Here is a 518,025-nt window from a genome sequence, read left to right as displayed (position 1 = left end):
AAGATTAGTTGAGGATCACAGTTCTGTGAGATAACCTGGCTCCAGGATTCAGGAGCCGCCTCCCCCCCCCCACAAATAGCAGCCAGCTGCTTCGGCTACAATGATCAGCTGTGAAACGGTTAATATTAACATTTCAGGCCTCAGAGCTGACTCCCCCAGACACTTGCCAGCGTGTCCCCTCACTCCAGGGCATTTTTCCCATTTATACCTGTAAGCACCAGGGAGCAACATTGCACTTGCTTGCAGCAGGAAGAAAAATCTTTACAACCCATAAGCGTTCTTTGGCTTTAAAGCAACAGTGGCGCAATCCCACTAGATGATGATGAACAAGTAAGTCGTTGTGATCCGAGAGGTATGGGCATGATTACAGGGGGTCCTGGCTTTCATGGCCATTTGGGACAAGTCCCATGACTAATATTCCCCATACTGCGCCTTGCTGAATCACTGATGGCGTGAATGTGGGGTCGGTTGTGAAGGCAGCTAGACTAATTCACTGTCTTGCCACTTGCGGAGGAATGAGCATCAGCCAAATGGGAGAGGGATGGCACCCAAAGGAAACCGTTCCCTCCAGCCACCTTGCTAGCACCAATGCAGCATATGTGCTGTGAAGCCCTGAGAGTTGCCATGGGAAAACCCTCATGGTCCTGTCGGCAATGGGAGGGACCCCTAGGCATGGCGGGAGGAGAGAGCATTGGACTGGGACTGAGGAGACCTGGCTCTGCCACTGACCTGCTAGGTAACCTTGGGCAAGGCATTTCGCCTCTTTGGACCTGTGTCCTCTCCCCCCATTGTCCATTTAGTCTGAAAGCTCTTCTGAATGCCGGACCTCTCTCTCATGATGTGTGTGCATCATCCAGCGCAGGGAGCGCCCAGGCTCAGCTGGGACATCACAGAGCTACTGTCATACAAATAAATAGATAAAGCAAGTGTCGCCGACGAAGGGAAAGAGACTATCGGTAAGAACTGGGTGTTACATTCTTGGTATTATTCTTGATCCCGTTGCAAAGTGCCTCCTACCCATACATTGCTCTGGAAATAACAACAACAGTAGTTCATCATAACAACCCTACCAAGATGCTTTCTGGGTTTTTCATCTTCCTCTGTAGAATCCAGCGTAAGCCACTGCCAGGTATCAGGGCCATTGGTTCTGTTCCATGTGATGAGTCCTGAATCGGGTATTCTAGGATTCACCCAAGTGGTTCATACAAATAACTAACTTTATTCAGGTTGTAACAAGGTAACTTGCTGTGTCCAGTCCTTACAAGCTATTCTTTAAAACCCACTGTTCACAATGGAAAACGATTTTGTCTGGTTTCATGTCACATTTCTGTAACACTGCTAACAATGTTCTGCTGTATCTCTCCTTGCACCATAGCAGGAAGGTGCTAAGTTCAGGGAAACTCGTCAGGATGCTGCATAGCTACTAACAGTGGGATTGTACTAACACATTGTACATTATATATTTCATAGCTGCTTCTCACTCCCACAGCAATGCCCCCAGTCCTGACCCAAAGCAGTACAGCCTCATGAGCCCTTCGATTCTTACCAAAGGAATGCTGACTGGCATGGTGGAGCTGGGAACAGAACCCACTTCTTGGGACCCTGCATGGTGCCAAGTACTCTCAGCTCTCGCTGACTTCAGGATCTGGCCATTATATGACTCCAGACAGTCAGTGATGTGAGAGGACACAGGTAGATAAGCTCAGGGAGTGAGGGGTTAAAGTGTCAGATGAAGAGGGATAGAAACCCCATAGTTCAACCAGCCACTGAATGGAGCAGAGTGTGAGCAGGTACAAGTCAATCCAATTTCTGAATCACTCCCCTTCCCAGCCAGACAGCAAAACTCATCTGTTGGCCAAGACAAGGAAGAAGGATCTGCTGCATGCTCTGGTGTGGTCTGCACTGGGATTTACGTACAAATACATTCAAGGCAAAACTCCACTGACGTAGAACAAATGTGCTGCCATGGCCAAAATGAATGCGGTTGCCTTGGCTCATGATTCAGGACGTTCGGGTCGCTAGCAGAGGGTGTGGTGTATAAGTCGCTAGACTTGGCTTAGCCCACTCGGACTGCAGCTTTCCTCCGTGGGGCAGCTGCATTTTTAAACACACAAACGATTAAGTATTGATACGCACAGGCGGGAGCAGCCCTCCAGTGCTGAGAACAACGGGGTGAGGGGGGCAGCCATGTAATGTCAGACATCCATAGGAGCTGTGGCAGCCAGGTCAGCTTGTCATTCCCTCAGGCTTGCAGTGCGCGTGGAAAGACGGAGCAGGCTGAAGGTGATGCTGGCAGACTGGGAACGATTCAGAGTCCGATGAACTTGTAACAAAAGCCCAGCTAGAGCATGGACGCTGGTGGGGAGGGGGGCCAGCGGGGTGGCAGCAGATTGTAGCGGGAGCACCAGAGAGCCAGGTCTGGCCTGGGAATGGAAGTTACTGAGGGCCCTAAGGCAGGCTGAGTGCTGGCCACTGAGGAGAAGGGGGTGACCGCAGAGAAGTCCCTTTGCTTGGACCACTCACAGAGGAGGCGGAGGAGAATCCGATTTCAGTCCCACCTCTCTCTTGGCTTTCAGTGTGAATTGCTTTTCAGTTCTCTTCTGCCGGCTGGAGCGAAGAGTCAGGAATCCTGGAGTCTGACCCTGCCCCTGACTCACCATGGGTAGGCCAGCCCTGTCTGCTGGTTACTCACCGGAGGCCGCAGGGTCGAGGGACTGAGTAACGGCTGGAGTGTGGGCGAGTGAGGGCTGGGCTCCTCAGCAGCAAGGGAAGCAGTCCCCTGCGCAGCCATTAAACCAATGGCAGCCAGAAGCAACACAACCGCGATGCTGGCAACAGGGGGAATCTGGGCGCAGGGCGGGGAGATGACCCCATCCTCCTCCTGTCTCCCCACTTCCCCAGGAAGCACCAAGAACCAGATCCAGTCCTCCCACCCTCCCGAAGGCTGGGGTTCCCAGTGCACCCTGCTCTGCTTCTTGCCAGGGGCTGGGGCTGCAAAGAAGGGGGGTCAAGTCGGCGCACGGGTCACAGCACCACTCAAATTCCTCACGGCTGCCCCTCCACCATGATGGAGGAGCAGCCAAGTCAGATTTCCAGCTCAGCAGGCAGGCCTGGGTCCCCAGTCCTGGTGCCCCTGCACCCCGCTGCTAATTCCACTGCAGCAGCAGCATGGGGTGCCTCTGGCTCTGCCCCCATGTTATTTCCAAAGGGGATTTCCATTTGGGGTTTGGACTCGCACAGTTCTTTCTTCCCCCAATATCCTCCCAGAAGCAGTGACAGGAGCAGCACAGGACATCTGGCCGGCATCCAGTGCCTCTGACGAATAGCTGAGTCACCCACGTTACGTGACTGGAGAGTCTCCTGAACATCCGCCTGCCAGATAGCTGGCAAACGAACTACTCAGTTCAGCTGTCCTCCCCCCAGAGCCGTTCCCGCTACACGCCAATCAATGGGCCTTTCTTTTGAGTTGGCAAAACTACCCATCTCCTGACCCACTCACTCCCAGATCCGAAAGGAGTCGTCCCGGAAAAGGGAGCTTGACCAGGCAATATTATAATCCCGTTCTCCTCAGCTCCTTCGCAGCACATCCAAGTGCCAAAGTTCAGCACAAAAGCACTTTGCTGGCGCTTCTTGGTAGTAGTATAAATAGCGCGCACCCCTGCTCCTCATGCCAGCTCGGTCACTAACCGCTGCCTGGGCGTCTGCCCTTTGTATGCCTGTTTATTGTGTAGCTGCGTTAGATGTTTTGTACTATTTTAAAACTCATTTTGCAGGGGGGAAGCAGCACAGAACTTTCAGTTTCATTTTCCCTCCGAGACCTGAAGGCCAGAACCCTACAATTGAAACTGGAAGCAAAGGGCGGGTTTTGCTTGTTGTTGGGAGGAGGCTCACAGGTTCAGCTGGATGCAAAGCCCAGTCTGTTTGGCAGCAGACTCATGAGATTATCTATGGGTCTGATTTATACACTGCTCTACCTCTGCCAAAGACACATCCTTCCAGCCATGCGCTGTTTCCGTCCTGAAAAAGTTCTTTTAGCCACTCGCCCTGCCCCTGCTCTACAACGTATCCCTGACTGTAGAGAACACACGGGCAGGGGAATGGACCAGAGACAATGGTTGTGTTCCTGGGTCTGCCTCTAACTCACTGTTTGAGCTTGGGCAAGTCACTTAGCTTCTCTGTGCCTCAGTTTCTCCACCTGTAAAGTCTTACCCACCTTCTTTACAATGCACTTTCAGATCTCTGTCTGAAGAGGGCTGTACAGAAGTGCCGTGTATTGTTTTCAATGAGACCGCACCTGCTTCTTTGGGTACAGATGGCAAACATATTTTTCATGCAAGCTGGACAAAAATCGACGTTTTTTGTTTTTTGGGGAAAAAAGGTTTTTTTTTAATTGTTCTTTAAATTGTAGTAAATTTGTCTTTTTAAAAATAAAACTGTTTAAATATCTGAATTTAATACAAAATACACCAAGACCTAAATTTCTTATAATCTCTTACAAATTTTTTTTTAAAAAAGTATGCTGTACCCATGAGCCTCTGTCAAAACCTGAGTTAAAGGCTGCTTTTCCATATAGAGAAAGAATCAGGAGGAACACATCTAACTTTGGAGGTCAACCTTTATAAATATGGCTCTACAGATCATGTACCATATTAAGGGCTTGATCCTGTGGGGAACCCAGGGAACGTGCTACTAGGCACAAGAAGACACCAGCATGTCTCTCATTAGGATCATCCCATGAGCCCACCTGGGTGGTCTCATACACCTGTTTTATAGCTTCTCCCTACCTGAGCTCTGTGCAGCTTCTAGTGTTGATTTCAACACCTGGCAACTGGAGAAAAAACCTGCCGTGTCTGCAGGTCATAAAGAGACCCTCTCTGGAAATATTTTCAAGGAATTCCAGTACTTCTGGGTGAAAAAGGAATAGGTGCCAAATGTAAACGGTGCGACTAGGAGGTGTAAGGCCTGGTTGTCAGAACAAAACAGCATTATGGAAAATGCTCCTCAGATGGCAATGACTTCGAAGATGATGACGTGAACATGTCTGAACAACCTGGATCAACTGCTTAGTAAACTTATTTTTGCACTAATCTTATGGACTGCCTACCATGTCCTTACTATGCTAGTAGGTGATAACTTAGATTATGGTCAGAATTTTTGTTTTTGGTGGATTACTTATGAATTTCAAAATGTTAGTGTTCAAAATATTACTGGTATGTTAGTTTGTTGATTAGTTTTGTGGGAATATTTACTGTTACTTCTGGAATTATTTTTTATTGCTCAATACAATCGAACATCCTAGGTGAAGACATCCTGTTTAAAAGTAAAATTGTATCAGGCATTTACGAATTTTAACATTTAAAAATTTCTTTCTCAAGCTCTTTAGTATATTGCTAGAAATAAGGGTTTAAATAGATTTTGATCATCGTTATGATTTGTTAATTATTTTCCCTGTAGAACTGGGTTTAGAATAAATTATATAATTGAAACAGTGGTACAAACAGCTGCAATGGGAGGAATCTTCCATTTAGAATCCCATTTTTTAAAGCAGCGTAGAGTAATGCTCAGGGAGTGAGAGTGACTTATTTTTACGATTCTGTTTCAGTGCCCAGCTTAGACATAAGAGGTTGTGAATGTCCATCACCTGCAACAATCAGCAGTGCTGCCACTAAACATGTCAGACAGTAAATTACCTGTATCCAAAAAAAAGGAATAAATAAATAAAACTTTCATCATCATCCAATCAAACCATGGCTGAGTTTGTAACCAGGCAGATTCCAGGCCAAGTTCCATCCCAGGCAGATTCCATCGATGAAAAAGCTCTTCAGTTCATGTATGCAACAAATTCTCCCTTTCACCTTGTTCAGAACAACATTTCATTGACAGGTTCAATCGTTATGACCAGGCTACTGTCCACCCGGCAGTGCAAAGTTGATGGATGCAGGGTATAAGAAGGAAAATGAGCAGTGTGCAAAAAACATTGCTGGGAAATTCGTTAGTCTGAGTCTTAAAGGGTGGAGCAATGTACACAATGACCCAGCAATAAGTGCTGGTGTGACAACAGAAGGTGGGGGTTTTGTCATACAGAAACAACTGATACACCAGGAAATGCCCATACAGCAGAGTACTTAAAAGTAGCAGCAAAAGCTGTAGCAAACTGTGAGCAAAAATTCAAGTGTCAGATGTGTCATTTTGTCACAGACAATGCCGCAAATGTAGCAAAGATGAGATGAAATCTACAAGATGACAATGAAAGGAACATAAAACTTGTAACATATGGGTCTAGTGCTCATTTGATGCATCTTTTAGCCGAAGACTCCAGTACAACTCCAGGAATAAAAAACAACGTGCTGAAATAGCAAAATCCTTACAGGAGAACCACTCTGCTTCAGCCTCGCTGAAGAGAGGAGGCGGAGCCAGACTGATTCTCCCCCAGGACGTACAGTGGAAATATATAGAGAAATATATAGAGTTACAGTGAACCTTCCTAGGTAGCAAAAACATGTATTCAATGTAGTGTAAAAGCTCTATTTCATTCCAAATCAACATTTTCATGCTTATATCAGCCAAGGAGCTTGTACCTTTTTTAAAGAAAACACCTGAAGTACAAATAGAAAAGTTGATTAAAATTAGGACTATCGAGCGATTAAAAAAATTAATCGCAATTAATCGTGCTGTTAAACAATAATAGAATACCATTTATTTAAATATTTTTGGATGTTTTCTACATTTTCATATATATTGATTTCAATTACAACACAGAATACAAAGTGTAAAGAGCTCACTTTATATTTATTTTTGATTACAAATATTTGCACTGTAAAAAACAAGAGAAATCGTATTTTTCAATTCCCCTGATACAAGTACTGTAGTGCAAGCTCTTTTATCATGAAAGTTGAATTTACAAATACAGAATTAAGTACAAAAATAACTGCATTCAAAAATAAAACAATGTAAAACTTTAGAACCTACAAGTCCACTCGGTCCTACGTCTTGTTCAGCCAATCGCTCAGACGATTAAGTTTGTTTACATTTGCAGGAGATAATGCTGCCTGCTTCTTGTTTACAGTGTCACCTAAAAGTGAGAACAGGCGTTCGCATGGCGCTGTTGTAGCCGGCGTTGCAAGATATTTACGTGCCAGATGCACTAAAGTTTCATATGTCCCTTCATGCTTCAACCACCATTCTAGTGGACATGCGTCCATGCTGATGACGGGTTCTGCTCAATAACGATCCAAAGCAGTGCGGATCGACATGTTCATTTTCATCATCTGAGTCAGATACCACCAGTAGAAGGCTGATATTCTTTTTTGGTGGTTCGGAGTCCATAGTTTCCGCATCGGAGTGTTGCTCTTTTAAGACATCTAGAAGCATGCTCCACACCCTGTCCCTCTCAGATTTTGGAAGGCACTTCAGATTTTTAAACCTTGGGTCGAGTGCTGTAGCTTTCTTTAGAAATCTCACACTGGTACCTTATTTGCATTTTGTCAAATCTGCAGTGAAAATGGACTTAAAACAAACAACATGGGCTGGGTCAATCACCCGAGACTGCTATAACATGAAATATATGGCAGAATGCGGGTAAAAAAAAAATTTACATTTGTAAGTTGCATTTTCACGATAAAGAGATTGCACTACAGTACTTGTATGAGGTGAATTGAAAAATACTGTTTTATAATTTTTACAGTGCAAATATTTACAATAAAAATAATAATATGAAGTGAGCACTGTACACTGTGTATTCTATGTTGTAATAGAAATCAATATATTTGAAAATGTAGAAAAATATCCAAAAATATTTAATAAATTTCAGTTGGTATTCTCCTGCGATTAAAACTGCGATTAATCATGGGATTCATTTTTTTAAATCGTGACTAATTTTTTGGGTTAATTACATGAGTTAACTGCGATTAATCAACAGCCCTAATTAAAATGAATTATTTCAATTGAGGTTTTCCACTTGGTGATTTAAATCATTATTTAATTTGCTTATTTAAACCAATCCACCCTGTTTTCATGCTTCCATCAATTAATATGACCTGGTGGTGGTGTCATACTACAGGCCGCTCTGATGTTGTACTTTATTTGGTAATATTTTTTCCAATTGCTATGGACTGACCGGGTGTTATTCCTTAAAGAATCCTGTCTCAGAACCTGCTCACTTAATATAATCATCAATAATGCTACGCACTTCTACAGCATTTTGCATCCGAGGCTCTCCACAGGCTTCACAAACATTAACTAAGCTACACTACATACCTGTGCCATAGCTTAACAACAACATTATTCATGCTATCCTGTTGGGGACACTGAAATTTAGTTATTGTTTTGGCTCTGTGCTGTCAGGGCCTTGTTTCCCATTCATTCTCCTCTGCATTACTTTCAGGTGCATCCAATCTGTACTTAGTTTGGGGATTAGATGAGATTATCTCTGAGTATTTCCGTGCCAAGCCTGCCCCATTCCTACCTGAGAAGGTCACACACGTGGGCCCACATCCTCAAAGGTATTTCAATGGGAATTGGGCCCCTGAATGCCTTTGAAGATCTGGGCTTCGGTGTCTGATCCGGCCACCAACTTTGCTGTTTGAAATCATACCTGGTCATCCTGAGGTCACCGTAACTTATTTATTTCATCACATGAAACTTACTTTATTGCCACGCTTGCGTAAATCAATGCAGGTTTAAGGGGACTGTTTGATACACGAGGGCTAGTGTTTGTCTGGAAGCTGGCAGAAAGTCCCATTTAAACATTTTTTTAAAATTTTGGTTGTTAAATCAAAAAAAAGCAGGATGAAAACTGCCTGGCAATCTGGCAGCGGGGTGCCATTGCTGATGATGGTATGGCTATGATGCTACAGGTTGATAATGATCATAGGCACCAGCAGGCAGCAATCAACAGTGCGCGGTAAGCACGGGTACAAATTCTGTGCAAGCCCCACTGACTTCACTGGGCCTGATCCTGTCTATTGGTTCCCAGACAAAACCGGCAGAGTGAGCCTGACTGGGAGTCGCATATACAGATATATAAGCTATCTGATATCGTGAAGAGAAGCCTGCCACCATTTAAGTTTCAGACCATGGCGCTGTGCAAAATAGGTGTTTCTTTGTTTTAAGCACGAGACAAATGACAAGTCAATTCAGAATGGACCTTTCCACTCGCTCATTTGACTCTAACACAGCGTGTGAAATTCAATTCAGCAGGGTCACTTGTTTCTGAGACCCAAGTAAAATCTCATTCTCACCATCCTGATGGGGGAAGTGGATTTTGTGCGTTGGCTGTTTAATTTTCATGACAATTTGGCTGTTGTAACAAGTCAGGGAATCCTTTGGGGCCACGTACCGTCCTTGACTCCTGCACACGATGCCTAGTGATAGCAGCTGGAATTGCTGACACAGAGAGGACAGTACATGGCTCTTAAGGAGCTGATAGCCAGAAGATCAAACCTTTTTGAAGAGGATGGAGATAATTCCTATTATAAATGTTACACAGTGGATCTGGTCTGGATAGGATACCGAAGAGCACGCTATGCAACCTCAATCCTAAAACATAAAATTATTCTAAACTGCCTTAGAATTAGGCTTTTGCTTTTCCAGTGTAAAGCAACTTTGCTGCCCAAAACACTGATGGTCGGGTACAGAACACAAGAAACATTCCGAGAAAACACATCCAGCAAAACCACTAGGAGGAAATGAGACTTTTGCTTTAAAACGGCGCCATCTTGTGGAAGTTGTGCTCAACAATCAGTGAGGGGCTGATTTAGTTTGTAGGTCTGAACACTGCAAGGTGCGGTTATAATACAATCTCGCATGCATTGAGTATTGTCTGCTTTTATCTACTTACCAGAAACTGATTGTGCACATTGACGAAGAGAGGCCAGGATTAATATTCGCCATATAACTGAGCACAGAATAAATGCCATTTGCTGCGAACAAATACGAAGGTCATAGGAATTGCTTCCAAGGTCCCAAATAATAGCATGGGCTCCTGCTATTATCCAAAGTGATTTCCCACCAATGGAGTGCCTGGTAGTGCTGCACCTACCAAAGGAAAACTGCAAAAAGGGAAGAACTGAAGCTAGTGTATATTTCACTCAAACAGACCAGTTGAGATATTGAGCAAAACAAGAAAATAGCTCCTCATCCATGTCCGGTCAAAGGAGCTTTGATGCTCCCAAACATGTGGGTTTCTCCTGGCACCCAGCCACTTTGAGCCATGGAGGTGTGGTTGCAACCAGTCTGTTCTGCAACTCAAGTAATACGTTTCTTGTAAGAGCGCCCTTTGTTTTGTTTCGAGTATTTACGGTTCCTGGTAACAGTCCTGAACTCACATCTCCCTAAACTAGAAATAAAAGCGGACACATTGTGAACCTACCTGTAATCTGGATAACTCCACAATGCGGCTCAGAGACGATATGGACACGAAGGCTTTCCAGTCTGATGGGAATTGGCAGGAAGACTGACTTGTCAAAGACGTAGGACTGATTTCCTCTCCAGGGTCCACTGTGAATCAGGCATGGAAACATCCACTATTTTGTCCCAAGGCAAAAACAAGCCAGACACTTGTTAGAAACATATACAGATTTCAAAGCACACCAGGGATGGTGCCCACAGTTCTTTATCAGCATCTCAGAAATCCCATTTACAGGTAAAACAATATCTCCTTTACTAGCCATGCACTGCCAGCAACAGAGATGCCTGGACTATAATCAGCAGTGATCATTTAATGAAAGGGGATTAAGGAAGCGATAGGGAAACCTTTTCTGAACATCCGCATTATGGATCCTAAGGCCAAAGGCTGATTCTGAGGAAGCCACCACATCGAGTCTGTCGTGCTTGGTGAATGGAGGGAACCCCAAAGGAAAGGACAGCTTCCTAAGGAGCTGCCTTGCACATTTTCATGACAGATGTGGCTTCCCCCTTGGCTCAGGATGAACAGCTCTGGTTGAGTGAGTCCCAACGGCAGCGAGGCAAGGAAATCCTGCTGCTTTGTAAGCCTGTGGTATGGTGGATCAGACCCCTCTGGCCACAGTGTTTTGCTAAAGAGAAAAAGTCTGTCATATTTCAGGCCATCTGTCACTCTGTCAAGTCCCAGTGTAGAGCTCAAAGGAAACCTAAGGCCTGGGCAAAGCCATTCCTTCTGGGGTGAAGGGCTGGAGCAAAGAGAACCCGGATCGACATCCTGTTCCACAGGAAAACTGGTCTCTCTGTGGGGTAGGAAACTCAGTGCAGCCCTCAGATTGGTCCTTGTACAAGGTAATCAAAGTCTCACATGCCTAAAGAGGGAGCACTGAGCTTTCTCCCTCTTTAGGCAGAGGGGGCAGTAAGATATGAATAATTGGGAGGTTTGAGAGGATACGCTCCAAAATTTAATTCGGGCTCTTGGATGAAGCAGCTCTTCTTGTCCTTCGATACTACACTGACGGGAGATATAGAAAAATGTATGTGCCATTTTCGATGGTCACTGCTCTTAACAAGTATTTTAAATTAACCTAGATTCTGCCCCGCCCCCAAGAGGCGACAATAAATAGCAACAATAGTCTGAAAATTAATATTGCTTTGTGTTTCTGCAGCACATCGTCAGACACTATCATTTCTTCTCCGCCATTAACCCAGAGCCATCTCTAGCTTTCGTCTTCATAAAGGAATTTGAAGCGAAGTCCTGCTCTGAAATGGAGCGCTGAAGGAGAACACCATAGGGGGTGAAAGCGCTCTCTCCTTGGCTTCATGCCAAATTGACTCCACTTTCATGTAAAAAGACCCTTTTTCCCCCTCCCCTTCCCCTTCGCCACCACCTAGCATAAGAAACTCAGGATGGAGGCGTTTTGGCAACTGCATCCTCAGCCCCCAACACCCCCCCCCCCCGTAAAGATTTTACCAGCTCAGTGCTGCCATCAATGGAGCTGACGCTGGAACTGCAGGCAGAGTGTTGCCTCTGAGATGGAAGTCGGTAAGCAACCCTGAGCAGGTCGGAACTCTCCCCCAGCTCCATGGGCAGGGCAGTGCTAACTGGAATTCAAAAATAAATCAGTAGGAACTTACTTTTGTGCAGTGTATAGGAATAGGATAGGAAGGCCTATTGTGAGCCCTCTAGGGGCGCTCATTCTACTTACTCTCTGTGTTAGAGGCTGCCAGAAATCAGCCAGAGCAGCAATGTGTATGTAGCTAGGCCTGGCTTGTTTGGTTGTGCTTGGTATACGCATTTATATGGACCTGGCTGTGTCCAGGTGGTTTCTTTACATTATTTGTGTGGTGTGAAGAACGAGACACCCACCCTTTTGTCACTACAGCAGGCTCCTATCTGCAAGGTGCCATTTTTTTAATACACACTTTTTTCTGATCACAACCCTTTTAAGATGCTGCTAATGAGTTTCCTCTCAGTTAGTATAAAGGGCTAGCTGTCCTTCCTAGCTCCATTCATGGAACAGCCCCAGCAGCCCACTTCTTGCTTTATTGCCTGCTTAGCTCTCAAATGCAAATATAAAGCTACAGGAACAAGGGATGCAGCCAAGACGTGAATCAGCAACAATTCCACAATAACAGATACATGAAAAAAACCGCTTCTGACAAGCCCTGTTTCAGTAATCCCCCAAAACTCAGCACAGATAGTCCTTGCTGACCTATCAATTCTCTCCCAACTCCCTTTTACATTGGATACATTTGTCTTCTGACATTAAATCTTCCCTTATCAGAAATAAGTCCCAGTCCTTCAGTATTTATCAAAGTAGCAAAGGAAGCCATAAAGATTCCCCTCGTTTTCCAAGGTGCACATCTATACCCGATTCCTTCACACTTAGCACACCGCTCTCCACGTCTCATGTAACTGTTATATTCCTTCAGGGGCTGTTTTTAATAGTTACTTCTGTATTTGCCGAGGGGTGCTGCACTCGGGATCGCCACAAAGGCCCCATCCTGCGTGGGGAGCTATCTGTGCTACAGAGCTCCCCTCACTTCAGTCAGGCTCTGCTTCAGCACTGGGAGCGAATTCCACAATCGGGGCTTTGGTACAGCAATAGTCAAGTCTCCTCCTACAGGAGACTCCTGCCATTAAGCTTGTGTGAGCCACTCTTCTGCTAGTGCTGAATAGAAAGTCTACAATGGCAATTCTGGCTTTTGAGCAGTGGTAACGTGACCATGAATAAATCAATAAGAGCCCTCAACGTTTTAAACCACAGCTATCATTTTATCCAATCTGTATGAGAGACCCTGTACACTACTTTGTTTAGTTAGGGCTTTAAAGTTTAGCTACCTTAAAAACTAGTAGGGAAGAGGTAAGAGCACACTTGTTTTAAACACAGCTGTCGCTGGTGAGTTACACATCACCCATTTACGATCTTTTGTCAACTTCCTTCTGAGCTATGTCACTGTGGTGTTCGCAGCCACACTGACAAGCCCTGCCCAACTTCCTGTGCCCTCAGCTCGTGGGAGCTGCACTCACTCACGCATCGCTAGGACGTCTGGGAACATATCCTGTGGTTCTTTGTACTGCTGTAAACTAAGCCACTCTGGTGCTTTCCCAGTGAATTGTGAGAGAACTTGTCTGCCCTACTGTGCACAGAGTAGAATTGTGGGAAGGCATGGGAGGACTCTCAGCGCTCAGCCTGCATCCTCGCTGCAAGCTGAGTGGGTTACCAGCTCTGGCCTATACCCCTAGCCAGCAAGCTAGCCTGGGTTTAAAGCCCCACCAAATACCAGTGAGACAGTTTTGTGCATCTATGTGGAGGGAGGGGGCTATTCATGGCAGCACCCAAGGAAGAGTCAGATTGGAGTGAAGAAATACCCTTGGTGCGTGTTGGCCTTTATACTTACTAATACCTAGCTTCCCCTGATGGCCTGCAGCCCTGCCTACTCCCATCTCTCCTCGCCCCTTTGGTTCAATCCATTTGCTACCCCTCCTGTTTGGTGTCATCCACAAGTCTACTCATGCTGAGTTTCGATCTGATAAGACAGGAAGCAGCCACCAAGAGTAAAAAAGCTGCTTGTTTGTTAGTCAGAAGAGACTGCAGAAAGCGTTACAAGAAACTAGAAACATCACTGCCTACAAAGTGACATACTTCTTCCCTGTAACAAATTCAGCTGTAGCATAAGACACACTGATTTGTTACATTTCAGAATAGCCCATTTTTGTTCCCCTTGTCCACGAAGGTACTGCTGAGACACACACGCTATGTGTGTGTCTGGATTAGCCAAGATGTGCACCTCTGGGGAGGTGAATTTAATTCTAACAGCTAGTCACCGATACACATCTGAGAGCACCATTGTAAAGAAATGTACCAGTGGCTCTACTTGCTCTCTCTCCAGTGCAGTTTATGCCAGGTCTCCATGCAATAAAGGGACTTTATTGTTCTGAACGGTTCATGTGAATTCTCTCCATTTCTCTCACTACAGCTCCCCCCTAGGGAATGGGCAGCACCCCCTCCCCTCTCACTAACAGGGAGCAGCGGGAGATGTAGGGTAGACAGTACTGTAGTCTTATCCACACAAAATTCTAGCAGTACAGGGTGATGGGACAATATTACCTAGGGCAGATAAGGGTCAGGATCCCGGGTGATTTTGAATGGCCTACAGAAGTCCCTGAGGTTGAAGCCACCACTATGCTAAGCGTTTGTGGGTTCCTAAAGCTTTAATGTATTCAGATGAAAAGCTGTGTTGGATTTAAAGCAACAGATGTAACGTTATCAGAGGCAACGCCATCACAAAACTTTTAGCTACTTGCAAACAGTTGTCCTACGATGCTCAGTAGCCAGAAGACTTCTATTCACCAGGGATGCGTGCTCAGTATTTTGGGGTGAAATGGGGGAGGCTGGGCTTCTTCCACCTCCTCTTGAGAATCACCCAAGCTTCTGAGTGGAGAGGCTACATTGTAAAGACGCCCTCGGCTCCTGAGGACGAGCTCCAGTAATTCTATGGCTAAGGTGATGCTACTATAGAGTTTGTAACCATCAGCAGCGGCCATCCATTGGCCCTATGGATTGAAAACCTTGACAAATCCACTTGCAGTCATTGAGATATTTACACAGCCCACAGGGTGTGAGAGCCATAAAAAGCAAGTTAGATTTAGTCTGATAAGACAGACACCTGGCCAGGTCCACTAAACAAAGCATCAGGAAAGATAAACACTGTGTAAGGCTCCTTATCTAAGGGAGCTCTGCTTAAGGTGTACACATGGTACATCGCCAGAAGTTTGCTTTAATTTAATGCTTTAAATCAGAGAAGCTTGAATTGCTTTCAATTCATTTAATCTCACACCATCTCTTCCAAGGGCGAGGGAGGATGGCGTAATACCCATTTACAGGATTTCTGCCCTTCAGGGGCCCTTTAAGTGATATTCTCCCCCCTCCCCCCCCACATCATAGTAAGTCACTGAAAGACAAGGAATAGAGTCCACAGTTCCTGCCACCCAGTTCTATGTCAGCCAAAATAGTCTTCCTCGCTAGGAATACATAGTGCTTTACATCTTCAGTCACTTACAGACAAGCAATCTACTTGGGCCCCTGTAAGGTGCCGATGTACCCACATTTTGCAGATAGGAAGACAAAGCCACTTGCCTTAGGCCATCCCATCAGTCAGTGATATAGACAGACTATTCAAAGGTGCTGGAGCAGTCTCTATAATTAGTACACTTTAAAACCACTAAAAGAACAGATTTTGAACCCCAAGTATGAGAATAACACTTCTGCATTAATCCAGCCCTGCAGAACAGCCAGTTGTAAAATCAAACAGTGAGCCCAGTTTGGTAATACAGATATCTATTTTATTAAAAAAGTTACAAACAGGTGGACCGTAGGGTTGTCTTACAAAATGACAAGAATGAAATCTATCGGAAAAACTTTTTACAAAGCATTATAGGTAATTGTTCAATTTTTGCACTTGTTATTCCAGATTTCACCTATCACTGATAAAGATACAGTACATTAGATATATGATGTTAGGTTACATTTTCTTTGTAGAGCCCTACTGCAGTGATTTGAACAACTCCTAAACAGATGCCATAGTAGAGACAATACATATATTGCATTTATTATTAGCTTCTTATTCTAATAAGCAACTTCACATGCAATCTATTGAGGAAGCCTAAAATAACTTTTGGTCCCTTTTTTCAAAGTGTGCTGAAGAAACCATCTTTATCTCATTTTCTCATCCTTACCACTCTAAGCTAGTTCAATTCAAGTTTTTTTTGCTGAGGTCAATGAAATGAATACTTTTGTTTATAAACTACCCATAGGAAAGAACCACCAACTGATATCAACCCAACTTTTCTCCCCTTAGACAATGGAAAACTAAGATTGTAACTATTTATGTTTATTTCCTATTACTTGGTATATCTACTAAAAGACCAACAATCACCACTTAAATCTACTTTGAATACAGGGTTTGGTTTAATTCTGGTATTAAAGTGCAAACCTAAATATTAGCCTCGGCCTGTTTATAAAAGTTTGAACAAACAGGGAAAAGTGTTTTAAGTAACCACACAGCAAAGTTAGGTGTTCTGATATCCAAGCAGAAACCTTAGAGAATTTATTCTCATTGAAATTAAAATTCAACACTAAGAACATAGTCAATAAAATCTTAATTTCTGCTAAATACTGTAAATCTTAAGATCCTGTGTTCTATTAACCCAATAAACTGCATGAAAGTGGAGATACTATACTGGTGACTTCATTTGCAGTTTTGTTTGAATGCCATCATCATTTAGTGAATTTTAAATTGCTTCACCTCGCATATCCGTCACTGCTTTTACTGGAGCTTTCCTTGTCAAAGTTATTTAGCTAATACAGGGAAAATGTATACTTATATTTATCAGAAGCGTGTTCAAATGACTAAAGCTGGGCTCCTAAAAACCTAGAACTTTGGTGCAGTAGGTGAGCTGCAGTTATTAAACTTCTGCAAAACAAATTACACATTTTAAACCACCGCTAGAAAAAGCTCTCATGTATGCAATAATTGTTAATAAAACTGAACAAGGATTTCATCTGCTCTTTATACATTTTCATTCTGCTTTAATACCTGTGTTATTGTTAAAATTTTCAAGTATTCAGACAAAATGTTGATCAGGTAAACAACATGGAAGGCAATGGCTGTTTAAAGCACACTTGCAGTTAGTATCACTGAAACCTGGTGCTTTTCCCCTTGTTACACCAACGTTGTCTCTAACGCTAACTTGTTTATGGGGGGGCAAAAAAACAACTAAAAAGCTATTTGTGACAGTGCAAGAAAAACGTTAACAAATATTGCTTTAAAATATTATTCAGAAAGACAATTAGGAATTATAAAATGTCAGATCATTTTATTTGCATTAGATTTACAAGTGCAGAGGTCCACTAGATGTCACTTAATGTGCTGGGTAAACTTGAGCTAATTCTGGTTAGGCATACAACCCAGTTTGGAGGATACATTATCCCTTTTCAAAAGCATACTGAAGCAGATCAGAAACTAGCAAATTTAGAAACTTAACAGAATGGAAAAACATACTACTTCATTTCAACACTGCAATTACCATTAATAAAAAGTCTGAAAACCCACAGCATTGTGAAGTAAGAACACATTAGCTGGATGCTTGATAGCCCATTTCAAATAATCCCTATTACAAATACACGATCACAAACTCCATATGACTGAGAAAAGGGATATTACATCCATACAGCATAAGAGGTGTCTTCAGTATCTTTTCATGACACTGTCACACGTAAACATAAAAGTCTCAAAGTATTGACCAACTACATTGTAGGAGAAAACTTTGCAAATAGAATTAAGCACTGATGCGAGGTAATATACAGAAGTAACCACTTGTTTAAGGCTCAATTTATTCTCCATTAACTCTTTTTAAAAAGGCATTGAGTAGGTAATACTGAGTTTAAGTATTTAATAAATACAAGTTCAGAAATTGATTAAAGAAATCAATTAAAATATTAAAAATGAATTCTTGCATATTAGCCATTAATATGAACTTAGAAAGCTAGAAAAGGAAGATAAAGAACAGATTTTAACTTATGGTAAACATGCTAAGCATTCCTGTTTAAGGTCTGTGGATCTTGAAGGCCACTGACCTTATGCACTTAGATGTATGGCAATGTGCTGTAATAGAGACAGGTTTACCAAGGCTCAGCTCTGCAACCTGGGCTGAAAGAGTTCTCCAAAGCAGCATCTGTGCAAGTTTCCTCTGAGTTTTATCTGCAATTTAGACCAAAAAAAAGGAGTGAATAAAGGCCATATTCAGATTTACACGTTTAAATCAAGTTAGCTTTAGTAAACATGTTAACGAAAAGCTGGTGGAAATTTTGTAATATTTTGACCAAAAGGACCAATTTTTCCACAGAAGCTTTGAAAAAAAAAAAAAAACAGGAATTCCTTTTTCACCAAATGAGCGCTGTTGATAATGGAAGGCAGGCTAGCAGGCGTTACCTAGGTTTCTATACTGTGCACTTCTGTAGCACCTTATGAAGCGGTAAAGGGATAACTGAAGAATTTGAATTATTCTCTATATTGGTGACATACACTGGATTCAACCCAAAACATGCCAAGAAAATATGAAGCAGTTGTGTTCTAGGTAAACACTTACTGCTGGGGAAATTCTGTGCCACGGCACACATGCAAAATTCATGTCCGGTGCAGAATTTTTTCGCCCCCGTAGAAAACACATTTTGCCCAGGAAGCGTTACAGGGCCACCTTTTGCCCAGCCAACTGTGTTCATCACAGCCGCCGGCATGTGAAGCCAGGTTGGGAGGCAGAGTGGGGCACACGGGGCTGCTGGGGGGTGGGGGTGGTCACAGACCAGGGTTCAGAAGAGGTGGTGGTGGGAGGACAGAGTGGGGCATGGGCTCAGGAGCTAGTGGGGTGACAGCATTGAGCCAAGAGCTGAATGGGGGGGAGGCTCCAGGGTCACAGGGGCAGAGGTGCCTGACTGAATGGGAGAGGCTCCCCACCTTCCTAACAATCCCTCCTCCTCCCCAAAAGAAACTGTTCCATACTTCTCCCACCCACACCCAACAATCCTCCAGGATCACTCCAAGGCTCCTTCCCTCTCCCTCAGCTCCTCTGTTACTCCTGACTCCCCGCAAGCCTTTGCACTGCTTCTGAGGGGTGCGGGAAATACGTTTCTGTATAGTAGTTTAAATGAATTACTCAACGTTCTGTATTAATATGCCTAGTAAAGAATCTATTGGTCAAAAAAAAAAATTCCATAATTATTTTTAGTCTGTATTTTTTAGATACACTTGCTGACAGCTATTTTGAAATAAACTACCAAAACAATTGAAACTGACATGATTACATTGTGTTACTTTGACAAAATAGAATATGCAGAATTTTGAAATATTGTGCACAGAATTTTTTGGAGCAGAATTCCCCCAGGAGTACACACTGCCAGATAGAAAACACCAGCTTGTTCATTTCCCCAGTAGAAAGGGCCTTACAGTATCATAACACGGATGGTGATGTTAGATTTTCCATAAACCAGGAAGTTGAACCAATCTGATTTTCAATAATAGGACTCTCTGATCAATACTAAAAAAAACCTCTTAAACCATCAAAGATTAGGCTGTTTCTTGGTAGGCAGGATTGTATGTGTAGCTATTCTGAGTCACGTGTACAAACAAGTTTAATAATTCTGTCAATGCAAGAGATGCAGCTACCAATTCCATAATACCCAACACCTAACTGCTATGTCTTTGCACCCTTGATGACTTGTAGTTTAGACAAACACCTGTCAGGGATGGTCTAGACAATACTTAGTCCTGCTGTGAGTGCAGGGGACAGGACTAGATGACCTCTCGAAGTCCCTTCCAGTCCTACGATTCAAGAATTCTATTTCTGAGTATCAGAAAAAAGGTCTTTAAAATACAGTCAGTTACAGAGACTGAGCCTTCCTTTGAAAGGATCTAGGAAACATGTAGGAGCATAATTTATCATATAAACACAACAGGAAAACACTGTTTGAAGTTTTTCGGAAATTTTCAACATGGAAAAATGTTTCCTGTTTTGAATTATGTTTCTCTATAGGGTGTCATGACCTTTCAAGTTTCCTCTTTATCAATTCAATTGACAGTTGTAAAATAAGAAAACACATCACAGATCACATCAGATTGAGTTCTATAATGGGTAAGTGATACTGGACAACTAGCAGCTCTGCTCAAAGCTTTCACAGCTCAGGTTGCAAGAAAACATAAGCGACTAACATTCAGAACAGAGCTCTTTTGGCCCCAGAGACTAAAAAAAGTGAAAGCTTGATTTATCAGACAAGTGCTGAACACCCAGACCCCATCTTCATTAGAGAAGTTTTCTAGATGTTTCCCTACTTTTGCTAACAATGGTGCCGCTCTATCACTTTTAGCAATGCTGAGAACCCTACTGATAAAAGGGCTGACAGCAGCCAGCTGACTGCTAGTAGGGGGTCTGTTAGACCTGCTCCGAGCCGGAGTACAGGACACATTAAGAATGCCAGTAACACACCATTTACAACAGGGCTCCTGACGCTGGTGAACTGGCGATGGCCCGAGTGGCACATTTTTAGAAAGTGGCTCTAGCGCAGACAGGGCTCCAGAGTGAATAATCAGCCCTGAGACAGTGTTTATAAAATGCCAGGCAGGGACTTGGACAGGAATTTAATGAGCAAGTATAACCATTAATATTTTCTAAGATCTGCATGGGAAAGGCAGACTGGGTGAGTCTCACAGTTTTACAAAGCTACATAGGCCAGAGAGCTACTTTTCTAGAGTAGAACAAAAGCGTACACTTGCAAATTTAAACTCCAATGAGATGTTTTCCCCCTCACACCTAGGTACGCACATAGCTCCTATTAGCGTCACGTTATCCAGGCATGAGGAGGGGCAGATGACTGATCAAGAATACTGCTGAGATCACTCACCATAAAGTACTGTGCAAATTCAGAATATACGCAGGTTTATGCAGATAACATTCAGTATCTTTGGTAGTGGAATAAATTTGTTACATATTTGGAGGACGTTTCAGAGAAAAGATGGACCGTCAGACTGAGGAATCAAAAGAGCAAGAGCTACAAGCTGATAAAATAAGTGGCAACACGTCAAAACTAGATATTCATCTAAAAAAACGCGTGAAGGAATTTCATTAAAATCTACTCCTAAATTAGAGGGAGGGGTGCAAAAGATAGCAAACACAGGACCACTTCTTCCTAAGGCTGGGTGCAATGGAATATTAGGAAACTGGAGACCAATAAATGTCACCTTCAGTGCCATATGCATTGGTTGAAACAATAATTCAAGAAAGTATCTGGGAAGAACATGATCTGAAAGGACAAATCAGAAAGGCTTCTGTGAAGGAAGTCCTGGTTCTCCTTTTTACTAGAATTATCTATTACTTTGCTGACGTTTGAAGAACAGCAGATAATTTGGACTTAGACAACATTTCTCACTAGAGGGTACTAAGAAAACCAAGAAGTCACAGAGTGAAGTAAATTCTGTCATGGCTTATTAGAAACTGACTAAGGCAGAAAACAAGTAATATGGATAAGTGATCGATTTTCATCATGATAAAAGACCGACAGAGGGGTACCCAGAGAATCCACACCAGGAAGAGGGAGAGGAACAACAATTTGAAGCGACATTTTAGTTTAGTCAAGACTAAAGACTTTCAACTTCAGAGGGAACTAACAGAGCGAGGTCCATGGTGATGTGCTCACCAGAAAAGCCTGAACAGGTGAGCAGACAGCAGGAGAGATGAGATTCAGTGTCGACTAATGCAAGGTAGTGCATACTAGAAGGAATCATCTGAACGAATCACACATACTGCTGGGTTCTAAACTGACTAGTTGTTCTGGAAAGAGAGGTGGGTGTCACTGACCAGCTCAGTATGCAGTAAAGAGCAACAAAAAAAGAAACAAGATGCTGGGACACAGAATAGAGTAAAACAGTGGTTCCCAAGCTGTGATCCACACCCCTGTGCCAGAAGAAAGAAGCTGCCACTAAAGGTTGCAGTTTTATAAGAGTAGCTACCACCTGCTTCTGCCCACCTAAGATCCAAAAGCAATTATCCTTAGGATAAGAGACAACTGACAGAGGAAGCTGTCAGCTGCCATCCTCCATTACAATATACTGGATGGAAATTTGGTATCCAAGCTTGTCATTAGGCCAAGGAGATACTGGACCACAGGAACTAGGAGACAAGGGCCAGGTGGTGGGAGCCAGGGATGCAGAAAGGAGGCAAGAGCTTGAGCAACAGGTGAGATCATAGAGCCTAAGAAGAGCCCGTGAATGGAGATGGGAGGTGAGGGGAAAGAAGGCCCCAGAGCAAAGGGAGGATTGGATGGGACATGAAGAGTCTATGGATATTAAAGAGACAATGGGAGAATAGGGAAAGAAGAGAACTTTGCTTTCCCAGAGCTGGAGAGATTGCTGTGTGGGACAATTATCACCTGCCCCCTTACAACGAATACCAATAGCTTCTTGAGAAATGTTGTAATTGCAAACTGAGGCAAAATCAAGAGGAGAGGTGGTTCAGACTGAAAAAAGCATGGGAACTCCTGCAATAGAAAATATTATAATGGCATTATTTAAGTCAACGGTACAGATTCACCTTCAATATGGTGTTTAGATCTGGTCGCCCTACCTCAGGAGAGAGAGATGCCAGAATTTAGAAGGGATCTGGAAATGGAGGATACAAAGAATTAAGAGGAGAGAGACTGAACATTGGGTTTCAGAGTAGCAGCCGTGTTAGTCTGTATTCACAAAAAGAAAAGGAGGACTTGTGGCACCTTAGAGACTAATATATTTATTTGAGCATAAGCTTTTGTGAGCTACAGCTCACTTCATCGGAATGTTTAGAGATATGAAATGGAGCAAGATTAGCCAGCAGAATTCACTGCCTCTAGGTATCAAGGCCAAGAACTTAGCAGGATTCAAAGGAAGACATTTATATACTAAAGACTGTGGATGTTCTCATTAGCTACAGTTCTGTGGGGTTTTTTTTTTTAAACAAGAGATCCTGATGTTTTAGGACACAAGCCAACAACTGATTGATGAGATTAGGAAGATTCTCTAAGCATCCACTATGAAGTTTCATGAACAATCCCCTAAAGCATCTGTGCTGGCCTAGACGGGCCACTGGCATGTTCTGGTGTGGCAAGTCAGAAATGCATGTAGCTTCAACATGCAAGGTAAAGCCAATAACGTCCTACTGGCCACTATATCTGAGGGTTAATTGCCTGGAACTCATATGGGAAGTAGTCACAAGACTAGCTGAACCATCTGGCTTTGTTTTACTCAAAGTGAGACTAACCCAGCAGCATTTTGAGTCAAAATCAAAGGCAGCAATCTGTAGTTTCTCTATTCAGAGCAGTTCTGCTCCATCAGCCCAGTGCTCAGGGTACTAACCTGGCACCTGGGTTCAATTTTCTGCTCCACCACACTTCCCATGTAACTGTGAGCAAGTCAGTCTCTCTGTGCCTCAGCTGCTCATCTGCGAAACGGGGACAGTGAAGCTTCCCCACCTCACAGGAGTGTTGTGAGGATAGAAGTACATTAAAGATCGTGATACTAATTAGTGGGGGCCATATAGGTATTTAAGACAGACATGACATTTCACACTCACACCGTGCTTTATACATGTAATGGATATTAATGGAGAGCTCCCTGTGCCCATACTCTTGACGTTGAGGTGGTCAGACAACCCACAACTTCAAGTACAATATTATCCTATTCTTCCCCACCTGTCATTCTCCTACAAAAGAGAGTCTTTGGCTAAGACAACTTTCACAGGGATTATGTCCTCACCCCTTCCCTACAAGGTTGCTGAGTTACAGCTGCCATGAGGAAAGCAGAGGTACTCCTTATAATACTATTATCTGCCTCTATATATACGGGCAGCAGTGCTAGAAAGGGAGACTGAACTGTGGTCACTGAAGGCCAACCATAGTCTTGCAAGAGAGCTTTTACCCCTGCAGAGGGGGGAATGGAAGGAAGGGGGTGGGGAGAAGCAGAAAGGTAAAGGCCCTATTGAACTCACTGCACTCTTCCAACCACACATGTGCACAGAGTCACTGGGAGGAGGGAGGAGTTTCAAGCACTTCTGCTTCCACAGACAAGCAGAGCTCTGAAAGAGGACAGAACTCTGCCTCCATTCGAAATAGGCAGCCCTGCAGACTGGAATTCTCTCTCCTGGGGCTATGAGGAAGTGCACTGACAGACTGAAGAATGCACAATCCCAGTGACGACAAATCAAGTGTGATGTTCTGACTGCTGAAATGCAGCCACTTCTGAGGTGGCAGCCAGCCAGCCAGCAAGGAGAAACCCCTCCACACAATTCCATCTTTTCAGTTTTGTTCAGCTGGAATGCAAGACTCCCACATATATTCTTAAATTTAAAATACTGTCATTACTTTCAACTACAATTCAACTGTTTTTGAAAATAAAAATGACAAACTATTACAACCACCTGACTTCAGAGCCATTTATTTGGAAACCAACATTACTGTATCTCCCCGTTCTTTATTAGAAAAGAATGTTTGTACAAAAGAGAGGTGTGCTGGAGTGGCCTGTACATGGAGTTGACCAAATTAATGAATTCTGAATGTTTTCTCTAACCAGACTAAATTAACCTCACCATTTCTTTTTCAGGTCCTGAAACATACATTGACAGCCAGCTGCTACTTTCACAGGACATCTCAGCAATCATCACCAGTGAAGCCAGCTTACAGAAGTCAGCAATAAAATGGAAATTACGAGCACTCCCATAAGCCAATGCTTAAGCAGGAAGTCTTGGCAGCTGTGACAGACATACCGTTAAAGTGGAAAGCTGAGTTGGGCAGCTGGGATGGACATTGTGGGAGCTTTGTTAAGAGAGTGAGAGTTCATATATTGAGTGCCCCATAGGTCTGGTTAGTGGGGAACTCAGCACATAGTTAAAGTCTATTTGACTAGCGGCAATTCATTTGGATAATGATATTTGCAGGTGACTTTTGAGAGGTCATTTGCACCTAATGAAGTCAGAATCGCACTGCAACTATCACCATAGGTCACTAGAGATAAAGATGTCACCAATGCAGTATTGGTAGTCCTCATCCAGTGAATTGGTGCACAGGAATTCAGGCCTCCTTTTATGTTGTAAGTGCCTAACTAGTATTAATACACAGGATATTTCAGATAGAGGCAGTAACCCCTGGTTAAGCATACTGATGTAACATACAGAGATTATTTCACATAAAGGTGCCTATTTCTAATACATTAAGTACTCATGTGCTGTTGGGGCCACACACTTTCTCTCAGTAGAGGCTGCAAGACATTTCAAGGTTAGACCAACTAATTTTACAGTGCTTGTGGCAGCTTAATCTCCTCATTTAAACACAACAGTTAACCACCTCAATTAAATATGAGCGTTCAACCCACCTGCTCTGTATGGCCATGATTGAGGTTTTTCTTTATTTTTTCTCACTGGACGATGCAAGTTGTACAACACTGATCTTGTTTTTCAGGCAGGGACGCATAGTTCATTTGTCTGACGATCTCGGCAAACAGTTCATCCACCATGGTTTTACTCTTGGCCGACGTTTCCATGAATGGACAGCCCCACTCCTGAGCCAAAGCTCTGCCTTCTGCAGATAAGACCTCCCTCTCAGATTCCAGATCCACTTTATTCCCCACTAGGATTAGAGGAACTTTTTCATATCTCTTCACTCGGACAATCTGGTCCCTCATTGGCTTGATGTCCTGATTAAACAATCCAACTGGTTAATACACTTTTAGTACTAATCATATTTTAAAATAGTAATCACAAATGATTGCTGTAAAAGTTAACACTGGTTCTAGGAAATAGCTCACTGCAAAAACAAGTGTTTTAACAAGCCCATAGATCTTATGTCTAACTGAAAACAAACATAACAGCTTATGAAAAATTCCTAAATGGATACCTTGGATTTAGACTAGGGTGTGTCTAAAATTCAGAAATTTATCCTCCATCTGTAATGCACATTCTTCAGGGCACATGGCACTTCCTGTGTGTTTAGAAAATGCACTGCTGCAATGTAAAATTACCTCTCATTTCTCAGAAAACCTTTTGGTTAGGATTGGAGCTGGTCAGGAATTGACAAAACAGTTTTCCATTGGAAAATGCTGATTTGTCAAAACCAGAACTTGTTGAGAAGGTTTCTTAGGTCTAGGAAAGAATTTCCAGCCACACTGAGAATAGCCTGGTGGTTATGGCAATCACCATCCCAGGTGAACTCCCTAGCATAGGGGTAATTTTCTGTGCAGAGTTTCAAAAGGTCTCAGTTACATTCTGATGAAGAACCAGAAAAACTGAAAACTCAAACATTTTCATAGGCTGGGTGACCATTTTTTTTGCCCAGCTCTAGTTAAAATAAAGGCAGATTTTGTATAAATTAACTTAAAGTTTGGAACTGAACTAATTTTCTGGTCCTCAGCAGGATTTTCTACAAAAAGAGAAGTTCGCCTTTAAACTCATGACCGAAACTGAAGTCTACATTACGCATCTACGTTAAGTGATCACTTACACAGATGGGAAACTTGTGGCCAGCCTACTGCCTATGAAAGTTAATTAAATTTTTAACTCACTATCCTCTCCCGCATATTAGCGGCATGCTTAAAAGTGTTCACTGTGAACACACTTGGTTATGCCTAAATGACAAATTTAGATACAATAAAGACACGTTTTAATATTCTGTGAAACCCAATAATCCTGTAGTCTTCCCAAAAGTGAAAAAGGAAGAGACGTTTATATACCATACTCTTGAAAGTTTAGATCCACTTCCTCCACCACCTCAGATTTAAGATTTTAATTTGTTACAATAAATAAAGGTTTACAATTTCTTGCAGGGTTGTAGGAGAGACACAATTAAGTGCTTGAAGCTGCCACTGGTAATGGAACTTCACAGAGAGATTTACATCCACACTGTTCTGATTAAATGTGCTAAAAAAGAATGAAAACCAAGCAACTGAAGTAGCATATATTAATCCACTCTTAGATTTTTTTTCTTAACTACATGCCTCAATTCTTGAGGGAAAACCTCCCAACTCCTAGATGAGAGCTGATCATAGGCAGGAGAGAAACACCCCAGCATGAGGATTGTAGTTCCTTTGCAAGGGAAAAAAATCTCTAACTTGAATACAATTTATCTAGGTAGGTACCCTCATCTAAGATAATGTTCAGCCTTCAACTGAAACACTCTGCCTTAGTGGGGGTGTAAAAGGTTTTGCCAAGCAGCTGGACTACACCCAGCACAAGCAACCTAATTCAAGCCAACAAACAAGTTCCAAATCCCTGTTGCCAAGTCCAGTCATTTCCCACAGATACAAGCTGCTTATTACCAGAGGCAGTTTAGGCCAGTTACAGGTTGAGGGACTTTTTTGCTTCTTGTCAGTTTTTGCAATGCAAGTTTGTGGGTTGAATTTCGTTTTCACATGTGACCTGTCCTTCCCATGAACACACCACCCACACAGTGCCAGCATCACGCTTATGGCAGCTTGTTATATAGAGAGGGAAAAAAGGATCAGGGTTTATTAGCAAGATTCACAAGTTATAAGGTAGCAAGTTCAGTTCAGAAAACGGCCAACCTACCCGCCCTTATGAGAGTAACCGGCAAAATATTGCTTTCCAAAGAGCAGTGTTTAAAAGCACACCACGGGTCAAATCTAACCCCAAATTCGGGATGGACAGACATTTATTTTTAAAGATGACTGAAGACAAGTGCTTTATTTACCAGAGTCCAAGGGGAATAGTTTTGCAACCCGAGTATTGCAGCTTCCTGCGAGGGCTCGGCAGTTTTCCTCGGTTCTACCGACAGCAAAAAGGTCACCAACCCCCCCCCCCCCCCCCGCTTAACCTGCTTTTGATATGAATAAATACAAGGCGGGGGATTGGGCGACAGGGGACGGGCCACTTGTTCTGTTCACGCCTTCTGGGGCCCCCGGCCCCGGCGGGCGGGCAGCACGCGGGCCCCCGCACTGGACTCGGGACCCGGGCGGGGGCCGCGCTGGACTCGGGACCCGGGCGGGGGCCGGGGCCGGGGCGGGGGGCCGGGGCCCGGGCCGGGGCCGGGGGGTTACCTGGAAGCTCTGCTGGTTGACCAGGCTGTAGACCAGGATGAAGCCCTGGCCGTTCTTGATGTAGAGGTCCCGCATGGAGGCGAACTGCTCGGTGCCGGCGGTGTCCAGGATCTCCAGCACGGAGGGGGACGAGTCCACCTCGATCTCCTTGCGGTAGAAGTCCTCGATGGTGGGGTCGTACTTCTCGATGAAGGTGCCCGTGACGAACTGCACGGTCAGGGCGGACTTGCCCACGCCGCCGCTGCCCAGCACCACCACCTTGTACTCCCTCATGGGGCCGGCGGGGCGGGGCGGGCGGTCACTGGGCGGCCGGGGAGCGCATCGCCCCGCGGCCAGGGGCCCCGCCGCCGCCGCCGCCGCCGCTGCTGCTGCCCCGGCCCGGAGGCCTCAGGCCGCGGCTAGGCCCGGCCCGGCGCGGGGCGCGGGGGGGGAGGGGAGGAGAAAGTCGTTGGCGGCTGGCCCGGCCCGCGCCCCCCGGCCTCACTCCACGGCCCGGCCTGGGGCCGCCCGGAAGGGTTTCAGCGCGGCACCGGCGGGCTGCGCGAGCGAGGGCCGCCCCCGCGCACTTCCGCACAGGGGGAGCCCCGGCGCCGCGGTTCCGGGCTGAGAGACCCGGCCGGGAGGAGGGGGGGGGGGACCGTGAACGCGGTGACACCGCCCCGCCCCCACCCCGCCCGAGGGGGGGACCGTGAACGCGGTGACACCGCCCCGCCCCCACCCCGCCCGAGGGGGGGACCCTCAACGCGGTGACACCGCCCCGCCCCCACCCCGCCCGAGGGGGGGACCGTCAACGCGGTGACACCGCCCCTCCCCCACCCCGCCCGAGGGGGGGACCGTGAACGCGGTGACACCGCCCCGCCCCCGCCCCCACCCCGCCCGAGGGGGGGACCGTGAACGCCGCGACACCGCCCCGCCCCCACCCCGCCCGAGGGGGGACCCTGAACGGGGTGACACCGCCCCGCCCCCACCCCGCCCGAGGGGGGGACCGTGAACGCGGTGACACCGCCCCGCCCCCACCCCGCCCGAGGGGGGACCCTGAACGGGGTGACACCGCCCCGCCCCCACCCCGCCCGAGGGGGGGACCCTGAACGGGGTGACACCGCCCCGCCCCCACCCCGCCCGAGGGGGGGACCGTGAACGGGGTGACACCGCCCCGCCCCCACCCCGCCCGAGGGAGGGACCGTGAACGCGGTGGCACCGCCCCGCCCCCACCCCGCCCGAGGGGGGGACCGTGAACGGGGTGACACCGCCCCGCCCCCACCCCGCCCGAGGGGGGGACCGTGAACGGGGTGACACCGCCCCGCCCCCACCCCGCCCGAGGGGGGGACCGTGAACGCGGTGACACCGCCCCGCCCCCACACGCGTCCTCACGGGCGTGGCGCCGCCCCTCCCCCAGGCTGGGCGGGCCCCGGGGCTCGGTGTGGAGCGGGGTGAAGCGCCCCAGGGCTGCGGTTCAGTCCTCGCTGGTCCTTCCTCTCCCAGCGGCCGGGGGCTCCGTGGCACCAGCCGGCCCCGCGGCCTGCTCCCGGGCCGGCCCCGCCGCTGTGTCTGGCGGCGAGAGCGGCGAGCCCAGCCCCGCGCGCAGGCTGCGGGAAGCGCCTGTTTCCCTTCGAGCTCCGGCGGTCCGCGAAACCGGGTCTCGAACGCCTGGCCCGCCGGCGCCTCAAAAGCTCCAGCTCCAAACTTCAGCTCAAAAGCAGCTGCCCTTCTTTTAAAATCCCCTTTAAACCAAACTGCGGGGGGGGGGGGGAGAGACTCAGGCTTGTTGGACAAAACTCAGATTTTCCAGTTCATGAGAAATTCTGATTTTGCAACAAGGATCGGGGGGTAGCCGTGTTGGGCTGTATCCACAAACACAACAAGGAGGCCGGTGGCATCTTAAAGACGAGCAGATTTATTTGGGCATAAGCTTTCGTGGGTAAAAGCCGGCTTCTTCAGATGCGTATTGCAACATTTCCTGCAAAGTAGAAATCCTGAAAACAATTCATCTTGCAAATACCAAGTTGGTGTTCCACAATGGAATATACTCCCCAGGACCCACCGCCCCCGCTGAAGTTGACGTTATTGTCAGTTTCATGAGTAGCCATGAAACCACAAAACTATCCCATTCAGTCTGCTCCTGGAACTCCCAGAGTCTGTAGATCAGGAGTAGCCCTGGGGCTGAGGATCCTAGGGTTTCCAGATTCCTGGGCCAGCTGGCCCCCAAGGCTGCCTGCTTGCGCACGGGTCAGCCCAGGAGTCTGGAGAGCTGGCAGGAGTCGTGGTGGGACTGCCCTGAAGCTGCAGAACCAGTCCCAGGACCTCCAACCTTTCAGCTCTGCAGCACACCGTCTGGAAGCTATGAGAGCCCCAGCTCAAATCAGGGTTCTCAAGGCTCCCTGCTGTAGAGCTGGGAGCCTAGATTTGAGAGCCCTGGGCGAAGCTGGGGTTGTCTGGGCTTCCAGCTGTGGATGGGGGAGCTGAGCACTGACTAGAGCCAGCAGGTCCCCCAGGGCTGCATGGCAGGGAGTCTGGAAACTGGCTGGAAGCCTTGGCATAGCAGTGCTGCCCTGGAGCTGCAGATCCTGCAAACTCAGGCTCACTGTCTGTGGAGCAGTCCACATGGCCTGGCTGACTTGGAGTTGTGGACCCTGGAAAGCCAGAGTCCCCAGCAACCTGCCAGGGGAACAGAACTGTTGGAAACCTGCCTCTGATTCAACAAAAGTTTGGTAAGCTGGACTCACTTTTGCAAGACATTTCAGGTTTCATTTTCACACCAGCTCTATTTTTGAGTGCTTGAGGTTGGCAATTTTACCAACGCCTCCCTCACCCTGCAGAGGGGAACTCCCAACAGTGCAACATTGACATCTCCTTCCACCCCATAGGGGGACCCCAAACACTGTGACACAGACAACTCCCCCAGCCAGGAGAGGGGTGAGGCCCAAACCCTCCCATGCGCTCATTCAGTGAAGGTGTGATTACCTGGCAAACTGTGGGCACAATGCCAAAGCCTGGGAAGGGCTGAGCCCTCATGTCCTGCCTCACCCCTTCCACTCAGCATTATATACGCCTCCCTCCTCCTAGTGCTTATCCTTCCTGGCTCCTTCGCCCTTATGCTGTACATAGGACTGGGCCCTTCCTAATTTTTCCTCAGACTTTGGGCAAAAGCAGAACACAAACAGAAGTCACATTCAGTACTTGTTCCTGGCAAAGCTACCCTGACAGTCTCCAGCATTACTGGGGTTGCCATAGACCCCGGATGAACACACCTTCCTATCCCTTCAAGGGGCCACATGTTGTTGGCAAGCACGGACTAAACACCAGAGCGCGTACAATGTCACAGCGCTGCGCCCTTCGCCGACACCCTCCACACCTCTGCAGAACACAACAAATGACCAGGGACTGCAGCGGCATGGTCAGAAAAACTGGATTTTTTTTTCCCCTGTCGAATTTTCTGCTGTAAAAGAAACCCGGTTGAAAGATTTTGGTAAAAATAGTTTGACTTCCCTCAGACATTTTCTATATAAAATGAAAATTTTAATTTAGTTTCAATCTCAAATGCCATTTTATTTGGTCTTTTTTTAACTGAAAATTTTCTTATTGCTTAATTATGTTTCCCCTCCTCTTTTTGTCCTTTCCCCGTTTTTAACTGAAAAAAGGAGCAAAGTAAAAAAGTGGAAGAAAGTGGAGAAAAAGCACTCTTCAAACCTTTTTATTCTTTAAAAGAGTAAAATGTGTTATTAACTCAGTTACACTTTTTACTATTTAAATAGTAAAAAGATGTGAAAAAATAATTTTCCTTCCACATTCTTACTGGTTTCCAACTGGAATGTTTTTCTGTGAAAAATTTCATTTTCAATGAAACACTAATTTCCCATTAAAAGAAATTTTCACTAGAAACTTTTTCACCAGCTCTATGCTGCAGTCCTCACACAGGCAAAATTTACCACAGAGATATGGATGAGAAATGAGGCACTGCTTTTTTCCTATTTATAACCTTGTTACCTTTTGGTTTAACATACTAAATCAGAGTGAACTCAGGAGCCGGCAGAGACAAGCTATCATTTTAGAATAGGGCTGTAAAACTAACATTCCTTTGGTATATAGGATTTATACAAGATGCCAGGTAAAATTTGGAATTCCAAATACTTCTTGAGGAGATGAGATTAGATGCTCTCTGGTTCTAATTCAACTCCCAGATAAAACCAATGAAAAGATTCCTATTGACGTCAGTGGAAATTGGATCAGGCCTTCTCTGAAGATATAACATTCTTTGGCATATTAAAGATTATATACCTGTATCTCTGTGGAAACCTGATTGTTTCTAGATGGCTGCACCCTCTCACGCTCACAGGTTTTCACAACAATTTTTATGCAGCAGGACTAGGAAACTTTTACACCCTATATTTATGTTAACCAGCTGCACCATTAATACCCCCATTAAGGTAGGCAGATCTATGAATCTACACCTGCATTGACTTTGACCTCAGGTCAGGAGCCATTAACTCAGTGCATTATGAAAACCACTAAGGCTGAAGGGAAGCAATCCTTGGTAACTAGTTCAGGATGATAGCATGGTGGAAAATGGTTTTGTCCTGTCTGCACAGGCCATATGCAGTCAGGGCACTATTCATTACACGACAATCCACATATTGAGTTTGCATTGATTAGAACGTGTTTGCTGACAGTGGAGTTAGCAGGGTGAATAGGTTCTCAGCATAGTGCTGAGACTTGACCCTTTCGCTTTTTTGCTTTTATTATTGTTTCTGTATGAAAAGTCTGACAGAATCGATACAAAATAGCATTAAAAATAAACTGGTGTTGTATGGCTCTAGGAAATTATTTGTTTGATGACTTGAGTTTTGTTACCTTTCTTTCTCTCCTGATTTACAGGAGCTGTCCTGGAAGACATAAACTCAAGAGACGCTAGGTGTCAGTAAAGGATTTAAAAAAAAAAGCAACTGAAGGCTGAAAATCTGCAGAAATGACCTTCCACAAGACTGCAAATTACAGTATTAGCCATTGTTTGGCAATCAGTGGGATTTCCCAGACAAAGCACTTCTCCTGTACATGTTGTTATGAAAGTACGATTGTACTCTTCCATCCCACCGAGGAATTGACTGGAAAATCACAAATAACTGCCACTTCCACGTTTAACCAAAACTCTGTCCCTTTTTCACACATTCAAATGTTACCTTGGGCTAAAGGTTTCTAGCATTCAGAGAAGAATCCTTTTACTACATCAACACACGATTTTGTTAGTTTCTGGACACTAGAAAGCTCTGCTGGACAATAGCTAAAGAGTGAGCCTTCGACCCTATGGAACATGCAGGTTCTATCTCTTTCCTCTACCCTTTGTCTGTCTTGTCTATTTGACTGTGAGCTCTCTGGGGCAGAGACTGTCTATTACTCTATGTTTGTACAGCACCTATCACAATGGGGTTTGTTCTTGGTCAGTTCCTATGAAGAACAGGAGAGTGTTCTCCTGTCAATTAAAAAACAGCAATTAAACTGTCCTGATGATGGCCATGCTCCATGGTCACAGTGCATAAGTAGTTATGTTTTACCTGTACATTTTATTCCTTACACTAAGAGAATAAGGACATTATATGGGCCAAACTCAGTGGGGACTTCTAGTTAGTGGAACCAATCTGCTGTCCTGCTCAGCATGTAAATTATACCAAGGTTTAGAGTCACCCCCATTTATTACTTACATGTATCTGAGACCCACTTACATATTACCCCTGAATTTGTTCCACTGAGTGTATTGCTGGAGTGAGTACAAACTGAATAGCTGAAAAAGTAGCCAGCTAGGAGATATAAGAAGGTGTTAGTTAAAACAGGCCACTTCCTGCTTCAGCCTTATTATAAATGATAATTTACAAAATACCTAAAGTGTCTTACGCACTTTGACATAGCAAATCAAAGGCACAATCCCATATGGAGGAGCTTCCAGTGTAATTTTAGTCATGATGCAATGTGTAAGAGTAACACAACAAAGGGAGGAGAAAAGGTGAAAGGGAGGACAAGGGTTACAATAAGAAGATTACACGGTCACTTAGGTTCATTGTGTACACGTCTTTGGGGTACTGCTGCTCCGTTACAGGGTTTCTGATGGATGCAGGGGTGGTAAGGGAGAGAAATTGGGGCAGAAAGCATGCTGATGGGTGGGTGTCAAAGATAAAACAAAAGGGAAAAAATAAATCAAGTCTGAAGTCAAAGTAAGTCTGGCTTTACAAAGTCAGCCCAGAGCCTGGACTGAGCATGCTGCATGGCTCGCAGTGCAGGATCAGGGCTCCAGCCACTCAGACACCTTCCTCGAGGTACTTGTAGAGGTGTAAATATCGGTTTAAAAAGTTAACTGGTTAAACTATTGCAATTATATTGTTTAACTGGTTAACCATTAACTGAGGACACGCTGGCTGGCCTGGTGTGGCAGGGGCTGGCGCTGGGGTCCCTCTGGCCGGTGCAGGGTGGCTAGGGCTGGCGTCCCTCTGGGCAGCTGGTGCGGGGCAGCCGGGGCTGGGGTCACTCTGTCTGACCGGCTCGATGTGTCCAGGACTGCTCCGGCTGGCCTGGCGTGGCTCTGACTAGGGTCCCTCCAGCCGGCACAGAGCCGCTGGGGTTAACGGTTAAGGTCAGTTAACGGTAAGCCTAATGCTTACCAGTTAACCTTTTACATCTCTAGGTACTTGGTGTGTAAATTACATCAGCGTCGACTCCCTCAGACCTACTTCCCAAGGTGCCACTTAGACCCTTTTACAACTGACTTCTGAATGACGCTGTGTCTGCCTCCAAAAGCCTCTGAGATGCTATCAAATAGTGTCTCCGATGCATATTGTTAATTTCCTCCAGCTGTGCTTTACAAATACTTGTGAACCGCTTTGAATATGCTGTCCCTATGGAATACATGATGGCGTGAGGTGATGTAAAAGTCTTACCAGCCGGGGTTTGGAATGGCTACATTACTAATGACTAGCAAAGATGAGTGAGCTACGCAAGTTGCCCCACGCGAACGCTGATAAAACCTTTATGTCCCCTTGCACCTTCAGGAATTGTGTAAATGCCACACACAGCAGATCACAAGTCAAAGGGCACTTTTCACTTCCGCAGCTGTGTCACCCCCAAGCCCCAGCTGAGAGAGTTTGGAATAACTCCAGAGCTTTGGGCCCAGCCCCTTGGCTTGCTGGCCTGCAGCCTATTCCCGCATTCTGCACATTTTTGATTCCTTAGACAAAACAAACCTCCTAAGTTAACATCTGATTCCCTTCAGTGCTGCTCTGTGCTGTGGATGGACTCAGTTGCTCTCAGCCATCCGTGCTGACAGCAGTAAGGTAGGTTCATATGAGCTTAAGCTAAGACATTGCTCCAGCTGATGCTTGGCTCTCAGAGGGGTTTTCAGGGAATGCAGAGGGCACAAGGAAGATGCATCCCCTGAGCAGGGACCTGGCATATTTACAGTCCCTACACTCTGCAATGGACAGCCCCACTGGGGTGCCAGGTACCCCAAAGAGGGGTGGCACAGCTGTGCTCTTCCCCCTCCACCCCAGCCTGCAGAGATGGCTTGCTCAGGTGGGGTACTAGAAAGCCTATTGCATGCTCCAAAGGATGGTGTAATAACAAGAGCACCTGGAGCTTCCCTAGGGCAGTGGGGCTGGGTGAACCTGTTCCTAACCAGCGTACGCTGGCTCATGATATGAGCTCTCCTGCCCCGCTTTTACCTGCTGCTGCTCTTAGCCTGCCCACCCTGTAATCATTGGCTGGCTGATTGGTCTGATTCATTTTCACTCGACATGCTACAAGCCCAGGGCTTAATTCATGCCAGTGCAGAGCCCCAGCACCTCTAGCCCCGGCACCTCTGGGCCTGCTGCATCAGTTGTGAACGTAAAAAGATTGCTTAAGCCCTGGCACCTCTTTCATTACAAATTAAGCTCGGCATAAGACATAAAACAGACCCACTTCTGCCACCATGTGTACGGCAACCTGATGAATGATAATGGTTGGGCAGCTGGTCAGTAGGGACGTCCTGGTTTATCTTAATTTACCCACTCAAAAGCATCTAGCAATGCATGTAGCTGACCCGGGTGAGCACGTGGTCTTAGAACGGTTTCTCTGCTCTCTCCTCCATTCCTTCCAGCTGTCTGCTAAATCTACTTGGGCCATATCTGTTAGATTAGAAGCTCTAGGGCAGTGGTTCCCAAACTGGAGTTCGCAGAATGTTATGGGGGTTCACCAGAAAAATGTCACTCACGGCGGCCAGAGGACCCCGGGCATTGGAGCAGCAGGTGGGACCTGGTTGCAGGGCAGACGGCCCGAGCCCCAGGGAGAGCGGGCCGGGGGGCTGGCAGCCCGAGCCCCAGGGAGAGCGGGGCCGGGGGGCTGGCAGCCCGAGCCCTGCCCCTGTCACCAGGGGAGCCGGCCACCTGGACCCCAGCACTCTGCACGGGGCTGGCAGCCCGAGCCCCAGGGAGAGCGGGGCCGGGTAGTTGGGGCTGGCAGCCCGAGCCCCGCCCCTGTCACCAGGGGAGCCGGCCACCTGGACCCCAGCGCTCTGCACGGGGCTGGCAGCCCGAGCCCCAGGGAGAGCGGGGCCGGGTAGTTGGGGCTGGCAGCCCGAGCCCCGCCCCTGTCACCAGGGGAGCCGGCCACCTGGACCCCAGCGCTCTGCACGGGGCTGGCAGCCCGAGCCCCAGGGAGAGCGGGGCTGGGTAGTTGGGGCTGGCAGCCCGAGCCCCGCCCCTGTCACCAGGGGAGCCGGCCACCTGGACCCCAGCGCTCTGCACGGGGCTGGCAGCCCGAGCCCCAGGGAGAGCGGGGCCGGGCAGTTGGGGCTGGCAGCCCGAGCCCTACCCCGTCACCAGGGGAGCCGGCCACCTGGACCCCAGCGCTCTGCACGGGGCTGGCAGCCCGAGCCCCAGGGAGAGCGGGGCCAGGTAGTTGGGGCTGGCAGCCCGAGCCCCGGCGGTCAGCAGGACCTGCAGCCTGAGCTCAGTGGAGCTCAGTTGACCGGAGCAGTCAATGGGGTCCAGCAGCAGGAGCCCCATGGCGTGCGGAGGAAATTTAAACAAATCCCTGGAAATATTCATTTTTAAGAGGGGTTCACGAGATTTCACAATTTAGTGAAAGGGGTTCGCGGGCTGTTAAAGTTTGGGAACCACTGCTCTAAGGGGTAGGGACTGAATTTTACTCTGTGTTTGTACAGCACCTAGAAGAACAGGACAAGGCTCTGACTGGGGCCCTCCAGGTGTTACTGGAATACACAATCATAATGGCAGAACAGTTTATGTCTGGTCTTCCAGGTTCTGAAAAGATTTACATGGAGGGAGGATAAGTCTCTCTGTCTACGGCTTCCAGCTCTAGAGCAATTCCACTTCCTCTTTCAGGATAGCGGAAAATTGTGTGCTCAAAGCACTGTTCCCTCTAAGCTGTGCGCGTGTGCAAACACATCCTAAACCCTGCGCACACGGCAAAACACCGCACACACAACAATTTGCACAGAAGAAATTTTTTGCGCACAGGGCCTGTCAAAAATTAGAGGGAACATTGGTCCAAAGTATAAGGCATTTCCTTTGTGAGAATAGCTCCTCTGCTAAGAAGGAGCTCTGTATCAAGAGCTACCACTTTCCTGGGGGTCACGGTTTCCCGTGCGCTCTCCCATGAGAAAGGAAGTGGAGCTATTCCTTATTGCCCTTCAATGGCTGCTCTTTTCCAAGAGAGTCCAGGAACGCATATTACCTTGCTGCTTTAGGAAGCACCGTCAGCTCTTGCTCACACTGACAAAACGGTATCAGCACGGCAGGCTGTGTAGAGAGACGTTTGCACATTCATCATCACTCTGCACCCAAAGACGCAGCAGACAAATGGTGCATGCTCCAGCCCATTGAGATCATGCACACTATCTCCTGCACATGGTTCCATTTATTCCTGCTAGTGCTGACCGCAGAACGATGGAGGGAATCCCACAGGTCTTATTTAGGCAAACTCCCCTTGGCCGGCAAAGCACCAAAACTCAATCCCGGCCACAGAACACATCTGGCACGGGGAAAACCTGACAACTCTTAAGGCAAATCACTTCACCAATCAAAGGGAGTCATTCCCAACAGAGTAAACAGGATGGGAGAAAAGGGAGGAAGCCAAAAACCAGCTAAGGGCCAGTTGAAAGAGACGGGATTTGCAGCGATCCAGAAAGGCAGATCAGGATGCTGCCCCCGCTGAGAGCTCTCAGCTGAGAAAGCTGTGTCCCTGGACTGGTCCTGTCCAAATAGCAGGATCAAAAGCAAACACCTCTTGGTTGACTTTAACTACCAGGCAGGTAATTAGGTGCAAGATTAAGAAAGGCTTTGTTGTATCAGCAGGCAACAGACACTGTGGAAGGCCAAATTTCACCCTGTCCTCGGGACCAAGGAACAATTCATCTTGGCAGCGGGATGAATTTCAGGCCAAGGTAGCCGCGACATTCTGCATCTGTTTTAGTTCAGGATCCATTTCAAATGAAGCAAATGATGGTGTCCGAGCTTCCCTGTCCTAGTCATTGCTAGGACACTGCCTCTGAGAACTAGGAAGACAGGCAGAGCCAGTTGCGCATGAAAACCAGTAACGTTGTGGTGGAAGAAGTCAATGTACACTGAGTTCCAGTTCTGCACATTACACAGCAGGTGCTATATCCTGCCTTCTGTTCCTCGGCCCCACCGGATTCACAGCCGTTACTGAGAGAACAGGCTTCTTTGATTGCTACTGCACTCCCTTCTCGAGTGAGACCAACTCTCTCCGTGTTATTTGTGAGTCTCATGAAATTTGGTGCTTAAAGCCCCAGCTTCCGGTGGCATTTTAATATGTGAGACTCTCAGCTTATAAAATCAAAACAAGTTTCCAGACCTCATGGCTGCAGAGAAGCTTGGAAACACGATCCCTAATGGCTCAAAACCCAGAAGACACATTAAAAAATGTGTTACTTTTAAATCCTACATGCAAAACCCAAGAAGTTAGCGAAATGTAGTCACATTTAGGTTTTGTAAAACTAACATCCAATAGACAATTTCCATGATTTTAAAAATTCCAGTTAAAATCTTGTTAACCATGCCCCTGCAGTGTTGATGATTGAAATGCCACAGCAATGTGCTAGCTAGTGAATGATTACAGTCACTTTCACTATTAGGTTAACAAACTATAAACAAAAATAAAACCTACCAGTTTATTTCCATTGCTCAAACTGAGAAAAACAGAACAATTTGAACAAACAAACAAGCCAAAAAACGTCCCAGGAAGTAGAACACACATTTGATTAACAACATTCTTTTAGTCCTACTAAGGTAAAGTGGAGTTTGTAACAGAGATTAGGAAATTTCTTTCTTTTTACTTTCTAATATATGACTTTCAACCTGACAGTTTCCTTGAAACAGAAAAACAACCATTATCCAGAATTGTTCAATCCTACCAAAAAGTGCTGAATTACAAGAGCTGGCCTTTGCACGATGCATTGTCATCTAATGTGTAATGACCCGAGACCATTAAAATCTTCTTACATGGGCTCCTGTAGAATTTGAACTCCAGCCAGAGCAAAGCTGGTGGAAATATCCCACTGGCCACTCAGCTTTCTGAAGTCTCCAGTCGTTCCCTTTCCAAATGTAAAGAACATATTTTGGAATGTGTGTCAAATAAGCCTCCGATGCCACCTCTACATTCTTCTCTGGAAGGACATTTTTGCCTTTATATCAGAATGTGGAGGATGTGGAAAACGGCTGTATCATTTTCTGTGAAAAGTATGTGACTCAGTTTCCCCACTCGCTTTTGTATTGCTACGCACTTGGCGTGAAGGGGTTAATCTGTTTTCTGCAACAGGGGATAAGCAATGAAGTGACTGGGTATGCATCACGTAGGTATGTTGCTAAACCACAGAATGGTCTATCAAGAATGGTCATCATGTGATTGCAGCTATCTTGGAGATCCAATGGAGACCAACCCCCAGACCTTTGACTTGTAACTAACTGCCGGCCAAGGGGACTCTTGAATGGCAAATGACCTGTCTGACCACACCCTCTCCCCTAACTGAGCCCAGGAGTGACTGGATCATGGGGCAATGAGCAGACGTGTGCACAGACTTCAGTAAGAACCCAGTTCTCCCACACCCAGTCGAGGAGATTTGCTGCAGTCTGCCTTCCTTCCAGGCAGGGCAAAAGTGGGCTCACCTACCCGATCAAGCCAAAGCTGGAGACATAAGGTGAGATACATGCACGTAGGCCTTGCTTTTTCATTCTATGCATCCCGACAGCCTGGATTCCAGCCGACTCACCAACGCTGTCTGGTTTTGAGAAGGCTGCCCTACGTCACTGCACACACCTGCTGGTTCTGTGGCTCCCAAGCCGGGAGGTCTCCAACATACGCCCAAGCTGTTATGAACCTGCTGAAGGAGCCATGGCAAGAAACAGTGGCGCTGAAGCCAGGGCCCCAATCTTGGAGCCCAGCACTAAGAGGGTCTGCTGCTGGGAAGTCGGCATAAAGGTCAGAGACAGAGCACTCCCTGGGCATCCTGGACACAGGCCTAGAAGCACTTTTGGAGTTTTGGACCAATGCAGCAAATAAAAAGCTTTGTAGCTGCTCCCGTGCCAGCCCCGATCTCTTTCTCTCATTGCAGGTCCAGGGAGGCAGCCACCCTGCACTGGGAGGTGTAACACCATAAGGAATCCGTAGCTGCTCCTAACCAAGGACAAAGGGCCAATTCTCCTTTTGCGGACACGGGTTGAAATGTTGATTGAAATGTTTTGAGAAATGTCGAACAGAAACAAAATGAATGTTTTACATTTCATTTAAAAATTTTCTGTAGAACATCCCCACCCCCCTCCCCCCAATCAGATAAAACCCAAATTTTTGGCAGGAAAAATTGAAATTTCTACCAGTTGTAGATTTGGTTTTGTCTCTGTCAATCCCACTGATGATTCCACCCTAGTCCTTACTTTAAAGGCACCTTTCTCCTTTCCCAGACACTATTGGTGCTGTCTACACCAGTGGTTCTCAACCCGGGGTACACGTATCCCTGGGGGTACGCAGAGGTCTTCCAGCAGATACATCAACTCAACTAAGCAAGTTTTTTTTTAAGTGAGGTGAAACTTGGGGGTACACAAGACAAATCAGACTCCTGAAAGGGATACAGTAGTCTGGAAAGGTTGAGAGTCACTGGTCTACACTGTCGATGTGTTAATATCAGGAACATGTTTCTTATTCATTATCGTATGTGCAGTTTTCATTCAGGAATGGAGCCAGTTAATACATTATGATGCCTCTTGGGGGGGGGTCAAAAATCTTCCTGAATCTGAGGCCAGAGGAAAAGAATTTCCAGACAAGCATCTTGGCAGGGCTGTGAGTAATGACCAGACAGCCAGAGACCCTCCCTCGTAAAAGCTAACCCAGGTTTCTGTGACGTGAGAACCCAGCAATCGCATTAAGAGACACTTTATCAGCTCTCTTGGCACGGAGCAGGACAGTGGAGAGCGGTATGTTGTCAGACGGCCTAGACACAGGCACCTGTCCACTTGGAAAGCATGCATAGAAATGCTAGAATCCTCACAGTGCCCATGAACATGTGGTGTCAATCATACGAAGGGCCAGATCAATAAACCTCAGAGGCTGGCTTGTTTTTCTGGTTCTGTGTGGGGTATGGAAAGGGTTAAAGAGCAAAGTCAAGGAAGACTCTTTGGCAGAGTTATTCTAAGGTGCAGACATGGGGGAACATCACTGTGACCACTTAATTAGTCTACTCTCATTGGGTAGAGTTGCAAAGTAGTTTAAATTCTCAACTTGAAAGTGGAGTTACTGTTTTACCAGAGAGTGATTAAAAGTAATGGAGGTCCTCAGCAGACTTCATGGGGCCCTCCCTGCTTGTCAGGACTCGAGGTGTCTCCGTGGTAATTGGCAATTGGTCTTTAGTATTTTGTTCTGCAGTTTCTGAACTCACTGGACTTCATTTTATGGATAAAAGCTACTGATCGCAACCCCAGCTGTCTTTCCTCCCTTCGCGGCGAGTGGGGTGCTTGCCTAACGGTGGCTTGTGTACTTCGTAGCTCCAGAGAGTTTCCTAATTTGAACCACCAGGGAAGGATCAAGCCAATGATAGATAAAATCAAGTCGTGTTTGAAAGGGGACCTTGGTCCTCCTGCTCCCCCACCCCTCCCCAATCACATCCAGGTGCTTTGAAATCTGGGTTCCTGTGGACATTTTAAAACATGTAGGGGGAAAGAAGTAATATGGCTCGTGTGACCCATGACAAGAGGCAACTCCCAAATGGATGTTGCTACAGGTGACCTGCTCATGAGCTACAGGAAATTCCCAGTGCCTGCTAAACTCAACCCTTTACCCCTGCTGCCACCCCATTATCCCTGCCAGCCATCAGGAGGCACATGGCATGATTCATTTGAATTCTGAGCTTTTACTAATGTCAGCAATTTCCTACTGGCCCAAGTTTCGACAGAGAGACTGCAGACAGGGCCCTCCAAGCCACTGCCACCTCCAGAGCTTCCTGCGGCGCGAGACGGATGTGAAATCCTCTCTGCTTCCTCCAGGTCTCCCCTCCATCCCATGTCTCAGTAACCCCTCTCTGGCCTGGGAGCCTGCCCATACCCGGAGCCTCTTCAACAGCAATGTGATGCACTCACCCACTGCGTCCATGGACTTCTCAGTCTGGAACAAGGGACCAAGGGCCAGACTGTATCCTCCTACAGAGAGAGTCGGGGAGAGGCAGGGAGGGGCTTGCAGCCTACTGGGCGGGGTGTGGGAAGGCAGGGCAGAGGCTCTCCAAGTCCTGTAGACATAGAAGTGTGTCTAGGTGTTGGCTCCAGAGGGCAGCATGCCATGGAGGGTGCTCCCACCAAGGGGCTTTGGCAGTGTCCCCTGGAGGGAGATGATGCAGTGGGGACAGCATACGTCCCTTCCCTGCGCCCACAGCAGGACCCAGATGCTCACAGAGGCAGCAGGTATGATGGGGCCTGCTGCCCCCTACACTCAGGACCAGCCGTTTTGAAGGCTTTGTCGTCACGGTGATTTCCCAGTCACAGGTTGCATAAAAATCTCCCTCTGCCCAGAGCACTTGGGAGACGGAGAGAGAGCAGCAGCCAGAGCACCCACTGGACTGCCAGCTGCCAGTGCTCGGATGCTGCCTCTGGCCCATGCGGACGACCCTGGAGCCTCCTGGCTGGGCGTCAGGGTCCAGCATGAAAAACGCTGCTCTGACGCTGTGGACAGAGCCATGGCACAAGATGGGATGCACTTCATTCAGACAGGGTTAGAGATACCTTCTGAAACCCCCCTGCAAAGCCAGCTCCAATCTCTGGCTCTGCCCTGGCCCTGATCAAATGGCCCAGAAGATGGTCTTTGGTCTTGCCCGAAAAGATTGTGAAGATGCAACAAATTATGCATTTTATTCCAAGAGGATGGGGCCAGATCTGCAGCAAGGCTCATCCAATAGAGCTCTGCTCATTCACGCTACCTGGAAATTTGGCCAAGGGATCCAGATACGATTCACTGGGATCAGCTGCCTTTGCTCCCATCTGATGCTGTTTCCTGATAGTGAATCCCACTCACCTGCATGGAGACACCCCCATTTCCGATTCATTTTCAGACAGCATAGAATCATAGATTGTGTGTTGGAAGATCAGGGTTGGAAGGGACCTCAGGAGGTCATCTAGTCCAACCCCCTGCTCAAAGCAGGACCAATCCCCAACTAAATCATCCCAGCCAGGGCTTTGTCAAGCCTGACCTTAAAAACTTCTAAGAATCATCCTCTTACAAGGAAAGGTCTGGCTGGGTATGTTCCCATGAGCTTTACAGCTGCGCACAGGCATCTTTGACCTTGCTGCCATTCAGAGACAGGCCTGTGTCAAAACCTGGCATCCCGACAGCTGAAATGCTGGGGACCCTCTCCAGGTCAAACTTTGCTCATGCCCATCTTTCTCTCTCTTCCAGCTCCGAACACCACATTTCTGATTTATATTGCAGTAGAACCTAAAGGTCCATTTAAGAGCAGTGTCTTGGGTGCTGCATAAACACATTTGAGGACATGGGTCAATGGGAGTTTTGCAATTGAGGTCAATTGCGCCAGGATTTTGTCTCGCACCTAGAAGAATTTACAGTCTAACAAATCTGCCTTTTCCTCAAGGCCTTGTTTTCCTCTCCTGCCGTTCTTCTCTTTCTACAACATTTTGTGTTATGCTGAATTTTCTCTTTCCCTTTTAAAATTCTCCCAAGTCTCTTAACTCTTTTTCTTACTTGGCTGCATAATTCTGACATCTTTTGAATCCCTGTGTACTCAATTTTCATGTCTTGCACCACCAGTATGTTCTGATCATTTAAACATGAGTTCTTTGCATATCATTCCTGCTTGACACAAATTTGTGCATGCTCCCTAGAAAGAAAATGATCCTTCATTATACAGTGCTTTGTGGTAAGTGAGCTATGGACATTATGCGATGAATAAAGGCAGCAACTCACATCATAATAGACGGATAAAAGGCAAGAAACAGCTTTTCTTTGAGTTGGATCCTGGTATTAATTTATATATTGTGGGCCAATATGTGCTCCAAATGACTCTGGATTCACACGGGTGTATCTCCACTGAAGCTACCCAAGTGACACCATTGTAACTGAGATTAGAATTTGCCCCCCGGGTGTCTTTTTGCATGACTGTACACAATGATGGTGGGCCTGAACAATAGCCTGGATTCGTGAAATTCAAACCGAGATCCAGACCCTTGGAATGGGTCAAATCCAAATCCCCTGATCCAAATAGGCGGGGATTTCAGGGTGCCGGCAGTCCAGAGCTCACTCTGAATTCCGTGGCCTGATCTCATCTCTAGCCGAGTCTGAATAGTAGAGCGAGATGTCACACCAAGCTGTGTCCTGTAGAAAGCCTTGGGTCGTGCCCCTATCGTCTATCCAGCACGTGCTGTGGGGTAGCTGACTAGCCCTAGAGTAGTACTAGTAAATTTTAAGTTTAATTTAAAAAATACCCTCACCCCTCAAAATGGGTTTTCATGTCAAAGCAACGTATCTTTCTTCACTAAAAAAGTGAATGCTCCCAGCGGAGATGAGAGAGCAAGCAGCTGGGGAGGAAGTGGTCAGAAACCTCTTGTTTCCCTGCATGTTTTACCATATTTTGTTCTAATTTCTAACCATCTCTTCCCCTTTCTTCCCATGCCCGTAAGTCTTCCACCTGCAGCGATGAACTGGCGGGCACTTTCAATGCTCACGCCGTAAACACTCAGCTGGGAGCTCTGGGGCAGGCCTGGTTTATTGAGACTTTCAAACAAGGCTTGGATGTGACATGGGCAGGGGCCACCAACTGCTGCAGGCAGGGCTGCATTTTGCTGTTGCTGCTTTTTCGCCCCTCTGGCTGCCCCGGGCCTCCGTAATCAACTTGCCAGTCTAGTTTACGTCCTGAGTTGGGAGCCTCTGCGGCTCTGGTTCACTTCAGAGCAACCCAGCTTCCTCCTGAGAGCAGCTCAACTCCGCAGCGGGGAACCGGTGGTTTCTCTTTGACATGCTGCTTCAGGAAGAGCGTAGGAGCATCTCCTCATGCAGGACGCAGCGAGTGGCTCCATCCTCCCACTCGCAGAGACAACTCCTGCAGGGCTGAGCAAAGGGCCTGCTCTCCACACCGGCTAATCAGGGCCTGTGGGGAGCCGAGCCAGGTGTCCTGCTGTTCTCCCCCTCCTGGAGGTTGGCTGGCCTTGCCCAGGGGAATTGCCGCCTCCTGTCTCTGGTGGCAGTTCCCTCCTCAGGGTCTGGCTAGAAGGGGAAGCTGGCTGGTAACGTCTCTGCTGGGCCCAGCCGCTCAAGCTGTCCTAGGGTTGCTGAGGAGTTTCTGTAGCACTCTCACGATGAGCTTCTGACACTCCAGCATGTGAGACTGGGATGGCTGTGGGGTTCCAGAGGCCAGTCAGGTGCCACACTGAAAAGCCCGGGTCCAATCCCCTCTCCTCCTGTTTTCCTCCTTTTGTCTCGTCTTCCTTCTCCCGCTCTGTCCCTCCTCCCCACTGCTTTCTGGCAGGCCTCACATGCCATTTCTCTCCTTTCTCCTACCTTCTCCCCCACCTTCCTTGCTTTACTGCCAATGGGGTCTATTGCAGGCAGAGGCTCTGAGCACATGGTGGCCCTGAACCTGCGAACATTTAAGCACATGAGGAGTTCTGCTGAAGCCAATGAGCTTAGTCGCTTACTACAAGTCAGGAAGGTTGCTGGATCGGAGCCTATGATTGGAGTTGTGCTAACAACCACCACATTAACAACAAGGAGTCTGGTGGCACCTTAAAGACTAACAGATTTATTTGGGCATAAGCTTTTGTGGGTAAAACACCACTTCTTCAGATGCATGGAGTGAAAATTACAGATGCAGGCAATATATACTGGCACATGAAGAGAAGGGAGTTACCTCACAAGTGGAGAACCAGTGTTGACAGGGCCAATTTGATCAGGGTGGCTGTGGTCCACTCCCAATAATAGATGAGGAGGTGTTAATTCCACGAAAGGCAAAGCTGCTTTTGTAATGAGCCAGCCACTCAACACTGGCTCTCCACTTGTGAGGTAACTCCCTTCTCTTCATGTGCCAGTATATATTGCCTGCATCTGTAATTTTCACTCCATGCGTCTGAAGAAGTGGATTTTTTACCCACAAAAGCTGATGCCCAAATAAATCTGGTAGCTTTTAAGGTGCCACCAGACTCCTTGTTGTTTTTGTGGATGCAGACTACCACGGCTACCCCCGATACTAACCACCACATTGTTTACAGCAGGGATTCCAGTACATTTTCCCTGGTCAGCATGGACAGAAATGGATTCCCAAGAACCATGAAAGCTAAAGAGTAGTCTCGTACTGTTACAGGGGTCACCGGATTGCACTGTTTCGCCCGGATTTACAAAGTCCTTTTGCTTAGCAGGTGAGCACTGTTCAGGCTTGGAAGAAAGGCTTGTATTGTTATTAGCTTTAGTCAGTCTCCCTTGCAGGAGCTGTGGCTAGCAGCAATGGAATTTGTGCTCTGCTTCCGGCTCTCTGACTGGAGTCACTTCTTTAGGCAGAGTTGCCCCTTGGCAACAGGGATTTGGTTTTTGGGCTGAGCTTCCTGAAAGCAAGGACATCACCTTCTCAAGGCCCCGAACTGCTGCCAGACGTCTCCTCAACACACACTGCCTCTCTGACTCCACTTCCCCATTTCTTCCTCCTCTCACGCAATGGCACTTGCAGGTCACTGCACCGAGCAGGATCCGTGCTTCGACATCAGCTTGGACGTAGCCCAAGGACAGAAATGAGGAACACTGCTTCCCAGAACCGGTTCAGTTTGGTGAGTCAGCTGAGGATTTCTGCCAACGAGCCACAGCACTCAGTGGAAGCATTCACTGTGGCGGGTTGCGGTGGGCCTACGAACCATGGTTTGCATGCTCTGAAGCCTTTGCATCGGGCACAACAGAGCACCCCACCAGTGTGGATACAGGCTGTTACTTTAAGCCTGGCTTGACTGGAGTGTGGCTACCCTCCCTCCTGCCAGGTTGACTCCAGGGACGGAGCTGGAGGCCGAATTGTACAGCAGGAATATATGATACAAAAGCTTTGATTTCCTTCACTTATACTGTGCTCAGCATTGTCTGAGTCCTTACTGAGAACAAGAGAACTCCGTTTCCGAGGAGGACTCCACGTGCTGGGGGAAGGGGGATGCTGAGACCAAGCTTGATTCCCAGTCTCCATTCCCCCAAATGCAGGTAGGGGCCAGACTCTGATCTCATTCAATCTAATGGGAAATTTGGTCACAGACTTCAGTGGGAGCTGGAGCAGGCTCTAAACCTGGTTCTAACACCTCGTTACCTAAATAGTTAGGAGATTAAAGGAAAACAGAGGGCTAGAATACACAAAGTGAGGCTGGAGGCTTGTCTCATTCTGAATGCCTCAGTGACCATAGCGCACACAGAGCTTCTTAGTTTATTTGCATCTCAGCACTGGTGTGACATATGGCAGGGCAGAGAGCCCCAAGGTTTCCCTATCTACTGAGCTGTCCCTCAGTCGTGGATCTAGGAAACACAGGGATGAGGAGCTGAGGCTGAATGGCATCAAAATGGGATATTATTGAACAGAAAACAAATAAAGTCACGATACGTCGCTGATTTTCCAACAGAGCTCAGCTCCTGGTGAAGCCCCTCGGTGCAGTGCCAGATTTCCCCGGAGGGTGCAGAGAAGAGGGGCAGCTGCTGGGTGCTGAGACTTTGGAGATCCAGGCACTATGGCAGCATTCCTGGGAGACAGGGCAGTACCCACCCCGTTACAGATGGGGACACTAAGGCAGAAAGGCTACAGCCAAGAGCACAGGGAGTCGACAATGACCAACCCAGTCCAACTCAGCCTTTTCGTTCTGAAGAATCCCTGGTGCAATGATTGTAGATGGTATGCAGCACGCAGAGCTCACTGCAAGGCAACCAGCAACCAGTTTGCCCGACGCAAGGTTTCAGGAGGGAAAGTGACAAATAATGTCTCCATTTTAAGCCATTACGCCCGGTCTTCACTGGTGCTTTGGGTACAGAGGGCAACCAATGTGTATGATGAATGGAGCTAAACTCCAGCTAATGGCCACCTTAGGAATAATGAACTCTCTCATCAGCCCAAAGGAATGGGGGAATAAATCCTCACCCGGAGTCTGGCTGGAGCCTCGGCACCTGTCCTAATGCTGAAGGATTCTTGCCTTTTTAGGCTGTTTTCTCAGACGCATGGGCCAATTAGATTTATGACAGAGAAGGCCCCTCATTTTGACAGCCCAAGCCCAGAGGGGGAGGGAGAGAAGCCGATTCTGTGAGTCTCCCTCTCTGTTTCTGATTCATACCCTGCAGCTCCTCTCAAGGAAAAGGCTCATTGGCAGTTGGTACTTATGATTCATTATCTCTGATCGTGATCCAGTGACACTTTTATTGCCAGCAAAATGGTCCTGCTGCCAGCACGGTAACCACAAAGGCTTGCACCAGGGAGTGTTCAGGAGCTGTTCTCCTGTGCTTGATGCAGAGCAGACAGCCAGCTTCTTGTTACTACTCTGCCCACCACCCCGGGTGTGGCTGGGATCCAATACAGAAGCCAACTGTTAGCTGTGCAGCCCCCGCAGCTCTTGTAACAGATGAAAACCTTCTGCCAGTGCTGCAGAGAGGGGAGGCCAGGGGGATTGCAATGCTTTAAATCCTCTTTTGCCCCTTTCTGCACGTGATACAGTTGCATAGGCAACGTCTTCAAACAGTTCCCAGCAGAAGAGGGTGGAAATGTGGGGTAAGGAGCACAGGCTTGGTTTGTCTTGGACACCAGGCAGCTCTTGGAGCTCGGTGGGTCACGGCCTTTGGGGATCTCAGCTCCCTGCAAAGCGCCTGGCTCGTCCCCTCAGGGGTGAAAGCGGAGGGAGCGTGTGCTCTATGAGGGAAGGGCCAAATGCCAGCCCGGTGCAAGAGGCTGAATCACCTTTATCTTCTATGGAGCTGCTGCCGCAACCATCCAGTCTGTGCTTGGCACATAAAGTCTCAAGTCAGAGCTGTCAATGGCCAGAGGCTGCAAGCCAGCTGGATCTGTCCCCGGGGGAATTCCCCCAGCACAAGGGATCTCCTTGCATTGCACAGAGCTGGCTAGTCTGGCTCTACGAACCCCGTGCCCCACGGCAGTCCAGCATGGCGGTGGCATTCCTATAGCTAGCGGCCACAATGACAGTTAGTTATTTGTATTACCTAGGAGCCCCCGGCATGGGCCAAGGCCCCACTGCGCTAGGCGCTGCACAAACGCAACACATACTCCCTGCCCCAACGAGCAAAATGGCCCTAAAGGAGTGTGAGGAGCCAGGCACAAGTCAGGGTAGGCTGGGAGGCTTCTCTAACCTACACAAGAGGCTGAAGCAGCCCCTGGCAACCGCAACAAGAAGGAGGCATCCCCAGCCCCTCAGTCTCCATGCCAAGCTCAGTTCAAGCGTGAGCAGAATGTGGCCACAGCATTTCAGCCCATAACGCTGAGCGAGCTCAGGCCTGCAGCGAAAGCAAGGTGCCCATCCTCCTGCAAGGCAGGGACAGGAATCCTGCGGTGTAGGACTAGGGCAGGCTGCTGGTAGGGTGTCCTAATCCGCAGCCCCAGGGACTTCCCCGCCATGGCTAGACCTGCCTGCCACTGGCACGGCATAGAGCTTCCTTGCCTGCGATGACAAATGCTTTTAAAATATTATTAAGTGAGAAATCTGCCTCCCCTCTTTGTGCCAAGTTTCGATACCGCACAGGGCTGAATGCAGCACTAATGAAAAAGCGTCAAGGATTTCTTGTCATTGAGCTAAGCTGCCAATGAGGTGGGAGCCTGGGAAGAGACCGTCCATCCCCCAAGTCATCGAGAAACACAATGGGCCAAACTCTTCTCACTCCTGCACTGGTGTAAATCTGGATTAAAGCCCCTGGCTTCTCTGGTGTGTACTTTCCCTCGGGAGTGAAGTAAGAACAGAATAGCCCTACCTAGGAAGGGCACATAAGTCCTCCGCGTTCGGGGAGCTAGACAGAACATTGTATTTCAACTGAGACAGTTATGCAGGGGGGTTAGCTAGTCACACATTTAATCCTGCATTTCTGACCCACCCAAAACCGCCAAGTGACTCAACTACTAGTTTAGACTGAGCAAGAAATGCCGTGTCCGGCCCAGAGAGATGTTTTCCTAGGAGCAGCTGGCTCCATTTGCATCAGTTTTCTTGTAATTTCCTCTGGGCCGAGCCTCTCATGAATGATGAATCGAGAACATGACCGGTGAGTCGTTCATAGCCCGCCCTGCGCACTGAAATGGGAAGACCACCAGCCAGTCGGCCTGCTGGAGTGAGCTCGGCTAATCCTCGGTTCTCATCCGTGTGTCAATTAGCAGCGTTGCTAAAAACAGGGACGAGCAAGTGCCAGTGTACTGAATTATTTACTTCCACTTTACCAAGGACACTGGGGCGCCCGGTGATTTTCCTTCCTTCCCATTCTAACCCACAGTCAAAATCACAGAGCAACTGCTTTGTGCTACAACAGAGCCAGGGACTATTCAATACTAGTACTGGCAGGTGAAGCAATGGAACATGCTGCGGGAATCCAAGCTTCACCGGGATCATCTTTGTATCTGGCAGCCTGCTAAGGGGGTATTGCTACCCTGGGGTCTGAAGCCCCACTTTCCCATCCTGGGGCTTTCAGACAGCGCCTTTCCAAGCAGAGACCTCGGGAGGTGCTGAGACACAGCGTCAGTCCCGGCACGCGCAGGACTAGAGAATGTGCGGCTGACTCTGGGGATCAGCCAGGGCAATCGGGGGGTTGCAGATTCCTAAGAAATCAGGGCAGATTTAAAAATTGGTCACTGTCGATCTCGGAGGCTCGTGAGCCTCGACACTCTCCGAGGCCATGCAGCCCTGGCTGGTGCTTGGGGTTCCAGAGAACTTGACAAATGTACATTTCAGTACAAAGTACAGGCAAACAGTCAACACTTTAACCACCACTAAATTGCAGCCCCCTTAGCTAGGGGTTAAACAAACAGCACACAGCAACGTGCCGGCTTAGGCTGGGTAGTAAAGAAGCCCTTAACCGACTGAAACAACAGTGGGGAATACAAGGAGGCAGGACATTTGACCAGGCCACTGAGGTTTAATGTCCCTAGTTTTGTTAGGGGACCACTTCCTACAGCAGCAGGGCAAGTTGAGTTTGTGGGGCCCCAAACTCAAGTCCTAGCCCAGCTTGGCTGGTAAGGGTTGCCACGATCACAGCGTACCAGTGGGCTGGCCAGTAGAGCACATGCCCCACGGGACTGAGCCTTGGCGTTAATGAACATTCCTGGCTGCCTTTCAGCTTCCTCCCCTTGCCCCCACCTCTCAAGACCAGCGGTACTCGCCCAGGCTCCGAGACAGCGCGCTGCTCCCAAGCAGTTCTGGAGAGCTAGCTGTGGGCTGACGTGGCCTACGCTTACAATGTAGATTAACCTCGTGATCGCTCTCCGGGGTGTGGAACATTGACACCCCGAGCGCTGTAGTTAAGCCGACCTAACCCCCCCATGTACATGTGGCTAGGCTGACTGGAGAATGGCCATCAGCCTAGCTATCACACGCAGGGAGGTGGATCAGCTACGTCGACAGAAAAACCCTTTCCATTGGTGTGGAGGAGATCTCAACAGCATGGCCCCGCAGCCATGCCCCTGCAGCACCCACAGCGTAGCTGGGTCCTAGCTGTCCACGTGCCGAGCTGAGCGCTGGCAAGTGATGGTCTGGAGGGGTTGGGCCACAGGAAAGGCCTGCATTTTCTCGAGGTCTCATGCCAACAGGAGAAACTGTGAAAATTGAGTCTGCAAATGAGCTATTGTAGCAGGCATGGGGCTGCTTTTGGGCCGAGGGCTTCTTGCTGCCTTGCACACTGGTCCCGTGTATTGGTGATTGGATTCGCTTTTTTATTTTTTGACATTTTTTAAATGGCCAGTTGTAGCAGTGTCGCCTTATCTGGTCCTGATTCTGGCTAGCCACTGTCTCAGTTTCCCCTCATGCAGGTGGGCTCACACGACATTCCCGGGGGGACTCACTGCCAGGCCCAAGTTTTCGAAGCATAAGTTCATTCTTCAAACATAAAACTTTGGCAACCCATCAGAATAAAAGCATTCCTTTGCCCCACCCTGGGCTCCAGCTTCTCCCCTGGCCTCTCTCTGTGCTGAGAGTGACACACTCTCCCCTCGCCCTGCTTCAGAGCTAGAGCCCAGCTCCTCTCAGCTGAGCTCTCCCGGCCCTTTTTAGGGCTCACCTGCCCCCTGCCCAGCTGGCTCTGGTAACTGAGCAGGGCTAGCTGGCCCCAGGCCCCCCAGCCCTTGAGGAGCAAACACCATTACACCACTTCAGCTACAAATGCTTTGCACTCAGCTGGGCTGTAGACGCACAGCTGTGTCCGTCTGGGGCTGTTACTACAGTGGGGCCTGGGAAGCCAGGCGACGGTCACAGCACTCCTAGCACAGAAGATTTCTGGCGCTATCCTGTGTCGGGCAATGCCAGGGCCTGCATGTCCTCGGTCGCCTCCATTTTATTTCCTCCCCGTCTTTCCGGACTGAGGCTCAGGGCCCTAGGCAGGCAGCGTGGGCCTTGTCCCGTCTGACGGATGCACAGGCGGGCGTACAGCACGGCGCCACGATGCCGCTCAGGAAGGACAGGGTCTCCCCGCACAGCTTCAGGCCAGGCTGCCTTTCCCCATCCACCCCACCCCGTTTCGACTCCCCGCCCCTCCCAGACTGCAGCTGCTCCAGGAGCCCGCCACAACTGCTTTGTGTGGAGTCCTCCGCCAGCAGCCCAAGGAGAGCCGCCCCGCTCGCCGGGGCTGGGCGTGTGGGGGAAGGCATACACCCTGGCCACTGCACGGGGCATTCTGAACTTCCTGCTGGCAGTTGGTCCTCCAGTGGCTGGCACCCAGTGCGTTGCTGGGGAGCAGCGGGGTTAAGGATCAGCCCCAGCAGGCGTGACACCCTGGTGAGTAACACCTGAGTCGGACAGTGACAACCGCTCCTTTACCAGAGGTCACAGACTCTGCGCTCCTCAGCGTCAGGCACCTGCATTCTCCGGCACAGCCTTTGCTGGGAGCCAGATGCCACTGGTTAAAGAACCCAGCCAGTGCGGACGGAAAGCAGCTCCTCTGAGAAGGGCCAGCAATGAATCCTGATCTCTAGGCGCTTGGGTTTCGCTTTAAGAGCTTGGCTTGGTTTGGGCTTCAGGGCCGCTTTGCCAGGCCCTCCACCCGAGCCCCTCTGCGGATCCCAGCACCTGGGCTGTGGTGGTCCAAGCTCCCTGCACTCCAACTACGTGGCCCGAAGAGAGACGGGCAGGAAAAATGGAAGGAAGCCAATGCTCGAGTCAGGCCTGACCGAAGGGATGCTTGGAGGCAGCCGGAAGGACACAGAGCATGACAGGGCCCCCCTTTTCTTTCTATCGGGGACTCAGAGAGGATGGATGGGGCAGAAATCTGGGCACCGGACTTGGGAGACTGGGGGCTCAACTCTCTGCCCTGCCCCAGACTGCCAGGGTGCTACTGGGTGAGTCACTTGATCTCCCCACGTGCCATGGGACATTGACTCTAGCACGATTAAGTGATGCAAGCACTCGCTTCACGGGGTGCAAGAGGGTACAACCATTAAAGATTGTGCGGTGCTCAGACAAGTACCTCAGAGCACGACAGTTCATCCTCGGTCATTGAGGACACTTCTGGGTTCCTCTGAGCTCCCAGATTGGGGCAGGGCCTTGATGTGAAATCACTTCTTCCTTTGCACAACTCCCACCCGGCTCATGGGCCTGTGCTCCGCCCTTGGAGACCAGTCCCCGACCCTCCATACAGCTAACGCAGAACGGGGCACTTCACACCAGTTTGCCTTCGGCTGCACCCGCTCCCTATTCGCTTCCAAGTGCCACTCAAAGGGCCAGATACTGAGCTGCGTTCGGGCAGCTTTGTTCTTCTCCGTGAGCGTAAAACTGCCCTAAAGCCACAGAGAAATCCCTAGGCAGCACAGAGCAGCCACAGTGGCCCCTCTGCCATCTCATTAACGACATGTGACTGGCACAAGGGGCTAGGAGAGGGTTTATAGCCACCACATCCATACCCCAACTGCTGTAACAACCCCACAGGACTGTAGGCAGCCAGAGCAAGCCACTGTGAGCCTTCCCCAAGTGGCTTCCTGGAGAAAGGCTGTGTGGGCTGACGCACGACTCACTCCTTGCTTATGGGCAGGCTGGTGGAGATGAGCATTTCGCCCCTCTCTAGACAGCACCCGAGACTTCGCCGGTGCCATCTCCAGCCACATGAAGGCAGCTGTCACTCAACCAGCGGAGAGGTACTGAGCTCCCTTGGCATTTAGCAAGGACGACTCCAGCAGGAGATTGTTTCAGCTGGAGGTCACTGAATTCATCTCTGAAGAGACGTGAGAGGAACACTCTAAATTAATTCTGCACTTAAAAAGGAAACTAGATGATTCCTCCCTGCCCTCTCTGGGCCGACCCTATCAGGATATTAGAACAAACATATTACTGAGGAGGGTTTCTCACTTTCCAGCTTCTGGAGCACCGCCTTCTATGAACCAGACAGAGCCCAGATACAATGCTCATTATTTTCCAGTGAACGGATACAGAATTTATACTAATTCCCAGTGGAAAAGAAACCATTTTCTGGGAAAGAGCATGACGGGGAGGCGCTCAGAGACTACAGGACTGGATCTGCTATAAACACTTAGGGGTTAGCTGAGGGGCAGGTTTTGTGCTTTTTCTTCTGCCTTTTAAGTAAAGGCCTCGCTGACACAGCCCTTCAGCAATTGGTTACATTCTGTTGGCTCTTTATAGGACAGGGGTTTGTGATTTATTCAAAAAATAAAATTTGAAGAAGTGTTAAATCATCACCACTCATGTAGATTTTCAGAAGAGCTCATCAGCCACTGAGGCAACAAGATAATTTCAGCATCTGTCTAAAGTTCACCAGATCCTACCTGTCCACTTTGACACCCTAACAGGGTGGGACCCTCTTTGTGTTCTGTATTCATTCAGCGTCTAGCACAATGGGGTCCCGGGCCATGACTGGGGGTTCCAAGGTGCTACAGTAAGACAAATAATAAATGATGATAATAGTAACTTCGCCAGCGCTGCGGTGCGACAGTCAGCAAATAGTTGAGAGCGAAAGCAAAGGCTGAATGGGTTCAACCACCTGCCCCGGAGGGAAGAGGACCCCCGGCCAGCTCCGCCAGATGGCTGGAGGCTCTGGACTCAGGGTGCTCGGTTTACAGGGTGGGCGCGGGGCTGTCCCTCCGGAGAGAGTGCCTTGTTCCCCTGGAGGTGGATGGGAGGAAGGTCAATGGATACTGGGATACGGGCGCGGAGGTGACGCTGGCCCAGCCCGAGGTGGTGGCCCCAGATCGGGTGGTGCCCAACACCTACCTGACCCTGACAGGGGTGGGCGGAACCCCATTTAAGGTGCCCGTGGCAAGGGTACACCTGAAATGGGGGGCCAAGGAGGGCCCCAAGAATGTGGGGGTGCACCACCATTTGCCCACTGAAGTTTTGATGGGGAGAGACCTAGAGGACTGGCCAAGCAAGCCCCAGACCGCCCTGGTTGTGACGCGTAGCCAGAGCCGGCGAGGGGCACTGCTCCCTGACCTCAGGGAGGGTACCGCACCGGAGGCGCAGGACCCTTCCCTGGTGGGGAGGGAGCGCCGAGGGGCACGGCTCAGAGAGGCTGAGGCCTCAGACCTGGTCACTGAGGGGGAACCGGGCCCCATCCCTTCCCCAGCCGCTGAGTTCCAGGCCGAGTTGAGGAAAGATCCCTCCTTGCGGAAGCTCAGGGACCTGGCTGACCTCAGTGTGGTACGGACCATGAGGAGAGGCTGCCAGGAGAGGTTCCTGTGGGAGAAGGGGTTCCTGTACCGAGAATGGGCTCCCCCAGGGGAAGTAGAGTCCTGTGGGATCAGGAGGCAGCTGGTGGTCCTCCAGAAGTATCGCCACAGGCTCCTGTACCTGGCCCATGACATCCCCCTCGCAGGGCACCAGGGAATCCAGCGCACCCGGCAGAGGTTGCTACAGAACTTTTACTGGCCCGGGGTCTTTACCACGGTCCGGCAGTATTGCCGATCCTGTGACCCCTGTCAGAGGGTGGGGAAGGCCCGGGACAAGGGGAAAGCGGCTTTGAGACCTTTGCCCATCACAGAGGAGCCTTTCCAGAAGGTGGCCATGGACATAGTGGGGCCTCTCAGCAAGACGACCCGGTCGGGGAAGAAATACATTCTGGTGGTGGTAGATTTTGCCACCCGCTACCCCGAGGCAGTGCCCTTAGCTTCCATTGAAGCAGACGCCGTGGCCGATGCGCTCCTGACCATTTTCAGCCGCGTGGGGTTCCCCAAGGAAGTCTTGACAGACCAAGGCTCCAACTTCATGTCGGCCCTGCTCCGGTGCTTGTGGGAGAAATGTGGGGTCCGGCACGACTGGGCCTCAGCGTAGCACCCCCAGTCCAATGGGACACTAAAGATGATGCTGAAAACCTTTATGAACCAGCACCCGCAGGACTGGGACAAGTACTTACCTCACCTGCTGTTTGTGTACAGGGAGGTGCCCCAGGAGTCTACCGGGTTCTCGCCTTTCGAACTGTTATATGGAAGGAGGGTGAGGGGCCCCCTGGACCTGATGAGAGACGAATGGGAGGGGAAGGCCACCCCCAATGGAGAATCAGTGGTGGAGTATGTCCTGACCTTCCGAGAGAGACTGGCTGAACTCATGGGCCTGGCCAGGGAGAATCTGGCCAGAGCCCAGAAGAAGCAGAAGGTCTGGTATGACTGCACGGCGCGGGCCCGTGCCTACGCCACCGGGGATCCGGTGATGGTTCTCATCCCCGTGAAAAAGAACAAACTACAGGCCACCTGGGAGGGCCCTTTCAAGGTCGTCATGCAGCTCAATGAGGTAAACTATGTGGTGGAGCTGTCAAACCGGGCGCACCACCGCCGCGTGTACCATGTGAATATGATGAAGCCATATTATGCCAGGGGGAATGCGGTGTTGGCCGTGTGTGGACAGTGGGAAGAGCAGGGAGATGACCCTTTAGTAGATCTATTCCCTGGGACCAGAGCTGGTTCCCCCCTGGAAACAATTCCCCTCTCGGATCAGCTAACCCCTGCCCAGCAAGCTGAGGTCAGGGAGGTGCTGCATCCGTACCGACAGCTGTTTTCCAACCAGCCTGGACGCACTAATCTGACTGTCCACCGGGTGCAGACAGGGTCGCACCCGCCGATAAGATGCTCCCCCTTCCGAGTCACAGGGAAAACTGCTCAGGACCTGGAAAGAGAGGTCCGGGACATGCTGGCTTTGGGGGTGATCCAGCCATCTGCCAGCCCTTGGGCCTCGCCGGTGGTGCTGGTCCCCAAAAAGGACGGGTCGGTCCGGTTCTGTGTGGACTATCGGAAGCTCAATGCCATCACTGTATCTGATGCCTACCCCATGCCCAGGCCGGACAAGCTCCTAGACAAGCTGGGAGGAGCTCGGTACCTTACCACCATGGACCTTACAAAGGGCTACTGGCAGGTGCCGCTGGATGCAGATGCCTGGCTGAAATCGGCCTTTATCACCCCTCTGGGGCTCTATGAGTTCCTGACCCTGCCTTTCGGCCTCAAGGGAGGGCCGGCCACCTTCCAGCGCCTAGTGGACCAGCTCCTGAGGGGGATGGAGAGTTTTGCAGTGGCGTATATTGATGACATCTGTGTCTTTAGCCAGACCTGGGAGGACCACGTGTCCCAGGTTAGACAAGTGCTGGCCCGACTCCAGGGGGCTGGGCTGACTGTAAAAGCGGAGAAGTGCAAGGTGGGGATGGCTGAACTATCTTACCTGGGCCATCGGGTGGGGAGCAGCCGCCTAAAGCCGGAACCAGCCAAGGTGGAGGTGATCAGAGACTGGCCCGCTCCCCACACCAAAAAGCAGGTCCAAACCTTTATTGGGGTGGCAGGATACTACCGAAGATTTGTGCCCCACTTTAGCGCCATAGCCACCCCCATCACCGAGCTATGCAAGAAGGGGAAGCCAGACAAGGTGGTCTGGACCGAGCAGTGCCAGGAGGCTTTCCGGGTGCTGAAGGAGGCTCTGGTCAGTGGCCCAGTCCTGGCAAACCCAGACTTTGACAAGCCCTTTGTGGTGTTCACCGACGCCTCCGACACGGGACTGGGGGCAGTGTTAATGCAGGAGGATGAAAAGGGGGAGAGACACCCCATCGTGTACCTGAGCAAGAAGTTGCTACCCCGGGAGCAACACTACGCGGCCATCGAGAAGGAATGCCTGGCCATGGTGTGGGCCCTCAAGAAACTAGAGCCTTATCTCTTCGGGCGACACTTCACCGTCTACACCGACCACTCTCCCCTGACCTGGCTGCACCAGATGAAAGGAACCAACGCCAAGCTCCTGAGATGGAGCCTGCTCCTGCAGGATTACAACATGGACGTGGTCCACGTGAAGGGAAGTGTTAACCTGATAGCGGACGCGCTGTCCCGGAGAGGGGGCCCCGAACTTCCCCAGGTCACTGGTCACAGTGACCCCGCTCAGTTCAGTCTCGAAGGGGGGAGAGATGTGACGATGTGACGCAGCAGGGAGGGGGGAGTGTTGACCTGGGAATGTGCCCTGGGGATGGGAGACCTGAGAGCCTGTCCCCTGAGCCAGGAGGGGGAGGGGGAGGTAACACCTCTGCCAGGAATGTGGACTGAGACTGCAGCAGGGAACATGCTGGGTGGGTTTAGTTTTCAGTTTGGGGCTGGGTGGAGGAACACAGAGAACCCCAGGGCTGGGGTCTAAGCTCCCTGCTCCCCCCAGAAGGGCGTGATTGAGGGGTCCTGGTTGTACCCACAAGTTCTGTTGTGGACTGTGTTCCTGTTGTCCAATGAACCTTCTGTTTTACTGGCTGGCTGAGAGTCTCAGTGGATCCCAGGAAGAGGGGTGCAGGCCTGGACTCCCCCACACTCCGTGACAACTCAGCAAATAGTTGAGAGCAAAAGCAAAGGCTCAATGGGTTCAAAACGTTGTCAAGTCACTGTACAAGTATGATAAGGAATCCTCGTGGTCAACTCAGGCAGCCAGTTACGGGTTGCCACCAGACACAATCTCGGTACCCTTTATTCAACTTTGCAGTGTTTGTGGGGGAAGGTGGCACCCGATTGTCCAGCAAAGAATCAGGCTGGCTGCATCGGCCAGAGCCTGAAGGATTAGCTGCGTTGCTGGGAAGATCATTTCAGGATGCTTCTCAGTTGTCCATCCCCTGCAGCCCCTCTTCCACTTGAAGAGGGGCAGAAAGTTCTGGGAGAGCCACTTGCCTTCAGCCAAGAAGAGAAGTGGATCACAGTCCATAAGCTAAAGCCTGGGAAGGCACCAGGGGTTTGTAACATCTCCCCTGGGTTGCTGAAGATAGGTGAGAGTATTGTGGGACTGTGGCTGCATAGGATCTTCCCGACTCTCTGGCGCACTAATATCAATCCCGATGACTGGGAGAACGGGGGTGTTCTGCCTCTGTTCAAAAAGGGTGATGAGGCCATCTGTAGCAATTCAAGAGGTCACACGCTATTGTCAGTCCCAGGGAAAGTCTTCATTTCTGTGTTAAGGACACTGTGGCAAAGGCCGGGGTACTCAGTGTGGCTTTAGACCTGGTCATTCCACTGTCGACCAGATCTTTACCTTGATGCAGCTCTTTGAGAAGATGACTGAATTGAATAAGTCAAGGGCAGCTCTTTTTATAGACTTTTGACAGACCCTTGATTCAGCGCATGGAGTAAGCATGTGGGATCTGGTGAGGGGACTCGGCGTCCCTGGGAAGATAGTGCCACTGGTAGACAAACTCCGCAACAGAAGGGAAAGCTGTGTTCGATTCAACAGCAGATACATAGCACGGTTTCCCATCTCCACTGAAGTTCAGCAAGGCTGTGTTCTGTCACCATCCCTGGTCATATCAGCCCTGACTGGCTGGCAGATATGCTTGAGGAGGCAGCTGTCGGCGGCATTGAGCTGACATCACTCTGCTTTGGGATCTCGAATACACCGATGACATTGGCTTGTTGGCTCAGTTTGGTGAACCAGTGCAGCCAATGGCCAATCTGCTTTGCCTCCTGGGCTACTCAAGTCTTCTGCTCTTGGGCCCCTTCTCCTGGCCCCTGCATTGCGTCTCATCCCTGTTTATTCCCCAGCAGGACTCCCCCAATGACTCCCTCCCCCAGGACTCTAGAAGTTTATGTCTGGAGTCTTCCTATTCCCACTTATAAGCCCCATCTGAGGTCTTTGCCCACACAGACGCTTACTCTGCTCCCTGTGGCTCTTCCAGCCTGGCTTTTCCCAGGCCCTTCCCAGGGAGGAAACCCTCTTTGGTCCTCTCTCTGGGGTCTTCTCTTTCTCAGAATGCCCTTCCCCTTCCTACTCCCTTTCCAGGACCCACACTCCAACATAGGACTCTCAGTTTGGGAGGCTTATGCCAGCTCCATGACTCCCCCTTCCCCTGGCAGTTCTCTTTGGGGCTCTTACTGTCAACTCCAAACCATCATTCAGGGCCTGCCCCCACACAGGAACCTATTGTCCCAGGCCGGCCTCCACCCAGAGGCCTATTCTATTATGTGTGGGCTTTTTCCTGTCTGCAGCGGCTGCAGGCCTTCTCCAGAGGAGAACTCCCTTTCTCTCTCCCTTCCTTGTTAGCAAATTTCTCTTCATACTGTTCTAGCAGCCTCTTTGTAGCTCGGCTGCTTCATTGCTAATTCGCTAAAGGGTGCCACCTAGAACACCTGATTGCTCCCTGGTGTAGCTCCCAAGGTCATCATGGATCTGTTAGGCCCTAACTCTCCTGAAGGGCCACTGGCTCTATGACAGGTGCCAAAAGCTTCAGTGGAGTGACAAGATCGCCAGCGATGGACATAAAGGTACAACCAGACCACCTTGAGCACCTGGCCGGAGACTGATCCAGGTGGTGCTCGATTTGCAAGGAGGTAACGTCCCTCAGGGATTTGCTTTGAGGAGGATGAGTGGAGTCTATTCATTGGATTTAGACACCTACTGGGATTTTCAAAAATGCCTCAGGTCTAACTGCTGCTTTAGGAGCTTAAGTACCAGCAAAAGGATCATAGAATAATAGGGTTGAAAGGGACCTCAGGAGGTCATCTAGTCCAACCCCCTGCTCAAAGCAGGACCGATCCCCAATTAAATCATCCCAGCCAGGGCTTTGTCAAGCCTGACCTTAAAATCGTCTAAGGAAGGAGATTCCACCACCTCCCTAGGTAACGCATTCCAGTGTTTCACCACCCTCCTAGTGAAAAAGTTTTTCCTAATATCCAACCTAAACCTCCCCCACTGCAACTTGAGACCATTACTCCTTGTTCTGTCATCTGCTACCATTGTGAACAGTCTAGAGCCATCCTCTTTGGAACCCCCTTTCAGGTAGTTGAAAGCAGCTATCAAATCCCCCCTCATTCTTCTCTTCCGTAGACTAAACATCCCCAGTTCCCTCAGCCTCTCCTCATAACTCATGTGTTCCAGTCCCCTAATCATTTTTGTTGCCCTCCTCTGGACTCTTTCCAATTTTTCCACATCCTTCTTGTGGTGTGGGGCCCAAAACTGGACACAGTACTCCAGATGAGGCCTCACCAATGTCGAATAGAGGGGAACGATCACGTCCCTCGATCTGCTCGCTATGCCCCTACTTATACATCCCAAAATGCCATTGGCCTTCTTGGCAACAAGGGCACACTGACGACTCATATCCAGCTTCTCATCCACTGTCACCCCTAGGTCCTTTTCTGCAGAACTGCTGCCGAGCCATTCGGTCCCTAGTCTGTAGCGGTGCATTGGATTCTTCCGTCCTAAGTGCAGGACTCTGCACTTGTCCTTGTTGGACCTCATCAGATTTCTTTTGGCCCAATCCTCCAATTTGTCTAGGTCCCTCTGTATCCTATCCCTACCCTCCAGCGTATCTACCTCTCCTCCCTCCCAGTTTAGTGTCATCTGCAAACTTGCTGAGGGTGCAATCCACACCATCCTCCAGATCATTTATGAAGATATTGAACAAAACCGGCCCCAGGACCGACCCTTGGGGCACTCCACTTGATACCAGCTGCCAACTAGACATGGAGCCATTGATCACTACCTGTTGAGCCCGACAATCTAGCCAGCTTTCTATCCACCTTATAGTGCATTCATCCAGCTCATACTTCTTTAACTTGCTGGCAAGAATACTGTGGGAGACAGTGTCAAAAGCTTTGCTAAAGTCAAGGAACAACACATCCACTGCTTTCCTTTCATCCACGGAGCCAGTTATCTCATCATAGAAGGCAATTAGATTAGTCAGGCATGACCTTCCCTTGGTGAATCCATGCTGACTGTTCCTGATCACTTTCCTCTCCTCTAAGTGCTTCAGAATTGATTCCTTGAGGACCTGCTCCATGATTTTTCCAGGGGCTGAGGTGAGGCTGACTGGCCTGTAGTTCCCAGGATCCTCCTTCTTCCCTTTTTTAAAGATGGGCACTACATTAGCCTTTTTCCAGTCGTCCGGGACCTCCCCCGATCGCCATGAGTTTTCAAAGATAATGGCCAATGGCTCTGCACTCACAGCCGCCAACTCCTTTGGACTCATTGCTGGCACCTCCCTTTGCAGCTGGGAGTAACATGGCTGGTTCTCCTCCTCTAGCACCCCCTGTTGACTGCTGCTCTGGTCTGCCTCTTCTCATGACTTAGTCCTCCGGCAACGTCATGTGGGTGTGACGGGATCCCCGGGGTGCAGCCTGGGACCGTGGGACCGCTGTGCCCCCTAAGCTTTCTCCAGCCTGGACTGTCTCTCACAATGCCCTGCTAGTGACCAGCAGCAACCCCTCCAGGCGCTGTGATCACTGATCACAACCGCATGTGGAGCCCCCACACCCAGCTAGATCGCATGAATGCTCCCAGAGCCACTCACGAATCACACAGAGAAAGGCACCCGCCAAATCTCCCCAGCTCCCAGCACGGTACCCCAGGAATACACCGTCTTGCACTGCTCAAGAGGAGTAATGCAGATTTATTAACTGGTTCACCATTTCACCAATGGAAAGTGGACATACACCAGCCTTTCTAAACCTGAGCAGATTTGCCCCACACTTCATACAAACTCACTGGTAAAGATAAACAGATAAACAAATGATTGTTTTTAAGCTGCGTAGCGTAGGTCGATTTACTGCGATAGTGTAGACATACCCCTAGTTGCTTGCAGCCTAGGTGGGGGCAGGAGAAAGAGTAGACACATACTGGGCCTTGTCTGTTTTGCACCCTCAGTCCATGTGCTTAGAAGACAAGTCCAGGCATGTCTGGAGGCATTGCTGAGTTTCCAGGCCAGGTTGAGGAATTCCCCTGGTGTGGCCTCATGCAGGTGAGTCATTGCATTGTCGCTCCCTTGCTGGACAATGGCTGTTGATGGTTGTCTGACACCCCGCCAGGGCGTTGGTTACTTTCCTAGCTGTTGCCTCTGGGGAGCTAATATCTGGCTGGTGCTCCAACTTAGAGCATGTTTTAGTGGCAGCCAAACAACATAATTCTCATAACTTTACATGTGTTAATGATACACATCTATGGATAGAGAAATGACTTTTAGCAGATCATAACCTTTCCCCTGATACCTTACAAGGCATGCTTTATATGTAGGATCACGATTATATGAAAATGAGGAATATGGGGGTTACAGGACGATCCCCCAAGGTACAGAATATCACAGTGGGTTCCACCCCTTCTGGGGTAACAGAAAGTCCAGCAACAACAAATGTCCGGTCCCTCCTGCAGGTCCGCTGCTCTCAATTCTGGGCCTAGTGATCCACATAGCCATCTCTCAGGATGCTCAGTTGTCCTTATCCCCTTCTCAAGGGCTTCATGCCACCTTACCCGTGGCTGGTCAGGGAGCCCAGGCCTGCCCTCTACACTGGGCAGTCAAGGTTCAATCTGCCAGACTCTTTGTATTAATTTAGATGGAATATATGGGCATAACCCAATCACGGCCCTTTAACATTAAACAGTGTTAAACAAGGACTGGGATTTGATATACTGAGACCTCAACCATTGCAAACACTCTATAAAATTCAGACCAAGGTTAGAAATGTATTGACTGGAACACACAAAAGGAACAGAGTCAAACACAGTTAAATAGTATTAGAAGTGAAATTGATTGTTTATGTAAAATAAACTTAAAACCTACCAAAGTCCTGTCCGGAGGCAGTGAATATTGGTTAAAGTCTCTTATTCAGTGGAACAGTTCTTCCTGGTGGGGGAGAAAGGGTTAGTCCTGTTGTTCAATTCTGAATGGAGACCGATACTCACATTCTTGCCTTAGACAAAGCAGACAGAGACTGGAGACAAGAGGTAGGATAGTAAAGGTGGGGGAAATACGGCTTTTTGCTGATGTTCTCAGGATACAGGGCGGCCGGTCAGTCATGCTGAGGATGTGACATCCTCCAGGACCCTTCCAGTCTCTCCTCCCAGACAGTGACTGCAGAGCCCCCTTCTGCTCCAGACCTCCCACCTTTAGAGCAGCCACCCAGCTCTCCCGCACTGCGGTCTCATCTTTCACTGGGCTGGGCCACCCTTAGGTGCAGCCAGGAAGGGGTCTGTGCCCTACCACACCTTTACAAATCTGGCTGTGCACGCCTCCATTGCTCAGTCACTTACAGCCATCTGTCTCGTGTGTGTTCGAAGAGCAGAAAGGGGCAAGGGGGTCCTGTGACTGACTAGCAGCGCCCCGTGATGGAGCGGGGACACCAGGAGAGAAAGACCAGGACTCCCCACCAGCTGACTCCCTTGCACGTGAAGGGAGTTGTGTTTGTGCGTGGCACCACCTCTCCCGAGATACAAGACCCCACCGGGGCGGGACGTGGGGAAGACAGGAATGAAAAATCAGGAGTGCTGCAGCTGTCGGGGGGTGAAGCATAAATAGGAGAGTAAAATGTGTGTGTGTGGGGGGGTATTTCCCCCCTAAGCTGCACAGAGGTGGTGCCTATGAACCCAGCCCAACTCCAACGCACCGTGCATGGCTCAGCCAGTGCCGTATTAACACCTGGGCCGACAAGGCCTAGGCCTAGGGCGGCAAATTTATAATAGCAGCCACAAGCTGCTTCCCCCGGCGCTGGTTCGCGCCCACCACCCCCAGCCCCGCCCCAACTCCCCTGCCCCCATTCCCCGCCCCCTCCCTGCCCCTATTGGTCCCCTTCCCCAAATCCCCACCCCAGCCCCGCCTCCTCTCCTGAGCGTGCCGCGTTCCCCCCTCTTTCCCCCTCCTTCGCGCACAAGCATGGGCAGGGAGCGGGGAAAAGCAGGACCTGGCTGCGCGCTCAGGGGAGGAGGCGGAGGCGAGCTGCGGTGGGGGGGCCGGGAGCTGCTGGGCGGGGGAGCGGCAGCAATTATTTCAGGGCCTAGGGGTGGCAAAATCATTAATCCGCCACTGGGTGTAGCACACCAGGTTACAGACACGAGGTGGTGCGAAATCCGGGCCCAGAGGCGAGACGCCCAGGTTAAAGTCCGGAGTGGCTCCCCTCTCTCAGGACTGGAGATCAGCCTGAGCAGCTCCCTTCAAAGGGAGCTGAAGGGCTGCGTCTCTGCGCAGGAATTCCTCCACGGTGTTTTCCTGTGTCAGGCGTTTCGCAGGAGGCCTGTAACACACCCACAAGCACAGACACATGTACGTCCCCCAAAACCCCTTGGCAAGTCAGCACAGTCCCAGGAAAATCTAGCAGGAGAGAAGCACTGTAAGGCAACCTGCAGCAGGACTGCTAGATTCCAGCCTGGAATGCTAGGACACGCAGCAGGAAATCCTGGGGCCCTGGGACATGAGTCGGAATCCTGGGGCAGACTCCTCATTCTAGCAGAGGTCCCTAAACAGAAATATATTTCCAATGGCCTGCGGCCCATGAAACCTTCTGACAGTGGACAAGCCAGTCCGGTTCCCAAGGGACGCCTGGTGGGCATGTCCCGTTCCAAGGGAACATCCTAACAACTGATCTGAGCTCGAGCACTGGTTTCTCCTCTCACTTCCATGGCAGTCAGTCAATCTGGAGTCACTCCGCTGAACTCACTGGTGTCAAACTGTTCTAAGTGAGAACAGGATCAGGCCCATAGATCATAAATGCAGGCTTAGAGAGAGGTACTGGCTGTGGGGGAAGCAATGGTTCCTTTGGGAAGAGCAGCAGAGAACACTGATGAGAGCTCTAATTACATGCACTGTGGAGCAAAGCAGAAAGACCTGTGCAAAAATCTAGCTACAGCCTCTGAAAGGGCAGACAAACGCTGTCCAGTGTCTACAAAATGCACAGTGCAGACGCCCCTCATCCCGTCCTTCTAGTGAGTCCACGGTAATGATGGGACTTCAGGGCTAGATCCTCACATTCCAATTCAGGGCAACGTACAAAGCAAACGGGCAGGTCGGATGGAGGGGAGCACGTGTGTGTCACATGCCATGTCCCTCAGACTTTATCCACCAGGGAAAAGCTGAAACGGAAAAGAAAAACCAGGTCAAGACCATGCCTGCCAGCAACACTGCCACTGGATTGCTGCCATTTCCATTTTCATCAGGGCCCTGATGCGAACGAGACTGCGGCATGTCTCAGGGTTTCTGCTCCGTGACAGACAAGACTCTGCACTCAGGCCCCTGCCACGCCATGTAACCCTGAACCGGTGCACAAGAACGCTCAGCAGTCAGCCATAGGGAGCGGCACTTTCCCGGATGTTTGCCCACCTCTCGGGCTCTGAGTGCTCTGTGATCCCAGAGGGTGGGGAGAGGAATACGACTGGAACCTCTCAAACTCAGGGCTCGGCTCCTTGGAATAAGAGCAGCCACACAAAGAGATCATCAGAAATAGTTAATCTGCTTTAAATTCATACCCTTCCTTATTCCAGAGTCATTTCTGTGTGTAGACAAGCCCTAACTGCTAGTGTAAAGCTTTAAAATGAACCGCTTATTTTCAAAGGGCTTTTTCTCACTTTAACATCTCCTATTTAAAGAAGGGGTTAGCTGGCTGCTTTCTTTGGAGAGGATTTTTCTAAATCCACAGCTCTTTGGGGCTTATCCAAACATTTCTTCCTCCTTTCTGCGTCTCCTCATAATAAATAGATCAAAGTGATCTATGTATTCAGCACTAAGGCCGGATTGGATAAAACACTGTCTGCCTTCGGGACCGCAGAGGCCCATTCAATATGTAGAGCAAGCCTTGAAAACTGGATATTTCCCTGGGCTTCCCACTGGAGCTCCGACAATGTAAAAGCTAAATGGAGATTTTATTAAGCTTGGCTGCCACATACAGCTGTGCTCCAGTGGGGATGGGCTCTAGAGTGTATTTCCAAATGGCTCATGCCCCGAATGCACTATCACGTGTATTCTTTTATATTCTGTATTGTAGCTTCATCTGTAAAGCACCGTCCCCATTCTGGACAGACGTTTGTAACGGTCCCACCATCAGAGCAGACAGGACATTTGGGATTGCTGGCCAAACTCATTCGTAGCTCTCTCGTTTTGTCCTCTTGCTTTCAAACCTGTTCCCTAGCCCTGCTCCCAGTGCAGCCACTGGAAAGTCTTCCATAGATGTGAGGCCACAAGCTGGCCTGAGGGGCATTGGGCTGCCTGGCAGGTATCGTCAGAAAGATGCCTGTTCTGAGTCCCGGGCTAGAGTTGTTCGACTTGTGGAAGTTTAAGATGGTTGTGGAGCAACAAACACCTTTGGTCTGGCCACGTGCTAGCTGAGGGGGGTGCTGCTGAGCTGCCTTGGGCAGATGTCCTTAAGGTGTGGTCTCTTGGTTTTGCCCCATTACCCCTGCAGATGGGCTTCCCCGAGCCAAGTCCCTGGGTCCTTGCTCCGGCGCCCTGCTGATGACCACAATGCCAACAGGCAGATCAGTTCTGATGGCACATCCCTGAACTTGGAAGGTCTCTAACGCCTTCCTGGTTGGATGAGCCTTATGCCAGCAGCGCCGATGTGGCTATGCAGAACAAGCCTGCCTTGAGCATCCCCCGCACCTGCTTCAGCCCTTGTCACTTCCACTCCGCTCTGGGAGCTACCCCCCAGATACACCCCAGCTGCTGCAGGCCGGGCACGCTCGGCCTCATTGTCCAATGGAGACCAGCCCGCGGAAGAGACGCCCAGTCGCATAGCTCCCCCTCCGCCAGCATGGAGAGGCACCAGCCACCTCACAGCACCCCCTCTCCTGCCCTTAGGCCCCATGGAGGGTGCTTCCCGGGTGAAGGGAGCACACAGCAAGCCCCTCTGGGCCTGGCCTAAGCAGGGAGGCAGATTTTGTGCAGATTTCCAGCCAGGATAGAGGCTCCCTAGCACAGACAACGCCTCCTGCTTGCTGGGCAGCTGCCATTAGCCCAAATCCACTGCCAGGGGTTACCCTCAGCACCCTCCCAGACTGCAGTGCAGAAAGCCTGAGAGGTAACTCCGGCGGTCCCCGGTAACAGCACTTACTGCAGATGCTGTTCGAAAGGTCACCCTGGCACAGAGCTTATTTAAGAACAGATCTATATGTTCGTCTTTCACTCTGACGAGCAATCACGTAAGCTTACACCTACCAAATCCGCTGGCCTTGTTCCCAGCTGCAGAGACGTGGGCAGGCACTGCTGGCCATGTGGAATCAAGGCCTTAGCGTCCGACATAGACACCCGAGGGAAGAAACTCACGCTTTGCCATTGCAAGAGGCACTTCCGTCGAGCCCGCCCTGCGACTGGCACACTTGGAACCGCTGCCCTGTTTCTACCAGAGCCCTGACTTTTGGAAATAAACGAGACATTTCCTTTTGCAACCAGACTGGGCAAGAGTCACTCACAGAAAAAGTCGTACGTAGCTTGACGCACAGAGGGAGTCAGGGAACTTGCTAGGAGAAGTCAGCTCAGAATGGGCTTACATTAAAAAAGGGGTAAAAAAAATTTCTGTACTTGTTTTTCCCCCTGGTAGGTGGCTTGTTCTACTGAAGATGAAACAGGAACTAAAATGTCTTCCTCTGTTTGTATCGGCTCGCCCTTCGCTGTAGCGTGCTCCAACAGAGCGCGGAGGGCCTGCAACCCAACAGCGAGAAGAAAGCTCACACTGCGGTTAGCCTGGGATTGAAGAAATCTATGCTCATGTCCCAGCTCTTCCCCGGACTTCAGGGGGCAGGTCACTTTGCCTCTCTGTGCCTTGGTTCCCCATATATAAACCGGGGACAATAACCTTTCCTTTCTCCCACCCTTTGTCTGACTTGTTAGCCCGTACGATCTGCAGGGCAGGGATTCTCTCTTACCATGTGCAGCCTCAAGCACCATGGGACTCCCAGCCAGGTAACTCCTGGAAAAAACAGTCACCTTTCAGAGAGAAAAATCTCCACCTTACAGTGCTGATCTTCAACTACCCCCCATCCCCAGCCCCCGGCTGCAAAGGGAGAGTTCTGTGTGCACAAGGCCTGCACAGCCGACCCTACAGTACATGGCAAGGGAAGTTGCCCACCATATTCCTTCCCAGGGCTTCAGAACAGAACCTGCAGGGGCATAGTCTCTGAAATGCTTCCAGTTCCATGTGCAGGCAGGGCCACTTAGACTGAACTGCAGGGTCTCAATGGCTGGATGAGACACACTGGTTTTCAGAGGAGAGATTTAGGTTTATTAGGAACTAGGGAACCTTTGGAGACAACAGGAGCCTATAAAGAAAGGACAGGCTCCACCTAAACCAAAACAGAACCAGATCGCTGGCTTGTAAAATTAAAAAGGCTGGAGAGGGGTTTTTAAATGAAGGTCTAGGGGAAAGCTGGTAGGTGTGGAGAGCAGACAGTGCTGCCAGAAACATCCCCAGAGGGGAGGATCTAGTAATGGGGATACTCTATATCCTAGTAAAAAGAGGAGGAGAGAAGTTGATAAAGTACAGGTAGGAACTGAAGAGAAAGAGTCGAATGAGAAAGAATACTGTTCAATTAGAAGGCAGACTACGAAATATTAACAAACATTGTAAGTGCTTGAACACAAATATAAGAAGTCTAAATACTAAGTTGCGTGAACTTGAGCGCCTGGTAGTCAGTGAGGATCCTGATAGAAGAGGCAGAAGCTCGGTGGAATGATGGTAATGATGGTAAACAGGACATAGTTATACGAGGGTACAAAATATACAGGAGAGACCGCGTAGGTCATGCCGGTGGGGGAGGGGCACTACATGTGAAAGAAAGCAGAGTCACAGAGTTAAAATCTTAAATCAATCAAACTGTCCCACAGAATCTCTATGGGTAGAAATTCCCTGCTTGAATAATAAGAGTGTAGCAGTAGGGATAGACTACCGACCACCTGGCCAGGATGGTGACGGTGATGGTGATATGCTCAGGGAGATTACAGAGACTACCAAAACAGAAAACCCAGTAATAATGGGGGATTTCAATTATCCCCATGTTGACTGGGAACATGTCACCTCAGGACGGGATGCAGAGATAAAGTTTCTAGACACCATTATAGACGGCTTCTTGGAGCAGCTAGTCCTGGAACCAACGAGCAGAGAGGGAATTCTTGATTTAGTCCTAAGAGGTGCACAGGATCTGATCCAAGAGATGACTATAGCTGGACCCCTTGGTAATGATGCCCATAACAAAACTAAATTTAACATCCCTGTAGCGGGAAAAATACCAAAGAAGCCCATAACAGTAGCATTTAACTTCAAAAAGGGGAACTACACAAAAATGAGGAAGCTAGTTAAGTGGAAAGTAAAAGGAACAGTCGCAAGAGTGAAATGCCTACAAGTTGCATGGAAACCTTTAAAAACACCATACTAGAGCCTTAAACTAAATTTAACCCTCCCCCTTCCCCAAACAAAACATATAGTAAGAGGACCAAAAAATGCCATCATGGCTAACCAGAGTAAAAGAGGTAGTTAAGAGTTAAAAAAAAAGCACCCTTTAAAAATTGGAAGTCAAATCCCACCAAAGAAATAGAAAGGAAATCAAAACTCTGGCAAGTCCACTATAATTAGGCAGGCCAAAAAAGACTTTCAAGATCAACTAACAACAGACTCAAAAACTAACAGCAATTTTGTGTAAAGGACACCAGCAGCAGGGAGCCTGCTGAAAAATCAGTCGGAGCACTGGCCGATAGAGGTGCTAAGGAGCACTCAGAGAAGACAAAGCAAAATGAATTCTTTGCATCAGTCTTCACCACTGAGGATGTGAGGGAGATTCTCACACCTGAGCCATTCTTTTTAGGTGACAAATCTGAGGAACAGTCCTAGATTGAAGGATCAGTAGAGGAGGTTTTGGAACAAAGGGATAAATTAAACAGTAATAAGGCACCAGGACTACATGGTATTCACCTAAGAGTTCTGAAGGAACTGAAATACTAAACTACAGAACTACTAACTGTGAGATGTAGTCTATCATTTAAACCAAGTTCTGTTCCAGATGTCTAGAGGATAGCTAATGTAATGCCAATTAAAAAAAAAAAAAGTCTCCAGAGGCGATCCTGGAAATTACAAGCTGGTAAACCTGACTTCCCTACAAAGAACAGAATTATCAGATACACGGATGAACACAATATGTTGGGAAAGAGTCAACACAGCTTTAGTAAAGGGACATCACGCCTCACCAATGTATTAGAATTCTTTAAAGTTGACAACAAACATGTGGACAAGGGTGATACAGTGTACTTGGATTTTCAGAAAGCCTTTGACAAGGTCCCTCACCAAAGGCTCTTCACCAAGGTAAGCAGCCATGGGATAAAAGGGGAGGTCCTTTCATGGATAAGTAACTCCTTAAAGGACAGAAACCAAGGATAGGAATTAATAGTTTTCACAGTGGAGAAAGGTATATGGGGGGTCCCGCAGGGATCTATATGGGACCAGTGTTGTTCAACATATTCATAAAAGAGCTGGAAACAGACAAAAAAGCTAACAGAACATTCGGAACCATTTGGAAAGGGATAGATAATAAGACGGTAAATATGCCATTATAAATCCATGGAAAGCCCACATCTTGAATTCTGCTTGCAGTTCTTGTTGCCGCATCTAAAAAACCGAAGATCTCTCTTAGAATTGCAAAAGGTACAGAGATGGGCAACAGAAATGATCAGGGGTACGCAACAGCTTCCATACGAGAAGAGATTAGAAAGACCGGGACTGTTCAACTTGGAAAAGAGACACCTAAGGATGGATATGACGGGTCTATAAAATCATGACTGGTTTGGAGAAAGTGTTATTTTTCCCTTCACATAACACAAGAACCAGGTGTCACCCAATGAAATTAATAGGCAGCAGGTATAAAACAAACATTAAGGAAGTACTTCACACAACACACAGTCAACCTGTGCAACTCAATGCTAGGGGAGAGTGTGAAGGCCAGAACTGTAAGTGGGTTCAAAAAAGAATTAGATACGTTCATGGAGGATAGGTCCATCTATTAGCCAAAATGGTCAGGGACATAACCCCATGCTCTAGGTGTTCCTAAGCCTCTGACTGCCAGAAGTTGGGACTGGATGATAGGGGATGAATCACTCGATAATTGTGCTGTTCTGTTTGAAGCGTCTGGCATTGGACACTGTTTGAAGGCAGGATACTGGGCTAGATGGACCATTGGTGTGACCCAGTCTGGCTGTTCTTATATTCTTACATTCTGTTCGTAACTGTAGAAAAGGCTGCATCCCCAAATCCATCCCATCTCAGCAGCTGGGGCAGGACTTGATCAGTTTGGAGTGTGCCGGGCAGATGTCCATGCAGTTCAGACATATCAAGAGAAGCTGGTAGCTATTTACATTCATACCAAATCCACGTGCGTTAACTTGAGTATGCTGGGACACACAAAACACGTTGAGGCCAGACCCTCGGCCGGCGTGAAGAGGAAGAATGCTTTTGATATCCATGGAACTATACTACTGAGGGTCTGGCCCCCATACAACCCAGGAAACCGTAGGTATGTGTTCAACCGAAGCGACTACAGAAAAAGGCTATTTATCTACAGCAACAGCAGCCTCATCTCGGTGTCGGAGTGTAAGAATGCCAACTCTAAGCCTGGTGTTGCTGCAGATATGGTCCCTGTTGTGGTATTTGAACTGGTACTGTATCTGCTTCTTGTCTGTTTTTCGGAGCAGCAGGGTCAAGGCCCATTCTGGTTCTCCTCCTCTCTGGCTTTGAGCCCTCTCAGTTGTTTCCAATTCATTTTATAGTTGAAACATGTTGTTTGCGGGTTTGGGATTCCAAAATTGCTCTTTTGCAAAAGCCAGCAGCAGCTAATTGTGCAAATAAAGAGCAAGCTATGTTCAGCTCAGGGTTATTGAGCTTCTGGGTTGATTTGCCCAGAATCACTCATGCAGTATTTAAAATAACGTAGATAGGATTAATATTCAAAAGATCTGTCCTGATTATCATGGCCAGCCTGGCACCACTGTTGTTGACTCTTCCAGCAGTGCAGGCAATAGGGGAAGTGCCATTTAGATATTAGAGAGAGGTGGAAACCATTTGCACCTTCACACTTTTCATGCTTCTTGAAGTGTGAAGTTCTTTCCTACATTCTGCTCCAGCTGAGAACTTTCCTACATAGCGGATCAGCATAGAGATACAAGCCGTCACCATTCCTAAAACCAAGGAAGAGCCCTCGGGCTTGATGTCTCGTGCTGGAACCATGTTATGTGTGTATGTGGTGGTGGGGATTGGAAATTAACATGTAATGCTCTTCTGTGATGCTGTTGCTACGAGTACAGACTACCGAGTTCTCAATACAGGTCTGTATGAAACAAGACATCCAAACAGAAGAGGGCTGTAAAATCCAGCTCTCCAGACCAATATACGGGAAGACTGTAACCACCCTCAGTGTTCTGTGTCCAAAAGTTGCGTCTGTCAATCCCAGGCTATGCAGGAGGTAACTCCTGTCCTGGCAGGATGGGCCCCAGTCTTTTCTAGGAAGCTAACACATGTGGCAGCAACCTCGTTTGAGCTAGTGTTAAATTGGCTCCTTGAACCAAATCTGGCTCAGCACCTCTTGTGCATCAATGCTATCGTCATCTGAGGGTGGTTCAAGGAGCCTGTGTGAAGTGAGTGGTGGGCTCAAGCCAGTTGCTGACAGATGTTCAGGTCACAAAAGCCACCACAATTGTTAGCACTGTCGGGCATTTTTTGTTAACATTCGAGCCTCTGCCGAGGACTAAATGGTTGTGGACGCTTACCAACTCGCTCACTCAAACCTTGTCTACATTACAAAAATTACCAATAGCAACTATGGGTGTCAGCAATGAGTTAATGAGCTACCGTACAAGGCTGGCCAAGCCTCCAGCTGTAATTCCTTTACGTGAGGATTCTGTGTCACAGCATATGCTTCACCAGCTTGGTGGATAGCGAGAGGAATTCAGTATTCAGTATTGTCATTCCTGAACCATACAAGATCACAGGCTACTTCAATGGGAATTTTGGATCGCACGGTTTAGCTCTTGGAAAATGGTGGTTGAATTACTGCTACACTGTGCCATTCATTTGATACCTAGCATGCATGTTAAGGGAAAAATTAATACACACATTTTTGTGCTACAAAAGGTGCAGACATTTGAATCACATTCAATTTATTCTTCATGGTTATCTTCAAATGCATAGTATCGATCTCCTCCCCAATTACATCAAAAATAGGGTCAGCAAGAAATTAAGAAAAAATACAAAACATAACACGTCATGTGTCTCAGAAAGTCTAAGGCACAAGAGAAACCAGTAGCCAGTGTCTGCAAAGTTTACTTTTATTTTTCTAAAATACAAATTTCTTTCTTGTGTTAGTAACTTCAATATGATAAGCCTAATGCATCCAATAAAACGGATGCACTAGCTACATAATTCAAAATACTGAAGATATTTTCTGGAAAGAAATTTATTCTGTTGTTCTACGCATCAGGTATAACATTGAATCAAATTTCATTAATTGTAATTTTTACATCAGAACCTTTAAAGACTGGGACTAAAACTGGAACTTGAAAAGTCTTTAAAGTGAACTCCTATTAACGTGTAGAGCTGGGTCCATAAAAAACATAACCAAGAATTTTATACACTTTATTAAAAGATCAAAAAATAAACAATAACAATATAGAAGTAACATACTAAAATGAGTAGCATTATGCACATTACTAAAGCACATACAAGCACTACAGCAATATAATGTGGCAAAAAGAAAAATAAATTCAAAGCGTACACCTTGTTGATAGCAGTTGAGGGAATGAACTATATTATGTTCTGGAACTGAAATATCACAATAGCCTTTAGCTGTTGGGATTTGCTGATGATATTTTAATTTGTTACAATTCCATAGGGCTAACAGGTTTTTTTTTAATCTAAAACTATTTCATTAAATTAAATTGACATCTGTCTAATGATTCCCATACTCTAAGTTTTACCAGAAGTGTCTAGGAAAAGAAGAATGTACTTCCATATCTACCGTTCTATTTTTTTAAGTTAAAAATTGAAAATTTAGGAGAATACACTCTTCCTGATTTTAGTGATTGCCTAAAATACAATTCTCTATTATTATTTTTAATGGGTGATCTAGTGTCAAGTGACTAACAATGGATGGGTTTTTTTAATGATTTAAAATAAAATAATAATAATAATAATAAAATCTAATTTGAAAAAAAAAATCCCACAAGCCTATCTAAAAATGGTCACGTCATCCCCTCATCTGCTAGGATACAAAAGCCATGGCAACAAAATCATTTGGCTTCCACCACTATCAAATAGCATTTGTGTACAGTAATAAAGAACTGGAACCTTGTAATTCTGTGTCAGGTAATTCTCTCTGTTGTGTGTTTGGATAAAAACTTAGTTTTATTTAATAGTTGTGTTATTTTTGCATGTTTAAATATCTCATTCGAGAGGCATGTGCAGTTTTTATTTTGATGATAGAGAATATGACTGTAAAGGTCACTAGCAAAGATTTTAGCTGTGGTGTCGTGATTAAAGGTTCTCCTCTTACTCTAGTGAAAAAATTTTTTACTGGTTGTGATTCATTTCACATAGTGCAAAGTATTTTTGTTTAATTATCCTGCAAAGGAGAATAAGCTTAATTATAAAAATGACTTACAACAAACGAGAGCTCTCACTGGCCTCCAGGCATGCATTGTTACATAATAATGCACTGGTTCCAACTAACTAATTACAGTAGCCAAACCTAGATTTTTATGGGGCCCATGAAAGAGCCAACAGCTCCAAAATGTTTTCCCTCATTTATTTCACTTTGAAAGACGACAGGATGAATTCGACCTTTAGTTACACTCATGCTACCCTACTGAGGTCAATGGAATTGCCTGGGTCTAAGGCCCTGATTCACCAGGATACTGGGACAACTCACCTACTTCAAAAATTAGGCACGCCCTTAAGTACCTTGCCAAACTGGGGCCTAACTGATGGCAGAAGCTGGCCCTGTGAACATCCAACAGCCTCGAGGACTCTGCAGCAGTCCTACATTCCTTAATTGGATATAAAACCCAGTTCTTTGAACTCTCAGTAAGGAATGAAGGCTCAGGTGCTAAAACTGATGGCTGAGGGGAAAAGATCAGAAATTCCAGCCACTTCTACTCCATAATGCTGATCTGGGACATTTGACCCAATGTGAAGGTCTAGCCCAGCCCTTTCACAGACCCTCCAGGATTTTCTGTTCCACAATGCTATTGGTTTGAGCTGACTTTTGGTGATTGTACAATGCAGGTCCAATTAAAAATCAATGTTTCCCCGGCCTCCTCTGTTCCTCTCAAGGGGAAAAAGCTCAGCTGGCAGGGTCAGGTTGGACCAGCTAGTGTCTTTGAGGCTCAGGCAGAGTTCTGGGCCCTGCAGCCTCTTCAAACACCTTTAGAATGAAACAAAACAAAACAGAACCAGGAAAAGAATCCCAGACTTTCCCCTGCCTTTGGGTCCCAGCCATCTACTATGGGGAAATGATCTTTTAAACCATGAATCTCCCCCCCCGCCCCCGCATCATTAGGATTTTAACATTTTATTTTAGTAAATGATGCTGTTGCAATAAGGCACAGAAGGGCAAGAAGCCAGGCGTACAAACACACTTCTAGGTGAAGAGTGATGTACGGCGCTGATGTGAGTTCCTAACACCGATGAGTTACTATATGTTACACTGGGAACACCATTCTACAATCCTTGCCCACCCTACACTCCCTGAGAAATAAATGGGAAGTCTGGTGCATAGGGGATGCAGGAGTGGGCCCTATTAGAACTATCTGCTAGCCAATCAGATTTCTGTCCCTTACCGGTGAAAGTAAAAACACCTCCCAACCCAGCCTTCCATCCATCCGCAACCTTTTATCCTCGTCAGTGCTGCATGAACACTGGTGTTTTATGTGTGGAGTTGCCGACTAGCTGTGATACTGTTCTGTAAGCAGTGGCTCAAGTAGATCGCAAGAGGAGAGGGAGCCCACCAGCTCTAGGGGCTGTCGACACTGGTTTTGATGGTCATGTCACTGTCCCATTTGCTGGTGACAGGATTCAGCAAGAGGAAGAGCAGGGAGAAGACAAGCTCATTTCCCCCAGCAGGCCTGGAGTGAGGCAAGCTAAATGATGGGTGCACCTGCACTGCACAGAACTGGGCACGTCCCTGGGATTCCCCTCCCCCGCTTCTAGACAGTCCATCATTTATGCTCCACCAGGTTGGAGAATGTGCACGAATGCAAAAGCAAAGTGCATGGCGGGTTTGGGTGGATTCCTCCTCAGAACAGCTGGATACAGCTGACAGAATTTGAGGCCATTTGAAGAGACTACAAGAGATTTTTTTAACGTCTGAGCTGGGTGTTATTTATGCACCTTTCCTTGCAAAATGGAAAGTGAGAAGATGCAGGTAGGGCATGTCCCATTCTCTCCCCGTCCCTGGAGGGGGGTGGAGCCTGTCCGGGGATGGGGAATTTGCTCATTCAAGGAGGAGAGGGCGCTGCGGAAGGAGCGGAGCTCCCCCAGGCAAAGGAGCAGAGGGGAAGCCGAGTTCCCTGCTCCCTCCTCTACTTTAACCCATGCAACAGGCTAACACCACTGCGGTGGTCAGCATTCACATTCCAACTTCACAGCCCACCATGGAACCTCCACCACGGAGAAATCCAGTTGGCGTGACAGAACATTGCCATGGATTAACGGCTATTGCTCTAACAAAACGCCAAGGCAGTTTAGCAGCAGACGACGAGTATCCCAAGACAATCAACCTAAGTTCCAACACTTGTTTACTGCTCACTTTAAAACTTGGTTAGCTCTTTAAATGTCTCTCCCAGCTTTCACATTCCATGCGGATAAAATCCACGATGAATGGCTATAGTTCAGTTTCCCATTGACATTTACAACACTTGTTGGAATGATACGAATCTATCATAGATAAAAACAGTATTGGCTAGAAAGAAGATTAGGGGCTAGCAGAAATGCATGTGACATTCAGGTCCTAACACGATTCATAGTGAGCACAACTTCTTATAAAAACCATGATCTAGAATGTGTTTTAAAATGTAGGGCTGCTATAAAAGCAATTAAAATCTTTGCTAATGACCTTACTAATTAATTAAGTACTGTTTCCCATTTTCTGTGCTGCAGGTTGAAGCTGACCTGTTATCAGTCTGCTGTATAGTAAGCTATGGCAAACTACAAAGCTTTTACAACAGCAAAGCAACATCATGCTTTCAGATAAGTTTTATAGCAAAAAACTCCTCCTTTTCAAAGCCTTAGTAATACCTATCTCTTTTACAAACTTTTCCTGTATTATTACAGACTTTTTATATTCAAAATAAGTTCCAAGGATTTCTTTCGTGGACTATGTACATAAGTGCAAAAAAGGTGTGTCTCACACATTCGTACACTAACTGAATCAGTTTAACTGCAGCATATTTGTATCTTCAACACTGTTACGGGGTCATTCCACAATATTTTTCTTATGTACAGGTTTTGCTAATATAAATTAGTATTAAAATATTCATATGTTTAATTATTAGCCCTGATTTTAACATAATCGTGTGAGTATTCAATTTTACGAAAAATAATCATTGCAGTAAGACTACAGTACTTAAACTGGTTAATGATGAATTCACACAGCGATGGTCAACATGAAATGAAATGAAGACCAATTATTGTATTGTAAATGCCGGGTATTACGTTTTAAAACCTAAAATACTGTGGAATAACCCTAGCCACACAACGATTTCTACAAGCTATAAAACCTGACTCTAAATCCATGTGTTGTAAACTTCTTGACTGAAAATGTGACCTAAAGACACAAATTCAGCTTTCACATGGGACTTTGGGATTTTAAAAATATTCAATCATATCTTTATCTGACAGTATCGAACTGTACCTTTAACAAGCTCATACTGTTACACATCACTTTTAATTTACATGTGAAAATTTCACAAATAATGTATACAAAGGTAGCCATGTTGTAGTTTTGTTGCCATAGCAACAACAACTTAATATAATTAGTTAACAATGAATCTATCATTGTAGGAGTTACATACAAAGTTAATTTTGTTCTTAAACTGTAAACTATACAAACTAGTTATGGACTATATTCTATACCTTATCATGCTTCAGTATTGGTTTAGAATATAACTAAATGGTTTGAATACATGTATTAAAAATCTTAAACTTCCCCTAATTCTCCTTCAAAATTAAATTCATTCGTTACTAAAGATATCAAAAAGCAATAATGAAAACCTTAAAAACTAACAGTAAAGAAATGAAAATATGTGACATGAATTAATGTGTTGATGCCTAGTAACAATGTGTTGTAGCTATATTTACATTTTGATTAGGCTATCAACTAATTTTTTTGAAGTTATTACAGTCATTAACATACAGTATATATTCTAAGGCCTTCAACAGGCACATGGTAAAATCAGGTCAATATCACACTAAATCCATTCAACAGGAATGGGAAATTAGATTTTCCTCATAAATTTCACCTTTTTCAATTTTCATGTCTGTGAAATGTACAAGGGATAAAAAATGAGGACTCCAGTTTCTCAATCATTCTGTGTACTAGAACGTTCTATAGCCTATACTACTGCATTATGAAGGAATATGTAAGTTTATGAATACATTTGATCAGATACACGCATCTCATTATCTGGCCAGATGTATCTACAACAGTTACATATTCATATAAGTAGCTGTGTTTATTGTTTGTGCAGCTAGAGTATAACAAAGTCATTTTCACTGGACTCTAACTTGTGTTTCGTAGCTGACTGTATGTTGAGAGAACACCTCACAGGAACGGAGAGTGTTCCATAAGCCACCCAGGGAGCGCAAAGATTTTGTTTTGCAGAGTGCAGCCAGCCAGCACCGTGCATTTGTGAACACTCTGAGTGCAGTACGAGACGACACTTATGGCAGAGAGAAAAGTGCTTCAGAGTGCTCAGGAATGGAACGGAGCGGATGCGGCCAGAGAGGTAACGATTTCTCTAACACGGTGATGCAAAAATACAAAGACAAAAATCATCCACTAGAAATTTCAAAGTAAAAAACATGGTTGATTGCAAAATCAGATTCCAATCACTAAAAACACTGAAGTTAACAAAAATAATTTTAATAGTTTTATGAATCTACTTTATTTTAAATCCCTCTTACTGTCTGCATATGTTGCAGTTTAGTAGCAGTATTTTTTTATTGAAACTACTAACAACCTTTCTATGAAAATGATCATTCTCAGCTTTCATTTTCCCTCTGCACGACCCGTTTTATCCAAGTTTCAGCATTTCTTGCATATTGTTTGCATAAGGCTGAGAGAAATGGACAAAGAGAAATAACTTTGGATAAATAAAAAATATAGGTTCATGGAAAGTGGGAAGCTTATAAAAATGTCACTAAAATTATATCGACTTCAACAAACTCACATACATCTCTTGTCAAATAAAGGACGAAATCCATGCTTTTATGACATTTGTTTAGAGTCACGAACTAGCGCGGTGACTTTGTAATAGAACGCATCTATTTAGGAAATTTATAGTCTGGCGACTGGTTTTCTTTTTTGAACAAAGAAAATTAGAGCAAATCATTGCACAACTAGTTTAAATAGTGCTACCTCAAAATGGCACTTTTGCCAAGATTGTTTTGAATTTGGTGAATTTTTAGTGCTTCAAGCTTTTCTTTCCTTAAACTCACTTAAAAGTGAACTCTAAATCTGCCAGCAATATAAAACCTGTTGTGGCACCTAATATATCTACCCTGAACATCCCTCATTGGACCTCTTTACTAAAAAATAACCCTTAATTTTTTTTTCAGTGCTTTAAATGTGACATGAAAACAGCTGTGATCTAGGTTTACATTCTATGCACATCTATGCCAGATGTTTAAGTAGTTAAATAAAACAGGAGGTTACATCAAAGTGTCAAGATATACAAAAATCCATTTAGCACTGAAAACGTTCCAACCTCCTTTAACTCAAAGCCATACAAGCTTGAACGCACCCTTTCTGGCTTACGAAGATCAGGTCTGTTCTTTGTTGAGGCACTGGCACAGGTTGTGCAAAACCCATTTTGATACACAAATAATTTCAGACAGGAAGTACTCAAATCCACTTTTTCCACTAACAATGTTATGAGTTTGGGAAACAGAAACTCAGTGGTTAAAAGAACAGGTATATCATAGCCAATATATATTAGTGTTGCTAGTTTCAGGCAACACCGTATGTTTTGAATGCTGACAGCTGGGGAATGTGGAAGGACACAAGTAAAGGTTAATACGTGAGGCTAATAGATTACCATATTTTGTTCCTTAGTGCCTGATCCAAAGCCCACTGAAGTCAACAGGAAGATTCCCCTTGGTTCAGGCCCTATGTGGACTGACTATGGACTCTACATGGGTTCTTGTTTCTGAAGGAACCAAAGCTAGATCATAAAGTGACGCTCCAGCTGTGTCTAGCAGACACCCACAACTTGCTCCCGTTACTGGTAATGTCAGCAAACATCTGTAAGTGCTCAGGTGAAAGGGCCAGGTGACGGGACAAGGACATTTACTACACAATGTGAAGAATCAAAATGGAGATAAGAATATGTTTGTCAGAAATCAGACAACAAGACGACCACTCAGCCAATGGGCGTTCAGGGTGGCACTCGTACTCGGGGTTGTAAGGGCCTGATTCTCAGAGATGCCGAGGGCTTTCAGCTCCACCGACATCACTAGGCACTGAGTGCTCATTGCCCTTCCGGGAGGCGCTCCACACATCAGAGGCCCAGGCCTATAAACCACACAGAACAAGTGGCCCAGACTGCCCACGTTTTCCTGGCACAAAATGAGGACATTGCGCCTTCCCCCCCACCCGGGGGGGGGGGGGAAAGCCCTCTGGCCTCTAATGTTACAAGTTAAAAAGTGAACCTATTAATTTTACCTTGAACGTGCCGTTGTTACAGCCGTAATATCACTGCCCCTCTGCTTTCCTCAGAAATCACCAAACTCCATTGTGTTTATAAGCAGCTCGGCCTTTGGACATACAGGGTTAGCCCCTCGGGAACTGAGTTCGTGCCTGGTACAGCAGAGGGGTAGGGATATTCTGGTGCTGCTTCAGCAGCAGCAGATCTCCAGCCAATGCAGGAAAAACTACCCACTCACAGATGGAAAAGGCCGGCCCGGTTGTTTGGAGCATCCCCTCTGCCAGTGCAGGGCTGTTTATAGGGGACACGTTCTCAACCCACATTGATCTCGGTTTATAGTGACAAACTACATCACTTGGGAGGCTATTCCACGCTCTAACCGATCTCGCTTTCCAGTGTTTTCTCCTGATATTTTGTCCAAAGTCTCCTAACATCCCCTTGCACGTCCTTGAACAATTACTTGCTATTGACACCCTTCAGTTATTCAGAGACTAACAGGCCAAATAAATCTCTGGCACAACTCCAGTGATGTCAGTGAACTTACGCTAGGGACGAACATGGCCATGGTATCTCGACTTTCGCCAAGCCAGAATGGCACTGTGTGCTGTGCAGGGCTTGGTCATCCTTCAGTTTACTCCGTTATACGAAGGACTGAAGTACTGGCAACCCTAATGTCACTCCTGATCAAACAAAAGATACCAAAATGCATCCACTGATCCAAGGAGTGAAAGCTCTGAAAACCATCTAGGCCTGGTAAACTCAAGGGTCATTTGTCTTTGTTGCTTGTTCTTTGTTTTAAAGAGCCAAAGCCCCTGGGAAATGTCTCTGACTTCAAGGTGAAGTAAATTATTGGGGTAGGCTGATGAAATGTCAGGGAATGCCCCCACCAAATTTCCCAATGAATTCTGCAGCGTACTTAGTGGAGACAAGGGCAACTGGGGCGGCACCGTCTTACCTGGGCAGAGTGGGGGGGGGGTGATTTTTGTAATTTTTAATCAAAATTACCCATTCCTGGGGGTGGGGGAGGATTCCTTTACCCCTCTGAATCTGTCTCATGGCTTACTCATGTGTTTTGTGGGAGGGTTTGTTAACGGCACCACTTAAATAGCAAGAAAAACTGTGTGTCATTTGGAGCGAAGAATGGCACTGTAATGGACAGCAAAACTGGAGAAATTCCTTGTTTTCTGATGTTTTCTGAATGAATCTCCCTCTTCAGCCGATATCTAACTTTTTACTGAGTGTGAGTATGTTTTTTGTTTATTACATAGCAAAGTTTCCCTTTTCAAGAAGCAAGACTCAACTCACTTTGTAAAACCCCTGAACTGGGCTAACGTGACCGCTGTCCCTTCATAACATTTGTAAGACAGAATCTGAGACTCTACTTGAAGGCAAATTCTAGATCTTAAAAGGAGCCATTTAAAACAAGCAATGTAAGCTGATGAAAACAACCAAACTATAGAAAAGGACAGAACATTCTTGTGTCGTGTTTTTCAAGCACATAATTCCTGTTTCCCACTGTAACATTTTTAGTAAAAAAAACCAAAACCCCAAAACAAAAACACCCCCCAACCCAGAAAACTACAGTATATGAAAACTTAAGACATAACAATAATGAAAAAAATGGTATTGAGTATACTTGATAATGATGTACACTTTAAAACAAATCAATAGACTATGATGTAAACAAAACAGTAAGATAACACTTTAAAAACAAGACAAACATTTATCCATCGATAGTATACAGTAAACCAACAGTCCACTGTGCAGATGCACTTATGATGGTAGTCATAAAATGATTAAGTGTGTTAAAGTAATGTGTTATAAAAGTCTATTATAATTGTCTACTTGTATATCTCATATAACAGAGCGCTGTTTGTTAATTGTTTCTATAGTGCTTTTTTTTTTTTTTTTTTTGACATTCCCATTGATCAGTTTTTGGTTAACATGTAGGCTGCAACAGGCTTACTGTAGAGGTGGTCGAGGAAGAAATGAGGGAGGAGGGAATATATACAGAAAGGCCATGTGCAGCTTCCCACCGAGAAGTCCTGGAACTCCATAATTTTACTCTTCAGAATTTCAACATAGTCTGCTGGAGGAGGGGAAAAAAAATAAACAGTGAGAAATAGGAAATCAAATATCATGCTCACCTGGTTTTTACATTTTTAATGGGATCTGCAGACACTCTTACTGCAGCACACAAGAACTTGCTGTCTGTGTGCTGGAGAGATGCAATGTTTGACTCACTTAATTTTCTGATTTAGGGTGAAATTGCTAACACCACACTTGGTAGCCTCCTGAATCTGTACTTAGTGCTTTTCGTCCTCAGAGCTCATTGCAAAGGCTGACATACCAATCTACAGAATACCCCAGTGAAACGGGAAGGGGGGGTGGGGAGGGGAAGGAGGATTGGTCTGATTTCAGAGACGACGAAGTGGGAGCAGAGAGAATAGCAGCCTGGCTTGCAGAAGTGTTGAGCACCTGTACTTCCCATCAACTTTAATGGGAACGGGAGAGGCTCAGCACCTCTGAAAATCAGGCTACATGCGACATAACCCATGCCATAGAAGGAGTCAGGGTCAGAGACAAGAGCAGAACCCAGGAGCCCTGCACTCAGACCACACCTTACTGGTAGCCAAGTGCTGATCTCCTTTATATGCTTCTGGAATTCCCACGCTTAAAGTCGGGGACACAACAGTTAATGTTACAGCTGGGTTAGCCATCTTTGACAATGTCTTTGCCTCTGGCTGGGGAAGCCTCTGGGGGTACTTGAGATGTCTGGAGAACTGAGCTACCTTCAAATCCACTGCTATGTTGTTTACCTTCCTTCCATGGCGATGTCACCCCACACAGGACACAGCTCTGGAGAATCACTTTGCAGTTTGGAGAATGCTGATTTAGACCCTGACTCAGCAAAGCAGTCAAGCACTGTGACTCCCTTCAAGTGCTTACATTTATGCATGTGCTTAAGAGCTTTGCTGGCTCGGGGCCTGTCTGCCAACTCCCAGAGACAGAAAGGAGAGTTCATGGGGCAGTCCTTTATTCTGGGGACACACCTGAGGAAACAGTCCTTGTTCACTGACCTCCAGGGCAGGCTGCAAAGCCCATTTGCTTTCCCCAGCTGCAGGGGGACTGCAAGGGCAAGCATGTAAGTGCTTTGCTGAATAGGGATGGAATAAGCATGTACTAAGTGCTTTCCAGGAGCGAGGCCTGTATCTGGGCATGCAAGTGTGGTTAGGTGTCTAACTCTTTGTCCACAAGGGCTTTTGGCATGAGAAACTTCATAGAGTTTCAGAGGCTGCTTTTGAAATGAGGAACCTAAACGTTTCAAGTAGGAGACTTCCTATGTCCTGGGAATGTCACAGACTCGGTCACCGTTTGAACAGCAAGTACCTGGGCCCCTTATGAAAAAACATGAATCATACGGTTTCCCCTCACCTCTTAGGAAATGGTTCTCAATTACTGATGGTATAAGTCTAAGAACTCCAAAAAATGAGTCAAAAGGAAAAAAAAAGTACACTGAAATAAAGGCTCAAAAGTATCCCAAAGAGATCAAGAATGAGGTCAGGTTTTCTCTTTCAAGCCAATAAACTGCTATTGGGCAGAACACACTCTGTGCATGTGTTAGGGAAATGATTTAACACGTAAGGTGTCAAGTCAGTCTGGTGTTTCTGAAAAATGATACACAACATAAAGCAGAAAATTGTCACAAACAAGGCTATCTCGGCATTCAGGCAGACTCTGGCAGGGATATGCAGACATGATTAACACTCTCTCCATATACAGAATAGTTTACTGAACTCAGTAGAAATCAAAGGCATAACCAGGCTGATCAGTTCATGTCAATTATTTCAGAAATAATTACACAATTCCCTTCCAAATCCATTTCCAGAGTTTAAATGCAAGTATTTCCCTTTCATTTTTGTCCTGGGGAAAAGCTGGACCACATATTTATGCAAATAAAATGGCTTCCATCATCACATTCAGAGAACCCCCTGTTTCTTTCCTTTAGTCTCTCAATGGTAAAAACACAATGAGATCCTTATGTAAATAATAGCCTACACATGCAAATAACAAGAAATTGAAAACAACACTGATTCCACTGTGAATTTATATCAAACAAATCCAAAAATAAAAGGGCAACATACTCTACTATTCTCATTCAGAAAGCAACAGCAGACTATGAATGCACCAGGCTTTGCAAGGTTGTGGAAGAAGTATATTGTTTGCAGCCTTCAAGCCAATTACCATACTGAACAAGAATCTCTGAAGGAAGAACACTAGGTGACAGGTTCTCAGCTGAGGTGAATCCATATAACAGTCAAACTACTGAAGCTATGCCGATTGACACCAGCTATCTGGAGGGTTCTAGTTACTCATGTTGAGTAAATCTGCTACTAACTGCAAACCATAGCTAATGCTTTTTAGCTGACTCTCGCTATCAAATTATTATTTATCCTCAGTAGCACATGCGCCATAAGAATGAGTTACACTGTGGAATTTGCTAAGTAGTTTGGAACTGTCCAGTACATGAAACGGTCATAGCAGAAGGGGTTTGGTACATTTTAAAGCAGACATTTTAGACTGCACAAAAAAATGTTGTTTATCATAAGCCCTGGACTCAGGTGTGGAATTCCTGTTGACTGCAAGTTCTGCATGCAGAGAAAAGAAGAAGTAGGGTCAAGTGGCACTTTTAGAGGATTCAATACCCTTATATAAAAAACCCAACTGTAAATATTAACAGTTAAAAGAAACTTACTGTTCTATCGGAAACTTCTACATCTGTGAAACAAACATGCTGCTACTCAGTTCATCTACTGATAACTGGGATATCTACAGTAAAAAAGAGGTCACATTAACACATTTTCTTGAGATCATTCTATCCAGTCATTCTTCAGCACTTGTTTAAGACTAATCGATACATATAACCACTGTTGAAGCAGTATCTTAGAGAACACAAACTGATCCCAGCGTTTATCTATTTTAGCAGGCATAAATAATTACATAGTTATGTCATTATTAATGCCCAGTGGCGTACATGGTGATTGAACTTGGGAGTCCAACTCCATAGACTGTAAGACAGCAAAATGCCCTGTAAACTGCAGTTTGGAAGATTTAGGTATCACTTACAAAGAGCACACATAGCCATATACTAACACTGCATAGGAATTAAGGTTTTTCTTTTTGTGGCTGTATAATTATTAGGAGAACTAAAACTAGCAAAAACCAGAGAAACAAAATAGTTATAGCTAGTGTAGGTAGGCAAGCATTTACAACAGGCCAATTCTGAGTTCAGTCCTTATTCAGGCAAAACTCCCATTACAGTCCACGAGGCTTTGTGTCTGAGTAAAGCCTGGTGAAAACCTACAGGATTTGCCCTCTGTAGGTACTGTGGTATCATAGCGGTAGCAGTGCCCTGTAAAATAAGGTGATACCAGCTTTTCCTTTGAGTGGCTCTGAACCTGAGCACGATGATGAACTAAATAAAATTGCGAACTTTATAATTGAACAAAACCTACTGTTCCAAACTCTACCCTGGCCTAATCGGGAGACGTTGTGGTTTATTGAATGTAAGGAAGCATTCCTAAGATTTTCAATATACAGTTCAGGACTGGTGCAGAAGCAGCCATCTCGGTTTAATACCTTCAGAGCAATGTTTTGCAGATAATGACGGCTAGGCAAACATGCATGAAATCCTTTACATTAATGGCACTGGCAAAACAGTACATACTATACATACAGTGTAAATACTGTAGGGATGGGTGACTTGCTTCTGTTTTAATACACTTGAACCTTCACCCAGGTTGTTATTTTAGAACCCAAGCTTGTTTTTTTTTCCATTTCCACTCCTGAGCCAGGACAGGGCATGCCAAAATACCACAGGAGAGCATGGTCAGTGTGGTATTTCTGGTAAGGACAGAAAGCAGGAGTGCTGTTAATCTTATGAGAAAGCCTCTTTTCTTTGTGAGTTTTACAGCCCAGTTTTGCACAACTCCCGAGGTCGGTAGAATGTGGAGACACGTCAGAGAAGCTTCCAGGCTTATGGATGCTTCTCCAACCTACATTTGAACCCTGGCCCTTCCAAGGCTCGCCCATCCCTGGGCTATTACCGCAATTACTTCAGAACCACCCAGCCCAATGAGCCAGTGCTCCCTTACCAATCCCAAAAGTATACATGCTGCCTTTCGAAGGGCCCAATCCTGTGTAGGGCAGAGTGCCTTGTCGGAGGTTCCAAACGTCCTCAGCCCCTCAAGGACACAAAGGGACTTAGAGGGGCTCAGCACCTCCTAGGATCGGGCCCTCAGAGTCATCTAGTTCTGAACATGTGAAAGAAAGCTATTTAAAGGGCCAAACCTGATTGGCTGTAGCTGTTGCAGCGAAGGGGACGCTGGTGGCAGGTGTTGTTGCTGCAGACACAGTGGTGGGCGTAGCACCGTGCATCATGGGCACTTTCAGTAGGGAACCATGGAAGCGACATACGGGAGGGTGGAGCATTTATGTAACCATGGCAACATGTGGTGGATTTGGGGGCGTGGCAGGTATCACAGCAACAAGCCATGTGACATCGTCATGAAGGATACACCAGGGCGCAGCATGCAATCACAGTGCAAAGCAAGACAGCGTTGGAAAAAAAATAAACAAGAGAAAAGGGGAAAAGCCAATTACAATTATAATTAAGGAAAAAACTAAAACATTCTCAACACTTAGTACATTTATAAGCAGAACAATGATGTATTAGACTCGAAGGGCCAAATTTCCAAAGGAGGATGGGACGGGGTGTGCTGGCAAAACACTCATGTCACTGCGTGCATGTGGGTGGCCAGACATGCAGCGAATGCAAGTTCCCTTTGTGGGTGCATTTTGGAGAGTGCACCCATCCCAACCGGCTTTGAAAGTTTGCCCCCAATTATGAATTAAAAGTACATGGTGCACTTCATAGCAAATTTTCCAACAAGACATTGTCGTCATGGCACATATTACAGCTACGATCCCACTGGGTAACATGGCTAACAGCTGCAACATCCTTTTAAAGGTGTTCTCTCCCCTCTCTACAACAGGGCCTTCCCCTGGGTACAGAACAGAGCTGATGGCACTATGAATGAGGGACTGGCCACCTGAGCGCTGTACGTACAGATTCACCATGTTTTCTTTCTATACAATTCTAGAGGATTTGGCAAAATTCCCTCTTGGGGTGAGGAGGGGGGAAAAATTCCAAATATTTACAATCCACCTCAACAAAAACAGCCCCCGAAATGATAAATGGACAGTAATTCTATAGACAACCATGACACACAGTAGAGATCTGTAATCTTTCTGTCAGACTCAGAAAGCTTTGCTTTTACATCACACAGCAGTCAGAGGAAGCACTGCCAACACATGCAGATTGCATTCCAGTGGACAGCACTTTATAGAGGAAGGGAGACGGCTGCTTCCTGAGGAACTGGTGGGGACTTTACGAGCTACGACTGCCCTTGCAAACGTGTGCAATAAAGAGAAGAGCATGAAGATCTGCTCAACCCTTGCTTCTCATGCCAGAGCCCCACTAGCATCAGCGGGAGTTAGACAAGCACCTAATGGGGAGTAGAGACCCGTTTCAACTGGCCATACATTGGCCTGGTGATATTCAGGTGAGTTTAGTATACATTCAGCAAAGGGGATTCCTGTTAAGAGCTTGCTGGCAGGCATTGATAATGGCGTGCACCCGTCTGTCCTGATCCCAGCCTCTCTGCTGTGGATCGCTAGCTGCCAGCAGCCCTGCTTACACAGATACAGACCATGGTTGTGTATGTGATTTTCTGTCATACCCTAACAGTGTCACAGGCTCCCTGCACAGCCCTGGGGGAGATGCTGGAAGGACTTTAGATCTGTCCTCTGCCCTGGCTGCAGTTATATAAACAGTCTTGGGGTCTAAAGGTGTGGGTTGGGGTGGGTGCTCCACCCAATGATGGGGGAATGGGAAACGAGGAGGGCCCTGCACCTGGCAACTGGGGGACAGGGATCAGGGAGGGCCCGCATCCAATGACTGGGGCATCGGGCAGGATGCACTTGGGACTGGAAGTGTGTGTTAGGGCACACTCCGAAGCTGGGCCTTTGATCACTCCCTGTAGCCTTAATGGAAAAGCTATGAACCAAGGTACACACACTCTTTTAGGGCAACATCCCATATGCTTTCTTCTCCAGCTGTCTGATAGGGACCCCGTTAGCAGGCTCCCAGCTTTACTCCTCAGAGCAAGGGCGAGTTACAGGACCTGATACTGCTCTCAGCGCAGCCTGAGCGGGCGGTAAGTGCATTGATGTCAGTGGAATCTTCTGAGAGCAGAATCGGGCCCAGCACCCGGGAGATGGGCACTCCACCAGGCCTTCATGCTCGGAAGCAGAAGCAGTCCAGCCGGGTGTGCGTCTGCATTCTCCTTGCACTGCTCTTGCCTCAGCCTGGAACAGTACACGAAGCAGCAGAGCCCACCACATCCATGGGATCTGGTTGCCCAACTCTTCCGGAAGCAAGTCAATGCTGGAACCAGCGCCTGGCTCCACAGGCTGGCAACCTGCAGGCGTACAGGGCTCTGAAAGTCATGGCCACCACCGGGTGTTATGGCCTACTGGGTAGGAAAGGAGTTTTGCGCAGCTCAAGAGGTTGGTAACAAAAGCAATAGCACTTAACTCATTTCTGCTAATAGGCTTTCAGATCCCCCCGCACCTGCCCAACCTGTGCTCCTTGGAGAGTCTACATTCGTTTTAGAACTACTGCTCCACCCCTCCCCAATGGTATGGTCTGAGAGCACTGGACTATTACTGGTCTAGCTCCATCCCAGAGCGAAGGCCGAAAGTCCATCCTTAACTTACCCTGCTACACCCAGCTATGAGGGCGAGTGAGGAGCCTCCCCCTACGGTTTGCACAACGTCTGATTCTTAATATGAACCAGGCACAATTACAGTGGGTATATGGGTCACGACATTCTGAGCCTGAACTCTCTGGTTCCAGCATTGACAGCAGTTTCTCCTTAGCATTTCCTTCTCGGGTGGGGTTCAGTCACAGTGTCAGTGTTATCTTGACATGGGTTTGGGGATCTGCACAGCACACAGACAATTTCCTCAGCAGCATATTTAAGAGGCAGATCTCCAGCTGGCGCAAACCAGAACAGCTCCGCTGACTTACAGAGCCATGCAAATTTACGGCAGCTGAGGGTCTGGGCCTCAGTGCATCTCTGATTAGAACAATATTATTTTTTCAAAAAAATCAGCGTTAAGAGAGATTAAACATTCTTAGAGGCGGGACTCAAATCCAACCTACAATGTGCTGGATGCCTGATAGTCAAGCCACAAGAATCGTCCCATGGCCATTTCCTTTCACTACATGGCCAAATTCAGACCACAAAGATACTTGTGCGTAAAGCAGATCGTTTTGTTAGTCACATGAATTACCGCGTTGCACAGAAATGAAAGGGATACAACCATCTGAGCCATCAAGACGACTGGATAGTCAATCACACCACTCAGCCACCCACGTTCTCACGGACGCACAGTAACTCGCTGTCTCTTTCAGGTTAGGGAAAGTTGAGAAGTTTGTGTAGAGAAACCTACCAACGCTTGCAGTGGGAGTCATGCACAGTACTGACCCTGCACACCATGCAGTGAAGCGTGGAAAGATGAACAAAAGGGATATTTCATTAGTGAAGCGTTAGTGTTAGAAATAACTTTACTCAAAGCAGGTGTTCTCTTTGCAGCATTCAGTATTAAAGCACATGCAAAAACAGATTCTGCATATTGATACGTAGATATTTTAAACTCAGTTTTAAGATCACAGCAAACCAAAATCATTCTTGGATTCTTGGGTAGAGAATATATTTCCCCTACCCCTCTCGGAATTAAGTGATGAGTTGCACCATGAGAGTTGGGGTCAGTCTGGACTATTTAATATCAAGCATGTCAGTTTCTTTTTTGGAGGGTGGGGGGAAGAATGGATATTTTAGCACAATTAACACATCACTTTACAAATATACAAACTGATCATGCTAAAGACAGTGTTTCACTTGCAAGAATTGCACCTTCTGAAGTCTTTGTCTGGTGTAAGATGGGCAAGACAGCAGGACAGGCAAAGAGGTTACTCTGCAAGCAGGTGTCGTTTGTTTAAAGTCTCTATATTAAGCTGAAAGAGGCAGTTTGTCTGGTCTTGATACAGCCATAACAGTGGTGCTATTTCAGACATATGCAGTGACTTCCTTCGTGCAGCGCCCCAAATGATCAACTGTGCACCTGATCACTGTATAACTGACACAGGAAAAACGAATCGATGCAAACATTTTACCTGGCCTCACGCTGGCACAGTCTGCCTGGCTGTCACCCTCCAACCCAGAAACTAGTGTCTGAATGGAGCTGACCGCATAAAAGCAGAGGCCAAACTGCAGGGCTGCAGTGATGATGAACGTTCATACGATGGGGTGAGAGGCTGCAGCCCTATGGAAAACCAACATATAGTGCAGCAGTGTGGGATGGGAATATTTTGATGGCTAAGGTCGACTCTTCGGTTCTTTGGAGCATCAAAGAAATCTGCATTTACTGGATTTGCTTTAAAAAAAACAAACACACTTATTTTCTGGTTGATGATTTGGTCTGGTCAGACCAATGCTAAAGTCTCCAGATACTAGCAGGTGCCAGCAAATAGCCCTACTGTGCATCAGGCCCATGTGTGACTCCATTGTCATTAATGGGAGTTGAGCCTGCATGGGTCAAAGGCATGATATGGCCATAAGAGTTTGAAGCAAAAGCTGTTGTTATTGTGCTAACACCACTAATACGCCTCGCTATGTAGATTTTGGTCACCGTGTTTCAGGAAGCTGAGACATGGAGCCAGGCTGAGTGACATGGCCTGTTAAGAAATTCTCAGTGCTGTCTGATGAGAGGCACCTCAGGAATCAGACAAAACATATACCCCAGCGGAAGGAATAGGTCCTTTGGCATCTAAAGGAGTTGCTCTGAGGTCAGCCCAACACTGCAAATAGTACTTTGCAGAGTACAATTAGAGATGCTTTCTACTTGCTCTCTGTCTGTCAACATAAAAAGCTACTAAACTGGAAGAAGTCTTATCCATTCCTGAAATCTGATTATTTTGAATTTAACGTGTGAATATTCCATCTTCTCTTTCCTAAAAGTTGTTGGCCTCTTTCCTTTATTAGCCAAAAACCAGAATATGCATGAAAAAGGGTTTAGGTTTCGGGAATCCAGATTTGATCGTCTAACTTGACAGCAGAAACTTCCTGTGGAAGGCAGATCTCATATCCCATTGCTCTCCCTCACTGGGCCATCTCTGGCTCTGAGGAGTTTTACCACCAACTTCATCTGGGACAGGCACAGGCCCACGATGGATTAATTTAAAAGGTGCTGTCAGAGGGAGGTTTTTGTGTATTTCTGTAAATATCATTGGGCAGGTGAATGTTTTTCAATGTTTAAAAAATAAAAAAAAAACTAGGCACAAATTCTATGATGCTTTGGCAAGGAAAATAATATTACCATCGAGAATGTTCTCAAATCAGCCGTGAATAATAACTTAACTGGCTAGTTGACGGTCTTATACCCCCACGCCCCAGTCAATATCTTTATTTATGTATGAATAACTGAACTGCATCTTTCAGTTTTATCTGGAGACTTTAAAGGCAGAATAAAAGCTTGGGAGTTAAACTGCTTTTAAAAAGGCCAAAAAACTGGCAAGAGGGAAATGTATGCCTTTAAGAAAGGATTTATGTAATTTACATGTATTAAAATGAGCCATTTCCTCTTTAAACATTGGGGCAGCTGAAACATTTAGAGTCACTGAGCTGTAATCACAAAGACTGGATGGATTAGATAGATACCTGAAGTTTTAAAAAGGGACACACAATTTTTCTAGAGAGGGATACAAAATACGTTGAAGTGACCTGATAGTGCTACCCAAGAGTCCAGGAAGCAGTTTGGGATTCACCAACTGAACGATAAAGATGAGCAACAAGTAGTATGAATTAGAGAAACATCTGGCCATTCGTCCTCATTTGATTACAAAAAGAATGACCAAGAAGGTACCTTTAAAAGTATGAAGCTTTGAATTGTAGTAAGTGAAGGAAAAAGTCAAACAACAAACATTAACATTCTGTGGCTTTTGTAAAAGAAACACCCCACACCGCTGTTCTGTATACATTTTGCTAAGGTCTGTTACAAATCCACTCATTAGCTCACTCTCTAGGAGAACACTTCTTGTACCAGAAAGAATGACGGAGAAAGTGACAAGAGGCCTTACCTGTAGGGATAAATGCAGGCTGTTGCAACTGCATGCTAGCTAGAGCCTGTTGGTAGTGGAAAACGCTCGGGTTAAAGACTGTGGTGGCACCATTGTTTTTTTCAAGTGCTGGCCTCTTTGGTAAAGGTTGAAGTGCACCAGGCGGCAGGGCCTGTGGATGAGGGATTCGTTAAAGACAAGTAGCAAAAAAAGGGAAAACAAAATTAGACAAAGCATGCAATAAATATGATGGAGCCTGGCCTGCAAATCTCCTGCAACTGTATCAATTTAGCAAGACAAGAAACAGAAGAGCAGCTAATCATGGTGAAGTAGTAGGTAAAGTCACAGGTTTACTAGGTAAGCAGTTAGTAAAGACAAGAAGAGAGGGTCCAAAAATAAGAGCACTAGGAATGCTAAGGAAGCTTCTCAATCGGACTGATTTATGCGCACAGGGAAAAGAAGGAAATCATTTGGGCAGGACACAACAAAAAGCAGTTGCAGGCAACAAGTATTTTAAAACGATCAGCGAAGAGAAACACAGACAGCAATTTAGAATGAGAAGATTAGCATAAGCAACAGCGCAGCAGAAAAAATGAGATGCTTGCCTCTGCTAATGTTGTTTGTTTAAATATCTGCCTATGTGTGAGAGCATATTTACATGGAGATTGTATTTGTACTAGGGTGGCAAAGTGGTAGCAGCTGCCAGTTATATGCCTGGGTTTCTACTCGTTACTAGAGATGATGAACAATACTTAATATTGGGCCTGATTCTCCTTTCACTTACGACAGCTTTACACCTCTAGCAATGACCTTGACTTCAGCAGAGTTGCACCTGATTTACAGTAATGTAAGTGACACGAGCATCAGCCCTTTATGGTTTTATGTTCTTTAGAATATAAATATTTCTTGCTGACAGTTTATATGGAACATGTCTAGTGACAAGGCTGGGGTTTGTCTTCCTAAGCAGCAAATCTTCTCCTTTTGTTCTATCACATTACAGCACCTCCACTCAGTCAAACCTGTTTCATGATCAGACTTTAACCTAGCTCAGGAGCTTTTCTTGGTAAGTTACTCATCCTTCATAAAGTGTGTCTCAACAACACAGTTGTAAGTCAAGTTCTTAGGAAACAAGGAGCACGGCTAATGATTTACAGCTTTTCATTGTACCAAGGGAGAGAATTTCATTCCCCGCCCCTCCACACACATTGTGATAGGAAAGGCTGCCTTTCAGTTACCCCTACAATCCTTCTGCATGTAAATTTCCTTTGACTTCATTGAGATTTCAGGCAAGTGGAAGCCATACAGGATCAGGTAGTTTCTGCCTGGCTGATGGAATGTAGCAAAGAGATGGCTGGCAAATAGGATTATCTGTTTCAATCACTCCTATTTCTTCAAATGAATGCAAGTCAAGGTTCTGAAGCAAAAAGAGCTTTAGCTAACAAAGGGTTAAGGCTACACACAGAGCACATGTCAAACGACACGAGGAAAGCAGCTTATAAATGGCATGAATGGAAATATACAGTAGACTCTATCCATTAAAACTTCCAACCGTTTGTCGCTGCACAGAAACAGGTTTCACTGAAGTTTTAAACTGCTACAGGAGACTGCGCATCTGAGAAATGTCCAACCAGGTACCTCCAGGGAAAATGTGACGACCTTATGCCTGTGTTCCCAGGGCTATTTTTGTTTGGGTTTTTGTTCCAATGCAATCAATTTACCAGAAGCAATTCTACTTGCAAAAGCTGCTCTCAGATAAGCACACCACTCCCACTGAAGCCTGTGTGTATCCAAGGGCAGAATTTGGACGAGGAGTATCTCTCTAGACTTAGCTGGTCAATTATGGAGACAGCAAGTGTAAGTGGTTTAAAGTTTTCAAATGTGGGTACTGAAAGGTAAGCACTTAAATCCACATTTAGAGACCTATCAAAGAGGCCTCATTTATAGAGGTGCAGAACCTGAACATTTCATATTTCCCTGATAATTATGGGATAAAGAGACTTTCTCCCTGAAGACTATATATACGGTCATCCTACATAAACATAGAACATGTATACGTATACGTATGTATGTGCTGTTCCTCCATTCTTGAGCCCGGCCCCTCCACTTCCTTGAAAGAAGGTATGCTGTTTCACACCGACCGAAGATCTGGCCCATGTAGGCTCATATATGAATCACGGCCAAAAGGAAAAACCTTCTTTTTCAGGTATTTCCCCAAAAACTCAGATAGGAGGTCACTAATTACAGTGAAGCAGCTTGCCATCTGCCTGGTAGAGAACCACAGACTCACTGCCCTACTGAACAAGGGCACATGTGGTATCGCATGGGAACTATCCAGAGTTCAGATGTTAGAGATAGCATCTGGGTGCCTGTCTCTGCTTCCATTTCAGAGCTGTCAGCCAGGTGATGGCCTTTGGGCTGTTCAGTTCCATGACGGCTCTCCCAGGGTGGCTGTCAGTTTGCTGGGAAGAGACCCTGAAGACACTTCCCTGAAGTGCCTGACTGCCATATATGCTACCAGGCGGGGCAAAGATTGGGGAAAGGTGGAGGATTTGGGTGGGAAACATCCTCCTGTCAGGATGTGTGTTGCTTCTCCAGGCAGTCTACAAAGCTCCAGTGTTCTGTGCTGTTGAAGCCACTGGACCCATGATTTGGCCTGAAGTAAAGAGCAATACCATATCGAATTGAAAAGGCAGGGCGTGTGTGGAGAGGCAGAGCTGGAATCTGGCCAGGACATTGGGGGCAAACAAGACTAAATCTTGTGAGAAATGGGACGAGATCTTTAATGGCTTCAAACAGTCAGGGCCTGGGGTTCAGCAGCTCATGGGGACAGTGCCACTTCCGGTGGCACATTTCCCATGCTATCGTGCACTGATTCCCCAGGGGACAGCCTGACCTGCTGAATCAGCCAAGACGCTCCCTGCAGCACCCACACTGGGCAGCAAGGGGGTCATGTGCAGCCTGTGAATGGTGAGCTGGACCGTGCTCAGGCAGGGATGTCAATTATTTGTGATTCGTGCTCTGTGATGGGTCACCTAAACGACATGGGATAGTTTCTGCTCCCTGGCCTGATTGAGGCTGACCTGCATTTGTGTGCTAGTCATCCCTGCGTTCACACATGAATACAGGTATGGCAAAGAGAGTCATTCCTCAAAGCAGCGTGTAAAGAAACCTTTATGTCTGAATGGCTGAGTGACAGTGGATAAAAACAGGATGCTGCCCGCCTGGCTGAATCCAAATACGATTCAGAACTGGCCAACGTGTTGGTTAATAATTTCCCCTCTTACTTATGCTGTTCATGCAGGATGTTTACTAGCCACTCAAAGTTTTACTTTGACAGCAATCTCTTTGGGGCAGGGATTGTCTTTTTGTTCTGTGTTTGCACAATGGCTCCTGGCCATGACTAGAGTTCCTTGTGATATGGTAACACAAATAATACATAATAATTTCAAAGGGACTGAGGAGGGCACTCCATAAATATCAGAAGCAACCTGAGCACTCTCTTTGTCAGATGATTTTTATACACTACCCTAGGAAATTATTTTTTTGGTGCAGGATCCAACACCAAATGTTCCAAAATCCAGGCTGTTCTGAGGACAGCAGCGTGGCTGCAGGCAGCAAGCACTCAGCTATTCCATGGTAGGAAGACTATTAAAGTTACTTAAGCATTTTGGGCTAGAGGCCAGATCTGTAAAGATATTTAGGTGCCTGGAGATGGAGATAGGTGCTGAGTGGAATTCTCAAAAGCCCCTAGAGCCCAGATCCACAAAGGTGCCCTCTCTGCATCTTTAGGAACCCAAATACCTTTAAAAATCTGACCATATCTCCTCCAGTGCAGTGGTTTTCAACCTGTGTAAGATTTCCAATAGGGTCCACACCTCCATTCAAAAGGTTTTAGGGGTCCACAAATGAAAAAAGGATGAAGACCACTGCTCTAGTCTGTCCACGTTCTGCTTCCGAGGATGGAGAGGGGAGAGTCAACGTGAGTTCTTTTCCACCTGTCATGCCTCCAGGACTGGGAGTGGTGGTTTTTGGGAGGACATGACATCCACGGCGGGAATTCTCAGATAGCCAGCCAGGCTGGCTTTGTGCCAGCTGACTGGCACAAATCAGCTACAGCAAGAGCCAGCAATAGGCCTTTGTTGTTTCCTTTTTGTACGCTCTAACTCTGATGGCAGTGAATGGAAGCTGGTGCCCTAACAAGATTTCCTAGGTAGCTGTTGAGAGTGTTATTCAATATTCTGATGGGGAATTCTACTGCCCATTTAAACAAAAATATGAAGTCTTAAAGGGTCCTTGCCCTAAAAATTACACCTCTATTGTAAAACATTCACCCAATAGAGGGTTTAAACAAATGTGTTAATCTCTCAACCTCTAGACTAGCTGATCAGCCACCGACCAGAACCAACTCCCATGGAAATCGGTGGGAATCTTCCCAGAGATGTCAATGGGCTTTGGAGAAGGTTCTAAATCTGGGCCCTGTCCTCTTCAGTGTGTCCCTTTAAGGATTGTAATTACTAGCAAAAAATTGCAGTGTCCAGTGAGTTTCCTGTTTCCTTCAGTGGTAAACATTTCCATTCCTCTCCCAGAGGGATGGTTTCTTTTCCTAGGCTGTCATGGTCACTGCCTTTGAGGAAGAAGTGGGTAAAACAGTATCTCAAATGGGGCGGATCGAAATCCCAAGTTTTTGGAAAATCTCAACAAGACTGAACAGATTAAGAAAAAAATAACTAGTAAAAATTAATATCCTGTCGTACAGCCCACAAAAAACAAAAAAACCTCAGCCTGAAACAACTGGCAATAAAGCCCTCACTGTTGGGGTTTCTAAGGATAAGGCGGCTGGACACATGACAAGAGTGGCTTGAATGGTGTCTCCATATTTAGGCTTGGAAGGATTGGATTTTTAATCAGTAATTGTTGGTAAGCGGTGATTTCACCGTAAACACACACACGGATGAAAAAATATTTCCATTGAGAACAAATGACATTTGCAGATGAGCAAAGTAGGAAAAATGCTGCTTGAGAACATATTAGGGTTTGATTTAAGGCTATTTACTTGTAATTGTGACATGTGATGTTGGAAATTTGTGTTCTAGCAGTTTTAAAACTTTAACTTTTTTTAATCTCAGTGTCCACTGTCATTAAATAATTGTCTGATCTTCCTATTGTCTGAAATCCGCCCCCCTTAATTTCCTGCAACTGTGAAAATTTACATCAATAAAAATAAAAAAAGCTTAAAACCCATAATTTTGTGTAACCGTCCAAATTTAAATCAATAAACACTGAAAAAAATGCTTAAAAATATCAGTATTATCCCTCAAAATGATAAAAAAACAAAATGACAGAATTCTGCCAAGCCTATCTATATTGTAGTCCCAGGGTTCTCTGACACATTCAATGCCTTTCAGAAAGGAGGTGTGAAAGACATCCTACTATGCCCCATGTTTCACAATCCCACAGATGCTGGTGTTTGAAAACAGGCGGATTAAAAACAGTGTGATAATTAAATGGCTCCAGAAATGCATCTGGGTTTCCTGAAGAAAAGCTCAGATCATGAATATTTTCCAAAGGCCTAAACAGAGAAATGCACTGTTTGGGCACGGACTGTCGTGTCTGAAAGAACGTTGTAACATTTCAGCTCAGGATGGGCAGTCTCCTCATGGCGCAACACAAAGTAACCAATGAAAAGGTATTCATGCAATCTAAGATGGTCACATGCAAAGCAAGAAGGTGAAAGGTCCAAGTACCAGGTCAAAGGTTGCCTCGAGGGGTCGCTTCAGTGATCTGACAGCTGGCTGAGTCTTAATTAGCAGGCAGCGAGCACATGATGGCAATGGGCCAAAGGGGGGGTTCAAGCACGACAACAAAAAACAGCAAGCAAAGGTGCGTCAAAAGGAGAGCAACATTGTGGATAGGTGAAGAGAAAAAAAAAATGAATGCATTATACAATATATTAAAAAGACTAGGCATGCACAACATGGGGGGTTCGCTACAGTTAATTAGTCAGCTGTTTTCTCTTGGCAATCTTTAAGGTCAAAGCAATCCCCCTCACAGATCACAGAAAGCATTTGACCTAACTAATTTCACTGCAGCTCATGATGTATCAGCCTATAGCTACTTCAGAATTAGTTGGTGGACCTGAGTTCTTTTTAAACCATGTTTTTCATGCTTTATCCAATGATATGGCTCGGCATGCCAGACTTAGGGCTTGAATCTGCAGCGACACAGCACACGTGAGTCAGTGGGGACTGCTCGTGAAAAGGAAGGCGTGCCTGCTCAGGAAGGGTGCTCTGGCACATGCTTAAGTGTTTTTCTGAATTGGGGCCCAACAGCCTGATCTGAATCCCACTGACTTCAGCAGAGTGAGATCAGGCCCCAAGTGAGTAAAGTTACTTGTGCATTAAGTGCCTGCAGGATGGGCCTTTCAGATAGATCTTCCTGAGCTTTTAGGAGATGAATGGATCCACAATCTACTTGACAGGGGCTTGTTCAGATGCTTTGCATCATATGTGATTCTTGATGAAAGCTCAGAAGCCATTCTTTTCTTTTTTAAATTATTATCACCAGATACAAGAAATGCATCAAATCTCCAAAACTGAATGAATAATGGAAACTGTTTTTGTAGTAAGTGTGTTGCAACAAGCAATCAATAAATATTTTAAAGGTACTAGTTAATGGCATACAAATAGGGTTAATTACTTTGATGACAGGAGCCGGCAGCATGAATAAAACATGCATTGGCTTTAATTTAGTGTAAGTGTCCTAGGTAACTAGTAAAAAGTAAAAACACATGAGTTTACATTTTCCTGACCAAAGATCTGAGTGAAGTAGAGCTGTTCTTTCAACAACAAAAATAATCAAGAACTGCTACTCCCCTCCCTTTTTACAAATAAACTGTGTAGGGCAGATAAACCCTAATATAAATTGGTTCCTCATATACATCCTTCCATGGATTCTACTAGAGGACAGCTGTTTTATTCATATAATCCAGGGCACACGTAATATTGCTTAGTGCCTGAAGGATAATTGCTTCCAGTTTTTGCATTATGTTTCATCATGAATGGAAAGTACCCTCTCTTGCTATCTGCGGGGAAAGTTGCTCCATAAAAGCCAATTAGTCTTAATTCATTAGCATTTCTAAATCAGCAAAAGAAGAACCGTTTTCAATATTAAATATCCATACAAGAATGCACAATAGCAATAACTCCTCCTCCAGACACAGTACCTCATGTCTGCAACTGGGCTTTGCTACCTTTTGAAATGTACTTATGGTACCATATCCTCAGCTGTGTAAATGGATGCAGCTCCACTGAAGTGAACAGAGCTGCATCCATTTACACTCTGGCCCATGCGTACTAAAGCTCCCTTGGCTTGTTTTTAGACCTTTATTTATCACTATGCTGCTTTGGGATGCAAAGACTCCAATTAAAATGCACTCAGAACTTGATTCTGTCTGGTGCTGAGCACCACCTTCTAGCTACGGAGCATCTTCATCTCCCTTTGACTTAAGGGAATCATCGCCTCAGAGGACTGAGCCTTAATAACAGCACAATGCTGCTTAGTTTTCTAGAATCAGCGGGTGAAATCCTGGCTCCACTGAAGTCAACAGTTTTGCCATTGACTTGAATGGGGCATGTATATTACCCATTCAGTTTGTAATCAGATTGGCTTTGCACATTATTCAGACTAAAATGGTAGCCCAGGCTTGCACAGGGAAAAGTTTGTGTTCATTGTTAGTGAAGTTGCATTAATGTTTGATGCATTTCACTCCATAATGTCACGTCAGAAGACCATGAGCTTTGCCATCACATCCCCAAACAATGAGATACGATACATCATGCTACACTGATTACAATGAAGGGATGGAGAGATGGACACACTCTCAGCTCATCACACAGACTTTTCCTAATACTTAGCATCACTTTTCTACTTCCTGCATATATAAAATCTTTTCATAATGGCTCTATGGTTTGATACAGCAGGTCATGCCCTTACCATTGCAGTTGCAGCTGTCTGGTTCACCTGGTGTTGAGCTGCCTTGATTTTGGCTTGCAGGTGTGCAGGGGGATGAAAGTACTTGCATTTCTCCCTAGAGCATCGGCCTTTGATGTAATCCATGCAAACTGTAACAGTGTTTTCATTTGTGTCTATCATTGCAATATCTATGGGGTGAGCATAACGGCAATCGTTCTCACCACGTGTGCAATTTCCACGCTGAAACTCTCGGCAAACCTTAAAAGAAAGTCACATAGTTGAGCACGACATTGAGTTAGCCTTCTCTCAGCATGTTCAACCAGGGATGGCAGTTGAGAGGGTTGCCTTACACTCAGCAGAGCTGTGGTTCTGACTCTACACCCTTTAGTCCTGCTGGGTAGCACTTCACAGTGCTATTCCCCATCAGTCCGGATGCAGAATCATGATCTGGGCTATTAACAATGGTAACAGGAAGCGTGGAACAGGACACGTGCAGAATTTAAACTTCCCAGGGTAAATTTTGGCTCCACTGAAGTCAATGGGTGTTTTGGCATTAACGTCCAGGGGCAAGTATTTTAGCCCTACCTTTAAGCTACATTTTAATTTCTGCCATTTTTGCCTTACTGAGATCTGAGTTTAAAAATATTCAGCAGAAAAGCATTCTCTCAAGCAATACATTAATGTACAAGGAGTAAGCTACTAACATTTGCAACAAGTCCTGCCTAAGGATATGCTGATCATTTTTCCCAATAAAACTGACCCACCAGTTACATGACAATGAGTTTGATGACAATGCATTAAAACCCAATAATGTGCTCTGAAGGCACCGACGGAACTGCCATCTTTGTGAAGGACAAGTTATTCCTTATACATTATGAATAACAAAATTTCAAAGGCACAGAGCCACATTTCTGTAAAATGGATCTTCAAGGTTTCCCTGATCTGGGGAATTTAGAAAGATCGCTAACTGATATATTGGGTCAAAATTCAGATGTCCTGATGCTAGTGGTCTCAGTTACACTCACTTATATGCTCAGGGACGGGTCAGAAGGACTGCAGCAGGAAAAGCAATCCCCCGGAGGGTGTAAAGGTGGAAGACAAAGAAGGGTGGTGGCTGAGGATTGAGTGACATTTTTTACACTGACGTCCTGAGAGATAATTTACACCAATGTTTGTGACCTCCTTGGAATTTGGGCCATTAGCCCTTAGCTCCTAAAATGTACTTTCTGTCTAAACTCAGCCCTTCTTTAGGTTTTCAACATACATACAGTATTAACACTCCCCAGGGTGCCCCCTAAATAAACACTGACTACACCGAGGAGGGTTGTCTTATTGGAAAAGACGTCTTTATGCTCAAAATGTTCATTCAATATTACACTTAAACTCCATGACCACCAACCCCCTCCCCACCCAACCTGGCCTCCTTAGAAGTGCAATGCCGTAAGTCTGAAGGGAAACAAAATGAACACTGCCACCTCAGCAAGTGTCATTCGCATAGGGCCTGATCCAACTTCCCTGGAACTCAGTGAGAGTCTTTGTATCGACTTCAACAAGAACTGGACTGGGTCCAACTTAAAAAGAGGGAAGAGGCTGTCACCTCCTGTCCAGATTCTTATTCGAAGCATGTCTAACCTAACTCATCACTAAGGAAAGTTCTGCCTTAGGTGAGGTCACCCATTCACTTCTAAGTGTAACACCCATAGAAAGTGATTTTATCTGATTGTGACCTAACAGAAAAAAGTAAGACACCAAAGCACACTGAAATCAAGGGAGAGACCAAGCTCACAAGTTTCCAGCAACTTTGGCTTGGGCTCACAATGAGCACTGCAGGGTGTCGTAGCACCAACAACTTAAAAACTTCTTAACTCAGAGCAAGGGTCTCAAAATAGCATGCCTTGCAAAGAAAGGGGGTCAGATTCTGCCCTGACACACACCTGTGCATTGAAGGCCACAATGCTGTTCTGGATTTACATTGCTGCAACAGGGAGCAAAATCTGGGGCCCCTTAAATCCCCTTCCATAATATTGTGTTTTACAGTCCACATACCTCCAATTTATCCGTACGCATCAGTTTCTGAGCAACAGAGCCTCCCGGTACTGTAACAGTAGGATTTCCGGAAACCAAGACAGGCGTATTTGGTAAAAGCTCTGCAGGAACCAAGCCCATCCCAGGAGAAACATGACTTAGGTAGGGACTAAAAGCCATGGTGGGACTAGTTGCAAGTGATGGAGTCACAGGAAACGTAGTCTGCATGTAAGAAAAAGGAAAAATATGTTATCACAATGCTCGGTCTTGGATTATGGCAGTCAAAGTCTAGTTTGTAACACTGGAAACCCTTGTAGACAGCGTGGTTAGCAACATCAAAATGCTTTGCTTTTCAGTCTATTAATTTACTGTCATTTACGTGTGATCCATTTGTTTCTATTGACTCACATGAACGTGACACATTCTAAACAAAAGACTTCTTCATTTGTAAGAACAAAGAGTATCGATGATCTTTATAGTTTAACGACACAATTAAGAATGCAGGCCAGCAATCAGAGCAGGCGCAAATTAACCAGTCACCTCACTCCCAACCAGTTTCTCCCAAATTAATTTCTCCTTTACCTGACCCCTCGATGGGCCTATTCCTATAACATGCTAAGCATCCCGCAAGGTTGGGATCCATATCATTACCAACATCTGTGTTCCTCACACGGAAGCTATTATTTGCACACATCTGGCATTGTATTGGACCTGTCTGAATGAGAAGACCATTACATGAGGCTCACTAAACCTACAGCTAAGTCACCTTGTGCCATGATCTTGTCAGATCTCCCAAAGTAGGCAAGATCAGGTAGGTTCAGTATTTGGAAGAGAAATGACCAAACAACACTCAGGTGACTTGGTAGGTGGTACTCTTCTCTCCGGGCCAGAACTAAAACAGTGCCCCGGTATGGCTTTAGGAGGAACTGGGACACTAGAGGTGTCATGTTCTGGATAAGACATAATACAAAGCTCTTGAGTCTGGACCACACGTGATCATTAAAGATCCCATGGCAGTTTGGTAAGAGTAGTAGAGTTGTTATCCAAGCGTCCTAACCAGTTTCCATCTTGGCAACTCCCCCAGCAAGGTCAGTTGGATAAGAGAATTTTCACACTCTCTTTTGGCCCAGATCTAGCAAAGCACTTAAGCAGGTGCTTAATTTTAAGCATGTATTAAGCAAGGGGCTGGGTACTGGACTAGATGATCTCTTGAGCTCCCGTCCAGCCCTCCACTTTGATAATTCCATATGCTTAAGTGCCTTGTCAGATCGGGGCCCTAAACGATTGCTGTGCATTGGGAAACTACTGCTATGTTTCAGGCCAGAAGTGACGCTCTCAGGAATGGGTGAGATGATGTGTGTGTGTGTAGTCAGTTTGTATGCCTTTGTACTTTGTAACATGCTTTGGGAAGGAAGACGCTACCGTGCTGAACACAAGAATATCCACCATTGCTGTCTTAGCAGTCGAAGCTTCTACTGGAGAATGTCGAAGTCACAGAAGTGATGGAATTTAAGGCCAGAAGGGACCACCTGATCACCTAGTCTGAGCTCCTGTATACCACAGGCCACCGGTGCCACCCAGCACCCACACACTAAACCCAATAACTGATACTAGACCCAACTGTGGCAGCCTTCAGATTTCCCTCAATTGGCAATGAATCTCTCCACTACAGTTGCAGTTCAGTGTAGCTGCAGTAGGAACACATGTGAATTAGTGCTGCCTCAAAACAATGGTCAGGCCAGATCTCACTCCTGATCTGTGAAAAATGCCAGCTGATACAGAAAGAAGCTGCATGCACGGCGGGCCCGATGCAAAGCCTGTAGAAGGCAATGGGAATCTTTCTATAGACTTCAATGGGCTTTGGATCAGGTCCAGAGCGAGGTGAGCATGGGGGTTTGTAATCATCATCGTTATCCTTCTCCATGACATCAGTTGCGTTCAATGTAAAATGTTGGTTATGACAAAACCCTATTTACACACTCACAAATCTCCAATTCTACTGTAGGCAGCTAGACTCACTGCTCAGCAATGAAAACAAGCCTATTCCAAGGAAATCACAAGCGTGTGCACACAGATGTGTGCACACAGACATGCTCATGCACAAATACAGACACACATGCTTGTGCACACAGGCGCACACACAGATAGACCCAGGTTTACCTTTGCTTTTTTATACCCAAAATTCTCTTTCAATTGTGCCAATTTCGGAAAAGCCACATGGGCACATTTTGTTTCTTGCCAGTTCCCTCACACTAGTACTCTCACATTCTAGCAAACACCTCGACTGTTGTGAATTGGAATACATTATCTACTCTCCTTTGCCCAAGGTAACGTCAACCCAAATACACCCCACGTTCCTGACTTAACAGCTATCTAGAATGACTCCACTTTTACACAGTTGTGGTGACAGCCAGCAGCATCTTACTTGTCTCTGGGACCATGGTAGGGTTAGGGGTGCAAGGCCATTTCCCAAATACATCCCACTGTGTGTCTCAGAATGAGTCGAGACAGGATGCTAAATCAGCGAAGCAGACACTGTCAATCTGGCAGAGCTAAAAAAATTCTCTCTAAGAGATGCTTCCAGTTTTCCTCCTTTGGGTCCACACCGATCTGGGGCCTGATCCAAGACCCATCAAAGTGGATGGGAGATTTTAAATATTACACCCTTGCGATTTCAGCACACAGCCCTTTAATAAATCACTTCCTTTTCTATTTCAATTCTCTGCAGCTCCCAGCCACACTATATCTTTTGTTGTTAGAAAAACTCTTTGAGGGTCCTGAAATATGTGGCTCCCTAAAACCGCGCCGCAGGTCAATGGAAGGCAGCAGCGCACAGACTGGTTTTATTTTTAGAAGCGCTAGTAATTACAGTGGCACCTGTTAAACGTCTGTTGGCATTGCCATTGTTAATCCTTTTTAAAAGATGCTTATAACCTGGTCAGTTCTAACAGCATCGGGCTGGAGCTTGACGCAGCCCTTGTTTTATGGACACACACCTCCACTGTGGCCCAAACTTTCCCGCATATGTGTGCTTAGGTGTGCATACAATTGGTGCTGACCTACATTACACCAGCTGCTCACGACCCCAGGGAGTCGAATGGCCATCCTGGCCAGGAGGGAGCGTGGCGGAGAAGCTCCTATGTCTCCTAGGCAGGGTAAACCCTTGAGGGGAGCCTTTAAGCCAAGTTTACAGCTGACTATGGCTGCTCTGCACCTCAGCCAAGCCAAGGGTGTGCCCCACAGAGGCCTTGGTTCAGAGATGAAGGAAGGATGTTCCTCCTGGCTACTACTGCTGCTTCTGGATGGAGCAGGGCAGGGAAAGCCAGGGGGCCTGGAGCCCTGGGCAGGCGCTCGTGGTTCGGGAGGGGAGGCAGTGGGGACTGGAACATATGGCAGTAGCTAGAAAGAATATATCTGAGTGGTGTGAAATATTTCCAATGAAACACCAAACCACCCGCTCCACGAAGGCCTTCGGGTTTCTTTAGGAACTGGAAGATGGGCCCAGTTCCCTGAAAAACTCATGACTTCCTGCAGATCCTTCACTGATACCAGGCCCGTTCCCTAGTGGAAAGCAGCTGATTTCCAAACAAACATGGGTGCATTCTGAGCAAAGGGGGCTCTGACATGGTGAAGATTACATCTTCTCAACATGAAAAACAGCCGTCTCCTGGAATTGCCTGGAAAAGCAAAACTGAGGGGTCCAACATGTCTAGAATAAGGCAGTGGGAAACGTCCAGGCAAAATGATTCAGAGACACCATCCTCAGGTTTTCCCCAACTCATGTTCTCTCTTTCGCTCTCCCACGCACAGAGCCAGATTCTCTGCTCCATTATGGCCCTTTCGCACTACTCCGATGGCAAATTTGCAGCTGGCTTACGTGGCTACCCAGGGATTCCCCCAAAGTACTCAGCATTCCCAGAGGGGTGGAGCTGACCTAGCTGTCTTTCCATCATACGCCTGCCATCCCCCAGCTCATCCTCCAGTGTTTTCCAGGACTAGGGGAACTTAAAGGTGGTGTCACATCACCTCTGCCCAACCCTCATCTTCCTGGTCCTGAGCACAGCAGAGCTTGGCTGGATTGAAGACGCACATGCGATGGGACGTGAGAGTCTTAATTGCTGCAGGTGACACGCACATTGGTTTACCCAATTCTTAGGAGGCATCAGCCGCACAGTCCTCAAGGTTTCATAACAATGGCTTCTGCTTGTATAAATTCCACACTCCAGTGCTGCTGACTGAAAATCCCCACCCTACCCTAGGGCTCAGACTGAAACTCATAAGCTTCCCATTCATTTTCACTTGGACGGCTGCAAGTTCCCACTCCTGCCCTGCCACAGGCAGCCAGCTACGTACACTGTAGCCCAGCATCATGCAAGCCTTCTCCAGCAGCCTGTCCAAAGAACCTCAGTCTTGACTTACAGTACAAATCCTGTCCTTGGCCTTTCCTTCCAAGAGACTGTTATACAGAAATGACTGGAGCAGCAGCTGATATTACCAATTCATTTAATTTGTGACCTATGTCGAAGCAGACCATTGTCAATGTGAAGCGTGGTTAATGCCCTGAAAAATGCCCTGTAAAATTGGCATGGGGAGGGTCTGGATTTATAGTGTTTTACAAGTGAAAAAGATGGCTTTCCTAATTGCCTGGCTCCTGCATCATTACCAGTAACAAAGAGTCTGCTGGCCAAGTTCCGTCCTCCTGGAAATCTGTGCGAGCTCCCCATGCCAGATTCCTTCCTGACGTAAATGCAACAAACTCCTCGTACAGTCAATTCCTGATCAGCACAATGTAACTGTTCCAAAACGTCTGGACTCAAGCATCTCTCTTTGAGACCCTCAAAGACAGCTTAATCCTGGTCCCCTCGCTCATGTGATTAATCACTAATAATACGGCCTCCGAGCTCTTAGCTAGTGCTTTTCATCAGTCGATCTCAAAGCGCTTCACAAAGGAGACAAGCATCATTACCCTCATTTTACAGACGGGGAAACGGCACTGTCTGCTTTGTGTGGGGAGCGGGATCTGGCGCCGAGGACGTTTCTACAGGATGGCAATGTTTTAGGGGCAGTGTAATTGTGTACTGTATCCTCTCATGCCCCTTCAGCGTATGGCACGGCAGCTTCCGGGAACTTGTAGCTCTGAGACCCTCCCTAACATCAACGCGAGCTGCTCAGCACAGCTCCCGAACAGCAAGCTGAAAACGCTCCCCCTCTTTAGAGTGTTTCAAAGCTTATGAGAAGTCCCAACTGTCTAAGTTCCTTCTAAGCTGCACGGCCCTACAGCAGGCTATAAAGGGCCACACAGGTCAGGAGAAGTGCCTCATCCCCCCTCTCCCCTGGAGCTGCCCCTGCAGGTAGAGGTGCCTCTCCCCAGCCCCAGGGTGCTGCGGTGAGAGAGGGCTGGGGGAGTCCTCACTCCCTACCACAGCCCCATGGCAGCCTACACCCCAAACTCCTTATCCCTGGCCCCACCCCAGAGCCTGCACCCCCAGCCAGAGCCCTCACCCTCCCACAACCCAACCCTCTGCCCCAGCCCTGAGCCCCCTCCCCACTCTGAACCCCTTAGCCCCACCCCTGCCACACATCACCTCCATATTGGTGCACATAACATTCTGCACATGGACGTAAAAAATTAGAGGGAACACTGCCAACTGTCTCTATAAATTGGGTCCACTGCATGAGTGGGCTCGTAAACGGGCTTTCAGCACGCACGGTCTGTGCAGTCTGTACGCTCTTTTGGGCATGGACTAACAGGCTTTGGATCAGATAACCCACTTAGTACATGCTGGGCACTATATAAATAAGGCTGCTACTACGACTAATTAACATCCCAGCCACCTTCAGAGCCTGGAAGACACTGGAGCAGTGAAGTTTAGAAAACTGAGATGATCCTTTCTTGTTGGGAGAGGGAGCAAGCGCGCGAGACAGAGCGAGCGAGAGCAAGCGCGCATCTATGAGAAAAAGAGAGATCGTGCATGCACGCACGTGTGTTTGAGACAGACAGGAGAGTTTAATCTCTGCACATAATCTGGTATGTTCTAAAGCAAAACAGCTTTAGCTCTTTTTTCTCTTCCCACTCTTGCAAGCCCTGCCATGCAGGGGGCACCGCCCCTCGCAGACATTTGTGTTTTTAAATGTAGCACTACCAGAAGCCCTGAACCTAAGGGAAATTGGTTAGATTCTGGTGTCAGGGCACTACAAACTGACAGCAGCTACCAATATGGGTTCATCAATAAATAAACGCACTGTCAGCAAAGTCAAGAACAGCAGGGCTGAAGCAGCTGATGGGAAGGAGGTTCTCGATGGGTAGGTGGACACAGCACCCTGCTTCTTTGGAGCCATTCAGTGAAGTGTACCACGAATAGATTGAGTGGGGAGAGCAGCTTAAATAAGCAGCTAACCTCACTAGATGGAATGAAGGAGACAATCTAAATTTCCTCGTTCACTGACTGAAAACAAAATGTGCGCTGCACAAGAAACCTCCCCATCTCAGGAGGGTGGCGAAATAAAAGCTTTAAAAGAGGTTCTCAAAAGACCATGGCTGCGTGATGGCCTGGCACAGAACACATGCCAACAGCTTAGGCAAAGGGAATACAGAACAGCAAGCAAACCTGGCTGGCTGACACACAGGGGCTGGGGTAGCTAACCCGAGGGGCAGTGCTTTACCTTACCCAGAAGGGCCCTGGGGGCTTATCGCTGGGATCAGAGTAAGGAGACACTGTGGATGCCAGGGGAGGAATAACTAGTGCAGGAAGCGACAGGGTGCCAGTGTGGAAAAGCAGCACAAATGCATCTTCACAGAGAAAGCCTCAATTGTCCAGCCAGCCAACCGCACAGCCCACCCCATCCAGAGCGGTGTGTCTGTGGGCTGCTCAATGTCAAATGTTCCTTTGTGGATTCTAGAGTGCAGCTTTTTCTGAGGCGTGAAACACTGTAGAGGAATGAGCCCAGTGGCAGGCCAAAGCAGTGTGGGAGCAGGAGTCTGGCAAACAGGCAGTATCCGAGTGTTTCTTTTGCATGCTGCATTTGGCCCGGGACTTTGGTCTGGGCCTTGCAAAGAGTTAACTCTCCTAACAGATTTGGAGCTGTGCTGAATATCCCTAACAGAAAACATGCTAAGGCTGGTGCATAACACTGTGAGTGTGAACGGGAGGCACTGTTTTGATAAACAGCACTAAAACGAGTCCCATGTAAGACAGAAATGCTTGTTACTGATCCAAGCAAAGGAATTGCTTCTGATCCCAGAAGTATAAATGCAGAAGCAGCATTAGGTAGAAGAATGAGCCAGTTCTCTGCTAAGCAGTGCCATCTGGGCTACCCATATGTACGAGTAACAGCCTTGGTCAGTCCACAGCTGAAAACTGCCCAGGAAAAGGTTCTGGAGTAGTGTGACCAAAAACAAGGAGATTGAAAAGCAGGATGCAAAAATGTTACAAATGAATGCTGAGGGCACATCCTCATGATGTGGGACTCGTTGCAGATAAGCTCTGGGATCTTTAGCATGGAGGCTAAGCACATGGAGATGAATGCAACTGGCTCGAGTGTCCTTGTGCCTGATGAAAACAGATGGTCTTTAATGGAAGAGAAACTGTTGGCTCAAAGACGACCTTGTTTACTGGCATCAGTGATGTAAAGCAAGGGTATAAAATCTCATGCAGCCTGCTTCTCAGCAAACATGATCTTCAGTGCTTACACAGACGGACACCAGATCTTTTATTATTAATTTGTACTACGGTTTGGCTGAGAGGTGCCAATCACGATTGGGCCCCTACTGTGAGGAAGGGCAAGCCTATGTTTAGGAACTGGCCTGAGATCAGATTCAAATCTCTGCTTCCACAGACCATCCATGAGACCTTGGGTGAGTCCCTGCAGGAGCATCTCTATGTGGAGCTAGAAGTGTAGTTACCAGCTTGCTAGCTGCGATCAAGCCAGTGCGCCAAAAAGAGCCGTGCAACTGCTGAGGAACAAGCAGTGCGATGATCCCACCCAGGACCATAGGAACTTAGCCCATCCCTCTGCCCGCAGCGTGGGGACACTGGTGTTCTCAGCACATCGGCTCGGTCAAAGCTAGACCACCTAGCCAAGCTGGGAACACCACATCCAGCTCTGCAAGTAGCTGTACTCTCAGCTCATCTGGGACTCAGTTCCCCCTCTGCAAGCAGGGATAACAGTGCTGCCCTGCCTTGTGGGGTGGAGCGTGGGATAAATGTATCAAAGCTTGGACACTACAGAGATGGGCGTCATACAAGTACCTGAGATCGGGTGTGCGAGATACTGTAAATATACCAGGAAAGAGAGAGACCCACCCTGAAAGAGCTTACGGTCTAAATGGACCATAGAGACAAAGGGCTCAAAGGAAAACAAAGGCCCAGAGAGAGATGAATTGACTTGCCTAAGGCCACACGACTGCTCAGTGGCAGAGTTAGGATGGGCATTGAAGACAGGTGTCTTCACAGTTCTCATGCCCGATCCGCTGGCACCTCCATGTTGATGGTTAGTGGGGCCTGACATCTTTGTCCCAACAGATTATTTTATGTGTTGGGCAGACACTTGTCTAGCAAGCTGGGTAGCCATTGAGGCTAGCTTTAACTCTGCTTGAATTGTGGAAAGAAGAATGCAGAGGGCTGAGGATCTGGCTCTAAAATGCAGCACTTCTTGTGGACACTCACTTGCCTAACAAAGCAGACAAGCATTACCAGAAATCAGCATGGGAGAAATCAGTTACAATACTATAGTGGGGCAGCTGCCCCACTCCTGCAGAACGGGATAAAAGCAGCTCCGGAGATGCCTAGGGCTGGGAAGAAGAGTGAAAGCAGCTGAGGGAGTGGCTGACCACAGGTGTGGCCAGCCCAATCAGGGCCCAGCTGACCCTGATAAAAGGGCTATGGGCTAGAAGCTGGAGGAGTCTCACTCTAGCCCTGGAGTGGGAAGGGCTAGCTGCTTGGGAGCAAGGTACCTGAAGCAGAGCAGTGCTGGGGAAGGGCAAAGGGAGCTGGGGAACTCCAGCCTGGTAAACCCCCAGGCTGCAGGCCTTGCTAAAGGCCAGGAAAGGTACTGGGGTGGCAGAGGGGCAGCCCAAAGATAGGCAAAGGCAGCAGGTCCTAACCCCTTGCCAATGATGAGTGGCCATTACACTGCAGTCAGTCCCAGTGAGCAGGGGCTAGATGATGTCTGGCAGTAGCCACTGAGGCAAGGTGGGTTTAGAGGGTTGGGGGTTCTTTGGGAGGGGAGACCCAGGGTGTGGGGGCACTGCCAGGGGGCAGCACCCCAAGGTAAAGGGGCACCGGGGTCCGGAAGGGACATGGGAGCCAGTGGCAGGTGAGACACCAGCCTGTAGAGGGCGCTCCACCTGCTGGAAAAGAGCTAATTACCAGGACAACCAGCAGGAGGTGCTGCACTGGTGAGTCCTCGCCTCACTACAAATACTATTAACTGGAACTTCCATCTTACTGATCAGTTTAAAAGAGTAAGACGCAGCTGTGCTCCCCCCTCAACGAGACATACAGCTCAATTTAAAATGAATCCATGTAAAACTAGGCCCCAAACAGCTTCCAAATTGTTCAAACTATGAAGATGGCTTGCTTTAGATGTGCTGTTCCCCAGTCTCATTGACACCAACAATTAAGGTTTGGTTTGGGCTTCCAAAACTTGCCTTCAGTACTATATACCACACAAACACAACAAAGGGTAAGATTTTAACTACTGTAGAGTTTTACTTGGCCCCCAGCTGATCTCCTTGAGGGGATATACCCAAAGGCAGTTATAAATACACCGTGATGGGAGAACACCCCATTTCATGCCGTAACTTGAATTGCTGTAAAAAAGAGCTGTCTGGAGCACTTCATAAAACTGTTAAAAATGCCAAACATCCCCTTGCTTCTCAGCCTCACTGCAGATACTAAACAGCAACGTGATCCCAAGACCTCAGAGCCAGACATTTACACTTGAAACTTGTAATCTCCAACTCACATCTGCAAACCACGTCAGCGGGTGTGCAGCCTACGGCAGACACAGCACTCAGAGTGCAGGCCTGCTCTCGGGAGTGACTCCATTAAAAGGGCACTGCGTGGCTCCATGCTCATTGGCTCAATAAATAAAGATCATCAGGACTCAGGGGAGAGGAGCTGATCCCAAATGCAAGCCTAGGACAGGAGGCACCGTTTCAGGAACGCTGGTTAAAACCTGCTCTCTTGGGTGCTATTTTTACAGAGCTGCTTTTCAGGACAGCACTGTATTTTAAAATGTCTAGGGGTGCAGTTATCCGTCTTCTTCGTCCATACAGCTGGTGTACAGCAGCAACTACAGTTCCACCTGAAGCTGATCGAGCCAAATGGCTACACTGGGAGCAGCAGAATTTATTGCAGTGATGCCTCCTTCATATTTATACATTGGGCAGTAGGTAGTGATATGTTCAATGGTCTGTCGTGGGGAACCACACTCGCACGCCGCGGAGTCCTTGATTTTCCATTTGTGCATTAGATATCCGCATCTACCATGGTTGGTTTGAACTCGGTTCAGAGCTGACCAAGATGACTGTGGAAGGTCAAACCCAGGAACTCTCTGTGTTTGATCTGGCACAAGGTGCTTGTTTTTTTAAGTCTTGTTGAGCCCAATCTGCTTTCCAAGCCTCCTTCTGATCATAGCCCAATTGCATGAGGCTAAACGAATGTTCCCAGAAAGGCTTGCGAGACTTAAGACATTGTTGTCAAGGTCTTGGTGAATACAAAGACCTGGATTGGCTGAGCTTCATGGAATGTGGCAACAGTTTGGCGTATCGGCGGGGAAGCAATGTTACACAGAACGGGTATCCATGGTGTTGGAGTCGACTTAAGGGTTCCTGTGATGCAACGCATCACTGTATTCAGCTGGGTATCCACAAGTTGTGTGTAGCTGCATCTGCTCCACACCGGCGCACAGTATTCAGCTACTGAATATACAAGTGTTATTACAGATGTTCGCAACACTGATGCTGATGCACCCCAGGTTGTACCTGCTAGTTTCTGGATTACGTTGGCTCTCGTTTTTATCTTTGCAGCTACCTTTTCAAGATGATCATGGAAGGACAGGGTGCGGTCGAGTTTCACTCCGAGATACGTTGGAGTATAATTATGTTGCATATTTTTACCACAGAAAGCTACTTTCAGTGTGTTTTTGGCACTCTTATTATCAAGATGAAATGCGCTTACTATTGTTTTTCCAGGGTTTGGTTTTGAGCCTCCATTTCTGGAAATATTGCTCCATATTTTGGAGGTCCTCAGTTAATGCTTTCTCAATGTCATGGAGGTTTGATGCTTGGATTGTCATGGCAAGATCATCTGCACATGCAGTCATTGGTTAGAGCTATTTACATACACTGCATCAAATCCAGGCTCTGGTGAACATCCCAGTGAAGCAGACATGGTGTTTGTCAGCTTGCCGATCATGTGGGATTTCTTCTGTTGTTGCAGCTAATATAATCCTTCCTGCTTTGAAGAATTTAGTTTGCGCCCAGCAGGTGGACCTGCCCTTCTTCTTCTGACAGGAAAAATTATCCAAGTTTGCTCTAGTGTCAATGTCTTTGGGAACACCAGGGCCAAGGAAAGGGCACTCTACTGCTTGTCCTGATGTTGGTGTAAAACAAGTGGAGTAGCTGGAATCAGCATGAGAACTGAATTTAGCTTTGTGAGCGGAGTGAAGGAAAGAAGAAAGGGGGAAGTTTTCATTGCAGGCCTTCTGGGAAGCAGTGAACAAACATAATATCATCCCAAATATAGTTCAAAATCTGAGCACACTTCTCGTCAGTTCTGGCTACTTCTGAAACAAAGAATCTACTGGACATCAGGGAACAAATTCAGGCTCAGCGTAACTTCACTGAAATCAATGGCTTTACACTAGGGATGAATTTGGCCCACAGATTTTATAATGGGAAGATGCGAATTTTCCAAAGAGGAAATCCCAAAGCTATTTTGAGTAGCTAAGGGAGGGACAGCTCAGTGGTTTGAGCATTGGCCTGCTAAACCCAGGGTGGTTGTGAGTTCAATCCTTGAGAGGGCCACTTAGGGATCTGGGGCAAAAATTGGGGATTGGTCCTGCATTGAGCAGGGGGTTGGACTAGAAGACCCCCTGAGGTCCCTTCCAACCCTGATATTCTATGATTCTATGATAACATCTTATCATTGGGAACTCCCCATGGAGGAAAACCCTAGCTCAGGACACATTGCTTGAGTAAAGTGCTAGGAATGAAATGGGAACATTTTCAGGGAATTCAGGGTTTCCTTCGATGGACACCTGTCCTCTGCCATTAGTACTTCCCACAGAATGGTGATTCTTTTGGTGTGAGCCTGTCTTGTCATTGGGGAGCTCGCTCAGAGGCTGTTTCTCCTTCAAATTAACCTTCCTGGGGCAAGGACTCAGCAGATCTGGGTTCAGTCCTACTCTCCTGGGGGACCTGGGGCAAATCATTCCATCTCTTTGTGCCTCAGTTACTCCTCTGTGAAATGGGGATAACCACTAAAATGCTTCTCTACACTACAGGGTGTGGTGAGGAGAAGTTCATTAAAGCCTGTGAGGTGCCAAATACCATGGTGATGGGCACCAACGAAAAGCTGCCCTCAAGTTACGCATGCGCCTCGAAGGGCAGAATTTGGCTCTGTGTTTAATAAACAATTTTAATAAAGCTGTACAGTGTCACCAATGCATCAAGCAACAGTACAGAGGAGAACAATAGCCAAGTTCCCCTGCTGAAACATGATCTCACCGAGTAAACATGTTGTTTGGAATAAGGCTTTAACAAAAGTTATCCTTCTGCCAGGGAGAAAACACCACCCATGTCGCTGTGAGGATACACGTCTGCTTTATCCGCTACAAAAATCCCAGGGCTCTCAAGCTTGTCACAAAGCCACAGGGCCATGTCTTGAACTAAAATCCCATTCTGCACTGAGGCACCAGCATTCCAAGCTCAAGACAGGATTTCGCAGAGTCACAGACTGTAAGGCCCAACCATGGCGGTCATCTGGTCTGACCTTCTGCATAACACAGGCAGACAAGCTCATTGCTGCAACATGCCTGTCACTTCTGGCTGCGCTAGAGCAGGGCTTTTACACATCCCTGGGAAAGCTGTTTTTATGATTAATCACCTTCACTGTTGAAAATCTGCACCTCATTTATTTCTATTTCTAATGCTGTCAATATCAAAGAGGCATTTTAGGCACCTCTGACATCAACCAGCAGCCACATACCCCATATTCCAGAGATGGTAACCAGCAGCTTAAACGACACTAACATAGTCCTGCCCGACAGCGCCCCACTCTGATGTATCTGGCTAATGCAAGGGCTGGTAGTGGAAGGACGACTCAGCCCCCAGACAGATGCTTCCCCTCCCTTTTCCCCTCACCTCTCTAGAGAAAAGCAAATCTCCCCTCAATCTGCTGGATATGGGTGGCATTACAATGGACACGCATTTAATAAGCAAGGGCTACATTGGGCCATTTCAGCACAACCCATTGTAGGTGCAACTAAAGCAAATATATTGATTCCTGGACATAAAACCAAACAGCTCTACTTCTTAGCCTGTAAGCTGGTTAGGGCAGGGGCTCGCTTTGGTTATGCATGCAGAACACCTACCACAATGGGGCCTAGAACCCTGATTAGGGTCTCTAGGAAGTACCACCAAAACAACAACAGAGGCCAACGCTGAGCTGAGTACAGGCCCTCTCTGTCTCCTCCCCTTATATATGGTCTGCAGTCCAGAGACTGACTAGTATCAATATATTCTGAATCTCCAACTGTGAGCTACTGGAAAGGGGGGATCATTCCAGATACAGCATGTGAAATTGACAAACTGAACAATGGTCTGTGGGCATCCTCTGTTGTGTCCCTTCCACCTTTCTCTGTGGTGCAAACTGCAGGCTTGCAAATTCCAAACTGATGTTCGACTTATTCTGAGGGGTAAAGCAAGGCAGTTCCAAGAACAGAGGAGTGTTAGACCTGAGGAACAAGAAGCAGTAAGACTGGATGCATTTGGTCTTGCCCCTCTGGTTGTCCACTAACATTTCTAGTGCTCATGGCCCCTAGAATTTCATGGATTGGGGGACTCAGAAAAGGAGGGTAAGTGGCTTGTCAAAAGCTGCACGGTATAGGAGCCAGGACCGGTATGTTGGAGCCCCTAGAGCCCTGTGCTGTACTCAGACAACCAAACCAGGCCTTTCTCCAAGTTATGCCAATGTACAGAGAGGAGGCTGAATGCCAGAATCTTCACATACAATCTATTGGCCGTGCTCTTTTACTGACAAGACCGTGGCATTAGGCATATGAATCTTCCCACAGAATGAACCAGCATGACTCAGTGGGGCTTACTAAGGGACCTACCTCACTACATCTATTTCTTTGGGTCCTAACCCTGCAACTGGATCCATATACGCAGTCCCTTATCCCTGCATGAATTCTCATGAAAATCAATGCGGTGCCACCCGGGCACATGGGTTCACCAGTACAAGTCTGACTCCAGGATCGGGGCTGTCATACGTAAATATTAAAGCAATCTGCGCAAAGAGGAACCTAAATAATTTCTGTTACTTACAATTGGCTGTAGTTGAGCGCCCGGTAGCATGAACTGCATCTGTTGTGCAAACATGGCTGCTGCTGTCTTTTGCTGGATCAGATTGTTGCGTCCATTTATTTCGAGCTGTGTTTTTAAGTGCGGGGGAGGGTGAAGATATTTGCAGTTCTCTCGAGTACACCGGCCCTAAAAAATAATGAAGCAGTATTTCAGTGAACTTAACACTCAGAGTACTGGGAGAAAATCAATTATTGATGTGTTTGGAGAACTGTAACAAAACTACCAGCTAAGTGGGGCATTCTTCTAAGCTATTTTGCTCTTTTTTAAAACCATCTGTCATATTTTTATATGACTGTATCAGTTATGTGAAAAACAAACAATTCTACAATTGCTATACCATTATAGGGATTGCATCAAATTAAACTTCAGCCTAAAATACAGGTTTGCTAAACACACCAAGAGCATTCTTCACAACCTAATACAAATAGAAACATTTATGAACTAACAATAAAAACAACAGCAACAATAACCCTTTTCTCATTTTTCTGTGGCTCTGTGAACCCAAACACTAGAGCACTGGGCTGCTATATAACAACTGAAAGCGAAACCCACTAGTATAAAAAAGTGAAACTGACCCCACCAGTCCCTGTAGAGATCTGAGTGAAATGTAAAAGTTAAAAACACACCTATGGTGAAAAGTACATTTCTTTTCAAAATTCTTTCAGTTTGAATCATTTCAGGGTATTTGGTACCACAGGAAATGGCAGAAAACAGCCATGGTTCCGTTTAAACTATTTATTAAAAACAGTAATACAATTGCCTTGCCATTAACGGCCTGGTTTTTCTTTTCACACAACCACAGGAAAAGGAAATGACTCCTGAACAGTGCAAGCTTAGTGCTCTCAGGTCATTTAATATCAATTGAGATGATCATGTCGGCTTCCAAAAGGCAGCTATAAAATGTCACAACCAACAGCCCGAGCACACTGCACTAACTACCTATTTTCTGGTGCGTACAGAAAATTAGTAACAAATTTGGTGATACTGAAAAAAAAATTCTTCCAAAAATATAAAAATAACTCCTCTAAAAAGATCTGTTTAATTTATTCCCTCCTGTGTTACTGTTTCCTTTCTCTTTCTGGGAAAAAAAAAAAAAAAAGTGTATGCATCTCAGTACAGAGATGGTCAGTTGTTGCGGCAGGGCCTGCTGTTTTTGTTCTCTGTTTGTACAGCACCTGGCGCAACAGGGTCATGGCAAATAGTAGTAGTAGTAGTCATGTCAAATAATTACAACAGCAGCAATGAAAACATCATCAGCATTATTCATAAAAGAACAATTCGCTAGAACAGCCATCCTGGGATTTAGATATCCGCTTCAGGAGCCTATGTTTGAAGCAGAATCCTCAGCTTTAAGAAAAACCACAGGGCTACTCATCCAAGTCATGCTCCCTGAGTGTTTGCAGGGTCAAGCTCCAAATGACTGCAAAACATCAATCGCACAATGAGATCCACACACGCAGACCCAGGTGGACACACGGTCCAGCCTTGCCGATCCCATTGCAGCATTGGGATCGTGCCTGCTTTCGGGCTGGTTTTTCCCTCTGCTAATCCCAGGGGCTATGTTTAGAGTTTTTTAAAACTTAACTTTGCCAGTCGACTGGCGCACAGCAAGGTCTGCTAGTCTAGTTTTCATTGTTTAGTACTCACATCACATAGCCAATAGGTTAGTCTAAGAGAAGTGTTTTCCCCTTAATAGGGTACACACTTACCATTCCAATAGAACAAGGTAAAAAACTTAGGATAACCCAGGACCCCAAATCCAGGCCCTTTTAGAACCTAATGGCCCACATCCATAGGGAAGCCCATGCTCTGCTAAGCAAATCTGTGGAGGTGAGGGCAAAGGAAGCTTAGAGCCACATATGTGGCTCAGAGCTGCTCTACCTTACAAATCAGCAGTAACAGCTTCCCAGGGGTCGTTCCATAGGTCAGGGATCACTTGTGTACAGTGTTTTGGCAACACCCCTTGCATGCCCCTACGCTGAGGGGATGCTTAGAGGCGGGCTGCAGAGCTGACTTTGCCAGCTTTCCACCAGCTGGGAATTCCCTATCCTAGGTGCCTTGCTCTGGGGACTATACATGTGCAATGAACTCGCCTTGTGTATACTAGAATTCAAGGCTTTACAGAGCATTTTATTCTATCAGGAAAAGAAGGAGACAGAGAATCAGTATTTCATTTGAAAACTCATTGGCTTTGTTTCCCTGGCAAAATGGATTCTAGCTGTAGCAACACCTCCTGCTCTGTGTGAAAGAGAGACATCGGGAATACAGACCTATGAATATTGAATCAGCTGACTGGGAAGCCTACAAAGCACTTGTGAGCTCTGATAAATACAAAACAAGCATTTTAAAAAAACAGCACAAATCTGGGGCCTGCCTGAGAGGCCAGCACCGCTCCGATCTAGCGGATCGTTGAACAGGGCCCAGAGCCAACCAATCTTCCCGCACCACGGCAGGCTCACAGCAGCGCCACTAGCTTCACAGATCCCACAGCCTCGGAGGTGGCTCCGTGTTCTAAGTCTGGCTAGCAGCCGCAGACTGGTAAATTCCGACATCCCAGCAGAAATATCCCTTCTTCTAGCACCAGGCTTGATCACCACAGGTAGCAAATTCGACCTAATTTTGTAGTGTAGACATACTCTGGGGCATGCTGCAGCAGGACTTCTCATGGCTGCTGCAGCGTGGGGACAGGTACATCCCCAGCACCAGCCCGGGGTTAACGCTTTCCTTCTTTCCTCCCCTGAGAACTCCAGTCTGGAGGTCGTTTAGGGAGCGGGGGGAAAAAAGGGACCCTGTGGATCCTAGATATAGTTCTACTGCTCCCCTTAAGAAATATAGGCTGGGAGGCAGCTGCTTGCCTCCAGATCCCGAGTGAGCAGGCAGGAAAGGAGGCAGCTCCACGGAGAGGAGGCAGGACTTGGACTGTACCTTGGAGCTGGGCAGAAATGCACAGGCCTTTTCTTATCTGCTTTGAGATGACGGAAGGGTTAAACCATGGGTCTTGGTTCCATGATATTATTTTGAGCTGACTATTAAATGCAAGGAACTCTGGGTCCAGTTCCCTCTCTCCTGTAAAAAACAGTGGGACGGGAAAACAACTCCAAAATGTCAGAAGACTGCCCTCGCTGAGTGAAAGCACGTGCTCCCCTCATCCTGGGGAGCAGCTTGCTGGCTTTTTAGAGCAGAGTGAAAGCTTGAGCCCTGCCACGTGGAGGACATAACTCGCCCTCCCCAGGCACCTGGTGCAGTCCTCAAGGATACCAGTGCAGCGAGTGTAAAATGGCACCATCCCCATTTTGAAAATACTCTTACAGGCACTGGTCCCTACAGCTGCCCAAGGAGCAGGGCAATAAAGAATAGGGCTCAGGGCCTGGATAGTCTCTGCTAGTTTGTCCTGTTGATCGTTCATGCCTTCCTGTTCCCCTTGCCCATACATGGATGGAAAAGCAAAAGGAGGAGCACAGCCCAGAGCAGGGTAGCTCCTCTTTAGGAAGGCTCCTCTAGACACAGTACTGGAGTCAGGCTGCCAAGCCACACTGCTCACCCCTGTATATCTCCCCAACACGCTCTCCCTAGATATCTCTGTAGCCCTCAGCACCAGAGAATCAGAGAGTCTCTGGTGGGCAGAATCCCACTAGCTCTAAGCCACATCTTCCTCATCACATGGGACCAGCCAGGCACATGTCATCAGCCCCAATGTGGCTTGAAGCCTCTGCTGCAATTTCTCCCCCTGAGCTATGTTGAGTGCTCCTCGGCTGTGGTTCAGGATCTGGGCCTCTATTTGCACAAACTGCACATAGTTATAAGCCAGCCAGCCAGCCATTCTATTAGAAGCTAATATTTTCAAGGGTTTATACATCAGCCTTCAAAATTCCTTCCAGCTGAAACTTGGCATGCACGCTTTTGGACTGGGAAACATTAATTTCTACCAAATTTGGAATAAATCTGCGTGGATGTTTTTATATTACAGGAATGGAGGGTAAAAAAAAGAGCTACTGGGTCTGTAAACAATATTTATGGCATATTTTATAAATTGAAAATGGCGCTGTTATTTAAACTGAAATTTTGCAGATCATCGATTCATCAGGTAGACCAACCCTGGGTACGTCGGAAGTATCTTTGTGAAAGTAGGAGCTATTCATACAGAACAGGCGGTGCTCATAAATGTTCAGTATTCTGTTCCCACAACTTATACGGTAGGCCCTGATCCTGCAACTGGATCTGTGCGGGTAGAAACACGTGTCCATGCAGATCCTGCTTGGTTTCAGTGGGTCTCCATGCATGTGCAAGGGTCCATCCATGCAGATTTGATTGCAGGATTAGGGCCTCCAAGTGCACTTGAAAAGAATCCAACATGACTGACAGTCTAATTCAAAACTACTCCCGCATACGAGCTCCAAGCGGAACTTGCCTCAAATCCCTCATCATAATAATCATGTCATCATAAGTGACTAAAACTCCCAATGAGAGAGATTTCAGAAGCTCAGTAACACCATGACAGGGTTATTTGCCTTTGTCATGCATCAGACATTGGGTGGTCTAGAAATGGACACTGGATTTTAGGGATCAATGGTCTAACCTAATACCACCAAACCTATGTTCACATTTTTTAATGTCCCTAATTATTAGATATTTTTCCTGAAAATACTTTTCAGAAGGTGCTTAGGCTCTGCAGAAACATATCCTGCATGGTTAGAAATTCTCTACAATCCCGCACTGCCATGCTTTCAGCTCACTGTATAGCACATGGCGATAACCCACAAATAAGCAAACACTTATGGCCAACCTCAGCCTTGCTGGAAGGTGGTGAAACTGCATGTGGCCCTTTATTATCAAAGCATTCCATGAACACTACACAATTAATCCCCACAACTTACCAGTTAGGTGAATGTCATTATCCCAATTTTGTAGGTGGGGAAACTGAGGCAACAGGGCAGGGTTAGTTTCTGCCCACCCAGTGACCCAATGACCTAGCTGGCTTTATGCCTCTCTGCCAGCACAAATCAGGGAAAGCTAACTCACCCTGGTGCCTGCAAATCCCTTAGCACAGGGTAGCACAGAGCTGGCACGATAATTCCACACCTCTTGGCACCAGCACAGAAGACTTGTGGAGTGACACAGAGGTGAGGCAGGAGCACCTGTGCAGTGTGCCTATTGGACAAATCAGCATAACTCAGAGCAGCCCCGGGGTTGCTCCAGTTTACACCTGGGAGTGGCCTGGTCCCTGGCTGGCTTGGGAACCCAGGGAATCACAAAGGTGGCATACAGCCAGCTTTCCCCCAGTGGGCCCATATCTCCCAACCACCAGGTTAGCACTGGACTGGACTGGCTCTCCCGAGGCAGTTCTGGCCCAGGCTCAGAAGGTGGCAGCACAAGAAATAGGCAGCATGTCGGGATATGCTATTTTTAGTGCAGCACAGAGAAGTTTACTGAAAAGCTTTCAGACCTGACTGTCCCTTGGCAAAGAGGAAACCACACCGCACCCAGGGCTCGTTCCTCCTCTCCCCACCTGCAGCATGCTAGGAAATCAGCTGCTATGCTCGGTGCATTGATCCTGGTGCTGCATGCTGCCCCCTGAGTGGCAGCTGCATCCACTGTAGTTTCATTAAAATGGTTTGTTTCCTACCTTTCCTAGCCATGCAGGTATTGATTCTAGTGGAACACGCACCCTCCTTCCCCGTCCCAGGGCAGCACCTGAGCCAGGAAACCACCAGCCAGCCACAGAATCTGATGCTGGCCTTAAAAACAAGCTAAATGCAACAAGGTTTTCCAGCTCTTCACAAAATGGAGGCAGCCTCTGAAGGCAGGTATCTGCCAGCTGTGGCTGCTGGCTCAGGCTGCAGAAGGTGCAGGAGAGGCACACAGCCAGCACTCTCCAAGGCTGTTCAAGCGGGTATTAAAACCAAATAATTAACAAGCATTTGCAAAAGCGATCCGCTCTTCCTTCTTCCCACACCATCTCCCCCTTCCAATCGGCTCTTGCCTCGCAGTTGGTTTTGCGCTGCCAGCTGAAGTTGTGCTCTGGTGGCACAGACTGGCATCTGATGCTGGCTAACACGGATGCCGGACAGAGAATCCCGCGCTCTGGTTAATATAGCCAGCGGTTTCTCGGATAGGAGGTAGAAGGGGATCTTTACCTCCAACGGAAAACCCACATAACACATGCCTGTTTGTAACTTCAGGGGTGGCACGCCATCGTTTGTATCCCAGATTGAAAGCACTCAAATCCAAACAGACCGGGCATCTGTACCAGACGATAGGTTTGTAAGCAGAACCAGCAAAAACATTCTGCAGGAATTCTCTTCGCCTTGGCTACAAAAAAGAGGCTAAGGGTCCCATCCTTCGGCAACTCTAACATTTGCACCAAAACTCCATGCAGTTTGTTTCCATTCTAATTGCTTTAATTCTGCATGTGTGTGGTTTTCAGGTTTTAATGAGAACATTGCATGGATGGCTCAGCTATCACTTGTTGATCACGCAAGAGTCTACACACTTGCTATTTGTATTGCAGCATTGCTGAGAGGCCCCAGGTTGCTGCATGCTGCACAAACACGAAATGATAGTCCCCTCCTCAGAGGTCTTACACTTGGTTCATGACAAGATACAAGAGGTGAAGGAGACAAACAAGGTAGGGAAGTTTCTATGTTTTGCATGTAACTGCGTGCCCAAACCAGCTTGCCTGCAGGACAGCGTTTCCCTGCATGAAGCAGTTTTTCCTATGGATTTCCACAGAGAATGAAGTCACATGCCTCGAAAAGCTGCAGAAATACTGGTGCTGATTCACCACTGCCATTTACCGCAAAGCCAGCAGCGTCCTTACACAATTACAGTCTGAGTCTGTGAGTGCTACAGTCCCTTTATGCACACTGAGCATTACAATGGTGATAGTCAAACCACAGCCATCTCCCTCACTGCCACAAGACACACCTCCAACTTCTGCAATCGACATCACACACAGACAGCAACTGTGAAAAATCGGGACAGGGTGGGGGGTAATAGGCACCTATATAAGACAAAGCCCCAAATATTGGGACTGTCCCCTATAAAATCGGAACATCTGGTCACCTAATCACACACCATGCAATGTTATACCGAAAACAAAACAGGATTTAGTGGCTGAATCAGCCTAATCTTTAATGAGCATTATGCACCACAGATATGCATTCACTTCGCCAAGCTACCACACGTTCCAGTGCAAAGACAGACTGTGCAACTCTAACCTGCAGTCTAATGAAATGTTCCTTATGCTATTACCTTTGAATTTGTGAACAGTACACAGTAAAACCTTGCGAGTTCCCTCAAACATCGTCACCAATCCACACGATCAGATCATCTTTGGATCTTATGTGGCCCTCATCATCGCAGTACTGAGGCTCTTTGCTGCATTTATCCTCACAACACTTCTGTGAGGCAGGGCAGTGTTATCTCCTCTGTACAGATGAGAAACTGAGGCACGGCAAGGCTAAGAGACTTGCCAAAGGTCAGACAGGGACTTGAGATGGAGTCGATCTGGGTACAATACGTACCTTTCATACAGTCCACTGAATGATGTTAGAACATGAATCTTTGCTGTACTACAGACAGTGTCTGACAAGGGAAAACGTATGCTATTTTCTATTTCTAGAGGGTGACCGAGGTTAAAGTGAGGAATATCAAATTGGATTACTAGGTATTTGGAGATTTCAAAGTACTGTATATGGCGTAAAATGCTACAGAGGTAATTTGGCAAATATTGGGCAAAGACGACCCAGAGACTGAGTAACGTGAATCCTAAGGGGGACTGAGTAACGTGAATCCTAAGGGGGACTGAGTATGGATGCTATGCAAAAATGCTGCCCATGAAAATATAGCTTGCTAAAAATAACACGCCTGGTTATGCTTAAAGTGGTATGTCATCAAAAGCACATACCAGATGGATTTTGCAATAACTGGGCGAATGGCAGTTTGAAGCTTTTACTTCTTCAAACTTCCCATCTCATGGCTCCAAAGCAACTTTTCTATGAAGTTAAGAAGACCGATCAGAAGGAAACTTACAAACACTACAAGTGCATTTTCAAAGAGCCCTCAGTGTTGGCCTAACTCTGCTCTGGCAGAAGTGAATCGGCGGACTCCGACTGAATGGAAACAGTTAGACCAACATTGAGCCCTTCTGAAATTCCCAGCCCTACATTGCTCAAAATACTGTTCCCAAAAAGATGATAAAATGTATCATTGAATATTTCCTACAGCTAGCTGTGGATTTAGTTCAGTTAAAAAAAAAAAAAGTCCTACTGATTCTGGTTGGCTGTCCTGCTTTGAGCAGGGGGTTGGACTAGATGACTTCCTGAGGTCTCTTCCAACCCTAGTATTCTATGATCTATGACTTTTTTACTGAATTGCACCTTTAATTTTTAGTTGTGCTCTTTCAGATTCAGAAGCAAGGTGCTGATGAAAGCACAAAGGTGCTTAGATCAGTTGTGCTAGGCCCTTCATTTACTGACAAAAAGAACATCAGATAATGTTTTCACACACACCCCACCCACCCTGCAGAAAGCGAAATGCAGGGTCACTTCCTGAGTTGAGCTGGAAGGGGCATCTCCTGCAAAACAGCTGTATGAAACGGCTCACTGTAGCTGTGCAGACTTCAATGGCAAAACCTGACTGTATGGCACATACTGACACGGAAATTCAGCCCACATCCATCTAAAGGGTTTTGGACCCTGTGGACTGAATGTCCTGGCTTCACCAGGTGCTGGGCTTTGAGCAAGTCTGGATTTCATGCTGAGTAAAAGCGAGTAAACTTTGCCATGGCGCATGGGTTAAGATGGAAGTAAGTGACACTCAGCAGTTATGACAGAGTTGTACTTTGAGTTATTTCTAATTGGAAGCACCCCCCACCCCGAGCTTTGCAGTGAATATGTGTAAGGCAGTGAGAAAACCCACAAACAAAAAGAAAAATCTTTGCACCAAATGTTCTGAACTGCTGCATTTTGCAGAGTTCTATTACTCAGACTGGTTTTCCTCCACATGCAGCTATGAGGCAGAGTTCTAAGCGTCTGACTGAGAGGTTAACGATGAAGCAATTGAAGGGATTTTAGTTCAAGTGTATTCCATCTTCAGTTCTCCCCAGGCCTTGGAAAACCAGATCAGGGAAATAAAATCATCTCGGTCTAGTGATGCTTTTTACCACATTCAATAAGGTAGAACAATACAAGAGGAAAGTGACTCAAACGCAAAACTCCTTGGCTCTAGCATATTCTTTAGCCTCCCTTTTTCACCTTGGTGTGTTCCAAACTTGGATATTTGTGCTTCAAAGGGATATGAAAGGAGCAGTGGAAATAAAATGTGTAATTTTTGCAGATGTATCTGAACACAGTACTAAAGCTGGCAACAACCAGTTGAGAGACTATTTAGATACCATCAAAGAGCCCAAGAGACCTAAAACCGACTATCCACTCTCAGTCTTTCCCCTGTTCAGTCTTATGTATTACATAGCAAATCTGCACGATTTATATAAACTGAGCCCTTAAGAATAATGAGATTATAACTAATTTGCTGTGTGAGTTTACATCTTTAACTCACTGGAGAGACTGATGGCATTCCACATTGTAGACTATGAGACAGGTCCCTGCCATCAGTTTGTGATTTAAAAGACAAAAGTGGAATACAAGGAAAGATGCAAACTGATTCTTGTTCACCACTGCGCTTTATTACGCAGATTAGGTTTTGCATTATACAGAGTGATTGTTATTTTTCACAGAGAGTCTAATGTTGCAGCCATTACTCAAAGGGCTAGTCCCACTGACTTCAGCACAGTCACTGCACATTTACAGTGGCGCAACTGAAAGGGGGTTTGGCCCTCTGATTTCAATGAGGCTGTGGGATCAGGGACATATGTATGAACTGACACCACATAAACATCATTTCCCTTTCCTATCCAACAGTACTAAAAAGAAACAGAGAAAAGCCTTTGCACAGCTAAACAATGTCACAAGAAAACTGCTTCTTTACTGACTGCATAACGTTACTGCATTAGATTGGAATCAAGGAGCGTCGACAGTCAGCCATTAGACACTTAGAACTAGGGCCCCTCAGGTGAACTGTGTGAACAAAACCATTTTGCATCTGCTGTTCTTTTTGTACAGTATGTGTAAAATGTAAAAACCCTACTGAGTCAGATGGTTTCTCAGGACACAGATGCACTCTGCTGCGATGTAAACATGATTACCTACTACTTCTTTAAAAAGTCTTAAGCCTTCAGTATACCTCAAAATATTTGTCATGTCTGTGAGATAAGCACTGTGGTGAAACTCACTGCAGAGGAAAGAAGGTGAATAACACAATCTGGTTTTAATGCTACTCTCTGTTTTGAAACCAAGTGATGTATTTATGCCACCATCCTTTTCCAGTACCCTCTTTTTTACAGTTGAGAGTTATGCAAAGCTGTTAGTTAACAGCTTCAGAAACGATGAACTCTTTAGACTAGTTTTGTTCAGTGAAGCACCGACTGCTTATTACCATGTGGCATAAGCATACAGAGAATACCATCTCCCATACCCAATGTTTTCTGTAACCGAAGGTCACATGCATTTACTGTATGCTAGCAGTAATGCAGACTCTAAATAGCCACAAGGAAGAGAGCAAATTGCAAAGCAATAAGGAGTAGGGAATCAGGAAAGTTGAGAGTTTTTTGGAATGAAGTTTACTTCTGCACACAGCAATTTTCCCTTGAAACTCTCCAGGAACTCACAGTTAGGTATTTAGCTGTGCCCCCGAGTAGCCCCCACCAATATTGAGAATTTTCTCCCACAATGTTTGTTATTCTGGAGAGTTTTTACAAATTCAGAACAGTTATTTGCTAAGGGGAAGCCCCACAGTGCCTTTAGTACATTTTTATGACTGACAACTCTTTCTAGCTCTATTCTGAGCCAACCCTCCCTTTAGAGCATTGGTATAGTCTGTTATATTCAGTGAAAAACATGGATTGATTTTAACCTATTTAGGTTATGCAATATGTTTGCTCACTCCAGCCAATGCATAGTGTTCATCTGACCCTGGAAATATATTTGGACAGCGTTGGATATTTTTGGGGGGTAAACTTCAGAGCCAAAGACCTGAAAAACATGTTTGTTATCAGAGAGATTATTTCCATTCCCTTGCAATGAGCAGCAAGACTATTTCCATGAAGGAGGGGAATAAAATGTTGACCAAAATCTTTTTTTAAATAACCACCATTACATTCTGCTCATGTGGGGTTTTGTGGTACATGTCAATATTTAAAATAATTCTGAACTGAGGGTACAATGTATCCACAGGAACTGATATGAATAAACTATACTACAAGCTTGGAGCTATTTTATTGATCATTTTTTTTTCTTTCTTTAAAGTACTACACAATTACACTCCTGGCTTCTGGGATGCTGAAAACACAGCAAAAATATATTTCATTAATACTAAATCACATACTGGTTTTTTTCAAAGCAAATACCTTTATCGAACATTCCTTACTGCAACATTGCTGTAGTTACTGATCAATAATAATTACGCAAGGAAGTATTAGCATCCTGTTAAGAGGGCAAAGGTAAGGCATGTTCAGCCTCATGGGCACCAAAACGTACCGAGAGGAGGACAGGAAGCATACGAAATTTTGTAGTGCTAATATTCCTAAGGCTGAGTGTTTCTGTGGGTGGACATTAGCAATCTTACCAGCAAAGCACAGAGATCAGTTTTACCTGGGCAAAGGAAATACTGGCATTTAAATGGATTTTCTTTCTGTCATAATAATGAAATTATGAAAATACACCGTTCTCCCGAGCAGTATTGCACTATCTTGTCTACATAAAAGCTTCAGATATCTTCCATCCACCTTTGGTCTCCTTCACTATCCTCCCTCTAAACTGCTATTCCCCAGGCTGGCTCTTGAAAATACCAAATATAGTTTCTCTTGTCCCTTAAACCACTTTTTCATTGCAAATCCCATAATCCAATTCCACAACTTTCACTGGCTGATTGAATCTCTGTCAAGGTCAGATGGGAAGTTGATGCTTCTAACCACCTTCCACTGCCTACTGTCTCTGCTGACTATTACAGCTGAAGCAGGCAACTACTGTAGAGCGAACCGAGCAAAGTACATTAAAGCCCAGGAGAATAAATGTTAAAACATGACGTTCATGAATACAAATAGAGCGCACGTACAGCATAAGGCTGTCTTGCTCCGTGGACTCAGACTTGCTCCACAGAAGCCTGTGTGAGCCAAATGCATGGCTGGTGTAACTCCACTGACTTTAACAGCATTACACGAGAGAGGGACTTGACCCTGGCAGTTTTGCCACAAAGGGTCAGGGTCTCAGGCTTTTTGCTCTCATCTGTATTGACCGTTTCAGTGAATTTTTGCTCTTTGGGACAATGCTCTGTGAAAATGATGGCCTCACTGCACAACTGCTCCCACGTACACATGTGCCCTTCCGTTAGTCACACAGAAAGCCCCACACCAATGGGAACAACATTAAGGATCTAGCTGAGGCTGACAAATGTGTAGAACCCACCGCTACGCTCTACACAACACCAAGCCGTGGGAGGATCACGCGCAGAAGACTGGCCTTGCTAGATGATACTGCAGCTAAATGATGGGAACCCACGAAATGGGAATTGAGAATGGTCACTCACGCCAGGAAGAAAGGACAATCTCTTTCACTAGAGCTCGTTTTACTATGTAAAAATCTTGAACAAAAAATTGTTTCACTGAAAAATTCCATGAAAATTTTTGAGTTTTTTCACAAAAGCTGAGAAATAAAACAAAACAGGGGTTCTGGTTTTTGAAAACCAAAAATTTTTAATTTTCAGTGTTTTCCTCCCCTTCTCTCCTGAGAGAAGAGGAACAGGGAAACACAAAACCCATAATTTAAAAGAAATCATCAATAAAATGCTAAATTTCAATAAAAAACATTTTTCTGTGAAAATTTCAGTTGAAAACCCATTTTTCATTAAAAAAGTGTATTGATGACAAATGTTTGACCAGATCTGGGGAAAGCAATGCTTATGTGTCTATATTCTTATTAAATTCCAAAGGAAAACTAAACTGCTATTTAAACAAAAATGAAGTTGTATTTTATTTAGACTTTGGCAAAAAAACAACCCACCATCTGAGAATTAGCCCAATTTTTGTTTGTGTTGCTGCTTAGCTCAGAAATCAACAGCTTAATGGACATAAACAGTTTCCTATTTAAGGGGGAAAAAAACAATTCCATCTGGGTTGACAACTTACATGGAGAATTTTCTGTCTGAATAAATAATGATTTGCATTTTCAGTACATTGTGTGCTTCATCCTTACATCCAAAAGGAATTCAGTAAGGTGCATAAACATCAGCCAGTTTTATAGAAGAGGAAACTGAGGCACTGTGGAAGAAAATGATGTGACCAAGCTCTCACACACTTAGGAGTGTTATGCTCACCATACACAAACAGCGAAGTTAGATAACAGAAAAAGACTATTATACATGCTGGATGTGAAGCAGGATTTGGGGGTGGATGCTGACAGCTCCCGACCCCCAGGTAAGAACCTCATAACCCACTGAGGAGTCCTGAACCCCAGTGTGAGAACCCCTGCAACCCACACCTTCCATGGCCTCTTATACACGGATATCCATTACCTTTCTAGCACTCTCACTGCTCTCCTCTGCTGACTTGGTCATTGGTTCCTTCCACTCTCAATCCCTCCGTCCCTCTCACACCAAACAGTCCATTCTTCTAGCCTCCAGGGATATTTTGCTCCAGCACCCGGTTCCTCCGCCACTAATTGCTTCTGAGGAAAGTCCTGGGACACCACTGATTTGCCAGGTGTTCTCCCTCCTGCTCCAGCTTCGCCATACCCCTCAGCAAACAGTGCGGTGTCTCCGGTGTCTCCTGCCTCAGTGACTCCCAGGCTCATAGCACCAGCTGCTTATTTTCTGCCTTTGACTCTGGCAGGCCCAAACTGGAAGGACTATTAAAGCGGACGCTTGTTTTACCCAGTCTCATTCTGCGTCTGCCCATGTTTGGTTTTCAAAGCAACCTCTCAGCTAAGCACAATCAGACTTGATGGTTCCTCACACCGGAGACACTAACTAAACCATGCTCCCGGCACCCTCTGGGACAAGCCACCATGTGAGCTGGCGGCCATTTCAGTTCTCAGAAATTACATCAAGCAGAGTTTCAGCATTGCCGGCAGAACCAGTGCACAGTCTGGGCCCTGCAGTGACGGAGCAGAGGAAAGGAAAGGAATCCACAAAAACAAGGGCCCAATGCTAATTCAGGCCCTAGTCTCCTTTTCATGTAAACTGAACCCCCTCCCTCCTCCAGACGAGATAAGCCTGGCTCCCTCGGCCTTGCCACTACTCAGACAATGTACACTGCAGGGATGACTCGCGCTTTAACAATCTCTCCACTGTACTGGGCACAAACACGGTTTCCATCACCATCAGGCATCTATTTATTTTCCAGACAAACATATTTCCTGTGGCCAATGCAAACACAACCCTACTTATGCCTGAGTCTCCTCTGGTCCTCACAGCCTGGGCTACCAGGACAAAAAGACAGATGAGATTTGCCAGCTCACCCACCTCCACCCCCAATTCTTTGGCACAGCCCCTCATTTGTCCCCAGCATCTGTAGGGTTGCAGGGGCAGAGGTATTTCCCCAGCTACGCCTGCTCTCCCCCATAGCATTTGCACAGATCTGCCCAGTGGGAGGCTGTGGTAGCCCCTCCCTATCCTGCCTCCCCATGCTACCCTTTCCTGCTCCTTCACCCACAGCTCTCTGCACCTCACTGCAGCAGAGGCATGCCCAGGGCTATTGCTGCCACGTGATCCTGCAGTCAGCAGCCCCAGCGCTGGAGGAATCTGGGGGCTACCCGGGTTTTCTATGATTACTTCTGCTGAAATGAAATATGAAATCTGACGCATGCCCAGAGCGGGGCAAGGGGTACCTCCCGACACACACCACATAGGCATGGGCCCCCCCAGATAAAACAGCACCAGGCCATGAAATCTACCTCTCTGGAGCCTCAAAAGTGCATCCTTCTGGGAGCTGGATTAGACTAATGCATAAACAGGGGCACCGAGCTCCTGGGCCTTTTAGCTGCCTGTGAAAGCAGACTGTTCACCGGAAGAACAGGCTATGGTGGACAACAAAACGTTAGGGCGTTAATCTTTTCTCTTTAGCACTAACATTGTTCAGAGACTATTTACCATGAGGGTAGCTACTAGTCTACCCAGTTTTCCCAGAACCCTCTTACTATGGGATGTGGTCGAAATGCTCCACAGCCCGCGTTTCTCTGGCTGCAGGGTGAGAAGGGTCTCAGTATCTCATGAACAGCCCCTGCTTATTGGGAATTTATTCCTGTCCCAGCGTTACTGGATGCTTAGGGGCTATGTGAGAAAATGTGCACAGCCTACAGCAGGCAAGGCTCTGAAGAAGAGAAGCCCATGGGGCTCACTCAGAACGGGCTGCTAGCACCCCTGGCCTGTTCTATCCACCCACATCATGGAGCAGCGCAGGAAAAGGAGCAGGCTCTGCAAAAGCCACTTCATCACGGCCCAGGAGGGAGAAGATATGGACTGGGCCAAGCCTAGCCTCCCAGCCTGCATGCTTCCAGCAGTGTGCCAGGGAATGTATGCTTAACCAGGTATGGCTTGGTGCAGTTTACTCCCTCCCTGGGGCAGCAGGCAAGCTGGGAAAGCGATTGTGAGTCTCTGAGTCACAATGCCCCACCCAGGCTGCCCCTGCGGGCGGGCAGTGAAACAACATGCTTCCCCTTGTCCTGGGTTACAGCGAAGCCCCAGCTGAGCCCAGAGAAGAGGCTGGTCCTGTGTGACTACTAAGCAGCAGCCACTTAGTGCACTGTGGCTAGCCCCATAAAGCTCAGTGAACTCTGACTGGGTGACAGTGCTGCCTTTCAGGTTTAAAGGAACCTGGCTGCAAAGGACTGCACTATAGACCACGACTGATGAAAGCACCCCTAGCCAAGAAAGCACAGAAATTCCACTGAATACGAGGCCTGGGCACCACTTGAGCCCTATGGGCTTATGGCCTTACTACTGCTAGCTCAGGGAGAGGGCATCCGAACGAAGAGGGATTCTGAATCGCAGCCTTACTTCCCGCAAGATGCACTGAGAGGAAAAACCCGATTCACTCTGAGCAAATATTCCACCAGGGATTGCTTTTAGAGTTCGTGTGATTTTACAGCCTGCAGCGTGATCGTTTGGGCAGTGTGGCACTATTTAAGTCGCACAGGGTTCTTTGAAAAAGAAATCCCCTCGCTCTTTAAATAGCATCCGGCCCCAGAGAGCAGCTGCCTGACCGATCTCTGTTACACTCTGAAGTGAACGGGAGGCTCAGGCAGTGTAAATTTGTATTGGTTTTTGTAGTGGTTCATTCCATGGAACAGCACATGTCAGAGCATCCAGTGCACGGACTAAATCGGCTTCAATGAGAACTTTCTCCAACTCTCCAATGGCTTCTGGAAATAGAATAACATGGGCGCAATAACCAAACATACTGGGCAATCCCCTTCCCCAAATCTCCCCTTGCAACCGATACTGCAAAACAGTGGGCAGGTCCACTGACCAACTGATCCCACACTGTTGAGTTTAATGGGAGTTTTGCCACTGGCTCAAGGAGAGCAGGATAAGGCCACATGTGAGCAAAGTTATGGACATGCTGCTCCAATTCATTTTCACACACAACATTCAATTTAAAACTGTAACCCAGCCGTGCACATGATGGGCCAACACTGCCCTCAGACCCACTGCCCGTGCAAAGGCAGAGTTTGGGCCACAACATACAATAGCCACATGAACTTCTGCTCAAACCAGAGTCACTCACTTTTTTTAGTCCAGGGAAATCCATCCCATTGTTCTAAAACCAAGTCAGATTAAATCCAGGCAGTAACAAATCGTTTGTATTAACCCAAGTTGCGGGGTGGCTGAAAGGCATGTACTGAGGATGTCTGACTGCTTGATATGCTCAGGCTGACCTAGAGACCTAGGAATATGGAGTATCTATGGTGATCTACTGAACTAAGTCCCCCAATCTAATAAGCATATTTTATTTTCTTTGTGTGATGCCAGGAATAGGGATTAACATTAATACATTTTGTGGAAATCATGACTTCAGAAGCTGAAAGGTTAATTCCATGCACCCATAGATTAAATCTGTTCCCAAACCTTGCACGTAACAAAAGCTGCAAGGCTTTCCTTTCTAAGGGTGTCAACTTTCTCATTCAGACTGCAGCTTCTACTGTGCCAGAACCCTTGACCTAACCTCTGCCCACGGGTGCACTGGTGTAAATCTGACAGGTTTCAGAGTAGCAGCTGTGTTAGTCTGTATTCGCAAAAAGATGCATTCTGCATCCGATGAAGTGAGCTGTAGCTCACGAAAGCTTATGCTCAAATAAACTGGTTAGTCTCTAAGGTGCCACAAATACTCCTTTTCTTTTTGTGTAAATCTGAGTAACTCTTGAGGTAGTGGTGTTCTGGATGCACACTGGCCCAGCTAAGAGAAGAATCTGCCCCCTAAGTCAAATAGGAGGGCTACTGCCATGATGCTGCCTGTCTGAGTGTGGAGTTCGCTCAGGTATTTTTTTGTACGGGAGAACAAGAGCAACCTGGAAAAATGGGCAGATGAAAACCCGTCAAGCACAGGCATAGGAACCTTTTGATTTATTAGGGCTGCAGCCTGAAGCTTTCTAACACCTCACATAAACCAACCGATCAAACCTGCAATATGCCACCTCTTCCTGTATTACAGCTTTGCTCAACATCCTGGCTTCCTCACGCCCTGCTCTCAGCATTCACTGGGAGCTGCTTACCATATGCCAAGTCAGCCAAGTGATAAAGAGGGCTTGTTATTCTGCAGTCAAGGGGAGTGGAAGAATCCAAGGATTCACATTCCAGTAGAGAACAGCCTTCCAAACAGCACTTGGAATGATCTTGAAAATGCTACTTTCTAAATTCCTTTCCTTTGATAAACCTGCAGGCACTTGGCCCCTCCTAGCTCTTGTTATTTGCAATTCTGTAAAACAGGGGATAGCTAGAGACTGCAGAATTCTCTAAAAAGGCAGCCACTGAGGTCAGGAAGAGATCTTCCATTACCTAGATCAGGTCTGTGCAGGATGAAAGCCAGCTTGTCCTGTTACCATTTATTTGTATCCGCACAGACATAGGCCCCTTCCTGATCTGGCTAGCAACAGATTTTCCTGTCAGCCCACATGACCTTTCCTGAGGACATCTGCAGTGTCTATAGACATATGACAGGAGTAGCTGCCATGTCATTAGCAAGTCTGGAATGCAGCACGATTGCTGTGTATGTCCGTGAATTCCAAGCGGTAAAGGGTGCGCTTCCTTGCTATAGTGGATAGATTTACTTCTGCTAGATCTAGCGGAAATCTCTATGCCAACCTTTGTACCTGCTCCTCTGATAAAGAAATGGGTTAAAAAAGATTCCTCTTAAGACTTTTTCCCAAAGAGGAGAATTCCTGCCAGGACTAAAAAAAAAAAAAAAAAAAAAAAAAGGAGTCCTTCTGGCACCTTAGAGACTAACAAATTAATTTGGGCATAAGCTTTCGTGGACTAGAACCCACTTCATCAGATGCCAGGACTGTTTCCTGAAAGGATGCTTGACCTGCTTGCTTGGATTGGACTAAATACACATCAAAGTCTCCCACCCACTTCCAACAGCTTTCCAATCCTAAAACGCAAACTCCGCTCTCAGAAAGGACTTCCCGGGCTTTATACATTACTATGGAATATTCCACAAACATTATTTTCATTCATATTACACCAGCCAGTTCCCGCCCCTGAAGAGCTCACAGTCTAAATACACAAGTTAAGAACTTGTGGGAGGGGAGATACAAGCACAGAGAAGCGAAGTGAGCTCTCAGGTCGGAGCTGCACACAGGAACTAGGCAGTATTATATTGTGCTCCTTGCAAATTACTTGCTCCAAATCACTGAGGCTGCAAAAGCGGATATATGCCTACGACAAGACAGGCAGGGGGAGAGATTTCACTGTTCTACCAAACGGTTTCAGGGTGTTCTGGGGGTGCACATCAGCAATCCACAAGCTGTGACTGTGCTGAGAGTTGAAATTAACACAAGATTACATTCACTGTGCTGCACATTTCCACATGACTGAACTCATACTCTGTGAGTTGGACATGCTGTCTGCAGTGGATCATTTCCCTTTTTCCTCAAAGTCGTATTTGCTTGGGCAGAGGAATCCCTGCAAAGCGAGCCCAAAGAGTCCCCACCTTTTTGGCACACTGAGACACTCCCCACACCCCTAGGCACAGCCAGCTAAAAGCTATTCCCTTCATTTGTCGCAACTTCTTTTAGCCTCACCGAGAATAACCTCCTGGTCTGTCTAGGTCCATCAGCCACCCACGTGGAGCAGCCTGCCTTCCTGACTTACCTGGTCTGGTTCTCTCACCGCACACCCTGGACCTGACAAGCCCTGCTGGCTCACTGGGCAGCAATGGGTCTGGGGCATGGAGCCAGAACATCTGGGGGTTTCCAGCGGTGTTGCTTCCTCATCTCCCCAGTCCACTGGGAAGCAGCGGCATGGAAAATCGAGGAAGAGTGAACGGCTGGGAGGAGGGATGTGAGGACATAGAGGAAAGAGTAGGGCATGGGAATCAGTAAACCCGTGGGGAGGGGAGAGAGAGGCCATATATAGGAATGGAAGGGAATCAGGCTGCTAGGGAGTGAGGCTGAACGGGGGTCTTCGGATGGGGAGTCAGGACTCAGCAGGGTCCCTGCAGAAGAAGGTATGTCTGCCCCACCAGACCCGCAGTACTGTATGAAAAATAAACACCCCCAAGTGCAAAGAAATGGGATTCTCAGCATGAGAATTCAACCTCTATTCAGAACAGTTCTGTGGTTGACCTAGACTAAACCCATCCCTACCGCATCTGGTGAACATTTAAAGCTAGAAGACGACCCCATTAAGCGGTCACATCCCATGCATGTCCTGTATTCCATTCCCAGTGTCACTGGGCTCCTCAAGTACCTGTCTGTAGGCAGAAACTCCCACTGAGATCAAATTCCACCTTCCCCTGTCTGATTCACTTGGGAATACCCGGACCTGATATTCGCAGCACCACGAGGCAGGGATTGCGGTGTCAGGGCCCCTGTGTTGTGCCATCACGTGAATGAATCAAGGAGGAAGGGATCTGATTAGGCAGAAGAAATCTTTGATTTACACACCAGTATCTTGGCAATGGGCAGCAACAGAAGGAAATACAGGAGACCGTGAGAGGTTAGTAACGTTTGATTACATGCTGGGTTTTGTTTTTAAACTTTGCTTGAGTGTAGCAGCGGCTCTTCAAAGGACTAATCTCCGTGTGACTGTTCCCAGCCTCAACCATGCCCCCGCGGATAATGTGTACTTAGAAAAAACCACAACCCAAATATGCCTAAGCTCTCAGGCCGGTTGCCCACAACTTCAAGATGCCTATATGTGCCCTCAGCAACCCCTTTGCCCAGATAGGCACTCCCCACTCTCTCATGACAGACACTCCCCACAGGGGGAGCAGAAGGGGGCAGACTGCAGCACACTCCTGAAATCCAGTCTGGTTTTCTAGATGTGCCCTGGAGAACCAATGCACATAGCTGCACAGAAGTCAGGCTGCACCCTTATTATTCTTTTGATGCTCCCATGATAAAGATCTGCAACAGACCAATGCCATGGCAAGGCAGACAAAGTTAATCCATCGGAGAGACCTTCTTTCATAACAAGGTGGTGAGGCCATTAGCAGCTGTCATTTGCCCATTCGTAACCAAGGCTATGGAAGGAGCTCTCTTCGTCTCTCCTCTACCCAGGGCCACGTTCCCAGGGTTCAAAGAAACAGCCGTGTTAGTCTGTATTCGCAAAAAGAAAAGGAGTACTTGTGGCACCTTAGAGACTAACCAATTTATTTGAGCATAAGCTTTCGTGAGCTACAGCTCACTTCATCAGACGCATACTGTGGAAAATATAGAAGATCTTTTTATACACACAAATCCAGGTTCTCTCTCCCCCCCGCCCGCCCCCGGATTTGTGCTGGAAATGGCCCAACTTGATCATCATACACATTGTAAGGAGAATGATCACTTTAGATAAGCTATTACCAGCAGGAGAGTGGGGTGGGAGGAGGTATTTTTTCATGCTTTGTGTGTATAAAAAGATCTTCTACACTTTCCACAGTATGCATCCGATGAAGTGAGCTGTAGCTCACGAAAGCTCATGCTCAAATAAATTGGTCAGTCTCTAAGGTGCCACAAGTACTCCTGTTCCCAGGATTGGCAAAGCAACACCCTTGGGGCCCCGTCCTCTTCTCTCCAGCGGCTTGTGGGTGCCCCCAACTCCACAGAAGCTGGGAGCAGCCAACAAGCTCTCTCAAGCCGTGCCAACTGCCTCCATCTGCTGGTGAGGCTCCCGTGCATAGGCCAGACAAGCCAAGAGGTGGAGTGGAAGCAAGACCTTCCCAGTGGTGCACCGGAGAATTCCATCTATGCCCGGGCCTGGTGGGATCATCCCCCTTCTCTCCCCTCACTTCCTTTACATCACCACAGAAACTCTGAACAGCATACTAATCCACAGAGGTCTCCCTACCAACACTACAGAAAGAGGGATTCTAGGTGGACTCCTCCTGAAGGTCGAAACAGCAGACTGGACTTCTACATAGAGTGCTTCCGCCGACGTGCACGGGCTGAAATTGTGGAAAAGCAGCATCACTTGCCCCATAACCTCAGCCATGCGGAACGCAATGCCATCCACAGCCTCAGAAACAACTCTGACATCATAATCAAAAAGGCTGACAAAGGAGGTGCTGTTGTCGTCATGAATAGGTCGGAATATGAACAAGAGGCTGCTCGGCAGCTCTCCAACACGAGTTTCTACAAGCCATTACCCTCTGATCCCACTGAGAGTTACCAAAAGCAACTACAGCATTTGCTCAAGAAACTTCCTGAAAAAGCACAAGATCAAATCCGCACAGACACACCCCTGGAACCCCGACCTGGGATATTCTATCTACTACCCAAGATCCATAAACCTGGAAATCCTGGGCGCCCCATCATCTCAGGCATTGGCACCCTGACAGCAGGATTGTCTGGCTATGTAGACTCCCTCCTCAGGCCCTACGCTACCAGCACTCCCAGCTACCTTCGAGACACCACTGACTTCCTGAGGAAACTACAATCCATCGGTGATCTTCCTGATAACACCATCCTGGCCACTATGGATGTAGAAGCCCTCTACACCAACATTCCACACAAAGATGGACTACAAGCCGTCAAGAACACTATCCCCGATAATGTCACGGCTAACCTGGTGGCTGAACTTTGTGACTTTGTCCTTACCCATAACTACTTCACATTTGGGGACAATGTATACCTTCAGATCAGCGGCACTGCTATGGGTACCCGCATGGCCCCACAGTATGCCAACATTTTTATGGCTGATTTAGAACAACACTTCCTCAGCTCTCGTCCCCTAAAGCCCCTACTCTACTTGCGCTATATTGATGACATCTTCATCATCTGGACCCATGGAAAAGAAGCCCTTGAGGAATTCCACCATGATTTCAACAATTTCCATCCCACCACCAACCTCAGCCTGGTCCAGTCCACACAAGAGATCCACTTCCTGGACACTACAGTGCTAATAAACAATGGTCACATAAACACCACCCTATACCGGAAACCTACTGACCGCTATTCCTACCTGCATGCCTCCAGCTTTCACCCTGACCACACCACACGATCCATCGTCTACAGCCAAGCTCTGCGATACAACCGCATTTGCTCCAACCCCTCAGACAGAGACAAACACCTACAAGATCTCTGTCAAGCTTTCTTACAACTACAATACCCACCTGCAGAAGTAAAGAAACAGATTGATAGAGCCAGAAGAGTTCCCAGAAGTTACCTACTACAGGACAGGCCTAACAAAGAAAATAACAGAACGCCACTAGCCGTCACCTTCAGCCCCCAACTAAAACCCCTCCAACGCATTATTAAGGATCTACAACCTATCCTAAAGGATGACCCAACACTCTCACAAATCTTGGGAGACAGGCCAGTCCTTGCCTACAGACAGCCCCGCAACCTGAAGCAAATACTCACCAACAACCACATACCACACAACAGAACCACTAACCCAGGAACTTATCCTTGCAACAAAGCCCGTTGCCAACTGTGCCCACATATCTATTCAGGGGACACCATCACAGGGCCTAATAACATCAGCCACACTATCAGAGGCTCGTTCACCTGCACATCCACCAATGTGATATATGCCATCATGTGCCAGCAATGCCCCTCTGCCATGTACATTGGTCAAACTGGACAGTCTCTACGTAAAAGAATAAATGGACACAAATCAGATGTCAAGAATTGTAACATTCATAAACCAGTCGGAGAACACTTCAATCTCTCTGGTCACGCGATCACAGACATGAAGGTCGCTATCTTAAAACAAAAAAACTTCAAATCCAGACTCCAGCGAGAAACTGCTGAATTGGAATTCATTTGCAAATTGGATACTATTAATTTAGGCTTAAATAGAGACTTGGAGTGGCTAAGTCATTATGCAAGGTAGCCTGTTTCCTCTTGTTTTTTCCTACCCCCCCCCCCCAGATGTTCTGGTTTAACTTGGATTTTAACTTGAAGAGTGGTCAGTTTGGATGAGCTATTACCAGCAGGAGAGTGAGTTTCTGTGTGTATGGGGGTGGGGGGATGTGAGAACCTGGATTTATGCAGGAAATAGCCCAGCTTGATTGTCATGCACATTGTGTAAAGAGTTGTCACTTTGGATGGGCTATCACCAGCAGGAGAGTGAATTTATGTGGGGGGGTGGAGGGTGAGAAAACCTGGATTTGTGCTGGAAATCACTTTAGATAAGCTATTACCAGCAGGACAGTTGGGTGGGAATAGGTATTGTTTCATATTCTCTGTGTATATATAAAGCCTGCTGCAGTTTCCACGATATGCATCTGAGGAAGTGAGCTGTAGCTCACGAAAGCTTATGCTCTAATAAATTGGTTAGTCTCTAAGGTGCCACAAGTCCTCCTTTTCTTTTTGCGAATACAGACTAACACGGCTGATACTCTGAAATCTGTAAACATGAGCTCCTTCTGCCTTCGGGGCTGGATGCTGACCGGGGACGTGGTGCCTCATGTGACCGCTAGTTTCTCTTTCAGAGAGCAAGGGGAGAGAGAGGGAGAAGATCTGCTCTGTCTCAAACAGGAATTAATTCAGGGCAGTCCTAGGACCTGCCATCCACAGAAGGTCAGACCAGACGATCACAGCACTCCCTCCTCACCTTAGAATCTATGAAGACAAACGCTGCGCACACAAGTCATGCTCGGTAACGTGATTTTCAGAGGCTCTTGCGCTGATCTGGGAATCATATCAATTCTGCATGACTGATTTCAGTAGCACTACACTGATTTCCACCAGCTGCGGATCTAGCCCAAAGTGTGGGTGCACGGGATCCACAGCTGGGCTAGGCTGGACTGGGGTTTCTCTCTCTCCTGTGCAACCATTTTATGACATGTGAAAACATCTGCATTCTGCTATTGTGAAAAAAAACCCTTCTTCCCTGCAGGGTAGGCTGTCACCTTGCAAACAAGGTCCACACACTGACCTTCTCTTTCACTGACGGTGACCTTATTAGTACTAATCATGTTTCTAATAATATCTGGCACTGTAAGCACACCATCTGCTGTAACATTGCTGTAAATCTTTAAAAAAGGCAAATGCGTTTGGTTTAAGCATTTTTCCTTTCCAACACATAGCGTTTCCTTCCAAGAACAAACGTCTCACAATTGCTTTAAACTAAATCTTCCCACAGAGTTGCAAACTCTGGGCTGAGTCCAGCTATACTGAATTACACTGGGACCAGGTTAAAGCTCCAGCAAACCAGCAAAAGCAAAAATTAAGAGCTAAAGCTGAAAATCCATCCGGCTGGAACCCCATCACTAACTCTTCTGATTGTAAAAAGAAAAGGAGTACTTGTGGCACCTTAGAGACTAACCAACTTATTTGTATGCATCCGATGAAGTGAGCTGTAGCTCACGAAAGCTTATGCTCAAATAAATTGGTTAGTCTCTAAGGTGCCACAAGTACTCCTTTTCTTTTTGTGAATACAGACTAACACAGCTGTTACTCTGAAACCTGTCTTCTGATTGTGGCAACATGTTGAGTAAAATAACAACAGGGGGACGACTTGGAGGCATCAGAGTATATAGACATCCCGGGATTGCACTGAGCCAAGAGAGCCAAAGCCCCAAGATGTCTTGGTAGCAGCAGCTCGACAATTTCTTCCTTTGTTATATTCTTTATATTGTATGGATAAGAGTAAATTTTATACTGCATTATATTATAGCAAACACCTATATTTAAGCTGAACACTTATTTACTTTTGGGGAGAGATTGCCTACCTGTCCCAGAATGGAGATGGAGGATTTAATCGCCTTTAAAAATAAATCCTTTTAAAGAACATAGTAGCCATCGCTGAAGTCTATCCATGCAGCAAGAGTTCTCTCAGAGCCAGTGTGGATATCCTTACTCACACTGACTTCAATAGGACTACTATCTATGGACCCCCTTACTATAGTTTCTGAGCACCTCACAGTCTTTAAGAAGCTTGTCTTTTGCTATTTTATGGACAATAATAAATGACTTTTTAAGATGCAGTAGGTCAAGCTTTGCCCACATAAGGCAATTTCAGCAAAGCACCTCAACACATTTATTTAATAGCCACTCAACGATATTTACAGGGTAAGATTTTCAACAAGAACTCAGCTCCTCTTTTGAGCATCTAGCCACCTATTTAGCTGCCTAAGTGGGAGCTGCTGGGTGATGATTTCTTTTGAAAACCTGGCCTGCATTGATTATATTTACTGATAAGCTTCCAAGCCCCTCAATTATATAGGTATAAATTACTGCACCCTCTTTTCAAATGGATAAGCCAGAGTGTTATGGTCAGCAAAGGGACCATGTGAAACTGGCACCATCTTGCTGCAAAGATCTGCTCTGTGGGTTAGTCAGAGTCGTAGCCATTAATTTGTCTAAGTGTTTTTACTGCTTTCCACTCCTGCTAGCGCTGCTGCGCCAACGTAGCTATGAGAACAGGAGGTGGGTTCTCTGTTAGCTCGGCATCACCAACACAACAGGGATGTCAGGCACCAGCCCTGCAAGCTGCTCCACACAGTGAGCCTCTGTTCCTGCGTAGACTGTCCCCCCCCAACACACACACACACACACACACACACACACAAGGGTCTGTCTGTGGAGAGCAGCTTGCCGGGTCGGGGCCTACATTCAGATTGCACCATACTGATACCAGTGTGAGAGCTGGAAAAAACAGAGCTTGACTTTCAGCTACTCAATCGAAGCGAAGGAAAGCATGCCTCGAAACCGGAACTTTCCTCAATTCTACCTAGGGCCCATTTCACCTCTCACTCACACCAGCGTGCCGCAGGAGGGACCCCAATGACGTCCGCTCAAAGGGGGGGTAAACAAGAGGGAAATCAACCTGTAGGTATAACTCTGGGTTCTGAATCCAGTGCTGTTTGTAACATTTGTAATCCAACAGAACACCTCGGTGCACTCAGCATTACACAGCATTCAGCAAAGTACAGCTCCTGACAGGCTGCACCTCCATAAACCTACAAACCTGAATCAGACACTTAGCGTATGTTTGCACTGCGATTAGACACCCCTGGCTGGCCCATACCAGCTGACCCGGGCTAAGGGGCTGATTAATTATGGTATAAATGACCAGGCTCAGGCTGCAGCTCAAGCTCTGGGACTCTCCCACCTCGCAGAGTCCTAGAGCCCGTGCTCCAGCTCAAACCTGAACATCTATACCGCAATTAATCAGCCCCTTAGCCTGAGTCAGCTGGCACAGGCCAGCTGTAGGATTTAACTGCTGTGTAGACATACACTCAGAAAGTGCTCCCTGCTCTTCAGACAGTTTCACATATAACCATGGAGTTCCCTGATGCATCCCAGTATCTATCACACCAAGTCAGCCTGTGGCAACATAATTCACAGAAATATAGAAAACTGAACTAATGATGCACAGTGCATGCAGAACCACAGGCAGGGAGGTTACGTCACTGCAGATAAGATTACAAAAAAAAAATCTATTTCATCTTTAAAGAGTAGTTTCATGTTAGCACCTGGAGACTTCCAGCAAGGCTTACATCACAGAAGAGCCTTTACACAGGCTGACGGGGTGGAAATGTGTGAGCAGCTGTTGAATAGTTTAGGTCTGTGATTTTGACAGAGGATGCCCCACTGGTAGCAGAGAGGATAGCTAAATGGAAGTACAGCCTGTGCTGAATGAAAATCAAATCGATATTTGTAGCCCCTGTTGTAGAACCTTTCTGCTTAGTGAGGCCCACAGCACTTACAAGACAATAGAAGTACACAGTAGAAACCTTAATTTAGAGCAACTTTTGTAGAGACGGTGCAGTGTTGTCTCTCTAATGCTATTGACAGAATCCATGGATTTTGCATGCTATAGCAAGAAGCATGTATTGCCATGCTAATGGACTTTGACCAGACTGGAAGCCAGAGTGCACTACCCTCTTATCAGAGGTTACCTTATCAAAGAGCCTTGTGAAGAGTGAGTGCTACAGGTCAAAGGGCAATGACAGGCCAACTTGCATCATGTCACACACAGAGTTCAGGGTACCTGGAAGCCTAACGGCGCACATGCATGCACTCAGCTGTGTCTGGGCAATGGCCACCGTCTCGGCTGACACGCTGGGACTGAACTAAGGACCACCAGGGCTAAAAGCAGGAGCTGCTTCAGTGCGAGCTAAAGCTCTCTAGCTGGGGCGGTACCAGACTCTCATCCTCTGCAGGCCAGCACAGAAGGGGCCCTGCAACACATACTCACCAATGGGCTGCACCTGCAAGACGAGAGCCTGCGTTCGCACCTGCACAGCAGGTAACTGCGTCCGATGTTTCTGCCCACCGTTGGCAGGCGCAAACATCGTCAGTGCCACTTAAGTGCCCATATTTGAATAAAATGACCCTGATTGTCAGCGTGTGCAAGGAAATCAATAGTGCTAAGCTGGGTGGTGAGTGGTGACAGGGAGAGGGAAACTACCATGGGAATTGGGGAAGGTATACAGAGTAAAATTCCTCTCCCGCTTGCTGTCACTACCCTGGGCCCTGCACTAACAAGTTACTCTGCTTGAAGCATGAGGAGTGCCTCGGAAGTCCATTCACACATGCTGAAAGTTAAGCATCTGCTTCAGTACTTTGCTGAGCTGGGGCCTAGCTAGGAGGCTCTGTGCTAAGTGGGAGATGGCACCTTGTATTCTGGGCCACTCTGCAGCCTGTCCGGGAAAGGTCTCCACGATGAATCAGTTCAAGCAGCGTGCAGATAATCTGAAGGGTTCAGAGTCATACCCAATTGAACTTTCTCTACTGCTTTTTTAGGCAAATGAAAACAGGAGTCAGCACTTCACCACCATCTACCTAACCAGAATGCCAAGGTTACTCTTGGCTCAGGTTAATGCCGAAAATGCTGCTTGCTCTGCACCTGTGGGACACCAGTTAGGCCCAGCTCAGAAATGGGATCTGAGAGCCCTCTAACCACATCCAAGGGGTAGGCTCTGCACTGCGTGCTGGCTGGAAAAGGAGATGCTGGCAGTGCAGCATGTGGAAAAGCCCTTCCTGAAGCTGCTTTGACTCTACCACTGAGCTCCTGGCCTCAGAAATGTGGTCAGGGGACCCAATCCTGCCAATTTCCCAGGTGTTGAAATGAACATATGCACAGTCCGGAGGGCCCAGAGCAAGGAGCAGCTGTAATAGATCAGGGGGCGGGGCTGTGAAGAAGAAAGGCAGTTCTACAGCCACGGGTGGGCAGCTAGCTATGAATACAGCAGCACTGTGAATCTGATGCCCCCCGTACATTTGAACTGGGTTAATTAAACCATTATTTTAACATGATGAAAGTGTTAGCATAGCTCTGCACGCTGCCACACCTTGCCAGAGCTGGTTCTGGGGCCGAAAGCTCCACCTTCCGAGCAAAATTAAGCCCTAAAGCCAAACGATTCTTTGGGAGGGATCTTCCCTGGCTGGGAATCGACACCCATGTCCCCCCTTATGGGCAAATCTAAACCTGACCCAACAGTCCCCCTGACTGCTCTCCTGTACATTGCACAGAACGAGGCCAGTCCTGCTCTCCCATCTGTGCAGCCTGCCGAAGCCTGCTGGGCTGCCAGGTCTGGGGAGCAAAGCTGCCCAGCTGGAGGGAAAAGACGACCCAAGCTGAGGGTTTCGATAAAAACAAAGGGTACAGCTGTTTTCAGCTCTGCAGCCCCTCTACTAGCGGCAATGCACTGCACAGACATTAATGGGGCCGAGTTAAAACCCACTCGCCATCTCCCCACAGGAGTTAAGCCCCAACCTAATTCAAAGAGAGACCCCCTGTTTTTGCATATCCGGGCAGCAGAAGTGTTGCAGAGACACTCCATGTGGGCAGGCAGTGGGCAATTGTGGATGAGCAAGAAAACAGCACTTGGTGATTCTGCTGTGGAGCAGCGCTCCAGAGGGGAGCAAATTCCTGTCAGGTCAGTTGATTCCTTTACACAGGAGCCACAGCACTTTGCTTGAGGGCAGGTGCTCCCACACACCTGTCAGGTAAGAACTAGCCTTACTTAGACAGAGAGAAACATGCAGCTGGTGAAATGCTTCCCAGGAAAATATCGCTAGACAAGAGTAAGTGAAAAACGATTGGAAACATGACCTTTGCTGGTTCAGGAGTTCTTTTTTTAGATGTCCACCTCACTCAGATTGACCAACTCCACAATGCAGCCTGCTGCTCTTGATCTCCACAAATCAAAGTAAACAGCAGAGGTGCTGAGTTTCCAAAAGGGATCGTTACAAAGCACAACAACTGACTGGAAGGAAAATACCTAAGGACACTTCCTATGCACAGTCAGTGCCCAAGTACGATCCATTAACTGTTAAATGGGCCAACATGCCAAATATACCTTACCCATGTATCAGCCAAGTGGCTTACGGAAGTCATCACCGTTGAGCTGAGTAAATAATACGCACTTTAATTCTTTTGGTAAGAACGAATTTGGTGTCATGAAAGAGGCCAGGCTGATAACTGAGGAGGTTGATCTCACAGAACAGGATGGAGAGCAGCAGCACAAGCTTCCCTGCACTGCTCCTGCAACTGACCTTAACCCTAGCTAGATAGGGTCCGAAGGGAGGTCACTCTCCCTCATCTCTCTTCTAATAATGCCCGTAGGGATGTGGGCATCTATCTATCCACTGACAGCTGTGCTGAGACCACAGGCCAACATGCAGCCATCCGTCATTGCGTGGCAATCCCCATGCAGAAGATCTGCATCTCTCCACACAGCCAGGGAATGTGCACTTGGAAAGGCAAACCCCAGAGAAGTGACGTGGGGAACCCGGGAGATCGTGCAAAAGGGATGGGCCAAATGAGGCCCATTAGGCTCAGTCCTGTCTTGGGGCTGGCACAGAACTCCCCAGGGGGGAGACCAAGAATGGAGACTGACTCAGGGAGGCACAGCTGTTCCCCAGGGCATAGACACTGGAGCAGCCTGCTCCCAGCCAGTGCCACTTGTGGCCCTATCTCCACAGGGCTATTGGTACGCAGACAACGCTGTAATGATGGGACAAGCGTGAAGGGCAGAGCTGAAGAAAGAAAAGCCCCTCGCTGACAAGGAGTAACAGTGATGTTGATGGGGCTGTCCCATAAGTAACTCTTCTCCAGGCCTGGGAGGGTGCTAACCCAGGGCCTCTCCAATGGAGCCAACCAAGAGCCCTAGGGATCCCTATTACTGCAGCTCATGAGTCTCCAAGATTGATCCCATGGGCGATTAGCCAGACCGAACTCTCCCCATGGCACCCTCTTGCCCCACACAGACGTATGCCGTGACTGTGAGCAGAATGCAATGTTTCAGAGTAACAGCCATGTTAGTCTGTATTCGCAAAAAGAAAAGGATGAAGTGAGCTGTAGCTCACGAAAGCTCATGCTCAAATAAATTGGCTAGTCTCTAAGGTGCCACAAGTCCTCCTTTTCTTTTTGAGAACGCAATGTGTTACACAGGGACATTAGGCAAGCTAATGTTCCGATCCGCTAACAGCTGCAGCAGTATGCTGGCAGAATACAGGGTTCTACTCTGCTTTTTTCTCTAGACCACATCACAAGGCATCAGTGCTGCTGCTCCAGCCATGGCCCAGGGCACTCCTAGATGGCCACCTCCTTCCAGGCATTTCGAAACTCATTTATAGCTTTTAATTAAAGCAGCAAAAAGGCTTCCCACCTCCCTACAGCCCCCGGGGGCACAGAGGCTCCAAGGGGCAGGGCCATGACTCCGTCCTGCCATCCTGGCCCTGCACTTGCCAAAGGAGCTAGCTGCCCACATGTAAGCTATTAAGCTGAACCCCGTAAGTGGGCACACTGCCTCTAGGCCACCCCTCCACACAGTGCTGTGCCTACAAGGCACAATCAACCTGGGTTAGGCTCAGAGCAGCTAACTAAGGAGTTTAGCCTCTTACATGACTTCACTGTTGCTCCCGCAAAGAGCAAGATGGCCCTGAAACCAGCCATGTGGGACCTGTCACAGCCCAGCCACGATCACAGGAAAGCTGGGTCAGATTGAACAACGCTGCCCCCAGAATCCATCCTGGAGGCACTTTGCACACAGATGGGCAGCCACCTTGCAATTCCCAGCATCATGGTGTCAGGGTCAGCAGGGGCACAAAACTCAACCTCTCTAAATGCATCAACAAAGTGAAGAATCCTGGAGACCCCGGGGACGACAACAACAGGCAGGGGCTGTCTGCAGTGCAGAACACAATGCAAAGAAAACCTGCACACTGTGCATGCATAGGAACTCTCTGCCTGTCTCCTCATGGTATACTATGCCCTTGCTTGCTGCCAGGTACCACAAACCACCTGTCCTGGGAGAATGCAACTCACCAAGCTAACACAACACATTCTCAGCTCTGGAAAGAACAACCAGAACAATGAGCTTGGCCCTCTCTAGAGCAACCCCAAAAAACCCATCTGCTTGCTAGAGCTGCCCACCATGAGCAGAGACAAGGAATTACTAATATTTGCAGATAAATAAATCAAGTGAAAAATCCTAGAGCTGCAAAGAACAGAACTCTACGGACAACCATAAAAAAACCTAAGCTATTTTGTGTCCACTGCTGCAGTGAGGCATGCATTGTGCAGATTAAAAACATAGGCTATATACTCTACTCCGTGCATGTCACACACAAGCTTCAGAAGTAACTTCTCCCACCACAACAAACCAACCGTACGTACACAACACTCCACTTAAAAAGAAAAGGAGTACTTGTGGCACCTTAGAGACTAACAAATTTTTGAGCATAATCTTTCGTGAGCTACAGCTCACTTCATCGGACGCATTCAGTGGAAAATACAGTGGGGAGATTTATATACATAGAGAACATAAAAAAATGGGTGTTATTAAGTCATACGACAGAGTATTCGTGAACAAGTGCTAAAACAAACATGCCATCTACATTAGCTTCCTAGTTTTCAGTCTCATCCCCTTGATTGCACCTATGAAAGGGGAGTCTGCTGCTAGTTGCAAAGGATAAATACCAGTATCTGTGTGCTGACAAAATTATTACATTATATACCTTTTTTTTTTTTTTTTTTTTTTTTTTTTTACAACAGACTGAATCGTAATGCACAGAACAAAGGTGATCAGGCCCTAAGAAATATGTATTATTTTTACATTTTAAGTATATTTATTTCCTTAATTTCAACTATGGCACTGTTACCAAAAATATCCCAGTAATTACAGATTTTTTATATATACACATATATACACATTCATTCCCCTCTTTTAGGCTCTGATTCAGCAAAGCAATTAAGCAAGTGCCATAAGACACCTTAGACATCCAAAAACCTGCCAAAATTTCAATAGAATGCCATTGCAAAATAAATTAATTCTTGGTCAGATACGGTCATTCTGCTGTAAAATAAAAACTTCTCACAAATGCAATTTATTTCGAAATTGTATGTCTGGTTTACTTAGGGCTTGCCTACACATGAGAGTTACCATAATTTAGAAAAAGACAGGGTGTGACTTTAAATTGGATTAACGATTCCTGATCAACTCCATGTATGGACACACTTATCCCAGAAATAAGAGTGCCTTGTTTCAAATTAAGTTATTTCCACTGACAAACTAATCTGGAATAAAGCATTTTTATTCCAGAATAAGAATGTCCATACATGGAGTTAATTAGGAATAGCTATTCTGGAATAACTCCCCATGTGGACATGCTCTCTTTGGCTAAACTCTCTGAGATGTGGTCTAAAATTCAATTACCATCCTTCTCTTAAAAACTTCAAAGAAAATATCAATTTTTTAAAAAGAAAATGGCCATATACTGAGCTCAGTGCTGTTTATGTTAATTCCCATAGGCTTTGAAATCTTAACACATATCAAACCCAATTCTGGTCGCACAGCAATGTAAATCAGGGGTAACTCCACTGAAGTCAGAATAGAAGGGGTTCAAGTTTAGTATCAAGCCCATAAGGAACAACCTCGTGTCTCCTAATCTCATAAGTAGATTGAATACATTTGGATAATCAAGGTTTCAGACTGCCTGGGGAGATTTTCTATGTAACTATCAGACGTCAAGTGACACCACCCAATTGTTGAAAACAAAGTTTGGATAACTGAGTTTTGAATAATCAAGGCCTTTTCTGTATCACATCTGTTACCAACACATAATTACACATGTGAATGTTTCAACGAGGTAGTTTAGTGCTGACCAGCTTAAAAACAACAGCAGACAGTAGTAGTTTCATAAGGCCACAGTTTCAAATCTGACCCCCGCAAATCCAAATCTGGACATCTGAGATTTTTGGCTTGCTACATTTTGGCATCCAAAAGGTTTGGATTTCTTTCTGCACCAGTACACCAAGTAAGCAAACCTGAGATTACAAATGTTGTTTTCAAACATTAATCCATATTTGGGGCATTCAAATGGTTACAAATGTAAATCAAAGCTTCTTTGAAATTTTGGTCCATATTATAGGCACACTTAATTAGTACATTTGTATCTATGAAAGTTCCTTTGCCCAGTCACATTACATATCAATTTGTATTTCCAGTAATTCAACTATATCTTTCTTAACCTCTTTTAAAGCTGTACAGAAGCAGCCAAGAAGGCAATTCAAAAACAGAAAGGCTCACAGTGGTATGGGTTATATGCTTGAATAGTTGAGGAAAGTTAACAGATGAGCACTTATTGGAGGACTGCTATAAAGCCCTGGTATTTCTGGGCAAGTTGGCAAAACCAACTGATCAAGAGTGGCCCCCTGAAAATGCAACTAGTTTAAATGGAGTTGTATGTTAAACCTGAGCAAGGAACATGATGAGTCTAACACTTATTTGATAATTTTTAATTAATTGAAATGGCCTTATTGCAGATTAACTCCCTTCCCTCAATATTACTGTTTTGTTTCCCTTGAAATGAAAACTACAGTCATTTGATGCATGGCTGTAAATGCTATCTAGTTTATAGGGGCATAAGTACCCTGCTACCCTTTGCTGAAATTTTATTTTCTGTTTCATAGCTTCTTTAACAAATACTTCTCCATGAAACATAACAGATATCAGTACACCTCATAAACCAGCAGTACGCTGGGAGGGTGTTTTTTTCCTCCAGTAAAAGATAAAAAGAGTTATCCCAACACTGTACCAAATCAGAGCCCTGAGTCTTTTCTGCGACAGTGCCTGTCAGTTCTGCTTGCCCGGGGCAGACCTCGTAAAGGGAAAGCACTGGAAATTTGTTCTCCAAAGGTAGCAGTAACTGGGGTATGATATACACATCTGAATTCAAATAATCCTGCTCTCCTTAACGAACCTGAAGGAGGAAGCACAGTGTGTGTGTGTGTGGGGGGGGGGGGCGAGGGGTGTCCTGGTATACAAGCTAAACTTCTGATCAGCTTCAAACAGCACCTTTTCTTCTTTTTATAATCAACTTGCCAGACAAAGATTTCCTTCTCTTCCCCTCAGTTTCCCTCTCAAATAGCCTGAGTTCCAGGATGGGCAAGATTCAGTCCTGAACTTGCAAAATTTTGGTTCCTAAATTGGTCCCAACTCTTTGAGGCTCCAAAGAAGATTGCACTGTGATGCATAATGCAGCCGCCCCAGACTCCTGTAAATAAAACTTCATAACCCACCCATTATGTATCCCATATTTCTTGGAGAGAAAATACACCAAGAGAGAGGCAGAGACACAAGCACACAGACATGTGGAACAGAGAGCTTGGCGTTTCCTTTGACAACCAAGGCTACATCTGCAACCATATCTGTTTTTACCGTTTGACGGGCATGTAATAATCAAAGAATACTAAGCTGTAATAATGTTAAGAACACTGCATGTGACCTGGTCAGCGAGGTGATGTGATTGCATACTGGGTAACCAGACATCCCTGTATTAATGTTCTGTTCCAACATAATAAGGGGCTGTGGGAAAAACAAGCAGGGAAACAACACTCTGGATCCAGATAAGCAACCGCGAAACAAACCTTGGGGGGCAACTGAAAGACAACGGAGAAAACCTATTAGCTTTGAGCATCCTACATCTTGTCTCTAATGAAGAGACACAGCTCTTCCACAATGCTGGGAACAGAGAGCTCAAGAAAACATTAAACGGTTAAAAAGCCATTGTGGGGGGGGGGGGGGAAATGTCAGGGGCTGCCAGGGGGACAAGGTGGCTCTGCGAAGAGCGGGATCCTTCCAGAGAACCGGAAGCCCTAGGCAAAGGCCGCCAAGTGTCTAGACAGTTTATTGCTTTAAGATCGGTTTTCTCGGAAATGCTTTTGTTCTAAATAAATACTGTTGTTTGGTCATGGCTGTCCTAGCTCCCAGAGGGAGTTGCATGTAGGCACTGCCAAGAACTCAGGTCTGCTGAGGTGATCTCAGACCACGCCTAGGTGCCAACTATGAAGGGGAGAACCGCTTGATTCCACCCCAAGCCAGAGATGATGGTGAGAGGCACAAGACCTGAGGAAGGTGCACCTGAAGAGACCAGGAGGGGTCAGAGTCCAGCACCTGTGATAACAGTTACCTCGGCTCCCACCACACATCACCTCACACCTCTCATCTAGTCACCTGCTGAACTGTTTCTTAACTCTTGACTCTGAGTGTTCCGGGGCAAGAAGCGTCTTTATTTGGCTTATTTCTACAGCACCCTCACACAATGGGGTCCCCGGGGCCCAGCGTTGTCGCATCTCACAGGATCATCACGAGCCTCAGGAGAGTTGGTGCGTTTCTTAAAAAATAAGTTTCCAGCCCACGCAGCTGTCGAGAAACGCTTGGAAACCTGACCCAAAAGGCTCAAAACCCAGAGAGCAAATCAAACGGATCCCACACTGATTACTGCTTAAAAGCCTCCTCATTTCAAAGCCGATCACACAATTTTTAGGGCCTGGTGGATGATTCTGCTTTGAGCAGGGGGTTGGACTAGATGACCTCCTGAGGTCCCTTCCAACCCCGATGTTCTATGATTCTGGAATTTGTGGGGTTGGCGGCACTTGGGGTCAAACATTGCTACTCCTCTCCGGCAGTTTCCTCTCTGTGGGATGAAGCAAGCTGGCCCACTGAGATGCAACGGATCCAATCAGAGAAGTCTAGGGAAAACTTCCCACTCAGACTCTGTTCTCCTGCCATTTAAAAGGTCTATACAGAGCATGTGCTTCTATATTGAAGACAAGGCTGTAATGAGTGTGTAAATTTATTCATTACCTAATTACACATAACAAAAAGGATGAAATACATGCTGAGCAGGCAGCTTAAACTAGTAGCTGACAACTTTCAACAACATCTTTGATATCTCTTTTCCCTTCCAAACTGGATGTTCCCTGACTCCTCCCCGCCCCAGTTAATTGCAGCCATGTGCTATTGCCAATGAGTGGGATTTGAACCTGAGCCAACCAGTGCACATGGGGATCTGCACATTTCATTCCTTGAGTCCAGCTCTGCAGAGAACTGCCTAGGGCAGAAGCCTGGGTGCTTGTCAGGAGCTCCTTACTGAGCTGTAACCCGCATTATGTACTGCAGGTCGCTTTAGTTAGTCCTGCCTGCAAGGCAATTTATGGGTGTTAAGTAACAGAGCCAGACTGAGTGATTAGGCCGTTTGTGGGGAGCTCCAAACTAAAACCTACTTCTGCGGCTCTCTCAAGTGGTCCAGTAAGAGATATATTGGACTATCACACCGAATATTTACTGTACTCCTTTTATCTCACAAGTGAATGTTATACAATTTAAAGTAAACGTATTAATCTCTTTATCCAAAATATTTGTCCGACCACTGGCTGCAGTTCAAAAGATTCAAGGGCACAAGGAACAAACTTTTTTCTTTGCTGATAAAAATATATTTCAGTCTATCACTGTTAGCAGATGAGTAATGTAAATGAACATTTGAACAGCGTTATATAACTAAGGAATCATCTGATGAACTTGGATTAACAAGAACAAAGCTAAATGCAATTTGGATGTCTGAACTTCCTATCAACATGGAACAAATGGGAAAATGCTAAGGTGGTAAAAACTGTAATAATACAGGTTAGACTATGTCAAATGGGACCTGGACATGGTCTTAATTCATGCATACATATTTTCACTAGTTCACCTAGCTATTGTGCCCGAAGTTTAAAATAAACCCAAGGCTTTTCAAGAAAAAGTCCAAGTTAAATGGGAAATTTTTAAGATCACAAAATTACCAGATTCTTTCTAGCAATTCAAACAGGAAACTTATCCTACTTTAGCACTACAAGCATAAGCTCAGATTTTTTCAAAAGTAAGTAGTGATTTTGAGTGTCTTAGTTTTATCCAGGCCCAACTTCAGATACCCTAAAGGGAGATCACTTTTCAAAAAGTGCCCTCTGAAAAAGCAGACACCTTTAAGATGTTATGGAGGGGAGGGGATGTTGATGGAGGGGAGTGTATGACGAATTGCCTACAACAGTATGTGGCCCCTCTGTGGCTGCTATTAAGCAAGCATCTTCAATGACCTGGGATGGGACACTAGAAGGGGAGGGCTCTGAGTTACTATAGAGAATTCCTTCCCAGGTGCCTGACTGCTGGATTTTGCCCTCATGATCAGTGTCTGACTGCTGTATTTGGGGACAGGAAGAATTTTTCTCCCAGGCCAGATGGGGAGAGACCCTGGTGGGTTTTCGCCTTTCTCTGCAGCATGGGACATGGGTCACTTGTTGGTTTGAACTAGAGTAAATGGTGGATTCCCAATAACGTGCAGTCTTTAAATCATGATTTGAGGACTTTGGTAACTCAGCCAGAAGTTATGGGCCTATTACAGGAGTGGGTGGGTGAGGTTCTGTGGCCTGTGATAGGCTGGAGGTCAGACTAGATGATCATGGTGGTCCCTTCTATGTCTCAGATTAGGCACCTCAGACTTGATGCACTCAAAATCACTAGTCACTTTTGAAAAATATTGGCTTAGGCTTTCAGTGGGTGAATTAGGATAATTTTCCTGTTGTCTCTGTTGCTGGAAAGACTCTGGTAATTCTGTAAACTTAAAGTTTCCCAATGAACTTTATCTGTGACAAGGAATAAAGCAGCATTTACTTCTTGTGAAATTGAACTCGCAGGAATGATCACTAGCAAAAGATTTAGCTCATTAACTCGCATATGATTTGCACACTGTGCATCTTGTCACATCACCTGAAATATCCTGCAATCCCCAACTTTCTCAAGGCACCACTCTCCAAATATTTTGGCTGCCTATAACATATTTGGTGCAGTGTAGCTGCACCCCGATACAGGCAAATTCAGCTGAGGCTGATCAATTAGTGAAAACTGTGTCTTTATTTGAAAGCACGTTTCAGAGACCTGTTCTGAATTCAAAGCCAGTATGCTCTGGACACAAGTTAAAAGTTGTGCTGTTCTAGGATGCTCAGTTTTGGATCTCTGCTTTTCTCATTTCACTTTCATTTACAGTCTGTAATCTGAGTTCTCCATTTCAGGCATAGCCATGACCTACAATCTCAAAATGCTCTACATAATGTGCTCTCTCTCTGATGTTCGATATTCTGTACATTTGTACCAGACGTCAAAACCGAATACAAAACATAATTGTGGCAGAGTTAAAGTTTTCCCTGACTCTACCAACACTGCTGGTACCTTTCTCAGGAAACTTCCTGATACTTCCAGTGTCTGAATCTGGCTGAATGAAACAATTGTGGGGTGCTAAGCATTAGCTAGGCTAGATTTTAGGGGCTACATTCTACACAAACAACATCCTCCCTCCAGAAAAATACTTGTTATACTCATCTCCCATATTCCACCCAGTTGAAATGATTCAGGAAGCGAATGATAGCAAAGTGAGATTAAGCAATGTATGTGTTAGACAGTCCTCACCTTTAGAGAGTCAAAGCAGGCAATAACTCGACCATTTTCCACATGGCAACTCCGTGACGGATGGGCAAACTTGCACTCTGCATCAGATCGAGAACAAGTACCTCTCTGAAATTCTCGACATACTTCTAAAGTCAGCCATTTTGTATCACGAACCAGGGAAACGTTTACAGCCATATTAAAAACAAAAATTAAAACACAAGCAATCACACCCTTCTTTAGGACAATATTACTGCTGATTTTTTTTAAAAAGGGTAAAAAAGTGAATTCAAGTTAAATGTGAAGAAATAACTAACTTGTTGCTTTGGTAAAATTTCTATTCGTCAGCACTTAGGTTTTCATTTAAGTCAAATTGTGTTTGTTTCAACAAGAATTAAACATAAAGCCAATCATAAAATAGAAATCTTATCAGAATAACTGAAAATCAAATGAGAGGCCAGCTCCTAAAAGTGCAATTGTAGAAGTTAAAATATAAGTGTTATATTTTTGTGCCACTGCCAAAGTTACTTGAAAATAACTGGCAGACTTTCAAAAGAATTCTGTGCTCTCCACTTAATGGTTTCAATTATTCTTGCAAAAAGCATATGCGGCTGGCAGCGCTTCTGTTTGCGGAATGGTCTTGGTCCTTGGGCAGAAAACTTTTTTTTTTACCTTTTATTTCTTGGTTCTAAAAATGACAATTCGCGAGCATTAAAAGGAGCGAAAGGATATTATCACTCAAAAATATTTGCTACATACTCGGGAAGGAAAAAAATGGCTGAGTGAACAGAGTGTAAAAAGGAAAAAAAAAGGGGGGGGGGAGATGGATGAGTTGCCGTTAGGGTATGAACTGCAAGCAATGCCAAATTTAAAAAAAGGGGGGGGGGAGGGGTTGGGGGGGGAAGAGAGAGACAGCCTTAGACAGAAATCCAAGCAGCAGTGGCTTCAGGAAAGGCACTTTTCAGCAACCTGTAGGAAAAAGAGAAATAGAATCAGCTAAAACAATGCAATCTCCCCCTTGCCAAACTCTAGTTTTAAACAACTGTGTTCATTTTAACAGGAAATCTGCAGCTACTGACAGTGCGGCATAGTGCAGTCAGCCATTGTAGATAAAAAGGGCATTTCCCACATGAAGCTGCGCATGGTAAGAGGAAGCAACCAATTAGATTTACTGTTGCACCAGAAGGTCTGGGCAGCCACCCAATAAAAGAGATTGTTTCATATTGATCTATTCTGGCAGACATTCATTTTTGTGCCCACTGCACAGAAAATGCCTTAGTCTTACATGACGGCCTCTGGTGCATTCGTGATACACCTCTGTGTTTCAAATTTAAGTAGCTTAGCACAAGATTCACTTAATGGGCTGCTCCCAAGATGAGGTTTGGGTTACATACCTGCTCCTGAAATCCAGAGGATAAGAATCACTTTGAAAACTAACCTACTGTAAGCACCAACTGCTTATTTTTCCCCTTTAAAGAGAACGGCTGGTGGCTGTGTGCCACATTCAGAATGCAGCTAGACAGAGAAACGGTAACACACGAGACCAGGGTGGAGTACAGTCACTATAAAATGGTTTTCAGACAGAGACTACTTAAATTGTTGTTCTGTTTTTTAAATATATTAAAAATCCCCCCTCCCACACCATAGAAAGCTTTCTGGCAGGAAGAGCAGATATTGCTTTCATTGTGTACAAAGAAGCAAAGCAGAAGGCACTGCCATAGTTCAGCCCTCATACGTACACAGCTCTGCGTCAGTAAGGTGTTTTATTTAACCCAGTGTTAACTGGGGAATACATTTCAGCAGTTGACTGTAAGGTTACATGGAAACGAGAGATTAATTCACAGTCGTGTGTCTATAAATCTGGGCTTGACAAAATCAAAAGCAAAACCGACATGGAAACTTGAGCCACATGCACAGAGCAGAAAAAAAATTAACTCATTGTTAACAACTGTGTTTTACGGAAAGGCTGAAGGAGGTTTCAATTATTGTAGTTAGTCAGTTTCCAGCATCTTCAGCATGTTGGACAATAAATGATTGTCCATAACTTTCTATCACTGATTTTCTTTGTGGGGGGTAACATGTTAAGCCATTCCTGGAGTTTCCCACATTTATATTAGAGGCAGCTAACGGAGCCTGACAGGATTAAGTTGGTTCAAGGTTTCTGAAATCCACCTCTTTTTGCAAAACATAAGGGTCCAATCCTGCAAACATATACATGCATGTAGATCTACTCACGTGAGCAAAAGTATGCACATACGTAAGTGTATGCAGGACTGGGACCTCACATTGCAAGAAATGGACATTTAAATTCTTCCTATATTGTAGATATGTTATCAGAACTACATTTGTTAGCAATTTATACATTTTAACATAATTGAAAATGCACTCCAGGTGTCTGGAGAAAGCACTGTCATTACATTTTTGTTTTTTTACACTAAAAAACTAAAATTGTGCAAAGTAAATTCCAAGTATGTGCTGAACCAATTAAAGTCACAGATTTGCAAGAGTGAGAGAGAGAGAGAGTCATGCAAAAGCACGTGGACTCTTACGCAGTCTTGCATCAGTGGAACAGTCTATAGTGCCAGAAGGACGTCTCGTTTTCGGGTATCAGGCAGAGAACAGAGACAGTGAATGCCAAATTTACCAGACATGATTTAATCTCTGAAGGGGAGGGGGAAGAAAGCAGAACTGGCCCAGTGTCTTCTGGGCTTAGTCAGGAACAGAGGGACTGCTGCTAAACTGATCCTGATTTTGTAGGCAGGGCAATTTTGTGTTTGAATCTGGTTCACTTATGTCCAGCCTCTCAATCCTCCTTTACAGGGCATATGTATGAAAGTACATAGATATACCTCCACAGACAGCTTGGAACAAGCTGGGTGCAGCTCCTAAAACGAGCTAGCACAGGTCGAGAATGGGTGGGGATTAGGTGGAACGCTTGTAGGAATTACTCCTAGCAGACTGAAATACAACTTTCTAGTGAAGAGGGCCATATTCCAAAGCTTTACGCTCCACTGGAAACGAGGGTCTGTTTCTTTGAGCCTGAATGTTATGGGCCCAAACCCGTTATATACCATTTAGTGTGAATGTGTAACAATTAACTACCATCTGCCAGTTACAGGGCTCCTCTCATCCTGAAAAGTCTCAAAGCATGTGACAAACTATGTGCTCTCCCTTTCTCTCTCCTATAGGTCTAATATAGAATATTGGAGGTGGTTGGCATTTTTCCATTATAGTTTTGTTTTTCATCAAGAATATCCTATGAAATATTAATATTAAAAATGTTTGCTTCCCCCCCAACCAGTTCCAGTACAGAATCATTTATACACACACACAGATTCTCTCTTACATGTGAACAATCCAGCAGTGCAATGCCCCCAGACACACCTTGCTGGGGCATCACTGTTACTGACTCAGAAAAGCACAGAAGCACATGCTTAACTTTAATCATGAAAGTAGTCCCATTGAAGTAAAAGATGCTTAAATGTTTTGCTAAACCAGGGCCTAAATCACCCACACTACTTCCTAGGTTTATTTTGGATGAGAGGCTTACAAGTACAGAACAGTCCCAACCCAGTTTACGCTTGCATGATTTCACAAGATCACAGCCCAAAGATGTAGGGAATCCTAACTCATACAAGTAATCACAGACATAACTTGCCAGTTCTGTCAATGGTTAGATTGTTGCAGATTTCCCCTCCCAACAATATAGATCCCTGTCCATTTTAGCCATAGGGAAAAATCTAAAACCTGTGTTCTAACATCACGCTGAGGATTTTATACTGGTGCCATGAGACTCAAATAAAACCAAAGGGGAAAGAAAAGTTCAACAAGCCCCACTGCTGACAGCATAAAAGTATGGCTCTTTCCCCATAATTCAATTCTCAGCAGCATACATTTTGCTTACAGCAGTTTCCACATTTTTCCGGTTCTGTGTATTACCACAGTTTTGATACTGACTGTTCATTCTCCCATCTATTTCAAATAAGAGGAACAAAACTGCCCCCTTTCCCCCCAAAAGCTCAGTAGAACGAAGTTATAAAGGAGGGTCACAAAATATTGCTTTTGTTAATGTTATGCTTGTGGGAAGTTGAGTAAAGGGGGAGAAGCTTTCTTCTAAACTGGTCTGGAGCTGCTGCAAAACATGCCACGTCTGTCTGGCAGGACCTATATCCCGGGCTACCAAATGGAACAATTTAGCCCCCCCCGCTTCCTTAGAAGTTTTTAAGGTCAGGCTTGACAAAGCCCTGGCTGGGATGATTTAGTTGGGATTGGTCCTGCTCTGGGCAGGGGGTTGGACTAGATGGCCTCCAGAGGTCCCTTCCAACTGTTATTCTGTGATTCAACAGAATGTCAGCAGAAAGTAATTGCCTTTCCTCCTTCAGCAACCTAGAACCACAGAACGTAATGCCTGGCCCAGCAACAGATCACGACTGCCTGTAATACAGGAGGTTATGGGCTTGCTGTGGAAATCAAAGGGCCCAATTTTGCAGCCACTGAAGTCAGTGGGACCAGGATCAGTCCACTGAGTGACAGCCGTGTCAAAGAAGTCTTTGGCAGGATTAGTATGCACTGGCCATTTGAGGTAACGTGAGGACGGAGAGCAGGCAGGAACATACTTGCTCCGTGGTCCAATTCTTGCTATGCTCCCTGTCAGTGATCCCTTTTCAGTGATATATACATACATACATACACACACTTCTGATGGATGCCAACTCATGTGCATGTTTCCTGACAGCAGAGTGCACACACAGATAGTAATGTAAGTGACAGGTTGATTCAACCAGCTCCCATGTATCAATGATACTCTTTCAAAGGTGGTTCTGCTCTCAAAAATGACTCAGTAAAACAGCATGGTGGGGTTCCTTATTTATTGTATCCCAGTGATTTCCAGGTCACATTGCTCAGTTTACACGTAAAAAGCCCTTTTATCCTAACTGCGGGTCCTATAAACCAGGACTGTTGTGATTTCCCATCAACAGAAAAACACACACCCACTGGTGGAAAGAAAACACATTAAAGCTTTATGAAATGAAACTCAACACACACACAGTGTGATTCACTGTGCAAGCATATTTAATCCCCAATCTTGTCCAAAATGAATGAATAGCTTTAAGTGAGATACCAGAACATAATAACCGAGTCCCGATTCTATTTTAGACAGCAAAAGTCTTTTACCAACTTAGTGGGTTTTCCTTCAATTAAAGTTTGGATCAAAGCAATCTGAATGGGTTAACACCACACTTGATGGATTCTGATCTGGGTGGAGCAATGCTTTTAAAAATTGACAAAATTCCCAGTTCAGCTGTCCCGTCTTTTGTTGATTCCAGTAAATGGTCACATTGTTGAATCACTGATGTTGTTACTGAAAGTCCAGCTTCCAGCAGAGCTTTTGTATGGCTGTTCTTTTAAAAATGTTAAATCTAAATAAATAAGCAGCAATTTTGCCCACTCCCTATTTCCCTCTTGGCTGCCAGACACTTCGGGAATTATATCTGAACATTTTCTACCAGGTATAAACAAGAACCTTGGTGCTCTCAGGGCCCTTCCTTTTTAACATTTTAGAACAGTTAAACTTTTCATTCACAGGCTGAAATTAGAGTTTAACATTTCCAGTACCAAAAACTTTCCAAATAAATCTAATGCTCATGTAAATGCTTCATGGGACACAGACACTTTAAAAATGGAGGAAAACAACACACACAAACGTCCTGGATAGTTATTTTCTAGGGGTGGGACACCTACCTCTTCCCCCTCCCTCCCCCAACCAAACCAAAATCCACTGGAATTTACACATCCCCCAACAACCGCAATCTGGGTCCCAAACTGGGTCCTTCCTTTCTCACACACCCTCATCAGTAGTAAAAGCAGTGCAGGTAAAATTCTACCTTCCTCTGCACACCTGGACATCCCTAGGAGCCCTCAACGGGAACAAAAGCCAGGGTTTGACCTGGAGAATCTTGTTACTGAAATTATTGACAGTGATGGATGAGAAGGAGAGAATCCAGATTTACACAGATTCCAGAGTGAGATAGTAGTTTCGACATGTGTAGGGGAAAACCCTCCTTTTTATTTGTAAACTGACCTATTTGATTTGGGGTCCCTGAGGGGTCTACAGACCATGTCTAATGGGCCCACGAAAGACCTAGACTGAAAACTGACTGAACAGAATTCAACTATAGATACAGACAACAGATTTCCAAAGCGGTCCGCACCGCCACGGAAAATTTTGTAGTTGTCCACAAATGAGAAAAGGTTGAGAACCTTCCCTACACGCCTGAGTCTTTAAACCCCCCACCCTTTAAAGTAAAGAGTCTGAAGCAGTATCAATGAATACCAGTGAAAAGAAGCCACACAAAAAGAGAAGGGAAATCTGTGGCTTTAATAGTGAAGGACCAATTCAACACAGCATTAAAGCATATGCTCAGATGTTTTGCTGAGTTGGGACTTAGGCTCCCCACAGTTCTCATGAATATGAAATTCCCATGGTCTCTAGTGTGGTTGCAGTACCAACTATTCGCATGCAGGAGCACTGCACCAGCAATTAACATCATTTGCTCCTGTGCTTAGTAAAGAATAATGCCGATGGTTGGCTTTTTAATAGTGCCTACTTTTTGTCCACGTACAGGAGGGGCTGCAGGCTCCATCCCAAGGAGGTCAATTTATTTTCCATCACCTTCCAGACATTTTTTTTCTTTTAAATCAGAAAATCTATTTGAACCCAAGCCTTTATTCTGTTAAAGCAAACACTTTAAGGGCTTGATAGACACTTGGAATATTTCCTTTACGAACATTCTGTACCTGGACACTTTCTCCCTCAGGGAACAGTTTACTTAATTTAAGGTAGATCTTAGCAGCTAGAAAGAAATAAAAACCTCTTTTGTTCTTTAGCTCAGCTACCCATAAAAAGGAACAGATTTGCAATTTCTCTTTCCTGGACATGCTTGGAAAGTGTTCGTTCAGGGTCTAATCGCAGATGTTGGGGGCTATGAATCACCATGGATCATACTATGTGCCAGAGAGTCAAATCTAGCCCCCAGCTTTCAGCATGCTAAAAACAGGCCAAGTAAGAGAAATAAAACACTGTGGCAGAAAAAGTCTCATTAGTGGGATATAGGCCTATTTACACATGTGCTCACCTAAACAGTGTGTGCCACACAGGCATTTGGATGTGAAAACTCCACATCTGAACATGCAAACAGCTACTACAGCATGGAGTTGCCTGTTTTGCATGCACACTTGTGCCTCCAATTTAGGTAGCCACTTTCAAAAATGTGGGTCACCTGGGCATGAACTTTTTGTACATAGCAACACGGGGAAAGTTTTCCATTTCCTCAGAGCAAAAGGACAATGCTCCATATTGCATCATGCATTTCAGAAACTACTGAATAAAGGCCTGGCTAACGCTCCACATGCGTGCAGCACTCTTGCATTCACCCCGACTGGGAGAGCCACGGGAGCTGTGCGCTGAAGCCCTGGAAAAGATGGAGACACAAGGCATGACTCACCCATGTGCCCTCCTACAGACTATAGTGGTGCTGACAGGATCAAAGGAGACCTTACGGGCCTCCTCCTCCTCCACAGCGGGAAAGGCGGCAGCTGCACAACCTAACAGTGGATGTAGCAAAACCAGGGGCAGGGGGATTCCAACACAGATGGGAGAAAAACCCTGGGGAATTTTATTTACCCCCTTACAGAAAATGCAAATATTCTGGATCCATTTCCAACCTGCAGTAAACAGCCACAGTGACATGACAGCGCAGGATGCAGCCCACAAAATCTATCCTGTTTTGTCATGTCGCTGTAGCTGTTTAATGCGGAGCAGAAGTGAACCCTGAGCATTACCAACTCTGTAAGGTGGTGGGGGTGGGGTGTAAAAGTTGGACAGGTCTTTTTTGCTTCCAAAATCCAGAACTCCACACTGCCGACTGTGATCCAATGGCCTGGCCAGATGCGGCGTTCACAGCTTGTCCTGCACCCTCCTCATCCTCCTGCCTAGCCAGGCTCAGTACATGTGTTCAAAAGGGACCTTCCCCCATAAGCCCACAGAAACAAATCTTCTCTCAAATATTTTCACAGAGACGTGATCAGCAGCTGGCGAGCGTTAGCTGATACTTTAAAAGCCATACTGTATTACAGATATGTTGCTAGTTGATAACCTTACTTTTATATTTATTGAATTGGTCCTTCACTATTTTATATAAATATAAAAGTAAAGTTATCAACTGGCAACATTTCTGTAACACATTATGGCTTTTAAAATATCGGCTAACGGTTGCCAGCTGCTGATCACGTCTCTGTGAAAATATTTGAGAGAAGATTTGTTTCTGTGGGCCTGTGGGGGAAGGTCGTTTCTGAACGCATGTACTGAGCCTGGCTAGGCAGGAGGATGAGGAGGGTGCAGGACAAGCTGTGAACGCTGCAGCACACATATACACACAGAATCCACGGGAGTACTGGACCCACTATTGGGTCCTATGGAGGCGATGTAACTACAGCTCTTTTGGCTGTTGTTTTGACAGAATTTCCAGGGTTTGTTAAATAAGTTTATTACAAGAAAGAAAAAAAATAGACCAATGTTTTCATTCTTTCCCTTTAGGGTTTCCCGCAGTCAACTGTTTTGATAGGCCTTCTGAGGGCTTCCTTAACACCCGACCCAATGCTCCAGTCCCCTCCTCACATGAGGAGCTGTCACCCGGAATGAGATTATTCACTCAAATCAGGACTATTTGTTGGAGGACAGATTTGCTGATCAGGCTGCTAAACGGTCCCACAATCGCTCCCAAGTAGCTGGACGGAACCCACACATGTGTAGGATACCCACTATGAGTTGCCCACACGCTTTGTATAGTAGGTATGCTCCGCAAAGTCTGGGCTTCCTGGGAGAGCAGTAGGCGTAAAGGCCGGTGCGGCTACCCACATGCAGGATTCCCTTCCTCTGCCCGTGGAAACAGATGCAGATGCTGCCCTGCACAGCTGCCGCCCTGCACAGCTGCCAAAGACCCCCTCACCAAACCTGCTTCTTGGTGGATTCCCATTCCATTTCATCATTCCCCTGCACAGTGTGTCTCATGCACGTAACTCTGATTGTTTAAACAAACTCACACAGGGGATGGGAAAGACCAATGCCCACCAATGCTCACACCCCCGTAATCCCAGGAAATAGGATCAAGTGGATGTACCCCACATAATCTGATTATTCCTGCTCAGTGCTTGAGCATTGCGAGAAACGCCCACAGTCCTTGCTCATACAGTGTGTGTTTGTGGGGAATTCCTTTAACATGCTTCTATGGCAGCAAAAAGGATTTCAGAGAAAGATCAGGTGTAATGATTCACAGCAGAGATTACTGAAACAGGCAAACGGAAGGACTGAGATCTCTTTGCAGCTGATCCTGCAGGAGGGAGAAAATCTTGGGAGGAGAAGGAGATTAGAGGGCAAACAAAGATTTCAAAGGTCCCTAAAACTGCCTTGATTTTGTCCTGTTATTGTCCCTCTGCCCAAGACCACAGAAGCTCCTGCATCCAAGCTGCACAGTGTCCAAGATGGGAAGGGGGTCTGGGTGAATGGGAAGCAGGCCCAGGAAGAACCATTCCCCATAGCAGCATCTCCCCTCAGAACTGTGAGATTGCCCTGCAGATTTTGACATTCAATTTGGCAACATCATCCCTTGTGGCTGGCTGGCCCTTTAGCGCACTGAAATTCCTCTCCTGGGGCTGCTGCTGGAAGCATGCTGCAGAGTGCCACCGGGAGCTGTGTTGAGCCCCTGAACAAAGGACCCTGCTCTCATGACATCGGTGGGGTTAGTGACTCTCCTCCCTTGCCTGATAGAATGGTTTGACAGAAATACAGCCTGTTCAAGCTGGACGTGTAGCTAGCTGGCCCCAGTGTGGGCTTTCCCCGACTAGGGAAGAGTATGTCCCTTTATAAAGGTGTGGTGTTCAGGAAACTAACCTTTCAAGAACAGCTGAGCCAAATTGATCCCTGCTGTAAACGTATTTTCCTTCAATTGATTTACAACAGTGATGAATTTAATCCATCATGTCTAACACTGTTGTGCATCTACTGAAAATATCCACAGACACTGTAGTTTGTTTACCACGCAAATCTTACCTCATAACGAACAACTGTAAACAGTCCCTTTGGAGGAGTAGAGAGGGATTTGGAAATTGTATTGAATTCTTTCTTGGCTGGAAGAATTCAGAGAAAAATAAAAATAGTTTGTCTCTTCAACATTCTTTGTACTGAGGTTTTGGATAAGTAATAAGCAACTTAGCAGCAAAACAGCTGGTACAGATGTATAACACCAGCATACAAAGCTGCTGTCCCAGAGCCATTTCTCTGGTCCAGACAGTAACTGTCCCTGTCTCATGGGGCATGTCTCCAAAGTCTTTTCATCACATTCAAATCCATCCTAGGTACGGGATGTGTTAAAAGTGAGGAGTCATGCACAATAACTGAAAGAACCACTCTATAACGCTCCATGGGATATGCTGAAAACCAAAGCACCCAGAGGGAAACCATATTTGTGGGAGAATTCAGGACTCATTAAACAGGAGGTACTGACTGAAGCCACCTCACCCCAGTCCCATAACACCCCCCGGGGCGGGCTTGTGCAACAGAGGGAAAATAAATCCCCTATAGTAAAAAGAAGTCCAAAATTCTTTGTAAAATCTTCTGAATTAAACAAACAAAGGCACCAGGCGGATCCAAACCTCACAATAAGTCAGAGAGCCAACACCATCTACCTATCGGTGAGTACAGAAGGTCAGTGGCCTGCAGCAGTACAGCCTGGCAGCCAGCTTCCCCTGCTCTAGAGCATAGGGAGATCTCTCCTGATGCCTGCAAGGTTGGGAAAATAACTGCCACGCCCAAGATGCCATGACCAGACTTCATCCTGTTGTCCTTAATTCTTGCCAATTAACAGGTTGGTATATGGAAACAGCTTAATTTGCTAATTCTCAGTGACAAAGAAATGACCATAGAATCATAGAATATCAGGGTTGGAAGGGACCCCAGAAGGTCATCTAGTCCAACCCCCTGCTCAAAGCAGGACCAATTCCCAGTTAAATCATCCCAGCCAGGGCTTTGTCAAGCCTGACCTTAAAAACCTCTAAGGAAGGAGATTCTACCACCTCCCTAGGTAACGCATTCCAGTGTTTCACCACCCTCTTAGTGAAAAAGTTTTTCCTAATATCCAATCTAAACCTCCCCCACTGCAACTTGAGACCATTACTCCTCGTTCTGTCATCTGCTACCATTGAGAACAGTCTAGAGCCATCCTCTTTGGAACCCCCTTTCAGGTAGTTGAAAGCAGCTATCAAATCCCCCCTCATTCTTCTCTTCTGCAGGCTAAACAATCCCAGCTCCCTCAGCCTCTCCTCATTCTTCCAATTCTTCCATCTAGCGTAAATCCAGAGTAAGTCCATTGACAGCCCCCAAGCCTGAAAGACTTAAGCATGTGGATAACTTTACATACACAAATCGTCCCAGGGAAGCTCGTTGGGTGGGATGGATGGTCTAGTGGCTAGATACAGAACTAAGACTCAAGAAACCTGGGTTCAATTCCTGGCTACTGCATGACCATAGGCAAGTCACTTAGTCTTCTCTGAGTCCCAGTTCTGTAAAATGGGATAATATTCGCCTCTCTCCCTAAGTTACTGGGAGGATAAAATCCACTCCCACTGAGTGTGAGGCACTCAATGCTATATAAGCCCCATAGAGATGTCCCTCTTTCATACCGCACAGTCATTACAATTTTAGGTGACACACACATTTGCCTTCCAACCCAATCATTAATTCAACAGCCTCCAACAGGAAAGCCAGGCCCAACAATTCATTCTCACTTCAACAGTCATAAACACCTTCCCCTGCTGAAGCAAAGTGGTCATAGAATCATTGAATCTCAGGGTTGGAAGGGACCCCAGGAGGTCATCTAGTCCCACCCCCTGCTCAAAGCAGGACCGACCCCCAACTAAATCTGTGCTGTGATACGGGCAAGGGAGTTGCCAAAAGCTCCTACAGCTTCAATGCCAGTTCCAGAACTGCACTTCTCGTGCCAAACGCGGCATATTCTGCCGGTCACACTGTTGCTGTCTCCTTCGCATGGCCAGGGTGGCAGCATGCAGCAGTACAGTGGAAAGGGAAATCAAGGCTATCTATCTCAAGGCATTTCATAAGCCAGCTGAAAGCAATATTTCAGTCTCTTCTGCTTCCATGTGCTTTGAGACACACCCAGCAGATCATTTATTATTATTCTACAGCTGTCCACCAGGTGTATGCATCAAGTGTCCAGAGACTGAAAATCCTTCGTGTTCCTGCTAATGCCTTTGAATCATTGATCTATATCAACTAAAAATCTCCAGATCTTTAATTTTCTTCTTGTCCTCCTGCAGTTGTAATGTGAAGGTTTCCAAATGTCCTCTTCATGGCAGCCAGGGCGACCAGAATTACTTCCAATTTCCCATTTATGCTTTTCAACATGTCAGAAAACATCGGACTTTCTGCACGCCAACCATCGATTCAGTCAAACCAGCAGGCTAAGCCAGTAGGTGTAAACACAAATCAACGGTGCCCTTCCCGCGATTCCCTTCTCCCCCACTCCCACCCCCCTCTTTCCAATACGTTTTAGGTAACTGCATGGGTGCAAATCCATATTAGACTAGTTCTTCATCAAAATTAACTCACCAAAGCCAGTATTAAAGCGTGAACAAAAAATGGAAAAAACACCTGAAAATGATCAAACACCATGTCATTGGAAGATGTCTGGCACCTTAACTGCCCACAGGACTGTGCCTCATGGTTACAGCAGGCCGGGAGCCAGGAATCCTGGATTCTCCTCCTGGCTCTTCTCTCACTCATCTCTAAAATGGGTTTGCAAATACTTACATGCCTGCCCTAGGTGCTGAGAGGCCTAACTAAATGTATGCTTTTGATATGCTTTGGATCCTTGCACGAAAGGCACGTTTCTACCATCATACTGAGGACTTTCTCGCTGTCTCTCCACTTCTCCTTCCTCACTCCCCATTTGTTGTCCCTGACCATTCTTCACTTCAGAGCTACATTATTTTTTATTTTATTTTATTTTTGGAGAGGTGGAATCTGGGCAGGGGAGAAGGCAACTGATTATTTGTAAATTGGCTGCAGTTTGAAATGTTGGAAGAAAGCCTGGAGGAAGAGATTGTGGGCAGACTGCAGGTGAAGCAACCAAAGGGCCATGACAGATGTAATTTATGAGACAGCTCAGCCATGTATCACCTGGATACCATTAGCATGTATGTAGGGTACACACATGCACACACAGAACCCTCAAAAATTATTTAGCTGGGAGTCTGAAAAATGATCTTATTTGGATAACCCAGGCTACTCAGCATGTTGCTACTTCGAAGAATATGGAAGCTCTTCACTTCTATGAAGAGGGAAAGAATCAAGTAAGATATAAAGTAAATTGTTTGAAATTCCGCTAAGCGTGAAGGCCAAATTACTTACTAAATGTGTGCTAGAGAACACATACACAGTACAAATTCAGTAGTGGAAACTTGGCTTCTTACAATTGCCTGCAATGTAGATGTATGTTTTTTCCAGAGGAAGTCCCATGCTCTTGTTTTGATTTCAGTGCTAACAGGGGTTCAATGTAAATGTGTGCTAGAAACTAACAAATATCAATAACAGGGTACAATAACTGGCGGAAACTTCACTGAATTTTATTTTTAGAATAAGAATGCTATTTAAAAGTGGGATCCTGAAGAAGTAATGGGTATAAGCACATTTTAGCATGTGCAACTGTGTTTGAAAGATTGGTCCTGTAAGTTTATTTTCAGCAACAATGAACTGAATGAAATCAGCAGCTAAAGAGTCAAAGAATAGCAAAGAAATAGCAAAGTGGTACCTGGGGAAATAGCAAAGAATAGCAAAGTGGTACCTGGGGAAAGACTAAATGGCAGATGTAACAACAGCCATAGGGATTATACTAGAAGTAGTGTGGCTATTAGCCTAAAGATCAAAAGGGGGCATGGGAGACGGGGAGTTTAAGTCACCAAAATGTAGGGGTCCTGTCTTATTTAAACAAAAAATGAAGTATCTGACACACCATAGCAGAGTAAATTAAAATGGTATGAATGATAGTGTTACACACACTTAAAATAAAAAGGAAGGGATTTTAATCACATGGGATTGATATATGCATCGTGTTTCAGCATGACAGGGATTGACACCTTGTATTTCCTCTATATCAGAGGCAGCATTGGAGCAGGATATTTAGCCAACACTGCACTGCCAGTGGTAAGAGAGTTGCTGGGGCAGACAGGGGTATGTCAGCGTGGGGTCGACTGCCATCAGGGGCAGACATTTCATGGAATGCCTGCATGAGCATTTGGGAGCTGGGCCTGGAAAAGGCTGAGTGTGATCGCGGGGCATGCCTCAAGGAGACGTTGCAGGTGAGTGTGGAAGAGAGATGCCAAGAAACTGTGTTTGGTGTGGTGGAGGTTGGGAGGCCTGGCCCAGAATGCACGCTCCTTTTGATTCACAATGCTGGCAGCTGGAGCACTGCTCAGATGGGGTGCTGATTACAGTGACAACTGCAAGGGCAATTTCATCCAACAATCTGCAACCCCTTCACTGAACACTGATTGATTAAAAAAAAGAAAGAAATCTCATGAGCCCTCTGTCAGGTAGATAAATTATTAACATACAAGCCTGACCAGTGGATGAGCAGGTAGACAGACATTAAATGCAAAGGTGGGAATATTCCATAGGGGCCCTGTCGCCCAGTCCCTGCTGCTAATCAGTGGACAACGCTCTCTCTCTTCCTAAACCCAATCCTGCCCTACGTGGTTAGGAGCTTTCAGGGATTGGGATGTCTATGCTTTTGTGGATTAATGGAATTCCATTCCCAATAGTATAGGCCACTGTCAAGAGTAAAGGTTGCAAAAATAAGAACAGCAAACTGGAGAAGAGACTACACCTGGATTCCACTGACTTCCATGGGACTTAAAGACAGGCTTAAGTGCTTTACTGAGACAGGGCCTTAGGAAGGAGCAGCCAGTGATGTGGTAGTGAAAAGGGTTGAGTCCCTGGTTAAGCCTAAATAAAGACTGTCTGTCAAACCGAAATGAGACACCCCCAACAATGAGGGAGTGAGAAACAACTGATCAGAATGAGATTGGGAGGATGTGGAAAGAAAAAACAGAACAAAGGAAAATCTGCATAGAAAGCAGGGAAAAGCGAAATGAGAAAGGGAAGGACGATAGGGAAGGGGTGAAAATCTCTTCCTAACCGAGAGCAAGCAAGCTATGATCTATTCCCCAACACCAGCAGATCTGATTGGCACCAAAGTGTGAGAGATGACAGCTTAAAGCCATTCCTGGGGGCAGATCTCAGCGGGAGGTAAATTGTCATAGCTCTATTAATTCACCCCAGCTGAGAATCTGCCCCATGGACTAAAACGCTACTCAACCTGAGAAGAGAGGCAGGGTCTATCCCCAAGATGAAACACAAACTCAACCCCACTTAATAGAACAGCCACATAAAGGATAAGGAACACAAAGAATTAAGTCTAGTTGTGTTTTACGGGTTAACAAACAGCAGGAAGCAAGTTGTTCCATACACTAGATTCAGGAAGAACAGCCCTGGCACCTAAGACAGCGTGTCTTTAGCTAGCGCACACTGCTATCTTGACCCCAGAACAGGCACTGTGGTAGTAATGTGGCCGTTATGGAAGGAGGGGCCATACGGAAGTGACCCAGAGCCCGTATCTGCTAAAGACAGGCTGGCAAGGAACTTCCCCTTATGATCGGCACCAGAAGTGCAGAGTCCTCTGACACAGTCAGGGCAGCTCTAGAAAGAAAATCGGAGGCAGTAAAGATGGCCTCCTGCACAGCAAGCACAATGAGGTTAGGAGATTGTTAATACAGGGGTGGGGCCGGAGGTTCAGATTAGGGAATTTAGGGGAACAGAAGCAACTGAACAAACAGCTGCGAGCTCCTCCTCTGTTTTCCTCATTATTTTGTCCCTAGATGTGGTGAAGGACTGTGCAATAATATCTGCACATGCTCATTCAGGCTGGGGATGGGAGCATACTGGGGAGGGACAGGCATCATCCCATCCCTCTTGGAGGATATCTGCTCAGGAGTTAATACAGTTTAGTGTCGAGGTCACCCCTGACACCGTGAGCAATAAATTGTAGAGGGGTCCAGGGCACAGCAGACTGAAATTCGGAATGGGTGGGAGGTCTCTGGGAAGGGAAGGAGGAGCCTTCTCTACAGAAAAATCTAAATCAGAGAGGCCTGGCTGAAGCAGGTCAGGATTCAGTCTTCAACGTAAGGGATTATAGAGGGTCATGGTCCAATAGCACCCACTGAAAGAATCCCCACCTTTGGGGTCGGATGGAGATACACCAGAGGCAAGAAGCAGAAACGAACAGGGACAAATATCAGCCATTCAAGAGAGAGGGGTGAATCACCTGGGGCTGAATAGGGGACCCACATTTTTGCTTTCTATTTATACTGTAACTTTTGCTTCCTTTGGTACCTTGGAAGTTCCTAGAAAAATCACTTGGTTTATTTGGACTGTGGCTGCATTCGCCGCCGTAGGGAAAGAGGGTGTCTCTACAGCAATCACAGGCATGAAAGTGACAAAAAGTCCTTTAGAAACAGCCTCATTCATTGTTTGCATCTTACATTCCCTCCCTTTACATACCCCAGTTGGAAAAGCTGCTTACTGAGAAGTTGCTTTGCACAATCAAGAGGGGCCTGGAGAACACGAATAGGAAATGATACCCCTTCTATTTACATCTGGACAAGATGTGAATTGGGTCAAAAGTCCTTACCTTGAAAAAACACTCCTGGTGTTTTATGGGTCTAAATAAAAGGGAAGGTCTCATGCTCCCGGAGAGAGAGTTTGGCTGTTAGGACAATCTCTGAGCCCACTGTCTCCCGCAACATTCTGATCGAACATGATACACCAAGCAGGGTATTAGCTCATGGTTTAGTTCTCAAGAAAATGTCCTCTGGGGGAAGATTTTGCATGAGATAAGACTAAAGTCTTCGCACTCCAAAGTTGGGCAATTGTCTTTTTCTTTGAGAGAGATGGAGATAGCAGCAGCCGTCTCAGCCCATTTCCAATCCTTACTATTAATCCGTATTTCCTGTTTAAACCTTATGCCCAAGAGAAAGTCTCATAATTAAAAAATTAATAATGACCTTGCACACAAGAGCTAGAGTTTAACTAACCCATTTTCAGGCTTTATTACTGAGGAAGCTCCTCTACAGGTTATGAACACAAAGACACTTTTACAAAGATCAGATGACATCTGCATAGATACACAACTGTGGACATTTTAAAGACTTCATTCAAAGGTGGCAAAGGTTTGCTACATGGCATACATGGCAGACACTCCCTACCAAATGGTTTAGTTTTTGAAGGGTCAGCCTAGGTTTAGGGCTCACACAAATGTGATTTACAATTAGGCAGTTATGATCAAGAGCTGCACAGGGCATTTCTTAGGGATTAATGACCAACTGGGATGAGTTACACAAAGGACCATTAACCCAACTAACACTGAATCCTCAGCAAACACCCCATATGGAGGTTGCTATTACTATTATGAACTGAACTGCAGAGATTTCTAAATATACATTTTTCAAGGTTCCAGGAGCCATACGATGACATCAGTATCCCAGGCCATTATGTCCCATGCACAGGACATTTTAAAGAAATTAATGCCTGGAACATTGGCTACTGGGCAGATTTAGTCTATTCATTTTATAAGCCTTGTGGTATCATGCAGAGGGTTAGTATATATTTCTTATTCTGCCCCCATGCTAAAGACCCAGCGCTCATAGTAAAGCGTGGGTCTGCCCCGTATTCTGAGTCACCACCACTGGGGGATAAAGCGGATATACTTTATCCTGGTATATCCTCCAGGCTTTTATCATCAGGTTTTCTCCTCACTTCATCTCTTTTTTATTTCCTTCAGCTCATCACCTGCAAAGAAACCCCTGAAGCCCTAACTGCTCTATGAAGCAACGGGCCCACTCCCTACTGTGTGTGTGTGTGGTTTGCTCTGGATTGCTTTGCACTGCATCAACATATGCCTTTAAGACCTGATCCCACATCCATGGATACTTCGACTGGATAGGGCATGGTCCGGATGGGGCTTGCAGCCATTTGGGGGATGTTCAGTGATGCGCAGGGGCTCTCCCACGTGTGTTTCGGAGCTGCACCTAGCGGAATCCGAGAGCAGGGCAGCCATGAGAACTGGTCAGTCTCACACACAGGCATGCAGGGTTCTAAGAAAACAACCTCCCACCTGCTTGATGCCTCATGACACATGCTCAGCATGATGTTCTTCTCGGCTTACCTGCCTGCTCCTCTCAGCTCACTTCCTCTCACTGAACTGTAAGTCCCAGAGCCCCATGCTACATTATTCTTTTCCATAAAGGTTCTTATACCACACTCGTCACCCTTGGATCAGAGCACCTTCCACCAGGGCATTAAGCGATGTGACTCACATTTGTGATGCATCTGTTCTCCCGCCCTCTCCCCAAGGGGAGAGGTGTGGGATGGGGAAGTGTCTGGCTTGGTTTTTTTGGTTGGTTTGGTTTTTATAACTATACATGGTGCTAGAGGAGGCAGTTCAAAGAAATGGAGCAGAAAGTGGGGAAGTTTGTGATGGTCCTGAATTCCTGCAGGACCCTTCTCACGGCTCAGCCCTGCCTTATCACAGCCCTCCACCCCTGCAGGATTTAGCGCTACATGTTAACTCATCCTGGCACTGCCTTAGCTTGGCAGGCCACTGCTACGGATTCTAGACAGTAACAGGAGCCAAAGCCTGCAAATCTGATTCGCACAGCTAGTCCCACTGACCTCAATGAGTCATCTGCGTACGGGCTGCAAAATCAGAGCCTAGGACTGTAACTCTTGAAATATCAGCTGCCTCAGTAGTGATGTCAGTACATTTTTGCTGAGGATATGGGCCCTGTTTTCCTGTCAGCTCTCCTTGTTACCTATAGCTCCCTGTAGAACAGCTCTCCTGTTATCAGATGAAAACTAACTCACAGAGGCCTGATTATAAAGGACACAGGTCACATTACCATTGTACTCAAAAATCACAAACAGGGACTCAGCCAACACACTGGAAAAGTTCAGCTCAAGCGCAGCATGGAGGACAGTACAAGATCCTGCATCAGGAATGGGGGACACAGAGACATTGAAACATCTAGAGATGAGTGGCTTGTCCCTTGTGCCATTCCCCATACATCTGTATGTTTTATATTGTAACGACAGTTGGAACAAGAAGCCAGCATCCCTGATGCTCAAGAGAAGCGTATTTGTTTCTGAACAATTCCTCCAGTATATTAAGCACAATTCATTCTTATGCAAAGACCGCCCTGTACAGCTGCCAAGGTCAGAGAGACCTTGCTTTATCTGCGGCATAAAGGGAAGTTGCACAAGTTTTAAGTTGTACACAACTATTTTTCCTTGCATTTTCTTGGGTTTGATTTTCCTCACCATTAACACCCATGCATCTTCTTGTCAGGAGCCAGATTATTCTATCTTCCCTGGGCTGTCGATAGTGTCAGACCCATATTTTGATGTATGGCCAAAAAGACCAGTGAATATTTTTCTTACAGTGTGTTGAATATGAAGATAGCGAGGACAAGATTAAAAACAGAACAATTTGCAAAGGAAATGTTCTCTACAAGCACTGCTAACGGCATCAACCATAGGGCCAGACTTCCATGCATCCTCAGCCTACTCATGCACATTGTACTTCGCCCTAACCTCTGCAGAGATGGGGTAGAGTCTAATAGCTGTGCATGCAGATGATATTTGGTGCATGTGATTGTATACATCCAAACTGTAATACCTGTAAATACAGGTGTTGGATTATACTACCTCTGTGTGGGTCGCAGTGCATACACAAGTATGTGCAAATGGAGGCTGGGGTCTGAAATCAGCAGTTCTTTTCAAGGTGTAGGACGGCAGTCATAGCCTGGTTAAGAGTATAATGGATGCATTCCTGCGCCCAGGGACAGTGCTAGGGCAATATAATCTACCCCCAGTCTAAACCAGCAGCTGACACGGGCCAGGAAATTAATATTTTGTGGTTGCATAGAGTCCTCCACCGAAGACTCTCACAGCACTTCACAAACATTAAGGAACCAAAAAAAAAATCCTCCAATTTGTCTAGGTCCCTCTGTATCCTATCCCTGCCCTCCAGCATATCAACCACTCCTCCCAGTTTAGTATCATCCGCAAATTTGCTGAGAGTGCAATCCACACCATCCTCCAGATCATTTATGAAGATACTGAACAAAACCGGCCCCAGGACCGACCCCTGGGGCACTCCACTTGACACCAGCTGCCAACTAGACATGGAGCCATTGATCACTACCCGTTGAGCCTGACAATCTAGCCAACTTTCTACCCACCTTACAGTGCATTCATCCAGCCCGTACTTCTTTAACTTGCTGACAAGAATACTGTGGGAGACTGTGTCAAAAGCTTTGCTAAAGTCAAGAAACAACACATCCACTGCTTTCCCTTCATCCACAGAACCAGTTATCTCATCATAGAAGGCAATTAGATTAGTCAGGCATGACCTTCCCTTGGTGAGTCCATGCTGACTGTTCCTGATCACTTTCCTCTCATGTAAGTGCTTCAGGATTGATTCCTTGAGGACCTGCTCCATGATTTTTCCAGGGACTGAGGTGAGGCTGACTGGCCTGTAGTTCCCAGGATCCTCCTTCTTCCCTTTTTTAAAGATTGGCACTACATTAGCCTTTTTCCAGTCATCTGGGACTTCCCCCGTTCGCCACGAGTTTTCAAAGATAATGGCCAATGGCTCTGCAATCACAGCCGCCAATTCCTTTAGCACTCTCGGATGCAACTCGTCCGGCCCCATGGATTTGTGCACGTCCAGCTTTTCTAAATAGTCCCTAACCACCTCTTTCTCCACAGAGGGCTGGCCATCTACTCCCCATGTTGTGATGCCCAGCGCTGCAGTCTGGGAGAATTCACTGCCTCTATGTCTCCACCTCCATCCTTTTCTTCTAATAACCATCATCACGTTGGAAAGCCAGCCCCGGCTCTCGCCCCCTAGCTGTGAGTCAGTCAAAAGAAAGGAACTGGCAGTGTGAAATCGGACAGGGCATCCAGTTGCCTTCAGAACACCAAAAACTCTACTTCAGAGACTGCCCCATGCTCTGGGCACAATCCAGTAAGGTCCTGAGTTTTCTCCACTCTCTCTGACCTCTTTGGCAGCTGAAGTTATTCAGCACCTCACAGAGCAGGCTCCTATCATATTCCTCCATTGCCTAGAATGAAACAAAACCCTGGGCCTTTGCCGATGTCAACGTTTTGACAAAGACCACCAATGGCTGGAGAGCTGGGAAGGGAAGGATGTAAAATAGCTCCACTAGAGAAATAGAGAAGAAAAGTGCAATGGAGACATATTTTAATCTTCTTCCTTCTTGTGGGGTCACTTGCGTTCAACACCCCATGAGCTATCCATGCAGCAGCCAGAAAAGCACACTGGCTGGCAGACTCAGGCTCTGGTTTAGAATCATAGAATATCAGGGTTGGAAGGGACCCCAGAAGGTCATCTAGAAGGTCATCTTTGAACAAACACTCCAACGAGGAAGGCTGGTCTTGCAGTTAAGGCACAAAACTTCACAGATCTGGGCTTAATTCCTCGCTCCAACTTGAACTCCCTGTGTGACCAGGGGTAAATCACATAGTTGATCTGTACCTCTGCTTCCCATCCGTAACATGGGGATTACAGGTTTCAGAGTAGCAGCCGTGTTAGTCTGGACTCCACTGAATGCATCCAATGAAGTGAGCTGTAGCTCACGAAAGCTTATGCTCAAATAAATTTGTTAGTCTCTAAGGTGCCACAGGTACTCCTTTTCTTTTTATGGGGATTATAGTAACTTCTGCCCACTCTTTGTGTATGTCTACTCTGTCGCTGGGAGGCGTAATTTCCAACTCAAGGAGACATACCCATGATAGCTCACTAATAACAGAACTGTAGCTGGGGCGGTATGAGTAGCAAGCAGAAGGGGTTAGCTAACCTGGGGTTAGAACCTGACTGAAGTCTATGGCACACACTTGCTGCTTGCACTGCTGTGGGCTACACAGCAATTTTCAGCATGCTAGTTTGATCAGAGCTAGCCCGAGTAGGTCTACCCAAGCTGGAAATTACAACTCCAGCTCCAGTGTAGACATAGCTAGAGCCTACTTGGACTGTAAACTCTTAGAGGCAGGAGCTCTTTTACTATGTGTACGTGCAAGGCCTAGCCCAACAGGGCCCTGATCTCGACTGGAACCCATAAACAGTACTGTAATACAAACCATCATTGAAGTGGAAAATAAAAATGTATTATTTCAGTTGCATGTAGCTCAGGCCATACTGGAGCCCTATAGGGAGGTTAGGCACACAGCTGAAGAGATGCTGCTGATACAGTATCCAATCACCTATGGATTTGGGGCTCTCTGTGTGGCTCTGAAGAATGGTAGCATCATTTACCAGAAAAACCAGTCTCACCGAACGTACTGTTTTTGTAAACATGAAACCGGCTATATGGTAGAGTGGGGGTAATTAGCTACATTTTACTTTTGGGGTCCCAAATGTAAATGCTGGCTCTGGTCACATCTGAAAATGAGTTTAGGGAATAAAATGAGAACAGTGATCATTTGTTCTCACAAGATCAGCCATCTCTTGATGGAGAGGCCCAGAACCCTAGGCAGTGCTATTAGTATTTATGCTATTGTTATTTCTCAAGTATAAAAATTATGAATGGCTTGGTGTGAACAGCCATTGCAACCATCAGTGTCACTGAACTGGAGAGAATGCTTGAACTTAAAGAACACTGTCGCACAGCTCTCTCAATCAAACAGTTCTTATCCTGTCAGTGCCTTTAATCAGACAACTTCTCCACTTAGGACTTAGGGGCGTATACTTGATGACACAGGGTTGTGCAGATTATATATCTTACATGAACAGAAGCAGTCTCTGGCAGGATTTAAAATTAGATTTTCATACTCAATAGATGCAATGGGCCACATCCAGTCCTGGTGTAACTCCAATTACAGCAATGGAGAAACAACAGAGATGAATTTGCACTAATGAAGTCAAGGGTAATTTTTCCCACTTATGCCAGGGCTAAAGTTTGCCCAATAGAGCCAACCGGGCAATGATTCCCCTCCCCCATCCTCATATTTTGCTTAATGTTTTTGTTTTCACAGACACTTTCATTTTTCTGGTTTCCAGTTTTTTGACAAATCCTGCCAAATTTGGAAGAAAATGGACATTTTTTGTAAAAATTCTCATTGAATCAATAAAATGTTTTCTGTTTAAAAAAATGCTTTTGTGGAAAATTTTCAATCAGTTTTATTGCCTAAAATGTGTGGAAATAAAATATAATAATCACATTTACATAGCATTTCCATTCACACATCTGAAAGCACTTTACAAAGGTGGGCAAGTATGGTCCCAATCAATACAATGGGCTTCCTGGGGCAGCAGAGTGCTTCTTTAAAAGATATGACAATTTGGGCAAGTCATTTAATCTCTGTGCCTCAGTTTCCCCGTGTGTCAAATGGGAATAATGAGACTGACATCCTTAGTAAAGCCCTTTTGAAATCGGCTGAAAGGCTCTGGGTAAGAAAAAGGGTGTTGCAGTAATGTTGTCTTCATATCTTTGCTTTCTGGCCTGAAGCTTTAACTACAAGCAGTAGGTGACGCTCCCACAGGAGTGTCATAGTTTACTTTTTTATTTTTTTGGTACTGATGAAACACATTCTTTAACAGTGATCAGCAGCCAACATGGCACAAGCCAGGCAGCAAAGGGAAACGTGGGGCGAAGCGAACAGAAGAACATTCTCTTATGTAGTCTGAGGCATTTAATCCTTAGCAGTACAGGCTGCTAGTTTGCGCATAGTGAAAGGCATTTAACAGAACTGATGGCTTTTGTGTCTTCATGATTAGCCACGATTTACAGAAAGCCAGAGCTTTATTTGGAAATGTCCCCTTTAGAGGCTGAAGGCCAAGACTGAACTCAAAGACTTTTGTCCAAAAAGCCAGGCACTTCAGGAGCGTGGGGAACAGTCTTTGTAGCAGGAGAGACGCACTGAGAGCTGCACAGGGGGACAAGAGAAAAGCCAGTAGAGGCTGCAGGTGCTTGGGAGGCCCAATAAAGGATGTGGGGGAAACAGTGATGAAGGTGAAAGGGCTCCAAAATCACAAGGGAAGGCAGAGATTTCCAATCCAGTGCCAAACTGCAAAAGCCAGGACCACGCGCACCCCCCTGGCAGTTCCCTTTAACTCCTCTTTACTTTATGCAGCTATGCTCCACCTGTTTTCCCTTCCAATCATGCCTGACTTACAGATGTCAGCTTCATTTCAGCTAAGTCAACAGAACTGTCACATCTAGGATGCTGTTACAGAAAAAATCTTACTTACACTTTTGGCTGCATTCCACAGGCTACTTCTTGGTCTAGACCTGACCCTGTTCTTTTACTGCGAGCTTAATCCTCATGTGCTTAAGGGCATAGAGAACACACAGGAACTCCAGCGCAGGCTTGTCTAAGCTCACTCTCTTCTCCAGCTGTCAGAGTTCCCAGGCTCTCTTTTGATCATACTGTACAAACACCGCTGTTTGTTGACTATGGGCTCTCTTAGAATCTCCCCCTCTTATATATATATTTTTTTTTTTTCTCTGTTGCATCTGGAGACAGAAAAAACAAACAAGAATTTTCGCTTGGGAGCCTATAAGGTAAATTCCTGCCACAAAACACAGGTAATGGTGAACAATCTCAGGAGTTTCCCGTCCACAGCCCTGGCCCCAAGCTGAAAACATGTCTCAAGTTCATCCATTTAACTTCACCAAGAGGTTATTCATTCTGCAACAAGGAGCCAGGATGTCAATGAAGTACCTGACCTAAATACAAAGGACTGTGTGACTAGCTACTGTGGTAACTCCTTATAGGGCCTCATCATCTGGATTACTACAACAGCCTTTCCTCTAGCCTTGCCCAGTGCAATATTCATTCAGAATGTTGCCACGACTCCTCTCGTTACTTTCACCGCGTCTTTCCTCTATTTGCATCTCTCCCCTGGCTCCCTCTTCTCTATCACATCAAATGCACACCGCTTGTCTTCACTCCCAAGGCCCTCCATGGGCTATCCCTATCCACCTATCAAACCTCATTTAGGATTGTGATGTCAGCACCCACCTTCATCACCCTCTTGCTACGTTTTCAAACAAGCACCTTCACTGCCCCTAATGGGCAGGAAGAGCTCCCTGCAAACATCTGCAATGCTACTTCATTATCCCACAAATCCCTCCTTAAAACTCGCTTTTGCTGTAATGCTTTAACAGCAGTTGGGCCACCAGTATGATAAACCATTGCCCAGCACACTGACCAACATTGTTCATTGTTTCCTTGTAGTCCTCTGGCTGTCTGTATCCATCTGTTGTCTTGTGTCTTACACTGAGATTGTAAACTCCTTGGGACAGGGGCCGTCTTTCTGTTCTGTGTTTGAACAGGGCCTAGCAGAATGGGAATTGGCCCATGACTGGGATTCCAAGGCCCTCTAATAATATAAATAATAAAGCAGTGGAATTATCAATGAACAAATGAGATCTCTATCTAATCAGTGAGATGTCATTGGCTCTGGTTCTGAGAAGACAGGATAGCTGCAAAACTTAATACACAATAAGCCAGGCATTTCTCAGTTTTTCAGTAGTGATGTATGTGGGGGGAGGGGCGGGTCTAAAAATTGCATAACTAGGTAAATTGTATATAGGGGCACCACGTGATGAAATTTTTAAGTATCTGTTGTACAGTTATATTTTTGAGATCAGCTCTTTCTTAAAATATGCATAACCTTAAAAAAAGTGGGTGTGAGGGGGGAGGCAGGATCCAATGCCCATTGAACAAAATAAGAGTCTTCACTGCACTTTGGTTCAGGACCTCCATGTGTTAACTCAATCAATCCTTTAGGTAAGCTTGTGCTTGGTATTTTGAAAGGTTAACAGACAAGATAACTGGTGTAAATCAACATAGTTCCACCAAGTCAACAGGGCCCCACCTATTCAGACCAGCCGAGGACTGATCCAAATGGGGTGTTAAAAGTACTTACTGGTACCATTTTAATCAGCAAAATAGTGTTATATAGCCTGGCACATCTTCTCTGTTACAATGTGGAATTAATAAAGACACAAAGTTTAAGATGTAAGAGTACCATTGGCATGACGTTAGTCAGGGATCCTATTAAGATACAATTTTTATACGGAAACACAGACAGTGTCAAAGTCAAAATTAAATAGGCTCTAAAGAACACCAGGAAAGTTAATTCCTTCAGTTAAAAGAATAAAAGATATCCGAATCACACCTGAAATTCAATAAAAAGCTCTAATCTAAACCCACAAAGATACATTCAAATTAAGACCCTGATTTAGGAAAGCACTTAAGCATGTACCAAAAATCCCTTGACTTCAGTGGGATTTAGGCATGTGCTTATGTGTTTTTGTGAATTAGGGCCTCCTGCAGCCATGTTTCCCTTATTAGGGTTATCAAAATCAGGGGTTAGAATCATAGAATATCAGGGTTGGAAGGGACCTCAGGAGGTCATCTAGTCCAACCCCCTGCTCAAAGTAACGTAGTGTCCTTTATTATACGCGACATGTACAGCAATGTCACGCACCATGGGGCTCAGTGACTATTAAAGGCCAAGTCGTTATTTGTAATCAAGTTTCTTTGGCTGTCTGGATTTATAAGCAATAACACTGGGAGGTGGGGGGGAATGTTTGTTTTCTTCCATAAAGAAGTTGTCCCGAGCAAATTATCACAGCCCGCCCTCTGCCTAACCCTGACTAATATGCAGCCCTACACCCTCCTCCCTTCTGCAAGGCTGTGATTAGCAGATTCGGGTCATGATCAAGCAGATTTCATGTTTTAATTCTCCCTTTCGTTTTCAGCTCTCTTTATGGGTGCCTGGATCTTCTGCATACATCTAAATAAACTACACCAACACAAACAATTACTGTCAAGAACTATGGGTGCTTTACTGCAGAAAATAAGCTGCTATAATATTATAGTGACAATGCCCCCAGATGAAGGTGTCTGATGTTGCCCCCAAACATGTCCATCCGCTCCACACATTAGAGCTGCACATACTTGCGAGAATCCTGATTCCTGCTCTCTCAAGAAGCAAGAATCCCAAGGTCAGTCCTGGCCTGTTTCCCAGCAAATCACCAGCAACCCTCCTATCATTACTGCACCAGGGCTGTTTGAGCCTTATTTCCCAGCTGGTATTTCTGAAAGAAATCTGCTCTGTGTCAGCAAACACATTAGATGGCAGTAATCCCTGTCCTAGCCCTTTGCTCACCGGATTCAATAGACTTGCTCTCTGAAATCACTCACCTGAGATTCCATTTGGAGAAATCCAAGAAAAACCACAATTTTAAATGGGCTTAAAATACTAATATGTCCTGATGTCAAACTGAGGGCCTGATCCACCACTTCAATGATTGGTTTGCTTAGAAAGGACTGATCCCGTACTAAGCAAACTAAGGCTACATTAATCTATTATTTATTTACAATAGCAGCATTTATTTGTCAGATGCTTTCTAAAAATATAAGGACAGCGTGTGCTCTGGGGAGCTCACAATCTAAGAGAGGTCAGGGAATGGGAACAACATTGACTCATTAATACAGTTCCACATTAAAAAGGGAAAATACCTAGTTAAAGAGTTTATACTTTAAAAACAGAAATCCTTATCAACGGTATGGAACTGCTAGTAACACTTATATTAACATTTAATGGACTTTTACTATTTAGAATATTAAGTGTCTGCATTCCATTCCAGTTTCAATTTATTGTCAGTTTCATCATCTAAGTCTCAGACACTACCACAATGACACCCTGTTTATCAGAAACACTGCAGGGGAACTTTTGTTCTTGGCACTCTGGAATTTTTTAATTTCAACTGTTTCCACTTGAATGTCAATCCAGGTCCTCTCTTTTCCTTCAGAAGCATTTGCTACATGACTTTCCTAAAAACAAGTTCTCTCAAAAATTTGTATCCACCAAGCGGAAAAGGAGGCAGTACCACCAACCTCTCTTTACTCACTGCAGGACAAACTGAAAGCCCCTGTCACAGAGTGAAAGCCAGTCCCAGGTTTTATCTATACACCATGTGATAAGCGTGGTCATTCTGTAACATACACATGCGTCAAACAGCAGCTTGACTGAGACCACAAACTCATTTCACTTGTGACTGAAAGCAGATTGTAAATCCAGGGCACTAGTGGTGAAAGTCGAGAACCTAATTAACTCACTACTCCACATTACCCTCCTAGGAATTACTGATGTGAAAGCGGACATCAGTGAACACAGAGTGCAGTGAGAGCAGTAAAGTCACGCCCAGAAATGCAGATTTTCTTTTTAAAAGAAAAATTAGTTTTAACATTTCATCACAGAAAGGTCCCAAATCGAAGCTGTAACCCCACCAGCCAGCATTTCTACTGCAGACTGAGCAGCCCAGAGTGTTTAAATGAAGGACATCAGGAACACAGATAACCAACCACAGGTGTTTGCAGTTGAAAAAAATCAGAAATATTCCCACTAAACCTTCCCAGGCTCATTTCCTTTTCCAAAGAACCTGAGCCGGGACAGTTGTTACACTGTGTGACTGCACTGCATGCAAACCTGCAAAGCACTGCATACCAAGTTAGAGTCTCAATCCCGCAATGCTGCCCCATTCTTTAGGGCCCAGTTCAGAACCCTAAAGAAATCAAAGAGGCTCCACATGGCCAGAGCCGTCTGTGCGCACGCTACACAGTAAGGGATTGACAAAGCAAGGCCAGGCAAACAAATACATTTGGAAGCCTACAGCACAGGGCTGTGTGGACGATTATTTGTGAGCAGGCCACGGAGGAGCCAGTTCAGACCAGACTGACTGTCTGCAATAATGCAGGATCAGTCCCACAGTTACTAAGCTGTCCATTGCATCTCTTTCAAACGTACATTAATTGCCAATAAAAACGTATTTGACCTTCTTGCAGCTCCAGCTTACAGCTACATTAAGCATTGTGCTTATTAATCAATAAGTTACTACACTAGTGGCATTGTTTTATGATTTCTAATTTTAAAAAAACCCAAACACTAGCTGGCAAGAAGTGGAACCACTGTCAACAACAGCTTGATCCTGCCCTGCACGGAGCATTCCTTCAGCTCCTGAGCACCCTTAAATCTTGCTGAAGTCAGTGGAAACTGAGAGCACTCAGCACATCAGAGGAGCAATCGAGATTGATCCTCCTTCTCAACTGTCCCTCTTTTTCAGAGACACGCATTCTAGCCCTAGTCACCCCGTTCTGCACAAGTGTGGTTCCCCCTCACACTTACTGTTGGAAATAAATTACATCTGAAACAAAGAGAAACTGCAGTCATCCACAGTCACTTACACACCGGGACAGGGGAGGACTACCCCAGGAATTTAGGTTTCCTGTATTAATAATCTGCTTGTCCCCCTCATTTGTGGGTATTTGTCACCTGGCCTTTGGCGTGACCTGAGCCCTCAGTTAGAGGCTGTTTCTAATTCCAATGGTTTCTGTATTTTACAATGGCATCGAGCCCTGTTTCCATCTGACGTAGGAAGTCAGGATACAGTCAATTACAAATCCCGTTGCTGGGCTGAGTTTACAAATCCCAGTGTCTCCTTAGCAGCAAACACTGGTTGCTTTTAAGTTGAAATAGGACTACAAGGCAGTGTACAGCAAGCAAATAAGTCAACTATTAGACCTACCAAAGACCGTCCTGTGCCTCTAAATAGATCTCAGGGTCCTTTTTTCAGTCGTATCTTTCCACCATACAATATGGCACAAAACTGATGTGGTACCACTTAACAGAAGCTTCATTCGATGAATGCATCCGATGAAGTGAGCTGTAGCTCACGAAAGCTTATGCTCAAATAAATTGGTTAGTCTCTAAGGTGTCACAAGTCCTCCTTTTCTTCATTCTAAGCATCACATTTGAGACCAAAGTACTGCACACAGTGTCTGTGGTACTGTCCCACCTCCTGCAGAACCCAGTCCTGCAAATCCCTACTCATATGACGTCAATGGGACTAGTCTCATGAGACAGGCCTGTGTGTGTCAGTAGGGGGTTTGCAGCTATCACACATAGATCATCAGACAGGGGTGCGTGAACTCCAAAGGGCAAATTTTAAATGACGGGTGGCAGCTTTATAATCAATTCTCTGCTCTGCAATGTGGGGGATCTTGGTGAGCTTATTGGGACTCCTCTTTCCCTCCTAAGACTGGCAGGTGCAGAACCATCATGCTTGGTAAAGTCTTGCATCACTGCAGCTCCCCACCCAAGTGAAAGTCCCTCTCCTCCCTCTAGGAGGAAAGGGGGAAAGCCTGCTTTGGCCAGCCTCATTTACATGAGTTAGAATGTTGCATACCCATAGCGCCACATGCTGGGTTAGGTTGCTTTAGTTGGGATTTGTCCTTGTTCTGATTGTATACATGATAATAGATTGTGATTGTGCGTGTACTCACAGAAGGGCTCAGGAATTGTACTAGCTATGCCCTGAGCCACCCTGACTGTACAGGGAGCTGACTCTGACTGGGGCGGGGAATCAAGCTCAACACAGGCAGGACCAAGGGGTCTGCCTGAGAGACCGGGTGTAGGGCTCGGCATGAATTTTTCAATGAATGTTTTTTCATCACAAATGCCAATTTGTCAAAACCAAAACTGTTTATGGGAAAGGATCAATTTTGATTAATTTCTCATTGTGGAAAATATCTAGGGGAAAAACTTAAAATGGAAGAGTTTCATTTTTCAGGTCCAAATACTTTTTGGTTTGAAATTTAAGTTAATTTCTAATGATTTTTAAATAAATAAATAAATAAATAAAATCACAAATAAACTAGAAGTTCAAACTGACGCAACCTGAATTTTTTTCAGATTTTTGTTCACGGAAGTTTTAGAGATTTCAACTTTTCGTCCCAGTTCAGGATGGGAAAAAAATTCAAAATCTCAAAAATTCTCATAGGATGGGAAATCTGTTTTGTGCCCAGCTTTCAGGGGGCGCTCTACTGCTGGGAGTGGGCTCTCTATTCAAGGGCCCTCTCCCCCGCACCAGGAGAGTCTGAAAGTGGGAGTGGACGAGGCTGGAATAGCAATGGTATGGCGCTAACTTCACAAGACCCAACCAGCAGCTGCACATAGCAACTGGATCTGGTAGCACAGACTTTGGACTGTATCAGACAGGTGGAGGAAAGCCAACCCAATGCCTCCCTGCCTGCCACTGAGACTGCCTGGACCCGTAAGTGGGCTTTTAGGTGGGATGGGGATGTTGTGTGACAAAGTTCTTGACCTCAACTAATCCGACAATTAACATCTGGAACTGTGGAGTGGCACTGACTGGCAAGCCCAGTTTGGTTTGTAGTTGTGTCGGGGATGGGAAGAACCCAGAATTTAGGGACAAGGTTAAAAAAAAAGAAAATATTTTGATGAAATATGTTATGAGAAGAATATTTTGCAGCTAAAATTCAAAATTTCTACATTTTTTTCTTTGTTTAAATTTAAAAATTTGACAATTCTTACCAGAACCCCCAAAGCCCCTGGGTTTACTGTAGGTAGGTCACCCAGGTGAGAAGTTGGGATTTTAACAAAGGCACAACCATCTCTTTGGAAGGTTTGTGTTTCATGATCAGTGTGACATGAAAAACTATTCAAGTCAGTTTAAATTTTGGGCCTATCATTCTTGATGGTGCCTCCTCAGAAAAGTCCTCCAAACCAATTATTATTCAGTCAGGTCCTGAGTCGAGAGAGTTCTCGGTCGAGAGAGTTCCTGCATATTGCAGGAAAATCTCAAAGGGAGTTAGGGTACTGTACAATTTTTGGTTTAACGTATTTTTAGAGAGACAATTTAAAAAGAGCTATTGCGTGATGTTCTCCATCTGCCTGGGGAGGTTTCCTTGTCAACAAATCTTGGAAATTTTCTCTCTCAGCATTCCTAGCTTTATTACTAACTTTAATGACCAATCCATCAACTGATCAGAAAAACAGCCATGGGCCAACAGGAGCTTTGCTTGGTGAGACCGCACACTTTGGTCCATTATTATATAAGCCTCTGCACTTTGATAGCACTGTCCACACTTCACAAATATTAATGAATTAAGTCCCATGAACCAAGGAAGTATTATCCCCATGGGGCTTGTGCACCATCTCTGAGGGAGTCCAAAGCAAAGCCAGGAATGGAAAGGAGACTTCCTGAGTCCCTTTTCCATGCTGTGGCTACAGCCCAGCCTGCTGTGATTTAAAACGCTTTTAAATAAAAATATTCAGCTTTCTGCTGTTTAAAAATGCTAGTGCAGCCCTGGCCCTCTAAAAGCACAAATAAAGGCTTCACCGTCCAAATTAAAGTCAGCGGCTGCATTACAGAGACTCTGAAATGCAAGAAACATGTTGTACTTGGTGTCAGATTTATTGCTGCCTTGCAGAATAAAGCCAAACATCTTTATATGGAAAAACACTGCTGCTTTTGACCCAAACAGATTTGGAACAGGAAGTAAAAACAAATTACCCAGCTGCGGCCTCACCGAGTTATGAGCCAGAGCAGAGAAACCAGCATTTCCTGTCATTGCTTGTCACAGTTCATGACTGCCCCGACTGTTTTGCACACTGTTTTCTTAGGGCCCAATCCTGCTCCCACTGACATGGATAGGAATTGGATACTGATGTCCATAAGAGCAGGGTTGGATGGTTAATAAATAAAAACCCCTGGAGAGAAACAGGCAAACAAACTGTGAGGCTAAATTCTTCGGAAAGAACAGTGCAAATCTCACAGGGCCAGATTCTCAGCTGGTGCAAACTGACAGAACTCGACTAGCTTCCATACAGCTACACAGATTTACAGGATCTACCCATTGACTCAATATGGGCATATTTGAGCCCTGCCAACCCCAAGCATTTAAAATCATGAGTTAGGCCTCAACTAGTCATGAAGTTGGCTTAAAAATCATGAGGTTTTTTTAAATAACTTTGGGTCCTTTTCTTTGCCGTTGGTTTTGAGCTTTAAGTTACACTGGTCACATTTTCAAGCTTTTCTCTGCAAACACAAGGGCTAGAAACTTTTTTTCTTTTTCCTTTTTAAACAAAAGCTGAGTTTCTCACTCAGTCGTTTGACTCCAGGACCTGGGGCTTTCAGAAAAACACCAAACAGATCACAAGACCTGCAACAAAAGTCAGGAGTGTTGGCAACGTTGTGAGTGTCCCTTTGCAAAAGACCCTTATTGAATGCCAAATATGCTGGCTTCATATGCTCACGAGAACAAATGTTCCAGCCGCAGCATACATTGCAACAAAAGCTGCAATTTACACAGACCGCACACACCAAACTAAAGCCTTTTAATTCAACCTTGTAATTAAAATCCTACTTTCGTACAGGCTTACACTACTATTTTATTAGCTCAAGCAGATATAACCTACAAAATTTTAAAAGGTTAAACACCAGGTAGTAAAATGTTTAACACCACAGAACCAGGTTTTCTGAAGTTTAAAAAATAAATTAATGAGCCAGATTCTGGTATTGTAATGCCAATAGAGTTGTGCCAAATTTATGGTGAGAGCAGAATCTCACCTTACACTCCGAATCCTCTTCTGGGTGTCTCACTAGCTTGTATAAAGCCATCCAGAATGTGCATAAGGGCATATGAATATATATTCTGCACAATAAAATATCTGACTTTCGTAAGGGCATGTGCTTTATACAGTAATTAAAGCACCCTGAGTAGCACACATGAATGTTCTCTCTCACACATGGCAATTTCAACTCCTACCTCATATTCTTCTAAATCTGTCACCTTCTCTTTCCTACAAGCTGCTTTGGCTGAGGAGCTGCATTGTGAGAAAGGAAACCTTCTTTGCACTCATGTTATCCTTGCATGAAATTCCCACTGCTCCCCCAAGAAGCCTCCAGATCTGAAATCCAAGTTTATCGCACCGAGGAAAGAACAATAAATGGGAGGTAGAAAAGGCAGTCGAGTCAGTCAGAAGTGCCGCCAAAATCCAAGCTCTTGCTCAAAAAAGGGCCCTCCCTTAGGAAGGCTGCCAATCAAACCTGGATCACGAGGCTGTTTTCAGAGAGTGAATAGAGTTCTTATTGACACAGCTTATGTCTGCAGCATGCAGCCCTCTGCAAGTCTTTCAAGAACAGATCGGATTACACAGGCGCATTCTCCCTGATTTTATGCGTTCAGAAGCCCTTAGACATAAAATACCATCCCCTAAAGACTACAGTTTTTCCATTGCATATCGCTATATGTGCTCTTTGAAAAGCACACAGTCAGATTCTGCTACCCTTACCCCGGCTGAGTGGAACCTTACTCGGTGAGACGTCCAATTTAAATCGATGGCGCTAATCACAGGATACTACTCAAAGTGAGGGAGGAAGAATCAGTCCCGTGGTATGTCCTTCACATCAAGCTGGGGCAAGAAAATATTTGAAGATACTAGTTCTAATCTGGGAATATAACATCCCTTCTGAGTGTAAAACCACAGCCCTTTACGGGAGTCTACCCAGAAAAATGGAAGCGCATGTACCTTTTAAACAAACAACCACTACACTGCCGCACTGTATCTGATGCAAATTAGATACTAATTCAGGAAAGCACCTTGAGCATGTGCTCAAATCCCACTGAAGCAAGGGACCCTGAGTGTGTGCTTAAGCTAGACCCTGATTCAGGGGCTACGTTGGCAAGAGGGCTAAGAGACCAATGTGTGCCTTGGCTGGCGGTCTACAGCATGTTTATTAAAAAGAGAGAAAATACGCATGAGGTATTTGTTTACCTGCCAGGTAAGAGAGAATTACCACCAAAGCATTATAGAATTTTCTCACTGAAATTTTACTTATGGAAAGCACGTGGGCAAATCAAAAGAGATTTGTACTCTTGAGCTTCTGCATGAGTAAAGACAAAAACATTCTACAACAAACAGGATACTTGCCCCCTTCTAGGCTTATTTTCTTGTTCAGGCAAATGCTTAGAGCATGTTTGCAAATTTTCTAATGTTTTGCTAGAACACATTTTGTGATTAAGGGGGCTGGAGGGTTGGATCTGGGGAGATGGCACGCTGGACCGGTGTGATGCGGCAGCTCTCCTCTGTTCTGTCTGGACTTGGTTTTCAGAGTGCTGTAATAGAGCCTCTGTTCATACCTATACCTTTGTCAATGCAAATGTATTCAAACGCTGCCTTCAAGCACACAACTGCCATTTCAGTGGCTAGTGCAGGATTCCTAACACTCCATTCGGTTTCCACATGTGACTACGAGTGTGGTTATGGTCAGAAAAGTGATCGTGTGAAGACAGCATCTGCTCCATGTGTGTGAGTGTCACACAAGTGTTTGCCCCACTGCTAAAGATAATTTTTACTACTGCTAGAGCTAGAGGAGAGTGAGGTGGATTCTTATTCTGCCTTGGGCATCATGAGCCATGTTGTGAGCCAAATTCTGACATCAGAATCATTATTACTGGTGACAAAAGCAGCGGGGGAAAGCAGCCTGATTTTCAGATCCCCGTATGAGTTTGACAGACTGGGGCCTAGAAAATCATCCTGTGACTTGTAAACGAAGAAAAACTGATCAGAGAAATAATGAAACTGGAACCTCACAATGCCATTTTGTGATAGTAACCCCACCTCATGGCTTTCTAAAGCAGTGCTCGGAGGAAGGGAAAGAGGTGGGATGGACGCAGGGAACCACCTGGTAGCTCTGTATTCATTGCCCTTCACTGGTATTACTACTCCAGGAAGCACAGAGGGGAGGAACAAATAAATACCTAGCATCCTCCTCCTTGACTTTCAGATCTGTTTAGGGTCCTGCTTAAAATGTTCTGAGGGGCTTTGAAGTCAGTAGCAGGATTTAATAGATGTGCACCCTACAATAATTAAAACAGGCAGAAAGAATCTGTTGCTTAAGTAGCTCTGAAGCTATTCATCATCTATTGGACCATCACAAATTTAAAATGGCTTCATTTTAAAAGAGAGAGCGAGAGAGCACGCACAGGAAATTAGCACTTGTAAAATGGCTCGTGCCATAATAGCTTTGCAAAGCATTTTCAAATTGTGTGTGTGTGTGTGTAATAATGCTATGGTTCCTACAACAGAGCAATGTAATCATACAGCAAACACACGCCAACATGCTAGACCACATGGACTTTTACCCAACAGACAGGAAGCCAGCTAAAGGTCTGACACCTATGAGTGTGGATGCCTGCGACTCCAGGATTCCTGAAGCTTAGACTACTAAACAAGCTCCATCTGTCCATAGGTTTCTTTCTTGGCAAACTAATTCCCATCCCATTGGACAAGGAGACAAGTTTGGAGACAGCATCATGCAGTTTTTATGCTCTTCAAACGAGCAAACATTGCAGAAGTGGGTCCCTATGCAACGACTGCAGAATCAGGCCCAAAGCCCTTTCCTGAGGGTTTGCGTGAGTAGGATTTGAACCCCCATTTGTAACCAAGCCAGCAGCTCTCAGAACTGCACTGTGTCATTTAAAGAACCATCCAAACTCCACAGTGGGAAGACGTGTACTACCTTAAATTGGTAGGATACCAACAGTGAGTATTCAAAGGGTGGAAAACCCCATCTCTTCAACCTCAGGGAAGCTGCTTTGTGGAAATTTAACTGCATCGCCTCTGCCACTGAATAATCCCAGCAGAACCAGACTTGATTTAGGCTGCTCCAACTCTGTCTGACACTTGATAGCTTTAACACAGCATAGACTATTCCCTCACTCTAATTACAGGATCACATGACATGTCCAACAAGTGCTGTAATTTAATCTTGTCCCAAAGTTTCTGATCCCATCACATGCTATTCATGTCCAACCCTCTCTGTGTCGATAGGAGAAAGCCATAAAGAATGATTAAGAACAATTCAGTATCAGACACCAGAAAGTATTTTCTTGTAGTCAAAAATAATTTCCTGTAACAATGTCATCAAACCAATTTAACTGACCGATTTAGGCGAATCCATGAGTCATGACTCTTGGCCATTCAAATGCTAGTCAACACAAAACACACATCAGTGTTATTACTACTATCCGTCATGCATATGGTGCTGCACATTTACTCAAAGCTTTAAACACGTAGGTCTTGATCCTGCATTGAATTTTGTGGAGTTACTTATATGAGAACGGATTACTCCCATGAGTAAGGGATGCAGGATCAGGCTCATGGAGCGAGACAGGTTCACTACGTCAGCGCCAGAGGATGCTCATTACAGCAGCTCATATTTTGCCATTAAATGCTCTAAACACGAAACTACATCACACCTAATGTTGCTGCAAAGAGAAATGCTTTCATTCCTGTAAAATAACTCTACATCCAGAGCCTATTTAACGTTAGCAGGTCTTTTACATTTTCTTCTAACATCTATTTGGGGATATTTTTCCTTGAGTGTATGCTCCATAAAGCCATAGATCCTCAGTGATTCAGCAAAGAGGAGGAACCCTGGCTGAAGGCACACCTACTGACAACTGTCAGACCAGCAGGGCGAAAATGTGAAAATGGGAGAAGTTGCAATCTCTATCATGGCCGCATGCTTTCTGAAATGCGTATCCCTGGCCTTCCAGCGTGGGAGGTTCTACCTGCAGACAGGAGAAAACAAACTGCTCTAGACACTTCCTTAAATTAACTCTGCCTACAAGCAAACGATGCAAACAACACACCGCAGAGCCAACTTCAACTTAGCCGGGCTTGGGCTCTTTGTTTCTAGGCAGACTACAGTGCAGTGGCCAGAATGAACAAATGCGCATGTCTTAATTGGAGTCCAAAAAAATCTCTCCCTAGCCTTCTCTGTTTACTGTAGTAACATAGGAGTCCATCAAACAGTTTGCACTGCTTTTACAGAAATAAAAGGGTGCATAAATACGGCACTAAATGCCATTTTCCCTTGCCTCCAGATTTTACAGGGGAAGATACTGTCTCAAATACTTTCAGCAGCTTGGATCGTAGGTTTTTTTTAAAAAACCGAAAATGCAAAACAAAATAGGGCTACTGAATTATTTCAGGGTTAACAAGATAACGAAGGGCCCACGTGCATTTTTTCAAAACTGTTTAGCTGGACAGAAGCAAGGGACAAGGAGGCTAAACTGACCAAGCGTAATGCATCATAAACACCCGCTGCCCATATGCCTTTAAACAGAGAGGCGAGGCACTGGCTATGAAGCACTGCGACGGTCTCCTTTTTACGGCAGCAGCGTTTTCCCAACCAAAACTTTTTATCAATTGTTTACAGGCTTGTCTAGCCGCCTGGGCATCAGGCAAGGTACGAGCCTGGGACGCGAACAATGCCAGTCTCAACTTTCACTCACACACACACACAATTCCGAGCTGACATCTCACACACACACACACACAATTCCGAGCTGACATCTCACACACACACAATTCCGAGCTGACATCTCACACACACACAATTCCGAGCTGACATCTCACACACACACAATTCCGAGCTGACATCTCACACAGCAGGGCCATGACACCGGGCTCTCCCCCACCAGCAAAATCCCCACAACCAACCCCCACAGGCCACAGCCCGCTCGGAGCCCGTCCAGCGACCGCATCCGCGCCGGGAGCTCGGCTCCCGCCTCCCCGCCCGGGCACAGCCGCCCCGGGCAGGTTGGGCCCTGGGCCGGGCGCAGCCGGGCCCGCTGCTCGCTCCCGCGCGGGCCGCCGGGCTGGGCTCCGCGGGCCGCCCCGCTCGGGGGCCGCCGGGCTGCGCACCCCGGCCGCGGCGGCTCCGCTCCAGCCTTACCTGGCGCGTCCCCGCCGATGGCAAGACCCGGGCGCGGAGGGGCCGGCGCGGGGGCGCAGCATGCCAGGGGGCCGGGGCAGAAGCCGAAGCGGCGCTAAGCGGACCCGGGCCGGCGGAGCTCCTAGCAGGGGCGCAGGCTGGGTGCCGCCATCTTACAGCCAGGCAGGGCTTCCCCGACTGGCCGCCGCCGCAGCGAGCGCCCCGCGCCAGCCCGCCCCACGCGCCGTGCGAGCAGCTCTGGGGTGGGGCGCGTCGCGCCAGAGCCCGACGCCGCCCGCCCGCCCGCCCAGCGCGGCCCGAGACGCGCGGCCCGGCCCTTTACCTAGTCAGCGCCGCGAGTCCCTGCGGCCGCCGGCTCGGCTCGGCTCGCCTCCCCCGGGCCGCGCCGCGCCGCGCCGCGTCCGGCTGCGCCTCGGCCCGGCCGCTGCCATGGCAACCGCGCCCGCGCGCCGCCCGCCCGAGTCAACAAACCCACTCACGCCCCCCACGCGCACACGCGCGGGCCGGGGGGGGGGGGCTCAGAGCCATTGAACCAGACCGTGACCCCTGGGTCTGAGGGGAAACCCCTGCCAGCCTGGGGGGTGCGGTGTCCCCCCGTGTCCCCCGCGCCTGAGCCCGCGGGACTCCGCCGCCGCCGCTGCTGGCAGCCCCCCACCCGCGCCCCGCCGAGGAAGGGCCCCCGCCGCCCGTGGGAGAGGGGCTTTCCCAGCCGCGCCGGGACGGGACGCGGGAGCCCAGGCGGCGACAGGGGGGCCCGGCCCGGGCTGGGCCCGGGTGGCGCAGGACGAGCCGCCGCCGCCGCCGCCCGGAGATCCCCGCGCCGCTGTCTCCGAGCAGGGCCCGCCGGCCGCCCGCGTGGGGCCGGGGCCCGCCTCGGACCCCGCCAAGAGCGGGTTGTTCGGGCTGTTTGATGCCACCGTGTCTTCTGAAGACGCCTGGAGAGCCTCCCCCTCGCTCCCTCGGCTTGTCAGATAAGCCGCCCCAGGCCCTCTGTTCCCCCGGGACAGCGGCGTGCGTTTAACGAGGTCGTTTCGACGGTAAACGGGGCTGCCGCCGCCGTTTGCCGGGCCTGGTGTAGGGTACAGAGGTAGGGCGTCAACTGCACATACAGGACAGGACAGCAGCCATTCCGTTTCCCCTCTGCAGTGTGTTTCCCCTCCAGGGTGTGCCCGATTAATATTCCTGAAGTAATAAAATACAGCCATTCCTTGGGCCCAACTCCGCCTTGTTTGTTTCAGTTCCTATTTTGTTACCAAAATTGCCTTCGAGATAACAACAGGAGACAGCTACACTCTGAAACAGCTGAGAGAGGAAATCATAAATCCATCATACATATGCCACACACTGGAAATGAGAAGCTAATTTCCTAGTCCAGGTATCTAGGATTCCCCAGTGTGGTCCCAGAACACTAGAAAGGGCCTGATCTGGTTAGATGTTAGGAAGCCTCAACTCTGAGGAAGTGAGCTGTAGCTCAGGAAAGCTCATGCTCTAATAAATTGGTTAGTCTCTAAGGTGCGAATACAGACTAACACGGCTGTTACTCTGAAACCTATCAACTCTTATGGAGATCCTCGGAAGATCAGGCCCTAAATCCCACGTTTTCAAATGAAGCCTTTTATAAGCTTTATCTTGTTAACAGACAACCCCTGAGATGACCGGCGCTTTTTAAAACAACATTTTATAAAAAAGCAAAATTAGAGACTAACCCTCAGAACAATTTACCGAGGGTCATGGTGGATTCTCCATCACTGACCATGTTTAAAACTTGGAAGATTGGATGTTTTTCAAAAAGATCTGCTCTAGGAATTATTGCGGGGAAGTTCTCTAGTCTGTGTTATACAAGATCAGAGTGGATGATCTCAAGGAAGGATCCCTGCTGGCCTTGGAATCTAGGCATCTATGGAAGAAAACATTCCATTTAGACTAACAGCTTGTTTGCTGTTTTACCAAATGCAAACAGCCAAAAGCTTAAAGAGTGGAAATGGGGGGGGGGGGTGTCACAAACACAAACTGGCCCTTCCCTAGTGGACACCACTGTAATAAAGCACTGTTTTTCATTTTAAAATATTCTAACTAGCCATAAATAGACATTTTAGCACCCCGGATGACCAAGCATATTTGCACCCTCTGCTGTGTTTTTTTCAGCATTTCTCCACCCCATTTTTTCACCTCTGTGGGTTTGCACCCTGGGCAGCTGTCCCACTCGCCCAACCCTGGTTATGGACCTGCTAATAGAGAGAGAGGCATGGTCTGAACAATGAACTGTGAACCCTTGATAGCTAATCCCAGCTCTGACAATGACGGTCTCTGTGACCAAGAGCATGGCACTTAGCCTCTGTCCCGCTATTTCCCCCACACTGATGTGTTGTTGAAATCAGTTTGTTAATCTGTGCAAAGTCATATCAAGAGTGAAAGCATTATGTATGGCTAATAAAACTGTAATGATTCCACTGTTACACATTAAGCATTTATTAATGTGTGAAATACAGAATGTAATGGAAATTCCCATTGACTTCAAGGGCAAAGTGTTAGCCCTGAAGAAGGAAGGATGGCTTTGTGATTAAGGCACTGGACTTGCCTGAGGATACCCCTCTCAGGCAGGGGACCCCTGTTATTAGGAAGAGACAGTAACAGTAATGGGGGATTTGATTATTAGAAATATAGATAATTGGGCTAGTGGTGACTGGGAGAACTGCTTGGCAAATTGCCTGCTGGATGCAAAGGCTGTGGACATCTCAAGACTATATGCAGTGCTGGGGAGGAACCCATAGTCGTGGTTCATGTAGGTACCAGTGACATAGGGAAAGGCAGGAGAGAGGTCCTAGAGGCCAAATTTAGGCTGCTAGGTTAGCGATTGAAGTCCAGGACCTCCATGGTAGCATTCTCTGAAATGCTTCCAGTTCCACACACAGGGCCAGTTTAGACAGGCAGAACTGCAGGGTCTCAATGCATGAGCAAGACAATGGTGTTCAGAGGAGAGGTATGTTAGGAAGTAGGGAACTCTTGGGAAAAAAGGAGCCTGTACAGGAAGGATGAGCTCCGCCTAAATCAAAACAGAACCAGATCGCTGGCATAAAAAATCAAAAGGTCACAGAAGAGTTTTTAGAGCCAACAGCTGTGGGAAAGCTAACAGGTGCGGAGGAGCATACAGTTCTGACATTTTAAGGCAGGATTTATTAAAGGGGATACTCCATACTCTAAAGAGAGGAGAGGATAGAAGTTGATAAAGTACACAGAGGAACTGAAGAGAAACAGTCAAATGAAAAAGAGTCCCGGTCAATTACGTCACATGGAGGCAGACAACTAAAAATGTTATAAGTGCTTCTATATAAACGAAAGAAATCTAAATACTAAGATGCGTGAACTTGAACCCTGATATTAAATGAGGATACTGGTGTAATAGGCAACACAGAAACTTGGGAGAATGATGATAATCAAAGGGACACGATAATACCAGGGTACAAAATATATTGGAAGGACAGAACAGGTTGCGCTGGTGGGGAAGTGGCACTATATAGAAATTCCCTGCTTGAATAATAAGAGTATAGCAGTAGGAATATACTACCAACCACCTGACCAGGATGGTGATGGAGACTATGAAATGCTCAAGGAGATTAAAGAGGCTACAAAAACAGAAAACCCAATAATAATGGGATATTTCAACATGTCACTTCAGGACAGGATGGAGATAAAATTTCTAGACACCATTAATGACGGCTTCTTGGAGCAGCTAGTCCTAGAACCCACAAGGGCAGAGGCATTTCTTGATTTAATCCTAAGTGGTGCACACGGTCTGGTCCAAAAAGTGGATGTAACTGAACCACTCAGAAATAGTGACCATGAGTAATTTAACATTTTTGTAGGGAAGGAAACACCAAAGAAACCCACTACAGTAACACTTTAACTCCAAAAAGGGAAACTATCCAAAAATAAGGAAAATTGTTCCTTTTAATTTCCATTTAACTGTCACAAGAGTAAAATGCCTGAAAGCTGCATGGAAACTTTTTACAAATACCATAATAGAGGCTCCAACTAAATGTAGCAAGTAAAAAAAAAAAAAAAAAAAAATTAGCCATAGGACAAAAAAAGTCACCATGGCTAAACAACAGAGTAAAAGAGGTGGTTAGTGACAAAGAGACATCCTTTAAAAATTGGAAGTCAATTCCTCGTGAGGAAAATGGAAAAGAGCATAAACTGTGGCAAGTCAAGTGTAAAGGCATAATTAGGCAGGCCAAGAAAAAAAATTGAAGAGCAGCTAGCAAAAGACACAAAAACTAACAGCAAAATTGTTCTTAAGTACATCAGAAGCAGGAAGTCTGACAAACAATCAGCGGGGCCACTGGATGATCGAGGTGCTAAAGGAGCACTCAAGGAATACAAGGCTGTTGCAGAGAAGCTAAATGAATTCTTTGCATTGATCTTCGCTGCAGAGGATGTGAAGGAGATTCCCACATCACAGCCATTCTTTTTAGGTGACAAATCTGACAAACAGACCCAGACTGAGGTGTCAGTAGAGGAGGCTTTGGAACAAATTGATAAATTCAACAGTAATAATGCACCAGAACCAGATAGTATTCACTCAGGAGTTCTGAAGGAACTCAAATATGAAATTGCAGAACTAACAATTGTGGTACGTAACCTATTGCTTAAATCAGACTCTGTACCACTCTGTGACTGGCGTAAAGCTACTGTAATGCCAATTTTTTTCTAAAAGGCTCCAGAGGTGATCCTGGCAATTACAGGCTAGTAAGTCTAACTTCAGTACCAGGTAAATAGTAAAGAACAGAATTATCAGACACACAGATGAAAATGATATGTTGGGGAAGGGTCAATATGTTTTTTATAAAGGGAAATCATGCCTCACCAATCTACTAGAATTCTTTGAGGGGATCAACAAACCTGGACAAGAATGAACCAGTGAATATAGTGTACTTGAAGTTTCAGAAAGCCTTTGACAACGTCCCACACCAAAGGCTGTTAAGCAAAGTAAGACATCATGGGATAAATGGGAAGGTCCTTTCATGGACCAGTAACTGCTTCAAAGACAGGAAACTAAAGGTAGGAATATATGGTCAGTTTTCACAACGGAGAGAGGTAAATGGCGAGTTCCCCCAAGGATGGGTACTGGGACCAGTGCTGTTCAACATATTCCTAAATGATCTGGAAAAAGAGGTAAACAATAAAGTGACAAAGTTTGTAGATGATACAAAGTTATTCAAGATCATTAAGTCCAAAGGAGACCGTAAAGAGTTCCACATGAAATTCCATATTGATAAATGCAAAGTAATGGACATTGGAAACCATAATTCCAGCTATACATATAAAATGATGGGGGTCTAAATTAGCTGTTACCACTCAAGAGAGAGATCGTGAATCATTGTGGGTAGTTCTCTGAAAACATCCGCTCAATGTGCAGCGGCAGCCGAAAAAGCTAATAGAATGTTGGGAATCATTAGGAAAGGATAGACAATAAGACAGAAAATATCAAAATGCCCTTATATAAATCCATGAGACGCCCACACCTTGAGTATTGCATGTAGTTCTGATCACCCCATCTCAAAAAAGATACGTTAGAATTGAAAAAGTACAGAGAAGGGCTAAAAAAATTATTAGAGGTATGGAACAGCTTTCATATGGGAGAAATTAAAACTAGTAGGATTATTCATCTTAGAAAAAAGATGATATGGGGGATATGACAGAAGTCTATAAAAGTATATAAAATTATGAATGGTGGGGAGAAAGTGAATAAGGAAGTGTTATTTACCCCTATACATAACACAAGAACCAGGTGTCACCCAATGAAATTAATAGGCAGCAGGTTCAAAATTAACAGAAGGAAGTACTTCTTCATACAATGCACAGTCAACTTGTGGAACTCATTGCCAGGGAATGTTGCAAAGGCTAAAAGTGTAAGTGGATTAAAAAAGAATTAGATAAACTGGAACTGGACGACTGAGGATGGATTGTTTGATAATTGCCCTGTTACGTTCATTCCCGCTGAAGCCTCTGGCACCAGCAATTGTCAGAAGATAGGATATTGGGCTAGATGGACCATTGGTCTGACCCAATATGGCTGTTCTTATGAATGAGCCTCAAGAGATCTGGATTCTGCCACTTAGGAGGACATTTTCTCAAGTAATCAGTGATCTTGGGGAACCAATCTGAGACAAAATGGGAAACAAACATGGAGACAGCTTAAATCACTGGACATTTTTGGAAATGTTAGCCCTAGTCTCTCATTGCCTCAGTTTCCCCATCCGTTGAATGGGGAGCATTATACTTCTTACCTGCCTCACAGGAAGGGTAAGAGCCAGGAGGGTAAATCCATTAATGTATGCAAGGGACTGAGAGATGTACGAAAGCCTAGAGATACATGGGAGTCGTAACATAAATACATGTTAATGCCCGATAGGGCAGCACCTGACTGCCTTGCCCCACACAAGAGGTAAAGCAAGAATTATGATGGCACAGTTACTATAATAGTGCAGTTCAGAATAGCCAGACACACAGACAGGAAACTTAAAATCCTCCTGTACCAAGACAGCATCAGCCAGGACCTGCTAGCAGAGTATCCAGCCTTCCATGCAGCGTCTGTACATTAGCAAACAGTGGGCTGACAGGTTTCAGTATGCAAGGTAGCGCATGTCGGATGCTCTACCCTGAGGCAAAAAGGAGAAGGGAGACGGGAAAATAAAGTGCGTCTGTACCAATGGGCCTGCACACAGGAGTAGATTCAAAGCAATTACAGTCAGATTTGAATTACACACCACAGTGTTCCTGGCAGGGCTACAGCAACCTCACAAGTCGTGGAGGGGCGGCGGGGGGGGGGCGGTTGCACAACACCAGGCTCCAGATCCTGGAGTCATCTCAGAGGGGAGGAACTCATTCTCAGGCTGAAGAGAGCACCGCTTTGATGCAAGGAGCACCCAGCATCCCTCCTTTCATTAATCTCATTGTCCTTTATGAGACACATCCCCCCACATCTGAAACCTGCATGTGCAACTGCCTCCCAGAAATCTGGTGCTAGCCTGCTTTGATTAGTGTTAAGTGTTGACACCAGAAATGCCGAATCATCAGACTGAGGTTATAAACAAGGTTATTTATACCTACAGAAATGAATCCCACATCATGCAGGAGTTGGAGCAAGGGACGGGGCGTTAGGACTCTTGGGTTTCAGTCCTGTCCCTGACACTGTGTGTGACCTCAGACAAACTACAACCCCTCTGTGCCTTAATTTACCTGGTTGTTAAGCAGGATTCAATACTAGGGACTCCAATCCCATGCTCTTTGCACATCCAAAGCTCTGTTTGAAGTCGGTGTGGTACAGTGGAGGTCACACAATCCCGCCCTAGCACTGAGCCACACGCACAGGGGTTCGCTGCTGCCCTGCACCTTACCTCGTCAGTTACACGTGTGCAAAATAGAACTGGTAGCAGTTTCCCAAATTTTCTAGATTCACAGAGTTTAAGGCCAGAAGGGATCATCTACTCTGACTTCCCATACATCACAGGCCATTACATTTCACCCAGCTCCTCCCCTGCTTTGAGCCCAATGACTTGTGTTTCACTAAAGTCAGATTGAAAATGCTAAATTGGGAACATTTCTAGCCCAGAGTCACATGTTATAACCCCCCTGGCACTGGTGTGAATGGAACCAGCTCACTATTACAGGCCCCTCTCTGTGCCTGGCCTGTGCAGGAGATGAATCTGTTACAGCCCCTAGCTCAAGCTTCAGATGCTCATGCATTCAGCATGGGAGGAGGTCCCCAGCATGGATCTGGGAAGAGAGTGCTGTCACTTATATGACTAAAATAGTCACAGGGAAACGATGAATCGGGCCCAAAGTTGGCGCTACTCAAAACTGTGTCCAATCTCCTCTGACCTTCTCTAGAACCAGACTGTGCAGCTCCTGAATATACCCTGAGCTCTCACCTGCAGCCCCAAAAGTACTTGGGATCCACAAAACCACCCCAGACAAGGTGAAACCAAATGGAACCAATGCTGCCCTCTCCTGCTGATCCCTTCAGGGTCATTGGCTGGGTGCCCACCTTATGGGGGCAATAACCCACAACTCCTGTCTAGGGCTAGGGGCATTGGGAAGCTGCAGTTAATTAATGTTTGTGAAGCCCTCTGTGAACTGCAGATAAAAGGAGCTTCACAGCAGCAAACTATGATTATCCTCCCTCTACAACCCATTATTTTCCTGGCCTCCCTCATTTTGACTCACACCACGTCCTATATTTGGACCTTGGCAGGCTGACAGGGAGGCAGCTTTCCATGGCTAGTTTTATAGCTGCTTCACATTTGCGGGTTGCTGAGTTCTTCCGCAGCGTAGGAGCCGTTCCCAGCATCACTTGCAGCAGATTTGCACCATCAATTTATTAGAAACACAGAGCAAGAGTGTGCAGAACATCAGCTCGTTTTAGCAGGTCATTGACTTGCCTTATATTATTAGTGAAAAGCCATCAAGGGCCAGATCCTCCATTTCCGGGATGCCTATTATATCAGTATCCTCATTTAATACCAGGCACTCAAGTTCACCCATCTTCGTATTTGGATTTCTTTCGTTTGTATAGAAGCACTTATAACATTTTTCCATATTTAGTTGTCTGCCTCCATGTGACGTAATTGACCGGGACTCTTTTTCATTTGACTGTTTCTCTTCAGTTCCTCTGTGTACTTTATCAACTTCTATCCTCTCCTCTCTTTAGAGTATGGAGTATCCCCTTTAATAAATCCTCCACTAACGGATGTCTCTGTTGGAACCGTGTGCTCTCCCGTACCCACTGGCTTTCCCCCAGCTGCTGATTTAAAATCTCCTCTATGATCTTTTGAATTTTACATGCCAGCAGTTTGTTTCTACTTTGGTTTACATACAGCTCATCCTTCCTATACTGACTTCTCCTTTCCCCAAAGTTTCCCCAGTTCCTGATAAACTTAAATTCCTCTTCTGAACAACATTGTCTCATCCATGCATTGAGACCCTGTAGTTCTGCCTGTCAAACTGGTCCCATGCATGGAACTGGAAGCATTTCAGAGAAGGCTACCATGGAGGTCCTGGACTTTAATCTCTTACCTAGCAGCCTAAATTTGGCCTCCAGGACCTCTCTCCTACCTTTTCCTGTGTCACTAGTACCATAGCCACCAGCCCCGCCCCAGCACTGCATGTAAGTCTGTCTAGATCTCTCAAGAGATCCGCAACCTTTGCATGTAGCAGGCAAGGCACCAGGCCATTCTCCCAGTCATCACAAACCCAGCAATCTGTATTTCTAGTAATTGAATCCCCCATTGCTATTACCTGGCTCTTCCTAATTACCGGGGTCCCATCCCCCAGAGAGGTATTCTTAGTGTAAGTGGATGCCATGGCATCATCTGGAAGGAGGGTTCCAATTTTGGGATTGTTTCCCTCCACTTCAGTTGGATGTTCTCATTCCCCGAGACTTTCATCTTCCAACAGCACAGAGGCTGTCAGACCGGGGTTGGGACCATTCTGCTGTGTCCCGGAAAGTCTCATCTATGTACCTCTGTCTCCTGTAGCTCCTCCAGCTCAGCCTCTCTGGCGTCAAGAGCCCGTATTTGGTCTCTGAGGGCCAGGAGTTACTTGCACTGAATACACACAGACGCCACCTACCCGCAAGGCAGGGAATTGTACATGCTGCATTCAGTGCAATAAACTGGACAGCCCCCACTCCGCTGTGGGACTTCTGCCCAGAGGTGCTGGAACCAGGGGGGCTAAGGGTGCTGCCGCACCTCTGGCTTGAAGTGGTTTCCATCATACCCAGGGTTTACAGATTTGTTTAATGGCTCTCAGCACCCCCACTGTACAGATTGCTCCAACACCCTGTGCTCTGCCTGCATTTTGTTTTATTCTGGTGTGGGCAGGGGAGGGGTGTGTGTGGTTGGGGGTGGGGGAGCAATTTTTGGCTAAGTTTAGAGGATGTTTGTTAGGTGTGCCTGGCTCCCACTCTCCCTCTCTAGACTGTCTCACAAAACTCCCATTTGCTGCTCCTGTTTGCTAGCTCCTCTGGTCATTAGGTGTGGGCTTTTTAACCCCCTGTTCTCCCTGAGCAACCCTGTCCTTGTCAGGGATCGAAGGTTGGCAGGCTAGAGCCTCGTTAGGAAGCTCTCAGCCATGCTTAGCCGGCTGCTAGGCTCGGCACACAGCCCCCAAACACACCACACTAGGAAGTTCAATCCAGCGGGCACATGGCAAGCAAAGAAGTGCACAACACGAAACAGACTGACAGACAACAAACTTCCTCACCCCAAGGCTCCCGCAGTCGTATTCATGTCCCATCTTCTGGGCAATCAAGCCTATCCCCTCAAACTGGGGCAATGAATCCCTGTCGGGTGGAAAGCAGGCAATGGTCACCAACTGTCTCACCCCAGCGGAGCATCAGGACTAGCGCTCACAAAGTCTGGGGCCAAAAACACAGGCCTCTTCCTCTTGCACTGCTTCTATCTCCTCTTCTGCAAGACAACGGTAACATGCCATGTTACGATGTAATACATAATACTATATAGAACAATATGATGTTATTACACAATAAACCTACATGCTACATCTGCACGGATCTGCTAACCCTCCCACCGGGGGCAGTAAGGACAGAACCAAAGGTGCACAGCTCAGAAAACACAGGCCTCTCCCAGCTGAGCTGTCAGCAGCAGTAAGGGCTTTATCTTCTCTGTGGGCAGCCACATCTTCACACACATGGTACAGCCAGAGCCGCTAGCTCCTCTGCTGGGTACTGCTAACAGTCACTTTAACATGCGGGACACACAATGGCATGAGGAGCATACATACATTCCCCTTGCCCACCAAACAGTTCCTTTGGTAGCACCTATCACACTCAGGGGCTAAGGGACTTAGGTGCTAACGCCTATCCTTGCTGTTAAAAGGTTGTGTGGTTAATGCCCCACGGACAAACACTATGCTAAATATATATATTTATATACATATAAAATAAACAAAAATGCAGTGATGAGGGCTGCTTGCAGTATTGCCCAGACCAAATGGTGTGCAAGGCCTGGGCTGAGAGTTTAGTTTTTAAACAAAACATATTTTCTGAGGGACACCTCAGCTCCTCCCCCATTTCCCACCCTGCCAGCAACTTCCTAGGTTAGATCCAGTCCCATCCTCCTGTAATCATCTGGCCAGCCAACTACTGGAGCTGCCTAGTAGGGAGTTGACTACAATACCCATCAGTCCACATCAAAAGCTCTAAAAAAAAAAATTCCATATGGAAGAAGAGAACCCTCCAAAAGCTCCACCCTGATGCCCTATTCCAAAAGCTACCCAGTGCATCTCCCCCGCATCCTTCTCATACATAAAGTGTTGCTCTGTTCCATTCCGCCTGATCAGCCGTCTCTCACCTGGGATTGTTTTCTTCAGAACTGCTTTAGTGGTACTTCTCTGGCCTAAACCTCAGCCAAGTGGTCAGGCATGGCTCCTAGTTTCTATCCATACTGTACAGCAGTTGTCTTCAAACACAAGAAACCCAGCATTAACCGTGACGGGGTCTTTGACTGCACTCGAGCATTTGCATTATTGACCATACTAATGACCAGAAATACTGTAAGTAGCTCAGTGGAGTCAAACCCTGCAGCATGGTAAATGGTGCTCTTTTAATGGTCACCACTGGATATTCAATATTGTACCCAAAGATATGAGCACTAGCTTCTGTGCACAGCTTGAATCCATAAACATAATTTAGACAACAACATATTTAAAATAAATTATTTACCAATCAGGACAATTTTCACAACTTCCATTGAACAAGAACTTAGAAAGTGTAAAAAATCATCCATTTTTGGCAGATGAACACCAGCAAATGTCACATTTTAATAGTCACAAGTTAACACTGTGCCCCCAAATTCACTCCCCGCATTTTCCTTTGGGAAACTCTGGAACTGGCTTCTCAGCTCGCTTGTTCTGTCACACAATTGCTGCAGCACAGGGATACTAAAAAGGGGGGAACGACACAATACTGTGCCTTGGTGACAGTGACAGCTCTGATAGTGTGGGCTGCACAGTGACACTGTGATTTTTTATTAATATCTCTGCAGTGCAGAGATCGGCCACAAAAAAAAGGAGGAATATCTAAGGATGGGTGGCATAAATCCTGTCTACGGACCTACACAAGAATGCAACATTTAAGGTAAAAACATTGTAGGGAAACGAAACCTAAACAATGCCCCATGTATGCAAAGAATACACAGAGCGTGGATGAGCTCTCCAGATGTTGGCTTCATGTTGTAGGTGCAGTTATGTGCAAGCAGAGTGGGACATCTGAACACCTGCACCTGGAAATGAGATGCCTAGGCTCTCAAGGGACCTAACGTGCACCAATCAATAACTGAGGGTGGAAAAATGTGTCCTCAGTTATTTGCACCTGTAGTTTGTGGATGCACAAAAGGAGGCCATGAAATTTTGAGCCCACCTAGGGAGCGTTTCCTTCGCACTGGTTAAGACTGGCAGCCACGTGAACTGATGTCCACAAAGCAGCTTCAGACTGGGCAGTGGCCGATCTAGTTTCCCACAACGCCCTGCCAGTGGGTGAAGTCTGGCCTAGAGAGACCAGCCCTATGCCTCAGGGGGTGGCTTGGACTCCACAGTCCACTCAGCGTTTAGCTTTTCTGCTGAAACTAGCCCCAAGGTTGCTGGTGAATCCCCACTGGGGCAATGGTTCCAGGAACATGGACACCTCTTTGCTGTCTTTGGAAGGCAGGCCAATGAATGTCCTCCCCACAGCGCTCAGTAAACTGGACTCCGCCACCCTAATCCCATTCACCATGATCCCCGAGGTCTCCCTCCCCCTTAATGCCATTGTCCCCATGGCTGTCCCTGGCTCACCCGAAAGCCCCACTGATCCCCTGGCTGCCACTCATGCCCCTCACGTGCCCTGCTCCCCTTATCTTTGGGCATCTTTTCAGAATGGCCAGCTGGTCCACACACCTCTTCATGATGCAGCCAAAGGGAGGGTAACTGCCCCCAAGGCCCCCAAAGAGATGGGCACTCCAGGGGATGGGAAATGGCCTTCCCACATCCTGCAGCGGTGGAGTCAGGCCAGCAAATGCAAACTGGTAGAATCCAGCCAGGCCAGGCCAGGCCCAGGAGATGCTGCTTTCCCATGTTGGGGAGGACGAATTTCTGGAGGGGGAACACTGGAGCCCTGTCCAGGCCCAAGGGAGGGGGCAAGGATATCAGATCTCTGCTGGGGGATGGGGTGCCTCCTGCCTCACCTTCTGCCCCCGTTTGGGGAGGGTTGGGAGGGAATCGTGTCCTGTCTCCCATACTCCTGCTCTCGGGAAGGCATCTGCCCCGTGTGACGCTCCCCCTGCAGCCAGCAGCCCCACACACGTCCCCGCAGCCCCAGGCTGTCACACGCCCAGCTGGCCTGCATGTGCAGCTCATGGGCCACCAGAAGCTGCAGTGGCAATAACAATGCAGCTGCTGGCTGTCCCCGCACTGGACCTGAGGGGAAGGGGCAGCTGGGACTGTGAGGAGGGCTCAGTACTGGCCTTGGGCAGCACCCCCCCCTCGGTTGCCGACACACACGTTTCCATCCTCCCCAGCTCCAGCTGCCACACACTCCTACCTATCATAGAATCATAGAATATCAGGGTTGGAAGGGACCCCAGAAGGTCATCTAGTCCAACCCCCTGCTTGAAGCAGGACCAATTCCCAGTTAAATCATCCCAGCCAGGGCTTTGTCAAGCCTGACCTTAAAAACCTCTAAGGAAGGAGATTCTACCACCTCCCTAGGTAACGCATTCCAGTGTTTCACCACCCTCTTAGTGAAAAAGTTTTTCCTAATATCCAATCTAAACCTCCCCCACTGCAACTTGAGACCATTACTCCTCGTTCTGTCATCTGCTACCATTGAGAACAGTCTAGAGCCATCCTCTTTGGAACCCCCTTTCAGGTAGTTGAAAGCAGCTATCAAATCCCCCCTCATTCTTCTCTTCTGCAGGCTAAACAATCCCAGCTCCCTCAGCCTCTCCTCATAAGTCATGTGTTCCAGACCCCTAATCATTTTTGTTGCCCTTCGCTGGACTCTCTCCAATTTATCCACATCCTTCTTGTAGTGTGGGGCCCAAAACTGGACACAGTACTCCAGATGAGGCCTCACCAATGTCGAATAGAGGGGGACGATCACGTCCCTCGATCTACTCGCTATGCCCCTACTTATACATCCCAAAATGCCATTAGCCTTCTTGGCAACAAGGGCACACTGCTGACTCATATCCAGCTTCTCGTCCACTGTCACCCCTAGGTCCTTTTCCGCAGAACTGCTGCCTAGCCATTCGGTCCCTAGTCTGTAGCGGTGCATTGGATTCTTCCATCTTAAGTGCAGGACCCTGCACTTATCCTTATTGAACCTCATCAGATTTCTTTTGGCCCAATCCTCCAATTTGTCTAGGTCCTTCTGTATCCTATCCCTCCCCTCCAGCATATCTACCACTCCTCCCAGTTTAGTATCATCCGCAAATTTGCTGAGAGTGCAATCCACACCATCCTCCAGATCATTTATGAAGATATTGAACAAAACCGGCCCCAGGACCGACCCTTGGGGCACTCCACTTGATACCGGCTGCCAACTAGACATGGAGCCATTGATCACTACCCGTTGAGCCCGACAATCTAGCCAACTTTCTACCCACCTTATAGTGCATTCATCCAGCCCATACTTCTTTAACTTGCTGACAAGAATACTGTGGGAGACCGTGTCAAAAGCTTTGCTAAAGTCAAGAAACAATACATCCACTGAAAGAAAAGGAGTACTTGTGGCACCTTAGAGACTAACCAATTTATTAGAGCATAAGCTTTCGTGAGCTACAGCTCACTTCATCAGATGCATATCGCGGAAATTGCAGCAGACTTTATATATACACAGAGAATATGAAACAATACCTCCTCCCACCCCACTGTCCTGCTGGTAATAGCTTATCTAAAGTGATCATCAGGTGGGCCATTTCCAGCACAAATCCAGGTTTTCTCACCCTCCACCCCCCCACACAAATTCACTCTCCTGATGATCACTTTAGATAAGCTATTACCAGCAGGACAGTGGGGTGGGAGGAGGTATTGTTTCATATTCTCTGTGTATATATAAAGTCTGCTGCAGTTTCCACGATATGCATCTGATGAAGTGAGCTGTAGCTCACGAAAGCTTATGCTCTAATAAATTGGTTAGTCTCTAAGGTGCCACAAGTACTCCTTTTCTTTTTGCGAATACAGACTAACACGGCTGTTACTCTGAAACCTGTCATTATGCAATACATCCACTGCTTTCCCTTCATCCACAGAACCAGTAATCTCATCATAAAAGGCGATTAGATTAGTCAGGCATGACCTTCCCTTGGTGAATCCATGCTGGCTGTTCCTGATCACTTTCCTCTCATGCAAGTGCTTCAGGATTGATTCTTTGAGGACCTGCTCCATGATTTTTCCAGGGACTGAGGTGAGGCTGACTGGCCTGTAGTTCCCAGGATCCTCCTTCTTCCCTTTTTTAAAGATTGGCACTACATTAGCCTTTTTCCAGTCATCCGGGACTTCCCCCGTTCGCCACGAGTTTTCAAAGATAATGGCCAATGGCTCTGCAATCACAGCCGCCAATTCCTTCAGCACTCTCGGATGCAACTCGTCCGGCCCCATGGACTTGTGCACGTCCAGCTTTTCTAAATAGTCCCTAACCACCTCTATCTCCACAGAGGGCTGGCCATCTCTTCCCCATTTTGTGATGCCCACCGCAGCAGTCTGGGAGCTGACCTTGTTAGTGAAAACAGAGGCAAAAAAAGCATTGAGTACGTTAGCTTTTTCCACATCCTCTGTCACGAGGTTGCCTCCCTCATTCAGTAAGGGGCCCACACTTTCCTTGGCTTTCTTCTTGTTGGCAACATACCTGAAGAAACCCTTCTTGTTACTCTTGACATCTCTCGCTAGCTGCAGCTCCAGGTGCGATTTGGCCCTCCTGATATCATTCCTACATGCCCGAGCAATATTTTTATACTCTTCCCTGGTCATATGTCCAACCTTCCACTTCTTGTAAGCTTCTTTTTTATGTTTAAGATCCGCTAGGATTTCACCATTAAGCCAAGCTGGTCGCCTGCCATATTTACTATTCTTTCGACTCATCGGGATGGTTTGTTCCTGTAACCTCAACAGGGATTCCTTGAAATACAGCCAGCTCTCCTGGACTCCTTTCCCCTTCAAGTTAGTCCTCCAGGGGATCCTCGCCATCTGTTCCCTGAGGGAGTCGAAGTCTGCTTTCCTGAAGTCCAGGGTCCGTATCCTGCTGCTTACCTTTCTTCCCTACGTCAAGATCCTGAACTCAACCAACTCATGGTCACTGCCTCCCAGATTCCCATCCACTTTTGCTTCCCCCACTAATTCTACCCGGTTTGTGAGCAGCAGGTCAAGAAAAGCACCCCCCTTAGTTGGCTCCTCTAGCACTTGCACCAGGAAATTGTCCCCTACGCTTTCCAAAAACTTCCTGGATTGTCTATGCACCGCTGTATTGCTCTCCCAGCAGATATCAGGAAAATTAAAGTCACCCATGAGAATCAGGGCATGCGATCTAGTAGCTTCCATGAGCTGCCGGAAGAAAGCCTCATCTACCTCATCCCCCTGGTCCGGTGGTCTATAGCAGACTCCCACCACTACATCACTCTTGTTGCACACACTTCTAAACTTAATCCAGAGACACTCAGGTTTTTCTACAGTTTCGTACCGGAGCTCTGAGCAGTCATACTGCTCCCTTACATACAGTGCTACTCCCCCACCTTTTCTGCCCAGCCTGTCCTTCCTGAACAGTTTATAACCATCCATGACAGTACTCCAGTCATGCGAGTTATCCCACCAAGTCTCTGTTATTCCGATCACGTCATAGTTTCTTGACAGGACCAGGACCTCCAGTTCTCCCTGCTTGTTTCCAAGGCTTTGTGCATTTGTATATAAGCACTTGAGATAACCTGTTGATTGCCCCTCATTCCCAGTATGAGGCAGGAGCCCTCCCCTCACAGACATTCCTGCCTGTGCTTCCTCCCATCATTCAGACACCCTGAGAAACCCAGCTGCCCCAGTTCCTGCCCCGCAGCCAGCCAGTCCCCACCCAGCACCCACTTCCTCCCCAGACACCCATCCGCCACCAAGCCCCCTGCGGCGCCATGTCCTTCCCCACCCCTGCTTGGGGGAGGGTATGCTGACCTGAAGCGGAAGTTTCTGGCCGTACTCAAATTATTCATTGAGCCAGGCTGGATATTTGCAAGGCATTTGCATAAAATGTCAGAAGGAGCATTACAAAACTTTGCAGCCACAGGAAACGGGGGAGCATGTGTGGGGGGGGAATCAGCTCTCTGTGCTGTCTGAGGGAGAGGAATTAGAAGCGCCAGTGTGGACAGGGCAGAGGCCTCGTCTACAGAGACATGAAAAAGCCTGCGGTGCTACTATCCCTGGGCACCACACAGCACTCTACGTCCGGGCGCTGAGTCAGGTTTGAGCCCAAGCCCCGCTTCTGTCCACACATACTCAGGTCAGCAGGCCCTCATGACCTAGGTCTGAGGAACCCGTGAGGGAGTGGGTCCGAGGCCGAGTAACATGGGTGCAAGCCCTGTCATTTTGCAGTGTGGCCACAGCTCAAGGTGCAGATCCAAAGGGCTGTGTAGCGGAGCAGGGACATGAGACCTGGGTTCAGCTGTTGTAAACCCAGGTTTACAGTGTAGAGGCTCAAGCCTGGGCTTGGAAACACTGAGTCCACAAGGCCGGGTCCCACAGCCCCAGGATTCCTATGCAGTGTAGGCAGACCCCCTAATATAGGTGGAGCTGCATCGTCACTAGTACAAGGACAGAGAAGCAGCTGTAAAGAATGAGATCATTCCCAACCCCTGCCTGGCCGAACGGCCCATCACCCGGGTGTGTGGAGCAAAATTCCAGCTTCAGGTGGATGGAAACCAGTGTGGGACGGACGTGGTCAGGGACAGCTGTTCCCTTTGGAGTGCTAGGCATCAGCACTTTGTTTCTTATTAAAGAGATTGGGGGAGTTTATTGTTTGTTTTAGTTTTTTTGCTTTAACATTTTTAACTAATTGATGAGCCATCGAATCTCACCACACCTCAAGTCTTTTACAGCTTATCCGAGGTATCTGGAGAACAAATGCTCACACCCTAGTGTAGGGTAGTGGCTGGAAGTTCTCTGGCAATTATTGAGTGTATTAACATGTCTGAAGAACCCCACCCAAGACAAGCAAGTACCAGCAAAGTAAGATGATTCATTAGATCCATGCACTAGCCTTTCAGAGTCAGAAGCCAGAGTTCAAATCTGATTTGGGCCATAAATGAGAGGACGGTGGTGATCAGACCGAAGTCCCCGGTGGACATTTGTTTACATCTGAAAAGCACGGCATATAATTGCTAATTCAGCTCAGGGGAGGCTCCGAGGGGGATACGAGGCGTGTGACAAGGCTGGACTGAGGTGTAATCACCAGAGCTATGTAGTGAATGAACCAGCATGTTCACACAGCGTCTGCCTCCAGCTAGCGCTAATAACCTGCCTTGAATTCACAAGCATTACAGCCACCAGAACTCAGAACAGACAACAGAATCTTGGCACCTGGCCTCCCATGCGAGCCGTAATGGAAGCCCTTGTGCTTTGCTACCTGATATAGCCCTCTGGAATAGCACATATGAGAAACATAAGCGGATTGGAGGAGCCTCTTAAACAATCCACTATTTACAGCAAAAACATCTGTGAAAAGCGTAATCAGACTCTGCCATTTTACTCAGGCAAGTAGGTCAAGTTAGAACACTCAGGTCAGCCACGTGCAATGTGGTATCAAAGGGTTGCACACGAAGAGTTCCCCACTGGATACTCTTCTAGGGCTCAGAACCCCATGGGCGGACTGGTGATGTGGGGAGAAGAGCCAAGCAAGCCTCTCTTCAGAGCGGAGTGCTGTGTTACAGCTCTGTGTTCAAATGGAGCCTGCTCACTCAGCAGATCTGGGCCAGGCATGTATTCAGAGTCACTTCTGAGGACTTGACTGAAAACTGTCCTTACGGCTTTAGTTCTGTCAGCCTTGCAGAGCTAACCCAGCTAGGAGAGAGCAGACTGGATTCTTTTACCTCTCGTGCAGCAACAGAATTGCTAAATATATTTCAAATGCAAGCCTACCCCTGCAAGCCCACTGTCTGCAAATTACATCCCCTCTATTTCTGTGCCACCCCCACGGGAGCTCCCCTCTCTCTCTCTCACACACACACACACACATATATACACACTCCCCTCTTTCCAACAGATTGATTGGCTCTGCAGGGCTAACTGGAGTAAAAAGCAGTAAAAATGTATGTTTGTCACTAAAGGCAGCAGAGGGGACTGAACATACATTGGGAGCAGGTCTGCTGAGTAGCATGGAGCTGTTTTTAACCTGGACACAATTCAGAGCAGGTTTCAGAGTAACAGCCGTGTTAGTCTGTATTCACAAAAAGAAAAGGAGGACTTGTGGCACCTTAGAGACTAACCAATTTATTTGACCATAAGCTTTCGTGGCTCCCTAAAATTCAGACCTTCCTAGTACAGAACTGGCTGCGTTTGTCTTTTCCAGCTTTTTCCAAAAGCTACACCTCCAATATCTCTGCTGTAATAAAAGAAGGCAAAGCAGAAAACAATGCAGTCTGTTTGTGTATTATACACTGGGAGAACAGCTGCTCCTCCTAAGCTAAAGAGGAAACATTGGTACGAGAGCCATAAAACCAGTTACTACTTTCAGTCATTCCATCTTACCACCTCGCCGCCAATTCTATAGCTCAACTCCAGGGAGTGGCAGTAATACATAAGGTACCGCTGCCATTTTCAGTACTCCGAATGCCTGTTTGGCTGAGCAAGCTGGCAGCATTTTTGGAACACTTTGGAATGTATACAAAGAGGAGAAACTCACTTCCCAATGCTCCAGAGCGTCGGGAGAAAAAATTGTGGGTCATCATCAGGTTCTGAACCCAAGACCTAAAGAACTTAAAGCATGAGTGTGTACTGCCTAAACGAAAGGAGTAACTCTTTGCTTGCCCAGCTCCCAATTCCCTTTTTCGTCATTGAGTAATGGGGCACAACCAAGGGAGATGCATCAGGTTGCATCAGCACCGTTGCTACAGAGATCATTCTCTTTATCTCCAGCCTTATCCGTTCTGCGAGGCGTGCAGTGTGTTCCAAAGGGTGCTGTCTGCGGGACCACGTACTGCTTCATACTGTGTTGTCATGAGGCACAGAGATGGTTTAACTGTTAGCCCAACAGGATACTGGGCACCATGTTTACAACAGAAGGAATAATCAGTGAGAGAGGGCGGGAGAGGAGAGAAGGCATACCAAAGGCAAAGTTTCCCAGAGGGACCATTCCTAAAAATAATACAGCTCAGATCTTCGGCCTCCTGAACTCAACAGGGCACTTTGTTCAACCAGCCAAGCTTTGTATTAGCCTGTGTCTCACTAGAAACCCTGGAAGTCCTTCCAGACATGTTAGTGAGTGTCAGTCTGAATGCCTCTCTCTCACAGAGGGTTGCTGGGTTTCATTCTCCCCAGTGGAACCTCTTAGGGGGATTGCGTTCTCAGAGCCCATGCGCCTACGGAACCTTACCCAGCCGGAGGCACGGAAGCAGAAGGAGAGACATACAATAAATGGAAGACTTTTTGCTGACTGGGAGGGAGGATTCTTTGCTTCGTTTCTGAAATGAACAGTGTTGGATGGGAGAAAACGTTGGTCCTATTTTCTGCTTTATCACAGCAACAATTTTTGACAAGACAGCTGCTTGGATGTTCTTTTAATTTGGAGGGAAAGATTTTTGCCCTAGTAGAAATAATGTTTCCTTACATACAAAAAGCCACCCTTAAATGAAATATATAAAAATGCACTATATATATATAGCTCATCAAAGGCTTAACAAAGCCACTGTTGTACTACTGTAATTAAGCAAACAAGCTACTAGTGTTATTATACAACCCTTACTTATGCAACCTTGTAGTTGACACGAACACAAACTGTGTGGCATATTCTCATACCTTTAGCCTGAGCAGTACCTTACTCGGCAGAACAGCCTCACTGAAATCAGTAGCATTACCCATAGAGTAAGGTACTATACAGTGTGAGCAGTAATGGTAGAATGTGGCCCTATGAACTCCTATATTGCATCAGAGCATGATAACTCTGAATGCATTTATAACTCTAAATGGCTCAAGGCACCCTAGCTGCTTGGGAATTATATTAGAATTCTGGGATATCCGACCAAAAGGAGAAAACAGAATGTATATATTAAGACATGACAGGTACTGGACTTCGCAAGGAAGCACCAGGCTACTTAGGAGCAAACATGTAAGAAAACACTTGTATTTAGAGCTGGTCTGAACCTGGGGTTTTCATTCCATGAGAAAATCTGAAATTAAAAACGGCATGAATCAGAAGAGAAAGCTTACATTTTGAAATTTCCCACAGAATGAAAATAAAAAAAAAAATCCAATTTGGAGCTGTTGAAACGTTTCATTTTGGTGATGTTGATTCATTTTGTTTAGGCTACTATATTAAAATATTAAATATAATATATAATCTGTATATAATATTACACCTAACATACATGTTAAATTCAAACTTAATATAATTTAAAAGTCCAAATGAAATAATCAAAAATGATCAAGTATAAATTAAACATTTTGACATTATTGAAATGAAATAAAGAGATTGTCCCATCAAAAATAAGTTCAGACTTGTCACATTCTCAGGAAATGTTTCAGTTTTGACAAAATGGCATTTTCTGATGGAAAACTGGTCCACTGAAATTTTTTTGACCAGCTGTGTGGGATATTTATATTAGTATACGTACCAACATTTTGTGGGAAAGAAACTCAGATAATAACCTTTGTAGATTTTTAAGTAGCTCCCCCTAGTGCACACAAACAGAAATCTTAACAAACACACTGAATTTTATGGAATCTGCACAATCCACCAGTGTTTTAATACATCAGGCACTTAAAATATGTTTCCAGAGAAAATGTTTGCTCCATTAGAAATTCAGTCAGTTCCCACAGAAAAATAGCCATTGATCCTGAATGACTGACTGACTCCACTTTTTGTATAGACACAAAGAATGTGGTCTAAATTCCAATGCTTTTGACCCAAAATTAACAGGTCAGAGAGAATATCTGGTAATTGCAGCTCTGGCCTATTTTCCCCTATTGCTTTTTCATTTATAACATATCTTCCATGGGGACTGCGCTACCTATTAGAATAATAAGGTTATTTTCTGTGTCTAATCTAAGAAAATAAATTAGAAAGTCTAAACCTTTCATTAGATCTCAGAGAAGATAATTTCTCGGTCAAGGAGAGCTGAGACACTTAGGAATACGTGTCCAGCAAATAGCATTTATTAATTATGCACATTCATACACTCATATGCATGGCAGACAGCCTCCACAATCAGCCTAATCATAAGTCCCATGCAAACAAATGTGTTAAGTGAATAGTACTTTTATTGATACAAATAGTAATACAGTAAAGAATCTCACTTCTGCAAGTATCCATGGAGCGAAATAATAGAAATGCTATTAAAATTCAAACAAAGAAAGATTGCATTATTTCATCCAAATTCAACATTGAATTGGTGCTGATGTAAACATAAAGAATCCCTACCATCATCCTGAGTACCAACCACAAAACCCCAACCTACACCCCTGCCCCCACCCAAATTCGGAACATTTTAAATACTTTTGTTTCTGTGGCATTTCTAATTTTTGCACTTGATGGAAGGCCAAAAGTGTGATTATTTCTGAAACATCAGATCCATGGTGGTCTCAAGTAAAGAAATTCCAAGTAACAACTTACAGCTTTCACCACTTACCAGGGTTTAATCACCAGAGCGCTCTCCACAAAGTGGGCAAGATTCTGAGCCCATTTACAGCTTTGCAGGTCTCAAGTAACACCAATGAAATTAACTACAGTGGTGTAACTCTGAGCACAAATCATCATCATGGCCTCCTTGCCAACTGGGCACCACCCATATCGGTCTCTGGCAAAGCGGTGAAGGTGGTGTGGTTGTATATTCAGTTTATATCTATCACTGGCAATGTTTTTGTGCCACCAAAGCTTTTGACACCCGAGTGATCACCAGCTGTGTAACGGCATTCCTTGGGGCATATGCTTCAAATTCATTGGTCTTCCGGTCTAATAATACGGCCATGCAAACAAAGCCGCTGAAACCGAACCAGCGTTGATGGAGGCCATTGCCGGCGTCAGCTTCAAATATCCTAATTTATGATCAGAAAGGGACTCCCAAATGGTAATGGGAGGGACTTAGTTTTATCTAGATTAATAACGAGGCCCATGTGTGCTGCTCGTTGACCAACCAGTTCAGGGATCAGCTGCAGCCATTCACCAAACTGAGCCCAGATGACAAAGTCGTCCGCGTGTTCAAGATCTCAGAGCGGAAGGGTGCACACCTCAACACCGCCAAGAGCGGCCTCCTCGAGCTTACCCGTCAGCCGATCAGTGCCGATACGGAATGACGACGGTGACGGAAAGCAGCCTTACTGAACTCCCAGGGAGACAGGAAACGGTGCTGTGTATCTGCCAGTGACTCGGACACACCTTTCCGTTCCAGCATAGAGCTCTTCTCTCAATGCTGCCATCTTCCCTGGGATGCCGGCTTGCCTCCTCAGACCCCACAAACTTGCTGGCTGCTCTGAATCAAAGGCCTGGCAGGAGTCAATAAAAAGTGCGGCTGCTCACGACTTACTCAATTCCGTCATCGGTCTCGAAGGGCTGCCTCAAGGGAAAGATCCAGTTGGCAGTGGAATGCCCCGATCGAAAATCGCATTGCGTGTCCCAGCCTTTGCCTCAGAGCGCATCGCGGATTCGTGACGTTCCCTGGGACTGACAGCAGTGTAACAGTTACTACGTTCGACCTCATTGCGGTTTCTGAGCAGAGGCGAAACACCCCCTTCTTCCAGTCACCGGGGAGGATATTAACGCACCAGGTGGCACAACAGCCACACATAACAATGTGCTCATCTGTCTTCAGCAACCCAAGGACGATGTTACGAAAACCCTGGTATCTTCCATGACTTCAGCTTATGGACTGTGATCCCAGTCTCTTCTTGGTTGAAGGCAGGTAGCTCGACTGGAATTTCTTGAAGAGGGGCTATAGGGGACGGACAATCGAGGAGTCTGTATGAAATTCAGGAAGACAAATGCAATGGGCTACACTTTGGAATTAAAAATCAAATGCACAACTACAAAATGGGGAATAATGGGATGGGGGTAGCACTGCTGAACAGGATCCGGGGGTTATAGTGGATCACCAACTGAATACAAGCCAACCGTATGCTGCAGCTGTGAAAAAGGCTAATATTTTGGGGTGTATTAACAGGAGTGTTGTATGTAAGATTCAGGAGGGAATTGTCCCGCACCAGACGGCCTGGTGTGGCCTCAGCTGGAGTACTGTGTCCAGCTCTAGGTGCCCCACTTTAGGAAAGATGAGGATGAATTGGAGAGAGTCCAGAGGTGAGCAATAAAAACAATAAAAGCTTTAGAAACCGTGACCTACGAGGAAAGGTTAAACAACTGGGCATGTTTAGTCTTGAGAAAAGAAGACTGAGGTTGAACCATGTAACAAGTTTCAAAGGCATTAAGGGCTGATTTAAAGAGGACTGTGATCATGTCACTGAAGGGGCTCAGTCTGCAGCAAGAGAGATTTAGGAAAAACTTTCTACCTCTAAGGGTAGCTTAGTTCTGGGACTGGCTTCTAAGGGAGGCTGTGGAATCCCCGTCACTGGAGGGTTTGAAGAACAGGTTGGACAGGGGGCAGGACTAGATGACCTCTCAAGCACTCTGATACCATGATAATCTATGCTAAATATTGGGCTCTGCTGAGCAACTTCTCAAAGTAACAAGATTAGCACAGAACAAGAATAGATGCAGCCTTAATCCACCCTCCTCATACAGAGGCAATGGAAACCTAGAATAATCAGTTCCCTGGAGCACTCACCAGATGTGACTGGACAGCAAAAGCTTTCCAGCCTCTGGCCAGCTAGCTAGAGTACAGTTCCAGCCTATGGCAGACAGCTCTAAACAAACCAAGGGGGATGTGGGGAAAATCCAACTGCAAACTTTTGACTTCAGCAGGCTTTGGCTCAGGCCATTGGGGCCCATCCTGCAATCTCATCCTCTCTGCACAGGCCCACTGACGCTCTCCCCAAACCAGCCTCTCATTTTATGTCTGCAGTTTGGCATCCACACTCAACGGTGGCAGTATTTAGATGCCAGTCTGGGTGCACAACCAGTAACTAGCTGTTTAAATTCTGCCCTTAGGCCTGTGATTGATCACAAGGCTAATGTACAAGCAGTGAAAAATGCAGTGCAGAACAGATAGGAATCCAGCTTGTTTAAGAAGAGTCCACCAAGAAAACCACCCTTTCTTTGGGGCCCAGGAAAGGCTCTGCCTAAGGCAAGCCTGGCATCTCCCCTCCCATACCAGTTGTTCGTTCCTCCTTCTTCCCTGTACACTTGGCAGCTGGACCCAGCCCATCTGACTCCAAACCCCTGCAAACCTGGTGGCTAAAATGGGGCTTTGGCTGGACCCAGGTAATGCTGGTCCAGCTGCCCAGGGGTCTCAGGTTACCAGATGGGTGGCACAGCCCATCCCAGACCCCTGAGACTGTACACACAACAATGCTTTGTTAGTCTGCCCCAAAGAGAGGAAAGAGAGAGACCTACTGGAATTTGACCCTGTGGTTCCAGGGAGTCCAAACAAAGGGTGTCATTCTGCAAACTGTTACGTGTCTTACTAGCCCTATTGGAGGCAGTGGGCAATTACTCATGTGAGTAAAGGCTTGGGTTTGCAGTACAGAGTGCAGGTGTGTTTGAACTTGCAGAGGACAGTGTGCAGTTCCAGTTTCAAGATGGGGCTATGGGCCCTGGGAAAGCCTGGGAAGAGCCAAGTGTAATCAGCAGAATTCAGAAAGTCTCCACATTAAATCCTACCCTGGAGCCCCTGGGAAAGGAGGGGAATTCTGCAAGCAGCCCAGCAGGGTTTTTGGGCAGATTCTGGATCTGAGCTTCTGCTGTTTAATAAAGAGTCGTTTGTTTACCGTAGCCTGATCTGGAGGGGAGGATGGGGCTCTAGAGCACCTTTCATCTGAAGCAATTCAACTGGGGCAGGAAGACGCCCTTGGCACTCCTATAGCAGCTGTCCTACCTGGACCTCCAAGGGCTCTCCTGAGCACAGAATCCAGCTGGTAATTTGCCTGGCAGGGGATTCTGGCTGCATTCACCATCCAGAGGTGTAAAGGGAGACATAGAGGGGTTAACTGAATGGCCAAGGTGTCACTGGCAGAGCCAGGCAGCGAACTCAGGCGTTCCGATTCCCTAGTGCCCCACAGTAAATAGAGGTGTTTTTGGAAAACCTGTCTCCCCTCAAGCCCCACCCCACGTCCTCTCCTTGCCCCAGAGGCCTGTTTCCCTGCCACAGACTGACACCACTTACACGTCGGGGTTGCCCTTTCTTCTCAGCCAGGACAGCCTCCCCTATCCCACGCTGAGGGACAATCTGTGCCGGATCTTCGGGCACCTCCACCATCCAAAGTTCTTAACTCCCTCTCTGGAGCGTGGTGCTCGGTGCGTCTCTCTGCTTACAGGCTGAGCATTCTCCGTAGGAGCTCCACACTGGCTTGTGCAGGGCCAAGCCGCCGCTCTCACTGGAAATCTCATGCAGTGATGGCAGCCTCTAGCTTGGAACAGATTCCTCTGCACCCGCTCCCCAAGCTGGGACTCCCACCAGGATGGAGGCTGGTGCTGAGGGGGGCTGCACCCTCAGGTAGGAGCTGCTCAGAAACTTGCTGCTGGCACCAGGAAGAAACCCCATTGATGTGATTTGTTTTTATTCCCTCCGTGTGCATAAGTGTTTCACAGCTGACTGGTCACTGACAAGCGAGGCTCCTGCCGAGCACATCAAAATCTCACTGAAAAGCAAAACCAAAGCAATGAGTTAAACCAAGATCCCTTTGTTGAGTGCATCCGGCTTAATTAGCAGCACCGAGATTGACACAGGGATGCTTTCCCGAGCGCCAGCTAACATCACGAGGGCCTGGGTATTTAACAGCTGTCGCAGGGGCCAGCCAGGGCCCTGAGGAAGGCCAGGCAATGGCAGCCATACTCAGACCTCAGTGGTTCAGGAGCCAAATCAGTGATCAGCATTCCCCAAAAGAGCCACCGTTGTGTGACTTCATTGTTTCATTGGCTATAGTACTGACTAGTCCTACTGAAACAGTCTGACAGGAGAAATATTTGTGTGTGTGCGTGTGCGCACAAAAATTATTCTCACAGCAAAATCACTGCCCAAGTATTATTATTTTATCAGCTACAATTGGTTATTAACATAGTAAAAGCATCTGGACTGGTTAATAACTTAGACGGGTTAATAATGAACTCACCCAGTGTTTTAATACCATGTGCTGCAAATAGACACATTAAAGAGCCGCTTGCGACTCACAAGTGTCAGTCTAAGTATCACTGGCTTAGAGGAAGGCTTTGGAAGGCCAATAGCCTGGATGCAGGAGGCCTCGATTCGAATCCCAGCTCCACCACACGCTTCCCGTATGAGCACGGTTCGTCTGTGCGTCAGCCCCCCATCGGGGGTATAACAGCACTTGCCTCCCTCACGAGGGGTGGGAGTGAGGATGCATTAAAGACTAGGAGGCACTCAGGTAATGGAGGCCAGGTAGGTCAGACTGTGAATACCTGAGTCTCTTTTGAAGAGAGTAATGGCACTCAGTCTACAGCAGTATTCTGCACAGTCAGCATTAAAGTTAGTGTTCACAGAAACATTCGAGAATGTGCTGAGTAAACCTCCTAACAGTGCCCTACAGAAGGCAAATCCTCTCCTTTCCCTCTGTCACCAGCTGGGGACCTGCTCCCACTCTTCTCCCAGAGAAGTGTTAGTGAAGCATTAGGAAAGGACACATTTCTCTGTGTGTCTCAATGAGAGTTTCCCACGGACAAGTGCTGTGCGGGATACAAAGTCTCTTGGGCAATTATCAAAATACCAGCCTTACCCAAGGGTCCCAGTGCTCCTAGGTGTGAAATGCACTTCAAAGCAATGACCCGATCCAGCCCCCTGGCTAATCAAAACAAGGAGGGAGCCCAGCAGCAAACCCAGTGTGGACGGATGAGTGAGGGGTTTCCCTTGCGTTAGGTACATTCAGTATCTTTGCTAAAAGGAACACGTGGAGGGGCTCAGAGAAAGCCTGTTTGTGTCCAAAGCACTGGATACCTTGTCTAAGGTGAGTTGAGCCTTCCACAGAGATTCCCTTCCTGGTGTCAAGGTCATTGAGACCTTGCCTTGCAAGACGAGCCTCTGGATCGGTTTTCCCCCATTACATCTGGCGTATGGAAATGTGAATGGTCAGATCAGGCCGGAAATGGGAGAGTACGGCACTCAGAGCACCAAGGGGACATGACATGTCATTGCACCGGTCAGAGGCAAAGCTCTTTCTGTTTCTGTCTTCCCAGCTAGCAGGCAGGCGAAGACATCACAGTGGGGCTGGATCTGTAGTGACAGACCAGGTAGCAGCTGAGACCAGATTACGGCGCCAGGCTAGCATTCAGAACTGGCTCCTTAGAAAGGGAATCATAATGGACAAGCCCCCCCGGCAGACCATGCCGTAGCTCTCGAAAGTAATATACACCAGTAGTTCTTGGCACGTACATGGGGCCTTCATGAGAAGGCCCCCCAGTCAGCCCAAGGCAGGAGAAGATGGCACACACATCTGCTCCTGAATTCTGTAGGCTGTAAGAGTCAGGGTGAGAGGCAGTCTTTACCACACACGGTTTGGAGGAGTGGGGGTCTTTTATGGGGTCTAAACGTGTGATGCCTTATCAGGCCACTGAGAAACTTCAGGAGGAGACACCCATGTGGACTAGGAAAGCAACACAGAAACACTCGGGTGGGGTATCCTTCTGCAGGGGAGGGGAAAGCAGCTCTGAATGAGACAGGAAATGTGGGACGTATGGCTCTGCGAGGCACAGGCCTGGTGCTGTTGTTCACCTTGCAGCAAACTTCTTTTTTGGTTCAAATTTTGGGCCCAAAATCCAACACACAAAGCCTCAGCCTTCACACCCAGTTCTAGTGCAAAACAAATGAAAACAACCCATTCCAGTCAGCGGGATCCAAGCCAGGAAGCCTGGGAAACCCGGTGACATGCGGCTCATCTGTTCTGCTGCCATAAGGCCACCATATACTTACGGAATCTGACAAACCTCCAGAGAGTCGTATGGTTCCCACCTCTCCCCACGCCCGAGTGGGAGCTCTCCACACCAGCTCGGGGCCAGCACAAAGTGCCTTTGCCACTGGAAATGAGACAAAGCCGCACCACTTCAACGGCTCATCTCGAGCATGACAGAATAAGTTAATCATCAAAACCAAGGCACACACCTTCCCCTGCAGTGTACCTGACTCTGACCCAGCACAGTGACTGGCCACTTTCTCCACCACTGCCTCATTACGACAGGATAAACACAGCCCCTTCTATCTGCCAGACACAAAGAGCAAAACTTGTGTTCTCTGTCTAGAGTTACCTTCATTTTTATCTTAAGAGAAAATCAAACAGGAACCAAAGTCAAGTCCCCACCAGAGAGCTCAGAGTGTGTGGTGATACTCTGCATTGTGCATAAAATGACGGTCTGTCTCTGCAGACAGCAGAGTCCTTAGCGTTTGAAAGGTGCAATGTCCCGAAATAGAATAGCGGTTACATAATTCAGCTCACCACACCTTCTCCAGCTCACTGCACACATTAAGGAGCAGCTTAAGCAAGATACTCAGGCTCTTAATCCGTTGATTTAAAATTAGGTGCGCACAGGTGCCTTGCTGAACTGAGACAGATGCTAGGGCACTTTTGGAAATGCCCCGCAGCCCAGATGCCGGGCTGGTCAGTGAATGGGAGTGCCTGACCTGAAGTTCTGTAGTGGGGAGCCCCTCACTGGGACATGCACTTCACGGTCGGGGGTGTTAGAGCAGATCCCGCCAGAGGGGGCTACAAAGATAATTGAAAGCCCCAAATGCTATAAAGTCTCGGTGTACAGCTGACTCCTATTAGGGGGTGTTTCAGAGCTGGGCAGCCCCCCAGGGGCCTCCGTGGTAAAACTGCCACGCTCTGACAGTTGTGCAGGTCTTGGTGACAAATGAAACGGTGCAGTATTTTCACTACTTCCACTAGCTCCAACTGCCTAGGAAATGCCTTTCCAGCTGAAACAGCCCCACAAGCACAACGGCGATGGCTCAGAGTTGCCTCTCCTTGCACCACAGCCAACAAACGCTATAACTTTGCCTTAAGGAACCTGAACACCATTGATAGAAGACCTGGCTCTATCCTCTCTCTATTACTCAGACCCTATTTCTTTAAAGCCCAAATCTTTTCCCCATCTTTTCTATGCCGCTCTTCTCCTGCGTGTCCTGTAAAATGAACAGTGTACATTAAGAGAAGGCAATGGGTACAGGATGGTCTACTCAGCAACAAGTAGGTTGAATGTTCCAAGAGCTACCCAAGAAACTGATTGATCAATGAGCGAACCTTTATCAAAGTTGTCCTGGCCCTTTCAATTCCTCAAAATTCACCATCCTCACAGCTAACAGGCAGCACTGTCAAGGAAGAAACAGCTTCCTTTCACTGATGGAAAGAGAAGCACAGATTTGTTTGAAGCACACATCTCAACCGCACACTCGGCCCGTGTCATGCTAAATGATCAGAATGGTCCTTTCTGGCCTTGGAATTTGTGAATCTAGGATTCAGTATCATGTGACCAGCAACATCCCCGTTCCCTGCTGCTGTAAGGACCTAAGAGTTGTGTAAGAGAAAGAACAAAAGCATGAAGATGGAGGTGGGAGATCTGGCAACCAAATTGCTCTATAGATACGGTTCTATGTTCTATTTATAATCATCACCAACATAATTACCTATTTATACATACACACATGCATGTATGTATGCTATTTCTCCTCTTTGGTTTTAAGCTCTCAGGGCTGGGATTGTGTCTTTACATGGCTTGCACACCACCAAGCACAGTGGCAGATTAGCCACTGGGCCAACAGGGCCCGTGTCCAGGGGCCCCCAGCCTGGTGCTCCTACTGGGGAGTGGGGTTGGGGAGTGGGGGCTTGCCCCATTCTGCCCATCCACCTGGTGCTTCTGCCTGCAAGTGGGGGAAGGCCCCACATCCTGACCCCACTCCCCAGCAGGAGTGCAGGTGGAAGGGGCGGGGGCTGCAGGCAGAAAGGGTGGGGAAGGGCCCCCACTTGCTCTGGCCCAAGGCCCCACAAACCCCTAATCTGCCTCTGACCAAGCACATGGGCCCTGATCCTGACTGGGGACTCTGGGGGACAGGATAGGATAAAGATTAGACAGCCATGGTGTCCCCCTAATGGAAATCTAGTTCAAATTTTCAACAGGTTCATCCTAGCTCCATTCGGCATCCAAGTTTTCGGGCAGAGACATGGGCATATTGGGCCCCTGTTCTTCCAGCAGAGGCCAGGAGAACGTGGGGAACAGCAGAGGCCAGGAGAGCCCGGGGAACAGCAGAGGCCAGGAGAGCCCGGGGACCAGCAGAGGCCAGGAGAGCCCGGGGACCAGCAGAGGCCAGGAGAGCCCGGCGACCAGCAGAGGCCAGGAGAGCCCGGGGACCAGCAGAGGCCAGGAGAGCCCGGCGACCAGCAGAGGCCAGGAGAGCCCGGGGACCAGCAGAGGCCAGGAGAGCCCGGCGACCAGCAGAGGCCAGGAGAAGATTTCTAATGGAACCAACTGGAGTTGTCATGGCAAACTGCAGACTGGTCTGAGTTCCACTTTTACAGCATGTGCCAGGTAAACGGATGCAGGAGACTGGCAAGCCGTGGGTTAAAACTCTGAGTCAAGCATCCAGAGGCCCTGCAGCTGCCAGCAATTAGACTTCTAAGCATTCCTTTCCTGGGCATGGAGATGAGCTAACCCGCCCTCACCCCGAGAGGTGGTTGAGACACAGAGGGGCGGGGAGGGGGGAAGCATGTGTTCCTGCTGCACATGCCGGGGGACAGTCTCCAGGCTGTCGGCAGTCAGCACCCCACTTCCGATGAGGATTGTGAACACTGCACAGGTAGCTTCCCTGAACACCCGAGTGCATGCGCCACGAGTCGGCATTTCTGTGGTGTGGGACATTTAGAAATGATCAAAGCCAGTTTCAAAAATGTCTCGGTGAAAATGAGCCTTTGCTCCTATGCTCTGAGGCTCCCAGCCGCCCCCATCAGCCAGTAGGCTTCCTGCAAGGCTCACAAGGGCCTGGGAGCCAAGAGAACTGCAGCTTGGGAGCTGGGGTTCTCTGTGTTTCCAGACTCTAGCTCCCTGGGCTTCCAGGCTTCAGGCTCCACGGCAGGGACCCTGGAGGCTCTGGGTCTCCAGCAGCCCACCAAGCGAGAGAGGAACCCTGCTGCATTTCAGGTTTCAACAAACCAGCATTTTCTAACGAAAAACCATTTAGTTGGATAATTCTCAACCAGCTCGAGTTGGGAGCCTGCCTTTGCTCCCGACACACGCAGGATATGGGCGAGTTACGCCCCTTGCTTTAGAGTCTGGCTTTACACAAGACACAGTCTTGCTCTGGTGGTGCCCCGTTCAGTCCTCAGCATATTGGCCAAGACGGCAGCTGTCATATGAGCCCTTGACATTTATAGGAATGCAGGCAATCTAAAAGGAAACTTCTAAAAAGTGGCTAATTGTCCATCCTATTCTCCACAAAGTGGCCCCATTACGCCACTTAGCAAAGCAGTCTGCACTCGGCTTGAGCTGGGGCAATGAATCAAGTAGAAAAAAATCCTTACGTTTCTAAAAACTAGAGTCTGCAAATGGCCCAGCGACTAGCTGGGTTAATCTCTTTAGCAATCTTTACTTCCCAGACCCTTGGCAGCCAAGCTGCTGACCCAAGTTTTAGACTGTAAAACTCATTACATGGGAAGAGATTCTTAAAAGCATTTGAAAAATCAGACCTGTCGGATAACCTGCTTTCACACCTCCCCCCGTCTAGTTGGCTGAACAGCATAATACAGGTTTAACGGAAGATCTGCTGAGTCCCAGCCCAGTGCCTGACTCACAAGGCCAGCCTTTCCCTTCCCAAACATTCATGTTTGGAGTTACCTCCTTGTCTTTCACAAGGCCCAGTCGAATCCTCCTTGGGGAATGTGCAGGCCATGTACTCTATTGCCCCGGGGCTACCACCACTCGTTGCAGCCACTGCTCTGTCTTCAGACACCCGGAGCGTGGACATTCCTCTCCATGGCCTGGTTTACTGCAGTGACTTGTGCGAAAGAGTTTTAACTAGCATGATGGTGAAAATGCCAGAAGCGGCCAGAGCCTGGTCTACACTAAGGGTGTGTCTAGACTGCTGTCCTGGGGTGGGATTAAAGCTGGAGCTGACATACCTGAGCTCGCTTTAATCTCCCAAAGCAAGTGTGGCTTAGTCTGATCAGTTAGGAACAGCAGTACCCTTCACATCAAAAATCTCACGTGGAAAATGAGTTCCACAGGTCAATTTTCCATTGCATGCCCTTTAGCCAGTTTTGCCGTTCAGTTTCACTAAGCATCCCCATTTACTCTTTTATTATGAGAGAGACTAAGGTGGAGAAGCTGCTTTACTATCTTGATGCCCTTTATTTCGTTATATCCCGTGCAGCACCTCGGAGGATAAGGCCCTAAGAGATGTAAGTTCTCCAAATTTCCAACTAAGACAGACCCAATAAAACTCAAAGCTGCAGCCTCTTAAATGCAGCTCATTTCAAGGGCCATCACTCAGTCCAGCCCCCAAGTTAGCTACATTCCACCCAAACTTGGTGCTCCTCACTTTTATGGTTGGAAATGATTTGCATCAGAAATAAAGAACCAGAAGACTGAGGCTATCGACGGAGCCATTTACAATATAGGGATGAATCCAACAGTGGTTTCCATTTGCAGCATGAATAGCGAGTCCCTAATCTGGGTCTTTGTCATACATTGCTAGCTGAAAGAAAAGGAGTACTTGCGAATACAGACTCACATGGCTGCTACTCTGAAACATTGCTAGCTGAGAGGCTCAAGGATCTCCTGTTTTAGAACTGGTATTAATAATGAAGCATACTGGCAAGCACTGAAATGTCTATTTCTTTTTTCATGGATCTTAAGGCCATAAGGGACCATTGGATCATCTCCTCTGACCTCTATCTCACAAGCCATTACATTGCACCTTGTTACCCCTGAGCTGAGTCCAGTCACTCGTGTTTGCTAAAGCATGTCCTCCAGAAAGGTACCCAACTTTCATCTGAAGACATCCAGAGAGGGAGAACCCAACCAAACCCTGGGCAAGTAGCTTAATCACCTTCATTGTTAAAAAACTGGGCATGAACCAAGAAGAGAACATTCATTATTTAGCATCATCCACTTCCCTGGCAGCAGGCTCCAGCTGCTTGTTCCACTGACAGTAATGATGCAATAATTTGAGAAACATTGTACTTAGTTTGCAAATTTCATGGCTGAGTGTATAGATACAGTGATCTGATTGATCCTCAAGGACAAGCTGCTCCTTGGGCCACAGCAGCAAGGTGTCGGGATGAGTCACCATTCGATGTTCATTTCAAAAGCTGAGTTGTGTTTTTGGTACACAAGGGACAGCAAGCTGGCACGGTCCAATGGATGTATCAGAGGGCAGGCATTCAGGACGTGGCCAATGGATTTAGCAAATGCCTGGAAACAGGAACTTCTGAGTGCTAAACCCATCTCTGTCACTGACTCATTGGATGGCACTGGGCACCTTCCCTAATCAGCTGTCTAGGTGTTAGCTTTACAACCAGTAAAACAGAGTTAATCTGTCTCACTCCAGGAACTAAGGGGGCTTATGAGGATTATTTAAGATCACAGAGTGCTTCAGATGTGTGAAGTCTGCATGAGTGCTGAGTATTATCCTAATTTGGGGCTAAGCTGAGAGTCAAGGGTTTCAGCCCTGATTGATCCCTTCTAAAATATGACCCATCATTTGCACATAAAAAATGCCGCAAAGCAGCAAAACAAGCAGAGGACAAAGCCTACGCTCTGCCATGATATGGGTAGCAGAGAGGGCAATTTAGACAAATACAGAGGGCCACAAAGCGTGCTCTGCCTTAAAAAGCCATTGAAGGAATTTTCAGATCAATGTGATGTTTGAGAGAGAGCCAACGAGGCCCCCTCAGACAGGAGGCAGCATTTGGAAAGGGCCTTGGAGAGAGTTAGCATTCTGCAGGCAGCCCTTTGCAGACCCCGAGGCCAGTGCAGCATTTGCTCAGCAAGGTCAGGAGACAATGCATTGCAGTAGCGTAACCTAGAGTCAGAAGCAGCAAGTACCCCAAAGCACGAATCAGCAGCAGCCTGCGAGAGCATTGGCTAGGTTCTGGCCACATTCCCAGGATGAAGCGCTAAGCATGGATCAACTCCCCTCGCCCCGGACAACGTACGGCCAGGCCCCACCAGGTGCTCACACACACACCACCAGGAGGAAATCAGAGCTGCAATAGCATAATGTATTCTGAATGCGTTTGCACCGGAGAACGGAAAGCCGCCATTCTTAGTTATAATTTATGTGCAAGTCGTGACTGAGCTTGAGTACATGCGAAGATAACTGCACCACTGTTAGTAAAGGAGGTGTTCCGTGCTTGTAGCAATGAACGCTCCGCACTGGTCTGAGGGTAGTGTTTAACTTCTACTGATCTGAAGTCTTGGGTTACACAGAGACTGGTTTAGTACAGAACAGGGCCCAGATAGGACAGAAGGTACCTTTTTTTAGTTACTATTTGTAAAGGATTCTAGCAGAGTTCAGGAGGGGCCCAAGAGCGTGGCTCTGGACTGGAATGGGAGTCAGAAGACGAAGACTCCATCTCCCTAGCTCCGCCACCAAATTACACTATGACCTGGTCATTTCACCCCTCTGTGCCCCTGTTTGCCTAGCTGTAAGTGCAGTGAGATCTCTAGATGGGAAGCACAACCTTACAGCAAAATAGTCTGATCATTACTGAAATTCAGGACTGACCAATAAGGAGACTGGTGGGGTGTCTTTTTACATCACAGCAGATGATTGCATTCCTCCTCTCACCGTTTGTCATTTCCTATGCGGGGGGGGAAAGTGGGAGAGTTAACTACGTGACAGATGAGCCGAGGGACAGAGACAAGTCCTGGAGTCTGTTTTTTAAGCAAATAAAAGGGCTGCAGCTTTCAGACTGACAGCTGATCAGAGGAATCATAATGTCTAAGCTTTGGAACAAGGCTTTCACAGGAAAAAAGACAGAGGAATGTTAATCACCCATCTGCCGTTTATGAGACGCGAAGGAAAACAAACCAATATTTCACATTATCATCTGAAACCTGGAATGCCTTTGAGGCTGATTAGACCTTCACATGTTACCTGATGTGCTGAATCATTTGTCACTGTTTCGGGAAGCAGTCACCTCCCAGAAGTGCTCTTCTCTGCTTAAAATCGCTCCTGTAGTCACATAAACTGCACTAGCTGACTACGAAGCACAGGAGATCAGAGCTTCATCATCAAGATTCAGACTCATTCTGCACCATCCCTAACAACACAAGTGCCTTCTCTCTGTTCAATTGACCTTGCAGGCCCTTGTCTAAGGGAATGTGTATAGACTCTGTGAGGCAGGATTTACTTGGTCTGCTAGGCTTTTCAAGTGATGATTTTGGTCTCTCCCCTCGCCACCCCTAGCCTTAGTCTCATACAAATTTACTATAAGAATCAGTTTTTCAGTTTGTAAAAATCCTGGTCAAAATATCAACAGGGATTCCCAAAAAATCTTACTTTAGTATTGTACTGTGTAGAAACTCAGCCTTTGAGTTTGCTGGAGTACTATATAAAGACGAGGCGTCTTTAGTTAACAATAGAAATGGCTGATACATGTCATCATGGTCAAGAAAGATTGGATGGTTTTCACTAAAAAAGTGAATTTAAAAGGATACTGTTAAGTTAAATTTGGCCTTAAATTCAGGCTGTCAAACAGGCTGAGCTTAACACCAGTAGAAAGCTTTCCGTGACATGTTCTCAAAATAGTGCTAATGGGAAACATTTTTATTTCTGAAAGACAAGAAAACTTCCCCTCGGCCTGTTTGCAACTCAAACACAGGGACACTGGAGTAGGCAGAGGCGTTGCTGGAACTCACATCACAAACCCCAAGAGTCATCTTATCACCTGCACCCAGAGAGAAGAGTGGGACTTTCTCTCGCTGGCGCAGAGGCCAGTTATCCCCGTGCATCAATCACCTCAACTGTAGACTGCTGTAATGGGGCTGCAACACTCAGAAACTAAAGGCAATGCTGAGCGGCAGAGCCTGCTGACTGTGGAGTTTCACACTAAGAGCACATTAAACATGCCAGCCTCTGCACTAGCTTCCAGGTAGAATTCATGGGGATGTTTTTGGCCTACACAGTGCTAAAATGGTTCGGGACCTGGTTACCAGGCTGGCGCCCTGTCCCCAGGCCGTACCAGTGCTGCTGAGAGATGCATAGTCACTGGAGCCCCCTCAGTACACCTCAATCTCAGATGCTGCTTCCACTCCCTTTCCCTAGGTCCACTACCAGTAGGGTCTGGTAACCTGCCGATACCAGAAATGCCCAGTTGTGCTCCCAGCTTTGGGAGAGGGGCTGGTGGAGGGATTTGGGGGTAGTCTGTCATCTCCATATTAGCTGGTGAATATTTATGGACATGCCAAGGGAAGCTGATCAGTCCAGAATACTGAATCTTGCCCCGTGTACTTTAATTTATGGCCCGGGTGCACAGAGCAGAGATGGGACCTATTAAGCTTTTTATACAGTTAAATAAATAAACGAAATCTTCCTCCTCCCCTCAGCAGTAACAGGAATTACATGATGGCCTCATGACCCTGCTTTCATCTAGCAGATAAGCCGATGCTGGGCAAACAGAACTCATGAGGGGCAGCCATCTTCTTTTCCCCCTAGTTCACGTGAGGGCTGAATAAAGTCCCACCAGCCTCCTAGCGTTACAACAAAAGTGAATACCCAGTTTCAAAGAGGGTGAGCCTTCCTTTCTCGGCGGGTTATTATTGATTGATTGAAATACAGAGCCCCTGCTGAGTCAAGGGCCTGGCACAACGGTCACCGCCAATCCAACATGGCGGCAGCAGAGGACCTCAGCAGTGGCACTAAAACGTGAGTAGAAGATAAGCAGAAGAGTTAACAGAGGTTTACACCTACAGCAGGGCAACAGGAAGCGACTCCCTCCGCAGTCAGTGGCAGTGGGTTTGATGGACGTGGTAAATCTGCCAATTCTTTCCAACAAAATATTTGCTTCAGGAATTGCCTTGGCCTTCTGAAGCAAGGCATGTGTAAGGTTTAACTGTGGCCCAGGAAACCTGGGCACGCAGGTGACTTGTTTGGCATTCTCTGTGCCATTCAAATTAAACCACTGCATTATTTCCAATACTTTATAACAGCTGTTCTGAGAGAGAAGATACATAGTATGGATTTTCCTCTTCAATACCACTAAAATACAATTGTAATAAAGGTGTTTCTTTAAAAGTGATTAGGCTTTAAAAAGCTACCTACCCCCTCTCCTCATGTCCCAGGACTGTTCTCTCAAACGGTTCTGATGCAGGCTACCCCCAGCACCTCTGTGAAAGAATACAAATAAGGAGTCCTATTGTAAGTGTGTGCTGGAGTTGTTTCTGACTCTTCTTGGAGTGGAGGGGTTTTGGTGTTTTTTTTTTACCACTAATTTAGTGTCTGAGTGCATCACAAAGCACTGAACAAGTGTTTGTAACTTTCACCAAGTGAAAGCTCAGCTTTGATAGTATCTGTGTAACATGCGTCAGGATTTTCTCTTCATTCCAAAGAGTCCATCACAGCGAACGCCTGTTCTGTCGGGATCTATGTTCCGAGCAAACAAAGAGCAACTTCCACTCAGCATAGCACGGTCTTGAACAAACAGTGGGTGGTTCTCTAAACCCAAAGATTTTGATTGAATAAGTGGAAAACAGGGACATATCAGGTGTCCCAAGAGAGGTAACAGGGATGTCCAGGATCACACATGAAAAACGCAAATTGTCCTAATAAAACTAGGATGTATAATCTCTATCACAATTTACACATAGCCCCAGCCAGATTTCAAAGGAACTAATAATGCTCACGATATAAGACACAATATAAGGAAATCAAATACATCTTTCAAACACAAAACTATCCACAGATCTCTACTGCTCTGTCCCACAGCAGTTGTAGCAAAGCAACTGTAAGATGAGCTTACTTGCCCTCTGCTGATGGGGTTCCCAAACATTGTCAGAGTGTGACCCACATCTCAACAGAGATTGTGTCTCGTGCATCACCACCATTGCTATACAACTAATCCAGTGTGCTCTGAAATCATCAAGAACCTTTCTTTGTTTTCATCGGCCTTTGGTGAGCAGTTTCTATCGACATTCTTTCCTGATGGAAAATTGGGATTTTGACTAAACAAATGTTTTTGCAGAAAGTTTCTGCTGCTTTCCTTGAAACTTCAGAGTATTCATTGGAAAACCACCCCAACCCTCCCCAAACTGACATTTTCAGAGGGGCTGAGAGCAGTGTTCCCTCTAATTTTTTACAGCTATGTATGGAATGAATTTTGTTATGTGCACCAATATTGAGGTGATGTGTGGTGGGGTTGGGGGCTGAGGGTTTCAGAGTGTGGGAGGGGGTTCAGGGCTGGAGCAGAGGGTTGGGGTATTGTGTGTGTGTGTGGCAGAAGGCTCTGGAGTGGGGCCAGAGATGAGGAGATTGGAGTGTGGGAGGGGCCTCAGGTCTGGGGCATAGGCTTGGGGTGCAGCGGGGTGAAGACTCTGGCTGGGAGTGCAGCCGGGGATGAGGGGTTTGGGGTGCAAAAGGGGGCTCAGGGCTGGGGCAGAGGATTGGGGTGCGGGGGGGGGGTGAAGACTCTGGCTGGGAGTGCAGGCTCTGGAGTGGGGCCGGGGATGAGGGGTTTGGGGTGCAGAAGGGGGCTCAGGGCTGGGGCAGAGGATTGGGGTGCGGGGGGGGTGAAGACTCTGGCTGGGAGTGCAGGCTCTGGAGTGGGGCAGGGGATGAGGGGTTTGGGGTACGGAAGGGGGCTCAGGGCTGGGGCAGAGGATTGGGGTGCGGGGGGGGTGAAGACTCTGGCTGGGAGTGCAGGCTCTGGAGTGGGGCTGGGGATGAGGGGTTTGGGGTGCAGAAGGGGGCTCAGGGCTGGGGCAGAGGATTGGGGTGCAGGGGGGGAAGACTCTGGCTGGGGGTACAGGCTCTGGAGTGGGGCCAGGGATGAGGGGTTTGGGGTGCAGAAGGGGGCTCAGGGCTGGGGCAGAGGATTGGGGTGCGGGGGGGGGTGAAGACTCTGGCTGGGAGTGCAGGCTCTGGAGTGGGGCCGGGGATGAGGGGTTTGGGGTACGGAAGGGGGCTCAGGGCTGGGGCAGAGGATTGGGGTGCAGGGGGGTGAAGACTCTGGCGGGGAGTGCAGGCTCTAGAGTGGGGCCGGGGATGAGGGGTTTGGGGTGCAGAAGGGGGCTCAGGGCTGGGGCAGAGGATTGGGGTGTGGGCTCTGCCTGGGGATGTGGGCTCTGCGATGGGGCCAGGGACGAGGGGTTTGGGGTGCGGAAGGGGGCTCAGGGCTGGGGCGGAGGATTGGGGTGCTGGGGGGGTGAAGACTCTGGCTGGGGGTGCAGGCTCCGTGGTGGGGCCAGGGAGAGAAGCTGCCCCGGGGCTGCAGCAGGGAGAGAGGACTCCTCCCAGCCCTCTCTCGCCGCAGCAACTCGGGCCAGGGGAGAGGCGGATCATGTCCGTGTATGTTTAAAAAGGTTTCCAGCCTAGCTGGAGGGGTACTGAGAGGTGGGATTGATGGCATGCTGATCTGGAAGAGGAAGAGACAAACCCCTCCACAGGGGCACTTCAAAGAAGATGGGACAGTGGTTTCTGTCGGGAAACTCCTCATAATAAGGCACTTTTCATAAGAAATCAAGACCAGCCGTGTGCAAGGCAGTGCAACATTATCTCGGCTTCTGCTCTGCTACATGGAGCAAGGAAAACAGGTTGCTCCCTGTGGTGATAACTCCCTTCCCTTTGCTAACACAGTTCCCGTGATGGCACAAAGATGGCTTATCATTCAGGATCAAGAATCAGTTTGGACCAGCTACTATCTGACTGATCCCTACGTTTCCACCATTCCTCTAGAGGGAAAGCAAGTCCACGTGTCCTTCGTTTGGAGTGACCAATGTTTATAGTCAGTGGGCAAATGCAGAGAAAGGGGGACACGTGGGGAGATGCACTATAAATACTCTTGTAAGGATTAGATTTTTATTGGTAAATGTCGATTTTGCTGATTTACACACACAAACTGACAAAAATATTTCCGTCAATAATAATCAAAATTTACCAACCGGCAAAGTAAGAAAAATGCTGCTTGAGAACTCATTACAGTCAAAATCCCGCAATTAAGATTTGAATGAAGCTTGGTACAAAGCGAGCGACGGGTGAATGAACAGTAAAACCAGATTGGATTTGTTGATTTGGGGATACTTGCTTTGTCTGTTTTGACATGTGATGTTGACACGTTGTGTTTTAACAGTTATAAAGCTTTAACTTCTTGAATCTTTTTGAATCTACTTCATTAAATAATTGTCTCCCCCCCCCATCCAATTTCCTGAAACAGTGAAAATTTTAATCAATAAAAATTGGAGAAAAAAAATGCTTAAAACTGTTGTTCCATGCAACTGTGAAAATTTCTAAAAATGTAAAAAATGCCTGAAAAATTAACATTGACATTATCCCTCAAAATGATACAAAACAAAAATCAAATTCTGCCCACCCTGATTCTAAAGAGAAGACGGGCTAACTTCACAGTGAGCAACCTGTGTGCCTCTTTCTGTCCCATATCCCAATCGAGGTAGATCATGTTGGAAGAGCTGAGGACAGCAAGTAAGGACAACGCCAGGAGTAGAATGTGTATTTGCAGCCACTCAGGGGACGTCTCTGCCTTGGGAAAGCCAGGTGGGGATTGCAGAGGGTCTGATGTAATGCCCAACGGGCAGCGTCTCTTCTCACTGGAAGCTGGCAGTGCAACTGCCACACCTACTGTGTGGTGAGCACGGCTAGACAAACTCCCTCGGTGTGGCAAGCTATTCAGCAGGCTGGTGTGTGAGGCAGAGATCTAATCTCACTTGCTCTCTGCAAGCCAAACAATCCAGGGATGCCGGCATTAAAAAACCACCCACACCTAGCCTTTTCCCGTGTTGTTCACTGGAGCTGGGGAGTTTGCACAGACTCTGAAATCAGACCATCCATTCTGGGATTTGAAGTTAGTTCTGCAAACTTTGCATGGAAACAAGGGGCGAGCTGCTCTGTGGGCCGGAAAGGAGCAGCTGGTGGGAGGAATATCAGCTCTCTGAGAAATGAAGAATGGGGTAACCTGTTGAGCAAACCACCCCACTTTGAGGCAGAAGCTCTGGCCAATGAAAGGGCATCTGGAACGTTTCCAGGGCCGCAGCCCACAGCAGGTGCTGTTAAAGGACCACGAGGCAGCACTGCATCTCACCTGTGTGATGTTTCCAGGATGCCTTCTCCTTAGTGCGGGGAATGCCACAGTGCGCGTACATTGCAGGTAGATGGCCCAGATGGCTAATGTCGATATGTTTTTAAATGGTGCCCCCTGTAGGCCTGAGTTTTGCAGCACCTCCCATAACAAATGAAAGGCCCGCAGGTAAGACAGGACTGTGACTAGAGCAGCAAGGTTTCAATACAGTGAACCCAAGTGCTCTAGAGTCACTGGACCTTGTAGCTCCCAGGAAAACAATTGCTCCAAATAGGTTTAAAACCAATGACCAGGAGGCTGTTGCAGGAATCACGGTATAACAAAAGCCTGGTACTTAGCACAGAAGTTAAGAGTGATTGTTACACGCTTTGTGGCTGAGTGTAGAAAGATACTGGAACACCAGTCAGAGAACATAAGCGTGGCTAAAGGACCAAGTCCCCTAGCGGTGCCAAGCACAGAGGGGGATGTGTGTCACCCACAGCATTGTGGGTGCCAATAGGACACCCCATGCTTTTCGGTTTGCAAGCCACTAAAATGTAATTGACCAGGCTGAATGTTCAGTGTGGAAATTTGGACAGAGAAGAGGCTGCCTGAGATGGCCATGCTAGGCAGAGACCGAAAGGATTGTGGGTAATAGGGCAATAACGCAGGGATCCTGGCACAGGGAGTCTAACCACACCCCCTGCATGCTGTGGGACTCAGGTCCACGGAGCAGAGCAGGGGATGAGACAGGAATGAGGGCCAGGGACACATGACCAACCTCACCTGCTGCGTTCAGCAGCACCCTTTCTCTGCGTCAAACAGCCGCTTTGCTGCACCATACCTGAGTGCACCAGTGCTGCCGTCCATAACCACCAGTGAAGGCGCGGGCCCTGCACCGGGAGCGGGTAGAAGGATGGGCTGCCTAAGGCAGAACCACACCAAAGTCTGTAATGGTCTGTGCTTGGAGCCATTAATCTGGCCTCTCCACCCCTCCTGAAACACCCATCAGGCTAGGTGGGAGGCCAATATTCCTCTAAGGAGCCGGTGCTAGTGACTGGTCAGGGGAAGGGAAAGCAGTTCCCGGAAGAGGTGATTACTGAAGTGAAGGCCATGCTGACAATGCAGGTGTGGCAGGATGCCAGGCAGTGAGAGCGCCAATGAGTAACCTCTGGACAAGCAGAAGGGAGATATGATCAAAGGCGTGAGCCAGAGAGTATGAGCTGTAGCTCTCAGACTGCTCCGGGAGGGGAGGGGGGCAGGGTGAAGGAAGAGAGATTTCAGCCCTGAGCAGCAGAATTTCCATGAGAACAGATGACCCAGCTGGGGTGGAAATCTCATCAGAACGGGGAACGAGTGGTTCCCCATCAGCGCTGTGCTCCCATCTGAGGGTTCGGGATGCTGACGAAAGGGGCCAATTTAGCTCCATCTGCATCTTGTTTTTCTTGACTGTTCAAAGAATGATTGCCCCCTTTCTAACCTGACCAAGGAAATCCTCTCACTGCTCAGCATCCTCTGTGGGAAAGAGGGGCTGGATCAGATCTCGCTACACTGGACTGCTCTCTTAACAACACCAGACGGTCTCCAGAAAAGACAATACAGCCAGCATTCGGGGATGGCTACTCCCCCATCAACAGATGCCTGCGAATCTGGCTTTCTCGCCCATAATGTACATGCCTAGTATGAGCATGAGAGCCCAGCACCAAGAGGTTAACGTGGGATCGCCTAGGGAGAGCTGAACCCAAATCACTGCTACCACTAGTACGCTGGGTTTCCCAGCAGCCTGCAAAGCCAGATCTTTGAAAACAAGTTTTCCCCGCAATTGGGTCAGAGCTGCAGATTTATGGAGGAGTGGGGATGTTGTGGGGTCTTTGCGATGCTGATCATCATTTGGTGAGTAGTAAGTTAGACAAAATCATGGGGGTATTGTTGCTGAACCCAGCAGGAACAGGACTGGACCCTTCGTTTGCTGCTGCCGAATGCTCCTGGGCAAATCTATCATCGAGAAGCAGAGAGGGTTCGGGGAATGCTCAACTGAGCCGTCTTCAGCTTAAGGGGAACGCTGTCGAAAACAGACACGCAAGACAGACTTGGCCTTACATTGGCCTTAAAAATTGTTTGTATGTCGAAACTTGGAGGAAAGGTCTCAGGATGGGGGGGATTTCCCACTTCCAGGTCTGCTGTAAATCCATCGCTCTGGTTTCAGAAGTGCCCACAGAATAGAGCACTTGTTGTTTCAGCTGCATTTTGGCATCGGTGGATAATTAACAGCCTCTGCTTTCTTAGGTGGACTAAACCTTGCTGACAACGTAAGAAGGAAAAGAGCTGTGCGAGAGGCAGGGCGGTTCTCTGCGTAGACAGCACTCTCTCACCTTCACAGGGACTACTGGGGTAGAGGCCATAGCCAGGTCAGGCACAAGCTTCACAGAGCTGCTGGTGCCTCCTGACACAGAGCTGAGTTTGAGCGGACCTGTTCATGTTATTTCTCGTCGAAGGACACATAAGGGGCTGGACTGTACCAAGCCCTGTCCAGAAGGGTTGGGGGGCTCAGGGGACCTTCTCCTTTGCCTGTGCAGAAGAAAGGCAGGGTCTCAGTGCCCATGCTTGCAGCACGTAAGGAGGTGGGAAGCCCAGTGCCATGGGGCAGAGGAGGTGAGGGTGGGAGAATGGCCATGCTCTTCCTCAGACACCCCGCTGCCCCAGCAGAGCAGGACAGGCCTCTGGTGTCCTACTAAATGGCGTAGCAGCAGGCCTGGCTATCTGTGCCCCGACAGGGTTTGGGCCTATCCCGATGAGCCAGACTCATTGCTCTGTCTCTGCCAGTGAAAGCCAGGCCGCGGGCAGCACTGCTGGGGAAGGAAGCTGCCCACCCACTTCCTGGCCCTCAGGGGCTGGGAACCAGCTGGCCACGGAGGAGGCCGGGCTTGGCCGACGGCCTGTGCACTGATTCAGCTCATTTCCCAGGCCGCCTCGGTCAGTCAGGCCACTCCCGAGCCCCAGAAGAAATGGTTTGTGTGCTGCAGCCTGCTGGCACGCCCCCCCCCGTGAGCAAGTGCTTTGCCCCAGTGCCCTGCACTGGAGAAGTGTCCCCCGTGCCTGCCTTTGGCTTTGTTAATAACAAAGTCATATGAAGCCTTCTCCCTAGGCTGGATTGTTCCCAGGGTTCCTCCCTCACAGCTTCTCAGTCCACACCCTAGATCATCATGACAAATCCCATCATGGTGAGTCCACAGCACCGACATAACCCCTTCCAGGCAAAATCAACACTTCCGAGCTGGGGTGGGCGCTTGAGGTAAATAGTGCTCTCACCCCGTCTTATGCAGCTACCTCTCTGGGGGCAGGGGAATGTGTCGTGCCACTTTCCCCCTCTGCACGCATGGGAGTGAGTCAAACCTGAAGGAGCCAGGAGCTGCCCCCCAGCTGGTGGGCAATGACTTACAGTCGCAATCCGGCCCGGAGACAAGTACACCCAGGCTTTTCCCCAGCACTTGTCGGCACAGCGCCTGAGCATCTCACAAACAATGGTTTCATCCTCTCAGCGCCCCCACAAGGGGAGGAAACGGGACCGTCCTCGTTTCACACACAGACAAACCTGGGCACAGAGAGATTCACTTACCGCTGCAGGGTCACCCGAGGAGTCTGGCAGAGCTGTGATCTGAGCCCTGATCACCCGGACTCTCCTAATCACAAGACCCTTCTCCTCCTTCCCAGGAAATGGGACGTGACTGCCTGCAGAGGTTAGTGGCTGCTGCTGAGCCCTCCATTGCCAGCTGAATGAGGTCCTCGTGCCTTTGGCAGCTCTCCTGCAGCTCTGCAATCCAGGAGGACAAAGTTCCTTACACATTCTCTGCGTGAACAATTCTGACCTGTTATCAAACACCCTTTCCAAACACCTACCTCTGATCTCTCCAGGGGGAAGAGCCTGGTTTTAAAGCCTGATCAAAGTTTGATTTGGCAGTTATCTCCCTTTCATCCTGATGTATTCGGAAACCAAAGAAACTGCCGTCTGAAGAGAGGGAAGACAGGTTAGCCAAAGGGGAACAAGAGCTCGAGCACAACTCTGGAATCACGCCAGGTGTTCAGCAAGGAATTAGCACTCTGTTTATCTAGGAGGTGAATGGCAGGTGCGAGTTGGTTTAGACACAAGAGGGATTAAACACAGCACTCTGTGAAGATCCCCATCGACTATAAACAGAGCTGCATGCCCAGCCCTCTGCGCTCTATGCTCCGCAGGAACAAAACAGAGTGCAGGGCCATGACAGTAAGAACACACGACAGTATCTAAATACAGCTTGGCCCCCTATGTGGGCGCGACTGGAACCAATCCAAACATACAAGGGCTCAGGCATGACCGGGGTCTGTTTGTATGATGAGTGAGTGGTGGCTTGGACAGAGGCAGGCTAAGGGAGCTCACCCTTAGCTGAAGAGCTAGAGCCTCAATACTGTTAGATTGGGGATTGGTCCTGCTTTGAGCAGGGGGCTAGACTAGATGACCTCCTGAGGTCCCTTCCAACCCTGATGTTCTATGATTCTGTGATTGACAGGACCAGGCTTCTACCCCCCCCCCCCCTCCAGCTCCCTGTGTGAGAGAGATTTATGTCACTGAGTCTGCTGTCTAATGCCCTACAACTTCCATTTCCTATAATAGCCAGGGTTACCATTCATTTTTCTATTGGATCCACAGACGCTCACCTGTAAAAACTCCAAGGGAGAGGCTGGGGGTGCATCGCCATCACACAAGAACATTTCCCTCCCCCCACCCCCCCGTGCCCAGAATCACACCAGCGACGTGACAGTTACCGAGTTTAACGGGCTCTGCTCCATTGGAGAAGGAGGGCTGAGTGGTCTGTGAAGTGACCAGACACCTACACAGCCAGCAGTGATAATGGCTAATTAACACGAGCGATGGTGCCACGGGGAATGTAAAGCTCTAATTAATTACTGTCAATCCCATCGCGGTTCCCAGAGCATTCAATCCTCGGCAAGCAGATGTGGGGGCCTGGGGAAGAGAGGAAGCAGCAGAAGTGATCCCAAGCATGGTGAGGCTACAGGCAGCTGCAGAGTTACCCACCCAGCCCTGGTGGAATATTACGAGCAAATGGACACGTGGTACAATAAAGATGGACAAAGTTTCAAAACACAAAGTATAAAGCAGGGAAATGAGATGTATACGTTAAAAAAAAAAGTCATCACGGTTTAGGCAGGTGCCACACAAGCGTCAGCATCAGCAGTGTGGGGTCTGGAAAGGCCTCAGCCACAGCAAGGGCTGTGCCAGATCCCCAGGTGTGGCCATTTGCTGCCCACTGCGCCACCCCATCTGAAATGGCTGAGCTTGTCCCAGAGATAGCACGGCCGTTGAATGGGGTAAGGGTTTTCCCGCCTGGTGTCTTGGTTTTGGAAAGTAGAACACAAAGGTATGAAGTAGAGCTCTGTGAATGGCTGTTTGACTTGTGGAAAAGTTCACAAAGTCAAGATAAAAACTGTTTGGGGTCTGATTGACAATGAAAATGTCCAGTTTTCAGCAAACTGAAAAGTGAAAAAAACCTTGTTTCAGGTTGAACGAACTGTTCCTTTTTTATTTCAAGCAGTTTGATATGGTTTTGAAGTTTTAAAAAATAAAATTCAAGGCGATTTCCAAACAAAAAAGTGATTGGAACTGAAAAATTGAAATGCTTTGTTCCGAAAATGATCATTGGCCCGCCGTCTATGGCCTGCAAGGCGTGGTCTGGCCCACAGAACAATTCCATCCAGCCCCCGAACACACATGGACAGCAGCTTGACCTCACACGCACCGTATGCCGCATGGAGGACGCCATTTTGGACCACCCCTAAGGCCTGCCAGTGTAGAATCACATGCCTTGCCACCGACGTCACGGAACACCACTGGAAAATGGGGAGCTCTCAATTTTCTCTCTCTCTCTCTCTTTTTTCTTAAATGAACAATTCGGCAAAACCAACACAAACGTGCAATATGTTTCGGTGTCAGTGAAACCGCATGTTTGGTCAAAAAAGTTTCAGTCAATTTTGTTTTGCCCAGTTCTAGTTTGAAACTCCGAGGGATGGTGAAAATGTTGGTGGCAGACATTCTGTCTGGTGCGATATGGTGTTTGATTCCACAAGAGGGGCGCTATTAAACTCCCAGTGGTAGCAGTAGGACTGTGTGGATGGAATGTGTGTTTTTATCGTGTGTCCTCATGCACTTTAGCTGAACTCTATGTCCAGGGAGGGGAGTACTTCATAACCCACTATATAGATTTTAATTGATATAGTTATAAAAAGGGCCAGAGCTCATTGAAAGCAGACATTTAAAGACAACAGTATCAAGAGAGAGCAAAGGCTGGGAAAGATGATCCAGATGTACCCTCGAGGGATGGATTCTCTACTTCAAATCCAGAGTAACTGGAATCTGAAGTCAATGGGACTACGCCAGTGTAAGAGAGAGCAGAATCTGGCCCTCTGTGTTTATAATACGTTTAACCCGAGGGTGACATACAGCAGGGCTGCTACTCACCAAAACCTTTACCTACTGGGGAGAAGAGCTTTTAACTTCTACTAAAGTGCATCATGTTTGCAATAGCAGATGTTTTAACTTCTAATATGGGAGCTGAAAGCCCCTTATCTCAGCCCAGGTGAAGTGAGGCCGGCATGAGACATGGCTGCGTGCTCAGAAGCACTATGATCACCACTCCAAAGGGACAAGCAGTTCCTATTAGCTGATTGCTTTCATCCACCTCCTCTAACTTCCCCAGGGATGCACGTAGGCTATATCTACACGACAGCCTTTGCCAGCAAAACTTGTGTCGCTCCGAGGTGTGAATATTCCACCCCCGTAAGCACACGTGTGCACGGCGTTTCCCCTGCTGACATAGCTTCTGCCACTCGCGGAGGGGATTTTTTTACGCTGACGGGAGAGCTCTCGCGCCCGTTGGCCTGGAGCGTCTTCAGCGCACGTGCTGCAGCTGTTCTGGTGTAGACGCGGTGCGTCTCGACTGGCATTAGAGCAGAGACCAAGCCACGGCTGGGAAAGCGATGTGAACGATCACATCATTGGTTGGCTGGAGGAGGGAGCGAGTTACTGCTCTGCTTTACTTTCCTGTACTACTGGGATCATTTATCAGGCTTTAAATAGTATGATCCAAATGTGCCCTCGAGGGAAAAAATGGAGCCATGGCTGCTGCTCAGGAGGTAGGAAGGGCCGTCCAGCGGTCAGGGTGCCAGCCTGGGACTTAGCAGACCTGGGGTCAATTTCTATCGATTCCTTGTGTGACCTTGGGCATGTCAGGTAGCCTCTCTGTGTCTCAGTTTCCCACCTATATTTCACAGCCCTGCCCTGCGTCCCAGGGGGATCGTGAAGATAAATGCATGAAGGATGTGAGGTGCTCTGCCTGCGAGGGATGGAGGCATAAGAGCCAGAGACAGGTAACGCTGAGACTGGCTTTCCCTTACAAGGCCAAGCTTCTCTTTCCAAAATCCCAAACAAAAGTCTTCTCAGCTTCAAATCTGGTACGAGTGGGGTGTGGCCAGCAGCAAACGCTGCAGTAAAACATGAGGTCATTTGGGGAAGGAATCTTACAATATAGGGCAGGGGGAAAGAATTTCGTCATCATAAATAACGTTTATTTATTTATTCATTCTCTTGCTTCACTGGTACAAATCAGCTGGTCTGAAAGACGTCGTGTGACCTTTGCTGGAAAGATCAGGGCCAGGAGCAGGGGAAAATCAGGGGCACTGCAAAGGAAATGTAATAAATACATACTGGATACTTAATATTCAGTAATGAACCAGAACATCCGGGTGCAGCACATTTCCTGAAGGGCCTCAAGGCCGCCATGTCCCTTTGGAAGTTTGGGGAGTCACTGATCAAAGTCACCAAGCTACTGGCTCGGTTACATTGCCACAGTTTGGGAACTTCCACTGTGACAAATGGCACCATCCCCTCCCCCCACTTCCCAGTGTATGATAGAACGGCTCAGTCGAAGATGGAGTTCCTCACCTCTGTTACTTGATGTGAGGCCTGCTCCAGAGCCCACTGACGTCACTGAGGGAGACTTTCTGGGGACTTCAATGGCCTTGGATCAGCCCCCAGCATGGAGGGATGGGGGTGAGGCTTTTGCGTCATGCGTGCTAGATAGTAACAATAGCCAGCCATTCCGTCTGCGTCTTCCGGGTCAGACACGGAGCGGAGAGTCCCAGGAACCTTTCCCAGAGAATGGCAGAGAATGCCTGGGACACAACCTATCAGATACGGGAATCTCAAAACATGGAAACAGATTTTTTGGCATTTCATCCAACCTATATCCATGTGTCATGTACTGGTGTACCACACCACTGGCATGCCCAATGCTAAGTATGCTGGGCATGTGCTGCAAAAGCAAAGCTTTCACTTATTACACTTGGCATGACTGGCATCTAGTGGTTGTAATGTGCAATCACAATATCTCCGGAAACTTTTTCCTATTGTGATTTAAAATCAAACTAGCAGATTTCATTGTACATGTAAAAACAACGAGGAGTCCTTGTGGCACCTTAGAGACTATAAATTTATTTGGACATAAGCTTTCGTGGGATATAATCCACTTCATCAGATGCATGGAGTGGAAAATACAGTAAGCAGGTATAAATATACAGCACATGAAATACCTGCTTACTGTATTTTCCACTCCATGCATCTGATGAAGTGGGTTATATCACCTCTCCCCCTCACATCTCCAGTTGCTCTGGTGCTGTTATTCTGTGAAAGGTGGATGCAGTATAGGCCTGTCTTGAGAGACTCCATCTTGCCAAGATGTGTGAAAGTAACTTTGTGCTGAGACTAGTCTGTGGACATGAGATACAGGCTCAGGGCCTAAACCTAGTCTCCACATAACACACGTCTAATTCCACGAGAGCACTGAACACTCCAATTACAACGAGTTGCCACACCGAAACAGAAGGCTATGTTTACACTTGCAGAGTTTTTGCACTGTCAGTTTCACCGATGACAGTGAACCGATGAAAGTAAAGCGCTGGTTTGTGTACTCACTTGCTTCCACAGGCGTCAGAGAGTGTTCACATTTGCAGCACTTCCGTCGCGGATGAGAGCAGCGCACTGAGAGCAGCTATCCCACTGTGCAGCGCTCTCCATTTGGACGACAGGTCTTGTGGGAAGGGGGTGTGATCGCGGGGCATCCTGGGTCCCTGCACAGCCTCCTCTCCCCAAACACTGATCAGCATCAGTAGCTCAGCATTGCTCCAAGCAGGGGATCGTTTTCTCCATGGGGCAGGCATCCTCACTGGCCAGATAAGTGAGCACTTGCCAAGAAAACGGGAAGGGGAGTTTCAAAGTTCCCGGGGCTTTACAGGGGGAGGGGTGGATGTCTGTTTACCTGGAGTCAGAGCTGCTGGCCAGAGAGGTCAATTGGCACTGTGGGAGATCCTCAGGAAGCTGAAAGCTCTGTAAACAGGAAGAGCGAGTCTTCACTTGCACATCACCGCAAAAGCATCACCGGTAAGAGCTGTACACCTCTCGTGGAGGTGGTTTTCTTTTTGTGGTGAAACTTCTGAGTTTCACAGCAAAAAGTCATTGGCAAGTATAGAGGCTCCCACGGTTTTTGTGCAAAAAAAGGGACTTTTTCCGCTTTAAATGGCAAGTGTAGACATGTCCAAAGTTACATAGTCACTTAGAGGAAAACCACCATGACGATCCCATGGTGTAGGAAGGATTAAAAGTGCAAGATCCAAAACACCAAGCATCTACAAAGAAAATGCAAATCTCTGCAAGCTATTCTCTAGGCAGCTAGAGAGTGAGTACAGTGCATACTCCAGGCTAAGCTGGGAGGATCACCACCCTTTCAGAGAGCAAGGTGATCAAAGCTGTACCGTATATGAGCGCTTGAGCACTATAATCTGGGATAACGGCTTTTCATTTGCAGCATGGGTTTGTAATAAGAGGCTGTTTAATCAAATTAATTTCACTTGGCTCCTAGGTTAACAGCAAACTCTAGTTAAAAAAAAACCCTGTCCAGTTTAAGACATTAACATATTGTTAAGGAATATTGATGCGTGCTGCATACTAATCAGACTGACCTGTTGGTCAAGGACTGGGTGCCTACATTGTGCAGGCCCCTTGGGGAAGCCCCAGCCTGTAGGTGGTGGAGACAGGCTGTATTTAATCATGTAAAAACTCTCCAATTCAATGAATAATGCCTTTTAAATAGCCTCACTTACTGACATCTGGTCCAGAGCGTACAAAATATTTCAGGCAATGGAACAGCAAACTGCAAAGCCAGGGGCATTGCTGACTAAAACTAGGTTTACTACACAAAGTTGGGGTAATTTCTCCATCAGACCCCTCCCATTAAGCAGAGAGGCTGTAGGAACTGGAGAGAGCCTCTTTTGCATCCTTGGAGCTTCTCCCTGCAAAATTTTTCTTGGCAGACAAAATTATGAGGACAGGGCCATTTTTTTCAGGACTGAGAAATCACTGAACTTTTCGGCTTAGTTTTTTCCTGGTGCATTCTAAGTTTTGCACCAGACGTTGTTACCACTCCTCCCCTCCTGGATTATCCTGGAGTTTCCAGGAATTAAAGATGAATCTTTAATTAAAGATTGCCATGTGATGAAACCTCCAGGAATACGTCCAACCAAAATTGGCAACCCTATATGGGAATGATATATAAAAGAGATATACCGGTGTGTGCGTGGGTGTACATAGACAGCTAATATAGAGAGTGCCCCCTATTGGCATTGGGAATAAGTAGCCTCACTGAGAAATTAGTAGGGTCAGTAAAACTGTTATTATGCCCTACGAACAGCTCCCAAGTCTAGCTCTTAACCCTGGAATCCCGGGGTTTTGTCACAGCATTACGCTCACGGGGATCAGCAGCAGCCATTTTGACTTCTCCCTGTCCTGTACGGGACGGAGGGCGGCAGATGTTCCACAGGATGCCAAGATAGTCAGCAGGCCTGTTAGCTGCCAGTTGAAACCCGATGGGATTCTGGTTACTGATGAGCCTTCGCATTCCCAGCCCCCTGGAAGTAGTGTGTGTCTAGGGGTGGGATTTGAAGGCACAGAGAGTTGGACCCACAGTGGGGCAGGAGCAGACATTTCGGTGGGGGGGTTTTCATGGAGATGAGTGGGAGGAGGGTGCCAAGCATGGGCAGTGGGTATAATAGGCCGACCTGCCACCCGACACCTGGGCCATGGTGGCCTCGCCTCTTCCGGTCCCTGCTCCGCCCCTTCCCCGAGGCCACCACTACCACCGCCTGCTGCAGCTTCTGCCCGGTGAGTCCCTCCTCTCCTCCCCGTCCCTGCGGGGAAGTGGGGCAGAGAGAGGGATCGGGGTGGAGCGAGGGTGGAAGAGGTGGGACAGGGAGCTAGCCTCCCTCAGGGGAAGCTTCACCTGCCACCCATGGTGCTGAGCGTAAAGGCTTGGTGGATTGAAGGGAATGGTGCGCCAGAGGCTGGATTGTCCAGGGTCGTTAAGGTGATGGCATGAAGGTTAAATACAGTGGAGGGGAACAATCCCGGTTAGGGACTAGATGGTGCAGGCTGGCTCCCACTGACTCCAGCTCTGCCCTTGTGAGTGTCACACATCCGGGCACCGGCTGGAGTCGGCTGTGGTGGAGTGGAGCGCTGGTGGCAGGGAGGTGGAGACTGGGGCTGGGCCCTGGGGAAGCGGCCACTTCCCCTTGTGTGTATGTGGTCTACAGAGGATACGGGTCTGTCCCAGCTCTGTTGGAGAGCTTGGCCCTATAGCTCAAGCTGTAGAGACTTGTGTTTTCAACTCTGCAAATCCCTGGTTCTGGCCCTGTTTACATCCCCATGAAAAGTGAAATTAAATGTCGTCAGTAAAGGAGCCTGGGCAGCTAACTCTGTGTATTGAAGCTGACTATGGAAGAGAACGGTAATGGAAGGTTATCCCCCAGGGAGCTAACACAGGACATGGCACTTCAGATGAACAACTGCGAAATCAGAAAATAATTAGAAAACAAGGAGTTTTAATAACAGGCAGAGCAATGCTTGCTCTCACCCCTGCACCACAGGGAATATTCATAATTACAGATTTCAGAACAATTGGTTTATTGTTGCTTTTAAAAAATATATATATATATACACACACCACATTCCTAGAGCTCTCTCCAGCCCTAATTAAAAGCTTTGTAATAAAAACGATTGTCTCTGAGGATATATAGGGAAATATAGCCTAGATGGTCCTATTGTAAGGTGGGTGCACAACTGGCTGGAAAATTGTACTCTGAGTAGTTATCAGTGGTTCACAGTCAAGCTGGGAGGGCGCCTTGGGTGAGGTCACACAAAGATCTGTCCTGGGCCTGGTTCTGTTCAATATCTTCATAAATGATTTAGATAATGGCAGAGAGAGAGAGTACACTTATAAAGCTTGCAGACAATACCAAGCTGGGAGGGGTTGCAAGTGCTTTGGAGGACAGGATTAGAATTCAAAATGATGTTGACAAACTGGAGAAACGGTCTGCATTTTGCAGGATGAAATTCAATAAGGACAAATGCAAAGTACTCCACTTCCGAAGGAATAATCAATTGCACAAATACAACATGGGAAGTGACTGCCTAGGAAGAAGTACTGCAGAAAAGGTTTTGAGGGTTATAGCGGAGAACAAGATAAATATGGCTCAACAGTGTAATATTGTTGCAAAAAAAGTGAATATCATTCTGGGCTGTATTAGCAGGAAGGTTGTAAGCAAGACACAAGAAATAATTCTTCCACTCTACTCAGCACTGATAGCTCCTCAGCTGAAGTACTGTGTTCAGTTCTGGACACCAGACTTAGGGAAAGATGTGGACAAATTGGAGAAAGTCCAAAGGAGAGCAACAAAAATGATCAAAGGTCTAGAAAACATAACCGATACGGGATGATTGAAAAAATTGGGTTTGCTTAGTTTGGAGAAGAGCTGACTGAGGGGGGACATGATAACAGTCTTCAAGTACCTAAAAGGTTGTTAAAAAGAGGAGGGCGATAAATTGTTCTCGTTACCCACTGAAGATAGGACAAGAAGCAATGAGCTTAAGTTGCAGTAAGGGAGATTTAGGTCAGACATTAGGAAAAACTTCCTAACTGTCAGAGTTGTTAAACATTGGGACAATCACCTTGTAAAATTGTGGACTCTCCATCTTTGGAGGTTTTTAATGAACAGGTTAGACAAACCTCTCTTAGGAGCTGTCCATTTTCTTCTCTTGACCCTGTGAGAGCAATCAATGCTAAGGAGATACTATTAGTTCCTTAGGTTATTGCAGGAGACACCTATATACAGTTCACCTGGTGTCCGACCTTCCTGACATGGGGGTGCAGTCGGGATTCCAACCGACTGGACATTAATACCACGTCTCAAAAATATATGGAGGAAACATAAATCTTCCATTATCACACTCCTCCGAGGCCTCTCCTCTGCCATTTGGGCCAGGGCTCCTTTGTAGCTGTGGTGCAGAACTGTAAATCAACAGCATGCCTCCTGGAGTTCCCAGTGTCTGCCCAAATGACAATGGCAGGCAGGGCTGAGCACACCTTTATGGGAGAGCTCCGAAACTGGGCTGCCACTCCAGCCCACATGGCTGTTTTCGATGCCCTCACAAGCATACATTGCAGAAAAGCAAATCTGGGGGGAGGGGGAAGGAAGGGGGGCAATTTAAAGCACCCAAGGCAGACTGGGGGGTTTGGTGGTTTTTGCAATAAGTCTCCTGAAAAAAATACTCACCATCGCTTTCACGGAGCCCCAGTACCGGGACTCTGCCCCGCGCCCGCTGAAATGCTCTGTGGCTTAGCACAGCGCAGCAGAATGCTTCTGAAAGGCGCAATCGTCTCTGCCTGCCCCAGTCCTGGCGAGGGCCCCAGCTCAGGCCGTGGGTGTGACAGACAGCTGTGGTGATGGAGAGGGCTCTGCTCTGCAGTAGCCTGAGAACGGCTGCTCTGGAGGGGTGGAGTCGCCCTCGGAACGCCGCACGACTATGCGTTGAAGCAGTTGTACGGTTCATCACTCTGCTGCCACGAGCAGGCAAACGTGTGACAATTCCTCCTGCCAAGATGAACGGTAACAATACATTTGTACTGCACCCAGCACAAGGCAGCACCCAAGCCCCCTTCAGGCCGTTGAGCTCTGCTGCAATAGAAATGTTTACCGCTGCTGCTAATTTTGAAACAGAATCAAATTGCGACCAGCGTTCTTGGCAGTCACGTCTTCAAAATATCTCACCCAGTGATGTCCCACGCTCGCGTCCACCCGCTGAGAATACAGGGATGGAGTTTCTCCCCCAAAATGAACTATTTGCACCACTCCATCCGGAAGCAGGACACGCATCCCAAACGGAGAATTCCCCAGTCGGTGGCATGGCCCGCTGCTGTACCACTGACCCCATGAAACGCCTGGTGTCGAGGGAGTGTTGCGATCAGACTGCAACTGTGCGCCGGCTACTCTGGCTGGCCTCTAGGGGGTGCTATGAGACTGCGGCTGCTCGAAAATAGGTTAGGGCCAGGGCTGCTGCTAAACAAACAAACCAACCAACCCAGACCCCAGACTCAGGGGGCAGCAACCAGCCCCTTCTCTGCCTCACCCCACGCCACCAGCTCTGCTGCTCTCAGAAACGCGGGCTGGCAGGCTGTTCCCTGCGAAGCAAGAACCTGCGGCTCACACTTCTCTAGCAGACAGGCTTGTCAGTGGGTTGCCATGCATGGTTTCGTTTCCAGGAGTGCTTCCCAGTGCAGCATTACATGCACTGCATTAGCCTCAAAAACCCCCTTTGGTGCCAGTGTGGGAGAGGTGGAGACAGTGGAGGAGGAAGACATCAAAGCAATAATGACAGCAGCAGAAGAGGAGTAAACAGTAGCAGGGCTCTAAAGATGCTTGCATGAGCTTAACAAATGCTCATTCTACATTTGACCTCCAAGCCCGGTAGTGGCAAAGGGCCCGATCCTGTGACATGCTGAGCAATTTCCCCTCCCGCTGTAGGCTCCGGCACTAAAACCACGCCATTCTTCGGTCTCGTTTTACCCCCCGCTGACTCTCCATACAGCCCCTAGTTATAGCAACTCAGGGAGATGGCGAGGCAATGGCTAATGCCTGGTGCATCTTGAGTCCTGGGTAGAAATAGTTCCTTCCATTGATTGGATGTCCTGCAAAAGCTGTGCTTCCTTTGCATGCTCTGTTGCAGATCTAGGGGGGAGGAATAGCTCAGTGGTTTGAGCATTGGCCTGCTAAACCCAGGGTTGTCAGTTCAATCCCTGAGGGGGCCATTTAGGGATCTGGGGCAAAAATTGGGAGATTGGCCCTGCTTTGAGCAGGGGGTTGGACTAGATGACCTCCTGAGGTCCCTTCCAACCCTGATATTCTATGAATGCTCCTTTCCCCTGCCTTTGCCCACTAATCCCCTCTGAAGTCCAGTCAAACTGGTTCTGTGATAAAATCTCAGATTATACCCATGGCTAACATGACCAGATTGCTCAGAACTGATCATTTGGAAGTGTTAACACAGTTGATGCTGCCTCGGTCGCCTTGGCCTTTTCGGCTAGCTTTATTCATCAGTAATTAGGAAGGCCATGGCTGGCATCCAGGTTAATCCCATTTTTAATTATTTTGAAACTATGTGTGATTTCCCCAGCATTAAGGATTATGTATGTGGCTTGCTGATGTCACGGCAATTATTCTAATGTGATGATGTCTGTTAATATGCTGACCCACTCTCCTAGCCCAGAGAGGAAATTCCTAGCTTTCTCACATTGAGCACGTGTCTCCAGTGCAATCTATCCTCTCCCATAATGTGAGAACTCTTCCTACCTGCATTATATTGTATTAAAAAGTCTGCCATTTATTATAGATAACATTACTCGTGTAAGCAGAGTCAGGATGAGCTCCACCCTGACATCTGGTGGTGAGTTGTGGCAAGTTGTGGAAAAGAACTTCAGGCGCTGATCTCATTTGCATAGGCATACCCATCCCGCCTAGCATGAGCCCATAGCTGCCCAAATGGTCACTTTGGCTGCTGTGGGATCCCCAGTTTCTCTGTTATTGGGGCAGGAAGAATAAATTGTTATTATTCTGATTGTGTGAATCAAGGATAGTGGAACTGTACTTGGCCTTTTGTTATGATGGAGGGACTCGCCCCCAACTAAGTAGCACTCGCTAGGCGAGGCACATGGGTTCCAAAACTCAGTGAATGCAGAGAGGTTGAGGATAGGTGTTAATATCTGGTGGTATGGGCCCTCTGGTGAGGGTCTTACATGCTAATTGCACTTTCTTCTTTCTCCATTGTGGAATATCAGAGCTAATTTTGATTCCATTAGGAGTCTAATTACAGGCAACTGAGCTGAATTCACTTTGGGCCAACGGTGCACCAGCCCTGAGGCTCTCCTACTACAAGCTGAAATCACAAAAGAGCTGAACTTACAAGAGCTGAAATCACTGAGTGTTGTGTTAAGTAGTGGAGGAGCCTGAAGATATATTGCAGAGCAGCTTGCGGGACGGCTGGCAGAGCAGAGCAGCTCTTGGAGCAGAGTGGTTTGCGGGATGGCTGGAGCAGCTTATGGGGGCGGCTGGCAGCGTGAAGCAATTCGTGGGACGGCTGGTGGAGTGGAGCGGAGCCTCATGGAGAGGTTGGGGCAATTGGCTTTGGACCACTTAAGGTGCTCCTTAAACCCCCCCGCCCCCCCATATCCACCCAGGTTGGGAGGTAAAACTCTGCAGATAAACTTTCAAACTCTAGTGCTGCACTGACCAGGGATGGAGACTTTTGGGTTGTTGGACTTTTGGGACTTTGGGTGACTTTGGGTTGCGGGACTCAAGAACCAAAGGGAAAGGTCACGCCCCAATTTGCTTGGGGTGGGATTTTTGCTCATGGGTTGTGTTATGAATCCTGTTGGTGGTGTTTCCCCAACATAATGCCACATTGTTTCTCTCTGTTATTAAAAGGCTTTTGCTACCCTCAGACTCTGTGCTTGCGAGAGGGGAAGTATTGCCTCTTGGAGGTGCCCAGCGGGGGTGGTATATATTTGTCCCAGGTCACTGGGTGGAGGCTCGAGCCAGTTTTACATTGTGTTTTTGGAATGAAACCTCTAGATACTGAACCCGGCCCTTGTTGCTGCCAACTCTGATGGGTAGAAGGGTTATACTCGTAATACTTTGCTCTTACAGAAACAGCTTCCATCCCTAGCAGAGTAAGTTATTCCCATTGTACAGATGTGTGTGACCTTGGAAGCGTGTGTCACTTCAGGCCAGATGTTTAATGGTGTGGGAGTCAGGTGCCTAAATCCCTTCAAAAACCTACTTCTTAGTCTGACTGTGGCTCAGTTCCCCACCTGTACAAGGGGGAGAATCACAGGGCGGTTGTGAGGATAAACCCATTGAACACTGTGAGGTGCACAAATGCTGTGGCAATGGGAACCACAACAGTCCAATCGATTGTAGAGAAAGAAATGGCCCCCAGCATTTCACGTGCACTTAACGATTCTGTTACTAACGCTTGCATGATTCTCACGGCTCTGGAGGAATCCTATTACCAGTCTGAGTCTTCTGTTGTTAACACTGGTTCAGCAGCTTTCCCCAGAAGTCCAGAGACATTTCACTTGGAGATATCCTAAGCAACTTTGGATCCCGGCAACATTATTACCTCTTTCCTCTCCTTTTTCACAGTTTTAAAATTTCCCCAGCAATGGGCACAGACCCTCCTCCCGCCCCCAAGCAAGTCACCTCTAGTTGCATGAAATGCTAACAGAAATGATTGGAGAGGAGATAAATACAATGGAAATCCCTAGTCCTCCTCATGCAGACACCATGGAGGGCCAGTTTGCTTCTGAGCTCCCGAGTTGAGTAGAGACGGCTAGCAGGCAGTGCCGAGGGAGCTGCAACTGGACCAGAGCCGTCAGTTTCAAGGACAGCGCTCCCACTAACAAACATTTCTCAGCAATGCAGTAGAAGCAGTTACATGAGCACTCTCCTAACTGTCTCTCGCTACGGTACGTGTGGGCTGCGGGGGCCTGGACATTCAAGTGGTTTTTGCTTGTGCAGTCTATGCTGTATGTCCTAACAAATCAGGCAGCCACATCTTCTCAGGGAAGCAAAGAAAACAACTAAGCGTTATAATGTGATTTGCTCAACAACAACAAACATTTTAAAAACTTTGAACCAGCACTTTGAATCTCTACGTTCAGTTGGGGGTCTGATCAGTGCTTCTTCGTTCATTTCATTCCCCAGGACCATCCAGTCCCTCAAGGATGGGAACAGAGAGCTGTACATGTGGCAAACTTTATTTTTCAAATGATGCAAAGACATATATTGAAATCCACATATAACAAGCAAATAAGGGGTAAAATGGTAAGGAGAAGTGCTCTCGGCAAATGTAAAACTCCAAGCTAGCTCAGAGGCCCAGGGGACACCGTGACACAGAAACTAATGTTATAGTGTGGACAAGAAAAAACCCACATCTTGCTGTGAGACAATCCTTTTAGTACAGCCACCAAAACAAGCCACAATTCCCCCTTCACCTTGAAGGGATGGGTGGCACCAAAGCATTTAAACACAACATTCACTAACAGAACTCAGCTGTCATGGAGTCAGGCAGACAGTTTTCAAGTTGGCAAACTCTCCCAGGCCAGAGCTATTTCCAAGGCGTCTGCTCCCTCTAGTGGCCGTTCAAAGGCTGCCTTTGACTCCCGAGCACGTCCCAAGCAGGAGCAGTCAGTCACCCCTTTCTGTCTGCATAGTTCGGCTACACTCTCTTTTGAAGTCAGTGTCTGCTCTGACTGGTGAGGTTAAGTAAGAGAAAGTGACGCTCCGAATAATCACCGGGTGGTGTTTCTGCTCCTGGATTGGATGACTGAAACTTTTATAAACAGAGTGAGGCTTTGAATAAGTCTCTTGTTCACACATGCATTTGCAGCACCTCAGCACAAATACCCATCGGAGTATTACACTGTGATATCTCCAGAAAGCCAGCCTGCCTAATAGCCAGCACCTGGGTGTTGCTTTCTCTCCCAGGGCCATGAGGATGTTACAAGGTACTACCCAAGCACCTTTATTCTTAGGGTAAAAGCATTCCAGAGACCACACATAAAAGCAAGAAGCAGATTTAAACACACACTAAACATACCAGGAGTCACCCATCACTCTTATGGGGCCCTAGCAGGCCAAAGTCTTTCCCAACCCTTCTGAAAGAGTTTCCCTCCCCGACCCCCCCCCCGGACAAGAAGATCTTGTCTATTTTCTGGATCAGAAAGATGGCCCTGAGTCAATTCAAGTTCATCCTTTTATTCCAAAAGCCCTTTCTTTAACTCCCTGTCTCTGGAAAACCCAGCTTGAACCAGTATATCCAAACAACTCCTGTTTAGTCTCAGTGATTCACCTCAATCACCTCTCACTGTTTTGAGTTCTTGGATGAGCAGTAGTTCCCTTCCCTCCCCCTACCCCCATGGAGTGGAACAAAATCATACATAAACCATTTATAGATTTAATACAGTATGGCCCCCAAAGAGATTGCATGTGATTGCAGTATCTATCACCAACTGAAGTCACATTTTTTGTGTATCTGAACATTCAGCTCTTGTTAGGAACCCTGTCTTTGCTTTGCATAGTTTGCGTCAGCATTTTGGTTTTTGTTTTCAAATATAAAGAGCTATATCATTAATGCCTTACCTGTCCGACATAACATGTTCACGGCTTTCCAGACTTCATCACCCAACTTCCGAGAAGAGACGGTGTAATCTGGTGAATAGATCCCCTTGAAACTTAGGGGCCAAATTATATTAAGGGGCTCAAATTGGCCACTCATTCTCTAGAGATAATACAACAGGACAATATTAGCATCACAGTAGTAGGGCTGAAGACCATCAAGAAACAGACTTAATGAAATTAGCCACTTCCATGATGAGGCTGCAGGAACAGGCAGATTGCCTTAGGAAATCCTGATTGAATTTCATGCTTACTAATTGAGATGTTTTGCTTCTCAGTAATTAGGGTTTATTATTATTATTATTACTTATTTACCATGTATTGGTTTAAACTGATGGGCTAAACTGACCCCTGGTGTAAGTTACCCGTGTAAAGTCCACTTTGAGGGTGCTAAACCTGTGTTTCACATGAAAGTAGGGGAGTAACAGTAGAGATTTACTATAGGAGGCCAGAGCGCACCTGGCAAATATTACCCCCTCCCTAGATAAGGATTAGCGGCAGGACATTCTTCAGGCTCAGCCTCGCCCTCTGGAGGGGGCACTGGCAGCAGGTTTGACGTGTCCCCGCATTGTAACCTGAGCTTCCCAGCCCTGCTGGGAGCTAGGCTGTTAGTATCCTGCAGGCGCTCTGCGAATAAAAAAGCATCGTTTCTGTACCTGTGCATGTAACTGGGGTTCTTCCAGGAGAAGCTACAGCTGGCTGCAAGGATCCCGAATCAGTGCCGAGAAAAAGAAAACAGACGATACAGAAGGAAGGTAAAACATCAAAGCAAACAAGAAGAAATCTGTCAGGAAGCTGGGCCACAATCTGCCATCAGACAGCAGTGCAGCAGAAAGAACAAGCCACCTCCCTCTGTTGAGAAAGACACAGTGAGGAGACCCCTCCCCCCCCCACTGCCCCTGACCCCTTTTCTCTTATAAAGCCAGATGCTGAGAGCCTGAAACTGCAGTGGCCATCTTTGTCAAGAGCAAAAGAAAAAAGTAAACAAGAAATGTGTTGGCAGCTATCTTGGATGTGGGCAACAGTGCATAGACTCAACAGACTGGCGGCACTGAAGTGGAAAACAGGTCATAAAATCTATATTAACAAAGGAACGTCGCGCTAAAAGAGAAAAGGCCCCAATAAGATCCATTGAAGTTTGAAAGAAAAACTGAAGTCCCAACTGTTAATCTGGTCTCTAAAGATCAGCCAGAAGCAGGAAAAGGAAGAGCCTGGTATTTCTCTTTTGCAGCTCAGCTTAAAGCCAATCCGGCCTTTCCCTCCTCATGACCCCTCACATAATTCTATAGCCATCGGAGAAAAACAACTCGGTCCCTAGCTCTTGTCCCAGCGTTCAAGGACGACAACAGTGCTGTCAATTGAACAACTCACATCTAGGCCGTGCTCCTGCAAATAGTTATTTGGTGTGGCCAGATCCCCATGCCTGCATGGGGGGGCTCTGTTTAAGTCCTCATGAGCCCACCCAGCAAGTAATGAGCGGGCTCTGCCCCTGAGCCTTCGACTGGAACTTAGAGGCCGTGCCCGCCGCGTCGCTAACATTGTATTTTAAGTAATATTGGGCAATTACTCAATTTCAGAATGAAAAAAGGCTCCTGCCCTGAGAAAACTGCAGTTGTTTGCATTTCACCAGCTTTCCCGGCCCTGGGGGAAATGTGCAATGGTGCTGCTAAGGGCAACAGCGCAACGAGATTCCCAGACAGAAATTTGAGCCTTGGGCAGAAGACAAGAACAAAGGCAGGACAGCAGAGCAAGGGATGTGGGAAATGTTGTGTCTGGCCCCACTAGCTGCCTGACCAGGGCCTTGGAACAGCTCAAGGCAAGAATTCCTCTAGGGGACCCATCCCGGGGTTTTCATTCTGGGACAGGATTTGGGGCATTTACTCAGTCCAGACCTAGTCAGCAAAGCTCCGGTTCTATGCAGATCTCTCTGTTGTGGCTCAGGGCTTTGACCTGAGGAGTCATTGTCACTGAGATGGCAGCATACCTGCGAGGAAGGGAACTCAGAAAAGCCTCAGGGGCTCAACTTCTTGTTTTGTAATGATTTTTATCCTTGGGTTTTTATGTTTTCCTTGTCACCACATCAGACTGTCAGGGCACAAGAGCGGGCAGGGAAGATAGGAGGCCGTCGGTGAATGTGGTGAAACCTCTTAGCTGAGGCTTAGAGGGCAGTTCCCCATCGTGAAGCTGAGATGGCAGGTGCTGGTCACCTGGGGGTGAGACAGCTCCCCTCAAACACACTGGTGAACCCCCACAATCCTGTCCTCTCCCTCCCTCTTTCTGCTTCCCCTTCGTTTGCTCACCTACTCATTCTCTCTCCATTGAGCCTTTGGCAGCCGTGTTTTGGTGTGTAGTCAAAACCTAAGAGCAAGTGTGGTAGGCCCTGGGTGGAGCATGGGGGAGAGAGGGTATGGGTGGGTGATGTGACAGATGGTGGTAGGTGACACCCACTCCTCACATCACTACCATTCTGCCCTACAGGTAGAGGATCCCCAGTGCCTCATCTCCTAGTGAGTGTCTAATGCCTAGTATGTTCCATCCGTAGCCTTCAAAGAGCTTTACAAAGGAGGGTCCATTGTACAGGGAGGGAAACTGAGGCAAAGAGAGGTGAAGCGACTTGCCCAAGGTCACCCAGCAGGTCAGTGGCTGAGCCTGGTCTCCTGAGTCCCAGCCTAGTGCTCCTCTACCCTTTGGTGCAGGGAGCTAATAGAAGGAAGGGTATTTGCAGGCCAGTTCTCTCCCCATTCCCATCCTCCCACATCAGCACCAGCATGCAGATAGGAGGCCATGCCTAAAGATGCGAAGGGGCTGCTTTCATCTCAGCCAAGAAGAATCAGATGTCTAAGGAATGGCTGGTCCTCAGGGGATGCTCATGTACCAGGACCAAGGTGACCCTCCAAAGCAACCCTGGTGTTTGCCTTCTGTGCTGCCTTGGTCATTGCTGACAGTGAGTCACTTGGGGATGTGACCAATTGCACGCAGCCCCAGATGCAGATGAAACCAGAGCTAGCTTTAAACTAACATGGGTCTGGAGGAAGAAGAGGAGAAGCAAACTGAAGGCAGCTCTTGTGGATAGAACCTACCGTCACAATTTAGGGCCTGAGCCTCCTCTCCCGCATGGGGTTAGATCAGGAGTGACTCCACTGAAGCCAGGTGAGCTGCACCAACATATGAACGGTATGAAAGGACAAGCAAGCCCACAGTGGGCTAGTCGGAATGAGCCTATTTGTGAGGGACATGCCCAGCTCCATTTCATCACCTTGGTGACAGAGGTATTTTTAATCTGAAAAATTTAATAATATATAAACAGCCTGAGAAATATTTTCACTGTAGAAAGACTGTTCTCTAAGGACCTACTCTCCTTTGGGCCTCCCTCCGTCACACTTTGCTGCAAATGCTCAACACCGATCAACGGCCTGGGTCAACAAATTAGGGTTAATTTTCCATCAGCTTGAAGGATTTCCTCAATTGTTTTATGTTTCTACCAAAATTTAAAAGGAGGGCGTGTGTCAGTCTGCCTGATGCTTCCCTCGTTAATGTGATTAATGGGATCACTGATAGCATTGACATTTATCAGCTCCTAGGCACGTTTCTGACCAATGATTTTTGTATAGTATTTGGATTTTTAAGAAGTAATTATACAGTAAAGAAAATGGATTAGTTCATTATTATTTAATAATAGCACATAGGAATCGAACATGTATGATGCTGTATTAAAAAGTATCAACAGAATAAATGGGCTGTGAAGCTAATTAACAGAAATCCATTGAGCAGTTAATCTTCCACATTGCTTACATACCAATGTGTTAATAGTTTTAATATGCACTCTAGTAAACATCAAATATTAGCTGAAAACACAACACCCTGTAAAAGGCTGTTCAGATTTTATGGTTCTGAAATTTTCAAACTTTATTTTTAGTTAAATTCAAAGTCTCACAGGATTGCAAACAAATCCTCATGTTTATAAGAAGCCAGTTCAATGTAACCCATGCACAGGAAAGCTTTCAAATCCAGATCTATGAAGAAAGGAATTGGGGAGTTTTCCTATGAGCTTGTCTTTGGGAAAATATAGTCCCATGATATTGACTAGCTGTGTACTGTTGAGCATGCAGCTTTTAATCTCCTGATACATTACAATTTAGCTGTTTACATGTCAGTCATGGTCAAGTGGTTCTGTTCCATTTGGACCTTCGAAAGTCCACACGCAAAATGTTGGGGCCAGATTTTCATGATTGCACGTCTCCCATTTAAGCACCTAAGCGAAACTGCCTGTTTGTCAGGAGTGCTTAGCACCAATTAAAATTTGTATTGGATTTATGTGTTAATCAATTTGCTTCTCTCATTCTGTTACATCTCAGTCTGTGAATTCTCAGATTGCTGCATTGACTGGTCCTTGGGCTGATGTCCTGCTAGCTGGTCACCTTCAGTTTTGCTTGTATCCAAATCTGGTGGAAATTTAAAACCGCTCATTAGTTTTCAGAAGATTTCTCCTGTTACATCTTTACATGTGTCCATTCTTCTTTGAGCCATCAGATGATCTGAGGGCAAGGAGCTTCCGAACTCTGGGTTCTAGACTGAAGTTCCTCCATCCACGCACACCACATCCTTCTTCCTCTGAGCTAGAAGATGTTTTATTCAACTGTCAAAACATTTCTCTTTGGTTGTTTTTTTTTTTTTTTTAAAAATGTGCCTGGTTTTGTGCCACACTTCATTGTTGGGTTGCTTTTTGGTATGGGATGGAAGCATTTTTCACAACTGACATCTATGAACAGGTCCACTGGGGCTATTCACCAGACCGACAGGCCTCTGTGTAAAGCCGAAGCCGTCAGACTCCGCCCAGCATTAGTCTTGACCCCAAGACACCATTCTTCGCCTTTACATTGAATTGGGAAGAAAGTGGACTTTCCCCAAAGGAATTTGTGTAGGTCAAGGGCCACATCCTGCTCTGATTTACACACCATGCTGGCTTCAAGGAGGCTGCATTGGGTATATATGTCAGAGCAGAATTGGACACCTAGTTGCATTTGCAGAGCTGGGCTGAAGGGTTTTGGAGAGACCTGGGGCCAGTAGTTTCTCGCTGGCAGCCGGATTGTGGATTTCTTGGTTTCTGTAAGCACCCCACGCGACGCTTTGATAAGCACATGTTAGGAATGTGACAAAGCCCCTGACCCAAATAGAAATAAGTCGTTTGGCTGGCCAATCTTGAACCATGTTCCTACTTCCCTCTGCTTGTCACAGGGCCTGAAAAATTCTGACCGATCTCTTTTGTGTCCCCCAGTTCCAACGACAATAAAGGCCTTCTCTGTATCACTGAAATGTTTCTAGGGCTGAAGCCAATGGACTCAGTGGAGTGGACCACTGGCTCAGGATCTAGCAGGATTAGCCCCCAAGTAAAAACAGTGGATATTGTTAAAAAAAAGTGCGGGCAGCCAAAGCAGTGTTGGAGCTAACAGAAGCGGTGGGTGCTCAGTCGCTTCTGAAAAGCAGGACAAAAATCTTCACCATGGTTCAAAGCCTCCCTGCCCATAGGAAGTAGTATGGTCTAGGTTTGGAATACATTTCAAGATGGCCATAACTTTCATATCACATGCTTGACTCTTACTGTCTACTTCATTCTTGTCAAACTTAGCATTGCCTCTTAACTGCACAATTCCCAACAAGCGTTTCCAGATAAAGGAATAATGAACTAAGAGCAAAGACTTAATTAAATTTTATTTATTGGTTCTATTGTTAAATTACACAATCAAAGTCAGTGAATCGGTTTGTAAATCTACACAATAAGACAGCAGTCTACAGTGGAAATCAGTAGAATTTATATGTTTATGACAAAACCTTGTATCCTTATATTCATATGTCCCCTATATACAATAAACAGTATACACAAAGAAAATGCAACTAGTCTTTGTAAACCATGCACACCACAGCATAAAAACAAAAAGCATCTTCTGCAACAGGCCCACCAAGTGGCTTGGGTTTAAGTCCTGTTTACAGCAATGCCTTTCAGTTTTAAGAGTGGATTGTTTTTCCCCATAAAAACCAAAATACAGTTGAGACACCATATTGGCGAATGGACTTCTTAGAAAGAATGCACTGCACATGAAGTTATTTTATTTCCCACATTGCTAAGATAATTTATTTGATTCTTTTCCAGTTTTCCCAATCAGCAACACCACCAGAATGTCCGATGTAACAGGACCTTTAGACAACTTAGGCACGAAGCCATAGATGTGTATTTTAAAGCCTTCTAATTTCTATGTCTCCTGGCCCTACTTGTGCATTTAACATTACAGATGAAAGGATATAGTGGAAATGAGCATTGTAAGCATCATCCATATTAGAACAAGGAAGGCCATGTTCAGATAGCTTCCCGCACTCACCAAGAACAAGGGGGTCAGTCAAGTTAACACAAGCCTACACAAAATATAACAAGCACATAAATTCAAATGGCCAGTTAGTACAATGCTTAAGAGCATGGTGGGCTACATATAAAATTTCTAAACTTGCCTAATTTATAACTGGAATCTTTACAGTTGTTTTGCATAGAGATTTGTACGATCAAATCACATTTCTTGTCCTTACCCCTCACGTTATCATCCTGTTGCTTTCAAGTTAAATGATCTATGTGCTATTGCCAGCAAAAGGCATCCTCTAGATCTGCTCCAGATGAGACTGGATGACAGGAGTACTTTCAGAATGATCTCTAAATCCAGAGCCTCAGTACTCATCCCATTTTACCGGACAACCTTCTTTTACTGTATAACTATGGCTATTTACTTATATTTGTTGCAATCTCTTATAATTGTCTACAATCTGTCAGCACTAAAAAGGGCTCTAAAACATTAGAAAAGAGTCTGATTTTTATATTCCGCAGTAAGGATTTACCAAAAGCAAGTCACAATTCAAGTGTAAATCTACTTCACCTCCAATTGGTCACGAATAACCAAAGCAATTATTTGAAAAATGTTGCCAGGACTAGAGATGGGGTTTTTTTGTTTTTTGTTTTAGACAGACACTATACAAACATTCACAAGATAATTTCTTAGAAAGACTCTCCTGTCTTACTTAAATCACCAAATATTCAGCATTTGGTAAATGCAACGTGTATTCCAATGTATAAGAAAAGCTGTTAAAACTGGATACTATTATAAGAGTATAATTTTGAGAAGACTTTATGAAACATGAAGATGTGACGTAATTTTTCCAGAATGTTTAAAATTATACTGCCCTGAAAAATTCTGAAAATAGTGTCCTTAACATTGACGTTCAGTTCAGAAAAGTGTAGTGTTGCTTTTTTAACGTGAGACAGACCAAGCTTAAAACTCTTAGCAGTAGGTAGAAAAAGTTTAAAATAGTAAATATTTATATAACTAGACAAATTACTTCTATTTTTTTAAAGCCAATATTGTACGCAAAATGAGTCAATTTTTTCCTCTATACCTTTATTGTTTGTTTCACTGTCTTGTAATTTGGTAAATATCGCAAGCCGTTGGGGGCCTTAGAAATACATAATTAAAATTTTAAAAAAATCCAAGAGGAAAGGTTTTGCAAGGATGCTTTATTATGTGCGTGTGTTAAACGCTCATTACTAGAAAATCAATTTGCTTCCGAGGCAGTTTTAACAGGGCATCGCATCACATTTCCAGCACCCCATTTGATACTCAGAACTAATGTAAGGATTTTTTTTTCAGTGTCCAAGCAACAATTTCTGGAGAGCCCACCTGGCTTTTGTGTTTCATAAATAATCCAACAAACCTAAAAAGGACAATTTAATTACACTGTAAGGTTACGTTTTCCACGTACAGTACAACATGTAATGCAAAGGCAACTGCAAAGGCAACATTTTATCCTCTTTTGCGTCAAACATTTAAGAAGTGTAATTTGTTTGGACTAACATTGTCGTCTAGGAGTTGTATGGTTTGTGTTTATGGTATTCAACCAGTCTAACTTAAAAGATTTCAGTCCCCATTATCGCCACCGTTCCACATTCCCTATGTAATCAGTAGTTGCATTATCATCACTCTGTTCTTTATTGTGGGCTTGTTTTGCCTTCAGCATCTTCCGTTGCTCTTGGCGCTTCCGTCTGGCTTCTTGGTGCTCTTTCTGTCGCATGTACTGATACCTTTGCAAAAAAAGGTCTTTTGCATAATCATACAACTCCATGTCTAAAAAATTGAGGGTCTCAATGTGTTTTTGAGTCTGCTCATCTATTTCCACACTAGAGGCCCTTGTGCTATTATACTGTGTGAATGGCGCGATGAAGTTCATGTTAAAAGTTTTTTCAAACAGATACTGAGTCTTCCTTTGAAACTCTGTAAGGCCAAAGAAAGCCATACGTTTCAGGTTCTCTTTTGCACTGTCTAGAAGAACCTTGTTTCTTTGCTCCTCTGGCATGACAGACAAGTTGTAACATCCAACCAAGCTCAGGTCAGACAGCATGCGGACCTGCCGATTATTGGCTAGATTGTATGGACAATCCATAAATTCTTTAAGGGAACAGCCTGACCAGTCGTCCCCTGTGTAACAACTGGGTAACTCTTCAGTAGTTGGAGATCTTCCATCACACACGTGTAAGGAAGCCTTCCACGTTGCTCCTCTCTGGACATGTCTCCATTCACTCAAATATCGGGACACAGGGTCGCGCAGGATAGTAATATAGTAAAAGTTCCTGGGAAGGGGAGAAAAGAAAAGGCAAAGTGTGTTTAACCAGGTAGATCTCTGGCATACATTGCTTTAGCAGTCACAATCTACAGATTTTTGGATAAGCTTAGTTAATAAGCTTTAGAAACTCTAGTGAAAAGTGTTTTGCAATACAATGTATCTAAATCCCTGATGGGAATAGAACAGCTATAGGGCAGTTCTTCTCTGCACCTAATCTCCCTGCTTACTGTGAGATTTGCATTTACAGGCAAAGTATAAACTGAAAATATAATTTATTTTGACTTTACTAACAGTGCTTTATAGCCCGGAAACTAAATACCTTTTCATTGTCCACTGACACATACAAAAATGTGCCTTTTCCAGGATCTGGAGGGACGCTCTTTCCTGTGGCTGTGTCTATGCTAGGGAACGTCACCAAAAAATTGCCACGGCTGCTATCACTGGTGGGAGCCTTAGCGTAGACAAGACTCTGGTGCCCCGTGAGTTTTCCACCACCATGTCAATTCAAGATGGCAGCCCATCTGTACTCCAGGGTGTGCCACGTGCTGTACTCCAGGAAGGGGGGTAGCAGCAGGTGTAGTTCCCTTATGCACAGAGCTACAGGGACCATTCTCGGGCATGCCTCCCAGAGCTCTCAACTGCTCCTAACGCTGACCGGACTTAACACGGTTGTATTCGTCAGTTTCAGAGGCATTGGGGAGCTACCAGGACTAAGTAAGCACTGGCCAGACCCTCAGCACAAATCATCTTTGTTCAGTCCTGGAGAAAAACATGCTTCCCTAACCTCTAAAAGGCCTCATGCTGCCCGTGCATGGCCAATCCCCATTATGGAATCTCACGGATTAACAGGATCACCTGGGGTCCCCATACAGAATCTGGCACCGTGCATGTTACCAGCAAAATGCAGTATTCAGTGCCTTACTTTGCAGTGTTTGCACAAGTGAAAATGTGTTTGGGATCATTACAGACATGCAACTTGGGGAGAATGTTAAATTAAGTTTTAGTTTTTAGTAATTTACTTCTTTCTTTGACAAGTGCCCTCACTCTCATTTACCCTGGCTGAGTGCTGGTCATTCATTCAGCTCAAGTAACTATATATCTGTGACAGACAAATACATCACATATTTTCAATTCAAATAACGTGTTCCTTGTACAACAGTGACCTCTTCTGGTACTATGCAGGGCAGTTGTAGCCGTCCTGGTCCCAGGACATTAGAAAGACAAGGTGAGTGAGGTTATATCTTTTATCGGACTTACTTCTGTTGGTGAGAGAGAGGCAAGCTTTCAAAGCACACAGAGCGAAAGAAGAGCCCTGTGTGGCTCGAAAGCATGTCTCTCTCACCAACAGAAATTGGTCCAATAAAAGATATAACCTCACCTACCTTGTCTGTCGAATTTTCTGATACTGTAAGTTATAGTCCACAAGATGCTGCCTTGGACTACATTTCCCAACAAACCCTGAGAGCCCAGTAGTATGAATCTTTCATTAAAAGAGGAGGCCCCTAAGGAGAAACAACCTGGCTCCTTTCCTCAGCCAAGACAAGCAGGTGTGTTCTCACCAGCCCTTAATCTAACTGAAGTGAAATGAGCCGACAATCAGGACTTCAATAGATGAGTCACTGCACAACCCCGGCTTTATTTTTTGTGTGTCTGATACCAGTGCACAAAAAGCAAACAGGAGAGAGAAGTAAACAGCAGGAAGTTAAATGATGCATTACAATATGATTTTATAGCAAGAGGATTTCTGGCTGGAGCACTGGTTTCTGTCATGAGCAACATCGTAATGAATATGCAGAGAAAAAAATCGTGCATAAGAAGCACCAGCTCCTGCTTAACCATATATTTTGTGAAGTACTAAAAAGAACGGAGCAAAGAGAGGGAAAGAGCAGGCAGCAGCCGCAAAGTGCTACTGGCTGAACTTACAGGAGACGTTCTCTACAGTGCACTGTACCGCAGAGTGGGAAGGGAGACTGTTCATGATGGATGTGGCACTGACCTCACGGAAGTGCACAGGGCGGGATTTAAGCTGTGGAACTTCAGGGACAAGCTACGCACAGGGTAACCGTACGTACCGAGACGTCAGCGAGAACAGCAGAGGAGGGACAGCTGTGCTTCATAGCAGAGAGACAAAGGGGAACAGCAGGGCAGGTGGCATGGCGACCCCTGTGTCCAGAGCCCTGCTCGGCTAACGCCAGGGCCCTTTTCGTATAGTAACGTGGTGTACACCGCGTAGCACACGAGGGGCTGCGTAAAGACTCCGGTAGCAAGCTCTGATTCAATCTGGGTTGCAGCCCAGGTAAATAATCTTCTCTTACTTAACGGATGGTGTCCTTCCCGTCAAACATTCATTCTGTTTTATGTCTTTTGCTTTTTATTTGCGTAAACCAGGGGGACAAACGAGCAAAGGAAGAAGGGCAACACAATCATACAGCCTGTATGTACTGAACAATTCCCAGGGTTTCTGGTCTGCAGCACTTCACCCAGGGGCACGTCCACAAGAGTTCCCCAGCAGCAGGAATGCTTCTTGGAAAGGGCATCTCCAATGGGCCTCGGTGTGAAAAGGGCAGAAGGTAAGACTGCCTAGTGATCTTCAGACTAAGCTTTTTCTAAAGCCAAATCAATGAGTAATCAGGGAGCTGGTCCAAGGGCACTGTGGTTAGTGCAATGTCTGGCATGGGTTGGAGCACCGACCATGGGAGTAAGGAATACCACGTGTTACTCTGCAGGCATCCTCTCTGGCTGAGTTAGGGGTGGGAGTGATGGCTCAAGAGGGAGTCATATAGCCTGAAGGATGATCTAGGCATGGCACAGCGGACAATGGGTGTGGGCAATCCTCAACGGTGGGTTCTACTATTAAATCAGAGAACCCCAAAGTTATAAAAATACTAATGCCGCATATATACACGCACGTACACCTAGACACACATTACTATAAAATATGACATGTTTACTGAAAAGTGTTTATATATATATATATATATATATATATATATATATATAAATAAAACAGTTAAAAATGGAAAAGCTGCAGGAATGGACAATATACCAGCTAAGCTGCTAAAAGTCAGCAAGTATGAGAAAAAGATATACAAGAAGGTATCAGCTGACTTGCCAAAGACAATATTGTACCAATCTTGAAGACAGGACATCCTGCCCAGCTGAATAGTTAGAGGTATAAGCTTATCAGCAGTACCAGGAAAAATCATGTCAACAAACAAACTGTCAACTAATTAAGGCCAGTTTAGAGGCAGTAGTAGGCAGCTTCAGACAAGGGCAAAGTTGTACTGATCAGATATTCATGCTCTGACAGGTGAGGGGAAAAAAAGTCAGAATGGGGATTAAAGACTGTTAAGGTTCCTTCCCCAATCTGAACTCTAGGGTACAGATGTGGGGACCTGCATGAAAGACCCCCTAAGCTTATTCTTACCAGCTTAGGTTAAAAACTTCCCCAAGGTACAAACTTTGCCTTGTCCTTGAACAGTATGCTGCCACCACCAAGCGTTTTAAACAAAGAACATGAGGGAAAGAGACCACTTGGAGACGTCTTCCCCCAAAATATCTCCCCCAAGCCCTACACCCCCTTTCCTGGGGAAGACTTGAGAATAATCCTCACCAATTGGTGCAGGTGAACACAGACCCAAACCCTTGGATGTTAAGAACAATGAAAAATCAATCAGGTTCTTAAAAGAAGAATTTTAATTAAAGAAAAGGTAAAAGAATCACCTCTGTAAAATCAAGATGGTAAATACCTTACAGGGTAATCAGATTAAAAAGATAGAGAATCCCTCTAGGCAAAACCTTAGGTTACAAAAAGACACAAAAACAGGAATATACATTCCCTCCAGCACAGCTTATTTTACCAGCCATTAAACAAAGAAAATCGAATGAATTTTCTAGCTAGATTACTTACTAACTTAACAGGAGTTGGAAGGCTGCATTCCTGATCTGTTCCTAGCAAAAACATCACACAGATAGACAGAATGCTTTGTTCCGTCCCCACCCCCTCCAGATTTGAAAGAATCTTGTCCCCTCATTGGTCATTTTGGGTCAGGTGCCAGCGAAGTTACCTTAGCTTCTTAACCCTTTACAGGTGAAAGGGTTTTGTCTCTGGCCAGGAGGGATTTTATAGCACTGTATACAGAAAGGTGGTTACCCTTCCCTTTATATTTATGACAAAGATGTTGGCTGTTTTCATTGACTTCATAAAGACAGTTGACTTGGTTTGGCAGGAACCTTTATGGAAAGTAGCAAAAGCATATGGAGTTCCAGATAAGATAACTGCAATGACTCCTGCAGCACCGTAAGAATTGGTGGAAAATGTAGCAACTGGTTCAAGACAAAGTTTGAGGACATGGACTCATCACCGCTTTTTATCATGTTCTTAAGCCAGACATTAAGAATGTTAGACTAGTTGGAGGCCATGACATTGGATGATCTAGAGTTAAGCTCCTTAGCTGATGCAGGTGACATCATGCATCTGGCAGTCACACTGGAATTAATGAGGATGAGGATACTCTTTGCTACCTTGGAAAATTGGTGTACTCAACTTAGACTTACAATAAATGCCAAGATGATGAAGTGGTTGCATCTTGGAAAAGGGATAATAGATGAAGTGTTGAAATGTAGCAGTGGTGAATCCACAGAACAAATAGAATCTTATACGTATCTGGGAAGCTTGATCAGTGCCAACAGTTCCATCCAGGACAAATATAAAAGGAGATGTGCCTTAGCTACAAGAGCTCCACAGAAATTGATGAAATTATGGCCTGATGAAAACATTACATTTAGTACCAAAGTGAAAATTTATCACACCCATCTATTAACAGTATTACTCTATGATCTGGAAGCAGCTGCATTCAATGAAACAGACATCAGAAGACCAGAGGCAGTAGAGAAGACAGTTCTTCGAAAGATGGTAGGTGTAAAGTGGAACAATTTTAAGACAAATGAAAAAGTTAGGAGCATAGGATGTGAAATCAGGGCATGGGATTGGCTACAATTGAAAAGATTTTGATGGTGAAGACACTGAAGAAGACAAACAGATGATGGGATGCCAAAGAAAACAATGCAAGCACAACCAAGGTCAGTCCAACCTAGAAGTCAACAATCGACTAGGTGGTAGGACACCATATGCAGGGACATGGCCAAGCTGGGCTTAATGGAGGAACAAGCACAGACAAGAATGAATGGCATTGATGTACTGCTTCCTGTGTCTGGAAAGACGTTCTGGGATATGAGAGAGAGAAACTATATAAATATTATAAAGCATCTTTTGGTAAAAATGGAATGTCATACTTTAGTAGAGAGACAATGTAGATGAGTTAATATCTTTTATTGGACCGACTTCTGTTGGTGAAAGAGACAAGCATCTAAGCTACTCAGGGCTCTTCTTCTGAACAGTGTTTAGCACGAAGAAGGGCTCTGTGTAGCTCGAAAACGTGTCTCTTTCACCAACAGAAGTTGGTCCAATAAAAGATATTACCTCACCCACCTTTTCTCTCTAATAGCCTGGGACTGACAGACTATATAACACCACTGCATACAACATATTGACAGTAAAAATATATTGGCATTTCAGCTTTTTTAAGTACTGAATCCATATTCTAAATTCAAGTAATATAGAGTATTAAGAAAATGCTATGGATTGCCAATTAAAATACACCACGCTAAACAATGTTTTTCACTTTCAGCAGTTTATGCCCATAACTGCCCCCGGCCACAGACGTGTCTGCACATTCTTTCAATAGTGTTTGGTACATGGTGGTCAGTAATGACACCAGAGTGACATTTTCAGGGTGATCAGTTTAAGGAAATGAAGGAGTTATCTTAGTAAACAAGCTTTAATGTCATGGAATTCTGTTCCTTAAGAACTGAATAAACAGGAGCAATCACTCCATAACTCTCCAATCCCTGTCTCACTACAGATGTTCAATTTTTTCCATCATCACAACAGTACTATAATGTTGTCATCTTTCCTATTGTCATCCTTGCCGCTATCAGCATGTGGGATATTAACTTGCTCCTTAGATTCTAAGGGTACCTCTTGATAAACAACAGCTAAACCCTTATTTCGCATTGTTTCCTTCAGAAGAAAAACCACTAGGTGTCATTGTTTTACAGGCAATTGTCTGTGGCTGGATCAAAAAAGAGTCTTAATGCAGAGTAAGCACATTAGAAGCCCAGAGAAAAAGCACGAGCCATGATATTCTCTTCTCATTTAAAATATACATTTTAAAATAGGGATAAAAATAAAAGAAAAATTTACAGAAACAAAGTAAAGCAAAAGACGATAGGGAGAGCAAAACAGCATCAGATTTCTGAAGCAGAGCGGGAGGAAGATTTTGGCGTTATGCAGTTAGTACCACTATTCTTTGGCAGGCTTTCACCTGTTTAAAGTATAGTAAGTTCCAGAAGCCTCAGTCACAATGTCATTTCTCTGAAATAGTTAATACCTCCAGAACGTAACCAAAGTCCTTGCAGCAGCACAGAGGAAAACAGTTTTGCTAATTTTTGGTGTCACTGAATATAATCAAATACATGAATGAATTTAGTCCTCAAATCACACAGCCAAAGTGTAGCCAACCAATCATATTGCCCTTTTCAATATTGGAGGGACTTTTCTCTAGAAGCCACCTGTGACACTGTGTACCTCACATGAGCACCCTGGAACCCCCATATTCACTACTGTGATAGGATTACAGTGTTTGGTACAAAGTATGCCTTGTGAAGTATCATTCGGTAAGTCTTGATCTGCTCAACAATAATAACCTGTTGGATTGAATGTACTATCATTATATGTGACATTATGAATGCGTGTTGCTGAAATAAGGCTGTGAGGTTGAGAGACACCCACAGCCAACCTTTCAATTGCAACAAAGGACCCGCCAGACATGTGCTGATGGGCCTTTAAAGGGAATGCACTCTCCCCATGGCCACCCCAGAGACTTCTCAGAGAGAGCACACAGGCAGTGGAGACTGCCTGACCAGTGGGGGCTGCCGAACCCCAGGTGTGAAAGAGAGCCGGTACGGGCCGGTACTGCGTACTGGTAAGAACCTGCACCGGCCCGTACCCAGCCCACATTAAAGGGCTGCCATGGCAGAGCTTTAACATCCCTGCCCCTTTTGCCCGCCAACCCCCGGCAGCCAACAGGCGCGGGGCGGGTGGGGGGGGGGCAAAGGGAGCAGCTGCCCTGGGGCTGGCGATTTAAAGGGGTCCGGGGCCCCAGGCCGTTTAAATCAACACAGGCTGCGCCAGGTGGTCTGGAAGGGCTGGCTGGGGGATGCTGACCCCCCAACCCCACCTCTTCCAGCGGCCGGAGTGGCCCTGGCCCATACCGGTTACTGTCCTCAGTTACTTTCACCCCTGCCTAATCCCCACGTCACAGCAGGGATCTTTCCAGCAAGCTGGATGAAAATATGAAAGGGGAAGTGACATCATCACTTGGGAAGTGGGGGGGGGGTGGAAGAGAGGTGAACACCTGGAGGAACATCTGGAGGACAAAGATTTTGAACTGGGGAAGGGTGGTCCCAGGCTGGAAGGTAGTACCAGCCTGTACACTGAGGAACTGTTACCTGGCATGTACCATCTGTCAGGGTGAGAGACTGCTTGATTCAAATCCTGCTCAGTTTGTAGAACTTAGGTTGCAAATTTATTTTTATTTCTTAAGTAACCAACTTTGATCTCTATGCCTGCCACTTATAAACACTTAACATCTCTCTTTCTGTAGTTAATAAACCTGTTTTATATTTTACCTAAAACAGTGTGTTTTGGCTGAAGTCCTTGAGAAATCTCAACTCAGTTTACAAAGGCTAGTGGGTCTCCTCTCCAGTGTTCCCTCTAATTTTTTCCAGTCACGTGAGGCATAAATTTTGTTATGTGCACCGAGGAATGTGTGGATGTGTGCCACCAGCCGAAACAAAAAACCTAGATATAATATATATTTTAAAAAAGTTATCATAGGCATAATTACTCCAGCCAGGACAGGTTAGGCATTTTAGAACTCATTACTCAAAGAATTAAATTTAAGCGTAAGAGAAATAAAAAGTATGAAATGCAGAGACCAGTCAAAAAACTAAAATAACACACTGTGAAAGAATAACATTACAGAGAATATTTGCGCATTGCAGGAAGTACCAAGAAGTAATAACAACACCACAAGTATGTGTTGGGAGGTGAGTGTGAAAGAGACAAAGTATGTGTGACGCAGAGACTCTGTGTGTGTGCGTGAGAGAGAGAGAGACACACACAGTGTGTGTGTATGCACATGCTAGCTGCTGGGGAAGTTTGAGAGATGCCGTACGCTGTCTCTTTAAGGTACTCACAAAGCTCTCCTGCTCTGCCCTGAGCCCTGTCTCCTCTCCCCAGCTCTGCGGAGATGGGGTACACGGGCCGATGGGAGGGGGAGGGGGAGAGAGAGAGACAGAGACAGTGTGTGCTGGCTCCTGGGTAAGTCTCAGCGACTGTGAGCTGTATCTTTAAGGCACTCATCTGGAAGGCTGGTTCAAACCTCAGACCCAGCAGCTTTCTCCTGGTCCGAGTCCTGAGCCAGGCTGTCCCCTCTCCCCTGCTCTGGGGAGATGGGGGGCAGGGGAAGAGGGAAACTCTGACGTCATCACCCTTTCCCCCTCCCCGCACTCTGCACAGCCAGCAGGAGGGTCCCGGGAGCCGCTGCAGGAGAAACGTGGCTGCAAAGCAGCATGGGGAGGGGCACCTGAACACTCGCTGCTGGATGTGCGCGCTCTGCTAATCAAGTGCGCAGCTCTTGAATCACTCCTGGGCGGACGCCCAACCGCGCAGCTTCGAGGGAACGCAGCTCCACTCCACATTGAGGGAGGGGTGAACTACTTAATGAACTTGCACTGCCCAAGGGGGTCTTCAGCAGTGTAAGATGATACAGTCCTGGGGTATAGGGCTGGAGCTGGGGGAATTGGCTGAAGCCTCACTATTGTTAGCTCATGAATGATCTCCCAGCCATGTATCTTCATGTAACTCGCGTGGGTGTGTGGATGGCTGTGTAAGTGCAGTGCCTGTCAGAGGTTTGTAGATTGACATCAGAATCACAGTGTGAGGATTGACAAAACCCAGGCTGGTGGGTTCTGGAGGACTCAGTAGTCCCACAGTCCAGGTAGCACCCTGGGGATCCCGTCACATCACCTGCCTGGCTAGGTGATCATAAGGCTGCTCCATCTTATAAGGCCGGGTACTTTGGAGAACTTCCTATTCCTCTCCTGGCTGGCAAGGAACTTTCCCATCTGCCATTCCCCCCCCAAACTGGCCATTTCCATGTGTCAGAGTGATGATAGGCGTGGAAGAATTCATTTTTAATTTTGTTATAATTTTGATGGACAATATTAATGTTTATTTTAAACCCCTTTCCCCAATGATTATCTATTTGAATTTTCACTGTTCAGGAAATTATGGGGGAGCCAGCTGACAGTGGCGGATGGGTGGGGTCAAACTAATTATTTAATGACAGTAGATGTTGAGATCCAAAACACAAATTGTCAATATCAAATGTCAAAATTTACAAAGTAAATAGCCTTAAATCAAACTCTAAGACGTTCTCAAGCAGCATTTTTCTTTCTTTGCTTATTTGTAAATTTCTGTTATCACTGATGGAAACATTGTTTAAGCTGTTTGTGTGGATATGGTATTAATGTTTACTGACATGTATTGATAAAAACCTAGCTCTCCCAAGCCTACTGATGATGCAGTCATGCTTATAAACTCTACAGGGTTGGCCAAAAAAAAAATTTTTTTTTAAATGGTGGAAAAATTTCAAAGTTGCTTCCATTTTGCAGGCTTTGAAAATGGTTGTGAATTATATTTTATCAAAACCATTTTTGATAAACAAAAAGATTGAGAACATTTACAATTAAAAATGTTACTAATTTTCTTTTGTTTAGTTTTTCTGTAAAATTAAGTCAACAGATTTTTCAGGTTTTTTTTGCTAACAGTATCTTCCTATCACATGCAAATGCCTTGTTTGAGGAACAACAGATGTATTTAATGTTAGCTAATATCATTATTGTACATCAAAAAGGCTAAATAAAAAAAAACAGTAAACATTAAATTCATTATTGGGAAATATGTCCAAACATAAGGATTGAAATGTGGAACCCTGAGGTGTTTAGAGAGTTTTATTGAACATCTGTAGAGTCAGGAAACGTGAGGGTTATCTGACTGCAGAAGGGAACTCCAAATGTTTGTTCAGATGGAATGGTATTTTTGACCTAAGCTGCACTATGCACATGTCTCTCCAGTTTCTTGCTTATCTCTACCTAGTTTTTCTCTTACATATGGTCCTGCATGCACACTCTTTCTAAGCCTGGATTTCCCAGTTGCATCATCCATTGAAGACATGAGCATGGAAGGTCACTGTGTTAAATAGCAACTGGACCCAATCTCAAGTATTTTGCAGATTTTTTTGAAATCCTAGTTTGCATGTAAAAAGTTTACTGCAAAAAGAAAATATATCTGTTACTGGGTTAGCCACAAGCTCCTTTTGTAGAAGTTAAACCTTTTCACTCCATCCCTCTACCAGAGATGGATTTGACCTTGGTGTCTGAGAATGATCTGCTATAACTAGTAAGACGTGTCAGTGCATTGTAATTATTTTTAGTACTGTATGCAACAGCTTGTTCCTTCTGGTAATCTCGACAAGAGCACCGAGCTCCTGCCCAAACTTTGAGCTGCAATGATCTACGTGCAGGCAAAGCATAGATCCTTACTCACAATGATGCTTGGATGAGTATGAAACAAAGAACAAAAGAAGCTCACAGGCAGCCTACGAACAAGGCTGACCCTGAAGCTATCAAGTACCAAGAGATGGGTTTGACATTCATGTGCTCTTGAAAACTTCCTGTGTGCATTCTACCCTTGAGTAAAGTGTGTGTGTGTGTGTGTGAAAATGGTTTAATAGCGTAGAGAGAGCCAATTCAGCATCAACTGCTCTGCTTATCGCATTATTTCAAGGTTAAGCCAGTTCATTTTCTTGAGTCAGTGAATTGTTCACAAACTACATCTTACCACAAACGGACCCACCACAGATTTGGAGGCTGAGTTCAGATCAACATGCATTAGTCTGGATACTTATTCAGACTGCTGGAGTCTGCAACACAGGGTTGGAAATCGCTTGATAAACTCTTGTGCAATGTCAGTTCTTCGGGACAGGGTCTGTCTTATTTCACATTTGTGCAGTGCACATAAAGCTAGCAACCTTGACATGCTACTACAATACAAAGAAATAAACACAGTCATAAATAGCTCTGCGCTGGCTGGGAAGATGGCCCAAACAACCTCTCTTGGTATTTGGATCCTTCCACTGATGGACGGAGCAGGAAGCACAGTTAGCTTGTTAAAATGCACAGTAAAATTTATTGAAAATGTTAGGAGTTCAGCTTTAGTTTCGGGTGAAAGTTCTAAGCCAGCTCTTATTTCCTCTCAACCTTCCCCTTATCTCTATCACCCTTGTGACTCGCCACCGCCTAGCCACAAGCCAGGTCTCCCTGGCCCTGCGCAGGATAATCAGTGCAACTACTCAAAGACTTCTGAAGCCAGCTGACAAGCTGCTGGCCACACCTCAAGAATCTTGCCTGCGAGGAGCTAGTGGAAACAGTGATCGCAGCAGGTACACTGATACCAGCCTTCAACAGCAGCAATAGAGCGGCAGGCCGAAGACCCACTGCTGTCGTTAAATCAAAAAGTTTTACCGGAGTCCTGGAAAAAGATAAAGAAAAATAAAGACCTGTTGACTCGTGCACTCAGCTACATGGCTACAAACCTGGCGCAACTCCACTTGGGTCAGAGCCACCCTCGCTCGAGAGCTTCTGCCCCATTATACAGCAGCTCTCATTTTGTGTTTGTTGAGAAACATCAGCTTTATTTACTTCACTGTTGGGACCAGCCCAGTGCTTTGGATTTACACCAGTGTGGCTGAGAAAAGAAACGTGGCTCTGAACTCTGCAGGGATGTGATTCACTTGGGTCTCCCAGCAGCACTTCAGGGCCTTGTAGACACTGGTTTAAATGGGAAAGCCTAGTAAATGCAATCCCCCTCAAAGCTCTTAGAGAAAGAGACTGCTGTGGCAGCCTGAGCCTACCAGGGCCCACAAGGCCTTAGCAGGACCCCCAGACCTGACACAGCACTGGCCATGATTCCCTGTCTACATTCCTATTCTAGTCCAGAACCAGCAAATCTAAGTGACAGGTTTCAGAGTAACAGCCATGTTAGTCTGTATTCGCAAAAAGAAAAGGAGGACTTGTGGCACCTTAGAGACTAACCAATTTATTTGAGCATAAGCTTTCGTGAGCTACAGCTCACTTCATCGGATGCATACTATGGAAAATACAGAAGATGTTTTTATACACACAAACCATGAAAAAATGGGTGTTTATCACTACAAAAGGTTTTCTCTCCCCCCACCCCACTCTCCTGCTGGTAATAGCTTATCTAAAGTGACCACTCTCCTTACAATGTATATGATAATCAAGGTGGGACATTTCCAGCACAAATCCAGGTTTTCTCCCTAAGTGCTCTCTCCTGGTTGGGAAATCCTGCTTTACAGCCCCTCTCTCACTGGCCGGGGCAACCAGAGGCCTCACGAGAAGCCAAAAAGCAGATGTAGTTTGTGTTTGGGTGTGGTGGGGGGACATCACTGTCTGAGTGGGGGTGGGGTCACAGGCTGGTAGAGGGTGGCCACGGTGTGCTTTGCAGGTGCACAGAGGGCCGCGGTCATAGGACGGTCACTCGGACAAGGCAGGACAAGGCCATTGTATGGGGTCACGTAAAACCTTACGCCATCCCTACTGCCTCACAGGGCAGCAGCTGCGTGTTTGTTCTCTCACCTGGCAGAAGACAATGGGACAGACCCTCAGCTAGTGTCCAGCAGCATTGAAGAGAATGGCGCGACACTGATTTACCCCAGCTGAGGATCTGGCCCATTCCCTGTACTACTGGGGAAAGAGGGACTCCAGAGTGCTCACAGCGGGGGATTCACAGAGAGGCACCGGCTGCTGTCGGTCCCTACGGGGGATGGAGCATTCTGTAGCTGCTGCTGTGAAGGAGTGCTCCGGGGGCAGAAAAATCGACCATTCCCACAGTCGCCACGTGGACGCTGGCCACTGCTTCCTGTCTGCCACAGAGATAAAGTTGGACAAACTCAAAGAAAACAATGTGATGTCTAAGACACAGGACAAGGGACCCAGGCAGATTAATGGTGAGGATTTTTTCCAGGGGAAATCACCTCATGAGTTTATGCTGCATGGATCTAAAGACTTGAAGTTTCTCTCACGGCGAGAGGGCCTAGTCAAATCAAGCCAAGCCACTGTGGCGAACGTAGGCTAAGCGGTATAAGGAAGCGGACTCTCTAAACGGATGCTGTATCCATGCTGTGGATAAACAGATAACTGCCATCTCCAGAGCTGTCGATCCCGCCTGGGGGTTAAATGACAAAGACTTCTGCAACTCAGGTTGGAGGCAAAACCCAGGATGTCGGTACGCAGAGTCCAGGGACACGCTTAACGAAAAGGAGACGTGGTGCACAGTCCTCCCTCGATGCTAGCAAAGCATTCGCCATCTGTGTTTCTGCACTATCACACTCTGAGCCCCAGACGTATATGACTAATAATATTTTAAGGAGTTGGACGGGACTCAGCCATGCAGCTCCTGCTGTCTGAGAGCACGCAGCTCCTTTCTCTGCTACGCAGACCTTGCCTGGTGCCAGCAGCTTCAAACCAATGCAGAGGAAGGAGGGGACTCATGCCTGCATGTGAGGACAGTGTAAGCCACGAGGAGACTTCTTTGTCCGAGAAGGAGATAGAAGAATGAAAGAGCAAAGACAGTGCTTGTCAGTGCAATGGCCGACCTTCGGCAGTGAAAAGATTGCTGCTTGAATAATGATTATCTCACAGGAAAACTGGAAAAGCCCCACTATCTCCTGGGTACAATCTTTTAAAAAAAACAAGAAAAACTCAAAAGGACACATTTCCCTGAGAGATTTGTTGAGATTAAACCAATCTGCTGCATTCTGAAAGAAGAGTCTATGCTCACAGATTCCGTCTACACCCCCCTGCTCCATCTCGGTCCAGAGAGATGGAATCGAGGTGGGGGTGGGGGAGAAGGCCAGAGCTGACTCAGAATCCTCTTAATTTACAGTTTGAAAGAATTTGTATTTTTGCTAAACTTTTTAAATAAATACACAAATAGAAATGGAAGGAGTTTGCAAATCTGAAAGTGTGTGTGTGCGGAATAACCCCCTAAGTGATTATGTTCCTAGCTAAAGCTAATGAGCGCAGCCTCTTGAAAAGCAGATGGGACTCACAACACTACGCAGAAAATGACAAGTTGCTACTCACTATAATCTCCAGGGCCCTGATCCAGGAGCCCATCCCTCTTCAGCAAAACATGGTCTTATTCCCTGTTCACTGCTGTGGGACTTCACCTTGGGCTTACGTGCTTTGCTAAGTAGGGATAGGCTTAAGCATTGCTGAATTGGGACTGAGCAGCTAAAGGGAATCAATCTGAATTCCACAGATGTAAGACACTGCTCATCTGTGCTGGAGTTGCCTGATTTTGTGACATACAAGTGAGTATTAGCATCTGGATGCTGGTGAGGAAAGGGTTATGGCCCACCTCATTGGCATAGTATAGTGTCTGGGCAAGGTTTAGTGCTCCTGACATGCCAACAGCTTCTCTTCCATTGGAAGGAAGAGATCTTCTGAGAGACTCCATCATGTGAGGACAGTCGGGCAAGTTCAGCTCCAGGGTAAGCAGAAACAACTCTGTTGGCTTTCACGAAGCTGCAGGGTTGGATTTAGCCCTAACTTTATAGGGAGTGCTCTAAACAAAACCCTGTGCAGAAACCGCTGGCTTGGCTTTGCAGTATACGCTAATGAAGTCCACAGGATTACACCCCAGCTGAATTTGGCTCTGTGCATTTAAGCCCCATCAGGTCAAAAGTCCTGTCGGTGCCAGCACAGAAGAGTATTGATCCCTGACAAAGGAGAGAGGGCTGCCGTGCTGCTTAATAGCTCTTTGAGGTAAAGAAAGACTAGAGGTCATCCGGTGTCAGCTGCCATCCGATAAAGGATGCAAGGCCTTTCAGCTTGGAAACCTGAGCCTCGCCTGATGGAGCTATGAGCTAAGAAGTTCGGAGACCGAAGCTGAGAGCTAAGCATCCACTAACCCTTACAGCCATCCAAGTCTGTATTGGTGCGTGGGGAGCTAGCCACCCTTCCCCAGGGGTTATTGGAAACCTGAAGTTAAAGCACCTAAATGGCAAATTACAGTATGGTGGGCCACAGGCATGTTCTCCAGCCTTTTTCTTTTCACTGGACTGAAGTGGGGTTTTGGTACAAACTAACACAGCTGTCTTCTCCCTTTTGTGGATGTTGCCACAGCTTTTTCCAGACCCAGCCCTTTGGTGAGTGCAGTCACTGCCCTGCTTGTTACGCTGTGAATACAGCAGGTCAGGAAGACAAGGGAGATAAAGAAACAGCAGAGAAAATAAAAACTGTGTCCCCCTGCACCACATGGTTAATTCCACCCATCCTCAAATACTTGGGAGGAGTGAGGGGGAAATCACAGACTATAAGAAACAGAATAGCAGAAGGTGCAATCCAGGGAATATTCTCTGGCAGGGACCCCCCATCGGGGAGGGAAATCCCCAGGAAGAGGGGTGGAGCACCACAGCTGCAGGACTTTCCACACCTTTAGCTTGGATTGCACCTTCTTGCTAGTCTGGAGAGCCAAGCATTTGAGAAGATCTGAGAACTGTTACAGTTCTCAGCAGACAGGCAAGCAAGCCCCAGAGCTAGTGGCAGGCAAATGGGCACAGGGTCAAAACCATGGGCAGGAAAGGCATGGTGTCAGCAATCAGGATATGAGCAAAGAGACTCTCTTGCCTTTATCAGCCATCTGCTTGAGAGCAGTGTCTATCATGCCGCAGAGGGCCGAAACAAGAGCAAGGTAGCACGTGGAGAAGAGGAAGCGAGTCACGCAATGTCATGCAGAATATTAGGATGGGTCGGAGGGACGAGTATCTTATTTCCATGGACTGCCCATGTCAGTCCTGCCTGACCCACGTGGAGCTTCTATTCCTAGGTAGAGAGTGGGAGAGGAGCAGTTATACAGCTCAGGAGTATTAGGAGTTCTGATTTTCTTTTAGTGCCCAGAGGCTCTGGTCAGGAACAAGACCCAACTGTGTTGGGTGCATCACGAATCTAGAAGACAACACGATCCTTGTCCTGAAGAGTTGGACCAATTAAAGGTCATAGATGTGGCAGCTGAGGCCACCTGGAGCACATGCATATTGTTCTCGGCATGCATGCAGGAGTAGGAGTGGGGCTGTACTGGTGGGAAGAGGTGATTTATTAAAAACTCCCGTGGAAGATGTTCTCAGGCACAGGGGACCATGTGCCGGGGGACAGAGCTCTTTACGTAACTAGAAGGATCCTTTCAGGAAGGGGGAATTCAGCTAGAATTGCCCAGTGGTCCAATTAGGATGGGGAAAATCAGCAGCCTTTGCATAAACAGCTTAAGAAACTTCTCTGTGGTATTACCACCAGGAACCATGTAGGGACGGTATTAATCTTGGGGCTAGCTTAAGGCTGTCCAGTCCTCTAGCCTGAGCTGGAAATTGATATTTAAATGTACTGGGATCAAGATTTTAACGGTGGCAAGCCTCGCTAGCATTGGTGGGTTTTGTATAATAAACTGTAGCCTTTTCTAATAGCAGTTTAGACGAGGGCCTGGCTATATAGATGTTTCCTGTCTTGGGAGCTTTTCCTCCAGCAATTAAGACCGCAGGCTTCACAATGCGTTAATTGGCCAATCTCTAAGGCCTGGTCTACACTGGGGGGGAGGGAGGGGGAGCTCGATCTAAGTTACGCAACTTCAGCTACGTGAATAACTTAGACCTACTCACCGTGGTGTCTTCACTATTGACGGCTGCCGCTCCCCGGTCGACTCCGCCTGCGCCTCTTGCGGCGGTGGAGTACAGGAGTCGACAGGAGAGCGCTCGGGGGTGAACTAGACTAGACGCGATAGATCGACCCCCGCTGGATCGATCGCTGCCTGCCAATCTGGCGGGTAGTATAGACATACCCTGATGAGAGTGAGTTACAGCCACAGACACTAAAGAAGTTTTGAATGTTCTTTTTGAAGCTTTTAATGTTCTTGTTCCTTGAAGGGTGAGTGGTGAAGTAGAGAGGGACTGATTAACAGAAAGACAGAACTACAGACCCTTCCCGACATAGCCGGGCAACAGAATCCCCAGCAGGGATTCAGAATTCCTGAGATATGAGGCTGAAATTGAAGTGGTGCTTTGGGGATCTAGGAATGGGAATTAGAGAGAGCCAGGAGTCTAAGATTTAGCAGAGTGAGAAAAATCAGATGGTTGATGACTTGGCATCAAAAACGCTACCCTATATAGGGCATAATCGGCCAAAATCTAGTATTTCAAGGGTCATGCGTCTCTTAAAATGTTTTCGCCCTGGCCCCCGACAGCTCACGCATCTGAATGAACATACTTATGGTTCAGTTATAATAGTAATAACAACAACAACAATCAGTTGACTTGATAGTCTTAGGATAGTACATTTTTGCCTTGCCTAGCTCTAAATGACAAATACTCCAGCTGACCGAATCAGCACTGACTCATGTTCTGTTTTGTTTACCACATACAATTACTTCAACACTAAATCATCAGCTTTTTTGCTTGCAGATTTCTTCACTCGCTGTCTGCCCTAAAACGCAGTTGGGTGTATTTAACGAAGGATTTCCTTTTTGCCTCGTTTATAGTAAAGCTGTGAAGAAACTGGAAAATGGAAAAAGGTACATCCAGGAATGTGGATGTACCTATTCTAATAGCAACAAATTCTAACAGAGAATATTACCTACCTCTGTTACTGGCTTTCTAAACCTGTGCTAGGAAATTTCAGGATATGACATTAAAGCTAAAAGCTGAGATTAAAAACTATTCCTGACCCTCAGTTCCCAAGAATGTAACCCTAATGTAAACAGGCAATTGAGACCAACAATAGTGCACGTTTCCCACATCAATCAATCATTCTTACCACGTGCCAATGAGATGTAAAACTCAATGATATCACACAAGCAGCCTACAGCGTGTCACTCCCAGTAGGTGAGGTTAATTCCCATCGACAGTGACCCACAGAGAATTTGATTTGTTAATGCTGTAAATTATTCCTCAAAGAGAAACACCCCCGATGCCTTACTGTTAGAGGAAGGCACCTGTTTGGATATTACCGGAAGTGGGAAGCAATGTTCATTTAAAAAAAAAGTTCACCAAAACTTTATCACCCAGAGGCACAATTAAAAAGACTGAACATGGGATTCTTGCGTGCTAATCCCTACAGATTCATTTGCATTTCCCTGGGCAAGTCAAAACTAATCTGCCTCAGTTTCACACCTTCTAAAATGGGAATACTATTTGCTTACAGGGCTACGCACGACAGTTTGCAGGGTCTCGGCTTGAGGAGTTAACTAAGTGGTTTACACTATACTGGGAACAAGAGTCCATATTACCACATTTCCCTCAAACATGTTACAGTTATGGTAAGGCCCTGTATATTCATTATCCAGACGGCGTTTCAAATAAAAGGGTAAGTACCATTCTTGCAGACTGTACTTGCAACTTCCGGCCTGCTCATTGTCCTGCTGGAGACAGAGGCTGGGAGGACGCGGTTTGAATGACATCTATGGCAGAGCACAGCAGCAGCTCTAGAGCGGAGGGACAGGGTCTCAGCTGCTCTGTAAGAACAGATTATTATGGAGGCTCTGTTGCCGGCCCTGAGGGGTCTGACGCGGCAGAGAGTAGAGCGTACTAAGGCTGCCGGAGAGAGGGATCCCCGCAGAGCTCCTGATGACCGCTCCCTGGGTGTTAGAAGAGTGGTATTTTAATTGCTGAATGTATGCAATGGAGGACTGGTTTACAGGAACGGCAGCCTTAAAGAACAAGAGGCCTGTTCCTGATCTCAGTTATGTGTGTGTAAATCAGGAGCCAGTGATGTAAAGGGGACCAGAAACAGGCCCAAATACTGTAAAAACAACCTCCTGCCCAGCCCTCATCAGCCCACAGTATCTCTTCACACTGGCTTTTTTACAAATGCTGAAAATGGAAGAAAAAAATCCTGTTTTAAAAGTTCCTTGAAGCAGCCCTGAGGTTTATTTTTTAATACAGAAATGATCTAGTAACACACTTTCAGAAAACGGCACATCGACCCCACAGATTTAAGGTAAAACATGGTTATCCATAAATTAGAGAATACCATAACTGTAGCATTTAAATTAAATTCAGCTGCAGGATCCATTTCATTCCTCAGATCAAAATTAGGCTGAGCTGGATGTCTGATTGTGGGCAAGTTATTGCAGGAGCAGCTCTTAAAAATGCAGTCGAAGCCCATTTCTGTTCTGTTTCTGCAGTTCATAATTAATACACTCCTGTCTAACATACTATGCCCCGTGGAAATTCACGGTGTCAGAGTGACACTGCTCACCTTGCCTACTATTTGCAAGGTCAAGCATAAAGATTCTAAGAAAAAGATGAAATATTGGTATTTTCTGTAGAATTCTGTAAAACCATGCCGCACATACACTATATTTCTTTACTTCTACTCCAAGTAGGGCACAGGCGATTCATAGCCAAGCTGCAGTTCGGAATGAGGCTCCATTAAGAAAGGAGAGAAGTAAATTCCAGAGCTGCAAATGAAAGACTTTAGCAAATGTAAATTCAAACTTCCTCCAAGTAATCATTAGCTTTTTCTTCTATTAATGTCCAACGAATCACACTGTTACTGGAGACCACAAATGCACCGGGGGGTGGGGGGCGCATGCTACCATCTGATAGTGACCTGTTTCATTGGCAGTGGGGGAAAGAATACATATTCAACGGCCAGAAGAGCCCATAAGAAGGAGTGAGATATTTTTGCAAAAGCAGCCATTACACTAGCTCATCATCGGCAGCCAAATGACTGGACAGGAAAGATTTGCTAGAAATGGAGGACTGAGTCAGGACACAATAGAAGGTTGGGTTTAGTTTTTAAAAAGAGTGTGTGTGTGTGTTTCAAATTATGCGTGTTCAAGTTTAATTTTTTCCGAGTGAGAGTTAAATTGTCCAAGCATCTCCACCACTCGGCCTGCGCCAGTAAGATTTGCCCCGCAGACTGACAAGCGTGGTATTACTTCAGCCACTGTGTGACTTACTAAGGTATCCGGGGATCCCCTTGCACATAAGAGATTCAGTGTCAGCAGCTGCATTTCTTTTTTCTTTGGTGACAAAAATACAAGCTTCCGTTTGGGAATCTGCAAATTCAGTGCTGAGCCCAACCCCTGATTCGGGGATCCTGGGGAAGGCTGGCAGGTTTCCGGTTCCAGCTGGGAAAATGGTGCCGGTAAGCTCCATGGTACAAGATAACTTAATTTCACTGTACATGTAGATCTAAGTGTCACAGGCAATCAGGCCCTGGAATTACACCCCAAGCAATAAAAGAAGCAGGCAGATGAACCTACATAGGAGAGAATATTATGCTTCCTTCTTGACATACCAAGAACTATAGTTAAGTCACCAGATGTCCCTATTTTACAGGGACAGTCCCAGTATTCGAAGCTTTCTCTCATACAGGCACCTATTACCCCACTATGCGAGTCCCAATTTGTCACACTTGCTATCTGGTCACCCTAACTGTTCGTGCTCGTTTTTTCCTCAGTGAGGTACCACTGAGCTTTTCAAAATCTTTCTTCTGTAGAGAAGAAATTTTCCAATTGTGAGTATCCCTATGCAAAGAATTTGGGGGCAAACTGTGCCCTTAGTTACACCTGAACAGCCCCAGAGACACTAGTTGGCATGTCTGGGAGTAAATGAGGCTAAAATACGGCTTTTGGAAATTAAGGCCCAAGCCCTGCAAGATACCAGTGATTTTTGTATTACTGTAGTGCTGACAAGTGGACATACTTTCTACTCCATTGCGCTAGGCACTGTACAAACATACAAAAAGAGAATTCCTACCCCTAGAGTTCACAGTTTAAGAATATCCTAAAATTCCATTGATTTCAATGACAGCTGCATGCATGCAGCATCTCTCAGGATTAGTACCAGCACCTGGATAATATCTACCCTCTAAATAACGCTCCCTTTTACAGATTTGTTGAAAAGCACATTACTTCTCCTAAACCAGAAAGGAAAATGCTGTTAGGTTACTGCAAAAGAGCCAGGGAACAGCCATGGACCTTGCTATAAATCAGAGGATATTTACCCCATTTAAATGCAGTTGCAGGAATTGTTTTCCACTTGTACTGTATAACTGGGTGGCATGCAAGATGTAGGTTTCCAAAGCCTACACTCCATAAACAGTGGTTTACAGTGATGGAATCGTGGCAGATTTTCATCTTCCAGAGTCTACTCACCCTTCCAAGAATCCTAATGCCTCATTGATTCATAATCCAGTACATAAAGATTTCATTTCTCCTGCACACGGTGATATATTAGAGAGGCAATCCGGTTTGCCACTGAAAAGTTTGCTTAGTAGAAAAATTTGGAGTTTTGACATTCAGGAAATTACAGTAATCTGTAAAACACAACTGCTATGCCAAGGTCAGCATTTACATTCTACCTATGGAGCCAGAATAACTATGCGGAAATAGATATTATACTCTACGAACTGCAGATTCTTTTTGTAAAAAAGACCCCAAAACACATATATTAAGTTTTTAAAAAATCTTCATTTTAGCTCTGTCTCAAACGTGTCATGCAAAGCTTGTTATTGTGTAGTGGCTAGAGGAAAATACACTAATAATTTAATACAATCAATGGTCCAACAAATTAGCTGGTTTGCCCCTTAGTTTTCAAGTAGAAGGCACATGGTTGAATATAACAGCATGCTCAGTGCCATTAAAACGGAATAAAACAATATTAGATTGGGCCTTCCTTTCTGCACCTGTATATATTCCTATGAAGCGTAGAGTTTCTTCAGGCCGATGAACAGTTAACTAGCTAACAAGATAGTACAGGGTAACTGCACTCGGATCAAGTCAAACAAAATGATTATTATAGCCACATATTGTTCAACTGGAATGCACAATATAAATATAATATATAAAAGTTTCTAAGTTTTTTGCAAGCAGTCTAGTGCAGCATAAATTTTGTTGCCAACCTGGACAAGAAGCAAGAACATGCAAACTTCTCTGATCTCAGCTTGTTACCCAAATCTCTTTTAAAAATGATTATGTGAATATGAACTTATGAATTGTGTGCTAGCCCATTTCCGGAGCACTCCTCACCGCCTCATATCCATTTACTCAACTCTTTACCAAAAATAAAATGGTATGGATAGTAAAAAACTCCAACAATCACCATTCTGGAAATACTGTAGTTAAGAAACTGACCATATACGTTAACCTACAAATTGTTACACATTGCACTACTCAGAATTTTGTCAAGGTAGATATTTATTAAATCTTTTGTTTCTATTCCAGAACTAAATCAATTCTCTTTAATAATATATGAAAGAAGAAAGTCTGGCTTGAGTTAGAAAGTATAATATCGATATTCATTTCTTTTCAAATCATTTGCATAGAGAACTCCATCTTCCCAAACCAACTCACTCAGGAGGCAATAACATTAATCCTTCCTGCTGTCAAAAAAAATAGACACAAATTGATTTAAAGAATGTTTTTAAAAGCCAGATCGAGCATGTGTTGCTGCTATACAAAGAATCACAAACAGAGGCGATGTATATTTTGTGTAACTTAGTTACTGCACATATGCAAATCTACAAGAATCTGTTTATCAGATCTCTAAAATGTTGTCATCGGAAAAAAACAATGATTAAAAATATCTGGACATTAGGAATTAAAGCTAATACATTCTCAGCCTGATGCTGAAAAATGGACTGAGCGATGGACAAAATATTTACAGCAGCACCCTGCTGCAATTTTAATTTAAGCAAGATTACATAATGAAGAAGTCTGTATCAATTGAAAGAGCCAAGTTTAGCCCTTTCCCACCAAGGCTCTTTGGTGATATCAAATAATGAAAGGGTGTTCTCATTTAACTGAATTGGAAACAGAACATATATTAGCTAAGGAAACTTAACCAGGGCAATAACATTAAAACCAGGCACTTAAACTATACGGATTAAGTCACTTGCAAATATTTTTGTAATCATCACTGAGGGTTGTGGTGCTAATGATTTAAACTCACTTCTCTCCTCCAGGGAACAAAGTTGGCATTTTATCACAGATGATTAGAATATTTAAAATGCCATCCTGCATTTTGTAAAGCATTCCTGCTGTCATTACTAAGGCCCTGATCCTGCAATGAGATGCTCACGCTGAATATTTCAATAGGGTTTCTTAGCACAGGAGCATGGATCTGCTGCCCTTGCATGCATCTCATTACAAAACAGGATCTAAGTCTTAAAACTGTCCAAAACATGTTTCACTTGCTGGTAATTTTGAAGAATCCCAGCATTCTCCTTAGAACCATCATCTTTAATCTCGACTGGATATTGATTGCTATTGCATAGCAATACATTGTGAAGCTGTGAGCTTTAAACACCTCCTGCCAAACCAGGATTTTAGAAATTTCAACTACCCACCCACTTAACCTAATTGCATTTAATTTGCATAGAATGGTAAACTGTGTTTCTAATAAAACTTCCTCTATATATTTGCTGTGTAAAGTCCAACCTGTGCGAGCTTTTATTTCAATTAAGGAAATAAGCCTTTGCAACCCGTCCAAGAGCCAGGACACACCCACATTCCTTCTCTACTGTGCTTTCATCTCATTCATTTTGCAAAGGCATGCCATTTTTTCTAGCTGAATTTGATCCATTTACCATGATGCAGCAGGCTTATAAAAAGGCAGACAAACAAAGCTTTCATCTTACATAAAAATAAGATTAAACATGGGGGGATAGGGGGAGGAAATCTGCTTGTAAGAAGATATCTTATTCAGCCAAAGTGCAGGAAAAGCTCTAGATCGTGCATGGAAAGTATAGATCCTAAAGTAAACAGAAAATCCTTCCTGGTATTCTGGGAATGCTTGTGAAAGCACACGCATGCCGTAAAGACACCACCGGCGACACACGGAATGGATATGGATTTTACACTGCTCCTGTATCAGTAACTGATCCTTAGCGTTAAGGTTCAAATAATGATTTAGGTCACAAGTGAAAGTGAGTTCAGCTGTTGCATCCTTTAAAACACCACAAAACTAACACCAATTCGGCACTATCAAGAGTCTCCACTGCAGATGCCTGTGGGTCAAGAACAGCAGGGGTGATGAAGTCCAGGAAGACTAAGACCCCAGTTCATCCCTGCACCAGCCATAGGGATGGTGACTTGCATCTCCCCTATTGAGGCAAAGGCACCCTACTGTAAAAAACTTAATCAATACGGTTTAAATGTTTGGCCCACGTTCTCTGTTTGAATTTTGATTGCGTTGCCTCCATTAATGTAACACTTCTAATTCAATTCAGTGTCGGTCATTGCAGGGGGCAGCATTGCCCACCCCGACACATCCCCCTCCAGAACCAGCTCAGAACCAGCACAGCTGACAGAGGCCCCCACAAAGCCCCCCTGTGCTGGGACTGGTCCATGGAAGGCTGCACTGGGTGGAGACCCATCAAAACACTGATCTGTCTTGCAAGTAAGGTAGCTCAGTCCACTCCATATAGCCCACTGATCCCAGGTACCCAGGGATCAAGACAGGCCCCATCCCTGCCCTCAGACAGCATTATTCTCCAGCCACACTGTTGTCATTTTACACAACTTCTTTTGACTGCAGCTGGCCCTTGTCCAGTCCATCTCTTGAACCCTAGTCTGGGATGCTGCCAGCCTTCCCCAGCACCAATGGGGTGTAATGCAGTGGGTTGGCAGCATTGAGCTGTCCTCCGCATTGGACCATCCTCCAGTTCCCGGTTCAGTGGGGCTGGTACGCAGCATCTACAGCACACAGCAGCCGAACTGAGGTGACATGGGCTCCAGCCTGTCTGCTTTCCCTCAGGCTACGACAAGATGCCATGACATGACTGCAGAGGCAGATGAGGGCACTCGGCCTCTGTGCTGTATTTCCACCATCTTGGCTTGTGCACCGGCAGGAGCTTACGTGCTATTGGCCTGCACTGCGCTGGCAACAGTGTTATGTGCTAATGAGCCAGCTGCTCACCTGAGGCCTGAGAAACTCACTGAAGTCTTTCCACTGACTTCACTGGGCTTTAGAGCAGGCCCCATCCACAGTGCTGCACCCATTCAGGATTCCTCTGCACCCTTTGTCTTGGGGGCCCAGATCCTGAGGACTCTGCCTTCATCTACCCCTGTTGGCCAAATTATGTTGGGAAACTGGGCCAGCCACGTATTTGGCTCCAGTTGGTGCTACTGGTCCTTTGGTGTCATGAGCACTAAGGTCATCTACAAACCATTCTGTTATTTATTACACTTAATATTTTTAAAGTTAAGAATCCAAAACTGTCATGGTCTTTAAATAGTTTGAACCACAAGGCCAGTTTAGTTGTTTAACTTCTATGTATTTGAAACAGATAAGACCTGAGATCATGCTAAATTTAAACAAATAAAAATACTTTGCACTCATCCAACACCTTCTGTCTAAGGACTCCTCACTCTTGTGGGGCAGACAGTAAATCTCCCATTTTACTGATGGGAAAACTGCGGCATAAGGGAGGTCAAGTCCAAAATTTTCCAAAAACGCCCAGGAATTCTGAGACACGTATGGTCTGATTTTCAGAGGTACGGACATCCCACACCTCCAACTGAAGTCTCTATTTGGCGACCTGATTTCAAACTAACGTCTACTTCAGATCCTCTGGGCCTAAGCGACCTGTCCAGTTAGCCGAAGCTAGAGTCAGGACGAGAATCCAGTTTCCCCGTCAGTGCTGCACTTTAGCCCCTAGGAAACAGAGTCACTGCATTGGTTTCCAATGTGTGACCTTGAAATATAAAATTCCAAATTCTGTCTTTAATCTGTCAATAGACGGACTATAAATAGCAGAGATAGCACAGCATGAAGGTAGGCATGTTGTTTAACCAACCTACTGTGGACATATGGAAAATGCTTGTCTACTTTACCTGGTATCTGTTCACATAATTTAAGAATGTTTCCTTCACGCTGCTCGTAGGAGATGATCATACTCCTGTGGATTTACCTCTAGTGGAGTTCTGGGACTACAAGAGCAGAGATCCAGTTTCGGTGGGTGTTGGATTAGCAGCACTAGTTTCATCTGAGGTCTCTCAGGAAGAGTTTCTATTTCAAAGGGGAACAGCTTTGTAGCGGAAAAACCTTTCCATGGTATATGGGGATCTTAAAAATGAGCTGATTGCAATTACTGATTTTGAACCTAAGCTACAACCAGTAAAACAGAACCACATTCCTCTTGGGTAGTGGGGCACCACATGCCTCCTGGCAATTCTAACCATCTGCAAAATTAAGGACACACGGACAAGAAACAACAAATTCTAAAAAGGCATAATTTCAGCTTTGGTGCTTTGTTAAATTCTTAGGGGTCTATTCTCTCCATGCCACATGCACATACCTCCTGCTGATGCTAATGAAAAACAGAGAGGCATATCTAATGAAGCATAGACCCCTTCTGTTAAAGGCCTTCTGTACATTTCCTATAATGTCTGGAATGAACATCAACTGTCCTACACCCAATGAACTGAAAAATGCATGGGTTAGTGCAATGGAATTTATAGCTTCTTCCAGACGAATTCAGAGTTGCTATTTTTTAGAAAAGAAAAGGAGGACTTGTGGCACCTTAGAGACTAACAAACAAGTCCTCCTGTTCTTTCTGCGGATACAGACTAACACGGCTGCTACTCTGAAACCTGCCATTTGTTTAAAAAAGATAGGAAAGAATTTGTAAACACTCTGCTTGCTTGAAGCAGCAGGAAATGCTTCCAAATAACAATGAGCTTATCTGTGACCACCTTTAAAACGATTTAAAGATCCCTACAAAGAGAGACATGTGCTATCCTTGCATGGATTATTCTAGCTAAAGATGTGTGTGACATTTTAATTATCAAGTACAAATGTTACCGCAAGCAAGCAATGAAACAGATGGTGTCCTGAATTTTACAGGGTAGCCAGCATTTTCTGGATAAAATTTACAGTTTACTCATCAGTGCGCTTTAAATCTTGCCTTGTACTGTATTCTTCCAAACCCTGTTTCAACCACAAGCAACCAAAGAGACTGGGACAGCAGCCTTGGACGTCAAAATAAAATCCACTCAAGAGTAAATCCTTTCCCTACAAGAGAAGGCATTGTACACTATAACGTCACAAGGAGTGGGCAAACATGGCTTCCTAGGAAAAAGGACTAAGACAGGAAAGTTGGCAACGGTGGCTCATGTCTTAATTAGACAAGAGATGATGTGATGTCACCTGGTGCTGTCATCTCAGTGAAAGGCTTCATTAGTGCGTTTGTTTATTGCACAGTTTTCCTCAAGGGGTCCTCCGTGTACCAGTTGCAATGCTGAGATTACCTTCATTTTCTCTTGCCATAACCCCTCTAGTCCCTACCCTAGGATCCCTATGTCTCCCAGCTGGAGAGGGCTGGATGGGTCTCCCTTTGGGGCCCATCAAGGCAGTTCCTCTGTTCACTGGGAGATCCCTGAGGAACAATGCCAAGCACTTTTCCATTCCTCTGGAGGCTTAATGTTCTCCTACTCTGCCAGAAATAATTCCAGTAGCAAGCAGCCAACCTTTTCTACATTTCGCTCTCTCCTTTGCCACGGCAAAATAATTTAGAAACCAAAAAGTAAGAGACAACATAATTACAGGTATCGCAGAATTCTCCTTAGCACACACTCTGGGGGCAGAGAGAAACTCTGAGTACCTTATAACAACTTCTGCTCACGTGGGAAAGAAACACAAGAGAGAGACTGTAAGAAAGGATATATTCTGAGCAGGAGGAGAGGAAGCCCTGTTGCAATAACGCCTGTGTTGAAAATAAGGGAGAAACTCACGGCTGGTGTATTTCAGTCACAAGAACCAGCAGATGTGTGTGATAGATGTTCCTTTCCAATGGTTACATAAACCTCTCTATGGTCAGGAATTCTCCTGTGTGATATTGTTAGAAAGACAGAAAAACCATGGGATTCTGCAACTGAAAGCTATCTCCGACGGCGACAAGTGACTCTCGTTAAATGTTTAATATTTTGGGTGATGTAAGGAGAGTAGGTGTTCCCTGTGCTTTTAGAAAGACATAAAAAATACGGTCGCTGCCCTAAGGCTAATTTAGGTGGCTAAAAGATGGCCAGCAATGGGAGTGAGCTCAAAAACTATATGAAAAAGTCTACTTGGATCGTTGGAGAGTTAAGGAAACAAAGGGGATGCCTTCCATGCTGTCACTCTAAGTTTCATCTAACGAGGCTATTTCCCTTTTAGGCCAAGAAATAACGACTGCCCGAACTGAATGGGCTATGGGAAAATTTAATCTTTGTAAGCTTTCGCGATACACTTCTTCATTCATCTTCACTACCGTAAGTGTAAATGCAAAGGAGAACCACAGCCTAGGCTTGTGGTGTCATTTCTGTAATTACTCGGAGGAAACGTTTTCTGGGAAGATGTCCCAGTGTATAACGCACTGAGCATTTCCTCTCACTGCTCTTCGTATGTGATAATACCACCTTCCCTCAATGTCAGCACTAGGCGTACAGCCAGCTGCAGCTCCTGAAAACTTGTACATTTTTCCTTCATGCCATATGAAATGCCTCATTTCTTACAATGCAGCCTGGACAACAACAGCTTAGAGTAGGGAATCAAGTTTAGTCTCACTGTTGAGCTAACTAACCGAGGGAAAGTCATAACCACGCCATGCCTACAATTTATACAGTTAAAAAAATAATGTGAATACAATTATTTTCCACCAACTTTACAGGAGTGCTGTGAAGCTTGATTGCCTTGATGGATGGTTACAAAAGCCCTTGGAGACCTTTGGGTGCTAGGTACCAAAGAAGGTGAAATACTATTATTGAAAGATCTTCCTTCCCAAATTACTTTCTTGCAGACAGCTATCTGGAATATGAAAGTACTTGTATAAATGGAGAGCAAGGAAAGCAGATGTAATGTGAAACACCACATGGGCCAAAACAGCATCATCTGGGTCACTTGAACTTCAAAATCAAAAATCCCAACCGCTATCCACATGGCTCAGAAGTGCCACATGCAATGGAAACTTTCTGGAAAGATGTTCTAAGGCCAGTCCCCAGACTCACAAAGACATCTGCTGCTGCTCTGGAAGTCTTCTAAACATCTGAATCCTTCTAGGATACAGAGTGTTCTTGTGCCGAGCTTTGATTCTTGCCTGAGAATTATTTGGCAGCTTATTTAATCTGCTCTGGAGTTCTCTATTCCTGATGGACAAGGGATCGTAAGGGCCATCTAAATCTCCCCAGTGAAACAGAATCCAGGAGTAAACTTTGGCTTTATTCTCTCCATCTACACAACCGTTCTACAACATTGTTTCCATCAATAAGATTCATCAAGGGAGTTCCCCCCTCACTGTCCCACACGAAGCCACCTTTCCCGCTAACTCACACCTTAACAGTGGACATATTCCTGTTGACGGGCCCTCGAGCTGTACTTTGGGAAAACCAGAGCTGAAACCTGGATCCACATCCCTACCCAAGCGCTTGCTTGAGGAGGGTGGCGGAGCAGTTCTTTTCTTTCCCTGTGGGTGGGTGAGAGACACTTTGGTGATCTTGGTTTCCATCACGTATTTGTCCTGTAAGACCTGTGCTAGGCAGTGGATTTGCAACGGATTGTGCGTCTAATCCTGAGGCTGTGCAACGAGCGCATATATTGTAAGTAAATGCACCACTGAGCCTGTTGTAGTGCGACTGTCCTCTGCCTTCTCCTGCTCTTCTGGCCTGTTCTGTGGAGGAGATTGTAGTTCTGGGGCCAAGACCGTTCCTTCCACTTAGAGCGCACAGTCAGAGGGGATCCAGCTTGGGCACTACTCCCCCTGGCCATATAACCCCCCAGCCCTCTCCACCCTTGGCTTTCTATTGGGAAATAAGGGCAAGGGGGAAGCCTGTCTGATGCAGCAGTACTCTGGCAGAATCCACCTCTGTTGCTGCTGCTACGCAGCTGCAAAGGGATTCAATCAACATCAGCATAGCGTCTTCTGGAGCCACGTTACCGTGGACAGGGGACTAGCAGAGCAGGATGACTAATGCTTTGATGGGTCAGGGTGGCCCTCCTGGCTTATTCTCTAAGGGATAATCCAAAGCCTACCGAAGTCAATGGGAAATTACTAACTTCAATTGTCTTTGGATCATGCCTGAATCTCCAGGATTTGCAGGCTCAACCCATGCCTGCTCCCACCCTTCAAATCACTCCCATGAGAGGGGGTGAATGTCTTGAAAAACATGAGGTGCCCTTCAGAGTTTTTGGTCCCCTCTGGCCTCTGCTTTCAGATTTCCTTGGGGTGACCTGGCTGTAAAGAGATTACTATTCCTACTTTCTGGGTTCAACTTTAAAATTAAAGTTTGAGAGGGATGCCCAGACAGTGCAGATATTAATTCCATGAAATCACAACCGGGTGGTTTGGAGAATACCGCCATAGAGACTTCTGAGCTAGCTTTGTTCTTTACATCTTACATACAATTCTGCCTAGTATAAAGCAATAATGAAAATGCACAGATCTCTGTATTATGCTGTGTCTTAGCTCAGAAGCACTCAGACCAACAAATTATGAAAATGCTGACTTGTAATTAAAACATATCATCATATCACAAAAAGTATATCATAGGCTGGTGAATACAGTACTGACATTCACTATAGGTTTATTAATATGCTTAGTATGTGACAACAGTAATTAAAGGCCACTCATGTACATATTTTTGGAGGACAATTTATGCTAAAGCGGTATATACTGTGTTTCAGAAAGTGTTGAGTGAGAATGTAATGAAGGGGTGTTACACAATGCATTTGAAAAGGGGGTGGAAGAGAGCTGAGGTTCCCAAAATCAAACCTCTCCTTGGAATGTGGGCTGCATTCAGGAACGTCCATATCTTCACATAAGTTTCCCAAGTTACAGCACAAATCGTGTGCTTGCAGATACAGGACAGAAGAATTTTTTTCTAGGATGTCAATAACGGAAGAGAATTGCTAGCTAGCACTGCTGCTGAATAGTGTCTATTTCAGTTTGTAGTGAATCAGAACTCCTCCATTCTAATACAATGTATGGGTGCACCAACCAGTGACTGACTATAAACATAATGGCTCAGATTTTGCTTTCAGTTACACAGGGCAATGTATTGTTCATATAAACTACCCTTAAAATAAACTGGTTTACCACTGGGACACTACATTCTCTTCCCAGGTTTCCATATCTGGCTAATCTAAGGGAATCTAACTTCCTCCCAAATTGCATGAAATCAAATAACTACTGGATAACAGTGTCTTTTCTCATACAGCAAATTAAGAAAATGTGTTGTGCAGTATTAGCTAAACAAATCATTAATTCAAAATTACACTGGGCTTTAAATACGATGTTGAAATAGTGTATGGGCAACGTCCTCTATTGTACACCAAGAGGCTGCAGTCGTACAAAACCAAATAAAACATGCTAATTTCTTTCCCTAATGTATATAGTCTTCTAATAGTCCAGTAAAGGGATGCTGCAATGTGGTAGTAGGCTAAGAAGCAGTGCTAGTAAAACAGAAAATGGCTCTAATACCAAAGATCAGACAAAGCAACAGTGTCCCCAAGTACATCGAAATAAGTCTCCCGTTAAGATAGCAGCAACTAGGAGAATTTGAACATGCTGACACTTCACATTACCTTGTTTTCAGCACATAATGGCACTTCCACCAGACATCTAAATGCACCCTATTGTCAGAAGGAAGCGTATATTCCATCTTCGTGTGAAAGGGGACATTGGGATGGGTCAATATCTGGAACCTGTTTGCCCACACTGGCTGCTGGCTCTCTATTTATATTTCTATAGAGTAGAAAATTGTATAATCTCAGTTACTGAATGTCTCAGAATTTGTAAGGGCACATGCATAAACACACACCCATGCTTATTTTCTAACCGAGAACATTATTAAAACCTTTTACACACATAATAAAATGATTACAGAAGCAGATATTCCTCTAGTTATACCTAACCGGAGTAAAGGTTCGGATGCACTTGTTCCAGTCAAGGCCTGAATTCTGCAGAAAATACATTCCATCAAGCCCCTGATGCTGCCAGAAAAAATACTAGCTGCAGATGCCAAGCACCAGATCCTGGCCCGCGGGTACTCTGTGGCCAGATATGACTCCGGTGGCATCCACTTCTCCAGGTACAGGGCAAGGATTCCGCGGAGGCTCTGTTCGTGCACAGAACCTCAGGACACCGTAGAGGGTGGGGACAAGGTCCCTGGTCGCTCAGTAACTGAGGGTACGTCCACACTGCAGGGACGCAAGTCTCCCAGCCTGGATACGCAGACTCGTGCCAGTTTGCTCAAATGAGCTCGCTTAAAAGAGTCGTGTGGAAGTCATGGCATGGGTGGCGGGTTGGGCTAGCCACATGAGTCCAACCCTGTCCCGTCCCTCCTCTGCCCCGCCGTCCATGCCGCCTCATCCACACTATTATTTTTAGCACAACTGCTCGAGAGGAGCCAGTTCAAGGCTACCCTTGTGGGCTGGGGGGAATGCTCCCAGCTGCAGTGTAGACACACCCATAGGAACTTACTAGCTAAATGGCTTTACAATTCTTGAAGAAATCTGTGGTCCCTCACAGCAGTGGGGCCCAGAGTGTTGCAAACCTTCACAGCCACCACGATCCCCGTTCACCCCCAGGCCTCTCATCTGCCACGCCTCATACCACATGCATGTTGGGGCAGGGAACACCATTATGGATTGGCCTTTGTCCTGCCCTGCTTCCATCGGCCAGGGTGGCTGCTCAGGGGAACAGGAATCTGATTTCCATGAGCACCTAATGGTTCAAGCCACTGCAGAGCTCCCAACGCATGGCAGGCATGGAGCCCATCCACAGCCCCCTAGACAGAAGCAAGAGGCTAGTGTTTTCCTTAGTCCTGCCAAGGCTTTGGCTTTAAGAACCTTTACATCTGGTCTGAATCCTGTGCGTAGCATTTGGCCTAGTTCCACAGATCTGCCATCTATTCTGTCTCAAATATGATCAGCAGACCACATTAAATTTCCATTTTTTCCAAAAATTTGAGTCAGAGCTATTTATCCCAATTGATATCTAAGGCACAGTGGAAATCTTCTGTTCCTATGTAACACTGAATCCATATAAACAGCTTTATCGGCAGGTTAAAAAGGAGACTTCCCCACTAGAACCGCCTCTTACTGTTCAGAGATATTTTAAGTCTGTGACTCAATGTTCAAAAATTATCTTAAAGACACTATTTAGATAGCTATTGGGCAATGCGTGCGCCAATCCCACTTCCTTGGAATTTACACAGTAGAATTTTTATCATGCGTTTTAAAGATTAATAATTTAAAACAAGTTGTAAGTGTGGTAAGATTTAGCCTTATGTTTTCATCCTCCTCCTAAATATCCAACATTCCACTTTATAGGGGAACCTGAAATGGTATGCAGGAGAAATAGATCTCTATATATCTGCAACCAATATACCTTTCATTTACGGAATTGAATACAAGTTCATATTCAAAGTGCAGCATTTACAGTCTAATTTTGAATACATAAAATATAGTCCCATTACAAATTCATTGTTCATTGCAAAGCTTTGTTCTTGTAGCAACATAATTTATTGCCAGATTAGAGTCCTTAGTACAACTAAACCATTTTCCATCTCCTCCGTTCCCCCAGACACGACCCAGAGAGACAGGTCAAGCTATCAGCGTTGTGCTCACAGTAATATCTGCAACATGTCCCACTATAGGTGATGTCTGCAGAGACTGTGAGCTGAGGCCTGGCTGCCAGCACCTCCTAATGGAATTACATAATTTGGAGGCATGTCCTCTAAATCTGAACAAATTGGATTCCCTTGTCATGCACTATTGAATCAAACGGAAAAGAGTGTTCAGTGCTGTTATCTATGGCAAACTAAAGAGAGCAAATGCAGCATCACTAATATGTTAATAATGCAATGTGTATAAAAATGTTTCATGTAAAACATGGCAAAAGCATGGTGCTTAGGAAGCGTAGTTAATCAAAATAGCATTCTAAACACAGCGCTATGTTAACGGTTTAGGTTTTAGATGCAATAGCATCAGGAAATTCAAAGTTATGATTTCACTCACCTTCCACACACAGCATGTAGCAACTTGTATGGTGTTAACATTAATACATTATAGCCAAATTCAATAGTACTTACCAGGGTAGAACTATCAATAATTTGGCCATGGGTCACATTTACAAATGTAGTAACAGAGAGGAACCAACAACTGGAAGTAGTGAAGGAACTGTAACCTGGGAACCATAGTTCTGAGTTTCCTTCCTTGTGCACTCAGGGCACAGTTAGACCTCTGCTCTTCCATATGTGAAAGAGGACGACGTTCATGACGCTGCCAGAATCACAAACCAATCAGCTGGATATTTATGTGCTCTCAGGTGTGAATAAGGTTAACTCTGGTTGCGAAAGCAGAGGCTTTTAAAAAAAAATCTGACCCTGAATAAAACATGATGGATGAGGTTTTCATGTACACAATTCAATTCTTGTTAAAAAAAAATAAAACACAAAACCCTGGTGCCTTTAACTGACTGCACAGCCATGAACTGCAGGCCCCAGGAAGAACACCTATGGATCTGCATCCTCGGGACACCAGAACTCCTACAGCAAAGAGTGCCCCCCACTGTCAAGGCACTCCTTAGCACATGCATGTGTCCCTGGTCGATGCATGAAAAGGGTTCACAGGAAATCAGACTTTCAGATGAAGGCATGCGTGTTTGAGTCACACTTATCACAGAACTAAAATCAAGAGAGGCTGATTCTCTTCTCACAACACTTTTACACTAGCATAATTCTATCCAGCTCAGTGCGGTTACTCCCCTGATTTACACCTGGAGAGGTGAGCTGGAGAGATAAGGGAATAGAACCAGGCTCAGGGTGTTTATTGCACTCCACACACGTACGTTTGCACATATGGGCCTGTACCTCCACCCCTCTGTGCACTGATAAACGTTAATGAAAATCTCTCACTGCACATCTTCTAAGGGTTATAACGTCAGTATTTTAAAAGAGAAAAAAGTCTCCATATGGGCGTAAGGCGCTTCACTTCCATGTGCCCATCCCGGTCGCCTTTACTTTGGCAAATGAGTAGACTGACTGGGAGTTCTGCCCGAATAAAGATAGAGCCACACGAAGGGTACATCCACAGTAAGTCTGAGGTTTTTAAAAAGGAACCATTTAGTTGTCTGAGTGCAGAGATACTTCCTCAGTGGTCGCACTCTCCTGGACACTTTGCTGTCTAGCTTTCCTCCTCTCCATTCCACTGACAGTCCTCCCCCAAGCTCTTCAATTGGCTTTTCCTGGCTAAGTACAGGGTCCGTCTTTCCTGCTCCTCAGCTGTTCAGCTTCTTCCCACCCAATCTAACATTCCATCCTCCTTGTCTTTGACTTGCTTCCTTCCCACACTCATTATTTATTATTTGTAATACAGTAGCTCCTGGACGTGGCCATTGAAATAGCAGTCCCATTGTGCCGGGCAATGTACATACACACTGTAAGAGAGAACCCCTGCCCCGAGAACTTACTGTAAACAGACAATGAAGACAAAAGATGGGGGACAGGAAGTAAAATTATTCCCATTTTACAGATGGGCAACAAAGGTACAGACAGATTAAGTAACTGGCCCATAATCACATGTGGAGTCTGCAGCAGGATTAAATATCAAATCCAGGGCTCCTGAGTCTCAGTCCAATACGTTAACTACCTGACCTTCCTTCCTCTCCAGTCATATGCTTGTATTTTACCTGCATGCTGCCCATTTAGACCGTCTGCTCTTCCGGGCAGGGGTCTATGTCCTTCTGTGCACTCTGGGCACAGATACAGAAAAACAGACTATCTGATAAATGTCAGCTTGTTTACACTCTGGTTTCTCAGGAATGACCCAACAAAACATTATTGAACTTAGATTAACATTTCCTGCTGAAAGAAGGAATCCCCACTGGCAAATCATTCCAACCCATACTATACCCCTGCAGAACTGACAACCGTCTACAAGCCCTTGAGCAGCACAAAGCAGGTGCACCACTGCAGAGCTGCTCCCAACTGCACAGCAGGACCTGATTCAGGAAAGCACTTTAGCATGTGTTTACCTCCATCCCTTTGCAAGGCAGCACTCAACCCTTTGCTTAACTTTAAGCATGTGCATAAATCCCATAGACTTCAGCACTAGAGCAGCATGAGACTAATGGGACTTAAACACGTGCTTCAGGTGATCAAGCCTTTGCAGATCCAGCCCTGAACCAGGACATTTCCAGAGGCTGGACACTGCTTAAAACACTTAACCTTCCAAATGTTGGGTTGCCACAAAGTCAGCCAGCTAGAGAACAAGTATTTCAAACACTGAGCATCACAAGAGCCTACTTCAGAAGATTAACAGTGGATTCCTGGGTGGGCAGCTCTTATCTTCACAAGTGAAGCAAAATTATTACAAAACAGACAACAAGCAATTTTCCGTTGAATCCACGTCACAACTTCATTGATAGAGCACAGTCCCAGTTTCCTTTTCTACCTCTGCAGACAATTGGGGGGTGGGGAGAGAAGAAATCAGCTGGCTCTTTCAAATCATCTCTCTCTCTCAATAAACTACATTTCATTCTAGCCTATGTACAGCCTGGAGCACAACATACCAAGTAACCTACCAAGAACTGATGGCACCCGAACAATGAATTTGAAGTCAACCGATGAGCAGCTCTCGGTTTCTGCTATACAAGTTTACAGGGTGCAATGCATTTGTTCAGATGCGATATTTTAATCACTCACAGATTGTATTGTTCTCCAGCCGCTACGAACACATGGACTGGAGTTGGATCCACTGCCCACCGGAACAAAGCACTGCTCCCCCGGAACCACATTTTAACACTTCTTCTGGGCCAGCCCTGTACTACACAGGATCCTTCAAACGTTTTACCCTGGTATGAATGGAGAAACGATAAACGCCCATTCTCCTATTATGTCTACTGAGCATTAACAGGACTCATTAATAATTAATATATAAAAACAACACTAATTAATAAGACCGAGAAGGGAGCTGGGATAGGCGAACACATTCTTTTGGATTATTAGCAAAAACTATCTATTGGTGCTGGTTGGGGAATTATTTTTTCTTCCCTGCGAGCAAAATTTTGATGAAACCAAACTTCAGGCAAAAATCTTCTCTGACATTTTTCAAGAGTTCATTAAAGAACAAAACCAAAAATATTTCAGTTGCCAATTTTTTTTTCTGGATGGAAACTGAAAATTGGACAAAAACAAAGACTTTTTGGGGGGCTAAAATTTTCATTTTATTGAAAATCCATTTTCTGTCAAAAACATTCTGATGGAATGTTTTTTGACCAGCTCTGTTGTGAATCTATAATGCGAGAAACTCCGGAATGTTGGAAAGAACAGCTGGTAAACTTAAACTGGTAGCCCTCCTGGAATTTCCCAGGGAGAAAACTAAATCAATGTTATGAAATATGGTTTTCAAATATGGACCACCTGGAACTATCAGATTACAAAATCCAATCCTATTGTAAGAGTAAGAAACTCTGGTAACTTAGTCAACAGTGCTCAGAAAACTGCTGTCAAATGGGCCCTCAGCCACACCAACCCTCTCTTCACAATGTGGGGAACCCCCCGGATCTACACTGTTTTTTATAATCTATGTAGACATCTTCCCCAACTGTCCCTCATTCTCAGCAGGGATCGAATAGTGAGAGCCACAGAGCTGTGATGTTACTAAGATCTGATCTTCGCCTGATGGAACACATAGAATCACAGAATATCAGGGTTGGAAGGGACCTCAGGAGGTCATCTAGTCCAACCCCCTGCTCAAAGCAGGACCAATCCCCAACTAAAGCATCCCAGCCAGGGCTTTGTCAAGCCTGACCTTAAAAATATCTAAGGAAGGAGATTCCACCACCTCCCTAAGTAACACATTCCAGTGTTTCACCACCCTCCTAGTGAAAAAGTTTTTCCTAATATCCAATCTAAACCTCCCCCACTGCAACTTGAGACCATTACTCCTTATTCTGTCATCAGCTACCACTGAGAACAGTCTAGATCCATCCTCTTTGGAACCCCCTTTCAGGTAGTTGAAAGCAGCTATCAAATCCCCCCTCATTCTTCTCTTCCGCAGACTAAACATCCCCAGTTCCCTCAGCCTCTCCTCATAACTCATGTGTTCCAGTCCCCTAATCATTTTTGTTGCCCTCCGCTGGATTCTTTCCGATTTTTCCACATCCTTCTTGTGGTGTGGGGCCCAAAACTGGACACAGTACTCCAGATGAGGCCTCACCAATGTCGAATAGAGGGGAACAATCACGTCCCTCGATCTGCTGGCAATGCCCCTACATATACATCCCAAAATGCCATTGGCCTTCTTGGCAACAAGGGCACACTGACGACTCATATCCAGCTTCTCATCCACTGTAACCCCTAGGTCTTTTTCTGCAGAACTGCTGCCGAGCCATTCAGTCCCTAGTCTGTAGCTGTGCATGGGGTTCTTCTGTCCTAAGTGCAGGACTCTGCACTTGTCCTTGTTAAACCTCATCAGATTTCTTTTGGCCCAATCCTCTAATTTGTCTAGGTCCCTCTGTATCCTATCCCTACCCTCCACCATATCTACCTCTCCTTCCAGTTTAGTGTCATCTGCAAACTTGCTGAGGGTGCAATCCACACCATCCTCCAGATCATTTATGAAGATATTGAACAAAACCGGCCCCAGGACCGACCCTTGGGGCACTCCACTTGATACCGGCTGCCAACTAGACATGGAGCCATTGATCACTACCCATTGAGCCCGACAATCTAGCCAACTTTCTAGCCATCTTATAGTCCATTCATCCAGCCCATACTTCTTAAACTTGCTGGCAAGAATACTGTGGGAGACAGTGTCAAAAGCTTTGCTAAAGTCAAGGAACAACACGTCCACTGCTTTCCCCTCATCCACAGAGCCAGTTATCTCATCATAGAAGGCAATTAGATTAGTCAGGCATGACTTGCCCTTGGTGAATCCATGCTGACTGTTCCTGGTCACTTTCCTCTCCTCTAAGTGCTTCAGAATTGATTCCTTGAGGACCTGCTCCATGATTTTTCCAGGGACTGAGGTGAGGCTGACTGGCCTGTAGTTCCCAAGATCCTCCTCCTTCCCTTTTTTTTTAAAGATGGGCACTACATTAGCCTTTTTCCAGTCGTCCGGGACTTCCCCGGATCACCATGAGTTTTCAAAGATAATGGCCAATGGCTCTGCAATCACATCCGTCAACTCCTTTAGCACTCTCGGATGCAGCGCATCCGGCCCCATGGACTTGTGCTCGTCCAGCTTTTCTAAACACACTGCAGAACAGCACCACTGCTCCGTGAAGTGGGGAGCTGGAACACAAGAGAGCACATGGAGAGGAAGGTCCCACCCATGCTTTCTACTGTGTTTATTCCAAACGGGGAAAATCCTCATGCCAGAGAAGAGGAGCACCAGGCAGATACCCAGGAGAGAAGGGGTGGAGGAAAGACTCTTCTCCCGAGGGTACAAACAGAAGTGGCCTCTTTATGTATTCCATCTGATGGAGGACGAGAGGAGCCAGGCAAAGGCGATATTCTGTAGAAACCCCTTCCCTCTAGCAGACATCGACTGCCTCCCCACCCCCCATGATCCCTACATGCTCAGCTCCCAAAGCTTGCTTCCTCTTGCTCATCCTACTGTGGCCACGCAGGCTGTGGTTGGATTTGCCGCGTAGTCACCACTCTGCAAGATGCAATGAAGCTGATCAGAGCCTTTGGGCACTCTGGGAATACATGTTCTTCAGAACAGTAAATGAACACCTAGTTAACTGAGCGTTAAATGGTTAAACGTTGAGCTAATGAAACAGATGCAAGCTGACCTGCTGCTGTGGAAAGCGGGGGCTGTTTGTGGAGATGCTGTGTCAGGGACGGTTACTGGAAACTGAGCATTTAAAAAAAAGAAAGGGAAAGCAGCTCTACACAGAGGAGGAAATCTGCAGGGTCATTATTCAAGGTCACTACCCATGTCCACAGGATATGTCAGCCAAGGTGCATGGACGGTTGAGTGATAAGTGCAAGATCTTGATATCATTATGGATCATCAGAGCAGGAAACAGAGAAGTATCTATGATTCCTCAAGCCTGCACACGATGGGAAAAGCCAAGAACTTGGGATGCAGAGAACACAAAAGTTTAAGCAAATCTTTATGAAACCAGTAGCTGCTAGTGAAAAATACTCACAGGGCACTCGAAACCGAGTAACAGGGAACAATCCTGCATTGCCAGAGAATTGGATTAGATGATCTAGCGGGTCTCTTGCACCTCTCGATTCCAATAAAGGAAAACCTCCTACGGGATAGCACTTAGACAACGCAGCAGCAGCAGCATTATGTACACTTACCGCTACATTTGAAATAGTTAACACTTCCAGTACTTGCCTAGATGACTATGTGTATTTTTATGGCTCAAATTCTGCCTGGAGATACGCAAGAGACACAAGGTGGCCCAACATCTGCCTGTGGAAGGTACAAGTTTTTGAGCTATGCGTGCACACAACTCCCAGCGTAGTCAGCAGCTTGTTTGATCAACCCCTTGCGGAAAGTGGAAATCCTGTGTAACTCAGCCCCACAAGTACAACTGCAGAAATCCAAAGGGAACCAACTGCCTCAGGTGCTGGATAGGAACATGGTGCACACCCAAAGCACTGACTAAGGGCCTTGCATGGTCAAGGCAGCTCAGCACACCATGCAATGGGAAAATTGCTTGTGTGAGAAAGACAGAGAGGATGCTTCTTTTTCTTTAAGTAATGGTTATCACCATGGAAGAGTGGAAACTCACTCAATTGCGCTAGCAGGGTAGGTGAAAACTCCCTGGAGAGTTCTTCCCTGACAGCTTTGTAGGTATTTTTTCGGTAAGAGACGAGAGAGAACGCTACATGGGACAAATGTGGGTGTCTAACTTGCGCCCGGAAACTGTGTTTGCACCTACTTAGTCTACAGACTGGCACACCTCAGCTCACTAAGCAACTGTTACTGAATGGGTGTGCACAAATGTAAGGTCTGAAAAGGCTTTATTGGTGGGTGAAACCCAGCTGCCTGCCTTTGGGACTGTCGTCATCAGAAAGAAAGCTGGTGAGAGCTACAGCAGTCCCCACCCAACGCCAAACTTGCTGTAAATAGCAAAAAGGCACCCTCTTCTCCTGGTCCAGGTTCATTAACAGAAAGGTCATTCTAAAGGAACACTCAGTAAACCTCAGCCTCCTTCTCAGGCTTGGCTCCTCCTTTCCCTTAGGAAATTGCCCATTTTTACATCAGAGCTTTCTCTCCCCAGAAAACAGCTCTGACCTGGGTAGGGTCTGAGCCACACTTCCTCTAGTACGTCAACAGGAATGATCCTCCATCAGCATGCAAGGTCCCAGTACCTGCTAGCAGATTGGGGAAAAAGGCAAATTCTGTTACAGTCCCATGGGGGGGGGGGGGGGAGACAAATCTCTGATGCAGCACAGACCCTGCAAGGCAGGTACACAGCGGAGTTCAGAGAGCACAAATGTGAATGACTGCAACCCTGGGAACTGTGGGGGCCCAACCTGTGCAACTTCAGTGGAATTACCTCAAGGGAGCAAATGCTCACTAGTGTGAGCAAAGGCTACACACTTGGACCCCGAGGACTAAATTCTTCCCTGGCATAATGCCACCGAGCCTGAAGACAGAGGACAACATAGAGCTAGAGCAAGCAAGAAGTAGCAATATTGCGGCATAAAACCACTGCGCACATTGCAAGAAAGCTAGCTCAATACCTCAGTGCAGCATTTCCCAAATGTAGGGCAGGTCCCCGCTCCCTGCATATGAAGGTTTAGTTGGGGGAGCATGGACAGACCTCTCTATTTTCCTGCAGAGTCTCATTAAAACCAGGAGGTCTCTAGCTGTTATGATTGTGAAGGAACCCTTCAAAATGTCGTCTGAGTGGAACAGATGCAGTGATGTCTGCCTGGGTTTGCAGACAGCCTGAAACGATCTGAGATGTGAAACGATCAGATGCCAGTGACGATCTGTTAAAATGGCAACAGCGCTAGCTATGTGAAAACACCTAGGAAAGGAGAAGTGTATGATTCAGAAACGCCACAAGATAAACAATGGATGCTGTCCCAGAGCTGGTAAAGCTCCCCATGCTGGACACTCACGAGGCCGTGGTTCTGGGCTCACCCATCGGGTTTGTGGGGCTTTTAAACTACCTGACCAGAGCCCAGGCACTGCCTACGGCTCTGAGCTCTAGGCACATGTGGGGTGCAGATCCTCCATCTAGCATCCCTTTCTGAGAGCTCAGACTCTGTGATCCAGCTGCCTATCCCCTGTGATGACTGCAGCTCCCCCACACACCTCCTTTTTCAAGCATTTCCATTCCCACAGCTCCAACCTTGGGGCATTGTGGCTTACAGTTCACCCCTCTGGGGACATGGGATGGACCTAGCACGTCATACACAGGTTTTGTGAAAGGTTTCCACCACAGTTACTCTTTAGAAAGCCCCAGAAATAAACGGATCTAGACAAAACAAACACACTTGGATGCATTTCCCTGCCTCCTTTTCCTCCCCATACTGCCGAGTTCTTTGGGCTATGAACAGAGCCTTTTAAAGAGATCCTTCCTCTCCCCTTTGCCTGCTGCCCGTGGCTTCTCCACCGGAACAGGGAGTGTCTGCTCAGTTCTGCAGCCAGCCTTCTGCTCCTTTCTCCCTCTCTCCCAAGACGGCCGGTGAGAGACACTTTCTTTTATAATCTCTGGTCCCCTTTGTCAGGCCATCCCCTGATCAGCCTCACCAGGTGATGTTGCTTAGTTGCCTCCACCCTGGAGTTCTGACTCGAAAAACTGCTTTGCTCTGTAAGGTAGTCAAATCCTTGCCCAAGAGGGCTTCCATGTGAATAAAGGACCACTGAGGATTAACGACCCTCCACTGTTAGCCCTGCATCAACACCCCTGGGAATTTCAGTCCAACATGGTGGTAAAAAGACAACAGTGAAGGCAGAAATGCTCCCTCATTCCCAGGGGAGTTTGCAGTCTGCCACACACACACAAATTTCAAACAATTCGTAAGCCGTGCTTAGACAGATTCCCCAAATCATCAGTCACATTTTAAATTGCAATTTAACTTCACTTAACTACACATTTAACATATGGGTAGGCCCTTGCCACATGGCAGGATCTCAGCGGGGCTAGGGGGAGAGATGTATGGGATGGTTCAAAATACAATACATCGCCAGACCATGTACTAGCGGAAAAGGTAACATTTGCTGAATGGGATCTGAACTACTTCTACTGTAATATGAATGTATATATGTGAAAAAAAAATAACCCTACAATTTCAAGGAAGAATTATAAATCAAAGGTATGACAGTAAACAAATAATTTGTGAAGTCATACTGTCTATTTGGTACAAACAAGAGATTCATCAAATAATAAAATGCTACTTTAGAAGAAAACAAGCACAATTATTTTATAATTATGGCCTCTCTAATCTTTGAGGGCAAGAAACTTTCCTACCTCCAGAGAATCATAATCAAGACTCATCAAAGTTCTGTAAAGCAAATCAATATGTGCTCTTGGCAGGATGAGTTAATTAATACGGGAACGCTCTTCTGCATGCCTCTGCGGCTGTCAGTCTACATGGGCTAAGTATAGTTCTTTCAAAATGCTTAATAAAAGCGTCTAGCATCACTGCAGTAAAAGTGAGTCAGAAAGGTTGCAGTGTTTTTACCTATATTTACCTATATTGTATTGGGAGAGATGGGTGGTATAAAAACTCCGCTTTGTAACCGGAATGGAGACCTGTGCATTTAAAACCGGGTGAGTGCAATCAGATCTACTCTAATCTGGATTCTTATCTCTATCAAATAAAGTGCTTGAGGGAGAATAGCTCAGTGGATCAAGAAGTGCTAGGCAGCTAATTTTCTGGTTTAGATACCAACACATGTGCAGAGAACACAGTGATCTATTTTTTATTGCTGTTGTAACATACCAGTAAATCCCTGGTAACATCTGGTGAGTTAACATGCCTAAGTATTCAACAACAGATATGGTTCATAAGTGCTTTTCTTTATAAAATAAATGATTCAGACTATCTATGCCTCCATATAGCCAGGGCATTGGCTTAATTCAATAACATCCTAGACTCTGTGGAGACAGGTTCAAATCCTGGCATTCATGAGACAAGGTTTCACTCTTCCAAGATAGATCAACTGGCGTTCCATGCAATTTACTGGCTGTGTCCATCTTTTTCATATGGGACTTTTAATAACCATGTCAGCACAGACAGGACCTCCATTAAAGATCCCATGGCCCCGTTGTAAGAATAGGAGTTTGTACAACAGGGAGGATTATGGCCAAGAACATGAGAGCAGCCAGATGGCCAGAGGAAGGGATGTGTGTGTGTGTGGGGGGGGAGGTGTGAGAGAGAGAATTTACAAAGTGCTTTGGGATGAAAGACTCAGTACAAAGGTAAATTCTTATTATACCTGCTTTTTCAAAATGGAGCAGACACACTGAAGGAAACAGATTCAAACCATTCTGGATGCTTTCCCCTTCCTCTTAAATTCTCTTTCCAGTTCCTCACTTGACATGGGGCTCAAACAGAAACTTGCTCTGCATTCTACATTTGGGCCTCCTGGTAAAAAACTGTTGACTTTTTAAATTGCAAAAGCCACTTGTGCACACAGATGATGCATGGTATTACCCAGCAGAGGATAACAGCAATGTTCTGACAGGACAGGTCTATAAAACAGTTTTTGCTTGTTTGTTCCAGTGTTTAAATTCACCAGGCAATTTCCCCTGGAGACTCTCCCTGTCTCCAAAGCTCTCACTCAATATTTTTTGTGGCAATGCAATAATATTTAATCATAAATACTGGCGAATGACACAGGGACAAAGCGTGAGAAGCACCATTGCTCCGTGGAATCATAGCAAGAATCACGACTATTTACAGAACGCTATATATGTGTACATTGTGTGCACAAGGAGCACCCACAAAGACCAGGTCTTTACCTAGAAAAGTTCCCATTCCATCTCAAATGAAAGCTATAATATAGCATAAAGGCAGTAGGACTGGATTTACAGTTCTGAAGATCAACACAGGAGGATTTAAAGAGAAAAAGAAGTGGGTTTCGTGAAGGAATTTGGTGGAGAGGATGAGTAGCCAGGCACCTGGGAACATGATGATTGCTCCAAGCATGAGAAAAGGCAGGACAACCCACAGAAGAAATCAGAAATGTAGAGGGTAGAAGAGGACATAAGCAACAGGATCAGGGTGAGGCAGGGGAACTACAGGACAACATGAGTGCAAAAATACACGTGTGTAGATAAGCACAAGGAGCCTGAGCTCAAAAGGCAAGGAAAGAGACAGGTAGTGGGCGGGGGAAAGAGGATTAATATAATAGCTACTAGATCTTTCGTTCTCAGGAAATTCAGGTGCTAGAATTTGGTTTTGGACAGTAGCTTTTTCCTAGTGAGCGTCTAGGCCTCAACTGTGCCACTATTTTACTACGTGGACGGAGACAGAATGCATGCTATTAACTTTCCTATGGACTAGATGGTAGTAAATTCTATGGCTGGAGTCATCAGAAATGGCTCGGCGCATGTACTCTACAATTGATCAGCTCTGCTTCCATTAGCAGGTTTTACAGAAATGGGAAAGTATCAGGGAGATACTCAGGGAGTAGCATACAGATGCCACTGTTTACAAAGCCAAATCCCTGAACAGACTCTCATTACAAGGCAATGTTATTTCCAGTGGGACACGACTCAGATGCACACTGCATGGGTGACTGTTCCAGCTCTGCAGTGTGGTGAATTCATAAACATCCTGCTCTGTAAAATTTTATGTTCAGGGACAGGCTTCTTGGGAAACTGTCTTGCCTTTCATATGCAGCCGGCCCTTTTGTTTAAAGCAGAGAGTCCTATAGGGAGCACGGAAAGGCGGGCACTGGGCAGAGAGAGACTTCTTCCCATCCTGCCTTTTTTCCTGATCTCTACATTTTTTATTCTACTCTTCTAGCTTCTCACAGAATCCTAGAACTGGAAGGGACCTCGAGAGGTCATCTAGTCCGGCCCCCTGACGTGCTCAAAAGGAAGCACACATCGCTGAGAAAACACAGCAAACAGATCTGTTTTGTCCTTCTGCAAGCAGGTTGATAATGTACAAGACAGAAGGGCACTTCCTGCTACTTTCCACCAAGGGAGAGAGATGTGTCATCATTATGCTATTTAGCACCCTCTAAGGACCTTGTTTCAAACACTGCTTTGGCAGCCCTGGGTATCAGTTCACAATCTCCAGTTACTTGACCAGCAGGAACCCCGGATGTGTGGAAAGGGCTTTAGACTGGCTAGAAACACACCTGATTCGGAGGCACAAACTGCTGCAAGATAAGTCCCTGTAGAAACGGGCAGCTAATGAGAGTGGCTACATTCAGTTGGACCTGTTATCCGCCTTATTAGGCATTGACCGTTCAGGCAGCAGAAAGCACCCGTCCATCCAGCAAGAATGACGATGTTGTAAATCTAACCTTGCAGACCTTTGGTTGCTGTTAGCTGGCCTGAAGAGACATCTGCCCAGTCCACAGCACTCAGTGAGGCCGTGCAGAGCAGTCTGGAATCCAGGCAGCCCCGAGTGCAGAAGGAGAGTCCCTCCTAGGAATTCTGCACAGAGTCCCAGCCTTAGTTAGCAGCCTTGTTTTTACATGGGGCAGAGTGTGCTGCGAGTTCATTGCTCACGACTGATGGCGGAACAGACAGCTTTGTACATTCCATAGCTTCTCAATCCCCAAAGAGCAAAATACAGGAGAAAAGCTGCCCATTAGGTGTTACATGTTCTTAAGTTACATTAGGGTGATGATCCAGAACAGATGAAATGCTCCAAACTGTTCTGTGTACATGCGTGTGTCCACATGTGCACCCACAGAGGCCCAGTCAAGGTTCAAGAATAACATTTTCATGGGACTTTAGAAAACAGGTGACTTTCTAACTTTCGAGACACACCGTGAAGCCAATCTTATCTGTCTCCTTTCTCTAGGTGCTCAGGATGGAGTGGGCTGAGGGACTGAATGGCTATATTCGTGGGTAGTCCTTTAGTATTTCTGTTCTTCAGTGTATTTTAACCTATGGTATAGGTGCCCAGATCAGGGATAGGCCCTTGTAGCTATATTTTATAAATACACAGAAATAAAAATAAATAAAGGTTAACTTTCCCTAATGCACATTTGGTTTTGTTTCAACTATAAAGAATTCCAGCACTGAGTGTCATATAAGCACTGTCTTGGGTGAGGTTTGATTTCTTGGACCAGAGGAGAGGACGGAGGTTTTTCCTACTTTCCAGTAATTCATGCAGTAAGAAGAACATTAGCTGAAAGGAAAGTGCAAGAGGAGGGTAGGTTAGATTGGCTGAATCTCACTGCTTTCAGCTGAGATAACTGTCAGGGCTTTGTACACAAACTGTTCTCTGGTCTGTAGTTTGCTTTACTCTTCCCAAAAACCTGTCTGGCAAAGGACCCATTTCCTGGTGCATTCCTATCAGGAACTAAACTATTAAAACAGCCATATGTATATACAGCAGTTACCCAGGCTTTGTGAATGGGTAAGCTGAACAGCACAGATCGTACATGCAAGAGAATCAGAACAGATAGACACGTGCAAGATAGACGCATGCAAGAGAATCCAAGTCTGCCAGCTCTGTTATTAGCAGGTGAGCCAAAAGGTAGCTTGCTTCCGGCCAAGAGAGGAGGAGCTGCGATCAGCGGGAAGTATAGGCTGGAAACCACTCTCTGTATACAGCAAGGTGCAGTACAGAATGAAGCCAGCATGATGAGGACAGACTTTTCAACCACAGATAAATGCTCAGCTCACTGCTAGCAGAAAATCTTCTCGTTAAGAATTGAGGCAGGCAGATGGGGCTGCTTGGATTCTGAGAGAGAGAACAGGTTCTTTTACCTTATATAAAAGGAGGTGCCTTCTTCTTAGTTTGCTCAAGTCCATTGCTATCACTTAAGAGCGGCTGATCTTGTTACCTCCAGGGGCATCACAGCTTGGAGAGCACACAAGAGTCAGTACTAACAGCGTCAATAAAACCACGGGGACAACATGACTCCCAGCCACGAGTGCGCTCATCTTGGATGATTATGTCCTGCCTCAGGTTGTTCTTCCCTCTCATCTCATTCCGAGCTGGATTTTACATGGCCCTTGAGTGAAGGGATGGGGGACTGGAGAGGAGATAAGGAAACTTCCTGAAGGAAACCTGTTCCACCATAGCTGGCAAGGTGCACTGGGAGAAGCAGGATGGGAGAAGCAGGAAAAATGAGGAGCTGATGTAGTGTTTGTGCCCCTCTGCAGGCAAGGGAGCTGGGTGTGTGTGTGACTGAGTCTCTCCCCCATTGGGATGGGGTGATTTCACATCTAGGGCCACATGCAACTGGCACGGACTGGGCCTGAGAATTTTAGCCCCTCCTTTAAAAATGGTCCCTTTAATGTAATGTATAGCTCGTGACCAAATCATGCAGCAACACTTGCCTACAGCAAGGTGAAGAGATGACTTGATCGTGGCCTACAAGTACCTACTTGGGGCGTAGATTTCTGACAGTGGAAGGTTCTGTAATTTAGCAGACAAAGGCATAACGAGGTCCAATGGATGGAAGCTGACTGGGCAGATTCAAACTAGAAATAAGGTGAAAACTTTTAAAATTGAGGGGAATTAACCATCAGAACTTCCCCCCAGGGAGGTGGCAGATTCTCCATCACTTTGAAGTCTTTATATCAAGAGCGTGTGCCTTTCGAAAAGATCTGCAGTAGCTTGACCAGAAGTTGGGGTCTTCATGCAGGAACTCCTGGTGAGGGTTGATGGCTGTGTTATGCAGGAGGTCAGACTATATCCCCAAAATGGGCCTTCTGGGGCTTCAAATCAATCCATCTATCAAAACTGATCAAAATCCAACGGTACAGACTGTACGTCTGGCTCCTGAAAATGACCCACTCAAATGAACAAGCAGCTGAATTCAGTGGAAGGTTCTGCTGCGTATCACCAAGTTCAAACACGATATTTTTTCAAGTGAGCAATCAGAAGTAGGGGATGCTGTAGATGAGAGAGATGTGGCAGTGTGAAGCAAGGCTTGTCTTGGGGTTGTGGAGAGAGCGCTGAGGGCCTTGAGTTAGGACTTGTCTTAGGGACCTGGAAGGGGAGATAGGCTTCTTTTTGAGGGGCTCTCTCAAATGGGATGAACCTCTAGAGGCATCTGCTAGGAGGGAGGTATGTGCCCAGCCCTATTCTCACCTAGAATTAAAAGGGGTCTTAGTTCCTTTATGGCTAACACTTGCAAACTCGCATTCTGATCAGGTAATCAAATTTAAGAACAGACTCTGGTTGATAGCCCTAGAGCGATCAAAGGCTTCACAAAGCGGTATCTGCAGAATGGAGAAACTGTACTTTTGATTAAGATGCAAGTTCATGGGGCTCAAAGAAAACTGTCTTGTTGTGTAAAGGAAGAACCAATTTTTCATTTATAATCACTTTAAAGAAAATATTTCTCAATGGATAGACATTTCTCTCAGCATCTGACTTTCAGCTGGATTAAGTTCCTCTATCACTATGCCAAGACAGGCTCAGAGAATGGGAAATGCCAGACATTCATCTTGTGCAAGTCTCATCTTTCCTGCGGATTTGGCAATTACTGCAAACAACATAGGATGAGCTCAATAGCAGGTGAGTGAAAAATTGGATCTGACAGCACTAATTGAGCCTGAAGTCCCATTTACTGAAAATGATCTGGCATAATTAAAAATTCACAACTGGAGACTAGTTGTGGTGAACACGATACGTTATGGGTTCTCTGAAATACTCTACTCGCTGAACTCTAGACCCGTAGCCAAAACAGCTAGTGCTGTATTGATGGAGTAATTCCAGAAGAAAAGCAATCGAAGAAACTAACAGAAACGCCAAAAAATAATGAAAAATTAGAGTTAATAATTACTAGGAACACTGGGCTTTTTAGAAGGGGTCAAACTAGTCCAGGATCTTGCTTCTGTTACGGTCTATTATATCACGTTTCACAAGAAGACTGAAAAACCATAATAGCCCTGGTTTATGCAGGGTTGTGCATATGAAAAATCAAATCCTTTAGGACACCTGTGATGATAAAGTGTGGGATCTGGTTCCACACTGAAGACAGAAATTGGATTATTTTTACCACAATTTTAACTTGCATAGCTACAATAGTAAGTGGCCACAAAATAATCCAATCTGTTAAAAGCCAAAGCACCTTCTCTATTCTGCATTTTGCTTCTTTCTGAATCCTTAGGGTGACCTCATGGTGTTAGTGTGGTAATTTCTCAAATTGCTCCGTAAAGTCTCCCTCAGAGACTGCAGTCCGCTGCTAGGACCGCACTCCAATACTTCCTGGGGAACAGGATTCCCTCCGTCCTCCTTTATGGTAACTTTACCTTCTCCATAACCTTTATTTTGCCCCTAAAGTGCTCCTCACCCATGGCAGCCCTGGTTCCTTTCAGTCAGTACACAGTTTCATGCCGTATATGTTTTTTAAATTGATGTTTTCATCTATTTGCTCTGCATGCTGTTTCAGCAGGCTTCAGCGTGCACCTGACTTCTCAGCATTTGTGTTCTCTCCCGTTGACGAGAGTGGGACAGGATTCCCACTTTCCACAGAAAGCTTTAGTTCCTGAATTCCCTGTTTTTTCACCACTCTCCTGGTAGGTTCTATGTCAGTTGCTCAGAGGCATATAAACCTTTGACACCTTAAATATGGGGTCAGATCCTCAGCTGGTGTCAGCTGGCACAGCTCCTGGGAAATCAGTGGGGATATGCTGATTTACATTCACCAAGGATCTGGCCCACAGTGGTTTTTCCTCTCTTTCGGTTTCCTTTTTAAGTATTTCCTCGTGGTTTTAAAATCTCTTATGAAGATCATTGCTGCTGCTTTACTCTCAGGGAAATCGCTCTATTATGAGACTAAACATCTTTGTTCAGGGATCGTGGCTACCCAGTGCAACACCCACCCTCCTATCCTAAACTCACTCCTTTGGGTTATCGTACGACCATGCCAAGAGGCCATGCCTTTCTTGTAGACGCCATAAGATCTGCTCATAAATATGGCTGCTTATAGCGCCTCGCCAAACTGCTGCTATTCAGCGGGTTCAACGTTTATTCTCTTAACCAGCGATTTCTCTAGCACAAAGCATGGATGTATTATCTGGGATACATTTCTCCCCCTTCTGTAAGGCAATTTAGGATCCAACTTAGGAATGCAAGCTTAATTAAACCGAAGTTAACTCAGAGGAGAAGTTCACCAGCAAATGTTTTTGCTGTTGTTTTATCAGCCCCACCTTTGAGATTTCTTCCGTAAATGAAACATTTTAATAAATACACTCTAATGGGGAGGATGTGGGAAGCTGGCTGTGGTTCTGCTTGAGGCGCACTCACTGGGGAATAAAAACCTTGATAAACAAGGGAAACAAAGCACAGGGTGTTCCGTACACACATATAGCAATCACTGGTAAATTACAGGCCCCAGATCATTTTGAGTGGCACACAACTTTCCATTTATAAGTGTTTTTAATAACCATGCTCATCAAACAGGAGAGATTTAACTGAGCTGGAGACTGAAGGTATTAATCTAACACTCCATCAAAGCACCTCGCCCCTGACAGGTAGAACACTTAGAGGAGCAAAAGGATAATTTTTTAATCATTAGCCATTTTAAAGCCAATATATCTGCTGTGGTAGGATTATTTTTTATCTCGACTGCTACTTTGAACTCAGCTCCTATTCCTGAAGACCGGAAAGGATGTGCCACGCCGCTCAGTCATTAGTTCTATTACATTTTGTTTCTTTATGTTCTCTACTATCAGAAAACATTCACGACACCAGACCCTGCTCACAAACTAAACGAGGAGAGATGCATTTCAGCCATTTGCATCAGTGAAACAGCCAGGGTTGTCTTCTCAGCCACAGCCCAGAAACGCTTATTGATGCAATGGCTATGTTTGCAAGAAGTGCCACCTGACCTCCCTTCTCATAACCCTCAAGACGGAAGAGCTAAAGACAGGTGCACTCACAAATATTTCCCACATGGAACGCAGTGCACCTAGGAGGTGACAGCAAAGGAAGTGAGGGCCTGGCTGCTATTTTAGGGTGCAAAACATAAGGACAGCTTGACAGGTCAGCCGGGGCTCCCACTATGATGCCCACATTAGCATCCAGGGGTGAGACAGGCATTTCTACACCTAAATGCAGTCTGCTTGTATCCCAACAAGGCACCACGCCGGACAGCTTGGCTTTACATACAAACGGCTCCTGGAGCCGCACTCTGCTCCCCGGGGAAAAGCAAGCCCCATCCTGGGCAGGATCTGTGTGCAGTGGAGAATGCAGAGGCTGGGTTTCATGGGGAGGAGGGACAAGGGCTACTCCATGGCTGTGCTCCGCACGTGGCATTGGGCTGTGGAGGGTGGGTGGGCTGCAAGCGCTCTCAGGGAGGGAAGGAGACCAGAGATCCCGCTGCTGGTCCGGGCTTTGGCTCCCTCCCCATTGTGGATGGTGGGGGAGAGGAGGATGGGGACGTTATGGGGCCATGCACTTTGTGTCCTTGTTGGGGGAGAAAAGAGGGTTTCTGCCTCAGAACCCAGCACAGCCACTTGCTCCAGTAGCTGGTCTCCTGCCTCATTCACCCGCAGGAAACTCCAACTGACTTCAACTCACCTGCCGGTGTTGCGGGGCAGCGTGTCTCATTGCCCTTGTCCACCCAGCGAGGCGGGGCATGGCAAGCCAGGGGTGTGATTCTACGGTGCGCTAGCCTGCAGTTCCCCGACCGGCCGCATGGACCCTGCTACTGTGCACTGGGACAGGAGTATATCAAAGTGAACTAGGGACCCTGCCGTGCGGGGTGGCAGGGTCCACCCAGCCAGTTAGTGTGCTGTACATTCACACCGCAGCTTGCCAGGCACTCAGAGCGTTGGAGACAAGGGCTCAGGTAGTGGATTTCCATGCCGAAGGAGTGCTCTGTTATTGACAAGCTCTTCATTCCCTGCAGACCGAACCCTGGAGGGGCCCCATGAGACTGTGAACATGCCTGCCACACACACACACGCCTCTTTATATTTCCTTTGTGTTATTCTGTGCCAGCGTTACTCGGTCCCCACACAGCCACGAAACCTCACCAACAACTGCAGCAGAACTAAGAGCATCACACCACAAAGTAAGCCATCAGGAATGCAAAGCAGGAGAATATCTAGAACAACGCAGACCACAGCTAACAAACAGCAAATGCACAGAAGCACCTTCAGCATGCCTGGCCCAACAAAGCACATTTACTCAGATAACAAATCACTTCTAGGAGAGAGTAAGCCCAAATTCTCAAAGTCCGAGTAAATATCAAAAGGCTGCCAAATCACTCTGTACGTAAACCCTCGTGGTTTCATGGGTATTGGACAGAACCAAGACAAAAGGAGTGAAGTCGATGGAAGTTCAAGAGCAGGACTGGGCCTTAACTTAGGTGTTCACACCCTGATTTGGCAAAGCATTTTGGCACATGCTTAACTTTAAGCATGTACTTGAGGTTAAACACCTGCCTTAGTGCTTGGCCAAATAGGGATGGACTTAAGTATGTGCCTAAATTTAAGTGCATCGCTAAGTGCTTTAAAGAACCAGAGACTTGAACTGGGCAGCATCAGACCCCTGTCTTCGGCAGCACATCCGGAATTCATTCTGTTGCTTAGCATGTGTTCTCAAACAATTACCCATCTAAGGGCCACCAGCAAAGAGGCATTAAGAAGGAAGCTCAAGAAAGCAGCAGCCCTAAACTTTCCAATCTTCAGGATGCAAAATCTCCAAACATTCTCTCACTCTTTTCAATTGTTTTCTTAATATTATGGTTTGGTTAAATCTTCTTTTACCTTTTTGCTTAGGAAGAATACCATTCATAGCATTGGCATAGGGTCTGTTGACGGCTCCTGCAATTATCACAAACCTCCACTTCAGTTATCAAAAATCCACAAGCAGTTTGTTGCCTCTGATGCTTTCCCCATGTACATTATCTGGTCAACTCTACAAAGAAAGCAAAACAGGCAGCCCTGTTCTGATGCTATCGAGACAATGTCATGTGTATCTCTAGTATAGTTAGCTGGATGAGAATACCGCTAATTTTCTAAATGCTCTTACTGACTAGTTCCATTGTAGTCTGGATTCATTTTCTTGGGATACCTGTCTTTAAAATGTCTGGTCTCCTGTCCTGGATTGCTGTTACTGCCTGTAGTTCCGCGCTTATGCTGTCCTTTTGCTGTCAGTGGTTGCAGACAGGAGAAAATTCTCACAGGATCCCATGTCCTCATTAATTAACGGCAAGGATGCTTTTAAGTTAGCCCAGGAAGCATCTTGCTTCAAACAAATCCATATTTATAGGCTCCCCATATATTTTGCAGTGCAGGCTTATTTATTACAACAAAGGCCAATAAAACAAGAAAATATATTTCTGCACCTCTACTAGTCGTTGTGAATATAACAGAATTTGCATAACCTTGAAGCAGAATCTCCCAGAGCAACAACTAATCTGCTAGTGATTACCCTTCTGTTTGCTTTTTGCACTCTGTGCTAAAATGGGATGGACATTACTGCTCTTCTAGATTTTCTTAATTACAAAACCATATTCCAACTAAAATAATAGGAAGTTTAGTTAGCCACGTATTTAGGATAAGCCTTGCTTTTTATTTAACCTTACAGAGTTATTCCGACTTGTAAAAAACAGACCTCTCCCAAGTTGCCAATGCATTTTATAGTCTTGAAAAGACACTTCTGAGACTCTTCCCAATCAAATTACTGACTTTCTATTTAATAAACACTCAAAAACTGTTCAGATCTGGTGAGCTGCCACTTCATGAGCCAATGGAATAACAAGCTATTTTTAAGCCCTCTTAGAGTGTCTAATTGGTGCACAGAGTTGGTGAAGTAAAGTGGAGAGAGCAAAAGCAAAAAAACCCAAACTATATTTGCTCTGGATAAGACAAGTAAAGTCTTCACTGCTAGATAGTGCAGACCCAGTCTTACAGAGAGTCAGGCATCACATTTCAATAATTATGCATCTGAGCTCTTAACGTTTCCATGGTTATTTGGAAAAGAATATCATTTTTTTTAAATTTGAAAACGGTGGAATTACCTTCCAGATAATTAGGTGAAAGGTACATGACCCAGAGAATCATACATGGCATTGCAAGTCCAGATGTCTAGAGTACCATTCCCAGCTCTGATAGCAACTGGCTGTCAGAATTGAGTTACCACTGTGGGTCTGAGTTCTCCCCTTCTATAAGATGGGGATAATAATTATCCAATTACATCACAGGGATGTGGTGAGGATTAGTTTGTACAGAGCTTTGAAAAAAGTGCTCACTAAGAGCTGGCCGATTGGTGTCAGTGTCCCTTAGAGAATCTGTGGCATATAATGTCAGGCCCACAAGTTGCTCACAACATGATGGTACTATGCAAATCATTGGGACACCTGTCTAGGTCTCTCCCCTCACTCCTCTCCCCGCCCCGGGCCACTTTACTGTAAAAAACCAATTGGGCAAAGTCTTCTTGCCAAAGCAAAAATATCAAGTGAATAAACCCAACAACAACATTTAATACTGCAAAACTTACACCAGGGACCAATAGCTCAGATGCTTCCAATGGGGCTCATAGTTGGAACAGAGTTTGGAGGTTAATTGCAGTTTTTTCTAATTGGGTTCATCTATTAAAATGTCTTTAGGATGGCAGTCCAGCTCCATGGACTTCAACGGAGCTATGACAATTTACATCAGCTGAAGTTCTATATACGCCATCCAGATTCTAGCAGCTTCCATTAATTTATTTCCTCTCATATCTTCCACCATTGAACTTGGCCTTAAATGCAGACCAGCCTTCTGTAAGAGGGTCTTAAAATATCCAGCCAGCCATGATTTAGTAATAGCTGAGCACTTTCATAATACGGAAGAACACTTCTTTCCCAATGGGATAGGTATAGGAACGACATCCATTTGGCCATGCCCACCATGCTTTGAAAGAAGCGTATATGTGCTAGAATGATGTAGGTACATGGTAATATATTTTCCTAACAGCAGCTCAAGATTCCCCCCGCCCTCCCCCCCCATTTGGTTTAAGATAGAACATTAACCTAGGGCTTTGTTTTGTTTTTTAAATCTAAGTCACTACATAGATAGACTGATCTAAGCAGCATGGTTGAATGTTAGAAGATTTTCTAACTGAGGAGAAGTTGTATTGTAAGGAGCAAAGGAGGACAGTAATTGGCATGGAGGTGAACCTAAAAGCCTGTTTTGCTCACTGCACTCCTTGATGAATATTTAGACATCACAAGGTCCGTTTTTTACTGACAGATCATTGGGCAAAGGGCAGCCAATGGATTGTGGTGTCTAATAAATCAATACTAATCAGAGTGAATTTCATCAAAAATGACACCTCCCTATGATAACAGGGTAATTGAAAGAGTCATTCAAGGTCACCAAACCTAAAGACAGACTCTGCATATAGAAAGATAATCCTACTCATATTTAGGCTGTTAAAGGTTGCAAATCAAAGCAGCGTTACCATGAAGATGCAATACCAACATGATTACATATGAAAGATTTTTAAATTTAAACTTTTTGCCCAAGAAGCTTCATGTTGACATTCCACAGCACTTTTTTTCCTCTACATTAAGTTGCCAACTTTCCCATACAGGCTTAAAACTACCATTCATCAATATAAACTATGTTATTAAACATCATGCTTCCTGAAAATTGCCTGCTATCTCATGTGTGCCGGCTCATTTTTGACAGGCAAATAATAATAAGAGCTGTTCCCTATTCCCTAATTCCATTCAGAATTATAAGAAAATTTAGTACACAATTCAACTCATTTTAAATATCTGAGTTGCTTATTTGTATTACAGTAACCTTTAAGGGCTCCAGCTGAGATCCAAGCCCCACGGTGCGAGGCACCATACAAATACATAAGGGGTCAGCCCCTGCTCCAAAGAGCTTCCAAACTAAATAGCTGACAGACACAGGATGGAAGGGGAACCAGAGGCACAGAGAGGTGAACTGATTTGTCCAAAGTCACACAGCAAGTCAGTTATAGAGCCAGGAACATGAACTCAAGTCTCCTGATTCCCAGGCCAATGCTGTAACCTCGGGCCCATGCTGTCTCTCTGACATACAGCAGAATTTACAGTGATATCGTAAGTTATCTACTCCAGATCTAAGACTCATTTTTATAATTTAGTAACTAAAACTAAACTTCATTTCAGCGAGGTGTGCAATCCACACAAAAACCCATTACGACAAGGCCAGGGGAAAAGAAGAGAAAATTCATTCATGCCATAGTAAGGAACGTATTCTGGCATTTAACTAAGCCTATCTCAGTATGCAAACAAGAGGGCTGTTCTGCAATATAAAATCTTAGGAGGGATTATTAGCATTACAAACTACAATTAGCACAGGTAATATCAAAGAACACTCACCTGGCATCAATAAATACTCATAACAGAACCACCTTTAGCACTGAGTGCAGAAACTCGGAACTTTCATGCCAGATGATCCCAGGAGGCCACTGGAGTATTCACGTTATCCTGGTGCTACAAGGGAAGCATTTTAAGCTGTGCTAGAACAAGATTTTTTTGTTTAACAGGCAGCTGGGATGTCGATTATCGACTGCTATAATGGTAATAGCAGTTTTTAGTAAACCAGCCCCATGTTAGCCATATTTGGAGAAGGAGCAAGAATGGCTGAAACACTGCCTTTCTCCGTAGGAAGTATATTACATAAAAACAAACAACGGTGCTATCATTACAAAGCATTGTGCCAAATGAACGCCTGCAGAGTCTGCAGTTGGTGCATCTGGAACGCCTGCAGACAGCAGGAGAAGCCATGCAAGTGCGAGCACACCAGTTTTGGAGCTAGCTCATCTGAACTGCAAGCAGCTCAGCTGAAAACACCGACACAGCAGACCACAGAAAGGAATTCTATAAAGAGCAAAAAGAACAGGAGGACTTGGGGCACCTGAGAGACTAACCCATTTATCGGAGCATAAGCTTCCGTGAGCTACAGCTCACTTCATCGGATGCAGCTCATGAAAGCTTATGCTCAAATAAACTGGTTAGTCTCTAAGGTGCCCCAAGTCCTCCTTTTCTTTTTGTGGATACAGATTAACACGGCTGCTACTCTGAAACCTATAAAGAACAAGGAAACAAGTGAGGAATGAGGGACACAGGGTCCCTATGATCTCACCCCAAGGAATAGTATTAAGTAGGAAGAGGTGTACAGGACCCTCCCAGCTTACACTGCCGAAGCCTCTACAGCTATCTATCGGAGAGAGAGAGAGAGAAAGAGAGAGAGATTACATAACAATGTGCTTTGCTATAAAGACACACAAACAATTTTAACTCTGCCTTGTAGTGATGTCAAGAGGAGAACAAGGGAAGAAACACATCTGTTTTCAGAAATCAGTTTCATCCACCCTAAACCACAAACACTAAATTGTCATAATCATCACGGCTGATTATTCCATGAGCTTATTACAGGGCAGAGTTAAGGTTGTTGGGTGCCTTGACTGTGCATTTCTATGCTTTAAAATATTTGTCCTACTTTTAAGTTTGAAAGTAATTCTGAATTTCCTTGGTTTTTGGATAACTATAGCATTCTTTTAACTATTTTTTTATAACTCTTAAATGTTACTGATATGTACGTTCAACTTAACTCTAGCTTCATGTAGTTTGGGAGCTTCCATTTAAAAAAAATAAATACATATTTATGCAAATTAGCTGCAGAGTGTGTGATGATTGCTTGAGTTACCTCTGATGTCACAATGGCCCCACTTAAGAGTGACCTCAGCTATTGACCTGACTTTGTCTATTAGTTTATAATCATAATAATTAGATACCACAGAACAACTAAGATTAATTCCCACCAAGTTTATTCAAATGTAGCCTCTGAAGTCAACATGACAGGAAGGGTAGTTTTGTGATTCAAGCATTGGATTGGGACTCTGGAGAGCTGGGTTAAATCCCTGGTTCTGCCACAGACTTCCTGTGTTACCGGGGACAAGTCACTTAATCTCGGTCTCAGTTCTCCCCCCGTCAAACGCTACAGCACTTTGGGAAAGGGTGCAGAGCGCTTGGGCATCGTAACAGCAGCAGACGCAGCTAGATGACTCTATGGCTGTTCCAGTGCCACTGATACTCCCCACCTGCGCCTTGTTTCAGTACGTTTAATGAAGCAGAGAAGAGAGGTGGCCAGAAACTGCAGCGACCCCGGCAGGGCCGCTCCAGGCCCCAGCGTTCCAAGCAGGTGCTTGGGGCGGCAGTTCGAAAGGGGCAGCAGTTCCTGCTTTCTGTTCCGCCCACTGCGGCGGGAAATCGACGGCAGCTTCTCCCTTTTGCTGTCCGTGGCGGCAGTTTTCTTCACTGCTTGGGGCGGCAAAAACTGTAGAGCTGGCCCTGGACCCCGGAGTAACTCTGGAGATACACAGAGCCTTCCCAGTTTTCTGCCAGGGGACAGTAATTTACGCTGCCACATAGGGTTAGGGAGCATTCAGTTTTCAGTGGTACATTACTAACCCCACCGGGGCATGCTCAGCTTCTCTGAGCAGCGAGACGTCTGTGTCTGAGTGCGAGTGTGTAACCCTGTAACCAAAGCTCTGTCCCCCTTCCCTGCCCACCTGCTCTAGGTAGGGAGCAAATGAGCAAGTAGCCCCACTGACTCCTCCACTCCAGGATCCAAAGCCAGGTAGCCCACACATGGATAAAAGGGCGGGGGAAAGAAGGGGCCCTTTGCCAGAGAATGGTCCCAGTCACCACCTAGCCCACAGAGAAGGTACAAACTCCCTTTTGCATTGCAAAAAGCATTCTCAGCACCATGCACCCGATGAGGGATAATGGCAATTCTGACCTCATGTCCCCCCCCAGACTTCCCTGGCGTTTTGTCTTTGAGGGGAAGCGTTGCCAAGCCTGCCTGCAGCCCCTTCCTTGTGGGAAAGGCCTGGGTAAAGAGAGAGGCCTTGTAGAGGGGCACCATTTGGGCACCTCAGAGGTGCCTCCGGTGAGTTTTGAAAGGTGCTCACACAGCTGACGCTGCCATGCACGGAGTCAGTTTAAAATAAAGTGAAGCGGGGGCAGCATACCAAGGGATCGTCTTCATTTGAAAACGATCTTGCCCACAGTGTTTCTGGAAGACTCTGCGATTGAAACAAAGCTCCCGATAATTAACTCCTCCTGCACAGCCCCAAGCTCTGGGGTTACCTGCCATCTCCTGCTTGGTGGCTACACAGATAGCAAGCGCATTTATTCAAAGCTATTTGTAACAGCGATCAGAGCAAGATATACAAGCCTACTGCAGCTTTGCATGATCAGCTGCCCCAGTAGGGCTGAATCAGCTGTCATACTCTCTCTGTATCACGGGTGAGTGCCCTCTCTCATCTCTACAGTGATCTCTTTCTCACTATGCTGAGCAGCAAATATGGCCCTAAAGATGAGCCCACAAAAACCTCCTGATACTTGCCTTGGCTCACAAATTCAAAGTGGAATTCCTGCCACTAACGCTAGCTCACATAATCCAATCTCCTGGGGTTAGCTGAGCAAGACTGAATGAACTCTTTGGGGGTTACTTAGAACACAGCTTAGCAAATTAAGCCAGGTTCAGCAGCGGCCCAGCCGTAACGCACCGCTGGAGAGAGATCTCTGGGGCAGCATGCAGAGCACAGGCCGTAAGGGGGAAGGACGCGAGGACCACTAGTCACACGGACAGCGAAGAGTCTGTGATCAGACCCATAATAAATAGCACAGGACGAACGTGTACAGTATTACATCCCTCCCACCCCCACACAAAATACCTGTGTGAAAAGGAGTTTGCCAAGTCAAGCAGTCAGAAATCAGCAAATGCAACAAGGACTGCAACCAGAGATTTAACTCTGGTGCAGCACTCTAAGTATTTAAACTATACGTTCATTTGTTTTGCACTGCTGGTACTTTGGGGCTGCCCACTGTAGTTTCTCCAAGTACAGACAAAATTCACCCTACAGCCTATGGCAGCTAATCCTGCAATGACTTCAGTTTTTCATAATGCACCAACCTCAGTTTGCAAGAGCAAAAGACACAGCCGCCTCCCAGACAGAAGCAGCAGTCCCTTGGCAATAGCTTAGCAGGCTTTCAGAAGTGACAAACTCACTAAAATAGGCAGACTGGATATCCAAGTGCTTCAGAAGCAGGGTACCTCCTCCACCCAGCCAACCACGACATCCCAAATGCCTCAGAGCTCCAAATAAACAGCGATACATAAATTCATACCTAACAAAGGGTTAGGGAGCAAAATACGCCGGCAGTGAAATGTCTAAATACAGTGTGGCTGAGAGGGGGCTACCACTTACCCATTAGACGCCTGTGAGGCTGGAGTCATGCTCTTGGTGTAAACCACATCAAAAGGGCTTATCAGAAGTTTTCAGTCAGCTGTCTTACTCTGAATTCTGGGGGTTTTTCCCTTTGTATTTTTAATTAAAACCAAAACCAGATACTCTAAATTGCAATGTAATGAATGTTTTACAAACTGCAGCTCTTTGATGTCAATCTGTGTTGTGACAAGCATCAAACAAGCATATTGCTTGGGTATTCCCATGATATCCTGCCATAGTTGTAGCAGACACAGAGTCATTAGAGCATTAAATTATTATTTGAATAGGCTCTAAATGCACAGGTGTTAATTTAAAAACAATGGGGGCAGATAGACTGCAGGTGTATTTGTTAAAATGGTCGGTTTCTAATTTCTCCTTCCATTTCAGAAATTCTTTTAATCCAGCTCAAAAGGATAGAAATCAATAGACAATGACTAGAAAGCTTTTAATTTCACAGTGCTGAAGCCTATTTCTGTACCCTTTTCAAAACACACTCATCCCCCACCCCCTTTCCCACTGCAAGTAAGCAAGGGTTGTATGTTTGCATAACAAATTTTCTCGGCAAAGGATGCAGGTAATAATCACGTACAATAAACCAATGTGAATAATTCCTCTGAGTTTTTAAAATCCCCATTTATTTATTGCTATTTGAAATTTCAAGTGTTTGGATCCTTTGCTATTATTCCTTGAGTTATCCCCAAATCCCACAAAATCAAAGCATCACCTGACATCTGTGAGATACAGGGCTTAAAGCTCACCCAATGCCTTTGGCATCTGTAGACTAATAAGGTTAAAGAATTAATGGATTTTTGGGAGGGGGGGCAATACGGGAGAGCCCTGCTGAGATGAGACACAGGCTTATGAGGCTCATTATGAGCATACTGCAGGAGTGACCTTCAGCATGCAGCAAAGGAAAGCAGGATTTACTGTTCATGTCAACAGTGTAATGAAACAACTCAGGGGAAGGCCGACCTCATCCGCAACTTTCATCCCGTTAGAGAACTCACCAAGCAAAACCAAAGAGAGGGAGTCGCAGAGAAGACTAAAAGAAAACCTTAGGCCTTTTTATTCTGAACTCCCACATTACTTAAGAAGTCATAAATAAGGCAGCCAAACCTTTTGTTGGATGAAAGTTACCACAGGAAATAATTCTCAGAGTTTCACATTCGGCTTTTTGGTAGTGTCTACGCATCTGAAAAATGTTCCCAGAAGAGACAAACCAACACAGACAAAGTCCTTCTTTGAGGCCTGGCTGGAGGAATACACTTTGAATTCAGCTAAACATCATCAAAAGGACCAAACGTCACACAAATCCACCAGAACTATCTGGCGTTCAGAAATATCACCTGTTGGCTGGTTTGGGTTTTGAAAATGAGAACAGCAGTGGCCAACATGGCCGATCTTCTAGGCTGGGTTTTTCAACATGACTGAAGGGAGTTGAAAAGGCAGTGGGAGAGGAGTGTTTAAATAAGGCAAGCGAAAATCCATTCTAAAAGTCCAAAATCAACCACCATGTGGGACCTGATTCTGATCTCTCGCCAGGCTTTACTGCAGCATGACTAATGATACCATGCTTGATTTACCCTAGGGTAAGTGCTTATCTTCTTGGAAATATCCCAAAATAGGTACTCCAGAATAATTATTTCGGATAAAGCCCATGTGGACACGCTTATTCTGGAGTAAGGGCACCTTTTTCTGATTCGGCTTATCCACTTTGGAAGTGGAGAAACGCCAAATGACAGTCCCCTCCCTCCTCCTTTCAGCCAATGTTGACACACTACATCACACACCATGGAAAAGCAGGGACGAGACAGACAGACAAAAAAAAGCTGGGTATGCCCTGCGGGGGCACAATGTTAGGTTTTTCTTCCAAACATCTTCTAGCACATTGACATGACTACTCCCCGTCTGCCTGCTCATTTGTTTAATATGCACTTATCATATTGGAGAAGTTAGGGGGAAATCTTTCCATATGGTCTTCCCAGAGCATTTGGGTAACGCCATTTAAGTGACAGATACAATATACTCTTAACAAGGTTATGATATTGATTAGATGCATCCTAAAGGTTAGACTCATGCAGACGTAAGCTTTATAGTTAGGGTGACCAGATGTCCCGTTTTTAAAGAGACAGTCCCGTTTTTGGGGACTTTTTCTTATATAGGCGCCTATTACCTCCCCACCCCCGTCCCGTTTTTTCACAGTTGCTTTCTGGTCACCCAATTTATAGTTAGGGTCAGGAAGGCTGACAAGAAGGAAAAGAATGAGTCAGACATCTTACCCCATTCTCCACACATCTATGTTCATGTTTTCCCTTCCTTTTTTTCCTCCATTTTTTTGGTTCATCTTGATTATATCTATCTTAGATACTTACATAGTGTCCATTTCCATAGTATCTGAGCACCTTGGAATTTTTAATGTGTCTTCACAACACGCTGGTGAGATAGTAAGCACCCTTACCCACAATTTACAGATGAAGAACAGACACAGCCTGGGTGACTTGTGTAAAGTCACGCAGGGAGTCTGCGGCAAAGTAGGAAATTAAACCCAGCTCTCCTGAGACCCAGATCAGCACCCTAACCGTGGGACCATCCTTCTGGGGACTAAACTATGCAGATTGTCCCACCTGTATGAAAGCAGTGGCATTACATTCACCTCAAATTTACAGAATGCATGTTATTGATTTATCTGGATTTTTACAAAATACGGTAAAATACCTCCCATCCAAAGCTCTGGGCAGCCCTAGCAATCTTCTAAAAATACACAAAACATAAACAGGCCTGTTAATTCCCTCAGCTCGAACCAAATAACCGAGTGACACAAACAAAAATTAATCGTCTCCCTCTCCCCAGACTCCCACACCACCAGCCCTACCCAGTCACATCTCCAAACTGGCCAGGGAACGAAAGTGGTCTTGAAGTATGCTCTGAAGACTGACATGCTCAGGCTGCTACGGACTTGGGGCATGTGTACATGGGAATAGAGATCTACATAAACTTGATAAATGTTAGTTTTTAATGGGTTTCAACTTGATAGGTTTTTAAATAACTTCTCTCTATCAAGATGAAGATTCCAGAAAATAAGCTGTTTGATTTACAGCCTCATCCCAAAATAGAAAGGTTACGGTAAACTACCTCGTTTGCAAGAAGAACGACACCATTGGCCCTAAGTTGTTCCAATTTATTTTTAATTTTGCTGATGGGCGAAGGCTGAGTGACTGGTGGTTGAAAAGAACTCTTGCAATCAGCTATTTTATAGGATTTGCATGTTGAATTTTCCCTAAACTGGTGCCACAATGTGCTCTCAAGACCTTTTCATCTTGATAAGCGCATGCCAGCTTCCTTTTGTGGGGTCTCATGTATCCGGAGCTTTGATTTTTTGGAAGGCGGGGGGGGGGGGAGGGGTAGAGATAGGAAGTCACAGATGTCAGTCTCTGTGGTACAGAAAACACTGATTTTTTTAAAATTTCTGATTTAAGCGGGACGTTTCCAAGTTGATGCTCAGTGACCTAATTCAAATCCATCTGGAGCAAGGTCAGCCTCACACCTGATGGTCACACACCATGAGGATCACGGTGAAGGCCCTTTGGGGTGAACCTGAGGGAAGACTGACCTTCCAGAGCCTCCAAGACCCACCACCTTGGGGACAGGAAGTCACAATATCAACATCCACGCTGCTCCAGCCTTTGACCAGGCTCTGCCTGAAGGAGGCCCAGAGGTGAGAAGTGCTCTGCCATCAGAATATCATTGTCTGCAGCTCCAGATGAATCCAGAAGATGGTGAGCAGCGAAGAGTTTACAAACCCCTTGTTGTTTTACTTCTCCTCCTTTTTCTTTTTTTCCGTTTTTGTCTTCTTGTTATTAGCTGGGAGACAACCCAGCCTGTTCGGCCTTTTTATTGTTCAGATGCGGAAATGACAGCGTGGCTGTGTGTGTGTGTGTGTGTGTGAGCACCTGTAAAGTCCACAAGCGGAGGCACGTGAAAGAACAATTCCCCAGGCTTCAAAAGCCCTCAATATTGTCTCATAACGTTACCCAGAGCATGTCCTGAGTTCTGTGTTTAAAAGTCTGGAGAGATTTGAGATGGTCATCAACAGGGATCCGAGAAATTGGTTTGCCACAGAAAAATGTGGAGTTTGCATTTTTACAGAGAATCTTTCGTTTTTACATTTCGTGAAAAAATAAAAACATACAACAGAACCCCGGGCCACCAGTGTACACACAGGAATATGGGAAATTGACACTTCAGCCCCAGGCAGCAGGGCTCCCATGGTCAGATTTCATTTTAATTGTGGAAAAATGCAGATTTTTGTGTTTTTTTTTTTTAAATCGGAGAATTTTGTTTTGTTTTGATCACGGAAAACTAGGATCCCTGGTCACCAATAATTTCTGCTAAATAAGTTGCCCAACTTCTGATTATGAAGAAAGGTCTGTTAATGTTAGTATTGTAACATCTCTGTTCAGGGGTAGGGGAAAGAAAACGATTAACTACCACATAAGAATATAAATCAAAGCAGAAAGCTCTAAAATTGGCTGCAGTTATGGTCCAGATATTAAGTAATAATTTGGTTTCAGTATTAGGATATTTAACCAGCCTCAACATACAGATTTGATTGACTTTGGTTATAAATCCCACTTAAAGAACTTACCAAATGGACAGCCATCTTTTTTAGAAGCTATAAGGACTGATCATTTTGGGTACTCATTTGATGAATTAACTCCAATCCAATATTGAGACTAACTTATTGATTTAACACTGTAGTTGCGTTGCTTTATTCGTAGTTTAGTTTAACATTATCAACGGTAGCTTAGCTTTGGTGATGTGTTATCTTGATTTTATTTTTGTTTAAATGTTTTAATAATTTTTAACATGATACTAAGTCATCCTGAAAAAAGATTTGGGGGTCATGGTGGATAACCAGCTGAACAGGAGCGCCTAATGTGACGCTGTGGCCAAAAGAGCTAATGCCATCCTGGGGCGCATAAACAGGAGAATCTACAGGAGCAGTAGAGAGGTTATTTTACCTCTGCATTTGGCGACTGGGAAACTGCTGTTCGAATACTGAGTCCAGTTTTGGCGTCCGCTATTCAAGAAGACTGTTGCTAAATTGGAGAGATTTCAGAGAAGTCCCATGAGAATGATTAAAGGAATAGAAAACATGCCTCATAGTGATAGACTTAAAGAGCTCAACTAACAGATAGCCAGTGCAGGTCATAGAGCGCAAGTGTGACATGCTCAGACAAATGGCACTTATACCAAACGGAATGTGGAACACTGCACCAGCTACAGCTTCCATATAGCTTAAGGATTTGATGAGAGGTTACTGACTTGAGCGAAGGGTCAAGTCACTAATGACAGCAAAACCTTGCAGTCCAGCCTCAAAGTGAAATACCCTCTGACTCGGGATTTTGCCTGAGTAAGGTTCAAGGCAGCATTGCAGGAGTTGGTCCCTTACCTGTTGGATGCTAGGAATTCATCAGAGCAAAGTGGTATGGATGGGCTATCCCCTGTTAAGAGTCTATCAGAGGGATCCTTATTATGAGGATTGACCTTGCCCCAGGTGACGAGCTAACCACATGACGTCTCAAACACAGACCTGGCTGTGTGTGGTGGACGAGGAAACTATACGCATTTCAGGTGGATGGAAACATTGGGTTCCACTCAGTTTGAACAGGATGCTAATCTTGAATGGAGAGGTGAGGTCTTTTATCAGTTATTAGCAGGTGCATTTGCTATGTCTCATCTGGAGTAGAATGAAAAGGAGTACTAGTGGCACCTTAGAGACGAACCAATTTATTTGAGCACAAGCTTTCATGAGCTACAGCTCACTTCATCGGATGCATTCAGTGTAGTCTCTAAGGTGCCACTAGTCCTCCTTTTCTTTTTTGCGAATACAGACTAACACGGCTGCTACTCTGAAACCTGGAGTAGAATCTTCATCGGATGCATACTGTGGAAACTGCAGAACTTCTGCAGTTTCCACAATATGCATCCGATGAAGATTCTACTCCAGGTTTCTGCAGTTTCCACAGTATGCATCCGATGAAGTGAGCTGTAGCTCACGAAAGCTCATGCTCAAATAAATTGGTTAGTCTCTAAGGTGCCACAAGTCCTCCTTTTCTTTTTGCGAATACAGACTAACACGGCTGTTACTCTGAAACCTGGAGTAGAATGTTATTTCCAGATGGAGAGGCCTGCCTGCTAGTGGCATGCATGTTGAGTCGGTGCAGTCTGTATGATTAATGCTTGTTTATTCATATGCAGGTTGTGTTGGGTAAACTAAGCTGCGCGTATTTATTTTTTCATGATAGTATGGTTCTGTGTTAAAGGGAAGCTGCGATAGCAGGAGGCTGGTGTGGCATGTTAGAACCTTGGTCCCTTGGCCAGATTTAACAGCCACAGAAGATCTTTGATTCCTTGCCAAAGCAACAGGGGGAAACCTGCGACAGAACAATGTCAGAAGCAGTGTTCTTTCATTTTACAAACAACCTTATCCGGCTCTTGAGCAGTTTTAACACTTCTCCTGGCTATTTTCCCTTTTGCATAATGAGAATCTGCCCCTGAAATGGCAAATAGTTTGTTACATAGAAAACTCTTTGAGCTGCTCATGATAATTATTCAACCAATAGGTTTCCTAGCCAACAAAGAAAGACACTAAGCCTTACAAGCAACGGAGAAGTTTCTCTTCAGTACTGTTAGAAATAAAGGCTTACAGATGACATAAATTAGTCTAAAAATATGTAGAGCATATTTTTGTTTACCTAGGCTTTTACATTTGTACATGCATGTCAAATACTGTATTCAGAAACGATCCATGATCTTTCTTAAATCTGATACACTGGCATGTTGGAGAGTATTCACAAATGGTCATGGTTGTGGCTTTGCCATTTCTACCAGATAACATTTTGTCTCCCAAAGTTACACCGGGGGGCGGGAGGGGGGGAGATAAATACCTGGAAAGACTATTCCCTCAAGAGAAAGACCTTTTTGCCTGGAAAAAGAAGCCTTTATTTTTCTAACAGTGAATAAAATTGGAGACAAAACCTATTAAGTATTTCACTAAAATATCCTAAAAAAACACAACAAAACCCCCCAAGCCCCAGAGAGGCATTCAGTGTAAAGAGACCCAAACACTCTGAAGCTTCAACTACTGGTTATATGACATGCATCCGACGAAGTGGGTATTCACCCATGAAAGCTCATGCTCCAATACGTCTGTTAGTCTATAAGGTGCCACAGGACTCTTTGCCGCTGGTTATATTGGGAATTTCTAAGTTATTGAAGGCTGCCTGCCAAAGATCTGAGGATTACTAAGATTGTTGGCCAAATCCTGCCGTTGATTTTTACCCAGTACTTAGTGACTCCGCTAGGAGATCTGCAAGGAGAACAGCACTGGGTAGTTCAGGAAAGATTAAAATCCGAATGGCCACATAACACTGATCTCTCCCCACAGTTACACATGCTACACTGTAACAATGCATGGAGCCATGCAAAAACAAGAGTATTCTGCAAGCAGCTGTTGATTGTAAGAGCTCACCGCGGGCTCCAGTGGTGAGAATTAAAGGCGTTCAGATCTCGCCCTGCCAGAAATTCTGCTGCACGAGGAAGGGTTACATTCACACACTTCTCTTCTCGTTGTTCTTTTCCGTGTTCCACCAAAGTTCAAAGCAATTTCTCCCCCGTGACAAGCAGGCACAGAGCAGGGCTGCTCGGTGCTATTTTTGTCTGGCAAGGTGAACTTTTTTCCCAGACATACCCCATCCTCTCCCCTTTTATTTAAGCTGTTCTTTGACTCTTCTACACATGGCCAAATCAGTAACCTGGTCAAAGCATGGAAAGATTGCTGCCCAATGACAAAGAAAGACGAGATTGACCAAAATCTCACCTGTCTGAACCTCGATTTCCCCTTGTCTCCCTATTCAATCACAGGCCTACGCTTACCCTTTAGTTTGTTTCATTTGTTCCGTACTAGGTATCTGCAGAGAAAGCTGAACTCCAAGCCCCGGCTGCTCTTCCGTAAGGGTTCCCTTGTCCCTTCCCAGGAATGCACCTTTACTGCCATATAAAAGAGAGCAGGCTTTCCCTTCCCAGCTGACACCACTATCCCCCTGTGCATAATGGCAGCCACATTACCCCACTGAGGCAGGTCCTTACATCAGAGCAACAGTTTAATCCATCCCTAAACTCCTGATGCTAACCTTAGCACATGTCAAATGTTGTATCTACTTTTTAGACAAATGCAATGATCCAGTTTATGTCCCACTTTCAGTGTGATTAATGTGCTCTAATCCAATTCACAGAGGATCACAAAAATCACCTGCTACTAATCTGGCTTCTAAACAGTGAAATCTCTGGATATAGAGCCACTAGAAAAAGACACTTTTGTTTCAAATGCTCATTAGGAGCCTGATCCAAAGCCTACTGAAGTCAATGGAAAGACATTCATCCATTGACTTCAGTGGGCTGGGGGGGGGGGGTCAAGCCCTTGACAGCAAACACAATAGACCCACAACAACTGCAATAATGCCTGGGAGATTAACTGGTACACTTACTGAATATTGTGAATTATACCATAAAACAACAAGGATACTGCATCACAGTACTTACATATATTAATAAACAGGCCTTGCTACACTGCTGCCTCAGTTCCTAAATCTTTGCTGTGAAACAGGGAGAGGCTGTCAGTGATTGTGAGAACTACGGTTAAGGGGGAGTGATCAGCGAAACATGAATTTTGGCCAGGTTCCACAAGGAATTTGACAAAGCTTGAACAAAGTCTGTCCAGGATTTCCACAATTAAATTCTTCCAATGCGCTTTCTTTCGAAGTAAGTAAAACAAGGTGAGATGAATTCTTCGGCATGTCTGGTGAGTAAATGCGCCCGTGCAGAAGTAAATGCAAACCAAATTACTCTCATAGCTTCAGACAGGTCATGTCAAGCCAGAATTAATGTAGTACTGACCCAATTTTACCACAGATTACATAATAAAGCAGTAAACAACATTGCAAGTGCAGGAAAGCCATATAATTGGATATTGTAGTAAGAATCAGTGGTAAGCCCAAACAAGTTGCTTATCAGTAGACAACTACCTATCAACAGAGAAAAAAGAACAGCCACAGAGGAATTTTTTAATAGTATTTGACAAATACAGCAGCAATGTTACTTGCTCAGGGTCTCACTTCAACCCAGCTAGAGAAGTTCATTCAGTATTTCTGCTGAGGGACTGGCTTCAAAATGGCTTTCATTGATAAAATTCAGATGACTGAGTGGAAGGCAAAAGTGACAGCATTGTGTCCCTGCGTTTCGAAACCCTGGCATGCAATTATTTGGTATGTATTGTGATGACAATGAAATACAAACGTGCATCTTCAAAACAGGAACATTTACTAGCGGAGCCACCAACCAGCCATCCAAACAAACAAAACTTGCCCAAGTCAAGTAGAATTTTGTAATCCTGGATAAACAGCATGGATCTTGTGTATGTGGACTAGGCAGGGGCAGTAATTGGCTAGCAGATCCTCAGCTGCTGTAATTGTTCATAGCTTTACTGACTTCCGGGGAAGCCAAGTGAAATGAATGGAACTGTGACAGTTTACACTAGCTATGGATGTGCCCCACCTCTACACTCTTTTTTAAACTGAGAATGCCATGGTAAGGCACCACTTTGAGGTTATATTTATCCCTTTGGAGATGAGGCAAAAAAAAAAAGACTTTGAAAATAAATATATGGAAAGATCCCTAGACCTTAAATACTTGGCAAGTGGCATGACATGTCAATTTTTAGTTTTTGGCCAAAAGGCCAAGATGTCCCTTTAATGAAAAGGACCAAAGCGAAGTGACACAGAAGGCAACGGTGTTATCCATTAGTCTTCTCCTGCTCATGAAGCCATCCTGCCAACAAACAACGACCAGTGACACGTTCTCTATCTGGAACTCTGCAGTTAGCAATACCACCCACGGTAGTACGTATATAATCTAAGTGAAATCATAAAGGTGAATAGCTTCTCCACATCAAGTGTCACTAATTTGGTATACACCTTCTCTTAACTTTAGAGCCAAATAAAAACGTTAGCGTCTTCTCTTCAGCTTAAAGATTTTTAATCATGCAAATTCCCTTCTGTTATTGAGGCAGGTTGATTTTTTCTAGCTCAAGTGTTAAATTACTCTCCTATAGATCAGCTTGATATCTACAAAGAATGTAGGATTTAAACAAAAAAAAAGAAAGTAAATTGAAAGTTACTGAAATAAAATGTTATGGATAACGTTTAAATATATGGCTATTTAAATAATTTCTATCTAACTCCTATCTATATTTATGATTTCTCAGGCTTCAGATAAATTTCCTCAGAATTAAGTAACATTGATTTAAATCTAGTTCAATGGGAAATTGCCTAAGGAAGTAGAACAGAAAATGTAAAAGACAAGAAAATTATAACAGTGTTACTTAGACTACAAAAACTAGAGATAGAAATTTCTTATAGCTATATCTATCTTATGATCTACACAGATATCCTCACACTTGGCCAAATTCTCAGGAGTCTCTACCGCGGATTTTCATAACAAATCCGAATATGTTTTCTTTTGTACGTGCATAACCCCCCAAAACAGCTGAGCTCTGCAAGATGTAACTTTATAGATCTTCAATGAAAGCTGGTCTCCAGTCAAGGTGATTTGAAATTCTGTTTTGGTAAATATGACAGTACAAAAAACATGGAAAAAGAATGTTATTTAGGTTGCCAAGTCAAGCACTCTAAAGCTAGGAAATGCCACATGTACGGTTGCCATTGCCACCTTAATTCTGCCCCCGTGCAGTCCCACTGACATTTCCTGCGCATGGAACGAGGCATGGATTCTGTGGAGAAAATTAATATGCGATCATGTAATTAAAGATTGTATCATAATGCATGCACACCAGAGGGCTGAATTCAGGTTGCACAAGCAAACATAAATGTGGCATTTCCTAACTTCTGGTGGCTTGACATTACAATCAAAATAAAGTGCTTCTAGCACAGCAGTTCCGTAAGTAAATTCCCTAGGATTTCTTTTTAAAGGAAAGGTAAAAACAATGTCTATTATGGACTGTAACAACCCCCATTACGTCTTAGTGGCATTTCAACCCGAAACCTTCAGCAATGCAACACAGAAAGCTGCTCCTTGAGCAATCGCGCTATATTAGCTGGCAGCAAAAGGAGGATGTTACACCAGAGACGGGGAGGGGGGGGCAAGTGGTCGTGGAATGGGTCGCTGATGCCATGTGCTGGATCCTGGGGGTTGGTTGTGGGGAGCCCACCCTGCCCTAGCTCTCACTCATCCCCCTCCCCATGCTGGGACCACGGGGCCAGTTCCAAGGGGGTGTGGGTAGGGCGAGCGAGACTCTCCCCCAGCCCTGGCAGCTCCCAGGCATTCTCAGTGCGGCACATGCTGCTGCCCCAGGAGCCCAGCTCCTTAGAGTGTTCACGGTCAGTGATTCTGACAGCCTGTCAAAATTTTCCAGAGGAACATGATCAAGAGAAAGAAACCTGTGGGTTTTAAGAGGTTAGAGCTCTGCTAAAGCTGGACAGATTCCATGGTGGCAAGTAAATCCATGTCTCTCGCCCCAGGGCTTTGCCTGGGCCAAATATCACAGGCTTCCTGTGACAACTGAGACATTAGAGAAGCTCACAAGAGTCAAAGAAGGTCACATGAGTCCTCTACAATGGAAATTAACCACCTACATAAAGGGGATGCTTCCTAAGATACAGTACAATAAGACCACACAGATGTACACACGGGCAAAATGGCACGATGTGGGGTGGTGAGTTACACTGGTCACCCCAAACGAGTGCCAATGAAACCTTTATGTGCCAAAAACCACCCTGTATTCTTTAGATCTGCCACGTATTTTACAGAAGAACTGTGAGGAATGTTCTACAGAGCTTTTAAAACTAATTGGTGCCATTTTTTCCATCTGTAAAACAACGGCATAGGCCTTAGAGGGAAAAGGGAAATTGTAAGCTCTAAATTCTAGACACCACTAAAAATCACCTAAAATAGCTTTTCTGTGTATGCTGAAGTCACAGTTTTAAGGTCTCATCCGTTTGAGGGCTGGTGTGCCCCACTGCCAGGCCAGCCATCTCCAATCTCTCTAACGATATAAAGCTTCCACTATTGGCCATGAAGTTTCACGATATACTGAAACTTGTTCATGGTGCAGGATTCATTCCTCATCCTGCACATTGCATTAGTCTATTCTTTCTGGGGGTGGGGGAAATAGGGCTGCGAGGGTACAGAAGAGAAATGTCACATTTTAGGAAGAACAAATAAAATATTTCTCTGAAAGTTGCTTTAAAAATGGCAGCTATATGAAAGCATTCTGGGGTTTGGACGTTAGGAGTGATCCTGCGTAGATGGGTTAGTGAGACTATAAATATGGAGGTTAGCTTCTTAGATAGGCATGGTTTGGTTTTCCTATTTCACTGTTCTGGTTCACAGTTTTGGCTGTGTAAAATCTGTAAAGATGTAACACTAATCTACTTTTAAAATAATAATAATAATAATAAAAACATCCTAGTGAAATTAAACAAAAAAAATCACATTAAAATTCCCATTAACAATATGCTGATAAACTTAGTTATTATGAGATCTTTAACTTGCCAACATTCCAGTATGGCATACTTTGGGTTACTAATTATGGAGCAGCCTTATTTATGTTGAGTAGCCCCTTCTGCCAGAGGTAGTCCCAATGGATTTCCGAATCTGGCCCTATATTGTTTAATGCAGCCTAACATACCATCGACCCACAATCTGCTCTCAAATATTTATTCACTACTCCAATTGCCTCTAGTAGGAGCTGCATGAATCCATCTGAGGACAATGTAATCAAGATCATTTGTGCAACATAGGTGAAGTAAGATTAGGCGTTTCAAAATATTTCCATCAAAACTGTTCTTTGATGGAAAGCTGGGTTTTTGACTAAACAAAATGCATCACAAAAAGTGCCTGCTTACAGTGGAAAAATTTGACTTTTCGTCAAAAAACTCAACACTTGAAAACCTAGACGCATTCAGTCAAAGAATTCGGAAATACTATTGTGGTATCTCATGGGAGTTGTGGTTCGGGTGCCTCTTGTCCTTCCCCTCCTCTATGAGCCTGGCTCCCAGCTGGACTAAATCTCCCAAAATGCATTGCAGTGGCTCAGTAGAAGTGGAGATCATGATGCATCATGGGAATGTAGTCTAGCCAGGGATCCTGGCCCATGCAGAATGGGGACATGCGGCTCCCAAACTACAACTCTCATGAGACACTGCAGCAGCATTTCCAAATCAACTTTTTAAACATTGAAGCCAAAATATTTCAGTTGTAGATTTTCACCAAAAAGTCAAAATTTTCAGTGGAAAAAAAAATGCAACTTCCAACCAGCTCTAATTAAGATCACTATGGGAATGTTTGTGTGCACACTTCCTCACTTTGCAGTGTTTAAAACTGCATCCTCAACATTACATTCAGCAATACTTGTATTTCATTTCAGAGTAGCAGCCGTGTTAGACTGTCTTTGCAAAAAGAAAAGGAGGACTTGTGGCACCTTAGAGACTAACCAATTTATTTGAGCATGAGCTTTCGTGAGCTACAGCTCACTTCATCCGATGAAGTGAGCTGTAGCTCACGAAAGCTCATGCTCAAATAAATTAGTTAGTCTCTAAGGTGCCACAAGTACTCCTTTTCTTTTTGTATTTCATTATAATTCATTATCACACTATATTCCATGTATTCTCTCCAATGAGCTTTTTCCTTTGAAGGAGCCAGACTTACAAGAACAGCAATTCCCGACAGAAAGAGGGGAAAAGGGATCCCTACTACTAACACTTGTCAGAGGCTAAAGAACTTGCTGAGCAGCCCCTAGAGATATTCTGGATTTTGTCCTCCTCGTCACCTACAATTCTCATACACTTTTCTCCACTTCTTTCTTCCCCGCCTTCTTTCCCCCCTCCCCACATGACCTAAGCAGTTGTGTGCTTCTCGTCTTTTCCTTTCAGAAGCGATTAAGCTAAAATTCTCATGATTTCTTTGCTAACAGAACACAGTCAACTGGGTTAGGTCCCACAGCTCTCCTATCAAGCTCAGGGTTCTACATTTGGATGTCTTGGCATCTAGGCCTTTCTGAATAATCTTTCAGTTGGATAGGGCCACAGGCTTCAGGGTGCTCACTGAGTGCTGAACAGCTGTGAGATAGGTTACACACTAGCTCCATTAAGCCAGCCACGATAAGGACTCGAATCTTTGGGAGCAGATCAAGTGTCTCCATAAAGGCAGACCAGGCCACCCCCAACAAGTTACACTTTTAAAATCCCTTCTCTGTTAAGGTTCAATTAAAAATATCAGTGGAAGGGGAAATATATTAAACACACACAAATATTACACAGTTTGGTCAAGAAATTGACCTTTGCCTTGCATGGATATTTTAACAGAGCCCAGAGTCAGCAGTCCTTCCCCTGACCACTGGAAGTGTGTTACCTGTGTAAGGAGCTCAGGATTCAGCCCCTGGAGATTAACACATCCGATGAAGTGAGCTGTTGCTCATGAAAGCTTATGCTCAAATAAATTGGTTAGTCTCTAAGGTGCCACAAGTCCTCCTGTTCTTTTTGCGAATACAGACTAACACGGCTGCTACTCTGAAACACACAATGTAAACATCTCAGGAATTTTTCTGACCCTACATACACAGACAATACAAAAAGAAGTCCTTAAAAATCACATCACATGGGGTTGAAATTGAAAAGTGTCCTCCTCTCCAATGGTTATGCCGGCGCAGAGAGTAGCCCTGATGTGTCAGAACCGCCTATATGCCAGCCACAATGAAAACCCTGCCGATTAATTACCCCAATGCACTGCTGATTCAGATGCTGACTGGCATCAGAATTAGCTTTACCTTCTGCAGTTCATTGCCAGCTGAACGCATCTCAAGAAACAGATGATGGACCCATTTACGTTGCTTCACACTTCACGTGAAGCATTATTTATAGCCTCCCATTCACCCTGTAATAAATGTGGATTGGATTAAAAACCTCTCAATAGTTCATATTTTATTAGCAGTGCAAGAGCAGTGTGGAAGACACTCATAAAAATAAGTAAATTATGTAGATGCTGCTCTGCAAGCTCACTCCTTTAAATAAGATTTTGTGTTCCCTAAATATTAAAATCACCTGGCTCTGAACTTATGTTGCATTGCGTACTTCCTGCACGTTCTCAAAACAGAGCCTTTTTCAACTGTTTCCACATGTTAAGTATCCTCACACCTTCGTGTCAACTGTCAAAATGGGCCATCTTGATTATCACTACAAAAGTTTTTTTTTTCCTCCTGCTGATAATACCTCATCTTAATTAATTAGCCTCTTACAGTTTGTATGGCAAATGCCACCTTCTCTGTATGTGTATATATATATATATATCTTCTTACTATATGTTCCATTCAATGCATCGATGAAGTGAGCTGTAGCCCACGAAAGCTTATGCCCTAATAAATTTGTTGATCTCTAAGGTGCCACAAGTCCTCCTAGTTTTTTTTGCAGCTACAGACTAACACGGCTGCTACTCTGAAACCTGTTTTGATTCTATGCACTAGGGCCCCAGTTTAGGAAAGCACTTAGGCATGTGCTTAAAGACAACCAAATTTCTATGGCATGTGCTTAAATGCTTTCCTGAACAAAGACGTTTACCAGAAGACAGGTTTCAGAGTAGCAGCCGTGTTAGTCTGTATTCACAAAAAGAAAAGGAGGACTTGTAGCACCTTAGACACTAACCAATTTATTTGAGCATGAGCTTTCGTGAGCTACAGCTCTTATGCTCAGATAAATTGGTTAATCTCTAAAGGTGCCACAAGTCCTCCTTTTCTTTTTACCTGAAGTAAGTCTCTTTGGGGTTCTTTGCGTTATTAACTGAACCAAGAACTGACTTGCTAGAAGAATACTGACACAAGTGGGACTCTGATCACTGTACAATAGCTCTAAAAGATTGCAAGATGCTAATCAAGACAAACGTTTTGAAGGTTGGGCCTTGTCTGGAGCACACGTGTAGTCAGTGACCCGTATGTATGTGCCATTCTGTTCTCTTTGGGCCTGATTTACAGAACCGGCCTCTGCTTTTTGGGACAAAGCTTTTCAACATGCAAATAATTCTAAGTGTTATAAAAGACAGCATCTAAGTAGTTTGCTAATACCTGCTTGCACACAGAAACCAGAGGGATGTCTAAATGACAAAAAAGGCATCCACAATCATTTCTGCCTACAAAAAAGCAGCCAGAGGCCTGGAATCAAAGCTAAGAGCTGTAGATCTGAGTAAGCTTTTCTGACAAAAACAGCAAAGGTGACTGGTAACGTTCTAGAAAATTGAATTTATATTCTGAGGACAAATGGTGAAAAAGGGACTATAATCAATGTTTATTTTCATGCCATAAAGCAACACCACCACGCCTGGTGTTTCCACAATACCAGCAGGAAGCACAGCAGCTTGCCAGACCAGAACATTGATATCCCCCATTCCAAACGTGGTTGAGTGTGAGCTACTAAGGATTAATAACTATTGTTTTAAGCACAAATAGAAAAAAACCTGTCTCAATGTTATGTGTTAAGAGGAATGGGAATGGGTGACCAGGGATGGATCACTTGGTGATTCCCTGTTCTGTTCATTCCCTCTGGGGCACCTGGCATTGGCCACTGTGGGAAGACAAAAAGAAAAGGAGGACTTGTGGCACCTTAGAGACTAATCAATTTATTTGAGCATAAGCTTTCGTGAGCTACAGCTCACTGTACTTGTGGCACCTTAGAGACTAACCAGTTTATTTGAGCATAAACTTTTGTGAGCTACAGCTCACTTAAGTTTATGCTCAAATAAATTGGTTAGTCTCTAAGGTGCCACAAGTACACCTTCTCTTTTTGCAAATACAGACTAACACGGCTGTTACACTGAAACCTGTGGGAAGACAGGATACTGGGATAGATGGACCTTTGGTCTGACCCAGTATGTCTCTTCCTGTGTTCTTAAAAGATACTTCCAGGAAACCACTATTCAGGAAATGACTCTTCAATTTCATTTTAAATATTAACCCTTCCAATTTAACAACATTTTAAAAAAATAATTCAAACACTTTGCTCAGTTGGAACAAATTTCAGTTTCCAAAATGCATGTCAAATGGTTCTTGTGCAACAAGCAGGATAAATGTACTTTACAGAATTAATACCACAGAACAGAACTGATGTCCTAGGTGGCAAAGGTTAAAGCAACATTAGTAATGTCCTAATTCCTGTGACATTTCCAGGACTTGTAAAAATGGCCGTTCCATCAAAACTTCAGTTAATATAGCAGATGGGAATAATCACAATAAATCGTTCCCCCTTTCCTTTTAATTCCACTTTGTAGTGTTAGGCAGCATGCTGTAGTTAAAAGCATAAGTATAAGTAGGGGCATTGCCAGCAGATCAAGGGACGCGATCGTTCCCCTCTATTTGACGTTGGTGACGCCTCATCTGGAGTACTGTGGCCAGTTTTGGGTCCCACACTACAAGAAGGATGTGGAAAAATAGGAAAGAGTCCAGCAGAGGACAACAAAAATTATTAGGGGGCTGGAGCACATGACTTATGAGGAGAGGCTGAGGGAACTGGGGATGTTTAGTCTGCGGAAGAGAAGAAGCAGGGGGATTTGATAGCTGCTTTCAACTACCTGAAAGGGGGTTCCAAAGAGGATGGAGCTCGGCAGTTCTCAGTGGTGGCAGATGACAGAACAAGGAGCAATGGTCTCAAGTTGCAATGGGGGAGGTTTAGGCTGGATATTAGGAAAAACTTTTTCACTAGGAGAGTGGTGAAGCACTGGAATGGGTTACCTAGGGAGGTGGTGGAATTGCCTTCCTTAGGGGTTTTCAAGGTCAGGCTTGACAAAGCCCTGGCTGGGATGATTTAGCTGGGGATTAGGTCCTGTTTGAGCAGGGGGTTGGACTAGATGACCTCCTAAGGTCCCTTCCAACCCTGATATTCTATGATTCTATGAAAAGGAAAAAATGATTTTTTATAATTAACATACAAGATGGACTTGTAACCCCATAAAAATTCCCCTCTTCGTTGGGGGAAATCTTGAGTGAACCAAGGTGCCTTGCACCATGCAAATCAATGACGCAGGCTCTTCCACTAACTATGCCACAATTCCGCTCTCATTCATTAGCTTTACTAGAGTTACTCCTGATTTACACAGGCTTGGGATCAGACTCAGATCCTGTCTCACTTGTCCAGACGTTCAAATCCAGAGACTTATCAAAGCACTCCAGCTGAACTCAAGTGTTGTGGCAATAGAAGCAACCAAGTTTCTATTTCTTTCAGACATCAGGAAAGCGGAGGGACCTCAGAACAAGAGGCACATTGAGCTGTGTGACATCTGCCTACTAACGGCATCGTTCAAAGCTCAAACCTAAATGAACTCAGGTTTAGTTTTTAAGGGCCTTCAAAACTGCACATTTGGAACCGCTGCATAAACTTTATAGAACCTGCAACTTGTTGAGAAAGGGGGCAACTTGTTGGATCTTTTCTGAGTTAATTGATATAAACCACTAAAATAAAAATAAAAAGGTTTCAAACAAAAAAACAGAAAGATGCTCTTGACCTCACATCTAAGCTCTTGATCTCACATCAATTCTTCTTTAGCTAGAAGTGCTTGTGGCACTGAAAACCATTATTGCAACTCTGGTGCTAAAAAAAATTCTATATTTCCTGGTCATTTAAATAAAACCTAGTTCAAACAAAATATTTTAACTGAAAAAACTCAACCAAACAGTGTTTTCAGGGCAAAATCCCACCAAATAACTAATAAAGATCCCTTAAATGATCATTTGGACTAGAAAAGGAGTACTTGTGGCACCTTAGAGACTAACCAATTTATTAGAGCATGAGCTTTGCATCCGATGAAGTGAGCTGTAGCTCACGAAAGCTTATGCTCTAATAAATTGGTTAGTCTCTAAGGTGCCACAAGTACTCCTTTTTTTTTTGCGAATACAGACTAACACGGCTGTTACTCTGAAACCTGTCATTTGGACTAGGAGTTTAGAGTTTTTACAACAAAAATTCATAAGAAAAGTTTTTGTTTTTTTTAAGAAGTGTGAGACAACAGTTCTGGATTGGATTTGAATCTGCTTACTGCTTTACTCAAGGTGTTTAATGAGCTGGCAAGCTTTCCGTCGTCACGTGTCAATGTCCTGGATTTAAACACTTGTGTTGATAGTTATTCCAGACTGCCTTAAAAATTGCACTTGTATTAGCGGACATTTTGTTGTATTTCCTTGCATACACAAATACCAATTGTAACCACATGGGGGAACAGACCAATTCCTGAGTATAACAGTCCCTTGTCCCCCCAAGGCTATCAGATCTGGCAACTTAACTAGCAGGAGTTTGTGGTTTTGAAGGTGAAGGTCCAGAATTTGAATCTAGATGGTCGATGTGTGAAATCATCCAGGTAGTGGTCATGCACGTTCCAACTCCTGTCTGCACAGCCAGCGTATGAGCTGTTAAAACTGAGTTGGCTCTATTTAAACAAACAGATATTATTATGCCCAAATAAATTTGTCAGTCTCTAAGGTGCCACAAGTACTCCTGTTCTTTTTGTGGATACAGACTAACACCGCTGCTACTCTGAAACCAGATATTATTCTGTCTCAATAGGGCATTTTTGTTATTCTTCTGCAAGTGCATTGGGGTGTTCCAATCAAAGACCTTTTCCGGTTACCATATACTTGACAACGACACAGATTAGTTGCTATGGCTATGCTGATGTTAGATCACACTTAGGTCAGACATTTATTCAGCTGCATCCACACTGGGAGACCTCTCTACTGCACATAAAAGCTTAGAGGCAGCGTAGCTTCTCCAAGGTGATGCAGATAAGAGAGACATGAATGCAGTGCTAGAAAAATATATCTGTGGCAGTGTTACATTTTGATGGCTTCTAAATCAATATCACACTTGAAAACTGAAGCCACAAATTACTGTTACAATTTAATCTGATTCTTTCTCAATTAAATTCATTTTTAACATCAAGGTATCCCCTATTCTCACTCGCATTATATTGCCAACATTATGCCCAGCCTTAAGGCACAGAATACAAAACATCTGATTCTGGCTACTGTATTCCAAGATATGGCTATTTCCTATCTTGTACTCACTTCCCGGTGATTGGGAAAAGCCAAAAAAAACCCTGTAAGATGAGAGTTTTTGTGTGTCTTCTTGTTTGTTTGAAACCTATGCTTTGCTCTGAGCAGCTAGGATGTTGTCACTAAATGGTCTGATATATTTTCTATAAGGAAACATTACATTCCAGTATACACAGTGATATAAACACCCAAATACATACTGGACAGAAATGTATTAAATTTCCTGTAAGTACATATAAGCATTTATTCTACAAGTTACAACTAAAATAATACACAGTCAGTAACTTAATTCACTGAGTTTTATAACTGAATCTATCCTTTTTAATAGGCCATCTTCAGTAAAGAAGTAAGTTGTCTTCAGATTTTGATTCATAACTTAATAGATCATGGAAAGTGGAGGGCAAAGATGGAGGAAATAAACCAATGGTCATATTTTATATGGCTTGAGACCACTCACATGCTCTTGGCATTAGCTGGACACCAGGGCACAGCATCAGTACCATAAGCAGGTACTTTAGAGTAGGTCAAGAAATTTCTATCAAGAAGTTTTTTATTAAAAATTGCTGGTTTGTTGAGTTAGATTTTTCTGAAGGGCATGTCAGTTTGAAAAGTTTTTGGTTTCCAATAAAACTAAAAAAATTATCAGTTTGTGACAATTGAACACTGAAAAATTTCAGGCAGTCAGTGGAAACTCTCTGTAAAACCAAAGATTTTTGCCTATTCGGATGGATTTTTTAGTTTTGTTTTCAGTTGCCGAAATTCCTGGACATCTTCAAGACATATGCTACTGCTTCCATCAAACTCATAGTTCAAGATAATCTGAAATAAAACCTGCATGGTACATTCTTTCTATTAAAATGAAATCAGGAAACATATGGTTCTCTATAACTCTCTTAACAACTGAAGTTTAGAAGAGGTGGCAAAGTGAGCTTTTCCTAGACTTGGCATACAACACACCACAGGCGACGGCGGGGCGGGAGGGAGGGAGGAGGGATGCAGGGTCACATTACACACACACACACACACACCCCCAACAGGTATGGGTCATCTCTGGTTTTCACTACAACACTGTTAACAAATGTAATGTTGCTGGCATCTCTAGAATAGAAAATTCAACATACATGCAACATGGCTGGATTAATGTTGCAGTACAAAGCATAACTTGTCTCAGACCTATTAGACTACTTGAGATCACTTTAATGCTGTTAAATCTTTTGAAGCCACTGCATAGGTTAGCAGTGCAGACCCTTAACTGCATGTGACATTAAGTGAGCCAGTCCATGACTGAAGTGGTCCTAGGACCTCTTAAACAAACCCCTAGTCCAGGATGAATTAAGAGAGGTGGATTTGAAAGGCAATCAGAGAAGTTTCCATTCAACTGCTCCAGTCCAGCATTTCCACATGGGCACAAATGCAAACATGTTAGAACCAACCACACATTTTCACAAATTTAAATGCTACCTAACCAATTAGCTTCCAAGCTGAATTAGTTTTGCATCCTCACCCAGGAGTATATAATTAAGTTGAAGGTTTGGAGATAGGGCTTCACAATACAGGACATGTTTTTTCCAAGTTTCTGTCTAAGCTAGAAAACGTATCACAAGCGATACATGGCAAACATAACAAATATAATCTGCTTACAGCTCACTGTAGACCTTACAATACTGCTGGCTATAGGGGAGAAAAAAGGAGACAATCGCTTTGAGAATTAATGTTCCTCCAGTCTAGAGAGAAACAAATGAGTTTCTGGTGCTGAACAATTAGTACTGCTGTTAATTATGCGTGTGGGTTAGAAATAACACCAGCCATTTGGGACAGCTTCCATTTCGATTGTTTTCTTCCTGCTTTGGATAACAAAAATATATTCAGACAGCTAAATAAATCCTTCAAAATGCTGATGGAACTTCTTGTTCATGGCAAACAGTTATGCAAATTGCTAATTACAAGGCAGAGATAATCATAATCTCGCACATTTATGCAACCGCATGTACAACAGGGATAGCCAAAGTAATAGTTACCTTATTGTTTTAGCTGCATGTTTTAGAATCATGATGTTGTGATATTTCATGACATGGTATTGCAGCCTGGCGCAGTGGGCATTATAGCCCAGGAAAAGCCGGGGCAAGTACTTTAGACATTCCAAATACATATCCAAAGGGATTTCAAGACTGAACAGATCATAATTCCAGGAATAAATAGCCACTTCAGGCACCCTCTTCCTTCGGAGGGAAAGATGTACATGTGCCAAAACAGTTCCATCATTTATAGATTGTTCATTTAAAAAAAATACAACCCTCCCCCCATTTTTGAAATAGCAAACGCTTCTAGAGCAGCTCTCTGCCGCAGTAGTCGTCCAAGATCTGTATTATGGAGTGACAGCATTGGAGTGCACGCTTTACCTTCCCGTTCACATTACTGACTTGCCTAAAGAGTTGTGGGCTAGCGGTCTGATCACAGGGCTGACTGCTAGGAATTCTGAGCTCTAACCGCTGCTCTGTGCTCCCTTTGTGACCTTGGGCAAATCGCAACTTCTCAGTCTCAGCTCCCCCAGCTGTTATTTGGGAATAACACCACTTGCCCCCCGACAGGAATATTGTTCAAGATCACCAACTCCAGCTCACAGCAACATACACAGCTTCATAATGCACTTACTGGCTTTAATACAATGCAGTGTTCAGAATACCTGGATGAAGGGGCCGAGTGAAATTTAGCAAATGCAATCCAGGTTGGCCCATATTAAGGGACTGGAGACTCCAGTCTTTGAAAAACACAGTGACTTATTCAGAGTAACTCTCTATAACAAAATACACACAGCCATGCATGCGCCCCAAATCCATTCTTATTGCTCCCCATCAACCCAGGCATGGGCCCCAGCTTGCCGCTGAATGAGGAAAGTCAATGCTCAGAGCAAAAGGCCACATTCCAACTAGCCTGGAATGGTTCCACCTGATCCATAGGTAGGAGAGTACAGTACCATGACTTCAGTGGGAGCTGTGCACACGGTAGGGCTGCAGGATATGGCCCAGAGACAACCACAACATGGCTGTGTGCTTCTGTAGCATAAGCCATCCGAGGTGTGTGAAGTGATCACAGCTCCCTGCTGAGGCTGGACAGAAGTGGCTTGTACTGGTTTACCCAACAGTACAGTCTGAAACTGATTGAGTGACACCGGTGCAGCTTTTGCACACGGACTCTCTTATGTCAGTTTAAACCAGGCTCTTCTTGGTTTGGCTTGTGTTGGCAAATGTACAGGCACAAGCTAAGCTGGTAAAGCCAGTTCTAAGCCAACATGAGGGACCACACACAAAAGTGGATCTGGTTTAACTCGATTGATTTAAGTTAACTAACATTGTTTTGAGCTAGGGAGACATCTCTGCTTTCTATAAAACACAAACAATAAAAAAAGGTCCCATTATCTTTTCAACTGACTACATTCCTTAGCTGAGATGCAGGGATTCCTTCCCTCCTCATCCTTCATTAGCCCCAGAGTAATGCAGCGGTCAGCCTGGAGGGTAATATAAGCTCTCACACCACGTACAAGTTTAGACCACTCTAAGGATAGACGACACAGTGTCATTTTTATGACACTAAAGCCACAACCAGGTCATACACCTTTGGCTCCAGCCTGGTACTTGAATCACATTTCTTACCCCATCTATTGTGCTGGCTTCTATGGTATTCCTTGTGATTTTAATAAAACGCTCTCATTTTAAAGACCTCACATTGCTTTTTTATGGTGGCAGAGAGTAGGACAGCTTTACCTCTAAGATCAGAGCTGCCTAAAAGACAAGAGGAAGGCTGGGAACATGTGTTTTGCTGCAATCTCGGTACAATTTTAGTTCATTTGTTCTGACCCGACGCACACTTGCGTTGCTATTTTTGTCCTGTTTCCAAGGCCTATTATTACAGCTCAGTAAAAGCGGCATTGCATTATCACTTCTATCTAAGGCTCTGAGTTCTGAAGCTTCCACCACCTCCTACTGAGCCAGCCCCATGCAAGGAATATTTAGCCTGGGCGCAGGGCCTAATTTCACACTGAGGCTGGATATCCTCAAACCCTGCAAGGAAATCTCTCTGAGGAAGTCCTGCTCTTGCCCTAATTAGCTACCATTTCAGCATGCTAACGTGACAGAGATTCAGTGGAAGGGGCCCAAATGGGCACTGTGATTCTCCGTACCCACGCTGAGAGGAAAAGCTCTGAATGGGCTCTCAACTGGAAATGATGGATGCTGCTCGCTTGCACTGTAATTAAATCTCCTTTCACAAAGAACAGCAGCAATCTGGGTTCTGACGAAAAAACCTGCCGCATCATGGAAAGAGCAAAGATGGATTGAATGGACCTGGGAGGAATTGGCAAGGAATTTTTCAGTCTGTCAGTGAGATATTAAAACACAGACAGAGAGAGAGATACAGCTGGGCTGAGACCTGGCTGCTTCTCCTAGGCAAGTGCCTGGAACTCAAAGCACACACAGAGAAACAAGGAAGAAAACAGCCTTCACCAGACAGGATTGCTTGTGCCCTACTCTACTCTTTGGGCTTTTATGTAAAGAGAATCATATAACTGCTGCTACTGCACATGAGTAGCTTTCTAAGCATTCTCTGCTACCTGCTAGTAATAAGCCTGGGACTACGATGCATGTATAACATGCCCCAAAGTGACAGGGAAGTCCTACAAGTGCTTGTGACTGATCTGACAGCAGCCAACTGCTTTAGGGTACAGCTACGCTGCAACAAACAAAACCCTGCAGCAGCAAGTCTGAGAGCCTGCGGCAACCGATTCAGGCACATGCTGCGGAGCTAAAAATGGCACTGTAGATGTTCCTTCTCAGGCTGGAGCCCAGGCTCCGAGATCTGAATGTCCACACAGCAACTAAACAGTCCTTTAGTCCACACCCCGTGTGACCGAGTCAGCTGGCACCGGCCAGCCGCAGGTATCTAACTGCAGTGTAAGCACGCCCCCGTCCAACAAGGTACAGAAGCACGAGCCTATCTTTAAGCAACAGCCCTACTCCCTCCAACTGGATTCACATACCTTGCTACATTAGGGCTAGGGCTGGTCAAAAAATTTCCATCAAAATTGTTTTTCAATGGAAAACTGGGTTTGCAGCGACAATTTTTCACTAGATGCATTTGCTTTCCACCATAAACCTAAATATTTCAATGTGGATATTCTGTCACGGTGTCTCATGGGAGTTGCAGTCCAGTTTCTTCAGTTCATATAGGTAGCGTATTACTCTATCAAGTACCAACTTTCACCAGAACGCACAATGAATCCAGTACCTGAATTCTGGCACGCACTCAATGATGCCCACCTAAGCCGCTGGGCTCCACTTGTCCTGAAGCTGGAGACCGGTGATGGTCTGAAGATCATACTGTGACACTGGCAGGCTAGGTGCCAGTACTTGCCCAAGCTGCAGGCATTAGCTAAAAACTGGCAACCTCATAGCTGGAGACCGGACCAGTTCACTTATGTGTTAGTGTTCCTCAAAATAGGTATTAATCTTATAAGAATGTATGTAGTGTTTAGACTCTCCAGAATGTTCGTAAGTTGCTGCCTGCATTTATCTTATTTTAATGTCTGTGTGCCAGGCTATAAGGAAACATGTACATTTTTCTTTACAACTTGAAAAATGTTTGCTCTGAACTCGTGAACTTAGATGGGAAGAATGTTTCCCCCTGACTGCCCAGAAGAACTATCAAATTCAGATGAGCCATCCAGGAACATCGCAATACAAAGGATTGGTGAATGGCCCTTTCGCATCTTGGAAGTGCTATGTACAAGGAAGCTCATCCTATGGAGGCCAAATGACGGAAATTAAACAAAGACATATGAAAATTTTCCATCTCTTCACTGTTTGAACTCTCACAGGGCCAGAGACACTCAACTAAAGCCAGATATCCCCAGGGGTTACCCCTGAGTCCACCTTCAAAGACACTTTGAATGGACAGATCACTACAAATCTACAACTCATTTGTGTGTATATGTTTGCTTGCTTTAACTCTCTTATTCTTTTTTCCTAGATAATAAGCCTTTCAATAGTTTATTACAGGATTAGGTACAAACGTTGTCTTTGATGTAAGATTTACAGCACTGATTGATCTGGGGTCAGTGACTGGTCTCTTGGGACTGGAAGCAACCTGAATATTTTGTGATTTTTGGTGTAAGTGACCATTTATCACTAAATCGAGCTTGCCTGGGTGGCAAGATAGACTGGAGAGTCTATGGGGACTGTGACTCCATGGTAAGACTGTTACAGTGATCCAGGAGTTCACATTTGTCACTAGCTTGGTGAAATCTAATTATAGAACAGACCACCAGCTTGGAGTGTCTGACGTGTTTTTGACAGTGTGCCCTGAGGTAGGTACTCACGGTCGTGAGCCGCTCCAGACAGTGTGACAGCCACCAACCCTCTTCTCTTTATATAAAATAAGTCTCTAGTTTAGGTTTGAAGAAACCCCTCCCTGATCCCAGGCATGCACAGATAGTGGTGGGGTTGAAGCGGGCAGGAAGGGCAAGAATTGTGTTGCAGACCTACCCAAATATGCCAAGTCTGACTGACTAGTGTTAACAAGTAAGAAGGCAACTGCATATGTGCATTAAAACCGTGATTCTCTCAAGCCCAAACATTCAAAAATTATGAATCAGCTCCCCCCTGCCCCAATCATGAGATTTTAGATGTTGGGTTAGTTTTATTTGATTTCTGAGGCTAGCTTGTTTAGGGTTACATTTCTACGCTTTTCCCCACAACCAGACAGTTAGCAACTTTGTTTTAAAATGTAATCTGCGATCCTCAAGTAGTAACTAGATTCCTGCAGCAGGAGCATTAAGACAAACTCTCCATTTCTGAGACTCACGATAAAATCCTGAGAGTTAGCAACACTTACTAGGTTCCTAAATGTATCGTGCTTAGAATTTAACCGCTCAGCACCTGAAAGCTCTGAAGTTGGATTTTGAACTAAGCTATTTGTTTTAATTCTATGGGCCTGGCCTCTAAATCCAATCCAACTGAATACAGTATAACCTCAAAATACAATTACCAGAGTTACGGACTGACCGGGCAAAAGGACACCACGTGAAACCGGAAGTAACCAATCAGGCAGCAGCAGAGACCACCCCTCCCCAGCCCCCCAAAAGGCAAGTACTGTATTGCATCTTAAAGGTAGGCACATCTGGGCTGCCTGTCCCCACCCCATCCCCACCTCCCATTCATGGGGCAGCCACTTACAGCAAGACACTGGGGCTGCCAGCCCAAGGCACCCAGAAAGCAGCGCTGGGGTCTGCACAGCTTTCACCCCTCACCCCCTGCTGTTTTTATGCCCCCCCCCTTTTCCCCAGCTGGGAGGGGACACACTGTTTTCTCATACACACACCTCTGCCCAGAGGGAGGGACACACACACCCCTCCCTGCCCAGAGGGGGACAAGCTTGCAAACTCATGCTAAGAAGGGAGATGAGTTGCTACTTAAACCTGGCCTGGAGTGTCAGCTGCTGGATCTGAAGCCAAAACTGCACTTTGTTCAGAGTTACGAACATTTCAAAGTTTACAGACACCTCGTAACTCTGAGGTTCTCCTGTATATCATGGATTGATCAACTCCAGCCTTCTCCCAGGGGAGATACATTTTTCCTATTCTCTAAACTCCTTTATTAGAGCTGGTCCAAAGACATAGGTTAAGTCACTGTCGGCAATAATTTGCTTACTTTCAAGTTGATATTTCCAGAAAATTATGGAATCGTGATAAAAAACTGAAGACACCAGAAGTCCAACAATTGAGGCATGGCCGGTCATCACAAGTGAGCAAGGAGTATGGGGAGAGAAACAAATGAGAGACTGATTGGCAAAATGAATACATTTTTTGGAACATAATTTTATTACTCTTAGCTCCATTACTCTAAGGGCTAATATTTTTCATTCTAATTTCTTAAATGTATATAGGTTTCACTTTAAAATGAAAATATTGATTTATAATTTTTTTTTCATAAGACCGGGCCTCATCTTGCAGTCATAACTCAGGCAAAATTACCGTTCAAGTCAACAGAAACGTGAATAAGTCCATGGGTGTTTTGTCTGCTGGATCAGGTCCAATAGCTGAGAATAATTCCAAGAAAGAACCATTAAGACTACAACTGTAATTTATACCCTCTAGCAAGCAGAGTTTGCTTTGCTTTTAACAAGATTTCTGTCTGCAGCTAGAAGGTGCATTTCAAATTCATTCTTTTTCCTTGTGGAAATCAAAATAAAGCCGTAAGAACTTCATTTCAGCACTGGTCTGTTTGTTGGCCATATAACTTTATGTGATCAAGCTTCACATAACTGTAATAAAAAGAACTCTGTAAAGCATTGTTTTATAATACTTGAATACACATTTAAACAGCTAAGGAGTTTCTCTAACGGAATGGAGCACAGTGTTTTCCCATCTATTCCTAGAGGCTGAAAATCTGAGACAGCTTTCACAGCCCCTTTGTGACTCACATTGCTCCCCAGAGGTGAGTTGGGAGCTCTCAGGGCAGTTAATATAAGCATTACCTAGCCAACAGATAAGGAGCTATTGTGCTTGGAGTAATAAGAGGAATATTCCTTTGCAATGAATCCTAGATAATGGCTCCTTTGGTTTTTCAAATGTCTGCCTGGAATTGGGGGGTTTTATATGGTGGTTTGTTTTTTTTTTAATTCCTGATTTTTATTCCTCTTTATCTTTCAAAAACTAAAGACATTGCAGTGAAATGAACGTATAAAGAGAAAAGGATCACCCCCATAAATACACAGGCAGTTCCTTATAGTGTTGCCATCTCTCACAATTTTACTGCAAGTCTCAAGATATTTGGCATTTTTCTTAAAGCCACTGCTCGCAAAATCATGTGATTACGTCAGACTCTAGGCTGCCGTTAAAAAAGCAGTACATTTCTAGCCTTATCATTACCGAGAAATGTTTGCACATCAAGGCTCAACGTCAAAACCCAAAAGGTAAATAAAAAGCACCCCAAATTTGGATCTGATTGAACAAAGCACTTAAGCACAAGCTTAACTTTAAGAAATCGGTGGAACTAATTGTGAGCTTAAAGATCAGTACATGCTTTGGCACATTACTGAATTAGGACCTTTATGAAGCCAATCTAATGTTTTTTTCCTGAGTCTTACTTGTGATTTTTTTAATGCATGAGGTCGGCAGCATTGTGCTTAGCAACGAGTATGTAGCTGGCATGTGGTTTGGGGAGCGGACGGATCTTTCCAGGGCTTTTGTTAGAGCACCTAGCTCACCTCGAGGTGCTATAAAAGAGTAATGGAATACCTAATAAACCATCCAAGCTTTTGCCATCACGCAGTCATTGTAGCCAACTTCTGCAACTCGTAACTAGAAAAACGTATGGTCATATACTGATTTATAGATATTCTTTTCCCCCCTCCTAGCATTGGGGGAAAAAAAACAAATAATGAATTTAATAGAGAATAATGACCTTTCTTCCAGAAAGAATAGAGACCCGTAGTCTTGCTAATCTATGGGATGCTGAAAAAAATCGGAGGATTACCACCTTGGCTGGCTTTAGACTAATTTCCATAGAATCCCATGGGTTTCTTAAGAACGGCCATACGGGGTCAGACCAAAGGTCCCTCTCGCCCAGTGTCTTTAAAAATCTTTAAAAAAGGGAAGAAGGAGGATCCTGGGAACTACAGGCCAGTCAGCCTCACTTCAGTCCCTGGAAAAATCATGGAGCAGGTCCTCAAAGAATCAATCCTGAAGCACTTGCATGAGAGGAAAGTGATCGGGAACAGCCAGCATGGATTCACCAAGGGAAGGTCATGCCTGACTAATCTAATCGCCTTTTATGATGAGATTACTGGTTCTGTGGATGAAGGGAAAGCAGTGGATGTATTGTTTCTTGACTTTAGCAAAGCTTTTGACACGGTCTCCCACAGTATTCTTGTCAGCAAGTTAAGGAAGTATGGGCTGGATGAATGCACTATAAGGTGGGTAGAAAGCTGGCTAGATTGTCGGGCTCAACGGGTAGTGATCAATGGCTCCATGTCTAGTTGGCAGCCGGTGTCAAGTGGAGTGCCCCAGGGGTCGGTCCTGGGGCCCGTTTTGTTCAATATCTTCATAAATGATCTGGAGGATGGTGTAGATTGCACTCTCAGCAAATTTGCGGATGATACTAAACTGGGAGGAGTGGTAGATACGCTGGAGGGGAGGGATAGGATACAGAAGGACCTAGACAAATTGGAGGATTGGGCCAAAAGAAATCTGATGAGGTTCAATAAGGATAAGTGCAGGGTCCTGCACTTAGGACAGAAGAATCCAATGCACCGCTACAGACTAGGGGCCGAATGGCTAGGCAGCAGTTCTGCGGAAAAGGACCTAGGGGTGACAGTGGACGAGAAGCTGGATATGAGTCAGCAGTGTGCCCTTGTTGCCAAGAAGGCCAATGGCATTTTGGGATGTATAAGTAGGGGCATAGCGAGCAGATCGAGGGACGTGATCTTTCCCCTCTATTCGACATTGGTGAGGCCTCATCTGGAGTACTGTGTCCAGTTTTGGGCCCCACACTACAAGAAGGATGTGGATAAATTGGAGAGAGTCCAGCGAAGGGCAACAAAAATGATTAGGGGTCTAGAAAACATGACTTATGAGGAGAGGCTGAGGGAGCTGGGATTGTTTAATCTGCAGAAGAGAAGAATGAGGGCGGATTTGATAGCTGCTTTCAACTACCTGAAAGGAGGTTCCAAAGAGGATGGCTCTAGACTGTTCTCAATGGTAGCAGATGACAGAACGAGGAGTAATGGTCTCAAGTTGCAGTGGGGGAGGTTTAGATTGGATATTAGGAAAAACTTTTTCACTATGAGGGTGGTGAAACACTGGAATGCGTTACCTAGGGAGGTGGTAGAATCTCCTTCCTTAGAGGATTTTAAGGTCAGGCTTGACAAAGCCCTGGCTGGGATGCTTTAACTGGGAATTGGTCCTGCTTCGAGCAGGGGGTTGGACTAGATGACCTTCTGGGGTCCCTTCCAACCCTGATATTCTATGATTCTATGATTCCTGTCTACCGACAGTGGCCAATGCCAGGGGCCCCAGAGGGAATGAACAGGTAATCATCAAGTGATCCATTCCCAGCTTCTGGCAAACAGAGGCTAGGGATTTCTGGCAAACAGAGGCCAGATTTCTTGTCTAAAATCTACAGACCTTTCCCATAAGGGCTGCTGTGGGCCACATTCGTTCATGGTGTAACATCAATGAAGTCAGCAGAATTGCACTTTCTGCATAGATTTGGCCCCACCAATGGAAGGGTAAGACTTGTATGTGCTCCAGACTCCAAGTTACAGTGACACCTAGAGTCACCTCTTCTGCCAGCAGGACTATGGGAGTATAACATGGCCTGTAAAACCAGTGCCCCGTGCGTCTCCCCCCAATATATCCCTACCAGCGATACTCCCTTCTGGAGTTGGCAAATCAATGGCTCTGACCTTGGTGCCCTTCCCAACTTTCCCACCGTTTGCAGGCTACAGGTGACAGTCTCAAAGCAGCATGCTGCTGGCTTAATTCTGTTCCCATGGAAGTCAGTGGCGAGACTCCCACCGACTTTGGTGGGAGCACAGGTGGGTTAATACAGGGCACTTCTGAAAATCCCATCTGCTTTGTTGACTTTGGTCCCGATCCAGTGAGGTGCTGGTGTCCCTCATCTACCATTGAAATCAGAGGGTTGGCAGTGCTCTGTGCTTCGCAGAATCAGCCTCTTTGCACAGTCAGACTGGACCATTCGCTCAAACATCCCCACTTGCGGTGGTTCGGTCGGAGTTTCCAACACAGCGTTGGAAAGTTTAAAAATATACCCCACTCCTGCCAAAAGATGCTGCCTCCTTCTCTTCTTCTTCTTCTTAAACTGAAAATTACTTCTGATCACATCCAGCTTTTGAAAAGCTGCAGAGCTTGAAGAGAACACTAATTCCATACTTGAACTCCCTAACATCAACATAAAATATATATTTATGCTTCTGTACTTTATTCCTAAACTATTAGAGCTTCTTACTGTAACGTTGGGGACGTGGATCAGCCTTCACGTCGCACTCCCCATCAGTAGCCAGCCTAGGCCTGGGAAGCTAAAGATTTAACCAGTGGATTCAGTGATGAATCCTGGTCACGTGCCACCAGTGGCATGTTGTGCACATGCTAAGAAGAACTGTAACCTTTCAAAGAACAATATTGGTAGCAGTCCCTAACTTGGCCAAGGAGAATAACTAAAAGGATTTAACTTATAAAAAGAATCCAATGGTCTGCCATGCAGAAAGGCAGAAAAGCTCCAATAATGTTTTAATGAACACATGTATCCTCACTTGTTAATAAGACCAAATAGTATGTGAATACTTTGGGATCTCATTAATAAACATAGCTTATTTCTTTTCGTATGAAGAACATTACATTCCTCAAAACTGACAGGCTTTTGATGACTGCTCACTGGTTTTTCATCTCCAGAGAGTCATTTCAAGTGGACAACCGACAATAGAAAAATCAATGACATACTCGATTTAAAAAAAAAAAAAGTATGAACCAGCAAGATGGGGACAGAACGGTCTGCTGGAAGCAAAGAGCTGTGATCATGAGGGTACTGCACAGGTAAAGAGCACTTTTCCCTCACCCTCAGACCCCACCTTGTTGGGAAGACTACTTTTAAAATTGAAAGAGACATGCAGTTCTTAGTGGATCAAATGAAAGAGGCTGTAAGAAAAATAATGAAACTGACACCACATAAAACTAAAAGGGGGGGAGGAAAAAGACTGAACAAAATTATATCGGTAAAGCATCCTAAAACAGGTCTGTGACGATAACTGAAGTACATTGAACCTCTTCTACTGCCTATGTATATTTATCCTGGAAGTTGCAATCATAACTAGGACAGAAGAGATACTTAAAGGACCATTAACAAAACTAAAGTATTTACAATGCTTACTTTCTAGTAGCTCTTAAATTGTAAACATAAATTTGCTAAAGCTCATTTCTCATGTGTTTTCCTGAACAAATGTTGTTTTTACTGCTTGATTTCAGTGATAAACATCAGTGGTTCTGATATTCCTTCCATTTACATCAGGAATGGATGTACATTCACCCAGAAATGTATTCAAACAAATGCACCAATCACATCTTTTAAAACTCTGTGGATTTTTTTGATGAGAACTGCTGAACAATATTAGGTAAATGTTTACCATGCCACACTGGCTGATATACAATTCTCTGAGAGCACTTTGCTCTCTGTATTTATAGGTTTAGTCATTCTATCCGCGATTGTGAATTAGCTCAAGAAAATCTGGCCATTTCAATACTATAATGGCACCCTCTAGCGCTGTTCTAGTTAAGGGTCTATCAGCATTTGCATTACAGGCACTGATATTCACATACCTTGGTTATATATATATAAAAAAACATTCTTACATGAAGCTTTGCAAAGATTAGAAAGCCTCATCTTATGAGCTTTTTATTTATTTTATTTATTTATTTAAGGAAAAATATCCATTTGGCCATTTCTGAGGTACAAAACTTTAGATAATCTGCCATCTAAAAAAGAAATTTCATAAGTGATGAATATGTGATTTCCCCTATCATATTTGGTATTTAAAACACCCAAACAAGAACTTGTACTTACGTTAGCCAGGGGGGCACTTTTCAAATTGGTTTTATTATGCACTAAGCATTATGTCTTTTGAGGTTTGTTATAGGTTACACAGATAATCCAGACACACAGTACACACTGTAATAATGTCTATGAAAGATGGATTGTATAAGAATATTACATAGGCTAAATCTTCCCTTAATACTACCAGGAATTCTCTAAAGAAAAACAAACATCAAAACCTAAAATATTTGAATCCTATAAGAACCAGGAAAGTTTAAAGGACAGGATCAATTTAAACAAATCACATTTCTGTTTGACACATTTTTTAAAAAATCTCCTGTGATAACACCCAAGATGACTACAATGGAGAGAGATGAGTTTTTTCCTTTCTCCCCGTATTTTTAAAGTTTATTTTGACAGCACTTTGTGTTCAGTCACTTTCACTCTTTCCCATTCCTCTGTGGTGTGGATCTTTCACACAGCAAGAAAGGAGAAAACAAAGAAAATCTGAAGGTAAACACCAGAGCAACTAGCAGGAAGTCTCAGGGAATGTGCGATATCCAAAACTACCTTTTAAAAACTGAACAGATTTCAAGCTATGTTTACCTCTGTCTAATACCCACGCTGCTGCAGGGGTTTGAGAAATGGGAGAAATCTCACGCAAGGAAACAGTGAGTGAGTGGACAGAGATATGAGCCTTCCCCTTTGACTTGGATTTTGCAACATTCCAGGTGGCTTTTTTCGTCCAGCCCATTCACGTTATTCTCGTGCACAGTATTTTGTGTTAATAGCCCCACGTTGTTTCTGAAAGGAAGACAAGGTTCAGCTGCTACACTCAGCTTTGCAAAGGGGCTACCGCCAGCTTGCATCTATAATTTTTTATGCTGACACTTTTGACAGCAGATGGCAAACTGCCAATGCTGGATACAACTGCTTCTCCGAAATGTTAACGATTGGGGGGTGGGGAAGGGACAACATGTGTTATTAAACATAAGAGGAGAAAATGTGGATGCTCTGGCCATGCCTGTAAAGAAGAATAAACTATTACTCTAACCCTACCCGCCCTTTTAAAAACCCAGCTTTATTCAAGTTGCCAAATCCAGCCTGAGATTATTTGCACAACTAAATAAATCCAAGGTCAGACGAATGTTCAATGATCAAAATCATTCACAGTGAATATTCTGCTATCATCCCTTTCCAGAATGGAGAAGAACCTGAGAATCGCTAAAGGACATACTTTCTGGCGTAAATATTGACCAACTCAGATACGGTTTTTATCTTCTTTGTTAAAATATGGCAGACACACAAGCATGCTCCCTTCCCATTCCCAAGGGAAAAATGGTTTTCAGGTGTTTTGGTCAGTGCTGACTTGGAGATAAGCACAAAGCTGATTCAGATGTATTTGCCAGACCATAGATTCAAAATGCCTATAGCTTTAAGGAGGAAATTTTCCAGGAAGATAGATTTAACTTGCACTTCTGAAGTCATGCAATTATTCCATTTGCATTATTGCTTCTAGTAGTTCCTTGGAAACCAAAGACTCACCTTTTAGCTTGTTGCTTCTATAATAAGTCACAACTAGAACACTGCTGCTATTAACACGACTGATCAGCTTTTATTGCCCTGTTTGTGTACATAAGCTAAAGTAAATTTTAAATTTTCATCAAGGGGTGCTGAATTTACTCCAGGTTTAGGCCAAACCCCACTGCAGTCATTGAGCTCATTGACCTCAGTGAGCATTGAATCAGGACCTAGATGCATGCCCAGAACTGGAATACTGAAGACATGCAAGCAATTGGTCCCCTACGGTCCAACACTGGCTTGGCAACTTACTTTATCTCCCCCCTCTGGCATCAAGGCCTAAGGGGAAGGAAGTAACTGCCTGACTCCCACCTCCTCCTCACTCACAGCACAAATACTGTGGAGCATCAAATCTCTAGGACTTTCTGCAGGACAAGTATAAAACATTGCTTATGCAAATCTTCACTTTCACAGGTTTAAACTAGTAAATTTACTTCTAAACATTAGGGAAAACCCCCTAAACACAATAGCTTTCAAATTCCAGGAAAGCCTAAAAGGCTTAGCTTGCTTGGGTTTAAGCACTGAACTACAGAAACCGTCATCTTCAATCTTGCTCACATTCAGTCTTGCTCACAACATGGGACTTGAGGTATGGGCTTTGCATGGAGAATGAGAGCAAACATCACCATTGGCTTTGTTCCCCAATCATCAGCTCAAAAATGCGGGGTGGGGGATGGGGAAATAGAAACGTCATTCACCAGTGTGCAGTGATTTCAGAGCTGGTTTACAATCCAAGTGAGAAAAAGTTGTCCACACAATGTGGCAGCTACTGCTGTCGAACTAAGATACTACAAAAGCACTCGGTGCATTTACATCTGAAAGAGGTGCTTTAAAGAGGACTTGGAAGGTTCAGAAGAATAACACTGATTCCCTGCCTCTGAGGGGTAAGTATCAAATGGCTTTAAAAGTGCCAGTCACCAAAAACAAACCACCAAAGAGAGAAACCAGCAATTGTTTCATCGTTCCAATGTCATCCTCCAGAAGTTTGCGACTTGGAGTCAGAAACAGATGAATATGTTAATATATGCCAAGAGCAACTCCTAAAGCTCTAGACTCCTGCTATATAGGGAGAAAGAAACCAGCAACAAAGAGTGGGGCTCCGCAAAGCTGACAAATGTTTTCTGCCAGTGACATTGCTAGACACACAGACAGAAAGCACTGACATGCAGAACAATGAGTCACAGACGCAACTCACCTCTCCAACTGGCAAGGGGAGCTAAATGAAGCTCCTCTGACCTAATGAGAAATCTGACCTTGAGACTCTGCATATGATACTTCAGATCCATTAAAGCAATGACTGCAACTTGGCCCTTGTCACTTCTGGCCTTTTCTTCTGCACCTGTTTAAACGTGTAGCTTTTTGATGCCTAGAAGCCAGGTGGCTCTGACGGATGTTAAAGGGAAATCAGGGCAAGTGCAGAAGAGAGATGGGTAACCTATGTTACAGAGCTGTTCTAACCATAGTTGACATAACGCACATCATCCTGATGCAATCCTGTTCTGAATCAAAGTCCCGAGGGCCAAATTCTGACTTCTGATGCTTGTTTGCCAGAGCAGTTCCTGGAGCAGAGGCACAGGATGGAAGTTAGCCACCTCTGAAGTGATGGAGCGACTGCTTTTCAAGGCCATGGCAATTGACCTCTCAATGGAGCATGCTGGGATGTGAGCACAGGGGAAGAGGGCAGGGTTCAGTTGTGGCTGGCTAGAAGGAACTATTTAGCAGAAATATAACGTGGAAGGGGACTGTAAATGCATGTGGGTATGTGCATAGGGAAGGTCTCAGGGTTTAACACTACTTTTGCAATTCCAAACCACGCCTGGGTTTGTTGAAAGGCATTACATTGCTTCCCTCGCATCAGCCAGAATTTGGCACTCTTCCCCCCCGCCACAAAGCTAAAGCATTTTTCTCTATAGTAAAGAAGTTAGCAGAGACATGTTTATTCCAAGTATTACACACACACAAACACACTTACTTAATGGACCATTAATGGCAAGTGTTCTTGTATCAGTATGTAGCGAAGGGAACATGTACTTTTATTAATTGTTCTTCGGACAGCTTGGTTTCTATTTTCTCCAACGTCTAGTCTATTGTACTTTGGTTTTATACTGTGCCCAGTATTGCGGTATCTGATGGCTATGTCAGCGGATGGCCCTCCTCAATGTACAAGGCCTCACCCGTGTCAGTAAACGATGTATCAGGCAATATACCCGGGTGAACCCATTGATATCTTTTCTCTTTGCAACAGCAAGTGCTCTGGCAGCTCACATCAGTGATTTAAAAGCCTGCATCGAGATAGGAGGAGGATTTTTCCCTCCCCGAGAACCTGCTTTAGTTTCTCTCTTTGGGAAGAAGGCATCCTGGAAATGCCAATTGCAAACCTATTTTGTTCCCATTTTTACAGTTTTCATTAAAGATATTAGGAATGTCCTGTAAATGTTCAAAATTACCAAAAAAAAGCCCCAAACCCACACACGTAAGACAATCTAATCAATCAAAAAAGCAAAACAATTTAACTTGGCAGCTATTTGCCCTAAAGCCCCTGGATAAAACAATGCAACTGCAAGATCAAACAGACAGGACAATTTTTTTTGTTTTTAAAGTGCAAGGAATCAATTAATTTAAATGGATTCCATTGCAGTGCAAGAAAGCCCAGCATGGGGAGCAGCGAAGTCAAAAGTAATGCCTCGGCAGCTTGCCATTTTGTAAGTGCACATTCATGGACTCGATGTTTATCCCCCCTTCTGCTTTGTAAAGACTTCGATGAAAGGAGACAGGCTGGAAATCCTGTCAGCTTAATCACTGCTTGTGCATATCAAACTGCTCTGCAAGCAGCAGAGTACATGATTCAAAGGAGAGGAATAATTGCAATTCCTAGTTCTTCCTACCCTAAGGGGCAACTGCTTGCCAGGGCCACGGGAGTCTTACACAACAGCATCAGCTCCACTCAGGATTTGTGCTTCCCATTTGAAAATCGTGCTGGAAAGACGCTGAACTGTATTTCCTGGCTCCAGTTACCAGACACAGGTCTGGATTCCGAAGGGTTAATACCCCACCACATAGCAGGGGTCATGTGGTCACCAATTTCAGTGGCTACTGTTGCACCATCTGTGAATACTTTGGTCATTTATTTTCAAATCCAAAACTAATGTCAGAAACCCAGTAAGGAGTCTGCTGTTTTGCAAAGGTCGGTTCTACGAAATACACAAGCAAAAACCACACCAAAGGGCCAGAGTTTTATTAGAATAAATCCCATCCACAGGAAGGACTTCACTTTTAATTAAACTGTTTTAAGGTTACAAATGGTTTTCTGGCCCTTATACATAATTAAATACAGAAGTTCTCCAAGCTTAATGTCAGTTTAAATTCCAGTCCACAAAAAAGTAATTTGTTTGCATGTTCAATGAACAAACCATTTCTTGCAGGTTTCAAAGAACCAGGCTCATGCATCATGTATAAATGTTGCCTTTATCAAAGAGAAAAGGTTAAGGAAAGAAGACCAAAGACTACAATATAGTGGAAGGAAGGAAGGAAGGAAGCAAGCAAGCAAGCAAGATTGATTTTCCTTCACTTAAAATCCACACATCCCTGAAGTCCCAAAGCCTCCTAATGAAGGTTGAGATGTAAACACAATCACAAAAACTCCCAGATTCATTTCTGACAGTTCATGCTGTGGAAAGTGGCCTAACAAAGTTAATGCATCATATGCACATTTGATGGGGCAATTAATCTAAAAATTTGGAATTACAATCCCAAGAGGTCATTTAAAGTGACATTGATTGAGACCCTGAGGCCAGGAGAGACCACTAAAACAGCTGCAAAATAAACATCCCCTCTTCCTAATTTATTTGTGTCAAAGTGATTTCCAAACTGCAGCTTATTAAAATCACCAACTGGTTACTTGTGACGAATTCAGATTGTGGAACTGCACACTGAGGAGTAATGCCTTCCTCCCTTTCTCTTCTACTTCCCCAACTCACCTCAACTCTCCTCTTAGAGCCCTGAGGACCTCTGTCCTCTGAAGGCTTCTCCACCAGTAGATGGCGCTATGATTGAGCATACCCACGATGTCTGACAATGGCATGTCCATCAAGTAGACAGCAGCTTGGCAGGACAGACAGACAAGGTTCGCTTATTATGATGATGTGGATAACCCAAGCGGAACCCTCTTTACCATTCTCCCACAGCTCGTTGACTGACAGTTCTCCGACTCTCCTCAAGGGATAACAAGACCACGTGGACATCAATTGGCAATTACTAGCACAGGCCAGTGAACTGGTTAGTAAAACCTAAGCATCAGCCTAAACCTCAATCCAAGACCACTTTTGTTTTTAGATTAGGAAAAGTGCAAATAATTCCTCTCTCATAAATCTTAGAAGGCCCTTGTTTACTTAAGGTCATTAGATGATTCTGGGAGGTTATGAATCATAGAATCATAGGACTGGAAGGGACCTCAAGAGGTCATCTAGTCCAGTCCCCTGCACTCATGGCAGGACTAAGTATTATCTAGACCATCCCTGACAGGTGTTTGTCTAACCTGCTCTTAAAAATCTCCAATGGTGGAGATTCCACAACCTCCGTAGGCAATTTATTCTAGTGCTTAACCACCCTGACAGTTAGGAAGGTCTTCCTAATATCCAACCTAAACCGCCCTTGCTAAACCCATTGCTTTTTGTCCTATCCTCAGAGGTTAATAAGAACAATTTTTCTCCCTCCTCCTTGTAACAACCTTTTATGACTTGAAAACTTATGTCCCCTCTCAGTCTTCTCTTTTCCAGACTAAACAAACCCAATTTTTTCAATCTTCCCTCATAGGTCATGAAGACTTGGCACCTATGGGATCTATATAGAGAAGTCAGGAAAGGCCAATGGGATAGACTCAGACTCCATAAAAACATTCCCTCTCTTGGTGGAATATCTCTAACATAGGTCAATGCTTGGGGGTGGGGAATAGGAATTTAGGCAAATTTAGGTGGAGGAAAAGGCCAGGATTTGATTAGATTTGGGGGAGACACACCCCAGGAAGTTCACATAAGCGTATTCAACTCCCAACTTCTGGGAGTTCATTCAAACGTTTTCAGCCAACAGAAGTGACAGCTACTTCCTTCCGCGTTAGATGTACTGCTTTACTCTGAAGACTTACTCTGTAAAAACAGCCTCATGAGGGTTCTGGTTTATTGCCTCAGAGTAACTTCCTGTGGAATTTGCTTGGTTTACAAGTAAAGAGATTTTATTCATTTTATCCAGACAGCTCTGAAAACATAGCCTAGCCTGCACTTATTTATTTATTTAGCATCATCACTAATAATAAAGGTTCTACAGGTTAAATGCTGTATTGCATTACACTTGTACAACTTGATCATACTCAAGATATTGTCCTCACTGGAGTTACAGAGGCCTGAGTAAGTGCCTAAATTGAAGACATTAGGGCAGACCTGAAATTGGACTTTAGTTAACAATGTTGTTGATTTGCGAACCAGCAAAAATACATTTCACTCTCCCTAGCTTCTGCATGGCTTCTGCATGGCTGGCAGTAATAAAAGTAGTAAAGTCTTACTAGTTTTTACTTAAGAAAACAAACATGATCGTGACTGTACCTGTGGAGCAGATCACCTGTGAAAGGTGTGGGTGTCATTTCTTCATGGTCATTCTCCAGATTAGAGCCAGATTTTAACGGAATGCTTCTGATTAGTCACCTAACAAGTTCTAGACTAGTGAGCCTGCCTAGAGTGCCATCTTTGGATGCTCGAGAAGATGCTCTCTCTACCCAGTCCAGGTGCCTCTCCCTGTTCTGCCGAGTCTCTCGCTGTGCAATTACTAACAGTTTGAGAAACAAAAGCCATCTGAGGAATACTACACCAGTTTGCATCTTGCCGAGTAGTTAGTGCAATTGGAAATGAAAGATTGCAGCATTTTTCTCATTACTTACTGCCTTCTAGCCCCTTTCCATGCACAACCGCACAATCGCAAGAGAGATTGATTTTTCCCTTTAACATAATACTGTATGCGTAATTCTCCTCCCCCAACCCACCCTTCTTTGATACTGCAACATTTTTAGACAATGTGTTAGGCCCTGAAAAGTGAGTACGATTGCCTGAGCAGCAGGGGACTATGCAAGGCAAGAACAACTGACTGCTGTCATACTCAACATGCTTCTTTGAAGTTCACCGTTTGCATCTTGAAGCACTAAAAGGAAATCCCATTGCTGAAGGCGAGTTAAGAGCCATCAATATCTCTCTTCTTGGGAAACCTTGAGGAAAAACTGAGAAGAGAGGAACTCTTCAGTTTGACTGCTGCAAACACTTTCTGGATGTACACATATCTTGCAGGTTTTTCCTTTCCCTACTTGCCTTCCAGAATGCACTGGGTACACTGCATTAATCAGAGAGAGAGAGAGAAAGCATGCTCAGGCGTGCAAGAAAGGAGTTTTACACAAATTCATACTCATATGAATTTCACTGACAGGGAATCTCTTAGTTTGGGCCAAAACAGGGAGCTGTACAAGCCTTTGTGAAAAGTGAACCTTTTACCCTAGCTGCACAGTAATTCAGAGACCTAAAGGCTGAAAGGGACCATTAGATCACCTAGTCTGACCTCCTGTACATCAAGGCCATTACATTTTTACCCAGTTACCACTGTCTTGAGCCCAGTAACTTAAATTTGGCTAAAGCCAAATCTCCGGAAAACCAGCCAGTCTGGATTTGGAGACATCAAGAGATGCAGAATCCACCATTCCCCTTGGTTGTTTGTTCTAAGGTGTTTAATCACCTTCACTGTGAAAAATCTGGGACTTTGTCTGGGTTAGGTGTCCAGCCCTTGTATTGCCTTTCTAAGCTAAATTAAAGGAAGCTTTAGTACCAAATATTTTCTCCCCATGAAGGTGCTCATGCACCATAATCAAGTCACCTCTCAATGCTCTTTTTCATAAAATAAACAGATTGAGCTCTTTAAGATTATGTTCAGTTGTTTGTCCTCTATGACCCCTAAATCCTTTCCCGAGTCCCTGCTTTCCAGGATACAGTCCCCCTTTCTGTAGGTCTGGCCTGCATTCCTTGCGCCTAGATGTGGAACTTTGCACCTGGCACTTTGTTAGAATAGGTCCAGGCTGCCAAGTGATCCAGATCTCGCTGTATAACGGGTCTGACCCCACATTATTCACTTTTCTGGCCATCTTTTTGTTATCCACAAATGTGATCAACGGTGGGATTACATTGTTATGCTAGGAGTTCGGTGAGCACCTTGCTGAAGCTGTTGAGTGAGATAGCCTGAATGGAAAGCAGCTGTCTAAGGGAACAGTTAAAATGCCCCTTTGTATAGCTGAAAGAATGGAAAATCACCCCTCAAGAAGTAGACCACCTGCAAGTGTGGACAGTGGCTGGACCATGCAGTCCAAGGGGCTTCTCAGGGCTACTGGTTATATTCCTGTTTTGTTTTTTAAATTCTTCATCAATTGACTCCTGTCTCAGCTTTTCCATTATTTTGCTGAAGACAGATGTATGATTAACCAGCCTATAGTTACCAGGACATGCCACATGCCCTTTGAAATATCAGCACATCAGCAGCTCCCTTCCAGTCTTCTGGAATTGCTCTAGTATCCCAAGACTCAGAGGACCATGGATCTCCTCAGCCAACCCTCTTAGGATTCTTAGGTGCAAGTTATCTGGGCCTGATTTACATTTTGTTTTATCCCAAAGAGATGTTGTGTAGCAGGGCATCCCTCACACTGAAGCACAGACCTGCTCTCTACAGTCATTTTCTGCATGGCTGACAGACCATACAAATGTAGCTCCTCTCGGAGAAAATGAGTCCAAATAGCTTATGTTAAACATTTTTCATTTGCCTGCGCAGCTCCATAAAGGTACAGAATGGGGTGGAAATACATGAAAACAACACGGTAGGCTCCGCCAATTAAGGAAACAGGATGAATAAGGTGACTGATCCCAGCAAATCAACCCAAGAGAAATCTGAAAATGTAAAATATGCCACATTTTACATGCCAATGCCAAAAACAAAAAAAGGAAGTTGTGTGGTAAATTGTATCAAAAGCCTCCACATTTCCTGACACTGTTTCATTCAATTTCATTAATGTTTTGCAAGCTTGAAAAATCAGGTACATTTTGATTTTAAAGAATGCTTTGCTGCAAATATAGCTTCCAGATTTAATAAATAACTTTGTGACAAATACATCTGTAAGCACATACGAATGACCACACTGGATCAGATTGATGGTCCAGCTAGCCCAGTACCCTGTCTTCCGACAGTGGCTGGTGCCAGATGTTTCAGAGGGAACGAACAGAAGAGGGTAATTACTGAGTTATTCACCCCGTCTTCCAGTCCCAGCTTCTGGCAGTTGAAAGTTTAGGGACACCCAGAGAGTGGGTTTGCATTCGTGACCATCTTGTCTAATAGCCACTGATGGACCTATCGTCTATGAACTTATCTAATGCTTTTTTGAACCCTGTTATACTTTTGGCCTTCACAACATCCCATGAAAATGAATTCCACAGGCTGATACCATGCTGTGCACTGTGTGAAGAATTATTTCGTCTTCTTAATCTCTCCTCATATGGAAGCTGTTCCAAACCCCTTCTCTGTGCTTTTTCCAATTCTAATGTATCTTTTTTGAGATGGGGCAACCAGAACTGCAAGCAGTATTCAAAGTGCGGGTGTACCATGGATTTATATAGTGGCATTAGGATATTTTCCAACTTATTATCTATCCCTTTCCTAATGGTTCCTACCATTCTGTTAAGCTTTTTTGACTGCTGCTACACGTTGAGTGGATGTTTTCAGAGAACTATCCATGATGATTCCAAGATCTCTTTCTTGAGTGGTACAACTAATTTAGACCCCAACATTTTATGTGTAGAGCTGGGATTATGTTTTCCAACATGCATTACTCTGCATTTATCAACATTGGAATTTCATCTGCCATTTTGTTGCCCAATCACCCAATTTTGCGAGATCCCTTTGTAAGCCTTCACAGTCAGCTCTGGACTTACAAAATTACTCAAGATAGCTATCATCTGCAAATTTGCCACCTCACTGTTTAACCTCTTTTCCAGATCATTTATGAATATGTGTATATGAAGAAATGACCCAATAATATATAACCCTGAGAGAACAAGCAAACAAGAAAGCAACCACCAGAGTCTTTGGGAATTATATGGCTCACAAATTAACCCCTTCGAATTGGTGAAGTGACAAACTATTGCCCACAAACAGCACTGCGGACAACCTCTGTTAGTTAATTCCTGTTCTACATAAATTACACTGCTGCACCACATTACACACATTTTAACGTACAAGCAAATCAGCTTTGCAGAGTGCCCACGGCACTTCAGAAGCAGCAGCTTACCCCTACATTACTGAGGCTTCCTTTTTGGGATGATTTTGTCACAAACTTATTTTGACAATACGCAGCATATGTAAAATGTATATACTTGAGGGTATCTGCTGCTTATTTTGTGTGCAAGTGCAAGAGAGTCAAAGTGACAATGTCAGGCTACAAATAATTAACCAGGTAACTATTTGATTAAAGATGGACCAAATGGGATGAAATGATTAAAAATACATTTCTAACGAACTTCCCTTTCTGGTTCTCCCACGTAGCACAAAGCAGCGATCCTTGGGCTCCAACGCTGCAAGAGCGTGCTTAAACCCAGCATCCAGGCATGATGCACATTTCTGTTAACGGTAGTGCTCCTTTGAAAATGCAGGGGACGGCCTGGGCAGATGAGGCCCCAGATGTCCTAATCAAGTAGGTGTGGAAAGAGCAGTTTGACCCCATGAGTGTGCTCAAAAAAATCAAGGTCATGCTAAGTTTAAATTACTACGGGCCAGACTGAGCCTCTACACCTGAATCAGGAGCAGAACTGAGCTACACCCTCCTGCACGGTGTTCAGCCTTCAAAAGGGCACAGATGACTTCCACGGGCACCAGGCTAGCTGCTCTGCCTGACTCCACCCCTGCTTGCCCACCGTCAAGAGGAGAGTTAGCCGATCTGCAGAAGCTCTGGCAGAGTGGCACAGGAAGGCTTCCCACACCTCTCTTGTTCGGCCAACTGTGACAAGGACACAATCTAGCCCTGTGACTCAGGCAGACATCTTTCCCAGACACAGATCCCAAATGCCAGCCCTCTGTGTACCCAGCAAAACCCAGTAAGTTGCAGTAGACAATGCTGGGACTCCAGATGCTTTGTTGAAAACCACAATTAATACAGGCAAGGGCAACTGGGAACATTTTGGAGGTTAGCCTCGAAGCGGTTGGAATTCAAGGTGTAACTCCTGGGATGCAGAATGCTGTACAATAACACACCTTTATAGATGGAAAAATCAACTTGCCCCAAAGAAGCTTTCACAGTCTTACTTCTTTTCACAGTGAGTGTTTTTCCAATTGTCCGCACCATCAACTATTTGTCATCTTACCAATTATATACTATTGACTTAATACCCAGTAACTTATGTTGACAAGTGCAATATTTTTTGTGCTGAGGTGGTTACATGTGCTGACTAGTCACTAGGAAAACAGCCACCATCTACAACAGGTCTGACCAAAATGCTTTGCATGCACAAAGACTTCCAGCAGTCTGCACACTGACACGGAGGTGATCAGGGAATCGGCATGAAATGTTTGAGTCACGTTTTCATAAAGCTTCTCTGTACTGATGCATTTGAGAATCTATCTTCTCGGCAAGTGGCGTGGCTTGCCATTACCTGATCATCTGGGGGTTGGGAAGTAGAGAAAGGAACAAGATAACTGACAGCCACATGGGAAACACCATATTTCGATATCAATAGTTAATCTACTGTGTCACATTTCTTAGAGAACTAAATGAAATGCAGTAACTGCTGTGAAATTGGAGCTGGGGAGCAAAATGATTTTGCAGACCAAATAACTATCTCATACTGGCTGTTTTATGCCCAACTGAACAGCCAGCAGTTTATGAAAACAAAGTTTTATAAATATAGTTCCAGGCTTCCCACTAGACATTTCCATCATTTCCAATAACAGACAAAAAAAAAATCATTGGGTTGACTAAACTTGTCTCGCATCCTTTCAGAGGGCACTCCATCTTCTGGTTGTGTTGTACTATAGCTATGGGAATGTGATTGACTGAAAGAAAGAAATACCAAATTGAAGGGGGTACAGAGAAGAGCAAGAGTAGTGACTGAAGAGGTGAACACCACATTGCAGAATCAAGCCCTGAGTGAGGTGTGAACGGAACGTGCTTTGTAGAGTGGAGGTTGCTTTGTTCACCTTCATGTCTGATGATCCATTGGACAGCATAGCCAGCAGCCTTCTGGCAGCCCAGAGGGAAGGAGCAAGTACTAACCTATGCACTGAGACTGGCTGATGGGCAAAGAAGAGGGAAGCATGTATTCCAGAAGAGGGGATTCTCTCTCCTTGTTTGAGACAAGGTGACGTATAATGGCATAAGCCTGGAAAGATCAATTTGCAGTCAAATACTGAGGAGGGGCTGGGAATATCTTTACTGTACAGACATCTAATTAGTGATTTTTTTAAAAAGTGGAAAAAACATCCTCATAGCCAGTGGAGGCAGGCTAGATATAATTAGTAATTAACAAGTACAGACAGAAGTTTGCACTGGAGTTACATTTGAGCCATAGCAGTACACAGAAGGGTGGTTGTTTTCCAAGGAAGACCTCAAGGGAATCACACAAAGCTGACAAAACAGAGATGGAAATTATGTATTGGGCCACCTATTCCATTCCCCTTGGGCCAGTTCAGGATCGCTCCCTGCAGAACCACATGGAATTAATTGTCCAGTCCGGTTTTCAAAGACAAGCAATGGAGCTGCCATCAGTGCCTGTGGAAAAAACTGGGACTTTACTCATGATAGCAGGATTCTTGCCTGGCAGCACACAGCATTACTATTAGAAAATCTATTTCTAACATTCCAATCTCTTTCTTGAAGTTAAATCCCAGTGAATCAGAGTACATTAGCTCCGGTTCCATCTGAGTCAGGGCCAAATGCTTATTAACCAAGCAAATATTCCCTCCCTGCCCGCTTCCCATAACCACTCTACAGCTCAACACAAAAACAAACACTATGTAATTTAAACAGATATTCTAGGGCATTTCAGGGTATTAAAAAACCTTTTAATTGGATCTCTGAAAAAATGATGTAAGAAAGAGAACAGAATTTAGTAGTCAATACTTATTCTGAACATGTTTGCACATGTTTTAAATAAATTCTGGTCAAAAAGGAAATTTGGGAGAAAGAACTATTCAGAATGTTAATACACGATTACATTAAAATAGAGTTTTATGGTGAGGGACAGCTTCACCTAAACATCACTGGGATCGGAAGGTAAATATAAATCCCTGAGTGACCTTGGAGCTTAAAGAGAAAAATATTTGAGTTTATGAAAGACAATTCCTCGCAACAGAGGCCCACCAAATGTAAGTTATCTGGGATGGTCAGTTGAAAGGACTATGGTTTTTAGCACATCTAACTAACCAAATTCTGTAGTTCTTTGGGTTACAGGAGAGAACCGAGGTTCCTCTGACAGCACGAATTAAGAAGAGTATTGGTAATGTCTTAAATTTCATTTTCAGATGTTTTTCTCCTTGCTATTGCAGATCCCTAATGAAGTTCCATCCATGCTCACTGCTATCTCAATCTATCATTAGTGCCATGGAATCTACCATAATTCGACTTCTGAACAGAGTGAGTGTATTAAGGTTTCAGTCAACATCCACTGAGCTCAATGAAAGGACACTTAAAGGGCGTTAAATCAGGCTCTTATAGCTGTTGTGAAGCATCATCCCTAAAAACTCTGCCTGTCCAGTTACATACCCTTGAATTCCTTGATTTATTAAATCTGATTGGCTGCAGAGACAGATGGGTTAAGAATATGAAGCTGATGGATCAAAGGTGGGAACTGTTTCCAAACAGAAAAAAAGAAATCTCCCTTTGATAGAGGATTTTCAAGCTTGTCTATCCTGGAAAAAAAGTCTTTGTTCAAAATTTTCTTATCTGCTTAACGTTTTTAAGGCGTCAACCCAAAACAGGAATGGTTTATGCACTACAAAGGCAACATCAGCAGGTGAGGAGTTAGCTGAATCGTTCTTGCATCTGAGTTAACAGACCCAAACACTTAGAAGACAACGGCGAGTTAATATCGAGCTTCATAAATTTCAGCTCCACTCAGAAATGCAGTATGAATAGATCAGGCAGGTAGCCTGTGGGGGCGTACTCAGTTCTCATTCCACTTTACTCCCCAAAATCCCCACTGACATCAACAGATGCTGGTTTGAGTAAGGATGGAGTAAAGTCGAATAACAATTGAGTACAGGCCTCAGGAATTGGCTGTAGATTACCCTAGGCCGTGAGCTCTCCAGGGCAGGGAGCGGCGTTGTTACTTTCTTGTAGAATACAAAATGTAACAGGGTCCTGATCTCTGTTTGGGGTCCTGGAGCATTACCACCAAGTAACTAGCACCACCACCCCCAAGACACGAGTCGAGTCTAAACTAAAGGCCAGGCTTGACTTCTGGCTTACTCTTGCCCTTCCAGTCACCCTAACACCCAACGCAGAACATGCGCTTGCAAGTTCCTAAAAGCCTTGGCTTCCTCTTCATGGTAAGATCAAGTGAATCTCTATGCTATTGCAGAACTCTGAATTCCCTGTGACTGTGCAGTGACACAACCTAAATGAAGTGACTGATTAAGACAAATAGCATTCAAGATGACTGGTGCAACAGCAGTAGCCACCAGCCAATGGAGCCTGCTGAACAAACCCAGACTGTTTTGTTTTACGTCAGGTTTTATGACAAGCCAGCTCTGATCACTTCACCCACAGGATGCAGCTTGCTTGGTTTTTTTTTTAATGTAACAGAAGGTGAGACAAGAGAAGAATGGGGACTTTGTCAGTAAATTGACTTTGTCAGGCTGACCCTTTGATGTTATTGTGGCAATTTTTTAGGATGTGATAAAGATCGGTGCTAAATTATGCAGCATCACTTGAAAAGCCTAGCCCCCACGCTTCTTGATAATTCAATTTTCAAGTTAAATTTGGGTTTGATTCTTTATCTCAGACAAGGCTTTAATGAATAAAGCCTTCTCCTACAAAGGCGTTTGCCTTCTCCAGAATCCTGCTGCGTTTGTCAATGAAATGGATAGTACTGATGCCAGGATGACCTGTCCCCTCTAAGCCCCATTTCATCACTGAATGTCACTGTATTTATTGCATATCTATTATCAGAACTCAAGTTTAGTGGGGCTGGGCGGAATGCACACTATGCTGTCCTTTATTCTGGTATTTTGCACTGCAGAGAGAAAACTGTGTGCCTCTCTTTGAAGACATGCTTCCTATGGAACGAATGCTAATTTGCTCATCTTGTACTGCAGGACAAAAGCAAGGATAGGAAAAAGTTCATAAGCAAACAACATGAAGGCTCAGCAAACCTCAACTATCAGGAGAGGAATCAGATCCATCTCTGTGCCAGAAGAACAATTGTAAAATGAAATAGTCAAGTCTCTTCAGTGATGCACTTCCCTCTGCAATGTGCATGTACATTACTTATTAAGAAGCATAATATTTGATTGCTAAACAGCTTTCTTTGTGGAAAGAAAGAGTGAACCATCAATAGCAGCATTAAGGGGAAGAAATACCCATCAGCATTAGCTTATCACTACAAAGCCACAATTAAAAACTGCCAATCAAGAAAAAGAAACCCAGAATCCTATAACCACTAGAACGTATATTGCATTGACTTTGAAGGGCTCTGGTTTCTTCAGGGTTATTTTGTTGTTGTTGTCCTTCACTCAGTTTCACTGGTTTCTCAACTTCCTTGTAAGCATTTTCATCATCTCCAGAACTCAGTAAATTTCCACTTCACCTGAGCCTAGCATCAAAAGGACTACAGATAAATAAAACCAACATCCCATCCCTGCCCTCGCTTCACACTTCAATGTGACTCAAAACTTACAAGAATTACGCCCCTTAACACTACAAGAGCTTCGATGTATCGCCAGGACACAAGATCCCGACCTGCTAGAGTGTTTCATACTCTGGCTTGCCCTTGTTGCTCTCCTTCCTCGCCCCATACTTGGTAAAAAACAAATCAGCGGAGGTTTGACATCCTCTGTAACCACCTGTGAAAAATGGAAATTTTAAGGGCAAATGCAGGCTCCACATGTATGCATGCAGGCACCTATGCGTGCAAAAAACGTGCACACGCAAACAACACTTTTGCAGGCAGACTGTGTAGGGGTGGAATTGCTCCATTTCCATTAGCGAGTGCACGTTCTGCTATCTGGATGTGCAAACCTGCAAGCGTAAAACGTGGCGGCTGGGGCAATGTGCTCTGTAAGATGTTGGCCCTAATGCCGGTTAACATGTTTCCAGCTCTTTAGGGGCTGTCTTTTGCTAGCACCTGTTCGCGGTGACATCAAACATCAGTTAAAAGCTACAGGTATGCATCAGGCCTTCTGGGTTAGGAGATGCAAACAACGGTGATTAGCCATGGGATGGCTGTGCTAACTATTAATAAACATGTATTAGAATGGCTTTGGAGGCCACAGTCAGGGCACCGTTGTGTTAGGTGCTGGACCCACAGAAGTAGATAGTCTCTGTGAACTCATTCATCCGATTTCACACCCTCATTACTAATTGGTTTGCGGTAGCACTTACAGGCCCCAATCAGGGATCAGAGCTCCGCTGAGCTACAGCACATGCATCCACAATGATAGCTGGCCCCTGCCCCCAAAAACTTACAGCGTAGGTATCCGTTGCCTGCCACAGACCCCAGAGGCAAGGAGTTTATGGGCAAGAGCGAGAGCGCTGGCTGGGATGTGCGCGCTAAGCAGCGGCTCAGCACACTCAAATATTACATTCTAAAGTTTGCCGTGAACATTATCCCGATCACATCCCATTCAGAGAGACCAAAAGAGGACACAGACTGACAGGAACTCAGACATACATCTTTGTGTATGAAATGGGAACGCTTGACCCAATCTCGACCACTGCACTGCAGAATTAATGGGAGCCACTCCAGCAACAATCAAAGGCTAATCAGCTGCGTGCGGGGGCTCAGATCAGCCAGTTCATTTTGATTTCAGTTACTGTGCCTTGCCACTACTGATGCAACCAAAACGGATCATAACATTTAATTAATAAAAACATTAGAGGATAAGGCAAAAGGGCACAGACCTGTCTATTAAGTATTTCTGAAGCTCCAATTACTAGAGTAGGCAGGGGCCCAAAACATGTTCTACCATGCAAGAGGCCTAACGCGCTTGGCACTTTACAAAACTACACCCCACATGTTCGTGCACCTGGCAACATTTTCAAGTGCATCATTTGAGTGACTGTTTGCATATGCAATACCGGTGTGGAATACTTGACCACTTGCTTCAGCATGCAAAACAACATGGTGATAGTTTTCAAGGGGATATTTCAGTTGGAAGTTGGGGAATTTGACATACACGTGCACACACACACACTACAGAAAAGGAGGACTTGTGGCACCTTAGAGACTAACCAATTTATTTGAGCATAAGCTTTCGTGAGCTACAGCTCACTTCATCGGATGCATTCAGTGCATACCCTAACCTGTAGCTCACGAAAGCTTATGCTCAAATAAATTGGTTAGTCTCTAAGGTGCCAAAAGTCCTCCTTTTCTTTTGGCAAATACAGACTAACACGGCTGCTACTCTGACACACTATATATATATATTCTATAGTTCCACCAAAAAAAAAGTCTTAATTAGTTAAGGCTTTGTCGGTGCAACCCTTTCCCACTCACTCCCAGCCTTAAACAAAGAAGCGTCCAGTTAAAGAACCTTTCTTTAACATTCCCTAGGAAAAGGAATTGGCAGGGAACAATGCTTCTAGCACCTCTGTTTCCCTTGGGCTGCAAACTGGTACCCCAGGAGGGCTGCCACCTAGCCAGTTGTTAAATATCCTATATTTATACGGTACAGCGCAAGTAGCCGTGCAGCCGCAGCAGCACTGACAGCCGCACGAAGTACGTCCTGTGACCCAAGAACCTCTCAATTCCAGCTGGCAAAGGGGCTACGAAAACATCCCGATTCTGATGCGTGCATCCTGGGTCACCAAAGAACGTCACACAAAGTATAAAAGGAAAGCCGGTGCCACACTAGTCATGAATATCTTTGTAAAATATGTTCTGCTGCTATGTAAGGAGTTATGTATCTAATTAACGGAAATATGTTCATATAGTTTGTATCAAGGTGTAAATCCTCAGCAGAGGTGACAAACTGGTTCCTGGCTAGACCAGAGACGTTTTTCCATCTGGCTCCTGAAATGTAAATGGAGCATTGTCTCATTCCCAATCACCCATCTGAGCTAAATGCAGATGAAGGACTGTGAAATTTAAGAGAACAGCAGCAGGCGGAAAGAGTCTTATCTGGGGGTGTCCATCAAAGGTTCACTGGACTGTAACTGGGGGAGAAAGAAAGCACCCTTTTATGCTGTACCTAGGAAGTAATGTGACAGTGCACTTACGTTCTTGAAAACAGGATCACAGCCAGCCTTGGCTGGAAAGGCTAAAAAAGGCTTTGGATGAGATAAGACCATTCTAGGCAGGAGGTTAGCCTGCTAAGTTTAGTCTCTAGAAAATGTGTATTGATTTTGGTTTTTATGGAACCTTTCTGTTTCCATTATCCTGGCTCAGTAGCTCCTGAATCTTGATCGTAATAAACTGATGACTAAGGCCCCACTTCATTTGCAATATTGCGGATCCCGCAATAGTAGGCTTCCACTGCAATTTTGGTTTTAATTGGCTTACTTTGCACAGTCCACAATTTTGCATACATTTTGAGTGTGCAATTAGTACTGCACTAACATTCAATGCCTGGAAAAAGTAAAAGGCAAAAGTGACTGGACTCAATTTCTACAACAGCTGTGCGAAGTCTTTTAGTCTTCTGAATTTCATAGAATATCAGGGTTGGAAGGGACCTCAGGAGGTCATCTAGTCCAACCCCCTGCTCAAAGCAGGACCAATTCCCAACTAAAGCATCCCAGCCAGGGCTTTGTCAAGCCTGACCTTAAAAACCTCAAAGAAAGGACATTCCCCCACCTCCCTAGGTAACCCATTCCAGTGCTTCGCCACCCTCCTAGTGAAAAAGTTTTTCCTAATATCCAACCTAAACCTCCCCCACTGCAACTTGAGACCATAACTCCTCGTTGTGTCATCTGCTACCACTAGATCCATCCTCTTTGGAACCCTCTTTCAGATAGTTGAAAGCAGCTATCAAATCCCCCCTCATTCTTCTCTTCTGCAGACTAAATAATCCCAGTTCCCTCAGCCTCTACTCATAAGTCATGTGCTCCAGCCTGCTAATCATTTTTTTGCCCTTCACTGCACTCTTTCTAATTTTTCCACATCCTTCTTGTAGTGTGGGGCCCAAAACTGGACACAGTACTCCAGATGAGGCCTCACCGATGCCGAATAGAGGGGAATGATCACGTCCTCAATCTGCTGGTAATGCCCCTACTTATATAGCCCAAAATGCCGTTAGCCTTCTTGGCAACAAGGGCACACTGTTGGCTCATATCCCTGCTTGTCCACTGTAAACCCTAGGTCCTTTTCTGCAGAACTGCTGCCTAGCCATTCGGTCCCTAGTCTGTAGCGGTGCATGGGGTTCTTCTGTCCTAAATGCAGAACTCTGCACTTGTCCTTGTTGAACCTCATCAGATTTCTTTTGGCCCAATTTGACATCAGTCACTTCTTTTTTTAATGACTGCAATATAGTTGCAGCAAAATGTCTAGTTATCAAAAAAATTAGCAGGCATGACATAGTACTTGAGTGCTTATATTGTTCTAGCAACATTTTCTTAAGCAAGTAGATCCACTCTGGCTTTTCCAAATTATCACTACTAATAAAGGTCTATTATTACTTTTCCATGATTTTCCATTTCTTATCTGCAACTCAGCTGCAATTGTTTTAACATCAGCCTGCAATTCAAGCAGGGTTTTAGGGCTTGTCTACACTTACCAGGGGATCGATGCGTGGCAATTTATGCATCAGTGGTTGATTTAGTGAGTCTAGCAAGACCCGCTAAATCAACTACAGATCGCTCTCCCATCGACTCCTGTACTCCACCTGAAGGAAAAGCGCAAGGGGAGTTGACGGGAGAGTGTCTCCCGTCGCGTAGCATGGACCCCGCAGTGAGTAGATCTAAGTACATCGACTTCAGCTGCGTTATTCACCCAAAGTATATCTCAGTGCTGCAGTACTGTCCAAGGAGCCGAGTCTGAGCTAAATCCTTCACACTGGTGTGTACAGGGTTCCCTTTGGGACAGCAGCTCTGGTATTACTTAATGACAGGTTTCAGAGTAACAGCCGTGTTAGTCTGTATTCGCAAAAAGAAAAGGAGGACTTGTGGCACCTTAGAGACTAACCAATGCTCTAATAAATTGGTTAGTCTCTAAGGTGCCACAAGTCCTCCTTTTCTTTCTGGTATTACTGGGGCTGTCCAGCAAATAAGGAGCTGTATGCTCTGGGGGAGGCTTCAAAGAGGCTTAGGGTCTGGGGTGCACCTATTGTTAACCTGCAAGGCAAAGGAAGGGCTGGCATAGCCCCGAGGAGAGTGCTGGGGTGGCTGACAGGCTGAAGGTGTCAGGGAGTTGGCACCAACGTCAGCACATGCAAGTCTCCCTCCCACTGGAAGCGGGGGTGGGGGGAACAAGATGACAGAGTCCCAGGCACCCCGAGAACTGTCACACACACCGCAGTTCTGGGCGGGTTTGTACTCGGCACAGCGAAGCCGTGTCTCCGCGTGCTGTCCATGCTACCACAGCTACACTGCTATTGATACTTGTGCTAGCTCGCGAAGAGCGAGTGTGAGTGTGCGTATGCGAGCTGGGGAATCACACAGCTAGCTCGCAGGGTAGGCATAGCCTCACTCGCTCACTTCAGGGCTTTCAGCGGTGTTTTTGCCCTACAGGTCCCAGCAGCACTACCCAGAGGAGCAGGAGGATGGGTAGTTTTGATTAAACCCAGCAGAGTTTCAGTGTGGTGCTTGGAGATCTGGATGCACAGCTGCCATGGTTAATACACACATCACTGTGTGCAAGGGAGCTACGCTTGTCAACCTGCAGGCTACAGTGATTGGGGCGAGTGGGGGAGAATAGGTCGCTGATATTTCACTTTTACAAATAGAAAAATTGATTCTGGACTCAGGATGCCAAATAGACGATCTTAAAAAAAAACAACCCAAGATACACAGAGATTGATTCCTGCACGGATCATAAACTCACTCATCCCAGCAATCACAAGAAGAGAGATGTCCAGAGAAGCATTTTGCATAAAAGATCAGTTTATAAAAGCCACCCATTTTGATTCTGTCTCCTCCAGCATTCTCACAAGAATCATCATCATCTATGGTTTCACGGTTATTTTTTTCCATTTCCCATTCAGAACAAAGCAAGAACCACCACCGAGATCAAAATGTTATTGCAACAGATCTCAAAACCGATTCTTCTCCCTGTGTCCTGCTGACTTCTGAAGGAACCCACCGAGCCATTATCACTGCTGGTTCCCATCAATGAGCCTTTCATGTGTTAATGCCTGGTATTGAACACATTTATTTATAGCAACTGTACTGCGCCATTCACTGAAACACATCAGCATTTGTGAATAAAAGATAAGGTGGACTTTGAAGCATCAGCCTTAGAACGTACCAGCCAGAAAAGTGATACAAAGCTTACTAAGTTAGTGTAATCAGTTACTGTCCCTTAGCCCCCCGGCACTTGACCTACATCCATAGAAAACCTTTAGAAACCCTCTTCTCCCAAACAATCCTATCAGCAGCAGAAATGAATTCCATGTTTCTTGGCTTCAACTCATCCACCTTTAAAGGAACAACAACTTGAAACTGCTTTTATATAATTTTTTTAGTTGACTAGATTTCAGGTACTACCCCTGTCCTTGAATTCCCTTGCCAATGTTTTGGGAGTTTACTGCCAAGTTTTCCCTTTACAGATCTTAATAATAGCTCCTCTGTCTGCTGAAAATTCCAAACAAAAGAAAGGAGGACCGAAGAAGTCACGATACAGAAGAAACACAAAATGCAAACAATAAACCAACAGAAAAAGAGAGAGAGAAAATATTCTCTAATTTCTTTCCATTGCAGTAATCTTACACATTACTGCAACAATAGTAGGTTAAAAGAATCCAGACATAAGGGCTGACAACATCCCATTCACATAATAAAACTATCACTAAAGCTGATCTTGAGCCTCTGGTCTTTTGAGCACGCGTCTAACTAATCTGAAACCTTAAGTGCAAATGCAAATTAACACAGATTTTTTACACTGGATGAAACAAAAAGGAAGCTCCATTTAACATACTCGGTGGTTGTTCCTGTATTGGAAAGCCCGCTGTAGCAATACCATGAGATTAATTTGTATGCTGTCATCTCAAAGAAAAGTGTTAATGTATAAGATTAATAATAACCCATTGATAACACAACATGCAAGTCAGTCAACTTTTAAACCACCTGCACATAACTGTAAGCCAATCAACCTGAATTTCAAACAGTTATCAACCCAAAATTCTCCAATTCTGATGTCATGCTGGTTTTCCACTTAGTGTAATTCCATTGATTTGGAGTTAATTTGTATTCAAAAATTGCCAGGGAGAGCAGAATCAGGCCTCATCAGCAGGGCTGACAACTCTAAGAAAAACATAAAATATCACAAGAAGTCCCACTTCCTGGAGTCATGAGAATATGTGACCAAGTTTTAATTTAAAAAATAGGTTTCAAGCCATCATGAGTGCAAAGAAAAGCCTGAAAACGTGACCCAAGTGCACCTTAAAAGTTCAAAAACTAGGAGACAAAAGGAATAATTTTTTTAAAAAACCCTCACGATTTTTTATGTCAGTCTCATGGTTTCGACGGACCTGACTCAGGATTTTTCAATGTTTGGGTGTGGCATCGCTGTGTAAATTTATTATTCATATCTGTTACTGGTGCAATTTCATCCTGAGTCCCAAATAATTAAAAATAAATCTTTATGACCAGCCCAAGGGTTCAACTAAATATAACACAACCTTTTCAAATATATAGGCAAGAAACACTTTATTGGAATAAACCTCTAAACATAAAATCAGCGTAATGGTAACATACTCAACCATTGGTTTCAGAGTAACAGCCGTGTCCTTGCCTACAGACAGCCCGGCAACCTGAAGCAAATACTCACCAACAACCACATACCACACAACAGAACCACTAACCCAGGAACTTATCCTTGCAACAAAGCCCGTTGCCAATTGTGCCCACATATCTATTCAGGGGACACCATCACAGGGCCTAATAACATCAGCCACACTATCAGAGGCTCGTTCACCTGCACATCCACCAATGTGATATATGCCATCATGTGCCAGCAATGCCCCTCTGCCATATACATTGGTCAAACTGGACAGTCTCTACGTAAAAGAATAAATGGACACAAATCAGATGTCAAGAATTATAACATTCATAAACCAGTCGGAGAACACTTCAATCTCTCTGGTCACGCAATCACAAACATGAAGGTCGCTATCTTAAAACAAAAAAACTTCAAATCCAGACTCCAGCGAGAAACTGCTGAATTGGAATTCATTTGCAAATTGGATACTATTAATTTAGGCTTAAATAGAGACTGGGAGTGGCTAAGTCATTATGCAAGGTAGTCTGTTTCCTCTTGTTTTTTCCTACTCCCCCCCCCCCCCCAGATGTTCTGGTTTAACTTGGATTTAAACTTGAAGAGTGGTCAGTTTGGATGAGCTATTACCAGCAGGAGAGTGAGTTTGTGTGTGTATGGGGGTGGGGGGGATGTGAGAAAACCTGGATTTGTGCAGGAAATAGCTCAACTTGATTGTCATGCACATTGTGTAAAGAGTTGTCACTTTGGATGGGCTATCACCAGCAGGAGAGTGAATTTGTGTGGGGGGGTGGAGGGTGAGAAAACCTGGATTTGTGCTGGAAATGGCCCACCTGATGATCACTTTAGATAAGCTATTACCAGCAGGACAGTGGGGTGGGAGGAGGTATTGTTTCATATTCTCTGTGTATATATAAAGCCTGCTGCAGTTTCCACGATATGCATCTGAGGAAGTGAGCTGTAGCTCACGAAAGCTTATGCTCTAATAAATTGGTTAGTCTCTAAGGTGCCACAAGTACTCCTTTTCTTTATACTCAACCATTGAATTTGATCAAGTATGTCTGAGGTTTATTCTGCAGCAAAACCTAAGGATGATTTAGTTGGGGATTGGTCCTGCTTTGAGGAGGGGGCTGGACTAGATGACCTCCTGAGGTCCCTTCCATCCCTGATATTCTACGATTCTATGATTCAAAGGGCTCCCTGCTGTCTGCCTCGGTTATGTAGAGAGACATGGTCGGTCCGGAAAGCATGTGGGGTTTTTTCCCTTTATAACCCTTAAAAGGATAATCTTTTTTTCCAGACACTATTATCTAGTCATAGCCGGACAGCCTGCCCCACTTAACAGAAATCCTGCATTTACCTGGTTAATTACAAGAAGGAATAGCCTCATTTTTTGCAGCCCATGAGAAGTGATACACTGTTACGCTGCAAGACAGACATCCCTCACCAGGAGCAATCTTTTATCTGCAGCTTCCTCTCTTGCCATAGGTACTGCAGGTGAGTACTTTCGTTTGCCCAATGAGCAGCTTTCCACTGAGCTAAGCCTGACTTTATTCCACCTGCTCCCTAAATAAATACAGCCCTCCTCCACAAAGCATCCGCAGATGAATGAAACCGTCATCAGGCATTCATCTAGGTTACTCAGAAATGCACATCCTGTCTTTTTAAAAAATGCCAGTCGGCATCCTTGGGCAGCCACACGCGTTCTTGGCAAAGCTCAGCCACCCACCAGCACGACAATCAATATCGCTTATCAATGGAAAAAATATACAATTGAGTTTATTGTAACGAAGAAGCGTCCTGCTCTGATCCTGTTGGTACCCACAATGGAAACACAGATGCTGCAGTTCGCCATGTTCTGCATTTTACATAACTCACAAAGAAAACCAGACTTGATCCCCATTGTGCTGGGGATCCAGGCAAAAGCCAGTATCACCCCAGGACTCTCAGCTGTACCTTTATTATTTGTATTGCAGTCGCGCCAAGAGGCCTCCCACATCACACTGGGCACTGCACACACCTCGTGAGAGCGAGCCCTGGGCAGTGAGGGGGAGGGAAAACAAAGGCACTCAGAGCTGAAGTGACTCACCCAAAGCCAACCAGCGGGACAAGGGAGACACTGGGAGCAGAACCCAGGCCTCCTGACTCCCAGTCTTGTGCCCTGTCCTTGACCATGCTGCCTACTTTTATCAAACAACAGGTGGCGAAGAGATGATGTGCCAGATTCACCTCCCAGGGTCCAGCCAGCCAGCAGCTCCTTCAGTAGGGCACCTCAGGAGCCCAGAGCACATTTTAAAGCAGCCCCCTGGAGAAAGCCCGGAGGTAGGGTGGCAGTGGGGGTAATAACACCCACCCTTTACCCAGAGTGAACCCCACTTCCACAGCAAGGGCCAACATGCCCGGTGGGAGAGGGGCAGAGCCTGGCCTGAGAACTACAGCCCAGAACGAATGCACACACCAGAGAGTGGCTCTGCCAAGGCATGGGGAGCAAGGAAAAAACCTTGGTGCAGCCTTCAGAATTGCCTGTGCTTGCTAGCCGGGCTCTGCAGAGCAACCCAACGAGGCTTAGGCTGAAGAGCTCATGGGTTCCAGCACTGTTAGGAAGGATGCCCTGGGAGAGAAAGGCTACGGTTAAGGCACTGGAGGGGGATTTGGGATCCCGGTTCTGTCCTCAGCTCTGCCACAGCCTCAGTGAGTGACTGTGGGCAGAGACATTTAATCTCCCAGTGTCAGTTCGCCCGGGAGATAATGGCCCCTTTACCTGACAGGGGTATTTGGAAGAGAAATCCGTAAACTCTCGGGAGGAGTCCAGGTGCTGAGGTGGTGGGGGCCAGGAACGTACCTACATAGCTAGAACCTGACTGCTGCTAACTTCTCCAAATATTCTCTGCAGCCCCCCAATCATATGCCCAAGGGCCAATCTTTTAACCAATAACTGATTTTTCAGGAAAAGGACAATGCTGGAAAAACAGGACGTTGTTGGTGCAAGTTAAACAGGAACATTTATTAGACAAAACAGTGTCTTACAGAGACAGCACGAGATCTTAGACAGAAAAATCGCAGCTTGAAGTGGGTGGGTCACATAAGCTCAAAGAACCGGGCAGTAAAGTCAGTCGAGGGACACGGCCAGGCACACAGCACAGCCTGCAGCAGAGCCCTGGCATTAAACACGGTGCAGCAACAGCCCTGCACCCTCAGATAGGACCATTGTTTCTCCAGGACACGGTAGCTCGAGCACAAATGATCCCCAGTGCACCCGAGAACAACGACACGGCTTTCTTTTGCAGCTGACTCAGCTCAGCCTTCGCACAGACCATAAACGCAGGCATAAAACACTCAGTGGGAATGAAAACAACAAGCACTAGTGATCTCAGCCAGTGCAGAGGGGCTAGCGTGTTATCTTCGGCGATGTCCACACCACCACTTATTTCGGTATAATTTATGTCGCTCAGGAAGTGTGAATAAACCACCCCCCTGAGCAATGCAAGTTACACCGACCTAAGCACCAGTGTGGAGAGCGCTGTCGGCAGGAGAGCTTCTCCTACCAGCCCAGCTGCCAGCGCTCGTCGCGGGTGGGTTAATGAAGTTGAAGGGAGGGTCTCTCCCGTCAGCTTAGAGCGGCTACACGAGAGAGCTTCGAGCACCGCGGCTGCATTGGTTCCGCTGTATGTTCTCTAGCGGAGCTAGAGCCCGAGTCTATGCAAAATTTCTGCCATGCATGGTGTTCAAAATCCCTCAAGGGAACGTCTTCACTGCAGTTAACTCAGACGATCAGCACTGGGTTAGCCTAGCCCAGGTGCGAGCGGGCACACGGTGAAGCCCTGCCACAGTTACTGCGTCCTCACGGGCACTGCGCTCACCGTGTGCGTTGCTAAGGCTTCCAAGGACGCATCCCATGGTTCTCTGCGCTGCAGGAAGTGGAGCTGCTCACTAATTCTCTCCCAGGGAATTGTGGGTGATCTTGCCGGTCCTAGGTACACAGGGGAACTGTTGGAAGGCACTGACAAACTATCATCCCTCAGCGACTTGGCCTGCGTCATCCCTGCCATGCGGCTGAGTGGCTCTGTTACCAGCTCTGACCACTGCACCACACACAGCCGAGCCAGCTCACTCTGAGTGGTTTGTGTGCATGGCTGGGAGGGGTGTCAGGGACAACACCCAAGGAAGAGACTGAGCAAACTCTACAGAAGAGGCACAACTGTTTTTCTTTTTAGCATTTCCATTTGCAGAGTCCGACAGGCCTGGCCAGGGGCAGCGTGACTCCCCTCGACCACTCGGCTAGCTCTCCCTCTGCAGCTAATGGGAACGTTGCCTTGGGCTCACCTGCGGAAGGTGACGAGAGAAGGCTGTTGCCGACAGTACCCTCCTGACACCTAAGCACTTTACCTACATCTGCTACTTTGAAGTTCCCAGCCTTTGGGCAAGAAGAGTCAATAAGTGCAGCTGAATTTGGCCTCGCCCTCTAAACTTGGATTCAGACTGTCATAACTTCTCCGCATCGGCACTTTTGCTGCTAAGCTGATAAAATCATCAGAGGTACAGAGGGGTTCAGTGGGCGTGAGGGGCCAGTCGCCCCTTTTCACTTGTTATCGGCACCTGCGTACCAGTTGTTGAGTCAAACACACCAGGCCACACCATGTCTGATGGCACAGCGGCCTATTAGTGGGTAAAAGAGGTGTGGCACTCTCTCCTTTCTGCGATATCTGGCCGCTGCCTTTCAGTCAGAATGGGCATGATTTTCTTAAGCGTCTATTTTTAAATAGATGGGGCCCCACTGTCAGGATAAAAACCCACTACGTCCAGCACATTCTCTGGTCTAAGGCCCCATTTTCAGGTTTGTGATAAAATATGGAACATTTTCACCAGTTCCAGGTCAATTCTCATTTTGTTGGGATGGCTCCTACTCCCAACTCTGGCTAGTCCCTGTGAGCATGGGGAAGATTTTGGATGGAGTTGCTAGGACATAAATCCTTATCCTTCCTCCTTGCATAACTCTGGAAGGTTGAGAACAGAACTTCTGTACTTATAGAAGGCGCAGGTGTTGCAGAAACTGTGTGGAGCATCTTTACATGAGGGGTCTTATGTGATGGACAATACTGCGGGTAGGGATCAAACCTAAAACACAGTTATGCTCTGAAGTCAATTTGCATAAATCTGCTTTGCCTTCCCTTGAGAACTTCAGCCCTCCCCATCCCTCACCACATGTTCTAATCTGCCATCTGAGTGTAAGTGTTCTGCTAATTAAACAATCTATTTTAAAGTTTCCCTGCTGCTGTGACACCTCTCTCTCACTTCTGCTCTCGCTGAGCGAAGACAGCGCTATTAAAGGATTGAGCAGCCTGCCACAGCAAATAGCTTTGGGGGCACGCCTGCAGCAGCACCTGGGAGTGCAATCCCCACCCCCAGTCTGGAGATTATATTACATTTCAACTTGTCATGCATCAAAACCCAGAGCGCGATCTCACCCAGTGGTGGAGAATCAACAGATTTTTATTTCACTAACACAGGGTGCATTTTGCCTCCTGCTGGGTGCATGTTCTCAGATACTGTATTTATGCATGTAAGCAGTGTCAGGATGAGCTCCACCCTGACATCTGGTGGTGAGGTGTGGCAAGTTGTGGAAAAGAATTTCAGGGGCCGATCTCATTTGCATAGGCACACCCACCACGCCTAGAATGAGACCATAGCTGCCCAAATGGTCACTTTGGCTGCTGTGGGATCCCCAGTGTCTCTGTTATTGGGGCAGGAAGAATAAATTGTTATTACCCTGATTATGGGAACTGTGCTTGGAACTGTACGTGGCCTTTTGTTACGATGGAGGGATTCACCATCATCTAAGTAGCACTCGCTAGGCAAGGGTCATGGGTTCCAAAACTGTGTGAATGGAGAGAGGCTGGGGACAAGTATTAATACTTGGTGGCATGGGCCCCTTGGTGAGGGCCTTACATGCTAATTGCACTTCCTCCTCTCTCCACTGTGGAATATCAGAGCTAATTTTGATTTCATTAGAAGTCTAGTTACAGGCTGCTGAGCTCACTTTGGGCTGACAGTGCACCAGCACTGGGGCTCCCCTATTATAAGCTGAATTCACCTAAGCGCTGAAATCACTGAGTGTTGTGTTAAGTAGTGGGGGAGCCTGAAGATATATTGTGGAGCAGTTTGCGGGCCGGCTGGCGAAGCAGTTCGACACGGAGCAGTGTGTGGATGGCAGGAGCTGCTTGTGGGCCGTGGAGCTGAGCGAAGGAGTTCGTGGGGCGGCTGGCGGAGCGGAGCGCAGCTGAGTGAAGGAGTTCGTGGGGCGGCTGGTGGAGCGGAGTGCAGCTGCGCGAAGGAGTTTTGTGGGGCGGCTGGCGGAGCGGAGCGGAGCGCCGCTATGGAGCTATGGGGCGGTCAGCTTCAGATCACGTAAGGTGCCTCTTACCCCCGTCCCATTTCCACCCAGGTTGGGAGGTAAAGCTCCGCCGATAAACTTTCGAACTCTGGGGCTGCCCTGACCAGGGACAGAGACTTTTGGGGCATTGGACTTTTGGGGTTGCTGGACTCAAGAACCAAAGGGAAAAGGGCATGCCCCAATTTGCCTGGGGTGGGGTTGTTTTTGCTCATGGGTTGTGTTATGAATCCGGTTGGTGGTGTTTCCCCAACATAATGCCACATTGTTTCTCTCTGTTATTAAAAGACTTTTGCTACACTCAGACTATGTGCTTGCGAGAGGGGAAGTATTGCCTCTTGGAGGCGCCCAGCGGGGGTGGTATATATTTGTCCCAGGTCACTGGGTGGGGGCTCGAGCCGGTTTGCATTGTGTTATTGGAATGGAACCCCTAGATATTGAACCCGGCCCTTGTTGCTGCCAACTCTGACGGGCAGAAGGGTTACATGCAGGTTTCAGAGTAACAGCCGTGTTAGTCTGTATTCGCAAAAAGAAAAGGAGGACTTGTGGCACCTTAGAGACTAACCCATTTATTTGAGCATAAGCTTTCGTGAAGTGAGCTGTAGCTCACGAAAGCTCATGCTCAAATAAATGGGTTAGTCGCTAAGGTGCCACAAGTCCTCCTTTTCTTTTTGCATTTATGCAGATTCTGCAGCAGCTAAGGACACCTGGCTTTTAACCAGACACCACTTCCAAAAGACACTACTTCTTCTTCTGCACTCCAAAGGCAAAAGTCATCCCCAGGCAAAGAGCCTAGATTTAAGTAGGGTTTCAATAGTGCCAAGCTTTGGAAGGTCAGGCCTGACTCTGCACACCAATCCAGACCATTCCACAATCAGAGATTGGCTGGAGACATTGTTTGTCCAAAGCAAGATTCTCATCAGCTGCTAGAGCTTTTTGGAGGATGTCAGATCAGTGCCCCCATTCCAAAGGGGGACCTTAGCACTTAAACACATATGCCCTCTCCTGTTCGACAGGTGAGGAGGGGAGACGGGATCAGGCCACCCAAGCAGGGAGGGGAGGGGAGGGGAGGAGCAGCACCCTTGGCATGAAGTGTGCGCTAGCAAACTATCAATGCACACCCTGCCGTAGCTAATTGCTGCATTAGACATCTGAACAAACAACGCTAATCACCACAATAAACAATGACAATTAATGCTGCGCTGACGGGCAAAGCACCATATTACATGCAGCAACAGAGCATCTATCTACAGAGCTAGGTGCCATGACCCCCAGGGTAGGTCTGAGCAGGGCTTCAGCACAAGCCTCAGCCAAGCTAGCAACACTAATAGCAGACCCGTTAGCGAGGAGCAGTAGTAGGTTCTTATCCATTAAGGGGCAGTGACACACACTGTTACACTTCCACTTTTATCATGTATTTTCCAGCATGCCTAAAACCAAATGGGGAGGGAACTGTTGCTGGCTAGTGTTTTACTTTTAAATCGTGTCTCCTGCCTCCAGCACTCAGGCGGGGGGCAGACTTCGGTTGTTATCGTTTTGGGCCTGCAATAATCTTCAGACCCCTGGGAAAGGCACAGGGATGGGGAACAGGCAGTAACACAAACTCTTCTGGCTTGAGCCTGCCCCCTGCTAGGTGGGTGAGTACTTTCATCTGTCTGAGAAGCTGGCTAGTCCACAAGCGCAGGGCAGGAGCGGACCACCACTGCTCTTTCTGCAGGGCTGGGGGTGCACCCCCAGTAGCTCTGCGCAGACTAACATGGCACAGAGTGACTCTGTCCAGAGAGTTCAGAGAGATGCAGGCTGGCTGGAAAACCTGCAGCCCAGCAGTGAATTTTACCTTGTTTACTTATGAAAACAGCAGGTTTTTTTTATTACAAGGCCCGGTTAAAAGTGTAAATCAAACGTTTTATGTTGTGCTGGATTTTCACACACAGGGAATCAATAGGATTTTGATTTAGTAATAATGAGAATGAGAGCACTGCTCACTATCTGTCAGGCTAGTAACAAACTGTTGTCATTTGCTCTCAGCTCTTACAAGAAGACATTTTACATTGACAGTGGCCTGATACCAGAGTGAGACCTGCCTTGAACTGGGGAACAAATTCCAGGATAGCCTGGTCTAGTAGGCAGGACACAGAATCAGGAATCTGGACACCTGGGTTCTGTTCTCAGCTCTGCCACTGATTTCCTGTGTGATCTTGGACAAGTCTCTTAAACCTACCATGACTCAGTTCCCCCACCCGTGAAATGGCCGTAATGCATGTCTTTATATGCTGCTTGGAGGTGCCCATCTGAAAAACACCACATACAAGGAAATAGTGTTCTGGATTCACCAATCCATTCTCAAGATCTTTGTCCGTCTGCAATCAGACTGCGGGGTCATGGGATTACATCTCCTCCTGTGGAACAGAGGACTGCTCTGCCAGGCTGCCTATGGGGAGACAGCCCCACACCAACCCAGCGGGAGAGACAGGGGCAAACGCAGCCATGGAGCTTGCCCTCCATAATATCCTTGGTCAATAGGCTCCCCTTTAGCTCCCTGGCCCTGCAGCTCCATAGGTTGAGGGGCAGGGTTCCATGCATACGGTAACAGCCCAGGCTGTGTTTGCACAAGACTGGAGAGGAGGGACGATATACACCATCCCCAGATGCATCCAACCCATGGCCCACCTCAGCTCTGGCCCCTCCCTTGGCCCACCATGGTCTCTGTAGACTCTGTAGAGTCTGGGGTGACAGAGAGAGTACTGGGGAAGAGGCTGATTGAGGGGGCAACCTAAGCGTGGAGGGTCCCTTTGGTGACAGTCTCTAGGGAGGTTGATCTGACCCATTAATCACCACCAGCCCCATCAGTCTATCACCTCTCCCTTTCACCACAGCTCTCTCTCAGAAGCCTCTTCTCCGGCTGACAGACAGACATTCTCAAAGCACTTCTCATGCCAAGAGGCTTTACAAACTAGACCCTAGTGCCAGCAAAATGCAGCTGGCTCTGCAGGGCGAGGCAGCTTACAGGTGGAAAACGACGCTGCACCACACTTTGGGGGTGAAGGAGGGAAAATCTGGCCAAGGAGACCAGGTGAACATGTTAAAAATGTCACGGATTCTCAATGTTCACACCAAACAGGAAGGTCTGGAATGGAAGGGCATTGGACTCAATGCCTCTACATTGGAAAGATGAAAGCTAAGTACAAGCCCGAAGTCATCTATACATACACACATTTTGCGTGCCATTTGCAACAAAAAAAAGGGATGCTATTAAAAATAAAAACAAGACGTCACAGGCACACACTACAGATGAACAATCTGAACACACACACACACACACACACCCCTACACCTCTTACCAGCTGTTGGCATTTTACTTCTGCAACAAGCAGCATGAAATTTAAGAAAAGCTAGTCGTGAAACTGCAAAATCATGGGTTCTGCACTGAGACATTCATCTGGTTCTTGATGAAACGATGCTAGACAGCTTAATACAGGCTGATTGGGGAAAGACAGCTCAATAAGGAAGCACCTGGAAGATACATCAGTGTTAATTAAACAAGACCGATGGCACTGTAACTTGAACTGCGCTCGAGCCCTTGCAGACGTCATAAGGAAGGTTGCTTGGGGAGCAGGGGATGGGTACACGGTAAATCAAGCTGTGGAAAAGCGTAAGGAAGGTTTGGATTCAAGCTAACGGATGTGGAGGCTTCTCTCTGGGATTGTCTCATTAACAGAACAAAGAACAAGTCCTGTATGTTAACAAGCCATTCTCCCCTGCTCATCTATTAAGAGATACAGTTACCCAGATGCTGGATCCTAGCTTCCAGCCAATTCTGGTCACTAAAAGGGACGACATGGACGCATTTATTTGTTAGATTATTTGCTCATCCATGTCTTAACCTCTCCACATGCAAATCAGCACCGTTAGCTGGAGGGTCATTAAACCTTCCAGACAGAGTCGTGCTGTGATGGGGGGTACAAACCCCAAACAAGACAGGAAAGGGTAAACAAGGTGCTGGGGGCCCAATCACCTCCCCTGCCCCACACACAGCTGAAGCAGGTGTCAGTCTTTGAGGGAGGAGCTAAAAAGGGAGAGTAGACCTTGAGCTCTCATTGCAGGAGAGAAGGTGGTTTGGACCAGGAGCCAGGGCAAAAGGCTGCCTATCAGAGCCTCGGTGAGGGAAGAGTTTACCTTTCTTCATGTTGATTTTGGAGTCTGAGCACCCCAGAAGGCTGGAACTGTTAGGCAACCCTCACCAAAAGGCTACCCAGAAGGTGTTGGAGTTGGGCAGAACAGGTGGAGGCCCGTGGGGAAACTGAGGCAGAGTCATTACTGCACCGATTCATGCCATGAGGGGGTGAATGCAAACAGCTGCACTGGGCATTTGGTTTAAATGCATTGCACATGACGGAACTCCAAAGAGAGAGAGAGACAGACAGAAGGGGGCCTGGTCTGAGGCTTTCACCCGCTGGAGCCGAGACGCGATGACTGAGAGAGAGAGAGAGCACTACCCAACACCCAAAGTGATTTCCAAATCAAGTCTGCTCACGTATTCATCATGGGCTACGTGGGGCTTCCAGTTAATTAGTTTCTAATGTAATTAATTACCTGTCGTGGAAGCATTTTGCATCAGGTGTACAATGTTTCATTTTATACACACACACACACACACACACAAGCAGAGTGCTAGACTTCCAATATTAACATGAAGGACATTAAAAAAAAGGAGGAGGCATCTTTCATTTTATGGCACAACACTAGCATTTTCTAGATAGAGAAAGCCCCCATTGTATCCTACCACCCAGCGTTCAATTAGCATCCATAAAAACAAGAATCTCAAGTTGGTGCTTAAGTAAGTCCCTGTGGCACAATGCAGGGGGTTTCTAAGAAAAATAATCCGTTGGGATTCTGATCTCATTAATATGCTTCCCCAAACCATCCCGTGCACATCCACAGTGCTTTGATTTACTGATTAACCTCTCCTGGTCGACTGGACTGCTGCGTATGTAACAAGCACGTGCGTGAAAGGCACAATGAGCTGAAAATCATGATATAAAAGCTGTTAAGTGCAGGAGGAGCAATTTCTCTTCAATTATCATGACCAGCAACTTGCATGGTTTAGGAAAAGCCACGCCATTTTCATGTACCCAGCTCGTCCCAAATCCCCCTGCCCCGTTCGCTTTCTCTGCGCTGCCCTTCCATTTGGCAGAAGGCAATGGGGAGGCTCACCAGGACGAACAGGGTGGAGAATACGCTACTCTGTGCCTCAGTCCCCTGCAGCTTTCCCATGAGTTCTGCTCCTCCCCGAGTCAGCCAACTGGGACCCTGCTTCTTTAAGACTAAATCAGGGAAAACAGAATGAGCCTGAGTCACTGAGCCAACTCTCTTGGGGACAGAGTTTTAAAGTAGTCATTTGTCCTGGATAGGACCACTTCAAAAAGAGGGATATGCTTTGAGACTTTGCAATAATGAATGGTATGGAGAAGATAGATCAGGACCTCGTGCTCTTCCTGCCTCGTAGCACAAGGGCAAGGAGACATTCAATGGAGTTAAAAGGTGAGAAATTCAAATCCAATCAAAGGAAATATTTTTTCCACACAACATATGATTAGACTGTGGAACTCACTGCTACATGTTTTAAGGCAGAGAATTTAGCAAGATTCAAAAGAGGGACGGGACATTTATGTGAACAGGACGGGACATTTATGTGAATATCTGAAGTTAATGTTAACAAGTTTTGGAGGCAAGATAAAACTTCATGTTTTAGGTCTTAAAACAATATGAGGGATTAGGGTGAGACCTTCACAGGAGGGCGTATTATCCCACATTTGCCTATTCTGGAGCCATGCTGTTAATTCCATAACAGGGTGGCTGGACATGGCACCTCACAGATAAACTATACAAACTCTCTTTTTAACATAATTTAAAATCGTCAGAGCTTGTAGTCTGCAACAAAATTGGTGGTCAAATCAGCATCCTCTGTGCTTCCATCAGATCTTCCAACCTAAGCAGCATCAGTCAGGATGATTCTAGTCGGAGAAGCTACTGTTCACTTCCCCATTGTGATACACGAATGACACAACCGTTGCCTCATTCCCGCCCTCAAATGGCTGAGGTGCAGTGGCTGAGGTTACGTAAGAGTCCAGTTAACATACGTGTTCACACAAACATACTAAATCAATTCATGTTGAAATATTATTCAAGACAAATCCTAATCATGACGCTCATTTTCTGAGTACAGCTGTAGAAGTGACCTTCACAGCAAGTATATTCTGTCAACTCTCTCGCAAAAAGCGAGAAATTTACAGACTTTTAATTAGGTTTCAAATTTTTAAAGAAAATTACATGTGAAGGAAGCACTCACCAAAAATTAAAGGAAATACAAAGCCCCAGGGACAAATGTCTAGAAATGAAGGATAAGCAAAGAACAAATGAAAAGACGTGTTTATTTTTAGGCTGCCTACCTGTGCTGGGTTCATTCTAGAGGTCACAGAATCACAGGACTGGAAGGGACCTCGGGAGGTCGTCTAGTTCAGTCCCCTGCACTCGTGGCAGGACTAAGTATTATCTAGACCATCCCTGACAGGGGTTTGTCTAACCTGCTCTTAAAAATCTCCAATCAGGTCACGGTCTTGCAGTTAAATCCTTGCAGTCAAGGAGAGTTTTTTGTTTCACTATACGGTTTATAAATACGGCAATTTTTTAAAACAATTTTTTAAATGCTTAAGTTTTGGGGCTCTTAAAAGAAACTGTGTGTGGCCTTTTCCCTCTGAGAGCAGGAAGTTTCTGGTTGTTCAGTTAGGCCTCAATCTGCTGCAAGGGTCCCACTTTTGACCAGTAGCGTTGAGGTGACAGAAGCGGGAAAAACTCCTGAAGAGTGAAATTGGTTTAAAATGGTAAAGGGAAGATCCATTGTTTTTTCCCCCCAAGATCAAATCACATCTGAAAATACTGACAGCAGGTCTGTAAAGCGCCCCTGAAACCTGACCTGTACCATTGTTTCTCATTCCCTTAATTTCCTGTTCAGAAGCAAGCACTGTAGTACAGTATAACGTTACCTCAAGCCTTTCACTGAACCAAAATGTCCCTGGCCAGCTTGCCAATCCTTCTTGCAACGCAAGGGAAGATATCAGGTTAACTTCCATCTGCAGCGCTGAAGAATGAAATGCCATGGTTTACTCTTCAGAGACACTTTGCAGGGCTACTGTACGCAGGGGCCCATTCAAATGAGGAAGGGAGGAATGGTGGCCTACCAACCATCGCATAATTCCGTTGGCACTGAACTGCAATCAGCAGTGATATCCCACTCACTCCAACTGCATCTGAATAACTTTGTAGGTCAACAATTCTGTGGGAAGGCATGGCGAGGAGGCAGATACCCAGTAAACCCCTTTCTGCGCTGGGCTCTGCAGGGGCAGAACACCTGGGATGACGGTTGGAGACGGAAAGTTAGCGCCAGAGTTGGGTGCTTTGCTGAGGAGACAGAAATAATTCCAGCCGCTTACACGCAGCAGTGTAATAGACTTAGGGTATGTCTACATGGGCAAGTTTCTGCGTCACAAATTATATCACTTTTATTAAACCGCTGGAATTAAACCTCTGTTGCATGTCCACACTGTGCACCTTGTGATGCTGGAGCGCATCCACATTAGCAGCTCTTGCATCAACACAGAGAGCAGTGCACTGTGGGTAGCTCTCCCACTGTGCAACTGGCCACAGGGTGCTTTGGGAAGGGTTTGCAATGCCTCATGGGGCAGGAACAGCGTCACATGATGCAGGTTTCCCAATCCCCTTGTTTCCATGGGCATCCTACTACATTGCCAACTGCTTTTCAACTGGGTGGGGGGCGGGGGGGGAGTGTGTGTGTGTGTGTGGAGATGGGGAGAAAGACTGTTTTGGGGGACAGAGTGTGTGTGAGCATGCTGCCTTGTAAGTTCAGACAGCAGCAGGAAGCAACCAGTCCTGAGGCAGGGGGACGGGTATACCCTGACATCAGCCCCCGCCTCCCTCTCTGGACTCTCTGCACAGCAATCTCTCTCTCACACACACACACCACTCTGTGTTCAACAGCATGAGCATCCCACATTAATGGTTTGCTTTGTGTCCCAGAGCAGATCAGCACAGCACACAAGGGCTGTGAGAAATGGTGCTTTGAAAGGGGGGGGGGGGCACGTCCCCAGGGCAGCTGAGTTCAAAACCATGAGCAGAGCGGTCACTTGAGGCCTTATGGGACAGCTCCGGAGGCCAGTTACAGCCCAGAAAGCAATCAAGTTTCTACCCTGACAATAGAGTGCTGGACCCTCTGCACAAATAGCCTCACGACTCTTGTCGAGGTGGGGTTTTGCAGCACTGCCACTGAGGAGTTTCTCCGCACAAGTGGCTTGGCCGCGTGTGCATGTCTGCAGCATGAGCGCAAACAGCTGCTTTCCAGTGCAGAAACTTGCCAGTGTAGAGAAGCCCTCAGATTCCAAGGCCAGAAGGGACCATTGTGATCATCATACCTCCTGTATGACACAGGCCAGAGAACTACCCCACGCTAACGCCTAGAGCAGCTCTTTTAGAAGAGCATCCAGTCTTGATTCAAAAATCGTCCATGATGGAGACTCCACCAAGACCCTCAGTAAATTGTTCCAATGGTTAATTACTCTGTTAAAAATGTATGCCTTGTTCCCAGGCTGAATTTGTCTAGCTGCAACTTCCAACCATTGGATCGTGTTAGCCCCGTCTCTGCGAGATGAAAGTGACATATCTGTGGCGCTGTAACAATTGTGCTTTGATTATTTAAAAGACACAGTTGGGGATTGGTCCTGCTTTGAGCAGGGGGTTGGACTAGATGACCTCCCAAGGTCCTTTCCAACCCTGAGATTCTAGGATTCTATGATTATTAAAACACATACGATAAACGCCTGAACGCAATACAGAAAAGTCTCTACTGTCAGCCAGGGCTTGAAGCAAGTCTAACCTGTTTGCAGGGGTCTCTGTTTATAAATAGTTCAAACTCATAAATAACTTAAAGCCAGATGATGTTTGGTGCGATTCAGTTACAGCTGCAGCATTTAATGTATTACCACTCTTTAGCTTGTCTCAACTAAGCACTGTCTCGCAACCAGATAATATGCATTCCCCTGGGAATAGAAACCTTGTGCTCAACAAGAACAAATGGGGTTTTGCTTAAAATAGAAGAGTTTAACTTAAAAGCTTTGGTGTACATTCTCCCTCTGCATACAGAATTACTGGGTAAAGAAGAAATAACCCAGATCTCAGCTCAGTGTGGTCAGAAAGAGATGTTCAGACTACATTTCCGATGGGTGTGCTTTATAGCCGACCCAGGAGGGTCCACCCTTATCTGGATTGACCTTGTCCAATACTGTGACCAGCTGCCAGAACACAACATGCTGCTAGAACACAATATTGAAAAAGAAGCCAGCAGCAAATAACCCTTCCATTGTGTTATTTTTAATTACACCATTACGCAGTAATTAAGAGGCCCCGCTCCAGTGAAGGTTTCTAATAGTCTAACTATCTCTGCAATATATAATGCCAGGTTAAATGCTCCACAACAGAGGCACCAATCTGCATCTTTAGGCACCTATATACCTTTGAAAATCTGGCTCCATGGTCTTCAAGTTTTTGTATTTAGTAGATCTCTTACCCTCTCCCAGTTGCTTTTTATTCATCGATTGAAAGAAGCAAGCTTTGAATGAACTAGTCCAAATGAAGAAAATATTGTCTCTGGACCTGTTAGCTAAGCTGAAACCACAGGTAACTAAGGCAAAAACTTTTCTTCTCCACAACAACTGAAAGCACTTACATCTGGAAAAATGTACATAGCAGCATTTACTCCATTGTAAAGACTGAAAATCATACAGATACTTGATGCAGTACAGGATATTGTGACCTACGTATAAAGCTTGAGTTGACCTCAAAAGTTAAAGATGCTTTCCTCCTGATTCTGTATATAGTTAAATGTTAATGAGTTAAAGGTGTGTCCTTTTTGAGGAGGACTCATGGATGCACTTTATGAAATTTAAATTAGTTTAATAGATTACAGTAGTTTAGGCCTTGATATAGGTTGTCATAACATGACATTTTAAACAGGTTTCTTTTGTAAAAATGAAAAATGTATCTAAATAAAAACTGCAATTTAAATAAAAATATCCATTGTTTAATTAATCTACTCTGGATAGAAATAGCCCCTTGACTCTGAATCTTCTGGCTACTGGCATTTGGAGCTAGGGCCTCGTTATTTTTAAACTCACAGGTGAATTGATGCTTATGTGCTTATTTAAGGGTGAAACCTCAGAAAAGCTGCGTCAGAACAAAAAAAACTTTAAGAACCCCGTAATTGCAAATTCATCAAATGGTGCCTCTGCTAAAAATCCCACTATTGTACTTTTCTGTTCGGTTGGAGAGACAATGCTATTGTTCGGAAGAAGGAGCTAATTAGGATTCCTGTGCTAGTTTCAGAGTTCCTCTTCAAAACACTGCTCCTAGCAAATGCTGAATCCATTGCTTTTACAGAACTAAAACGGGTTCTGCTTATATTTCTTTTTAACTCCAGTATATTCTGCTGCTCCGTCTTTTTTTTAATAAGGACTTGGTTTAAAATGAAAGAACTGTTGCCAAGAACAGGTTCCTGTAACATTACAATGTGATGGCATTTTCTACTATTTCTCCCCGAGCCCCACTTGGAAGTTTATTTGCAAAGAATTTAACCGTATTATATTTGCACATAATGAAAATTATTGGTTTTCATGGATTCTTTATCTGCAGGGGCTTAGCTACAGTAAGACAACCTGCCTATTTAATGCCTTTCAAAACAGTTCTATTCACTGCATTATCACCATGGAGGTTTGGACAGTATCCAACGGCGTCTTAAGTTTAGCTACAAAACTGACTCTCTTAAATTAATTTTCTCATTAATTTAAAATAACTGATTGCACCAGGCCTAAGATGTAGCATCCAGCATATGCTTGTCACATAAAGAGCTCAGGTCCGCATGGCATATGGAGGGGAGCAATGCACCAGCCCATTGCACACCTGCCACATCCTGCCCTCCCCATCCCCAGCCAGTCCTGAGCACCATGGTTCCCAAGCTGGGACACGAAGGGAGGGGACCTGGGGAGCTGTCCCTTTCTACAGCGTGCTTGCCTATTGATTTCTAATCAGCAACAACTTCTCCTAGATTCCATCCCCAAGGGAAGACCAGATCCAGATGTCTGGGAGGCTGTCCGGACACGCATGCAGACTTCAGCAGGAGGTAGGAGGGGCTGGGACTGCACCGAGAAGCCACAATTCCAAGGAAGTTCTGCAAGCACAAACCCAAGGAGTTCCAATCCCCTGTGTGGGAAGCATGTGGCCTTCTCTGGCTTTCTTACCATTCACTAATTACCTGACCTTACCAGCCCCACCTCCGTGGGATTCCCCTCACTGGCACGGCATGAGGGATAGAACGGCCAGTCCATGCACTCTGAGCACCTGTTTACGCTTTGCAGACCTCAGCCATCCCTCCCCCCGCTCTGAGCTCAAATATCCCTACCAGAGCTCAGCCCCGGTGCTGGGTACAGCTGGAACGTGAGGCCTGGGAATCCTGGCTGCTGTGGGTTTCAGCTCCGAAGTCTCTGTTCTTGTGCTCCCCATAGCTACACCGTACAACATCTGTTCGTGTAACAACGGGGGCCTGATTGTTAATCCTGGTGTATACACCTGGAACATCAGCCATCAGGCTTACTCCTGTGTTTTCCAGGGCAATACCTGCACAGCTCCCACTGACATTCATGGAAGCTGTGCTCAGACTTCATGCACGATGAAATATTTACAACCTGATCCCACAAGGATAATCATCGTCCTCCTTCGGCAACTTTCCAAAACACTTGTAAAACTTGGACCAGAATAGAAAACGGAGGGAAAAAATGCCACCCAAGTCTTCGGGGTGAATTCAGGAAGACAGAAAACAAATTGTGCTGGCATTGACCTGACGAGAAAGCAGCAGCCCATTTGCACCCTATTGCTTTCCTTTCCAGGCTGAAGTGTTGTGCAAGGAAAGCCCAACCCACCACTCCTCCTGCTCCTGATGTTTGGTAAAGTAGCTAGAGAGGGTCATGCTGCTACCTGCCTGATTCTGACACAGTGATTTACTGCTGGGCAACCCAAACGAACTGAAATCCACTTCCCTGTGGCTGAGAGGTCATTTTAGTTACCTGACAAATTGGAATAGCAGTAAAAGCTTCCAGGAAACCCACTTCCTCTAGCTGTCGCATAACGATTCCAAATTACGCTCTCAGTCTTCAGGGGCAATATTCTCTTGCTGAGATATTTTCCATCCTATTGTGTCAAGTCAACCAGCTATGATAACCACCAGCTGATAACCACCAGCTATCACACAACAAATTGTGATCAGAGTTAAGCTATGTTAAGACCTTATTAAGCAGCCCGATAGAATTTAACAGGGATGAAACCAATGGGACTCTATTGAAGTTGTTCAACTTTTGTGGGCCCCTATTTAAAGAGTATCTTGTCTATGGAATTTTAAAACCAATCTATAAAATTTAATAGAGAATCATTTCGCTGCTATAGAACTCTGTAAGTCAGTAAAAAGATACTCCAGAGAGGTTATTATACTACATTAAATCCTATAGGATTTTCCATAATGGGTTTATTGGATTGAAAATAAAGTATATTTTCTAGGATTTATCTGCAGGAAGCATATCTGAAGTAATGATCTCTGTATTAATTATGCAGTAAGTACTATTCTTATTAAAGATGCCTTATGATTCTTTAATGAAGTTAAATTAGTTAAGTTTCAAACACATCTACATCTACTGTGCCTCGTATAAAGGTCCGGTCTATCAGGATCAAGTTCTTCATCCACTTTTTAGGATTTTCCTCATTGTCCAATTAAATAAAGTATCTTGTGTCTATAAAATCCTGGCACTTTGGTACCAGTTCACCGAAGGAATTTCTCTACTTCAAAGTAATAGAGCCTGGCTTTGGAAAATTGCATGCATTTCTTTGCACAGAGCAAAACATGGTATACAAATGCTGCTTTCCTAGACACTATAGAAACAGATTTTGTTTGACCTGATGATTTAGAACCATAGCTTATAATGTATTTATTTATCTTTTACACAGATCATCCTCTGGAAGGCAAACTGAATCTTATAGCATTGCAATATGATTTGCGACCATAAATAGTCTCTCTCTTTATAATAATTGGAGAATGTATTCAATTTACTACTTTCATCTTATAGCAATTACAACTGTTTACAAGTTACAAGCACATTCTTTAGGAAGCCATGAGTCGCATTTCATGCTAATTACTGTGGCTTTCCTATTCTCTTCTGAAAATAAAGGGATCAGTTCATAAACCCTTAAACAGAAATGATGAAGAAGAGAAAAATCATATGAACAGGCACATCAGACGAAGATAAAAATGAAGATCTTCCACGTGCTAAATGCTTTAACAAAGCACCAGTTGTAAAAATCTATCCCTAGGACTAATGTCACACTGCTAATAAGAATTTTCCAGGCACTTCTTGGAAGCTACTTAAAAGAAATGAAGTAGCCTGGTGGCATTTCATGGATGGGTTGGTGTGCGAAAGATTGCATCTTTAAATAGCAATTCTGCATGACGTGGAGGAACGTGACCATTGGGTTTCAGAGCACTAGGATTTGTTTTTAGCAGAGATCTGCCTCTCAGGGGAGGTTTGGTCCCTGGTTTTAGGAGGGGAAGGATTCTGGGTACATAGAGAAATGGGATTTCAACCACTGAATTCCTTGTGAATCTACTCGCTCTCTCAAGCTACAAAAAACAGATTGTCCTGTGTTTGTACAGCACCTAGAACAATGGTGTCCTGGTCTGTGACTGGGGCTCCTAGTGCTACTCCAATACCAATAATAAATTATACACGTTTCCTTTGCTTCTGACACACACTCCCCGTTAAACTATTTATAGTCTTGCCACATGCCTGCCATCTCACCTTCCAGCCTTGCTCACTCTTCCTCGATTAAAATTGCCTGCATCGTTCATAGTACCAGAAATGGACATGGCACTTTATAGAGCAGGACACATTCTCAATCTAGAGAGTTTATAGCCTAAGGCATAAATATATTAAGCACCCTATGACAGACAAGGCACACGGCAAGGCCTTCGGAGATAATTGGGGTTAGAATGGAGAGGAAGAATTCCTCCAAGTTATAAGAACATAAGAACAGCCAGACTGGGTCAGACCAAAGGGCCATCTAGCCCAGTATCCTGTCCTCTGACAGTGGCCAGTGACAGGTGCCCCAAAGGCAATGAACAGACAGGTTATCATTAAGTGATCCATGCCCTGTCACCCATTCCCAGCTTCTGGCAAACAGAGGCTAGGGACACCATCCCTGCCCATTCTGGCTAATAGATTCATGGAAGATAGCCATTGATGGACCTATCTAAATAAATCCTATAAATCCTAAAGAGAAGTGTGATTAGTCACATCTAACTACCCGATATTCGTAGGTACAAATAAGCATTTAAATATCCACTGGTATTTGTAGCCACAGTGAACTGCAATTACAAGAACATGGGTTCAGTTACCTGCAGGTGCAAAATGAACCCTGTGTATTTGCACCTTTAAAACTAGTGGGAGCCAAATTCCAGTTTCATTCAACGTTCTGTGCTAAATTAAAATCAATATTCCTTTGATCAATGCCTGGTTGTTTCGCAGTGGAGTTATTTAATTGATCCATATATTTAAACTACCTGAAGCCCTTTGTGAAGAAACCTTGTAAAACCTTTGACAAAAGCCACGTCCCCAAAGGCTGACCTGCTTTCATGCACGCGCTGCCATCCGTCTTTGCTAAACGTCCTATTTTTAATCCCTCGCCAGCCGCTGAGGTTACAGCAAACCCTGGGCAGTTCAGAGCATGAAAAATAGGGACAACTTTCCTCGCCACAGAAACCGGTTGCAGATGGGCTGCAGGCTAACTAATATTTTAACACAACAAACGTGCAGCTCCCCTGGACAGGCGCCATTCTGCTCCAGACCCCATGCAATGCAACACACACCAGGTAGCAGAGGCTAAGCGAATATGCCAACACTAGTTCAACTGTAATCCATGAGAGGGTAGGTGGTAGCTGCCTCTCCTCTCTAAAGGCAAGAAGCCTGTGAAGCTCTGGCAGCTTCTGGGGCTACACCATGGTGTTTATGTCACAGCCCTTCACACAAGGGTCGTGACACCACCCCTCCTCTAGAAAGACCAGCAGGGAGACTATGCCTCATGCTGACACAATCTCAACTGTGGCCGTTCTATACGTGCACCCAGGATCAGGCACTCCGGGGTACTGGACCAGCTCTGCAGGCAGTGGGGATGGGACATGGCTCTAACTCCTCCCTCATTTGGGCAATTTGCTTCCTGGAGAGTGAGCATGCAGTCCCTAGCTTCCCAGAACACAGGCACTGCTGCCGTGGGAGACCCTCGTGCAAGATTTGAGGGGAAGGCTTTTTGCTCACAGCCAGCCATGGGCTCTGGCACGTGTATGCCCTCTGAGCCCAGGCCCATGGAGGGTTGCTCTCAGCAGCACGCTAAGGTTTCCAACCTCTGTCTGTAGAGGCGAAAGGCTGCCCTCCTCCAACCTAGTCTGCCTAAAGTCCTCACCGTGTTTAGTTCAGTTTCACAAGAAATGGGCAAAGCATCTCTGGCGCTTTAAGGGAGGAGGCTGCTCGATTCCAGTATTACATTGGACCAGAAAGTCTTCCGGGATCCGTCCCTGCCACACACGTAATATAGGAACCCGTCTGTGCCTAACAAGGACTGGACAGACACGGCTCTGCTGCACGCCCCCACCCGCTCTGCTCCCCACCGCAGGAAAGACTCAAGATTCGAAAGCTTGAGTTAAAGGAGACTCTCCACCAACTGGTAGCAGAAAAGTTTCTGCGACAAACAATTGGGCAATCCTGATTCTTTCCAAAGGGTAGCAGTGCACATTTGCATGCGCCCACGAGGTTCGTTACAAGACATTTCAATCTGTTTCCCATATTCATATAGTCTTGGAAGAATGGGCTGATTCTCCACTCTAATCTGCCCAGCCAATTTGATAGTTTGCTTTTTCCTACAACTGTGGAATCCCACTGAGGAATCTGGAAGTGCTGCACGTACAGGAGGGAGCAAAACACCAGTGTAGACAATAACTATAGGGTCCAGATACAGTCATGCTTACCCTAGAGCAGGCAGTTACCAACCTACAGCTCCCCCGCCCACTAAAGCACTACAGCTTAATAGCAAGATGCAGCTCATTTTGGAAATTGAAGACGAAAAGATCATACATGAATTGTTTTCATCAGGGAGGCCCAAGCAGCTCATGAGGGGGAACTGAACCAAGAAAAGACGACAAACGTAATCCAGGCCTGTTAGTTGTTATTTTAAGGTAGATAACATGCACGGACCATGGTAGTTGCACATGGAGTGAGTGCAGCCCGATGTGCGCATGGGAAATCAAAGGCGCAGACAGCATGCCCACACACGGTGAGCTATACCCTGGGGAGGGGAGAAATATTGCTTTTTAGCTATGTTACCATGGACAAATTCACATTGTTACTCTGTGCAAGCCACAAAATAAAGATATAGCAACAAAAACGTAAAGCTTTGACTGGGGTCCAAGTGCAGCTCACTCGAAGCAAGTGTCCACATTGAAAATCACCAATTAGCACTTGATAACATATTTCTGTACCTCTGCATACCTCCTCCATATAGCATCTGAGCATGCTTATCCTCCCAATGCCCTTGCAAGGGAGGGCAGTATTTACCCCCCAGTTACAGATGGGGGACAGAAGCCCAGTGTGGATTGAGTGACCTGAGAGATGGAATGCAGCCATCTGAACAAAGGCTGAAGGAACTGGGTATATTTAGTTTGGAAAAAAGGAAATTAAGGGGAGATATGAGAGCGGTCTTCAAATACTTGAAAGGCTGGCATAAAAAAGATGAAGAAAAGTTGTTCTCTCTTGCCACAGAGGGTAGGACAAGAGGCAACTGGTTCAAACTACAGCACAGCAGATTTAGATTAACGCTCAGAAAAAAACTTCCTCACTGTAATAACAGCAGGACAATGGAACAGACACCTTGGGAGATTGTGGAAGCTCCTTCACTGGGGGTTTTCAAAAGGAGGCTGGAGAGCCCCTTGTCTTGGATGGTTCAGACACACCCACATGTTGGCAAGGGGTTAGATCAGATGACCCTTGTGGTCCCTTCTAACCCTATGAGTCTACAATTCTATGCCTTGCCCAATGTCAGACAGGAAGCATATAGCTGAGGTGTGAACTGAACTTGGGTCATAGAATCATAGAATATCAGGGTTGGAAGGGACCTCAGGAAGTCATCTAGTCCAACCCCCTGCTCAAAGCAGGACCAATCCCTAATTTTTGCCCCAGATCCCTAAATGGCCCCCTCAGGGATTGAACTCACAACCCTGGGTTTAGCAGGCCAATGCTCAAACCACTGAGCTATCTCTCCCTCCCTCTGGGTCTCCAGAGTCCTAGCCTTGAGCTCTATCCACTAAACCAACCTTCCTCCCTTTCGTGCAGACAATGTAGAGTGGAGAGACAAGGAGACAACTCGCCATCCACTCCCTCAGAGCAGTCCCCACTGAGCAGGACTGAGGCACTTTGACAGGACCGAGTGAAAGAGTGGCACCCCTGGAGCCAGTGCTGTACTTGTTCGCTGGGCACAGAGAGCGCTACACTCTCAGGGCTGTCAATATGGCAGCATTCACAAGCACTCAGAAAAAACACAACATCTCACCCAAACAACAAAAATCCACTCACTGATGGGGACAGTTAACAGCATTTTCCGCACCAAGAGGAAAGGATGGGGCGAGGGCCCATATTCTTTGCAAATAGCATTATTCAGTCCTCTCGATATTATTTCTCAGTTAGATGATGAAACACTAGGGAGACAAAGATGTATAACAGGCCTCCGGACCAAAGCATGAAATCCTTCAGAACCCATGCGACTGCAGGGCAAACACAAGAAGCACATCTGAAGCGACAACGACACTGGAAAAGAGCTGTACGTTCTCAAGGAAAGAGGATTTCCAAAATGCCAACTCAAGACATAAGTAGCAGCTCTCACTTTGGAACTGGGATTCTCACAATCAAAGAACTCCCCTCATCGGCTCATTTTGAGACTGCTCTGCTTACATTTTTAAATAAGGAAGATCAGCCAAAGCAGCAGGCAGCTACTCTGCTTAAATGGCACTTACACATATGGGAGTTTTGCCTGAGTAAGGACGCCCCCATCAGGCCGTTAATTCGCACCCTTCTACAAGCAAGAAAATCCGAAAGCAATTACTGAGGTGGCCATTGGGTTGTATTTCCCACACATATTGAAAACCAGTCCTCACATATGTTAGGGAACAACAGACGGGATAGCTACTGGAAGATGTAGAGATTCAGTAAGCTTTTCAAGAAGGTGATGAAGTGACTGGATGCCATCTCCTGCTGATGGATTCTGACCTAATTAGCTCCTTTAAGCCTAGGGATTTTTATTCGGGGAAAGGTTTGAACAAAGCAGCACCCATTGTTTTATTACTTCTGCTGCAAGCCCCATAAGACACATGCAGATTTTATTGCCACCAGCATTTTAAGAATGACAAATATGTCTGGTAACTGGGAACACAAACAAGCAGCCAAAAACAGTCAGTAGTTATTAATCAATCTTTTTAAAATCCCACCATTCTAACCCTTAATAAAAAAAGCAAGTAGACAGAATGTTGTGTAAGTCCTAATGGTCAACATGGTGTCAACATGCATCCATCCCTCTCTGAAAATGCTCTGCCCCTGAGACATCGAACCTTCTGCGTGGACTGTTCTAAATGGCTCATATCTCTCCTCCATGTTTGTCAGGACAGAAATCAACTATTTGGAACATTCAAAATTGAAGTTGTTTAAATCCCAAATGAAAAGAACCCTTTGCTTAATCAACTACAGACCAGATACTATTTCTAAAAGTGAATGCGATTTTTAAAAGAAAAGTTTAATAAGTCTAAATCAATCAATCAATAAAAACATTGTACACCAGGAAGTCATGAAGTTCAAAGTAGGTAACCTTGGACTTAGCTTCTTACACAGAGTAATGAAACTCCAGAGTATTGGAAATTCATGCTGCTGTGGAGAAAAATAAATTGGGCAGACACAGGGAGAGCTCTCCCTTAGTACAAATGAACATAAAAAAGATGCAAGAATGCAAAGCCAGCATGTACGGCTGGCAATAATTTTCAGTGATTACAGACTAAAATGAAATGTAAAACAACATCCCAGAGTGTCAAATTAGCGAAAAAGTCATGAACAACATAAAAAAATTAAAAAAACCTCATAACTTCCAATAAAAATGATTAAAACCAAAAGCAGATCCATCTTGTTATTCAAATGAACGTGTGTTTTTAGCCACACACACACACACACTTAACTCGTCATAGAAATAAGGAAAAGTTTCATAACGTTGGGATAATTGGGTCTACATATTGACCTGAACTGTGAGTTCAACTGTAAAAAGTCAGTAAGTCCAGAAGATGTTACAATAACCTATAAGAAATGTTGATGGGAAAAGATGCAAAAAGGAGACAGAGAGATGCAATTAGTCCAAACAAAAATGCCTACTGACATAATTCAAGGACTGTGTTAAGACCATGTCTGGTAAACAAGAAAACAAAAGAGTGAGGTGATGGGGCTATTCCACCCCCAACTGCCTTTTCTGGGTCCTTAAAGACAGAGACTTTGGGGAGAAAAATTGGGTACTGGACTGAGCTTCACAATCGTGGCTGCCACCTGCAACTCCAGCCCAGCTTAACTAACCTCTTCTCTTTTCCCCACAAAGGACAGTTACTGCCATCTTTGAGACCATCTAAGATAGAAGAAAACCCCTTGTTTAACTTTCTTCAAGCTATCTCCAGTCAAAGGGAGCGGGAACAAGGGAGGCTGTTACAATGAAAGCCTTACTTTCTTTGCACTTCCAATGATTGATCTGTTTCTCTGTCTTTTCTCTATCTTTAATAGCAGGTTAAAGATTTTTAATGGCATGCTTGCCATGGTACTAGACAGGCTGAGGTCTGTTTACCAAACTCCGAATCTTGTTTAACGCTGTTTAATGTTGGACAATGACAGGGTTATGTTACCACCATTGGCTCTTTGGGCCCATATATTCCATTGAAATTAACGCAACAATCCTAACTGGGAAAACCCTCATCACACCAACATGAAGAACTGACCCCAGCTGACAATCAGATGGATTTACCATAGGGCATGTCCTCGCTTTCTTCGCTGCATCACACAGAATCAGCTAGTCACTGCTGCCTTAGAAACTATTATTTACATAGCAGCCAAAACCAAGGTAGGTGTTACAGAGGTGATCATTATTAAGGCAGGAAGCGCTGTGAGAGAGTGGGTGGTTGCTGCATTTTAACTATTATAAAAATGCATAATATAGCCATATGCTAAGAAATCCTAGAGTGTTGGAGGGAGAGCGCCTAACTGCGAAGGCTTTGGGGCTAGTGCCTTCACTTAGCGAAATTCCAATTTTCAGGCCAAGACTAGAATCTCATCTCTTGCAAGCCCCTTCCCGCTGAAATCCACAGCAGCTATATCATGGACTTCAGTGGGAGCTGGACTGAGGCATAAGGAGGAAAGAATAATTTGGATAGATGTCCTCTAAGCAGCAGTGCCTTGAGAGACTGCAGGTGTGACATACAGTATGTTAAATACACAAGTTCTCTGAATTTGCAAATAACCCCAGTAAAATCCTTGGGGACTAAAATGTTACCTGTGAATTCACCTACAAGCCTGGGTAGTGACTGAACGTGTCACTCGCCTCCTACACAGCAGTGCTCTGCCATTTGCAGATGACACTGGAGAAGCTAAGGTTGCTCTATCGCGTATGTCTCTTCGAGAGCTTCCTATAACTAAGAGGCTTCCATCTTACCAGGGTAGCTTACGGTCCTTTATTTGGAGTCTCAGAAACCCCAGAAAGCTATTTGAGCGAAGGTTTTCTGAGTTTTCAGATTCTTTTTGTGAAGCATTCAAAACAGACCCACTTTTCTTTTTTTTCCCCTCCAAAAATTTTCCAGCAATTTCCTCCCCCCTAATTTTTATTATATATAAAAATAGAAAGTGTTACTGAAAATAGTCCCTTTACCAAAACCCCTTGATTCATAATTAAACTACTTGATCCCTCACAGAAACGCTTAGCATTTAAATAGCTACATTATATACATGCGCCCAGGAGTTGGCACATACTGCCCTATAAGTCTGTTACGTTGAGCAGCTCTAGGGATGAGGGAATGCTCTGGTTTTCCATGCAGAGATTCCTGCGAGGCTTGTGTCTTGGTAACTTGAACCAGTACTACAAAGAGGTTTCCATAACAGTGTGCTGTCTAAGGAGAACAAGGCGGCACATCAGGGGAGTGATCACCATGCTGGCTCCAAAGACATTAGCCCATCCTGACATGTAATGAGAGAAGGACATGACAAAGCTGGAAGGCAAGGGATGGTGGGGTGCAGGCTGAAAGAGTGTGTCAAAGAGCTGGTGACCTGAACTGCACAGGTGCCAATCTCACAACACGAACGGGATGGAGCGCTGGCTTCGGTGTTAGAATGCCCCTGTGGGGCAGGTGGAGGGAGGGGAGGTACACTGAAAATCAAAGCACCGCCAAAGGAAGACAAGAGCCAGTTCAAGGCAGCGACAGCCTACATCTCTGCCCGAAGGGTGCAGGGTAGCGCAGCAAACTGGCATGTCTGACATGGGAGACAGAGCAAGTGAAAGTGCTCTGCTTACTCTGCAGTGGGTCCAAGGTAAGCTGTTTAATGGTAAGAGAGTTTGAAGATAAAAGAGTGGAGGCGATTCCACACGAAGGCCCAATTTGATGTGAGCTGGTTTCGTTCAGAAAGTGTCACACGAGGCCCTGTGACGAGACAATGAGCACTGAAACACCTGTGCTCAAGGCAAGACGGACTGGGAGATAAGCTGTGTTTGAAAGTCAGACTCCAATAATCACCGAACACAGAAGTTTGATGCCGCTCTTGTTGCACCACCTGGCTACATGAAAGTCAGCCATAAATGTAGCAGTGTGCGGCCTACAGAACCCATACTGAGAATACTGGGCTTCAAAGGAAAGAAACACTTGAAGAGTTTGAAAATAAAGAGTCTGGGACCAATTACTGAGAGACATGAGCATTATCGAAGTAATAATCTTCTGACAACATAGGCAACAAAACGATCTGGCCAAATAGTTATGGCCAGAGAATACAATAACGATACTGCATATAAAACGCCTCCAAACTCATCACTTTTACCTTCACAAGATAAATATGGTACAGCAGTGCTGCACACATCAACAATACGCATTGCAACATTTAGCCACAGGGGTCATAGTATTAGCAAGCATGTCTCCCAGTGACATGAAAGGCACATCTCCCACTGCCTTGTCATCTGTGGCATGCCAGTCAAAATAGTGTGTACCATGCTTTTTACTTCACTTAAGGGAAGCAGCAAATCCCTTAAGGAATCACCACTTAATTCTCTCTAAGCTTTCATAACGATACTCAACAGCATGGTGCCTGAGTATGATATTCTGGTACGTGGTAAACTGAAGCTGTTCGATAAAATGGGGAATTGTTATCAATATTATTACACCTGCCTAAGTAGAGAAACTTCAATGCACTTAAGAATCAGTGTAATCCGTTCGTTGGTTTCAGGACCTCAAGCTTTCTATGGAGTGACATAAACCCATATCCTGTCCAGAAGCATTAGATTTTGCATTTGGAGCTTTGGTATCACTGGAACATACCAACTCCCAAGTAGCTAGACAGCTCTCTTGCCTATATGAGGCAGCTCAGGAGAATAAATTAATCCTTCTGAAGTCAACTGCAACTTAAGGTAATTAAACTGGTTTAAATTTTGCTTCAGATAGTAACCAATTCTGTTTGGAAAGCTAGTATCATACGCAGCTATGGATTTTGGAAGATGCCAGCACATCAGTGGACCGTGACTCTTCTTTCTCCCCCTCAAATGTACAACTTGGTCTGTCTATATTCTGAGATCTGCAAAGAAAAGCTGAGAGCAGGATCAAGCTCTTGATTTTGCACCCAACTGATGTGGAATTAAGATTCGTGGCTTTTTTGTAGTTAAATTGCCAAGTTACCCTGAGACCTTGGGGATTAAGCCACTCCAGCTTCTGGTACTCAAGTGAAGTATCTACTTGAGAACCTCCAGCTAAATGAAAGATCTAACGGGGAGGCTCTGGTATATAGACAAATAGCCTCTGTTTTCTGTGGGAATGTTCAGGTAAGGTGGAGAGGAGGCCATTTCTTTTTAAAAGAATAGATTAGGCTAAGTGAAATCAGAAATTCATGAGTCCAAATGGAGGTGAACAGAGAGCAAGAGCATAAAAATAACTCACTCCAAATACACACAGGGCTGTTGTGCCCCTAAATTGCAGCAGACATCAGCCAGAACCCTCAATACAGCAGAAGCCCATTGCCCAACCATTGCCACATTCAGAGGGTGCCCCTGCAATACAGGGTGGCATTCCGACTCAGTCACAAGCAGGATTTGATTTCTTTGGTCTACTACCTCTCTCTCTCACACACACACAAAGATTAACCTCGATGTGAAGAAGGTTCTCTGTGGAGCTTGAAAGCTTGTCCCTTCCAACTCTGTCCGCATATCTATTCAAGGGACGCCGTCATAGGATCTAACCACATCAGCCGTACCATCAGGGGCTTGTTCACCTGCACATCTACTAATGTGATATATGCCATCATGTGCCAGCAATGCCCCTCTGCCACGTACATTGGCAAAACTGGACAGTCTCTACGCAAAAGAATAAATGGACACAAATCAGACATCAAGAATTGTAACATTAAAAAACCAGTAGGAGAGCACTTCAGTCTCCCTGGACATTCAATAACAGACTTAAAAGTGGTTTCAGAGTAACAGCCGTGTTAGTCTGTATTCGCAAAAAGAAAAGGAGTACTTGTGGCACCTTAGAGACTAACCAATTTATTTGAGCATGAGCTTTCGTGAGCTACAGCTCATTTCATCGGATGCATACTGTGGAAACTGTATACACATATCCACATATAAACAATATAGTTTCATGGTCTCTGTGTGTATATAATGTCTTCTGCAGTTTCCACGGTATGCATCCGATGAAGTGAGCTGTAGCTCACGAAAGCTCATGCTCAAATAAATTGGTTAGTCTCTAAGGTGCCACAAGTACTCCTTTTCTTTTTTCTTTAGACTTAAAAGTGGCAATTCTTCAACAAAAAACAGACTTCAATGAGAAATTGCAGAATTGAAATTAATTTGCAAACTGGACACCATCAAATTAGGCCTGAATAAAGACTGGGAGTGGCTGGGTCACTACAAAAAGTAAATTTTCCTTCTGCTGATACTCACATCTTCTTATTAACTGTTGGAAATGGGCAACATCCACCTTGACTGCACTGGCCTTGTTAGCATGACTCCCCATTTGGTAAGGCAACTCCCATCTTTTCATATATATACTGCTTACTGTACTTTTCACTCCATGCATCTGATGAAATGGGCTTTAGCCCATGAAAGCTTATACCCAAATAAACATTAGTCTCTAAGATGCCACAAAGACTCCTTGTTGTTTTTGCTGATGCAGACTAACATGGCTACCACTCAAATATAGCAGCTATATTAACTGAGGTATATATAAGGTATATAACTTAGTTAACTGAGGGTGACTGGCGCTGCATGGAGGAGGGTACTGAACCCCTGCTAGGAGGCAGGAAATATGGGTGGGATATTTTAAAATTCCCCCCTCACAAGCAAGGAACCATGAACATACTGTTCATGAACATTTGCTGGCAATGGCTAGATGCAAAAACAAATTAAGCTATGAAAGAGGAAACCTTGTTTATCTTCCCTTATCTTAGCCCTGTAATGCAGGCACAAAGACAGGACTTAAAGAGCTATCAGCAAAGCTTTGAAAAAGGAGAGGCAGTGATGTTGTTCTGCTCCAAGTTGTTTACTATTAAGAATCTTATCTCTTCTGAGACATAAAATCCACAAACTATCTTCCAAGAGGAACAAAGAAGAAATTGGATTTCCTATTGTTACCTAGCAAAGCTGTGCTTCTTACAAAGGGGAGCTACTCCACCATTAAACCTGGCTCAGTCTGAGTGGGTGACATTCACTGGAGGACAGAGGACTGCCCAACTCCGATCCTGGACACGATTAGAGAAGAGCTCAGGCCGAGCAAAGGCTCTTGAGTAGGGCATGTTTTCAGGAGAATTTCACTCCAAAATTAGTAGATCATGGACCCAATCCTGCACCCTCTAACCCAGGCAGAACTCACACTGGTTTCATGGCAGTTTTGCCCAAGTGGAGAGCGCAGGGTTGGGCCCCATCAGGACAAACCATATGCAATGCAAAACGATGCTGCACAGCGGAGCATAACAGAGGAGCACAGGTCAGCAAATCCAGCCCCCTGGGCTGAGGTAGGACCAAGTAAACCTAGACCATCCTTGAGGAGGTGTTTGTCCAACCTATTTTAAACATATCCTCAGTACTTCAGCTAGGGATGGGTGTTTTAAGGTTAGGACTGAAAATATTTTGAAAATTAACAGAAGAGTAAGAAATTCATGTCCCCCCATTTGTCCCCGAATGGAGACAGACAGACAGACTCAGCTTGAATCAGCTCGTGTTACTCCGGACAACCTCCCAGTTTAGTTGCTTGCAGCCTAGGGTTATGTTATTTATATAAATAAGTTTAGTAAATGTTTTGTGGTGGGAGCATGAGTTTTCTAAAGAGGGTTTTAGGTGATTACTTGGATTTTGTTACTTCCCTCTCTGTAGAGACACAAACTCAAGCTAGAGTCCATGTAATTGACAGACTGCAAGTTCTTCAGGCCAAGGACTGTACAGCACCATGGTGTTTGTCCATCGTGCAGTGCCATGGAGCTCTGATCTTGGTTGGGATGACCAGGCACTATTGTAACAACACAGACTGCCTTATTTTAAAGCACCTAAATGTATTATTTTCAAACTTCTCATATAAAATATACATACGGATTTCTTTGAGGTGGTATTTTGCTCTTATATTGCTTAGTAATTCTAAACCCTTCACAATTTATTCTTATTTCCCTTGTTGCTATAAGAGGCAGCTTGCCTGAGTCTCCATGAAATTCCCCATACACAACAATTACAAGAAAAATGCTTCATGGGCAGAAAGGTGGAATGCTACAGAAGCTTTTATAGCTACTTGGGAGGTTCTGTATTTTTTAAATTAAGCTTCAACTTGATGCTAGAAACATTTATTTTAAGAACCAATTTCATGCATTCCTCTTCTCCAACGATTAGGCTCTGCTAATCTCTAGAAAGGAGAAAAAAAATAAAAAGGTATTTTGCATTGTAAAATACATTCACTGCTCCAGCAAGAAGCATCAACAAGTAGATAGTGACATTCTCCAGCTAATTAGACTGAAATAACTGTTGTTCTTTTAGGACCAAAATCTACACTTGAGCTTCTTTCTTATAACAACTCTCTGCATGCTGGTTCTTTCAAGCTGAAGTTTAAAAATTTCCCATTAGATTGACGAAAATAGGAAGCGACATTTTGAGCACAAAAATCAAGTGGCTGATTTCAGTGGAAGGGCAAGAAAACAAGAGATGTGTACACGCCGACCTTCGAAATTAATTGGGATCCATCACCTCACACAGTTAACGCAACCTGCTAAAAGAAACGCAGGTGTGACCAATTAGCATTTCCCCCTGTTCCCTCAGAGTGTTGATAATGTTGCCACTTCCGCTGTAAGCCACACAGACGGTGAGTGCACTGTCAGCCCATCCACACCACACTGAATTGATAGGTCGCTGAATTAAATAGGCCCCTGAATAGTGGAGAGAATTCTCTGGGGTATTCAGACAGGCAAAAGGGAACACTGCACAATTTTTGAGGTTCTAATTTCAGATTTACTTTCATTGCATTCTGCACAAAATGTGCCCTGTGATATCAATGTTTTTTTTAAAAATATAGATAAAGAAACTGCACAGGGAACAACCAAGTTAATAGAAAACAGGACTAAACTCAGGAATAATTCCATCACCTAGATCAGTGGAAAGTGGCACGGGCCAAGAGACATGCTGGCTGCCCTTCCAGCAGCCCCCATTGGCCTGGAGCAGCGAACCGTGGCCAGTAGGAGCCGCGATCGGCCGAACCTGCAGAAGCGGCAGGTAAACAAAGTGGTGGGGCCCGCCAGGGGCTTTCCCTGAACAAGTGGCAGATCGGCTTTGAGAACCACTGACCTAGATAGCTACAAGAGACATGCAAACAGCCAATTCATCTGTAATGAATACTGTAGACTGTGTTCACGTCCCTTTTATGGGATGCAGTGCTTGAAAAAAGGTCTCGCAATCAAAACTGAAGCTTAAGGCTGCTTTAAAGAGGAGCCAATATATTCAAAGCTGCATATTCCACACTGATTGAAGTGGGTGCAGAATTTTATTTAATTTAAAAACTTACACACTCGGTGAAAGACTCATTTTTAATAACAAATTTAAACTTAGATCATGTGCTTGTTTAATTCAGGGAATTCCACAGTGAGCACTTTATTCATCAGAGGAACATTTATTATGACGTTCAAAATAATTTTAATCATGTAGTTTCTTAAAGACACTTTTGCAACAAAATCTTTCCATGGAAAGCATTGTAAGTTGCCCAGGAAAATCAGTGTTGACATCTATACATTTACAACAAATGCACTGACAGATGAACGCAACCTAGCTGTTGTATGAAAGCAATCATTTAAGTTTTGAGAAATAAAACAAAGCAGTGGCATATCTGACAAGAGACATGTCTTCAACCTCGTAGAATATAATGGGGATGATACCGATCCCACTAGCCAGCAATGGACCCAGAAGAAAGGGTCTCCTCAGACATACATTCGATTGACATATTCCGTATCAGCTGCATTAGAAGTTGGGTACTTTAACTGGCAAGCAAGTCAAGGTACTAAACAACTCTTGCCATCTCTCTGTTGTTGGTCTGCTGAGTCGCCAGTAAATGCTATTTAATACTGGAATTTCAACACAACATTGTGATGTCCCCTACCCTGTAGCTTAGCAACTGTTTTTAACTCTTAAGGCTTTTCGGGGGGGGGGGGCAGGGAGGGGAGGGAGAGCTTTGTGGAAGTGGCTGTCATGTTGTGTTTCTTTTCACTCCACTGATGGGAGGGGCTAATGACAATAATTATGACCAGGGAGGACTCTCTATGCCAGGCCACAGGCACAAACATTGAAAATCAGCAGGTAGCAACTCCCCCTCCCCCCCATTCTCAAGGCACTTTTCAAACTCCATGGCCTTGAAGACACAGAAAATCTCACGATGACTAGAAGACATTCGAAGTAGACTAAATACATTATTTATCATCAGAAGCTTAGAAAAAGATGCTCAGAGACTTGTTTCTCCCTGTAGATCTCTAATTCTTTGCCCACATCAAAATTCTTCCTACTTAATCACTGTTGCCTTCTTCAGAAGACAAGAAAAACTCCCCCACAAAAGCAAATTGCTTATCCAGGCCACAGAAGTCTTTACGTACCGGGTGTGCTAAGAGGAGAGATTTTCAGCAGTGGGCTAAAAACACCCCACGTCACTTCCAAAGAGATACATATTATTACCAGAATACTTCACCCGAACAGCCTTAACAAAACAGGATTGGATATTAACTAAGCTGTAAATTCCATTAAAAAATATCAGCTTTACAAGAAATATTTACCTATAAATCAGCAGTTGGGTTAATTCATTATTCAGTGGGCTTGTTATTTACAGTGTATTACAGCTTTGTAAATTATTTATATGTGCTTGTCTCTGTCTATGCAGGATTTTCCCTTAAGAGAAGAAAAATGTTTATCTCCTCCCACACAGGGAGGTTGTTTCAGTCAAAGGTAGGATGTTAGAGCATCTGATATTACTCTCAGACTTTCTTCCTCATCTGTGTCCCGTTGTGTCTTAGCACTCAGATACAAATTCAAAAACCTGCCTGCTAGGACAGAGCATTCTCGCAGGAATCCAACCATGCATCTAAAAGGCTTCTACTTGGAAACCACAGCCACATTTTATATTTCATGACAGTAACATCTTTTCCCACACACCTTACACGAGTCTCAATTTAGACAGCACCAAGCAAGAGGTGAAATAAAGGCCATTACTACAGGAGAAACAGATGTCCAGGGTGAGTAACACCTGTACCGGAGCCCAAATCAAACCATAGTTGTAACATGACGCTTCCTAGTTGCTCTGTGTAGTCCAGGTTTTAAAACTGGCTGGTGACACTGTACTTCCAAAATCAGCAAACAAAACATGGATGGCACACCTCTGACCCGGCTCAAAGGCCAATGAGAACTCAGTGGGAGTCTTCCCTTTGACTTCAACAGGCTTTGGTACAGGCCTCGGAGTAGCAATTAAACAGATTTTGTCTACATTTTAGGTGAGAAGTCTGTGGTCCATAGGGGAGAGAAGCCTAGAAATTGCACAGCTAAGATATCTTGCGCAAAATACCGATGCTGTTGAAGTCAGGGGGAGTTTTGCCATTGACTTTAATGGAGCCAGGATTTTACCCCTTAGGTTAGGCAAATGGTTTTGATTCCTTGTACAGCGTATCGGCCAGCAGAAGGAAAGCTCTGAAGGCTAGAGATCTCCACCTCTTACGTGGCAGTTTAGATAGCTACAGTTAGAAGTTACTACTGTGCAGTGGCTGCTTGCGAGAGGTGTGGGGGGTCGATGTACAAATGAAAAGGAGGTGAATGCCGTTCACTGTGAATTGGACTGCTAACACTGATGCAGGGAGGACCAGATACAGGGAGACCATGAGTTAAGCTTGTATGTCTGCTGTGGGCACACCATACCTGCTCTGCGGAGCTGTCAAACCAGCACTATGTTCAGATAAAACGTAAAGTTACAAAGGGTGAAAAAAAAATCACTAAACTTGTATTTATCTTGATTAAAGATTATAAATGTTTCTGGGTAGAAGCAAGGTTCATTCACTTCAATGGTATAACTAACCTTTGAAGATTCTACTGCCAATGTCAAACAGACAGCCCCAGCAAACAGACAGCCTTCTTCGTAACCTGAGACGCTGAATTTCTGGTCTCCATGAAGCCTGTCATGCACAGAACTGGGTTTTCCCCACAACCTACTAAAGCTGATGAATCTGCTCTGGATAAGGTGGAAAAGGAGGGGTTTCCCCTTCTTTTTGAATAAAAATGTTCACATATTTCCTATTATATCAGAGACCAGACAAGCCTAAGGAAATAAAGATTATGGCTTTTACGAACAGAATTTCTCTCTCTGGGTTTTAAAGACTATTGGTTTACTTGGTTTTTTGGAAATTCGGTCTTGACAAAGACTCAGAATATATGCTTATTTTATTTTGATGGTGCTAAAGTTTCTCTTCACAACTGACTTCCAAAGGTAACAGGAAAGCTGGTACTGAAGAGGCTTTACCTTATTCCTTAGCTCAGCTGAATTGAAATTTACTAGAAAAACTTCCAATGGCCCCAAACCTGCTGTTGGATCCAAGCGGGCAGCTCATTCAATGGGACTTCACATGGAGACGAGGATCCACAGGCTCTGATGCAATTGCAGGATTTGTAACAATAATAGTGCCTGTTAGAATTCAGCTATAGTAATTTCTTTACTTTTAAGCTTAAACTTAGAATCGATCCTAAAATACTTGTCTAATCTTCCGTTGGCATTTAAAATTCTAGGATGGTCACAATTTTCTGGCATGAAGACCCAGGATTTTAGTTTCATGGAAGGAACAAAGCTCTCTCTTCTGCGGGCGTTCTCAAGGTCAAGACTTGAAAATTTATTTTCTTTCTTTCTTTCATCATTACAACTTTTCTACCATATGAGTCTTGACAGCAATATTTTACTACTCAGTGATGACGCTTAAGGTGATGAGCAAAGGGTTGCTTAAAAAAGGCTGATCCAAATTAAATTGTTCTCCATATTTCCTTGACCACATATTGCTCTGCTAGAATCATGAGCAACAAGGTGTAATTTTCACCGTTGATTATTTAAGGCACTAGGAATGACATCCTGGTCCCACTGATGTCAGTGCTATTGATTTCAGTAGAGTCAAGGTTTCACCCGCAGCCTTCTGCATTAGAAAACATCCACATAGCTACAGCCACGTAAATTAAGTCTGAGACCCAACTCAAGAGCTGAGCGCACTAGCTCCCACTCAGCCCCTGGCAACAAATCTCTCTGTGGTGCCCTCAAGGACAATAATTCAACCACTACGGTAAGGAGAGATCTTGGCTAAAGATGTCACCCTGTCAGCACCTTGCACTGGTTAAGTGCAGCAGAATCCAGGCCAAGCCCTTCAAGTGTGACGGACAATGCACTGCCTTTACCTCCGAAGGGGATGGGGGAGCATCAACACACAGATTTCTTGTGTGTGAAATGTGCTATGTAAACCCAAACACTGTTCTACACTATATCCAGGATATAAACTAAGGAACTAAGCTGCGAACTAAGCTGGCAAACTACCCTCACTAGCGTGCACTAGGCCGGTCTACACACAGAAGATTCTGGCCCAGTCACATATCAAGCATGGGTGCAGACACTTAAGACACTTAAACAGAAGGCAGGCCTGATATTCAGATGTTAAGCCCCCACACCTCCTGCTGAAGTTAGTAGCTTCTCATGCAATATCCTATGGCATTCTTTCCTACATATTTACATGTGTGGGATCCTCTTCTGTTTCTCACCAGAGACTTGACCACTGCACGTTAGCATCACAATGTCAAAGGCGCCATGCAAATTACCCTGGCTGATGACACAACCCATTATTTGAAAGAGAGACTCTAGCAGGGAATTCTAAGCCAGTGAGCTTGCTTACCAGCCCAGGAGGGATCCATGACATGCCAGAGTCCGTGATAGGGCCTTGCCTCAGGGCACAATTTAGTAGCTCAAGAGAAACCGAAGGCAGCAAAATATTGAAATAAAAGTCATTCCTCTGCCCAATGTGGATTGCTTGTTCCCAGTGGTTGTATAACCTCACTCAGAGTCAGAGCCCTGAGCCTGTGCAGAAACCTTTCTGCTCCTTCCTGCAACACTCTCCTCCCCAGGCTAGCTGTCTGGAAATCACCTACTACCTAGCTTTTCTTTTCCCAGCTCTAGGGCCTGCTTCAGCCCATCTGCTCCCTGCTGTTCTGTAGGTCAGCTGAGTCCTTGCTGATCTTTAGAAGGACCACGTGCTCTTCAGGTCCTAGGCCACAGCTGACTTGTCACAGGTGAGAGGCTGGGCCCATCTCCCCTTAAAAGGGGCAAATTACCCTGGAACAGGAATATTCTCTCTCACACACACGCACACCTTCCTCTGTTATGTCACCATGAAAGCAAAGATATAAAATATTTATGCAAGACCTACAATATTTCTGCACTGCTACTGTAAGTCACAGTTAGTAAGACCAAGTAAGTTTCCCCATCATCAATTATGCTGGCACACAAAGAAGTGCATAGAACAAAAACCAGTGTAGGGTTGTACACAGAAACAATGGGGGCAGGGAGGGGGTTTTCTAAATGCAACAAAATTGGCTTATTTTTAAGGAGGGTAAAATGCTGCAAAATTGACACTTCTTTACAATAGATTTGTAAGAATTCTTACAAGGAAACAAATGTGCATGTGTGTCAATTGTCAGCCCAATAAGGTGTAAAACAGCTGAGATATATGTAAATGAAGGTATACCAAGTATTTCAATATTCTCAACAACAGCAGCACAATGCTTCCACTGCTAGAAGTCAGACACTAGGGACCACTTTTCATTAAGGAAAGCCACAGCCTGGTATATAGCTCGTGTAGCAAGTCCTAGAGCTGGGGAAATAACCCAGCAGTAGCTTGGTCGATGATGATAACATTACCGGTATTATTTTATAACATTATATAACAGTGGCAAACTAGAAGTGAAACTTTGCAGGACTAGATTAGCGACGCGGTAAAAGTTCTCTGAGGAACCTTAAAGGTCCAGGGTAAAATCCTATTACCCCCATTCAGCACAGGGCCGGGGCAGGGTACAGGCATGGGAGTCTTCCCCCTTTAGCGTTCACCCAGATGAGCAGGATTCAAGCTTTGTGCTCCCTTTAAGGCTGAAGCTACAAAGTCCCTAACATGACACTGGCAGACCTCTGGCACCCAGGCAGACATCCTGTTTTCTGTGCTAGGAAGTGGGAGGGGGTGCCGCGAGGTACCCATGTTTCTTTCACAACTCTACATGGGCATTTGCTGTAGGCCCGTCACACCGAGCCACGAGGATGGCTCAAGAAGCCTCTGGGCAGGATTTTGCCTGGTGCTGGTATGCAAGTTGATGAGATACAGAGCAAGTAACAGTAGCACTGTATTCGGTTCCTGAAAGTAAGAAGCTAGATAATGTGCAAAAGACTTAACACAGGGATTGACTTAAGGGTTACCATGATGGGGCAGAGCAGCTCACCCCAGCAGAGAAAGGGGTAAAGGAGAGTCTCTGGGCCCTGCTACCCGCACTTCCCGTTATACCTGCAGGCAACAAAAAGCCTGGTGGGGGAATCCAAGGAGAGTTTGGCTCAGTTGAGGGTGGGCCGGCCACCTTGGAGCTTTGCTCACAGAGTTGCAGAGGGGACGGGACTAGCCTGAGCAGCCACAGGGGAGGAGCAGTTAGACCCCAGAAGCAAGTGACACACAAGTAAGAGACTGGGAGATACAACCATAGGGAAGGAGAGGGGTGCCCCACTAGAAGACTGGGGGATGGCCCATTATTGAGTTGGGTTTGCTTTCTGTTTCAGAACTTTTGGGGGCTGAGCCCCCTCCCACCCCACACAGAAGGAAATAAGACTGAAGGACAAATCAGCTGGTGGGCCGGAGCCCCGCTACAGAGAGCGCCAGAGGCAGACACTCACCCTTACTTCCCCCACCCGAGAGAGACCCACAGCCGCGTCAGGGTGTGTAACAGGGTCGGCACCCACCTCTCGTGAGCGCTCCCTTCTGGTCAAGTGTGCCTATGGTCTTTAGTTTACAGAGACCTGTCAGTGGTTTCTCGGGTAGTTCTCAGTGACTCAGCTCTCCGGTCGAATCACACACACCATCTGTACGTGAATCAGAACAGACCCCTTCTGGGGTACACAGTCCACCAGGGGCCTAGCTCGGGACCCCTCGGTTGGCGCCTCTCTAGCCCTCCCCAGGCTCAGTCTTTAAGTAGTCCTGGCTCTGGTATGGGGCCATACCCCAGAGCTTCCTCCCTGGAGAGACTGTCTTCTTGCAGCCATCCCTGAGTTCAGCCCTTACTCAGTCCCAGCAGCCAGCCAGGGGCTCCTTCTTCACTCCCTCGGTCCCTGCTAGCAAACTGTCGTAGGGCTGGTCTTCGCGACGGGGAGATGGACGCGGCTGCAATCGATGCAGCAGGGATCGATTCAGCGGGTCTAGCGAAGACCCCCTAAGTCGAAGGCAGAGCGCTTTCCAGTCAACCACGGCACTCCAGCTCTCCGAGAGGACTAAGGGAAGTCGACCAGAAAGCATCTCGCATCGATCCAGCGCAGCGAAGACCCCGGGGTAAGTCAACCTAAGCTACGTAGCTGGAGTAGCGAACTTAGGTCGACTTACCCCCGTAGTGAAGACAAGACCTAAGGCTCAGTCCTAGCAGCCAGCAAGGAGCTCCTTCTTAACTCCCCTCTTCCGAGCCCACACTGAGCTGTCCGTGGTCCGACTGCTTTTTCTTCCAGCCAGAAACCCGGTCCTCTCCCTTCCAGCTCTAGGCAGCAACTGCCTGATGCTCTCTTCTGCATCACCTTTTATATGGCTCTATTAGGTCCTGATTGGCCATTGCTGCAGCCCCTCTGATTGGCTGTTTCCCCTGCAGCCCCTCTAGACTGCTTGGAGGACTTCTCTTCTGCTCCTCGCTGGGACAGGGTGTGGCAGGACCCTGAGGCCTCCAGCAGGGGGCCTCTGGGCCTAGTCCACCCTGTCCCTGGGTGCCTGAGCGATCCACAAGGGGACGTTGCAGTTACCAAGCACAGAATGAGGAGGCTGGGTCAAAACTCAAGTTGATTCTTCCATATGAAGTTGTGAATTAGATGTCAATGGTTCCAGACGTAATCAGAGGAGGACTCTGAGGAGCTGCCAACTCACAGTACTTTGGCATTTGGTTATTGTTCTCTTTACTTAAAGGAGCACTTTCAGAAGGGAACTAAAATCCTTTTTGTTTCTTTCCTCTCTTTGTAAAATCGAAACCAAACCAGAGAAACCAATTACTTCTCATGTCCAACTGATGACTATTCTTTTAGAGAACTTCAGAGATCTTTTGGTGTTTAAATTCCCTGCCAGTTTCAGTTTAGCACTGGCAACATCAATTGTTCCAACGTCCTTGGAGGAAACCTGGCCTCCCAGCTACGTATGTCAAATGCAGGTTTCTGCAGTGAAGACAACTTGGGAAGCAAATAGAGCATTAAGCTAACTCTTCCCCTTGCAATCTGTTTCATATTAATTTAAAATTATTTGAAAACTCTAATGAAATATTGAATTAAAATGTAATTGCTGGACTTGGGCAAGGTCGTGGCACTAAAGGTCTTGTGATGCTGCTTCACTGATTGCAGATTTGAGTTGTGTTTATTGCCAGCGAAGCAATTTAAGTATAGCACCTAACAGCCAATAGTAAGCAGAGCCCAATCCTACAAATTTCTGATCTGCCACTCTTCACTTCAGAGGACATGCGCTGAACCTTGCAGAATTGGGCCCTTCGGGTTACTTTTTTTAAAAAAGCCCTAATTAAGGTACTGAAGATAATGAAACATAGGTAGACAGATCAGGGACAAGGCAGCAAAAGAAGTCACGGAGCAAAAACCGGACAGGTAGAAATCATGCCAATTTTGCCTGGTTAAACAAAAAATGAAAAGCAGTAATAAAAGACTCAGGATATAGCTACTCTAGAGAGCTTACAGCCGCACCGATGCAGCTGCATTACTGTAAACTTGCTAGTGTAGCTGCTCTAAGCCGACAGGAGAGTGCTCTCCCATTGGCCTAATGACTCCAGGCCCTGCGAGCGCCGGTGGCAGGAGAAGCTCTCCCAATGACATAGCGCTCTGCTGACACACCAGTGCTTAAGTCAGCATAAGTTATGTTGCTCAGAGAGGTGGCTAAGAGAGACTACGGGAATTGGAAAACATGAGGTGTGTTCCTACTTTGCTCCTAAAACAACACACACAGCAGATCACATCCAAACTTGCCTTCTTCTTGGGATTTGTATTTATTGTTACCTTAAACAACAAAAACTTCAACCTACATTTTCTTCCAGCTTTCCTCTTCCAGTGCTTTCCCCTGCAGGACCCTTCTCTCCTTGCCCCTTCCATCTCAAACACTCAAATGTTTTTATACTTCTGGGCTATAATTAAGTCTCACCTAGTCTGGCTGCCAGAGGAGTCTCTGTCCAAAAAAACTAGCACTTGGCCTCAAGGCTAGCAGCAGGATACGGACCCTGGACTTCAGGAAAGCAGACTTCGACTCCCTCAGGGAACGGATGGCCAGGATCCCCTGGGGGACTAACTTGAAGGGGAAAGGAGTCCAGGAGAGCTGGCTGTATTTCAAGGAATCCCTGTTGAGGTTACAGGGACAAACCATCCCGATGAGTCGAAAGAATAGTAAATATGGCAGGCGACCAGCTTGGCTTAATGGTGAAATCCTAGCGGATCTTAAACATCAAAAAGAAGCTTACAAGAAGTGGAAGGTTGGACATATGACCAGGGAAGAGTATAAAAATATTGCTCGGGCATGTAGGAATGTTATCAGGAGGGCCAAATCGCACCTGGAGCTGCAGCTAGCCAGAGATGTCAAGAGTAACAAGAAGGGTTTCTTCAGGTATGTTGGCAACAAGAAGAAAGCCAAGGAATGTGTGGGCCCCTTACTGAATGAGGGAGGCAACCTCGTGACAGAGGATGTGGAAAAAGCTAATGTACTCAATGCTTTTTTTGCCTCTGTTTTCACTAACAAGGTCAGCTCCCAGACTGCTGCGCTGGGCATCACAAAATGGGGAAGAGATGGCCAGCCCTCTGTGGAGATAGAGATGATTAAGGACTATTTAGTAAAGCTGGACGTGCACAAGTCCATGGGGCCAGACGAGTTGCATCCGAGAGTGCTGAAGGAATTGGCGGCTGTGAGTGCAGAGCCATTGGCCATTATCTTTGAAAACTCGTGGCAAACCGGGGAAGTCCCGGATGACTGGAAAAAGGCTAATGTAGTGCCAATCTTTAAAAAAGGGAAGAAGGAGGATCCTGGGAACTACAGGCCAGTCAGCCTCACTTCAGTCCCTGGAAAAATCATGGAGCAGGTCCTCAAAGAATCAATCCTGAAGCACTTGCATGAGAGGAAAGTGATCAGGAACAGCCAGCATGGATTCACCAAGGGAAGGTCATGCCTGACTAATCTAATCGCCTTTTATGATGAGATTACTGGTTCTGTGGATGAAGGGAAAGCAGTGGATGTATTGTTTCTTGACTTTAGCAAAGCTTTTGACACGGTCTCCCACAGTATTCTTGTCAGCAAGTTAAGGAAGTATGGGCTGGATGAATGCACTATAAGGTGGGTAGAAAGCTGGCTAGATTGTCGGGCTCAACGGGTAGTGATCAATGGCTCCATGTCTAGTTGGCAGCCGGTATCAAGTGGAGTACCCCAAGGGTCGGTCCTGGGGCCGGTTTTGTTCAATATCTTCATAAATGATCTGGAGGATGGTGTGGATTGCACTCTCAGCAAATTTGCGGATGATACTAAACTGGGAGGAGTGGTAGATACGCTGGAGGGGAGGGATAGGATACAGAAAGACCTAGACAAATTGGAGGATTGGGCCAAAAGAAATCTGATGAGGTTCAACAAGGATAAGTGCAGGGTCCTGCACTTAGGACGGAAGAACCCAATGCACAGCTACAGACTAGGGACCGAATGGCTAGGCAGCAGTTCTGCGGAAAAGGACCTAGGGGTGACAGTGGATGAGAAGCTGGATATGAGTCAGCAGTGTGCCCTTGTTGCCAAGAAGGCCAATGGCATTTTGGGATGTATAAGTAGGGGCATAGCGAGCAGATCGAGGGACGTGATCGTCCCCCTCTATTCAACATTGGTGAGGCTGGAGTACTGTGTCCAGTTTTGGGCCCCACACTTCAAGAAGGATGTGGATAAATTGGAGAGAGTCCAGCGAAGGGCAACAAAAATGATTAGGGGACTGGAACACATGAGTTATGAGGAGAGGCTGAGGGAGCTGGGATTGTTTAGCCTGCAGAAGAGAAGAATGAGGGGGGATTTGATAGCTGCTTTCAACTACCTGAAAGGGGGTTCCAAAGAGGATGGCTCTAGACTGTTCTCAATGGTAGCAGATGACAGAACGAGGAGTAATGGTCTCAAGTTGCAGTGGGGGAGGTTTAGATTGGATATTAGGAAAAACTTTTTCACTAAGAGGGTGGTGAAACACTGGAATGCGTTACCTAGGGAGGTGGTAGAATCTCCTTCCTTAGAGGTTTTTAAGGTCAGGCTTGACAAAGCCCTGGCTGGGATGATTTAACTGGGAATTGGTCCTGCTTTGAGCAGGGGGTTGGACTAGATGACCTTCTGGGGTCCCTTCCAACCCTGATATTCTATGATTCTATGATTCTATGAAAAGAGCCCCTTGGAAACCAACATCCTAACAACAGTTCCAAGAACCTATTTATTTCTTCTTTCTGAGGATGTAAGGGAAGGAACCCATCTTCACAAGATCCAGATAGAAAGATAAGGGTTCACCGTAGTAAATCCACCCCCTCAGGAAGGCAGTGGCTAGGCTGACAGAAGAATTTTTCCATTGACCTAGCAGTGTCTACACCAGCTTAACTACTTTTCTCCAGGGAGTGAATTTTTCCTGAGCACTCCTGAGCACTGTAGCTAGGTTGACCTAATTTTATATTTTAGACCAGCCCTAGTGGAAAGTTGTAGGAAGATATTTTAGAAACCAGTGGGCCTTTGTGACTATGTTTCAAACAGCAACAAATAAGCCGATGAGACCTCCAATTAATGGGACCTGCTCCCGCAATCATCTACTTTATGCTACCCAGCTCTGTCCACAATAGGAACATTTCTTGCTACAGGTTCAGCTTCACTGACACTGGCAAAGCTGGGAGCCCTAGCACAGGGCTTATGTGAAACAGGGAATAATTCCATTTATTTAACAAGCTATTATGGGATCCATCTTACGGATGACAATTTGAGTTTGCTTCTAGTGGCACTGGACACTACTGGCTCTTTCCAGGGTAGGACACAAGGAGGTCAGGTTAGTAACATTCCAACATTGCTGATTTCCCAGCCTGCTGGAGTGGAGTCCCACGGAGGAAGTGGGGTTGAGAAACCCCCATGCCTGCTCCAGGAGACTGGAGCACTCACGTACACACTCTCAGAGTCCCTGCACGGATGCTCATCCCCCTTTCTCCTTGAACAGAAACTGTGGAAATTACTGTAGCCCCAGGGCATTTGATAGCCCTGGGGAGCGAAGGGGCAGGATCAGGATCTAGGGCCCTTCTGGTAGGTGATTATAGAGAAATGGCCTTGGGGGAGGTATGGGGGCATGCTGTACTCTTCTTTGTTCACCCAGGTTAAAAGAAGAATGGTTGCTTTGAAAGGCTGCTGTCTACCCCCCAGCCAACAGTCAGTTTATCAGCTGAGACAGGCTTTTGGGCCACAGGGTCCATTTCATCTCTGCCTCTCCTGCTGGGACAGCAAGCTGTAGTAAGATGAGGCCCTGAAACATAAAACCTTGGTATCAAAGGCCCGGTATGAGACCTAAGGCCTGAGTTAAAGTAATGGTCAAGACTTTGCTAACAGAAAGCAAAGTTAAGCTGTGAGCCAGAGGCAGGCCCTGCTCACAGAAGCTGGCAAGGAAAAGGCTGATGGTGCATAAAGATACGCTGTTGCACAAACATAGATCTCAAGTGTACTGGATACCATTGGCACAAGAACATTCTGATACCATCCACATAGATAACAAGGACAGGGGCAAAAGGCTAGTATGATGGAGAGAGTTGTTTTGTTCGAACCAACATGGACAAGGTGAGAGGCAGCACCTCACTAAGCAGAAGGGTGCTGCATAGTTACGTAAAGGGGTTGCACCTCGATACGTCAGGAGCATTGTGTAACTTGCTTGTATCTGTGTATAAGAACGCATCCCTATGGTGGTGTCTTTGTCCAGACTAGGGGGCAATGGAAAGTCCCGCCACTGAGTGAGCTGAGTCCATTGCCAGGGAGCACAAATTCGTAGTATGCCCTGTAGAGTCTATGGGGAACTATCACTGTGCTTCGTTTGAGCAATAAACCTGGCCGGGTGCCTTCATACCTTACTAGAGTCTGTGGTCATTGGGGTTTCCCTCGGGGTCTGCTGTGTTAGCTATCTGCGCAGATCTGGGACACCACACAGAGGGAACACGCACGCAGCCGACTGTTATCATCACCGAACACGAGCAGAGCACCACACCGGTAGCTTCTGACAACACAAGCTAGGTGCACCAGCTACGGTACATGGCAATCAATGGGTGGAATTACCTCCCACCTGTGGAGGAGGTCCCAGGGCACGGCTACACTTGCAGATGTAGAGCGCGCCGAGTTAAACCCGTCTTCGGAGAGCGCAGTAGGGAAAGTGCTGCAGTCTGTCCACACAGACTGTCCACACGGCGTGGCCATAGTTGCGGCACTCGCAGCAGCATTGGGAGCGGTGCATTGCGGGCAGCTGTCCCACAGAGCACCTCTTTCCATTCTGGAGCTGTGGCTTGTGGGAAGGGGGCAGGGAGTGCGGGGCATTCTGGGTCCTGTCCCAATGCCCCGTGATGCATTGGTTCGCATCCCAGCATTCCCTTTGCTTCTGTTCACAATTGGCAGCATCTTTCAACGTTTTTTGTACTGCGCGCTCTGTCTTCCCTTTCGGTCTGCGGGAATGGAGCCCGAACCGCTGAGGAGTCTGCTGACGAGTCTCGCCAGCACGTCACGTTTGGCAGTCGAGTTATTCATTATGATCCAAAGTGACAGTGAGGGCTCCGACGATGACATCGACTCGAGTAACGCATATGACACGAGTTTGCTTGTGGCATTCACAGACATGCTCACCACCGTGGAACGCTACTTTTGGGCTCGGGAAACAAGCACTGAGTGGTGGGATCACATCATCATGCAAGTCTGGGATGACGAGCAGTGGCTGCAGAACTTTCGGATGAAAAAAGCCACTTTCATGGGAGTGTGTGAGGAGCTCGCCCCCCACCTGTGGTGCAAGGACACGAGATTGAGAGCTGCCCTGACGGTGGAGAAGCGGGTAGCTATTGCAATCTGGAAGCTGGCAACTCCAGACAGCTACCAATCAGTCACTAACCAGTTTGCAGTGGGGAAATCAACCACTGGAATCATGTTGATGCAAGTTTTCAGGGCCATTCATCGCACCCTGCTCAGAAGAACTGTGACTCTGGGTAACATGCAGGACATTGTGTCTGGCTTTGCATAAATGGATTTCCCTAACTGCGGAGGGGTGACAGATGGCACGCATATTCCAATTCTGGCACCAGCCCACCTAGCCTCCGAGACGTTAATTGGAAGGGGTATTTCTCGATGGTTCTCCAGGCGCTTGTGGATCACCGGGGGCATTTCATTGACATCAACACAGGCTGGCCCAGAAAAGTGCTTGACGCACGCATCTTTCGGAACACTGGCCTGTTCAGGAAGCTGCAAGCCAGGACTTTTTTCCCAGACCAGAAAATCACCATAGGGGAAGTCAAAATGCCGATTGTTGATCTTTGGAAACCCCGCTTACTCTTTAATGCCATGGCTCATGAAACCCTACACAGGGAGCCTTGACAGCAGCAAGGAGCAGTTCAACAACAGGCTGAGCCAGTGCAGAATGACTGTGGAGTGTGCTTTTGGCTGTTTAAAGGGCCGCTGGTGCTCTCTGTATGGGACGCTGGACCTGGCAGATGACAGCATCCCCGCAGTTATATCCACGTGCTGTACCTTCCATAACATTTGCAAAGGGAAGGGTGAAAGATTCACTCAGGCATGCAACTCGGAGGTTCAACACCTGGAGGCTGAATTTGAACAGCCAGAGAGCAGGGCTATTAGAAGGGCCCAGCACGGGGCTGCAAGGTTTAGGGATGCCTTGAGAGAGCAATCTGAGGCTGAAGCCACCAGTAATGTCTGGTGCCCTGCACGGAAGTGAAGTGCAGTGGTTCCAATGTTAGTAGGAATCTCTGTTTGCTAAGCTGACTTGCAGTGCATGTTTCTTTCCTGGGCTAAGGTATCTTTTACTTTATGCAATAATAAAGAATATTTTCAAAGCCAAAAAATCCATTTATTGAAAAGAAAATTCATTTATTGAAAAGAGACAAAACTGCTTGGGAAACAGAAAGGGCAAAGGGTGGGGAACGGTACAATCACAGATTTGCGTATGTTCTGCCTGGAGTGCTGTGCAATGAGTGCTGCACCTCAGGATGGCTACACTGCATGGTGATGGGGGTTGAGTGCAGAGGGTAAGGGTCGTAGTTTTCAGGGCCGGGTGGTGAAGCTACAGGTGTTGGAGGCAGCTGGTGGCGATAAGAACCCAGATGTGGGGGAAAGTGGGTTGGAGGTGACATGGGGGCACAAGGGAAAGATATTGGGGATAAGGGCTGCGAGGGGCGGGGGAGGGCCAGGCACGGTAGTGCTCCGCCTACATGGCTACAAGCGCCTGGATAGAGTCCGCTTGGCGCTCCATGATGCTTATCAGCCGATCCATGCTTTGGTGCTGGTGAGCTGCGATCTGCTAGCGGACCCTCCTTTCACTCTCCCACCACTCTTGCGTTTTTTGATTTTCATTACTTGAATGCAGCATTACTTCATGCAACATGTCTTCCTTGCTTCTACGTGGCCTCTTTCCAATTCTTTGGAGTCTTTCGGCCGGTGATAACCCTGATGGCTGAGATCTCAAGGTTGCATCTGTAAAGGCAAAATGCAACACTTAACAGAGGCAGCATTGTTCACACCAGACAGAGCAAGGATTCCCCCATACTTAAGGGCCAGCACAGTCTACACAATAGCATAATTTGTCCGCCCCATAGCGAGCACACGTAACCCACGGGAGCCCCAAAACAGTGAGTAAGCACAGGGTCAAGCATGACTGATTGTTTCACGGCTGTACTGTCCTCTGGGTTTCTGTGCCTAGGGGAGAGCCAACAGCGGCAGGGGGCCCCTATACTGAACACTGTCCCCACATTTTCCACAGCAGTTCGTCCTGGAAGAGATCTCGCTGCTGAGGGTGACCTGGGAAGCAAGGGAGGGTCTTCTACTGCAATGCAGCTTCCGCCCTGGCCCATATGCAGCTTGCCTGTGTGGAGCAATGGTCCCCCCGTCACCCACAGCACAATGGCATGGACAAGTTAGCCTGACTGGGACAAGGACCACAGTGGCTCTCCCAAGAAATCTGCACAAGCACATTGCCCAAGTTCTGGATGAGATCTTTGAAGAGATCACTGAGGCTGATTACCGCGATGTGAGAGAGCACATCAACACCCTATTCTGCATCTAGGCATGCATTGGCCCTAACCCTCCTCGCCCCAAGAGCCCGCACCGAATAACTTCCTTCCCAAAATAAAAGCCGCTTACCGGGAACCTCCTCTGGTGTTTGTCCTTCCCCAAGCACCGGCCGCCGCAACTGGCTACCTTCTTCCTGGCTTGAGAACGGCTCCTGGCTGCATGCATCTAGGGAGTCCAGGGGGTCTTCCTCCACCGGAGCACCCTCGCTCCTGCTTTGCTGCTGCTCCTCCTCCTCCCGCCTTGTTGAACTGGGCTCTGAAGTGTCCATGGTGGTCCCCTGAGTGGAGGTGGGGTCACCCCCAAATATCGCGTCCAGCTCTTTGTAGAAACGGCAGGGTGCAGGGGCAGCGCTGGAGTGGCTGTTTGCCTTGCGGGCTTTGCGGTAGGCATTCCGCAGCTCCTTCACTTTAACCCTGCACTGCAGCGTGTCCCAGTCATGGCCCCTTTCCATCATGTCCCTTGATATCCGAAGGTATCCTAATTCCAGCTGGGACTGGACAGCTTCCTCCCCACAAACACTGATGAGGTCCAGCACCTCGCCATTGCTCCATGCTGGGGCTCACCTGGTGTGTGGAGGCATGGTCACCTGGAAAGATTCACTGAGAGCACCCCACGCCTGGGTGAGCAAACAGGAAGGGGATTTTCAAAATTCCCAGAGAATTTAAAGGGTGGCTCTGACGGTTGGTCACCTGAGGGCAGGGCAGTAGAGTTCAAAGTGATGACCAGAGTGACTAGCACAGGCATTGTGGGACACTTCTGGAGGCCGATCACAGCACACTATAGGACCAGGGCGTCCACACTGGTACCGCGGTGCTTCAGCGGGGGCGCAGCAAACGTTATTCCACTCGCCGAGGTGGAGAACCAGCCGCGCTGTAGCCGCGGATTCAGAGCGCTCTACGTGCCTGGCTAGCATGGATGGGTAGTGAGCTAGTGCGCCCAGGGCTCCTTTACTGCGCTGTAACTCGCAAGCGTAGCCAAGGCCTAAGTACTTGCATTTTAGTGCATAATTCCCACATACCATCCCTGTACTGGTTTTAGCCTAGACTGGCCACACAGGTCTGGCACAGCTTTGGACAAGGTATGGAGCAGGGCCAGGGTATGGCCCAAGAGTCTTTGTAAATCATATTCACGGTCCAGGGAAACTGGAGTTCTACAAAATCACTTAAGATTGGGGAGCAGTTAGACCACATGGAAAAGGAACAATCTTCACAACAATAAAGGTTTTGCCCTCACCCAGTTCTAATAGGAAACTGGATAAGTTGTGAAGCCAAGCCTGACTTGGCTCTGCAATTCAGGCTGACTTTTTGAATGGGAATTCTCAAATTCTTGACCTAGCTTAGCAAGCAGTACAGTGTGGGAAAAAGGAAGGGCTGAGGTAATGAGTAAACTTGAGTTCATTTCTACAAGTGTGGCATGATCAAGAATTTAATCAGGTCTCTCACATCCGGGGCCTGATACTTGTGAAATTAGCTGAGGGAGACACCTAATGAAATAGATTTGGGAGTGAAAGCAGGTGAAGACAAGGTCTGTTGGGCTGGTTTGTGCAGATTGCTTCCAAGGAGGTGGCAACTCATTCAGAGAAAACACTGCACAGAAGCACCTTTTGGTTAGATTGTGTTTGGTGTTGAAAGGTGAAGAGTACAGCTGGGGAATAAGATAGTAGAGATGCAGCAAATGGAATTAAACTTTAATACTTTCCAAATAGTTGCCCAAACCAATTAAGGATACTCAACCTGGGCAAAAAAATTAATTCAAAAATATTGCCAAGTGTAATAATTTACACCGTAAGGAACAGCGTGCCACATTATTTTCCTTCTATTGGGTATCTCCTGTGGGAAAGAGAGACAAACCAGCTTGGCCTGCCTGTTCACTGGGGCCACTACAGAAGGTCCAACCCATCTTCAAGAGTACAATGCAGCTCCGTGTACCCAAGTCATGTTTTGTGAAGCATGCTGCAATCTCCAAGCTGGTGCTTATGGATCAAATTAAGGACTTGCTTGAGCTGGCCTCCTTAGTCAAACGGGTTTGTCAAAGCCAGAAAACGGAGCAGAGGAAAATTAGAGGAATCAACATCCTTCTTGGGCCTGCAGCCCAAGTAAAAGGCAAAAATCTCTATAGCAATGGAGCTTTATTTAAAAAAAGTTATAAATGAGTATAGTGGGTTTTATTATACAATTATTCTCCTTGAGAGAGACTCCAACAAAACAGCATCTATAGATAAATAGTTATGGTACTATTGATTATTAGTCAGCGTGAAGAATGGTATGTTTTGAATGAAAGAAATTTTATTGCACTTTTTTTTTTTTAACCAATACACGAGGGTTCAGAAGATGGACTTCAATAAGCAAATCACCAAACTGTTTGTTTATAGTAATAGATCTAACCGCTTTTGTTCTAGTACAGGGGGTTTCAACCTGCGGGCCACGGATCCCTGGCATCCGCAGACTGTGTCTAAGATTTCCAAAGGGGAACACGCCTCCATTCAAAAATTTTTAGGGGTCCACAAATGAAAACCGCTGTTCTGGTAAGTTATTCCGTAACCCTACCAAGCTAGATGGACCTCTGATCTTTTGAATAGGTCAAAAACTTTCCAGACATTCTGAAGACATATGGGGAAGGAGCAGGTATTTTTTGTTTAGCTTGTTACAAATCATTTAATCATGAACGGCACTTCTACCTTTTCCTACTGCACTGGACACACTCCAGCGAAGAGCACTGAGCCACTAGTGCCGCACTCAAATTTACAACACCCGCGACACCCAAAAGCAGGACCGCTCTTCTAGAAACAGCTTACGGAACAGAATATTCACCACGTCTCTGGAGGGCTGGTTCAATCTTCATTTCAGCTGGGCATTTGCAATGTGCTCACCAGCCTGGTGCGGTCTTCAAATTTTAGATTAAAATTTACATCAAAATGGCATTATGCTGTAACTGCACATATCAAAACAAGTCATTGGCTTATAATACGTTAGCACACAGCATTGTGCGTATGGTTCTCCCACATCTAAACAGTGCTCTCATGCAGAGTTAACATGACAATCGCTCAGCTCTCACACCTAAAACACTTACCAAATGCCACTCTTCTCTCATAAGACGTGCCCATAACAATACATATTAATTGATCCGAGTCCTGTGCAGAGGAGTAGTTTTCAGCTAACTTGTCAGTGTTCTAACAGGAAGCTGATACCCAAGGTAAGCAATAAAGTGATACTTCTCTTCACAAAGAACTCTCCCCGCCTGTCAACAGATGCTTGAAGTGACATGATGAACATGAGAGCAGCCAATTTGGGCATTAATGTATAGTGAGGCTGCTGCTTGCCTTCCCACCTAAAAAAAATAGAATTTATGCCTATATGGATCTGATGGTGAATAAGTATGAACCCTTTAAATAAACAAGTTTCTACATAAATATACCCACTCTGCCACCTCAATGCTTCAGCTGAGAAATAAACAGTTTCATTGAAAGTCTTGAGATTCTCCAAGCATGTGTTAGTTTAATGGGAGTGTATATGTACATGTATATACCTCTCTCTCTCTCTCACACACACACCATGGCAAAATGCAAATCACAGTGAAAAGTACAGGCAGCTTCTTCTCAATTATGGGATTAATGTAAATCCCAGTGCCATTTTGTATCATACAGATGAACTTACATTGCATTGCTTCAGGAGATAAAATTCATCCCTATCAGGAAGCTTCATAACTTATAAATGAAGCTGTAAAAGGTATGAAAGTTGTCAATTTAGGAGTAAGTAATTTTTCATAGGAGAGAACGTGTGTGCACGCACACACCCACACACCCACACACCCACACACTTTGTTGGTAGCTAGGTATTTGTGTGAGACTAACACCAGAAGTTACAGCTTTTGAACTTTTGGAAATGTTGAGGTCTTTGAAATTTTTAATTCATTTGAATGCACTCTAAGTTTAGCTCTTGATTATGGAATAGATCTACAGAAATCCACAGCTGTCTGAGCCAACAAGTTTCTTGGTTTTACTGTTATCCAGAGTATTCTGAGCTGAATTTACTACTCTGGTTGCTTTTTCCCTTCAATTTTGTTTTCTTCTCTCCTGAATGAATTAAATAGAATAAAACTGAACGGCAGCAAGAGAAATCCTATTGCTTAGTTTCCACAGCTCCTCGGTAGTACATTCCCCTCCTCCACCACCCCAAACATTTAGAAAAGCAGATGGTTACAGCTTAAGAGAAAATTAAAATAAACGAGTGCACATTAACATTTTATATCTAATATAAAGATGAACCTTTCAATTGTTGGTTTGGAAGTGCTGGAAGCTGTACTGGATCCCAGAGCAACCGGTATTTCCATGATCAAAGAAAGGGATACAACAAATGCCCTTCTGCTGCAGGGGCCAGACCCAGATCCCACCACTGGAGATAAATGTGTATTTCCATCAGCAGCAGCAGCATTAGGGATCATGAGGACACTGTATTCTTGAGCAGGTCTTATCCAAGGTACCAGAGGGAGATAGCATGCATACAATACAGAGTCCAGGACCCAAACTGTGCAGTGCATGATCTATACTGAGCAAAGCAACTGCATTAAAATAGCAGGTAACATCTGGTGCCTGCTTGTGACCAGCACATCAGTGGGATCAAAGCAGAGTGCTGCTCTTGCACACCAGCACTGCCCAACAAGAAGCGTCGGCCTTTGACATGGACATAGAACAAGGTGGAGCAAGGGGAAGATGGGAGCGGGACCGGCTCTAGGCACCAGCAAAGCAAGCACGGGCTTGGGGCGGCACAACTCCAAGGACAATGTCCCCCCCCCCCCCCTTTTTTTTTTTTTTTTGCTTGGGCAGTTGCGCTCTCGGAGCTCGGGGCAGCAGAAAACCAAGAGCTGGCCCTGGTTGGGAGGGAGAAAACCGAACATCAGGACTCCCATCTTGGAATAAACAGCCGATGTTTCTGCAACACAAGCAAATAGCTTGGCGCAGCATTAAGACAACACAGCTGGACATGTCTGATGGTACAAATGCCACTTAACCAAAGTGGCCCAGTTCAATTATATAGCCATTTTCCAAATTATCACTGAAACAATAGAGAAGGGATTAACAAAACAAGTCAGGTCTCTTTCAGAAACAAAAAACCCACTGGTGAAGAAGAGGGACGTAGCCTTTTTTAAAGTTTGGGAACAAGATCTCCAATAAAATTACATCAGTGTCTGACGGGCAATTGGATCCTGAAGAGAGAACATGCAAGAAGTGTTGCAGTTATTAGTTATTACGTGCGAAGGGGGGGTTGGAAAATCATTGCAGAGACCAGTTGAAAATAAATGAGTTTTGTTTGCAGAGATGTTATATGATCAGTAAGAAGCATGTCAGCCATTTTGTGCAAACAGGTTTCCTCACTTTTGATGCTCCGCTGCCATTCTGTCTCACTGTATCCTTCTCAGTCAGCGGCTAACCTTGTCAGGGGGCAGAAAAGGCTGGAAAGTGACAGGTTTGACAACCTGTCAGATGCGTGGTGCTCTACTCTGCTCCTGATCTGATTGCTATCAAACACTACACTGCTGTTCCTCCACAGAGGAGCGCAACTTGATGCTTACAAACCTCAGCCAGGAAAGATAGCAAATCGGTTTAGTTGCCAAGATACTTGCTTTGTCCCTTGCATGCGTGTTCTAGATTTCCTTGTTTATGATCTGATATTTGAATCGGTGTTACATAGGGGAAAACTCCTCCAAAAGCTCCAAATTTATTATTTAAATGGGGATTATTTTTCAAGAAAGTGGAAATTGGAGATAGAACTGTCAGATGTGGAAGGATGGAAGGGGGAGGGGAAAAATCCCATTGACAGCTGGGTTCTTTTTGCTTATTTCACAGGAAATTTCTTTTCTTTGTTAGACCACATAACCTAGACGTTCATCATTCCAGATCTCAGCGTCCTAATGCACTGGGTTCCAAAATTCACTCAGTCGAGTCACAGGCTCGGGATGTTCTCTTTGGAAGCATGTTGGAACAATATAATCCAGCCAGAACTAGCTGCACTATGCAAGCAAGACAACAGTTACCTTTTGAACCTCCAGCAGTGGATGGCGTATTTTTATTTCTCCCTCTTCCTTTTCAGGAACAGTCTGATCGCCGCATGCAAGAGTGTAAAAGAAGCACATAGACTTTAAAATCCTGCCTTGTAGGTCTTTCGACACCACCACCCATTGCTAAAGCTAAAAGCATGAATAGTTGGGAGAAAAGCCCTCATCATCAAGAGTTTAGCTGGCAACATGGTGAATTCAGAATTACAGTGTATTTCTGAAAAGGTAATTTGGCAAATAGATGTGAAGGAGAGGAGGCAAGAAGCTTGATTTTCCCATTTAGCAGGACTTTCTCGTGTTAAGTTATCTTTCGAATTCCCTTTGCCCAGCAAGTTTAAACCAGATTCTGCACTGGTTTAAAATGAAGAACTTCTCCACTGCCAAAGCAAACACTGTCAGCTGGAAAGTGAAGATGTTGCTTATTAGCAGAGTTGACCAGTTATTTCAGTTTTGATTTCTAAGAGACAAGCTGTCTTACCCAAAGGGAACATAAGGAGAAAACTCACTGGGACTAATGAAACATGCACTTCTCACCCTGCTTTCAGTCAAAAGAGAACTGCAAGCTTACAGCAAGAGAAGAGCCTTGAGTTGAACCACATGAGCAAAGAGAAGAAGCCACATTTAGACTCTAGGTCCCACTTTCGTAATGTCCTTAAGTATATGCTGAAAAGTTAAGCATGACATGCTGAAATCATTGAAGTCAACAGGCTTGAGTGCTTTGCTGAAGTGGGGCAACAGGCTACCAACAACAGGCTTGTTCCTGCATTCCTGGGGCCCTCAAAACACCTACCTAAAATGTATGTTGGATGTGCAAGGAATGCATGTTCAGGACTGCAACATTTCTAGCATTTCGGAGGGAAGACAACTGAGAACTCTGTTTTAGCAATCAAGTGGCGGAAGTGATTTTGAAATATTTGGGTTTGAACTCTGAAGATTCAAATGCACTCAATCTATAAATATATTTTTGATATTTAGGACCCAAGGACCTGACAACACTTATTAATAGGCATAGAGAGTACTACCTCATTGGGCCCATTTGCAATTGGACCATTATGATAAACAGTTGTTTGCAGGATCAGATTCTTAACTTTTATTTTCACCAAAAGCTTTGAACTTCACTTTCAATTTACAGTCCTATCTGGACCGATAGGAGATCACTGAAAATAGCAGCATTTGGCTAACTGTAGGTACAAAGAAAAGTGACTTTATTTAAGACCAAAAAAATATTACAAAGCTTAAGATTAGGGAAAGATTTAAGTAAGAAACGGCAAAGCAATGAACGTTTAAAAAAATGGATAGCTCACATCTCTTATTACCAAAAGGTTTTCTGTCTTTGGTTATTTTTTTTTGTAGTTGGTAGTTTAGTTGAGTTCTTAATATGAATCATAGAATATCAGGGTTGGAAGGGACCTCAGGAGGTCATCTAGTCCAACCCCCTGCTCAAAAGCAGGACCCATACCCAATTATATGCTTTCAGGGGGGATCATTTTCTCTTTTTAGGGTCCAAAAAGAGGGTTATTTTTAAGCAGATAAAAAGATTTTTAAAACTGATTTCTCTTTTCTGAACAATGTGGAAATATATTCCTTTTAGAATGCTCCACACTTGAAAAGGTTACTGTGGCCTTTCAAAATACCACACACTGTGCATTCTGTATAACATTAATGACTTTGAGGATGCACTGATACTTTCTAGTACATCTTAACCTTTTAAAAATTGGGCCTTCATTGTTTTACCTTAATAAGCAGTTTGTTCACCTTATGTCATTTATGTCTTGCAAAGGCCAACCTGGTTGAAAATATATATATTAGATGTAAAACTGCTTGTCTTTCATGGTGTAGTTTAGGAAACCTAATTGTGTAGTAATTACATAAAATACAATGTGCTGACTGCCCACTCTTCAGCCCACCTCAGCCTACCATTATGACAAGCTTCCACAAAACACTGGCTGAGCAACTGACTTACTCTCAAGCGTATTTATCAAGGCTTCCTTCAAACTTATTTGTTTAAAAAAAAGTCCAACTCAAGCTTAGTTTTTATTCACTATACAGGAGTTCACCAGCCAGCACAAGCAGCAGTCTGGTTCTTAGGAAAAATCAATAAGAAATCAACTATGATTAATGCTGTTTGAAATTTTTTACATTAATCACGTTTCCATGCTCTCAAGAATGTGAAGTGGAAAATCTATACTCATAAAAGTGTAACTGGGAACATTCTTCCTACTTACACAGAGATGCAGGGGCCTAGGCCTTACAGAATTATAATGTGAAACCACCATTTTATTTATTTTTTTAAATATACAAAATAACTCCTGTTTAGTCATAGGAAAACTGAAAGGAAGAAAATGGCTCCGGGGTGCTCGCTCCTGGGTGCTCTCTCCCACCTTAAGCAATTCTTTGTTGTTGGATAAATGATCACTTTGGCCTCTCCGGTGATCCCCAAACTCTAGCATCTAGAGTCACAGTAACAAATTAATAAAAACACAATGCAAGTTAAAATATGATCACAGTAGAGAACAAAATCGCTCTCCTCCAGGGATCACACAGGAACCAAAGGTTTCTTCATTAGTTTTTACAGTCAATGTCCCTCATGGAAACCAAGCCCTTTGCCACTTGAGAATAAACATCTTTATGATCCACCAGTGGCAATAAAAATGTCTTTGCAAATTCATGAGACTAATACTTCAGAGGCACATTTTCCCCCACAGCCAGAGAAAAATGGAGGCTAACGTTGCTCTGTAAGAATATACAGCAAACATAAGAACAGAAAAACAGCCAGACTGAGTCAGAGCAAAAGTCCATCTAGCCCAGGATCTTCTCTTCCGACAGTGGCCAATGCCAGGTGCCCCAGAGGGAATGAACAGAACAGGGAATCATCAAGTGATCCATCCCATGTCGCTGATTCCCAGCTTCTGGCAAACAGGCTAGGGACACCACCCCTGCCCATCCTGGCTAATCGCCGTTAAAAACAGAGAAAAGGATTTACTGTAATAAAGATAGTTTGTCTTGCCTTGACATTCTGTAAATTTACACCTATGCCAAAATTATCTCATGGCACCAAGAAGTGGACTAAGCACTTCACATACAAGAATGCATCCGATGAAGTGAGCTGTAGCTCACGAAAGCTTATGCTCAAATAAATTGGTTCGTCTCTAAGGTGCCACTAGTCCTCCTTTTCTTTTTGTGAATACAGACTAACACAGCTGTTACTCTGAAACAAGAATGAAGATGACTTCTGTGCCCTAGAGCAGCGGTTCTCAACAAGGGGTCCGTGAGCCCTTTCAAGGGGATTGCAGGGCCCCAAAGCTGAAGCCTCGATCCCCGGCGCCCCCCGTGTAGCTCAAGCTGGGAGGTCAGCTTTTTGAATCCTGGAGCCCCGAACCCTGGTGCTCTCTGGGGGGCATAAGCCGAGAGCCCATGTGCAGAGTTGGGGACAGGAAGGGCATTGCTTCCCTCCCCCGCCCCAGGTCGGAGGCGGAAGCCGGAGCCGGGCAGTGCGGGGCAGCTGCTGCTCTGGCTGGTGCCATGGAAGAGGCAGCCCTGGCATTCCCTCTTCTCTTGATGGTGCCCCAGGTTGAAGCTGCTTCTCAGCTCCCAGCCCCTTTTGCTCCCACAGAGGCAGCCAGTAAGAGCCACCCGGGTGGGGAGACCTGGCTCTGTGGCTGGCAGACCCTGCCAGGAACAGGGACTGCAGGGGAGCCCTCCCGGCACACAGCCCCTAATACCCTGCTCCCTGCACCCTGAGCTACCCCCCTACCTGCACACAGCCCCTAATACCCCCTCCCTGCAAGCTGAGCTACCCCTCTGCCCACACACAACCCCCAGCTACCCCCTCCTTGCACTCTAAGATGTTTTCAAGCTTTTTGAGCTAAGCCCCCAACCTTTAAGTTATAATTTTTGGTTGCAACCCACCCCCCAACCCAGACAGGCTGGTTGGCCTGCTGAGGTGAGTCAGGGGGTGGAGGTGGCACTCCCTCCTTTCACCCCACGGAGAACCCCGCTGGCCCCTGCCCGCCCCAAACAGAAGTCAAACTATGTTTTTGCCCAAGGCCACTGCCCCGAGCTCCCCCGCTAGGCTCTGGAGTTTTTATAGCATATTGAGGGGGGCCTCAGAGACAAAAAGTTTGAGTAGAATCATAGAATCATAGAATATCAGGGTTGGAAGGGACCCCAGAAGGTCATCTAGTCCAACCCCCTGCTCAAAGCAGGACCAATTCCCAGTTAAATCATCCCAGCCAGGGCTTTGTCAAGCCTGACCTTAAAAACCTCTAAGGAAGGAGATTCTACCACCTCCCTAGGTAACGCATTCCAGTGTTTCACCACCCTCTTAGTGAAAAAGTTTTTCCTAATATCCAATCTAAACCTCCCCCACTGCAACTTGAGACCATTACTCCTCGTTCTGTCATCTGCTACCATTGAGAACAGTCTAGAGCCATCCTCTTTGGAACCCCCTTTCAGGTAGTTGAAAGCAGCTATCAAATCCCCCCTCATTCTTCTCTTCTGCAGGCTAAACAATCCCAGCTCCCTCAGCCTCTCCTCATAAGTCATGTGTTCCAGTCCCCTAATCATTTTTGTTGCCCTTCGCTGGACTCTCTCCAATTTATCCACATCCTTCTTGTAGTGTGGGACCCAAAACTGGACACAGTACTCCAGATGAGGCCTCACCAATGTCGAATAGAGGGAAACGATCACGTCCCTCGATCTGCTCGCTATGCCCCTACTTATACATCCCAAAATGCCATTGGCCTTCTTGGCAACAAGGGCACACTGCTGACTCATATCCAGCTTCTCGTCCACTGTCACCCCTAGGTCCTTTTCCGCAGAACTGCTGCCTAGCCATTCGGTCCCTAGTCTGTAGCTGTGCATTGGGTTCTTCCGTCCTAAGTGCAGGACCCTGCACTTATCCTTATTGAACCTCATCAGATTCCTTTTGGCCCAATCTTCCAATTGGTCTAGGTCCTTCTGTATCCTATCCCTCCCCTCCAGCGTATCTACCACTCCTCCCAGTTTAGTATCATCCGCAAATTTGCTGAGAGTGCAATCCACACCATCCTCCAGATCATTTATGAAGATATTGAATAAAACCGGCCCCAGGACCGACCCTTGGGGCACTCCACTTGATACCGGCTGCCAACTAGACATGGAGCCATTGATCACTACCCGTTGAGCCCGACAATCTAGCCAGCTTTCTACCCACCTTATAGTGCATTCATCCAGCCCATACTTCCTTAACTTGCTGACAAGAATACTATGGGAGACCGTGTCAAAAGCTTTGCTAAAGTCAAGAAACAATACATCCACTGCTTTCCCTTCATCCACAGAACCAGTAATCTCATCATAAAAGGCGATTAGATTAGTCAGGCATGACCTTCCCTTGGTGAATCCATGCTGGCTGTTCCTGATCACTTTCCTCTCATGCAAGTGCTTCAGGATTGATTCTTTGAGGACCTGCTCCATGATTTTTCCAGGGACTGAGGTGAGGCTGACTGGCCTGTAGTTCCCAGGATCTTCCTTCTTCCCTTTTTTAAAGATTGGCACTACATTAGCCTTTTTCCAGTCATCCGGGACTTCCCCGGTTCGCCACGAGTTTTCAAAGATAATGTACCCCTGCCCTAGAGAGCTTACCAAATAGAGAAGTGTCATAAAATCAAAGTGTCAAATTTTCATGTAGGTGGCATTAAACACAGACTAATTCATCCATAGCCTGGGATTTCAGAGCAAATTGATTCAAGTCATGACAACCATCTTCCCAGGTCTCTCCACATTAACATTTATGACTCTCTAGACAGTTCAAAGAGGGTGGAAACAAAAAGTGACTGATACACATTTGAGTTAATTTAAGATCATCCTCTGAATGTAGGGTTTACTTCTCAAGCTCCTAATGAACAAGTTACCATGCACAAAAGAAATTGAGTTTACAGGTCCTTACACTCCTTACTCAGGTAAAATTCACTGACTTACAAGTAAAGATTCCCAAGGGACCACCACAACGAGTAGGGATACATAAGTCTAGAGGTGCACAGATATGTTCTTGTTAAAAAAAAACCATGTAGCAAGCAACTGGACTATAAAGAATTTCACAGTACAAGGAAAAAGCAATTCACTTGTTACTGCTTCAATTTGTTAAATCAGTTAGCTCCATATATCAACCCTAACTCCAAAATCTAAAAACAAATCCTTCCCCCCAATCATTCACCATTCTGCAAGCTACAATTCTTACAAGGGATTCACGTATTGTTTCTTCACAAACCATTGGAAAAGTGTAAAAGAGCACAAATTTGAGATCTTCATATGCCGGGACTATTTATTCTCCACAATACCACAATAGGAACTGCTCCAATCACCCCCATAACAGAGGCTTCCAACTCAAAATATCTATTCAGTGGTGCTGTCTGGAACTAATCTGCCCTGACAGGCATTACCTTGCAGCAATGGTAATCTAACGTCCGAAGTTTCACCATCCCATCTCTATAGGTCAGTTCCAAGCGGTATCGCCGAGTCAATATTTTGAGAGTCGGGAACCTTTGTTACAGAACAAGTTGGAGCATTCGTTATCGCTCCTCTCCACTACGGCTTCTCGGAAATGGCTGCAGAAATGACCATATTTCACCCTTAACAAGTGGCATTTTGAGTAAAACCTAACCCCATGATGCCCTTTTGCTTCACACCTTCGTGTGTGGTCATTACAGGGGCTATGGGAGTCCCACCCATCGAGAGACATTTGGGGCCCCAGTATATCATGTTCGCTGGGGCCCCACACCCTCCCATTTCAATTTGGGTGGGCCAGGTCCCAATACAATTGTCCCTCCCTTCTCCCTACCAGCCTTTACCACGAGACCACTCTTTGCTTGAATCTAAAACCTTGCTATGTCTTTACATATACTCTCTCATACTCTGCATGCACAGATGAGCCTGCCCTGTTTTGTAAGATCTATTGCTTAATTAATGAATTCATTGCAGGCAATTAAGGTGTGTTTGAAAGGAGATAATATGTATTTTTTTCACATGAAAGCACCCAGTTTCTCTCTAGCAAAACTATATTCAAGCCATAATTAAGTGACAGTTTGGTATAACATAGTATATTCCTGCAGCAATTATGGGTTTTATTGCTATATATTACTGCACTTCACACACACAAAAACTATTTTTGTGACCATAAATTCTTTTGCTACCAGATTGCTGTGTACGCAACAAGATAAACATCGAGCATATAAATATCTTATATTATGTGGAATACAGTAGCAACCATTTGGAATATGTAGAAACTAAAGGCCCCAAACCCATACTGAGGCCCCATTGTCTGGTTACTCCATATACACAAGAAATCCCAATTGCGAACTGCTTGCGACCTAAACAGACATGGGTGGGAGAAAAGAAGGTTTATTATCCCCATTTTACAGGTGGGAAAAAGAGGCAGAGAGGGATAACGTGACTTGCCCAGGGTCACACAGGATGTTTGTGGCAGAGCTGGGGATTGAAACTCGAATCCCAGGCCAGTCGCTAGATCTTCAGAAAGCCAGGCTGCGCTTCTCTCCAAGGAAGGGAGGGGGGAAGAGCGAGTCAGGTGTTTGCTCTAGGGGAACGTGTAGCCCTCCCTCCAGCATAGGCAGCCTCTTCACTGCAGGGCTACAGTGGTGCAGCTGCAGCTTTTTAAGTGCCAACGAGCCCTACGTGGCATCGTTCTTCCTTGCTGCGAACGGTGACATGGGGGGAATTGCTCAGTAACTGCACTTTCTGCTGTAATAACTGGGTCTCCAGATTTACCCTCACTGTGAGCTCAACTGTGAAAAGTGAGGGAAAGCGCATAAAAGGTCACAATACCCTATCGCAACAAATGTCAGTGGGGAGCAGCACAAAAGGGAGACAGACCAAACGGCCTAGTACTGACATAATTCAAGGACTGTGTTAAGATCACATTTGGAAAACAAGAACAGCACGAGACTGGAAATCCATGAACCAAAATTGGTGTGTCCAAAACCAGCCCTCACTGGTGGACAAAATAATGAGGGGATAGGCTATTCCACCCACCGCTGCCTTTCAGAGTCTTTAAAATAAACTATTTTGAGAGGAAAACTCAAGAGAAAGGAAGCAAAAGGGGGACAACTGCTGACTGAAAAAAGGGGAAGGAGAAAGCTTCACCCTCATGGCAGCCACCCGCACGGTCTCCTGGGACTCTGGACTCCACTGTAATCCCACTGGGCCTTCTTCGTCCTGATGCTGAGAGGTATCCTGCTCCAGTCAGGCCAAGAGAGGGTTGGCCAGATCACATCACTACCTCCACTTGTGAAAAGCGTTCGTTCACAGGTGACAGGGTGTTTTTTTTCTTGTTTCATTTTGTTGTGTGAGTTCATTCAAGAGCGCAGGGATTGTCTGGTTTCACCCACATAGTTATTACAGCATTTAGTGCACCCGATGAGGTACATCCCATGTTGCGATAGGCATGTGTAGGACCTACTGATCTTGAAAGGTGTGTTGGGAGGGGGATATTGATCATCGTAGCCATGGAGATACATCTGCAGGTTTAGCATCGAATGAACTCACACAGAAAAATGATAAAAGACAAAAAACACTCTGTCCGGGGGCGAACACTTCACAAAATGATCACTCCATATCTGACCTCTCAGTCCTTTTCCTCAAAATAAACCTGCACAACACGTTCAAATGACGAGCCTGGTAGCTTAAATTCATAACTCTGCTAGACACTAAAAACCATGGCCTTAATAAAGGCGCTGGCTTATTACAACAATCTGTAAACCACTAATACACACACACCCATTTTTATATATATATATGTTGTCCTATGACTGTAGAAGTGGTAAAAGCCTTTTTGACTTTGAAGATCTCTCATACGACAGGTGTACTACTTATGCTAAACAATCTGTTCCACTTTGTATTTAGCTGTGACACTCAGGGCTGGTCCACAGTGGGAACTTGCATTGGCATAGCTAGGTCTCGGGGGCGTGAAAAATCCACACCACTGACAGTAGGGTTATCACCTTTGAAATGCAAAAAAAAAAAGGCAACCCCCACCCACAATGCAAGCCCACCGCAACCCCAACCATAAGGCAACTCCACAAATCCCACCCTTCAACGCAAATCCCACCCTTCAACAGCCACTTAATAGTATCTTGTGAGATAACACATATAGAGAAGATTGATATCATTATTGATAACAAACGGGCATTTGTTTTATCAGCACATTCTGCCAGCCAGTCTTTGCAGTCTTTTCGTTTAGCAAAGTTATCATTGAATGTGCAGTTTCTGATGCGAGCTTTTTTTCAGGGATGTAATAGGATCACTTGCACAATTGCCCTGATCTTCCATTATTTAATATGCCTCGCACGTCTTCTCACTCTTGCATGACTCAAACCTCTCTCTCACACATGCACGGTGCGCTTGCGTGTTGGTGGGCAGAGCGCTGCTGTATTTTCAGCAGTTTTGATCTGTTATCACTTAAACTGCGGCAGTGGGAACACTGCATTATCTTTAGCTGGACACAGAAACTTATCTTTAGACCCACGTAAAAAAAATCCTGGCAGATTAAATTATTTTTCTGGCAACTGGCAAATCCATAAAAAAAACAGCCAGGTGGTAACCTTACCTGAGAGACATAACTATGCCAGCCTAACCCTCAGTGTAGACAGCGCTAAGTCGATGGAAGAATTCTTTGGTCAGCCTAGCTACCGCCTTTCAGGTAAGTGGCTTACCTACACTGATGAGAGAACCCCCGCATCGCCACTTCACAATTATGAATGAATTTTATCACCAAGCACTGCTGGGAAGCAGGGCAGCTACAGCCCCATTGGACAGAGAGGGAACTAAGGCTCAGGGTAAACAAAGGGACTTGCTCGCGGTTACATAGGAAGTCTACAGAAGAGTCAGAAACTGAGCCCAGGTTTCCTGAGTACCACTCCAGTGCCCTAACCACTACGTTAACCTGCCTAAGAAGCCTGCCAGATGTAATCTACCTGCCCACGTGAAATCAGAAGCACCCACTGCAACAGGGACTGGCTGTGTAGGAGGATTTAATTACGGATTCAATCCTTCACAGCCATTTTGAGTCTGCTCTTCCAACATCACTAACAGAAGTTCCTACACCCTTCATCGGCCAAGAGTAAACAACTGGCAAGAGTTTGTTTTACTCAGACCTGAGTGGCTAAAATTATATTTCAGGTCCAAGGAACTACCCCTGAATGCACCTCGACAGAGCACCTCCCTAGGCCTTTGAGGAGGAGATAAGAAAAGGTTTAGGAGAGGCTCATGCCTTAGGCACAGTACCAGACAAATTCCCAGAGGGCACCTAGCTAAACTCCCTCTTTACAATCACTGAGTCCACCTTGAGGTACTGTCCACTCTTCAACTGGAAGCTCTTAACCCCTTTTTCCACACGCCAGGCCATTTCATTTGCACCACCTCCAAGACTCACACTTCAAAAAAGGGATTTGCTGGACTGAAAAAGGAGATGTATTCTGCTTTCCAATGCAGAAAATAAATACAAGAATGATAAACTACTAGTGCACGGCTGGAGTGTGATGAAAGACTAGCACCATACTAAAAGCCCCAACGTTACCTCACAAAGAAATCAGAATGTCATGTTTTAGCTGTACTTTATCCAACTCTTAATTTAACAAAACAACAAGAAGCACTTTCCACAGAAAGGTCTCAATGTGTTTTGTATGATCTTTCTTATAGATGTACACAAATAACGCACAGAGAGGTGAACGGGCTTACCTGGGTCAAACAGCAAGTGAGTGGCAGAGGCGAAAAATGATCTGTCTGATGGGGACCATGTGAGACCTCCAGGGCTGCTGAATGAATTAGCTAGATTTATTTTAAAAGATCCCCAGAGAACAAATACTTTCATCTTAGTCCGTGCTTAAAATATAAAATTAAAAATAACCCGCATAATTGTTACAGTAGCTATAGCGAGAGCTCCTCCACATGCTTATATTTTTAGGACATCCCCTTAACTAGCAATAATTTGCATCACACTGAGTAAAACGTTGCCCCTTATCAACGAGAGATGTAAACTGTCTTTCCTACCCTACCCCATTTATATGGTTTAACTTTCCTAAGAGGTGAGGATGCTTAATTAACCATTAATAAATGAATATAACGAAGTACAGGATATTGTTGCAGAACACAGTAATTCGAGCAAGCTGTGCCAGAAATGGAAATTAAGTTGAAACTTTTAAAAGTGCTGTTCTGAACCGCTGTCAAAAGCGCAGCCTTCCGTTCACGCACCTAAAATAGGACTGTGAAATCATCTCTTGACATTTCTGGTTATGAGTAATAAACCCATCATGTGATTGCCAAAGGAAATTATACCCTTTTTATTATTTAAACCTTTGTAATCTAGAACGAAAAAGAGGGTTCAAGCTGTGGAAGAGTAAGTAAATGTTACATACATTTTAAAAAATTTTATTAAAGCTAATGTTAAAAAATTATACAGTCTGCAGGTTAAGAAAAGAGTGTCTGTACATCTGGGTATAGTGTTTACATTATCCACAAATAGAAAGCTGGTTTTTAAAGTCATAAGATACATATAGTGCATAATCAGCAATAACCCAAATGTAGGTGAATAAATTTAAGAATACAGTTTAGATATTTAGCATCCAAGTATTCGGGTACATCACTCATGAAATGTTGTACAGAGAGTTGGCTATGGAAAGCAAAATATATCAATGAGTGAAGATTGTCCCTCAGTAATTGAGAATTTAGGGTAGGTTCTCCATTTAGAAAATACAGACCCTCAGAAAAGCATTTCAGTTACTTTCCCGACTGCGCTTCTCATCAGCAGTGCAGCTCATCCCTCCTGGTATTGCCGATGTCCAGTGATGTGTTCTACGTAGATGTCCCTCAACCACCTGACGGTGTTTGACACCATGAGTTGCCGCATCAGCCGAACGTAGTGTTGACCGATTCCACATTCTCTCAGCACTCGCTCTTACTGAGGTCCCATGCGCCCAGGGCTAACTACAGACATTTTACATCCAATACACATAGGGTGGCCAGGTGCCCAATTTTCGACTGGAAAGTCTGGTTGAAAAGGGCACCTGACAGTAACTGGTCAGATCGACTGACCGGACACCCACAGTCCAGTTACTGTGGGTGGGGAAGGCACCGGGTCATCATCTGTGCCAGCCAGGGCAGCTGCAACTTCCAGCCCCAGCTCTGCAAGTGAGTCCCTCCTGACTTGGGTGGGAGAGGGAAGAACTGTGAATGGTGGGGGGAGGGGCCTCAGGGAAGAGGCGGGGCCTCAGGGGGGATGAGGTGGGAGGGAGGTTCCAGCACTCCTAGTATTAAATATTACCAAGTAGGCAACCCTACGTGGACCAGCTGACTTCTATTCAAATTCTTTTTTGTATTGTACACTATGTGCAACTTAACTACAATTTAAACATTTTTTTAAAAGTGAATTGGTCCCTAATTAGCGAACAATTTGTGAGCAACTGCCCTTAAACTGTTAACAGCTGAAATGACAATAACAATTCTGTTTGCAGCTATAATGGCTTCTCATTAGAGTCTCTAGTTAAATATTTTCCAAAACTATCTGGGGAAAAAACCCACAAACACTTATTTATTTATTACTAAGCGTAGAAGGAGAATGCCAAAGGAACAGCAAGGAAGTGCTGTCTTTTTCCACTTGAAGTATTTGCTACAGTTAGCCACGCACAGGGCCTCACACATCTCCTGACACGGCAGAATTTATCACCATTAATCTACCCATCAACAGGAAAAGACTCAGTGGGACTCAGACCTTAGTGAACATACTCCCTTAAGAGTGTTCTGCCACTGAATTAGAAAAGCTTAAACCTCTTACACTTATTTCCCTGACAGTTCTTTATACTGTCTCCCCAATCATGCCCTGAAGCTCCTTTGTAGGACAAAACAATGATTTAACAACCTCCCAGAAATAAACTAGCCGCAACAGATATGCTCCCCTGAACATACGCAGCACAAAACATGCAAGACGAGTGAAGGTGGATTTTTCTTTCATTTCCTTTATAATGAAAGCTTGGGTGCGCACAGAATGTCCACAAAGACATATCATGCATTTTGCTACCTTCCCCAGCTGCACCTGAGTCCGAACTTGTAACACGTTGGCTACTCCAGACGACAGGCTGCTAATCACACCAAGCTTCCACCCATGTGATTATTTTGCATGGTGGACAAATGAGTAGTATGCAGAGCCCATTTAAACTAACTCGATGTCACCAAATCAAACTTCAATTAAGAGACATAACTGCTTTGCTCAGAGACCGTTGGAGGGAAATACAGACATAGGCTGTGACCCTGCCAGGAACTGCCCATCACTGAAGTATGTTTCTGCAACAATTATGACATTACACACTTAAGTAACTGACATTTTCAAGACAGCCTAGTGTCCTAGGTTGGGATGCTGACAATCCCCCCTTCCCAATAGGGGCAAAGCTCCTGTTTCCAACCCTGCAAGGCAACAGGACACAGACTTGCTTTTCTAGACCTAAAAACTATCTGAATCTCACCCATCTCAGCTTCAGCCAGGTTTACTTTCTGGGTTTTTTAGGTTGGTGTTTTGTTGTTGTACAAGAAGAAGAGAGGAAGGAATATTTCTCTGGCAAGTTACTAGGTTTGGGTTTGGGGTTTTTTAGGTGATGATGGACTGAAGCGGTTCGTGGGTTTAAAATGTGAAAGTCAGTCCCACAGGAGATGGATTAATGGGCAGAGTGCAGGTGAGGCAGTTAATGTTCTCTGATCATTTACCACATGGCTCTACAATTAAAATGACTGATATCGGAGGATGTATGTTATATCAGAGTGTATACGGAGAGAGTGTAAACACAGCTTGTAAATCAAGCGTATAATGTAGTTCATAGTGAATGTCATTTGATAATGTTCTTTTTACGAAGTAACACATTTGGAATTACAACAAACTAAATGTGGAAGTTAGGATTTAGAAAGAACACATAAATAAAATTCACTAATGTTCTAGCGGAAGCCATACTGGGTACAGTCTGTTTTGCTTATTTAGATCCTTTCCTTTCTTCTTTTTTCAAAAGGCAATTTAACTGTAATCCAGTGTGATCTACACTAACTACAGTCAGTAGCTCTGGTACACTAAAACACTGGATGGGCAACACACACACTCTCTCTCTCTCTCACTTGAGTCATTTCAAATTGTAAAATGAAGTCTTTGAGGTGAATCAATGATGTTCCTTGTTATCCCAAGAGGGCTTTTCTTGTTCACACAATGCCATTATTAAAGTCCCTTTTTATGAACAAATAATCTCCCCAAAGCTATAGGTATTGACATGGTGGAACGTCAAGAGTTCTTACTTTCTTAAAAAACAGTGTTGGCCACTTGAGCATGCAAAATGTAGCATAATCCCTAAAAAGAGAACTGACACCTTTGCAATCTGATTTGTGACCAGTTAAGTTCTTTGGACCAAATTCATACTTTATGTAAATCCATGCACAACTCTGCTAGGGTCAAGAAATCTGTGCTTATTTACACCTGGTCTGAATTTACCCCTTTTGTTTACACTTCAGAACATTTAGGCCCTGATTCTCCTTTCATTCACACCAACTTTACACTAGTTTGTAGTTTATTTGGAGTAACTCCTGACATATGCCAGCCCAAGGATCTGGAATAATCTAGATCATGACCCTTGAAACTCAAAGCTCCATTACTTTAGATTCAAGCTTCAAATTAAAGCTGCTTTAATACCCACAAATTGTCAAAACCTCAGGGTAATCTGATTTCAAAGAGTTATTCACTCTGCGGATTAAAATGGCTGGCTAGGAACCAAAATGAAAGGAAGTTTAGCAGCAAATCCGTTCTAAAAAGCCAAAGTAGGGGGCCTGCTGATGCCAGGAAAGGCACCAAAGGAGAAGTGCTCCCACAGCTTGTTTTGTCTGTGAACTGAAATTGATAAAATTCGTACAGTTGCCATTTTACCAAAGTACACCCTGGAAGCAGGCAGCCTAGATAAAGAGGCAAATTTATTTACACTGAAATACAATTAGGTTAGAGGTAGTTAATGGAGTCCTTATGCCCATACAGAGCAGCTTGCAAGATCAGGACCTAAGTCACTGCTCTAAACAAGAAAAATATTTTAATAAATTGAGAGGTTACACTTAAAACTCGGACTGCTGTAGACTGTATGTATCAATGACCTTGCCATGTGATGCATCCTCTGGCTGAGCTGACCTCTATTTCATACCGTACTTACACTGGGCCAGTCGCTATAGTATGTAGACACACAGGTAGTTTCATTTTTTCATGTGAGAAATAAACATTTCACCACCTTGCAGGTACCAGAACAGGAATTAGAATAGCACCGATTTTGTCTGTTTCCTTAACTCCCCTAACAGAGGCTGGCTATCTTGTGGCCAAAGCTCAGCACTGAGGAGACATGGGGCCTATTTCAAGCCGAAAGCGATTTCCAGCGTGACCTGTAGAATATTAATGCCTGTGACACCGATAAGAAAGTAGATTTTTTTTAAATTTGGAAAAGCAAAAATGTCACTACTCATTAACTCCAGCAGTTGGGAATGGACAGCACAGCACTCTTCCCACGAACAAAAAAATACATAAAGGAATTTCCATCAGGTAATTTAGCAAGGCATCCGTGTGGTCAACATTAGGTTGTCTCACCAGGTCTTATGGCTGGATCGGACACCTGATGAGACCGTTTTCAGAGCAGAAGAGCCTCCTACACTGAGTCAGGGGTAATGGGATCTCTAATCAGATACTTCCCCCCTGTCCGAAAAGAAGAATCTGGTATAGTCCCTATTAATGATGATCCTGCCTCTCGCAGCTACCCAATCCAGAAGTTAAGATGGCAAGAGCCTTCTGTATTTCTGCACCAAGTTTATTATTCTGTATGGAGGAGTTTTGGGTAACCCTTGTCTGGGGAGAGGCAAGAGCAGAGGACGGAGGTAAGGTGTATTTATTGATACTACCTGGCAATCCAGTTGGCAAGATCATTACTCATCAATTCCAGACCGGTGGAGCCAGCCTGCAAGAATCAATGTCTTCTCTATGTGGCTTTACCTCAGTCAAACCAGCATTGTAGCACTGCCTACAAACAAAATAAAACTTCCCCAAACCCACTCAACCAAACACGTGAGGTCCAAGAACAAAAAACGTAAGAAACAAAGAGCTATAGGGAAAGGAATTATGAAGAAGAAATGAAGTCATTGCACACCTGGGAGGAAGCAATTAGCAACTTGACCAGCATGAAGAATATTAGCACCTAGTTAGCAGCTGATCGGCGGCCATCAAAGTCCACGAGAAAAGGATCACACCCTGAATGCTTACATTAGCCACGCAGCTACTCTCAATCCCCCGGGGAGTGCTAGGGAGAGAACTTGAAAAAACCTGCACAAATATATAATCATTAGGCAGTGACACGACAGTCTGCCAGACACCCTCCAGTACGTCTCAGTTATCTCATCAGATACAACCCTCTCCAGTTGGGGCACAGTACGTTGGATTAGTCTGTGCTGCATTACACCAAGTATCGGTGCAGTGACATAACACGAGGGGGAGGGACTATTTTTATTCATAAAAAAAGAGAGCGTATCAGTCTGCAGTTGGGCGTTATCCTTTTATACTTGGGCTGGTCAGCTCAGGTAGGAGCACAGCAATTACACACAAACTGCAAAACAGATCTACAACACACAACGGAGCCCTTTACACAATCCTGAGCCTTAATTTCTCCCCCCTTCCCCTTACATTTTTTAATCATTTAGACAGTTTGGAAAGCAGGTCTCATAATTTATTAATTATCCCATCTGTTAGGATACAGATATTCAGGCCTGTCGGTAAGGACCTGTACTCTAAGAATTTAGGTGTATTCTTATCACTTGGCTAGTTATAGAGGTATAAAAGAAAGAATCAAAATCACTGTCTGCCGGTGTAAGGTCCTTCCCTCACTGTGGCAGTCTGAGGCCCTGTTCTTAGGCTAAGGCCTTTGGCTAAGCAGCAGAGGCAGCCATAAGCTGGGAAGCGACCGGCCACCTCCTCACATTCCAAACTAGTCACATTGAAAGAAGGTGCTATTGGGCTGTTAGGATACAATCCTGTCCTGATAATGCCTGTCGCCTTCAGAGAAAGGGAAGTGCCTAGAAGATGTAAAAGGAAACTTAGTTTGATAGCATCCTGTCTGGCAAGAACTCACTTATCACTAGCTGGGATGTGAAATCCTCACTTCTTTATTGTTTTGTCATTATAGTTCCCACTTTGCCATTGTTTCTCTGTATAATCTCTGTCTGGTTCTGTGATTGTTTGTCTGCTGTATAATTAATTTTGCTGGGTGTAAACTAATTAGGGTGGTGGGATATAATTGGTTAAATAATCATGTTACAATATGTTCAGATTGGTTAGTTAAATTTCAGGAAAATGATTGGTTAAGGTATAGCAAAGCAGAACTCAAGTTTTACTATATAGTCTGCAGTCAATCAGGAAGTGAGGGGTGGGTGTGTGGGTGGGGGAGATGGGAACAGGGAATGGGGGTGGGGAAATTGGAATCATGTTTGGCTAAGGGCAGGAATGGGAACAGGGACACAGGTGTAAGGCTCTGTGGTGTCAGAGCTGGGAAGGGGGACACTAAGGAAGGAAACTGGAATCATGCTTGCTGGAAGTTCACCCCAATAAACATCGAATTGTTTGCACCTTTGGACTTCGGGTATTGTTGCTCTCTGTTCATGCGAGAAGGACCAGGGAAGGAAGTGGGTGAAGGAATAAGCCCCCTAACACCATCCCTTTGCCCATCCAACTCTATTGGTACCATTTGGAGGGCTGCAATACCTGTATGTGTTTCATTCCTTCATGGCAACTTGAATGGAGCTGTTCTTTGGAAGGATGAATGTTGGACACCGGCTTTATATTTGACCACCAGCCAACAAAGAACAGCCAGGAGTCGGGAGGGGGAACAAAACACTGAGATTCTCACTGAATGCAAACCCCAGTTTCCAGCTGGGATTATCTTTTTCCAGACTTTATTTCTTTGATGTACTGCAGACATTCAAGAGACTGCCAAGTGCCATTTTCATGGACATATGCCACAGGCTAAAGTAGAACGAAAGGGGATGGGTAAACTCCATCACTCCTAAAGCTCAGGCCCAGAACTCAAAATGGGCTGTTCACAGTCACTGTTAGGAGTCTCTGACCTGGCTTTGCCAGAGAAACGGCAAAAGCAGAAAACAACACTGTGAGGGGCCTGCCTAAAATAGCACAAAGCAAGGATTTCATCTTGAAGCACCATCCTCTTTAAAGTGGCAGAATTCAACCAACGCGGTTAAAGTCAAAATGATAGGAAGAGAGCCAGTTCTGATCTAGGCAGAGCCATTCATTGTTGCTTATAAAAGGTGTTTTTTCTAGGATAAATATTCGGTTTTTTAACGGCTACCCACCCTTGATGCAGCCAGAGCCAAACGAAAGAAGAGATTAGTAACTAGATAACAGTAACACAAATTGATTGTGTGGTCCTATTTTCCCACCTTTATCAAGGGCCTGTTGAAAAACCTCAGCAAGTTAGTGGGGCGGGGAGGCATGAAAGCAAAAGAGGTTAAAAAAATCCCCATTATTTAGTACCTGCTTTTTTCCAGTAATAAGTTTCTTGTCGTGATTCTCGATTGCAAAAATGATTTATGTTCTTATTCCTTCAGGCAACACAGCATGTGAATTCTCCAGTTCTCTCATTAGAAATGCAAATGCATTAAAGAACACACCGAATTCTAGTTCAACACACAGCGTGTCTTTTTAACAGCAAAGCAAGGGGCTGTCCGGAGAAATAGCACTCGTTCCAGGGATTCTGCCAGACAGGGTGTGATGATGCCAATGGTGAAGCTCACAACTACTGTATGCTGCATACAGATTTTGTAAGAATGTACATGCATTTTGTGCTGCAACACAAAACAAAGAACTGGGGTCGGGGGGGAGGAACGACCAGGACACAAGGATACCTGGGTCCTGGTAACATCCCAAATCACTCATGTTTTACTGTTTCATTATGAAATCACCAGAATCCCTTAATATTACAATCAGTGCCTTCATCCGCAAGGATCCCAGAGTGCTTTGCAAACTCACCAAACCAACCGCCTCTTTCAATCTCCTCCACTGTATTTCCCCTTGCCCCCTTTACTTCCAAATTTAGGATACAAGAGGCAGGAATTTAGGTAATTTTTTTTTTTTTTAAGAGAAAACCCACCCCCCACCCCAAGTCTGCTGCCCTGAATGTCTCGTGTGCCATTTGGTTGATCCCAAATGCCCGGGCAAGCTCCTGTTGAAACACCTACGTACATTTACGTCACTTCCCCTCACTGGCTTACAAAATGTATCTACTGGGTCATGCAGTAGCATTCCGGACCAGCACGAGCACCAGATTGCACCCCCCTTGCTACTGAACATTTGAGCGCCCAGAAGCACCAGTCTAACTTGGCTCTCTCTTTGCTCTCTCCTCAGAGACTTTTTACTAAACTGTGGGTTCTGTGGACGCAAGCCTGCCTGGCAGAGGCATGAGCCCGGTGTGCCCGCCACATTGCTGCCTGCACACCAGCGACCCAGCGGCGGTAGCCGCCCCCGAGCATACCCGGCTTTCCATTTTCAAAGGTCAGACTTTAAGCTCACGGCCGCAGCTTCTGCTGCTGCCAGAGCCGCACCCATGTAGCTCTTCAGCTCCTGGGCCTGTGACCCTCCTTGCCTCCGACACTGCAAGGAGAGTTTTGGTTGCGTAAGGACTGCAGGGTCCGGTTCTTGACCTTCAGTCCATTTGCAGCAGTTTGTGCTCCTGTTTATAACTACTTTCAAACAGGATGTGTAGCAACCCCACCCCCACTAGGGTGACCAGGTGTCCCGTTTTGGACTGCAATCTCCAGTCCAAAGGGATCCTGGCAGGCCGCCGAAAGTCGAGGCCAGGCGGGCTGGCCTGCTAGCCGCAGGGGTGGGGCCCGTGCAGCTCCCGGGTCAGGAAGCAGCTGGCATGTCCGGCTCCTAGCCTCAGGGGCGGCCAGGGGGGTCCAAGTGCTGCCCCGCCCACAGGCACAGCTCCCATTGGCTAGGTCAGGTCAGGACAGGAGCGAGCGCTCTCTCCCGCTGCTGCCTGGGCTCGAGCTGCGGCGCGTGTCCTGCGGCGAACCACGGCCTGCTGCCCCATCGTCGGCACCCAGCACTATGAGGTGTGGGTATCCCCGTCTCTGAGTGCTGGGAAATGGGGCTGCACCCCATCCCTCCCCGTCCCCACCCCCCCGCACCCCGTCCCCCTCACTGCACCCCTCCCCGTCCCCACCCCCCCGCACCCCGTCCCCCTCACTGCACCCCTCCCCGTCCCAACCCCCCCACCTCCCATCCCCCTCACTGCATCCCTCCCCGTCCCAACCCCCCCTATCTCCCATCCCCCTCACTGCATCCCTCCCCATCCCACCCCTCCACCTCCCATTGCCCTTGCTGCATCCTTCTTTCCCTCCCCATGCTCTCTCCTCCACCCCCATCTTTTCCCCTCCAGCCCACCCACCTCCCTTCCTAGCTAGATGATTTAGGCATCCCCTGGAAAAGTGTATGAAAAAGTGTCTCTGTGTAGGCAAGTGTGTGCATGCATGGTATGTGTACAAGAGACTGTGTATCTTTGTGTAGGGAGGTGTGTGTATTGCCGCATGTGAGTATACCTGTGTAAATAAAATTTGCAGCCTAACTTTTATTCCTTTGGTGGGCTTGAGCACAAAAAATTGATGATATCAGATGTGTGTGTATTCATTTCATAACGAGTTTTTAAAAGAGAAGGGAACTCTAAAAGAAATGTATCCTTTCTTAAAAAGTGAATGTTGTTGACTAGTAATTGTAGAAGAGCCAATGTATCATACATTTCTCCCCACCTTTGTCTAGCGACATTATAAACTCTTTGTTGCAGACTCTCTCTTTTTATGCGTATGTCCAGCACCTACCACCCTGGAGCCTTAGTTGGGGTCTGTAGGCACTAAACAACAGTTATAATGTGGAAGTACATGTGTTAGTGCACGCTAGATGTGTACACATGAATATACATGTATCTGCATGTAGGTGTGGGAGTCAAGTTTCTACAGTTATTTACATAGGTATCTGGACAGGTGCATTTCTGTGGTTGTGCTCTATGGATTTGGGCTTCAGAAGTGGGCCTTTAATAAATCCATTGCAGCTGTGATAATGTGTGGTCCTAATTCCACACATAAAATTACAATAACTTTAGTGAACAAAAAACATGGAGCTGGTTACAGGGAAAGAATCATGAAAACCAGACAGCTACCTGTCAGTCTGTCAATGCAGGTTGCTGCAATGGGATTCCCTAACTGTGGTGGGGCCATAGACGAAACCCATATCTCTATCTTGGGACTGGACCACCTTGGCAACCAGTACGTAAACTGCGAGGGGTACTTTTCAAGGGTGCTGCAAACCCTGGTGGATCATAAGGGACGTTTCACCGACATCAACGTGGGATGGTCGGGAAAGGTGCATGACACTCGCATCTTCAGGAACTCTGGTCTGTTTGAACAGCTGCAGGAAGGAACTTACTTCCCAGACCAGAAAATTACCGTTGGGGATGTTGAAATGTCTATAGTTATCCTTCGGGACCCAGCCTACCCCTTAATGCCCTGAAGCCGTACACAGGCACCATGGACAGTGGTAAGGAGCAGTTCAACTATAGGCCGAGCAAGTGCAGAATGGTGGTAGAATGTGCATTTGGGCATTTAAAAGCGCGCTGGCGCAGTTTACTGACTCAGTTAGACCTCAGCGAAACCAATATTCCCACTGTTATTACTGCTTGCTGTGTGCTCCACAATATCTGAGAGAGTAAGGGGAAGACGTTTATGGTGGGGTGGGAGATTGAGGCAAATCACCTGGCGGCCGATTACACAGAGCCCGACACCAGGGCAACTAGAAGAACACAGCTGGGCACCCTGCACATCAGAACAGCTTTGAAAACTAGTTTCATGACTGGCCAGGCTACGGTGTGACAGTTCTGTTTGTTTCTCCTTGATGAAAACCCGCCCCCTTGGTTGACTACTTCCCTGTAAGCCAACCGACCTCCCCCCTTCGATCACCGCTTTCAGAGGCAATAAAGTCATTATTGTTTCAAAATCATGCACTCTTTATTAATTCGTCACACAAATAGGGGGAAAACTTGCAAGGTAGCCCGGGAGGGGTGGGCAAGGAGGGAAGCACCGCGTGGGGTGGTGGATGAGGGAAGGAGGGATAGCTCAGTGGTTTGAGCATTGGCCTGCTAAACCCAGGGTGGTGAGTTCAATCCTCGAGGGGGGCCATTTAGGGATCTAGGTCAAAAATTGGGGATTGGTCCTGCTTTGAGCAGGGGGTTGGACTAGATGATCTCCTAAGGTCCCTTCCAACCCTGATATTCTATTCTATTCTAAGGACAAGGCCACACTACAGTTCAAAACGTATTGAATGCCAGCCTTCTATTGCTTGGGCAATCCTCCGGGGTGGAGTGGTTGAGTGCCCGTAGCCTTCCCCGCCCCCCCCTTCTGCTTCTTGGGCATCTGAGTGAGGAAGATCTGGAATTTGGGGAGGAGGGCAGGCGGTTATACAGGGGCTGCAGCAGTGGTCTGTGCTCCTGCTGCCTTTCCTGCAGCTGCATCAGATGCCCGAGCCTGTCACTTTGCTCCCCCATTAGCCTCAGCATTGCATCTTGCCTCCTCTCATTGTGCTCCTCCCTCCTCTCATCGCATTCATTTAACGCTTTCCTGGACTCTGCCATTGTTTGCCTCCATGCATTCTGCTGAGCTCTTTCAGTGTGGGAGGACTGCATGAGCTCTGAGAACGTCATCGCAAGTGCGTTTTTTTCGCCTTCTAATCTGTGCTAGCCTCTGGGACGGAAATGATAGGGGGAGCATGGAAACATTTGCAGCTGCAGGAGGAAAAAAAGGGAGAGTAGTATTTAAAAAGATACATTTTAGAGAACAAAGGAAAGACTATTTCACACTGAATCAAGTGATTCACATTACATAGCACATGTGCTTTTGGTACAAGGTTGCATTTTGCCTCTTATATTGAGTGCCTGCTGGTTTGGTGTGACACAACACACGCTCGGCTGGGCAACAGAATTCGGCTTGCAGGCAGCCATGGTAAGGCAAAGGGTTTTGGCTTCTTCAACCTCCATAACATGTGGGAACGGTTTCAAACAGCAGCGCCCTCCTTTCCCATACCAAGCAAAGCCTGTTGGGTTGGCCATTTAAAAGGAGGAGCTGCAGCTTTAGGGTGAAGATGCAGCACAACCCAACCCCCCCACCACCACCCAATTCTCTGGGATGATAGCTTCACACGCCCCCCACTACCGCGTGGCTAGTATCAGGGAAGATCCCCGTGAGCCAAATGCGAACAGCTCAGCATGAACGGGCCTCCCCCCACCATGTGGTTAACAACAGGGATGATTTCTTTTCAGCCAAAGGCAAACAGCCCAGCAGGAACGGGCACCTCAGATCCAATACCTCCCATTCAGTCCATGCTGGGTCTCCATGGTCACCTGTGCTGATGAGCTCTGCATGGTCACCTCTGCTGATCAGCTCGCCATGCTGGCCAAACAGGAAATGAAATTCAAAAGTTCCAGGGGCTTTTCCCGTCTACCTGGCCAGTGCATCTGAGTTGAGAGTGCTGTGCAGAGTGGTCACAATGGAGCACTCTGGGATAGCTCACAGAGGCCAATACCGTCGAATTGCGTCCACGCTACCCGAAATTCAACCCAGCGAATTGATTTGATTTTAGCACTACTCCCCTCACCAGGGAGGAGTACAGAAATAGATTTAAAGAGCCCTTTAAGTCAACAAAACAGGCTTGGTCGTGTGGACGGGTGCAGGGTTAAATTGACCTAACGCTGCTAAATTCGACCTAAACTCGTAGTGTAGACCAGGGCTAAGCCTCCTTTGCCTGTCTCCCTCTCAGCTGGCAATCACACGGTCAGTCTTGCCCAGTCTCATGGAGCGGCATCTCTAGCAACTGCTATTCTCTTCTAGTTCCTCTTTTCCCAGCTTCCTGTCCCAGAATTTCTTGCCCTCCCAATTTAAGGACTTCCATTCATATTTCACAGCAGCCTTTCCACTGCAAAACTCACCATGTTTCAACAGTTATTTTATACTATATCATTTGAACCTTTGACAACTTTGAAATTCACCCACTGTTATTACATTTCAGAATGGAAGTTCCATTGTGTTTGTGAATCTGAACTTTTTTAAAGGTTAGCGTGACTGGGTTCCCATCCACGAAGAACAGACAGGCAGTTTTATGTACAAGAATGACTAGTAAGCTTTAGGAGGCTTTATGTGTATGGCTTTCAGCTGTCCATATGTGTTAAATCACTTAACCAATCTGCTCCACGATGTTTGAAAGAGACAGACACTTTCACAATACCTTACTGCATGTAATTCCTTGGAAATGAGTTTTTTTTAAAAAAATGCACTTGAAGTACTGCTTAATTATGTGGGGTCTGATAAAAAAACATGTAGTTCTAACTTACTGCTGTTAATGAGAGAAATACAGAATGCACAATCAATTCTCTGGCCTTATGTGCAGCGAGACAAAAAACGAGCAGGTTACGTTAAGATTGCCTGGGAAAGTGTCTCTTAACTCTAATTTGAATAGAGTTTGATGGTACATGATTCAATCTCAGATTCTGTAATTAGGAAGGCTTTACTGGAACAAGATAATGTTAACTCTATAACAGCAGGAATTTTTATAAAATGTCTCTTGGAAAAATCAAGCTTAAAAAAGCCCTCATTATGAAAACACTGGTTTGCTATCCTTCCCCAAACCTTTATAATATACTTTTGACTCAGTAACTCATTAAAATGAACAAGATGAAATTATTGTTTTGACAGGTTTCAACACTGATGAACAGATTTTCAAATCACGAATCCAGCCTCACCTCATTTCCCCCCTACAGCTGACAGTTGAGAAGTGAGTCATTCATTCCTTCTGGCTTTTTTATATTTTATCAAATGCTACAGGGAACAACTATCTTCAATTTCCCTTAGTAATTCCATAAAGTGCCAAACTTAATATTCTTTTACACTTCAGCAAAATTAAGTTCTGTAGGAAAGTAAACATCTGTCTAGCAAAATTCCACAGTTTTGGCCATCTGTTAACTTCAGACCAACCTATCCATAACCAAATAAAGCAGACCCAACGTACGCAATTCTGTCACTGTGAACGGCTAGGAATTCTAGCACTGGATCCCCACCTCACAGTTTCTTATCAGGGCACAAGGTTTCCTTCTGCAGAAACCTAACTTACTATTATGGGTAGGGTTAAACCAAACTGAAACCGGCAGGTTTAATTGCTACGCTTCACTTGGGATAAATGTAAGAAACAGTTAAGCTCCTTTATAGAATCCGGTAGCTGAAACAGCAGCAGTATCCACCCAAAACATAGGCACACGTCACCACGCAGAACAAAAGCACATGCAAGACCCTTGTGGGAAGAGGAGTATCTCTGGGTACTGTTTTGTGAAGGTTTGTGTGTCTGTGAAAAAACGGCAAATAAAAAACAGAGATGCAGAGAGAGAAGGCAGCAAGGAAGTACCAGATACAGCCACAGCAGCACCAGCAGTGTGACCCTGAGAAAAAGCTTAGAGGGAGCTTTTGGGCTGTGTGCTGGCTAGAAAGCAGCTTGGAGTTGTGAGCAAAGAAATAGTGGCTGGCTGTTTGATTCCTGCTGCGTTCAGTGAAACAGGGCTGTGCATGTTCTTTGTGAATGCACAGGACTGCATCAAAGATACCTGGTTCTATCATCAGTTTCTTCTCCTAACTTAAAACCACTTTCAGGATCCCAAATTTTGGCTAACCACTTGGGTCAAAAAGAAGTAACAATACAATTTGCACGGAATCTTTTTATACACAAGTCTCTGAGTGAGCGTTCTATGTGCTGACAAGTTTATCATGGCACAACAAGTTTCAGAGTAGCAGCCGTGTTAGTCTGTATTCGCAATAAGAAAAGGAGTACTTGTGGCACCTTAGAGACTAACCAATTTATTTGAGCATGAGCTTACGTGAGCTACAGCTCACTTCATCGGATGCATACCAAACACAGGGATAAAGTCTGCTGTCAAATACCGTTGTTCAAGTCTAGAGTAAGTCCATGGAAGTCAATGGAGTCTGTCTTTAAGCAAAGAATAAATTTGACTCATATGTGATAGAATCGTAGGACTGGAAGGGACCTCGAGAGGTCATCTAGTTCAGTCCCCTGCACTCATGGTAGCACTAAGTATTAACAGACATATGTAAAGATCTAAGAAGGGAGGGGGATTGTGGCTGAATATTATATTAAATATAAAACTAACTCCTTCCTAGAGTTCCTGTATTGTAAAACATTCAGGATAAAATCCTGGCCCTATTAACGTCAACAAGAGTTTCGCCACATCAATGGGACCAGAATTTTACTCTTAGACTTTAGTTCAGCTAGTCCTAAAGCACAGGAACATTCTTTAAGGTTAGATCCTGAGGTCCAGAGTGATGGAATAACTACAGAGGGACTGTTCTCCTCTCTGTACACACACACAAATACTATGGCTTCCAAACACATTAATACAAGTTGTATACAGATATCGGGGAGGGAAACAGACTACTCATGTTCAACTCTGGGTGCAATATTTCTTCTAAAAATCCAAACAACACAGTCTAGCTAGCTGCGTGATCTGAAATGTGACTCAGTGGAATTATAATAAACTATAAATAAATAATGAGCTAGTGCAAAGGGGATGTGGGTAACCTGTCTAGACAATCGTGGAGTTGACATAATCTGCACTTGAACATCTGCAGGTTTTTTAAGTAACTGTCATCAAGGGGTTTTTTGTTTTGTTTTTGGAAGAGGTGCAACTGTATTATGTAGAGTTTAGAAGCCAGTTTTTTGATGCTGCTGATACACAACCATCCACACTAGCTAGTCACACCTCCCTCCGTAACAAAGCGGTACATGAGAAAAAACAATTAGAAAAGGAGAGAGGAAATCAAGTCTAGGTCTAGCAAATGAAGAATAAGAGCGACAAGGGAAGAAATACCTTCGAGGACATTACAAATATAATGTGGAAAGCAGGAAGGTTTAGATGAATCACATAATCCCACTAACTCAGTTTCTCCATGCATAACTAGTAGATAACACTTAGCTCCCTTGTGGGGCTATTGAAAGGTGTAACTCATTATGTGACTGTAAGGAACTCTGCAATGTTGTTATAAGGCACTTCAATACCCTCAGGCAGTAGGCGCTTAGAAGTGCAGAGTATTATTTACTATTAAGGTATAATAGGCTCTGCCTTTGTCAGCTGTATTCAGGAAATGAAAAGCAAATAATTAAACTGTGAAGGGGAAACTACAGATCCAGTCAGATCAGCACCAAGAATCCCTGCGGCCTAAGATGCAAGAAGTCCCCTGGGAAAGGCAAGGAAATAAACACCTGGATAGAACGACCTCCAGCTGGGGAAAGGTAACCTAAGCCAATGCCACTGAAGTTCACACAAATGCCAGACACAGCTACGCTGGCCTCCTCTCTGTTAAAGTCAGAGGATGGCAGGGAAGACTGTCCAAATAATTTATTTTATGAGGAACTTGGGAAAGCGTCTGTTTATGAGACCTCTAAGGTGTCTCCATCCCCATGGCATGCTTCACTAAACATTGAGCTACCGGCAAAGGAGTCCCATTATGGCAGAGCCTGCAGTTAGCATGCAGGTGCAAAACAAATCAAAGATCTCCAGCTTACGCCCTTGGGATTCTGAGCAATACACATTCACTGAAACCAAGGACAGGTCCAGAACGGGTACAGGGGAACCAGCAAAAAAATAAAAAAAATAAAAACCCAACACAAACCGACATTTGTGAAGTTCAGAATTAAAACTCATTCACACCACATCTGAGTGAAGGAACAAAAAGGCACACTCTGAGAAAGGCAGGAGTGACAGCATACCACAGCAAGGAGAAATCCTCGGCCACAGACAAGCTATCTGCTTTGTAACTAAACAAATCTCTGGGGGAGGAGGTAGCAAGGACAAGCTGGAAAAGCGCTGTCATTGCATTTGTAAACCTCCCAGATACACAAACCCCCGATGTACCAATGGGCACTTCAGAGTGCCGTCATCTCTGCCACCCTGCACACCACAGTCCTCCGTTCTGTGCTAAGTGCTTAGTCCAGATAACGTGTGTGTGTTAGAATCAGCGAAAGGAGTATGTATGGATTCTTTCACCGAGTGCTCCAGAATAGGGCAAGAGCAGTATTTTCACCATACTGTTAAAAGCCCAGGTCTCCTTTAAGCAGGCAATCCGTGAAGTCTAATGCTACCTTTACAGGGCTAAGTGAAAAGTACTTGAAGCTCACTTGTCCTTCTGGCCTAACATATGACCACCAATAAGGCTCTCAGCAACAAGGTGAAGCAACAGAGCTCAAACCAAAAGCTCAAATGGGGTCAGAGTGAACTTTGCAATTGTGCCATTCAGCTTCCATGCCAGAATGATGCGATCTTAGGCTGTGACAGCTTGGTGGCCTAAAGGAAGCCTTCGACAGCATGTCTGGTTAAGATCCCCAATGGGACACTTGGGTCTCCTTGCAGTTGTTTTATTCGTCTTACACTGAAGCCTATGGAGTTAAAGCGGACCAGGATTTTTTTAAAAAAATCATTGCCCCTGGAACGTTGGGATGACGACAATATTTTCAGTGGAAAAACTTTCATTTTGCAACAAAGGGGGAAGGAGATTGCTATTTCTGGTCTGTCTCTGACAACTGAAAACCTAGAAATTTTCAGCCCAAACACTTTGAAGGAATGCAGACACCTTCCACCGAAGATTTCGGTTAATCGAAAACACAATTTTCAAGCAAAATGCATTTGAATACAGCTAAATGCAAGGACATATCTAGTAACAAAGACTGCAAAACACACCTACGGAATGCAGGGTCTATATCATAATGGACAAACAATTCCACATGAGCTTCCAGCATGCCGACCCTTGGATGTATAAACAGGGGAGCAGTGAATAGGAAGGTGATGTTGCCTGAGGAACAATCACCGTCACTTGTCCCACAGTATCTATACTGAAACTATTGCAGTATCACTTGGAGGAAAATGAAGAACTGTACATAAGAGTTCAGCCAGAATTTCAAATACTGGAAAGCTACAGGACCTCCCTGCTTTACAGGATCATATAAATTATAATTTACCCTGCAACAATGAAACAAGATACTCTATTCACAAATGATGGCATACACATTCACATTTTCCTTTCCCAGAATTTTCACAGAGTAAAGTGACAGTAACATACCAGCTAGCCACACTCAGGCCATGAGCAATGCGAGATGAAGTGAACAACTTCCACTGTGGATGCATAAGGAACAGATTCACTGAGACACAAGTGAGCAAACTTCTCAACCCCTGGGCACTCCACATTCTGTCCAATCAAGATCCCTCTGTGCCCATGTCTTTGCTTGTCAGTAAGATTCCAGGTCCCAAAGAAACTGCAGCATCCCACTCCTCCCAGTGCCAGGTAACTTTTTTAGGTGCCTTGTTTGGTGCTATTTTTGTGCCACTTCAGATTGCAATCTTATATTTCTTCAAAGTATTTGTAAGTAAGTGTAGCTTCCAGAACAGATGATACACACTGAAACTAGGGCAACCTCACTCCCTTCCTAGCGTTTGGCCTAACTCAGATTATTTTTATTTTGTTATTTAAATGATAGCAAATTTTTCTTTTAAGCAATAAAGTGGTTTAAAATGAAATCTGAATTTAATACAAAATATGCCAAGGCCTAAACTTATTATAGTGTCTTAAAACGTTTAAATAAAAATAAATATGCTGAATCCATGAGCCTCTATCGAAGACTGAGTTAAAGGCTACTTTTCTACAAAAAGAAAGAATCAAGGAGAAAATATCTAACTTCTGAGGTCAAGCTTTATAAATGGAGCACAGTAGGTCATGCACTGTGTTAAGAGCTTGTTTTGTTTAATAAAAATAAATGATATATGATCTTCTGTTCATTTAATCAAATTCCAGTTATCCTAACACCGCTTGACACAAATCACAAGCAAAACATTATCTAATAAATAAGCAATATATCATTCACCATTTTCTAACATACTAAAAACATACAATTAATAAGAATTTGAAAATATTAAGCTATATAAATACTTAAATAAATGCATATAGTTATAGTGCATCGTCCTAAGTATCAAAAACGATGCACCAAATCTAGTGGAAAGGCTCTATTTAGTTGTAAATCACCAATGGTGCAACAAATGAGAATGCACCTTTCTTTAGAAAGTAACAGAAGTACAAATAGAAAAGTTGATTAAAGTGGATGTTTTAAATTGAGATTTTTCCACTTGGTGATCTAAATCATGGTTTAAATCAATCCAACTTGCATCAGACTTAAAAAACCACAGCCTAAACTTTCTTCCCAAACTTGGTTGTTCCCAAGGCTTTCCTGGCATGAACTTCCTGCCCCAGGCCCTCCCTCCCTTTGCCAGGAAATCATTCTTTTATTATGAGCCTTTATATCCTGCATGGATGTAATGAAATCCACCTCCAGTCTGACCCCACCATTATTACATTGCACTATCATTCAGGGTTCAACCACCTGACATCTTTATGACACAGGGTGCTAGAATCTGCCACTCTGGTCACAATATTCAGATCGTTAAATGCTTTTAGTGTGTAACTGCACTGGGGAAAGGTTTGTTAAAAGAGTAGGCAGGAAACCTAGCCCTGACTAGTGCTAAGTCATGGCTGTCAAGATTGAGTTAAGTTAATCCTTCGTCCCTACTAACATCATGAAAACTGCCTGTGAGACACACGACGGCATCAGAAAATCAGTTCCCAGGGGGTCTAACACTGACCTGGGCGCATCTGTTTAAAGAATGGAATCTCCCATGTAATAAAAAGGCAGCATGGCAATGTGTAATAGCTAGAAGAAGGAAAAGGGAGAGAGAACTATGGCATTATATTGCCAGCTCTGCCCCTAGCTCATTGAAATACTTTTGACAAACCACTTTGCCGCTTAGTGCCTCAGTTTACCCATCTGCAAAAACAGGAATAGTACTAAATACTCCATAGGGAATGCGGTAATAACTTATTGGCATTTATAACAGTCTGGAAAACTTGGAGAAGTGGCCATTTAAGTGCAAAGTATTATTAATAAATAATACCGTTAAGGTTTTCCCTGTCTTAGGCCCCTGCTATAATTCCAGACCATGGTTTGGGCTGACTCTTGATGACAGCATGCCTGTACATCTCATATGCTTACATGGGATTTTCACTTGCTTAATATCACAGGGTTTCTGACAAATTCTTCACATAGAATACACTCAATTGCTCAAAGCACCCAGCAAATACTGGAACTATCCACAGAACTATATGTTTGCTAAAAAATGAACTGCCTTCTACAGTACTGCGATAAGTGTGTCTCCTTCCTGAATCAGAGGGGTAGCCGTGTTAGTCTGGATCTGTAAAAGCGGCAAAGAGTCCTGTGGCATCTTATACACTAACAGACGTATTGGAGCATAAGCTTTCGTAGGTGAATACCCACTTCTTCAGATGCATGTAGTGGAAATTTCTAGAGGCAGGTATAGATATGCAAGCAAGCTATGTACATCGGCCAAACCGGACAGTCCCTACGTAAAAGGATAAATGGACACAAATCCCTGCTTGCATATTTATACCTGCCTCTGGAAATTTCCACTACATGCATCTGAAGAAGTGGGTATTCACCCATGAAATATTCACCCACAAATATTTGTATTCACCCACAAATATTCACCCACGAAAGCTTATGCTCCAATACGTCTGTTAGTCTATAAGGTGCCACAGGACTCTTTGCCACTCCTTCCTGAATGAATACCAAGCGGAAAGCACCGATGTTGCAATCCCATGCTCTTTTCTGAAGGAGCCTCCCCAGTTTGTATCTTTATGTGGGTAGCTGTGTTGATGCTACATAGATGCGGACTCTACTGCCATTTGCTCCAGGGTAAGGACAGATGGTAAAGCAGTGGCTAAGGACTGGCTTTACCAGGGTAGAGCGGTCTCTCTGCAGTTATAAGCAGCTTGTTAGCTGACTGTCCTGTTTCAACTTCCTCCCTAGCTATGAATGCAGAGTAGTGAATGCACTGAGGATGCAGAGATGACGGGGGTAAATTGGACAAGAGTGAACATCCAGCCAAATCTTCCCTCTTCTGCTTGATTCTCTTCTCCCACAGGTCCGTAATTGGGCTATAGGAGAAAGCCCCCTGAAACAAAGCTAAGGTCAACGGGAGGGATTATCATAATGAGCACCGGCAGATGGTCGCCTGCCACCTACCATAACAGCACTATCATTTGTTTTGATTGCATCATAAAATGTGTCCCTTGGAAGTGGGAGCTGTCTTCTCTCATCTCTGCGCCATGCTATTTAAATTAAGGGGATTCAGAACAAGTGATGGGTGGTCAGAAGTGAGAAAATTCAAAATTGGAGAAACAAAGAGGGTCCGCTCACTCCACCCCCAAGCTGACTGCGATAGAGCAGAGCGTGGGTCTGTTCAGGGACAACTGAAATACCATAGGAAACAGCCAAACACATGCCTCCTGCTCTAAATGAGTATCCCCCCCACTCCAAAACGGACCTGAATACTTCCTAAGGCATAGACTTGATAGGGAACGCCAAAATCACCCTTCAGCCTTAAATCCACGTAACGCTGCCCATGCCTTACCTACCCGATAGCACTGTCGGCACACCAAAAACAAGCTCCACAACCTGTCAGTTTGCTACAGTTTATTAAAAAGATAGGCAAACAAAATAGACACTTGTGCCCCCATTCAACATGGTCCTTAAGCACAGGCATAACTGTAAGCATGTGAGTCGCCCCATTGACTACAATGGGGCTACTCACATGTAGGTACCTTGCTAACTGATGCTTCAATCCTCACTGAAAATCACGTTACAGACTCATGCAAAAGAGGCTAAAGACACAGTCACAGCCGCTCAGGGTATGTCTATACAGCAGCGAGGAGGGGTTATTCCCAGCTCAGGTAGATGTACATATGCTAGCTTGAGCAGCAGGGCCATGGTGGCATGAGCCAGCCAGCCACCCGAGTACTACCCCATCCGAGATCCTGTACTTGGGTGGCTACCATGAAGTGTCACCCAGGCCACTGTAGCCACACTGCTATATTTAACATGTTAGCTCGAGGACAGCTAGTGTACACACACGTACCTGAGCCAGGAATGACACCTCCCAGCCGTTCATTGCACGTTCTGGAATTTCAATCCTTGTTTTTCCCCACGTGTCAGGTTATGGAGCGTTGTACTGCTAAGTATCTTGTAGTGCAGTAGCAAAGTTCATGCTCCTTTTTCAAAGTCATGTGTTTGCTCCTGTAGCTAAAACTTTAAACCCAGTGCCCAGACACTCTGGGGAAATAGGTCTCAAATATCTGTAAAAAATAATAATTTAAAACTCCAGCGACATTCCAAATGAGGCAGATCTTTAAGATGACATTGTGCCACCTGGAACTGGGGGTACCACGGAAAACCTCTGATTCACCAGCCTTGGCTCCCTCTGCTTCCATGGCGCTTCCAGCAGCTTCTCGCCTGGCATTCTCGGTCTCAATTTCCAGCTGTTTTAATTCCCTAAGTCTCATACGTTCTTTTTCCTTCTCTTCTGCCTGCAATCTGCACAGCTCCAACTTGGTAATAGTTTCACTCATCTAGCTGCTTTTCTGCCCCTAGTTCCCCTTCCCGAAATAAGCAAACAGAAAGCTAACCTCTTCGACTGATCTCAAGCTACCACGCTTAAAATCTCACTTAAAATCACCACCGGTGAATAAAGTGCCAATCTCACTCAGAGCAAGCTGTGCACTTAATCCTATTGGATTACGCCACTGTGATGGGTTCCCCCCGGGAACTAGGGTACCACTGAGCCCTCTGACTCAGCAGCCTGGGCTCCCTCTCCCACTGTGCTGCTGTGACAAGCTGCTTCTGGCCCTACACTTCCACCAGCTCCTGGTCCTACACTTCCACCAGCATTCGCACAGATAGGGACACACCCAGCTACAGTTACATGCGGGCTGACCAGCCACTGCATGAACCAACAATAGAGAGGCTAAAGCCAAGATACTCCAGGGGAGAGAGGGGCTATAAACCCAAACTTATACCCATCTTGCATTGCACACAGAACAGTACAGCACATGGTCATAGAGTTCACCCTCCCTCAATGTGAAGAGGAATATGCAACAGCCCCTTGAGCTAAGATTCCCAAGCACTTCACTCCAAATTTACTGGTTTAGATTAAAACAAAAACAAGTTTATTAACTACAAAAGACAGATTTTAAGTGATTATAGGGGAGAGCAAACAGGTCAAAGCAGATTCCCTAGCAAATAAACAAAGCTTAACATACTAGACAGACTGGATATGAATTAGCAGTCTCTCACCCTGTCTGATGATACAAGCAGGCTTGCAGATCCTTAAGACACAAGCTGCATGTGCTTTGCATCTTGGGTTTCCCAGGTCTTTCATACACAGGCTAGAAATCACTTTAGCATGGTTCAGTCCCAGTTCAGTCTTTGTTCCTCAGGTGTTTCCAGGAGTCCTCTTGTGTGAGGAGTGAAGAGCAACAGATGATGTCACTTTCTGCTTTATATAGCCTTAGCATATGGCAGGAACCCTTTGTCCCAAACTCAGTTTGTGGAAAAACACTGGTATCCAAGATAGAGTCTCATGTCACGTGGCCTGATCACACACCCTTGCATACCTGGCTGAGTCAGAGCAGCCATTCCTCACAAGCTGTCTGGAGCCTTCTCGGGAAGGCTCACCCAGTGGGGGATAAGTTTCTCCTAAGGCCTATTGTTTTTCCCAATGGCCCATTACCTTGAATAGGCTCTTCACAGCCAGCTGTCTAGACTAGAGGTTGTTCTCCTCTGCTTTGGGTAGCGGGGATGGATCAAGACTAATGGGTTTAGACACACAGCTTCCCCAAACAAGGGGTATTTCAGTGGAAGAAGAGAGTGCTCAACATATCTCAGAAGGCACTAAGCAGCTGCAGAACTGTACCTGTAATGAACGGGGGCAAAGTACTCAACTGTCTCCTTCATTGGGAGCACTCAGGTCCAAATTCCACCCACAGTTATCTCTGCAACCCCAAGGAACACCTTGGGGCTACAGAGCAATGACACAGCTGTATGCAGCTGCAACGCTGAGTATCAAACAAACTGGAGAAATTCAGATGTAAAAAAAGCTGTTTAAATAATGAATTGCAAGAATACAAGAAGCAACCCTTTAAAATGACTTTGAAATCAAATCTGGTATCTCAAAAACCTGTAAGAAGTGTTAGCTCAACAGATATGCTTAATCGGGCACATTTCCAAAGGCTGGACTGCTTTTTTTTTTTTTTTTTAAATAAGCGGCTCGGCTCTAGAAAGCAATATGATTGTATTTTATTTACTGTAGTCCCACTGCATTACAGAACGCGGTGGAGATCTCGAAGCAGCCTCCCAACACTGAAACAAAAACCAGCAAATCACTAATGAGAACACTGAAAATGATATGTGGAAACCCAATTTTAAAGATGAAGAATGTCATAAAATGGACTTATTAGATAAACTTCAGCAAGGGCTGCAGAGCACTAGCAGATGCTTGCCCTCTCGACAGATTGCTCTGCAGAACCAGTACACATGGGAGTTACATGCATTTAAAACAGGACACAGAGACATTTAATTGTAAGGTTGGACACATCGCTTTGACCTCCTATCCCATCGCATAACTCTAATGGGTGCTGTGCTCCCATCTTTAACTGCATGGAGAGCAGCTGACACTGTAGGGGGAAAAACAAAAAACAATGCACATAATTAAAGCTAAACTGATCCCATTCTGGCTCAGTCCTTGGCTGAGCACAATCGGAAACATAACCCCTATTTCTTCCCCAAGAGGCACTGTTCATGTTTGGATAGGCTTTGTTTGTGTAAGCATTGTAGGACAAGATCTATCATTCTTCACTACAGGTATCAGTGAGTTCTGCTTGTGCAAAGCCTGCAACATTTGGCTCTATCTTAATTTACAGGGGAGCGGTTTTAGCATCTGCAGCACAGATCAAAAAAGGGTGTTGTGGTTTGGTTTTTAGTACCTTGGCCCCCCTTCTCCATATCCATTTCGTTACTCCTCATTGGTTGGAATTTGCTTACACACAATGACTAAGGCTTCCAGAGGTGACCAGTGATTCTGAGGGCCCAACCTGAGACCCCTCACAGGTGCTTGATTCTCTGGGGGTAGGTGCTCAGTGCCGCCCTTTAAAAGACACCCCACTTGGGGCGCTGAACCTGAGGCACCCCAAAACCCTCCTTTGGGAGATGCCCAGAAGTTCCCCAAAGCACTGTATAGTACAAAGAGAAAGGCATGATCCAGGGGGAGTTCACACTCTACTAACGCTAGGGTGTGACCAGTGAGTACCAGGCAGCTGAGAGAGAGGTGATGGGAGGAGGAGGAAATAGGGTTACCCCAACAGGTGCAACCTGTGAAAATCAGTCAGCAGCTCGGACAGCTGAACACCCTGGAATCTCTCTCTTCAAAGAGATACTGCACCAATGGCCAACCTCATTTCCCCGAGTGGAGCACTGGGAGGGGACAGGCATTAAAAACCCTGCACCAGCCACCAAACACTTGCCCATCCACCCCTATGGCCAGCCCTACTTCTCCCACCAGAGGGCTCTGGAGCTGCATGTTGACCACATTGCCTCTAAAAGAGAAACGAAATATGGACCCTTTCATACAGCATTAGGGAGTCTGAAAAACTCCCTGGTGCTTTATAATATATTTATGAGGCTTCCCTTGCCTGTCTCTTTGGTGCATCACACTGCTGCTGTTCCCTGTTTGGGGAATTCTAAGAACGGCTCACCTGTGATCTGCAGTATTTGCAGCCAGCCACAGAGCTCAGGATAGGACTTCATTACACATTGAAGAGACAGACAAAGGAGCCATTTGGAGAAGACAGAACCATATGGTTACACTTGGGGCTATCCTAAGACTTCATAGCTTGTCAACATTGGTAGTTAAAAGGCATATAAATAGCATTCGTGGTTCAGATACATCTATCTCCTTGAAAACTCAGTTAAAATTCTTACTGTGCCTGACAATACCAGAGGTCCCTCTCATCCAGGTTATCTTTACCATTTAAAAATAGCAGCATGCTTAAGCCATCGTATAATTACAAGTATATGACCAAGTAACTTTATAAATTAAAAAGAATGAAAGGGTCAGATGATTAGGGTGTTACAGACAAGTTTTTATATGGTTAATATTTCTATGCAGCTGGCTACAAGAAGAGATCTGACCTGAATTAAACTAAAAATTCTTGGGGAATTTGCACAGCTTGCCAGTAAACTCCGGTCCTGAGCAGGGTGCAGATACTTTGAAGTCTGCACAAATCTAGAATTTCAGGATCTCTTTTTGATGGCATTAGGAGTAGGAATCCTGTAGCCACCAATGAAGGAGTAAGACTTAGCAACTCCAATAAATTATCCTTGGAAAAACATGCTATTAAATTATTCCTATTACAATACTGGCAGTGAAGCATATCAAGATGCCTTAGGGGTATCTCTAGCACCGATCACTAAAATAACAAATAAACCTGAATGACACAGAAGATGGAAAAGCTTATTGGTTGATTAACTGTGAGACTCACCTACTAATTCCATACTTTGATCTCAGATTGTTAAAAACAGAATTGTGATGGGCTTAAATTCTAGTCACTTGAACCTCAGGCACATGCATGTCATCTGACAGTCCCTACTCTTGTTTAATGTGTTTTTAAGTATGTGGCACAGCTACTCCATGCCACACACCCTACAGCTAGAACAGAACTGGTGTGGCAAACTCACTTTCGAAAGTGGGAAGACAAAGGTTAAGGAAACACACACGCTCTTCTGTCCAGATGTCACAACCCCACGACCATTTTGTTTAATGAATGAAAGACAGGTGGGCAGATGTCACTCAATTCCGAGACCCAGGGTACTCAATTCCATCCCAGCAGAGGAGAGACGGATGCAGGCCTGGTGTCTGTTATTTAAACCAGCCCATGGCAGCATGGGTCTCAGTGGCAGGTCGGAGCCAAAAGAACCCGCACAACATCATTAAGCAAAAATGGCTGAACCTCAAGCAGAGAAGACTCTGAATGAGCCTGCTACCCACAAGTGGCGCCAATTGCGGGGAGGGGGTACACACACACACACACACACACACAGAAGGTTTTTTGCACTTGCTCAAAGCTCCATTGGCCGGGGAGCCAAGGGAGCCACAGCCCAACTGCTGTGAACCGCGGTCCTGTACTCAACCACTACACGCCACTCCAGTTGTGTGGTCATAAACACCACTGAAATCTGACCCAGCGAGCCTCCATCCAGAGGAAGAGGCAGCCAGGCCACCCGGTGCTGCAATCTGGCCCCCAGCGAGTCTGTTCCTGTATGGCAGTGCACAGGGGAGTCCGCTGAGAACTCGATTCCTGGAGGCACTTGCTCATGCACTGAGTGAATAAAGGAGAGGGGAGACTGCCCAGCCTAGGGTCCATGCGGCCGACAGGGAGGACAGACAGGGACTGGAATTCCCCCTCCTTCCGCCCCCCCAGCCAAAAAATCGGAATTGATATCACTACTAGCCCCCACAAAGATTTTGCTTCCCCAGAAACTGCCAAACCCGCCCAAGAAGCTTTTGTATCTTGTGGCGCGAATCACTGAATGGCAAAGCGTCTCCTCTTCTGAGAGGGGCTGGAGCATCACTTGCATGAAGTATGATCATATTTCAGAACAAGCGATTTTAAAGGTGGGTGTTAAATTTGACACTGTAGCTCTGAAGTAATTGTGAATAACCCATAAATCCCCACATCTAATGGAATCCTTCCAAACATTTATAACTACGGGTTCTAATACAATCTCATCTGGAAAACATCTAAACAATTCTTCACAAAAATTAGGAAGGCACTTAAGTGCCCTGATAAAGCAGGATTCCGTCAATAGTCTATTTAACCACAATGACTTCTGTAATATAACGTCTAGTGTAATAACCGTTTTGTTACAGCACTGTAATTTGCTATTTGACTTTTAGGCCCATACTTCAAGACATCAATCTAAGCAGTATCAGATCTACAGCTAAGGTGAAACGTACTCGGGAACGAACCTCCAACAGGATACTGAAAACCGCTTTAGAACTAGCAGCTAGCAAGGGCCAAGAGGTATCAAACTAGATTTGTAAGGGCTACATGACAATGCTATGGATGAAGATTGCCTCTTTATGCTTTACCTTCCGTGTTCCACCCACTTTGGAACGGTCACTGGGAAGTTGGCCTAGTGGTGCCGGATTCTGTGTCCACTCCACACAAGCCATGCCCTGGTTCCTGTGAGCCAGGAGGGGCCAGTTAACCTTTGGTGCTGCACCTGGAGGGGAACCAGCGATTGATAGGGCCTACAGAAGAACTGGGATAGGTGTATAAAGCCAGGAAGTGAGAGCAGGAGGAGGCTGCAAGAGGAGTTGTGCAGTCATTCCCTAGAGGAAAAGCAAGCCAGCCAGGGCCAAGGAGATCCAGGGCAAGAGGAAGCCCTGGGGTACTGCCCTGGACTAGGGAATTTGACAGGCACCTGAAAGGGGTGAAGTAGCCATGGGAAGCAGAGGAAGTAGACTGCCCCCCACCATGGCCATATCCCTCTAACAGGGTTCTCAGTATCCTTTCTCCATCAGCAGAAGGCCACTGCATGAAAAGGCAATGAGCAGCTTTTTTCTGGCATGAAAAGCTGCTGTACTTTGAGGCAAACGCTAACCTCCCATTTCTGAGGAAGTGCAGGCAAAATCTGGGCGCATGAACCCCAAGCATGCCAAAGAGGTATGCAATGCAGGATTTCCCTTCACCCCAAAAGACCCTTGCATGCAGGGGAGAGCCAGTGGGAAGCGCCGGAGGGGCCAGAACTAACCTTCATGGAGGAGAGTGAACCAGCTGCAAGTGGTATCAGAGAGGGGGACTCCTTAAGCCCCCTTTGTCCCTGGGTTCAGAATTTGGCCCTTAGATGTGGCAAAAGGGATTGGTGGGTGGATCTAAGCAGCATTTTAAACCTTCACTTAACCTCCTTCCTTTCTTAACTCCTTCATTTCAAAATGCTGAATCTTTGGATGATGTACAGCCAACACACAAGAGGAAAAAAATCAGTGTCAGAGGGTTGGATTACAGCATGCACAGTATTCCTCCCGACTTTTAAAAATCAACCCTGTATTCTCTTGTCAAGAGCATGGTGTCGCTAGAGAAAGATGGGGAAGTTAGCATTCAGAAGGAACAAAATGCAAAAAGCCTTCACAAAATTAAAAAGGAAAATGAAAAAGAAAAGAGCCAGTGCTACAAGCAAATTGTGTGAAAGGCAGCACAGAGATTACAATAGATGTTGCCAATTCTTTAGATTTTCCTAGAAAATTTCAACAGTGGTTACACTGAGAGTAAGCTGAAGTCTTCCCTTTAAAAAAAAAATTGCCGACAAAATGCAAAGTGGTTGCCCTACCCGCAGTAGAGTTCGCCAACAAGTATTCCATAACGCAGGTATTTATATCGTTTATCAAAGTCCTTGGAAACTGAAGAGGAAGGGGAGTTTACATACAAAAAGCTAAATGAGGTTTTCCCATAAGTTCCATACAGTACTTAGCAAAGAATACGAACTTTAATACACATCACACACTCACCACATTAGAGGGGGCAGCTCTTCGGAGCAGTATTAACACCCTCTTCAAGCACACATACCAGGCTGCTTCCCCAAACTCTCCCTGGCCTAGATCTCTACGAAGCCTTAACACCAGAGAGCTCAGCAGGAGGGTACTATAGGGAGAGCCTGATTATGTGGAGGGTGGGACTTGGGAACTGCACGGAATAGGCATTGTTCTCACTCCTTCTGGCTGCTGGGGTGGGGGGCATGGCAAGGGAAAAGTGAATGTGGCTGGAGGTTCCCGCATTTCAATGATCCCCAGCTGCTGTAATGGCCCCTGGGGACTAATTGAGAGCTTAGAGCAGCCTTCAGTGCACTCTAATTTATGCCTGTGCTAGGATCAGGGAATTAAAACCACCTCCGCGCCATATGCTTTTGAGTTGCACTGTGTGATCCCAGGCCACAATCAAGATTCAGAGCTAAGAAATTGAACAATCTACCACAGCACGGCCCAGTCCAACCATGCCTGCATTAAAAAGAAGTTTAACACAGACACACAGCGAAAGGGTTCTTTGATCTCAACTTTTAGATGAAAATAAAAATTATAACAGAATGTTTATGCATAAGAGGCAAAAGCTAACATTCCACACTCCCATATTCACAACCACACTGTACCAACTCCCCAGGGCCTATATCACCCCTTCCCCCCTACACCACACAACGGATTTCAGGGCCACAAATAGCTGGGTTGCTGCCTTTGACAACTGAGTGGGTTATTCACTGCTTATAAATCCTAACCTGATCACCCTCTCAAGTCCTGCAATAGAGCACAAAATGTATTTCTTGGATGACAATAGATGACAATTCCTACAGCCACAAAGCCTGCAGCTGCTGACTCTGAATTATATCCCAGATGTACAGTTTTCCTCTCCATAGTTAATTAAGTCAGTCCTCCACTAAAAAAAATAATTAGCCCATTTTACAATAAAGCAATACTGTACAAACCTCACTAGGTAAGCCATCTGCGGATGCTTGTGAGACCAATGGTTTCCACCCGTCCTGTATTTGGAGGGACAGCCCTTCTTTGATGCCTAATGTACCATAACCCACAGCAAATAAGGCACTACTAAAAAGCACCTGATCAAATAAAAAGTCTGTTTTAAGCAATAATCATGCCAGAGATCACACACTGTGATATGAATGCATTATTTTGCGCAGTGAATAAAATCTGTTGGGACATAAGCCTTAAAAATTAGCTTTGACCTTTAATTTTTTCATACATGTGTCTTCATTTACCTTGAGATTTCCACTGTATCTTTAGCATCACTTACCACAACACTATCACCACTTGTTTAAATAATACACACTACTTGATGAACAAACAGCCTCAACCGTATGCATCTCCAGCTTGCATTGTTAGTCACATTGATGTCATGCAAAAGGACCCCTTTTGAGGCCAGATTCTGATCTCAGTTATTGTCTTCAACAGAGTTACATCTGTGTAACTGAGACCAGGACCTCACCTATGACGACAGCACATCACACAGGAATACATCTCTTCAACAAAGTACCAACCACAACCTTTCACTTCCTGCCCTTCACAAATCTTGAGCAAACAGGCTTGCTGCAGGAAGTTTACCCATCCCAGGGGATTATGGCTTCAGACAATAGATTAGGAAGAAGAGGAGCAAACTGAGTTTAAAGATGCTATTTTCATGGAAATATCCTTAGTAACACAACAGAAGGAAGATGGAGAAAGCAGAGTAATTTATATCCAATTTAGGAGAAAAAGGGCCTCTAAATAGGTTGCTTTTTGCAAAGAGTTAGTTAATTTTTAACATTTAATGCTTTAATTTTCAGCATCTCCAAATCAGCACTACCGGATGAATTAAGGAGTCAGTTTAGAAGACAGGAACTCAACAGACAGCTATCATATTAAATCTTCCAGCAAGGCTGCTGGGTTATTACAGTGGAAGAGGAGAATCTGCTTACATATTTTACAAATAACCGGATCCTTCTATAATCCTCAGTCTTAGAAACTGTATCTCCCTTTGAGCCTGGCTTTTCTCAGCCCCGTCTGTTTCCTTTTCAGCTGCACAGAAAACGCATTCGTTGACACAAGATTTGGATTCAAATCCAAGTTCAGACCCCAAAGGCCAGGGATGTTCAGATCAGTGACGAGCAGAGAACAGCTCCTGTAACCCACTGGTGAGTGTGTGTGACAGTACCCGTGCCAGAGCCACAGAGGACAGGAGTCTGTTCCAGCCCCCAGCTACAGCGGCTTTGCTCTTTAGCTCTAGCAGCTCAAGCTGTTAGCTCTGGAATTCCCTGGTGTATGCTGGCCATTGGGTTTGTGGAGGTGGCTTTTTAAACAGAGGCAGCCCGTTGGCCCTATGAAGGAGAATCTCAGCTTTGAAAGTGAGTTTCTAGCCCTTTTCCACATTTTTCCTGCCTACCCGCCACGCTGCAGCTGCAAGCAACAGGGGACATTACGGTAGGTCAAGAGAAAGTGAGCCAAGAGTGGGGTTGAAAGATTGATAATCTGGGGTAGAGGAGTGGAGAAAGAGGAGGTGTATGGAACTGGTGGAATTTGGGGTACATGGAGACAGCTCTTTATCCCGGAAATGTCGTACAGCTTGCCAAAGGAGGAGGTCAATTTGAAAGAGCCCCCATCATAATTGTGGCAGCATGTCACTGGATCGGACCCCTCTCACAGCTCAGCTCAAACAAAACCGAGACAGACACTTCCACTGTGACCAACACTGAGGACTTCAGACAGATCTGTTCTTGTTTGAAGCAACAAGCTGCAAAACCACCATGCAAACGTGTGCCACGCAAGGAGCACGACACTTCAGCAAGGGGCGACATCTTCCGACGGAACAGAGGTCTATTCCCCTGCAGCGTTTTTCCACTGGACCAGGGCACAGCCCTCTCAACGTGCACTCGGGAAGCTGTCTGGGATGTTGTACTGCAAACCCATTGCTACTGTTTTGGTGGCCCTTTGTGGCAAGCTGGTCTCATCCTTGCCCATGACTTAGCAGCTGTCCCTCAGCCTCATTGATGAGGTGGCAACATAAGGGCTAATAACTGACACCCCACCCCACCACCATCCCCCGTGGGTAGTGGGGCTTAATTAAAAAGCTCCTGAGGAGAAAGGAAGCTCTGGAAGAAGGGAGTTCCTGGGGAGCCTGAACTAGGCAAAAGCTCTCCAGGCAGGGAGGCCTAGAAGAGACCCAGAACAAGCAGAGAAAAGACTTCAGAGCTTTCCAGACAGCACAGAAGCCCAAGTGAGGCCTCACAGCCAAGGGAGATACTGGAGCCTACAGGATTTGTTTCGTGGGACATTTAAGTTTTGACTGGACTCTGAAGTAAGAGCCTTTAATCTACTGTACATGTGCTCCTTTCAGAAAGCTTTACTAAAGATCTACGGCTGTGAAACAGAGCGTTTGGCTTCTCCATGACTGGGCTCCATTATTACTTCACCGAGAGGGAAACTGAGGCAGGCCACCGCAGAGCCACACTCAACTCTAAGGGGGTGCTCGGGAGGCGACAGTGTCAGTTCTATACCAAAGGTAAACTCAGATTGCTAGCTGCATTTCACTGCACTCTTGGGGGGCGGGGGGGTTGAAATAGGGAAAGATTGATGTTTGAGTGTATTTATCAGGAAAGCCACTGAAGGAACCCCACTAAAGAAGTACCACATTTTCTCACAGCAGAGATATCGAGAGGTAAGCTCTCTCCCAGCAGCATGCCAGAGAGATGAAAGAGCCACTCTTGACCAGTGCTTAAACCTGGCATTTCACATTCAGTCCAAAATCAGCCCCAAGCTGCGAACCTCATCCCCTCTTGGAACAGTCAGTATCGTCATCAGTAGGAGAGGCAACATCCACCGGAGTCGGAGATTTTAAAGGGATGGACCACCATGATCATCTACTCTGACCTCCTGCGTAACACAGGCCAGAAAACCTCACTCAGCCATTCCTGCATCAAGCCCATAACTGCTGTCTGAGCTTTGGCATATCCATAGAAAGACATCCAGTCTTGATTTAAACACTGCAAGAATCCACCACATTCCTTGTTAAGAAGTTTCCCTCTTGCAGCAAACGGCCTCTCTGACTTCAGACCGAGTTTCCGAACTGTGGGTGCCAATGCCTTCTGCAGTCCCACCACAGGCAGTAAACACAGCAAGGACAAAGAGGCCGCAGGGCTGGAGGCCGTGACTGCTCTGCAGACGGTTAAGAACAGTACGCACACTGGCCATCAGCTCTCAGGGAGACTGCAAGTGTATCGGAATCCCAAAGGGAGTCCAAATTAACAGGGTCAGAGTGATTCTCCAAGGATGTAAAGAGTATCTGCTTTTTAAAAAATTCATTGATAGGAGACATTTGACCCTGGAGTGTTTGACTGAGTTGACATTTGTCTTAATTTTCAGTTTCCAATAAAGCATTAGTCACATGAGGTAAAGAATTTCTTTTTCCCTACCAATTTTAGTTTGTTTCACTGTTAAACTGCACTCTACAAAAGCTAGCTTGCGGACTCAAGGTACAGTATTAATCCTCCACCTCGCACCTCCAAGGGCTCAAAACTATATGTATTTTAACAAAACTCCACACGGCCCTCTCTGCTGCGAAAGTTAACTGAAAATGTTGCTCCCAAAGCCAGGGCAGCACCAGCAATGATGTTCTAAGAGAGAAGTCACACAACAAAGGGTTACACAAATACAGCGAAACCCAACAGCAGGTAATGTGCTTTTAGATAAGGGACCTGAGCCTCCAGGCCTTGTGCACTCAACACCCCAGAGAGAGCAGGAGCAGTCCTGTAAAGTTGTGTAAGATTAAGCGACTCCTGAAACTTCCACTGACCTCAGGAGTTAAGGCAGAGGTGGGCAAACTCCGGCCCGTGGGACAGTCCTGCCCGGCCCCTGAGCTCCCGGCAGGGGAGGCTAGCGCCTGGCCCCTCCCCTGCTGTCCGGCATGGCTGGCTCTGGCATGGTAAGGGGGCGGGGGGTCCCGGGAGGGGGCAGTCAGGGGACAGGGGACGGTTGGATGGGGTGGAGGTTCTGGGGGTGTGGTCAGGCATGGGAGTCCTGGGAGGCCTGTCAGGGGGCAGGGGTGTGGATAGGGGTCAGGGCAGTCAGGGAGCAGCTGGATAAGGGGCAGAGGATCCCGGGTGGCAGTCAGAGGACAGGGGGGGTTGGATAGAGGGTGGGGTCCTGGGAGGGGACAGTCAGGGGACAAGGAGCAGGGGGGTTGGATGGGACGGGGCTTCTGAGGGGGGCAGTCAGGGGGCAGGAAGTGGGAGGGGGTGGTTTGGGGTAGGGGCCAGGCTGTTTGGGGAGGCACAGCCTTCCCTACCCATATAGTTTTGCAACCCCGATGTGGCCCTCGGGCCAAAAAGTTTGCCCGCCCCTGAGTTAAGGGATGCTCGGCACCCCACAGCGTTTTATCAAATCAGGCCCACAGCCCCCAATTCAGCAGGCTCCCTCTATTCAGAGAAGCACAGAAGCGTGTGCTAAGAATATTTAAATATTTTGCCGTGTTGGGGCCATATTGCATACGCTTTCCAAGACACACAGACTGGGCATCTTAAACCGACTGATGTAAGACTCAACCCTACAATCCTTAACTCAGGTAAAAACACTGCTTTAGCGGACATTTTGCCTAAATCGAGCCTGCACAGAATCAGAGCCTTAGTAGCTATGAGTGAGAACCAGTCAGAACACAGCTTCTTTCAGCCTTGCAGCAGGTAAGGAAACCAACCAATGATTTGGGGGCTCTTTTTTCCATCAAATTGACTCCCCGGTTTAAATATAATCCTAATTTGATTTCAAAGAAAGAAAAGATTTCCCAAATAAATGCTCCTGGTGATACAGGTGTGATCCCATCACATGCACACAGAAAGGCTGTCGGCATAAGGAAATAGCTTTAGAAAAGAGGAGCTTTAAATAGCCTGGAAGACATTATACCCTTGTCATGCTATTCACCGATGTGGGTGTAGACGGGCATGGAATCCAGCCTCAGATAACTACAGCCCAATGGCTGCTGAGAAAATGGACGTGAATCCATCTGATGGAGTTTTTTAAAATGCTACCCTCGCTTCAGACGGTACCCACAGATATATTCCTCGTCACCTCGCTGTCCTCGTAGTTCTTCGTTCTCTGTTGTAGCATCGCCGACGTCTGTGGCAGTTCACACTACGGAAGTCAGAGCATGCTGCGTTCCAGTGCTGACCAATGTTTAAGTGGTAAGCGGTGGTTTGGCAAGGCGAGCTTGCTACTTAATTTCTTCCATTACGCTCCTGTCCATCCCATCAGGAGCACGGCTGCAATCAGAGCACAGAGATCCAGAGGGGATGCTTACACCTGAATGATAATCGTCTTGCTAGCAATCATTCAGGCGCCCAGTTCAGTGTTCATACAAATAAGCTGTCCAAACAGATAAAAGGGTAATTTAGTGCAGGCTTTTAAAAGCTGTATCTGTACCAAAACACAGGTACTGTACACTTAGCCAGGCTTGTAGACAGATGGTTACTCATATACTTTTGTCCCAGCATGCAACAAAAAGCACAATAAACCAGTCATTAAGCAATGTTCATGGGTCTCCAGAAAACATTTTCTGGTGGCTGGATTTTTGCAAAAATGTAATTTCTTCTTGCACATAGCAGCAGACTGAATATCTCACGAAACAGCAGATGTCAAGACTCTCTGCAAAACTATATTCCCCAGTTAAAATTCATCACTGGCTAAAGCTCTGTTCTTCAGCTGACCTACATGACCACCAGCAAACTACAATCTCTTAAATCCAGCAGGTATTACACACTAGCTGAACTTCACTGCTACCCTATAAATCTAACTCAGGCTGGAGGCTACAAGCATGTATGCATTACTTGGACTGCTAATAATCCTACGCAGAACTTCTGGTAATACCTCTAAAAATCTATTAACACATAACGTTGTGCAAGACCATTAAAATTTCATGGTAAGCAAACCTCTGAACGAAAAAAAAAAAAAAAAAAAAGGTAACCAGAGCTGCCACTTTCTTTTGTTTGATGGACACTCAGACTTTCTTCCACGACCCTCTCTTTCCCACTTTAAAAAGGGGCATTTATGGTTCTGGAGGCAGCACTAGGAAATAGGGAAGCGAGGGAGATGTGCTCAGAGGGTAAGGAGTCATTTGTAACAGCTAACGTACCTGTTCCAGAAGCAGCATCCGTTTTAAACAGCAGCCCTCACAGATATTACAGATTCATCTTTTCAATCACTAAGACACACACAAGACAGGCCTGAGAATTCAGTGGTCATTGGAATGGGAAGCAGTACAGTCTAGTGGACAGACCAGGGGACAGAACCATAGGAGACCTGGCTTCAGTTCCCAGCAGGCCAGTGCCAGAGCTGGGTGACATTAGCCACGTCCTGGCCTGATCTGTTCCTCAGTTTCCCCATCTGTTAAATGGGGATACTGATACCAACGGCCTTTGTAAAGCACTTTGAGATCGGCATATGAAAAACGCTATATAAACAGCTAGGTCTTATTCGTCCAGGGGAAACTTCTGGCAGAAGCTAGTTACCTCTGCTCTGCTAGGTGCCTTTTCACAGCCCAATCCTCTCTACTTTGACCAGATGTGGCTCAAAATCGCTTACTCTCAACAAATAAAGCAAGTGCTAAAAGGCAACGGACAGCCATCTCGGTTTTGCATTTTGTGGACGTGACACCTGGGTGTCACTAGACACCTGAACTCTCTCTGCTATGATCTGATCAAACCAACAGACTTTCTGTTAGAAGCGTGAGGAGGTTCTAATATTTATGTTTGTTTTTTCATTGGCTTCTCATGCCTAAGGAAGTCATTTACAACATCAACTGCATCTGGTCTTTTCATAATTCCTGGAAGGTGGAAACCCATTGTGTTATTTCCCCAATGTAAGTGGCTGTGAAACAAAAAAGATCCCATAAGAGACGTTATTTCTTACTGGACTCAGTTTTTATCCGCACATACCTCTGCTATAAAACCTGCCAGTATAAAATGCTCCCTCTAAATACTGGTACAGTATATTGGGATACACGTAAACACAACATACCATATGCCAGCTCTGCACCTGTCTGCCAGTACAGAGTACTGTTAAGGAAGAAAGAAATTTTTTTCCACTAAACCTGCTTTTAAACTAAATCCTTACAAATATTTACCTACAACCATTTATACACAAAACACGTACAGAGTCTGCAGTAGAGTTACTATTTATTGAAGTAGCCCCTCCAGGCCCAATAGCTTCTCGTTGTGCACGGCACTGTGAAAACAAACACAATGAGAGATCTTTCCCATCCCAAGCAGTTTACAAAGTAAATGGACCACAGACAACAATCTGAATGGACCAGACAGCCAATTGTCATGATGCATCATAGACTTAGTCAAGGTCACGTAACAGGTCAGTGGAAGGGCCAACTCCTTATACGGCACCATACCCACTAGACCACCCTGTCTGCCCGACACAGTGCAAAACCAGAGGGAGAGATACCAGCATTCCTGCATGAAAAACACAACAGCTGTACCCTTAATTCAGTTGTCCTTGAACAATCTGAAAAGAAACAGTCTCTTTAGTTACATCATGGAGTTAATTTGTGCAATCTCTAATAGCCTAATTTCTAGTCAAAACCACCTTTGTGCCACATAGCATTAACCACCACATTCTACATTTCACTGGTTTAACAGATTCGCTGAAACGACTTATGTTGAGATGCCTGTGGCACGTCGAACAAAGCTGAAGAATCAACCATAGTTTTCAATTCAAGACCACTAGTTAAAGGAACAGCAGGGTACAGCTTCCCGGGTTATCAATGATTTATTTTAGTGCGTTAAAGAAACACTTTCAGCTATCTAAATCATTTCGCCATTAAATGATGTTAAGTTTTTTGCATCTCACTCAGCCACTGCGGGACAAATATATACTGCTGAGTTTCACACTTGTGTGTCTACACCACAGGTTGGGAATAGGCTTCCCAGCTCAAGTACAGAGGTTCACACCAGCTCTGCTTGAGCTAGCATGCTAAAATAGCAGCGTAACCAGGGGTAACACAAGCCACAGCTCGGGTTAGCCACCTGACAAACCTGCCTGGGCCCCTGGATACATACTTGGGCAGCTGGCCCAAGCTGGCCCTGGCTACACCATTATTTTTAGCACACTAGCTCAAGCAGCATTAGCAGGTCTGTCTACTTGTGCTGGAGAGCACGTTCCCAGCTATAGCGAGGACAAACCGCTCTTGTTCTCATGTGCCATGCAGACTGAACCAGCACCAGGGCAGGGGAACACACAGCTGTCCTGGAAGCGTACAAACCACCACTCCCTTCCCATATAGCCTGTGCTGTCAGTTAAGGCTGTGAGCTCTGTGGGGACAGATCCCTGCACCTGCACATCACCACAAAGTCAATGGCGCAGGATTGGGCCCTTAGTTACTTAGTGCCCTCTCTTGCAATTGAGACGTGAACGGTTGCCCTTTGTGTACTAATACCATGGAGGGGTGGAAAGTTATTTCATGCGGATTTCCAATGAAGTACAAAAAGCATTCTGAATAACATATTTGTTCACACCACATGAAGCGATCAGCCCTGGAATGGGCCAAGATTACTTCAGGGAATAGCTTTTCCCAGAAGCCTTTGCAAATAGACGACAAAAAAGGAAGGTATCAAGAATGCACATATTAAGCTTCCCCATCCAAAACTCAGCTTCAGCATTTTAAAAACCCTGAATTTTAGGTTTTCTACAGAATTAAAATTCCCTCAGACTGTTGCCAAAATGATTTTTTCATGTTCAATTCCACAACAAAAAGGGTGATATGAAAACCAGATCTCTAAGTTCTTTGGCTCTGATCAGAAAAAAAAAAAAAAAAAAAACACAAACACATTTTTCAGTTGCATTTGATGCCAATTATCTTTGTCCCGAAGGCAAGGGACAGTCTAGGAGGATGAAACAATGCTACAGTATTTCACCTCCAATCTTTGGATATTTAGACTACAGATCTCATTCAACAAATAGTATTGTATCCACTGTGTCTTAAAAGAGGAGTACAGTAGCGGTTTAATCTCAATGGGAAGCCTGACAATATTTTATGCACTTCCTACCAAATGGAAGAAATGAAGGACTGCTCTTCAGGCTACTCAGACTTCCAAGAGCATCAGAACCTAACAATCTTTTTGATTATGGGAAATTAAGAACATTGCTACCAAGATCTCATGAAAGACATCTCTTACATAGCACTTTTATTGAGAGGAGCAAGACTGTTTAATGCTGCAATATTCTCTCTCTGTTAGCTGCATATATTTAGTTCATATTGCATCAAAAGTAGGATGAGCTGCTGGAAATAAAAAACAGTATGATTTGAGTCTCATCTTAATGATTCTTATGACGTATAGGTCTCTAAGCACCTTGCTAATGATTTTTCAAGGCACTTTAGAATAAATGGAGATTTCACTCAAAGCCGTATACATGCAAAACCGATATTTTAAATGAATTCCATCTTTAAAGCATAAATTCTATGAAAAGTCAAATTAGAAAAAACATTAGATGTTTTCTAATTGGCATTAACTCAAGCAGCACGGTTTCATAATATATATTCTATACTGTCCAGAGATATGTGGACAGAGAGAGAGCGCGCGAAAGAAAACTGCAACATTTTGAGTTAAGGTTTACCAATGATATTCTAACCGCTTCAATAAGCGGCAAACAAAAAATATTAAATGTTCAATATTCATAGGGGGTTTTACTGGGAAAGAATGTGGAGAAGGAATTATGTACACGATGTTTGCTCCAGCATTATAAACTTACATCCAAAAAAATATTGCTTTGGCTTCATAGTCTCACATTAGCGAGTGCAATTATCTTTCATTAATTTTACAGAGTGTTCATAGTGGAAATTAAATCATTTCTTCATGTCTACTTAAGAAGAACTTTACTAGGTTAATCATTCATAAATACCAGAGTCTGCTACATATTACTCATCACAAATATGATTCATTTCAATAATGCCTGAATAATTTGGTGCTGCCCTATTACTCTCAGAACACACTGTACAATTGCCAGCATCAGCAAATCAATCTCAAAAATAATCAGCGCCTGCTCCCTAAAGATTCTTCCCCTACAATGGCGAGATCAGAACAACAAACAGCTCACTTCTTACATGACAAAGACAAAGCATCAGGCCCAGCACACCTCTCCTATTGCTTTATCTTTGCCATACCCTGAAATCCCAACATCCGATAGAAATAAGTCTAGGTGTCTTTGAAATCATGTGGATTCTTGGCTTCGATGGGCAGGCAGCTCACAATCACATTTTATAATTACAGGGTCAAATCCTTATTCAGGCAGGAATCCCATGGGAATTCCACCCCCATACACTTGCCTTAGAATGGAAACAGGCCCATAGTGGCTTAAGGCAGACGCCTAGGACAGGGGGGGTTTTTGTCTCACACAGATATGGGAGTCTTATATCTGACTCCATTTCCTCAAATGGCAATTCTTATTGCCATTTTATGATCTTGCATTTTATCCTTTCAAGTATTAAAAAACAATGTACAAGGATAATTCCAAGCAAGGCAAAATAGCTTCACGGACTAACAGTAATCTCTATTTAACTAAACAAAGCAAAGACAACAACATTTTTGTAGTTAAGCGGTTTGATAAGAAGCTAGACAGATTTCTGCATTTTGTCTTCCAGGCCATGTCAGAGAGGACTGCAGCCGAAGAGTGCAGTAACTGCGTGACAAATCAGACATTACAGAAATAAAGAAATGCAATTGAGGCTCTAATCAGAATGTTTCTGCAGATGAAAGGGTCTCTCACACTGACTTTAGCAGCAGATTTTTGTACTATTACTCATTAGTCATTTTAAGAAAGATTCCAGCAAAACCAACAACCTTCAGAGAAGTTAAACCAGATAACAATTTTATTATAAAAGGCCAAAATCTCAGAGATTTTGATTTCTTTTTCTTAAACAATCTCATCTCAGTCAATGAAATTCTTTGACAATACCTAGAAAAATCATTAAAAAAGTAAACACTACCAAAAAATCCTTCAAATGCAACCAAAGCCCAAGTGAAACCACCCTCTCCATAAAACTTCCCTAGCACAGACAAATTATAGCATACTTAAAGGAATACAACACAAACCACAAGACAACTGTACATTTAATTGTGCTGAATTATATAGGTAAACCCAATTTAGTTGTATCCACAGTGCTAGAAGAAAGGTTCCATTCTTCAACGCAGCACTTTACTGAAAACAAGACTCCAAAGACAAGTTCTTTGGCAGTATTCAGTGGCCTTTCTAACCTGGTTCAAGGTAGCCTTGTTCTACCATTATAAACCGGAGTAATTTCGGAAAGATCCATTCCCCGATTTGATTTCCTGCTGTAGGTTATTATTCCACTTTTGCATACAGCTGCAATGATCTATATGAGTTAATTTGAGCTGATTCTGTACTGAAGTACTGTCTTTATTATTTCAGTTGCTGGAGAAAGTAAATTAATGCAGGGGATTGCACACAGAGGCCTAATCCATTTGATGTAAATCAATGCCCTGCACATCTAAATTGCGCCGCTTTCCTTCAGAAAAGTACATTGAAGTGATTCATTAGGCATTGAACTGTTCACAAGAAACAGGCCAATTCTCTTAGGTATCCCAGTGCATCTCTGCTAGTCAAATTTAAAAAGCAATCAAATCTACTAAGAAGTCCTTTTTCCCCTACATTTACATCAGTGGAGAACATGATTCTTAACAATCCAGATTACATAAATGAGGGACAAATTAATCTCAGTTAATATACGTCAGAATTGATGCTTGAGTTGCAAAACTTAAAACTGCCCATCTTTTATCATAAAAATGCATCTTTTAATGCTTTTCTTGAGTTCAAAGTACATTTCATAAACCCACAACAGAGGTTGCCAAGTTCAGAACGATGGCAAATTCTCAATATGAATTTGATGCAGAGTCTGCATGTATTTTGATCTTGTTTAAACCATCACTTATAGCTGCATTTTAATATTTAAAACCCTAGCAAAGCACAGAATGGTATCTAACACACAAAATAAAGTGTTTTAGTGCAACAATATTTCGAATTAGCATCTGTGCTTCCACTCCGCTCTTGACTGAGAGCCAGCAGAAATAATATGCAAGTTTTTTTAAAATCCATTTAAGAAGCCCTTTTTAAAAGTACACATTTAATTTGCAAAACCAGCAACAGTATATCAGATATTTGACCAGTTCAAGTATCCGAAATTACAAAACAAAGTTAGAGTTAAAGTTTGTAATCAAGACCACGGGGGTTAGCTCTAAGGACCCTACAATGGGATTATGTTAACACGACTGAACAACCAGAGAATGTGTATTTAAGAAAATAATTTCACCCTCAGAAGACTAGTTATGACATTCCGTATCACCTCCATGGTCCCATAAGCTCAGCCAGGTCAGGCCTGGTCTGTAGTTGGATGGAGATCACCAAGGAAACCTAGATGTTGCAGGAAGCAGAATCAGCCTTTCATTCATTACCCTCCCAGTACCCCACAAGTGCCCCAGATGGAGCAGCTACCATCAGAATAAGACACCAAACCAAAACCCACCTGGTCATGAAGACATCCCAGTAACTGAATTGGTACTCCTGTATGTGAGATCTTCATAGCATCTCTTCAAATATTTTGTTATATTAATTATAATGCAAATAAATATAAAGACGGTTTTTGAGAGTTTCCCATGGTGCTTGTCTCAAGGACAGGCATGTCATACCGGATGATCTGGCCAAATTCCAATTTACAGCAGGACACTAAATCTGCTTGCTTAAAAATTACTCCGTCATTTCAGTTGGAGAACATACTGTGAAGTTTCCCCTCCTAGAAACAGTTTATCATTGCTGATAGGACAGCTGACATGTTCCAGCCCAGAAACAGCTACACTTAGTAATGACTGGGTGATCCAATATACTAAAACTCTCTTACTGTGGAGTCCTTCTGGTTTAAAGATGCTGTATAAAATACATACATTTACTTTAAAGTTATGTTTACCCACACATGTGTCTTGTTCTTGTCTTCTCCATTTTTGTTTCCCTTCTGTGTGCCACTTCCCTTTTCCCTGTCTCCCCCATTCTTTCTCCTTTCTGCCCATTGTTTTCTATAGTCAGAGATCACATAAGATACAAAGAAAAGACAGCTACTAAATCATAGTCAATCCAGGGTCCAAAAAGTAATCAGATACCTACTGTCTCGAGGACAAACCCTACTAGCCTGGGGTAGTTACAAGACACAATGGTGAGCAGACCCCAGAGCAATGCCCCTGCGAGAGAAACAGTACTTGGCATGCTAGTAAGCCAGGTGCACAGATTCCTACTAGGGTTCTTGCCCTGGGCCCTGCAGTGCCTAAAGCTGTCTGAAAAAAGTGTGTGTGGAGGGTCAATCCTAACCTAGGAGCAGCAGATTTGGTAAAACGGTGCCTAACACGAACCCAACGCAACCTTGCTCGATTTTTAAAAATACTTTTTTCTAGGACCGTGACCCCCAACCCTCACCCCACTTAAAGCAGTAAGCCCAGCTTAAAGGCACCATCTTTGGTAATAATTTCTGCTGTTAGGCATTTGATAAATTTGGCACCTCCATTTCTACCCATCCCCCACCCACAGGCCCCAACACACAGCCTCACTACCACTGTTTCGGACAGAGTGGCTCATCTCGGACACCCTACTTCTCCTCCAGCTTCCTGGGACGGGGCTTACACTGTGCACCCTTTCATCCTGCCAGGGGACGAGAATCAAAGCTTTGCACTGACCCAGTGATACTGTTGGCCATGTAGTCCTGTAGGCAGTCAGCTATCATGGCAATGAACAAAATATAAACGCTGAGATAAATGTGACTTTTTGTGAGTAAACGAGTCCCCCAAAACCTCAGTGGATTTGCTAGAGGTGTCTCTGTTTTACAGCTCTCTCCAGTACAAATTGACTCCTATGAAGAGCACTCATCTTTCTATGCAACATTGACATGAATTTTCTGCAGTACAATTGGTTCCAAGCCCATTTCCAAGGATGACAGGATATAGTGGCAGGCACATAACAGGACTGTTAAAAATACTCAAGCATGCAATCATCCAGTTCTGTATTTTGATCCAAGACTGGCTAGCAAATGTAGCTTCTGTTGGCAACCTTCATTCTGGCATGGTTCTTTCATTCCAGGGGCTGCCAACAGTCCAAGCTGCAAGGACTCTGGCATCGCCACAGAGAAACCCCAAAATGTACAGAACTTAGGATAGAGAGAGAGACACCCCTTTCCAGAGAGCATATGGGTTGATCTAGTCATTATTGAAAACAATCATGCTTCTATCTTAAAATATACACTTGGAACTTTGAGACAAGATGTTTCTGTCTCTAATGTAATTTCATATGCAGTAATGGGAAGTGCTCCCCACTCCCTCCCAAAAAAAAAAAAAGGATTTGGTTGGTTGTAAAGGCAACCAAAACAGATCAGAACCTCTGATGGCTTCCACGCAATGTCGCAGTAATATGGTGCTAGTGTCTGAGACTTTCTGAAATCCAGCACCTGCTAAAGCCGGTGGGCCTGTTTCCAGTCCAAGAAGTTTCCAATTGATAAACAGTGTAAAAATTTTCCCATATAAAATTTCATGATTTCAGGTAGAATATGGCAAACTTATTCCTCTCTCCCCTTTTTATTAGAGGTTCTGGAAGCTAAAGCAACTGGTCTTTCAGTTCCTTCCCATCTGGTATTATACGTGATATTCCCTACATCAGAAGCAATGCATCACGCACCAACAGCACAGCCTACCGTTACAGGTATCAGTTCCTGGATCTGCTCAAATGCCCTGTTACATTATTCAGTCTAAACACAAGCGCTTTGTTTTTAACAACCGTGCCCCTGGATTTATTACCGTAGACAAGCTAGGTGGATACTTTCCATAATAATTAGCCGTGGCTGCAAAGGATCTCCATTCTGCGTCTCTCACGCACGGTTACTTTGGCCCCTGCTCCAGCTCTCTGTGCCAAATGCTTTGAGACTTCCCCAATCAATCAAGTGACCCAAGTCAGCCAGGCAGTCATGACCGGGGAAAGGTACATGTCTTCCTTTTCACCAGGATGCCAGGCAGCTCGGACAATCCCGACAATAGATGGCACCACTCACAAACTGAGATATCTGATCCCCAAGGAGAGGGCCCAGCCGACCCAGCCTCCCCCTACCCCTGGCCAGCTCTTAGAGGAGACCCAGCAGCCACCACCTCCACCCCTGGCCATGCCCTAGACAGCAGCATTGCCTTTACAGGAGGCAACAGCCTAGGGCGCCGGCATCCCAGCCCAAGAAAGGTGATGCCAGGGTCCCAGTGCTGTGGGCTGAGAGTGGGGGCCCCAGTGCTTCCCCCAGCCTCCTGCCCTTGGGGAGCAGCAGCGGGGTGGGGGCTGCAGCCCGGATCCTGGGGCTTTCCATGGGGAACGTGGGCAGTGGGAGCCTGCAGGGCTACACAGCACTCTCCCCTGCCCACCCCCGCGCTCCCCAGGCTGCACCCTGCCCTAGCACCAGGAGCCCGGGCTTGGCACATAACTGGCTTCAGCCCTGCACACCTGGCCATAGCTGGCTCTACCTTCTGAGAGTCATGCCCACAGAGCACCCTAAGCCCCATCACCTTCACCACCACAGGACTGGAGAGTCCTCCAGGTCCTCTCTCTGGGCCCCTTCTCTCGGAAAACTCTGCTTGCACCCCTGCCAGTCCCAGCCAGATGCAACTCTGGGGAAAGGAACGGCAGCCCTCGCTTCCCTCCAGTGCCGCTGCACCTGCTTCAGCAGCAGCTCCACCCCATGGGAGTAGGAGGGAGCCAAGAGAAACCCGTGTTCCTCCCCCATTCAGCCCAGCCACTGCAAGTCTATGGGGGAAGCTGTCAGAGACAGGAGCTTCAGCCCCTAGCTCCCCCAGCTGGCACGTTCTCCAGGGCGGGGGACACAAGAAAGAGAATGCCTGGAAAGAAGGGTCCTTGGCCTTCCAGTCACTGAGGCCAGCTGGGGATAGGAAACTACAGGAGATCCCGCATCCTGCTCCAGGAGCTGCAAGATTCTGGAGATAATGGGGTGGGGAAGGGGCAATAGAGACAGGACAGGGGAAGAGAAAGCACCTGATAATAGAGGGAGGGAGGTCAAGAAGGGAAGGGAGCACAGGGAAGCTGGCACAGGGGGAGCGCAGAGTACCAGGGACAGAGGGGAGAAGAAAATACAGAAAATGGCTGGGACCCAAACAAAAAAACTCCCAAGATGAGACAAGAGCCATTCCCTGCCCCCTCCCACCATCCATCTCCCCCACACACACCAGGGTGCAGAGGGGTGGAGAGAAAAGGAAAAAAGCCAAACCGAGCCAGGGAGCGTCGCCAAGTTTTTCTGGCTATAGAAGCAGCTGTCACCAGTCAACGCCCTGGGAGCCAAAAGTAACTCACGGCCTCCATTATTCTAACTCCCCACTCCACCGCCCTTCCAGAAAACGGCCTCTTAACTCAGGGCTGCCAGTGCCCCGACCAAGCCTGCTTCTCCCAAAAAACAGGCCAGGCCAACATATCCCTGCTCTGTGCCTTCAAGTCATCAGAGGTGGGCAAGGCATGCCCCTGTCCACCTGATCTCACCAGGGCAGCTTGTAACCCGGATGCTGGGAACGTCCCCTGCCAGCTCCAGTCAGCCCGCACCGTTGTGTTTATACGGGGAGGTGGGGGAAGCCCCAACGTATTAAAAAAGCCTTCTGCTGCCTGCCTCCCCACTGCAGCATTTCTGTGGTAAGACACAAAGGTTTGGCCAGGGCAACTACTGTTGCCAGCAAGGGGGTTCAGTGAGCAGAAGAGACCGGCCGGGAGGTGAGCGGCCGTAGCAACATACAAGCCAGGATAAGGATCGGTACAGTCACCAGGAGCCAGGGACAGAGCAGCAGGCAGGAAACGGGCAGAGGGAAAAGCACCTCCTAGAAGCAATGTTTTGGGAGGATTTCAGACGCAGCCTCTGTTGGGAGGGACAAGGGTCAATCAGGTGGAATCGAAGCGGAAGAGCAGGTGATGGGCCCAGCAGGAGCTGGAGAGAGGGGTTTCCAGTGGGGAAGTGAAGCAGGGCTGGAGGTGCCGCAGGGAGACTCCACCACAAGCGAGGGCAGGGCAACCAAAACTAGCAGGCGCAGGCCCAGAGGTCGAGCAGAGGGAGCAGCCCCCGAGAAGGGAGGCGGCCAACAATACAGTTGCAGGGCTTTGACCGAAGATGGTCTTTGCAGGACACTGAACTGCTGCCATAGAGCTGCAGGGCTTGTGCGCTCAAACCGCTTCATGCTGAGTTTCTGTGGTGACACAGTCTGTTAAATGCTCTGCAGTTTCCCTCCCCCTTTTCTGACTCCAGGCAGAGATACAGCCTTCTGTTTTCCCTTCAGGACTAATTCCATTATCAAGGAAATAATTTCCAAGATGATCCACATAAGCTCTAAAGCTCTCTTCATTTTCATTCAAATGAAAGTTCTCAGGTACACTACAGCCATTTTAATAGGCCTGTCTGGAACTTACTGTTTTCTTTCTTAGGGATCCAATTAACTAGGATTCTTCCAGGAACTACAGACATCTTATACAAACTGTGTGTATATAATGTCTTCTGCAGTTTCCACGGTATGCATCCGATGAAGTGAGCTGTAGCTCACGAAAGCTCATGCTCAAATAAATTGGTCAGTCTCTAAGGTGCCACAAGTACTCCTTTTCTTTTTGCAAAGACAGACTAACACGGCTGTTACTCTGAATATAGACATCTTGTAGCTCATCTAACTACAGGATCAGACCTTTGTTGCTAAGTATTTGCTGCTGTGTCTTAAGATAATCACAGAGCACCCATTTGGATTTTGGATCTTAACAAAACGTTCAACTTTTGAACATAGGAAAGGCTGCCAAAGAGTGACACATCAAGACAGTAATCTAACCAGCTGAGAAGAATACAGACTAACACGGCTGCTACTCTGAAACCTGTCATACTTTTAGCAGTTTCTCAGCCCAGAGCCCTCTTCTAACTGACTGGATGCAGACTAGAATATTAGTTGAAACAATGAGCGGTCGTGCCCATTCCCAGGCATTTCTAGGATATAAGAATACAGCCAGATGTACACACGTGCAATACTATTAAAGTAAGAATCTCAGACCTTTTGTAAGTGTGCATCAATCTTGTTAGCCATTTGTACATACCATGTATCTGAGCACTGATGTGGACTACCGATTCGAGGTCAGCTCATGTGGTTACACTGAGATTATTCACCATTACTACAGAAGTACATTGGGCAAAGCACATACCTAATTATTATTAATACTTCTCTAGCTCCTCTCAAAATAGACCTATTTAAATTCAGAATGGAGCTATTCTGTCCAACAAGTTTTTATATTTACGTCTGATGTTGGTGCTCAGAATCTTAGCAGAGGTCAGCTAATCACTCAGTAGCTGGTCATTGCTATAGCACCAAATAAATTAATACAAGATAATAAAATGGAGGATTTGAAGGGACTATTGTTTATTTAAAAGATCTCTTATGTTCCTATATTTTTAACATTTAGAAGTTACAGCCCAGTTAACTGCTTATCAAAGACATTATTTGAAAGAATAACTGTAGCTATTTAAGCAGGCTGGGGTAATGATTTTTTTAAATTATATAGCAACATCATTTAGAAGCTTTGTAGAGAGCAGGCCTCTACTAACTGTAGTCGTATCAGAGTTTTGGGGGGATTTTGCCCTGCTCCCCCACCACTCAGCTATGGCCTTTGGAGTGGTGATTGATCACAAGCCATAAGTCACAGGTGATGCTGACGTACTGTATGGTTCGGCAGGATGGAGAATCCATTGTTCTGTTTTGAACTATCTAGTCGTATACACATTCACAAGCCAGTTCGTGTTCCTGTTTTGAATTGGAGGATGTTCAGTAATTCAGCAGGAAAAACAGAGGTGAACCCAACCAAAACCCCCTATGTAAACACCCATCCTATGCTTTATGGGGCATTAATATCCAGGCTCAGATCCAGATTATTACTCTGCAGCTGAGCCCTGGCTCCATAAAGGGCAGGACCAAAACCCTGTAAAATGTGACTAGTCTTTGTCTTTGGGGGCAGGGATGAGTCAAGGGCAAGGAATCCCATGTCTCAATTAGAATTCCACAGACTGGGTCCATCTCATTTAGAAGCGATTCAACAAAACTGGAGTGACCCCTTGTTGTGTATTTCCATTGACGTTTCCCCCCCCAAGAAACACCACATATTTACAAAACAGGTAAAACAAATTCCATTAACAGACGGCTTGGAAGGTTCATGATCCTACCACTCTGCAGCTAACACAGTGGAAGATACAGAGGAAGAGGAATTAATTCTTAATGAGATTGAATGAAATTTAAAAGCAGTAGGGAAAACAAAGCATAAGAATCCTAACGGCTAAAAGTCTTTTAAAAAGCCTCCCCTTGGATACAGGAAGATAACGATGCTAATCATTTTTCTACTAGATGGCAGTGTAGTGTCACCCTATATAAAACAAATTCTAAAAAGAAACTGCATTCTATTTCAAATGAATTTGTGCTTAGACTTGAATGTTCATATAATGTGAAATATAACTGAACCCTCCCCCCACATTGCAAGGGCACCAGACATTAGTTTAATAGTGACTTTAATTCTCTGAGAAATTAGAAACCAAGATATCAAAGGAAAAAGAATCCATATCCTGCTCGTACACACTGTACCATATTCCAAGCCATACCGTGACATGTTCCAAGCTACAAATGTACACGCTCTTTAATAGGTCACAACTGACTACCTGTGATGTAATCAACAGATCTTTCACAGGTTTCAGAGTAGCAGCCGTGTTAGTCTGTATTCACAAAAAGAAAAGGAGGACTTGTGGCACCTTAGAGACGAACCAATTTATCTGAGCATGAGCTTTCGTGAACTACAGCTCACTTCATTGGATGCACGGTATCTGAAACGGGTTGTCATTGTTTAGAATGAGACTAATTCACCTGATCTCTTTAAAAGGTGACAACCCCATTTAAACATCAAAACTGCAATAGCTCGAGTTCGCAACTTTAGGACAAGGTACATGGATGAAGAAAATGTTAGAGGTAACCAAAATTCTGAATGTAAATCCAAATCCAAAATAAACAAAGTTGGAGCTGAAGGCCAATCCAACCGATAGCAAGTAACACATTCAGTGATTAAAGTAACCTTGCTTTGCATAGCACAGTGTTTATTAATGCTGAACTCAAGGCACATAAAAACGCTGCAGCTCACAAACATGCTGAAAATCGCATTATTTATGGTCTAGTTAAGGGCAGAGGCACCTTGATAAGAAGGCAGCTCAGCACACTAGGTGGATCTGCAATAGAGAGCCGCAATACGATCATCATCGGACCGATTTTAGAGTTCCACTTAAAGCCAATGGGAGTAGAGGGGCTCAGGACTTGAGGGGGAGCGAATAAGGTCCCATTTGTACATTAACAACAATGAGATCCTAATGATCACACTCAGCAAACTCTTAGACTTCTCACCAGATCTTTATAAGCGCCCCAGCCAAATCTGCCTGTGGGATATCATTTAAAACATTAAACTCGGAGCAAAGCGATCCACCAAGTTTTACTGTAGTCAGCAATTTACGGCAAGCTAAACTTGCTGCAGAATCCCCCCATCCAGTCAGTTTGAAACTGGGCTAGCGGGAGCTCTACCTTAAACACCAGACTTTATCCCACCCGAGCTCTCCCTGCACTTCCAGGGTTGGCGGCTGTGTTTGGTTGGGACTTCGTGCTGGCTATTCACTGCTGATCTGTGTACTGGGCACTAGATATCTGGACGCAGGGACACATCAAAGCAATCCAGGGAGCGTTATCGCGCTGTGGCTAGAAGACAGGACTGCCCATTCCTGATTGTAGCACCCTGCAACAATGACAAACCTTTCATACCAACAACTGTGTGGAGCATTGCAATGGCGTGGGCTCAAGCGGAAAGCTATTCCCGGGGCTGCCCAAAACCTTGCACAGACAAAGCAAATTATGCTTAAAAAAAACAGGACGGCTCAGAAGCACGCTTTCTGGGCAACCTGAAATTTGGGTCAGGCTGCAAGAGTAATGGCATTTAAACAGCAGAGACAAGCAGCGATGTACTGCGGTAGCACACTGTGTGCAATGCCCGAGAAAGAAAAAGCCGGGATCCCTGTGGCTGGATGGAGGGGATGAGATCTAGTCTCCATCTACAAACAGATGCCGGGGGGAGGGGAGGGGAGGGGAGGGAGAAAGGAAGGGACATGAGTGAACCCGGGGGGCAAATCAGCGCGGCTGCGGGAGAGCTGGATGCTCACGGTCCGGGGGCGAATTACTCGGCACCCTGCAGGCGCTGGAAGGGGCGCTGCTGAAAACCAGGAGGCCTTGCACCCCATTCCTCGGGGGAGACTAGGGAAGGGGGGGGGGCGGCTTTTCATCCTAGCAGCGGCCCCCGCGCAGCGCAAATCCAGGCAAGTTGCAGGGCTGCGGGGCCGGGGCTCTCACCTGGAGGGTCTGCGCTCGGCCTCCGTCTTGCCGTCCACCACGGCCGGGACGCAGCTGGTGAGCTCGGTCCAGTCGGCATGCAACCCACAGCTCCAGCCGGTGGAGAAGCGGGAGAAGAGCCAGGTCTCGCGCTTGCCCGGCCGGTGGCAGGTGCATTTCTTCTGGCCGGCTCTGCACTCGCAGGGCTGCTCCAGCTGGATGTTGCGCACCAGGTGCCGGCCGAAGGTGGTGCCGCCGGTCTTCTGGATGTGCAGGAAGACGATCAGGTCGTCGCCCTTGATGTTGAAATCCACCCGCCGCAGCAGGTCGCGGGCGGAGAAGTTGAAGCGGGGCACGAAGCGGGCCGGGGTCTCGTCCTCCGCCCGGTAGGGGTCTGCCCGCGAGGGGCGGAAGGCGTGCAGCCGGAGCAGCGGGCACCCGGAGCCCGGGCACACGTACTGCAGCACGATCACGGCGAAGAGGAAGAGCATCACCAGGGCCAGCAGCAGCCGGCTGGAGCGCTCCTCCATGGCGGGCGCGGGGGGCGCCCGGCGCAGGCTGCGCGCCCCGCCCGCGCCGCCCGCACCCCGGGGCGCCCCGCGCGCAGCCCCGGCCGCCGCCAGCCGCCGCCAGCCGCCCGGCTCCCCGGCTCCCCGCCTGCCTTCCCGGCAGCCTCAGCAGCGCGGCGCCCGGGGAGACGGGGACCCTCCCTCCCTCCGCCCCCGCCCTGCGCCCGGGGAGCCGCCCCCGCCGCTGCGCCCGGGGAGCCTGCGAGCCGCCCCCGCGCCCGGCAGATGCGGAGCCTGGGCGGCGGGACCCCTTCCCCCGGCTCCTCGGGCGGCCAGCCCGGGCCTGCGATCCCCGCCCCGCCCGGCCGCGGCTCCGCCCCTCGCCCCGGCGCCGGGTTCCGCTCCCCAGGACCAGCCCCTGGCAGCGGGACGATGGGGAAGAGGGCTGCAAGTCCTGCCTTCTCCTGGCCCCCTCTGCCCGGGCAGCCCCCAGCCCCGGGGACCTGGAGGGGAGGCAGCTGGGCTCAGAAACGAACCCCTAAACGTCCCTACCCCAGCGAGACCCTTCACCCCCCCCCCGCATCCTCTTCTCGGGGCCTCTTCCCATCCCGAGCCCAGCCCCCAGCAGGCCAACTGCCCCCTTCTTCCCACCAAAGAGGTTCCCACCCCCTGCTGCTTTCCTCTTCCCCGCCTAGCACCCCGTGCCTCTTCCCGGCCTGCTGCCCAGGTGAGGTATGTCTACGTGGCCCATTCAGTCTGGGCTCTGATTCAGGTTTTAAGTCCAAGCCTCCCCCACCCTGAAATTAGTGTGACTGGCGCAGGAACCCCTCTGGAGTCAGGCCCGCAGACCCTAGTAGGGGGTGGGTCACAGCCCAGCTCTGGGGCACCAGGGTATCCCACACTCCCCTGGGGCTGTGCTTCCCAACCCTTCCCTTCCAACACCTGCCAGACCTCCTGGTTTAAAACCAGCTGCTCAGCATTAACCCTTTATTACCATGTGGCCTGCTCATCTGCAAGCAACAAACACAGCCAGTGTTAACCCGTATGCTGTAAGATGATGTCCTGAATCAGGCACGCTGCTGGGTGGCCAGAGAAACACAGCCGGATTCCACTTTCATAAGCCGTGGCAACAAGGGCTAGGCGTGGTCCCCTAGAAAGCAGTGGGGAACAGTGACTCCTTTTAGAACAGTGTCATTCACTGGGAATAATGTCCTAGCTTGTCCCTGAAAGTAAAGTCCCGATCTCCAGCATACTCTGGTATCATGCACCCTGCCAGTGCATCCAACTATAGTGTCCATAAATCTGTCCCTGTGGTCAACCATATGCTCTTTGCAGTGAGCAAGCTGTTGGCATATAAGTCCCATCAATGGCCCCAGCACAGTTTGGAAAGCCAACAGTGATTTCAGGGGCATTTGTCATGCCTGCCATCTTTGCATACATCACAGTCCTGATCATCTCACAAACCTCTGCCATAACTGATTTGCCAACTCCAAACTGGTTAGCTACTGACCTGCAGCATTCTGGGATAGCCAGCTTCCAGATGGGTGTAGCTACCTGCTTCTGGACCCATGTGGCCTCCCTCCTGGGGGTGTTGTGGCACTGGAGGGCAGGGACAATCTGATCACAAAGCTCCAGGAATGTATGATTCCTCATGCGAAACATCTGCCATCCCAGGGCCACATGACAATGTGATCTCCTCCGTCTGTGCTTGGGGCCCTGCTCCAGAAGTGCTGAACAGCCTGGGTCAGAGCTGGCATGCCAGTATTCCCCACCACGAGATGCCTTCAGTTGTTCAAAAACTGCTCCTGAAATGTCCACCAGCATTTCACAAATGATCCACCTGTGTCCCAAAGTAGGACTGAGAGCATGAGGTAGGGAAGTTCTTTCACCAGAGCAGGATCCGTGCAGGCCCTGGCTGCTGGGAGGGTATGGACACAAAACTGGTTCAGCGGGTGTGGCTCACTTCTGGTCAACTCCCACGGAACGGCACCCACAGAAGCTGAAGTTCTGACTTGGGTCTGCATAGTGCAGAATGGATGTGCCAACATGGTTGTGAAGCACGGGCATCCATTGTAACATGAGTGTGCAAGCACCGGCTTAGATGCTCATCACGTTCTTGGCTTTCTACTACCTCTTCTCTCTTCACATCCCCAGGAAAAACACCCAGGACTCCAACTACCTCTTGATGTCTTTCTCCTACCTTGCCCTCAGCCTCGTCTCCCTGAGAGAGACACTCTCTTCCCCTTACCAGAAAGAATCTCCTGCTGCCCCTTCCACTTCTTCTGCTATCCCTTTCCATTTTCCTCCCGCTGCTATTCCCATCCTCATTGCTCCACAAATACTGTCTTATCCCTCATGTCCTGCCTACCCTAGCTGCTCCACCAAAATCATCCCCCCGACTGCTTCTTCTCTACCTCCCCAAAGATGCCATCCAACCTCCTTCCTGTGGCAGAGGGCCACTTTACCTGTTCCTTGTAATGCCCCTGAGATATCCCGTCACCAGCGCTCTGGGACAAACCGAAGAAGAGATTTACCCTGGGGGATCCAAGTCCAGGTTTTAATTAAGCAGACCTCAGTGCATGCTGGGGCAAGCTGTGAGGTAGGTCTGCAATATATAAGGAATGGAGCTCCTACCTGTGTACGTCACAATGGTGTCTCGATGCTTTGAATCAGTGAGCCTTCCCATAACCAGAGACTCCCTACTTCAAAGCCTGATCTGCTTTCACTATATCATCCACTATTTCATATACCTCGGTCATATCCCCCTTTCTCTAAACAGAAGAGTCTCAATCTTTGTAGTCTTTATCTGCCTTTAATCCTTGTTGGTTCCCATCTCTGAATTCTCATCTCTTTTTCTGCATTATCCTTTTTTGCAATAGGATGCCCAGGACTGATTGCTCTATTCAAGGTGCGGGAATTGCCTGACCAATTCATCGAGTACCACTGGTTTATATAATGGCATGCGTATATTTTCACTATCACTGTCCATTCTGTTCATCCCATGTGCTAGCATTTTGTTTCCTTTTTTGAACCCTGCTGTGCAATGAGCAGAGGCTTTCACTGAATTGTGCACAATAACATCCCATTCGGTTTTCCCCCCAAGTGGTTCCAGTTAATTTAGAACCCGGTAATGTGTATTTTGTCTTTCAGCATGTTTTGAAAGCACTGTGTACAATTAAAGTATTCTATAAACAAAAATAATAATAATAGGGACTCTGTGGATTTATCGCTGATTAAAATCTTTTGTATATTTTATGCAAATTATGTTAAGCCCTCAGGCTCTCGGCGTGGTGCCAATGAGGCTTACATGATGGTATGGTTGTGTTCCACTGCTCGGAGGGCATGCGGGAGTCACAAGGAAAAAAAATCACCATTTACCATGCTGTTTGCAAAACCATCTTTATCCTGAGAGTAGGAAGGCCCAGGATCAAGTCTAATGCCTTGGCATACCAAATACTGAGTTTTTGTCTCTCAGGAGTGACTGCTGTAGTCACACTTAATTACCAGGGAACCTGGGCCTCATAAGTGACCTATGACAGAACTTTAAACTTAGGCCTGTGCTTGGAAGGTTTTTTGTTTCCCATAGAATTGTTTGTTTGTTTTGTTTTAACCTGAGAATCATTAGGACCTCATCGATTCTGGCCGCCTTTGGTCTTGCTGCAGTATTCAAGCCTGTGTATTCTTTGCTCTCACAATTGAATGGAAAGGACAGAGGTGATGACTCTCAAAAAAAGGCTTCTTCCTTCACTCATTCAAGGTAAATAAATAATAAAAACAAATGGCCAATAGCTGCCAGGTTTAAACCATCTGACAAACTCCTGTTCCCGCTCAGTTTTCACTCTCTTGGTGCTTGTGATGTCTTAATTGCACTAGCTGGCTAATCAGCTTAGAGTTGAATTTCTAATATAAACAAGCAGGAAAAAACAACTTTTAAAAAATCTACCAGACTTTTATCCACCACAAAGAAGGTGGGGAAAAGGGTACAAATCCTTTACCTGCTATTCACCTTTAAGTAATTTCACTATTTACAGGCAGCATTCTGCAGAGATATCTGGTTTTTTATCCTTGAGTGCCCTACCCCGTCTTTCCTGACTCTCCAGTTGTCTCTAATATTTTGAAAACATTTACACTCACAAGAATAGGCAATTTTGTCACGAAGATTCTAGGCATGACTCTATTGAGTTAATTTGTTTCTGTTTATCTCTCTCTTTCTCCAAAATGAATGAATTGCACCATGCAATGAAAACACTGTGTTCGGAAATTCAAGCTTTAAAATTATAAAGACTTCGCTGCGCTTTATATTCATCACTCTCACACAGGAGTCTATACAAAAAAAAAACCCCATTTGCTCTCCAGCTTTATTTATTTGGCTTCATGAAAGAACAAAGATGTGTTCTGGGTTAAAACTGATCCTGAATGCTAATACAGGAGAATTAAAAGGCGGGAATAATGTAGGCCTAATGTCTGCACTAAATTAATATATACTATAAAAGACATGATGCATACTGGGTTGATGTTCCCAACAGAGCCATTATTTTGGAATGGGCTAAACAAACAATGATCATCCTTTCACTGATGACAGAGAGTCTCCATTTCGCTGCCTTCTCACCCACAGTGGAGAGACGTGTCAAGAAAGGCACTGCTTCCCAGGCGACAACCAGGGGAGACACTAGGCTCATTTAGGCATCAGGCCTCGGAGCTGAAGAAGTTAAATCCACCCCTGATTGGATAAAAGGGAAATAGAATCGGACTCTTGGGTTATACCGTAATGTGGTGGTGGTGTTGGAGGCTGAGTTCAGCCTTACAAAACAGTCAAGAAAACTTGACACCCGGAGTAAAAATTGAGCAGCCCCTCCATGCATGCTGAACACCACCCTATAATGCATGTCCCCCATGCACACCCTTCTAAGCACCTACACGCCTTCTGTCTTCCGTTGACACTCATCCACACTGCATTCATTCCCTTTTAGCAGCATCTCTTCACAGCTGGTGAGAGCTCACTCTCCCATGCAGCTGTTGCTGCCTACTACCCCCTTCAACTCTCAGCTCCTCCGCCAGTCCCCAGATGGACCGGAGGTTCTGCTCTGCCCCATCCCTTGGCCACCAGAGCTGCTGGAGTCAGTGGCCCTCCCTGGCAGGGGATGTTCTGTTCCCTCCAAAGGCTGGGGAAGGGACTGCTGGAGCTGAGCAGATGAAGGCAGATGGGCCGGTGTCAGGTTGTCAGAGCAGGAGCGCCAGGGGATGCAGGGAGAATAGGCCCAGTGCAGTGGAGGGACAGATTGACCTTCACCCTCCTTCCCTTGGGCCCAGAGTGGTGGGGCAAGGCTGGAGGATTCAGCAGGGTCTGTTGAAGAGCTCGCTCAAGGGCTGAACTCAGGGAAAGTGGAGCTCCCTGCAAAGGCCCAGTGGTATCACAGAAGTGGCTGCTCTCACAGCCTGCCATCTGCCTTGCTGGTTACGCTTGGGTCCTCTTTTAGAGAAGTACAGGGCTCCACACTCTTGAAAAAGAGAGAGCGATCTTAGATTGTTTCATAGAATATCAGGGTTGGAAGGGACCTCAGGAGGTCATTTAGTCCAACCCCCTGCTCAAAGCAGGACCAATCCCCAACTAAATCGTCCCAGCCAGGGCTTTGTCAAGCCTGACCTTAAAAACCTCTAAGGAAGGAGATTCCACCACCTCCCTAGGTAACCCATTCCAGTGCTTCACCACCCTCCTAGTGAAAAAGTTTTTCCTAATATCCAATATCCTTGTTACGTTGCAGATCAATTAGGGAACATGCTCGTTTAAAGTTGTGCAATGCTCCCTTATAATGTCGTTTGGCAGCAGCCTGCTTTGTCCACTGCTTGCAGGAAGAGCAGCCCATTGCAGCTAGCTGGTGGGGGCTTGGAACCAGGGTGGACCGGCAGCCCCCCTATCAGCTCCCCATTCCCCTAAGTAATCTAATCGTGGAGTAGGTCATTATGCCCTAGGAGAGTGGGATTTTGCCAGTCAGCCTTCTTTGCTTTTGTGCCCTGAGATAGATCAATATAAAACCGCATGCTTCAAGCCTTAAACTGATCTCAGTAACTACTAGGGAATATGCTGAGACCATCACATGGGGCAGATTATCCCACATCAGCCTGTTATGGGGTTTCTTGCAAATTCCCCTGACTCATTCGGGGCTGGACTGGATGGCTATCGGTCTGATCCAGTCTGGCAATTCCTGTGCTCTTGTAGCCCACAAAGGCAGTGAGAAGCATGATCAGCTATTTACTTACTGTCGACACTGGGCTGGGAGCTTTACTGGCATATACAGCTAAACTACAAGGCCTCTGCCCAGGAAGCTCAAAATCCAAACTGCTAACCACCCCGCAAAGGTTGGGGTGTAGCAAAAACCAATGTGACTGACCAGGGAAGTGGGGCACCTATTGCATTAGTCCCTGAACTTGTATTTGGACTTTTTTCTTCCATGTATTTCAGTTACTTATTTTTCTCTTTGGGGACGACTAGACCCCTGGGAAGAAGGGAATTTTAAGGACAGACTCAGAAGAGAAAGGAAGCAAGGTTGGGTGTGAGCGCTGCATGGAAAAAGATACGAGGGGGAGGCATAAAGGGAGAGTGAATGGAGAGATGGATGTTAGGAGGGAAAGTGCGAAAAGGAGACAGCAGTAGGAAGATTGACAGGCAAAAGGTTGTGCAAATTCTTGAAGACCAGGGCCAGGATTTTATTACTGCGGCAACTAATAACTTATCAGCACAGCATCTTTCCTCCCGAAGATTCACGATTCTTTATCAACTGTTCTGAAAAATCACCCCTCCCACACTGAATTGCAACCACTTCTGGGGTGGGAAGTGGCAACCGTTTGACAGAACACAACAAAGCCCATTGAAAGTACAGGTTGAATTTGAGACAGGGAGGTTGTTGTTACACACACTGTAATTTGGCTAGGGCAGCAGAGTTCACCCCCCTCCCCCAACTCTTACAAAACAATAATGTAATGGCTGCAAGTGGTCAGGACATTGGTTTGGGGTTAGTGCAGTGGGGTCTCTGTCCATGTCCTAGGTGATTCAATAACACAAATAAGAAACAGTAAATACACTGATTTGATGTCACATCTAACAGCTCACACCTTCCATCCCCACAATACCCCATGATTCGGAATAGCTTAATTGCAGACATTAAATTGGATGGTAAATTAGTAGCCAAGAATCTCGCTCTTAGGACTAGTTCACCCTTTCCTACAAAAACCCCATGGAAGGGAGAGGAAAAGGTTTCTCCAAGTGCCCCTTGCAGAGATTGTGCCATTCCTGGGGCAGGGTTTACCCTGGCATCATATGATATTGAAATCATAAATGTCAATATGCAAAGGCCCGGATCAGTAGGATGATGAATAAAACTAATTAGATTATTCATGTACTTGTTATAGCAGAGAGGAGCTAGCCGAGGGAATGATGTAAGTTAGCATACTCTTCATCACATGGACAGCAAAGACCTTAAACCTACAAACTCACACCCTTCTATATGGGATGTCTATGCTGCAAAAAAACCCCCACAGCAGCGACTTTCAGAGTCCAGGACTCCAGACTCAGGCTCACTCTGTGGCACTTAAAATTGCCATATACACAGAAGCGATGGGGGGAGGGGTCACGTGCCCCCCTCTCTCCCCCCTCCCCATTTGCTGTTTGGCTTGTACAGAGCATGCGCACATGGACTGAGCATGCTCAGTAACATTGCTGAAGCCAGCTGCCCTCACTTCCCTGCCCACTGTCTGCAGGCAGGGGTCATCTCTGCATGTACCCATTCTGGCTTGGGCTGGAGCTTGGTCTCTGCAGCCTGGGTTGGGGGGATGGCTACATGGCTATTTTCAGCACCTTAGCATGAGCCCCACTAGCCTAAGTCTGTAGACCCAGGCTCTGAGACTTCTTGTCGCAGCGGTGGTGGAGGGGTGGCTGTGTAGACACGTTCTCTCTCTACTTCTTTTTATTATGGCACTGCTGATGCACATTCCTAAGACCAGCCAGAGACTGTATTTAATTGAGGATGGTCTCTTGGTTTGGTGGTCTTAAGAATGGCTTCCCAAACAGAAACACGGGTCAAGGCTCTTCATGAACACGGACAACTTGACTGTCTTAGGAATTACACCAGCAAAAGGAGCTGGAAGGAGTCATCATGAAACTGTCAGTGGGGTGCTGCTGAGGCAACGGTAATCCTTTCCGGTGTGAATCTACAGCTGAATAACATTCACAGACACATTGCAGAAATCAAACATAAAAAATGGGTTTGATTCATGGCGCAGGATTTGCTGGAGCCTGTCAGTAATACCTGCAACATAACACACTACGTCAATAATCATCCATCAACAGGCCTTTCATCAGAACGAACATTTGGTCACTCTCATGTACTTTGAGCCAGCCGAACACCCATGCTAATTTCAAGTGATCTGATATTAGCTATATTTACATTTCACTCATAGCTCTCCAAACTGGGAAAGGTTTTATAGGAAGGCCTGATGAGGAGCTGGCATTTGGATGTTTACCAAGCTTCTGGACAACAGTCAAATACTGAATACATGATACTATCTCATCACCAGCCATTCTTATACCCGCGAGAACTTGGCTGAGAAACTGCTGAAACACCACATTCCCTTTTGCTGGGGACAGCCTGAGACAACTCCAGGAAACAGAATCCATGTGGCTGAAAGGGGCTTTTCAAGTATGCATTTTATTCACTGGGAAAAGTGGGAAGTTAGGACTGCTTCAACTGCTCCTGCAGCTGTTCACTTGCCTGAGTAATTACAATGATGTGTACATTAATACCCCCCTGTCATGAGGGCCAGTGGGCACTGAAAGAGATTATCAAGGGTTGTGCATGAGGCCCCCTCGTTGGAGGTACTCCTGAGCCGATTAGTAGGAATTACATGGCACATGGGTGTCGGCCATGTGATCTGAGTGGCATTTCCATGCCTAGTATCAATTAATACATAGTTATTTTTCTATCTTACGGCGTATCATATTTACTTGTTGTCCTTCCGAATCTTTCTCTCTTCCTCTTACACTCTATGTACTCCCGTGTTCCCTGCACTGTTTTAAGGGCTTGAGCTGGGAGTCACACACACAACCCTCCAGTTTCTTGTTACCTGCTCTATAATGTGAGCACAACTCCATTTGACCTACTTTGAAATAAAACTGCAGTATTAGCAAAGTTACAGTAGATAAGAGCCTACCTTATGTAACTTAGAACTGTGTTCAGCAGTAATTTCTCATCAGAGAAGCAAGCTATAAAACATCCATAAAAGTATCCATTGCTTCCATTTAAGTTGCATCTTTCCAAAGCCATGGGGAAAACAATTTGATGAGGGCATGAGTTAAGGAACAAGGAGCCAGCATAAAATTACCAGTATGTAATTCAGTCCTTGTGTCTTGTCTGAAGTCAGATTGGTGGGATTTGGCCTCCGGGGCACTTGTGAGAAGCCTTCTCTCCACTAAATGTGTTTCCAAGGCCTGGCCTACACTAAAAAATTTAGGTCAACCCAGCTACGTCATTCAGGATTATGAAAAATCCACACCAGTGGGCGGCGTAGTTAAGTGTACATAGCGCTAGGTCAGAGCCGTCCCTTGGCTAGGGCGAATTGGGGTGACCGCTCTGGGCCCCACGCTTTGGGGGGCCCCTCAGGCCAGTGTGATTGGCTGGCACGGTCGGTCCCAGAAGACATAGGTGTGGGTGCAGGGGGTGCGTGCCACCGAGGGGGGCTGTTTTTTCCCGGGCCCAGCACCCCCATAGGGATGGTCCTGCACTAGGTAGAGGGAAGAATTCTTCTGTCAATCTAGCTCCTGCAGCTCAGGAAGGTGGATTACCTGAAGTGTGCTATTGTCATATTTCAAGTGTAGACAAGCTCTAAATCGATTTAGTTAAATCCGTGAAACCCCTTTTTAGTGGAGACTCTTATCAATTGAAGAGTCATAAATATTGATTTAGCTGAATTTGATGCCCTTTCTGTGGGCAGTCAGTGCCTCGGACATTGTAGAAACATTTGTTTATTGAATCGGTCATCTGACCCTGGGAACACCGATTCAGAGTCTGTCTCACAGGATTGCTTGTGGGAGTAAGGACTTATTGCAGGACCAGGCGGTACATGTGCACAAAGCAGGTCCAGCAGTTACCTGCTCTGGATAAAAATAAACGCTGGCAAAGAAAAAAAATATACCAGACTATTCCAGCAAAGGGAGCGTGGAGGTTAGCTTCCTGCACAAAAGCTCAGCCGTGGTGAATGGGTGGTTCAAATGGCAGCCAATCTTCACACAGCAATCTGGTTGTCTAATGAAACACATACACAGTTGTGGTTCACAGCAACATTTCCCCAAAGCTGATTTTCCAGGGATAACAAAAATAACTGCCCATGAGACAGAGGCAAAACTAAATGATCTTTCCCTCTTTATGAAGCCCCTGAGCCTGCAAGGTGCTGCAACGCCTGCGGCAAGATTCCCTCTGTAATAAAACCAAAAAAGCAGTACCGGATTTC

At 45.7% G+C, this 518,025-nt stretch overlaps 3 protein-coding genes and 1 long non-coding RNA gene across 8 annotated transcripts; 1 reads left to right on the top strand and 3 right to left on the bottom strand.

Annotated features, from left to right (window-relative positions):
* Positions 1–25,350: 25,350 nt before the first annotated feature.
* RAP2C (RAP2C, member of RAS oncogene family) lies at positions 25,351–28,659 on the bottom strand. Its single transcript, XM_084639103.1, has 2 exons — positions 28,027–28,659; positions 25,351–25,671 (listed from the first exon to the last, which is right to left on the bottom strand). Exons 1-2 carry the CDS (start codon positions 28,297–28,299, stop codon positions 25,393–25,395), a joined length of 552 nt encoding a protein of 183 aa, XP_084495229.1. The 5' UTR covers positions 28,300–28,659; the 3' UTR covers positions 25,351–25,392.
* LOC311526253 lies at positions 28,084–33,521 on the top strand. Its single transcript, XR_014712974.1, has 2 exons — positions 28,084–28,219; positions 32,899–33,521. It is a non-coding gene; the product is annotated as an uncharacterized lncRNA (long non-coding RNA).
* Positions 33,522–75,056: 41,535 nt separating this feature from the next.
* On the bottom strand, positions 75,057–159,370 carry MBNL3 (muscleblind like splicing regulator 3). Of its 5 annotated transcripts, none has more exons than XM_084638550.1 (10): positions 159,073–159,370; positions 119,595–119,759; positions 105,062–105,262; positions 103,037–103,273; positions 100,789–100,842; positions 95,066–95,216; positions 92,380–92,415; positions 89,152–89,246; positions 87,557–87,630; positions 75,057–84,889 (listed from the first exon to the last, which is right to left on the bottom strand). In XM_084638550.1, exons 1-9 carry the CDS (start codon positions 159,244–159,246, stop codon positions 87,574–87,576), a joined length of 1,170 nt encoding a protein of 389 aa, XP_084494676.1. In that variant the 5' UTR covers positions 159,247–159,370; the 3' UTR covers positions 75,057–84,889; positions 87,557–87,573. The 5 variants fall into 5 exon arrangements, with proteins under 5 accessions (XP_084494676.1, XP_084494677.1, XP_084494678.1 ...); XM_084638551.1 differs by having other exon boundaries at positions 75,057–84,886; XM_084638552.1 differs by lacking the exon at positions 92,380–92,415 and having other exon boundaries at positions 159,073–159,365.
* Positions 159,371–265,845: 106,475 nt separating this feature from the next.
* HS6ST2 (heparan sulfate 6-O-sulfotransferase 2) lies at positions 265,846–507,598 on the bottom strand. Its single transcript, XM_084638776.1, has 2 exons — positions 507,038–507,598; positions 265,846–268,783 (listed from the first exon to the last, which is right to left on the bottom strand). The coding sequence occupies exons 1-2, from the start codon at positions 507,544–507,546 to the stop codon at positions 268,084–268,086; spliced, it is 1,209 nt and encodes a 402-aa protein (XP_084494902.1). The 5' UTR covers positions 507,547–507,598; the 3' UTR covers positions 265,846–268,083.
* Between the last annotated feature and the right edge of the window lie 10,427 nt (positions 507,599–518,025).

This window comes from Lepidochelys olivacea, assembly GCF_965140295.1.
Source record: "Lepidochelys olivacea isolate rLepOli2 genome assembly, chromosome: 9".
NCBI lineage: Eukaryota > Metazoa > Chordata > Testudines > Cheloniidae > Lepidochelys > Lepidochelys olivacea.
This window is presented reverse-complemented; position numbering and strand designations above follow the sequence as displayed.

What these genes read in the sequence shown, in the direction of transcription:
- MBNL3 (XM_084638550.1), bottom strand. Translation starts at nt 159,246, where the DNA reads ATGGCTGTAAACGTTTCCCTGGTTCGTGATACAAAATGGCTGACTTTA. An exon ending in GCGCTCAACTACAGCCAATT is followed by an intron (nt 105,263 to 119,594) that starts GTAAGTAACAGA and finishes TCTTACATGCAG; the next exon opens with ACTACGTTTCCTGTGACTCC. An exon ending in AGACAGCTGCAACTGCAATG is followed by an intron (nt 100,843 to 103,036) that starts GTAAGGGCATGA and finishes CTGCTAATTAAG; the next exon opens with ACTCAGCCAGCTGTCAGATC.
- HS6ST2 (XM_084638776.1), bottom strand. Translation starts at nt 507,546, where the DNA reads ATGGAGGAGCGCTCCAGCCGGCTGCTGCTGGCCCTGGTGATGCTCTTC. An exon ending in GCCGAGCGCAGACCCTCCAG is followed by an intron (nt 268,784 to 507,037) that starts GTGAGAGCCCCG and finishes TCCCCTTCCCAG; the next exon opens with GAACTTTTACTATATTACTA.
- RAP2C (XM_084639103.1), bottom strand. Translation starts at nt 28,299, where the DNA reads ATGAGGGAGTACAAGGTGGTGGTGCTGGGCAGCGGCGGCGTGGGCAAG. An exon ending in TCAACCAGCAGAGCTTCCAG is followed by an intron (nt 25,672 to 28,026) that starts GTAACCCCCCGG and finishes TTGTTTAATCAG; the next exon opens with GACATCAAGCCAATGAGGGA.